The sequence below is a fragment of the Scomber scombrus genome, chromosome 17 (assembly GCF_963691925.1).
Source record: "Scomber scombrus chromosome 17, fScoSco1.1, whole genome shotgun sequence".
Lineage (NCBI taxonomy): Eukaryota > Metazoa > Chordata > Actinopteri > Scombriformes > Scombridae > Scomber > Scomber scombrus.
Window position 1 is genome coordinate 14,742,484 of NC_084986.1, and position 510,000 is coordinate 15,252,483.

The following is a 510,000-nucleotide window of genomic DNA, read 5'->3' on the forward strand; positions in this document are numbered from 1 at the left end:
CTACACATATTAGGCAAAACCGATTAGTGTTAATACGGATGTAATTTTGGGAGAATTAAACAATTATATACAGTAGTCTTGCTGTAAGTTTGATGTTTTTCTCAAAAAATACAATATCGTCCATTCATTTCTAATCCTAAAAAAATATACTCACATCATGTAACTCACAGGGAGACCCAGTCACGTACATATACAGTTATACTGTTCAATGTCCTGGCAATAAAACAATAAAAAGGGCTTCTTTGTTTGAAGAACCTGTGTAACACTGCCAGCAGTGAGGTTTAGGTTTCCTATAGCTCATTTATTTTGTCTCTCTATAGCTGTAAACACCTTCTCCATTTACATTAAGTTATAGGCCCTGATGCTTTACTGACTACTATATAAAGTCTCAGAGAAACATGAGGACTCAGGATAAAGTGGGTCATCTGTGTGGCATTTAAAGCATCCTGTATGTACAGTACAGTGTGTGTGTTCAGCTGCTTTACTGTGTTTCTGTGCTCATGCATGCACATATATGGGTTGTGACAAAAAGAGGATCTTAAATCATGATGACACCTGAGCAGTAATACTTGTTAGATTGCCCTCTAGGTGATGGTACCACTGGTTTTCACCCTCATGCTCATCTCAAAAGTGCAAACCAGATTGATGAGGGTAGTCGTCCCCTTAACAGCCTTTTATGCAGCTGCCTCCACTCAAACAGGTAATGGAGACAAAGTCTGCGGGGCGCTTTCTTCTGCACAAGCTCCAAAATGAGGACTTGAGTGGTTTTGCTAAGTTTATTATCTTTCTGCCTGTCTGGGCATACTGTATGCTCTTACAGTTATTGGGGATCAAACTGGTGAAAACAGCTACAGTATGCAGCGCTCTCTCCTCAAAACAGAAGAGATTTATACCACTTGGATAAAAGCTAAGGAACACAAAGTTTAAAGTCACAGCAGATGTAAAAAAAAAAAATTGAAATAAAACCTGTCTTTATGATACTTTGATCATTAGGCTTTGCTTTTTTTTTTAAATACAAAAACAGTCCAAGCCTGGGTACAGTATAGTGCTGTACTATGTGTAGCCAATACTCTTTAAGTCAATAACACATAATGTTGGTCCATAGAAAGGAAAATTAGCAGGTGTTTCATATAGATTTTTGTTGAATATAATTGGATAAATGAAAAACAGGTATTTCCTCAAAACTCTTTAAGCAGGTGTCTACAAAGCTGCCCAGAGAATTTTAAAACGTTATGTTCTATATATCCAAAATTTAATTTGCTTAAAATCTTCCAGCTGCAGTTGCAGTTATGGTAGGTGTAACGTGCCCTTTCCCTTCCAACATCCCAGCATTTTCAAACCAGGTACATCCAACTAAACGGGCTATAATTGTGAACTCCATAATGCTGCCATGTTGCCACAGTTTGGGTGCAGTATTTTTGTTCCACCAATCTTTAAATTGGCCTTTAAACAAGGACTAGTGAACCATGATGGGTTGTTGCGATATCAGACCAATGATGAGCCACTGAAACACAGTTGACTTACGTCTGTGGTCTGGTACAGTTTAACAAATGAAACAAATGAAAGTGTTTGCTGCAGTTTCCCAAGTAAAGAATTTCAGTTTTAACAGTAACTGTTCAAATGCTCAGATGCTTCAAATATGACATAAGTATCAGTAACTTATAAATAGGGGAAACTACTACGACTTTTATCCATCAACATACACAACTTACAGTAACGCCAACATTACTCAACAGATGTGGAAAAAGCAAAATTAATACATCTCTAATAGCGCTGTAATTACTCTTCTATTAGAAACAAGATATTTCAGCTGCTGCATTGCCAAGTAACCAGCAGAAGCAATGTTGTGCTGTTCGTCCACAAAGTCAATGAAAAACATGTTTGGTTTGTGCCTCCCCATTAATCTGCACAGGACCTCATGACTCCTTTGGCTGGCAGCGCTCCATAGACGATTGGCTGCTCGACATCTCACACAATGTGTTTGTGTATGTATGTTGTAATGTACAAGCAGGCCTGAAATTCCTCCATGGAGAATTGTACCTGTATGTGTAGAGTATACTGGGTTTTAATACAGAAAGGTTTTGTTTTATTTATAAAGACCACTTTCCACACTGAAGCTGACCATACTGCAATAATAACAATACAATTCAATATTTCAAAAGGTCATCACATTGGCAGCATACTGTACAACACAAAATGTGGAGGGGCAGGGTTTGTATAACTACATTGTAAATAGTGGTTAAGATAACACTGTACAGCTGAAATATTTAGAGGTTTTAAAATATAGGTTTGCAATTATTCAAGTCTGTCTTAAAATAGCAGTCATGTGTCCATATGAACAATGAAAGAGGTTTTCTTCACTATAATCATTCCTTCTGTTCATACTGGCTATGAAAATATCTCCTTCAAATATGTTTTCAATGTAAATAATGGGGGCCAAAATCCACAGTGCATCCACACTGTCATTTTGTGCAAAAATTCCCTTAAAAGTTTATTTTGAAGCTCATATGAGGCTTCAGAAGTCGGAGTTAGTCATATCAAGTGGATATTTTTTTTTTTTTTTATTTATTTTTTTTTTTTCTCGGACAGTGTTTCCTTGTTGAGCTGTGTTGAAAGTATGGTAACAAAAAGAGGGGCTTTGGCACCAAAGAGACTGCAACACTGAAAGGTATCTACTTGATTTGACTCATTTGGTGGACTTCATAAGCTTCGGATGAATTCTTTGCACAGGAGGATGACTGTGGATTTTGGCCCTCATCACTTATATTGTAAGTGTACATGAATGGGGATCCTTTAATGGCCAGTATGAAAAGGAAGAAGGATTACAGAAAAAGAAAAAAAAGGTGTCAATGTTGTTTTGGGCACCTGACTACTGTTTTAGTATGGACTTGAAAAAACCCTTACTATAATTTATAAATTCCTAAATCAGAAATGCACCTTTTTCCACAGCAGACGGTTTGAATGACAGGAGACTTTGCCAGAGTCACAGTGTTTGCCACACTTTTGGACACAGTTATACAGTAAAAGGACACAGCGGTTTTACTGATGACTACATATGAATGCAATATGTAACATTAATAGTCTGTAAATCTCCATGATATGTAAACAAACAAGTGCATAGTTTTCAAGCCACATCCTGTCATCTCTGTAAACAACTGCTGATATGGGCAGCCCACTCTAACATTCCCACTACATGCTCAAACACACCAAGCTACACTATTAAGTTCTGACGCTGATGGCCTGATGTTAGCAAACTCAAACAAACAGCTTGTCTGTAACTGTTCTGTCTTATGAAGGTGTTTCCGTTGAAATCATATGCCTCTAAACAAACCGCTGTTGGTTTAGTTGTTCTGTTCTGAACTGTCATTATAATCTAATTTGCCCATATGGCCAAGTCGGATCTATAAACATACAAAATAAGATGTCTTCTTCCTCTTTCACTGCTGTTCACCCCTCCATCTCCAGACTCCAATCCGATTTCCCTTTGTATTCGGTTCCAAATGAAATAGTGGTTTCACTGTGGCTGTAAACTGAGTGGATCAGCTGTGTTTTGTTATGTTTGCAAAAGGCAAATAACAAACATCCTTGTAGTCTAGCTGCAGGCCGTCCAACGGTCCACTTCTAGAGCCCAGTGACTAACATGTTTCTTTTATTACACGGATTAGGATCTAAATTCAGTTTTATCTTTTCAGCACCACAAACATAATCAGTGTAATGGGAAACAGAAACCCACCCTGCGTGAAAAAATAGTGTTTTACTATTAAAATTTCCAAAGAGGGAATAACAAATAACATTTCCACTTGAGAAGATTTATTGAGTAACTCTGCTATGTTGAATTCTCAAGTCAGTAATTCAATTGTTACGGTATTATGTTTTCACTCACTCACTGGCACATTTAAACTATATCCATTAACCTCAAGACAACAGAGTTTCCAAATGTATACTGCAAACCTGCTAAGCATATTCATGACATCAAATTGATCTATGACAGTAACATTACACACAGAGCCATTTGTCCAGCAACAGGGCGATGCTATATTTCTAGTTGTAATTACAGTAGTAGTTTGCTAGAATTGCTTGCTAGGTGGATGCTATTTTGTTTTTTTAGCTTTATTTTTAACTGGACCTCACCAAATTATATTGTCCTTTAAACAATTAGTGTTTGGTTGATGTACGTGATTCAAATATACCCAAGTTTAGGTTACGTTTTGGAGGAGTACATGTTAGCTTTGTTGCAAACCTCTGTGATATAACTTATCCTTTTTCTCCTTTTCTGACCCTAAATGAAAAGTCAGTTGTGGGGTCTGCCTAGAGTCGTGATACCAGACAATCTGAAATCTCCACCTACCAAAGTCTGGGGATTTCTAAATGGTAGTTGGACGGTAGTCGCTTTACACATCTTACCTGAAATGATGCCCTCCAACCCATCCTCCTCTGTAGTGAACTGCATGTCAACGCCACAAAGAGTTTGGATTGGTTCTACAATGCAGGTTTGGGTCTCTCCATAGACCCACCACAGCTACCAATCAGTGAGAAACTTGCTGTCATTTTCACAAGGTGCAACAAAAAGTCTTTATAAGCACACATTCATTGTGTAGGGCGCCTAAAACACATTACAAGGAAACCTAAATCAGTTTTTCAATGCTAGGTACAAGTTATGTCCATTCAAATAATAGTTGAACATTTTTCAAGCTGTCTTCTTCATTTATTACATTTTAATAGTGGCATATTTTAGGTATTAGTGGATTTGTGTGTAATGTTTGTAACTGTCCAGTAGATCAAGAAAATCATCTTACATGTGTGTATTTTTTATGATGACAATAGAAATGAGAAATGTGTGGTGGAATTTTAAATAAAGATTTTTTTAAATAAAAACAATTTTTATAACGTTTAAAGTGGTAACTTTAACCATAGGAGTCAAATTACCAGTAGTTGCTCTGCTCTCTCTTTACTCTTCTGTATGTATGATCTCAGTGCAGCTAATCCGAGTTTGTATATGAGGTGTCAAAGAGAAGACATATCCCTACATGCACTGCTAAAGATAAGCAACACTTGTCACAGTTAGTCAAATAACAGGGTCTACAATGAATTTAAGTTGCAAAGACTCCATTGTAATCCCTGGTAGTTTGTTGCCATGTGCAGCAGAGGCTGTGTGAGTTATTTTTCCCAGCACTATTGAGGACTATTTGCGCAAGATAATAAAAATACACACAAACATCTTTTCGAGCTCAGTTGTTAGATTGTGTGTTTATTTTTGTGTTTATTCCAAGAATTATCTTTATAACCTTCAGAGCACCGTCTTTCAAATCTAGCTATGTGTTTTTTGAAGTGTCAGTAAACACAGACGAAAAGAACAGTTCAGGGTGAGATTTAAGACTCTGTAATCTCCAAAACACAGGACATAACCTGCCATTACCCACCACAGCTTCACATGGCCAGTGTTTTTGTTCATTTACTTTTTTTTATGGATGGTTTACTCTACACTTGTAATTAACTTTGCCCAGGGCATCCTCTTTTAGAGAGCTTTTTCACACAGTTTGATAATTATAACTGTCACCAGGAAACTTTTCCATGAACTTCATTTTAAAAACAATTTCATTCTGGTACTTCAGCAACATTTCATTGAAGTAACGTTAGTTGTTTTTTTTTATGGGGGGGGGGGGGGGGGGGGGGGGGGGGGGGGGGGGTGTTTTGCAGCCTTGACAATTTCACTCTGTCATGGCTGATTACATCAGATTGATCATACTGTACAGGCTCAGTTCTTTCATCAGTGCTGTAAAAGTAGTCAAAAAACCCCGGGCCTGACTAATTTAAAGTCCCATGATGGCCATAATCTGGATTACTGGCTAAGATTTCACTCCATCCATTACAATCTGATAAGAATTCAGAGCTACTAAACAAAAGATGGAGATCTAAGAGCAGGCCTCCCTGTTTGCAGGATATAAATCAGTCTAGAGACACTTAAAAAAAGACTTTATGGTGCAATGTATCAGGGAATTTCCAGAGAAGAGTCCCCCTACTCTTAAACTAACCCTACAATAATTTGTCCTTTGCCAAGAAATACTTTAGATAAGATGTTCACATCTTATTATTTTGCAAAACATAAATCAAGGACATAAACTCAAAAACACATTACCACTGAAGTCTGCTTTTCTTTGAAATAACTGTTGCAAGTTTATACTAAAATAGAGCTCTGTGTTTAAACTGCTTCCTGAATTACCGTAAGACCTGCAGTGTTCAGTGCCCACTCTCTAAGGGGGTTGCAGGAACATCTGTTATCATTCTTTACTTTTAATGACATAATGCTCTAATGTTGGGTTTGGCTTCACCCAGACCCCCACTCAGGTGAAACCCACACACACTGCACTCACTCACCAACCTTTTTTATAATGAACAATTGAGCCTGCAGGTCAACCATCAAACTCCAAGAAAATTACAAAGTTGCTGGATGGCAAAAGAGATTGGCGGTACCCCACTTTAAAATTGGCCATGTGAGCTGACTTGTGATCTTAAATCTCCCTGTTATTTCATGAATAATAATTCCAGTCTGCAGTCTTAAAAAAAGCAGTTAAGATTTACTGTTTAATCTATAGATTTAGAGGCAACCAAACAGTGCCATGAAATCCAGCCTTTTCATCACACCCCCACCCCACACACTGTAAAGCATGAATCAGAAAGTCAACAGTATCTGTAATGAATTTCCCAGAAGTGGTAGGTGTCCCATACATGCTGGGTGGCTGTGACAGTCAGGCGTCGGTTATTCACTCATATTTTGCTTACTATTGCTATCTAGGAACGTTTATCAGATTTATTTGATAAATTAATCCCATGGTGCAACTTTCAGCATCATTCTCTTCCAAATTGTAGGCCTCACACAGAGCATGCTGTGCTTGGAGGCAATCAAATGCAAACATGTTGTGGTTCTTTATGCTCAAGTCAAAAATGTGTCATCTTGCTTATACTAGCTGAAATATCAAAGAAAATAAAACCACTGTCTAACATAATCACAGCCCCTCAGCACTGATCAATCACAGCTATTCAAATGCAACTGGGAGTGCATCCCACATAAAGATTGCAGTTTCAGACTGAAACACTGACAAGTACAGAGCAAAGTGCCAGAACTGCTGGGAAGAAAATTTGGGCAAAGAACGTAATCTGGCAAAGTTTGCCCAGCCTCGCCTGAGAGACTGAATGTGGAGGTGCAGGTTTATCTCTGCCCACAGTAATAGAGTAATAGAGGCTTTCTAGCAGTGTCATTAGCATGTAGCTGCTTACCGTGAGCAGAGTTGTCTTACCTAAGGGGGTCAGGGGTGCGCAGCCCCTCATGTGGTTCTGATTTACAAGAATGAAGGTGGAAAAGTGGAATTTTTTTCTTCCTTTTTTTGAAGAAAAGGAAAAAAAGCTTTCATTTCGGCATTCCTTCTCATTTCAGCTTCTCAATTAGCTTTCTTGGATTGTCAACCCTTTGGATGCTTTCAGTTAAAGGAGGTTACATGAACTCAACCATGCTATTGCCAATTTAATCATTGCTTAATGCCAAGAATTTACAACAAAGTAAAGGAGAAGGAATTCAATTTCATGTCCAGCTTTCATCTTCAGAAAAGATGTATTACTGTATATAAAATATACTGGATTATGTGACAGGACACATGATTAATGCATTGCTTTGAGGAACTTAGAATAACCCTGTGAGAAATGACCCATTATTCTCCTGTTCCTTTTTCTCACCATGATTTGAATCCCTTGCTCAGAATTTTTAATGTATTGCTTCTTCCAATCTAAATTTTGATGGCAACGGTTTGCTTAGAGAGTAAACTTCTTAAATGTGACACAACAGAAACGATTTATGCTAACTAGAGACAAGATTTCCTGTTTGCACTCCCATTATAAAACTGGTCTTATTATTCCAGCTCTAAATCGTACCATATGTCCCAAAAATTACTTTTTTGCAAAAGCACATCCAGCAAGACCTAGAGTTAAAAATAGACACCAGGGAAATTTGGAGGTTGTTCAGGTATGTTGTTGGTTAGCTTCATATGGTAGATCCATTGAAGCCTCTCTATTATGATCAAGTATATCTACAGATGTGGTTGGAGAACAGATTTATAACAGACTTGTGTTAGGATTCCTTGGCTGAAATCAGATCAGATGTTAATCTCAAGCTCATAGCCATTACCCTGAAAAACGTAGGGTGTTTTTTTTTTAAATATCACTGAAGAAATGGTATTAGCTTCATGAATCCAAGTCTAAAAAAATGGTGGCACAGAGTCTAAGTGGTTATGTAAGGCATTTATTCACACGTTATGCAAACCCATGCAGAAATGGATGCTTCTAAACATTCTTAATTTTTAAGTGACCTGCTTATAAGGTGTTTTCCTGTGTAGTTCATTTACAGTAATAGTCATAATACATGTGAAGGGCTCAGTCTGTGAAGCCACCATTGCTTACAATACAAAAGAGCTCCCTTTTAAATAGCAAGAAAATGGGCCAAAGTATTTTGTAGGTCCAACCTAAACAGAGTTTGAGTCATACCTTTTTCTACTGATCTGTAACATTGGCCTGGCCTTACTGTTGAGGCAAAAACTGTCTTTAAAAAGGTATTCAAGAAGAATTTCCCTGCCTGTTACGATATATGCAGGGAGTGGGTAGTAAACTGATTTCAGACTTTTCATTTCACTGGACAAATTTTATAACACAGTATAGGAATTATGTTCTTATTGACAATGGTGCACCTCACAATTTACATACAATGGCAATATTCAGAGCCAACACACTATGCTTGTTATGGGAGGAAAATATAGTATGTCCCACTTTACTTTTTTACAGCGTTGATGATGAACTGATCATGATCAGGTGTGGACTGACGCCAGAAAGTGGGTTTGTGATGCCACCAACATGATGTAACTGATTGGGTGTCTATATATGCTTTGCTCTTTGTCATGTTGGCTATTTTACTTGATGTTGCCCTTTTTAGTTAATAGTAAAGAGACTCTGGGAGCTAAAATCCAAACATGTTATCATCAGAGGTTGAAAATAAGCATGATACTGATATTCATGTCCAGCGATAGGGTTGAATTTTACCCATTCTTTGGAATTACATTACTAAATCTATCATGAAACTATTTTCCTATATTCTTCTTTTGGTTATTTCCTCATTAATTCTTGCAATGATGTCATATGTTTTACATCTAATATGACCACTGTGACATTACACTACTTGCTGTTTATTGCATATAATGCTCTAGTCTAGACCCACAATTTTAAGCTTATTCCACTCATTGAAAGTTGCGGTAGATAGAATCACAAGATAAATGCCTGAATTGCAAACGTAAATATAGTCTGGCAGTCTGGATTTTGAAAAGCTCCTCTGAAGAAAATCACATGAAAAACAAACAAACCCAAGAAGCGCAACGTTTTAAAAACGTTCCATTTCCAAAGATCGTATGTTTTTCCCCCTCACTAAAGACCCCTCTGAGACTATTACCCTTACCTTTAAGTTTTACTAACTGTGACCCAATAACCTGAAGAAAGTGCCCATAAAAATGCCACAGAAATTAATTACAAGGAAAGTTGATCTTCCCATTGTTAATTTTCCAGTTAAATTCTGGTGTCCCAATGGGGGTATGGAGATCTCAGAAAAAACTCTTAGGGAGAGGTCATTATTGTGGCTCAGTCTGTAAAGATACAGTTTCAGTCCAGGAAGCTACAGCGTCATGGCCATAACCACAAACACACCAAAAAACACACTGGTTTAACTTTACTCCACATTGAGAAAATACAAGAGAGAGGGGCCTTTGCTTTTGGTTTGCTTTTCTCAAGATGAATACTTAGATGGTTATTAAAGGGAAACTTTGGTATTTTTCAATCTGAACTATTTTTCCATCTTTTTGTATCTGAGTGACTAATGGGGACAACAATTTTTGAAATTGGTCGAGTACTGAACAAGACTGTGGCAGCTGACAGCCACAAAACAGGCTGCAATGTAACCCTTTGGGGCAATGGTGCCCAATCCATGTACATCCACTAAAAGTACTTTTCTTACTACTGACAGGCACAGATTGTTATTAGATGTCTCTGACAACTTTATATAAAGGATCACACAGAGAAATAAAACGTTTTTCTTTACCTTTCGCTTGATCCAGTCTGTTTATTATTGTGTCTAACCAAGTCTCACTCTGAAATCCTGAGTTGAGTTGTTGTTGAAATCAGCTAAATATTCAGCCATGACTTTGAAAATCTTTTAGATAAAATTAATCTACACTTTTTGTGCTTCAATACAACAAACTCCTCCAAGCACTCCTCTCTCCAATACTGTCATGGCTGAATATTAAGCTGATTTCGACAACAACTCAACTCTTTCAGCTGCCAGCTGAAGCACTCTCACTCAATAATCAACCAATTTCAAAAATTGTTGTCCCCATTATTCACTTAGACACAAACTGATAGGAAAATACGGTCCAGGGTGAAAAATACCGATGTTTCCCTTTAAGATGCTTGCCTAGCAACCTACTGGCATCAGACTACATTATGTTGGCTGCAAGCCTGAAAAGCAAAGAAAACATTGGCCCAAGTGATGATCCAAATTTGGCTGAAGGAGCAATGTAGATATATTTTCAGTAACATTACATCAATAAGTATAGCGTGTCCATGTATTGAATCATCTTATCATGGATGTCAAGCCCAAAGAACTTTTTCATTTCACTGCATCATACCGTTTACCACTACTGCTGATATAATCAGCAACAGACCGAAAAATAGATTATATCACAGAGGCCTAACGGCTCTGCTGCAGCTAAAGGGCTGCATTTCACATAGCTGGCTTTTAGACTGAGAAAATATCTTTATAGCATTTATTAGCATGAGCTAATCCAAAAAGGATATAGAGTGCTCTGGGAATAGCTAAATATTGTAAACTGGGGGCATGAGATTAGGAGACATGGTTCTTAAAATGTCTTACTACAGGCAATCTTCCCTAACCAGCCATAAAATTGTCTTTGCATATCTCTCTCTCCCATGTTGGCTTCAACGGCAAGTTTCCATGAGATTGCAATGCCTTCCTCCCTCTCAAGAGCCTTCAAGATACCACAAAGTAAATGTAAAGCGATAATTCACTTGGGGGAAAAAGTGACTGCATGGCTAACTGGTAAAGACATGGTTGGGTTGGAGGACAATGAGAGGTGGATGACAGATTGATAACGGAAGAGACGGAGCATGTACTTCTGTTCTCTCCATTATCATTTTACGGCAAATACACGTTGCGGTATGTCTGAACCCATACAGTATTTTCAAACCGCCGACTTTTACAGAAGCTGTAGGGGTTTGGTGTCTAGTCGAGTTGAATTCATTGTGCGTCTGAGAATGAAGGGTTCAAATTAAAGGCTTTGTTCATGGCTCCAAAGGCTAATATTTACATCTTTATAGAGCCAATAGTGCAGGTGGAACACATTGTAAAAACATAATTTGTGCAGGTATTATTGTGGAAATAGCAAATAATAGTATTTATATCATGACATCTGTGACAGCATGTGAAACAACCAAGCAATCTAACTCCAACGTGGCCGAGGAGCCAAGACGTTGATAGTAGCTCTTCCAAGAACAAGTGAGCACGAGCTGCTCTTAAACAAGGCTGGCATTACATTAAATATTACTGCAGTATTCACCACATCTGTCAATGAACATTAAGAAACACGGGTAGCATGACAATGACTTCCCAGGTTTATTTGCTGTTGAAATGGTGGGTGTCTCTCACAGGTGCAAGCAGTCATCGGGGAGGTATCAGAGAAAAAAGGAATGCTGAGGAGGAAGCCAGCAGATGCTTCCTGATGTGAGGAGGTTAATGATGTGGGAGTGAGGTGGGATAAAGAAATGTGTCTCATGCTGGTGCCTTTTCTTCAGAACGTGTACATGCTTTGTAAAGCATTTACAATACATGCAGGTAATCCTTGCACACACTTGTCAAAATATAATAAAATGTTCATCTGTAACTGGGCTGAAAAAATCCATAGAAACTGTTAATATAATGAATTATAGCTGAGCCTGTGATAGGTGTAGTTTGGCATGTAAACTGTAATTTACATGCCATCAAAGGGGAAAAAACTTTTTTCACACTTTTCAGAGCATTATATGATGCATAAATGTCACACAAAGAATTTGGATACTCAAATATAGAACATGTGAAGAGTGATTTCAGGCAACTCTTCTGAGAAAATATGAAAACATGATGCATATGGGGTGTAAAATGTCCAGTGCATTATGTAAGAATATTACCCAATAAAGTCATAATTTATGAGCATAACAAGGTGTTTTATCTGTCAATCTAAGAGGCTCAGTACACATAAACCTGTATTTATCAGATTGTCTAACAGTCTGAGACCTCCTTTTCCAGTGCTGCAATTGGGAGCATTGTGTTATTTTGTGTATTTTTTTAACCTTTCTGAAACAGACATCCAACAATCACAACTACTAGATATAGCTGTGTTGGTCAGGTGTGTAATGTGAAAGTAGGACAAGGCTCACTCAGGTTCTCTTTGTTTTTCATTCTACACATGCTCATTACTTTTTGTATGTTTAAAATAGTTAAATACTAGTAACACTTTGTAAGTAGTCTATAAAAAGTTACTAAATGGTTTATAACACATTATAATGTAATTATAAACTGATAATAGGCTGCTGTACACACATAATGAATGGCAATATAATAAATTATAGAAAACATAGAAACACTTTTTTGGGGATTATTTTAAAGTATTATACCTTAATACACACTTTAACAATCCTATAAATATATCTTTTAACTATGGACTTATAAAGAATTACTTATAAATATTAGCAACAGGCTTTTCACCCCACCTATGAGTACAGGCATACAAAGCAGATATATACACTTTTACCCACTTAGAGGCAGGAGGACGTACGGCCACGTTTGTTTCAAGCAATCTAAACCTTTTAGTATAATTATGACATCAGCAGCAAAGAACAATTGATATATTATTCAGGAATGCAATACCTCGCCAGGTCTCATTACCAATGTTTTTCATATGCTTGACAAGTTATTACATTATCTGTAGCAGACTTGTCTGTTCAGTGAAAACTCCTTCAGTCTTCAGTGTCTGATGTAGTGAGGCTCTTGTCTTTCTGATGAGGTGTTATTAAACACTGGGGACAACTGCCACAAGCAATTTGCTCTGTTTCTAACCTCATCCATGCACACACTGAATTTCCCACATTCTTATCTACGACTGAAACTGAACAAACACAAAATGTGTTCCCCTCTGGACTGTGTCAGTCTGTGATTGTGTTATTTGGCAGGACTAACATTCAATTGGGAGCTATTATTGGGATGAAATTTTGCAGTGAGGGGACAATTATCTGGCCTCTTTGGCCTGTGAGGATGATGTAACTAATTGCTGTTATATACTTGTGTCCAGCTCTGCAGAAATCTGCATCGTCAAACAGCAGGAGCACCAGCATTTGAGGTCATGGACATATACGGATGAGTGATAAAGACAAAAGTAATTTAGAGAGATGGAAATGGCAAGGTAATAGTTGGTTTTTCAAAGATTAGACGACCTCGAGGAGCACTAATGTCAAGGTTGCAGCGTTCAGAAAAACGTGAAGAATGTGGAAAATACGTCCTTCCTGACGGTTATGGCAACCATTGTTTGTTTTTGCACCTGTGTGTAGGGAAAGAACATAAAAATCTTGGTTGGATGCCATGGTGGAGAGAAGATCGCATCAGGTCTCAGGATTGTTGCTTGCAGTGAATCATTGCTTCATGTTTTCAGTGGAAACACTTGCATGTGTGTATGAAAATACTGTACTCTATTTCAATGTATGTACATTTATTTATCTTTTTCTTTGGTAATGCAGTGTTCCTGTATTCTATGGAATAGCAAGTACAGTCCGTTTTTTGAAGTAAAACATTTATTCTGGACTTTACATTCTGATTTGAGAAAAGTTTAGCATTCCCATTCCTTAAGCTGACAACAATATATCAAATTATTTTCAAGAGCTGTTCTAAAGTAGAAAAATTATGTTGAAATGTGCAAGAAATTGACATGTTGACCCCAAGATGATTTGTGGCCATTGAAGTGTCGGCTAATGGGGTTCCCAATAAGAAAAAACCTTTTACACAAATGATTTACATTCACTGCAGTACTGTTCTAGGCAATTACTTTCACCCTGACTTGTGTCCATAAGACTGGGGAAGCAATTATTCTTCTTGAGTAAAATATCTCAGTACTTTTTTCCATTTTTGCCTGCATTAATCAAACCCGATCTTCAAATGAAGGCCTGTCCACTCTCAAATGAAACTGTCAAACGTGTTGTAAGTCATCCAGAACCGCAAAAACACTAAAAGGAAGTTTCCAGTGTAGCTTTTATGATCAGTAATAAGTGAGTCGCTAAACTGATGTCTGTCCAGTAACTGATTTGATTTTCTCTCTTTTGTAAGCCTTCAGTTTGCTGATCCTGCCATCCCTGATATGTACAAAGATAAATTGTGCTTTGCAAACACGGACATCTGACAATACGGGATAAAATAAAACACCCTACGCCACAGTCATCCAGCTGTTCACTGTCCCGAGTTTGGAATGTGCTGCCATGTGAAGCCCCAGAAGAAGACATTCATTAAAGGATTAGGGCCCACACTTTGTACTGACGCACGAATGAGGGCAGCTGAAAGGAAAAGAATGAAATGATCAAAATGATATTCAAGCACCATTTTGCGCATGAGATGCTGGCGGTGTAAGTAGCGGCAATCAAAACAAAGTGCAAAGATCCTCCCTTTTCAGAGGCAACGCCATGCTGGCAAAGATAACAACTGAGGTGGAATCCCGCTGTGGCTAAGCCTCTTTAGTGCACTTTTTCATGTCATGTTTTAAGGTGTCAAAAGGGTTGAGATCAAAGAAGCCATGACCACTTTTCTTTAAATGGACCAGTGATCAACAAATTCACAATAGGCTGAAAAGTCACTTTGTCTCTGGAGCAGCAGTAGCAGCAGCCTCAGTAATTCAAAAGATGAATTCACAAAGTAATTCAGTTAGGGAGCGCATCATGGGGAATGCTACTAATCTTCCAGGGCCTTCCAGTAAGAGCTCATATTTTCAATTTGAGATGTCTGCACTCTCCTCAAATAGTTCATTCTTTGGTGTCCTAAAAAACTTGCCTTAAAGTGTTTCAACTGTGCTTCCAAACCAAACAACGGCATTACATTTCTTTGCTTGTTTATTGAAAGTTTCAATAATAGGCAATTTGGCACCGACAGAAGTAATCCTCAGTCGAACACCATAAAAGTGGCAGTATGTGTGGTCTGGTGCTGCCATTGCAGTGAACTCCATAGAAGCAGGAGAACCAGGGCCAGCGTATTTCCCGTAGCATAACACATGCCGACAGCAGGCAGACATGGCAAACTGGACTCCCCTTGTTCTCACACTCTGTGCCAAATTGGAGGAAATTCTTCCAGTGGCAAGTATCAATTACTCACTTTAAACAAACATCCAAGGCTTTTGAATATCAACATGGTGCATGCACGTATCCCTATAGGGCATCTGACAGGGAAGGACCACACACATGGAGTCACCTTTCAGCATCCCCCTTTCTCCTCACATTGCATCTCATTGCATGCTCCATATGTCCTTCTCTGCTCTGTTTGGTTAAATTAGACCACGCTCTTATTCAATCATGTGTTATAATCAACAAGTTGAGAGATTATAACATCAGCCTAAAGCAGAAGGAAAGCCTTCATTCTCTGGACTGTCTTTTATGACTCAAGTGTGATGAAACTGTTGTGATTCTGCCTGACACTTTAGGGCTGCATTCAGTCCTTTTGGTAATAGTTGTGTCACATAAAGTATCAGCAGGAAAAACACATCCATCATTCTGATTCTGAAATGTCTTACTTGCAAATTGCATGTCAGTGAAGTCGACAGCTATAAAGTCTGCATCGTCTGGCTCGGCTCCATCTGGTAAGGATATACAAGTGACTTCAAATGGTCAGCCCTAACACATATCACACGGCACCCACGCAGCCACGTGGTCGTTGGGAAGCTGGCAGGCTGGGCAGATTAAATATTATTAAAATGTGTAGTAGATGTGGGTAGATCACATAGTTTGTGGGGTTTTTTTTTTTAAAAGAGCAAACTCTGAATCGAACACATTCAAATCTGCTAAGGAGGGAGCAGCTTGCAGCTCATAATTTGAGGCTTTGTGTGAGTCAAAACCACAAGATGAAGATGTTTTATTGGCTGTGTGACTGTGTATGTGTGTATAAGCACAGTATGTGTGCATAAAACATCACAAAAACATCACAAAGCCTGTATGTTTCATCATTACCTGATAAACATGTTTCAACAAATTAATACATAAAACAGTGAGTGAACAGCTTTAGGTGTTTTTATATTTCTGGGTCCATTTGTGTTGTAATTGTGATGTTCTTCTTGTCTTCCTGTAGATTTATGGACACATACATGTAACATGATGTGGACTACATTTATATAGCTGATGTCATGCAGTTGCACTCCCAGAGTATTCAGTGAAGCTGGAAAAAATGTCCCTTCTTAAAAATACACACACACACACACACACACACACACACACACACAATATACTGAAAAGAATACATCCATCAGAAGAGGCAGAGACAGTGAGATCATGTTTGACAGTAGCCTAATAATTTGCTTCTTCGTGGATCAGTAGCCAACGTTAGGGAACGTTAGCTGGTCATCACGAGTTCAAATTTAATCAGATATTTAAACATAACTAAATTAAAACAAGTCCTTACAAAGAGATTAGTTGTCACTAAATATTTGCACTCGCAAAGCTAGCTGAACCAGATGACAAAACTAAAATTAGCTTGCTTATTATATCACCCATTTAGTTTTTACAAGCTAACAGGGAATATGGCTGCCATATCTAACCTGAAACTTCATCAAATTGTTGTTTAATGATGTAAACTGAGGGCGCTATCTAAAAAAAACCCAGCTAATGTTACATGTGCAACTCAAGATGTTTTGGTCTTGAGTCACTATAATCTAAGGTGATTTTTAGACCATACAATTAAAAAAAACATAAACTACACTATTTATGTAATAAAACTGATAATGTTATGATAAGGTATGTTCAATGATATTATTTTTGCACAGAATAGAGGACAGAAAATGTGTATTTTGATACCTAAAACAAACTTTGTTCCTGTACTAAGGCTAGCTTGTGTTATAGCTAGCAATAGCACACATGTCACTCTGTGCTATTATCCATTAAGCAAAATTATCCAGCTGCAACCCTGCAGAGTTGGTGGTTGCTAGACAACGTGTTGATATACTGCTTCACACAATGTTAATAGTAGTAATTAAATTGTCATAATAGTTTTGGCTATGATATGGTTGAAATACACAGGAGGGTGCATAGTAACCTTTTAATTAGAAAAAAATACATAATGTTAATCTTTTTGTAATTTCCTTTGGAATTAATAAAGTATCTATCTATCTATCTATCTATCTATCTATCTATCTATCTATCTATCTATCTATCTATCTATCTATCTACAAACAGGAGGAAGAAAATAAAGAAGTCAGGACAAAGGGAAGCCTGTCAAAATGGTCCTAATTATAAACAAAAGACTGACAATGGTAGCACACCACCAAACATAATACTAAGGATGGTGAAGAAGGTAAAGGTGGAACTTAAATCAATAAGGCGTACTGCAAAGTCTTCAATATCAGTTACAGAACTCTTGCATGATACTGTCAAAAGATGACATCAGCAAAAATCTAAGGTCAGGTGGGAAGGCCAACATCACTGGTACACTATGCCAAGTGTAGGCAGATTTTCCTGGCTGACTTGGAGATTCAATTGATCCAGTACAACCATGTCTGCAGTTATCTACTTTGGTTTGTCTTCCAGAGAGGTCAGAAAACTGGCTAATCAGTTTGCTGTGGTATGCCAAATAAAAATTCCACCAACCTGGGCAGAAAAAGCACAAGTCGCCTCTGAGTGGTTCACAGCCTTTTTGAAGAGGTATGCAATTCTGGCCAAGGGAAGGCCAGAGTTCAGTAGTCTTGTCAAGGCAAGTAGTTTCAGAGGCACCAGCAGATATTTGGAACATAAAAGAAACTGGAGTGACTGCTGTTCACAGACAAAACAGAGTAGTTGCTAGATGTGGCTTAAGAAAACTGAGTTACTTGCTTCCACAGAAAGGGGAACCCTGGTCAGAATTGCCTGTACTGTCTTCACCAAAGGAAGAGTATACCTCCCTATTTTATATTTCTCCGTGCCAACCACCATGACCATTTTCTTATCAATGGACCACCATGGAGCAAATGCAGAGCCAATCCTTCTGGATAGATGAAAGAGTCACACTTTGTTGACTTTTAGAATCATTTTGTTGAGCACACAAAATGCACAAAGGACAAGCCATGTTTACGCCTGTTGGATAATCGTGAGTCTCATCTTTCCCTCAATGGTCTTAATTATGCCAAAGAAAATGGCATAGCTATGTTTTCCTTTCCACTCCACTACTCCCTTCGGCTTCAGCCCTTAGACAGAACTGTCTATGGGCCACTTAAGAGGCACATCCATACAGCGCGTGATGCCTGGATGAGAACCAACCCTGGGAAAACCATGTCTATTTATGATATCCCTGGAATTGTTGCAACGTCTTCTGACAGCAACCCCTCTGAATATCCAAGCTGGCTCCATGGTAGCTGTGGTACAACCTTACAGGGGAGATGTATTTTCAAAAAATGACTTTCTGCCATCCTGTGTTACAGATCATCGCGTCCTAGCCACAAATTCTCCAGGCCCCAGCACAAACCCAGCATCGCCAGGCCCCAACAGAGGACTATCAAGCCAAAACGGTATCCAGCCCTGTCCCAAAGCTGCCCCACAAAAAACAGCTCCTCATTGGTGAAGAAAACGGAAAAGTGCCATTCTAACTGATACACAAGAGAAAGAGGCCTGAAAGGACGAAAAAACATAGCAAAAGTTGGCAAAAGGATCTCTAAGACGTGGAAGAAGAGGAAGCAGGTAACCAAAAATAGAAACATTTTCATCAGATGATGAAGAGCGCTTCTGCCTTGTCTGTATGGATCCATTCTCAAACAGCCACACAAGATAAATGGGTGAAGTGCATCCGATGCAATGTGCACAAAAGGTTTGTACTCTAGGGTTTGCAGTTTATTTGGGTCAGAACTGTGATTCTGCCAAAGACTCAGATTAGACTATGTATGTCAGTGACAAAATGTTAACTATGCTGAGCTATTCAGTTTGGTTCATTCATGTTGCATTTGGTTTTGAATTGGAACTAGTGGAACTTGGTCATAGTTCAGGATGAATTTTTTTTTTTTTTGTAATTTGTTATTCATTAACACTAGTTTTTCTAGTAAGAGTGCATTTTGGTCTGCATAGATTCACCAATATGTCTTTCCCACGGTAGACTATTTGTTTGTTATTTGCTCATTTATTTTCTTACATGTGTTGTTCCTGTTTTTTCAAGCACTAACACTAATGAGGCCCTGGTATTCAAAACATCTGTCTAAATAAATCAGACTTTTAACTGCAACAATGGGTGTGGAAAGCATCTGTTTTTATACATGTATACTTTTGTTGAAAAATATGACACTTGATGAGGCAACTTGTCAATTTGTGCTTAATCATGTATAACTACATTAAATTTAGGAGTAAAAATCTAGAATGTATACATTTGTGCACAATTATTAATTAATTAATTGAATAAAAACAATGAGTGACTGTAATGTACTTGGTAGAAAATTATGGAAGCGTATCTGCACCTTTATTAAATTGCCAATGCATTCTGCTAAATGGCAATTCAATGTGCAATTGCAATTTAGTCATGCAATTTGAAAATGTATTTAGCAATAGACAATTCAATACGCACAGTGGCAATGCAATCCTCGCATCACTTTGCATGTTTTTGGTTAAAAAAATACAGTGAAGTACAATAGCGCCCCCGCTTATTGGATTGCATTTTGCCATATGCTTAATCTGCACTAGGTCCCTGAATCCAGTCTCAGACTATCTGAGGCCACGTAATGGACACGCTCAACAGGAAGGTGTCCCAGACTTGGTGCATTCAGTGGTAGGCTGCACAGTCAGATGCATGGAGCTTTAAACTAGTCAGAAAGTCATTGGAGAAGCCTTTAAAAAATTTAACTACATGATAAAAATAGGAGATTATAAAAATTATAGATTCAGTGTAAACAGAGTGGCTTTCCTAGTGGCTTGGGCATCTTTGCAGTCTTTTGTTTCTTAGTTAAGTGTCTCTCTGGAACTCTCATCCATAGAAAAAAAGGAAAAAGTCCAAAATGCATCAACAGCTATCACGGCAGAGAGAAAACAGAAGCGGTCAACAAGCCAAAAAGCAGAAGAGCAACAGTTGCCTGACAAAGAGTCGTAAAAGTTTTATAGTCTAGAAGACGTGTTTCGGAAGAAAAAGGATCCTTGGCACTCTTTTGTGTGAAACGCCTTGTGTTGCTAATTAACTGGCCTCCAACTTTAAAGGTGATTTTTCCCCCCTATCCATCTGAAAATTACACACTTGCAAACTGAATATTCTACCCTTGTTCTGTCTGTGTCATTGACGCATTATGAACAGTGAGGAAACACTTTTTCTCATACAAATTGTAATATTGACTAACCACATAAAATACAGAATAAAATCAACAAACTTTAATGATCTAGTCTGTAATTAAATCTATTGAGAAAGCACTATCCTAGCAATTGAACCATACCTAAATAATATGCTTACACTGTTAATATCAAAACAAATGCAATAACGTGTGACTTTTAATTAAAATAATTTGAAACAGTTTGAATTTCAATAACATATATCAAATTATATATAATTATAATATTTTGTTCTAAAACACAGTGAAAGTAAACATTGGTTAAAAAAGTCTAGACATACATAATTTTACACATTTTAGTGGCATTTCTGACAAATTCAGACAATTACTGTATATAAAAGAAAGAGGGAATGAGAGTGTCGCAAAGGAATGTGGCTTCTCCCAAAATGTATGACTTAAGAGATAGTGAGCTAGCGGAAGAAGGAAGGGTGGTCCATCCAGGTTGGAGCAGTGTTTGTATCTGAAAAGAAAAACAAGATTGTTCATTTCCAAACTTATTCATTTTCTTCCATGACTGGTTGTGAGAAGGCTGGGTTTTTTAGTCCTGTCCAATGTTTCCTTGACATCCTAAAGTTTTTAGGTCAGAGGACCTATTCTTTGGTCTATTAGGCCAAAAGGAATCATAATGTTTTTGAAGGAATTCATCTTTTTTTTTCATTTCCTGAGTTCAGTATCCTACACAAAGATTCTTTCAGGTCTTCTTAATGTTACTATGGTGGTTATGTTGTTATGTTATGTTATGTTATCGTTGAAACCACGTAGCTTACACGTTTGAATCCGGTGTGTAGTTATCTGAGCTGTAATGTTATTTGTGTTATTTTATGGAATTGAGATTTTGTGGGGGTTCATGAAATCCCCCCCCCCTTCACAAACAACAGAGATAGTGGCGTTTGGATTCAGATAGCTTTGATTACGGCCGACTGGCGGCAATTTGAAATGGAATGAGGCCTACCCACCGCAGACAACCCAACACAGAAATCGAACTCGCCAAGACCACACACAACTAAATGCCCTCCCCTAACCCGAACCTGCCTTGTACTGCATTGCATCAAATCTTGTACCATGGCCATATAAATGGGATAAAGCCGGGGTCATCAAACTGGACTTTGCATTTCACATCCCTCATTTAAGCCCTGCAATTGTCACTTTCATATATTTAATCATCACACACTATAAACATAATGTGTTATTATACCTTTTATACACAGCATAATTAGAAATGGAAGTGTTTATTTTTCATATTTTCGCTAAAGTATGTTTACACCAAGCTTGACATTATTTTAACTGTATTTTAAAGATCCCCTCCACACATGTTTTAAGATGTATAATAAATACTTTGAATAAGTAGTGATATTGTCACATCAAGTGGCAATCTCCTGGTCTGAAAAGTGAACACAGAGCTGCTGTCACAGCTGGCAAACATAATGTCACACCCCATTTTTATATCGTCAAATAACTAATTAAAACCAAAAATACCTGAATAATGATAATTTGGACAAACACTGTGAACATCAGTGTGATAAAAACTACCATAAATGACAGAAACAATCTTTGGGAAAAATGTCTTTGACGTGAAAATGAAAACTGCGAAATTGAAATTGCGCCAGAGCAGCCATCATTTCTTTATATATATGTATCAATTAGATCTGCTGTCTGCCATTGTCTATTATTTTGTATTTGTTGCCATCACTTCCACATTGCATCGTGGGATATATATGGTTGCGTAGTGTCCAGTGCCTTCATACTGTAATAGTTTCCTATAAATAGTATGCAATTCACATACTATTTATTTTTACACTAAGGTTTCGAACATGCAAAAAGAATGTGCATACTGTTTTCAGTGATTGCAATGACCATAGCAACCACCATAGCAACCTGGCAAGACCTGATAGCATCTTCGTAACAACTAAGAAACTCAAAATCATATACACTGAATGAAGATTATGGAAATAAAATGCACATTCCTTGCTAGAAATGTTATTTAAATGCTGAAACTACTAGTACTGAGTATAAAAGGATTCTCAACCATTTTTCATTTTCACTGAAAGACTTGACAGTCTCGTGATATGGATGCAGACCAATGTAGCTATTACACATTGACCACACAGTGACCCAGCTCACTTATATATGATAATGGCCTACTGAGCCAATAAGGAGGAAAAGAAGGGCCTTACTACCTCACATGCATGCTCCCAATGACAATGGATAATGGCCATTTAATTAGTTGATAACATTCAAAGCGGATGTACGAAGGGAGGACTTTATGGATTCACAAATAAATCTTCTTGTCAGTGGTAGCCTTTTAAAACACCATACCATGGCATTGTTGTTTATCCACTCAATTTTCATTTAAGTGTATACTATCAGCTCAGGTACTGAAAAAATAGTTTATATGGCAGTGGTTACAAGTGATTCAAGAAATGTTTAGAATCAAAACTCAACCAAAAGTAAAGAATACATGTTTCAAAAGTAGATTAAAACAAAATACACTTAATCCCAAAGAAAATCTTGGATTTGCACTTAACATTCATTCACACAAACTGAAAACCAACAGAGTATCATTAAGCAACCACTTTGTACTCAAGTATATACAAGAAAAATGTTAGCTGTGAAAGCCAAAGCTGGTACACATGTCAGCATCTCAGCAGGCTACAACATACTGCATTAGACTCTGACATTAGGGGTTTTTTGTATGTGTGTGTGTGAGAAGTAAAGTGAAAAAGAGTCAAAAGTCCACCACTCACTGGGAAATTTAAAACATGAGGGCGTTTTCGCACAAAGAAGGGAAAAGGAGGCTTTGATTTCTTAAAGTGTTGACAGTGCAAGGACACCTTATCCAGAAAATTCCCTCCCACTGGCTCCTTGAGCAGCTCCCAACACGACAAAGGCTTCAAAAGAGCTGCAGGTCATTCAGTTTAATGACAAGGCTATGAGAAACAAATGCGTATGATGTAATTCCTTCATTCATAGTACACGCTAATGTAATTGTAATTCTGACCTTGAGGAAAAGGGCAATGACTCGAATGTAAATAACCTCCCAAATCTCCATTTACTTCTGCAATTAAATAAAAATCAGATCCAGGTGTCACACTATAAGTATCAGACAGGCTTTATTTGAACTTCGGGATTGTGCAAAACCACTCTACTGTACATCCAAAACAAATACGACTTTTTGTGGCCTGTTGGTCGGGGATTGATTTGAAGCAACAACGACTACAGATGGGAGGTTGAAAATCACACACAGCGAGAATGGCTCTCTACCATGAAAATAAAGATGAAGCCGGTTTTCATATCAAACTAATAAGAGTCATATGGAGAGAAATAGGCATCAGCGGTCCACACTGGGGATTGATGTGGAGAATAGAGTGAGAGATCATGGCAGCACCAGTGTTTTTCTTGTGCTGTTGCGAAAACAGATACCAGGACATAGTGCAAGTAGCAGCCACTCTATAATGCGTGGTTTTAGAAACAAATGAGCAATATAACCACTAGTGACTTTGAATTCTGACACCAAGTATCAACATAAAACTACAACAATCTGCACTGTGCGCTTCACATCTATTTTGTCATCATAGTAAATAGGAATTTCATTTTATAATCAATCATGTTTTATTCTAATCTTGCTGTCGTAATCTTTTGATTACAATAGCATTTGACTTAAAAGAGACATTGTTATACATATTTTCATAAACTTGCAATCTTAATTTCTTTATGGAAAACAACCAAAACTTCATTACAAAGAACATAAAGATGATCGGAGCCTCTGTCAGATTACTTTTCACTGGGAACAGCTTGCCACAGGGCCCTGTAGGCTTCAAGCAAAACCCTAATTTCCTTGCAAATCCCATACAACAATATTAGTTTTAAACCAGCAAAGCATTTTACGTCATCTCAAGAGAGCGATGGTGGCCAAAAGAAAAGGAAATACAGTCACAGGAAGGATTTCACACTTGTGCCAAAAGAGTGAGAGAGCTGTATGAATTTTAAATCATACATATTACAGACTCAGAAGAGTGGTATGTATGTATGTATGCAGTATGTATTTTCTGTATGCACAAGCTGCTGGCTATGATAAGTATCCTGAGAACATACCATGCTTCTTCACAATGTTTATTTTATTGTTTGTTGAATTTGAGTTTTTGTTGTGATTTTTTTTTTGTCCAATGTTTTGTCAATTTTTATACCCTGGTCCTGAGAAAATGTATGTCTTTCCAACTGCCATTTATGGATGGAGGGGAAAAAATGACTTGAACTCTGTGAACTTGAACTCAAACCAGAAGCTTGACAAAATCTCCATTGATAGTCATATTGTGTTGTATCGTGAATTCGAATAAACACACTATATTATGTATTGTGTATTCAAATTAACACACCTTAATAATGTTTTAAGGATGTCACTAATTCAAATAATACTGTTTTCACCATTTTGTGAACATACTGTGCATATGAATTTTGTTTTTGTTTTGCACGTCATTATTCTATGCATTTATTAGCTTTTTTGCCAAATCTTCATACTATAAGTTGTAGTAGTGTAACATTTTTAAATTTTAAAAGATTTTATATATTATAAATGTTGGCTGTGGGTCAGGGTGGGTTTTCCATTAATGGCAGGATTTATCCTGCATGACCACAAAAAGTCAAAGTGTCTCTGAGCAAGACATTTAACCCCAAATTGTTAGTTGTCGAAGCCAGTTTTGTGAATGGCAGCTCTGCAGTCATCAGTCATCAGTCACACAGTTGTGTGAATGTGTGAATAAGACTCATTGTGGAGTGCTGTGTCCTGTTCTGATGGAAAACAACCAACTTTTTTCCTCTGCGATATTGTATATGTGTTGACAGAGCAACTAAAGCTCCCCACATGGATCCTCAAAGCTTCATTTGAGCTTGTGATAACGTTTAGTTTTGCTTCCAGCGAGTTCAGCAATGAGAGAGGGAAAACCCCAAACCAACTGTATGTGAGGCATCATCAGCCTGTATTTCTCTAAGAAGGATATCTGTTGCATCACTTCACATTTTTATGTGCTGACTGATGTTTTGAGAGGAATACAAAAAGGCCAACACAAAAGAAAAGGCTAATTGCTGCATGGGATTAAAATAATAAACTTAGTAACTTCCCTTACATGGAATCCAAGGGTAAAGAGGAGGATAAAAATTGACTTTAGGTTAGCTGCCAAGAGCCTCTTATTCAATTGGAATGTTTAATAAATAAAAACATGGATTAAATCATAGGCCTACATGTTAACCCACACACAAGAAAAAATCCTCACTTGACACAAGTATGATGTTGTTAACTGAACTTACTAAGGCTAGCTATAGCCCACTTTGAGCACAAACATTTTTAACTGTGCCATCATGATTTGGTCGGTGATGAGCCTGGAGTAGCCAAGATTAGTGAAAAAGATTAACCAAGGATGAAAGGAGGAGACGACTATGCGTGTCTTTTTGGTGCTGGAAGAAACTAGAGTGCCGTGAGAAAACTTGCGCAAACATGTAGGGAAACATTGAGGTTTACTGAATATAAAACATATGCAGGTGTTATAACAACAACTCGATAAGCATGTTATATTTGTAGAATTTTTAACAATGCCTTAACCAGATAAAGGACTTTAGTCAATGTATGTCTAGGTCTTAAGTCATCAAACAAACTGAGTACATGTTTTTTTTTTTTATTACTATTTTATGAATGGTAGTTCTTACCATGGAATGCAGTGATGCTCCCTTGGTTTTGATATTCCAGTTATAATGAGTGATAGTTGGCTTAACGATCAGTGGACTAATCACATTAGTTTTTTTATTAATTAATTAAATAACTTCATCATAATTTGAACTGTTTTTTGCAGAAGGAAGCAAAAGAAAGGGTCATGAAACCAGATTCAAAAACATAACCTGCAAATCAATAGCAACACCTGTGGCTCTGGAGGTCAAGACTCAAATTCGGTATAAAATCTGAAATCTGATTTTGGCATGCAAAGCTTTTTACCTCACAAGAGCATGGGAATTGTTCATATGAACATGAGTAATATTGTATCTAAAATGGATTATTGTAAAGTCTGTGCGCAACAATCTGACCCTGACATTGTTGTGGTTTCTGTCTGAGTTGTTACTGTTACTGAAAAAGTACTAGTTATTGAGTTGTATCATGAATAACTTGCATATTAATTTCTGTGTGGTACAACAAACATTGATTGATCTTGAATTACTGTAAAACTCAGATAGAACAAAATAAAACAAAGTATGTAGTAGTAAATATTATTTCTCTTCATGGGACACCAATTGAAAGACAATCCTCATAAATATCTTGGTATCAGGATAGATTAACTGATGAAAGGTCTAAGTCTTTAAAAGCAAAACTGGCACACTTTTATAGAAATAAGGTATGTATTACACAGAATTATAGAAAGCAAATTGTTCATGAACCTTTTTATCTGTTGTGAATTATGGTGATGTAATTTGTATGTACTCTCCTGCTTCTACTCTAAAACATCTTAATGCAGTCTAGGTTCATAACTGGAGATAGTCTTTATAAGAAAGTTGAGTGGTAGTTGTTGGCAGTGAGAAAAGTATGGCACTGCTTTCTGTTTTTACAAAGCTCTTCTTGGCAAACTTCCCGGGTACCTTACATGTCTTATTAACTATGGTTCCATTTCACACTGCACAAGGTCCAAAGACTATTTCATCAGTGTGAAATCAGTGTGTTAGCACCGAGATAGGGAAATCTCTGACATGTCATGGTCATTTTATGAGTTAGTACATTAAATTAATGACATATTGGTCCTTTAAATCTATTTCAGATGACATAGGACAGTGTGAATGCATGTGTTTTAATTGAGCTTTCAAAAAAGTTTTTGGTGGAATGCACGCATCCAGAAGACGAATAAAGCAGGTGCTAGACTAAACAACAAATGAGAAATGAGAAAAGTCCACACACTGCAGGTCCCAATGCAGGTATTTATTAGGATATCAGCAAAGTGATATCCTAATAAATACAGACTGTGCTGACTTTTCTCTTTTTAATTGAGCATTAACATTTATGTACATAATATTGCTTTGTATTGCCTTAATATGTTTTCATATTTTGTGTTTTATTGCTTTTATATATCACTTATTCTCACTGCTGGCCTGTATGCCTGTATAATAAAGGGATGGTGTCTTTCCTTGTTCTTGAGGTGTCGAAGTTATAAGAAGTTTTCTTGGAAGTTTTAGGGTGATGAAAGGACAGTGGTTCTCAAATGGGCCAAAAGTGGGGAATAGTTCCATTCCACTATTTCATTCACGAATGAACAAAAATTGAAGGGGTCTTTGGCATGAAGAAGTGTTAGCAATTGCTATTAATGGACACCTTTGCCTTGCATGGGATGTTTGTGTAGTTAACTTTCTTCCTACATGGCAGCCAATAACCATTGGTTATGACTTCCTAAAGAAAATTACTAATTTCTTTGCAGTAGAGTAGGTAGAAAACTGGAAAAGCATGATATTACTGTTCCACTGTAACTTGTTTACAACATCCAGTAAGACACTAAAGTAATGCTTAGCCTATTACATTTTTGTTGATATATTTCTTGTACACTATAAACACATAGCAACCGTTGTTTTGAACTGTTGTAAAAACGGTCTTTCTAAACACTCTATGAAAGGACTCTATTGCTAGAGGCCTCCAGGTAAGGAGTATTTTGGAAAGATCAAGGTCAAGGACTGCCCAGGTATAAATTACATCACTTCCCTGTTGGAGCTCCGGGGAAGCTGAGGTCCACTTTTTTTTTCCCTCAAAGGCTTTTATGTTGTACAGAAACTAGGTAAGTGAAGATGTCAATAAATTTAAAATGGGCATCTGAACAGCGTCTATGACTCTACTAGCCCTAAATCTGGCTAAATTTTGTTAAAAGGTGAAAGTTTAGTAGAAGTCTACATCATAACTTAGCCATTGATTTGACACCATTTAAACATATGACCATTGAAATGACACTAAAACGACGGCTATGTGTGATCTAGACATCTACAGAAGTTTCATTTTTGAAACAAATGTAACCAGATTTTAGCCTAGACAGTTATGTCTTAGGAACAGGTCTTATGTGATGAATTCTTAGAGTAAATTCAAAAGCTTTAGAGGTGGTAGATTTGGTAGTTGACTGTTACTACATATTCACTGTGTTTAGAGCAAGTATTAAACTATGATTGATCATCTTTCACTATTCTGGTTTATAGGCTGATGTAACTTCCCTTTTCACTTGCGGTGATCACATTCACAAATGACCTTTTCTTGACAAGGGGCTGTTTCCAGAGGAATGGCATTTTTTACCTCACTTAAATCCAAACATGAAGCATTTACATGATATTCAGCCAGGAGGGCAAAAAGGCAAACAGATGGACAGCTGATGCAGCAAATCGGGGGTCTATGTGGTGATTCACACACCTGTTTTGTCCAACAGTGAGACGACGAAATGAGAGCCGGCCAGAAGATCCTGGATCAAGTTTAGCCTGAGGCAGCCAGAGAATGACTCAACAGCAGGTTTTGGACGATGAGTAAATCAACAGAGGAGAAAGACTGTGCACCATGGCTCACAAGAGCAGGTGCCTTAAACATTTATTCTAATAAATCTTTATTAATCATTGTAACGCTTGTTACTTAAAAACTAACTGGGAGTTAATCCAAACAGTCCCGTGCATACATAAATACACAGCTGTATACATAACATGCACTAAGATGAAAGTAATGTGTCCCCATGGCATATTTATTCTTGGTTGATGAGGATGAATTTTTCTCATAAGTGTTATTTATATTTTAAAATTATATAATAATTTTTTTCTATTTCACTTTCACCATAAGTTACTGTAGGTGAGGATAAGGTGTCCCTGAGGTGCAAAACACTACATTTCAAGACACACTCCAACATTTACGACAAGAAACTTTTCATGTTGTGTTTTGTGAAATGTTGTTGTGTTTTGCACTTCAGGGCCAATAACATTAACAATGGGATTCATATGATTTTATATGTTATATAATTGTAAGTTACATATGAAATGTATAGGTATAGTCTGTGATGCCAATGTACACCCAAGAGTAACCCCACAACTAGAAATCAAACACAAGATTTGGACCTTTTATCACTTGCAAGTCATTGGTCATTTAGTATGCTAAAGGCAACAACTAAATATTACTTACTACTGTTTTTGTACTGTTTTTTCAAGCTATAAAATGCACATGGCCTGTCATGTAAATATAGCAAACATTTAAGTATGTAAAAGTCAGTAATTTTGAATTTAGGAGAAACTGGTTTACTTCACATGTGGCCTCACTGAGAAATTCATACTGTAAAGTGCTTGCTTGTGATCTGTTACTAAAACTCTTCCATTGCACCTACACGTGTAATTAATATAAGAAATGTAACAATGTGCCGCGAGATTACATGTGAAAGGTTTAGCTTATTTGTGTGTGTTTTACTGGTGTACTTACTGTAGTGTACAACAGTGTTAAGGCTGGATGGCTGCCTGAGCACTATCTGCCAACAGCAGCTGTGTTTGTTTGGCGAATCACAAACACAGGGTGTGTTTTAGATATAACTCTTGCCTTCACTTTCTAACATCTTCATCCAGATGATGATTGTCAGTTTGAGAATTAATTTTTCTTATGATCTCAGAAACTGTTTGGAAGATCAAAGTGGATATGGAGCTGATGTGGCTAAATTCAGCTTTTTTTATGGCAGGTGATTAATCTCAGGAGTATTTGTCTATGAAGAGATTGTCTTTGAACACATGTTGGTGGGCGTTGGTGTCCAGCAGTACTTTGGAACAGTGTAGCATGATGTATTTATTATAAAAAAGAGAAAGGAGATTACTGTTTGTAGATATGTTTTCTGAGGTGAATGTGGAAGAGAGAGCAAATATTTCTATAATGTGTTCCACATGTACACAGGCAAACTGTGCCATATACACACTTGACATCAATACATTGGCATCATCTCTAGAATAGGTAACTGGATGTGTAGTGTTAGAAAATCAGTTTTCTTCTAACCTAGATCTTATATTTGTTAGGTTGGCAGTGTTTCAATCGGCTATTTTAACACTGTACACAAAATAAATAGCTTAGACATCACTAAAGTGAAGCTAAAGACATGGCAAGAAACTTGATCATTCAAAACAACCACAGATTTCATTCATTCAGAGACATACAAATGATGGACTTTGCCTCCTTCCATGTTATTTTAGGGTTTAAGACCGTTACAAATGTAACTGGTTCTATGATTTTTTCTTGACCACCAGAGAAGGTACGTTATATTCATGCACATGTTCAAGAGGTTGAAATCTTGAAGTCTCCAATTGACTCCATTTCGAAAAGTGTGAACTTCTCTATTACTAAATCATTTTTTTAACGAGTCATCATGGTTTCAATCACTAATTTCAGGCCCTCTAATAAGTGTGCAGATTGTCATTTTGGGAATAATTGCTCCGTTAATAAGATCTGAAGACAGTGACTGATTGACTGTTAGCACACCTGCTGCTCTCCCTGGCTACAAAACTTGCACTGAGTCAGACATTTCAAGTTTCTGTTCAAAGAATAAACAGTATGTAGTTAAGGAGTTACACTAAAAAGACCCTCAAAAGATGCTGTCATGCAATGTTTTGGTAAATTTAATCTTACTTGATTGTGATACTTTCCTGTTAGCACAATTTAGCTTAAGTAGGAAACGTTAGCCCAACTTGGCCAAAGTGTCAACTGGTCACTATTCCCAGTAAACTAGCATTTGCTTCAGTCCAAGGTATGTTTCCAGAGCTGGCAACACCACACACAATCTTGCTAAGGTTTCATAGTTGGTGTTCATCTCTCTAGACCTTTAACAAACTATAGGCTAAGGCTAAGTGTTTCCCACTTCAGTTGCTTGTTAATTGATATCACCTTCAAAAGGATAACAAGTTGATTTTTTGATTGTAACTGTCTCTTTTTTTTTTTTTTTTTTTTTTACAAGTACTGAACTATCTTTACAGAAATAGCTTTGAAGCGATCAGATATGAGACCACTGACATAGATGGTTAGACACTAATTCTAGCTAATGCCAGCTGTGTAGATAGCTTCTGTGAAAAGGTGAAAGTATATTCAGAAAGGAAGATAACTGCTGAGTGTCAGCCTCCGTTACCAGGCTTTGGTCATATACGGTCTTGATCTCTTGTACATTTGTGTTATCTAAATCCAAGTATTACATATTTCCCCGGCTAACGATGGGAACTGGGAAATCGAGCAGTGAAAACAAAGAGCAATAACCAGCATCATACCCGAGTTTAGTAATCCGGTAAATGCATGTGTTCCATGTCCCGGGTACAGTAGAAGTCCACTCTGTCTTAAATGTCAGCAAGGCAAAAGTAATCAATAGGTGTGACACATTTGGTACAGTACAAAACCAGGCACTCACTGGTCTTCATTAGGACTGAGATCATTGCGTTTGGCTTGTAGTTCGGGAAGCAGGCAACCTTGTCTTTTCGGGCTAGAGGACTGAAGGTGGATGATTCAAAGCAGAAAGGAGTTCTTCTGTGGGCAGGGTGTGAGAGAAGATGCCAAAAAACAACAGAAACAGCTTCTCAGTGCAGAGTCTGAGGATGACCTCTGTCAAGCCTTGCATCTGTCCTGATGTTTTTCTGCCAAAAGATTAGTTTAATACCTAAGTGATGATGTTATAAAGCATGAAAATCCGAGTCTGATGGAGTAGTTATCGACACAAGCAGTGGTTGTAAAAATTATCAAAACTGTATCAACTTGATAGCTAGTTCAATTCATATATTATTTTCCAACTTTTTTCACATACATCATTTGACTTCTAAGTTGTTGATGGGTACGAAAAAGGTTCCAACCGAATACAAACCCACAACCCCAGACAACTGTAAAAGATATGGCTTACTGCCATGTATCCATTTACTGTTTTGTTGTCATTCATCACCAGTTATATTGAACTTTATGGGGTGATATGAGGTGTCCAGAATCTCTGTGCGCTGAAGAGCACTTTGACTCAGAGTAAGTGCATTGCTATTGGATTTGTCTGCAGGCAAATGGGAACAGTGACAAATCCACTTTGACAGAGAGCTTAGATCCATGCAGGCCATTTCCAACATCACCCCTTCTTTTTGGTTCACTTGATTCAAACCACAGTTTACCAAAAGCTAAAAACTCTGCTGGAAAAAAATATAAAATTCAGCTTGTTAGGCAAAATTCAGCTGAGATACTTTACAGTCTGTGCCATATTTCTTCTTTTGAAAAACAATTCCTAAAATGTAAGCAGGTATTGTGTAATCATGAAGCATGCATGAATGTTATCAATCAATGTTAAAGGGATAGTTCACACACAGTATCAGCACAGAAACTCAGCAATGTACTGCTGTGGCAGGGCCAACATATTTTACCTATACCACAAAAACGATCTGCCTAAAAAAAACAATATCAGTTTAGGTGTATGCTATATTAAGAATATTTTCACTGCTTTAATTTGCCGTCAGACAGCCCATCTCTTTGGGATTACATTTTCTGAGTTGTAGAGCATCCATACTCCTATGCGTGCCGCTCACTGTATTGTGCCATAGATGAATTGTCTAGATTAGAAAGCATAACGCAGTATCCAGCATGTATAGGAATAGTAGAATGGACTGCACTTATATAGCGCCTTTCTAGTCTTTTCGACCACTCAAAGCGCTTTACACTACAACTCATTCACCCCATTCACACACATTCATACACTGATGGCAGGCAGCTACCACGCAAGGTGCCAACCTGCACATCAGGAGGAAGCTAACCATTCACTCGCATTCATACACCGTTGGCACAGCAACGGGAGCAATTAGGGGTTAAGTGTCTTGCCCAAGGACACATCGACATGTAGACTGGAGGAGCCGGGAATCGAACCGCCAATCTTCCAATTGCTGGTTATTGCTCCTGAGCCACAGCCGTCCTAGAAAACAATAGTTTTAGTAGGAAACAACAAAGCCGCTTCAAAAGAAATCTGAACTATCCCTTTAAATTAAAGAGCTACAACTTTTTTTTACAAGAACAAAAAATATTTTGACAACTACTCAATTTCTTACGCCCAGAATTTAAAATCAGAAATAATAAACAACGTGTCTTTTTAATACAATTGCTAATGGAGGGATTGAGGGTCACATTGATGTAGATTGATTTTTGGTTTCTTTTACAGACTGAGGACAAATGCCACGGTGGGTGATTAAATCCAGGCCTACGCTTGGACGCTTCTGGGGCAGATTTTCCGAGAGCAAGGGACTTGGCGCCAGGGATCCTGTGTATTTTCCATCCTGATCTCTGCTTGGCAGAGGCCTAAATAATAAAGCTCTTTTTACTGAGCTGCCCGGGGTTCCCTGTGTACAAACACAAGCCCTGTCTCCCCACTCGTCTTTGCTGTTTTAACACGACCGGCCGCCATGGGGGTTTACCTCACACCCCACTAAGCTCCCGTACTGCAGTTTGAGAATCAGCCCCCACTGTGCCACAGACTCTCTTGCTCTCTCTCTTTCTCTCTCTCTTTCTCTCTCTTTCTCTCTCTCTCTCTCTCTCTCCCTCTCCCTCTCCCTCTCTCTCTCTCTCTCTCTCTCTCTCTCTCACACACACACAAACACACACAAACACGCACACACACTGGGGTCAAGCCAATTTGGTCTTGAGGTAATTTTACTGGGACCAAAGTGCACAATGATAGGCTTGATCAGTGAACGAACAACAACTGACAAACATCTAAACAAAATCTTGGGAAAAGAAGTCATGGAAAATCTTTGAGCATTGGTTAACACAAGTTATCAATAATGAAAATAGTGTTCAAGTAAGTTCATTTATGGAATTTGTACTGAAGCGTACACTATATCCATACCTACACCTCTCTGTAAGTCATTTTTCCACATGTGTTTCTGTGTTTTTTAAATTGCATCATGGAGTGCAGCAGGGTGTGAGTCCAGTACAATCACGGAAATGTAGAAAGCGGTGATGAAACGTCCATTCATGCAACCATACGTGGATGTGTGTTTATTTAACTACTGTGCAGGTTAATCTGGGTCCTCAAAGCCTGGTGCTGTGTGTTGGTGCCAAGGCTCACAAACCTTGTGCGCTCTGATCAGCCTGCCAGCTTTGAAACCTGAGGCCGCTAGAGAAACCTCCTCCGGACGCTACAGCCCTGGCTCCTCTAGGCTCTAAGAAGAAAAATTTAAAGGTAAATCAAAGAGGTTTTTTTTTTTTGTTCAACCTGCTTTTTTTCAATTTATTTTTTACTTCAAACTATTTAATACCTTTCTTTTCATTAAGTGTGTGCTGTACAGTAAAAAATGTTCCATATGTTCTGTTTGTCATTACAACGTGTCACTGACAGGATTTGGTAGTACCTTTACCTCCACATGCCCACAAAACATAAACCATTTAATGGGGATCCAGTCTCTGAGCGTCTGCGTAGGCGGAGCGCTGCGCTCTAAAAGCCAAAACAGTAGCTCAGTAGTGGAAGAAAATTAAGTGATTTTTCCATTTTTACCGGCTGAGCCATTTTTCCCATGAACAATAAAACGAAAAACAACACATACGCCTTGGGGAACACTGGAAGGAATTAGTCCCCAACTGCAGTAGCTAATCAACAAAGCCACAAAAAACATTGCAACGCCTTTTTTGTATGACAGAATTTTTAAGGCAAATACTGGTGTGGCACACTCAGTTCTTGTGCTGTAGTCACAGTAAACCACATGAAACTCACCAAGAGATGAAGTTATTGAATTTTTTATATAATTAAAGAGGAGGGATGTTTAATATGATTGTTTGGATGTTCCTAGTTTTGCTGGAAAAAAGCATTTAATGAATGTCAGGGCAGTCTGCACTAAATCTAAATCATATTCAAAAAGCTTGGATGTATTATAACAATCTTAACTGGTTTGTACACCAGCAGAAGAGATATGTCTGTTTTTTTTTTACTTTCTGCCCTACCTGCAATCCCCTGAAAACAAGCCATCCTCATTAATAAAGACCAAGAATACCAAACACACAAAATCTGTGTTTCTGTCTGTTTTTGTACGTTCAGAATAGCAAACCAAACACAGAAATTTTCTGTGTTTAGTATTTCAAGCGTCCATTATCTAACGACTGGAGGAGGCCACACACAGACACACGCAAATACACACACACACCACAGAAAAAAAGGACTGGCTGAACTAAGAAAAATGAGGAAAGTCTTTATCTTCCCTGTGGAGTGAAGAAGAAGAAAACACTGGTACCAAGCACAGCTCCTCTGGCGCGGAGCCACAGTTAAATATCAAGAATCAGTTTACAGTTTGACTTCATAGCAGCACCTCCCTTCTCTGCAGTCCATCTGCGAGTGAGTTATATTTCTCCAGAATGTGCATGGATGAGGTGCTCGCTCGGCAGCCCCTCAAAAATACACTGAGCAGCAGTATCAGCATATGACAAAGTCTTCACCACACTTTCTAATATTTCACTTTCAGTCCTAGTTCTACTTTCATCTCCTGTGTTCTTTGCAGTCATCTAACAGCGCCTCTGCCTGTTTTTATATCTTCCTTGTCAGCTAGATCTTCTCACTTCTTAGTACTTCACCTTCTGTTTTTCTCATCTCTATGAAATGATCTGGCTTTATCTATTCCTCTCTTTCATGTGTCTGTATTCAGGTGATCAGGCCCGAGGAATGCACACACAGCTCCCTCTTTACTATTGTGTGTTGTACGTGGCCAGTACCATCAATCTCTGTTGCTGCTTAAACTGACAACACAAACAGGAGGCACTGCGTCATGCGGTTCAGCCTCCTCCATCCACATTTCTCCCACCACTTCATGCTTTATGAGTGTGATGGCTTTCTGCACTCCTTCACTAACTGATGTTGTTATTGGGAAGGCCTGCAAGCTAACCTCATTTGACAAAAAAAGCATACACTTGATCGCACAATCACTGTTTTCTTCTCACTTCTCTACAAAAACTAAGTATAGAGTTTATAATTTTAGCTGTGTATTTAAGGTTTTGGGTTTGTGGGTGCAGGATGGATCATGGTGTGGATAGTTGATAATATCTGTGAAACGGCAGCAGGCAGATAGGATCAGCCATGCTCACGGCAATGACGCACTTTACCATCATGCAACAGCACAGCGGAATAAATCATCATGCCACGATTCCTTACAGAGGAGGATTGAGTGTTTGTGCTATTCGGCTACACGCCACGTGAGTGAGGTACACATCCTGTGGAAATACTTGTAATCTGCCACATTATCATTCCCACAAGATCATAAATACGCAAGTGTAGGGGTAGGCCATATGGTGACTATACATGCTTATACTGAGTAAAAATTAAACTGACCCTTTAAAAGAATGACTCAGCATTTTGGGAAAGATGCTTATTAGCTTCCTTGCAGAGAGTTAGCTCAGAAGATTGATATCACTGTCATATCTCTGCATTAAGAATCAAGCCTAAATGATTAGCTTAGTTTAGCATGAAGACTGGAAACAAGAAGCACAGCTAAACTGGCTGTCCAATGATTAGTTCAGTCACTCTAAAGTTTTCCTATAAACATGTTGTATCTCATTAGTTTAATGTACAGTACCAGTCAAATGTTTGGACACACTTTCTCATTCAAATGAATGGGAAAGTGTGTCCACATTTTTTTTTAAACAGAAATGTAAAAATGACAATGTGAGGTTTGTGGGGAAGTTGGAGCCAGTGTTTGGTTTGTCCGCAACATGGCAGAGGCATGCTCCCCGTGTAGATATAAAAGGCTCATTCTAATGTGACAAAAACACAACATTTCTTATTTTAGGTGATTATACAGTGATTAATCTACTGCACTAGATGCCACCTTTTATTATACATTTACCAGATTTTTTGGCAATTTGGAGGCAGCGGAAACCATTTGTGAACACAACATGCACTTACCATGATGTTTAAAGTTGATATTTTAAACTTGTTAGCAATAACAATTATAAAGCTCACTGTAAAGCGGATTGGAGCTACAGAGTCAGGTGATAATTCTCTGTAGGTTCATCAGTTCTTTTGTTGTCAAAGATGCTTTTTTGTTAAATTTCTAGAAATAAACTGTATCAAAATATGAAATTACATATTCCATGGAGATTTTATCCTTATCATATCATATCAGTACTACCCAGGTCACATGAGAACAAGAGATGTTTGTTTGTCTGTGATTTAAAAAGTCACATTTTTTAACCAATGCTATGAGGGAAGAAAGTGTCGTTTGATCCACTTTTGAAAGAAAAACATGAGGTTTTAAAGCAGAAAAGTAAAGGCACAAAAAAAGTGACAACAGAAAAGCAAAAAAAAAAAAGCTCTTAGTAATAACCAAGTAACCAAACCTTTGTGTGTACAGTAAGTTCTACCTAGCAGCCCTGAAATGTCACATGCATACAAGGGGCCTTATTCAAACATCCATCTCTACTTGTGGGCGGGCGGAGTGTCAGGAGTTTCCCTAGCAAGCCCAAGGTCACACCCTGCTCGTCCTCATCCTTTTGTGACCTTCCTGTCTACCGTTCACATATTCCACATTAATAAAGCTCTTAAAAAGGAGAGAACTCTGCTGTGAGGCAAACATTTTAAATAGTGTTGACACAATAAATGACAAAAAAAGGCAGCATTGCATGAGTATGATGTCAGGCTTGTACCTTCTCTATTAAACCAAACAGAAATTCTCCCTTGTGTTTCTCTGCTCTTTCTGCCATCCTAATCTGAATTAAAGTGGCATTTGATCCATTTGGATGACTGGCAGCTGGTCTAAAACTAGTTTTTTTTAGAATCAAGTTATTTAGATAAGAGTGCAGAGTATTTTTATGACATCCTTTTCAGCTTGTTTGTGCTGTCATGGACACTAAAAAAGTATTTCCCCAGATGTATGTGCTGGTGAACCTGTATTACCAGGAAAAAGTCATGATAGAAACTTTTAACAGCTGATCTATGCCAAGGATCAGTCATTAGCTAACTAGAGAACAGTGAGATCACCAGAGAATCAATCAAACTGGAACTGCTCTTAGCGCACTGGCCTTAAGTCAGGATGATCTCATAATAACAGAGCTGTTCAGAAGCAACTTTATCTCTTTATGCCAATGAGATGTTTATGGAGTCATTTATTCAGAACAGCACGTCTACTTCATTCATTTTTGGATACTTTTTCACATCTGATTGAATGAAATTAGAAATTGAGATGACACTGAGAACACCGACTATATCTACAATCTACTGTAATTTCTTTCTTTTCGTTTGCTCTTTGCTTGAAGCCTTCCAGGCCTTTTTGTTCATTAGAGGGGTTGGTGCTGTTTGTATGTTACAATGTCGTCACCATGTGGCCAAAAGGGGTACTTGCAATCTTGTATTTATTTATATATTTTTTCAGTCATGATACAGATTTTAAATCCTGTAGTACACGAAGTTCTGAAAAACAAAGTTCTGATGCAACACACTTTTAAAACTTTGGCAATTAGAGTTATTTAAGTTGTCATGGTGCTGGTATAGTAAGCACTACTGTAACCCCTAAAACCAGCATATAACCTAATCTTTTGATCAACATGTCATGCTGTGGTTGCTGCAGAAAGATAAAAACTGCTGTGTGTGTCTTGATTTGTCCCACTGAAAAACACTGTAATCAGTGTTCATCTGACATTTATCTTTCTGATAACAGAAAGATAAATGTCAGTGTCAAATTCATATACAAGGATTATGTGTAATATGTCCCTGATCCCTGACTTGTATTGGGTGTGGTGCATCTGGGTTTACGTTTATGCTTCTACAGTGCTCTCTGGCTTTAGATAATCCATTATAAAATTAGATTAGATTAATCTTTATTGTCTCCCTTGGGAGAAATTTGTCTTAGGCATTTGAGAGAACATAGCAGCACACAACCCCACGTATGTGTATAAATACCGTACACAAAATTAAGTAAATAACATTCATAAAACTGTTTTAATTCATGTTTTATTTCATGTTTTATTTCATGTAAACAAAAATATTGTTAGCTCCATAACTATGATGTCAGTATTTATCCTTCTTTTCCGTTACTGCCAACTGCCTTGAATTAGAAACCATTCAATATGCTGTACGAATTAATTCAAGTTCTACCAAAATCTATCATAAAAATGGGACAAACAAACATTTCACAGATTTGTGAGATTTTCAAGCAGTTTTAGTGTAAGCATTTCATTTACATTCAAATATTTAAAAAAATCTGTCTGAGACTGAAAGATTTGTTAGGCTTGGTAAGAATATCATTAGCATAAAAGATTTCATTATAAATAATTTATACAACATTGTACTATCTAAAGCTTCTCAGAAGGGAGGTGAGTTTACACTACAACAGGAAGCAGATCATAAGAATTGTCAAAGTTTTTGTTTTCTTCCTTTCTTTATGTGTACATCTAAAGTTTGGCTTCTTTGATGACGGTGGGTGCAGACAGGCTCCCATTGTGGCAGTCGGATGTTCCCTATAAATCAAAACAGGTATGTTAATTCATCAGTTGTATGAATTCAACACAGAAGTTGTCTTTTATTTGTTCTGTGTTGATCGGTTGAGCTTTGTGCACAAAGAGTCTCATTAAAAACAGAAACTATACATCACAGTACACTACTTACTGACATAATACATGATTGATATAAGTTCCATTATCAGCAGATCTTTTTTCAAATGACCTTACCTGTGCTTAGCTTTTCATGGCATCTCTACAACAAGTACCGTATCTTACTTATGTTGCTTCAGGTTAATGATAGATAAAAGGTGCAAAATACTTTTAATGTAAAGTAAGTCTTTGCTGATATCCTGTGTAATTAACATTGCTAAATAAATTATCTGCTCATAAATCAGACCCAATCACTTCTTTAGCTTAAGAATGGTAGCATATTACTGCTTTATGTGTACTGATTTGAACAATGTCTTCATTCACATTTCTTCAGTTCTGCATGACAAATGACTCATACTTGACTGCATGACCATAAAAACACGTCACTACACAGACTTTGTCAGTGGATATCAATAAAAATGTAAAATATATGTCAAACATCCAAACAGGAAAATAGCAAGGTACACTCCCATGTGAATGTGATAATGTGCTTTTTAATGTTATATTATCATTATATGGCTCTTATAAATGTTACCTCAGGCACATTGGCTGTGATGGGATATAAAATCACACTGAAAGGAAGGATTTTGGTTTTTTTTAGGACTGTGTGAACATTGAGCGTGATCTTTCAGAAAGTGAGAGCAGGTTTAACAGTGAAGGGTGAAAGGGTGTGAAGCAGGTGTGGGTGATTATTGACAGCATGTGTTGATTGCTGGTGCTCCTACCTTTGTGCGTCTGTGTGTTGAGCTAAGATTTGAGGGGATTTTTTTGGAAGCAGAAAGGGTTTATTGATCAGGCTTGAGAAGGAGGAGACTCAGAGATTAAGGCCGTGGCTCCGTAGTCTTGTCCCGACATCTGCCCCTCCGCCTAAAACAACAGCTACTGATCACTTCTCATTCATTTATACAGGGTGAGCCTCCAGTCTAGGGTGAAGTTGTTGCAACAGAATCTGATGATCTTGTCCTTGTTTGAGTTTTTTAAGTGAAATAAATTGAATTTAAATGTTTTAAAAGTTGAGATGTTAAGGTTAATCTTCTCAAATAACTGTCATTTTTTAATATAACATGAATTCGATATCAACAATCATCAGGACCTTCACCACAAACCCTGAAGACCCACCCAGGCATCAATATCAACTCTTCAGATTTTGTCCACAGTCCAGTCACCTCTTGAGGGCATTGCTTTTGTTGCTTTTGTGTCCCATTCAAATAGTTTCTTAACTTTGCAGCTCATCTTATGTGAAGTAAACTGTCTCATTATACTATCTTTGCCTTTTTCTTTTAAGAGACATTTCTTTCACAAATCATCTACCCAAAGCAACTCTGCCATAGGGGACCAAGTCACACAGTGGTGAAACAGAGAGAAGTCTATTCAGACAGAATTAGGACAGCAGGAGTTAGCTCTGTTAGCTCTGTTAGTACTATCCTCACAAATTCAACAAACCCCTAAGATATTTGTTAGTTCAACCGTTTTGAACATAAAAACATATCTTGTATTATTTGAATCCCCCAGAGCCAACATTTATGAAATTACCTCAATAAATGGAAACAGTTTTGAAACAACACATACATGCTCTGTTTAGCAACATGCAGACACCTGATGGAGATGAAAATTCAACACATGCAATACAGATAGTGTAGCAGCATCAGCCCATGGTAATCTATCACTGTTTTTATGGAAAATTGATTAAACCAAGCAGACAAACTGACGACTACAGCAGAATTAGACACAATAAGGAGCATAGAAGGAGTTATTTCTGAAGCAGCACAAGGCACACATGTGACTGTAACAGCATGCCCTCCATGCAAACTTATGACAGGCTAACCAATAAAACAACCCATGTTATACCACCACCGCCACCGTTGTTCCTGTTTTGTATATCTCCATCAAACAAACAAAGCATGACACCCTTTTACTTACTGCTGCTTTGGCCAATAAGTTTGCTTTTTGTCTCCGCAGGTCAGACTTGATTAATCCTGCAAGAGAGTAAGGACAAAGAACAGGTAAAGCCTGCATGAGAAAATAGCATGTGAAACAAAAGAATAAAAACATTTTAGGACCATTTCCCTGCTGTAAATCAACTTAAAAGACCTGCCCTGACAAGATGTAATACAGGTGACTATCCACTAGATGGCTCCTATTTACAGACACATTGCAATAATAACAGAGACTCTACTAAAGTTTAATGCACTTTAAGTATTTCCTCAGACTGTGGAGCAACAAATGGAAATCTGAAGAAAATAAAGTATGTCTTACTAAGTAACATAGCCTAACTTATCTTCAAACTTCTTCAAAAATCTTGATTGCAAATTAATTATTAATTAAAGTTCTAATTCAGGTCAACGTACCTCAGAAGAAATTATAACCTTTGTAACTGAAAAAAACCATTATAGAGAACCAATACTGACAACTTTGTGCAGTTCAAAGAAATGTATTTTACAAATCAAGAAGTGGGAGTTAAGTTGCGGTTTTCCTAAAAGCTGTTCTTTTATTGGCAGAATGACTACAACAAGCGGTCTGCTGTGTAAGTTATAAAGAACAGTGAGTCCGTCTGCTGACCTTTGTGAGCAGAACAGTCTCATTAAAGAGGGTCGGAGTGTTTCTCCAGTGTGTTAAAGGTTTACCTCTTCAGTCGCTAATGCATTTTTAAAAAGTTATATATTGCTCATAAGCCTCTCAATGGGCCATGCAAAAAAGACCTAAGTGACTCTATATTGGCTCAGGAGTTAACTGAGGCATGAACTCTCACCTTAAGACTGAGCTACTGTGTCAGTATGCCTCCACAACAACCATCTGAGTGATTTCCATTACTCAGTTAATTGACAACAAAATGTGTAAAATAGACTCCTAAATGATTTATTATTACTGCTGGACATTTGATTATTTGACTCTGCTCCCATGGTCACTGTTTGTCTACCATGTATTGCCTTTTTATGTCTTGTTTGTATGTTATTTTTTTACCATGCCTGCCTCAAGAATTGCCCCTCTGGGATGAATAAAAATGATTTTAATTGAATTGAATTGAATATTTAGATATGGTTTTCTAGAAACTTTTACTTGAAGCTTTTCATAATGAAAAGCATTCACTTCTCGGAGAGGAGGACGTAGGATGGAACAAGAGATCGCCTGTCTGCGGTTACACGCTGTCTATTCAGCACAGCACTTTTTATAAAACCCTTTTGAGGAAAATTAAGAATTTCCCAGAACTTGAGCCAGAACCCTGAGCTATTTTTAATGTCAACTAGCCGTAATGCTAGGAAGTGACAAAATTATTTCTGAAGTATACATGCAATAAAAACAAATTTGTCAAAATGTTAAAAATATATCTGCTTAACATTCAACCCTGAAACTGTCCTTCAAGTTACTCAGTAACCATCATCTACATTCTTGGAATTTAACATTTTCCAACAGGAAGATTAGTAACTCATAACAGAAACAAAACAATTCTTGTGCACTCTGACCAAATGTGACATAAAATCAGTAGCTTATTATGACTCCATACAGTATACGTTTCACAGTCAGAATGGTCTTACCTGTTATTATTGTGCCGATTAGAAGAAAGACACAGAGGAAGATGTTTCCTGCCAGAGTGCCAAAGTGGTCGATGATCTTTCCCTGGCAGATGGTGAATATAATGCCAAACACCTGTGCATGCAGAACATGCAATAGTTGAGAATAAAGCTCACATTTGCAGCCAAACAAGAGTGTTTACCCGCACTCTAAAAGCTTCATTTTCATCACTCAGCTAAGACTAAGAAGCTAAAGCCTACAATAAGTAGGATCAATATCTTATGGCCAGCCAAAAATGCTGCATGCATTCCTTGCATGCAGCATTATAATGCCACTACCTGTAATCTGCTACAGTGAGGCCTGTTTCACAGAAAGTGATGTGCGAGAAATTGCAAGAAAAGGTGGTATTTATATTGGTGTGCTCAAGCATGGGTTGCAAGCATGCTGTAAATTGCAACTTGCAAAATTGGTGAAGGTTCTGGGTCTAAAAGGAACAAACTAATTTGCAGCCTTTTAAGTGCAAAGTCAAGCTTTCAGCATTTTACTAAGTTATTTACTGGCCAAACTCTGCAGACTACTTTAATTACACTATTGCATTGTCTTAATGGATGGTCTCCTTAGAAACCAGTGTTGGCTTATTTAGGTGAAACAAAGTGAATGACTCACTTTTCCTGTTCAACCACTAAAATTACAAACATTTGCGCTCATTCTATTTACGTCACTGTTGTTCTGGGCTTCGTGCCACTATTAAGTTCAGCATGACCCTGCAGGTCATTGATCTTTACCTGGGCTGAACAGTTGAGGAGCCCAGAAGAGGTCCCCTCAGATTCTGGGTACGTCAGCTCGACCGCATACTCAAACCCCAGTGGTAAGTAGCCTGTCATGAAGAACCTGGACAGCAAACAATTACATTTTAGTTAAAGTTATAGAATCACAAGTTCATCATCTAACTTGGTATTAAATTAGATCCCAACCTCAGTTTTAAGAAGCATATAAAAAAGATGAGTCACACATGAAATACCACCTAATTTAGTTAATTTTAGGTATATTAGAAACTCCCTCACAATATAGACATCTAAGACCTTCCTGAATGCAATGATCATGTCGCACTTCTCCTACTGTGTGTGTTGCTGGTCTCAAGGGTATTCCTAGCTCTTATCATCATTATTGAAAATCCTCTATGTATTTTTGACTGATTTTTCTGTTACTGTTACAAAACCCTTGGTGCTTATTTTGATCTAAACTTCAATATTACAACCTGGATTATGGGTGCAAACTTTTTTACCATCTGAACATCAGTGTCCTCCCAGGATATAAAAACAAACACTCTTGACTGTGGCTTAATGACACTGGTGATGTAATTCGGGAACAACAGGCTTTGCAAACAGACATCAGATCATGTTGTCCTCCACTGAAGTAACAACGAGTGAAATTGGATCACAAAGTCCTTGCATGGCAACAGCAGTAACACACATTTCTTTTATGTGTGCACCGGCTTCCGCTGCTTATGTGTTGATGAAAAAAGCATACCATGGTGGCACCTTTGCAAGTTGTTGCTTTTGGTTTTACACATGAAGGTCCACAAAGAGTTTTGTATAGTAATATGTGAATAAGATATGTAGAGAAATACTCTCTGAATAATCTGAGGACATTCTTAGAATATAATTTTTTAGATACTGACATAGGGGAAAACTTAAAAAAGGTACTTGGAACAGTAGTTGCACACATCAGAAATGAAAATGTAACCTTCTTAATTAAGTACCAGAAATTCCGACAGAAACATGAAGCAAGATGGAGCTCATTAACAAATGAAGCTTTCTGTGAGTTGTTTAGTGATTCATGTTTGGTGAGTCACATGAATGTTGTACACTGTCTGGCAGGCCTGTGTGTGAATGTATCGTTTAATACTGTATGTAGGTGTGACACAATCTGTGCCACTGAAGAGGTATAATTTTACACAAACAGCCACATAAATGTTAAAATTGAAAGTAAAAGTACGACTGCTAGCTAAACAAGCTAAATACAATTAATATATATTATAATATGCAGTATGTACCCAGGACTTACTGGAAATCAGCAATGATAGTGAGTGGATTATCCTGGTGGTATAAATAAATGAAGTTTAAGATGATTCCACATAACAGCGGCCACTATCACTGTCACACTTTTTTTTGTTTTTTTATCTCCATTAATACAGGAAACCTGCTTTACCTCTGCCCTATATACAGTATCCTGAGTTTAGATACTAAGGTCAGTGTCTGAAAAAGCAAATCTGTACCTCAGGTCATGTAGTGTTTATGGCTGAATGCTTATCAAGCCAAAGTTGACCACTAAATCAACACAGCTGTAAATTATTGTCACAAATGTCAACAAAAATATTCTATAACAGAATTAAAATTAACATAACAGAACTAAAAGCATGAAAAAGGAATTCACTGGAAGAAGTTGCACAATGTTTTCGGCAGGTCTACATCACTCATTCATATTTTTTTTATAAACCACTTTGTTTTGTGCAAGGAATATATACCGCCTTGCTTACTACATTTTTAAAAAACTTGTACACAGTCATTTTGGTGTTTTGATCGTATATACAGCACATATTTATATGTTCTGTCCTTTTCTTGAAAGAATAAGGTGTTCAAATATTATACACATGACCACATTCAAATTTCAAATTAAAAAATTTACCTTTTATATTACTTTATAGGTTAAAAATAAAGAATGAAAGAATACCCAAGAGATCCAGCAGTGATGAATACCACCCAGAGGTGTCCAAGACTGAGTGTAGCAGCATAGACGATCATCCCCACCAGAGACATGAAATAGACAGCGAGGGTAGTCTGCCTGGTAAAGACACAACAATCATTAAGGTTTGAGGTGGAAAATCAAGATAAATTGGACAAACTCCTCAGGATAACGACGTCTCTGTAACAGACCGTGCTTTCTTCTACCGTGGTTTAAAAAATGTCCAATGTTGGACTACAGATTCTTAGATTTAGTATACTGAGTGTACTGAGATTAAAATAAGTTAATATTACAGACATTACAGAAAGCTGAAATTATGTGTTTGTGTCACAAAAACACATTTTCGTACATTTTGTTCTAAACGTTGACCACAGTGACCATAAGATGATTGATTTTAAATTGTACAAGTCATTTCAAAAGTGCAGTTGAGGAGCCTAGAGGATAAGTAATTAACAGATGAACTGCAAGGTATTTTAGAAAGGGCAAACAGTGTAATTTAACTCTGAAAAAGAGTACTTAAATATCTGGCTTAGACAACAAAGCCAGCAGCTGACTGCAGCTGCATATGCGCCACAAACACGTTAGCATTCCCCCATTTGCAGGTCAAAATGTGTAAATAAGACAGTGGGGGTGGACTGTAGACCACCCCCAACCCCTTGCCCCCACAGGGTGGACACTGCTTTCACTACACAGCCAGGAGGCAGGAGCAACAAGTCACAGAGCTCAGTGTAACAACAGCACACAGCACCTGGATAAATAGACCTAAAACCCCAACAGCCAACACATAAACAAGATGTACAGTGAAATGAGAGAGAGAAATGACAATAAACAGAATACAATAGAGTTTGTTTGGCTGCTTAATGATGGATAAAATCAGTCAATCTGTAAGATCATTTACAAAATATTATCTTTTTTATTTTGTTCCTTTGTGAATTATTACTTTAACTCCCTTTCTATGCTTCTATTTGATCCACCAGCAACCTACCTCTCTTGTACTTTCCTTTTAAGACATTTGCCTTACTTGTAAGTTTTGCTTCTGTCCAACCAAATGCCGCAGATCAGGGAACCAACCATACCAGCAATGACAATGGTAAGGCCTATCCTCCCAGCATTCACCTCTTCCCCCTAAAGGGTAAAGAAAAACAGGATATAAAGGTTAGTGACTTAATGGCCTTACATACCAAGGCAAGGCAACTCCAAAGAAAGTGACACATGAAGGACTAGTCCTTAAATTTCAACCACATGTATTTCAGGTGGATGATGTTTGATGAGAGAGATTCAGCATTAATTTGGGCTCAGAGTAAACCTTCCTCCTTATGAATGGACAATGAGATTTAAAGGTATAGTTGGCAAGATTCTCACATTAAAACTCACGGTGATACTTAAAGCTGGAGTGCAGAACATGCAGAACATCACACAATGCTGATTGACTATCACTGCTGGGTAAATCTCTGTATTTCGCAGTATACTGGAGTTTTTTTTATGTCTGTGGTAACATTCCCATGTCAGACACCAAAGATTGGTTTTCAGAACTGAAGGGCACCCATAGAGCCTGTGTTTCAGACACCTCCACCATCTAAGCCAGCTAACTTCCGGTTAGCCATCCACTGACTTGAGGGATAAAACAGATTAATCATGTGGCTTTGCTAGACTTTACAAATGTTATTGGACCGAATGGATCAAATTCTATAGTAAAACAAGTCATTTTGCGGGGTTTGTGACTCTCAAAACGGGGACAGAGACGGGGGCCAGTTCATAGAACTAGAGTGACAACCAAGTAAGTTTTATTTATTCTCACTGCCAGAAAGGGGAGACAAAAGGTTCCACCCTGCAGGTTTAAACTGAGAGAGGTGTGAAAAGTTAAAATGATGATACACTAATAATCTGATAAGTTTAAAAAGATTGCAATTTCATGGTCTGTAATAAGATTAAAATGCTGTGATGAGGTTTAAAAAGATCATATGTTCATGACAAAAACAATTCATAAGATGTTTTAAAATGGGTTAAAAACTGTAAAAACTCATGGTATGTTTACAAAGGGTTTAAAAAAGCTAAAAAGTCTCTTCACTTAATTCATAGTTTATTTCATTGTTCATTGTTAAAAGTTAGGATGTAACAGTATTATCAGTGATCGACAATGTGGTCTTTATCCGTTAGTCTGAGATCGATTACTCTGGTCTCCACCCACATACTAGGGGAATCGCGCTATTTTCCTCATTACAGTAAACGTTGTTACTGAGGAAACGCCACTCTTATCACTGTCGTGATTATTTCTCCACTTATTCAGGGGCGTAACAGAGTCACTAAATCCTCCCACAGTTTCAGTCAACTTGCCTTATCTGACATTCAAAACCACTATCACACTAAAGTGTGTAATACACCCACTGGTCTCTGTGTCAGTGTCCTGGTTTGCCTCGCCTATGCATGAAAAGTACATGTGTGCATGTTAGGAGCATTTTCTAATATGGTGCCTCTATCAGCAGTAATCGGCAAGACAACATAATTTTGTCTGCGCTTACAAATCAGAACTGTTTAAAACGTGACTTTTATGGTGTTACAGCGCTGTGATTAAGGTCTGATCAGGTTTAGGCTCAAAAACACTTTTGACTGATCATGGTTTAGGTTAAAATGATATCTTAAAATGTGGTGTGGGTTAAATTTACCATGTCCTTAAAGTTAGACAACCTTCATTGTCATGGCAACAATAAATTGTACAATCATGATAGCCTCCTGCAACTACATCCACTTTTTGCCTTCCTATCGATCCCTACCTGTCTTCTACTAATGTGGTACTACAGCCTCTAGATGGAGTTGTTGGCATGGAGTCTGCACACGTGTACTTTTCTGATCTAGACAAGGCAAAACATCACAGTATCCTATATTAGATCAGCAGATCTATTACACATTTTGGCAAGAGACTGGGCTGGATGTTGTAGTGTTAATATAACACAACCACAGGAACTGATACTCAAAAAAACCTAATGTGCACTGAATGAGCTCTGTGTTCAGAGAAAACAGGATTTACCCGTGTTAAATCTATGACCACAGTGCCCTTTGTTGATGTCTTGTTACATTATTTCTGGGTATTAAATGTTCTGGTTTTTAAGTTGAAGCTGCCAAGATGTGACGCTTTGTGGTGGAGCTTTAATGAGAGATAACACTGCTGAACTATCTCTCTAACTATCAATATGTCAGACTAAGGTAACTGTAATAAAGGTTTTGGGTCATGAAAATTATTAGAGTTCAATACAAAGGAAACAAAAAAAGACAAAAGGGTTGTGTTAAATGTGTGTATCATAAACAAACATGGTGAACAGGACTTACAGGGTAATGATCGATGATCATGCGGTTCAGCAGGGTACCAACAGCGTAGAAACAACCCACGTTCAAACCTGTGAAATAATGGGAAAGATTGATACACAATGTCTACACTGGATGAGAATTTCCTTTCAGTGAACTCTTCATAATGTTGGGAAAGCACTGAAATGCTAGAATATGAGCTGTCAAAGGTTTTAGAGTTGTATCTCATGAGCTTAATCCAGCTAGTTTCCAAAACAGAGCGCTGTCCCGAACCAAGGATTTCTATAAAAGGATCCATCAGCACTGGATATTTTAGACAAAGTTGGTAACTCAGACACAAAAAGAATATACACCTACAAAAAACATATCATAAATACATTCTGCAGGGGAATTCTTAAAGAATGCATCTATTAAGGATGTGATATGTGTGTAATATATACACTACCGTTCAAAAGTTTGGGGTCACCCAAACAATTTTGTGTTTTCCATGAAAAGTCACACTTATTCACCACCATACGTTGTGAAATGAATAGAAAATAGAGTCAAGACATTGACAAGGTTAGAAATAATGATTTGTATTTGAAATAATATTTTTTTTACATCAAACTTTGCTTTCGTCAAAGAATCCTCCATTTGCAGCAATTACAGCATTGCAGACCTTTGGCATTTTAGCTGTTAATTTGTTGAGGTAATCTGGAGAAATTGCACCCCACACTTCCAGAAGTAGCTCCCACAAGTTGGATTGGTTGGATGGGCACTTCTTGCGTACCATACGGTCAAGCTGGTCCCACAACAGCTCAATGGGGTTCAGATCTGGTGACTGCGCTGGCCACTCCATTACCGATACAATACCAGCTGCCTGCTTCTGCTCTAAATAGTTCTTGCACAATTTGGAGGTGTGTTTAGGGTCATTGTCCTGTTGTAGGATGAAATTGGCTCCAATCAAGCGCTGGCCACTGGGTATGGCATGGCGTTGCAAAATGGAGTGATAGCCTTCCTTATTCAGAATCCCTTTTACCCTGTACAAATCTCCCACCTTACCAGCACCAAAGCAACCCCAGACCATCACATTACCTCCACCATGCTTAACAGATGGCGTCAGGCATTCTTCCAGCATCTTTTCATTTGTTCTGCGTCTCACAAACGTTCTTCTTTGTGATCCAAACACCTCAAACTTGGATTCATCCGTCCACAACACTTTTTTCCAGTCTTCCTCTGTCCAATGTCTGTTGTTCTTTTGCCCATCTTAATCTTTTTCTTTTATTGGCCAGTCTCAGATATGGCTTTTTCTTTGCCACTCTGCCCTGAAGCCCAGAATCCCGCAGCCGCCTCTTCACTGTAGATGTTGACACTGGTGTTTTGCGGGTACTATTTAATGAAGATGCCAGTTGGGGACCTGTGAGGCGTCTGTTTCTCAAACTAGAGACTCTAATGTACTTATCTTCTTGCTCAGTTGTGCAACGCGGCCTACCACTTCCTTTTTCTACTCTGGTTAGAGCCTGTTTGTGCTGTCCTCTGAAGGGAGTAGTACACACCGTTGTAGGAAATCTTCAATTTCTTAGCAATTTCTCGCATGGAATAGCCTTCATTTCTAAGAACAAGAATAGACTGTCGAGTTTCAGATGAAAGTTCTCTTTTTCTGGCCATTTTGAGCGTTTAATTGACCCCACAAATGTGATGCTCCAGAAACTCAATCTGCTCAAAGGAAGGTCAGTTTTGTAGCTTCTGTAACGAGCTAAACTGTTTTCAGATGTGTGAACATGATTGCACAAGGGTTTTCTAATCATCAATTAGCCTTCTGAGCCAATGAGCAAACACATTGTACCATTAGAACACTGGAGTGATAGTTGCTGGAAATGGGCCTCTATACACCTATGTAGATATTGCACCAAAAACCAGACATTTGCAGCTAGAATAGTCATTTACCACATTAGCAATGTATAGAGTGTATTTCTTTAAAGTTAAGACTAGTTTAAAGTTATCTTCATTGAAAAGTACAGTGCTTTTCCTTCAAAAATAAGGACATTTCAATGTGACCCCAAACTTTTGAACGGTAGTGTATATCCTTATTTAATTTTACTTTCAAATATTAAAGTGTATATGAGCCTGTTACTTGAATGTAACTGGGCACCAAGAAAGAGCCAGCTTTAGCTCAGTTAAACTGACAGGAGCAGGTGGAGCTGCAGCCTGCAGGACAGAGGGCGATGATCACAGGTAAATCTGTGTGTGACCAACTGAACCCTGCATATTTATCTAGTATCCCACGCACCATATACAGGAAGACAGGCAGACAGAAATATACACACACACACTAATAATAGTCACATGAGAAGTGTCAAATTAAATGACTCTGTAAGTTCAAGGTTAGACTAAAAGTGCTGCAGTGTTTCCGTAAACTGCTCACAGCTGTTGGAAATAGGCTGACTTGCCTAAGTTGACAAACTGCAAATAAAACCATTTCATAACACACAGTTCATTTACTTCATCGATCAAACACATTCGTTACATATTTACGAGACTCTAAACTTTGAACCTCTCCAGGAAATGCTCACTCGCATCTCCACGTGTAATTGAATGACTAATGACTAGCATGCACTTAAAAAAAAAAAGAATGATAAGATAAACCTAATTACACACCAGTCATCGAAATCAGCCAGTGGCTTCCCTGCTGAGAGAGCAGTAATCATCCAGCTGGATATGAGGCAGGTCACGAGTAAAGCTGTTGTATGAATTTGACAACTTCCTATTGTGAAAGACGCTGACAATAAAAATCTAGTTATTGTTACTTTCCCACCAAAAAGGTCAAAGTCCTGCTTGTGGATCATCTCTAAATCTTTAAAAATACTGAAATACAAACTGGTTTAGGTCATTTTTAAAATTACCTTTTGGTGTAAAACTAATAACAATTACTGCTGAGAACATTGATGACCAACCATAAGTGATGATGAGGAGGATGAAGGGCTTGTTGCGGAGCAGCCTGCGGATGGAGGCGGTGTATGAGTACTGCTCTGGTGGGATGCTGCGAGCTGTGGCCTGGGCCTGAGTCGGTGGAAGTTCAGGACGCTCCTGGAAGACTTGACATGAGGAGACACCAACAACATTGTCAAATGCAGTCAACACGAATAACAGCAACTAAAAAGCACACATCACACATATCAATTAAAGTGGCTTTAAATGAGTGAGCTCATTGTTGGTTAGGTTCTGCAAATGACGTTTGTTGACAATAGGACAAATATAGAAAATCGCCAAGCAAAGGCTTTAAGGCACGTGTAACAAAAATGATCACAAACAAAAAATAATAATAATAATGTCATATGTATTCAACGCCTTATTATATCTTGAAAAATACTGAATAATTTAACATGACAGTTTCCACTTTTGCAATTTTTCTGGCTTTGGTTGCCTCTACATCTGCTTTCAGCTATTGAAACTAAAGGGAAAATTTAGAATAATATTGGCTATATGAGAGATTATCAGAAACTTAGTGTTGGGGATAAAGTTTCTCCACTAGAAAAAAATGACTGAAAACTTCCTAAATGTCCTCATGCATGTCGGAGAGGGGCATGGAGCTGTGCCTCAGCGCTCAGTGTTTTGTGTTATTCACATTCCTACACAGATGGACAGGTCCAAACGCATACAAGCTGCACACCTCCGCATCACACACAATGCCCATTTTCTTCTATTCTTCCACTGAGTGCTCTTCATGCTTAAGGACAATCAGCCAGTCTCTGACCCACAAGACTGTCACCTTTTAGGAAGATAACTGTGATGTGACCTGCTTCAGTCAGCTTTTCTCCTGGGTAAGAGTGCGTGCCCTCAGGCCCCATGGAGAAACGCAGATGTCAGTCTTTGTGGTTCTTGGAGGTGAGCCAGCTTTCCCCCCCTGCCAATGAATGTGACCTGAGAGTTTGTGTACAGTAACCAATTCTCACTAATCCCATGAAAGTAGCCTACTCTTGGATACAGCTGGTCTACCACTGTCAAGTTATTTAAATTATAACATGATCTCATATACTGTTTACTGTGTTTTTATTGTTTTTCAAGGGAAATTATAAGTTTCATTTAAGTAGCCTTTGGAGTGCTCACTGGAAATTTTACAAAACAGTTTGCATATGCTAACTTTCCCTTTATGCCCCTGGTGATTCCCCTTATTCACTCAACCGATTCACATACGCCACTCGTATTGGCTTAATGCAGACCAGCTCTGTGGTTAGCTTTGGTTATTGGTTCTTTTAGAAACCAAACTTCTATCACCTCTCTCTGCACACAGTTTATGCAAATCTCTGCATCCTGGGACTTCGTCTGCCCTGCTGACTCACAGGCCTGTTGCAGGGCTACAGATGGCCCTGCCAGCAGGACAACCCTCACACATGGCATCTTGCATGTATGTGTGAGGGTGTGCTGTGTGTGTGAGTATGTGTGTCATATCATGAAACTACTGCAGCCAACTGGTGTGAATTATGTCACAGGAGTAACCAAGTGCAGCACAAGTCATGTTGTTGCGCAAACCTCGCTCAATCACATGGAAATGGAGGAAAGTATGTAAAAAAAAATCTGTTGTGATGAATTTTGCTTTGGCCTTAGAAACCATTCAAATTAAACAGCCCAAGAGGAAAAATCCTCTTTGATTGTACTGCTCACAACTCATGAACGTGCACACTACGGTGAGTGATGCAAGTACTTTGCAATAAAGGAATTGTTTGACATTTTAGTTTGACAACAGTTTGACAAATGTGCTCATTCGAGGTCTTGCTGAGAGTTAGACAAATACCACTCCCATATCTGATTGCTAAATATGAAGCTAGAGCCAGGAGGTTGTTAGCATAGCATCGGGACTGAAAAGTCTTGTCAATGTTTTGAGCTACACTATTTGGTGCTACAGTCAATATCATCATCATCATCATCATCATCATCATCATCATCATCATCAGCTACTAGACATTAAACTGGTGACCTGCTGGATCACTCTGTGACCTATCATTTGCAACTATAACCAGCTAACATGCCCAGCTAAATTGTCCAAAATTTCTCTAAACCAACAAACAATTCCAGCCTTATACTGGCCAGACTGGGTGAGATGGATCAACCAGCCTGGCCTCGTATGAAACAAATTGACATATTATACAAATTAACATATAAGCTCATAAAAAATAAACCTGTGGAATTCAAAAACGCACATGGTACACCTTTCAGTTAGTCAAATTAGCAGCAAGCTTACGTCTGCATTTCAAGGTATATAAGGAACAGTAGACTGCAGTGAATGCTAACAACACTGACAGTTTAATCAGTCTGAATATTGTGCATGGTACTACTATGGCATGCCTTCACAAGCATCCTTTTGTGTCTTTGAATGCAGAATTCTTGCGAGCGGCCCCCGCCCGCCCCCCTGCTCCTACAGGACAACAGCTTTTTCATGCGACTCGTTACCCAGTCCAGTGTTCACTATAGGCACTATAGAGTGCCACACACTCACAACATAGAGCATCACTGGATATTGACTAAACACTTCTGCTATTAATCGATCTACTCTCAAAATGACAGCATATGATTCTAATTTTATCTGCGCTAGAAATAAACAAATGCAAGGTGCTAAACATAAAGTTGAAGATACAAACTCATGTAATATATAAGGGAATGGTAAGAAATGCAGTCACAAGGGTTAACGGACAGAAAAGTAGACTACTAGTAAGCAGTTTTCCTAACATATCATATCCTGTTTGTCACTGTTTGACCTACTTCCTTATGCCAGAAAAAGTCCTGTTGTGACAATAAGTTATCTATCTATAATATATCTTTAACTAGCATTCACTTAACAAAATAATCATGTTGATGTCATTATTTCTAAAGACCTTTTGTACTTTTGTGCCCATTCCCGTGACATCTCTCCTGACCTTACTCATTACCACAACAGTATCTTTTTCGTCAGTCTCCCTTTAGGGAAGGTTTTGTGCTGATTGAAACATGCAGGTCAGCACTTCTCTTGTCTATTGAATGGTGCTTCTTGTCAAGACAGTAACGCTGCTGTAAATGAAAACCTTCGTCAAGTACATTTACTGAATAAGGAAATCCCATTAGCCTGAATGAAATAGGCCCCAACAATACACATCAAAAATCTGTGAATAATAATGTATGATGGAGCCTGTGGAAAGGTTTGAAGCAACACAGTACCTGAGTGATGAAGTCTCTGATTCAGTCACTCACTTGGCTGTTTCATTGACAATCTCACTGCTTTATCCATTCATAAAGACCCGAATTACAGAGTGCAGTATTTCAAAGGTTTCCGTTAAGTTCAGTTAATTTGCATTTTATGTAAAAATAAGTCTGTCTGTCAAAACTGGAAAAAACACATTTTTCGATTACCCTTTATGGTGTCTCGTCATGCAAAAAGTTTCGGTTTAACTGCAAATGTCTTAAAATATCTGCATCTTATTTTTTTTCAGTTGCTCAAAGAGTCGAGAGATTGCGTCTAAAAAACCTTACAACAACGAACATCCTGTTTGAATCCTGTTTACTCTGAATAATTTTTTTTATTGGAATAGTTTTTATTGGAACTACTTTCTATCAAAGAAATTGTCCCAAAAAAGTGCTTTGAGCAGCGCAAACAAAATTACATGTTCTTCCATTGTCAGGAGATGTTTCACAAATGCACATTTTAAAACTTGAGCACATAAAACAAAAAGCCACTTGGCCATTAGAAGAAAGTGAGATGTTTTTTTAGTGAATTGTGTGAACTGACACTTTAAAAGCTACATGACTCATCTTACCAAACACAACGAGGATGAAGAGTACGGTAGCCACTCCCGCTGTGATGTAGAACATAATCCTGATGTGGTGAGCCAGCTCATCCATGTCTTCCACATTAGGCACCAGGATGGGAGGAACAAGAAACCCAATGGCAATACCCAGCTGTGAGGCAATGCACATATTACACAAATTAAACAGAGAATGGAAAAAGAAGGTTTAGAAGTGAACAGCAATTTAAAATCACAGCAGTTGAAAAACCCAAAAAGTTCTCATTTTAACTAAATTTTCTGAATATCTTTGCATGATTAACTGAAAATTGATATTGCACTTTACAGCTCAGCTGCATGCACATACTGACCGAAAAGCATCACATCATGTCATCTAGACAATTAATATTGCTTGTTTTTGACACTATTGTATAATCAAGTCATTTAATCATGTATTGTTTGCTAATTTGCTACTGTAATGTAACTTTAAAACAAACTGTGTTTCAAAATGGAATAGGAGTCGTGTTATTAACATGTTATACTCTATGATGACACAGTTGCCTAACATCTCACTTTTAAATTGTGCAAAACCAAATAAATACATTTGATGTCCTCTCTTTTCATAAGTCCAGATATAATACCTCTAATCTGAAACCTGCATGTGCAAGTCAGTGAAAGAAACCACGTCCTATTACTAATTCAGATTGCAAGGTAAAGTAATTGCTTAACATAATCTGTGTTAGAATCCATTTTTCAGGATTAAATTGCCAAACAGCCAGTAGTATGACAAGCGATTTCAGCAACCAGTTGACACAATTTTCTCAGGACTCTCACAATAAGAAACTAGAAGACCTATGTGACCCAGGCATCCGGTCCCGCACTATGAAATCCACAGACAGCAGTCAGACATTTCACACCTCTCTATAATGAACCCTGTTCCACAAGCATGATTTGTTTAGAGTCAGCCAAACCTGATTTCCAAGAACTCCAATCGAGCAGGCAGTAGAAACTTCTTCTTCTCCAAACCACACTGAGGCAAGATAAGAGGGAATACCAAGAACAAAAACAGTGGCCACCGAGCACACAAACTGCCCAAAAAAAGTGACTCGGAACAGATTTGGACCTGCACTACCAATTTTTATCCAGGCACCAATGCAGTTAAAGGCTGCACCTACAAGGACGACATCCCGGATGCCCCTGTTGTCCAGAAGCCACAAGACGGGCAGAATAAGTGGAATGTATGTCAGCAGGTAGATCATGGACAGCCAGTCAATGGACAGAGAGTCAATGTTGTAGAAACGCATGAATATGTTACTAATGATGCCATACTGGAGCCACATGAAGGCATTGCTGGCTGAGACGCCACTGAAGAGAAACAGCATGACCCAGCGACGGTGGTAAAGTTTGGTCTCAGCCTTCGGGACGAGCTCTGCCTGGTCGCCATGTGAAGTCTCAACATCTAACCGGGAACCAATTGAGATGGGTCTGCCCAAAGGTCCTGGACTCCACTGCAGCGAGGCAAGGCCTGGAGTTAGGTTCTTTGCAGCCTTGGACCGTGGCCATTCTTCACTGCCGAGTTCAGAATTTGCACGGTTGCCTTTCAGAGTATTGTTGTGTGGCATTTCTACCTAAAGCAGGCCCCTAGAACGTGAGAGGTCTTTCAGTATTAGAGCCTGTATCCTAACAGGTTGCTGTCCGGTGGGTAAACTGCTTGTTGTAGAAAAATGCTTTTCTCAGAGAGAGAGAGAGCACAGCTGGAGCTGATGTTTCTACTGGCTGTGTCCCTATAGCAGCGGCCAGTGTCCTCAGTCCATTCACAACTCACTGCATGTGATGGCACTGAGCCTCTCTACCACATGTTCACATATTCATTACATTCAGTCTTGTCACGTGATATCAATTTAGTAAATTTTGCAATTCTACCAACTTCCATTTGATACCTTATACCTAATGTTTAAATGACACCGAAAACAAAAATAGGCTCTGTTAAACTTTAACTGAAGAATGTGTACAAAACAACTCTTGTGAATGTGAGGAGGATTTTGGAGGTTGTTACATCTGAACCACAGATGACCTGAAGGTTAATGTTTCCAAATCTTTGTTATTGTTTACCTGCAATCTCCTGTACTGTTGATGATAATAACCAGAATATTCTTTTCCTCAAGTAATTTTGTATCCATGCTGTTAAAATCAACTTCTATCTAAGACTTTGCAGAATGAGTAGACTGTGATACAGCCTGCGATCTCTGACATATAGCTTAGACTAGCATTTCTTCTAATGTACTCATATAAAGGCAGTCAGTTCGGATGCAGTAAAATAACTGATGATACTAATGATACAACCAAACTGAGAACGGATAGTCCATTACCTAAAGCAGGTAGTCCAAACACACACACTGTTTGTGTGTGTGTTTTTAAGCATACCTACTAATAGCAATATGCTTGGAAAGGTACACTATTTATTTGTTTGTGTGTGTGTGTGTGTGTGTGTGTGTGTGTGTGTGTGTGTGTGTGTGTGTGTGTGTGTGTGTGTGTGTGTGTGTGTGTGTGTGTGTGTGTGTGTGTGTGTGCAGATACATTTTTGTAGATGTAAAATGAGTGGTAAAACATGAAGAAGTTTGTCTGGTGTTTTTAGTGTCAGTGACAACAGTATGACAATTCTGTGGAAGAAATTTAACAATTTTCATTGGTTGTGTCAGTAAGTATGTTTAATATGTAATAAATTGTGTAAAACATTTAAGCTGTGTCATGCTATATGTTTGGAGAGATTAAACCTAATTTAAAAATTAATACAGACCTAAACTAGTGTATTTGAATGTCTTCATATAGCTGAAGTGCTACTGAGTTTTGCAACATTAAAGTATAACATCATGAGAGAAATTGTTTTCTCTTTATTTCTCATTGTTATACGTTCTTTATTTGGAGCTTCAATTCTAGTATCATATGTTCCACAAAGGCATATACATCGTGGTTGTTGTAGTTGCAAAATCATGTCCTCTCTTGCATGCTGTTTACTATGTATTGCTTTCATTCATCCTGTCTCTCTAGAGCCATTGACGAATAGGAGAATGCAGTGTGGTCGCTCTAACGTGCGTAATTACGCAAACGTGCCAAATGGGCTTGGGACTGTCCAAGTGGTCAGTGGTTAGTGGGGCTGTTACATTTAGACTAAATCAGTGATCAAGTAAGTGAAAAGCTCACTTGACTCATTTGCTTCATAGCCTACCTGATTCCCGAAAACTCCAATTGAGCAGGCGGTGGACACCTCCTTTGAGCCGAACCACACTGACGCGATTCTCGAGGGCATCCCAAGGATAAACACCTGAGCACAGGAGCAACAGAACTGCCCTAGGAAGGTGACAGCGAACAGGTCGCGTCTGACGCTTGTCACTTTGATCCACGTCCCTGCACAGTTCAGCCCGGTGGCCACAATTGCGATGACCCGGAGCCCCTTCTTGTCCAGCAGCCAGGTCACCGGGAAGATGAAGGGAATGTATGTCAGCATGTAGATCATAGACATCCAATCTATAGTGAAACTGTCCACGTTGTAGAACTTCATGAAAATGTTGCCGATGATACCGTATTGTATCCATTGGTATGAGTTGCACAGTGAATATGAGCTGAAAAGCAGGACCATCATCCAACGGCGTTTGTACAGACGGGTGGGCTTCGTTTCTTGACCGTCTGGCTGACTCTGACCGTCGGCGCGCTGCGCCGTGTCAGCCACCTCCGACTTGACATGGTTCTCCAAATCTGCCTTAGTTTGTTCCTCGTTTAGGTCTCCCGGCGATTGTTTCTCACTCATGTTAAACTAGTCACTTCAATATACTCATGGAGTATGAAATTTACACTTTACCACTTTAAACTTTACTTAAAACGTGGCTAAAATTCGCACCTTCCCATGGGTGAACCAGCGCTTTCCGAAAGTAGCACGTCAACGACAGATAGGCCTACAACTTCATGTTTTAACAAGACGAAGTTCAGCACTAACCATAAAATTAAACGCGTCCGGCTGTTTATCTGAATAGTTTATAAATGAGCAGTAAAGGCTTTACAACTTCCCGTTTTTGCGGGACTCTCTCGGGTCCATTCAATTCATTTCCTTGCCGGGTGGAAGTTAGTTTAGTAGTCGAACTTAAGTCTGAAGGTGACACAATTCAATAACATAAAGTTACAGAAAATTTCATGAATGTATTTGAGTTTCGAGTTTCCCCGAGTGTCAACACGTGAAGGACCGCCTATGACCCTCCACCCGGACTTAAAACAGCTTTGGGCTCTTGAAACTTCAGGCAGGGCGGAGTCTACTCCTAAACTGTGCTTGTGTCTATTGTATGAAGCCTGAAGCACATAGTTCTCTCTTTGTTACGTATGTGCAAGCTCTTCTATAAAATACTAGCAATGTCTTCAGTTGGGAAATGACACGTATTGATGGTTTATTACTACTTTAGTACAACGTCTAAAACATTACATACAGCAAGAAAATTGATTATGTCATCTGATAATGAAAGAAGAGGTGAATGAAAAATTGTATTCAAGGATAAATATGAAAATATATAAATACAGTCATATAGGGCAGACTTTTAATTATTACTGAATCATACAGCTGTAAACTGCTGTAACTTCATCTTTCACTTCATCCCTCATACTGGTAAACAGTGCCATCTACAGACTCCTTCATCAGTGGTATAAAACCTCTTGGTTTGTCCCTTGTCACCTGTTGTCAGCACTTATACAGACTTTACACACTCAACAATGCATGAATGAATGAATAACAGCCCCCTGGAGGTCGGAATAATCACCTATAAGGGATCACATTTAATAAATATCCTTGTGGGATATTTCCATACATCAGTATTATCACCAGTACACAAGTCGAGACCCGTTGAATGCCCATTCTTCAATTTCAAACATATTTCTTGTTCATCAAACTTTGGTACACCAAGACCTTTTCTGGACTTTGACTTTACATTCTCCTTGTCAACAATCAGTTCTGTCAAAAAAAATCTCCTGAGCATTATCAATCTACATTTTTACACTGAAACAATAAACAATACAACAAACTCACAAAATGACAGGATGACACTAAAAATTCACAATATACAAAAATATCATCTGAGTCTCCTCCACATACAGTAAGTTTCTCCCCAATGTAAACATAGACTGGTTGGAAATTCTACTCATCGGGCCATTTAAGTTCACATACAGATCACTGATATCAATCAGAAAAAAACAAATAGATGAGCATCAGAAGCAAAATAAATAGTTTAAAATACTGCATGTTACAGTTTGGGTTCCATACTGTCGTTGTGTGGCAGACATATTGGCCTTTCCTGTTACTCCTCGATCAGTTTCCAATGACTTACAGACACATCCAGTCATTCACTCTCCTTTGAGGTCAGTCATCTGTTCGTAGCACGTCTTCGGCCGTCAGTAGTGTGGTACAGGAATGTGCTGGTGGTGGTAGCTGCTGTGATGAGGAGGATACAGGTGGTCGGGGGTCTGAGGGGCCAGGCCCGTGCACAGAGGTTCATGGCTATTGAGCACGGACGTCAGATACTTGGCCTCCTCCCTCAGCGACTTCACCTCTTTCCTTAGGGCAGCATTCTCCTTCTCCAGGTTCTCACTCTCCTGGGAACAAACACAAACATGATGTATAAGCAGAGCTGTTGATTATAATCATTATCTCCTTAGTTTGCTGTGTGGTTAGGTCAGATTGGCATCAGATGAGATAGAAGTGATTCGATGTCTTTAACTGTTATTAATCTGCAGCATTATATCCTGTCTGCACACAGCATGCTGTAGTGCTTTAACCACAAATCAAAGTATAAATTACCCCCAAGTTTCCAGATTATATCAGTTATTTTAGTTTATTTGAATACATTTTAAATTAATTCCTGACACCCATTAGATTCATTTGAGTGCATGTTTGCATCAACTTGTAGAGACTTGAATCTTTACTAGAAAGAGGCTATCAGTGATTACATGACATCTACTTTACATTTACGACTGCATCCCAATGCAACAATAACTATAGACATAATGTTCATTATGATAGATTGTTTACCTCAAGCCAATCTTTCAGATTTGTATACTGCACAGACTCTGATGAAAACCAGTTACGCCAGGACAAAAAATAAGGCTAAGTGGTATTTTTTGGAAAATAGTTGGCAGTAATGTGGATGTAAAAATATAGTTTACAAGTGAAACAAATACTTGTACGGACTGACCTCTAAAGAGCGTCTTTTATTGTTCATTCAAACCTACGTTATCATCAGCTGGGAATCCTGGGAAATTAGTTGGAAAAGGCTATTGCATGACTACATAACAATAACACAACTTATACACTTAGCTATACTTACATATATAATTAGTCATGTGTCATGTGTTTTATTTTTGGTTACTAGTGTCTTCTGGGACTTGCCAGGCCAATGTTGTAAGACAGAAACTGTTCTTAATGTCTTGCCTGGTAAATTGAGGTTAAATTATAAAAAATATATATATACCAGTATCTGATTTTAAGTGTCATTGATGAACCATCTCCACTTTGATGTCTATTCAACTTTTAATGTCATGAAAGAAAACCAAAGACTGTCTGAGAGGAAGTTAAAAAAAAACAACATTAACAATTCAGATAGCTATGGCATGCTTTATGGTGCAATAACAAATTATATAATGTTTGAATGAACATTTAAATAGTCAAAGATTTGTAAAAACAGGATTGTCAAACAAAAACTTTATCATCTGCCTGCAACTCATTAAGTTCAACATCAAATTAGAAGTTGTCATTCTGACGTCTTTCAATGATGTAAGTACATTTTCCAAAACAAGGTCTCTAAAGTCACTTACTGATCAACTTTGAGATCAAATAAGTAGAGAAAATAGCACAAAAGTGGTTGATGATTTTTTTTTCTTAGGTGTGGGAATAGCAGGGGGAGAAATCTTCCATTCGGGTAATGAAAAGGTCATCACACCGTGGTCAAAAGATTATAATACTGAGCTGTAGGTCCTTACTGTCACAGAACCTTTGGGCAAACCCCTGTGCTTGCGTCACTTAGCCAAATACAGCCCACTGCTATCAGCACTTTACAAGAAGTGACAGCCTTTTTCTCCCCTCCTGCCCACGACATACAATTTGAAGCTCATTTACACAGAAGAAGAAAAATACTACTGAAGAAACAGGAAATAAGCCCAGTGTCACAGCGAGGGAAAATTTGTCTTCCTGTTTATCTAGCTAGACGGTGAAACACAACCACAAACTGTGTTCTGCGGTACCTTGTAGTTCTTTGTGACTGTGAAAGCTTTTTAAAGAGATTGATAACATACATGATGCTTCACGGGAAATGGTTGGATCTACTACCACTGACAGTGTGGGTTTTTCTGAAGGTCAAAAATCTCTTCAGTTCATCTGATAAAGTTCACAGAAAAAACTGCTCTGAAAAACTCTTAGGGGCAGAGTACACCGCAAATCATCTTTTTCTGAACACGGAAGTCACACACAGAGTGTGGTTGTTTGGTCAGTATGTTGAAATGTGCATTTGTGTAGTAGTAGTAGTAGTAGTGCAGGTTAGACAGAATTTACATAACTGCTGGGGAAGTAATTGTGCTCTTCATAAAAATACATGCATTCCTTTTTGAAGATTTAACTTTTACACTGGCAAAGTATTAGAAGTAAAACCTGATCTCCTACACTGACACCAGGTATCATCCAGACTTTGAAATGGGCGGCAAGAAAGAACATTTCTCTCATTATATTCAGCACTGTGAGCTCTGATGCTGGATGGAGGGAGTGATGCCCACACATGGTAATTTATTCCTTAAGCTTCTGCAAACAGACAGAGCAGCGTTCCAAGTGTGCAGCCCAACAGAAGCCATGACACATCGCCACATGGTCATGTAGCATTTTGTAAATATAGTACAAACTGATTCCCAGTGGCTTAAAAGTGCCGCATGGGCACTTAGAAACCATTCCTGACAGTTAAGAGTAGAGTTTCAGTCAGTTAGCAGCATCTCCAGGCAGCACAAACATTACTTTTGTCAATATCCATGTTATTATATTGAGATGGCAACTTTGACCAATCCTATTTTAAATCTAAAATGTATCAATTTCACTCCATTGCACACCATTGTACAGTGTGTACATATAGTACATAAAGTACTATAGATAATCTGATTTGTAACCACTATTGGTGTACAATGAGCCAAATTACAAAAAATACACAAAACAATCAATTTGTAACAGCATATATGTTTCCCCTAATAAAAATCATGCATTTCCCCACCTTGTTATGTATTTAATGTCATATAATCTCTTCTGTGTTTTGTCTTGAGAAGCAATTATAATCTGGAGTATTTGTGTGTTAAATCATGTTGATTTGGTGTATGTTGCAGAGGAAAGTCTCCTCACCAAGTGAAGGTTGTCAGCTTTCTGAGTTTGTCTCAACCTGCTCTTCTGAGCAGCAATCCGGTTCTTCTCCCTCCGCATCACCTTCTTCACATCATCTGAGGAGCTCTACCGAAAGACATACATTTTGACAGTTTATGTGTGTGCAGTTACATAAACATCAAGTGGCAAGCTGATATTCTCTTGAACATGAGAAAGTGAATTCACTAGAAGATGAAGAAGATGAAACTGCAAGGCTGTTGTAGTTTTTGTAACTGGCTCTTCTTTGTGGGTTTATGTGTGACATGGAAGCGTTATCTGGTTTAATGACAGTTTGACAGAAGATGGGCTTCACACTACACCTAATGTGAGGGGCTGGGTCAGGGAGTGGCTGAGTCATCAGTTAGCTGCAACACACACCCTGTTTCGTCTCCTGAAGACTCAATTTTCTTGGTATCGTAATAACTAATCCATTTCAAAATCGCTGAGTCAGTTGCACATCAAAGAGATAACAAATTAATGATCTGACATATTTTTAACTGTCTGTTAATGCATACTGATTAAACCAAAAAATCAAATGATACGACTGGAAATGGTACACCCACATAAAGAAGCCTCACTTTATGTAGATGGCTTTTAACGTATAAAAATGAGCCTTTGAGTGTTTGCTCTTGAGTAAGAAAAGGAGTAACAATGTGGTAGAGACTGGCACATGGGCAGAGTCTCACATGCACAGAAAAAAACCTTCACATGCTGTATTTTATCTGTTCCTGACAACTATCACCTCAGTCACAGTTGACGACTTGCAAAAAAAACCCAACAAGATCCCCACAAATTGACCAAGTGATGAATTTTGTAATTTGCATAAGCCTGCACTTGAGGCGAGTCATGCCTCCGGTCCATGTGTGCATGTGAAACACTCTTAGATTCTGTGAACAGAGCCAGCAAAGCTTGTGCCTCTTTGATAAACCTCATTACTGCCCACTGACTATGCATGAGACACTGCATCCAATCAAGGAATAGATGTAGTGTTTACCTCACAGGATTCTTATTTCAATTGTAATTTATAACGCTTTACTCTACATCCACAAATCCTCGGTGAAAACAGGACGTAAGCACATAAATTCAGCTCATTACTTAGAAAAAAAATGAAAGTGAGCACTTACCGGCCTGCTTCCAGGTGATGGCGACTTGTAACTTGTGTCATTGCTGTCAGAGCCCTGAGCCATAGCCAACTGCGGCGACTGAAACCGTGTGTCTTGGTCCACTTCTGCTTTATGTTTTTGAGTGTATGTGTGTGTACGTGTGTGTGTGTGAGAGAGAGAGGAAGAAAGAGAGAGAGAGAGAGAGCCTGTGTACCAGAACGAGTGCTCAGAACTTGGTTTGCCACTTAGTGAGTAATGAGTCTCTTTCTTCCCTCTTTTCTTTCCCTTTCTGTCACCTCCTCCTTCTCTTTCACTCTGTCGTTCATGCTCTCTCTCACTCTCTCTCTCTTTCTCTCTCTTTCTCTGTCTCTCTCTCTCGTTCTCTCTCCCCCCACTCTCTCTCTCTCTGTCTCTCTCTCTCTTTCTCTCGTTCTCCCCCCCCCCCCCCCCCCGCTCTCTCTCTCTCTCTCTCTCTCTCTCTCTCTCTCTCTCTCTCTCTCTCTCTCTCTCTCTCTCTCTCTCTCTCTACTGACACACATACACTGTTGCTGTCTGCCTAATTAGCCGTATCTGATGTGGCTTCTGGTAAGAATATGTGTAAGTTGCATTAGACTGGAAGTCACATGTCTGATGGAAACTTAAAGCACACAAGGTAATCTTGTACACTCCAGAAAAATAACACACTGATAAACAGTTTAAGGGTGTAAGTCACAATTTAAATAAATAAGGGTGGATATTGCCAGTCAGACAGAACATTTTAAATACTGGTTGAAAAGTGTTCTGTAGGGAAATTTATAGGGAAAGTTTAGTTGCAGCAAAATCACAATTAAAGAAAAGAAAAAACCCACTTTCTTCAAAAAATACATATTTCAACTTTATATGGGATTATATGTTTGGGTAAGTGTGTTAAATCATGGGTATTGCCTCGTCCTCTTTTTTTAATCAGCCACATGAAGTATCATGTTTCGATTAAATCCTCAAGAGGGTGCATCCCAAAAGTCCACATGGATGATTGAGCTGAACATTTGCACATGTCTCATGGTAATTTCCAGAACTGTGCCACGGTTTCTAGCTTTGCGACACACCAGCTGCAGTACAGTTAGGCAATGTCAGGGGTTTGAGCATTGGGAAATGCTCAAGGGGCTCCCCAAAACCCCAATTAGAATTCCCTCATTGTCTTTAACAGTATATGACTCTATTTAAAGATTGTTTAAAGTGTGGGGAATCGTCTAGAAAATGTACAGTTTGAGGAGGTTAGATGGTAACTGAATGTAGAGAGTGGTCAGGGGGAAAAACGTGCAGGAAATAAATAATATTTTTGTATTTTCACTTTAAGAATTTGATGAGAGGTCCACATAAGAAATCTTTTGTGTGTGTCTGACACATAACATTCAGTACATACAGTCAGCGTGTGACTCTAAAGCTGCGGCGCCATTTACTCGTATCATTTTCTTGTTTGCCCCCATCACGAGGTAGCATTTGGTGTTGCAAGAACAAGATTTTCTTGTGATTTAAAAGAAGAAAAAAAAGGAGTCAGGACCAAAACAGCTTTGCTTGGCAGAACAGCCCTCCCACACAAAAACATGTTCTACCATCGCAGGAATTTTGAAAAGCTTGGGCAAGGGCAGACATTTCTAATACTTGGCATTTAATGCTGTCCAAAAGGAGTTGAGACTGTAGAGAAGAAAGCTGATTAGTCAAATTCGGCTTTAACCAGGACACAGACACAATACTATACAAACATCAACAAAACAAGTCAAGGGATTTTACTTAGTGTGGCCCAATTTTTGGACTGAGTTTACCTTAAATGACCTTAAGGTAGAAGAATATGACACGTCAAAGCTGCCCCAAAACTACTTTCTCTAAAAATGTGACTAATATTGAGTGGACTGTGGTCATTTTAAAAATGTGTGAAGGATTCTGAAAATGTTTTAAATGTTATTTAAATTTAACGGGTGCATTTAAGATCTAATCCATCTGTGGATTATTAAAATAAAGAGTGCAAAAAGCTGATTAGTACAAAATGTTGTTTTGTGAGTGCAGATGCTAAAAAAAGATTTCACATAAGAGGCTTCATAGCAGCTGATTAACATTTCAAACTTAACGCACTTGCTCACTTAGAGTAAAAAATTGAAATAACATCTATATTTACAGTTTTTGAAATGAATTCTAGCCACTGCTGCTGACAGTAATCACTCCTCTTCTTCAGTCTCACTTACAAAAACCCCTAAAGGTCATTTATTCAGACAGCAAACTCAGATAGCCTCATTTGTGGTCTCTTTTCCCTGGAAATGACTGTGGGAGGTTTCTAATGAGCATGAAATTATTGAGAGAGAGTGAAGAATTGTGTGGTCGCTATTGACCGTAAAAACATCAACACTGCTACACATATTGTGAGTTTAATTATATTATTATATTCAGTTATACACAAAGAGCAAGCATGAGTCAGTGCGTAAAGTCCAGCCTGTGAAAAGTTTTTGTCGCAAACCTCACAAACAGTATCATGCAGTTTATATTCTGTCAGCCATTGCAAGCTATGGCCAGGAGATGTAAAACCATCACATCAACATTTTTTGGTTACTTTATATACTGCCATTTTCAGACATTTTAACAGCTGAAATTACGGTCTTAATTTTGCGACTGGCATAGTTTGTGGTTAACTGCAAAGGTCACCTGTTTGTCATAGGATAGGTAAAGCCTCCTCTTAATCTGGGAAACAGCATGGTGGAAAATTACCACCCTTATATGGTTTCATGTTAGCTTCAGAAATATAATTCAGGTTACTCTTTGCTCTGTGATGTAAGGCACAATGAGGATAGTCCTCAAATTGACCTGCATTTCTGTCACAAAACCAGTAAGATAACCAGAAGCCACAGGACACATGGAAACTCCATCAGTCTGTTCTTCAGTTATCAAGTCTCTATTCCAGTGAAGAAGATGCAGATAAGTTAATTATGAGGGCAGCCGCAAAGGTTTTACATCTGAAGAAGTAAACACATGGGGTGAATTATAAACTGTTAAAACTAATAACTGATAGAAACTGTCAGGGTTAATTATTTGGATGAGATTATTCAAATAAAATGTATAATAAGTTGTTTAATTTAGTGCCACCTGCATGGCAGTAGCAGTTGTTATAGGCTAGTTAATGCAGTTTTCTTATAAACAAATGCAAGGTTTGATCATTTGTGTCCTGCAGCAGACCTGGATAACAGTGAACTGATGGTGGATGAGAGTGACTGAACTTTAAGATGACACTAAAATCATGTGTCAGTGGCTTCAGACAGCAGATATCAGCCGGATGTGGCTTGAAACATCCCATTAACAGCTTAACACCAAATTATACAAGTAAATTAATTTTAGTATAACAGAGAAATAACCTGGATGATCAGTTAAAGGTAATCTAATAATCAGCAATAATTCGTGGAGGCAGACAACATTTGAGAGTTGTGTTTCCTTTGATTGAACAGTTGCTCGGTTTCACATTTCACTAGAAGGAAACTTTTATCACAAACACTGATAAAGGTGAATGGAAAGTGTTTTTTTGTTTTTTTTTTAATCATGAACTGATCAGTTTAGTGTTTGTAGTTTGAGTTTGGCTCCACCTGGAGAGCAGCAGCAGTATTGTGTTGGATGTAGTGTCTGTGTCCTCCAGGTGGAGGTGGTGTAGGACGAGCAGAGCAGCTGCTGTGTGAAGGCGTTTGACGGAAATAAGAAGGTGTTGCAGCAGTGATGAAGCTGATGTGTGTCATAAACATGTGATGTTTGAGTGTGTGTGTGTTGTGACAGCAGTTTATTGTTGGGTGTACAGAGTGTAAAAAGACTGGGTACCGCTGTATTACTCAGGCTGCACTACAGCGTCTATTCACAGGCGCGATCCCACTACTGAGCGGCACGGGGGCTTTGACCTGCTCCGTTTCCGACCTGGGCCGGTGCACCCCTCCTTAGACGACCTGGTAGTCCCGGGCTCCCCCGGGAGCACCATATCGATACCGAACTTAGTGCGGACACCCGATCGGCATAGTCCGCTGCAGCTCAGAGCTCCTGAGCTCAAACGATCCACCAGCCTCAGCCTCCCGGTAGCTTGGATTACAGGCGCGCGCCACCGCACCCGGCAAGCAGCACCCACACTCACAGCGGTTTTGACTGCTGCTCATGTGACGTCACCGTGACGCAAGGCTGCAGCTGTGGTGATGAAGAAGAGGAATGATTTACAAAGGTGATAAAAACATGAGTGAGCCTGTTTGTAGTGATCAGACTCTGTAGAAACAATAACTGATTATATATACAGTCAGTCTCACTGTGCTGCTGCTACAAGCTGCTGTGGATGAAGAGTAACCAGAGTACACATCATCATCATCAGCCAAAGCCACACAATCAAAACAAGTCACAACATCTTCATGTTAATCACATTTTCAAAATTCTTCACACAAAAAAAGACAAAAAAAGCGAAACCAAAGTAAAACTGACAACACACAACATGACTGTCTGATTTCTGCTCTGAGTCGACTCAAAAACTACATTAACTGACCGAGAAAACTATGAATAAAACACACTGCAAGGGTTTTGATGTGTTCACAAAACTGTCACAAAATAACGGTTCAATTTGAAGAAAAAAACACTTGTCAGTAAATCAAACAAAGCTTCGTTATGAGAGTCCAAAACCACAGAGAGTCTGTCTGTTACAACAAGTTGACTGTCAGATAAAAGGCTGAACACATCAGAAAATCTGTCACCTGTCAGCAACTATTAGAGAACTGGACACATACATGCATTACGTAGAGCTCATCTAAATAAATGGTTAATTAGTACTCAGATGTGTCAGCACTAAACCTTACTGTCCTCAGTGTGTCTGTCTGTGCTGACCTTCCCTTGCTGTCGCTGTCACCAGTCTGCCCTCAAGTCTCATTGTGGTTTCACCTTTACTGTATCAGTCTGATTGATGTATTTTATATTCTGTGCACACTGTTTATGTATTTGCTGCTGCTTTGCATGTTTCAGTTAATGTCTAACAATGTTGCAAAACTTAGCCTTATGTTTTAACATTAATATCCCTCATTTTATTGTTTTGAATGAGCACGTGTGTTTTAAATAGTACCAGTGTAGCATAATGGTGTCCTGAATAATTTTTTTTATTATTATTATGCATGCTTATAAATAATATTAATAACTGTATTGTTTTTAGGGTGACTTTGTAACATCTGCAAAGGGACTACAGTTGAGAATAGTCTCTTGGCTAACTCTGGTGCATTTATAGCAATGTTTATTAATGAGCACCATCCCTGTTAAATGAACCAACAATAAATAAATAAAATAAACATGTTTGCTGGATTTTGACACTGCTGTGAACATCATACTGTATAGATTCAGTATATGTCTTTATTCATTTTAATCATATAAACTACAGATAACTGAATAAATAAATAAAAGTCTGTATATGATGAAAATGAAGAGAGGTTGGAGAACTTTCTCAGAAATGCTCAGCTCTGTTTTAACACTTGAATCTGCTAACTGATGGTGAAGGAGAGTACATGAACTTTAAGTCCTGACGTGGCTCGAAACATTAAATTAACAGCTTAACGCCAAATTATACAAGTAAGTTAATTTTAGTATAACAGAGAAAATAACCTGGATGATCAATTACAGGTAATCTAATAATGAGCAATAATATGGGGGAAGACAACACTTGAGAGTTGTGTTTACTTTGGTTGAACAGTTGCTCGGTTTCACATTTCACTAGAAGGAAACTGTAATCACAAACACTGATGAAGGTGAATGGAAAGTGTATAATAAGTTGTTTAATTTAGTGCCACATGCAGGGCAGTAGCAGTTAAACTGATAGGGAAGCTGTTTAGTGTTTGTAGTTTGAGTTTAGCTCCACCTGTAGGGCAGCAGCAGTATTTACTGTGTTGGATGTAGTGTCTGTGTCCTCCAGGTGGAGGTGGTGTAGGACGAGCAGAGCAGCTGCTGTGTGAAGGCGTTTGACGGAAATAAGAAGGTGTTGCAGCAGTGATGAAGCTGATGTGTGTCATAAACATGTGATGTTTGAGTGTGTGTGTTGTGACAGCAGTTTATTGTTGGGTGTACAGAGTGTAAAAAGACTGGGTACCGCTGTATTACTCAGGCTGCACTACAGCGTCTATTCACAGGCGCGATCCCACTACTGAGCGGCACGGGGGCTTTGACCTGCTCCGTTTCCGACCTGGGCCGGTGCACCCCTCCTTAGACGACCTGGTAGTCCCGGGCTCCCCCAGGAGCACCATATCGATACCGAACTTAGTGCGGACACCCGATCGGCATAGTCCGCTGCAGCTCAGAGCTCCTGAGCTCAAACGATCCGCCAGCCTCAGCCTCCCGGTAGCTTGGATTACAGGCGCGCGCCACCGCACCCGGCAAGCAGCACCCACACTCACAGGGCTTTTGACTGCTGCTCATGTGACGTCACTGAAGGTTGCTGCTGGAAATGTTTCAAAAACTATATTATACTTCATAGCATACTGAATATAAATTAGTTAACGATCTCACCTGGAGGAAAAATAATAATAACATTTGATTATGATGTGAAATAAATGAGTCTTTATAGGACATTATTAAGGGATATTTACCTCTAAGTGTATAAGTAAACTCATTATTTTGGACATCTGATCTGATCTTTTATTTCTCATTATTTTTTTGTATAGATGACACTTGTAACAGATGTGTGGTTTGGGAGGGTGGGAGGTGTATTTGGATTGTTTAATCTATTATAATTATCAACATATGTTTTTATGTATTTATATTTCTGAGATGGTGCATCTTACGGGGTTTATCCTTTTTTTAATGTAATTTTGCTGTTTTTGTAAACTGTGCCATGAACATTTAGGCCAGTTTGAATCTATTCTCCATCTCACATGTTCTGGCAGGATGTCACCACATTTAATGCTCAACTTATTCACTCTTAATATCCTTTTTCTCATGTTTGGTTTCACAAACCACCCCATTGACTTTATAGCCTATATATATATCAGATGTTAAAAACGCAATAGGTCGACCTCATAATGAAATGTTTAAGATTGTAACTCAGTCTTTAGTTGATGTGTTAATAACAAGAGCATGTATTTAAGAGGAGTATTAATAGGGAGACAAGATAAGTGTCACACTGGTGGAATGTCATGCTGCACCTTCAGTGTTCAGTGTATTTGACAAGAAGACAGAAGCAATCAATTTAAGGGCTTATTTGGGGTTTCTTTGCTTAATTTGAAGGTTTGATTCAGCTCTTTGAGTAAAAACCAAAATCCACTGTGAGTTTTCGTATGTCTGCCGGGTGCTAATCCAGTGTTGTGTTGAGTAGTTGGACGTGAAGGCTCGGGATGAGGGTCAGAGGAGAGCATGTGAAGGGTTTTGGCACCCCGCTACGGTCTAACAGAGAGAGTGCATTGTTCTCTGACCTAAATTTCTTGACCTGGAACTGCAGGAAAATTGTCACAGTGAATGGGACCCAGCAACATGTATTCACCCTCTGCTACACCACACACACTCACTGTTCAGACCATGACATCATGCAACTGTCATATGACAATTAACTTGCCTGAAAAGTTTGTAGTAGGAAAGATCAAGAGCAACAATGTCACATCTGCAGTTTTCAGAGGGTTTGAAGCTATGAGCCCATGCCTGCCTGTTCTGACCTGTTGTTAATTCAGGCCCAATGTTCCCCATTGATTGAGTATAAACTTTATTTTTCTATTTATTTTACTGTACATTTATGTTGAAGGGCAGGTTTCCCTGACTCTTCTTTGTAAAACCAGAAGGGAGGGAACTGACCGAAAGAGCGAAACCATTCAAGTCCTTGGTTGTTAAATGCTCTTCACTTGATGCAACACTCGAGCACCTAGCCGGAAAGTGAACAAGGCATGAGTTTGTATGCTATAGCTACATTTAAGCTAATATAGTTTAGTCTAGCATTTTCTCTTTGATGCTGCTAATACTTAGGCTAGAAATAGCTATTCATCAGCAATATTTCTGCTACTAGATTAGCCTAGTCCAGAAGGCTGGTAACACTTGCAGCCTTTCCAAAAGTAAGCTCATGAAAATCATTGTGAATGTACCAGAGTGAATGTACCCTGATTTTTTTGAGACAAAGGTGGCAAAGGCTGGAGACGTGCACATTTAGTGTCCTGCAATTAAGTGGAGAGGGGGGGGGGGGATTTGACAGAAAAAAAGTGTGCATAGGGATTTCATTTTTATACAAGGAAAACACAAAATGATGAAAAATCTGAATGGATTAATTTGTATTTTGTGTGTCGTTTGTGGCATGGGCTAACTGTTTTTTTTATGGCTGATTGCTTGTTTTGTATTTATCAAGTACATGTATGGTATAGCTTCCTGGTGTGCTCTTCAGTGGATATAACTTGTCTCACCATATTTTAGAATATGAAGCAAACAGACTGCAGGACACTTATGGACATGTTTATTTATTGTCCAATGTTGTTTCAGTTTATTATGAATTTTTATGGCTGTAGCCTAGTTTGTCTGTGTAGTATTAGTGCAGTATTATGACAGTTTTGTTTTTTTTTGTTTTTTTTCCAACTCAGCTCTTACCATGTGTTGATAAATACAACACTGTGAATTGGCCGTACATTCTTCATGGACCATCAGTTTAAGAGTTGGCCATTCATCTACCTGGGGACGCTGCAGACCACGTGTCTGTTTCCTCCATTCCCTGGTCTTCCACTTTCTGCCTGTCTCTTGCTCTCTTTTTATCCTTTGTGTTTCTGCTTTTGAATCCACACCTTATTCTCCAGAGCCACGCTCAGCAGTGGCAGAAAGACGCCTTGATGACACTGTCTTTGGCCCGGCAGCTGCAGCTCAAACACATCCAGCGGCATTATCATATTTACGGGCGTGTCTTGGCGAGAATCCACTCATCATTTTTCTATGCTCCCGATCTCACCCCGGTGTGTAGAGGAGGAGGGAGCAGATAAATCTAATTCTCTTTTTTTCATCACACTGACTTCATTCTTCACAAGCCTTTTGATGAGACAGGGGAGCAAACCTGGGTGGAGTCTAGAGATTTACGGCCGACAGAAGCACGCAGGCCATTATAGCCCAGCGCCCTGCTAATGAACAGTCACTGCAATCACACAGGGGGGAGTACAGTATGTATAGAGCCCATCGATCCAGTGTCATCCGGAGGGAAACGTGAGCTATACTCTGACCCTGTCATATCAAAGGACAACAAGATTCATCTTTATTTACCAATCAAAACTCGTGTGTTATATGGTTTTAACTTCCATGTGTACTCAATCAGAGCAGAAATCTAATTCAACAGATCAGATTTTGGGAGATGTCTGCAAAACAGCCGCAAAATGGTCACAGCATGGTGTGAATGAATGCGTCATGCTTTCACCCCCCACCCCCACACCAAACACACACACCCACACACACACTATCATTATTCCTTTTTGCCCCCCTCGGGATTTGGCGTGCAGCCGGCAGCCCCAGCTGTTGCCTGGTGGTGCAGAGCTCCCAAACTGTGGCGGGCTGTCATCAGAGTGGTAGCGTCTCATGGGAAAGCAGAGATGAGTGCTGTAATTAGCGGGGAACGAGGCCAGCGGCAAGCCAAGTGTTCCTCAGGGGCCCTGCAAGGCCTCAGGGGACACTGAGACGCGTGGCTAACCTGTGGGGCTCTACCTGTGGCTCCGAGCACACATTTAAAGTGTCCACATATATCAGGCCTGATTTGTTGGACTTAACACTTATTAAATGTTTACAGACATCATACTGAGTTGAATATGATTTGCTATTGACTCTTGAATAGAACAGTAATATTAATCAACTGGAGCATATTATCCATAAAAGCTACAATGTCAAGACAGTCTCGAATTCTATTTTTTTCTATAAACTAAACAAGATTCAACAGAAAATGCAAACCTTAATTCCTCATATTAACTGTGAAATAATTTTGCAAAGATATCCATGTGATTTAGTTATTTAAAATAAATTCTAACATCAGAAGAATAATAAATATTTAATACGGCTTTTACAGCTTAAAGGAGAAGACATGCATAATATTTTAATTCAATTAAATAATGTAAGCATGAAATAATTTTAAAAAAAAACAGTTAAGATTAATTTGTTATTTTATGATGATTTAATTATTTAGTGCTGAAATAATTAATTTGTTGATTAATCAAACAGACAGAATATAAATCAGATTTTGATCATTTAATTCATCTGTCAGAAACAGACAAACAGTTGCAGGTTAAGGCTTCTCAAATGTGAGGATTTGCTGATTTTCTTTTTTTTATGTCATTTTATATATACTATTTGGGGATTTTTAACAAAACAAGGACTTTGAAGACATCACTTTAGGCTCTGTGAAATTGATGAGCATTTTTCCTCAATTTTCTGACATTTTTAAAAAATTGTACATTGAAATATACATCTATATACAACCCACCACCAAAAACAAGAATGTGGGATAAGGTTTGAAGATGTGAATTCAGTACTGAACCATGCATATAACCAATTTTCAACAAAAAAAAGGAACACAATTGAAAGGAAACTTAATTAATGAAAGTAATACATACCCCTAAAATTTAGAGACCATGACACCCTATATAAAGTATAGTTATACCCTTTTTTTTATTAAAATGTAATCTACGGTTCAAGTCTGATCTCTGAGGATTTATTTTGTCTTTATTTTATTATATAATCGCTGCAAATGCAATTTTCTGACCATCAGATAGAGCTACCAAATGCCTTGTTACTATCACACTGTAGTGATAGTACAATAATAAATAACTCTGAGTGTGTGTGTGTTTGTGTGTGTGTGTCACGCGCACCCCTTGTCTGTCTATGTCTGCGTGCGCTGGTGTGTGCAGGTGTATGACGGCTTCTTATGCTCCATCTGCGTCTGCTGCTGATGAGTAAAGCCATGAAATAGATCCAGCTGGAGATGTGCAGAGGAGACCAGGGCCTCCTGGGAAATCATCCACACCTCCACCAGCACCGTGTCCACTTCTTTAGCACCCCCAGAGAGCTATCAATAAGTGGGTAATTGAATTTTAAGCACAAACACAGCCGTCAAATGAGCGTCAATGTGTGTGTGAGATGGGGGGTGTTTAGCTCTGTGAACATGGCGATGCTGTCATCCTGCCCACGGGGGATTTGGACAGGATGGATGAATGTTTAATCCATTAAATAACAATTACACCCTGTAATGGTCCAGAGTGGCTGCTCATGTGCCTCAAAATGAGTTTGCTTCCTCATGACAAAAGCATCCTCACATCACAGCATCCTATCTGAACATGATCACCAGCACAGACATGCAGACAAAATTTTGCAGATTTTGCAGTTGAAACACTTTAAAGCTGATTCCAGTGTTTTAGACTCTCTAAAGGATTCAGTATTTATCAACCAGAATTTATTTCTAGTAGTGTTCAGAGGGCTTTAAAACCTTGAAAGCACTTAGACCTCTAAGGTGTTAAAGCATTAATGTTTTATGTTAAGCTTATATCATTTCTTAATACTTTCCTACAAAGTTTCCTGGAAAAAAACACAGTAATCTGGTTGTAATTAGAAGGAAAACACAAAGTTTTGAAACATGTTGTTCTAATTTTTTCTCAGAGCTCAATTATTTGGAATAAACATTTAAAATAGTTGAAATTCTGAAAGAAATTGAAGTTGCGGTCAAAATGAAATCAGTCAATAAGGTTAAAATGGGGGTTTCCCTTCCAGTGTAAGCACTGAGTGAAGCTGAACTATCAATTGAAGGGAAAGTGCTGCAAGGAGTTGAAGATACAGTTAAAGTTCAAGCAGTGGGAGGAAATGAAACAGGAAGTGTCACCAGTGTATTAAGTTTTAGAAAAACAAAATTATGAGTGTGCCTCCCTGATAACTTGCACACTATAAAATGTGCCTGAATATGAATAAACATAATTAACTAGAATCCAAATTAGTTAAACCAGATTTCTTTCCAATTTCTTTTTGGTGTCTGTGATATTTTTTTTTTCTATTTTACAAATACCAATAGATTTATCACTGCACTGTTCAGGACAAACAATGTTATTGAAGGTGTTGTGGCACTCAAGCCACAACAAGCTTGGTTATAAACAGATAAACAGATTCATTCATAATACATAATCATCATCCCGCTTGTGTGTGTGTGTGTGTGTGTGTGTGTGTGTGTGTGTGTGTGTGTGTGTGTGTGTGCGTGTGCGTGTGCGTGTGTGTGTGTGTGTGTGTGTGTGTGTGTGTGTGTGTGTAGTAGCCTGATGTCAACTCTCACCACTTTCACACAAACAACGTACTGTATTTTCTCTTTTGGTACAAGCATTTAGAATTGGAGGCCATACAGTATGTTTGGAGTGAGATTTCAATTTGTTGCCATGAGTGCTTCCTCTGTAAATATGAAGCAACATCCTGAAAACGTGAGTAAAATGTACAGGAGTTCAATTCAATGACCTCTAAACTCATTTGTAAACAGACAATGTGCTGAAGGCAGCGTGACTTAAATCAAAGGTGACGCCAATATTTTATTCAGTCAATTCAAATTTCCACTTTTAAGAGCAACTTGTCAGAGTAAAAAACAGGCTCTTGTCTTGAGAGTCAGAAGTGAGCAGATGTTTGCAGAGATTGCATTTCTGCTCAGACTGTAAATGAAGTATGTGATGTGAATGACTAAATAATCTTTTGGAGGCACATGCAGCGAGTGGGAGGAACACAGAGGAAAGCATGCAAGCTATTCATCTTAGAGAAATCATAAAAATTAGGAAAACTGAATAAAAATTCTGTTCAATGTCAAAAGCAAGCCTTTCATGAGCATTAAATAGGGTATCTGTAAGGTGTAACATTGTCTAAGGTCGCATTTAAATGAAAAGTATGACCCTTGTATGATTACTGATATCACTTGGAGTACAATCATTCTTGAAAATGACACTTAAAATGAAATTGCCTGAAAATAAAGTAGAAAGCTTCACATGCTCCCTGGTCTTAACCTAATTTTTCTGACTGAATGCAGTGACATTCATTTTTAAATAATCCGGCATGGCAGCTGCTGTCGCTGACATGTTATGTTGAACTTGGTGAAATAAAGTCTTCTCAGTAAAGGACAAGCTGGTGGTAAATCCACTGGATAGCCATTTGAATCAGAGTGAAACCAAGAGATATTTTAGGGATTAGAAGATTAGAAACATTGAAAGGCCTAAATGGAGAGATAAGTGCTCATGTCAGAGTGTGTTTGCGTTTGTGGGTCTGTGTGAATGTAAAAGGGACTCAAAGTAGAAAATGAAGTAAGTGGGCTGATGTGTTGATTGTACTTGTTTTGCACATGCAAGCTACGATGCAATAATAAATGATTTAGTAAAATAATGTTACCTACAATGAACTGATATATCATAATCACTACACTGCATGATTGTAGCACACACACACACACACACACACACACACACACACACACACACACACACACACACACACACACACACACACACAGCTGACTGAACACAGTGTGTCAGTGTGATCGTTAAGTTGCACTCCTGATCCAAAACGAGTTTGCTAGCTGTGGTTTTCTCATGCTGCTCACACAATGGCCTGTATATGGGAGCTGCCTGGTGGCATTGCCTAATTAGGCGAAGAGTTGATTCATTTGCACTAATTGACAGCTAATTAAAGGAGTGAGGGCACATCGCATTGACGTTCTTCTCAGCCGTAAGGCCGTGACTAGGGGAAGTTGGAGAGAGAGAGAAGTATGAAATGTTACATCTTTTGACTACCACCTGCCATTAGAAGTGGCCTCAAACATACGCATCGTGTCTGGAGATGGCTTGGATTGGTGTGTGTGTGTGTGTGTGTGCGTGCGTGCATGCGTGTGTATGTGAGTGTGTGTGTGTGTGTGTGTGTGTGTGTGTGCGTGTGTGTGTGTGGGTGTGTGATTAAACAGGCTCATCGCACAGTGTTGAAATGCAGCCTGTAGAGCCCATCTGCTTGCGGTTCAAGGTTTTCTTCAGCTGCAAGGAAAAAGAAAGTGAATCTGACAAGTAAATTCAGATTTTAATAAGAAAAGGAAAGAAGTTAATGTCTGTTTTTATCTTTCACTACGCCAGCTGTATCCTTCAGCCATTTGCACTTTCAGACAGAGATGATGGGCAGTCACTGTTATGATTAAGTTGTTTCACCTTGTTGTTTGCAGCAAAGATGATGAACTTAACGAACTCTTACCCAAATTTTTGAACAGCACAACACGAACAGTCTCTCCCCCCACAGTAAAGAAGAAACACCATTAGTGTCTGCAGAGCATTTTAGCATCTTTCAGCTCATTGTTTCGGTTTTAAGGCCCATCAGCGGTGGCCTGCCAATAGACGACAGGTGCTGTGCCTCACCTGCTTAATACACTGTCAACAAATTTAAGAACTTTCTGAATATTCATATTAGCACATAACAAGTAGGTGGTCCCTATGTGTATTTCTCACACTATCACTATGTAGATATTTATTTGATAGAGTTAGTCACTCTGTTCCAGAAGGCTCAGTTTTAAAACTAGAGTGAAGACATCATGGGAAACTAAATGACTAAAGGCATCCATTGGCACCAACCAATAATATGCTAGCTTGTCAGGAAGTGGGCTAAATGATGCTACAAAGTAAGGCTACAATTTGTCTAGGGAAGAACTGGCATGACCATTTTTGAAGGGCCTTGACCTCTCAGTTTAAGAAATACGAATGAAAATGGGTTCTATGGATATTCACAAGTCTCCCTTTTACAGACATGCCCACTTTATTCTAATCTCATGCAGTTTTTTACATGAAGTATAAATGTGTTATTTGTGCCTATTCTAAAAATGGTGTATTTGATTATTTCGGCATAATGGGGTTTCTAAACAGTCATAGAATTACACAAATTGGGTAACTGGAAAGCTGAGCTTGTAGATTCAATGACTCTAATTGTATTCCTGTATGATGATGTTAGTCCTCACAACAGCCATTTCATTGTAGTGAGACCATTTTATGAAACTTGACCTGACTGTATAAAATGACCTGTTGTTACTTCTAGGATAACATCGCCTCATGAAACTGCATTCAAGATGTTTTATATTCAGTAGATTATTTACCCAAACTGATCAATATAGATATTAGGAGATTGTTTTCTCGGCAGCTGTTAAACCAGAAAATAATTGTGTCATAATGGATGTCTGGTTGCTACTCATGTTTCCAACATGTTGGCAGGCCCCCAGGTTTGGGACGCTGTCACAGGATGTTAACACAAGTTGTCTGGAGTTTGGGGGCCAAACAGTAAAGGTCCCGAGTGAGTCAACTCGAATTTCTCCCTTTCTGCAGGACGAGGACGAGCTCACCACAGGAGACCGAGAGTGGGCTGTCTTCTTGTCTGCTGGTGCTACCCATGTGAATCAAATAAAGACAATTAGGGGCTTATTAGGGTTTCAGGGAGATGTACCTCACGGGGCGTCCGCTCGCCTGCTCGGGCCCCGGCTCTGAGCCACCGCTATAGCTCAAAACAGTCAGGGGCATTGTCTCACCTAATTACGCTGAAACCAGGGGCCCCTTTTTGTGTTGCCACGGCCATGCCTGTCCGATTCCCTTCTCCTGCCTAACTGCTAGTCCCTGTCCACTGTGGAAGTGTGCTAATTAGACAAGAAATGGGCCCAAGTAATTATGTCAATTCTTATTACGAGCAACCACAATGAGGAATATTATTTTGTCAAGAAAGTTTTTGGTTTCGGGGGCCTCTCTCCCACGAAAGACCTCATTACGCCAATAACACATCTGCACATGCAACAGGGGAATGTGGCACACTCAGCAAGTCAGAGTCTCCAGCAAACTTCAGAGCATAAATAGATGCACTCATACAGAAATGGAGACTATAGAACGGCAACAGCATGAAGTTATTGCCCTAATTAATGCTTTGTGGCCACAGAGCAAACTGTTGAATCACCAGTGGCACATTGTTGGAATTGTGAGAGCCTTTTGTTTCTTTGCCTTAATAGGATGTTTTGATCAACGGCTGTTTGGTGACCCAGCTCCTCTTCTTAAATGTCGAGCTCTGGGAAATGGCAATTAGCTAGATTAGAAGAGCCATTTCTGGACCCTCAAACAAAGACCAAGATAGATCAGACGGAAAGAGCTGAGCGTGGTTCAGAAACTCTGCCAGAGCAACCCTGACCCAGACCGAATTTAAACTCTGTACTGAGTGAATTATTGGTTATTTTGATTAGCAATATGTTCAGCAATGCACTATTTATACATTTGGTGTACAAATAAATTTAGACTACTAGATTAATTGTTTCTATAAAGTTAAGGGACTTGTGTAGATTATAGTTCCAGCACAACATTAGTTTAAATTAATTGCATTTGTTTACTTTACTTCATTGACAAAAGTTCAGTTGTAACTAAATCATAACTGTACATTTTTGTCCATCATGGCTAAAATTGATTGTAGTCAAATGGAGATGAATACTTTCCCCACGTACAGACTGATGACAAATTAAAGGAAAAACCAGTACAGATCTGAATGCTTGACCCCAACAGTGAGGGGATCTGGTGGCTCTGTTATGCTGTGGGGGGCATTTTGCTGGCATCGTTTGCGTCCACTTGTCCCTTTAGAGGGAAGAGTCACTGCAAATCAATACAAAGTTGTTCTGAATGATCAGTTCTATCCTATTTTGAAACATTGCTATCCTGATGGGAGTGGTGTCTTCCAGGATGACAGTGCCTTCATCCATAGAGAATGAGGGGTCACTGACTGGTTTGATAAGTATGAAAATAATGTGAATCATATGCTTTGGCCATTACAGTTACCAGATCTCAACCTAATTGAACACTATCGGAGATTTTGCAGCGGTATGTTAGACAGCGCTCTCCACCACCATAATCAAAACACCAAGTGAATGAATATCTTTTGGAAGATTGGTGTTCATCCCTCCAGTGAAGTTCAGAGACCTGTAGAATCAATGCCATGGTGCACTGAAGATGTTCTGGCGGCACATGGTGGCCCAACATCTTGCTAAGACACTTTATGTCTTAGTACTTTAATTTGTCACCCTTCTGTATCCACTGATGTCAGTGACATGTTTCTGTCACAAGCTCAGTCTGCTTTGGCACTTTTAACATCTCATTGTACAGCAGTTCACATTATTTAGCCTACTGTTTTAAACTTCATTTAAGTTTTGTGGACTTTCTTAGTAGCTGGATAACGTTGATCCTATCCTACAGGTTTAATCAATGTCTCTAAAACTGACCCAGGATAATTTCAGAAAGGTAGCTTTGTGACTTTGGTGCCTTACAGATGATGCTACATGTAGCGAAGAACAAAATAATGCTGCTAACAGGCATAATTTGTTTAAACTCAAATTACAACTTTCCGTTTTAAGCTGAAGCACATTTTAAACTGTTAAAAAAGGACTGATATTAGAAAAACATTCACTGATTAATTTCCTTATTACTGGATTTAACCTTCATGGAGCCTTGAATTTAAAAATACTTCAACCTATAAACTTACTATGCACACTGACAGTTATTGTATCAGCAATTTTTTTTTTAAATGTAGTAGATTTAGAGATAAAACATCTAAAACAAGAAGAATTTCTTTATTATGTTCACAACATGAAATCCTTTTAGAAACAAATAATCAGGCCTCAACCAAGCTATTCTATACTGTCTAATGTTCAAGTTTTTCCTGATTGTGCTATTCCTCTTTCTTTTTTGTGGATGAGTTCAGATGTGTATTATAGTTTCAACACAAGGCTACGAGACAGAGATGAATCCTTTAAGAAGCAGCTGCCTCTGGTTGGTCCTGAGATGAGATGAGCTGCATCCTGAGTGAAAGGATGTGATTCATGTGACGTCATCTGCATGTCTGCACATGCGTGTGTGCGCGTGTGTAATGTAGAAACCTCATTAGCATAGCTACTGGTATGGCATTGATCTCTTCATTCACCTCTAATGAAACGTCTCTCCAATAGCCTCTCGTGAGACGCTGAAGGCAATTTAAGCCGCTTTACTCCCCTCTCACTCTCAGACCTCACACGGTTTACAACTGTGCCATTTAATCTCTTCCTTTTAATTATTTATTTACCCATATATTTGTTAGTTTATGTGTTTATTTATTCGGCACAAATCAAGTCAGCAATCTTTTGAATTGTATTTTTTCCATCACAGTCAAGATGGAACTATGCTAAATCGTTTACGCAGCGTCTCAAACTTTAAATAAATATTCAAATTGTGAAAAAATTATCTTCTTTACAGTCCAAAGTTTGATGTTATATTTATTTATCTCCTTACAGTCCTGCCAGGATTTTACTGCAGGCCTATAGTCCCTTATCCTGCAGGGAAATGATGCGCAGTGTGCTGCACAAAGCACCCTGACACGCAGGAACAGAAAGCCGGATCATCAGCACGACCGGGTTAATGCCACATCTCCTGATCATATCTCAGATTACACAGCAGCACTAAATCTGTTGTGGGTCTGACCGTCACTGACAGACTGACGCACGAGTGCCAAACAGTCCCACAGGAGCCACCTTTTATTTATTTATTCATCGCCACATGTCTCACTGATAACATTGCACCTCCGCTTCCACCCAGCGCGTCCACTCATCTCCGTCTCTGCTTAATTATTTCTCCAGATGTCCAAAAGTGTGCCGCAAATTATCTCCGAACGATTGAAACTCGGCAATAATTGAATAATGGCTGATTAGAGAAGATTAAGCTTGTGGATATAGGAGAGGAAAAAAATGTTAGGAGTATCTTCACTTCATTTCACATTTCAGAGAGTTTGAATTTGACCTGAGGTTTAAAACTCAGATTCACACTGTGATAAATGAGTGTGAAGGGGAAGCTGCAGATGATTTCCCCTGACAGACTAAATGTGTTTCTACGCTCTCACTTTCAAAATCAAGATTTACTCGCTGAAACATTTTGCAACCTCTTTGTCTGTGTCACAGTTATTTGTTTTATTTGATATCAAACCTCAAACAAATAAACAACAAAAAAAGACGCTTCAACCTCAGGAGGTAAATAAATCTGTTGTTTCACTGGGACTGTTTGTCTCATGTTTAATTGCCACCCTGTTGTGCCCTAAATACCCCGAACTGGGACATTGTATTCTTTATCACGTGACCCGTCAAAGAATTTAAAAAAGCTTTAATAATCTATCAACAGATGCGCACACAGCCACCAAAGACAAAACGTTTAGTGCGCAAACCTAATTAGAATATGCAAATCGCAGTGTGCGTTATATGGGGCGGTGGGGATGGAGCAACAGTCTGGCAACAGATCAGTTTTCAGTTCTTCTAACAAGAGGCTGAATTGATTAATTAACTAATAGAAAAATTGGCTGATGAGAATTTATGACGTTTCCTTCGTTTTTCTTGGAATATAAAGGCAAGAAGATTCGGCCTGTGTTTAGCAGTGCGCATTAAATATAATGGTGTACATTTGTGGATTATTATTGGCTTATTTAAGGAATTTTTTAAAATAGAAAGATAACATTGATTGGAAGCACTGAAATGTCTGTTTATTATTTAGCTGTCTGGTGTACAGTGTCATATGGATGCATTTAGGTAAATGGTATCACACATAATGTTTGTGTTTTTATTAGCATTAGTAGTAGTAGGCTAATTTTTTATTACGTCAAACCTGCATTGTAGGCTGTCACATCACTGTGGTACAAATAGCTAATAACTGGACCATAATGGCCTTACAAGCAGTGGCACACACACCAAAAGGAAAAAAAAGATTGGTTTTCTATCACTCATTTGCACGTCACGTCAATTATATAATAGTGCTCGTTCTAGTTTGTGAACTACAGCTTCTGCCTGCTGAGAAGATATCACAGTCAGATTGTCTCACAGTCAGTCAGTTGTAAGCGCATCGCACTGAATTTCATAGTTTCCTCTGACCTGTCACCTTAACTCCCTCTCATCATTGTTATTCACTTTGCGGTTTGTGTTTGTCACTTTCTTTGTGTGAGTATCCAAGCATCACATGTTATAGCCTACCCCTGTCACTGGGCTTTTCATTGGAAGAGTAGTGGATTTTTCTTCAGGTTTCCCTGGATTCACCTGACTTGTTGACCTAGGTATGTTGAGTTTACAGTTTCGCCCATCATGAGGTATCCGCACTGGATATATTACCACGCCTGTCACCTGTGCCAAAGTGAGTAGCTAGTCACTGAGCTATCCAGTACACATAAACCTTTCTGTTTTTTTTCTGCCACACCATCTATCTATGGGTGGGGTCTGAAAAGTTCACTGTAAACCCAGATTTTGTTGCTAATTAAACTTTTAGTGTTCATTACTTATTATTTCATGTTTTGTAAAAAATAATCTCATTACTAATGTCCGGTTTCAACAAGTTTGCTTAAGGCTAAATTGCAAATGTGTTAATAGTTACTATTGCAGTTACTATTATAACTGCAACAAATTGTTGCAAATGTCACTTTCACTGCATATGTAGGCCTAATGACAACATGCTATAGAAAGTAATACTGTAGTAGTTTTGCAATACAATCATTACTTGTTAGTTTCTCTTTGATACACCCTATGAGTATAGTTTTATACAATGGAAAGAATAAGCTACTGTTCGACTTATCACTGTCCATCCAGTTTCTCTGTAATAACCAATCCACACCTTTCCTGGCATCTCTGACTCTCTCTGACTAGGCAACATAACTTAACATTATTGATGGTTATTTTATGTGAAATGTCATTATTGTGTTCTTGTGTATATCGTTTATTAGGAACTCTGATGATGATGACTCATTGACTTTGGGATTCTCCTCATTGAGAATGGAGGTGCTGTGAAGCCATCGCTCCTTCCATCTCAGTTCAGCCTCGTTGAAGATTGAGAGAGAAGGTGTGATGGACAACATGAAAGACCTGCCAAAAGCTGCTGCTCTGTAGAGCCATGTTATGTCAACATCCCATTGGTCTGTAGACTAATGGGGTGCTTATTTTTACTTCTCTTTTGCTTGACAATTTTTTTTATTGCAGTGAAACATTTGAGACAATTGTGACTTTACAGTGTTCTCAAATGAAATACCTTGGAGCATTTTAATGTATTGTTTAATTTCTTTCCTTTCATGCAGCTTTCCTTAAACAACGTATTTAATACAATCTCAACATCAAAACAGTGTAATTAGTAAAGTCAACTAGTTAAGTGTGTGGCCCTACAACCTTTAACCGCCACTGCTTACAAGCTATAGAGAATTTTATTTAGCAAAGCAGGATCTGTTTTAGTCCATTATTTTCGTTTTTCAGTATTTTTGGTCTGACTGGTCGTTTGATGACACCTTGTTGAAATTGAAGCTGACTTTCCGGAGATAAGCCTATATTTACTTTTATTCGTAGTAGTTTGCTTTTCTACCAGCTATAAGAAATTATATTTTGTGTTATTTGTAAAGCTAGGAGAAAAACTGTCCATGTTTTATGTCATTTCCTGTCAAAAAGTCGAATATTACAATTATTTTGTGATATTTAATTTCTGGAAATGACATTATCTACGCATTAGTAAAGCTTGATGGGACCCATGGAAACTTCAGTGTGGAGTCTCCTCTCTTGTGATTGGCTGCCGCATGTTGCCTGTTGAATAAAACGCTGAGCAGAGAGAGGGCACAGAGATAAAGAGGAGCATCACTGCTCATTGCACCAGGGACTTTTTGAGGGATTGGAAAATAAAAAAGTGGAATCCCACCGCCATGACAGGAAAGGAGGGAATTGTGTTTTCAGACTCTGAGAATAAGCAGAAATCAGCTTCACAAACCAGCGTGAACCACGGGGGATCCCAGCTGCCTCCTCCAGCCTGGAAAATGGCCCCCACGGCACACCGACGCACCGGCTTTGGGATCCAGGAGCTGCTCGGCCTCAACAAGGAGACGCCTGCTGCATCAAGGCGGCCGCTGGAGGCTCTGCCACACAGGGCACACGTCCTGGCCGCCAGGTCGGCCCTCGGACACGGTGCTCTCGGGGTCGGTATGGGTTTGCTGGGACCAGAGGGAATACACTCGTTTTATAGCCAGCCTGCTTTTTTGGAGGTGCTGTCAGAGGCGCAAAATGTGCACCTGCAGCCGCTGCACAGAGCGGCGCACATGGACTCACAGGACGCACAGCACTCTGCCAGCTCGGGTGAGTGTTTTCAGTAAACCGGAGGTGAAATAAAACATGTTGCTGATGCAGAGATTTAAATAATATTCAATTGATCAGATAAATAATATTATAGCAAATGTGTAACGCACATTTCGCGTGATGCACTCAATCAAAGCGGTTTAAGAAATTATTTCTTGCTCATATTAGTCAATAGAAAAGAGTGCAAGTGTCAATGATTTCCCGCCCTGTTATCTTCTGATAATAAAGATATTCAACATCATATTCACTCAGAGCAAAGAAGGTAAAATTAGATTTTTTTTAAATTAACATAAAATATAAGATCCACACAGGAAAAGGTTTTGCTACAATTTTTTTATAATTCAAACTTAATCTTGCCCATTTTGGAAGCTTTTTTCGTTATTTCTTATTCCTATATAATTTTGGACAAATCTGTACACAATAATAAATAATACAAATCAAGAAAACTGACTTTTATAGAAAGACATGAGGTATACTATGAGTTTACTATGTTCCATGTATTTATATACTATTCATATATTGTCGTTATTAATAATATCTCAGTTCTTGTTAATAACATTTGAAGATGATGATAAATATCATAAGATAATTACTAACTGATCACTGCGTCTGTCGGTATATTTTGACGCTTGTTATTGACTGATGTGTTTCCTCAGATTCTGATGACATGAGTCTCTCCGGTGATAAGAAATTCTCAAAATCCTCCATGAGCCAAAGCAAGAAACGGAAGAAAAGACGACACAGGTAAAACCAACACGACAAATCAAAGAAAGCACATTTATTATAATGCATATTTAACAGAGTTATGATTCAGCATTTTGGGCCTTTTTTAAGATGTTAAAGTTTTGTTTGGTGTCACTGGCAAAAAACAAAAGGTCATAATTAAATCCTTTAATTTCACTTTTATGTTTTTAATTCTCGTAAACTGTTATATTTAACATGTTATTAGCCTAAAGTGTAAGTGAGTATTATCATGATTTCCTCCGTGCTGTCTTTAAAAATACATCGTTCCTAGTTTCATCAGGAGTAATAACAAAAACGTATATTCGAGAAAAATAAAATAATATACCTGTGTTAGGAACAGTAAAAAATTATACTTGTTTTGTGTCATTAATATGTGACTCTATAGTTCTAAACTGGCATTGCTTCATAAGAAACTGTATTTCTCAATTTATTTAGTATGTACTTAATTCAAAATAACATGCTGGAAAATGATGATTTCATTCAATTTTCAGGTGCTGTAGTCTCATTTGTGAAAATGTGATATTAGTATTCTAAGAAATCCACATTTATCATTGTCACACGTTCTTCTGTTGTTCTGTCTGCAGAACCATTTTCACTTCCTATCAGCTGGAGGAGCTGGAGAAAGCTTTTAATGAAGCTCATTACCCTGACGTATATGCCCGAGAAATGCTCTCCATGAAAACGGAACTGCCAGAGGACAGGATACAGGTGTGTTTCAGTAACTGAACATTTACAAAACAAATTAAAATTAAAATGAATGCTTCAATCCTCTTGCTTTCAGAGAGGAAACGGGACAAAAATTAACACAAAAATGTTTTCATTCACATAATTATAATCAGTGTTTCTCAACCTTTTTAGTTTCAACAACCCCCAAATTGATATACACCAGGCCATGGACCCATATTTGATAAGATGTAGTCTCAGGGATCCTCATCTGTAAAACAAGTTATTCCTAAGTGTCTATACTGTAGATTTTCAGATTAAGCATGACGTGTGTGAACAGAACAGTAATTTTTATAAATTCTCTCATTGGACTAACTTCTAGTCAATTAAATAATAATTAAATTAAAATACTCCCCAATTTTATGGGGACCTTTTGGAACCCATTCAAGGACCCCTGGGGGTCCCACAAGCCCAGGTTGAGACTAGCTGATGTAGATATTTCCATCAATATAAGCTTATTTAACATTAACCCACAGTTAAAATCAGTTGCGGTGGCCGTGCATACCACAAACTCAGATTTCAAAGTGTTAACAGGAAAATTTTCACACAGGAAAAAATGAAACAATCGCAGGTTGAGCCACCAGTCAGCTGCTCCATCATCATCTCCACAATACCTTCTACTTTCACATTAGCAGCCAATTCACCTTCACAGTGTAATTAGTTAATTGAGGAGAACTTATCACCTCTCTGCCTGCGAGAGCGGGGCCGCAGCCCTCAAATGAAATGATAACTACATAGAAATTAATTAGCACAGGTCAGCAGGCGAGCAGAGGGCTCTGCCTGGCTGCTATGAGCATTTTAATTTCCCGTGATATTTGAGGGCCTGTCTCCCATCGATCGGGCCTGGAAATTAACTTATTTTTCAATCAGCCTTTACGCCCCTGGGGTCACCTCTCGTTGGAAGCACTTCACACGCACACACACACACACACACACACATGCACACACACACACACACAAGTGAATACACACACGCTTCATGCACACTCACACTGTTGCTGTCAAAAAGCATGATTGCTCATCTGAGGCCCATCTTTTTATGAGATGGAGGTTATCATCAGATCTACCTGAATAGCTTTCCAGGCTCTCAGCTTTAAATCGTTTTTAATTCGGCGCGCACACAACACACACACATACACACACACACACTCCCTTTTACAATCTCATCCTGCCTCTTTGGCCGTTTTAGGATGCTCATGTTTTCCTCATCCATATTCACAAGCCTGCTGAGGCTATTACAAGGTCTGGCTTGGTGGAAATCAATTTAGGCACTTGAGGAGCCAGAAGGAGAATAATGCACAGGCACAGGCACAGGCACACGCACACACACACACACACACACACACACACACACACACACACACACACACACACACACACACACACACACACACACACACACACAATAGACAGAAGACAACATATTCAGCAGAGGAACCACGAAGAAAAATAGAAATATCAAACACAGAATTTTAAGGGCCTTTGCTCCAAACATATTTGTTCAGCTCACATATTTACATTTAGGGCCCATTAGAGACCTGTGAAATGAAATCTTCTTCATGAACAACCTTTTGCTGTTTTAAACCTCCAGCAGATGTCATTGTTCTACTGACTATTTTTCATCTGCTCCACAAAATAAGGGGTTAAGAAATGACTATGATTGTCACATCAAAATATCAAGCAACAAAGATGAATTGAGAAAAATGTAATCACTAAAAAAATGAGAAGGAAATCCCTAATAGTGGTCTTAATAGAAATTAAAGATTTTCTCCAGACATGTTTTAAGACATATACTAATTTGAATGATAATTTGTTTCTGATGTGGTTTTTCCACAAAAAGCACATTTTTGTCATGTTTTGTCCCAGACAATATCTCAAATAACTACTAAGTCTGCAGAACTTAACCTCACAGTCATTTTTAGGTGTGTGGTAACATAGCTGCATTGGACTGGATATGTTGAAATGTATCAGCCTCTTCGACGTCATACATAGCTATAATGTTCCTTGATGCTCGACAGGGTTTGGAAAAAGCATGTTGTCACTACTGGCTGGCAGGAATGGGTGCAGATAAACAATTACCTTCATCTAATCCTTGTATTTCCTTCATCTCTCCAGGTGTGGTTTCAGAACCGCAGAGCCAAGTGGAGGAAAAGGGAGAAGTGCTGGGGCCGCAGCAGTGTGATGGCAGAATACGGCCTGTATGGAGCCATGGTCCGTCACTCCATCCCGCTGCCCGAGTCCATCCTCAAGTCGGCCAAGGAGGGCATCACAGAATCTTATGCCCCGTGGTTATTAGGTGAGTTGCTGCAGAATTATAGAATGCGTGTTACATGTCAACCTCAGATGGGAACAGGCCTTTTTCACTGATGATATTTTTGATGTGACAGTGGAAAAAGCACAGGTTTGAATATCAACATGAATAATGGCTTACTGATAACAGAACAGAGCCATTGTTAATGATATTGGTAACACCTGTTAAAATGTCTGCTGTAAAAAAATAAATAAATAAAACAATTATATGGTAACCTGTAACTGACATGTTCAGTTTAGCAAGAGAGATTAATAAGCTAGCTCATAGCAGAAATGGCTGGTGTTTGAGTGGTTAATTAGTCATCAATTAATTATTGAGTAAGAAATGATTAAGTAAGTATTAAGTCATACAGCACCATGCTTCATCAAAGAGCATTGAAAAGGGTTAGAAATATTTTTGTGTATTGGTGTGGACCTATGGGACGGTTGTGGGGATTGTTCATTGTTTTTGATGGTTTTTGGCTGTAGACTTGCATCAACACATATTCAGTCATATGTACATTTTTACTTATATTATTTATGCTTGTTGTTAGTGTATTTTCTGGTTGCCTTGTGTTGCTTGTGTAGCCTCAACTTGGAAAATGAAATAAAAAAAATTAGTCATTAAAAAAAAGAAATTCAGTACCAATCAAAAGTCTGGATATAGTTTCTCAGTCACTTGAATGAGAAAATTTGAAATATCAATACCCTTAAAGATATCAGCTCATTTTGTGAAAGGGAGCAGTAAAAATCATAATAATTCCCTATTTAAATATAGACATTCAGACTTTTTACATTAAAATCCTTATAGCTGGCTGTTGGCTAACAAATCTGATCCATGCTTTATTCAGCCTAATACAGATACAATTATGGTTTTCTATTCCTTTTGTCTGTAAATTTACTTTCACCCCATATCTTAGTTGCAAAATGATAGCTGTGGGTCCAAATAATGAAAATAAAATGTTCTACTTTATTTTGTCTAATTTTGTATGCGTTGAATATGTATGGGGCTGCTAGGAGTCAATAAACGTGCCATATTGTCAATAAAAGGTAACAGTCAATACTAAAATAATCCTACTTCATCAGGACAGATTAGAGCAAATCCTCCTCTCTGGCCTCATGTCAATTGATTAGTGTAAATCAATTAGGTGGGTCTAATTGAATAAGAGGTGCTATCTATCTATCTACCTATCTTCCTCCTCTTCATTCTCTTTCAAACTCTATTTCAATGTCAAACACTTTGGCAAATGTGGCAGTTGAACCATTTAAAGGTACTAAAACCTGAAATTAGTGAAAACAATGAGATCAATGATAATCTGTGTCTTAGTCCTCAGACATAAAGTTATCTTGCTCCAAGGTCTAACTGGAGTAAATGTCTCCTCCTTTCAGGTATGCACAAGAAGTCTATTGAAACCTCGCCCACCCCACCTGGAAAACCCATCAGCACGTCACCAACCCCAGCACAGGAGAAACCAGCAGACAAAGGGCTGGAGGAGGAGAAGGAGATGGAGAAGCAGACAAAGGACCCCACATCTCCATTTTCTAAAGAAGAACTGAGGGAGAACAGTATCGCTGTGCTGCGGGCGAAGGCACAGGAGCACAGCGCGAAGATGCTCGGGACAGTTTCAGAAAGAACAAATGGCCATTTAACACATAAAGAAGAAGCTGAGGACAAGGGGACGGAGGAAGAAACGGCAGAGGTGGAAGAGAGAAACTGAAAAAGAGTTGCAAGATACGGACTGGTGGTGAAATACCTGCAGATCGGAGTTCACAAAAGGCAGAAGTCTTGTGGTATTGGTTGAAGTGAAACTTAATTGTGAGGTTTAAGTCATCCAATGACTATCTCTGCCTCACTGCTCTTAGAAATATTTGTTTGGCTATCCAAAACTCCAAACAGCACATTACCTTCTGATGACACTCTTTATAGGAAGCTGAATGAGGCTCAAGCACATTTATGGCAGATTTTCTGACATGGAGCTGCATTATATTTATTTTATTTTAAAATAAATTGTTAACCCTAAAACTGTGTGACATGGCAGCTAATGCAACATTCAAATTTTGAGAGCAGAGTGGCATCATGGGAGGGTAAAACTTTCCCATCAGCAAGCATCTTGAGCAACATACTGACTCACTCTCTGCTTCAGAGGAGCTGACTCCACTGATACGTGTCCTCTGACCTCTCTGTGTGGATTTCAGTGAGTAACTGAAAACCACACAGTTGGTACCAAATCCCACACTTTATATGAAAGGTTATATCTCTAAAAAGTTGTTTTCTTTCAGCTGCTCCAATATTTCTGATGTATATACTGAAAATAAAGTCCAGTAGTTAATACTGTACTATAATGTATAGTTAACATCAATTGTCTGTGTTTGTCTTTGTATAAATGTAACTGTAGCCTTATTAAAAGATATTTAAGCAACACAACTCTTGCAGAGTGAATCATCCTGTTCTTACTTTATCTTATTCTCTCTCATTTTCCAAATGATGTTGAAATCCAGCTGTAGCTGCAATTCGAAGAAAGACAGAAAGAGAAAGTGTCGGCACATTGATACCACCGCCCTTTAATGCATCATCATCCAGCCCTCCCTCTGCTGAGTTTCCAAGTTCTGACTAGCTGCGGGGGGGGGGGGGGGGGGGGGGGGGGGGGGGTATAGGGAGGGGGGACTTCCAAAATTGCGTAAAAACTTCAGTCTATTACCTATGTCAGAAATGCTCAACGAGCATAACTCACTGTAGCAGCCTACTGAGTGTTTGGTCTGTCAATATGTGGGTGCCTTGCGGGTGTACTTCAAAGAACGTCATTACTTTCTTCAGTCGTCGGATCTTGAGATCGTATTTGCATGTTTCGGGTCGGAGGAGGTGTAATGTGGCGGCGTGGATGCCGGAGGCTGCAGGGTTTGAGGGGGTGCTGGACCGAGCTGGGCTGCAGGACTTCTCCGTCACCAACATTGAGAGCTTCTGGGCCGTGGTGGCGCGTCAGAGACTGAGCTGGATCAGTCCTTTCCACACTGCTCAGGACTGTGATCTAAGCCGAGGTCAAATAAGGTGGTTTGAGGGGGGAAAGCTGAATGTTTCCGGTAAGGTTACCTTGGTTTGATTTTTGGAAAGAAATGTGATCATTAGAATAAAGAAATTGCTATAATTTCAGTCAGATACGCGATCGAAGGAGGAAGTTGCTTTATTTCCTTTATTCATTCACAATTGTATTCCTTCACAATTTCCCCTGCTGCTTTTATCCCTTTGTTATTTTTTTTAATGAACGCTTTTAAATAAAACATCTCCACAGACAATGAAAGCCTCATTACTGAAACTGCTGTATGTCCAATTCAGAGAAGACCTTGAACGCACCACGCTATTGTGGTGATAAGTGAATCAGATGATTTCCTGTGTGTGTGTGTGTGTGTGTGTGTGTGTGTGTGTGTGTGTGTGTGTGTGTGTGTGTGTGTGTGTACGTGCGCATGTGTGTTCTCTTTATGGGCTCATGTAGTGAACTGCCTGGACCGCCACGTGCACACCTGTCCTGAGCGGGTGGCCCTGATCTGGGAGAGAGATGAACCGGGGTCAGAGGTCAAGGTTACCTACAGGTCAGGCAGTTGGATTTAGTGTATGGCTTACCTCCTTCATTCATCTCAGGTTTAGCAGTTTATCGATCTCTCTCTCTAGTCAGTTACTGGAGATGACATGTCGCCTGGGCAACTTGTTGAGACGGCATGGCGTGAAGAAAGGGGACACTGTCACCATCTACATGCCTCCTTGCCCTCTGGCTGTGGCGTCCATGTTGGCCTGTGCCCGTATTGGTGCAGCACACAACGTGGTGTTTGCAGGATTCAGTGCGGAGGCTTTGGCAGAGCGGATCAGAGACGGTGAGAGTGTGACCGGCCTGTTGATGCTGTCTGACAATTGACATAACTATGGACCAAATGCCTGTATGTGTGAAAAGGGGTAGTGTTGAACTCACAGAGAAATATCACCCGGCTCTGCAGTTCCCTTCAGCTCCACAAAGTGTTTTTCTGGTCACTGTTGTGGTTTTGGTTTTGGTTTAGGTTTTTGCTCACAACTTTTACAGTTTTGGGTCAGTCTCACCACTCTCATCAGCACCATTATTGTGCATTTTCAGCAATAAAGCTCTGATAAAGCCACTGTATGCTTCCTGCCCAGCACCAAACAGCACAGAGAAAGTTAGCAGCTCACTGGTGAACACAGTGAAGCATTTAAAAGCCGAAGAGCTCGGAGAGACAAAAAACAAAAAAGGATAGCACTGTAAATACTGGGTTCACATTTGTTAAGGGATGCAGAAACACTACTCCACACATAAAGTTTGCTATACTGTATGTGTAACGAGGCCGTTGTGTGCATAACAATATGATAGAGTAATATAGCGTTGTTGCTTCTGCTTTTCCTGTTTCACTAAAGTTGACAAAAACATCGACAAATGCTGCTTTAGAGAAAAATTTAAATCTGAAGATGGGAAAAAAAACAAAAAACAAATGAGAGTGGTGTGAGTGAATCAAAACAGTGAAGAACACTGAAGGGAAAACAGTGGGTTGAAAAATCTCAGTGGGTTCATCACTACGACCAAACAGGGCCTTTCTTTTTGATTGTTTAAAGTCTGTGTTTATTTTTAGTATACATGCATTTTTTGAAGGTTTAGCTTATGATGGGAAAGGTCACTATAACAAGTTAGAAAAAATAGTTCAGACATCAGTTTGTGTCCTTGTGATCTGATTTAATTTTAAGGCAAATTTAAGAATGTTTAGCAGCAGTGTTTACTATGAAATAAAATTAAAATAAATTGTTTTTGCACTAAACTACAGTCAATTTTTAATATTAATTGATCTTGCATCATTCAGGAAGAGGCATTGATTGCAGGTGTGTCTTAAAGGCTGTATCTAAAGGTTATGATTGGCTCTTTAATTCTTACCATTTTTAAATGATTCATGGGGTTTTCCTTTTACGAAGTTGAACGTGTTGTATTTGGGGGTTTTGTGATATATCCCGAAATCAAGTTAAAATTATGTTACAAATACACAGGGTTTGCTAAATGAGATACTTTAGTGTATTTTCCTAGACATAGTATCAGAGTATTTAAGATTGACATTAAATTAAATGCCAGGATGTTAAACTGGCAGTATAGTAAAGTTTAATTAAAAAACTAAAAAACCTAGATATCATATCACATTTGTAGCTCAGTCCAACACCGTCATCACAGTGAACCAGGGCGTCAGAGGGGGTAAGGTCACCGAGCTGAAGAAGACAGTGGATGCGGCGGTCCAGGGCTGTCCGACAGTACAGCAGGTGTTTGTTGCCATGAGAACAGAGAATCCAGTCGTCATGACAGCCAGGGACGTCGCCATGGAGGAGGTGAGAGAGCAGAAAGCCCATCAGAACTTGATTAAGGTATTAATGCCAGCACAGAGGGCTTTGTCACGTTCCTCTGGACAAATAAAGATTTAAAAAGAGGTTTGGTGAATGTTTGGGCTTCTTTTTGATTCATTTATCAATCAAAGCTGCTGGCAATTAATTTTGAGTTGATCAAATAATTGATAAAACAACTTATCACTGAAATCAACCTTGGAAACATCAGTTGGCAGATATCTCTTCATATGGTCCATTAATAGCTGATTTGGAGTTTTCAATCATATTGCACAATAAAAAATACGGAACAAGTTCATGATAACGAAATACTGAGGAAGATCATGTGATATGATTCAGTGCTCACAGCAGCTATTAACGGACCTTTTTGTGAGTCTCAACTAATTAACTTGTAGTTTCAGCACTGATCTTAATAAACTGTTTATTTTCTTTAGTTTTCTTGCTTGTGTTGCAAACTTTACATCAATGATGTTTCAACAAGAAAAATCCCACTTCCTGTCGTCACTGACAATAAAGTTTGTTCAATTGTTGTCCTATCAATTTGCTGAAATAAGACACAACCTTTAAATGTCACCGTGCTGTGCAGGAGATGCTGAAGGAGGACGTGGTGTGTGAGCCAACTGCCATGGACAGTGAGGATGTCTTGTTCCTGCTTTATACATCAGGCAGCACAGGGAAACCCAAAGGACTGGTCCACACTCAGGCTGGATATCTGCTGTACGCTGCACTCACACACAGGGTAACCACGTCCTGCATTATCACATGTGCAGAAGGGAACATTTAATATTTTTTTTATCATGCACTGTACAGCTATATGCCAGCGAAGGCCCTGGATGGACAAAATGTGATCCATAATCCTACAACTGACCATCTGTAGAGGAAATCCCATCCTGTTCATACCAGATTCCAAAAAATACTGTTCTGATTTTAGCAGAGTGTATTTATGTAATATAGTGAGCTCAAGGTATATTAACACATGAAAGGGAGCAAAATAGTGTATTTTCTAAATTATTCCTCTTTTTACTTAATCATCCCTCCTTCTTATCACCAGTATGTCTTCAGCTACCATGATGGAGATGTGTTCGGCTGTGTGGCTGATATCGGTTGGATAACAGGACACAGTTACAGCGTCTACGGGCCTCTGGCCAACGGGGGAACCACTGTCCTTTTTGAGAGCACTCCCATATACCCTGACCCGGGTATGAATAACAGCACCAGCTTTTCTCATGATCTGTAAAATCATTGATGTCTGATTCACTCTAATGATGAAAGTAGATTCAATAGAAATGCAAAAGCTTGAAGCTCTGTGTAAATTAAAATGAGCACAACAGTTATTTGAGAAGTCTGGTTGACAGATTTAAGTAAGGAAAACAAATTATCTTTAATGTTTATGTATTGTATATTCAACCCAGGGCTTCCTAAGTATTCCTGTCCTTTCCCAGCAGCTCTGCATACTTGTGTCTCTGTCTATGAATAACTGTTTACAGTTGAACTTGGACTTGGCAATAACTTTGACTTTAAAATTAGGAGCTTGTCATTGTATGTCACCTTGTTATTGTTAAGAAGAATCTGCTCTCAGCAACTCTTGTCAGGATTACAACAGCTCTCAGGCAGTTTCTGATTCTGATATTCAGTATCTACTCACTACATGCTAACATGGACATGCTTTGTCGTTCACAGGAAGGTACTGGGAGACGGTTCAGAGACTTAAGATAAATCAGTTCTATGGGGCTCCCACAGCTATCCGCCTGTTGCTTAAGTATGGAGACCAGTGGGTGCACAAATACGACCGCTCCACCCTCAAAACTCTCGGCTCTGGTATGTCAAACATGACACCTAAAAATACTATCATGTGCACAAGGGCTCGCCATAGAAGGAAAAATGTTTTTTATTTGTGTAGTTTTGGTTATTGATTGATCAAATTGAAAGGCTGTGATGTCATCATGTCATCCTCCCTAAATGTATTGAAGTCATTGTGTCATGTAAACCAGCTGCCACTTCAAATACACACACACACACACACACACACACACACACACACACACACACACACACACACACACACACACACACACACACACACACACACACACACAGTAAATCTACACTACAGAGTGAACAGTGCATGTGTCCTGCACTGGATATTTGACAGAAAAATTCCTTTCTTCCTAGCACACACGTGTTACTTGAAGTACACTGAAAGTTAAGCCTGGCTGGTATGCCTGGTGCTTTACTAATCCTCAGTATCCACATTCAAGTCCAGCACACTGCAGGGAGATCACACACACATGCACACACCTGTTCCTCTGCAATATGGAATTATAACACAACAAGCTTATGATAAAAGAAAGCTAATCCTCTGTCATTGAGCCACTTTCAATAGAAACATTTTCAACTCCGTGATTTTCAGTATCAATTTAACACATTTTCATGGAAAATAAATATACAAAAACAATATGTGATACTCTAAGTGACTTAAACAGTCTTTATCCTTATGCAGTGGGTGAGCCCATCAACACTGAAGCATGGGAATGGTACCACAGAGTTGTTGGGGATGGACGCTGCCCTGTGGTGGACACATGGTGGCAAACAGGTAACTGTGAATACACTGAAGAATGAAATGTATTAGTTATGCAAACAAAATGAGACTAAGCCCAACTGTGAAGCTAAACTTAAGCACAGCGCTGATTGCAGGTATAATGTTTACCATGTACAGCATCTTAGTTTAGCATGCTAACATTTGCTAATTAGCACTGAGCTCTTAGTACAGATGAGGCTGATGGAAACATCATTGGTTTATGAATGAATACTTAAAAAAACTTAAGTATTGGACAAATTAAAATTTTACCTGTCGTAGATGAAAAGTAAGGGATCATTTAATTAATCCTGAGGTGAAAATAAATATCTGTACCAAATTTCTGATAGCGCTACAAGAAAAGTCAGGGGATCACCAAAGTCAGTAGGGTTCATCCTCTGGGAATCATGAATGTCTGTCCACAATTTTACAGCGACCCATCCAGTAGTTGTTGAGATATTTCAGCTTGGATCAAAGTGATGACCCAACCAACTGACAGAGCAACATTGTCATCCATAGAGCCATGCTGCTAGTTGGTTCTTAGACTTTGTTAGATTTTTATGTTCGATTTCCTAAAATGTAAATCTATAGTGTCCTTTTCTGACCCTAACCCTAACCTTAACACTTTTTACTAAACAAAAGACTGCTGAAACCAGCCAATGACAATAGTCTTACATCCCTCTCTTGTGTCTTTGAACGGCTAATATTTTCAATATTAAACGCCACCTACATAAAAGACTATTTGACATTAGGGATGCTATGTTTATTGCTTTTGGTTGAAACGCTCAGCATTACAACTTTTGCATCTTCTGACAACATTTAGTATGTTTGAGAATTTGCATTGCTGCTGTCAGCTGTATCAGTATGCCTGTGCTACACTTAGTGGATCATTTTAAAAACTAATTTGTAAAATCAAAAGCAGTAATCCACATCAAATTTGTATCTCACTTTGATCGTGCAGAATTAAAGTGAGTTTGTGCCTGATGTCTTACAGTAGTATTTCGCCAGATGTTTACGCAATCACAGTCAGGGGCAGTTAAGTTCACAAACTCTTCCTCCAGTTCAGCCACGTATGCAGACGATAATGGCCCATCCGTCAGTCTTAAAGGGGAGAGCGGCCTGCTCCCTCCAACAATAACACTGTTACATAACATTGTGAATATGGTTGTGCTTGTGTATACATAAGCAATGTGTACACTCGCTTACACACACACACACACACACACACATACACACACACACACACACACCTATACAATTTTCAATCCCCTGTGGACTTAATCAGACCAGATGTTTTCCTCTGAGAGTTTCACATCTGATTGCGGGAGCGGTACAGGAAACCAGAGGCATTAAATCTCAAAGTCAGCCTCTCTGTCCTTTAAATTGAATAACAGTCAACACAATGTAAAGAACTGCATGTAGTAATAACTTCTCCTGATCTCTTCTTTGTCTCTCAAAATGGCCCACACAAACCAGTTGAAGTTTTGAAAGCCGATTATGACCGTCTCTGCCAAAAAAGTCATGACACAAAATGGATCACGAATGTCTGGAAAGACTATAGCGACTCCCTCCTGTCAGAAGAGTCTCTTACTGTAGTTACTGTAGAGGCAGACTTCCTCTTAAAACAAAGCAAGATGAACATTTTGCCCTGGATTTCTCTCCATATTAAGCACAGAGAAATAGAAAATAAAACTATAAAATTGTATCTGTAAAAACAGCTTTAGAGTTATCATAATTATCTGCTCTATGATTATGTCACACAATACCAGAGTGAAACAGAAACTATATACTGTTAACTTTGCTCACTTTACCGTGTAAATGCCATAATTACAGTAATTGCATTGTGTGCGATACACCAACAATATTCTATTTCTCTACCTAAGTAGCTTACAATTGGATATAATGACAACATGTTTGAAATCAGCTGATTTTGCTAATAAAATCACATTTACAGATGAACACAGGACCCAACTGACACTATGCGTTTCATCCTCAGTCCCTCCAAATTAGACTGAGTAATGACCAAATGGGGAAAAGCGTTTTTAATTACCATACAAATGGAAAATATCTATAATTAATTGATGATAATTAAACACCAGAGCATCATGAGCTTGAGAATTACAGACAAAGATATGACCCAAATATCCTACTTCAGTAAAAAAGGATTATGTTATTATGTTATGTTATTTTCCTGGACCAGTGTTTTCAATTAGGACTAAGTGGCATTATTCATAATTGCCTTTTAGTTGATCTGGGAGCAAGTAGCCTGTTTAAAGAGGAAATTAGATTTTGATCCGCTGTTGGCATACGGCCTCGCAGTTGGATCATACAAGACTAGAGAAGTGAGAGGATGCAGGAGGACGTGAGGTTGAAAAGCGTCTAACAGCAAGAATTAAAGAAAATAAATATAATATATACAGTATCTTAACGTGTAAATTCTTACATTTAAGCATTCATGTAAAGGAATAATTTGACATTTTGGGAAATATGTTCACTCTCATAACTGTATGCTATATAACTTAACTTGGTGTATACTTAGCCTAGTACACTATATAGTGTAGCTCGGGTTAGCTTAGTTTAGCAAAGGGCCTAGAAACAGGGGGAAACAGGTAGCCTGGCTCTGTCTAAAGGTAACAATATCCAAGCTACGAGCCAGGGTAGCTGTTTCCTGGTTTCCAGGCCATGCTGAACTAAGCTAACTAGCTGCTGGCTGTAGCTTCATACTGAACAGATACTATGAGCATGGTATCAATCTTCTCATTAATCTCTCTGCAAGAAAACGTCAGTTAACGTAAGTTAACGTATTTTCTTGTATTTTCCAAATGTCTAACTATTACTTTAATATTTGTAAAAATGTTGGAAGGTTTGGGAAAGGCTCCTCTGAAAAGTGTTGATGATTTTTTCGGGGGTAGGGACTTTACTTGAAAAGTGTCACAATTAACCACAGTTGATCCAGCAAGATGCCAGTTGCTAATGCTATTGTGAGATCATCTGTTGTGTCCTATTTCATAACGGGTCCCCTCTGTTGCTTCCTTCCACTGTTGCCATCAACACCACCAGGCGGATTACCAGTCCCTGAGGTCCAGGCAAACGTAATTGCATTTAATTTACTTAGTATAGCTGTAATCCCTAATCTACATCTGTAGCAATGGGAAGGGCTTATGTTAGTTAGTTGGCTCTGTCATTTACCTCCTCCATCCCTTTCACTTTTCATTTCAATAGTTTCCACTCTGTGTCACTGCTTCCTCAGTGCTGTGTTTTAGCAGTTTAAATTTGTTGGAGTTATGAAATACATAATTCAATCTGTATTTACCTAATACCTAAAAAGCAATTATTTGCCGAAGGTGTTGGTATTATAACATTGCTGGTAAGAATGTAGCATCCTTTACATCCTTAGACTGTTTCTATTTAGCAGCTGACTTCTTTCTTTTATAGCAAATGTTTTTCCTCATGTTTAAATGGTAATTCTGATGATATTCAATATTTTTCTCATCAAAAATCCGATGAAAATTCCAAAGCCAACAAGGAATTGATGCTAGTAAGTATTTTCCTGTAGCCAGAGTCTTATATATTGTATAAAGTGCCATAAACCAGCTATTGTTCAAAGTCTATGAAAACCTCATTAATAAACGACATACAGTTGCACTAGGTGAAATGTTTCTTCACTACCATGAACACATACTGTAATTTATTTTGAATCAATCCCGCATACGCCATTCTGCTGTCGGAAATACTCACTAGAGCACCAAATGTGTATTCACACGGTACTGAAAATAGTCCCTAATAAATCCACTATTTACTCTTCTTTGAGGAGTGTTTGCTAAAAACTACAGTCCTCAGCTGTGTTGGGAAGTAACCATACTTTGGATTTTTCGAAATAGGAAACTATACATGTATGTTTTTATACTATACTATACTATACTATACTATACTATACTATACTATACTATACTATTTTATACTATACTAGTTTTTAATAGATTTATGTCTTCAGGAGAACCCAACATGCTTGGAGCTGATTGGCACAGACAGGGTAGGGAAGTCATGAACAAAATTTGAAAATTAAAGTGAAATTGAAAAAATGATGCCTAACACATTGTTGGTTTTGGTATTTTTATAGGTTGTGTTGACAGTATGGATAATATAGATTAACACAAGCCTGATAATCTGCCTCGCTTTGCTCTGTGTTCTCAGAGACAGGTGGCATCTGCATCGCCCCACGGCCATCAGACCCTGACGCAGAGATTGTCCCAGGAATGGCTATGAGACCCTTCTTTGGCATTAAGCCGGTGCTCATGGACAGTAAGGTGCGGTGCTCATCCCAACATGTGTGTGTGTGTGTGTGTGTGTGTGTGTGTATGTGTTGCGTGCCCACCCCCGAAAATGTTGGATGGCTGGGAACGGTCAGGATGGAGGGTCAGATCTGGATTATAAAATAGTCACCAGCTGTGTCACTTTTGATACCCACCCTGCTCCCACCCATCAGTCCCACTCTATGCGTGCCAAACACCCTATTAAAAATCTGTCATACTACTTAGCGGCTATTGCGGTCGCTTTTCCTCTTGATATGCACAGATTGTGTAGACAGTTGGAGCGCTGTCTCTCAACTGATCCCTTCCTCCTTGTCAACCCAAACACACACGCAGCATTTTCAGATCCACAACATTCAGAGGGTTTAACAAGGCATGTACAACACTGCAACTGTGCCCGTTCTCTTTTTGCATCAGTGTCATCTAGTTTTCTTATTAATCATCAAGTACACTGATTTTGTTAATACATTTTTCTTCTCTTTATTGATGTTTTTGATTTTCTTCAGGGCAAAGTGGTGACTTCTAACGACACATCTGGAGCTCTGTGTATAGCTCAGCCTTGGCCTGGTATGGCCAGAACCATTCATAACGACCATCAGAGATTCATCGAGACGTACTGTCAGCCGAACCCTGGTAAAATACGACAAAAAGTCTGTTTTTCTTGTGTTTCTAGTCTCTTATTGTAAGGACACAGTCACTAAATTCCTCTATCTCTGTACTCAAAGGTTACTTCTTTACTGGAGATGGTGCTCATCGTTCAAAGGACGGGTATTACCAGATCACTGGTCGCCTTGATGATGTCATCAACGTAAGCGGTCACAGGATTGGCACAGCTGAGATAGAAGACATAGTGGTAAGATGAGGTTATTTTAATGGCTGAGCATTGGCTGCGTTCCCATCATTGTGAAGCCATTTATTTTATGTCTTTTATCCATTATTTTCCAAAGCTCAAGCAGTTTACTCTTTAACCATGAATACAAATAATCCTGTTTGTGATTTCTGTAACAGAATCAATGTTCTGCAGTGGCTGAATCTGCTGTTATAGGCTACTCACATCCCATCAAAGGACAAGGTGAGCAAGAATCTTTCTTGTGTTATTCAGTCAAAAAATGTGCTTTCCATGTTATGAATGGCTAAAAAGTAAAAAATGTTTCCTGTCTTTGCTCTGTCAGGCGTGTATACTTTTGTGGTGCTAAAAACAGATACGGATATCCAAGAAGCAGATGTTTGCCCACAGCTAAACAACATGGTATCCAAAAAGATCGCTAAGTACGCCTGCCCGGACTATATCCAGGTAATTCAGCTCCACTGGCTTCAAACTCCAAAAATACATATAGACTAACTTGTACTTCACGCCTTTACATTTGTTTGGTCATTCCTACAGTTTGTACAGCGCTTGCCAAAGACGCGCTCAGGCAAGATAATGCGCAGGGTGCTGCGGAAGGTGGTGGAGCGCGACTTGGATGAGTTGGGTGACCTTAGCACGCTGGATGATCCTGCAGCAGTTCAAGAGATCATCCAAGGCCACCGCGATCTCTGTAGTAAAAAACAACCATGATGATGTGTTGCTCAAACCCAAATAATTTGACATCCATGTGTTTCTTTAACCAGACATGTGCAGTTGTATGATGAAAATTATGGAACAATTTTAAACTCTAATATTTTTTATTTTATTGTACTAACAATTCTTACAAATTGTATGTATAATCCACATAAGCTTTTGATAGCAGTAACAAAGAGCTGTTTGTATACATATTATATGTTTTTATTACATTAAAACTAATATTACAATATAGAGATTGTAAACATAATGGAATAAACAAGTTTTCACTCATGGCCCTGCTTTTCTGAATCTAAAGTGTCCTTTCTCTTTCCTGATTTGTTTTCATGAGGGTTGAATTTACATTCATAATTACATGTTTATCCAAACAATTCTTTTGGCAAAATCTTCAGGTCGTCAACGTTAGTGAAAAATGTCATCCTCTTAAAAGGCTAGTGGACCTAAACAATGTAAATACATACAGACTGGATGTGTGCAATATATCGCCTCAACTGCAGCAGCTGGTTATGGAGGAATTTAAGGAGTGTTTTCTGTCCTCCCACACTGACCCTGCCTGCCAGTTCAGGATTCAAAAGAAATGACTCTGTGGTTATATGGCTTCATCTCAGAGATTGGGGCTTCCGCTGGCTCCTTTTAATTTAGTTAACTCCCACCGACCTCCTCCACAAAGTTTCAACTGGACATCATGGTACTGTGCAAAACAGAAAAGTAAACAGAGTTAACACCTTGACAGCGGCAGCTTAGAGAACATCTTATCAGCAAGAGGAGGAGGGGTGTTAAAACAAACAAAGCAAGATACAGAATCACATACGAATAGACCAACAGAAAAAAAAAGTTTCAGAGGCATGTAAAATATGATTATTTCTTGATATTTAGCAAAACAGGGCATTTGCAGAAAATACACACACAAAATTATAAACAAATGTAATTTCAAAATTTCTTGATCAATATAATTCCTCTAGTTTTGGATCTTTTGGTGCCAAACAGCCGTCCTTTTAATTCTATGGTGGTTTTGGGACTGGGAGGTCCAGTTTGCTTGCGTTCAGTTTACCTTTTCCAGGCTGCTACGATGTCCCAGACTGACCAAAGTCATGCCGAGCTGTTTACAGGTTCGGTACAGCTGTCCCTCCGCTTCCTCAGTCAAAGCACTGGTGGCCTCATCCAACACTGCAAGTAAATAGAAATAAAATCAATCAGTTCAAGAAAGCAATCACCTCCAACACAGAGGACACAGTCATGTTTTACCAAAGCTAAATTTATTCTTTTATCTGTTCATTAATTCAGATACTGCACAGCCCCTAACACCTCTGAAAGTACAGTCTCAGAATTATAAAAACCTTTATTGCTGAGAGGCTTTCATGAATACTTATCAGAGAGGCAGAGCAACACACCTGCGTATTTAGGCTGCAGGTAGAAGAGTCGTGCAAAACAGAGACGCTGCATTTCTCCCGGAGACAGAACATCATACCTGCAGAGAAAAACTAGATCAGAGCATGCATCACTTTGTGGCACCTTTGAAGAAGTGATGTGTTACTGTGACCGTTGCACAGCCACACATAATAGACACATTTATTGTGTATTATTCTTGCATTCACTCTTACCAGCTCCAGTCCACTTTTTCATCCAGCCCACCCGTCCGCTTTAGGATACTGGACTGGAGCACAGAGATTCAATTGTTCAAATTTAACATTCAGTAAATGAATAATGCAAGGTGAACAGACATAGTGATAAAAAAGGAGGATTTTAGTTTAGTAAAGTATATAAGGAGAAAAGCCACTTACCACCCCAGCTAACTCCAGGAACTTAATAATTCTGTCATCGTCCACTGACCCTGAAAATAAGAAAATCAGTTATCAATTACTCCAGTGAATTTATGGGGCAGGAGCGACACAAAGCTTCAAGTGAAAACCAAGACAAGTTACTTTTTTATTATGAATATTGCTCTGTATTCATTCCTTTCAGTACAGCATTAATCTGCTGTATTCATGATCACTTTTACAAGATTATATAAACTTCAAAATTATTAGGCAACATAAAAGCTGCTGTGCTAGAATTGCTTTAAACCTTTAATAAAATATTTCTTGGTGCCTGTTAGATATGTAATGTAATTGCTCTCAAGAGTCCAAATGAATACAGAAGTCCAAACTCTTCAACAATATGTAGGCTAAACTAAGAGTGGTTCACATGGCACACATTGTGTGTATTTACTACATGCTTTTTGTGCTTTTATTCATTTTACAGTTAACTGTTGGGTGACAGTGACTCTTGATACCTGATGCAGGGTAAATATCCTTCAGTGGGTAGATCACCTGTTGGAGAGAAGAGTTCCAGTCAAATCATTATTTAGACAAGCTACAGGCTCTATAGAGAAAGAAATCCTTGAAGAAAAACAACATGAAAGAAGAGAGTGACCTGTTCACGCAGAGTGCCATCTGTCAGGTAAGGTTTTTGTGGCAGGAAGAGAGTTCCTCTGGGCCCAAAACATGTTGTCATCTGGACAAAACCTGAGGTGAAGAATTAAAAAATGGACATAGGCAGACAAATGAGCAAATACATCCTCTTTCTTCATATTTTAAATACATAAGTGAAGGATATCCCATCATCTGTGAAGTCATGTTAGTCATTTAACCAAGCTGAAACATTTTCCCCTCTGTCCTTTTTTTGCCCTCTCACCACTCTGTGCCTCCCAGAGTCGGTTGAGGACCCTCAGCAAAGATGTCTTGCCAGTCCCTGTGTTCCCCACCACCAGCAGATGTGTTCCCTGACTGATTTTCAGACTCAGATCCTCCACCAGCAACTCGTCTGAATAAGGAGATTTATATGAAAGATGGTCGACGATGAAGGCAGTGTCCACAGGGTCTGCATGGACATTGAAGTCACTGTTTGGAAAGATAAAATTAATTTCTTTTGTGTTCTCATTCTAATTTAATTTCAGCCACGTGTGCACTCTCTTAACATACAGCCTGATGCTTAAATTCTCTTCATTGTCCTTTTTTTCAGCAGATATTGATGTGCAAGTCCTCACACAAACCTGTCAAAGTCGTAACATTCCCCTGATGCCGGGTCATAGTCACACTGCTTGTGTAGGATATCATCCATCACCTCCCTCAGCTCTCCGATCCTGACCAACACACACACACACACACACACACACACACACACACACACACACACACACACACACACACACACACACACACACACACACACACACACACACACACACACACACACACACACACACACACACACACACACACACACACAGTGAGAAAAAAAGGTGGAGGGGGCATGCACGAAAGCTACTTCCATCATCTGTGCTAATAAGGTGAATTTAAGTATGCTGTGTGATACCTGTGGGTGTATCCAGCAACATCTGACAGAGTGGTTGACAGGTCTATTAGCTGCGAGAAGCCATTTATCAAATAGATGCACACGAAGGCGTTCTGAATATGAACAAGGACAGGAAGAATCAAAGCAGAGAGTAAAAGGTTATTTAAAGAAGAATGAGACAACACAGCAGCAGCAACAAGGTACATTGAAGAACAACATGAAATACAAGAGACAAGGCTATTTAACACTAGGTGATGGTGATACTTTAATATACATGTCTACATGAAGCTAGGAAGCTACTATAACACTTTTTAAGACATTGGATGTTTAACAACAGACATGAACTCAGCATGAATTGTTTTAGCAGGAGAAAGCTTTTACTGCCACCCAGTGGTGAAATTCTCACATTTCAATCAGTCACTTTCTGCAGTTGAAACATGCATAACCTCTGCTGTTTCAACTATACTCTGCATACTGTATATTCGTGATATAAATGTACATTTTTAACAATTTAATATTTTTATTCATGAAGTATAAATAATTTGAACTTGTTTATTTTATACTTCATTTTGTACATGCAAATTGACCTTTGGGGACAAATAACTGAGACTCTCCAGCATTTGCTTCAAAATTGATTAAAATGTTGTGAATTTCTCTGAGAAATTTTCTTTGAGAAATGGGGGAAGGATAGAACAAGAAAGAAATAGAACAAAACAGAAAGCAGTGCAACATGCTGACCTTGCTGATAAGTGCACTGAGTTCACCAGGAGTGAGATCATCATAGATACCAGTGAAGATGGGGATGGCGATTATAATGTAACTGAGGAAACCTCCGAGGTAGTCAAAAGTGTTCACCCCAACTGAGAGAAGAGAGATCAGAGGTTAATTCTACAATTTAATCAATGTGACCTGTGAGTGTGTTTGAGTATCTGTGTGGATGTGTGAAGGGTTAGGATGTGTGCAGGGTGTGTGCAGGGTGTGTACAGGGTGTGTGCAGGGTGTGTACAGGGTGTGTACAGGGTGTGTGTAGGGTGTTCTTACTATAAAGCCAGAGCTCTTTGTTTATGAGTCTCTGTTGAATTTGCAGCAGAGCCTGCAATCTTCTGTTGGTCCTCATGTGCTCGACTTTACCAGATCTACAAACAGATGGTAGAATTTGTTACAGCTTGCTTTAACCAAAAGGCTGATGGGATTTGATGTGTCAGGACAATTCAAATAGTGCCAGATACTCTGCTTTTTTAAGTGGCAAAGTAGAATTACTGTATAAGCTAAACCTTTTGGCAATCTCTGTATTTTCCATTGCAGCAAACCCTGTAGACATGAAGAACTAAACAGCAGAACTAAATAAAATGTGACAACATGTTGATCCAGCTCTGTAAATGATGTGCTTGTGCCTCACCTGTAAAAAGCTGCAGGCTCTGCATTGACACGAATCTGCATGTGCTTGAATCTGTAAATATAAAAACGTTTTATTTCTCTAAAAGGAAAAAAAACACTTGAACTTTAGACTGTCTTCCCTTTAACACAAATCCTCAATATTTCATCTCGTGACAGATTAAATTACAATGCCCCTTCAGGGACAGACTATTATAGCTGACACATATCCTGTGTTATTTCCTGAAAAGCACAAAGTGGTGAGCCAAGGTCAACAGATACTTCCTCTTAACAAAGGACTGTTGAAGTTCAGAAAATCACATGTTGACTGGCCATTTAAATCAATCCATCTTTTCTTGTTTGTCAGCACAAACTCTTATTCACATACTCAGTGAAGTTTATACACTATGTACATATATTAAACATACCTGAAGTCTCCTTCCAATTTTTCTTGCTCAAACAGAGTCGACACAATCGGACCCATCAGTATTTTGTTGGCAATGGTTCCAACCACAAAGTAGCCAAAGATGCTCACAGGGCCGATCCAGCCGGTGCTGCAAAGAAAGGTTACGTTATTTACTGTATATACCAAACACACAGAAAACTCAGTGATTTATATAAAGGCATATAAATGCTTTAAGATAACACATTAAGGCAATGACAAGAAAAATACATAAAAGATTTAATAAAAAATTAAACAGAGCAAAAAAACAAATAGTTCACAAAGTGTCATTTCACTGCAATTACAGAACAGAAATGAGAGTTTCAAGTTGAACAAAAGACAACTGTAAATTCTTTCCACCTCAACTTAAATGAACTTGCAGTTTCAGCAGGCTGTGAAACTCTTTCCTGTTTTCTGTCTTTCATGAATGTCTACTTTCAATTATACTGACAGGCTGACTGATGACAGACGGCCTTTCTTGTCTCTTGTGTGTAGTGCTAAAAATGGTGTAAAAAGGGGATGCTGTTTACTTTTGACAACTGTCTCAATTAACCTCTATGTGCTTTCCTTAAACTCATATGATAATCATCATATCATCACACACGTCTCTAGGAATGCAACCACATCCGATAGTGTTTGTAAATACTTATGAACTTAAATACGTATGAACGTGACATATGAAAGTGTGTCACATGTTGCCACGGTACGCTCCAAACTCACCTGTGAAAGCAGTGGTAGGTGTAGTAAGTCAGTGTGAAGGGTGAAACAATCAGACGACTGGCCATGGTGCTCATCTGCTTACACAACCTCTCTGCATCCTGACTGATTCGCTGGTCTCTGCAAGTCAGACAGAAACAAACACAAAGAAAACACCAGTTTTTTTTTTTTTTTACTATATTCTACTTTATTAGTAGATGTTTAATATTCAAATAGCCACGTGATATGATGCAAATCTTTATTTTACATAGTTATAAAAATGTAAACCTCTAATGAACTGAAATTACATCTGTGATCATACCCTCAAATGAGCACAGAAATAGAGGAAGAAGTAGAAGTAGTAGAAGACGACAATGACTTATGGATTATTGCTTGTATTCTGAAGCAAAACTAAAGTAAAGAAGAAGGAGAAGAAGCAGAAGTAGAAGAAGAAGACTTACGGGTTATCTATGTCCTCCCTGAGTACGTTGAGTGTGTAATACACTCTGCCCTGGAAGTACGCCGTATGGAGGCTCTCAGTTAGCGTCTTCCTCCAGCTAACATACATCTGATTGCAAATATACTGGTCCATACTTTTCAACTGAGAAAGAGAAAGAAAGAGAGGAAGAAACTTTGTATATTAGGGGGAAAAGAAAGACAAATCAGGAAACTAGTATGATTTATGAACTAACCTGCCTATAAAATATCTCTCCAGTAATATGTTGTCATTAATGTTTACAATTTCTCAGGTTCAAAATTCAAAGCGTGTGCAGGCAATAAAAGTGTATATGTCATACCGTCCTGACCTTTTAATGGTCTGTCACTTGTAAAAGCAATCATAAATGAAATATGTTGTCATACAATAAAATAAAAGAAAGAAGAAGATAAGACAGTCCCTACACATTACTCTATCATAATTAGGTCAATGAACTGTGTAAACTACTGGTGTACTTTACTCATGTACAATTACAAATTTGCTTTGATAACTGTGGCAAAAAAGCAGCTGCAAGATATTAAAACTTTGAGGAATCAAACTGCCCTATCTATATGGATGGATTCATTATCTCTGAAGTTTTGGTAAAAAAAATATTGGGATGTTTAAATCTTGTCTCACACAAAGATAATCAACCTTTTCTAACCTGAGGTATATATTATATTATATATTATTATATATTATATATTATATATTGATTACTTACATAAAGATGTGCAAAAAAAGCAATTCTAAGTGAAGAACCCAGATTTTCAATATTTTTACCAGGTATGAAGAGCGGTCAGGCAGAGCTAACCAAAAGGGAAATTACATGAATGACTTGAAGCTGGTTTTGTGCTTAATGAGCGATCAGTAGATAGCTTAACTTACTGTGGAATTGATTAAAATGAGCACAATAGCTGTGCCCACCAGACTCTTGAAGGCTGGGTAATCTTTGTCTGCCAGCACGTTGTAGAAGTGACTGGGGAGGACACCCACTTGGTAAATGATCAGCTGCTCTGATAGTAGGAAAAAAAGATGTGTTAGCGCAAAACAGACACTCGTAAAAGAATGCACAGGAAATTCAGCAATACTTTGAGCTAAAGGTCAGCAGCAAAGAAACACAGTAAGCACTCTGCTGATATCTGAAGTGTAGCTTTACAATGTAACAAAAGGCATTACCCAATATGTCTTGTGATGATGATTCATTAGTGTGACAAAAATAAATCTTACATTTCATTAACAGCCATTTTGTAGCTCGCTTTATCTGATTGTAACAATGTATTTCCCCATGTGGCTGTCATACTTCTCCTCTTGCACAGTGTTTTGTAACGGTGGGAAGTTACCTGTCAGAGTGACACAGAGCAGTGTCGCAAACATCAGGACATTTTGACTGGTCCATGATGGAAACAGGATCTTCTGGATACCGCAGAACCTCTGTATGAACCTCCAGTCTAGTTTTGGTCTGAGTTATGCACAGAGAGAGAGAGAGAGATAAATGGACAAATGCACAATTGAAAACTGCAGCATTTGAATCCTGGCTCCAGGTACCTACATGTAAAGTGTGATTTTATCATGTTTATATTCTTCTGATATTTACCAGTTTCCTTGTAATACTAGCAATGGAATAAACAATGACTTAACTTGTGTATGGTGTATATGACAGTGGCCATTATCTATAAAGCAAAAACTGAAAGACCACTTCGAGGTCCACTAAATAAGTGGTGCAGTTATTTAAAACCCTGCAGTCTATAAAGCTGTTAGTAACATCCCTACATACTTTGCATCTCTGTCAGTGTCCCTGCAGGAGGTGTAACTGCTTCCCAGTCTTACCTTTGTTTCGCTTTGCCATTTAATTTTTCCACACGAGGCATCTGCGCTGGCGGCAGAGGACTAACACTAATATTTTTGCCAGGTAAACTTTACATTTACTGTTGTTGTTTTTAACCCAGCTAACCTTAGACAAGCTAACTTTAGACCAACTTAAAACGATCAAAAGGAACCAAACGGCCAGTTAGCGAGCAGTTACAACAAGCGACGGGCATAACGAACTAATTTCTACAAAACTAGCAAAGATGCTACCTTTTCCATACTTTTCACGGCAGTGTGTGAGTTTAAATGTTTACTAACTCTAGCATTGTCATTGCCCATTTACCTGCTAACTTACTATGCTGTGTACGACTATTACTTCTACTAGGATGGCGAGGTCATGACCCGCCTATCTCGGACTCTGATTGGCTAGTACTTGCTGTTGGGTTTAGCATCATCAGGCATGAGGAGTGAGATTGGTCAGGGTTAGGGAAACAATATCAGCGTAAGCCAATCAGAGGCTGAGTAGGGTGGGTCATGATTTTACCGTCCTAGGATAAAAATATCACCCACTTTACACTAAAGTAGCGGAAAGAGGAAAAGTCCAGACTTCCGGTTTACCCCCCCCCGATGTTTAAAAAATAAAAGCACCCACAGCCCTTTGCTCGGGGGTCAGACGGTAACCGTGGTAACCCCAGACCCACGACTCGCAGCAAAATATCTCGCGAGAGTTATCATTGTAACCAAAACTAGGGTCTTTTCCTAATCTTCACCAAGTATTTGTGGTGCACAAAACCTAACCAGATCTTAACCAAAGTGAGAGTTGCACAAATCTACGTTAAACATCTGGTCTCGTCTGTTTGCTGGAGCCGTGAATCAGGTACGATAAAAAATGTAAAGATTTCTGTTCACACCCGTAACTATAAACACTTTGTTAGTGGGGCTCCGTCTATTTCTTACAAATGCCCATTTAAGCAGAGTCCAAACATGTAGCTGACGTGTGTTTCAATAAAACTCTGCTGCCCATGTTCTTCATTTCAACCTTTAGCTAAACACTTCATCTCTAAGTACAAAATAAAAACATGTGAAATTACACAAGCATGATGAGTATAGCAAACACTGCATGGACAATAAACACATAAACAAAGACTAGTGTGCTCTCAAGGCTCCATACTTTCAACTAAACTAACAAGCACATGCTGCATGTTGTACATTTGCATGCAATGAAACTACTTATCACTTAATATCTTATCAAATCAAATATAGGCTAGAAAAATCTAAATTATTTACAACTACTGTATTTTTCTGTTGTATAAATGGCTCTCTTGATGAAAATTACAACCATACTTGTATGTTTAGCATTTGAAGGAATTAGAAAAATTAACTTTTGCTCTTTTTTAAAATAGTGACATGGAGCCTACTGAACATGTATGCATGAAAAGTGACAAACATATACTATGACACTCACAAACCCAGGACTTATTGTTTCCAGATATCAAAGAAGTATAATACATCATAAAAAGTCAGTTTAGCCACTTTTAGTGCCCTGTTGGTATGTTTTTTATAGATAAAAGGAGCCACATCTGGACATCCAGAATGGTGTTTAAACCAAGAGGACGTGCATATGTCTATAAAATGAGTATATTAAAGGTTGTTGGTACTTGGGAGTGGCCGAGCTTGGAAAACTTGGAGATACATGAGAAGCTTTAAAATAGAGCTTGAATAATATCTCATTCTGTAACAGCCAAGTGAGAAAAAACAAACGTTTCCACGCTCTATAATAGGGAAAAATCATTTAATTCCATATATGGTCTTTTTAATCACGCCTGGTTACGTTTCTGTTGAGTATTACTTCTTGAATTACTGCCAACAGTCAACCAAGAGTAAAAGTCTTCCATTAGTATAATGTTGTACTCACCCCTGTGAATCCTTTAGATCAGCAGCCATCACCCAAAGTTCAACTGAACAGCACTGAGAAGATCTGTGAGGCAGACAGTGCTGGATATGTTTGTGGACTACAAACCAGATTAAAACCTAAAATCTTATCTAACTTGCTCAAAGGTTAAACAAGAAACCCTATGTGCTATTTGGCATTGTGAGTTAGAAACATGACCCCAGCCTACTCTTCATAACTTTCCTCAATATTTTTTTTTTCAAGCTATCAAAACAATAGTTACAACTGCTATTGTCCTATATTTCTGCAGTAGTTTTCACGCATATACAGCTATTACTTATACACAAATCAATCAGTAATTACAAGACTCAACTAAATTTGGATTTGTTAAAGCATTTGACACATTTTCTCTTGTGCTGAATTGTCTTACTGGAACAAAAGTTTGTTACCAAAACAGTGTTTTTCCATTGTAATTTGGTTAATAGGACTAATTTCAAACTAAATGTGTATTAATTACTTTTTAATTACTGATAACTACTAAAACATCTTATTGTGTGTTCAAGCAAATACAAAAATGTGATGTTGTCAATTAAAATCTCAGATTTTTGTCATTGAAGGGTTTTTAGTTTATGTGCAGGAAGATTACATGTCTGGAAACTAGTCTAAAATCTCAGAGGCATTGATTGGACCTCCCATGATACTTATTCGCAAGAAAGATGCAATCAGAACAATTAAAAAAAGATTCAAAAATTAGATGTTTTTAATGATTTATTTTCCTTGTATGCAGTCTTTGCACAACAGAGAGGATTGATGGCAATAAAACCCATAAATACTCCATGAGTACTCATGATAAGTGCTCTGGCATTAATATTGGAGTAAACCGCTATTAGAACATTAAACAATTGCAACATTCAGGCAAGTACTGGAGGTAAAGTTCTTATATACTGTAGTTTGTTTAAGAAGCGACAGCCAAAATGTCTGGATTTGCTAATAATTAAGTATGTATGGTATCATTAGATTTCTTTCTGCTCAAGTTAGTCAAGATGGTAAAATACTTTATCAAAAATATGTTATTTTAATGTCATATTTTCAAGTTATTATTTCAGAAAGCATTTGACTTACATTTGGACAAAAATTGCAAACAAATGTATTTGAAACCCTTTTGCAGCACAAGAAAAATACAAAGAGGAAGTTATGAGATAATGCTGACTTAAGTAGAAAAATAATGATGACACTAAAAATCTGCTCAAAGAGAAAAACAGATTTAAATAGAGATCATGATACCCTGACAAATACAAACTTAAATAGTTATAACATTTTATTACTAACAGGCTGATTTACATTTAAGCATGGCAACAAAACAAAAAAAAGAGAAGTGAAGTGGTTTCACACTTTACTGATTCACTGTTTGGTTTATTCTTCAGAGCATGGTGCCCCCCAATAACATTCTTATATGTTTTAATCAAATCTGGAAATGTACAACAGATTCCTCAATGATGGATACAAGCATTATAACAATACATCTGATACATTTTCTTTTCGCAAAGTTCCAGTTAACACTTAAATGTGTTGGCCACAGGGGTTGCTTAAAGGATAAGGCAAGTGATGTTTTAGATTTTTGTTAATGTAATAATATACCATGTCTGTCTCAATACTTTCCAACTGTTCCTACTGATCTTTAAAAAGTGATCAAACATTTTTTGGCCACTGATACTTGTAAACAGAGCAGGTGTATGGGGGACTGACTCAAAATAAACTGAAATGTCCATGTTCGTGTAAAAAATGAAGGAACATGCCACCCAGTGCAACAGTTTGGCTCAAGGGTGTGTTTTTAATATTTTTGGACAACAATGGAGGTCTATGGAACAGAGGAAGAAACTCTCTCAGGCCTAAGCTGCAAAATCAACACCTGTTGGTTGAATTTCATTGTTGGTTTTGGTCTTTTTGATGGTATATGTTTACAATAATAAAAAATATAGAATACCAGCAGATTTATCCTTAAAATCAGTTTTTGTCGTGCAGAAACAGCCTTTATCTTGTTTCAAAAGATCACCATGTACTGTAGGTGAAGATGTCAGTAGTGCATGACAGTTTCCACACAACATTCAGGCAAGGTTAAAGATCCTAAAGAGGAGAGGCACTACAGAGACACAACTAAAACCAACAACACTGTAGACAATGTAACGATATGGCAACTCTACTTTCATATGCTGCCGCGCCTGTCTGATGTCATCTGTTGGCAGTCCAAACAGGCGACATAAGAACGGAATAGTCAGTGCTTTCATAACCATTCTTGTGACGAGCAGGACAGCGACTCCGATGACGAAGCGCAGCAGGGAGCAAACCACTAGGCTAACGCTGAGTGGTGGCAAAGTTAGAGGCAGCGAGGACAGCGGTGGATCGACCAGCAGCCCCAGCTGATAGTTCACATGGGTAGCCAAAGCAACCCCGGCCCCAGTGCCCAACGCCTGAGCTGTGTCGCCCCGAGAGGTGCTCCAGGAATCCAAGGAAAAAGCCACAAGTCCAAGGCTCACATGTGAGAAGATAATCACAAGTGGAGCATAGTGGTCCATCATGTAGTAGCTGTCGATCTTGTCCAAAACTTGATAGAAGAAGGCTAGAATAAGAAGGCTGTACAGGAAACCAGTGATCACTTCCTGCAACACACATAAAAAACATATTGTAAACCAAGAATATTTGTTATAAAAGTTAGTTTAACAGCAGTGTGCTTACATTTGAAGTCATAAAAACATGTGTTTGATATATCCACAGTCCTACAAATCATTGATTCCTTCCGGTGAGTTTTAATGACAGAACTGTCAAGTTAAAACCACTTTAAACTTCCTTATCAGATTCTTCTGTTGTATTTCATTATCAGATAAACAAAACATCTTGGCTGCTTTGTGGTCTGTAGATGACACCATGTAACCTTTTCACATCTTATTTATGAAACCCCATTGTCTCTTCAAAGTCATAAAAATTGCTGTGAAATCACGTGAAGTGATAAGAGAGCTGACTGATCAACAGTGTAGTATAAATAATGTTGGTTGATACTTAGCATGAACCCCATCCACTGACTTCATGGTTTAGTATCTAATCTAACTGTATTTACTGATGTGTTTATTGCTTCTTTCCACTAATCATAATGGTAATATAAAAAAGGGTCAAGAGGAGGACATAAGAGTATGCCCTAAGCCCTATTTTGTACTCTAACAGAACCATAGTTTTTACAACTGGTCTAACAACTCCTCTCCTCCACCCACAGTAATTTAAAATATGCAGGGGTGATTTCAAAGAGAGATATGCTAACCTACTGCCAGGACTGCTGGTAGAAGTTGTCCTACATTGGTATTTCAAAGAATGAGATGTGGCATCAGACATAGTGGAGTCATGTCAGCAATTACAACCATCCAAGGCATATGTGATGTTGCGTAATATAAAATCAGTGGCACTGGAAGTTCAACGGGGTCTTCTTGATGCTGTTGGTTTTGGTTAATCATGATAATCCCACCCGCAAGCCCTGATGTAGACCAGTAAAGAGTTGGTGCCACACTAAAACCAGTTTACCGCACAGAGACCCAGTTCTTTGGCTGTTGAAACATAAAGAACTGGTTCAAGATTAGCTATGAACTGGCCCTCCGACCACCTTAGTCAAAAAAGGGTAAAAGAGTTATCCTTGTCAAGCTGGAACTGTGATGAAAAAAGCCTATAGGTGGCAGCAGAGGCGACGCGTCCAGATGGAGCAGCACCCCTTTAATATTGTTGATTTGATTCATATTTCTGTGATGGGTTATTTATTTTATGTTATTTATTAAATATGCTTACCAGAACAGAATGCATTCCCATGTAGATCCTGCTTACACAGACCAGGATGCTCCAGCTGAGAGCAACGCACAAGCCAAAGAAGAAAGGGTACTGGGAGAGAGAGCACAAAGACACTATTTAAAGAATTACACAGATGGATGATTTTATATTTAACTCTCTTTAACGCTGTTGTTTTTCTATGTGTAGGATTGGATCACATTCCTCAATCTTATTGTGATTCCTTTTCGTGTTGGTTTTAAAGACTGTTTTGCAACTTACTGAACAGTACTCTAGATTCAAAAAAACTTTGTCTATAAGAAATTTGTCTTGGGTTAGGGACTCAAAAACAACATAAAACATACGTCCATGAAAGACTCACATAAAATCATAAAATTACATTAAAACACAAACAATTCCATAAATAGACAAGAGCAGGTGTGTAAAGCTGCTTTGAAAAGTAGTGACGTCTATTTGGATATTGCAGTTTGGAACAGAACTAATTTCACAGCTGAAAAGCAAACTGTTGATGTTGTGTAGAAGCGTTAGTGTGTTGTTTTAGATAACTATCAGGATGTGCACCGTTTAAAAAAAGGTACCAATACAGTACACCAGACCAGTACTACCAGTTATCAAGGGGGCTAACTGCTGAAAGATGGTGTTTACCTGCAGCCCAGCTGTCAGTTTAATGTGATGTGCAACAGGTGAGGTTACTAACAGGGCATTACAACTGCTGTAGATTTCATTACAACAAAGTCTCAAAGCTCCCTTAAAAGACAATTAGGCTATTATCCTTCTTTAAAGAAATGTATGCCACGATCACTGGGTGAAAGTAGGTCTTTTAACACTATTTAGCTAATGCTATAAATTAGGGCTGGGCGATATGGACAAAATCAAGTATCACGATATATTTGACCAAATACCTCGATATCGATATTGCAACGATAATGTAGAGATGTCTCTTGATGCTTTCACAAAATATTTCCACGATGAAATGTTTGATAAATAATCATCGGTAATGTGGTTATAATGACAAAGTGGGTAAAAAATAAATAACAAAAGTCTGGTAAGTTCAGAAAATTCCACATTTTTACAGTAATGCAACATTTAAACGCAGGAAAAGACAACACTGATGACATATAACGATATTACGATATCCTAAATCTAAGATATCACGATATCGATATTATATCGATATCGTGGTATCTTAGATATAATATATTTATAGCCCTACAATAAATATTCTCCCTTCCCTGGAAACTGTTTATTGTCCCCATCTTATCCTGAGTAACCTTTTGTAACCTCTTTCTTTTGAATGTTTCAGTTCTTCAACCTTCAACGTCGCGACCCTGCAGGGAACTTGGTGACTCAGAGAGAGTTCAAGCAGTTCAGTCAGTTCAAAGCCCCTATGCAGGTATACAACTAGGAGAACATATTTGAGATGCTTCTTTCCTGTCTGGCTGTGACACCATGGTCTGTATTTTTTTCTTATTTTTCTCTCTTTCTACACAAACACCCTCTATCATCTCACTCTGTCTTTTCACTATGCAATTTTCAATACATGTGGTCACAATTTTTCGAGATTCATAGCAAAAATGTTTGCTGATATCATGATAGTATTTTTAAGCTCTCAAATATCAACATTGGCTTCAGAAATCCAGCACCTGTCGGGCTGTACTCTTGAGTGAGGCTGATTAACCCAGAATTTTTTTATTGTTTGTATGATAATTTCATCAAAATAAATATAAGTTTTGTTGCCTGTTCTCTTTATGATATGGAGCCTGGTTCAGTCATAGAAGGGGACAGAGTTCATTGAACGGGTTCTCCTTCATATGTATTTTTAGTTTGTTATCAAGTCGAGTACCTCTAGCTCATCACAAACTGATTACAGACTTAAGGCACATTTGTAGCTCTTCTCTGTGTCTTGCATTTTATCAGCAGTGGTTCAACTTTTATCTTGTGTTCTTGTCAGTAACAGTCAGCCACAATTTGAGATGACGGCAGGAGTTCGACTGCTGATCTGCAGCGTTTATCTTCTTTGCTCAATCGTGGTGGTGGAAGATCCAAACTCTAACAGCCCTATCAGTCAGTGAACACATTTCATTGCTTTGAGCTGACTGACCCGGCTGTTGCTTCACTACTCTATTTCTCTTTCATGACTCCAAAGCAGTGAAATAACTTTCGCAATTCCCCTTTTTCCAAAATGTGTCCATCAGTATTTTAGAACAAAATGTGCACTGAAATGTAGTTTGACACTTTCTCCTCCCCTAAAAACACATACAATAGTCCTGTATCTCTCCCTCTAACAATGTGAACCAGCCAGTCTTTGTTTATTTAAAAAACAAACTTCACTTTCATTCCTCACTTGAGTTTCTCTGACACAATATCATGTCCAAACAGTCAGCTCTGTTGGTTGTCTCTTGTAAAGGCACAATGCCAATAAATTATGTTAATCAAAGCTACCTAGCTTATATCAAGCACAGTGGCTTCTAGGCATTAATTCTGCTCTTATTGTTCAGACTGGGCTGCTGTGCTTCATATGAGACTGAGCAGCAAGGATTAACAAGGATTTAAAAGGCAGCCAGACTGGCCCACTGACCCTCCTTGGCACTGAGGGGGCCTTGAGAAAAAAATGTAATGTAGGCTTTTTAGATTTCATGAAGTCAGGTGCTCTGTAAGTTTCTTGAGCTCTGGTCTTTTTTTTATTTACACCTCACCTGCACAAATACATATGTTGAAATGTTTGCGTGTGGGAAGATGTTGCACATTTATCAGCATTTATTGTGGATTTTGGGGCCCTTGAATTCTTGGATCTGTAATTTGTTTGCCCACCTTCCCCCGGGGGTTATCAAAGCATGTTTATATCCTGTGGGTCAAGGCTGGACAACTGAATACTAATGCAATATGAAGGCAGAGGATAAAAGTGGTTTAGCATTATGATATTTGTCAATTTAGATGTATCCGGTTAAGCTTGGTAGTCTGTAATAACACATTACTACACGTGTATAACTGCCTTTTGGGGCAAAAATGAGCTGTGACACTGCAAAGACATTTCCCTGTCAGATTTGCAAAATTCACATCTGAAAGGCTAAAACCTGTGAATTTTTGACATTTTTGCTTACAGAATTCCTTAAATGTTACATTGGTTATCTGACTAGAAGGCAATTAATTGTCTGTTGATCAATCAACTAATCATTTCAACTCTACAACAAACCACTACTAACTAAATTTCCATTGAAATCAAATAACTACAAACTAAATGCCAAACAGTGAAGCTGTCTGAGGATCTCGAGAAGTTTGCTCACTTTGGCAAGTCCACTTGTGCACTGAGGTTGAACTTTCCTACACACAGTAGGGCTGGGCAGTATATCAATATTATATTGCTATTGTGATATGAGACTAGATCGTCTTAGATTTTGGATATCATAATATTTTGATTTGACTGAAGTGTTATTTAAAGGCTGCATCAGAGTAAAGTTACAGACTGTTTTATTATTTGCCTTTACCCACTTTGTCATTATATCCTCATTACTGATAACTATTAATGGAAAATCTCATTAACAGAGTATTGCATTGCAGTACTTTGTGTTCAGCTGAAACTTTTGACTGTGTGTAAAGCTGCTCACCTGCCACCGTCCATAGGACAGCATGAAGAGACAGCCGGGTATGGCGGTGCCGGTCATGGCGTGAGTGGAGGGCATGCTGTACTCAGAGTTGTAGAAGACCTCCACCTTCACGACAGGAGGGGAGGCCGGCCGGGACCAGCGGACCATATCCTTGGTGGACTGACCCACGAACAGGTTCCAGGCCCAGACCACGATGAGCCTCCTGCTGACCAGGGCGTCGATGTTCCAGTAGAGGAACGGGAAGAAGATGATGAAGAACATCTCGTTACCCAGTTCGGTCCCAAAAGTGAACAAGTAGAACAGGAAATTGTTGTGGATGAGGAACTCTTGACCCACATCTCCGGTCAGGGAGTTTCTTCGGAGCGGTTTTGCCCTGGCGGTGTCTGGGTCCTCACCGTCGGGCTCGGCTCCGGGGGTAACATCACCCTGCACCCCGTTAACCTGCGACACGCCCGCATCCCCGGCGGCGGCGGCCCCGTTACCGACACCGACGCTGCGTCCCCCCTGCTGCGCCCTCCTCCTCAGCCCGGAGCTATCCGGCTCCGGCAGCCCGCCGTCTGGCTTAGTGGCTTTATCCGGAAAAGTCCCTTTTACGCCACAGATTCTCTGAAACCTCGCTACATGGCAGGGCTCCTGCAGATACTTGCACATCTGCACGAACGACTTCACCAAGTCGCTCGCCATAACTTCAAATGACGGCTTAGTTTAAAATACACACAACACTGTTTCCGTCGCAAAAATGGAGATCATGTTCTTCAAGCGAGATTTAAGCAGAAGTGGTCTCCTAATAACACAGACTCAGCTAACAGAAACCTTAAGACCTGCTCTCCGCATTCAAAACACCGACCTTGTTCACCCGCGTGGAAGATTTGGACAGCAGCATCCAAAGTCCGCCACAGTTAACCATTACTTCATAGTATTTATCACAATTTATACAGTCATCAACTAACTGCGTCAGGTCCGCTATTCGTCCCCTTCTCCTTCAGTTCCTGTCTTTCTTCTACGGTTTCCTCCTTATCCAATGTTAACACGTACCGCCCCCTGCTGGATACATATTCTGAATTACATGCAGTTGTCTCTCTTCAAACCAACAATCCCAGCAGCCTTGATAATCTCTTTGCCTGCTTTTTAGTGATGATAAATGTTGGCTGTCCCCAAAACTTTTTAAAATTCAACGACAGCAAGTCCGAGGTCACTTCTACCAGCCGGCTTCACTGTAGGCTCGGTCCCTAGTCTAATGTTTTTGGTCTAGGGACCTTAGACAAAAACATTAAGCAATCTGCTTGAAATGATTGAATACTTTTTGTGTTGGTGCTCAAGTGAAAATTCCGTCCAACTAAAAGACCTTAATAATCAGGTCAGGTCATTCATTTACATAAGGTCCTACATGCATTTATTTTCTCCTGCCTCAGTCAGAGCACCTTCACTGACTCCAACTAGCACAGAGTGCTGCTGGAACTAAGAGATATGAATATATTAATCCAGTACTTGCCAACTTACAAAATTACATCAAGGACTTATTGACCCCCTGTGCCGGGGCATTTACGTCGGTAAGGCTCTGCTGATTATTCCTATGTCTTGACTAGTGACCAAAAGTGACCAGACTTTTGCTGTTAGGGCATCTAAACTGTCGAGATCAGACAGGCAACATCTTTAGCTTGTTAAAAATCTCTTCCTAAAACAATCTTTTATTGGAAAGCTTTTATGAATGTTTGATATGTAGCTGGGGGTTTTTTTATCCCACTTTGGACACTTCTTTATATTTTTGTGTGACTTAATTTTATTCCCCTCTCTTTTTTGTTGTTGTTTTGTTATTAATTGCTGTTTTTTTATTTGAACTTTTTTAGAAGAAAAGTGCTATATAAATAGTGTTAATTATTATATCATTATTTATCTCTTTATATGCTGAGGACAGCATAGATATGTGGAATAGAATATTAACTTAAAAATGTTAAATTTGGGAAGATTGAGACTACAGCTATAAACACATTTTCGGTATATTAACTAATTTATGTAGGCTAAATCTTAAAACAGTTGTGCCACACTGGACATAGCTATTAGTTTTTTATAGTGGAGAAACAACAGGGAATTTATAGTCCTGGATAATATTTATAAATACATTTCCATTTATAGTTATCATAAACCGTATAACGGGAATGTCAAACAAATGCAGGCAGGTTCATGAAGCCAGAAACAATAATACCAGAAACACAGAAAGCTTTCCTTCAGAGTAAAACTAACCAGTTTAATGTCTTCTGAGCCATACGTAATATATATATACCAGCTACATCAGTGAAAAGAGATTGTCATTAAAGCAAGCGAAGATCCCAAGTTATCTGTTACATATATTGTGACTAAAATTATCCTGTTTAAAGCTCAGGCTTAGACTTCTTGTGTTCGTCAATGTGGCTGAAAATGTAGTATATACTGTGAAAGCTGCAGTTAATTAAATTATCTATCATTCACTTCATAATTCACATTAAATGGTTCAATTCATACACTCAAAAGAGAACAATAAGCCACCTTCCACCATGAGTCCTTTATTTGTGAAACCATAAAGCGGATATAAGCGCGATTATTCTGCTTAACTTGACACTGGTGGTCCATTCATTCCTGTCTGGCAGAACATCGAGGGGGGTAGACAGCATCAGCACGAGCACCGAGCAGCACTGAATCTCTGGCCTGAATCCTCCATAATGCATGGGGGCAAGAGAGGACTGGTTGCTCCGCAAAACACTTTTTTGGAAAATATTGTCCGGCGCTCCAGCGGTGAGTTTTACTTTAAAAAGGGGAAACAAGAATGAATGGATGTTGATTTGTCATGTAAGTCAACTAACTCAACAGGAATAGGATGCCTAAGTAAATCTGCAATTGTATTTCTATCTTATTTAATGGGAAGCTTAATCATTTAACTTTTTGCATTTAAATTTCAACAACAATGCAATATAAAATCTCATGAATTATGCAATAAGTAGGTATCAAACTCCCTCATTTGATACATTTTGTGTAATGTCCTATTCTTGTAATATTCCTAAAGGAGGATTTTTTCAGTTATATATGATGTTTTATCAAAAGTGCTTAAATGCCTCTTCACTGCATTTTCCAGATAGATTGTTTGAGATTTTAATAAATAATGATGATAATAATAAAAACAACAACAATAATAATAATGAAAATAATAATAATAATAAAATAACACCAATAATGAGAAATTGTGAAAAAAGGCATTTTCATTCTTATAGATTAGATTTTCAGGGAGGTAATCTGCAAAACGGTCAATAATTGGAACACTTATTAAAAATGTGTGAAAAGTCTCTGTGGCATTCGGACAGTTAAAGTGAGATTTAAGTGCATGTGAGATTACAAATGTAGTATATGTCAGAGAATTGCAGTAGGCAAGGCAAGTGTGTTTGTAAAGCACATTTCAACAACAAGGTAATTCAAAGTGCTTTACATAAAACATTTAAAGCATTAAGAAACACAGAAGAATATTTAAATACAGTTTAAAATAGTTATTAGAGAGTTTAGAGAATAGAAAGTACAAATGAGTTGAAATAGAATAGCACAAAAAAATACAAGAATAAAAGTTACAGTGCAGCACAAGAAATGAATCAAATGCCTTAAATTTGATTTAATAAAAGGCAGCGGCAAACAGAAAGATCTTCAGCCTTCATTTAAAAGAGATGAAAGTTGCAGCAGATCTGTAGTTTTTCTTTGAGTTTGTTCAGATATGTAGAGCATAAAAACTGAATTCTGCCTCTCCATGTTTAGTTTAGACTCTGGGAACAGAAATCAGACCTGTCCCGGACGATCTCAGAGGTCTGGATGGTACATAACGTCTTGGTCTTAGTGAGGACTCAAGCAGCAGCGTTCTGAATCAGCTCCAGCTGTCTGATTGATTTTTTAGTGAGACCTGTAAAGACACTGTCGCAATAGTCGAGCCTACTGAAGATAAATGCATGGACAAGATTTTCCAAACCCTGCTGAGACATAAGTCCTTTAATCCCTGATTTATTCTTAAGGTGACAGTATAGCTGACTTTAGTAGAAACAAAAACAACATGGATCAAGTGCTTGTAAAGATATTGTTCACCTCACACGAGTCAATATTATCTGAATTTTTCCAGAATGGTGTACAACAAAAGCTTGCAGAGTGGATTCATAAACTCATTCAACACTCAAGTATTTAATTTGATGATAAACATGATAATTCTTTAAGTTTGACAGCTTTAATTGCGGCTATGCAGTGTAAATTAGAGAAAATTTCCTCTCACTTTGTCCCTCGTGACTACAGCTCCTCCAAACTGCTGAACAGCTGCAGAACTTTGCAGCTCCCCATCAATTTTTAATTCACATTAAGGTTAGAACATCAACATTTTATCAAATATTTCTGCCCAGTGACTTGCCTAATTACCCCTGTTTACTTTTGCTTTAAATATTAATGTTTTTCTTTTTTGTTTAGTTATATATGTTTATTATTGGGATGATAATAGTGGCAGCATTTGTATAATTGCATTGAATATGTGAAGTAAAGATTTGGCTAATTTATGACACTAGATAGCAGGATTTATAGGAGGCTGTTAATGGAAGAGAGCCATGAAATATCAGATTTGACTTAATATTTGCAAAAATGCTTCAATTGCACTGCAGCATAAAAAAAAAAGTTTCAATGTCTTTGCAGTTACATAACACCAGCTGCGATGGCAGTTAGGATCCCTCCGCTTTCACAGACAAAACTCCAAAAGGTTGAATAACAGGTGTATTATTTCTCTGGGTTGCAGGTTTGTTGTTAGTGGTGACCTTTTTTTTTTCACACTGTTTTGTCTCAGAAACCAGTTTCCTGTTGGGAAATGCACAGATAGTGGAGTGGCCGGTTGTATACAGCAATGATGGATTCTGCAAGCTGTCTGGCTACCACAGAGCTGAGGTCATGCACAGGAGTAGCACGTGCAAGTAAGATGGTGTTTGTTGTAAATGTGAATGTGAAGGTACAATGTGTGGTTTATATTTTAAGAAATATGTTATATGGGATATATATGTTGGTTGGCTTTGGCATGATTCAATGTATCAGGAATCGGGAAGTCATTGTCAGTATCTGTATTCTTTCTCAGTCACTTCTTTAATGTTGATGCATGGAGAAGGTCTCTGACAGAAAGCTTGTCTCCGTAAATTAATATAGCACATGTCAGAGTGTGCAAATGCTTTTCCTAATTTGTTTATATTGAATCTCAGCTACAGCACCTCCAATAACTGTTTATTTGGTAAGCAGTGTAAGAAATTCAATTATATGTTTGAAATGTGAAGGGTGAGGTAATTCAGAAAACTGACAAATGAAAGTCCAGAAATAAAATAGAAACTTGATCTTAACTCTTCTGTTATTGTTTCTAGAAAATGTGACCGCCGATTTGCAACAACTACAAGTATGCAGAATTGCTCAGTTCAGCTATGTCTGTCTTTAATCATCCGTCTTTGTTTCTCCATGACCATCCAACAATGACAAACTCCCTTTCACTTTCTTTCTTTCTCTTTATGAAGTTTCATGTATGGTGACCTGACCGACAAGAAGACAATAGACAAAATCAGACAAACCTTTGACAACTATGAGTCCAATTTCTACGAGGTGCTGCTCTATGCAAAGAATAGTAAGTGTCACTATTGAGTCCTATGTTTTTACTAAAATAGATTCTCCAATGCGTGAATAATAGTGACACAGTTAATCATTTTTATTTAGCGATCACTCAGTTCCTCTTTAGTAAGAACATTATCTGTTTGTGCTCTCTCACAACGTTCATGCTGATTGTTTCCTGCAGGAACACCAATATGGCTTTACATGCAGGTCGCGCCGATCAGGAATGAAAATGACAAGGTGGTGCTTTTCCTCTGTACCTTCAGAGACATTACACTTTTCAAACAACCGATTGAAGATGAAACAGGTCGAGGTGAGAGAGTTCATATTCTAGACCAAATGGTTTCAACTTGAATGTGTTCAGTATTTCATTGTAGTCATGATTCTCAGTAGTGCTGGGCAATATATCGATATTATGTTGATATCGTGATATGAGACTAGATATTGTCTTAGATGTTGGATATCATGATATGGCATAAGTTTAGTCTTTTCTTAGTTTTAAACACTCCATTACAGTAAAGAGATGTAAAGTGATGTTCCAGCTGTTCTATTATTCGCCTTTACCCACTTAGTCATTATATCCACATTGCTGATGATCATTGATCAAAAATCTCATTGTGCAAATATTTTGTGAACGCACTAATAGTCATCCCTACAACATTACAATAATTAACATTGAGGTATTTGGTCTCAGTGAATGTAAAAATAGTGTGTGCGTGTGCAAGAATGGACGAAACTTGTATTTTTTTTATGTATGGCAGTTTTATTTCTTCTTCCACTTACTGAAGAGTATGCGGTCCTATATTTATATCAAATTCATGATTTTTGATTGTGCGAATGACTTTATTTAAAGTGTGACCCTGGTTCCTGCTGCTCAGTTTTAATTGAAAGAGCATTGTGGTTACAGTGTAGCCGAAAGCAGTGGCTGTGACTTAACACACGTTTGTTTCCTGGTATGTAACACATAAATGTCCAGGTGTTCTGTGTGCGGGCCAGTAAGCACGAGTCTCTGTGGGTCTACACGGTGCAGTGTCCCTGGGGATTCAGTGTGCTACTCAGACTTTTTAAATATGTAAAACAGATAAACAGGACACAAATGAGGATTGTGACTGTATGAAAATACTGCTGATTTGCACACACAAGCATTTGTCAACTGACAGTGAAACCGTAGGTGACAAAATGTGAATTGCAAAAATGGAAAAAACAGTCTTGTTCACAATCTAAGCGCCATGTACACTGATCTTTATCTTTGGGTTGTTGAATCATTTTGTTTTTTTACTTTTAGAGGAACATACTTCGGTGTTAACTGTACACAGAATTTATTTTGGTGATCTACTACAGTACCATCAAGGAAAATTATAAGTGCACAAAGATCTGGATTTATCGGAAGGTGTGCCACAGTGAGGCATTCATGTACATTCTTATCAAATTGGACATATGACTTTCCTAAAGTAGTTTGTCAATGTAATGTTGTTGAAGCCTCCTATCAGCACCCCAACTGCCTCCTTCCTCCATTGGTCAACAACTACAAATAAACTCTCAGTGTTTTTAAGATTGGTAATATGGTAATTAGTATTAGTACTAATTAGTAAAAGGTATTAGTAAAATCCTTGGAAAATGTGTAATGCTATGTTGTATAGCTTTGTAAAATGATTAATTGTCTTTTTGTCTATGGTCAGGATGGACAAAATTTGCCAAACTAACGCGGGTACTGACCAACAATCGCAACGTGGTGCAGCAGTTAGCACCACTGAGCCAGACTGAGGTCACCCATAAGCCATCCAGACTGGCTGAGGTGAGCAGCTCCATGGTCGAAATGAAGAAATGGTTTTCAGATGATCTGTATCTATATAGAAATAGCTCAAGTTCAACCAAGAAGAACATAAAACAGTCAATGTGGAGTTTAAAAAGAGAATAGTAATTGGTAAGAGCTTTACCAATTTAAAAGACTAATCCATCTGAAAATCCAGTAGGATGGTGAGAAAACACAGCCACAGAAACAGTTACATGTGCAAGCAAAAAAGAGAAGATGAGAGGATACAGAAATAATTTCTACTAGTTGTAATAGACCAGAGAGCAGATTGTGTTATTAGATGTATAGATGTGATCAGAGACATGCCCCAGTGTTTGTAAACTGGTTAGTTTTTCATAGTGATACGTCCAAATGTAGTTTTGAATAAAGGGCCCCTGTTTTATAACCATCGTCCCCTGATGTCAAATGGAGAATGTGCAATGTGTTTGAGAAATGTAAGACATTAATAATTAAAGTAGAAGTGGAAAAAGCAGGTTGAGTGAATATAATTATTCAAGAACATGTATTTCTACACTTGTCAGTTTGCCGGTGACATCAGGAAAGCATTGAAGTGAAGTGATGATACTGTAGATACTCCTGCAAACATTTCCACAGGTCCATCTGTTCTTTAACTGTATTTAGAATTATCATGTTTTTAATGGAAATGGTGTCATTGCAGCTTTGAACAATAAGGCAATCCAAATATACGATAGAAATGGTCTCATGACATTTCAACTGACATCCTGAAATATTAAATGCCAAAACTGGATGAATTACTGGTCTTACTTTACATATGAAACTGTTCTCATGATGTTTACTTTCAATGAAAAGGCTCTCCAGCTGGGATCAGACATCCTCCCTCAGTACAAGCAAGAAGCCCCTAAGACCCCTCCACACATCATCCTCCACTACTGCACTTTCAAGACCACCTGGGACTGGGTCATCCTCATCCTCACCTTCTACACCGCTATCATGGTTCCCTATAACGTCTCATTTAAGACCAAGCAAAACAACTTGGCGTGGTTGGTGCTGGACAGCATCGTGGACGTCATCTTTCTGATTGACATCGTGCTCAACTTCCACACTACCTTCGTGGGTCCTGCAGGAGAGGTCATTTCAGACGCAAAGCTGATACGAATGAATTACATGAAAACGTGGTTTGTCATTGACCTGCTGTCCTGTCTGCCCTACGACATAATTAATGCCTTTGAAAATGTGGATGAGGTAAGTCAATTTCATAACTTCTTCCTTAAATGGAGATTTTCTGACGATTCTTTTGATTTGTGATTGAGTTATTGCTAAAACAGCCAAGGCATTAGTACTTCTAACTGCATTTAAATAAAAAAACATTCTGCTTGGCTGTTTCTATGAAGGATGTCATCGTATCTGCCTCTCCAGTGAGTCATCTCCGGGATGTCTCCCATTTCCATAGGAACAGCACAAGGATGGAGGACTCTTTACTCCCAGTAAGAAAAGTCATGTTTTTCTTTTTAAGATGCCATTAGCATTGTTTTGTTCAATTAATGAACAATAAATCTAAAGTGTATGTGGAAGGTATCGCTGGTAGTGACACACTCAGAGTGTTAATCCCAGCACCAAACAGCAGACAATCTCAGTCATATTAACTGAATCCATGAAAATAAGAAAGAAAACCTTTTGAAATATCAATTCAGCAAAGCTGCAACTAATTGTCATTTTCAATACATAATAATCTGTTGATTGTTTCCTTGATTGATTGATTAATAATTTATTCCATAACCTCCCAAATCAAAGTTGTCTGTTTTCTCCAACACAACCTCAAATCCAAAGATTCTCATAGAAGACAAATAACACTAGCAAATATTAATGTTTGAAAAGCTGGAACAAGTTCCTCTTTTGGCATTTTTGTTGCTTATAATCAATTTTTTATAGTTGCAGATTAATCTTCAAGTAACTGTTTCATCTCTACTACAGTATGTCTTATTCACCTCCTTCACCTTTCTTGCTCTGTAGGGTCTCAGCAGCCTCTTCAGCTCTTTAAAAGTCATCCGCCTGCTCCGTTTAGGCCGAGTGGCCCGGAAGTTGGACCACTACCTGGAGTATGGAGCAGCCGTGTTGGTTCTGCTGGTGTGTGTTTTTGGCCTGGTGGCCCACTGGCTGGCCTGCATCTGGTACAGCATCGGGGACTACGAGGTCATCGACGAGACCACGAACACCATCAAGACAGACAGTTGGCTCTATCAGCTGGCCATGAGTATCGGTACTCCCTACCGCTACAACACCAGTGGTACCGGCCAGTGGGAGGGCGGCCCCAACAAGGACACACTGTACATTTCCTCTCTTTACTTCACCATGACGAGTCTCACCACCATCGGATTTGGCAACATTGCTCCAACCACAGACGGTGAAAAGATTTTCTCCGTTGCTATGATGATGGTGGGCTGTAAGTATACAATTATTTTCAACAATTATCTTGATTATATTAATTACTCCAAGGGTTTGATAAGATCTACAAAATGTATTTAAAAATGTCATTTTGCTTTATTTTTTGTAAAGTGAAACAATCTAATAGGTCTGATATTACACAACAAATACTATCATTACCTTACTTGATGTGAGTGATGGTCAATGGACACACTAATCCAATGCAAGTACACACAAGCTCTCTTTATCACAGACACACAAACATATTGCAATAAGCACAAGGCCACAAATCTTTCCTACATTCTCCTGAGCCTCTGAAAAAACGTCTAAATCCTATATTTAGCAGCCAGCAGAGGACAGTTTGTCAAGTGAAATTCAAGTGAAATTATTTTCAAGCTTTTCAAGACAGCTTAAATCAATGTGACCGCTGTTTTTCTTCCTCGATGGACACGCAGAACAACCTTGACAGTGCAAACCAATTGGATTAGAGGACAAAGGCACATCAGCTCCACTGGTTTCAGGAGCATATGAAAGGATTATCTAGGTTCCAAAATGCTGATTTATAAAATTAACAAAGAAACGATTGCATCAGAATGATCCTCCAACGTCACAATAGATGTGCGTTTTCCCTCACAAATACTGCTTCCCACACATTTGGATACTGGTATCTTTATGGCTATTGGCATTTAAACCATGGATGTATTATAAGAATTGAATACCGGACTCAAGGATGGTGCACATTCACTCGAATGAAAATTGCTCACCAGGCACAAAGGACTAGAAAGATCGAGCTTCCACTTTTGCTTCTGCATTGTGTGGCCCACTGCAGTAGTGTTCGACTTTACACTGTGAAGTCACAAACTTTATAATTGTTTTTGTAGATTCTGGGAACATTTTAGAATTATAAAACCTTCATTGATTAAAAATTCATAAATGAATGATTCATAATTGACTTTGTTTGAAGTTCAAGGTGTCCTGTCAACAATTTGTAGACGTGCCTTTTATAATGCTGGTCTATGGTTTACGGTTAGTGCCATCTTTTCCGTTTGGAGCCAGGACCCTCCAAATAAGGAGAGTGAGTCTTTCCTTTCATGCTCTAGAAACACCCCCCTACCTCAGACCGAAGCTACGGCTAGCTTACCGGGAACATTGAGCAGTGCTAACATTAGCTAACTAACACAGCAAATATCATTATCAAGTAACATTAAACTTACCAAAATATTGCAACAATAATAGTTTGGACTGTTAATCAACGTGAACACATCAGACATCAAAGCTACTATTCATCTTATTAACAAGGCAATCGTTTCCTAAATGACCACCAGAACACTTAGACATGCTCAAATTCAGAGATTGAGACTATAATGACTTTTTTGAAACTTTAGTTACTGGAATCATCTCGCTCATCACTCAAGCATTGTGTGAGTTGTACAGTATGTCATGTATAATATAACTGCCACAGACTGATAGTGTAGCAGTGACAGTTGACTGCCAGGAGTGGTTATTATCTGCCAGTAAAGTGAGATAAACTACCAGTTTCAGACAGCAGTTGCAAGTGGACGGGGAAATCTGTCAGTGAGCAGTAACACGTCATTGATAAATGGAATATTCCAGTCCTGTACCAATAGCCGTCACTCAAAAAGAAACCCACTGCACACCAAACGAAGCATGTTTTCATTTTATTCACACATTAATTCATTCATGCCAGCAGTTCCTTGCAGGAGCCAGTCAAATTCAAATATGATCAACAAATAGCTGGTTCTTATGGATAAATGTTGAGTGTAGCAGAGATCAACATAATTGTATGATTGTATGTTAATTTATTTTTTCAATTAAATTCAAAACACTTTATTTGTCCCAGAGGGGCAGTTTGCAGAGGTATGAAGAATAACACAGTCAACAAGCCACATACAGGAACATTTTAAAAACATGTAAAAACCAAAAATAAACAGTGCACATTATAATGATAATGATATGAATTTTACTTGACTTGATGTTACCTATGTACATTTTTATAATCAATAAAGCACACAAACACACAAAGCAGCACTGACAAACACTAAACACTAAAAAAGTAATCATGTTAAATTAAAAACACAACCACAATGAAGCAGTGAGGACCCTTTATTTCTCTCAGCACTTAGAGCTCCTTTGTAGTTTTGAGCTGCAGATCCTGCATGAAAGATGAAGTAATGGTATGTTTCACTCGGCACAGACAAGAAAAACTGGAGGCTCAGCATGTTTTCTGTGCTTTTTTTTCTCCTCGTCTTTGTTGCAGCATGCAGGAAATTGCCAGGGCGGCAGGGACAATCCTCCCTTGTTTTAGATTTATGTCAGTCCGGAGACATCAGGTTTAGATTATGAAGTAGTCAGGGCTGACATATAATCCATGTACTGTATCTCCCATATTACAACCTGGATGAAGATTTCACTTTTCATCAGGAACTATGCTCATACATTTTTGCCATTATGATACAAATGTGCAATTCCTAAATCTCAGAGACATTTTTTATACATACATATTTCTTTACTCTTGGTAGTAGCTATTAGGTAACCTAGAGATAACATTTTGTACTCTTGACTCTGGTCATGTACTAATTCACATTTAGCTGCAGTCACGGTGCTTGAGTTAAGGCTTGGCTTTGTCGATAATAAAAAGTGACATGTTCAGCGCCCATCACAGCCTGCTCTATGAGGCTCTGACTGGAGGTGGGTCATCACTACCCACTAACAAAAGAGAATTGCTTTTGTGTTCATTCATAAGCCCCTTCTCATTTTAAAATTATACTTTCATTTCCAGAACTACAGCATTAAATATCTTTGCATTTCATAATTTATTTTATTATATTGCTCATTGCCTTGACACTTTATACAAAACTTTAAGGACATATAGCTGTTTAAATAGAGACAACTAAACAAACTAAGAGAATCTAAAAGCTAGTAACTCTTTTTGATTTCTCTTTCAGATGTAAGACAACTGCAGTGGGTTTTTTCGTGTTACATTAAGACCATGACGCAAAACTGTAAATTAGATTAAGCTTGTTATGTAGATGCTTGTGTAACTTAACTCAGCAGTGATGCACTTTTGTAGACCTCAGTATGTTGTGTAACACTACTGTTTTACAAACACTGTATACACTGCCTTAACAGTTCTTTTAGATTATATATCTAACTTAACATTGTTATGAACATCAAATTAACCCAAGCACAAGTCATGCAAATATTTCAAGTTCACTTGATAGATGACTGCTTTTATGATGTGAAGTTATTACCTGAACTGATAAATCGCATTAACTTCATTTGAATTATTTTCAACCTCTTCACAGAAATAGAAATATCTATTTTTACACCGCTGTCTGTATTATTCCCATCATGCACTACAGTTACAGTAATAGCTTCACCTTTAGTGTCATTGCTTCCACTGTCAGCCTTGGCTTACAGTTCCTCTCTCACGACTTGCCCTCGTGTACTAACCTTTGGCCCACTCCTCTAAAACAGCATGTAAAGTGATGCAATAAAAACTGTGAGGAAAACACAAACTGACTGCCACGCTTTAAGGTTTGTACTTCCAAAAGTAAATACCCATTATTCTGGTGGCGTTTTGATCACGAAGATCACTCAGTCACACTGAGGAGTCAGATTCAATTACGGCCAATAAATCTCCTGCTATGGATACACTAATTATGTGAGTGGAGAGAGGAGTAGAAGGAAGGGAGAGTTTGCCCGAAGGCTTCAGTGTAGTAAACGGACAATGAGCCATCACGTTATGTATCCCAACATCCTCTGTGATACTGCTGTGGCGACTGAAGGCGACTCTTTCCCCTTGAGTGGGTAAAACCTCACGATAAGAGATACTGACTGACTCTTTGAGGTCACGGCAGTGCTGCAGCACAGCATTCTTCGAGGAAATGTGCATTAGCTATGAATTACATTATAGAGGCTCAATCCACCACTCGTTGTGTGCACACATGTATTAACTTTTTAATCATAACCATTTTGTCCACGTCAGTGAATTATTTTGCATATTATAGAGTACATGTACAGTAGAGATGCACCGACACTGATGTTAGATACCAGCTAGGAAAGCAATGTTAATCTCAAGCCTGATGTTTCCTTACACATAAAAGAATGATCACAGTCTCTTCCACACAGTGAGGCATGCAGCTTATTAATGAAACACTGGTATCAGTTAGGTATTTGGTATTGGTTGGTCTCCAAAGGCCCAGGTATCTGTATCAGGACTGAAAAAGTCACATCGGTGCATCCCTAATGTACAGTGAAGTAAATTACCCAACACAGTGCCATTATTTTTGGTCAAATGAAAAGCCAACAGTGAAATATTATTGCTTATTATTCTCTTCCTGCTTCCTTTGTCAAATGAACACCAACTTTTCACACATTTCCAAGATTTTGTCTCCACTTTAATTATGAAGTAAAATCCCTTTTTTCCTTAACATTCAATTAATTTACCCTTTAATAATGATGCAGTTAAGGAATAGCAGGATTTTAATGGAGTAATTAATGGATACATTCATTTTTCAGTTAAATTGAATTAATTTTTTTAGTATTTTTAATCCTTAATAAACCATAAAATTGTGCACATAATCCATTAAAAATACCTTAATATGTTACAATCCTTTCCATTAATTATTTCCATGTAAAAGTAATTAAGCTACAAGGTAAGTGGAACTTGTAATGTTATTTGTGTGATGGACTCATGGGTTTAGGACTGTTTTTTTTTTGTTATGGGTCCCTGTGTTCACTCTGTTTATTCTGTTTATTCCCAGTTCATCTTTATAATTATTGAGATTATTATTCTGTCACAGACTGGCTCCGTGTTGCTTGGTTCCTTTTCTTCTTGTTATGTTAAGACTGGAAAGTGTTGACAACTGATTTGAGTTGTTTCTCTAAAAGACTATCACGATATTAAGTTGACTTTGTTAGTTATTATAAATTATTCAGAGGATTGTGCTTTGTTTGCTCTGTGTTTCCCTTTTATGTTTCTCCATGCCTTCCCGGCCGCCACACCTCTCCTGTATCAGTCTCATCGGCACGGCCCTGCCCTGCTCTCACTGTTTCCCCCAGCCAATCAGCTCCCTGTGTCTGTTGTCCTGTTTCGTCACCTCACCCCCCTCACCTGAGCTTCTCTGCCCATCTCCCCACCTGCACCTCATCTTCTTGTTAGTTCAGTTAGTGTTTCGTTTTCAGTTCAGTTTGCTCAGTTTGTCTTGTGCCTGTGTCACAGTTTCTTTAGATTTTCTTCAATAAATGTTCTGATTTACCCTTTGCCTGCTGTCTGTTGCATTTGGGTCCACCTGTTCTCCTCTTATTGTGACAACTTCTTACATTTTAAGGTGTTTTTACTCAAATGTGAGGTGCACATACCTGAATACTGCTTACAAAATAAATACCTTAATTATAATTTAGTTTCACCTAAAAGTGGTTCAGACCTTCATGTAAACTAAAATCCTAATAATACCAAATGATTTCCTAAAATAAAACGTCATATCATCTGATGTTGAATAAACCCTGCATATCAGCATGTTTGTAATGCAGCCTTTTGTTTGGTTTCAGCGCTGCTCTATGCGACCATCTTTGGAAATGTCACCACCATCTTCCAGCAGATGTACACCAACACAAACCGCTACCATGAGATGCTCAACAATGTGCGTGACTTCCTCAAGCTTTATCAGGTCCCCAAAGGTCTTAGTGAGAGGGTCATGGACTTCATCGTCTCCACCTGGGCCATGTCTAAGGGCATCGACACAGATAAGGTATTATTCTGATTGCAGTATTAGTAGTAACTTATCAAAATGTATCAGTCAGTGATACACTAACCAAATGTGTCTAATGATAGGAGCAATCCACTTAATATATCACTGCTGTTATATAATTTTGATATATACAGTTACATACAGAGGTTTGTAGTGCACATATGTGTTTTATGTGTAAAAGTCCAAAGTTGAACTGATTGAAGTCAGGACTGACAGCAGTGTCGCTGACTGTCAAAAAGTAAGAATGCTATCATAAAAATATGTGTTCACGTCTGACTGTACAGTAACGAGCCTCAAAGGTCACAACAGAAGACTGAATACACTCGATGACTTTTAAGGGTTCATTGAAATTTTGCTGAATATTGTGAAACTTTAGGGGTATTTTAGTGGTATTTCATGAAATACTGCCTGTGCAGTAGGAACTTAAATGGAAAATTCTTACTTTCGATGTCAAAAGTTCTCCTGTAAAGTATACTTGTTGCACAGTTAAACAATCAATTCAACTCATACAGTTGAGAAACTCACAGGAGACAGATGAATAATTTTTTTTTTTTTTAAATGGTCAGAATCAAAGCAGCGGAAGTTGAGACATCCTGACTGTAATAGTAGGAGTGAAGCTCAACAACTGGATCCTACAATTCCCATAATTCAACTCAGTAGTGCCTTTTGTTCAAACTTCCCTGTTAACTGTAAATGCCCATGCCCAAATTTTCCAAATTTTCCCAAAGTTTCTTTTATAAATGTGTCTCAATCATCAGGGTAAGTTAAGATATTATATGCATGTTTCCACAGACTGAGTTAAACTCTTGATGTAAACTGTGTAATAATGATGGAGTGCTCCTTTAATGCTGTAAAATCTCACCTCTCATCTCAATCTCATCTCCCTCTCTCTCTCTCTCTCTCTCTCTCTCTCTCTCTCTCTCTCTCACACAGGTTCTCTCAATTTGTCCTAAAGACATGCGAGCAGACATTTGCGTCCACCTGAACAGACAGGTGTTCAACGACCACCCAGCGTTTCGTCTGGCCAGTGACGGCTGCTTGCGCTCTCTAGCTGTGGAGTTTCAGACCACACACTGTGCACCTGGAGATTTAATCTTCCATATCGGTGAAAGTGTTGACACCCTCTGCTTTGTAGTCTCCGGTTCACTTGAAGTAATCCAAGATGATGAGGTCATTGCAATACTAGGTAATCCTACGCAATACTATGAAACAGACTGTGCCATGTTTTATCTAGGCCTGCTGGCACAGATAAAAATGGAGTAAAGGTTGTGTTGGTGCAGAGTTGCATTCATGATCAGGCCCTCAATATTTTCACCAGCCCATTTAAAAAGTCTTAAGATATATAGACTTATAGCTTAAAAAATGATTAAAAGACAGGTTCACAATTTTTCAAGTTTGTCTTGAAAGGCAAACTACAGTCAGGTGCCCAAATGAACACTGAAATAGTTTTCTTGACATAATCATTCCTAATGTTCATACTGGCCATTAGAGGATCCTTTCATTATGCACTTACAATTTAAGTGATGGGGGCTAAAATCCACAAGCCTCGTTCTCTGCAAAAATGTGTTTAAAAGTTTATCTGAAGCTAATGTGAGGCGTCAGTGGTCCAAATTTGTCAAATCAAGTAGATATCTTTGAGGTTTAATCTTTTTAGTGCCAAGGTCCCTCTTTTTCTTACTTACTTCCACCGCAGAACAAGGAGACATTATCTGAGGAAACACAAAGAGGGAATTTATTGTAAAAAGACTGTAAATGGGAGATATCCACTTTATATGATTATCTCAGACTGCTGATGCCTCATATAAGTTTCAGATAAACTTCAGATACAACTTTAATATGTAACTATTCTGCATTAAAATGTGTAAAAAACAAAACAAAAAAAACTAGAGCTATGTTATATATTTTGTTGAGCTGTGTAGTTACATTATCCCAACAGTTTTCAACAATTTTCAAACCTCAGCTGGCGGCCCCTCCTTGTGTCCTTTGCCAAACAGCATGGGCGAAACACTGATTTTTTTTACGTGAAACTGCTTTGTTCAGTGTTTTCACTTGTTTTAATCCCCATGTACGTTTGTCTTGGAGAGGAGGAGACCCCTGCAGATAATTCAGCTCCTGGTAAAATCTTCCTGAACAATGAACACTGAAGGAATCCTAACCAGGAGAAACTGACTGGAAAAGTGGTTGATTAACAATGAAGAAAACAACTCAGATGATCCCACGCTAATTCACAACGTCATCAAACTCGTCTTTTGTTATTGTTTTGATTGAGAGACGCCTAGTGGCAGGAAATACCAACTATGCGTTTAAATGCATTTTTGCACAAACCGGACAGACTGAGGATTTTGACCACTATCACTTACATTGTACACACATTTGGAGGGGACCCTTTCATAGCCAGTATAAACAGGAGGAATGATTACAGTGAGGAAAAACTCTTTCTGTGGTCAGATGGGCATCTGACACTTGTTTTAAATCAGACTTGAAAAACTGTCAACCTATCCTTATGATGATACTCACTACCAGTATATAGCCACTTTTATTCCTGTTATTGATTTGTCTTTCACAGAAACAGGTTTGTACAGTTTGCTAGTTTTCCACATGTTCTGATCTCCCCTTAAAAAACAAAATTGTACTTTTATCTGAGATGTGTATGTCTAAGATACTAATATCAATGTCTTGCACCATACAGGTAAAGGTGATGTGTTTGGAGACGTGTTCTGGAAAGAGACCACGCAGGCCCGTGCTTGTGCAAACGTCCGAGCTCTGACTTACTGCGATCTGCACGTCATCAGGAGAGAGGCTCTGATGAGGGTGCTGGAGTTTTACACATCATTCGCCAACTCATTTTCTCGCAACCTCATCCTCACCTGCAATCTACGAAAAAGGGTAAAAATGACTGACTCTCATAAAAGTACACCTGTTGTTTTTTTTTCTGTCTCTCATTTTCATATCTGATCCCAGTTAGACATTAGCGTGAAATGGAAAGCAAGGCAACTAAACAGTGTGGTTATTTCAGTCAGTGTGGAATAACTTGAGCTTAACAACCTTAAAGCTATTTAACAAAGGGGAACAACTGAATGTTGAGGATTTTTAAAAACATCATATTTTCACATAAATCACATACTTTTCACTCAATCATTACATATGTGAAAATTGCTGAAATGAATTGCACATGCACACTGTTTACAAAATGTCTAAATCAGAAGTTATTATTGAAACAAAGACTAATTAATATTTGATAGAGCTTCTCGAGGTTATAAATATGAATCCCACTAATGCACTGTATTGCTTTCCAGCCTTGAGATTAAGGTGCTCATATACAGTATCTATGTCATTTTATCCTATGGGATCAGCATTACATACGTAAGTAAATCTTAATGGATATTCCCTTTAAAGCCCCTCTGGTGGGTTTGTTGAGCTTTTTGTTCTGTAGTGGCCTATGTGAAATAATTCAGATGTGGATTTCAAACATGATATATGATACATGATTAAATATGCACTTATATGAAGTAAGTATAAACAGACTTACATTTACTTAATATGATTTCTTCATCAATTTTTTAAAAGTTAAAAACATGGCATCCTACAAAACAGTGTTTAGCAAAAGATGCTAATTCATAATAATGTTTTATTACATCTCTGACTTTTCTAGGTTGTGGTATTGCTCCATTATAAGAGGTCTTATGCAATCGTATTCACTGTATTCACACAGCGCTAAACCAGAACAGTTTCAAAGCAAATTGTGTCTATGTGTTGAAAGATTCATGGCTTTCACTTAAAATGTATTCAATGAAAAATAAAGCCATCTATTATTAATATGAGCAGCATTTAGAATTTCTTAATGCCTGCATCTCCACCTACTTTACCGTGAAGCAGGTTTGGACCTCACATGGCCACTGATTAGAGGTTGCTGCAATATGGACGGTTATATTGGATGTTGTGTTTCCCTTTAGAGGTTGCTGCAATATGGACGGTCATATTGGATGTTGTGTTTCCCTTTAGAAGTTGCTGCAATATGGACGGTCATATTGGATGTTGTGTTTCCCTTTAGAGGTTGCTGCAATACGGACGGTCATATTGGATGTTGTGTTTCCCTTTAGAGGTTGCTGCAATATGGACGGTCATATTGGATGTTGTGTTTCCCTTTATGTTTTGCCTATTTGCCTATGATAAAATATATATTCATAGGAGATTTTGTTTTCATAGAGCAGAGATTTGATTATTTTCTTCCTGGTTTCAGCGTGTGTTTGCCTTGTGCAGCTTATGTGATTACATGCATTTCCTCTTGACCATAAAAGTACCCTAAAGCTTGAGGTGGTGTCTGAGAACAAGGTAAGACAAGATGATAAAAGCCATTCGGTTAGAGATAAGTAAAGCCTTGAAAAAACTTTGGCTGAAACTTAAATCTCCACTGGTTTTTAAAGACTCTTTATATGTGGGATTTAATTTAATGCTTTGTAGTTTTGAGAAGAAAATCCTCACAGTTGCTATGAAGGTTCACCATAAATTTGGGGTGTGTATGCTTTAATATTATTTATTATTATAATACTTTGGTGAAAATGTTAATATTTGCAGTGGCTCACGCCGCAGGTTAATTCATTGATAGATACTGCCAGAATTTCTTCAACAACATAGAATGTACAACCCAGTGAAATATGTAAGTGAGATGCTCAGAACTTTTTCCCTTCTTTGTCCTCAGAGGGGATTCAGAAACTCTCCGGGCCTGGATATTGCTCCATTATTGCATTATTGCTCCATTAACAGTTTCCCTTGTGCATTGCTGCTCTCAAGTCTTTAATATTTCAGCATTCATAGCAGCTCCAGATGGCTATCCTTGCTTTAAAGCTGCATTATATATTTACATTCTATTTCATTGAAGTGGAGCACAATGTGGAGTAAGTGTTGCCCTGCTATAGTAATTTAAATGTTGCTTGAGAGAGTATGTCTCCCACATTGCTGTCCTCATGCAAATATCATCCCTCTTGCAGATAGTCTTCAGAAAGATTGCTGACATCAAGAAGGAGCAGGAGCACCAGAGGAACCAGGTGACTCTCTCCATTCCTGATGACCACCCAGTTCGCAAGCTGTTCCAAAGGTTCAGGCAGCAGAGAGACGGTCAAACACCAGAAGAGTCTCAGGTTTATTTTGATCAAAACTTTGTGCAGGTGGAGCCGCAGCACCACCAACACACAGACTTAAAGTCTTACACACAGTGTCAGCTTGTATCTCCTCAGCAGCAGGAATACATCTCCACGGTGCAGAATAGTGCACCGTGCACAGGAGGGGGAGGTGCAGCCAGTGAAGGTAGCATAGCCGCTCCTCCACAGGGTTCACAAGCTTTGGTCCACACTAAGATGTCACAAGAGGTTGGGGAGTCTAGATCAAGGCCTTGTGGAGAGAATCAGCTGTGTCTGACAGTCAACAGCACTGTACAGAGAAGTGGTGCAGGTGGAGAGGGAGCTGGAGGCGGTGCTACCAGCCGAGGAGGTGCTCGAGGTTGGGGAAAGTTTAAAAAAGCCACTTGTGCTGCACCACCGCCTCCTGTTGTTGAACATGAGAAGCAGCCACAGAAGCCGGAGGACTGGCCTAAAGGATCCCAGTCCTCAGAACAGTTAGCAGCTGCCAACAAGAACCAGGACTCAGAAGAGAGTGGAGAGGTGGGGAGCTCAGAGGGCAGCAAGGGTGCAGGAGAAGCAGGTGAAGAAACAAGCCTGCACAAAACAGACTCCTGCGACAGTGGAATTACAAAGAGTGACCTGCGTATCGACCGAGCCGGAGATTCAAGAAGCTCCTTTGAGCGAAGCCCGATGGAAAAAAGCCCGATGGAGAGAAATCCATTCGAGCACAGTCTTGGGGTTGACAGCGAGGTCTCCTTCAAACACACCCTTGTGCAGCCGGTGTCGGAGCAAGCTCTCCTTCAAGCAACGTTGCATGAAGCCAAACTAGAGCTGAAGGCGGACATTCAGATAGTGAGCGGACGACTGTCGGTCCTTGAGTCTCATGTGAGCGAGATCCTCCGGTTGCTGTCATTAAAAAGAAGACTCTCACTGCCACCAACTTCGTCCCCAAAGGCAAGAGTCAAAAGTGACACCTCAGTCACTGCCTCAGCTGTCTCACCAAAACCAGATGATGGTCCATTTTGATTTCATTCACTGATTAAAAAAAGACAGTTTGCATGTCCTGCTGGACTCTGGCCTGCCAAAGAAATGTCTTGCATTAAAGGGCAGTGTGTAGGATTTAGTGGCATCTATCAGAACAGACTTGGTTGAAATTTAATATAATATTCATAAGTATATTTTAATTGGTAATCACCTGAAAATGAGAACCATTGTGTTTTTGTTACCCTAGAATGAGCCCTATATATCTGCATTGGGAGCGGGTCCTTTTCCTCGGAGGTCACCATGTTGTACCTCAATGTTTCTACAGTAGCCCAGAAGGGACAAACCAAACACTGGCTCTAGAGAGGGATTTCTTTTGCAAGCTTTGCAGCCGTGTAGGTTCTCCTACGAGCTTAGATGGGGAGGGTAAGGGGTACTCCCCAGTAAATCCTACACACTGGTCCTTTATCAACTTGGCTGCATGTTGAAATCCCTTTCATTATAGCACTACAAAAACCCAGGGATTTTTCTGATAGTCTTAAATTTATGAGGCACTTTTACATTGAAGAATGCCAAGAAAGAACGGGAACTATTACTGAACCATTAAAGTAATTATTGTAAGGAAATTTTATGTATGTCATGTTTGATACAGTGAAAATACAGAAGAGCTGAGGTCCATTTTTGTATACTTTTTGAGCTCAAGTCTCTTTGGACAATCTGTCTTTATGCCAGTTTACAGTTTTAATGGTTAAGCATGTAGGTCACCTGCAATAACTATATTCTCATCCATTTATCCTAGACAAAGCAGGAGCAGCTCAGACTATTTTGGACACATTGTAACTATGGGATGTTTCTACATGCACTCTTTGTATTTTAAACTATCTCTCTGTATAATTTTAGACTCTGCATTTTCTCATTTATTGTCCCCCCTCACTGAAGTAATAAACCTTCAGGTAATTAAATGTGTGCCTTACATTATAAAAGCCTCATTCTGAGTTGTTTTGATGAGGTGGCATCAACTCTTTATGCTTGTTAAACTGATGTTTTATAATGTAAATCTTAAACCTGTTGGTGTTTTACACCCCTTTCCAAATCACTTATTCACTGTGAAAATAACAGGAGCTGATGATTATAAAAAATCTCATCATTGCACTTCACTATGCATCCCCTTTATGAGCTGGTTAAACTGTTTGTTCCCATGTGCATGTAAAATAAGTATATGAATGCAATAATGGCAGTTTAATTATATTTTATTATGTTATTTATCAGCAACATTCTTTATTTCATCACATCAGCATTTCCCTTTAACAATATATGACTATTTTAACCTCAGCTTTTTACAACTGAACACTATTTCAATGCAGACAATTTTTTTTGTGTGACTTCTTGCTCAGGTATATTTTGTTCTAATATTGAATTTCAGCACATGTGATTCTATATTTGTCTACTGTGAGATTAAAAAAGTAATGCATATCAGGTTCATATCAGGTTCATAATAGATAGCTTACTGCACATTGCTATGCAAATCTGAACAAACTTGCACTCTATGATACAAATATTTCTCTTTTATTATATTGTGTGGTTGAAGATGATGAACAAACAGTATAGGGACAGTTTTGGTTGATTATGTTGTTTCTCAGTTTTTCTGTATGGCTGAAAATCACTTCTGTATGAACTGTAAGGACGTAAGCATGTGACTCTTAGCTGATTCAGTGCATCTATTTTATACAGGTGTATAAATGAACTTGCATGCATCCAGGGAACCTGTCAACAGTGAGATGAATAATGAAAAATTATGCCTGCTCAAATCTGTTATTTGGTCTCCTCTGTTATGCAACACAAAGTCAGTTTTTATGTAAATCAGCAGGAAGATTTATGTTCTCAAGACTAAAAAGACAAAATAATATTAACTTGGAGTGGCTTTGTTGGGATCAGGTAAAATTGTGGAGCTGCCTCAGTGAAGGGAAGGCGTCTAATGTACTGACAAAATTGGATTTAAAGCAAATAAAGTAGAATTACCAATACAAATAAGTAAGTCAGAAGCCATAGTTTTCATAACAAAATTAAAGATGTATGCATTATGGTATAAAGATACTAAAGGAAGGTGCTTTCCCACCCCTTTAGAAAAAAAAATCGGATCCAGCAAGATATTAGAGAGGGAAGGTCAGTGAGAAAAAGAAGGAAAGAATTAGCAGGATTAGACTAGGACACACTAAATGATCTCTACACCTCATTGAACAGCATTCAAGCAGAAAATGTGATGCAATCAAATGGAGACTGTGGATCATGTTATTCTCCTGTCCTAAATATGCAAATGAAGACGGACAGTTATTAATGCATAAACTGGGGCGTAAAGAGATTGAAGACATTGCCATCATAAAAAAAAAGTCCTCGCAAATAGCTCTGGAAATGTGGTTTCAAAGCATGTCTTAATTCATCTACGAAACAGGACTGGTAAAAAGGGATTTAAAAACAACTCAACACAGACACATGGTGGCGATAATGCTCTTCAGGTTGCAATTCAGCATTAAAGAAGAAGACGAGGAAGCAGAAGAAGAGTCCCAAGTTTAAACTCTAAACTTGCAGGTAATTCAGCACTTTTTCGAGTTGTTTTCGAGCTTTTAAAAAAAAAGGAGAGTGAATGAAGACAGTTAAAGAGGTGTCGGGTCCGTTTTTCATGAATATTCATTTATTCATTTAATCGTAGCTCATATGTGAGCCTGAAGCTAACAGACAGCCATGAAACTCAGTGAATGGGAGAAGAAAAATAGATAAATGGAAGATTTACTTAGAAGCATCAGTAATATATAATCTAGATACAATTGGAGCATTTCAATTTGTTTTCTTTGGAGGAGAATAATCACATGAATAAATAATCACCTCACTTTTTTTTCTTCACTTTTTGCATAATATTAAATGAGCTTCAATTGGCTCAACTCACAGTACTTTCTCTTTATGTTGCTAAAACCTTCACATAACATTTGTGTGATGACCTGCCTCGAGCAGCATGAAGTCTGTACGATGACAACTAGAATCTACTAGAAGTCTCCAAAAACATTTACCATTATTTACAAATAATAAACCCAGTTCACTCCTGCAGTGCCTGGTTCAATTTAAGAAATCCCCTCATGTCAAGGTACAAAAGTGCACAGACACCAACATCTTAGAGCGGCTTTAAAATCAGTATAAAACTAGTGTCTGCCTTTTATAGCTTATTGCATGAAGATTTATACACATTTTCTCAAAGCCTTCCTTATATTGATTGTAATGTTTGGTCTATTTTTGTTTCATTCTTAACAGGGAGACAGACGTATATCATTTCTCAGACCAATATTATTTAGCGTTGGGTAACTCGAAATATTTTTAATAATAGTGCAGATACAAAAGTTTAGGAACCAAAATCAGCATTTCTTTCTGAATGAAAACCAGATTTTCTACAGTTCTCTTTATAATGTTGTAAATGAAGCGGCATTTCTCAAAGGTTAAATGCAGCTGTGCAAAAACTTTGCATCAATAAAACTGTCTAAAATTAGCAAAAATGTTAATTTAAATAAGAGCTATCTGATCAAAGATTTGGTAAATAAGATGACAGATCTGACCAGACATTTAATGCCACTTTTCTGTATTATGGACACATCTCTGAAGGTACCAGAAAACTATTGAGGTTCACTACTAAGCCCTGATATTATATATTGTTTAATCTCCAATTGTCTTATATTGAATAACCAAATGTATTTTTTTGCTGAACTGTGTTAAATTTTCTCAAAGCAGTGTTTTTATTTTTCAATTAGCATAAAGATGGAAATGCAGCTTCCCCCCCACGAAGGAGATGAGCTCTCTGTGGTTGACATGCACACAGGTGGAGAGCCTTTACGGATCATCGTCAGTGGATACCCAGAGGTCAAAGGTGACAGTGTGTTATCCAGGCGGCGTTATGTCCGGGAACATCTGGATCACCTCAGGAGGGTGCTGATGTTCGAGCCACGGGGACACTATGACATGTATGGCGCCCTCATTGTGGATAGTGAGATACCTGAGGCTGATCTGGGGGTGCTCTTCATGCACAATGAGGGGTACAGCACCATGTGCGGACACGCCGTTATCGCACTCGGGCGCTTCGCCGTGGACTACAAACTGGTGAAGGAACCACAGTCACCAGAGACACAGGTGAACATCCACTGTCCTTGTGGTCTGGTGAAGGCTTTTGTTGAGTATTCAAACGGTAAAACAGGAGGAGTGAGGTTTCTCAGTGTGCCAGCGTTCGCATTTGCTACAGGTGAGCTGCTCATCTTGATTCTCTTCTGCTTTCAGATGTTGAATTTAATTCACCAAACTAACATGACTAATATTTTGCTCCAGATGTGACGGTGACAGTGGAAGGGTTTGGTGACGTTATGGTTGACATCAGCTACGGAGGAGCCTTCTACGCCTTTGTAGACGCACAGAGGTTTGGTCTGGATGTGACCAAGTCCAGGACTCGAGATCTGGTAGATGCAGCCACAGCAGTGACTAAAGCTGTCAAATCTCAGGTAAGGAAGCCCTTATTATCCAATTGACAGGTGATAAGAAGAAACTGAATGACTTCACACAGTATTCACAGTACAGATATAGAAAAACTGTGACGCAGTCATCTCAGGATTTTGTCTGTAGCTGTGAACAAAACCAAATATGTTTGTTTGACATTCGTGCCTCTTTTTTTTCCCTTTTTCCATTATTATCTCCCAGGTGAAGTTGCACCATCCAACCAGTGATGATCTGGCCTTCCTCTATGGCACCATTCTCACAGACGGCAAAGATGATTATTCCTCTGAACCCACCGCCAACATCTGTGTGTTTGCAGAAGCTCAGGTATTTTACGGACTGTGCTCCGTCTTTAAAAAGAGTTATCTGAAGGAGGAGGGAAGCATTTGTCAATTGAATATTTTCTGCACAAGTTCGATTGCCAGTAGAGAGTTAAAATACTGAAGAAATTCAGCAAAAAGCAGCAGCAGCACCACATGTTGCCTGGTTTATCTAAGGTTTAACTAGTAAAAGAGCGTCAAACACGTTGATGATGTTTAAACATTTTGTTGTCAGGTGGACCGAAGCCCCACCGGGTCTGGTGTTACAGCCCGGGTGGCTCTTCAGTATCACAAAGGTCTCATCCAGCTGGACCAGATCAGGACGTTTCAAAGCGGAGCCACTGGATCTCAGTTCACGGGGAAAGCTGTGGAGGTATCAGCACTTTATTTTTCCTTCAGTGTCATCAAGGATGCCGCTCAGATTTACTGTTAACACATCCAGATTCAGACCATAATTTGGACCTCTTGTACTGATAAGATGGCAACAGTCGAAAGGTTTCTGGCTTGACTGTCATAGTGAAAAACGTGTCATTATCCAAAGGTCAGGAGCAGTTACAGATAACTTTACTCTGTTCATCTCCTCAGGTGGAGTCAGTCACTGCTGAGTTCAACAGATAAGATCCTGTGAAGAATTTGTCCTGAAGCACAGCAGAAAAACTGTTATCAAGAGCACTGAACAGATTTTTTTTTTTTTAAATTTACTGAATATTAATATTTGGAAGATGTTGAATGGGAAATCCCTATCCCCTTTGTGCTATTCCAGTTTTTTGGAGGGAATTCACAACTGCAAACTCTCAAATCACGCTGTCTTAAGTCAGATCATTAAGATGGGTCCGTTGACATTGAATCAGACAATTTTTTAAATGATATTTAATCTAAAAGGAGCTCTCAGAGTGAACTAGTTGTAATTTCTAATTTAATTGAAATTTTCCTTCATCTAAGCAATCTTTATATTTTGATAGCACTGATTTTGCAAAACCAGAAGCATCATTCAAAAGAAGAGAAGCTCACACTGGGAATTAATATGATTCTTGCATTTCTTTTGACCATGGACCACCCTTTTTTAACTTGACCCTTCTTAGCCTCCTAGTTGTATTTGCTGTGTAGATTTATCTCATTGCACTTACTTTTATGTACGTTGCTAAACTTTATATTTGTGAACCAACTTCATACACAACAAATCTGATTTCACTGAGCTGAGTGGTTCACCTGTGACTTCCAAACCAGAATACGCACATGAACTTTACTCCGAGGACACTTCTGTTCACTGATGATTGTTTTTGTGTGTATATTCAGGAGACAAAGTGTGGAGACTTCAAAGCAGTGGTGGTGGAGGTCGCTGGCAGAGCGTTTTACACCGGAGTCTCACGCTTTGTTCAGGAGCCGGAGGATAAACTGACACATGGGTTTCTACTGAAGTGAGCCTCAGTTACAGCTTCTGTTTTTTTAAAACATGGTTATACATGATCAAAGATACTTTACGGTTTATAGAATGATTTTATAGCTTAACAAGACTGAGTCTTCAGTCTTGTCAATGGCAAAGATGCTCACAATGGCAATACTAACATGGTTTAGCAGATATAATGTGTAACGTGTTAGCACTAAACCAATGGGCATGATGGGAATATCACAAAACTACAAAACACTATCATTAAAAACAATGAAACAAATCCAGATGAATAAAAATATTCTATATACTGTATTGTGACATTTCATTGTGACAATAAATAAGTTACTTACCTTTGGAGCAGTGTATGACTGTCTAAATATAGTTACTCACCAGATTAGCTTTTATCTAGAATTTCAAATACATGTATTCAATCACATTTTAGGATTTGCTGACGTGTTTTGTTTCTGTCTCGTCTTCCAATAAAGGAGTTGATTGGTTCAAGCCTGAGCTTGCAGTTTAAAGGCCAGCTTCCCTCAGCTCTACTCTCTCCACTTCCAACATGTTTCTGTGTGAAATGTTGTATAAAGATTTGCCAAATTGATATAATAACCCAGGTTTAGGAGGGGTGGTTAGCATTTTTTTTTTAAAATCCTTTTGTTCTCCTGTTTTTGTAGAGTTTTAGATTGTACAGCTTTGGTTCCCTTTCGTTTGTTTTACTGTTAACCCACCCTGAAGATAAAAGATTATAAAATAAACCTCTAAAGGGCTGCAAATCCTCTGTTGCTGCTGTTGGTTGGGAGCTGGGAAGAGGGGAGACTCTTCCTTCATGTTGTGCCAGGGTTTCCTCTAGACCCGGTTGTAACAGCAAGTTTTGGTTGACTGAGACCACACACTGGAGTCCTCTTCAGTAGCACTTACACACCACTAGGAGGAGCTATGACTCTAATTTCTATCAAAGCCTGTAATTTTTTTACTTTACTCTTTTCTTCTTTCTCTCAGTGGTAATAATTTTATGTATTTTATTCAAAGTAAATAAGCTACAGAAGAAAAGAGTAATAACTAAATACAACAAAACAAAACGTTTTCTCCCATTTATTTTCCTCAGGTCATCATACAATGGAAGGCAATATTTAAATTATAAAAGTCCAATGGAGGTACAGTATCAGACACTGGATGGATTTACACAGTTGAGGGGAAAAATTAAAATCAAAGGTGTCTCATCCACATCTGATGTTTTCTACAAGAATGAAAATATCACATGTGGATCAAAAAGAGTTAAAATCAGAGTTTTTGTTTTGTGTTTTGCAGTGTAAATCCAGCCAGTGTGCAGGAAACATGTAATCTATTCAGTAAAAACTTAAAACAGGGCACTCCCATCAGAGAGGGAACAAGTGTATTGCATTGATTGGGTATTGGGGTTTTAATGGCATTTAGCATAGTAATTATGACTTTATATGTGCATGTGTAACAAGCACGCAACCTTATATATAGATATATGTAATCTATGACACGAGTGTCCACACTTGTTGAGAAATTGCAGATTAGGCCCAGGCCTGGAGAGTACCCACTCAACAATTAAAATCAACAGAGTTAAGGCCAGCTCTTAACAGGAAAATAAAACATACAGTGATCAGATATATAAATGCTGCATGTCAATAATGTTGAATAGAAAAAACAAAATGCTTTCTCAGCTGTGTCGCTCACAGTTAAAACCACTTTTATCTGGTAATGCAGTCTCTCAGTCCTGGGATAGTTCTGACTGCGAGCGAACAGCAGTATAAAGATGAAGTTCAGATTCAGTCTTTCTCTCAAAAATGATCACTTGGACAATTCAGGCATGTGAAAGCAGCCCCTCTCAATCTATGAAATCAATCCGTACAAAATGGCCCCTTGTTTTTTTAATGGAATCATCTGTTTAGATCGAGCATCAAGCCCGGAAGAAGTCTACTGGCTGCACATTTCACTCTGTGCATAGATTCTGACATACAAAAAAATGCACAGAAGGGATCCTATCAAACTGAGCATCTCTTACACCTGTAAGGGAACTCCTTTCAGCGGGAAAAACATCCTCCTCCTCCTCCTCCTGCACGACGACGTCTTTAAAACATTAATTTTGACCAAACTGTTTCTCCAGCAGGAATTATCAGATTTGGCTCTGAACATATTTTGGCTTCTGCTCCGTTTAACATCAAAAACTCAGAGGATGGAAAGTCTTAACATGTTGTGCTGTGTGTGTGTGTGGCTCCATGGCGATGGTGCGAAGCCATGGTTTATCAAGCCGTGCTGGCTGGGAATGGAGGAGGGTGCTGAGGAATGTGAGTGTCAGTTCGACCCAGAAAAAACTAATGAGCAGGAGGGGCGAGGGCAGCTGAACTGGAGAAACAAGGATGATGACCTCAACCACCGCCTAGAAGTTGAGCTTTGTGACCGGTCGCTCTCTGCTGGAGTCCGTCGTCTGACTGTTGATGCGCTTGCGGTTGCGCTTCATCTTGGACAAGTCCTTGTCGAAGACCTCGCCTGATCGCAGCGCTGACACCAAGTCGTCAAACTCGCCGCCGTCGTCTTCCCCGTTTGCCTTTGCTTTCCGAGCCTTTCGCTCTTTCTCCCTCTGTTCTTTAAGCTGGTGACACAGGAATAAAGACTGTTGTATGAACAGAAACAACAACTTTGAATTTATTAACCTTTACAGTAAAGCGAGACTATGTCATAACGACCATGGAGTTGATATTACACTATTACATTTCACCACATTCTCCGTTGGTTTAAAGACAACCACAGTGGAGGGCTAGAGTGTCAGCTATGAACCGTAATGTCCCTGGCATACTGTTGTAAAATGGATCTCAATATATGATATGAGATATATATAATATGCACATTGGTGCGATGAACTTGTCAACAAACATGGAACCACACAGATCATAGGAAGGATCACCTTTTTGGAGGCTTGCTAGCTACCGCTATTTTTATGTGCAGCTTAAGATAGAAGGAAGAGGTGGAGTGAGGTGACCTTTTAACTTGCTGGATGGATATTTCTCTTAGTCAGTTAACATCCATCTGAAATCTGATCACAGTGTATTAAACCTTCATTAAACATAATCCTAACCTTCTAGGATATTTAGACACAGATCACATGTTAATACCAGGCGTAAATCAGGTGATAAATTTAGCAAGAGCAATATTGATCTAAAGTTTGCTGACTAAAACTAGCTAGCATTAGCTAACATATATCATACAGGACAACTACAGGCCAAATAAGGCTGTAACAGCTAAATGCCACTTTATTGAATGATCCAAGGTGGGTTGTATTGGTTATGAATTCAACTTTTAACTTGTCCAAAAGTCATACAGTCTCCCGCATGAATCCAGATTCCAGAGGTCAAATAAGTCTTTTATAATGATTGTTTTTTTCTGTCAATGATCCTGTGAAAACGACAGCATACCTGAGTTTCCATTTTGGCCCTGCGCTCCTCCTCTTCTTTGCGTTTCCGCATGTTCTCGTTCTCCTGCTGAGCCTCGGTGAACGACTGCAGGAACTGATCAAAGATGCCAAAGAACTCATCTGGCTGCATCTTGCTGGCATCCTCGCCGAAGAGTTTTACTGCCCTCAGGAACTGTGGGACAAGAGAGAAGGGTGCACACAGGATTAGATTTACAGCAGGACACAGTAGAAGAGTGTTTTATCCGTCTTTGACTGTTTTACAGGGGACTCATTAGGTCTCAGCTCTTTGAAATCAGAGCAGGGTACCAGAAGTCGGGCTTTGAAGGCCATGTTAACCCGGATTTGACCGACTACTGATTACAGCTGAGGCCGGAGACTGGAGCCAGGGTCCAAATTAAGGCAACGTGTTTGTTGGGTTAAAAGGAGAACATCCAGATGTGAGATCATGTTGAGAACATATAGCTTCAAAGATGTGTATGTTACAAGCAGCTCGGTCTGTGGCATGCAAACTATCAGGAGGTGAAAAATATTTATCAGTTAAACGAATGCTTCATTTATGTTTTGCTGCATGTGTGTGGAATTGTTTGTGATGATATTGGATTTCCTTCGTCGCATCTAGATTCAAGTGACAATATGATTTCTGCATGTGACAAAAATGCAAAACCCACTTTTATGTGAATTTTTTCCAGAAGCAAAGAGCTGTTTTAAAGGGTCAGCAGGTTCTCTGGTTCCCAATCTTGAGTACAGAGGACCACTGTAAACATTCAAATATTTAACTGTGGGACACCGTAAATGATTCACAGAAACTAATGGTTGCCACGTGACAAGTTGAGCACTCAGGTCAATGTAACACACACTGGGTGGGGCGGGGGGGGGCATGCTCAAGATAAAAAACTCTTCCTGTCTTGCACCATTAAATGTGGACACACACATAAATCTAACATCGGGGTGTCGAGCACTCTCCTAAATAGGTGAACATGCTCAGGTTTCTAGTTGTAACGGTTTAATGGAGCTCATTTCTTATAAAATGACAATCTGCAGAATCCAGGTTTGTTTCTTCTTGTGCATCACAATTGTGTTAAAACAATATCCGACCTTCGGGCTCTGTTCTTGGTTTCACTCTTATTGCGCACATAACCCCGAGCAGGCTGACCCATAAAGTGCCAGTGGTGCTGTAGCAGGAAGCTGAAACACTTCACTCCTGCTGTGAGCTTTCCTAGAAAGGTGACTGATGAGGTCAGTACGGCATGTAGAAACAGCTGCCCTTAGAGGAAATGGGATGCAAGCTTTCAGCGTCTGTATCTACACGTGTCAGTGGTTTTGTCTGGTCTGCAAAAACAAATAGTACAGTCACACAGGGACTTACCAGTTCTTTGGCCTCAGTCAAAGAGTCCTCCACATCGGAGAAGCTGAAGCTGGCCACAGTGATGAACTGACTCACTACGGACACAAACTTGTCGCCCAGCTCTTGCGGTCGCTTCTTCTGGTATTCGAGCTCCTGAGAGTAAAGAGGACACAGGAAGAGAAACACGCAGTCATGTAATGAACATTTTATAACTACATGACCAATACTAAAACATTATTTCGTAAATCAGTGTGACTCACATTCTCAACACTTTTCAGTCCACTTCGCAGGTTGCCGATATCTTTTTCCAGCTCAGTCATGCTGTGAGAAAATACAGAAAGCTGATGGTTAATAACAGAATGGAAGGATAATGTGTTTATCTTTTTCGAGCAGTTCAACTGAGATTTTCTTCTCAGATTGTGTAATTTGAATAGTTTTTAGAGGCATGAAGAGGTACAGCTATCCCCTGGTCCATTTAGAAGCAAAGATTAGATAAACGACTGAAAGAGTAAACATAACTTACAGAGCCGAATGTTTATTTTCTTATTTCCAATCTTGTTTATCATCTTACATCCCCTCAATTTAATCCTGGTGCTGACCACCAGATTGTAAACCACTTCTCTAAAAGGCTCCACCTACTTGACTTTGGCTGCCTCTGGGATACTCTGCAGGTCTCCCTGGAACATCAGGACTTTGGGGTATTTCTTTTCAAGGATGGTGATCAGGTAGTGCAGGAGAGTGATGTTTCTGCAAACACACAGACGAACAACCAACCATCAACGCAGTTAATGTGTCAAATGTGAAATATATTGCTTTTATGATGGAGGTTGAGATATGAATAACAATGTGGAGCTTCACTGATATCACATTCCCAGATCCACATGTGAAGTTTATATATTTCATGCAATTTTAGCAAAGTTTGGATGGATGAATTGATATAGTGCTCTCACTTGTCGATACTGGATTTGGTGTCAGCGATCTTGTTGAGTGAAGACACTTTGAAGCCGTAAGCATTCCCCCTCTGACCCTTGTTCATGTAGTTTCCCAAGGCTAGCACCACCTCCAACAGCTGCTTCAGGTTTCTGCTGTGTAAAACCTCCTTAGACGCCTTTGTCAGAGCTGAGAAAACAAAGAAAAGTCAAGTTTGTAGTGGATCCAAGGTACCTGAGTGATTTATGTTCAGTCTTTCAAAACATCTGCCTGAGCAGCTGCCACATTTCTTCTTCAGTAAATATCAAAAGCATAAAAACATGAAACATAAGGATTTTAGAGGATATCATTATGGCCGTACAGATGATTTAAAAGAAATAGTTTCCTCACTTAAAATATATAGATAGATATATAGATAGATATTTTTCTTGTCACTTATCAAAAATGTATTGAATTGTAAAATGTATTGTAAAATGTATTCAGGTTACTATCACTTTTCCCACCTTCAACTTTGGGTTTGAGCTCCGCTATCCTCTCTGCAAACTTCTTTTTGATGTATAAAGACTGCAGTCTCTGCTGGTAGTGGTTTATTCTGGACAGGGAATGGAAAACGCATGTCAGAGAACAAACAGAAATAGACAAAAATATTAAATTATAAACCGGGAAATCCACAAATATAGACAAAAGTGCCACAAACACGGACATTGTGCTTGAACAAAATAAAGCAAGCCGCCTGTGTGCTCGCTAAATGGCATGTACAGTACAACGCTTTGGTTGTGGTAACAAAGCTTATTTTTGGCATTATTTTTTTTTTAAATTTCAGCTTATAAACCACCAACTCTGCAGCTAATGAATACCACAGTGCCATCTGTCCTCCAGCCCAATCTCTATTTTGAGTACATTTTTCATCTAAAATGAGAAAAATTGTCAAACTGCAGTCAATTATTAACGGATTTCTATCTGTCTGTTCTTTGCTTTGTTGGTTTTGCTGTGTTTCAGCATTAAAGCAGTTAGTGGCCGAGTTGTGACATGTTTCCTTTGTTCCTTTTTATCCTACATGATATTCTTTACAAAACTGCAACGTAAATACTGTTATTACATTACTGACTCTATTTATTCACCAACACAATTCAGAAATAGTGGTTCACAGAGACCCATTGTTCGCCGCTAAGTAGAAACCCACAAGTCATTTCATTTATCAGCACTGAGGAAGAAGAAACAATGGCTATTGTTTGTCACAGGCCTGATCTGCAGAGTGCTGCTCTGTCATATCTGAGATTAGTAGCTGTTGAACAGTGAATTACAAAGAAAACACTAAATGATTGAAGTACCTGCTCATCTCATAGAGGAAGCGGTCGGGTTTTGCCATTCGGTCGAGCTCATGTTTGTGCTCCTCCAGCAGGTCGACGTCGCTCTTTTCTGGAACAAACTTCAGCAACTGATAGAGAAGAAACACGGAGTCATTCAGCTGTATTTGTTAGTGTCCACTGGTGGGTGAAAATGCTACTGCATCTCACTGACACTTATCACTGCGAAGAAACCAGGAATTTTACATGAGAGAATGGAGTTTTCTTAACATGTTAAAAAGTTGGTTGTAATGTGCAACCTCACCACCAGATGCCACTCAATCCTACAGACTGGTCCTTTAATTTGCAACTTTTCTACATGTAGCCAAAAAGCAAAGCTAAATGCAATTTTCCTCCAAAATAATTCACCCTGAATCAAGTTAAGTGTAAGAGGGGAATCAGATCACTTCCAATTAAAACACTTTTTAAAGAGAAAAAAACCTGACGTACCTGCTCCAGCATATCTTTGGGAAGGTCCTCTTGTTCGTCCATGGTTAGAATGGCTCTCTTCATCTCCTCATTTGAAAGCTTCAGGCTGCAGCACACAACAGATAAGTTCATCATAACTTGTCTTGTATCAGTATTTTTATTTTCAAATTGATTATGCTGTAAAAAAACATACCGCGACAGAAGGATGTTGCAGTTCTGTGCTCGGCGACCGTCGATAACTGACAGCTCCTTGACTTTTTTGGAGCTCAGTGTGTCGTCCTCTGCCTCTTTCTGTGAGATGCAGCGTGGAAAAAAGATAGATGTTAGGAGTGAAATGGGTGATTTGTTTTAACACTTTTGTTGCAGATGGTCACCCATAAACACACAACAGTGAAGACTGACTGACACATTACATCCCAAACAAGAGCTGAAAATACAGTTCAAAGGCTCAGATCAGGGTCACATAGCAGGGTCGACACATGAAACGAACAAAGACAAGTGGAAAAGTCTCAAAGGTTGTTAATATTATGTTGTACACAAATGAACTAAGAACACGTAGCTGAAGGTACAACAAGACGTCGAGTGTAACATTCACAAGGAGGGAAAAAGTTAAAACTACTGTACGGTAAGTGCACTCACCTGTTTGCTGTTATTGATCATAAAGAAGTCCTAAAACGCAGGCAAGAAGCAGGGAAGATGTAAGCATTCATTAGAATAAGTAAAGCAGTTATGTGATTTGCAGCCCATAAAACAAACAGTGAATGAATCAAAGCTCAGTCGGGACTCAGACGTCAATCATCAGTGATGAAGTGAGCAGCAGTGAGACATGAGTGGTTGTTGAGCGGCGTGGTTGAGTGCGTGCTGGTTGATTGTTGCGTGCGTATAGATAACATGCTGCATATTTAAGAAACTGGTCTGTTGTCTCTACTTTTAAATTTGTCTTTTTTTTTTTAATTTTTAAAGGAAGTAATCAGGACTACAGAATACAAACAATTACCACAGATTTTTTAAAAATGTGGATGACATGATAAAAGTTAAAAACTAATTTTGAACCGTTTGAAGTATCATCATATGTGTAGCATGTGCTAAAGCTTGTGTTTGAGAACTGATAACAATTATTTCAGGCTGGACTAGAAAAAAGGACACATCAGCCTGTTGACATGTTGAACTTTTTTACCTACAGTGTGAGAAGACGTGCTCTTTCCGTGCTGTATGACTAATAAACAGACGATACTACTGATTAGGATTTTCTAGAGCTTAACTAATTGCACACTGAAGCCACAAGAAGGAAATAGCTGATTCTCACCAGCTCAGTCATGCATTTTCAATCACATATGGCAAAATGATCAAAACCACAACAGAAAAACTGCATTCCATTCAAAACGTGAGAAAAATCAAGCACAAATGTTTTGCTTCAAATTAAATCAACCCCAAAATATATCAATAGCAATTTCTCCCTTCTGCTTTATTTTTCTTACTTCAGGATGACTTTTACAACATTTTTTGTAAAAAATGATCTGACCTCCCCCTTCCCCTTTCACCAGCTGTGCTTGAGAAATCAAAAGTTGCAAAATGGGAGAAATTTTTCAAGAAAATCTGAACACAAGCCAAGTCTGAATCCAAAAAATGCAAGCCAGCTGACCCCTCTGTCACCCACCCCATCAAATCTACCCTCCAGCCCTCTCCGGCACTAGACGGCAACAGTTTGTGAGATGAAGAGATGAACAGTAACAGACGCAGTACCTGCTGCCTCTGATAGGCTGAGAAGGTCTTTTCTATGTCCTCCAGATCCAGGATTTTGAAAACTTTGGCATCATCCACCTCCATCCAAACGGTGCCCTCCAGTTTATTCTGAGCAGAAAAGAATAAATCATGTTATACCTCAAGTCTCAGAAAATAAATTTAAGTTCCTACAGTTCTTGTCTATGTTTTCACCTCTGCCAACTTGGACCAGTTGAATGACTTGAGTGGATTGGCTGGCTGGGGAATGGTCTTCTTCTTCAAAGATGGTCCCAGGGGTGCTCCTGGCGGTGGAGGAATTCCTCCGACTGGTGGGCGTCCAGGAGGAGGCGGGGGACCACCTGGAGGAGGGGGTGGGGGCGGTGGAGGAGGCATCATGCCCCCTGGAGGCGGCGGGGGAGGTGGGCACAGACCTGCGAATGCTGGCATGGGTGGAGGAGGCACAGGGCCTCCGGGAGGACCGGGGGCGAGGGGTGGGCCGCCTGGAACAACAGCAGCAGCCTGTCTCTGCAGGGAGCAAATATAACACCAGTGAGGTAAATCTTCCGTCCGCAGTTTAATAACACACAGGACGGTGGTTTCCAAGGCGACGAAGTAAATGTAAAAGAAAACGTACAGTGCTGAGTTCATGCAGTCGGGTAGTGAGCTCGGCAACTTGCTGTTTGACATTCTTGTGCTCAGTGCTTTCTTTCTCCAGCTTCTCTTTCATCTTGTTGAGCGTCTGCATCATGTCCTCTTTCTCCTGGGTCTTGGCGTCACATTCGCGCTCCTTCTTGTCAAACTTCTGCTGCAGCTCATGGTGCTCTGAGACAGGAAGTCAAATCAGTGAGCTTGCTGCGGTTTGTTCATCATGTGTGAATTTTTCATTCCTTCATTACACTTTAAGCATTTTATAATCATACACACCTTTTCTCATTTTCTCTGCCTGCTCTTTCCACTGTTTGACCTCATTTTCATTCACCAGCCTGCAGAGAAGATGACACACATAATAAACTCTACGCTGAAAAGCAACAATTGTTTTTCTGCTCTTCAAAAAGGAAAACTATTTTTGAGCCAACAATGTTGAGTACGTCTTTTAACTTCTCATCAAACACAGCACTTCTACGTTCCCCAAACTGTTTCATGCCCTCATTCATGTGCCCGCCTGTTCGAATCAGTTGGAGCACTCACATCCGGACAACGTTCTTCACGTTAAAATTCTCCAGTGGTGTGACATCGGGGTCGTGACCTTTGTCATTCTGCAAGACCATCTGCTGGACGATGCGGTCCAGCAGCAGCCAGTACTGCACTGTGTTCCCACTTCTCTTGTCTGGAGAGAGAGAGAGAGAGAAAGTTGTTGTTGTTTTCACCTCTAGGATATTGATTAACATCTCCATTAATATCTCAGTTGTGGATGCAGAGTGGCTGTTATGATATAACAGAAATAAACTATGGGTCAACACATTTTCTAAAATTACACCGATGAGCCCACAAGAGGCCCCAACAGGGTGACACATGCATTTATCACAGATTGGTAACAGCACATCCGTCATGAGGGACAACATGTTTACTGTCGCTTTGCTATCTCTCCTGAAAACGTTGAAAACACACACAAGCATCGTGTATTTAGAGCATCAATATATTATTTTCATACCCATTTTTAAAATCACAAACTGACAAGTTTATTAACTCTAGTGTACAATCACATGATGACTACCGGAGAGCAAGAGTTAATTACACTCCTAGTAGAAAAGGTGAGGATTTTAACGGGGAGTCTCTTAAAAAGACACTTTTTAAAGGGGAAGGTGAGCTTTAAAGGAAATGGATACTGCAGCTGCTTGGTGGCTCTTTCTCAAGTGAGTTGATGTGAGAAAGCTGGCTGACAGTAATCAGGATGTATGCTAATTGTGCTTAAAAATAGTGACGAGAATAAATAAAAGCCAACAATATTCCCTGACTCTGAATATTAGGCCAGTGCAGTGTTCAGTTTGGCTGGGAATGTGCTTATACAAATTCTGCTCTGACTAATCTGCACAAAGTCAATATACTTATCTTTTTGGCCACAAACCAGAAGCTACAGTGTTTATTTTGTGGGAGCAACACCACAACTTTGTTTGCAGCTTCATGATATTTCAATATATTTACTGTATGTCTGTGTGAACCATGTTTCGGTCAAGAATAATTCAAAGTAACACTTACGTGGCATGAGGAGACAGTGATGCAGGACAGACATAAAGTGCGGGTATGCATCAGTGTGGTTCATCTTCTTACGGATGAGATCAAAAACTTGGGTGGCACTTTTGGTGTCTATGTGTACCTGCGGCAGAAGTAAAACATCAAACTCATCAGTACCTCCTATAAATAATGCAAGAGGAAGGGGATTTTTGTTGTTGTTGTTTTTGTTTTGCTTACCGACTCGAAACGTTTTGACAAAGCCAGCTCATCCTCGTTCCGCAGCATCTCGAAGTAGTCTAAATGCCTGACCGTGTGAGAGGGAGATACTGGATTAGGGAGGCTGCACTTCTTTACTTAAGCTTCAAACATATTGATGAAATACACAATCAAATACATTCTCTTAAGGACAGTTCACTGTCTGTTATTTTGCCATATGATCGGATAAATCATTTAAATCATTTTATTTGTAAATATCGAATATCACTAATTTGCCACAGGGGATTTATAATCCGTGCACCATACAACTTTAGACCCTTTATTTCAACAAGGAAAAACTCCCCAAAAAAGCCTTTTAGATTCATTCATAAGTTAAAAACAATGTGGAAAGACTGTAATACCTGAGATATTGGTGTATTTATAATAATCAACTGTTTCTGTGCATGACGTTAAGGTTTGTGTTCTTTTTCAGCAGGAAGAGTACTCCAAAGTAGAAAGTATGCTTTGAGGGTGTTTTTTGGTTCCATCTCACCTGTCTAATGTGGAGTTTTCATGAGAACGTAGCTTATCGATCACAGGTTGGATCCCCAGCATAAGAAACTCATATCGGAGGTGGATACGGAATTCCAAACTTGTCTAATTTTGAAAAGAAGAAAAATCACATTTAAAAAATGCAATGTGAAATGACAACCTTATAGTGTGAAAGTTAAAACTATATATATATACTGCAGGTCACCTCTCCAGCTCCTTGACTCAGCACTGCGTTTATAAAGGACATGATGGCTGTTTTCAGGTTGACCTCGTCTCTGTATCGCCCCGTACTCCTGTCCAGATCATTTATAAGTGTCTGTAGGAGGAACAAACCATTACAAGCATTAAATATCTTTTCAATTTTGCTATTAAATTGCTTCATCTATCACTGTGACGTGCTGCCACCCACCTGAAAGCGAGTTCTCTCACAGGCAAAACGTTGGTAGTGAAGCATGGACTGCAGGATTTTTTTGTGCCCTCCAGGCACCAGACAGACGGCTCCCATGATCTCCAGCACCGCCACTTTTGTCTTGATGTTTTCTGTGGCCAAGCTCTGGGCAATGATGTTGATGCTCTCAGAGTGAGAGAGGACATGTGCGCGGCCCTGCGAGTTGTTCATCAGAGCCTTGATGCAGCCGATCAGCGACGTGTGGATCTGTGACTCTGTGGTCTCGTAGTCCATGCTCTTCAGGAAGTTCAGGATGCATGTGAGGCCGTCCAGGTCGATGAAGCGAGTCACAAACCTGACAGAAGAGCAGACATGGAATTAATGACAATTTTATCTCAGTGCTTGTGAGAAGATGAGTTTTAATTTGAAATATAATCATAATGCACAAATGTCCTGATATGATGCTGCTGTTTCACATTTGCTTTTCTAGTGTAGCTTTAATGTAAATTCACATCAATGAAAAATATTTAACCAATGCTGCAGTGACCTTTGTGGGTGTGCACTTCTTAAAGGACTCATTTACATATTGTCATAGAGTGACAGACAAGGTGAGAGGAGGTTAAATGAGGAGATGTGATGACTGTTCATGTTATATAGAAAGGATGGGAGGAGATGGAAAAAAGAGGATAAAGGAGGATGTTTTCATCTTTGTCCACCTCATAGGCTGCGTCCTCAGAGCCGTCTTCAAGCTCTCTATGGTTTTGTTCCTCTCCTCCTCGTCTTCCTTCTCCAGAGCAAGAAGAGTCTTTCTCTGTTCAACAAAAGATTGAACATCATAAAGATCTGAGTCATTCAAGCAAAATAAAGCTAATTTTTACATACACGGAAATAAAAACTAATTCCAGAGTGCACACCACTGGATTTAGCAAGAAAAGCAAAGAAAGCTGCTCCTTGGTTTTAATATGAGAGGATCATGTGATAATACAAATTAAAAAAAAACAATACGAGGTTTGTGGGTTAAATTGAACGTGACAGAAAACATGTGTGTAATTATGTTATTATTTAAGGACATTTTTGTGTCATGTTGCTATTGGAAAAGAAAAAACACAATTTAAAATATCCTATTTGCTATGGTGGCTACTTTTCAATATTTTGTTAAATTTAGTTTTTTTAGATTTTTTTTATAGCCCAGAATCAAATATTTGTTTGGCTTTATAATTTAAAACCTTAAACCCTCAATTTGGATGAGGAAAAACTCTGGAACAAGTAAAAAATAAAAAAAGAGAGAGAGCGAGAAACCTCAGGAAGGAATATTTCCAGGAATATTTTATAACCATTATTATTTTCTAAAAACGAAAAAAGCTCAAGTGATTACTTACAGCTGCCATTGAATTGAGCTGATCAATGTAGTACTCCGGCCAACTAGTCGCACTTTTGTTTTCTTCTTGTTCCTGAAAAACAGAGAATGACAGAGAGTGAGCGATTGTGTGAAGTGACACAGGTAGGCTTTCTTTTTTAAGAATATAAAGAAAAAAGATTTGTTCACTTAATGACCGGCTTGTGAATATTAACTGGCCTGATCTGGATTGGAAAATGTTACACGAGAACTTGATGCTTCAAGGAAATATTTCAGAAAGTCACATGAGGGGACGAGTTGTTATTTGGTTCATGTCACATGTCTGAAGACATCAAAGTGTAACTACAAAGCAGACGGAGAACTTCATACCATCATTTTTCACTTCATTAGCTCTGACAGACACACAAGCAACAGAAGGTCCGGCTCATAAATAGCCAAAAGCCAAAAGTGGATCAAGAGCTCAAAGTAGGACGACACAGATATAAGGCCCATTTTTATCCTCCGGCATTCAAGTTTCAGTGAGAAGTCGGAAAAGAGAGCACAGCTGCTTGAGAAAATCTCAAGAATGGCAAATGAATGTTCAACTGTAGATTGAGGACAGGCCTTGACTTATGCTAATCTCCTGACAGGCACTTTTTTATTAACAGTAAAGAAAAATAACTGCAACACATTTCTAAGATGATTTAATTTTTTAACTTGAAGGAAACACTGAGGAGAAAATAACTTGACCCTGAACTTGGCTTGTACATAAAAGGCCCCCCGGCCTTCGTTTTAACTCTTGCTCCATTAAGCACAAGCGAGCTGTGACCATCAGAAACTAATTGGGCGTCAGTTAATAAAGCGGCCTGCAGAGACTTGGCTGCTCTGACTGAAAATGCAGGCTTTGGCTGGTCCACGGGGATCGTACAGCGACAGGAAGGTCAGATCTTGCCAACTTGACCCGCAGGGTGCTGGAAGAAGTTCAGTCCATTAGTGGAATAGACGCAGAGGTGGGACTGCTTCCTTTTTGCATCTTAAGAAGTCTTTCAACTTCTTTCAGAGCTCAGCTCCCTCTTCAAACGCTGACATGTCTACAGTTTATTTAGGGTAATGATGAGAGAGGAAAATGGGAAGTGTATTTAAGGGGGATTTATTTTTTCCACAATTGAGAAAGTGAAGATCAAAGACGCATTAGGAAATAAAGACACAGGGGTGCAGGAATCAATCTTAGATATTTAGGGGTAATAGGACAGTTACAGCTCTGTCCTCTCAGAAGTTAAACACTTTTTTTTGTGTGTGATGATATTTGAAACTTAACTGCAAAATCTCTGCTAACAACCAGATCAGTAAATCTGCCTCTTGGCAAATGTAGAAGAGAGCTGACAAGAAGAAGATTGATTCTCTGCAGCATGATTTCATCAGCTTAGCTGCCCGGCCAAACCAAACAGCTAAAGCTTTGCTGCTTTGACTGACTTATCTCCTCCCGGTCTAGCCCAACTTCTGAAGAGCGTGTTTGCCAAAAGGCGACTGGCGAAAAAGAGGGTCCACCTCATAGTGACCCCACTTTCCTCCTTATCGTCACATACAAAAGCTGCACCTGTGGAAGTGACATCTTCCTGTTTGCTTTGGACAAGTGAGCACTTCCTTTCCCTCTTTTCTCTACACACCCAGCCTTCCTCTCTGAGCTCAGATGTTTGGTTTGTATCTGTCTGGGTCGGGGCCAGAGCATGCTGCCGAGTCAGCAGTATCGATGTGATCTGTCTCTCCTCCCTCCTACAGGTTGATGGTTCTTGTAAAGATGTGGTCCGAATAAACCCTCCTCCACCTTCACACTAACACTGAAACATGTACCTTATGAGGCTACGCAAGGCCCAGAGAGTGATCCTAATGAGGCCACTAATTAGGACGCGGCAGAAACAGAAATACAAACCGTGCTGTCTCCATTTCCATCATTTTCTCACCATCGTTCGCCTTGTTGCTGCTGGCGAGTGGATGCTGTGTTCAGCCAAAGTAAGCTGTGCAGTAAGTGCATCAGTACTTAAACAAAGTGAGAGTTTTTGGTTGAAATGAGAAATACAGATATATTATAACCTGAGAGGCCATGACACAAGCCAGTATCATGGCTGGTGGTCTCTTATCATATTCAACCACTCAAAAGTAATTCATAGTTTCTTTATAAATCAAGCTGAGCTGTAGGCAACACACACAGGCACACACACAATTTCAGACTGAAGTCCTATATGATTAGTACAACACCTACAAAAACACATGTCTACTGTCTTCTACGGCCCTGGAGGAGCTTTTATAAAGTAAGGAAATAACCCTGATGATGTCATAATGATGTCACGAGGCTCGGCTTGGGCCTGGAGACAATACATTTATAACAGGAACCCTGTGTTACAAACTGGGGACATGAATGTGAAAGACATGAGCATTTAATGAAAGGCTCTTTTGAGTTGCATTATGGGAAACGTAGGATCAAGTGTTTTTACAGCTTGACTCATATGAGGAATAAAAGTCAGGATAACTCAGCATCTGCTGCTTCAATTCTGACCATTGTGGGGGTTTTTTTCTGTCATGAGTCCCATAATCGCTAAAGTACTACTTTGTGCCACTCAGTCTGGTGGTCTGACGTATATGGGGACATGAAACACTTAGTCAACAAGTCTCAGAACATATGTCAAATGTCTGTAAGGCCCAAAGATTGTCATCAATGACAAGAGGAGACATTTTTTAATTTCTGCACCTAATTTGAACAATACAAAAAGAGTCAAACAAGGACAAAACACACAGCAAATCCAATTTAAAGTTTGACTCTTTCAACTACATAAAAACACTTATTTGAACTGATTTGCATAATTTTACCCAGTGTAATACTTACATTAAAATCAGTTTTTGTGCTGACTTTAATGCGCTGTACACCGACATGCCAACTATCCCTCCATCAGACTAAATCCCAATAAACCTTGACTTTGCTGCCGGATTTAGGAAAAGATTACTAAATCTGCATCTGCCCTGTCTGTATAATAGTCGGGGCAGGATATCCTAAACACTCATACCTACGGCCTTGAGAAATACTGCAGTAAAGAAATGTGCGGACAAATTCAGCGGTAGCTGGGAAGCAACTCTGGTTGATCTAAACTAGAACAGGCGTCTGTGTTTTCCTGCATGCAGAGGGGGAAATAATACACAGGGAGAAGAGGAAAAGCTGACAGTGCATTTATCATCAAGACCAGACATAATGTAACATGACACTGTCACACAGCTGTCCAGTGTATTATGGCTACATGAATGCTTTGATGAGATAGGCGTATTATCTAAAACAAGCTTTTTTCTGTGTTTTAATGAGAGAAGACGACACAATGAGAAAATAATCTTATAATCTGATAGAAAATGAGTCAAAATGAGTCACTAAGAACCAAAATGCTTTATCATTCCTGAAACTGCTTTCCCTTTTAGTGGATTATTTAATGGAACAGGCTTTCTTTAGCCTTCATCTTTCTCCCTCTACACATCACTATTTTTACATACAGCATGTGTAATACCCTCTTAAGTGAGTTAGGTATTCATGGTGCAGCTTTAATCAGCCAGAAGAGTCTTGTTACTGTGTGTAGTGAAGGTGCAGGTGACTGAGATTGAAGGGATGCATAACAGACAAGGACACAAATGTAATAAACAAACCTCTTAGTGGTACAACAGACGTATATTTTGTGGTGTATTGAGTTATAATAATAGCAGGTGAGGAAGGTACAGTGCAGAAGTCTCAACATTATCATTTAAACAGTTAAAAGCACTGCCTGTAAGCACAATTATATTAAGACAAACATTAGATATTGTAGGAAATAAATATGGGGCAAATATTTTTATTTATCGATTTATCTGCAGATTATTTTCACAGTTAATCAATAAACGCTTTTGAAAATGAAACCTGTTATATTTTATAGCTCGGGGCGACATCTTCAAATGTGTTATTTTGTCATCTTAAACAGTCTAAAATCCAACTAATCCAAGTGTAACTTTACTATCATTTATGTATGATGCAGAAAAGCTGGAACCAGGGTCTGAAATTAAACACCTGCCAAGTGCCAAATGGTGGTAGAGTTTATAATCTTGGAAGGCTATCCGCCACTCCGGAGGGTAAAAGTTTGAACCGGAATAGTCATGTAATAAAATATCTGGCATGATGGCTCGGAGCAAATTACAAATTTTATTCTTTATACTGTGTATGTGTTTTTTAATGTGTCACAAAACTGTAGTACTGAGTGTTGAGATGGTCTGAGTTGAAGGAGCAGCAGCCACAGACCGTCTCAAGGGCTTGTAGTTTTACTGCACTGTTTACTGTACAGACTTCCTCTACTCAACACTGCAGCTCTCAACTAAACTGTCACTTGCCACAGTCTGTGTGACACAGGGCCGTTTATTATTTTGGCTGTTTATAAATATGCTTGGCTGGTGGATTTTTCCATCTTCCAGCCCCTTTAGCCCTATCTAGTATTTTTGCTTAAAAATAAAGACCAAAACAATCATTCAGTTATTGAAGTGGTTGCCAATACATTTTCGGTCGATCAATTAACTAATTGCTGGTAGGTGGGCAGGTACTTTGTAAATCTCCAGGAGGACATTTCTTTGCAGCACTAGTATTAACACAGAATAAAATGACATAACAGGAATAAAAATAAGGATAACTGGGACAAAAGCAGGGATAAGAATAAGAATAATTTAAAAAAATAACAACAAACAATAAATTCTACAGGATTGAAATATATAAATGTGGGACTATACAAATGTTAATAAAGAGATGTGTGTGCAAAAAAGTTGCCGTTAGTAAGCAATTGTTACTGGCAATAACAAAAGTCACAGGACTGCGATTGGCTCCTGCGTAACACTCCATTATCTTCACCTTGGGCACCATTTAAGGTTTTACTCAACCTCTATTACAGCATAAAAAATAATTACTGCAGGTCACCACCTGTGAACCAGTTTTACTGAAAATCTGACCTCACTTTTTGGGAAAAAAGTTGCTTAGAACATTACTCGCTGCGAACAAAAGCATTAACAGTAGTATTTACTGAATTCAAACGTGTGTTTTTATTTCATTTATATACACTTAACATCACAGATGAAAAAAATGTATCATCTTCATTCCACAGATATGCAGACAACATACTCGTGCTGGGGCATGTTTGTAAGCACAAGGACGTTGACGGAAGTTTTTGTAGTCTGTGAGAACACACTTCAGGTATCAAAAAATCAAACCTGGCAGCTGGGATATTTGCAGATATTAGACAAGAAAGGCAACCACGGCAGCAAGTAGTGGAAGCTGATATGGAGTCTGGCACTGTGCACTGTGTGGTTGACAGATAGGAGAGACTTTTACCTTTTTTTTGCTGCAGTAGATTTGCCATTTCTTCTCTGCAGGCAGGGCGAACATAGCTTCCCTGTGTTTCTCTGTGAGGTCAAGCTCGTCCTGCAGAGTGGGGGAAAAAATAGAAGAAAAGGGTTAAGAACTGTTATGAAGGGAAGAGAAGAAGCTCTAAATATTATGTCTTCAAAAGACATGCAGTCATCTTTATTGATGACTGCATGGACAAGATAGTATTCACTGCAGATGATCTATGCTGTATATTTAAAAATATCTACATAAATCAATTTTGTTTTTCCCCAAAACAAAATCATGTGCCAGGAATAGATGCACCAGAGCTCTGTTTCCAGTTCAGGATCAGTTTGCGCTAAACCTCTTCGAGATCAGTGAGACGTTACCGGGTGCACTCATCATAAATTTAATGATTTGTGAATTTTTAAAAAATCAGATGTCTTCCAGGCTTTAGACGTGTGAGTAATGGGGAAAAGATAAGGCGTGGTCTGTGTGCTCGACATGTGGTAACAAACATCTGGAAACAACATGTGTCAAATCTAGAACAGATATTTCACAGAGGCACATAAAGGGTGCTGCAGGGAAGCGTTTGGCTAAATACCAAAGAGAATTTGGAAGTTTTGTTATACAACAGTTTTATTCTGAGCCTTCACTTCTCAATCTGGTAATTAATCAAATCAAGGAGTTTCTGACCTTCGACATATTTCTGTTTTAGTCCAATCTTGAAGCAACTACACCTAAATGAGCTTCAGGAGAACAATGGTGAGATTCATGAGAAGACTTTTAGGTCATTTACTTCACGCATATGATACAGTAGGAAGAACGGGCAGGTTTATTCTGTTTTAGCTGCTAAAAAATGGAGGTTAAGTTAATGAGCATTACCCAACAGATTGATTGTTAAATGTTTTATGGCTGCTTTTCATCCAGAGAATTTTCTTTGGGGCTGCTCTTTGCTAAAGCCATCAAGCCTGTAAATCAATATGTGCAATGATCAAATGTCCTAAAATGATTGTGTGGACTATTGATTAAGCTCCTGAATTAGGTCCACACGCACAGTTACAATCGCTTAATGCAACTAAGTCAACTGTATGTTTATTGATTCGTTAGCTCATGGAGCATCAGCGTGTTTTACGCAATTGACTGCAGCTCTCTGAAGAAGCTTCACTTTCCACGAACCTGTTCCAGTAAATCTCAAAGTTCAAAGGTCAGGTTTAATTCATCTTAACGGAGCAGATGGCCACAACTTATTCCACAACATGACTCTTTTTTTTCGGAGCAAACTGGTCCTGATTATACACGCACATGAGGCTCATACTGGGAGAAAAGAAAAAGCACGTGGCTGTTTTCTTGTGGTAAACAGAGCAACTGAAAGCCTCCTTGTCGTCACACTCAACTTAGTCAATTATGTCTTCATAAAGGGTGGTAGACAAAAACAAGCAATTAGCAGACGGGGGAGGCCAAGACATCGAGAGTTCCTGAATGAGATCTATTGATGTGCAAAAATGTCATGCTTAGATTACTGTGGCAACCACGGGAGAGGAAAATGGGACAGTGGAGAGGGGAGAGCACGACAAATTAGAAGTGACAATAAGACAGAGACAGAATGGCAGGCCCCATTACTCACAAGTTAGTGTAAACTGGGAGGAAGTGCCAGTTCATTTGTCTTTAAATGTAACACTCATGGCAAACAATGAGGTACGGTTAAAACTTTAAAATATATTTTGTGTTGTTAATAAAATGTTAAAATTTCTAGATGTTGAACATACATTGTATAAACACTAATATTTGGAGATAATCAGTTACAAAATGTAATTGTTAGATGTAAAGCAGCATTTAGATTTCATTGGGTGTTCCTGGTCAATTATACTAAACAAAGACATCCACATTGTAGTCTACTATACACTGTGAGAAAAACTTTAGAGAGCTGATCAACAGAGGGATGCTAATCAACTGATTACAAATTATGTTCTAAAAATGAAATGATCTTAAACATACTTATTTTCAGAAAACTGGACACAAGTACATTAAATTGTTGTAATTGTAATTATGTGCATAGCTTTGCTTTTGTTATATTTGTTATCTTTTCCATCACAGTTCATGGGCAGGTGAATATGGAAAACAGAAAACTCTTTCCCAAAGGATAAACGTGTGTTATTATTGTGTTATTTTATGAATGTTCAAAAAAGTTCAAAACCAGTAATGAGTTAGTCCATATCCTGGATGTGGTACTTCGAGCCCTTGCTGAAGATGTAATCTTTTCAAAAAGGGTCACAAATATAGTACATAATAAACTTTGAGTTTTTAAAAGGCAAAGTAATTTCCTTAAATAGTTTGACACTGTAATTTTAAGCAAATATTAATTGTACAGCTGTTGGGGACTATTTTCAGTGGCGGATTAATACACATCTTGTACTCTGGTGAGTATTTACAGCAGCAGGTCGGTTGGATTAACTCAAACATGGCTCAGTTCATCACAAAGAGAAAGCATGCCCATTTCAACAGTGTGGTTCATTCATGTGTTTCTAAAAGTTTATATCAGATTTTGGCAACAAAGGGAATACTTGATATTAAACATCTGGTTTTGGTGCTTTGATTGGATTTATTTTCATATTTCGATAAGAAGAAAAGTCTGAGTTTCCTTAACGAGAAAAAGCAGCATAATTTCTTACCACCAGCTCGGAGAACATGCCATCCAGCTCATCGTATCCTGGCATCGGCAGTGCCGGCTCCATGGCCTGCAGTGCGAAGTCCTCCCGCAGCCTGTAGGTGATCTCCGGGTGATCGCTGCTGTTAAAACAGCAGAAGATGAAGGAGAGGCCACCACGGCCGCTGCCACCGCGCTTGCGAGGGGCCATGGCTGTCTGATGGGTTTGGCTGGTCAGGTAGGGAGGGTGGGAGGCTCCTTCAGGGCCTCTTTACAGCCTCCTCCACCTCAGAGTTTGGCCTCTGTCAGAGAGTACTGTGGAAGGAAAAGAGACACAGTAAGTCTGAGGTCAGGTTTTCACCCTCTCACTCTCTGCTTTTACAGTTTTCCTCAACTGTTTATACACGAACACCGTTACTCAAGACAGACTGACCAGAACCTGTTATTCATGTGCAAACCCGTGAACCAATTCTGCCAGCATACAAGCCCATTTTTACACCACACTTATTTTAAAACACTACACACAATTCTCTACATTTAGCACAACCATACCAAATGCTAGACTTTCATTTCCTACTATCCACTCCAACTCCTCACATGGGCACACACATGTTGCACCAATGTTCAATTAACAATCAAAGCTTCAGCAGTAAAAGGGTCACAGCTGAGCTCTTCTGTTTTGAAGCAATGGATGCCAAGATAGCAAGAGGAGTGAGAGTACAAAGAGGAGGAGGAGGAGGGCGGGGAGGAAGCCCAAGACCAATGAGAGCCATAACCTCTGATGAGATTGGGGCCACTTTGGTTGAGCATGTGGTCAACCATAATCGACCAACCATAATCAAATTACAGTATTGTAGTAGTGTGTATCAATACAGTACTCAATCATAACTGTTGTACAGTATTGCAGGTAGACTGCAGTAGAGTCAAAAGAAAGAAGGTTTCATGTATGTCATATATGGGAACTACACAGTATTTTACTTTCATCTTTACGTCTTCTCTCTTCTGAACAGAACACCGAAATCATCTACACGGTTCTAGACAACTACACCATGAAGTAAATATAGGAAACTATGACATATTCTAAATATTCGCAGAGTGAGTTCATCAACACTGGACCGTGTCATTCACTGAAACCAGATGAGGATGAAACAGGTCTAAAGCCTTTCGATAGGAACACAATGAGAGGCGCTATGACTGTTTGAAAACAAGTCCTATATATTCCCATAATAGATGCACATAAAAGTATTGTAATGTTCTACACCTTACAATATTGACCGCTCTATTCCTATTTCTGACATTGTTGCCTATGTTCTTGATCCAGATGCAGCTGCAGTGGAACATGAATTAATCTTCACCGATGAGGTCGGTTTCATCCTCGAGACGGGGGAAAGAATGTCATCGGCCAACGTGTCATTGTCCAAGTCTCTGGCCAGTGAGGACGGAACATCACAATGTGTGCAGCCTTTAACCGCTACTGCGTCATCCATCACCATCCCACCCTTGGCCCCTACAACGCTGCCTGTCTCATCACATTCCTGGACACACTACACAACATCCTCGTTCCACCAGACCAGATAGATGGCCCAGAGAGAGCTCAGGTATGTTGTCATATGGGACAAAGCAAGTTTCCACTGGGCTGCTCTGGTCCGCAACTGGTTCACTGACCACCCATGCTTTATCTCCCACCATATTCTCCATTTCTTAATCCGACTGAGGAGTTTTTTCCTGACTGGAGGTGGAAGGTGTACAACTGCGATCCCCATACTGGTCTTCCTTTACTGCTTTGGAAGACACATGTGCAGATATACTGTAGCTGTAGAGGCTTTTCAGGGCTGGACTTGCCATGCTAGATGATACTTCCCTCGCTGCTTGACCAGGGAGAACAGTGCCATTGATGCTGATGAGGTGCAAATTTCTTACAGTAAACATTATATTGATCTATTATTTGTTCTTTACACATAGGTTTTCGTGTTTGTTGGGATGTATTGTGTTTAATATTTGAGTGTGAAGCATAAGTGTCCTGATAAGGCTTTTATACTAGTGTTTTCCATTCACAGTAGTGTTTTAAATTGAGCACATCAGTGTTTAATTGGTTCTTAGAAATGTCTATTCGTATGATGGTCTGTATGTACCATTTTCAGAGGACGTAACATCATTTTGCAGGAACCCCTCCATTCATGGAGGGGTTTTTTTGTGTGTGTTTTTGGATGTGTGTGTCGAGCTCTGAGAACATGAGGTATGCTTTCAGAAAACGTGTGTAAGCAATTGAGAAAAACTGTAAACAGGAATTCACAAAAATGTTTTTGTTTTCTCAGAGATACACGCAGATGAACAGCAGATTCATGCCTTTAAAATTGAAATTTAATTACAGTAAGGTCTATAAATACTCATGTTTCTTAGATGAGATCCACTCAAACCCTCCGGGGACAAACTGGCTTGGTCATTTCATCATTAGTAGAACTGTTACTTATAAGCAGCCGTGAGACTCAATCTATGAAGCCTGTGAGTTTTCCATGTTTACGTACTTCCCCTCAGCCCCCTGGTATTGGTTAATGATGCAGTCTCATCATTTCGGGAAGGAAAGTACAACGCAGCGTATCTCGGAGGGCAACCACTGAAAGATTTAATTATATCGTTTACACAATAAGGTCCCCATGAGAGCGAGTTGTTTGAAATGGAGACCATAATTTGCCCAGATTAGTGCATTCAGACCTTGTCATCTCCCCTTCCTTCCTATTCAGCTTCAGTTTCCCTCTAAAGACCTAACGAGTAATGATTAGAGGGGTGTGTTAGTTTACAATGGCCGTGGTGAGAGTTGTGCAAAGGCCTTTTTGTTGTTTGGGAGACCGGCTTGGTCACCGTGGGCAAAAAAAACAAAAACAGGACTTCCTGTAAACCCTCAGACTAGTCATCAAAAGGTGTGTAACCCGGCCTGGATGCAGCTCGAATGACAGGCAAAGGGATTTCAATTAATTAGCTGAGCACAGTACTTCAATCAGCCTGATTGTCTTCAGCACCATAGTTTCACTTACAAACTTAGTAGCTTGGTAGACAAGATTATACATTTGATCTGGTTTTGAGCAACTGCAATTTTGCCAGTTATGTGGGAAATGTAAATAATTCAACTCATCTTCTGTTTGGCTGTTGGCCCAACTGCCCTGCCTCAATATTGTGGATAGAAATACAGAGATCAGCTGTCATAAATGAACAGCATTGCTGAATAGGGTTAAGCACATTACAGAAAGTTTTGTACTGCCAGGTGAAGATCCAGCGGGGTCCCTATGGCTGAGGGGATTTTAATTTTACAGCCCTTTTGTCATCTCCTTTAGCATGATCTGGTATCAGATTAAACTTTATGTCCAGTGTTTGATTCTCCAGTTACAGCTATTCAAACATTAACAGTGAAACGTTGTTGCTAAAGCTGCAACATCATGGAATAGTTTCTTTAAAACATGACAGAAAAAAGGTGAGACTTTGAGACAAGACAGACCTCGAATCTCACTAAAATATCAAAAACAGGTTTGATAAGTCAGAAACTATTTATTCATGCAAGCACACATATACAAACACAATGTGAGAGAGAAGACAGCTGCAGACTTGCTGGCTCCACTCCGAGCAGGAATAATGGAATAAAGTGCACAAGACCTTATTTGCCGTCTGGCAAATAAAGACGCGGTGTCCAGATACTCACAAGGACGCCGTCTTCAGCATGTCACAAAAACAGCTCTACAGACACTCTCCCTGCTGTGCCGAGCATTGTGATGCCAAGTATCATAACCACAGAGGCAGCGCCAACCTGCAGGAATTTCTGGACGTCTTTTCTTGGTGACCGGCAGCCCGCTGAACATAACCACAATTACTTGACCTTTCCCAGTGATTTCCTATAAGTCCGAGGCTTCGCCCGGACAGAATGCATTATATGCAATGGGTCGCATCTCTAAATTTAACCCAGTCAGGTCACGTCCTTAGCTGTAATCAAAGATTGTGGGTCAGTATGTTTAGTGGGCTGAGGCAACAGACAGCTAAAGTCGTCTCTTCCAAACGGGAAAGAGAGGATGTTTCCTATGGCAATTTTGTCTACGTACAGTGAAATTATAAAAAGACAGTTTTGAGGTCTACTTATATAAAGTCTGATGCCATCACTGTCCCATTTTAGTCACTTTTTTTGGTTCATATGTTTCCTCTGTCCAGCAGCTGTACTTTTCAAGTTTGGAGCCGTTTCTGGATTTTTACCAGCCGGCAGGAAATCTAAAAATCAGTCATTAAATTTTCCCCTTTCACCTTTAAAGTTTTTTTAAATAATTGTTTTATATACCTCATGTAATATTATGGAACAAAAGCAGCAAATCCCAGAAAACGAATACAATCAAAACACTTTAAAGCACAACGATACCATTAAACAATTTAATGTTTTGTCCTAAAGTAAACTGTGGATAATAAATAGTTGGAATGAACATTTAATCAGACTCTCTTGGTTTACAACAAACTTGCTCAAACTGTCAAACAACACAAAAAATGGCCTCATATATTCCATTACTAGAATAATCCCCCTTTTCTAAATAAAGACACAAAATGTACCTTTATATACAAGGCGCAGTGAATGAAAAAGCTTACAGCGTACCATACAGACAAGGTGCCTGAGGCCAAAAGGCCACACGTGGGATAAAGTACACAGCAGCTCACTCTTACTAACACACTGAATAGTGTATTTATTTTGACACATCCTTGACTTTTCAAATAGACTACCAGAGGCCTCTGCAGCAGCTGCTTGGCTTCATGCTCACAATCTATTCTAGCATGAAGGGAAGAAGCGTTTCTAAGCCCTCTTTGACCATATTAGTCCACAAAACTGCCCATCTTTTCCATTAGCTAAAGCGAGCTGTAAAGTTTGTGTAAACTTTAGAGCCAGAGTGGGACAGTGTTGGTCCCCGTCCAACTGCAGGAACCGGTAGATGTGCCATGGCTCGGCCAAGTGGGGAGGGTACAAAGACGAAGAACACAAAGGGGAAAGAGAGAGGTGAACGTTCGAAGTTTGAACATGCAGACTGTGTGTTTGTGCTGTAATTGTTAACCTGTGAGACCTGAGCGCTCTGACATTAGCCCCCCAGAGGTTGTCTGTCAGGCGGTCAAGGTTCCCAAACATAACAGAGGCCTGTTTGAACAAGAGGACATTCCTCTCATAGCCAGGTGAGCTTTGTGACCCTGAACAACACCTTCCACTATCACCTGCTCTATGAAAGCTTCAATCACAATGTACAACCTAACCAGCTAAAATGACCCAGAATAAGGGCTGTCACAATAACCATAAGATTGCAATACCGCGATATAGACAAGCCAACCACAGTGGATGGTAAGCAACTGCCACAACCACGCTATGTTTAAGTTTTTTCTTCTTTTCGGGAATCTACGCCCGTCTCATTTTACACTTTAATGCATGTGCTCCCCAGGTACAGTCTGGTGGCTCCAGAAGATCCCGCCTACTAACCTGATGCCCAGTCCTCATAACAGAGCTGGGCTTGGGGTGAGCTGACCAGGGGTTGGTGCTGATGCTCATTCGTTAAAAACATGTCTGTATGAGTATTTGGTCTCATTTTTATGTTTAAACTCTGTCGGGTCACCACAAGGCCGAGCAGGCTGCCATTTAAAATGTGAGGTAAAGTAGTTTTCCATGAACCATACAATCTAAAAAGGCATGTCCAGCCAAACTTCATTCATAAATCCCACTTTTAAAACCGACTTGGCTGAAGGGCAACATTATTTCCTGCCACAACAATAGGATTTAAAGCATTTCCATTGTTCATCAGGTAGTGCTGCTCCATTCAGCCGACACGTATCAGTCTAACGTACTTGGATTTTCGCACAAAAATGGCACAAATACAACATAGACCGCATACCATGCTGTTGAGCCAAACTGAATCACTGCAGGGCAAATTCCTTCACTGTGAAAGCCCTATGTCCAAAGAGAGAAAAATAGTAGAATTAATGCTTATTTCCAAGGAATAATCTTTGTTCTACGCATGTTTGAAATGTTAACAGTCTGCAAAATGATGATAATGCCATGTAACAGCTGCACTTTCCATGTATCTATTCCATATCAACAAGAGTGGTGTTTATGCAGACATAAATAGACTCTTGGCCTGCACTGGAGAAACATCATGCCTCTTGTAGGCTTCTGCTTACAGTACAACAGATTCTTTTAGTGCTCCTTCATTCATACACATCCAATAATTAAACCCGCCCACCCATATTCAAACAAACACTTCACTCTTTGTCTGTAGGAGATATTTATCCTTGGATAGCCTTGTTGTTGACGTGACCATGTGGTTCGGCGGGTGACCTGGCGAGGGTCCAAACTGTAAAAAGAATCCCAGTGTTTGTAAAGTGAAGTTTGAACCCGAGCGCTGTGCCTGCTGAAGATCTCTCTGCTAAACCTGCTGAACTGTCAGGTCCGCTCGAGAAAAGACAGAAGTCGAGAGGAGCATCATAAGCTAAACACGCTCACGTTACTAAACATGTGCGAAGAGGAATGGAGAACAGCAAGCAAGAATTCAGATTCGACCCGACACTTTTCATCCAGCTGTCATCCTTGTAGCTTCGCCAAAAGCCTCTTTTTCCTTTTCCTTTCCTTTGATTTTGATCTGTCTGTTTCACTCATCTCCTCGAGCTCCTCAGCAATCGAGCCGCGACGGTTAGCAAGAGCAACAAGCAGAAGTGACAAACGTCTGATGGTTGCAGGTTCTTAAATGTGGGAATTTCCCTGCTTTTCATGGTTTTGGATTATAGTTAATTGATTTTTGGGTTGTTTTTTATGACTTATTATCGGACAAGAGATATAATGACATCATCTTGTGCTCCAGCAAATTGTGATGGGTATTTTATTTTCTGAGGATTTATAAACCACAATTAAACAATTAATCATTCAACCCAAAAAACAATCAGCAGATGAATTGATAAAAAAATTAGTAGTTGCAACCCTCAACAGCAAACTGTGTACTGGAAAATTCTATTTAGGGCGCTTATACAAAAGCCAATCAAACTGTGTTATTTCCTTGCCACATTACTCCTAATAATAAGCGGTCTTATTGCATGAAATTAGAGGTGTTGGGATCCAATGACTTCAAAATGGATAATAAGGGCAAACTTAAGTGCTAAACACTGCCAGACTTGAAGGAAATTGTGCAATAAATATGCTCATTTAAACCATTTTTCCCCTACCTAAACCAAATCCACAAAAAACATCTATACAACAAAGTAATTATGTTGTCTGTTATAAAGTAACAACCGTCATAAATATATTGTTTTGTGTATAATTAGGGCCCGAGCACTGACCAGTGCGAGGCCCTATTGTAATTGTAAGGATTATTATTTTTGTGAGTGATGGCCTTTTTGACAGCCTAAACGTGCCCCAAAAGTCACCAAATTTTGCACGCAAGCCAGACCCTGCGTTTGAAGACGTCTACCTGCACGCCCTCCAACTGCGCCACAGCCCGACATGCATGGGGGAGGCGAGGGCCCGTTCATCACTGCTTGCAGCTTTAATATTATATTTGAAATGCTAACAGGTCAACTTGGAGCTGACGCTAATAGGCGAACGTGTGCTGTTGAGATAAGAATTCAACCTTGGAGAGAGAACACAGTGGACAGTAGTGTATTGAAAACATATGTGTGAAATACCTTCTTCGGCACCAGCTGCTATCTCTCTGCCGTTTCTGGCTCCAAGATGTGTTCTTAATTTCTGATATGTGCAGCTACTACAACTGCCTAATTCATCAGCAGCATTAATGTTGTTTGGGACAAGACGCAGATGAGCAGCTCCCCCCCCCCCCCCCCCCCCCAGCTCTACAGCCAAAGTAAAAAGATTTTTGTATTATTACAGCAGTAATGGCAATCAATTCAAGAAACTCATGTTCGGCAGCAGGGTTGCTTCACCCCAAGTTAAGATATACAAGGTCAACAGTACAATCTGCTTATTTATTCTCTTTTGAGCTGAAGCACTATAATTATCAATTATCTACTTTTCTGAAATGTCCTTGAGGAAGACATTGACTCCCTCCCTGCTCCAGGCGCATTGTTCTGTCTGGCCGTGACCTCTGGCCTCTCTGTGGAGGGCAATAATGAGATAACATTTCTCACAAAAAAAATGAGTACATTTTTCTATTATTTTGCCATTTCTAGCAGTAGCTGACATTTATTCATGCTTTTAATCAACCTGTCGCTTCAACAGATACTCAAATTATTTCATGAAAAAATGACAAAAACTATATCTCCCTGTTGAATGAGTGCTGGGGTAACCAAAGTATGGCTGCAGCTGTTTCATGGGCGGACCAGAAAGGCATTTGGCGCACAGAAGTTTAATCTTCTTTTCTGATTTAGGATTTGGGATGGATCAGACTCAGATTTGATGATCATCTCACCACAGTATTTCCAATGCAAAGCAACTTGAACATGTAGGTACAGCCATTGTATACACTGACTGCCACATTGACTCACTCACTCACACTGATCCAAAACTGAAAACCATCTTGTGTAAATGTGTACATTGAAACAAAGTTCACACTGCACTGAATTATCAGCAACACGCTACATTTATTTTCAATACAAGAGGCTTACTGACTTTTTGGAAACCCCCTGGATTGTTGTGCACCACATTTGGCAATTTATTCTGGATCAATTTGGACAGCTGCAAACAAAAGGCTGTGGAGTCACACAGTGAAGATACACAGCCTGAGCCTGGAGCTGCCCAGTGCTTAACCTGCGAAACTCAAAACAGTATGACTGGACAGCAGCAGCATTGGGTTTCAACCACTAAATGTTCAATAATGAACAACAATCAAAAGTCATTTTCAAAAAACTCAATTTTTCAATGCAGCTGTAGTACAATTACTGTTCAAATTTTCCCAGGGAAGAAAAACCCAAATCATGTTTCTGGTCAAAGTGAACAAACTGAAATTGAACTGATTTATTGATAACTTGAGTGATTTCTGAAAATACTGTAGGTAGTAATTTGTTGATTATTTTCATGATAAAAGTGGCGTTTTACCGATTTAGCATCAGTAAACCCAGCACAGGTGCCCGATTGTCTTGCACAGCTGGATATCACAGCACTCGCTTTGCCAATTACTTAATGGCGCCCTGAGTACACAATGAGTAAACACGCGCAGACTTGGACACACATCAGAAAATAACTAGGCCATGACAGAAATGCTGACTGGCAGGTTAAGAGGAGATTAAAATCAATCACGTCTCAGTGATAACCAGTCGGACGATGTAGAGCCATCAAAACTGTTGTCAGAAAGTCTTCCAGTAGCAGATCTGCCCTGCTCTGATGAGAGTGCGATCGTGTGCCTTAACCTTACAGGGCTGTGTGTTGAGAATTGACAAATGGAGCGTTAATGTCACATGTCTGGGGGAGAAGTGCTGAAGTGGCTCTCAGATTACAAGATTTAACATACAGAGACATAGAGAGGGCACAGAGACACACAAAGGAAGCATTTCTCCCACCAGCACATACATTTTACTGTTCCTGTAGTAACCATGACCTGTGTTTGTAGAGGCTGAAACATAATAGGATGCTTTTTTCCATTTGTCCTAATTTGACATATGACTGTGCACATGTTGATACACTGCATAGTTCATTTGAAACAATAATGCTTCATCGTCTTGGCTAATCCACAAAGTGGATTGTCCAGGAAGTGCAATTAAACAAACAGTAAATAACAAACTAAAAATATCTCAGGTAAATGACCTACTTTAACCTCATCAATTCTCAATTACTGGTAGTAATTAGGTTGGGATTTAATGGTCAGTACAGTGTTTAAGTAGATTTGAGAGTTAATTGGCAGAAAATTAAAATCCAACATTTCAAATGCAACATTTTGCTGATTTTGCCTGTTTTATATCATGTTAATGTGAATATCTTTGGGTTTTTTACATGATGATCGACATATATAAGACATCAGTTCACTATTTTCTGACATTTTATGGACAACTAGATTAATTTATTATTCAAAAAGTACTCAACAAACAGCCACAGGCCTAAAAGTAGCTATTGAAGGTACAATTCAACAGCAGCAGATGGTAAATGCTATTAAAGACGCCGCTTTATCTGCTGTAAACAAAAGCAGGGAACTCTGTTCCCCATGTTGCATGAAGGTAATCTAATTGTTTCCTACATCTTTTCTCATTATGCAGACCTGTGGGCTTCACACGTTTCATCTGGAGACATTATCAGTTCACAATCAGACTATGCATCTCAACCCACACCTGCTTTTCAAAGTTAATAATCTGATCAAAAAGAATCACCAAACAGGAAATGAAGAAAGATAAACGCTGTGATCAAAGCAACTCAAGCAGCTTTTCGTGTTCATTCTTCACACTATAACCGAATGCTCGTTCGACCGAGAGATTATAATCTGAAGTGTTGAAATGTTTTGTCTAGGGGGAGGCACGGCATTATTTCAGGGACAAAGGGTTGTGCAAATCCAGCACAGATAGACAGATGTTAGTCAGTAAAGTTGCTTTATTGCTTTGGAAAGATTTAATCAATGGCGGATTTAAGTTGTGGTACTTCCTATCCTTTTCCAAGTTTTTGTTCCCTTAGAGATGCCACAATGACCTGAAAGCCTGGAGATGGTCCGATTAATGGCACCTACCATATGTCTGCTTTAACTTTGACAATTTAATGTGTAACAGTAGCATGTTTGGCACAGAACTATAAATTATTCCACTGATAATGATCCACAGGATTCTTCTTAGATGTTTCTTGATCCTCTAATTGCCACACATGTTCACAGATTAAACAGCATTTTTAGTAAAAGATAAGACTGAATGTTATCTTTAACTACGCCTTAAAAATAAGCCTGTGGAATTCAACTTTTTACATCGATGAAAAATGGCAAAGAGCAAAAATGTGCATTTAGGATTGGGGAGTGTGCGGCTGAAATGTAGGGAGGACAGAGATTAAAAAGCAGGTTAAAAGGCTGCTGCTCCTTCCACAGGCAAAGTTGTCAAACTCGTTCTGCAGACAGACTCTCCAACCCCCCACCCTCAACATGTTAGCATTCTTCCGCAGGTCAACCCCTCAAGTGGAGGTTAGACTCGGGGCAAAGAAGGAAACCACTCAAACACACGACAATAATCTTGTCAGGGCTTCATCTTAGTCATCTGGTTTCGTTTTATTGGCTGTGCTCCAGAAAAAAAAAGCTAAAAAAAGAACAGTTTAGTTTAAAAATAGCACATAAGGCAAACGCAGCCCTTCATCATGCTGCTTCCTAATTGTGAAAAGTCTGGACAGAATGGGGAGTGTTTAAACGTATAGCGTAGATACTGACATATGAAAAAAACTACTTTAATGGTCTGTTATTAGTCTTGCAGGTTCAAATTTGACTTATAAATTATAAGGTTGTTTTCTCGGCTATATTAACTGACAATTCTGATTTGTACCCAACATGTTTAAGTAGTGTGTCGTCTTGGATCTGTTGAACCACACCACAGTCAATGAGCAAGTGGGAAAATGCTGCCTACTGTCATGAAGACTGGAGAGTGAGGAAACATCAATTCATAATGAGAGAAGGCTCTTAATTAGTAACATCCATCACTTTCTAACCAGGAAAGCACACTTTGGAAAGAGATAGTGCCACTGAGAGTGTTTGTATATGTAAAAAAAAAGACTCAATTGGAGCAGCAATTCCCGACCAGGCCAATGAACTTTTCCACTTACCAGGAGTAACGATTGCAAAGTAGCGGAATAGAATTTTTTTTTTTTTTTTTTTTTTTAAATCTACACATTGAGTAAGCTGTTACATCTGAACACCACATGTTGCAACCAAGAGTGCGTAAAAACTAGCTAGCCAGCAAGCAGAGAAGTTGAAACAATTAGATAAAAGTAATAGACAAATGTTTGGAAGGTCAAGCTCATAGTGGTATGAATGCAAACTTACAGAAGTGACTTAAACTGTATAAAAATACAACAGCAACATTTTTACAATATTCTTAAAAGAGCTGTGTTTGTACAATTGATAAAAAAGGTCTGGGAATGAATCCATCAAACTACAAGATTGATCATCCCTTGACTATCAGAAGAGAATCAGTAATATCTAGGTAACATCAATGCTTCTACCAACATTAAAGATTCAACTATTAGAAGATCAGCATCAGTCAGTGATGAATGTCAGAAAACTGGGAAAGAAAACTACTGTGAATTGTAGAAGAAAACCATAAAAGACACACACCATGATCTGTGGACTTTCAGCGACTAAGAACGACATAAAGCACCGGTAGTCGTCGTCATGATGTCCCTCTGTGCGGCAGAAAGAACAGTAAACATCATCATGCGTACTCCTGCTGGACGCAGAGCAATATTAGTCACAAATGCATCTCGGAGCAGTAAAACATGCTCAGATAGTCAATAATGGGTCGCTGGAGAGCTTAGTAATCTCTTCTAGAGGATACCATGAGCTGCAGCCCGTCTTTAAAAAAAAAAATCCCTACCTCTTCCTCAGTTGCTATGGCTACCAGAGCAGTGGGTGACTGGTGCAAACTGGGTGGGTGATTTAATGTAAGCCCCTTTCCACCGCACGTTATCCTTCTTTTTAATCTGCTCTGGATGTTTATAGGGAAGAAAATAGGATTGTCTCTCTAATTCAGCGGACAAAAAACAAAAAACAAAACCATTAAGGATTACAGGCTGCAATCTAGATTGCAGTCACTCAGCAGTACCATGAAATCCAGATAAATTACACAGACCAGCTTTTATTCCTTTGTAGTATGACAGCCTGCATTGTATTTACATGCGATGTGGAATATACGCGGGTTGTGGAGGGGTGATGAGAGGGAGCGAGAGTGGAAACCAAGAAGGATGGGCAGTGGCAGGAAATCAGTAAGGATACCCCTCTCTGCTCAAGGTGACTTTCCTTTTCATTGACCTGATTATTTGCACTCCGCCCTCATCATGGAAAAAAGTATGCCATCCTCTCTCTCTCTCTCACTCACTTGACACTGATAACGGGGCTGCATTTGCCAAAACCACAGAAAGGAGCTGGTGGGAGGTAGCAGCCTGTGTGAACACATATTTCTACCACCACCTCACTCCTATCTACACGCCCGCCTTGTCATTATGGGGCATTCCCCACATACAGAGGACAACTCTCTCACCGTCAAATCAGCCCCGGGGCCCGGTCGGAGCACCCTTGTCATCCTCCACCTCCTCCCCTCCCCCGGTTACTACGGCAACATCGTTTTTTCCGCACCGACACCTCCTAATTAGACAGACATGACACAATCACCTACGCTGTGGTGAGAGGAATCCAGTCTGTATTCTGGGGGGGGGGGGTGATGAAGGAAACCAGCAGCACCCAACTCCCCTCACATGCACACACACAGAGACACATAGAGACACAACACAGACAGATAGCCTCCGACTATCTGCCGGTCACATGCAGCCCACACACACAAACACACACATTCCAATCAGCAGATAGCCGGCTTCAGTCTTTCCCTTGTGCTCATTTGATTACAGGGTAGAATAGTGAGATTCATTCTTACCCGATCCAGGAGAGAGCACGCCTCTGTTCTGCTCTGTGCATTCCCTTTATATCCTCAACTCACTGCAGTATCCAGATTTTTGCACTGTCGTCAGAAATAACAAAACACAAAAACAACAACAATGATGCTTTTTTTCCTGCGCAAGGTGTGTAATCCAGTTTGCAGCGGCTAATAAGCACCTTGAATCCAAGAGGCTGTCAAAACCAGCTAAGAGGAAAATCACAGCAGAGGCAGCAGTCAGATGGAGGCTGTTTGCCTGTGATGGCAAGGCGAGCAAACAAGGAATAAACTCGCCATACAGCATGAGCTGCTGTTTTGAGATCTTGCAAACAGACAGCTGGCCGGCGAGAACTTGCGCTCGGTGTTATCCACTCCCTGCCTGGCCTCTGTCTTTCTATGCAGAATGCCGTGGGGGCAGAGGGGACAAGCACAGATGTTACTGGCTCCAGGCCACACCCCTTTTCAACACTCCCAGTCCTAATAGGATGCAGCCGAGCCGTGGCCGCCGCCCAGCTCACCCCCACCCTCACTCCCATCATCACTCCCTCCCCCTCTGCCCTTGGACAACTTGTTTAGGGTTTGTTTGGAGAAGGCTTGTTTGGAGAGCTGCAGGAGGAAAACAAAGCTAAAGGTGTCAAACGTGTGTGGTGTCAATGTGGCTGTGGGGAGGCAGACGGAGAGTGAGAAAGTGAGAAAGAATAGATTTTAACTACACCCTACCATCTATCTTAATCTCTTCCAGCGAAGCGATAAAACACCTTCAACACAACCAACTGTGCAGGATTCATCCAAACAACTTACAAAATATCCAAAGGATTTTAAACAATCCCAGACACTCCCTCATGATTTACAGCAGAAACATCACTCCTGCAGCTCAGTTAATTACTTACTCACTACATCCAGCGTCCATAAACATTCCTACATTTTGACATAGTGATATTTTTTGACTCAACAAACACAGAAGTAATAAAAACACAGAGGAATTTGGTTTCCTATGCAGGATGCTCATCATATCAGTATCTCGCTTGAAGCAAACACACACAATAGTGTAGTAATAGCAGTAATTTGACCTTTACTGTAATATTTCACATGAGAGAGCCAGTAATATAATAACTCAGGTCAGGTTCTCTATTCATGTGTTTTAAGTGGAGTCACGTAAGTTTATTGTCTGTTAGAAAACTCTATTATGCCACTACAGCTCAAACTGGGATTCATTTTGACATCAAGAGACTTCTCCTCTTGGCAAAAATGGCAGATTTGATCCCATCTGCCTAAATGCATTGTTTTGAAAAGTCTTTAAACATGAATGAAACATCTCAGGATACTAAAGAAGTGTTTGCATCATGAGATTTTTGACTTCTGATGATGGTTTTTTAGTCAGATCAGTCAAGGCACGGATATGGTTTTGTGTAAAAATAGGGTGTAGATACACTTAAAAGAAACAGCTGTACAATCAAATAAATGTCAGACTGTGGCTGAGGGAGGGTGACTCACCTCTGCATCCCTGTTCATACGAGGTGACAGAATCAGACGTGGTGTCAAAAGAGAACAGAAGTCGTCTGCATGATTCAGGTCCTGCAGGTTTCAGCACAGGTGTTGACGAGGTAAGTGTCACCTGTCACTCACTTTTTTCCCCTGGTCTTCGGAGGTGAGTCAAGCGTTACTGATGGGGTTTTACTCATTTAGACATAGAGCTTTTGTTGCAAATGTTGTTATATAACTCTGTTTTGTGCGATCTGCTTCATTACAGAGTGAAGCAGCGACAGTGAAGAGTATCATATGGCGTCTTACTGAGGCTGTAAATGATAAAGTACATCTACTCGCCCAGGAAAAATCTGATCTCGGACATTTCTCTGCCAAAAGGAATTCACAAATCAAACCTAAAATATAAACTTTTTCCTTAACATCTGTGAGTGAGCACTCAGAGCATTGGATATGTTGCCTCTCCTCACCGCTTTGTCATCAATCATCACAAACCACCCCGTTTCCTTAACATGAGTAGCTCTGTGCTGTTTGGAGTTCAGTAACGTCACTTTACATGATTTTTTGGGGGGGTTATTAAAAGTTCAGTCATTCAACAGCTGCTTCTTTCAGCCATTCAGAGATGCCACCGTGTAAAGTTGCCTGCAGCATTAACATTTCTGGACCGATTCCAAGTCACGTGTTATGGCTAGCTGATATCTCAGATTCCGTATTTCCATATTTGAAGCTCTTGTTGATTCAAGAGAAACTGGGCTCATGTGAAACAGTTTATCTCTCCAGAACTGGTGTTACAGACGTCAGTGACGAGCCGCGCCGGTGCAGTCATGAATGGATAACAACTGGAAGCTGTACAGTCCTGTGTAGCTGCCTCTGAAAAGAATGTCATGCAGCTGGAATAACAGACAGGTCCCTTTCCCATGGAGGGCTCCTGTTCTGCTGGGATCATCCGTGTCAATAAGAGCCAGGACTGATGGTGCCGTGACCTCGGGGGCACTAGGTACACAGGACAGGAAATGTACGGGATGGTGGGGATGGTGACACTTTTCATAGACAGTCTTGATTGAGTCAACTAGGATTGTTTTTTCATTAGGACCAAGTTTTAGTGGCATACTATAACAAAGTGACCTCTTTATTCCAGGCACTGAGGCTTTGCACCTTCAAATTTAAAGGTAAGAAGTGGCTAAACTGTAAACCATCCTCTACTAAACCGCTAACAGAGGCTGAACACTAGCGAAAACTATGTGTGAACCTTTTCTCTCTTTCCTGAACTTTTCTGTTAATTATTAAGTATGCAAGGGAGGCCAAAACTCAACTTTACCCATTTCTCTCTGGTTTTGAAGAGGAAATAATTTTTTTTCCCCCATTGCTTTGATGTTGGCTTATGAATATTTTTTGTCATGTGTTGACCTAACAAGCTGCCTGATGGCACTGGAGGGGCATAACAGTATTTAGAAAGTTAAAAGCTGAAATCTGCTGAATTTACATCAACAGGAAAACTAGGAAGCGTGCAAATCTGATTGGCTGCAGATTGTAGATGACCCTGAAAAGTTCAGCTGTGATTACAAGCATGTTGACCGAGTTTCTCTGGTTATATAGTGAATGAAAGGACTTTGGTGACGTGTTTATCGTTCGCAGTGAGACACACGGGGTCAAAAGCCGTACACGCAGAAAGTGATACAAATGGATGGAAAATAAGTTGATCCAGAGCGGCCTGGAGTTAAGAAAAGCATCTCACAAAGCATCTCATCTCAAAATGCATTTGTGAAAATAGACAGAAAGTTGTGCTGCACACTAAAAACAACCATATTCCCGGCTGAATCATGAAAAAAAATAGTGGCTCAGACAGCTGCAAAGGAATGTGTGAAAGGGGGAACGTTATATTATGGCTCGTATCATGTGGTGGAAGGCTACAGGGCCACACCGTACATATGTTTCATTTAGGGTGGGGCTATATCTATAAATTCCACCCGTGCAGCCCTTCCCTTGTAGGAGAACGTAACGATCACAAATTGAATGCCTGGATGAAAAGGGTCCTACTGGCCTCTACCCACCCTCTGAAAAGCTTGTAATTACCCTTATGGGATAGAAAGGTCCATCCCAGAAGAGACACACAACTTTCTGCACCCCATAATCTGTCTTAAACGCAGCCAAGCAACTATAAACCTGAAAAGGAAATCCACTTGAAGTTTGAACTGCAAAATAAAAAGGGTAAATTAAGAAATCAGTTATGTTTGTAAAAGCTGGGAAAATTCATTATTTGACAAAAAAAAAAATCATAACTCAATGTCATGGTCTTCCTCGATAGATGGGAGTTAGAAACAGGTAGAAAAAGTCAGTAAGTGGGCCTTTGAGTCTCAGTTTTGGATGTTTCCTTTTTAGCAATGTCTTTGCTCAGTTATCTCACTAAAATAAGGCTGTTAGTGCCACATTTAAAGTGAATATGTACTTAAATTAATAAATATTTAATCAGTTAGAACATAAACTAAGTCACTAAACTGTTAATGCTGTCATCTTTTTTGAATATCATATTGTAAACTGGCCTCTTCAGTCACATGAAAACATAGAAAATTTAGAGCTGCGAGGATGAAAGATCTTCCCGGAAGAGGTGGAAGGCACGGCTGCAAAAATATCATGAAGTGAAAGGCAGCAGCTGCAGTGAACGTGCTTGTAACGGATTGACAGAATTTGAGGGTTAAAAGGCTGTGGCTTAACTTGTTGATCCCTCCAGATGTAGGCCAAGCTCACTACACCAAGAAATCAGCGGTTAAGGTTTTCCAGCAGGGAGATAAGGAAGAATAGACGGCGTAATGCAGTCAGTATTACAGTAGAGTTAGCATGTAAAACAAACAAACAAATCAAATAGAGTAACGTTAATCCGACATAATCCAATCAATATTCAGTCTGCTCGGAGAGTGAAGAGAGTTTCAAAGCACGGTGTGCCCATTAACTAATGTCATAAACGGATGCTCAGAGAATTAGTTCACCCGACTAAATCCATGTGAAAAGGTCTAAGGTCCTGGACCCATCTTTGACTGCCAACACAGACACACTGGCTTACGGCCGGCCAGACACATGACCGACTGACACAGAGTCTAAGGTGAAACCAAACCGGCATACAAAACACAGCCATCTTGCATGGCTGGATGACCGAGTCACAAGCTGCTTATCTCAAAGTGTGTCATAATCTCAGCGGAGGGAAACAATCTGAGACCAGACAAGCGGAAATGAAATATAAAAGCTATTAAAATCAGTTGAGAACGCCAGAGTAAAAGTTCAGCTGTACAATTAAAAAAAAAAGAAAGAAACCAAAACACGACTGGCAGAAAAGGATGTTTAGGTTCACAAGGACACCTGTTGTTTAACAGGATTGACCTGACAGCTCCTGTCTTGTGGCATCTCAGGCAAACTGCTGCGAGACAAACAGCACTGTTCAGGGTAACAGTGAACTTGAACAGAGAAACTGTGCTACATGTGGGAGAGTTACAACTGCATCTGGACTTTTTTTGTTGAGTAATTTAGTAAAGATCAGTTGCAATATCATCACAGTCTCGTTAAAGAAAAGAAGACCCTACCCCTAACCCCAAACAGCGATTTATTTTAGGAATCAGAGCACTGAAACATGAACCAGTCGTTCCATTAGATCACCTCTAAATCATAACAGTGGTAAAAGTATAACAAGTTACGTAACAGTGAGACAAGAAAGAAAGATGGAGGACAATGGTTGTCGCTAAAAGCTGTAACACAATCACGCCTGAGAAACATTTAGCTGTTGACGCAGCTGGTTTTGTGTGACTGCGAGGCTGTTTTGACTGCTTCTTTACAGTCATGTTGTCACACAGATATGTTATACTGTGGGAACCTGCATGTCACAGCAACAGCAGCCTGAGGAAACCAGGATATCTTCTGCTCCTGGAGCTGGCGGTGACAGCACTTCAGATACACAGGGAACATGTTCAGCTTGTCAATATGAGGAAACCAGGCTGATACTCATTACTTCAGGCTTTCATTAACGTTATTCAGTGTGGTTCAGATTAACAAAGACAAAGAAACCAGTTTTAATCCTGTCTCTAGGTGTTAATGTTAATTTATCTCTTGCTATGTGCCAAGTAAGTGTCACCATATTGTCTTTTCTCTTCCTGTAAAACAGTTTCAAATGTTTGATGACTCAGTCTGCACTCAGGGGCATTTCCAAAAGTTCATCCAATCAAATGTGACTTTGGGGGAGCAGCTCAGCACACTGGTCACATAAAACCACACATCACTGTTTATGGGTTTTAGCAGCTAACAGAGCAGCATGGAGAGAGATACGAGATGATATGAAATGTGTGTTTAAATATCAGTGGGTAAAAAAGTGAGGTCATATCTATTCATCTCTCCCTCATCCTCCTGATCTAACAACAGGTTTGGGTGTGTGTTGAGCCAACAGACTGCAGTAGCTCTGTTTGTCCCTGCAGCTTCACATCGTGCTCACATCTAAGCAACGCCCGCTTTTTTGCAGTCCAATCAAACGCCAAGGATTTGATTTAACTCTTGTAACGGTTTATCACTAAAATATTCAGTTTTACTGAGCAAAACGTCACAGCACAGAAAATAATACGCTCTAACTTCCGTTTCATGGCGCCTTTATCGCTAATTCAACAAGAATGTGCATGACTGACATTAGCAGCTCTAATGATGCCAACTGAGTTAACGGAAATGACATTACCACTGTAGAAATACCAAAGACATTTCAGTCTACGAGGTATCCAAATGACAGAGAGAAACAGATAAATCATGGTGTTATTACGTAAAGGATTATCTCAAATCAAGCTTTGCAAAGCAAGTTAACTCCATCCATGATCATGCCCTGAGAATTAAACACTACTCAGCTCTAAATCCTTCAGTGGTATTGTGAACACAAGACCAGAGAGGATTACAGGGTCATTTTCTTAGCTTTTATTGATAAAGCAGGCTAATTCAAGAATTTTCTAAAAAAAAGAGAGAGAAGAGATATAGCTTTAACATATTTCTCTGTCCTTGCCCGACAACTTGTCAGTACTTGAGCACGCTTTCTGGAGGGCGGGGCGGCATTTTGAGAGCAGGATAAAGCATGCCGTGCTCCGACACAGTCTGCTGCTCTATCTGATATATGTCTGCTGTTTCAAGGCCCGTTATACACGCTTCAGTTTGTGACATTTTGGCATCTGACGTGTTAGTTCGAAGAAACAAAATAGTCTCTGCAAGATATGGTCTCTGAATCAACTTGTCATTCGAAAAATGGCACAATAGGCTTTAAATTAGAAAACTTTGATATGAGACGCTATTAACTTGGAGTTTCAGGAACTCACACAAGCATCAAAACAAGCTCTATACTTGAAATCAGATGACAAAGTCTGCAGCTAGGATGTCTTTTCAATCTTTTGAGCTGAATCGTCTTTGTAAATCTTCCCTGATAAGACACTGCGTAGAAGAAATGTTCAGCTTTAGTATTAAATATGTGAAATGCTTTTAAAAACAGGCCACGTTACAAAGCTGTAGTGGCGAGCGTGATAAGGTTTACTTTGATATGCTGAACACGTGTCAGCTTTCAGTGATTGAGCTTCTATAACCACAACTACAAGTAGCAGCCTGAATTGATGACTGCACAAAATTCACCATAAGACAAAACAATGGCATCCAACAAGCTGGAAACTCTCCTGCAACAATATCAAATAAATAATAAAACAAGATAGACCCACAAAAAAACTGCAAACTCATACAAAAATTCTCATTTCCAGAGTCTCCGCTTTGGGAATTAACATTAATAATGTGACCTAGACAAAGACATGCAGGCGTGCAAGGGTTGAAACATGAATCCCATTTGGCCCATAAAAGCCCCCTCCCATCCTCCTAAACCAGCATCTCGATTATGGGACCCCCCCCGACACACACACACACACACACACACTAAACAGGACAAGACCCACATTCTCCCTTTGTTCAAGTCACAGTGAGGCTACACTCTTTCCACATCTTGTGGCTGAGGCACACAAGTGATTAATTTTGATGCTCATTGTCATGATAATCTGAGGTTTGCCTCAATACTCTCATTCTGGCAGGAGATCAGTCACTTTGTAAGTTAGTTAACTACAAGCAAACACCACTGTCGAGCAGAGAAAAAGAAATCAAGGCTATTAATTAAAGATTTTACAAGCTGGAAAAAAATAAACGATTAAAAGATTCACTTTAATCAGAAACCAACCCGGACGAGTATAAATATAGCCTGTGTCATGTGACATACTGTAACAGCCTGAGACAATTATGGTACTAGAAATAACAGGCGCTCAACCAGGAAAGGCTATTTCCCAAAACTGAAATGTTTATTAGATTGTGAATAGTCATAGAGCTTTGATAACTGTACTGAACTTGAGGCAGTTAAAGGACTTAATAATTCAAGCTGTGCATAAACATTATCTTTAGTTTACAGCTCACTGCTCTGTTCTCTGATAATCTGTATTCAATTAATACGAGTCACTTTATGTGTAAAGTGGTCTTATATATTTCTTGAGAAAAAACATTTGTTATAGAATACATTTACTGTTCTGTCTAGGGGATAAAATTGTATTATTTAGAAAGCTTGAGTTATTATATGCTTGCATCTCAGCTCCAAAAGCCCCTGAATAGATGAGTGATATCTGACTAATGGCAACATACAAATGCATTATATATCATAACCTCATATTTGAAAGTAATATTCTGTTAATTGTGGTGCATAAAATGTTGTCTTGTAAATCTATTTTAAGACTACGTGCTGCATTTTTACAGATTGTGGACGTATGATTTAGATTGTAAAGTTTTTACCTGTTTGTACACTCTTTGTAATCACAGCAGGCATTAGAAGTAGCACAGCTTGTACCCTGCTCTCAATGGTACAGCTGCAACAAGTTCAGATTGGCCCAAAATATAATTTCATAGGTCACCCAGTTCTCGTTATAGAACCATAAGACTGCAGATCAAGGCTTGTTTCTCATGAGGGAGGCTGCTATGAGGAGATAAGTCTGTGCGGGAACATCAGTGACTCGGCTGGACTTTGAAAAAAAGCTCAGCACACCTTATGATTACATACTAGTTTCAGTGATGTGCCGATTTTTGCAAGCGTGTGAGGATTTATAGGGTTTATATTAAACTCTATTTCTATCAATATTTTGACAGTGACATTAGGCTCTTAGTTTAAAATATAGCCTCATTCATCTGGGTGTGAGATCACAGCAACCTGAAGGTAATTAATAAAAAGGTTAAGTGCATTTAATTGGAATGACACATGAAAAAAGTATTGAACACGCAGTAAGAAGAAGCACTGCAGCACAGCAGGTGAGTCCACTAATAAGTCCTCTTACCTGTGCTGATTAGAGTCAGCTGGGTTCGTGCATGTGGCTGTTAGTACTTCCACTCCTTAAAAAAGGGTTAGCCATCTGTGAATGCAGCATTTGCTACCAAGCTGTCACGCAACAAACATCTCAAAGGCAAAGAACTCTCCCAAAAGCTTTGCAACAAGATTGTTGAGTAACATAAAAATGGCACAGCTTACCAACTGATTTCTCAACTCCTAAATCTTCCGATGAACACCACTGATGCTGCAAATGGAAGAGGAATTACTCAAGCATCATCCAGCGACACACAGGAGCTACTCGTAAGATTGCTGACCAGGCAGTAAGAAAATTAGTCAGAAGAGTACAGAGATATCTAAGAGCCACTTGAAAAGAGCTCCATATAGATCAGAACTGTTACAGAGAAAACAATAGGCAGCGCACTCCACCTACACAGTCTCCGAGCACGACCAACCCAAAAGACGTTACTGATGAGGAGACATGTTGAAGCTCGTTAGAAGTTTGCCACAAAACATTTTGGAATAGCCTGTAGATTACTAGAAGAATGTGGTGTGGTCAGATGAGATACAAATTTAAATTTTTGGCAATAACATTACGCACCATGTTTGGAGGCAAATTGGCTCTGCGTATAACCCTAAAAAACCTGCAGTGAAGTTCGGAGGTGGAAGCATTGAGGTGTGGGGCTGTTTCTCTTTTATGGTACTGGCAGAATCCGTATTGTTGAAGGGAAAATATATGGAGCCATGTAGCGGGATACTCTTGAGAAGAATCTGTTGCCATCCACCAGGACAATGAGGATGAGACGCGGGTCGACCCTCCTACAGGTCAACGATCCAAAACATACTTCAAAAGGAGGCTCTCAACTGGTCCCAGAGAAAGAAGACAAAGGTGTTGGAATGGGCCCGTTAATCACTCGACTTGAACCCGATAGAAAACTTGGGGAAGGAAGTGAAGATAAAGATTCACCAGCGGCCCCCCTCCCGGACTCTTCGACATTTAAAGGCTGTCTGCCAAGAAGAATGAGCCAATTGGGACACAGAAAGAGATTAGTTTCCTCGTACAGGAAGCGTCTTGAAACTGTCATTACAAACAAAGGTTGAGTCATTCCTATTTAATTTTCATTTAATGCACATAACTTTTTTTATTGATTGAGTTATTTAGCTATGTTGCTTTATTGAGTTAATACTAATGTCTGGTTTCAGTTGCAGGTGAATAGCTGAACTGGAAATGTGTTTACTGAAAACAAAGTGGACATATTGAATGTATCTGTATTCACATCTTCTAGTGGCTGCTCTGCTTTCTTTATTGCTAATTAAAAGTGGGGAAACGGTGAATGACTTGCCATGAAGGATCCATTACTCACCAGAAAGTCTGAGAGCTCTCAGCTTAAAGGCTATTAATTAAAAATCTGCCACCAATGAGTGGCTGAGCTGGAAACAGGGTGCTATGCCCTTTCACCTCCGAACAATCACGGGGGTCAAGAGTCAGCGGTCTTGGGAGGGGACGAGCAGCAGTGTGCAATAACTGGCTAGGTACTGAAACCCATCTGCCAACATCGGGGATTAGTGAATGCTTTGTGTTTTAACTGAAAAGGTACTGGTAGAGAAACAAGACCTTTAACTATATATATACATATATATAAAAAAAATCTGTTTTCTGCTATATTTAAAAAGTGGATTAAATTGCTGATAATAAAAAAGATGCTACCAGTTATTTAAAAAATAACAAGGCTGTAAAATGATATTATGCAATGTAATTGGGCTGCAACTAACTGTCAGTGCCACGATTATTGTTTTCAATTAATTGATTAGTTCAAACTATAAAATGTCAGAAAATTGTGGAAAATGTTCCTCAAAAAAATCCAGAGAGATGAAATCATATGTTTTGTTATGTAACAGCCGAAAGATAAATTTACTATCAGTGAACAGTCGGTGAAGACCAGGAAATATTCATTTGTATTAAATTCATTTGAGATCCTAAAAAGAGAAATTGACAGAAGACTGTAGTTTAAAAAAAAGACTAAAACTGATTAATTATCAAAGTAGTAAGCGATTTTCTGTCAATCAAATAATCAATTAATCAACTAATAATTTCAGCTCTACAAAAGGTTGTATGTGTTTTATGCAACGTGACATCTGTTGTCATGTTTTTAGATACAAGATACAACATTTCAAAAGAAAGATAACCTCATCAAGACCTACGATCCAGAGTTTCCCTCAACTGTGTCTCGTGATCAGTTTAGTTACATCGCCACATGGTTATGTAGCATTTTGTAAATATAGTACCAACTGATTCACAGAGGCTTAAAACCATTCCTGACAGTTTAGAGTAGAGATTCAGTCAGCGGGGATTCAGGCTATACAATCATTACTTTCTCAATATCCATCCAAAAACTACATCACATTTTTTTTTATGTTAAGAGGAGATTATCTTTTTTTCCAGGGAGGGTGGCCAGCCTCTGCTATAAAACACTGCAGGAAACCCATCGATGATAAAGGCTCTTTTCTGTTTTTGTTTATGTTTATCAAAAATAAATCAAGCTCAAGCTTAGGAGATGAGGAGCTTTTGGTTTATTTAATCATTCCTCAGAAGCAAAAACTGCAACAATCTGAGGTTTCCCATCTTGTCTTCAAATCAATAATCTTCAAAATGTGAGGTTGGGTCTTGGGTGTGGCAAACAATGGCTGCCTAACCCCAGCTGTCCCAACAGCGGGGACAAGTGTAAAGCCGGGCCAGACTGGGGGCAGGGTGTGGCATGGCAGGGGTGCCATGGTGACGGACCAGACCCGGCAGAGAAGGGATGCTAAATGAATCCATTGTCTGGCCCAAGTGAAGCACACCGCTCAAAGAATGGCACATTCAAACAGTCATACAGCCCTATTGTTGAGGCGGGCCAGCAGAGCGCTGCAGGTCCGCAGTTTATCCCACAGGATCCGACACACATCATACAGTGAGAGCTCCATCTATGATGAAGACCCCAGAAGATACGATACTGACACGTATTCAATGCAAACGACACTGGATTAATACCACTGAAAATGGCAGATCTGACTCTGATTCATCCGATGCTGCAAATGACTCCATCACATTTTTATATGTAGTTAAAGCAAAGAATAAAAACACAGAGCTCCGTCTACTCTTGTACTTTACTACTGTGCGTCATGTAGAGGTTAAAAAAATAGCCAATTCAAAGAAACACAATCAGCAACTCCTTTGATAATCAATTCCTACTTCAAGTCATTTCTCAAGCAACAAGGCCAAACATTCTCTGGAATGAATTATGAGGCTTTTTTAAAAATTGTTTTCTTTTCTTGTTATCAGACAAAACTGTCAGCTTGTTCAATCACTCAACTGTTTTCTGACATTTTGTAAGCTAAATAATTTTTCAAGAGAATAATTACCCAAAAATGAAAATGTAGGGGTGGTGATAAAATCCTCTATCACTGCACGTGTAATTACATCAAAATATTAATATCGTAATTTTTCTGTAAAATATATTGCGAAACTGTTTATGGATAACAAACAATCATAGATGTCTCTGTATTATATCACCCAACTCAACTGTGAAGGAGGAAGAGTAAGGGAATTAAGATGCAACACATACAGCGTGGGTGACAATTTAAACACAGTCTTCTGGTATGCAGACAAACAAGATGTTCAGCCCTCTCATACTATAAGCATGTTTGACTGACAGTGCCAATTCATACATACATACTTCTAGTAAGCATGCATCCACTACTCCTAAACTAAACCAATTACACACATTATATTATATTAAACGTGTTTCAAATTGTTACAGTTATCCACAGGACATTATTTATAGTAGTTGCATCCTTGCTATAACACTTGAGATCTTACACAGGGATGTCAATCATCACAGAGCTGTGCTTCAACACCTGCCTCTGTACATTAATGCCACCACAACATCTATAGACCACCGTGCTGACATATGGTGGTCTCAGGGGCTCAGCTGTGTTACTGCCGCTCCTTAATGACATCCTGCATTGAAAAAAATAATTAGAGTGTACCTCCCCCCTCCTCTGTTGTCATTTACTCTTTCACTGTGTTGTCCTTAATGTGAGCCAACCACTGAGGCTGGTCCCCATACTTCTGTATTGCCAGTCCTGTGAAACTTAACACTCAGTTCATTAACCCAGTAACCCAGGAGTGCTTCAGAAGCGCTTGTGCATGCTGACAGACAGAGGGGTAGGTACGATTTACCGCCACCATTTATGGACTGCTACCTTTGATGTTGACACATGAAAGGAACCCTTTGCCACTTTCTGATATCTTTTCATAGAGATTGCTTATCTACAATCTTATCCATCATGAAATACTTGCTGAAGCTCTCAGAGCTGTAGAAGCCTAGTTGTCTTTTGCCATGTGGCTAGTTAAATTTTATTTTATTCTGGGTTTCTTTGGGGGGGAGGGTTCATTAAAGCCCATAATGCAAGAATTGAGAATGGCTGTTGTTCTGGTGGACTAGACGCACCACGTGATGTTGCATGTCCCCAGCTTGAAGCCAGCTGGGGACTTTTGTTGGATGTCATCATCTCTCGTCTCCTTTCACTCTCTATTAGAACTACTATCAATAAAAGCTAAAACGCCCAAAATGTCATTAAAAAATAGTTGAGAATGGCTGCCAAAAGCAAGGACAAAGCATCTAATATCCCAACGGGTACAACTGACTTTTGAGTGCTCCACTTATCCACCAAAACACACCGAAACTGAGTAACAATGCCACAGCCAGTATCACCAGGGACAGTTTTCATCAGAATCCGTTTTCCGACAGCAGGGTGACAACAGGGGAGATGATGCGAAATATCAACAATTGACCAGTGCCAACAAAAACATGTCTGTAGTAGCTGTCACCGAAGGCTGTGGTTGTGCAGAGGAAGCGACGCCAGAGTGTGTCACTTGCTGTGCTTATGATTGCCAAAAGTGACTAGCAACAGGCCATTGTTCATTTGTTGTGGATTGTAGAGTCACACGCAACAGCTGTAGTGTTTACTCATCAGGCAGGGAGGCGTACATGATTATGACTCAGGCTAACAGACAGGTAAACACAGTCTTTTCCAATGGCAGGCTGCTCTAAAGGTTCACCGCTGAGAACTTAATGCACAGTGTTTACATGCAGGCACTGTGGGACAGCCAGTCTAAACATGAGACCACAGAACTCAATGACAGTATTAACAGCATAAACTGAGTTATAAGTCAATCAAACTACTGTATATAAACAACAACATACTCACTAATACCAATATATCAGTGATAAATCAGTGCCTGATTGCAGCCTGCATATATCTCAGCTGGGTGCTAATGGAAAGGCTTGCAGCACAAACCACTTTGAACCACTTTGAACCACTTTGAGCAGTTCCAGCTGACTAATCATCTTCAATGTGCACCTATTCAGAAAAAAACAGGACACGTAATTCATATGTCAGGGCCTGTCGACGGGTGTTCTGTAAGCAGCCAACTCCCTGTCTGAGCATTAACACTGTGGACAAAATAACAGCATGGTACATCACGTAAGGCTTCTCCCATGTTTACAGTGAAAACACGTCAACAGATCACCCAACAGTAAGCCCTCTCACAAGGCAGCGGCCCATTACAAGCACATACAGGCCCCCTCAATGATTTAGAGCATTTTAATTCTCGGGAATGCAAGCCTTTTCTGATAACCGCCTGACTGGGTGTAAGCCTACAACCAGAATGATGAGATAATTTGTGTTGTGCTCTCTGACTGACCTGTAACTTCATGGCTTGAAGACGTGACTCATGCCACTTCTCAGCAGGGGGAAACAAGTGAATATTAACTCAGAACAGGTGAAGTATCTTATGTCTGAAACCTCTGTAGGCGACTTTAGGTCTCTTTACAACGGCCAAGCCATTTAAAAATTGTATGGTGCTGGAGCATGTAAAGAGATACTCATATGAGTACAACTAAAACACTTGCTTTAGGTGCAAATGTGTTATTATCCTAGCATACTTTGCAGCTAAAATTACAACTCAATCTACACAAAAACTTAAAAGGCAATCAAGTAGCATGGCCAAATGTTTTACTTTATAAATCAGCCAGGTCAACTGTTCTGCAAGTAATTGAACATAATCTGTCCACTCCAGACCAGTGTCAAGTTCATTTTTCAACCATAAAATGTCCTGCTCAGTACATAGCTTTGTCCCAGTTCTTTAATAACTACATTTAAGGGCTCTAAAAAAAGATTATTATGTTTTAACTCTTAAAAGTTAATATAGGTAACCACAAAATATAGTCAGACTATACTGCAAGTTCTAAAATAAGCAATTCATTACTATACAGATTCTTATGAGCTTTATCTGCGTCCCATGATTCCCATCCCAACATTATATCATACTGAATCTGCTAGATACAACACATACAGTAGATAAGACCTGCTGCTGCTTTACATAACTATCAAAGAGCTTACACACCTTTCACATGTAGATTAATGAACATAATGGCTTTTTAACGTGATCGTTTCTGGTTTGCATCAGTATGGCTTTAGCTAGTATGGAGGCATTGGAAAGTGCAGCTGGGTGTGTGGACAGGTCAGATTCCCGACTGACAAACACTTTGCAAAATAGATGCAAATGTCACCCGACTCCTGTCTGGTGACTCCTGCCTGCACCAGGTTTTAGTCACTGAGGTTAAAACCTTAGTGAATTCAACAAAAGACCCGAAAACAGCTTCGGTAAACTCGGTTGCCTCCGTTAATGATGGCTATTGTATTGACCCGGCCACACCGGTACGGAGGTCACCACCAACACCGCAACTAAACGGCCCTGTGTGGCTAATAACGCGTTACAGTTTTATCCAAACAAACCACAATGGCTCTTACCTCGTCACGTTGGACATTATTCTTGTTAAGGATGTCCACAAGTTCACCAGGTAGGCAAAGAAAAAGTACCAGCAACAAAAAGAAACCCACGGTCCAGTCGGCAGAGATGATTCAACAGACTGGTTGGTCCGATCTGCTCGTGATGTCATCGAGCTTCAACTACACTTGATGCGCATGCGCCGTCCTTTGTTAATCCAGCCATGAATCCAGCGCTATATGAGCGTCCTAAACTATCCCCCTCACCCAAATCTGTGAAATACCAGCGTTAAATTTAAAGTTCATGCGACCAAAACTTACATGGCAATGCTTTCAAATTGTATTTATTAGAGTTGGGATGGTTTATATTAATCTTTATGTTCTTGTAGTGTTATAAAATGCATTATATTCTAATCACCAAGCACAGATTATAAGAAAATGTACACAAATTATATAGTATGGAATTATAGTAGCTAAATTAACATATAATTCTGTATAAAAATTACAAGTAATCAAAACAGAATCACAGGCTACCTACTAATGTGTGCCATATGCCTCCTTTTCACCCCTCTCCGCGGGGGGACGACGACAGAGCCTTCTCAATTGTTGTCCCCACTGTCTGTTACTCACTCCCCCAAATTTCTCAAGACCCACCTTTTTTTAAATCTGCTTTTACTGTAGTTGTTTTTTTTATTTTTAGTTTTGTTTTCTCTTCTCTACATTCATTTCATTGATTGTTTTCATTTATTCTGTATGATTTTGTTTTAATTTGTCTTTGATTCTGTAAAGCGTCTTTGAGTATTATTAGCGCTCTATAAAATGAATGTATTATTATCATTATCATTATTTCTTCAAAGGTTTGTTACAGCCAGGTCAGTTTAGTCTGGTATACAAAAAAAAAATTCCATAATGAGTTAATGTGGAATATATTCTTTATATCCTGAGTCTGGGGTCAACAAAAGCAACTGTTTATAAATAGATTTACAATATCTCCATATAGTGACTATACAGGTATAAGCATTCAGTTTATGACATCTATGTAACTACTTTATATCCACCATATATACATGGAGATCTGCTGAGTGCAGCCGTAGTTTAAGTACACAATCAATTTGGCTTTTCAATATAAGTAAATGTTAACGCTGTAAAACATGAATGTTTTGAAGAATTTGAAGGACTAATGGAAACGATTTCCACCTCCCTCATACAGATAAATAAACAGACACTAAGCTTCACGTAACATGAGTTTTATTTCAAAATACAACCCTCTGAACCTTCACAGTTTGATGTTTTAACTTCTTCTGAACAAACTTATGAACACACTAAAATAGACAAATTTCTGTTCAGGCAGTGCTTCTATTTTTTCTTAAAACTCTTCACCCTCCTCCTCTCCCTCACCCTCAACAGAGTCCATTCCCACCTCCTCATAATCCTTTTCCAGAGCCGCCATGTCCTCTCTAGCCTCGGAGAACTCCCCCTCTTCCATCCCCTCACCCACATACCAGTGAACGAAGGCGCGTTTGGCGTACATCAGGTCAAACTTGTGGTCGAGTCGAGCCCACGCCTCTGCGATGGCGGTGGTGTTGCTCAGCATGCACACGGCCCTCTGGACTTTTGCCAGGTCTCCACCGGGGACTACAGTGGGCGCCTGGTAGTTGATACCCACCTTGAAACCAGTAGGGCACCAGTCTACAAACTGAATGGTGCGCTTGGTCTTAATGGTGGCAATGGCAGCGTTGACATCTTTGGGCACCACATCACCACGGTACAAGAGGCAGCATGCCATATATTTGCCGTGGCGAGGATCACATTTCACCATCTGGTTAGACGGCTCGAAGCAGGCGTTGGTGATCTCTGCTACCGTTAACTGCTCGTGGTACGCCTTCTCCGCGGAGATGACGGGAGCGTAGGTGGCCAGAGGGAAGTGGATACGGGGATATGGCACCAGGTTGGTCTGGAACTCCGCAAGATCAACGTTAAGAGCGCCGTCGAAACGAAGGGAGGCAGTGATGGAGGACACGATCTGACTCATGAGCCTGTTCAGGTTGGTGTAGGTGGGTCGCTCGATATCCAGGTTCCTACGACAGATATCGTAGATGGCCTCGTTATCCACCATGAAGGCACAGTCAGAGTGCTCTAAGGTGGTGTGGGTGGTTAGGATGGAGTTGTAGGGCTCCACCACAGCAGTGGACACCTGAGGGGCGGGGTAGATGGCGTACTCCAGCTTCGACTTCTTGCCGTAGTCGACAGAGAGACGCTCCATCAGCAGGGAGGTGAAACCAGAGCCGGTACCACCTCCGAAGCTGTGGAAGACCAGGAAGCCCTGAAGGCCGGTACACTGGTCAGCCTGAGGACAGAGGAGCAGACATTGATCCACATTAGAAACACAGTGATATAATTTAGATGACTGAAACCTGGAGTGTAAAATAGAGCAGGGACCAATCGATTTATCAGTAATTAAAACATAGAAATACAATTTTATTTGACCTGACCCAAACCACAATCAAATAAAAATGCGGCATTACTCTTAGATCGATGTATTCATGACTATGAGTGTGAACATGAACATGGCGTTTGGTGTGGCCAGATCTTATTCTAACTTAAAATAACATTATCAGGCTTGTCTTTTATATTTGAAAAGACAAATGTTGCTGGCAGATTTTAGCAGCCGTGTAAAGTAGGCACTTATTCTGTGAGCTGGCCAAAATACAAAATGAAGCTTTGCTGTTGTTTGGTAACATTAAACTTCCTGTTCATCGTTGTCTATAATGTTATACTCTATCAAAGACAAGGCCTTCAAGTAATGAACAACATTCTGCTAGCTTGATAGTTCTGTTTGCAGCTCAGGGATAAAAGTTAGGTAGAGGAAAAAGGGATTTATGATGCTCACATCATTTGAAAAAAAAAAAAAAATCTTAGCATTTATAGATAATTGTGTGCCCTCTGGTGGTGCAAAGGTGAACTGCATAATGTGATTGTATGAGTGTGAGCTTATATAAATCATATACAGCTGTCACTTTCTTGATACATCACTTCTTGGTAATTAATTGTTGTCCCAGGATTTCTGTGACCCCCGTCTGCTCTGAATTTACCCACCAGCTTGCGGATCCTGTCCAGCACCAGGTCAATGATCTCTTTGCCGATGGTGTAGTGACCACGGGCGTAGTTGTTGGCAGCATCCTCCTTACCAGTTATCAACTGCTCAGGGTGAAAGAGCTGGCGGTAGGTACCAGTCCGCACCTCATCTGAAAAGAAAGGTTCATTCTGAAATTATTCAGTGGTTTTGACTTACTGAAATCAAACAGTAACTGTGGTATTTAATCAGGAGTTTACCGATGACAGTGGGCTCCAGGTCCACAAAAACAGCTCTGGGGACGTGCTTTCCAGCTCCAGTCTCACTGAAGAAGGTGCTGAAGGAATCGTCTCCTCCTCCAATGGTCTTGTCGCTAGGCATCTGTCCGTCAGGCTGGATCCCATGCTCCAAGCAGTAAAGCTCCCAGCAGGCATTGCCAATCTGGACACCAGCCTGGCCCACGTGCACTGAGATACACTCACGCTGGAGGAAAACAGGACATTTATGACTTCAGGCTAGTTCATACTGATCAGATGCTCAGATTTCTGAACATATTGAAAAACAGCGACTAATAGTGGATCTTAAGTAAATAACATTATGATTAAATAACCTGATAAATGCTGCACATTAATTAATTTACACTCTAAATAAACAGAGGGAGACTTAAGATAACTTGGCAGATGTTAATGGATACTGAAAATCATTTGACTTCAATGGCCACATCTGGTTCTTCTTTGTGTTTTTTGTGAGACAGTGAGTAGATTTGTTTTTTTTTTTCCTTAATGCTACAAATATCACAAATCTGCCTCAGGGGGCTTAACAATTAGCCCCTGGATTTGAATCAAGAAAAACTCCCTAAACCTCAAGAAGAAAAACAGAGGAAGGATCTGTGTCAGGACAGACACACGTGCAATAGATGTGTGAACAGAACAGATAAAAAAAAACAAAATTACAGAAATACAGCATTGAGCCTGAAATATGAACGGAGAGACTTAATTTATAAATGATCATCAGTCGTATCTCCAAAGTGTTTTGACTACAGATGAGACAACGTTGCTCCCGCCGATGAGGATCTTCATCTTATTCCAAGTTCCTCCATGTTATCTAAATTTAAAGTAAAGTAAGAGCAATTGTGGTGTGTTCCAAACTGTTTCCCATCTTTTTGGCTTTTGATTGATAATTGTTTAAACTCTTTTTATTCTATTTTATTGTATTTGTTTTGATGGTTTACATTTTTTTTCTACTTTAATTTATTATCATTCTATAAGTTTTATTTTCTTATCTTCTTTTGTCTTTTAATATCTTTTTAACATAGTTTTAGTCAAACTTGTATTAAACTTCATCTCGATCATTTCATTTTATTTTGTATGTAAAAAAAACCAGGACCAAGCTAGGCTTAATTTATCAGAAATTAAACTTGATAACTCTCCAGTTAACCTTAAACCAAAATGTAATACTAATGAGGGCTGCTATGTATTTTGTTTCTTTAGATCTGTTTCAATCAATACAAAGACAACCTCACATTCATACTTGGCTACCATGTTTCTTTTGGCTGTGAGGTGTGAAGATAATGAAGACTTTGACATAATAACCATGAAACTGCTTTTAACCTTTTTCCCGCCGCTGAGGATCCGTTATTTGAGTTCCTTCATGTTGTCGAACTTTAAAACCAGTAATTTATTACTAACAGCCATAATTAACACTGAAAAACCAAAAACACCATGAAGCTATGCTTCATTTTCAAATTCATCAACCATAAAACTGCTGTATTCCTTGACTACGCTTTACGTTTCTTTCAGTTAACATCACAGTGTTAACCCTATGTGCTAACCTACTGTTAGCTTAAACTTTGATGCAAAGGTTCTTCAAATAAAACCCTACTAATTCAGTGAATTGATAGCGAGGTTATAATTCATGTGGACTATTGCCTTCTTAAAACCACTTTATATACTCACCATGTTTCTTAACGCTCTGTGAAGATAAGGAAAAGTGTTATTTGTCGGGAATTTGATCTGACTCTAGTCGCTGCTGCCGCCTGTTAGTTTGAATGTGTTTTTTTTTTTTTTACACTGGCCGAGGTTTTTATAGTCGGATCCTCCGACAAGGCGCTGATGATTCTGATTGGCTGGCAGTCACAAGAGCTATTTTCCTATTGGCTAGATTAAAACAGTCTATCAATCTTAACTGCTCTCTGTTGCTATGACAAACATTCTTCTCACCCTCCAACACATCTTAATAAAGTTAAAAGTGGATGACCGTTTTACTCTCATTTCAGTCACATCAGCAAACACTGTTTCAAGCAGGTTTATCCTCCTTCGTGGTGTTACAACACGGAAAACCATTAGTCATGCCACAGCTTCTGTTTTATTGTTCACATTTACAGAATTGAATGTGTGAGTACAGCGTTTATACAGAAAGCCTACTTGTCCATACAGCAAACAGACATATAACACATCTCCTCACACTATATACAGGTTTAAGCCATGATAAAGCCCAGGCCACTTGCACACTTGGCATAATACTCAGTCACTCACAGTTTATGACAAGCTGATGCACTCTAGATGTTCAGTAATGTGATAGATAACAGTACTGTACATGTACTGTATTGTTGTTACCCGGATGGTGTTTACCACAGAGGGGGCAGCTAAAGGGGGGAGAATGGGGAAATTCAGGATTGTCTGAAGCGAATCTGAACCTTTCCATTTTCAGACGCAATAACTGCCTCATTTATCAATAATTTGACTTATACAATTTTGACTTTGGACTGCGTCTTTGTTTGGTTTGTTTTTTGCAAAAATGAAGATGTTTTTTAGAAATATGATCACTAGTTTGTCAGCAGCACCATGCTGGTCCTGAGATTAAGTGTTTCAGGTGGAGTCTGTCACAGCCACATCACAATAACTGGCATGTTTGGTAATTTGAGAGCTAGGAGAAGAAAAAAAAAGGTTTGTGATTCTATGAATATGCAAGTTATTAGAAAATGAGTTTCTAATGGGGCAAACAAAGTCAGAGATGGTTTGGCTGATGATTTCCAGTGCCTTTTCATGTAGAGATCCTGCTCACAGATCTTCTTAAAAACATTAATAAAAACGCACAGACCTTAGAAATAAGATCCAAAACTGTTTAAAGCCAGGACTCATTTAAAACATGATAATACTGTTAATTACTTGAGCAAATTCAATGAAAATAGCTCAATTGGCCCCTATAACACCTTCAACGACACATCTGATCCTCAGCACTGTTGAAATGACAATATCTAATTTTTACTTTCAAATTCAAGATCTTTCTCATTTGCATCTAGTTAACACTTGTTACCCAATTGCATCACACCTTTTGGAAACTGCAGCATGTGAGCTATTAATTTCTGGCTTAATTAGATTACAAAAATATAAACTCGAACTGAATTGCCCATTCAAACAGTGTTTAAAACAGCTTGACAGATCTTGAAATCTCATGTTATAGAAAAAAATGGATTACTGTTCGAAGCCTTACTTAAAATTGGTAGGCGCTTTAAGTTTATTTATCTTCATAACACACAACACTCCTGCATCCAGATTTAGAGTTTTAAACAGAAGACACTGAATTAACAAAGTCTTGCAGTAGTGTTCATGAAATACAATTTACAATAAATTGTGAATTTTTAAGTCAACCAATATTTATCTTTTCTTTAATACATTTGCTTTGTTCTGACTGGGCTGTGTAGTGAATACTGAGGATTTAAAACACCTTCTGCTCCTCGAGAAATGTCTAGAAAGACTTCAACTGCCTGGAGCTGTTAATCATTACTGATAGCAGCAAATCAATTGATTATCTCACTCAACATTTCTGCAAGGTCTTATAGAGTAATAGAATTTAAATAGTTGAATCTATATTCATCTTTGGTTAGAGTACAGTTAAAATCAAACACAAAAAAAATCTCCCTAGACCAGGGTTTTTTTCTGAGTTAGGGTTTTCTTTTTCTGCAAAGGGGTCAAATTGGTAATTTAAAAAAAACAAAAACAAAACAAGAAAAACATTTTTTGATAATTTCCAGTTACTTTATAGTGTCATGTAAACCAGTGCCACCATTACGGGATGGAGATGGCTGAATAGGTGTGCAAGAAATACTGAGACAAGGTTAGTGTTTTATTCTTCAAGTTGATCAAGTTGATGTCTATTACATAATGGACATTGAATTGGGGTAAAATCAAGTTGGGGCAATGACAGCAACAGGTTGAATGGGGGGGTGGGGGGGTCAGGATGGAGTGGTTTAAGAGATTTTCGCATTTGGAGTGCTTGTGTTTCACTGTGTGTGCGTCTATGTATGTGTGTAAATAACTGTGTCAAGAGTTCAATGCCCTCTGCTTCAGAAAAAAAAGGATTTTGTAAGAAGCATGAGGCCAGGGGAGATTATGGCCATGGGGAGAAGATGGAGCACCAGGCTCCTTTGTTCTTGGCTCTTGGGTTTGTCACTAGTCCAGCTGTTAGCCAGAGGTCAGCGGAGCGGGACGCTATGCCAGGGAGCGCTGACGAGGCTTGATCCTAGGATAGAGCTGTAAAGGATTCAAAGAGAAAGAAGAGAAACTTTTAATATGAATAATTTGAATTAGATTTTGTAGGCTTTACTTGTCACTGACCTATTTCAATTTTCTTTTCTTTTTTTTTTACATTGTTACAGCTATGACTACAGCTACACAATAAATCAAATACAATGACTTTGCAATAATATCAATCTTTCACCAACCAGAATATATTGCAATTATTACTTGATAATTTGCCAGAATCTAAATACATTTTTTATTTTGCCAATTACTGCCTCAATTAATTGTTTTATCAATAAAATTTAAGAAAATTCGGATTAATATGACTGACCCAGCAGTCCTAATACGGTTGGGCCAAAAAAAAACAATCAAGCCCTAAAAAAATGGTCATAGTGACTTCATCAGATGTTTTTTGTGTTACCACCAGTCGGAGGATGGATACCTTAAGAAATGTAATTTACAATGAGACAAACAGAACAATTCATTTTCTGATTTACTTCAGGCTAAACAAATCAAAAAATGGGAAAAAAAATGTCACGCACTAAAGGATAAAAAAATAATCCATATTACATTGATAGTCAGTAATGTAAACATGACAATTTCCAGGTTGTCCTTCAAATAACGTTTATTATTTCCCTACAGGTAAACTGATTAAAACTTCGTTGTTACCCCCAGCAGGTTGCGGGGTACGTAGCCCTCGTTGTCCTCGTGCCTTGCCCACCACCAATCCGTTTCACTGTCATCCTGTCGTCGCAGAATGGTGATGGCGTCGCCCTCGCTGAAGGACAGCTCGTCTGCGTTCTGAGCTTCGTAATTCCACAGAACGTACACCGTCCCTTTGTTCATTACGCCCAACTTCTCCTGAACACCTGCACAAAAGAGTCAAAACCAGACTGTCAACACAGAGTGCATGTATCCTAAAAGTAATTATTTTTTTTGCAATAACCATTCAGGGTTGAATTGTTATTTTTATTCTGGAGTGAACGAGTAGTGTCCTGGTAGTGTTGATAGTTACCATATAGGAACTGGGAACACTGGATGAAGCCCTCCTCCATTTCTTCACACTTATCTGCAGCTGTCTCCACATCACTGATGGTGGTAGCAAAGATGGCTGCCCCTGACTCAACCAACAACTTGCAGAGATGAACACTGTTGCAGGAGGCAGCGCAGTGAAGTGGAGTCCTATTCAAACAAAGAAAAGCAGGAAAACTCAGAGACAAGAACAGAACGAGACAAACTGGGTAAAATTTCTTTAAAACAATCACTCAAAACTCTTGTTTCGGAGAGCTTGGACTCACCATCCGTCACTGTCTGCTGCGTTAACGTTCACACCAAAATCCAGCAGGAACTTGACTATGTGGTGATGTCCTGCACACACAGCGTTGTGCAGGGGTGTGATGCCCTCATCATTGGCAGTGCTTGGATTATCCACCTGGAAAAGAGAAGGACCCAGTTGAAAAGATGAAGGCTTATCCAAAATGCATGTATGCAATAAATTAAATGATACGTAAATAGGACCAGCATACCTCATAGATGATCCTCTGGACGAGGTCAAACTCTCCCTCCAATGAGGCATCCAGAAGGAGAGCCAGAGGGTTAAACTTTACTCTGAAGCCGTGGCCGGTGCGGTCAGAGTCGGGCTTCTTCAGGTTTGTGCGCTTCTCCTGTAATAATGGAGAGAAAAGACCAGACTTTAGTCATTTAAAATACTTCAGATGTAACCTTTAATAAGTTCTTGTGTATGTGCCTCTCACCAGGGGCTGTGACAGCATCGTGCCGCTCTCCTCTGGAGTGCTGACCTCGAGCACAGGGCTGGGCAGCGAAGCCTCAGAGCTTCCCACGTTGTTGTTGTTGTCATCCTCCTCCTCCTCCTCCTCCTCTAGTCCCTCTGCCTCAGCTGGGTCCTCAAGTCCTTCTGGAGGGGAGGGCAGCGGCTGGTTGTCATTAGTGTCAGTAGATGGAGGTGGAGCCTCAGAGCCCAGCTCGTCTGCCCCGGGTGGTGGCGGCAGCAGCGTCTCAGACAGAAGGTTGCCATTGTCTGTATCAGCCGCAGAGTCACCTCCCAGATAGCCGGGAGGATTGGCTGGCTGATAAAATGGTGTTCCATTACCAGCACCATTACCACCTCCTGATCCACCGACTCCGTTTCCCTCTATACCTCCTGCAAGAGTGTTGAATCTCTGGTAGAGTAGTTTCTGGATGTTGGGCCCACTGGGGCCCTCTGGCTCTGTGATGGAGCTGCGCTTCTTTAGGGGTCTCGGAGCATTGGCCAGCTTTTTGCGGAGCACCTCAAGATCGGCATCACTTTGGTAGCGCAGCGGGGAGTGTACCATGGGTGTTAGTTTAGTGGGGCTGAGTGGTCGAGGAATGTTCTCCACACTGGGAGGAGGCGCAGAGGGTTCAAGGTGCTGGAAGCCTTCATGATCATCCAAGTCACCGTCAAACATATCCTCGCCACCAGGTGGGCCATGGAGCAGCGGGAAGGCCCCTCCAGCCTGGACGAAAGGCAGGGGCGAGGGAGGTGTTGAGCTTGGCGGGAGAACAGGCTTCCCGTACACTAGAGACAATATGAAAAAAGTTTTTGAGGAATGTGAAGAAACAAAAGAAAAAACCAAACATCTACAGTGAGATTAGAACTGTAATCAATCAGTATTTTCTTTACTGATTCTAACAATAATTTTAAGAATAAAATTGTCAGTGAAAATTGCTAATCAGAAATTTTCAGACCTCAATATATTTTTATTTTATTGATGTTTTGTGAACCCAATTTACAATGAATCAGTGAAAGTAGAAGATATTTTAGAAGTTTCAATATGATGTTTGCTTGGCACTTATTTTTATTATCACATCATTTTTGCAATTCAGATTATGTACTACCTGACTAACGGTGACGTTTGAATAACTACAGTATATTTACCAGTGTGTGCTTTTTTGCTCAGTCGTGTGTATTTTTAAATGTATCTACTTTATCTCATTTTCTTTTTATACCGTCTTGTATTTTCTCATTACTGGGCTACAAGTGTTGCTGTCCACTTTATTTGTTTGTTTTGTTTATTATGTGTAACTATGTCCATAAACCTCTTTCAGGAGTCCTTGTAAAATAGAGAGAAAGTCTTAAAGTCTAAAAGATAAATCAACTAGTTGTTTCTGCAATAACTGTCATAATTTAAGACGCATGGCAGATGTGGAAAATACTGTCTGCTGTAACTTCATAAAAAGCTCATGTTAACCACTTTACCAATTTTTATTTAAGAGGGCAAAATGGGATCTTCTAAGTGGCAGTAATACAAAAAGAGACCTTTTCGCAGTAAAAAACATAATCCAATGATTCTTTCAACAATCAAACTGTCTCATTATGAAAGCAGCCTCTTTCTTCTCGGCTCTTACCTGCTTTGAGAGCAGGCTTGGGTGGCTGGCTCTTTGGTGCCGCCTGCTGGAGGTACATGTGATAGATGGAGCTGGAGTTCATGGTAGCTGGGCCTTTGCGGGGCGACTGAGGCCGTGATCCTCTGTCTGGGATGAAGGGGCGTACTGCCACAGCTGGTGGGGGATCCAGTCGCTCGCTCAGCCCAGGAGGAAATAGCGGTGCGTTCGGCTGGAAGGTGGGGCTCGGCGGCACTGAGATCCGCTGCTGGATCTGCTGGGAGGATGAGCCTGTGGTGGGGGGGACACGGGGCCAGGCAGGAGCCGGCGGGTTTGGGAGCGGGCGAGGAGGTGGTGCGTCCTTGCGACGGTCCAAAGAGCTGGCTGAGGTTGCGGAGGTGAGGTGGGAGCCGTAGGGAGGTGGCTGTGGCTTGGGTATGGCAGGGGAGGCCATTTTGGAGTCTAGCACCTATGAAGAAACATTAAAGCACATTATTTTTTCTTTCCCAATTACATCAGGAGGTTAACAGCTATAAACACAATGAACATCCTTGTATACATTAAAGGGGATTTGAAGAAAGAACACTCACCTTTTCTGCATTTGGGGCAACAGGGGAGCCTGTGGGAGGGCTCTTGCCCTGGGTGTCAGTCCCTGAGTCTCTTCTCTCAGGAGGCTTTAGAGATGTACTGGTCTTGCCTACAGTAGGCCAACCAGTATCATTAGCTACGACATAAACAGGACACAGTAAGTGTGTTGCAGAGGGAAAAAAGTGGTATGAACAGAATAAGTCTCTTTTACATCTCTGGGTAGTAGCAAAGCATGTCCACCAGATCTAGGTCAAAATGGTTTAATTTCCATATCTTTAATAATTCAAGTGTTTCTGAAACAATTGGAATTGAAGTATGCATCACGTTTTATACACGCACTGCATGTACATTTGTAACATTTTGACCTAGCATTGGTATTAAATGGAGGGTTCAGGATTTTGAGAAGTGTATCCTATTAACCAGAAACCACTGAGACATTCAAACACACTCAAAGCTTAATTTTACACATTCGTAAGCAAAAATAATGAAGGAATCAAGGTTAATCAAAAATTCCTGCACAAAGCTATTATATAAATATTTGTGTCAGATGATGGTCAGGTCATTTTTCAATCTTTTGAAAAACTCTGTGTTGAAGGTCTTTGCAATTTTAAACATGAGCTCATGAAATTGTATTTTGGTTGTCAATTTATCGGAACCACCACAAATGAAACATTTCAAGAGGGGCTATTGATCAATAGGACAAAAATCCTGAGCCTTCACTTCACAGCGATGATGGAAATGAATGTACCTGCATTAGTATTTTACTGCTGTGCTTGTATTTAGTCATGTATTGTTTTAATTGTGTTACTTTAGTAACAAGCAGACAATTCGGGGATGGGCAACAAGTAACTAATGTAATGCAACTAATGTCTGTGTTTATTTTTAAACACTGACTTATCCCAAAAAAACTAAGAATATGTGCATGATTAAAAAATGCACATCAAACAGCAAAGATAGGGTGAAAAGAAAGAGAATGGAAAAAGAAAGACAGCAAAACAACAGTAATAGGTGTCGTAAATTTCAACAGAAATCAGTTTCAACCCAAAGGTGTCTGTGGCAAATTTTCCAACATTTTCTCTAATACCTATATTTTGATGTTAATTAGAAACACAGTACACAATTCATTGAATGATTTCTTGTGAAGTTCTAGCTTTAGATTTAATTTACAGAAAGAATAAACTAAAATAGATTAATAGACAGTTCAACAAACACTAACCAGAGTCTGAAAGGTATCAGACTGATCTGGGTCTTTCACAGATTATTAGGAGTAACAGTTGCTAAGTGAATCCAATGATACTTTGACATGAACAAGTTTAATTCCTTGTCATGTAAAGTGCTTGGTCGCTGTGAGAACATGGCGTGAGGGTTAAAGTTTGTCGGGGGGGGGGGGTTACAAAAGCACCAAATATTTTGGACTACTTTGTATGAGTAAATTCATGAGACACTAGATTCATTGAACCTTCTCAGAAGTGCACAAACGCACATGGGATCAGCAGTGCTTCATTAGTGACATTTTCTTCATAGGAGGCACCATGTCAATTGGGATTACGAGTGTAAAATTTCTGCAGATGGCAGCAAAGTGTTTCAAGATGGCAGCACACTAGCTTTGACGTCATCAGCCAATCCACAAAGGAAACACTTTAAATGAAATGTCAACATGTACTCATGCCAGGTTATGAAAAAACGGGCTGAGTACTATACTGGCAGGAAAGCTTAATGACGCCAAACAAGGCTGCTTCTGCCAGTCAGCGATTGTTCGAGTTAAGCAGGCACAGATGCTCATCTCCTCCTCAGATTCTACAGCTGTGCATGTAAGCTTCATTTTGTCTGAGACTAGAGGAGAATATCGGTCCCATCACTTGCACAGATGATCAGTTTTGTGGAGTATGAAAACATCTGCAGGTGTAGTGTGATTAGGCATAACCCATTCTTTGGAAACTGAAATTCTCAGCCAATTAAAGAAATAAGCAATTTTTAAAGATTTAAATAAGATTATAGGCCTGACTCTGATACATTACAGCTGTAGTTTGTAGAAAAATCTCCACAGCATGCTGAGGACCCTGTGCTTTAATTGAAAGAGAAGGTTCAGAAGGTGCCATCCCTCTGCTTTATGCAGCACTGTGCACTCACGGGACATGCCGTCAGAGCCAGAGGAGGCTCCAGGGCCCGGGTGTGATTCTGGAAGGGACGGGGGTACCGGGTCCACAACGATGTCTAAATCAGACACCTTCCAAGGGGCGGGAGGCTTTCGCACACCGTCTGCCCAGCAAGCGTTGACCCCACCCCACACCCAGTGAAACAGAGACAATACAAAGACATGAAAGGAGAGAAAAAGGGAGGTAATCACAGCACACACGACACAGGAAGAGAGTGAGTCCAGGCAGAGAAGTCAGGTATGAAGGAGACAGCGTAACAGTAGGGCCCACCAGGGGATTTCAGTCCAAAGCTTTTCATGCGAGATGCGTTAAATGTGTAGTTGTGTAAGACTCCATGTCTTCAAGCTACTCTGTAACTGAAACAACCTCCATCTACTTTACTACCAACTCTTCATGTTCTTGCTGTCTTAATGAGAGAATGAAGGGAAAAAACCTTTCCTGCACCTTCAAAAAAAGAAAAAAAATGACTGAATTTCCTTTAAAAGGTAATAATATTCACTACTAACTACACTTATGCTTCACCTACCTACTTGTTGCATTTTGAGAACAAATACACACAGTAGATGTTTTTTTTTTTACTAACCTGACTTGACGCGGCCGTGGTTGGCTTGATTATTGACGCCCAGAGTCTGAGGCTTCAGTGGGTCGGGTGGTATGGCGTAGCCCCCATCCTGTCGGCCTGGCACAGGAACTTGGATGTACGGCCCGACAGCAGCCACACGGCCAAGAGTACCAGGAGCTGGCTGTGGAGAGGGAGGCCCGTTGGCTCTGTTTAGCTGTAAGAGGAGAGAATCCTTTTTAATTTTCAAAGTATTCATGGTCAGAGGTATGAAGGAGAACGGATTTCAAGTATGTTCACAGCAGCCTTCGTCAGAACCATTTTAACAAAAAGAGTCTTAATGGGGAGATGTGTTGAGTGGTCCTAGTCTTACAGGAAGGTTCTCTTTTTGACGTGCCTCAGCTTTTTTCTTGTAGAGGCGTTCCCGGAGCTCGCTGATGCGCTTGTCCATGAGCGTCACTTCCATGTTGCGCTTGTTCAGAAGCTCCTTCTGTTGTTGCAGCTTGCTGTTTTGATCGTGGTTCAACTTGTTCCGGATCTGAGGATGACGAAACGAAACAGGCGTAAGCGCAGATTCACTAGTGCTCAGGAGTGACGTAAACACAGTGAACACTATAAAACATCCATCACACATCTCATATATTTTCACTAAGCTGTACCTGAAGCTCCTGGTACAGTTTGCGGAGTTCTAAGGCTGCAGCGCCAGTTACTTGGCCACCCAGGGCTGTCTGTATGCCGTTAAGCTTTCCCCTCCGCAGGTCCTCCAGCTGCAGGCTGAGCTGCTCCACCCTCAGCATGGCCGTCTGTAACTCTGCCTGCTTCTCTTGGAACAGGCCGCTGACCTGCTCAATCTCTGCCGCTGCGTGTGAAAAACCAATCAGCTCACTCATAATTTCACTGTTTGGTAACACTTGTTAATTAGCAGAAAATTAGAAACCTTATTTTCATCAACAGTACCACCATAATATTGTATTTATACATACACAGGTTGCCATTGATGACCTTGCTGTAGTCCACCTGGCCTCTCATTGCTCGAATCTTCTTGAGCTTTGCCTCCTGGCTCTCCACGCGTTCCTTCAGCCTCTGCAGCTTCTCACTTTCCGAAACGGTTTGTTGCTGACGCCGCTCCTGCTGCTTCAGGTAACGCAAACGTTGCTCCTTCAGAGAGAGAGAACGAAGAGAGACAGAGATTTCATGGGTAAAGAAGTGAATTATGACTTCTAACTTCGGTAATAATGCAAAGAGTCTCAACAATGCTCCTTTTCTAAGTTTGAAAAAACAGGACAAATACTGTTAAAAACTGTTTAAAAATGACAGAACTGGTGATGAATTATTTGGTGATCAGTAAGTAGACCATTAGCTGCTCTACTCTATTGCTATTCTTCAGTCCGAACCACACATTAATACAAAACCACCACGACACCACATCACAGCTTTCACAACTACAGATATCCATGTGGCAGACAAAAATTTAAAGTAGGCTAAATCTTTCTACTGTACGTGTTAAATCAAATGCTACACTGTGTCAAGACTGTCTGAAGGCTGAAAAAAAAAAAGGGTCAGATGACTTCATATCTCTACCCAACTGAGAACTGCTCCAGTTTAGGTCCTAAAATAGGAAATGACAGGCCCAGGTTTCCAAATGACCGCGGGGCTTCGAGTGGGCCTACTTTTCAGATACTACAACAAAGCCAATACATGGTCTTTCTATCTGCCGGTCTACAGTGGGCTTCTTCTTCTTGCATGACCAATCAGCACAGCAGTCAGACTGTGTTAGTGTAGTGAAAGGTCACACAGAGTGACGAGGTAGTCTGGTTTTGTTGATGGTGGACTAAAAAAAACCTACATAAAAAGATTCTTTATGATTACTGATAAGAAGGTGTCGATTAAGGAGGACCTCTCTAAATGGTTAGTGAGAGGTAGTATCCCCAATAATTTATATGCTTGAGTAAACCTGTGAGTGACTGAAGTAGGAATTCTGACAGACCAGGCAATCCCGGCACCGTCAACTCATGCTGCACCCGTCTCCTTTCTTACATAACTGTTTGCTATTTCAGGTCATGGTGGGGCTCGTTGAATCAACAGTAGTCTATTCTCTCTCAGACTGAAAGCCTCAAGACTGTAGCACAAACACACTTGACCTTTAATTTCAGAGCAAGTTCACACACAGCTCATGGAAATACATGAGATGATGAGAAATATTACTTAAAGCTCCATGAAATTAATAGAGGAGATTTGGTCTGTTAGCCTTAAATAAAAGTCTTTAGTGAGAGTAACATTTGGATGTTTAGAGAAAAAATAGAAACTATTCTCTCAACTGCAGCAGCCGAGAGCTCAATCCAGACTCAAATGTACATCCATCAAATTCAGCAAGAAGACAAAATTTAGGTTTTATGGGGTACGCCATTTACTGACACAATTTCTTCATAATTTTGTTTTTAATTTGACATTTATAAACAATATCCGCTGTTCAATTATATAGTAATAATATAATAGTAGTGTAGCTTGTTGTGAGCTTCCTGTGCTGAGTTACCTGTGCGTCCCCCTGCTAAGATAGAGTAATCAAGTGCCTTAAAAAATAAAAGAAACAATACAATGAAGACATGATGCTACCTTTGCAACAAGCATCTGCTGCTGAGCCTCGATTTGCTGCTGCTGTCGTGTGGCCATCTCCTGCAGCTCTGAAAGCGTGAGCTCCACACGCTGATTCCCAACCTACACACACACACAAAAAACAAACAAACAAACAAAAGGATAACAGGTCAACACATTGAGATTTCTAGAAATCGGACCAGCGTGGCCTGGATATTGATATCAGTTGCTTTGTCACAGGTGCAGCTGGTTTGAGTTATTTTTTTGCAATAGGCCAAAAAGTGAAGCTGCCTTATCATCTTCAAAGAACCTGACCTTTATTTTTTCCCTCCATGGGAGCTGAAACCATGATGATACTTTCAAGGGATACAAAAATCTGCATTTAGCTGCTCTGAGTAAAAACTAAAAGACAAATAGTTCAATTTTGTTTTGTGATGCCTAAAGCCTTGAGAAGTCTGCCATGGGCACCCCTGCAGTGTCATGTATCTGTGTATGTCATTGATGTTACGAATATGTACCTGGATGTTGTTTTAATAGCACTTTTAAAACGGAGAGTAAAAATATATGTGGCATTAAAAAGTTGCATAAGATAAAACATTACATACGAATAAAACCCAAAAACAAAGTACAAAGAAGTACTCCGTAAAAGCCATTTGCAGGAATGATTTTAAAAGATGTCTGGGTTTGGCAGCCAGAGGGTCAAACAGCAGGACACTTTACAGAGAGCAGTGAGATTCGGGCTCTCCTTCCTCCACAACAAGGCCTTGAACATCATTATGATGAGACTTTAATTGCGAGGAGTTGCAAGGCTCAGGGGGCAATGTGTTATTCTCTGTTTGTACACATGGCATAGGCTTCACATCACATCACATGGAGAGGAAAATACTGAGCTGTAGAAATGAATCTTTCACCAAAATGAGCACATAAAACACCACAAGACTGTTCTGTTACAGCATTTAATATAGTTTTATAATGGTTTAATATCGCTTTACAGCGTTTAATATCAGGTTGGATTTCCAGCAAAATCCATCTGAATTCCTCTTTGGTAGCCTTTTGATCCAGAAGGGATGAAATAAAGCAGAACACTATTATTACTGTCATTTCACTGTAGTAAGTAGAGCTACAGTTGAAAATGGTTGTTTTCATTATTGGGTCAATCTGCTGATAATTTTCTATTCATCGATTCATCATTCGGTCTATACAATGCCAAAAAATACTTTTAAATACCCATTGCAGTTTTAAAAAGCACAAGATTATGTCATCCCAATGAAAAGTCTAAAACCTAAAGATATTCAGTTTACTGACACAAAAGAGAAACGAAAGCAGTAAATCCTCATAAAACTGAGAATGTTTGTTTTATGTTTTTATCGAAAAAATTAATCAATTACCAAAATAGATGCAAATTATTCTCATATTAAAACTTCACACAACAAAAAACTTTAAAGTTAAGGGTTTATAAAATGTAGCTGAGACAAAGGCAGACCGATGTAACAACAAACTGCTATTTTCACAAAGTATATGCTAGCAGTTCTGTGAAGCTTTACTTTCACAAAACAGAGCTTTGAGCTAAATGCTAACTTGCTCACAAACACAATGCTAGCATGTTAATGTTTTGAAGATATAATGTTTAATGTTTGATATTCACAAGCTGAAACGTTGCTGTAAAGTTGCTGGAGTTTTTTCCTCTTCAGAAGTTATAATGTTTACAATGCCTAAAGCTTATTTTAGCATGTTAGCATGCTAACATTAGCAAATTAACAAGAAACAATGGTATACCTGAGGCTGTTGGGAATGTTGTTTGTAAGGAAGATATTTAGCCATTTAGTCAAAAATCTAAAATATTGGACAAAATGAAATTTTGACTTGATAGCCCTCCGTAAGAAGTCAGGTGGTCAAAGTTTTTACAACTCATCAAGGCCAAAAAAATGGTTCACCGCCAGAAACTGAATTCCCCTTCTGGAGCCAGATATCAGCAACCATGTGTTATACAAGAGTTCACAAAATAAAGAAGTCTGGCTATCACATTCAGTCCTGTTTTTTTTACCCTAAAACTGTTTTTTGTACACTCTTCAGAATTTCCTAAAAGCAGTTTCTACAGTCAACACACTGGCAGACTATTCTTCAATAAAACAGCATACTGAATGAGGGGTGAATGCAGTCCCCTGAACTACAAGCGGCATTGAAATGCTGAAGTACTGCTCGACTTTGCCTTTAGGAAGTGTTTTCAAAGACCGAGGAGAGAGAAGAGGAGACGATGCAGGAAATGTCATTGTGTTTTCCACTGAGAAATGTAGAGTATCTGTGTGGATGGAGCAGTCTTTAAAATGTGGAGGAATTAACAAGAGGAATACAAATAATATATTAATTTAAATGTATATGTTCATTGAATGTCTAAAAGTTAGTTAAATTTGATCCTGGAGACACAACAAAGTCCAGGTTAAATAAACATGACATGCAAAAGGAAAGAATACCGTATACACTGCTCCTCTTCAATTCTATGATGAAGAATTTTTACGACTCATCTTGCCCAAAATAAATATTCCCAGGAATGATTGTGAAGTGAGGCAACAAAATCCTTACATACATCATTTCATCTCCAGCAGGGATACTGCCCATCTTGCTCAGACTGTTTCCCTACCTGGCATTTGTTAAGGCATTTAAATATAAGGTTGTCTAGGAAGACTCGGGGTATGGGAGGACGAGGTGACTCAACCGAGGATGAAATGAGGAAAGCGGGGGAGGCCACTGGCACACACAGGCACGCTCAAATGCACTCAGGCAACGCTGCATCAGTGACAATTCACCGGAGGGACAAACCGACACACACACGCACACACCCTCAGACAGTGATGAAGAGGGAGTTGGAGAAACACCCTACTGAGCAGCCGACCACAAAGGCAGAGAGAGCCTCACTCATGAGGGTTGTAATCGTATTACAGTACTACATCACCCTCTACATCATGTATAAATTTGTACATATCTGATTGTGAGAAGCTGATAGTGATGCATGATTATGGCTTAAACGATCAGCAGGATAATGTTTAAAGAACCTGTTTTTTTACAATGATTATTAATGCCAAAACATCTTATGGATACATTAAGTATTTTCTATTCGAAATGGGCAAGTTACACTAAATGTTTCAATACTGTCAATAGGCTGTCATCTTTAATTACAGAAGCTAAAATCATGCTATAAAAATGAGAAGGAAATGAGTAGGAATGATCGCTGTGTTCCCCTGGGGCACCTCTGCTCTTTACCAAGCAGTGTTCCTGCTCACAGGACGATCAGCTCTGCTTGGTGGAGAGAAAGCCTGCAGGCTTTGGGCAGCAGCCCGTGGAAAAGCGAAAGCAATGATCCTCTTAGGTACCGTTATATCATCCAGCGGCCTGACTGATATAATCCTTTAAATCAGATATTAGGAAGAAACTCGGACACAAATGAGCCTCGGCACTTAGGAGGTTAAGCAGAGCCAGCCGTCAAGCTGATCATGCTTTCCTCTTTAAAAGAACAATTTGCAATGATAAAAGATTATTTGATTGTTGCATATTATAGCGTGATGTGGCTTAAAAAAAGAAAAGTCAATCAATAATTGAACTTTACAGACCCATAAACATATATAACCCCTAGACACAAACAGTAAAATGTCGATTATCAGGATATTCTGGGTGCTCTTGTGCAATGCTGCTATAATCTTTTTTTTTTTTGGAAAACAAAAACCACAATCCCTCCATCTCCTGCTGCGCTGGATGCTTCCCTCCACCCTTAAGGTTGAATTAGTTTTGATTCCTTGACCGCAACACTTTCCTATTGTGAAATCTGGGACAGATGGTCGGAGTGAGACAGGGAGAGAAAGAGGATGCCACGCCAGAGGCTACTTTTATCAGACTAATACACATCTCCAACCACAGATCCTGGAGCTAGAGCTGAACATACACAGCGACGGGTACACAACAATACTGCCAGTTTTACTGCTCTATTTCCAGACACACTGCCAGTATTTCCCCATCAATATCATCAGTGTGTCTGGAAATGGAACAGTCCTGTAACATTATTGCTCTTCAAAACTGGCTTAATATCCAAATCCACACATAACCACAGATAGTGAACTTTTACCTCACATGAGTAGATTAAAGTCTCCTCTGAGCTTGTCTTATGTACTATAGACACAGCAAAGTGAAATCATCAGGGACAAATGGCTTCCCTGTTTGTATAAACTCCAACATAGTTTTCCTTTTAACCCCAATTCATCCACTGAATTACAACAGGCTATTTTGTGAGCGCATTTCTATTTTAACATCATTTACATGACACTAATTAAGTCTCACCCCATTCTCGTTGTGCTTCTCTCCAGTGTTTCCACTTCTACGGCTCGTCTGCTCCTGAGTCTGCTGACTCCCTGCAAAAAAAGAGACAGTCACCGTCACAATTCACACAAGTGTGGACAGACGAGAGCAGTGCAGATTCAGAGGCAGCAACCATTGTCAGGAATAGTTTGAAAATTCACTGACATGATTGCACACGACAGAACGGATTTAAGAACTGGGACAAGGACAAGGACTTAAGCCACCTGACACAAAGTTGTTGGGTTTTTTTTAAATAAGAAAGGCTTGATGGAGAGAGGAGAATAAATTAATTTAAACTTCACACTTTCTTTATGCCTTTTTTTTTTTTTTCGTCTCACCTGAATCATTGTCAGTGAGTTTCTTAAATACCTACCACCTGTTACCTTTGTGTGTATTTCCCCTTTACATATATTTATAATAGACCCCTTTACAGTGACATTTAAACATTGGTACTGTGTCTCAGTGAGTCTCTGATTTTGTGCTTGGGCTGGTTTTAATGATCAATTTTAAGCATTGGGCACATTATACACCTGGCATTTAACGTGGCTATGTTCCATCCAAAACAATAACACAAGATTAATATTAATGCCGTGTGTGGGTGATTCATTCCTTCAGCATGCCCCATCGAGTATCCTACAGAGCCTTTGAAACTGTTTGTACTTTTATATGCCGGCTCAAAGAAAAGGTCACACACAGCCTATGGTTTCAAGATTCATAAGACAGCTGAAACTTAAGTTTAAAGAAAGCTGTGCAGGTATGGATATCAACAGCATCAGTAGTATGTGAGGTGAAAGTAAAGGGAGAAAAGGACACAGGGATTTCCCGGCACCACTACTGGATGGCTGCTCAGCTATAGATGCTGGTGTCAGTGTCTCTCTGACGTCCCTCGACTCCATCCTCCTGCAGGGTGGAGAGACTACGCAGAGAGTTGAGACACTCTGACGATGCTCACCTTGATCGCTGCCCTCAGTCGGCGAATCTTCGTGCCGGAGGAAGAACTTGACCTCTTGTTTCCGTGGTCCCCATTTCTGCAGATGTTCATACATCATGTGCTCGAAGGGGATCGCTCGTTCTGCAGAGAGAGTCGAGTCATGAAAACAAGACTGACATGTTAAGACTGTCAACAGCAAAATTTGTACCAGTTAAAGGCAAATTCAACCAAGAATGAAAGATAAAAACTCAACAATGGAAAATGTTGCAATCAGATTAAGGAAAAAACATCACAAAATAACAGATCTGAGCACTTCTTGCTTTCATCCGTTTATCTGTTAAAAGCGAGTGTCTTGCATTAGGTTTCCGAAATTAAAATAAGCCTTTGGATCTTTAGGAAAACTGTGATAACTACAGGCTGAATAGTTTTTACATTTCAAGAGGACGGCACTCTGTGGGCAAAAAGAGAACAAAAGACAAAGAGACGGAGACAAAGACAGAGAGGTTTTAGGAGGTTTGGGGGGGCAGGCGGCTGCATTGTCAGGCACAAGCCGAACATGATTGCATAACGCGGGTTAATAAAGCCCTCGGCTGGGATGTTGTTTTCAACAGGGGAGTGGCCCCTCAGCAAAAATGCTGATAACACCGAGTGTGTCAGTACGAGGATGGTGATGAGAGCGAATGGTTTCGACCATGTGGAATCTGTTGTGACAGTGCTGTGGACTGAACCGTCACGTAACCCTTTTCCGTCATACTAATTTGTACTTGAAGTGAATTATTCTAACCTGGTGGGAATGGGAACATGTATTTCTTCTTTTGACAGTGTGAGAATTACTTTCTGGACTATCCATGACTGATTTCTCTCCGCTCAGGTAGTCACGCATGGCCCTGCTCAGCACCTGAACATAACTTTGATAGAGTGCTTGTTTTTTTAAATCAGCAAGGAAAGCTAAAATGTTCTTATATGACCTTCACGGATATATACTTTAACTGCTTCTTTCCTCTTATATATGGCATGTTCCCCACCATGAAACCAGCACTCACCATTCTGAAATTTGGGGCATTTTGTGCACTGCCACAAATAGTTTCAAACAGTCTCTCACACTCTATAACAGGTAGCTCGACTTCAACCACGTCTTACCGTTGCCTCTCCAGACCTCGGCCAGGTGGCAGCCGCTCTCGCCAGGCTCTTTGCAGAACTCGACGACGTCGCGACACGTCGTCTCAGGAGTGATGGGCACCTCAGTCACAGCCTGTTCCCCATCACTGAGGTACACCGTCAGTATCATCTAAAGAGGAGAAGAAGAATAAAAGTCAGGAGGAGAGTGACAGGAGAGTAGATTTAATGATTCTGTTGGAAATTGAGCTGTTGTTAAAGTTTGTATAAAACAGCACAGTCAAAAAAAAAAAAAGAAGGATTTGACAGGAATAAAAAATGGCAGATCACGCTGACAGAAATTAAGATGACTTGCAGATAGTGTAGTGATAGTGTAGTGATAGAAATGAGAAAGTGTAATTTGTCTGACGGTGTAATTTGAGGGCGAAGCTTAACCCGCTCTGGCGTTGTACAAAGCCCAGTGTGCTGACGCCACATTTCGTTGTCCACCAGCCTCGACTGTTAGTTTGAGCTGCTGGTGGACTCATGTCTGTGCCTGCCACAGCACTGTTTATTGTGATTAGGGCCCATCATGGCGTTAAACATACACAGCCTGGACTGGGAGGTAAAGACACAGCAGTACGTGCCCCCACATGCTTATGTCTGTACTCATATAGAAGCAATAAAAGATCACACACAGCTTTTTAAGCTCTTAACAAACAACATTCAAGACATGTCGAATCTGTGCATGTCTGAGGACATCAATCCAAAATGTTGGCCTTTCTTCATGTGTGATGGTTATAAAAAAAGGGGGGGGGGGGGGTTACGGTTGTAGATGTGTCTTCAAGTGCTCCTTTGTACCCACAACTATCAGACAGCACAGTAGAAGGCTGACATGGGAAAGTTCCTGCGTATGTGTTTGTGACCTTTGGACTGATCTATAAAAAGGTACTGATAGTCTGTCTTCAGTTTGAAAAGTAGGAATGAAATAACAGACCAATTTATCAATGAGCCGTCTCAGAAATAATGGAATTGTGATGATCAATTTATCATTTAGGTGCGATAGATTATCAAAAGCAACAAATACCTTTTCTGTTACATCATTGTCAATTGACTACCTTGTGTTTTCTGCTGTTATTTAGTCAAAATAAGCTTTTTTAAAACTTTGGGCCCAGAGAATTTATAACTTGGGCATTTCCCACAAATTTTTACAAACTGCACCTTTAATTCAGACATCATCTGGTACTGGAAGACAATTTACACTAATATCAACAATTATGTTGTGGATACTATATCTTTACCGTGTCTTGTGACATTTTCTAATGTTTCACTGTTACAACACTGAAGCATCATAGATATAGTTTTTGACACTAAGACAGACAGTCCCTTTAATCTCAAAGTAAAACACACACATGCACACACACACGCAAATCCTCATGCATAAAAAAAGGAAGGCAGGAAGAAGACACACATGCACACACAAAAGAAAATCCTAAAATCCAGATGAGCTGATGAAAACATATCTAAGAAGATTCAGTCACTGCAAAGTACTGACTCACTGGTTTAAATACTTCTGCAAGGCATAAAATAAACTACTGATAATCCATTTAGAATTTTGGTTGTAAAATGTGAAAACATACAAAAACATTTTCAAAAAATGTGATGACTCGATTCTGGATAAACAACTTTCTGGTTCCTATAATGAGATTAATCCAAATTTTGGTTGAATAAAGCCTCACGTGCAGGATGAGTCTCTCTCTCTCTCTCTCTCTCTCTCTCTCTCTCTCTCTCTCTCTCTCTCTCTCTCTCTCTCTCTCTCTCTCTCTCTCTCTCTCTCTCTCTCTCTCTCTCTCTCTCTCTCTCTCTCTCTCTCTCTCTCTCTCTCTCTCCTCTCTCTCTCTCTCTCTCTCTCTCTCTCTCTCTCTCTCTCTCTCTCTCTCTCTATCTCTCTCTCTCTCTCTCTCTATCTCTCTCTCTCTCTCTCTCTCTCTGATCTTTTCATTTGACAAAAAAAGAAATGTTACGCTCTCTCTCATCATTATGTTGAACCAGAAAATTCATTTAACAGATTTAATGATGTTTCCTATCTGCCTTGTTCTGGCCAGCAGAGTTAAATAAGCTTTTACTTCTTTGCTCGTGTCATTCGTGTTTGGAGAGGTGAGAACATGCCAAAAAGGACTGAAATGGAACAGCGTCTCTACAGGATATTTATTCCCCTCTGCAATGGCAGACAGATTTTTATTGTTTTTTCACTGTGTGTGTGTGTGGCACAAAGCGTTCCAGGGGGCTGAGGTGTGCCTTCCTGTTTCATGTGACAGGCCTTTTTGGTGTTATAAAATAAAAACAGGACCGAGAAGAGGTCAGAGAGGCAACCAAAATGGAAAATATACATATACCAAAGCCAGGAGCGTTTTAAAGGACGACATTTAAAGAAGGAAAGAACAAAACACTTGAACTAATCGACCTGGGCTGTGGAAAATTAAAACTGACAATTTTAATTATTTAATAGACAAAATGACATGAATGATAACATATTTGGAAGATGAATTCATCATGAAAATAATCTTTACAGCCTTCAACAATACAAGTCGTAAAATGTGAAGATAATGAACGATCTAAATTATCAAGAGTTTAATGGCACATTATTTACACTATCACAAAGGACCAAATGACCGACAACTACACCACTTCGGTATGTTGAGCTACAGTCAATTACAAAATGACTACAATAAAGCAACACCTGAAAACTGAAACACACCAACCTTGCAACACAGTTGCATGTGTTTAATAACGTATTAGCTAAAATAGTTCCACATGTGCACATTTTAGTAGACACTTCGATGCACTGAAGTCCCACCAGCACATAACTACACATGTGGGCCTCGGGCTGCATTTTGTAGTGCTTCAATAACTGTCAGAGTTATGCCCCTGACATATAAAAATCGAGGTTTACTCACTGAGCGAGCTATAGATCATTACTCCAGGAGTTTCCTGAAGACAAAGTGACTCATCGTTTTAATGATGCAACTATGTGATTCATTGACATTTTCTGCAGCAGCCTCTGAAACAATGTGATTATTTGTGCTCGGGAGCCTCTGAGACTTCACTCAGCCGATTATACACTTAACTACCTGGACCATTCAGACACTCACAGAGCTCATCATCCATCTATACGCTCATGCTGCTGTTTTTTCTGGTCAATGCAGAGATGCACTAGTAATGAATGTCGTCTTTGTGAGCTGATGTGCATTAACCCAAGAGAAATAAAAGAGTGGGAAGAATCTGAAAAAAAAAACATTGTGGTGGGTCTGCTAGAGAATAGTTATGTCCACATTTTACTGACAGATAATTGCTTTGCTAATCCCCAAGGGATACTGGAGAGCAACAAGCTGCATAATAAGATACAACATAGTACAGGAATAAAAAATAGTGGGCACAAAACAGCCCAGTATGCTCAGCAACAAACATCAGTCTGAACGCTGATAAGACTGGTGCCATTATTTGAATTTGCTCCAGTGGAGATCACTCTGGCATTATGTCTGGGTTTGACAGTAGTGCTTAAGAAAATGAAAACATGTAAGAAAAATCGAAATAAAGTTGAATAATTGGTCTGTCGTAAACTGCAATTTTATAATTTAGTAATGTATTACTGCCTACATAATACTAAATGACCACTAGATCAAAACAAACCTGGTTTCTGACCCACAGTACACCACCACAGAATACTGTCAAATAAACCTTCACATCAACACAAACTAATCATGTGTGACAGCAAAGAAAAGAGAAACTCCAGTAGTCCAGCTGACCGACCACTGGAGAAATACCAACCGCCCTCACTAAGGTGCGTCTGCCCATGTTCTTGACTCTTTTGACCGCCCTCCGTTTCCTCCTGATCTCCTTCTTTGGTGGCCGGTGGTGCTCCTTCGCCCAAATGGGATTATCCTTGGAGAGGCTAACAAGGCCACGTAAGACTATAGTCACAAACCTCTTCATCATAGCGCTCCTGCTTTTGCAGGCATGAGACTGAATCGTTACGCCATCCCGAGCAAACCTCTGAAAACCGACAGTGGTGTGTGCGTTAGAAAAAGTGCTGCAGAGGAGACTTGGGAGGAAAAAACACTTGCTGTGTGTATAATTCGGGGAGGGAGGAGGGAGAGAGCTAGAGAGAAACAAACAGAGACAGAGAGAGAGAGAGATAGAGAGAGAGAGAGAGAGATAGAGAGAGAGAGAGAGAGAGAGAGAGAGAGAGAGAGAGAGAGAGAGAGAGAGAGAGAGAGAGAGAGAGAGAGGAGAGAGAGAGGAGAGAGGAGAGGGGAGAGAGAGAGAGAAGAGAGAGAGAGTGAGAGGGAAGTCACAGGGTGGTGGGTGTGAGTGGAGGAGGGTGCCGGCAAGTCTCTCTATTGGTAAGTGTCTCTGGGTTGTGCCGCCAGCTGAAACACCAATGAGTCCCTTCTAATGAGAGGAGTTTGGCCACAGCTGTGACTGGCAGGCGGGTCAGGCCGCTATTATGCAGAGTCAAGAAAGTGGTGTGGAAAACACATACCTACATGGCCAGAGACATACAATGTGTCTTTTGGGGTGATGCCTAACGCTACGACGGGTACATCTGGAGATGGAGCATTCATCACTTACTTCTAAGAAGAAGAGATGTTGGGCTGGCCTGATGCCTGGCGGGATGACTCAAACTGTCATTTCTTCTCACAAATCCAGTCACTCATTTACTCACAAAGAGGTATCCATGATGAAGGAAAAAAGATTTAGTAGAATAGTTCTACCCGAGAAACAAAGTCTCATTAAAAGAAGAGAAAAGTGACCCTCACAACTTCCCGACAATTCTGTAAATACGCCCCAAAGTCGACATATTTAAATTGTTTTGTTCAAATCCCAAAGACTTTTTTGCATTTGGCATTACTTTATAAAATCAATTAAGTAAATCAATCAATCATTGAAGTAGTTGCCAATATTTTTTGTATTAATCAACTATTCATTTCACCCCTACTGAATTTAAGTCAGTGGTATAAGACGAGCTTAAGAGACAAGCTCTGCACTCATAACATAACAAAAATGCATATAAACAGAATAACGACTATTTTTTTATTATTGAATAATCTGTTTTTTATTTTCTTGATTAATGAATGTTGTTTTGTCCAGAAAATGTCACAAAATGGTGAAAATCACTGTTTCCCACAGCACAAGGTGACACCTTCAAATGTTTTGTTTTGTCCAAAACAGTCTAAAACCAAAGATATTCAGTTTACTGTTTTAAAAGACTAAAGAAACTAGAAAAAAAGAACATCTGAGAAGCTGGAATCAGAGATTTTGGACTTCTAAAATGACTCAAAACGTTTAATCCATCATCAAAATAGTTGGTGATTAATTTAATAGTTGCCATCTAACTGATTGATCGTTGCAGGTCTAATGAACAGTAAACTAATTAAAACCAAGACAAGCTCAAATGTGTGCAGCTTCCAGGTAAACAATCTGATGACTCATGATCTCATTATTTTGTTTTGTCTGTTCAGAGACAAACATACAAAACGGCTCTAGAGCAACAATCATACGGCAGCTAAATCCACGGCTAACGTTCACTGAGACATGATGAGGTTGTCTTTGACATTCTTGATGCAGCTCAAATATGCCAAACAACTGCCCATCTGGGTAAAACGGCAGTGAACCATACAGAGGAAAGATGAGGAAATGGTGTGACAAATGATGTGGAACAAACTGAAAAGTCCAATCAGCCTGGCTTTCCCAAAGCTGAATAAGGAATGCTGAAATGTTGTTGAATGTCCCAAGTTATTCTTATTTATTACTAACAGAAACAAATATACTGTTATGGAGAGAACCATAGGAAAGATATCATCTGCTGCCTAAAGGAAACATATGTCCCTTTGACTGAAAGCTGACTAAAGCATTAGAGGGGGGCATTAAGAAAGTCTAATTAATAATGTATACTTGTTCAACCCATAACAGGAGGAGATCTAGCAGGCTTGAACAGGTGAGAGTTCTTAAATAAATCAATAACTGACTCTTTTCATCTGTATACAGTGAGTTTCAGAAAAGGGCTCAACACTAACAGTCACATCCATTAAATTTCGGACATTTTCCTTTTTTAATGGCTGAGTGCTTTATGCTATAACTGCGTGCCATTTTGAACCAGCGAACTTCCGAAATGGGAAAGCAACAATAAGATGCAAATGTTTAATTCTCCTGTAAGTCACGTTCTGCCCAGCTCCACTGTGTGAGATTAATGCCACTTGACAATCTACTCAGCTCAAAAGTTCCCCTTAACAACAGGGCATTAGTCGACGCAGCCACACAGACCTAGATCTGCCAAGGTCTCATTGGCTACTGGAGTCACGCGAGAACCCAGCGCGGGGCTGCTCTCTGCTCCACTGGCTCTTTGACTCTGATAGCCTTGTTGGTGCCACGGGGTAAAAACGTCCACTGAGGCCACCGTCGCAGTCAATCCCGTGGAGTCCACGGCCGCAGCAAATATGCTGTTACTTTGCGCTGCTGGGAACTTAAAGCCACTCCAAAGACGTGCTTACGCAGCAGTTTGCAGGACTGAAAGGTACAACTTAATGTGATGCTGCATTTCTAAACAATGCACGATGATCTGGAGAAATAACTGGCCCAGAGTGACTCACCTCCGCTTATGACGACACCTAACTGAACCCACTGTAAACTCACCCTGCGTCTGAATTACACGTTCCCCTCCCTGAAGGCCAAAGCGGTTATCACATTCCCACAATTCATCACTGCATTCTCAGCATGAACGATAACAAAAGGAGGTCCCAACAAAGCGCTATTGGGACAGGGTTACCATTCAGGTTTTCTATTCTCTGCAACGTTGTGCGTCTTGAACAATAACAGCAGGGAAAACAACAGGATGAAAATATTTGTTCTTGACATAGAAATGACCCAAAACCTGCTGGACCTACTCCTGTAGAAATCATTTTGTTTCCAAATGATGTCTTTTAATACACAAATTCACACACATATTATCTTTATATTATAATATTGTTCTGTGCATTAATAGCATTTACACTTCAGATCCTCCCCCATCAAGCTTTGACAGGCACTGTTTACATTTTGCCTTCCTGACATTTCTGTCATAGCAATCATCAACGTGAAAAATGTAAGTCCTCCAGCTACATACTCATGTCACAGAGATACTGTACAACCAGATAAAGTGAATCCCTACAGTTCTTGAGGGGAATAAACTACAGCTGAATAGATCTGTAAAGATTAGATGTTAGGAAAGCGTTCAAGTGCATCAATCTTTCCTGAACCATCACATGTGAATGAGGAACTCCAACAAGTGTGGATGAAAAAAGGAGGCATAGTTTACTGTTTTAAAAAGGAGAAAATATCAACTTGGAAGTTTAATTGTGGAGGACACCGTTCAGTCCAATGAGTGAAAGTGAAGGAACTGACCTTTAGACATGGGATGGTGGATTTATAATCTAGATTAACCCAACCCCAATGAAAAGAGTGATGACATCTGCTTAAGATAGAACAAGGGGTGGATTAGTGTGCACTTACCGGCATCATATTGGCAGCTCTGACAGGTCAAAACTAGGGGTGCATCGGCAAGCTGGCTCACGGCTCCCCCGCTAATCTTCGATGGCAGAGTCAACAGAGACCCACCTTGCTAGTGATGGGCTCTGGTTACTCTAATGTGACAACCAACTGGGCCTCAGTGCTCTCTGTGAACCAAAACAGAGACATTCATCAGAGTGCTATAAAACTGAAGACTATCAGCGTCGCCAAAGTAACATGTACTGTTATCAAGCGAAACAAATGAGTATTGGGTTTAAATGGCCCAGGCGTGGCTCTGAGCAGCAGCTGCTGCTACAAACAAGCCGATGGTTAGCCAGCCAGTGCTCGCAAAGCAACGCCAAACGATTCAAAACAAAATGAAATGCAGTGCCTCTATATTACTGAGCAACGACATACTTGTTATACTCACCAATGTCAGAGGCGACTCATTGTTTCACCGACTAAATCGCAGCTACTGTACAGTTGAAGGCACGTAGCTGACCGAAGCAACTGTCAGCCAGCCAGCTAGCGTCCTCTCGGTGAGCTGTTAGCCGTGTTAGCTGCTTTCAGAGGCGGCTAAAGGGCGATCTCTCCGCTCTCGTCGGTCCTTTCTTGAGCTTGCATGGGTTGTACATGTGCACAAGCTGTCGATGGAGTGTGTCTCAGGAAAATGAAAGTGAATAAGTGTCCATCCAGGTTGGTAAACGTGTTTTATCTACGAACACAGCGACTCATCGTTGGCTAGCTAACCAGGCTGGAAAATACAAATATCTGGAATCCAGTTGTTGACGGAGGGAGGGGCGGGGTAACACAGCGGGAGGGGCGGGGTTACACTACAGCAGCGAGAGTGTCACTTCAACGTAGAATGTGAAGAATCCAACGTCCCCGCCCGCTGTTACTATGTTAGGACAGCAGCTCATCAACCTGCACCTATACAAAATATACTGCTGTGTTTAATGCAGCTCCCACAGGTTCACTTCAGCTTTTAATGAACTGTCATCTCACATTTTTACACGAGATGTTGATCATCATTAGAATAAAACATGCTGCCACAGACACTTCAGAAAGAAATGCGTTACCATACCAGTGTACTTCTCTGTAACTTCACTCTGTTACAGTTACTGAGCAGAAATGTGTAATTCAATTACAGTAACTTAGCCTATGAAAATCTTGATTACAAATGGGGTACATCTGAAGTCAGACCTTGAAGATTTTGCCCAGGAGCGTTTTTTCCTCATTTTTAGATATTTGATATGTTACTGAATACATATAGGCTATTGTTTTTAATTCTTTGGAAACAATATGTTGTTTATATTTTGTAAATAAATCATGACGTGGGTTTATTTAGAGCACACATGGGCTTAAATGGTGTCACAGTACCAATTAAGCTCATGCCAGACTTTTGACTTTTTTCATAAAATATCTTTATTTTAGAAAATGAGAAAAGTAATTAAAAAGTAATCAAATGTAATTAGTTACATTACTTTGATTAAGTAATTGAAACAGTTCAATTACTTATTACATTTTAAATAGGGTAACTAGTAATCCGTAACCTATTACCTTTCCAAAGTAATCCCAACCCTTATTACAATATATAACAATATGTTTTTATATATAAAAAATAGTATTAAAGATATTTGGTTTGATTTTTGTGTTCAGTGGGATGAATAACAATGTTACCCATACAATTCAGCTTTGGATCATTCTCGGTACATTTATACATCCACAAATTTAAATGATTTGGCTCCAAACCTGCTTCCATCGGTTTATTGTTGAACCCAATAAGCATAGCATCTCAATTGAAGATGTGAAGATGTGAATAAAAAAGTTAAGAAGATTTTTGGTATATTAAAGAAAGTGCATTTTATTACTGACTTACGATGAATGGACTTTGGACTTTTCTTTCTAGTACAGTTCTTTTCTCTTTCTCACATGACAATTGTTTGTTGTACCTCTTTGTAGTGAATAAAGACATTTCTGGGGGAAAAAAACTGTTCATCAGTCTCTCTATACTCAGCACAATCAGCCCAAAATTATAATTACTATCACTGGTTTTCTCGTTTGTTTTGGACCAATTCTCAAATGATAATTCATTTTTCAAAGCATGTGAGAAGCTCCTCACGCCAGTCACTTGTTCACAACAGATTTTAAGTGCTAAAATTGCAAATGTTGTAGCACATCTACGCAAACAAATAACTACAATTGTATACAATTTGCACCACCATTGACCAAATGCATGTCTTTCTGATTGAAACTGGTGATGTTGCTTCTCAGCTGTGCCCTTCAAATCATGTAGCAATTCTTTCTGTAAGTCGTCACATGCACAATAATCCACTCCATTGTGAAAATCTGTCAGGCATATATTCCATAACTAGCACTGACATGGACGTTTTGTAACATCTGCTATTGGTAAATTGCCTGTTAGGTGAAACTTGAACATCACTAACAAAGGGGATTGTTCTCAGAGCTTACATCAACCAATCACACATCCTGTCAAGTTAGGTGACAAGTGCTACTCTTGAGCGTGGATATTGTTAAAATGATTTACAGAGCTTGACCGCAACAGAATCACTGCAATTCTTGAACATGGAGGAACCTGGCCAAGTAAACAATGAAAAGATGCAACTGCCTTCTCATTGAAGAGGAGGAAGGGGAAGAGGAGTAAGGATGCATGGTGAGCGGAAGACAGCAAAACAGATGAAGAGGCAAAAGAGTACAAGGACATAGAGCTCTCCCAGATTAAATATGGGCCACAATTGTGGACCATGTAATTACAAAAATAACAGATGGAGAAGTCAGCACTCCAGATAAGTGTATATCACTTATTTAATGATGCAGGGCAGCAAAATCCTTTCTGCTTTTTGAGTTGGCACCCATTACTCTCTTAAGACTGTGAGTTGAGAAAGCTAGTCCTTATGTTTGAGGACCATGTAATTAACCATGGCCTTACAATGGCAGAGGTGCAAGAGGTCACTGAGTGTGTAGCCTAATGAAAACTCCTTAACAGTGTCTTCAATTATCCAAACATTCAGTGGGGGAAAAAGGTATGTACTCACTTAGTTCTGTAATTACTCATGTTGCAGTATTCCAGTTACAGCAATACAGTAACTAAAAGTCAATGCATGTCTGAAACTCAAGCTGTAAGAAATGCATGAGGCACACAGTACACTGCATTACAGTACAGTACAAATACAGTAATATGATCTATTTCTGAGTTCCAGTGTGTCGGACTAGACGACTACCTGTGCTGCTGACAGAAGAGCAGGTTTTACACCTCAGCAAGAGCAAGAGCTCTGCGGCATTGTGATATCATATAAGTATCAGACTGAGAAAGATCCAGAGTGCAATTTTAGAGGACAATGATGTCTTTTTAAAAGATCAACTCTGTCAGCATCTCTGCAATAGACAGTGTTAAAAAGACATTAGATGACCATAAAACAACTGTACAATTGTCCAGTGTTATGGGTATTATTTTATTATGGCCTGTATATACTTACAGTATATAGCTAGGGCTGTATATACTTATTAAGTACTATATAAGTTTCAGAGAAGAATTAAGGCAAGATGTAGAAGCACTTGTTCTGAGAAATGATGTTCTTTGCTATGAATGCTGAATGACACCGTCTTCCTTCTTCCAGGCTCAGATGTGCTATTTATGACAGATGTTATACTGTATATAGTTTTGGGAACCCTCTTCATCATTTTAGAAAATTCATGATGAAACAAGGCTTTGAAGATTTTATTTTTCAATCTCCTGCATTGTCACCACCATCACATGATAACAACAGAACTTTCTTTTTCTGTCAACATATAAGCATACACTGTACACCAAGATATAGAGCATAAGATTGCTGCTTAAATACCAGTGCCTTTCCATCATTTCCATATTGTAATGTTGTGTGTCTAGAAGGTGTAACTACATCTCTTTACAAATGTATTTGCTTTTAAAAGTGACAAATGTGATAGATATCCAATTACTTTTAATCGGGCAGTGGGATTTTCATGTGTTGCCTGTATAGATTGAATAATTGTGTCATTTTAACCAAATAACTATGTAAGAAAAATTCCTATTCACCAAATCAAATGCCTCTTTCTTTGTTCAGGCTTATCACTGTTGCTTTAATTGTATTTTTTGTATCTGATCCATAATGTATCGTGTTGATTGTATATTGGGTGTTTGTTGTTGCATAAAAAATCTGTCTGATCATTATGTATCAATGTGGGTAAGAACTCTTCTAATCGCCTGGCTATGATGGAAGTAAATAATCTGTAATCTACATTAGGAACAGATAGACTGAGATTATTGCCTAGTTCCAGTTCAGTGGGGTTTCCGCCCAGTTTAGCTCAATTTCTCCCTTCATTTTAGACAGAATTTTACTGTTTGATTGGATGTTTTGAACATCTAAGCACGTCTATAATTATCATCAATATTACTAATTATGAATAAAAATAAATATAGATCAGTTATAGAATAAGTCACCAAGCACACCAGCTCCTACAATAACAGGTAATAGACAGAAATACACTTTGCAGCATTTAAGCAACACAGCAGAGCAGGGAAGTAGAGGAAAAAGCTGTTAGGAAATGTCATCATGTTTAAGTTTTTATCATGTTTCCTGCTTTGTCGTTTTTAAATGAGTAAGAAAAATGACCGAAAGATTCTTGGCAAAGAGCTAAAGGTTGTGCTTGGTGTGTGTGTGGGTCATGTAGTCCTCTACTCTGCTACCTCCATTGAACTCGCTACTGTCAGAGTTGCAAGTTACACTAGTGACATCAAGTGGCTGAAATTGTTAGGGAGTGATTTAATAGGAAAAAAATCAAGTCTCTGAGGTGCCCATATAACCATAGAAAGAGGTTTCCTGTCTGTAATTATTCCTCCTGTTCATACTGGTGATGGAGGACAAAATCCACAGTGTGTCTACACAGTCATTTTGTGCAAAAATGTATTTAAAAGTTTACCTGAAGCTCATATGAGGCTGCAAAAGTCTGTCATTTACAGTCTTTTTAGCATCACATTCTCTCTTTGTGTTTCCTTTGGCAGTGTTTTCCTGGTGAGCTGCAGTGGATGTATAGTTTTTTTTTTTCAAATTAAAAGGGGGACTTGTAATATTGAAAAGTATTACAGTTTATTTATTTGAAAAGTATAGTATTGATTTGACTAATTTGAATAGCTGAGGCTATATATTAGCTTCAGATTAACTTTTAAATACATTTTGCACAGAAGGTTGTGGGTTTTGGCCCCCATCACTTATATTGTAAGTGCATTATGAAGGGACCATCTGATGGGTCTGTATGAACAGAAACAAAAATATATTTCAGTGTTCATTTGGGCAGCTCACTGATGTTTTAAGACAGACTGAAACATGCGTCAAAATGAAAGTTAAGCGATAATGTCAGTTTTGTGTTCACAGCTAGTCTCTGCTGCCCCCAAGTGGCCAAAAATAGTTATTGCAGATTTAAGTCTACTAACAGGAGTAAAACAAATGAAATAGAAAATATGCAAATCTTGATGGTAATAAAAGTAAATAATTGAATTACAGTATATATTATTGTTTGCTGTATTCAGGTCCTAACACAGCTAACAATTATACAAGGGTTCTCATTGTAATTTAATCTAATGTTTGGGTTTTTTGTGCTCTCATAATGAATTCTGTGTACATTAGGATCCATTGCCACCTGTGATTACTAAAGTAAAGAAATTATGAAGCAACCCTTAAAACTTTGTCAGAGATTATTATTTTGAGTTTATGAAGATCTTTGATTCATACTTATTCATACATATTATATTATTCAATATACATATATGACCTCAATATTACAATACCTATACCAATAGGTTAATTAATTCATGTCATAAATACAAACAAAGAAGTGCAAATACAATAAAAATGATCCCTGCGTGTAAAAAGGTTTATGAGATTTGTGCATAAATGTGCAAATTATCTTTCCTGAGGAATACTAGATATGACACAGTAAAAATGTACCTATAAATGGCTTCATTTCATGAGGCTTTCAAACTATACAGATTTGTGTGATCAGGTAGTCATAAAAGTTTAAAAAATAAAAAATAAATATCCTGAGTGCTGTAATTCTCAACTCATTGGTGGTCTGATGACACATGACACTTGACAGGACCCTGATGCATGTTTAAATCATTTCAAGTAGTTCTTTGGAAGGTTGTACTTTTACAGCTTCCATCAAAAATTGCACTGAGTGAGGCAGATAAACAGCCAACAGGCACCTTTAGACACGTTGCATCTTTTCATTTGACCTTGTTGTGAATCCTCAACTGAGAGAGCACTTTGTCTACCTGAAACAGATCAAACAAGTATTCGTTCAGTATTCACAAAGGAGACATTAATATAAGTGACAAGAAATGAATTTTATAGAAAGTTGACTGTATCAAACTGTATCACTCACTGTGATGAACCAGCATGACTGCGGCCCATATTTAAGCTGTGCTTTGAGGTTCATCTTGCTGGCTGGAGCCAAAGCATGGAGGTGAAGGTGGGGAACAGATGTGAAAGGAGGCAGATGAAACCCCATCCTGCACAGATTCAAACACACATACACGGACAAAGAAGAACTGTTGAAGACTAGAGGATTACAACTCAAAATATAACAAAAAAATTGAAAAGAAATGATTTTTTTAAATTATAAAAATGACCCATTAAAGACCTGTGCAAAAAAACACAAAATTAATTTTTATGATCCTATCTGCTGCATTTGAAATGGCATGAATCACCACTTGGGTGATCTCATGGCAGTAAATTGATTCACCTGACATCTTTGAAGTCGCTGACTTTATGCTTCTCCAGTATCCTCCTTCCCATGTCTTCCATCCGCTCCACTATCAACAAACAATTCACATCAATGTGATCCATTCATACTGCCTAAAAACTTCTTTAAAAAAACAAAACAAGAGTACACTGTGTAAAACTATCAAAGGATAGATTATTATTCATTTCATTCTTTCAAGTCCATAAAGGACAGGTAAACATTTGGTTTACAGTTTTTAAAAGGTGGAAAATTGTTTTCAATTGTCTCAGGGAGGGTAATATTTATCGATACTGTTATTCTATAATAATTACTGGATGGTGCCATTCACTGTTTCAGTTATGTGAGAGAAGAAGAGTTCAGCTTATTCCTGTTTCCTGGGACAGTTTACTCAGATCATTTTGTGCAAACTGTTGAAAGCAGAGACAATGCCTTCTGATGTCACTGCATTATGTATAAGATGTATGGTAACCTCTCAAGAGACAAAGAATGGCTTAAAGGGATGGATTACAATACAGTTAACAGTAACAATTTAAAATTAAAGCCGCAAGCGGCGATGGCGGGCCCTCGCTCACCCATGCCACCGCGGGGCCTGAGGCATGGCGGGGCTGTGGCGTGAAGCAGAAAGTGAGAAAAAACCTGGAAGGAGGCCAAAAATGCAATGTTTCGTTCATCCAGTAGGGGGCAGTCACAGGTAGTTACACATATGGTCTGGTGTGGTCTGGTGTGTTCAGGGCGGCCACTCATCAGTCATGTGAAGTTTGGAGTGAATTGGACAAAGCATGAAGGAGTTATGAGAGGTTGATGGTTCATCCACCAGGGGGCAGTAGAGTGTAACAAAACACAAGCGGTTGCGTTCAGGGTGGGACAGTGATTACACATGTGAAGTTTTGTGGAAATCGCACAATGATGATGTAAAATATGGCACTTCCTGTTTCCGCTAGGGGGCGACACGAGTGAGATCGCCTATGAGCAAATGGAGACGTTGAGGTCGGCACCCTGGACCTGTGTACCAATTTTCATGATGATACGAGTTCAATAAAGCCATCAAAAAGCCAAACGTATTTTCATGGCGAGGAATTGATGGTCGCCGCGTCGCCACACGGACGCCATTACTCGTAGCTTCACAGTCTTCATAATGTAGCTTCACCAACTGGTTCTGCATGTTTTAGAAGTGGAATGAAGTTGATGGGGTCAACTATGTATTTTTCATGAATTTAAGTTCACTTCCTGTTACCACCGGGGGGCGCTATGAGTTACGTGTAAGTTAATATATCGGGACGTTCAGGGCGGAGCCATCATCATGTCCAGCAAGTTTGAAGCTGATTGGATGAAGTATGTGGGCGTGAGAGCCACTCGTATGTACATGGGGAGCACGCCAAAGTTAGTTGAGCCCTGGCAGACACGCCCTTTGACCTACGGATGCGCAGAGCACAACTTAAGCTCAGCTAGGTCTGGAGATGTTGCGTACCTAATTTGAACTTGATCGGGCGAACGCTGTGGGAGGAGTTAATTTTAGGCGGGAAAAATCAAAACCAAAATGGCCGACTTCCTGTTGGGTTGAGGTCATGAGGTCAAGAGGCTTTTTTGCATATGTGGGTATAATACATATGTGTATTTGTAGGGGGCGCTATTCCGCCATTCTGCGTCGACCATGTGCGACCACCCAAAAATACCGAATTTCGGATGAGGCCGGACTTCCGTGCAAAAGTATAAGCATTTTCGCATTTGGGAAAGGGGCGAAATTGGGGCACGAAATGTCGGAATAATAATAATAATAATAATAATAATAATAATAATAATAATAAACATTACAATTTCAATATAGCATTTTCCCCCGGGGGTCTTCCATACCACATGATTACTTGATTACTTGATTACTGGGGGTCACTTGCACTTTGGGGTCACTTGCACGTTGGGGCATGAACGAATTTCAATAGGGCTTCGCCTGGCGACTTGCAGTCGCCACTCGGGCCCTAATAATAATAATAATTAAGGGTTAGGGTAAGATGTGGGAATATGCCCACCAGAGCAAGACTGTGCCCAACAAATGCCAGTAAAGTTGATGTCTATGTGTTACCTCATTCAGTAAAAAATATGAAATCAAATTTTGAAATAATGTAACCTCTCAGAGTGGATGGTATTTTCCCCTAATCAATAAAAGAGTGCTGACTCATCTCTTCCCAAGTTACTACCAAACATGAAGGTCTGAGCACTCAGGCACACTGACAAGCAGCCAAATAATTAAAAAAAAGAAGTTAGGTTTGAGTTTGGGACTCTCTTACCTAAAGGTATGTTGTCCCTCTGGAGAATTGTGCAGTTGTCAATGTGCATCCTGGGTATAACAAGGTAATGATGTGTGGCACCAGGCTTCACGTCACGAAAGCAAACCAGCTCACCATCCTGTATAGACACAGACAGACAGACAGCAGGGTGAGAAGCAGAGGTTTACGGCTGATAACAGTGAGGACTGAGTCTCTACTTACACTCAGCAGGATTTCTGTATCACTCTGGTTGTTCGCTACTTGACAGAAAAGGCAGTCTTCGCTCTCAGAAGCGTCGTGACTCGACATAAGTGTTTTAAAAAGTGTGTCTATTATACACAAGAGCTTGTCACAGCGGGTATAGCTGTGTTTGAGTCACGACAATACTACCTGGGCGTGTCTCCGGACAGGAATGAAGGACAACCAGCCGGAGACAGAGATCATCAAGCCGCTCCACTGCTGCGTTCATGGAATCCTCGTAACTTCCTAGGTCCAAGTTTTCCAACTCGAAACTCAGATATTGACGCATTGAAGGGTTCGCAATTGTCCTAGTCTGTCTTAAAATTAACAAATTAGGGTTTCCTTGCCATGATTATTCCTCTTCCATTCCATTCTATTCCATCCATTCATAATTCACTCACAATTCAAGTGATGGGACAAAATCAATGGTCCTGCAGTGTAAAAATCAATTTAAGGTTATCTGAAGCTAACATGAAGCTTCAGCTGTCCAAATGAGTCAAATTAAGTCGATATAGGCCAATTCCACATTTCAGTGTTCTTAGTGCCAAAGTCCTACTTTTTATTAGGCAACTATATTGCCAGTACAGCCGAACAGGGAAACACTGTCCGAGGAAACACAAAGAGGGAATTTGATGCTATAAAGACTGTAAATGTAGCAGATATCCACTTTATGACTAACACGGGCTGCTGAACTTCATATCAACTTCAGATCAACTTTTAAACCATTTTTGCACAAATAGAACCCCAAAATATCCTCCCCATTTAATTTCTTTTGGTAATATGCACGAGACGACTGAAGACCCACAGAAACTGTGAAAACGGTGAAAATTGTAACCTAATCTTGAAGCCATGATTCTTAGAGGGGTCCTGTGTCAAATCTTGTTTTAACACATTTATAGTTTCAGTATATTAAGGTATGTGTACATATTCTTAAATAAATGTGTGTCCCATTGTAGGAGCCTAATTAGTTTTGGATTTGGGGTGGATAATGAGGACCAACAACTTATTTTTGCCACACAGTTCATTAGTTGGTTTACCAGCCCTACCCAACTCACAGATGTTTGAAATGTCAGCTCCAACCTGTGTTGAAGTGGAAAGTACATGTGCTTTTGGTCCGACATAATAATAAAACACTAAGAGCCGAGTTATGTTTTTTGGTTCATTTCAGAAACTGAGTGGGAAAAAAATCTTAAACTGCAGCAGCAGTGTTAAGAAATAGTGTATCAGACCTGAAAATTGTAGCTGTTTTGTTTTAGCTAAGATCTGTGTATTTTAGTTCCTGTACACTTTCTATGGTGTCTGACATGTTTTGGAGCAATAAACAAAAAATCTCTTCAGTCTATGCACAAAAATACACAAAACTCTGTAGAAAAATAATGTTTTATTTTTATTCCAAACCATTGAACACACCACCGTGATGCACAATGCAGTCATTTCATTATTCTGTTATAACACTTTGTGCACATTCATACCCACACGTGACTACACACACACACACACACACACACACACTACTCAAAATATGATGTATTGCAATAATGAGTGTTCATCTTTTGGCAAGATTTCATTTTCCAGATATATTTCCTCCTCTTTCAAATGTCTGTTTATAATACAGTAGTCACTGTAGTGTCTCCACTTCAAAGACTCTTGTGAGACATTTGCGGCTTCTTTGCAATTATCCAAAATCCAGCTTGGGAGCAGCTGCCTCACCTCTGCAAACAGCGTCCTACAAAGGACTGGGTTGAGGGAGGAATATCTTTTAGTCGAATCCGTAGATGACCTTCCTACAAAGATAAAACATTTATAGAAATATACGATAGTGTGGGGCGTGCATGTGAGAGAGATGTAGGCTATAGGACACATAAACTGTAAAGATGAAAGGAAGATGCACAGGGAAGTCACTTTATCTACATTTACATGATGTTTAGCTTGTTGGCACCAACAGAAGAATTACTTTGAATTTCTAGATTGCCATAAAAAATGTCAAAGCCTTTGCAAAAATAATACTATAGTACCTTTAATGTCATTTGTATAATAATTAATAAGGAAAATCAATGACATAAGGACCAAGTAAGATGGCAGAGGGTATTTATATTCCTCAGCACTCACGGTGACAAAACTGGTTGTCCCTGGAATGAATTTATACCCCAAGGACTTTGAGATTTGGCTGGCGGGGGCGATCACATGGAGGTGGAGGTGATTTACAGAGATATAGGGAGGTTGGTGGAACCCCAGCCTGTGGAGAATAACACAAGAAGACAAGACAACCGAGCCAAAGTGCAGTTTTAGAAATTTGTGGAGAAGGGAAACAAATTGTCAACAACCTTTGATTATTGACAAAGTGATTGTGTTCCTCTACCATCAAGCTCTGCTCAGATAGTTTACATTAGTTATACACTTCCAGAGACATCACACATTTTTCAATTAAACCCCCCCCCCCCCCCGACAGTTAAAAACTGCTTTGAACAATTATCTAATTTGTCAAGTATCTGAGGGAAATATCAATACGCACATCTGTTCATTTAAAGACAAACACATACAGACACTTCCTGTTTCTACCTTATGTCCTTCATATCAGTGATCCCTTGGTCGAGCAGCACAGCTTTCCCCATTTCAACCATCCTTTCAACTGTGGAATGCATGACTCCATTATTCCTCAGTAAATGCTTTCATATAAAGAAACATGTACACTTACATAGGCAACATGAGGTACCGTAAGTGTTGTTTTGTCAGATTGAACTAGTTGAAGAAGCAGTAGCAGTAGTAAGTAATAAGTAATTAAGAAACAGCATGAGAAAATGTGGCAGAAGTATATTTGTAGTTGTAAACAGAGGTAAAAGCAGTTGCAATAATATTAGCAGTAGTAAAAGGCTAGTATAAATCAGTGATTTTAGAAATAGCAACAAAGCAGCAGTAGCAAGACTGACAGTTGTAGTACCAGTAGTAGTTGCAGTAGCTGGTACTCATCTCTGATAGTCAGACTGACCGAGGTTGATGTGTCCTCTGTGCATTGACAAACAGCTGCATATGTGCTGTTTGGGAATAACCAGGTAGTGATGAGGAGCAGCAGGGCAAATGTCCCGGAAACACACCAGCTCATTATTCTGTTGGAGGGGACAGAAATGATTAAAACACACACACACACACACACACACACACACACACACACACACACACACACACACACACACACACACACACACACACACACACACACACACACACACACACACACACACAAAAAGATGTCCTAGATCACTTTTGGGGACATTACATACACTTACATTAATTTCCTGGAGACTTAATTTAACCTTAACCCTTACCCTAACTTTAACCACCCAAAAATCAATGTTTTACCAATTGGGTGCACAACTTTTGTCCCCAATTGGACAAGCAGTCCCCAATTAACTGGACCTTATTTTTGAAATTTGTCCCGAAAGTAGCCCATGACAGTTCCACACATACACACAAACCTAGGCCACCTTTGGGGACATTACATAGACCTATATTACTTCCTGGAGATTTACCACAACCCTAACCTTACTCGTTGAACCAAATATCATGGAGACACAGATTGTGTCCCCAATTGGACAAGCCAGCTCCAATGAACTGGTCTGAAATATGTCCACTAAAGTAGCCTATGATAGCCCACACATATAAACACACACAGGCATTCACTTAAACGTTAGGCCCCTGAACGCAGCATTGTTGGAACGCCGTTACCCCTGACTACCACACTGGTACATGATAATGGTCATTTAAATTCCTTATTATTGAATTTCTAATATAATGGAAAGCTTTCAGTATGAGTTTATTGTTATTAAGCTGTCAACTATTAAACTCCCCCCGAGTTTAACACAATAATGGAGTGAAATAGGAAGTGTACAGTTAAGGTTACACCATAGTCATATAAACCCAGTCAATGGATTTTGTTATTCAGTTTTTTTTGGTGAAACGTATATCTGCTAGTCTAACCTCAACAAAACCGAACAGATGTATCCAGTTACATTTACTTCATAGCCTACCTTAAACTCGCATCTTGATACAGCACATTTAACAAACTTTACCTTTTGAATGATTTCCGGTTTTTTGTCCTGGCCGTGCGCAATTAAACAGAACATACACGATTGAACCATGTTACTCGTGTCTGATTTGCTTCTTCTCATGTTTGCGATCTTGTTTTTGGACATCTTCTTCTTCTGCCGGCTCGTGTTGTGTTGAGACTTATTAGTGTTCCGGTTAGTCTGTCGGTGTTTCCCGTAACTCCTCCTCCTCCTCCGCAGCTGAGATCAGGTTTTAGGTTATGGTTAAATTTAGGTACAGCACATTATCATAAGACAGACAGCGTTAAATCCAAGTTACTAACCAGGTATATAGTCTTTTTATAGCTCTGGTCTGTTATTCCCTGAACTGTTATGACAGCCAGTTGACTCATCAAACTTTACCGCACGTTTCATCAGCTGTTTCCTCTCCCCTGACCTGGTGGGAGGGTCAGATGGCTGGGGTTGGGTGGATCAATGAAACTTGTTTTTCCAGTTATTCTAGTCAAAACAACAGATCCATAACAGCTCTGTTCCAAACAGATATTACTACATTACCATATGTGATCTCATATTGGAATCAATTTGTGGATGACATGGTGTGGAAGAAGGCCTGGCTTCTACCAAATTGACTTAATCACCAATAAAGTAAAGATATTTCTTTTAAACTCATTCATAAAGTCTATCCAGCTAAAAATGATCTTAAAAAGAGATTTAAAGGAGACATTCGCTAATTTCCCCTTGCATGTAGTCTGTTGTATTATTTTAAATTAATATAAAGCTGGAAGTGAGTCAGTTATATCATCTTTGCGAGCCCTTTGAGATAACATGTACTGTTTCATCTCTCAACAAAGAGTCTTGGAAGGAGTGATGGATGATGAAAGCTGGATATACACAACACTGTCCATTTTTTACACATGTAATATACCGAACATTTATTTAGGTTTAAATGTGGTTGCAATAACAACAATAAATAGATCCTTAGTGATATCACAGAACACAGCAGTTTTGGATTCACATGAAATAATACTTAGGGAGCATTCACAGTTACAACACTGAATAGCTAAAAACAGAGCTCATTTTCACATGAAGCTATTGATAACTGGCATTAGTGAACAGTATGGCAGGTATCATAACAATGGTGTCAAACAGTTGCAGAATTTCATATTCATGCGCTTCAAGCCTGTATCAGATAAACAGGATATATAGGAACATTTCTTTTTCCATGTTAGTAGAACTGAATTTTTTAGTTAGTGGCATATCAGAGTGCAATAAAGACCAACAGATTATCCCTTTTCCCACCCATTTTAAGTGACGCAGAGGCCGACCTGTGGCTGGACAGGCAGCTTTCCCTCTTGTAGGGGTGATGTAAACATTCAGTAACAATTTTTAAAATGCTCAAATTACGCGGGGCCGCAACACGGCGTGAACTGTCCGTTAATTGTGTAGTGCAAAGTGACATCTTGTTATATTTTTACTGGCTGTAACTCTGAACGACAATGAGGACAAATGAAGAACAAAAGAGATAAAAACGAGTCAGCGTCAAAAATGAATTCAATACTGACAACAGTTTCTTCAGTCACTTCTAGTGCTAGTTGGAATGCGTCAGTCTCTTGACCATAAAAAAAACAAAAAAAACTAAACTGAACCTTTCTTTGTAAAAACAGAAATGTAAAAATAAAATGTAAAAATTAAAAACAAATCTAAAATAATATCTAAAATATGATCACAACATATATAAACATATTTGGTCATTGCAAACTTTCTGCTTGCGTGTTTCCTGGCTTCAGCGCTTGTTTTGGATGGTGGGGGGACGTGGAATGAAAACATGATGAGGTTTTGAAGAAACACAGTTATCATTCATTTAGTCTAGAACTCAAAATAAAAGAACAAGATGGCCTTCGGAGGAAGTGCAACACTTGTAAACAATTACGTGTCCCCCCATTTTAAACTTGATTTAATGATGGAGGATTAAGTTTGACAATCTCAAACTCGCTACTTTAAAATCCTCCCTGGCAATTTCAAACGTCTTTCAAGTTTCAAGGTCATTGCGTGATATAAAAAGATATTCTTCAGTACGGATATCAGTACATGATCTTGTACATTCCTAAACATACAAATTACATCAACTGTTACTTCCGCACAAATACACTGACAGCATTGTGGGACCCCTCATTCTTTCATACACACTTAAAAACAGCACTTTTTAGGGATTAACTCAAGACAGTTAGATCAGCACACTGACTTTTTTTAAGCCCTCAAAGCCATGAGGTCAAAAATCAGCCTTCCTCTTCGTTCCTCCTCTTCTCATAAGCTTATGGTGGTAAGGCAGTCTGCATGCTGGAAAAGCTGGAGGTGTTGTCGGGTGTCTAAGGCAGCCAATGAACTGAGAGCAACATTTTCTCACATTTCCACCTTTTGTAGGGATGACGAACCAGACATAAACTGGCAAACATACCAGCGGGTCAAACCCTTATTGTGATAGGCAGACAAAGCAGTCAACAATCACAGAAAACAATCACACCTTCCAAATGTGAGTGATTACTTTTCCTTCCTGTTTGCAGTCGAGTAAAAACTCGACAGGCTGCTTTCTGTCTTCTCTCACACAACATTTAGTGTAATTTCGGGTAGCTACGCTGGCCTCCAAGTGGTGCATAATAGACTTGGGGGTGTTTGAAGGTTTAGGATTGTGGTTGCAGAGAGTGAATATAGAGAAGTAGCTGAAGCTGGCGGCGCTACTCAAAGGTCCAGACTTCCACACTGTGGATGTTGAAGTCCTGCTGGGCGGAGAGCGGCTGGTTGTTGAAGGTGGCGCATTTGGTGGTGGTGCCTCGGTACAGCTCGGCATCAAGCCAAAGACCCAGCTGACCACTGCAGAGAAGAGTGTAAGGTGTCAGGCGGGAAAATGGGAACAAAGAACAGGCCTCCCTGAAATGACTTTTTGCAGGTTGGGATGTCTGGAAAATGGTCATAAAAACCACAAGAAACAAGCTGATAAATCTACTCACCCTCCTCCCCCCATCTGCAGAGAGTCAGTGTTGCCTTTCACAAAGTACGAGTTCTCCCCTGTCCAGCGGTAAACCTGAAAATAGACAGAAAACAACGTCTGGATTAACTAAGCCAGTCATGTGGAATAAAGTTGCACATCCCAGTACATTCTCTGGGATCACGGTGACTTTTAAACACTGAGCTCTAAAACAATGATAACACAAACCTTAATCTCAGGACAGAAGCTGAAGAGGAACGTCTCTCCTGTGCCGTAGCAGTGTTCGCTCACTCTGAAGGGATGAGTCGAGAACCCCCCAAATATCTGTGAAAATAGTCAGATTCAGTTTTAGGATGAACTCCCCTTGCAATCCATAATCATGAACGAACCCGGATGTTTTAACAAGTAGTTGAAAGTGTAAAGAATGACTGTTTTTATGGTTACAGGATTATTCAAATTATTCTGATAACATGAGTTCTTGTTATGCGACTTGGTCGGGGTCAAGGAGGTGCAGGAGTAAACCTGCTCATCATTGAAACATGCTAGTATTTCAAACCTTAACAGTGTTCAAAATAAATAATTAAGGAGTAAATCAAGGATCCAGGACCCACAGTGACAGACATGTTGGACTATGTCGTTTACTTCCTGTTTTTGAAAGGGAGATTTTAATTTACTTTAAATCCTCCTGCAAATGAGAAACACCACAACTACGTAACTTGTGATTCCTATTACATCTGATTATAACCTTCCATGATGCAGGGAAATCTATTTGTTTATAAAAATGATAAAACAATGAAATTTTAACTCATTGAACTCATATTCTGGTTTTCATTGATGGCTATGCAGTACTTTCATTTGAACAGCATCTACCTGGTTATCCATGTCTTTGATGACCAGCAGCACAGGGCTGTCTAAATCTGCCAGGGACCTGTACAACGTCTTGAGGCTGGTGCCATGTTTCACAGTGCTGTACGCCAGTCTCCACAGGTAACCCTGCACACGGGCTGGCAGACGACAGGCGAGCTGGAGAACAGACAGATAATCAGATTAAGAAGCATTTGGTATAACTCTTCTTCAGAATTTAACATTTCTTTATCAGTAAATTACTTGTTTGATGTGATTAGGAACATACTGCTTGTAAGTGTGTTTAAAATTCACCTTCTCAGTGTGTGTGTCCTGCATCAGATCACTGATGTCACTCAGTACAGGCAGTGCATCTACAGACAAGTCTCCATCACAGCTGCCAAAACTCTGCCTACGCTTCGCCTCGTCAATGGTGATAATCTAGAAGCAAAACAAGAATATAAGAAAGTTAAGATAATAGATACTTTACAATGTAAGACGCATTAGAAATGTAAGCAAAACACACCTTTCAGTGTTTATTGTGTGATGCAAACAGAAGGCTAAGACCGGGCCACCTGATTTTCTACTGAACTCACCTCCCAGCTGCAAGACGCCGGGTCACTGAAAAAGTTGTCGATCATGTCCAGCTCATCTTTCTCCACCACGATGAAGCCCTGCTCTCTTGCCTCCTTTCCATACACATCGGGAGACCACTGGACGAAAAAAGCATACAGATGGTCCACCCTGCAACACATACACACACACGTTAGAGAGGTAAAAAGCATAAAGAGCAGACAACCAGGAGTCTTGTGGATTTCCTGTTTGGGAACCCCTTTTTCGTGGTTCTTTTTGCACGCATCAAAAAAACTGCTGTGTGTTTAAGTATGCATTTGTTTTATCTCACCTCTCCTGTGGCACAGCAAACCAGTACTCCGGCTGTTTTCCCCGCGCTCCAAATGAGTGGGCGGGACTTGAGGTTATCCCCGTGGCAAAGGACTTCCTCATCGGCTTTCCCACTTTGAAGCAGAGGAACATGGGTGGGTTTTTACTCTTCTCCTCTGATGAGAAAAGCATGTCTATACAGAGTGGGGAAAAACAGAGAGTTTAATTCATTTAATGCTGTATTCCTTCATTATAGCCTCCAACAGTGGCTCCAAATCTAAAATATGAAGTACAATCTCGTTTTAAATAAAAGTATTCCAACCTTCAATTGGAGCCTGCATCCTCTCCAACAGCCATGACTTCACCTCTGCCTCGTAGCTTTTCTTCCGTATCTCCTCTTCACTGAGTTCACCCCCCTCTGCTGATCTGTCTGGGCTCTGCCTCATAGGACTTGAGTGCCCACAAACCTCCGAAGCCTCCTTCAGATTCAACTTCTTGTTTTGGTCCATTGGTGCGCAGATTATTTTATCATCTACACCATTTAGCAGCTCTTGTTTCCCTTTCGTTTTGATATCTTTGGTTTCAGTTACCTCTTGGGTTGTAGGTTTATCATGCAAGTCACCCTGTTTTCCAGTCTCTGAGGATGATTGGATTGACTCTCCGTCCTCTATGGAGCTGTTCTGAGCTACGCCTTCATCCTCATCGTCATCCAGCTTCCCTTTAGTTTGACAAAGTGCCAACTTGTACTGGAGGTCTCCCCGGCCTGAGCAGCTTGGTCCTTGTTGGTCCTGTTGGTCCCTGCTGACGATGTTGGGTGTTTTTGAGGATGTTCCCTCTGCCTCTTCAGTGCTTCCAGTCACTGTCGACTCCAACTCTGTGAATCCTTCATCTGATGGAGACTTTTCTGTCTGCTCACCCACTGTGTTTCGTGACATTAGGAACATAAAACAGCACAGACAATTTTATTTTCATTCCTTTTACCCCCAATATTCAGGCTGCAAAATTACATTTTTGTTTACCAGCCAAATGACTAGTGAATGTTCAAATTTTTCCCAGCCACTCAATAAATTACCATTGTTTTTTGGCAGTGAAGAAAATCTATCAGCCACTTGCATACTTTGCCAGCATTTGGCTGGTGCTTATTTTTTGCCCTAATTATTTTTTCAATCAATTAACTAGTAATCTGTCAAATTGCTTGTTTTGTCAAACCGACAGTCTAAAATCCAAAGTTATTCTGGTTATTATGAGAGAAGATAGAGAAAACCCACAAATATTAATATTGAAGAAGTTGGAACCAGTGAATTTTTGATGTGTTTGCTTTAAAAAAAACTTACTTCAACAATTGATTAATGAATTATCAGATTAGTTGCTGTTTAATCTTTTCAGATTTATTTTATGAATTGTGGGTCAATCGATGTGGATAAATACACTGGAATGTGGAAAAGAAGCTTTTAAACCTGCCAAAGACAAACATGGATGACTGAGAGTCAGTGATAGAGATGTAAAGTAAAAAAATTAAATTAAAAATCAGGTTTGAACTTCGTACAGTAGGTGTCACTACACACTTCACTATTAGACATCTTACCAGTTTCAACAAGTGTTGATTCCATCTCGTCCAGGACGATGGGTCGCTTTGGATCCAGAGCTTCATAGCGACTGAAGGGGTTTAGGTCTCGCTCTGATGGCAGCTGCTCCCACTCACCGGGCCTGTATACAGGACACAGATCCTGGGGTAGGTCTCTGTGTGTGGTCATGAAGCACCACACATATCGCACCGAAAATGAGGATGAAAATGAAAAAGAAAGGGGGGAAAAAAAAAAGAAAAAGGTCCAAAATAAATGATAAATGTAGAGAATGATACACAACTTAAAAAAACACAACAACAAATGTGTTGTCAAAACAACAAAATGATTTAAAATAGAAAGAACGATGAGGAACAAACAAAAAACTTTAAATAAAAAATAAAAAACCCTGAGATATCTGAGAGAATTTTTTTAAAGATGTGCTGCATAAAATTATGGAAGTGGTAAAGAGAGACAAATGTGTACAGTTCCTGAAATTGAAACGAGTTCTTTGTTTATAAAGACATGAACATGATAGCTAGAAACTGGAAGGAGGAACAAAAAAAGAGGAATAAGAGAAGCCGAGTGAAGAGAACAGTTACAAAAGCAGGAAGTGAGGAAAGTCAAAAGGTTATAAGCTCTTACGACGGCAGGGCATCTTTGAGCTTCATGCGTGACACGTCATCATAGAGAGCCACAGACATGACCTCCTCCATGGGACAGATCAGGCCGTACTCCTCACAGCCGTGCTCGATGACCAGGGGGTCTGACTTGTGGGGGTCAAACATGATGTTGTTGGGGGTGACGATCAGCACGCCTCCCACCACTCCCTGCAAGATTAAAACAACACACAGAGAGGAAGAAGTGACGAGAGGGGAAACACACACACTGCATAGAGTGGTACCTGTTCGATACAAATAGGTCACCATTTCCATTACTGAATCATTTATAGACTGTTAATATTAGTTCATTCATTCGGATACTAAAATAAATGATTTTCCTCCTTCATCATAGTTTTTTAGCTTTAATTTAAACTATTCTGGACAAACATCGTATCTTCAAAGTTTCTCACCATTCCATCAGTGAAGTATTTACAACTCATCTTGATGAATTTAACCGTTGCCGGGCTCTCGTCCTCTGAGTTCGGGGAGAGCTCACGCCGGATCGACCTCGCTGACCTGCAGTTTGGAATACCATCCTGAAAGAAGACACAAAGACAGATCAGAAAACTGACAATATTTATTGGTTATTGACTGTCTTTAGTATAGCTTGTTGTAAGTTTAAAATATAAATGGCCTTTACTAATTAAAAAAATGAATCAAATAACTGCAAACAATCTCAAGCAAAAATATTCATGCACCAAATGTTAACATAATATGCGACTACTTTCTGTAATTCTCACACACACACACACACACACACACACACACACACACACACACACACACACACACACACACACACACACACACACACACACACACACACACACACACACACACACACACACACACAGTATATGTGTGGGTAAAGGTATATATGTAAGTGAACAGAATTGTGTGCAGTATCCAGCCTGTTAGTCAAACTTTTAGAAAAAATGTAACATATTCCCCTTTTTAGTTTTTCATTCAGCTCTTTTGTTCTTCAGTTATTTAAAATGTTGTATATACATTTTCCTTATCCTGAATTGTACATTTTCAATTGTCAATTTTATGTGAAAAAATAAAATTCAAGCTTGGCTGAAATGTTGGTCAGTCGACATTATCAACCTAAATCGGCCTATCACAGCTAATGTCGTCCGATGTGCAATGATCATTGGAATTTTTTACTACCTAATATCGGAATTAGCACCAAAAATCATTCAGTAGTTGGGCTCTAAATGAAATATATAAAAAATAATAATAAATAAATGTTAAAAACTGCAAACTCATATAGTGGATTCAATTTGTAATCCAGCAAGGAAGGGAGCAGAATTTAAATCAGAAGTGGAATAAAAAAATGCTTCTGCTTCACTTTACAAAATTGCCTCACAGTCAAGAGCAATTTTGAAGAGATAATGGTGACAGACGTGTGTGTGTGTGTGTGTGTGTGTGTGTGTGTGTGTGTGTGTGTGTGTGTGTGTGTGTGTGTGTGTGTGTGTGCGTGCGTGTGTGTGTTTGCGTGTGTGCACACACGTGTAAACAGTGTTTATTTCAAACTTGACTTACATGTGATGCCTCCTCAGACAAACCATTAGTGAAGGCGGGATCGGAGAAACTGGGAGACTTTAAGTCTGTTTCTGACTGGCTCACATCAGGCACAAACAGTTTCTGTAACAGTGATGTAGAGCCAGCTGTCAGATGAATAATGATGACAGTGAAGCAGCATGATGCGGCTTGGACAGTGCTCTCACCTGACCGGGGTAGACGCTGCGAGAGAAGAGCTTGTTCAGCTGGACCAGTTTGTTTGGGGTGATGTTGAACTTGAGTGCGATGCTGTTGAGGGAATCATTAGGTCCCACCTGTAGCATAATAGATGTGTCCTTAAAAATACTACATGATGCCACCACCACCTCTCTGCTAATTAGTCAGCAGCAAGGTACTGTTACTCACAATGAACTCCACTGTGCCCGGTGGCCTCTTCTTCTCCTTTTTAACTCCTTTACATCCACCATCTGAGAGAAAAACAACAAATGAGAAAAATAGTTCTGCAGAGAAAACTGACAACAATCTCATAATCTCTATTATAAGATAAAGTGAATACTTGGTATAAGGACACCAACCCATTTGAGGAGTAAATGAAAATACTGTTTAAATTGTATTAACATAATGATTCAGACATCAACGTGTGCATCTTATCAAGCAACAGAGAGGATCTTATAAATATCCTGCAGTTAATTGCCTTGTGATTCAGCGCCAGTGGTTGTTTGGCCCCTGTTATTATGTAAACTTAAAAACCCTGTCCCACACATATAGACATGGTTATAGAACACCCAAACACACACTTGCAGTCTGGCCCTTGTAGTAGACAAGGTCCGCAGTCAGCATTTTCTTCTTGCCAAGAACACAGAAGCTATTAGCGCACCACTCCCTAACTGGTTCATTACACCGCAGCCTCCTCCATGGAAACAGCGAGCATGACAAAGCATCAGTCAGCCAGACTCTAGCTCTGTCCGCTCTTTACTGTACTCTGCATCAAAGACGAGACCACTGTCATGTTTATGAACGCCGGAGCTAATTCAATGAGCTTGTACGAGGCTGTGAAAGGTAATTTACTTTCAGGGATTGCAGGCTATGGTCTTTTATCTGAAAGTACACACAACATGGAGAGTTATGTCTTGTTTGTCTGGTTACAACACAACATAATTATAAAAGGAAAGACAGCAATATCTTTATGTGAATTATAATTATTACACTGCACAACATCATGTTTTATATGATGAGCTATGAGCAACAATAGTGTGGTCTTATTAAAACGCAGATTTTAAACAGCTGGCTGACCCACTGCACACACTGTGATGACAGTTAATTATCACTGTCAATATGCTGCGTTTGGTGATGATTTATGCTGCAAACAAACCCAGTGACACATGGTAGCATGATACAATGAAATAAACTCACATAATGTAGCGTACGACAAAGATTACTTGCAGGGTGGGTCAGGTTTTTTATCAGAGGTGTGGCTAACCTTGCTGCTGGGTATGATGATCTGTTGTGTTTGTTTTAGATGCACAGACTGCAATTTTCTTGGCCGATTTCAATTTCTTAAAAATCTGACCTGCTGATTCAGATTTTCTTTCTTTATAAGAAATTATATATATTTCCTTTGTTTCTAAGAACTATAATGGACAGTATACACAAACATTTTTGCAAATTTTCTTTAAGGGAATATTTAAATTCAATTGTAGGTTTATTGACTATGTATAATAAGAACATTCACATTTTTCATCGTGAAATTGGGCATGTTCACCAGGGTGACGGTTTTTTAAGTGTCAGATTAAGTTAGTTGTTCCAAATGTTTTCAATGTTGCTCTTCCACTGGTTATTTTGCACTTACAGGTATTACAAATTGTGAACTTTGTGTGTGTGTGTGTGTGTGGCTGATGAACTGATGAACTGTTTAACGATACAATTCAGTCAATACGAATCAATTATTATTGGCTTCGAACAACACATTTTCTGTGTGTTTAAGAAAAAACCACCTTGAAGAGTTATATTAATACCAAAGATGTTGTTATTATAGCTAAACTTTGATAGAGTACTTAATTGAAAGCTTTATAGTCTTTTCTGCTGTGATTTAAAACCAGTCCCAGCTGTTGGTATTCCCAATCTTTGGGTCTACAGCAGCTGAAATTTCCTCAACTGTAAAACAGTACAGGATAAAGGGTTATGCAACTTCCTGTTTAAAGCTGCTGAGGTCGTTTCACTACAATTGGGTCCAAAAACAGAGGACCCCCGAGTCAGGGGAAAAAGTTCATCTGATACTATTCTGATAATGAATGAGTCATTTTTTAGAGCAAGAATCACAGATATGTGATGCTTTCTACCTTCTAAAACACAAAAATTTGAGACTTCCCAGTTTTACTTTATCAAATGTCAGTTAAACCAAAATGAGTATTTTATGAAACTTTGGGTTATTATGATGGTATTTCTTTGTGTAAATCAATAAAATAAGGGTCTAACTTGCAGTAATACATTTTTAATGGAAGAAAAGAAACTGCTATATTTTTTCATGCGGGGCTTACCTGAGCCTGCAGGTGTCTTTGCTGTTATTCTCTGCAGGTCTGTCTTCTTGTTGGGGTCGCTGTCGTTGTCATTGGGGACATCTGGACACGAGATGATTGCCGCGTTCTGCCCATTCACATTCCTCTCTGATTGGCTCTGCTTGAGCTGTCTCCGCCTCTTCAGCCTGACGGGATGCCAGAGGGAGAACGATTTGTGAACACTCGTTCGTTAAGAAGGGTGAACATGTACACAATTAAACTTGTGTTAATGCTACAGATAATACTTTACCATAAAACGTTATTAACTTCCTGCAGGATGTAATGTCAATATTACAACAGGCTGTTCAGAATTGGCTTTTTATTGTAAAAGACTGACTGATTGATTCATGTCTGTTTGTTGTCTAACAGCATCAAAAGTGCAACAGACTGACCTTTTGTCCAGGTGCTCCATGTTAGCACATTGATGTTGAACTTTTTTCTCCCTTAACTTTGAGTCAGCAGAGGGCTCCCATCCTCTCTGTGCTCCACCTCTTGTTTAATAATTGATAGGTAAGACAATGATGTAATAGTGTCTCCAGACCCTGCTGGGGTTCATTAAAGCGGGGGTGTTGCAGCAAACTGAGCCGAGGTGCCACAGTTCAGTGGACCCACAGATTAGTGGTGCACTTACATTATGCATACTCACTGAGTAACACTGAAACCTTAAGAGTGTGAGTATGTTAGGAAAAGATAAGGTCAAATTGATTTATCAAAAGCAGCGACTGATATGGCTAGTGTTGCCCTGCAAAGGCAGAAAAAAGAGAAACGAAAAGAGAAAACCCTTTAAGTGTTCAAGTGCCTTAATGGAAAAAGGCAAGAGTGGGACGATAAGGCTGCAGACAGACAGAGCTCAGGCCTCTCCCACAGCCTCGAGTCACGCTCCTTCTTCAACGGTTGCAGCGCACATCTGTTAGTGAGCTCAGGAATCTGCAGAAGCATTCTCAACAACACTGTCTGTTTCACTCTGGGGCAGTTTTCTGAGTCTCCCTATCCCTTTCTCCACCTCATCTTAACTCCTTTTCCCTTCATCTCCTCCGTCTGATCCTTCAGTTTGTAACCAGTGTATCCTTTTCTGGCACAATTACAGAGAAGACAGGAGTAACAAGAGAATAAAAATGCTGAACTGCTCATCCTCTACTCTTGGCTTTATTGTATTTTTACCAAAACTGTGCTGACAACAGTGCGTGTTGAGAAAAAAAGATAAGAGGTAGTCCATGATTTGATGGATGATGAGTTTCAAACATTTTTGTTTTTTTATTAAACAGCCATAAAACTGTGAATGGTGGTTCACTAAGGCAACAGCAGCTTCATGAGCAGTGTCTTTCCATCTCTGCCATGGAACTCCTTAAGAGTTGCTACACACCTGTTAATGGCCTCTCGCTCTGTTACCCTTCTCACGTGAGTGTTTGTGCACCACCAACTAATTAACAGCTGTGCCATATTCTTTGTAATTTCACTGTATTTACTGTAATTTCAGTGTCTTGGGACTATTCAGTGAATCATCTTCAATTTATTATACGACTTCTAAAAACAACTGGATGCATCAGTGATTGTTCAGATGTGTCAAAGTAACAGGAGTGAATACTTTTACACGTTTGTCTTTTATTTGTGCTCAATTTACTGGGGAGATTTGTTTTCACTTTGACATAAAAAGTATTTTCTGTTAATCAGTGTCAGAAAATCTTAATTAGATTTACTGTGATTCACTGCTATAAAAAAATAAAAAGCATGACACTACATGTGAGTGCTTCACATTGACCTTTGCTTTATTTGTCAGGAAGCGATGCAGCATGTGGTGCAAGAAGCAGGAGAGCTCCATGTTGCAGCAGTAGCTGTGTTGGGAGATAAGGCTAATTTTCCTTCCTGACATGTTCACTTTCTCTCCATAAAAGGCATATTGTGGCTGTCAGTCTTTGGTAGATGTTTACATCTGCCTTCTTTATTTATCTTGCACCTTTTCCACTGTTGTCTAGCTGCTCACTCCCACGTTTGCACACTACCTTTGCAGGAAAACACTCCCTAGCTCAGCTCAAAGCCTGCAACCCATTAAACATAATGTACTGCCTGCCTTATAATTAGAGAGTTACTGAAATGCGATGCCATTAGCAAGTCACTTCTCTCTACAGTGTAATACTTCCAACATGAGCTGATCAAATCAACAAAAAACAGGTTTGCGCCTGGCTGTTAAGCACAGCCTGAGCAAGTAAGCTGAGACATGCCCATTAGGCTTCACTGCATTATCTCACATCCATCACAAATCCATATTTGTCATTAGCAGCACTCATCAAGTGAAAATAATTCAACTCATTTATCTGGTTTTGTGTGGGTTCATGCAACTCCGATTACAAGGTACCGGGGGGGGGGGGGGGATTCCTAATAACCTGGTGTTATTAGGAATCAGTGCTATATGTATAAAACATTCTATCACAGTGTATATAACTCCACATCATGATATGGATATATATCTTGATGTAGTAAATCTTCTAGAAAATCAACTGACAAACATTTTATATATAAATTACCTGACAGGATACTCTGATACTCAAATAAAGTGTCTGTGTTTTGGTTTTATAATTAAATGAATACCAGGACGCAAGTTTTTTATTTCTGAAGTTTTCACATCACAGAATGTGAAGAACAGCATTAAAAAACAACTCTCGCTGGTAAACATGTGACTCATGTAGCTGTCAGTGTAGAGTGGGGCAGCTGCTCTGCAGGTGCGCTTGATTTGACCATAATTGTGGTAACCAGGCAGAGATGAACCTCCTGAATTTGCACCCAAACTGCTTTCAAACCTTAAATTAACAATTTCAACCGCAACCTCTATGATCATTGAGCAGGAAAGAGGCAGAAAAAAGGTTCAGAGAGGAACGAGGAAGAGTGCTCAGTTAATTCACCCTAAATAACATCACCCTGACAAAACACTCAATGCAGAGTGAAAAACAAGAGACGTCCACAGTGAAATAGATGAAAGAATAGACGGAGTTAAGAGATAATTAGAATAGTTAGAATTAAAATGAGAATTAAGTTCTCTTTCAGATCAAACATCCCAAGATATGAGTGCTTTTGTAGCTGCATTTATACTCTTTCTTTTGACTCAAACGTAGGTTAACCATGTCATGTAATGCTACTTCAGTACACTTAACCAGCAAATATTACTGGGACCACTACAGACGGATTGCAGATGAACATTTAAACCACTGACTAACCCTGTCACATATTGACCGCATGGTCAAGCCATATCCTGGGTTTTGACTTAGTTTCGTTTAATAGCACATCCCTGGTCACTGATTTGCAATGTTGATCATTGTGGCCAAAATCAAGCAGGATAAAGAAAAACTAACACATGGTTTCATATCCAGCTGGTTATATTACTTTAACATTCAAAAAAAACTTCAGCTCATTTAGATTACTGCTGCTAAAGTCCTGACAAAGACCAAGAAAACTGAACACATTTCACCAGTTACATGATAATCTGATAATCTGTTGTATGTTTATGAAGTCTCTCTAACTCTCAGGTTGTCAGGTAGAGTGCTGAGCACAAACTAAACAGGGAGAACAAGCACATTTCGCTACTGTGCACCACAGACCTGGATCAAACTTCCAGAGGATATTTGTTTGTCTTTGCTTCAACTTTGACAACCTTTAAATCAAGGCTAGAATCCTTTATGTTTGACTGGAACTGTAGCACTCATAAATCTACAGCTAACTTTATTTGTATTATTTTTATTTGCATATTAATGTTGTATGCTATTTATCTTTTTTCAGGTTTTGAAAGCATTATGCCTTATGACTTTCTGAATTGTCATTTAGGCTTTTTAGACACATTCCAGCCAGACTACACAGCAGTACACGCCTTAATCTTATTTATCCACTTTTATTATTCACAAATTAACTCCTGCCAGCAGTTATTAATAAGTCAACCATGCAGTACTATGACACACCCCATCTGTGTTGACGTCAAAGAGAGGGAGAGAGGAGGCTGCTCTTTGTTCACAACCTGCAGATTTTTTAGTTTAAGCACCGTAGCTGTGACAAGCTTATTTCCACACATTTCCTGCTATCATGTTTCATAGTCCAATTTAAAAGTCAACATCATCCCCGTCACGCATGACCCATGTTATACGAGGCTGTGTCACAGGGTTGCAGTGCAGAGAAAGGTGACTTAAGAGTGATTGTCTCTGATTTAAAAAAAAAGGTTGGAAAAAATAATTACTTAATGCACCGTGTCAGCAGATTGTCATGGTGCAAAAATGAGCATTCAGCATAATTGAAAAACTACAATATGACTTTTAACAAGCAATGCACGAGTAAACCTTTCTGATAAAAAAGATTTTGGACTTTACAATATGTGATCCTTGTACTGAGAGATATAAAAAAAGAAAGGGACATTAAAACAACCAAAACACTCCTTCCAACAAATTAGATATATATATGTAACAATATCTGTTGGAAAATCACCTGTTAAACTGACTAGCTGATGCTTGCCATTCACTGAACTGCATGGTAATGGGATGTGTGGTAACTGAAGCTGTCATACCAGTTAATATAGTCAAAACATCATTCAAGAGAAACCGGACACTGTAATTGCTCTGTAATATCAATTCAGACTGAAAATGGGGTATCATGGCAAATCCTACGACAGTATTAGAGTGCAGCTGATAAATGATCTTTGTCAGAATATGACCTAGCAGCTGGAAAGTCTTCGTAGATCCATAATCTATATGTGTTTTCAGTTCATTTACTCAATAGTTATATGTGTGGTCCATGGAGGCACGTAGAACATGGTCATAAGCTCACAAAATGCTGATTAAAAAGAAAACGATTCGTTGGAGTTAAATATCAGTTCCAAGCATGGCAAAAAACAAAATCAAATGACACAAATTCAAAGTGCTCAGTCCCTTACCTGGCAAAATATCCCGGCTTCCTGTCTCTCTTTTCCATCAGGCCAGGGTCCTAAATCTGTGTGCAGTCAAGCACACCCATACAAACATCCACACACACACTCAGTGTGTCCAAGCCAGCAGACACAACTTAGTGAAGATCAGGTCTCACGCTGCGCTCTGGCACTTCTTTCTTGTCCTGCAGAGGAAATAGAGAAGGGATTAGCTGGTTCACCGTGGGTGCCTCACTCAACAACACTCACTAGGATTGCAAAAAGCCCAATGACCGATGGTGAAGCCTCATCAGCCTAAGTGGATGGTGATGAAAGCATCCTATAATAAGCATGTGAGGCCACTCAGCTGACAATGGCAGACCAACAGGATGGAAAATGCACCATTCTGCTGCAGAGCAAAGACACATCTGCTCATAGTTAATGCTGCTCCAGTAAATATGTGCTTCATTATGTAATGATGCTCTTTCAAAACAGTGCAGTCTAATATTAGCAGCATCATTTTTGGGGAAAACATCTGATGTAAACATACAGACCATCATGGCTACACTACCAGCTAGCTGTACCATCCCTGGATTAAGGGAAACGAAACAATCAATTACACGCATGTCGCACAGAAGAATGAACAGAAATGAGGCTACTGTGGTTAATCCACATGTGAAGTGAAAATGTTATATAATAGGTATACCTCACCACCACCGAGGAAAGGCTCAAATAAAGCAACGTTACCCCCACCTAGCTACATTCTTCAGTTTTTCAGAAGCTTGCTCTGTGGGAACTCCTCCATGAACCGGAGCACAACGCAGCTTTCAGCGTCTTGTTGAGGTGCAGCGTTTGGAGACGACACGATATAATATTAAACCTCTCTGTGCTGCCGTCAGGTTCAAATAAACACACTGACCAAGGTCCAGTCTCTCAGATGACGCTAACCGTGCTAGCTAGCCACTTTGTTTACAAGACAATGGCAACCTGGCGGAGATGGTAAGGAAATCTCATTAGTCCCTTCTCTTACGAAGGTATTTCAGCTGCCTGCTCTCGGGCCTGACGCTAACGCCAAACACCACATGTGTAACGATGCACTTAAACGCCCAATTTGTCATTAAAAAACAGGTAACTAAAATAAATTTGCACACATAACATTACCTTGCGTGCATCCTCAGCCTGCTAGTGTTAACATGGAAATGAAACCTCCCTTTACTACGCCCTCTGGTGTCATGTGCACTGTAAAAACACAAATGAGCTCTAGCTTAATTGTAAGATAGAAATGTAGCTACAATACGTAAGCTTACGTTAGCCAGGTTTAAAATTTGATAGCTCGGTCGATAAAAAGGCGTTATAGTTAGGCAACTAACGATATATATACAATTTAATATATCGACATGTTAAGTGTATTTTAAATACTTTTGAATTCTCTGCATCGACATCCTTCCCTGGTGGTCTAGTGGTTAGGATTCGGCGCTCTCACCGCCGCGGCCCGGGTTCGATTCCCGGTCAGGGAACTACTCTTTTCCCTAAAAACTGGCGCAATTAATCTGACCGAACAACAGACGGTTAAATATTAATACGCCAACAATGTCCTCACCTCTTGTGACCCTCGTGCTACAAACCAGCCGTGTGGCGCACTTCAGGTAAAGTAGCATACAATTAAAGTTTTCGCTTTCGTTTCTACAAGGTTAAACCACATTCTCATCGTTCAACTTTGTTTTAATGTACATTTGCGGCCTGAAGGGGTCAATACTTGTAGCGGAAATGTGGTAGGCCTATATTATGTCTGCTTTGAGATGATATTTCTGCATCTGTATTGTTTTCCATCACAGACCGAATTTGGATACATATCACTTATTTTCAGTGGGGTCAGGTCTTGGGGAATGCCAATTCAAAATCATAATTTTAGCTTGATCTTGGCATCCCATATATACTTTTGATATTTGTTTAGAGTTGTGCTGTTGAAAAAAACAACGATTGCTCTTTCTGATGGTCTGATGTTTTTTTCGAGGAATTCAGAGGTAATCTTCCTTTTTCTTATTCTGTCCACTTTCTGAAAGCACTGAAGCCCAGAGCATTAAATACCTGACAGTAGGCACACTGATTTTAGGGTTAAATGCCTCATCCTGTCTCCTCCAAACCCACTTCTTGTCATTGTGGCCAAATAACTCCATCTTTGTTATGTCTGACCTCCAAAATCTCCTCTATTTACATACACTCCATACATTTTAGAGCTTTCTATTTCCTAATGATTTATTAGTTTTCACTGTAGTTGCTGTGTGTACAGTTTGGACCCATCAGATTTTGTCATTTAAAAAAAAAAGACTGACAAAAAGTTATAGAAAAAATACTCACTTGTTTTGTTTTGTGACAAAGATCGTTTTTTATTGTGTCACTGGTAAAAAGCAGTTGCAAAAGTAATTAAAATGCCCATTACATAAGTGTCCCTCACACTTCGTTTGAACGCAACTTACAACATGTTTGTTAAACATTATATAAGCAAAAAAGCTCTATTTTTTCATGAATGCTAATGTCATATTTTTACCAAGGCTAAATTACATATTATTAAACACCTTACATTTTTATTTAAACAACCCCCAATTAAATTCATACATAATCACAAGGAGGCAAAAACAGTTCAATCTTTAAGAACTTACAGCTAACTAAGCGGAAAATGATGTAACAAATCAGTAGTTTAATGTGTTTTCTCTTATTGCATACAGATACTGCACATATTTGGTAGACATGCTGATTTGCTGATAGTCCAACATGTAGGTAAGTTTACCCTTGTTTGCATTATGGGGGGATTTCTGGAAATATGATACTGACTCATAGCAGCATTGTTCATAAGTCAGTATAATTGCTACATTTAGGAACAGAAGCTCTGTCTCATTTGACATTTTATTGCACTTAGAAAGGTTTTCCTTAAGTTTTTGTCAGCTGTGGGCGGTCGCTGCTAATGGTGCAAAGACACAAGATACAGTTAAAAGTTTAGAAACACCTTCCCAGTCTCTTGAATGAGAAAGTGTGCCCAAACTTTTGACTGGTACTGTATGAGACATAAATGCTTCACTTCGCTTTCAATTGTATCACTAGGTGGCGTCATTTTACAACATATTGTAAAACTAATAGGTTGACACATTGTGTAAGTGGGTTTGTTGTATGAAGCACACAGAAGAAGTCCATACATAAAGGATACTGCACATTAAAACAGTGTACATCACAAGAAATATGTAATATCTATCAAATTTCCTTCACAATTTAGGAGAAAACACCAACAAACTATGGCCAAAACTGTGTGTGTGATGTCATTGTCACTGTGGCATTTCACGCTGAGTTACGGTTAATGAGGGAAAGACTGTGAAGTGTTTTTTTAACATTTATATTGTAAAGTTTCTTCAGTTTGCACACACTAGTCTACTAGTCTACTCTCCACTACAAATTTGTAACATTGACCTGAATGTAATTTAATGTAAAAAATGTAATGCAGAAACTGTTTTGTAGGCCTATTTGAACTGAAGTAGTTTGAGATAAAGTGCAATGAGAAATAATGTGTGTTTGTGGAACTTGGGTCTCTCGGTGAGCCCCTCCAAGGTGGGGAAAGACAGAGACGCCGGCAGCAGCAGGCCCTCTGATTGGACAGAGCAGGAGTTAACCAGTTCCTGGCTGGCTATGTATCTTGGCATTTATTTTGACAGGCGCTATCATTGTGAGAGAGGAGATAAGTTGTCTTAGGGATCGCCATGGCGCCGGTGTGTCCCTACTCCGGCCTGTTCAGACTCTCATCAACCGCTCCACCCCCCCTCCTTTCCCTGCCCTGTTTGGAGCAAAGGATTGTGGGGGACTGTTTGGTTGGGAGTGGGGTTTGTGTTGGCAGGGACCCCGTGGTTCTGGGTATCATCGTCCCCCTTCATGACCATCAAAATAACCATGTGGCTCAGCAACGGGACAGCCATGACTGCCTCCCAAATGCCACCTTTCACTCTTCCCTTTCCTGATTGCGAATATTTTTTCTACCAGTTTTGAATGAAAGTTTTCCTTTATTTTCTGCTTTTCCATCCTGGAAGAAAAAAATATTTCTTTTAACACATAAACATATAAAAGAAAATCATATTGAGGCAGCCCTAAAAAGCAAAGTGCTAAAAAAGCCAAGGATGAGCTCCAGTAACCTTTTGACTTTTTACTATGTAATGTTTTCAAGATGTGGCTCTCAGACGGCACTATAATAATAGTCCATCAAATCTGTAGTGTCTCTGGTCTCGCTGTCATATAAGATCTGTGTAGAGCTAGTCTAATTTCAGACTCTGATATTAGAGTTTTTATGGCACTGTCCTTTCAGGGCCCACAAACAGCTTGGTAGCATTAGATTGGCTGTTTCTTATGTTAACATCACTGCTACAATGCTATTCAGTTTGAGTTCAAAGTTACACACACACAGAAACACACAGAGGAATTTATGTTGCAGACGCTAAGCAGAAAAGCAAAAAGAGGATAGGAACAAAAGAAAGGATGAGGCTCATTTTCAGGACTTTTTAATTAATAATCAGTTGATTTTCATGATTACATTTTAACTAAGAGGTTTGAACGAGACATTAAACAGACGGCATCAATAACAGCAGTTCAACTCCTTCCTTGTTTTGTTCATTAACTTGTTTTGCTAAGAAAACAAAGCTGATATCAAGCTTATATCTTTTTAAACAGTTGTAGTCACAAAGGTCTGACCCAGGACAGGCCTTGGAGAGATCTAAAATCATTTTCCTTAGACGTCATACACTTTTGGCTTAGACTACAACCACTGATAACGTCAAGTACGCCGTGGCAGCAAGAAGCTGCAAACCTAAACACTGAAAACGGATATGTCACACAAATAATAATTGATAGGAAATATGAGCTCATTCTAATGAACCAAACCTGCTAAAGAAATGTGGCTATATGAGAAAAATCTTCCATAAGACATTTATTTTATCTCTTTGTTTACAAGAAGACGCATGAATGCTGACAGATGTTGTGCAACCAGCCAATTAGGACAAGAAATCTTTGAGAGAGTTTTGTTATTAATAGAGCTAATGACAGCAACTGCTTACATGAATTCCCATCAGGATTGAGAGTCCCACTTATAACCTGCAACAGCTATCTGCGCTGACAGATTTACAAGCTTTTGCATCAAAGGGAAAGGCACAAAATAGGTAGAAAGGTCAATAAAAAATGATAAATCTCCCATAAATGTTTTGTTACCTTTTCCATATGTGAAATAATTTCACTTATTTTCTGATCTTTATGGTTGGTTTGTTCCACTTTTATGTTTCATTGATATTGGTTGATTTTGAATTGTTGTTTGTTTCTATTGTTGCTGTTTGTTGCCATATTCTGTGAGCTGATGGGGACCCAAATGATAAATTAGGAGGGAATGTCAGAGCTGAAGATAAACAGATACATAAGATTAGACCAGTAATGGCTAAATGTTTGAATCATGAATCATAACTCAAAATGGACTAATACAGAATTAAGGCCACTAATTAGTGCAAATGCCTGGCAGGGTGCCATGACCTCCACATACATGACACATACATACATACTGAGTTGCTAAGTGGAGATTTACACATTAGATAAAATGAGGGACACCAGAAAAACTATTAATTATGTAGAGACATGCATGAAGATTATATGGTCAATACATTAGACCTGACAAAATGCTGATTAAATCAATGTGAACAGTATTTTTAAAATTAAATTTTACCAAAAGAATACAATGTACATCATATTAAAAAATAAGTTACATCTTAAGATAAGATACAGTAAGATAAGATCAACTTTATTAGTCCCCTAAGGGAAATTTGTTTTGGGCACATAGTGCGACATGGTTGCACTTTGCTAACGTTAGGTTAGCATAATCACTTCATCATTTAAAACTGTTTCAATACTACTAAGTCTGAAACACATGTTCTGTGTATGCAAATATAGATAAACATAAATAAAATACAGCCATATTAATGTTTACAAAGACAGTTATTTTTGATGTTACAGCTTGAGTGACTCATATTTAGCTACATTGTTTATTGCTTTTGACAGTGCTACAAATGTTTGCTATGAACTCATTTACACATTACTAAGGTCTTTACCAGCAAGGACATTCCTTAAACCTGCATTAACTGAGTTTTGTTGTAAACACAACACAGACAAATAATAACCTTTCAAGTTGATAATTGAATTAGTTAGCAAACAGTTGCTTACGTAAACATCGAACAGTTACGGAGCAACATTATCGTTCATCTGCAGTCGTGAATTTTAGCCCAGTATCACTCTCCTTTACCTCTGTTTTTGCTTTCTTTTGAGTCCTGAGGGAAATATCTGGCTCTTTAGCCATGAAATGCTCCAGTACGGTACGTAGCATACTAAAGTGTGGACACACTTTCTCATTCAGTGGAATGGGAATGTGTGTCAACATTTTGACTGGTACTGACACTGTATATGGTCACCAGCTAGATGCTAACCGTGTCTGCTGTGGGTGTAGTGTACAGTGGGTATTAAGAGCTTTTTCTTTAAAAACAGCTGCAGAGTGCGGCCAAAAACCACGCTAAGAGAGCAGTGAGACTGAACCAAAACAGTAAAATTGCAGCCGGGCAGATCACAAAGAGCTGAAATTCGCTATAAAGCACTGTAAAGATGAGCAAAACTGGTGGTAATTCTCTTTAGGTTCATATACGAGCGATGCCCCTCAGTGATGGCCATATTGTCATGTGATAAATTGTTATTAGGAAAAAAATATCACTTACATCTGCTTTAAGTTCATTTAAGTTAAAGTTAATTTTGCTATAAACCAAAATGAGTGCATCACACTTGACACTATGTAACGCTAGAAGGAAGGCTCTCACACACAAACTTAAAAATAGATTTACAAGTTCAGTCCAGTCTTCGTCAGAGTGGTCTGTGGTTGGCTGAAGGAGCAGGAAATTATAGTTGTTTTTAATTAAGTATAGTTTTTTGTTTTTTTAAAAACTTGTTTGTAATTCTTCACACGCTATATAGTTTAAGTAATATTGTCTAAGGGTGGTAGTGCTGTGAGTTTGATGAAGAGTTGTGCCACTCCTTTGGTGGTCTAGAAGAGTCCAAACTGACTGAAAGACCACCTTCTAGGTTACCATGAGGTTAATGACCCACTACACACACACACACACACACACACACACACACACACACACACACACACACACACACACACACAAACACACACAAACACACACGCACACACACACACACACACACACACACACACACACACACACACACACACACAGACACACACACATGCGGCCAGTTCACAGAGATAGACAGGGGAAAGAAAGTGATGGAGACATGGCTTGAAACAGCTTCATACTGTATACCATCCTGTGCCACTACACCCACTGTCAATCTGCCAAGCCAGCAGAGGCACTGCAGCACATGACCTTTGACCCAGGAACTGAACAGCAGACAAAAGGTTATCAGTCGGGGTTTTAGTTCTTAAACCTAAATGCTCAAGACAGTGCAGGAGCCACACCTCGAGGAAAGAGCAGACGGTGTTGGAAACCTGAAGGAAAGATGGATATAAGCAGAATATCACCCTCTCAAACAAACACACACACGCACACGCACACACACACACACACACACACACACACACACACACACACACACACACACACACACACTCCCTCTCTCATCAGTGTTTTTGATCACATGACCGTGGTAGGGGAGCAAACAGTGCATGGTTGTTTACCCTGCTTATCAGCGGTGTTGTAACAAGTAGAGGAACACACAGGCTGACCTCAACACAGACACATATGCACACACACACACACACACATGCTAGGAAACCTCACTTTGGCCAAATGTGAAAAGGCTCTGAAAATCGAAAGGTAGAGAGATGTTTTTTCATTTACCAAACAATTTTCTGACTTTTGATTACCTCATTTGACATGGTGCAGTTCATGCTAGCAGTGGTCTATTTTCTAACACTCAAGGAGACCATGATAATGAGTACAGTTCTTGAACTATTAGCTAACATTACTAATAAATCTCCCAGAGCACTCCTTAACGCTCCTCTGATCTCATCTGCCATAAAAAGAGGCTTGCCGTGTACAGTAACGATCATTTTTCAGAAGAAAAAGTCCAGTCTCTGCACAACCCATAAGTACAATTATGAACCCCAGCAAACACTGGCCAATAAATAACAGCTATAAATTCCTATATGAATTATGACTATGCCTTCCCATTTATCATTGCGCAATAAGTCATCTTTCTTGTACTGTAAAGGTAGTATTCCTTTGAGAGTCAAAAGATATAAGGGCTGTGTTAAAGGTAACTTGAGTGTGTGCTTACTGTGTCTGGAGTGTCTACATGTGTACGCCTTTTGATGTGTGTGTTATTGTGTGTATGTGTCTGTGTGCGCTCACACAAGCACTCCCACTCTCACACTCAGACTCTGGTTAGTCCAAGCTAGCGCCACATCAGTCCATCATCACAGATATGGCTCGTGGTTAGATAGCAGGTCTGGCGGCGCACAAGACATTTTGTCCACTCTGTCATGTTTACTTATAATGATAAGCTTTGATGGATTCCCCGTAAGCTATAGACGCCACAGCACGCACACACACACACACATACACACACAAACACACACACACACACACACAATAAGCAGTTCACACATGCACACAAGGGGGCACACACTAACACACATGCACAAATACTAGATGCAAAATACACTAACACTTTAGTCGTTAAACGAAAAAGATATGCTCGAGTATTCATCAGCAAACATACACATGTGAACAAACAAAACAAACTCTCCATCAGGCTAAAAGTTAAACTTAGAAGTTGCTCTTTTTTCTGCGAATCAGTGGTATATTTAGAAGACTGGTCAAGGTTTTTGGGGCACGAGAGAACAAGCTGTCAATTGAGTATATGTGTTTAAATATGGATATGGATTGTACAGAAAGCAAGTCCATTTTACAGTAAAAGTTCTAATGTTTCCAGTCTAAAAAAGCCACTGCCTATTCCCCAGTTGGTTCAGTCTGAATCAAAAGCCGTCTTTGTCCAGCTTGACTTTGCACTGGTTGGCCTGGTCAGTGTTTCCACTGGGTCGGTTTACTCTAGCCTGGCGTTTAGCCAGACCACTGTCCGGCCCACCACAACTGTTCTGGACCAATTAAAAAGACTAATGAGGCCTGCTCTTATCATGTCAGTCATAGGGCACAGAGGGCGGCACAGACACAGACACAGACAGCATGGCAGACTACCAAGAGAGGATATGCTGGTGGATGGTGTTCATGGACCAGAGAGGTGGTGTGGACAAAAATTACTGTCTGCTGTGGAGACTGATGATTTCATAATTACATTAGAAACAACATTGCTCTTTGTTTTTAATTGATAAATCCTCTGTACTGCATGTAATATACTGATTAGCATATATTTTTAAGCTCTAACAGTCCTCCTGATATGTTCATGCAGTTGGGTATGCATGTTCAAACTACAGACTCTAGAAAAACATGTATCTATAACATCACCCTAGGTTTCTAAAGGGATGTTTTGCAGCAATTTACTGTTTGCGGTTATTTTTTGTTGAATCTTTGTGAAGAATCTAAATGTGGCAATTTGGGAGCCAAGGTGGCTGTATGATGAAAAACCTGTCAATCAAAAAAAAAAAATTAAGCGTAATATTTACTGTAATATCCGCTTAATATGACACAATTTTATATGTTGATTAAGTACAAGGTCCATTTGGTGGCTGATCTGGACACTTACTCATTATATCTTACTCATTATAGCCACATTACTAATGATTATTTATAAAAAATTTCATTTTATGTATATCCTGTGAAAGTCATCCCTATAATATTGTTGCAATATCGAGGTATGGGTGAAAAATATTGTGATATTTGATTTGGTCAGAATCGCCCAGCCCTAACTGATAGCTCCAGAATATAAATGAATCTTGTGGTGAGACTATTTTGTCAACTGTTTTCATGCTCAAGAATTAACCTTAAATCAAAAAAAAAATGTAATATTTAGTTTGGGTGCTTTCTACTAGATGCAGTGAAAATATATTACAAAACTGTAGTTGATTTCTGTCATTTGATTGCTTTGGACATTCACAATCCTGCAAACTGCTGCCAAAGATTTTCTGTTTTTCAGTATGAAGTTGCATCTTATCCTTTTTCCCATGTATCAAAATATTTTAAGAGTGCACCTCAAGTTCACCTTTTGTTTTGTTTTTTCCCCTATCTCGCCCACTCACCTCCACTCCCACTCTCTCACTTATTCTATAGTTATTTACACCCAAGGACACTGTGGCCACTGGTGAAATTTAGGGAGTGTGTGTCTGACAAAGAGAGTGAGAGAAAATGACAGCAAGAGTTGGAGGAGAACTCCGAAACAACAGCCTCCTTCTTTTGCTGATTTCTTACTCTACATCTCACCCCTCCTCTCGCTCTGTCAAGGCCACTCTTTTCTTCCTCCTACTTGCTCGGCGGAGAAGAGGTCAGAGTGAGAAAGAGCAATAGACAAAGACACACACAATTCTGAGACTGACCGGACCGCAAACGTTACAAATCTTCTTTGCCTTATCGAGGACAACACACTGATAAGGGTGTCTCCACTCCCCATCCGACAGATCCATCTCTGAAAACATCAGAGACACACGTAGGAAGATGTGGAAATCTACGTGTGTGTAACTGGCAGATTGATGGTTCGATTCCCTCCCATTACTTTAAATGAGTCACGCCAGACTTAAATAGCCAAAGAGAGTTTTAACTGGGTGTTTTCAGTGCATTCACTGATGTTGAGGGATGATAATTAACAAGGTTTAGATGACATGAGTTGTGTGTGTTTTTGGGAGTGCTGCACCTGCAACTAATGATGTGAAACTCGCCAACTTCATCTGCTGCAGATCTCAATGCTGCGTTCACTCCCCACAGATCAAACTTGCACCTGGTGACCTGTCCCAGTGTACACACGCACATACGCACACACACACACATTTACAAATTTTCTGGCATTGCGCTGACAATTGCCATTCCTCCACCTGAGGCTAAGTGCCTCCTTAACCTAGTGTCAGGCAATTAATTCCCTAATTTTTCTTTTTTCCTCCTGTGAATTTATGTCTTGTGGACTAACACTAACCCTGACATCATAATCTGCCCACTGCAACTGTCTTTTATGGAGATACATTGACTGAGTGTCACAAATAGTAACCTCAGTTTTATTATCAACCTAAATGATAGTTCCCTTATCAGAATAATAGCTGATATACGGTTTTATCAGGCGTCTTGTGGAATTGTTTTTCTAAAAGTAAGATTGAAAACATGTTAAGTGATTCCCTGAACTTGTGCACTTTATGTTAGTTGAGTGGAAGACATTCATTGGTGAAATATTGTGACAGAAATGAAGGGGAATTACAGTAATGTAGCTACCTTGGGACATGTGAGGCATATAGGCTATTTTTGTAGAAGTGGATGAGACGATCCGCCCATTGAGATGTTCACCAGTTGGGAATTTTGATAAGAAACAGCTCATTAGCAGAATTTATATCTGCTGTCTGTGGAGAAGATCCTGGAGTTTATCTTATAGAAGCTTGTAGAGATCATGGAGTCTTTAAAAATGAAAAATGGTTATAAAATCTGCATCTTTAGAAATCTGGAAAGATGTACAAAAACATTTGCCCCAAAAGGTTTATTAGTCGTGCAGAAGAGATGTAAAAATCAGATCAGTGTGTGCATTTATTCAGTTATAAATTGAACTGTACATCCGCACCTCTGTGTGTGTGTTTTTTCGTGTGTGTGTGTGCTCGTGGTGGACGTGCAGGGCCACCGGGTCGAAGTGGGCTGGGTCCGTGGTTCCCACAGCCTGTGCGGAGGCAGCCTCTGCCACGCTATCAGCCTCCGTCTCCGGCCCCCCAGCACCAGCGGGCCCCCTGACGTCAGCCCTGTCCTGATAACGGGGTCCACTGCAGGCTGTAGAGGGGAGAAGAGGGTGGAGGGGTAGGGTGGGGGGGGGGGGGGGGGGGGGGCTGCAGATGGAGGGATGAGTTGGAAGGAGAGCGGCCAGCAGGGAGGGAAGAGAGGGAGGGAATGGGGTTACACTAACAGAGCCAGGGGTGGATAAGACCCTCAGACAGATAAGATGGAGCAGAGTGTGGAGCCTCTTTTGTTTTCCACTGCTCCTCCTGTCTGGTGGCATCTCCCTTCTTCTCCTCTCTGACATTCCCTCTCTTGTGTCTCTTTTCTACATTCAGTCTTGGTTTAACAATTCTCCACCACCCCTCCTCTCTTTGTCCAAACAGATATATTCCTGCTGTTATCGAACCATGTGCGCTACAACGTCACCTGGATTGAAGCACCTTTTCTCCCCTCGCTTCCTCATTGTGTTTTTGTTCTCCTCTTACAGCATAACGAAAAAGGGAGGAGACAGCCTTTGACTGACAGCAGGAGCAGGTTTTTGACACTGACGAAAAGTTCAGCCGCTCTCGTTCTTTCTCCATCACATACAGCATTTTCTTGCGCTCTTTAAACTTCCCTGCATAAACTCTGCGTGACCTTCTCGTAGACACCACAATCCATTGTTTTGATGATGTCACCTCACCTTTACCTAACCTGAATCTTACCTCTAACTTGCCCCTCCACGTGCAAACAAACAGCTTTCCCTCAGCCTGCTGCATCACACTGCAACTAAGCCCCATGTATTAGTCTATTAAACACTGGGTTTGCATTTGTGTGTGTGTGTGTGTGTGTGTGTGTGTGTGTGTCTTACCTATTTGCTCTTCAGGCCTTCGCTTGCAATCGGACTTTGGCCACAGCTTATCACAGGGAGAGGTCCTGGGATCCCTGAGTCTTCACTGCTAAAAATATACTCGCTCTATTGCTCACATACACACAAACATGCACACAAACACACACACAGAAACATACACACACGCACACGCACACACACACACACACACACACACACACACACACACACACTCTTGGTATCATGGGGCACCGCACTATGAGTCTATGAGTGTCAGTCAGATATAAAGCTGCTCAGGGGTGGATTTTGCACACATGCATGAAGCTTGAAGTTACTCACAGCTAACTTCATCAGGATTATTCTCAATTTTATAACTGGTGTTTGAGTAAGCAACACCCAGTAGTGGAATTTCAAATGTTAGCATACAAGCGTCAAAGAAATATTCAAACGTTTGTGCAAGTGAGTCGTTTAAGTAGCTTTACAAACAGCGTGGATACCCTCGGAACAAAAGAGGTTTTGATAATTTGATTCTTATCATCTGTAATTCTGTAATTGAGTGTTGTGCGATGTGTTTGCGCTGCTCTTCAAACAGTGCGAACCCAGAGTCCAATTCGGCACTTGAGCCCGTCACATATGAGAAACTGCGACTGAGGAGTTAATAATTTATTCAAAAACACACTCCTGGTTAATGATGTGTTTGTGTGTGTATGTTAGTCAGAATGAGAGAGAGAGATGATGTGTGCTTCTGAAGCCGAGGTGTCATGCTTGGAGATCTTGTGTCTCCTCGATGTGACTCTGTGACCTTACCTGGTCAAACACACTTAATCCACAAGCATAACATAAAGATACCTTAGAATAACACAAACACACACACACACACACACACACATTTTTTTTTTTTTACATTTAAGTAAGAAAAACCCTAACCAAAAACCTTAACCCAATCTAAACTGAACAAAAAAGACTTATTCTTCTCCTGAGGAAAATATTTTAACAAAACTCCCCATAAAACCACAACCATGATTTTAGATTTTGGGACATTTTTACACGTTTGTTGATGGATTAAACAAATAAGTTAATGTTAGTGAGTTATTAAGTGAACTTTATAGAAATCTGAGAAAAATTTGAGCTATACTGGATTTAGTGTAATGATGACTGATAATAGCGACACACACACAGCCTATCAAATCACTGTAATCAATGAAAACAGTGTTGAGCTTTTAACACGACAATGAGTAGAGGTGTAACTAATGAAATCATATGTGACGTGCGCACAACATTTTACTTTTTTTACAAAGTACATTTTTTTAGAGCTTTTAAAAACTTTCAGTGAAGTAAAAGAGAGAGAAAAATCTATAAATGTTGATCAACTATCAATTATCAAGTGAGAAAACTGAATGAAATAACAGTCAAGAGTGATCATGTGATGGTTGTTAAGAGCCCATTTGATACACAATGAGTTCATATTGATTAGCACTGTTTCATCATTATCATTATCACCTGAGTGGATCAATGATAATCAGTCAGATCAGATTAAACAAGAAAAACAGGTGAGCTCAGCAGGAACAGATGCAGAGAAGATGAAAGCCCTTTTGTAAGAAAAAGAAGACGACTTTCTTTACTTTGCAGAACAGCCTGCCAATGAGGTATACCAAAGTGTACGACTGAGTGACGTGTCTGTGTGTGTGTGTGCGCGTATGTGTGTGTGCATGCGTGTTTTCCCCATATCGACAGGGTATTCTGCCTCCTGTGTTTTCCTGCCTCACCATTTGAAGTCTTTTTCCTGGAGCCATGAGTCTCGGTGTGTGTGCGCGCTTGTGTGTGGAAGGAAGAAGGGCCAAAGTAAGTCACCGACCCCCAAATGATTGAGTCTCTGCCCCAGCCAAGACGGTGACAGTTTTCCTGGTGCCTGGTGCCTGGTTCAGACACAGACACAGACACACACACACACACACAGTCTTACCTCTGTGACTTTTGGGATATTTACACAGACTGACATCCATTTCCTGGAGACGAACCCACACCACTGACCCAAAAATCTGCATTTTACCAATTGGGGAAACGACTTTTGTCCCCAATTGCACAAGCTGTCCTCAATCAACTGGCGTTAAGTATGGTTTGTGTCCATGAAAGTGGCTTAAGTCATACACACACTCACACACACAGTCTGCTGCTGTCTGCCACATACCAGCATCTCTATCTTGTCCCTCACCCAACACCTTCTCATTCATACACACTGACAGCAAACACACACAGAAAGCACACACGGTTGCAAAGAATCATGGCTTTTATATGTGTATTCACACCCGCATACATGCATGCACGTGCGCGCACACACACACATGCACAGAGTTGTTCGTTTTTGGGCTCTGGCCTCTGTCACTGTCAGTGATACAGCCTGGCATGTACAAACACACAAATCAAAACACACACTGTACTGTACAATCACAGAAAAGAGGATGAACTCTGTTTGATTTCTTGGTATTTTTGCAGACTTTTCACCCTACATTTAGTCTGATTAGACAAAAGTGTGTTTTGTCTGAAAGGAGAATGAGACCAAAGTTTGTTTTTTTATGCTGAATCCTGAAAACTGACAGGTTATCTTGCCTATTATCTTGTTCTAGTACAATCTGCAAAAGGAACAGAAAATATCTCCACACTCACAAGATGTAATGCAGATGAACTTCTATACGTTTAGAGGAACCATAAAAGCATTAATCATCTCTGACTTTGCTGCTTCTCTATGCTGTCACACGTTTACACAGACCACGCCTTAATATTATTAGCCGACAATTGGTGGCTGTATTATCAGCCTGCAGTTACACATTGATGACAGTTCCCCATTTCAATTGATGAAATATTGCTCTATTTGCCTTGACTTTTACCATCGAGGGCCATGGGGGGTGATTACTTTAATCATTCCTCCTGTTCATACTGACCATTAGAAGATCCCTTGACCTTGATACACCTGTGTGTATTTATTGTTTTGGCCAGGGGAAAGCTCTAGTTGGTGTCAAAGTATAAAATTAATTAAGTCCTTTTTTTTTGCATGTCATTTTGAATTATAGCATTAGTAAGAAAAAGAAGGGACATCCACACACTATCTTCACTTGCTCAATAAAGATATCTTAATATATACAACATTTTGATCAAATGCTGCATTCTTTAGGGTATAATCTTTAGATACAAAAGGCAGGAATCACAGCGACCAATTATCACTAACACTTCATTAGTGGCAATAGGGGGGTAAAATATTAAAAATATTAGTGCTAACATTCAAATATCAAGATTTATCAGCTTATCAGCAATCTCAGTAAGTCAATCATATTTGCAAACATAAAGAAATATAGAAAAAATATGCAAAAAAGTATGCAAGATACACCATCATCATCAGCATCATTTTTATCGTTTGATTGCACTGATTTGCATCAGAATGAATGGATCAATTTGAAAACTGAATGAATAGTCTGTCATTATCTGATAGGCTGTTGTAGCCACTCAAAAATTATTAGGGATAATAAAGTTCAACTATTAGGTTACTGTACACACACACACACACACACACACACACACACACACACACACACACACACACACACACACACAGACAGACACTGGGCTTCATTGGCAGTCTGTGCAGAGTCACATAATTCAGTGAGAGGCTGTCAGTGGGAAGTGGCTGCACAATGAAATGGCCTCGTGTGTTTACGTTGACTGGTGTTGATGACAGGTATAAATCTGTCCTCACGAGGACAACAACAGCCGGAGATTTCCGACCGAAGGCGTACAGCACTATTCTTCATAAGTGTCATAAGACAAGGAAAAAAACAGTTTAATGTTGCTCGGAAGATGTGAAACTGCCAGTTTAACTTAATATGGAAGTCAAGACGTCATGTAATAGGAAACGGAGACAAATCGATGGCCTGTGAGACCCTGAAGGCCACACGTAGGCTGACGTGTGTTATTGTAGCTTATAGGAAGTTATCAGTATTTATTTTTGTTTGACAGGCAGTAATTTTCTTCTAAAACGCATAAAAACATGCACTCGTATATTTATTGGTTAAATCCTTACTTTTCACTTACTCGCACTGATTGATGGGATTGATCTTAATTGATACGACAGCATCATAACGAGCACAACAAGTTAAGAAACTATATCGATTTCTCAGGATTGTCGAAATTTTGTTCATAACCAATTTTTAGCCTGCAAATCTCCATCTTCACATCAAACACCGCTATTACGTTTTCCACTTTCTTTTTGTTTTTGTTTCTTGTATTTTTTTAGGACTTAAATTCAGTTACAACACCATATAAAAATATTACCACATATTAACAGAAAAATAAAAGTAAAATATCAACATGATTTTTATAGCGGTATTATAACTTTAAATACCACTGGAAATAAGATCTATTTACGACTAAGGGTATCAGGGCTATATGATTCTGTCCTTAAGATTGAGCGATTTTATTAATTCATTATATAATTCATCTTGCACTAATCAGTGTTTAGGGGCAATTAAGACGTTAAGTGCGTTTAGTGCATAATCCGGGGGAAAAACAAGCAAAATGTATCACTTTTTTAATCTCACATTATTATGGATTAACGAATGAGCTGGATTATATGAGTGATTTAAATAGAAGAAACTGACAAAAACGTAAAATCTTCACAGATTTCTGTCATGTCGATGTATCAGTTTTATCGCCTTTCGTTTTGTAAGCATTTATATGTGTTTTCGAAATTAATGTATTAAAAATCAGTGTATGTCTGACGCAAAGATACAGACAGAATATTTTAATGTTTTTATTTATGTAGCCTAGAGATTCACTTTTTTTTCCTTTTTTTTTTACAATTAAAATGACAGAAAACAGACAGAAATTGCGTTTTATCTGATCAATGGCAGTCTGAACCTAATAAATAAAACGATACAATATTTAAAATCACTTTTCAATAATTAAATGATAGAGAAATATAAATAACATAATAATAGCCTAAAGGGCTATGAAGTCTATGTTCACATTTTTTGGCTTGGAGAGAGAGAGCGAGAGAGAGAGAGAGAGAGAGAGAGAGAGAGAGAGAGAGAGAGAGAGAGAGAGAGAGAGAGAGAGAGAGAGAGAGAGAGAGAGAGAGAGAGAGAGATGATAACAGCTGGATCTTGATCACAAGCTGTAGTCTCTCACTCCTCCTCTTCTCTCTCATATCTCCTCTCGGTTTATTTTTAATTTTATGCATGCTGTGGTTGTTTTGGTTGACTGAGGAGCAGCTCTGATTTCTGTAAGGACAGAGCTTTACGGATGTATTAAAACGCGATTTTATTTTATTTTTTGCAATAATACTCTACAAACCTGTGCGTAAGTGTATCCATATTATCGTTATTACTTCTATCAACACGGATGTGCAGCTTAACGGAGAGGATATGTACCAGGGCATAATGACCACCAACCACGGACCCCCCTCCTATGAGGCCGGATTTCTCCACAACGCATCGACGGGCACCTCGCCGGTTTATGTGCCAACTACCCGGGTCGTCACCCCCATGATCCCGGCTCTGCCTTACCTCCAGGCGCCCGGTGCGTCGCAACAGAGCAGCCCCGTGTCAAGCCACTCTGCTTGGACACAGCCGGGCGCCGAGTCGGTGCCCTCGTACAACCACTCCCCGGTGTCTCCGCGCTTCACCTTCTCCACTAGCCCGCCTCTGTCCTCCGGGGTGGCCGCGGCCAGGGAGACGGCAGCCTCTTACACCAGCCCGCTAACCATCTCTGCAAACGGGAGGGAGCACTACGGCGCCCGGAGCCTCAGCGGGTCTTACCATAGCCCTTACCCGGCTTACATGAGCCCGAACGTGGGCGGAACATGGCCGGCATCTCCTTTCGAAAACCCGGTCCTGCACGGTCTCCAAACTGGCGTTCCCCCGGGGACAACACGGCACCCAAATATTGGTGAGCAACAGGTTCAACAATGTTGGATACAATATATTTTTTCTAATGGCCAATTTCCCAGTCACGTCTTACACAGAAAGATGCACTGATAGATGTACTTAACAAATAAAATGATGTGATTGATCAGGACTCATGAGGTATAGTCTAGTTTTAAAGGCCATAGAAATATACACATGAACACAGCTACAGGTTTCAGGGCTTCATTGAAAAATGAAACCTTGCCATGTCTTGAAAAATAAAAAAAGACAACTAGTCAGTGTTGAATCCAGCTGAGCAGATCTTAACTTGCTTTAATCTGTCCTGACTAAAATGTTGTTTATAAATGGATAGAAAAGACTTATAAAAATAAAATGGCAGTGTAAACAATATTAATCAACAGAAGATAACTGTCACTAATCGAAAATGCATGACACTATATTGAAAAACATTACAAATAAATAAATACAACACATTAACTGATGTATGTTTCACACACATACATCCTTAAAAAAGACGATAGATCATTCAACAAAACGAATCAAAAAAGCCCCCAAGAATTATGAGGAAAGTCTGAAGTTTGGGATTAATAATCATCTATCAAATTTCTGCTGAACGAAATTTAACATCAAATTGAAATGAAACAGGGCGTGCAAGTTTTATTCTTTATTTTCTTTTAGGGTTTATCTCATTTTATTTAAATAACAAACAGAGCCTCATTATCACCAATGAAGTTTGTGCCACGTGAGATAAATCAAGAATTGTACATAAATTCTCCACTGACACAGTGAGTCTCTGCCAAACGGAGTAAAGCCTATCGTCACGTTTGATTTATTTATTTCGATAGTTATATTTCTATTTCACCAATGTATTTTCATAAAAGTTAAGATTTATAACTTTTCACACACACTTTTGCTGCATTTTAATAACAATTATGTATTGCAATTATCGCACATTTTAGGGATACACCATTTTCTGTTATTCCAAATGTCTCAAAAGTGTCATTTTATATTAAAAAAAAAAGCAATATAAAGTCACTCAATTAAATGAATGGCTAAAGTTAAAATTCATTTGAAAAAAACACATTTGTTCTGTATCACCCATTTCTATCTCAGGGGGCTTTTAAAAACATATTTTATGATGAGAAAATTATGAATAAAAAACAACAACCAAGAGGTCAGATTGAATATGGAATTTTTTTTATTAACAGCCACACCAAGTGAGACAACTGCCAATCATATAACTGACCTATATTAAACAGTATATTTCTTTATAAATCAAACACAGATAGAGGGATGGACATTAATATTTAACTGAGCCTGAATTGATAACACAGTTTATGGGGATTATAGTTAATGAGTTGTGTTTAACTGGCCTCACGGGTCAGATTATGTTTGATTTGAACCAGTATGGCGAAACCTTATTATATTGAAAACTGTGACCCCTTTTTCAATTTCAGGATCACATTTCTTTAATATACACAGACATGTTAAGTTAGGAGCAGCTGTAACGTCAGCTGGGACCTGCTGGTTAAGCTTAAATCTGACAGGTGTTTGTACTGGATGTGAATTTTTGCCTATAGCTGCAGGTTGCAGCTGTACTCTGGACGATATGTATGGATCAAAGATATTTCACAACACATAGATTCTGCTTAGGCAGTCAGTTTTCTGATGGCTTTGCAACCTGCAGTCTTGTGTTTGTTTTACATGTGTTTCTCCATTATTATGTAGTTTCTGCACAACTGGCAGCTACATTTAATCTTAATAGTCAAATATATTTAATCATATCCCTAATTCAATATCATGTGACTCATAACCTAATCTGATGGGCTAGATCATTCATGACTCATGACTTTTTTGTTTAAAAAAAATTACTTAACAGTTGATTAACAGCTAATTACTTTTCCATTTTTAAACATCAACCAGTGTTAATTTAGATGCATGTGACCTAGAATAGTTTGTGTGGTGATTCACACCCGTCTACGAGGCCCTCCACCCCTCCAGCCATTTGATGAAGAAAGAGATCAGCTTGTCTAAAGGATAAAGACCATTGATCAGATCTGACCTCTTCATCTGATCACAGTCAACTCACTTAATCTGTGAGCCTATTTACTCACTAATTTATTCATAGCAGACTGAAGAAAGGCTTTTATGTCTCAGCGACAGGCCTCATCTCTTTGTTCTATTATCACATCAAATTCAGTAAAATCTCAGTGATCTCGATCATCAAACAAAATATGCTCAGTGATATTGTATTGTATTTAATGAGTGACTTGAATTATTTAAACATCTTTAAAAATCAGTTTTACTATTGAACATACAAATATAGAGTTTTATATATGTCTTATTTATTTTCCAGAGAGAATTCACAATTATTTTGTACTTAAAAACAGCTTATAAACAAATACAAACATGTATCGCTTAGCTTTTCTTTAGTTTATCTTATCAGCTGTGATCTCATAATTCTTTCTTAAATGTGATCAAACTCAAAGTGGAAAATGATTTTATGTAAACAGTAAAACTATTTCTTTAAAGTCTTTAAATTTTTTTTTTTTTTTTTTACATTTTTTAGTTGGATGCATTATCATGCTGACGTTAACCTAAGAAATGACAGTTAAACATGTTATCCTCCCATTATCTTCTTATTTATGAAATACTAAAGCTGAAACCTTGTCTCATATGAATTATATTGATTGAAGTGCTAACATTTATGCTTACATTTTAGTGTATTGTATTGTAGGTGTTTCACATAAAATGGCAATGTTGATGTGAGGGAGACACCACAGACCAAGTTACAGTTAAGAAAATTAACTTTATTACTTTTAATCTTAATCCTACTGACTGAGGTCCCCACAGACCCCAGAGGTATATTTTAGTCACATCTCACAGCAGCTTAATTTTTTTATGATTTTCTAAATCAGTTTGTTCCATATAATTAATTTCTGTTTCTGTTTTAATTGGTACTTTTCAAAAATACCAATGTATTGGGGTCCCTTGTGACCCCGTTCAAAAAGCACCCAATTTCTCCTATTTATGGAGGTCATGTTTGGATCCTAATTTAAAGTATCACACATGTGCTCTGTTGACGACCCTAGATTTTCGTTTTACATGTTATGCAAATTACCTGTAACTTTCCTAAATTTACAATAATCTGTGTTTTTTTTAGGTGAAAATTAATGACATAACTAATAATGTTTTAAGAAGAAAAAAAGGTTTTGAAATAATTTTGCTACGCTATGCTGTATGTTAATGTTGGTAGGATGAGGGTTGCCACTATATTCCCTCATTAACTCTTACAATGTGACCAATGGAAAACATTATTTAGACACCATTTTAAAACCTGTACAGAAAGACAGAAGACTTCACTTATATCACCAAGAATTTTGTTCCATTTTCACCTTTGCCCTCCTAAAGCGTTGGTGCGGGTGTTTTTAAATAGTACCCAGTTAAAGACACACTGACATTTACACAATGGACACAAATAAACCTCCATTTAGATAGACGCAGATACGGCAGCAATTCTTCTGTGTATTGTCTTGTGTTGATGCGTTGTGTTGACTACAGCTGCTGCCTGACTCAAGGCTAGCTTGCCCTGCTGTGTCTGTTTTGCTCTCAGCCTTGGAGGAGTCCTATGTATGTATCACTGCCATTCCAGCTACAATCTGTGGCGAGGGGGACAGATGGAGGCCAGATTTATATCTGAAGAAGAGTCATTATGGACAGCAAAGTTGAAAAAACCAGCACGGTGCGACTTATAACTCAGCATAGCCTAAATTTGCAAGCAACCAGTGTGACTTGTGCTGTTGGCATCACAGCTAAATGAAGAAAAAAAGCTTCCATACCACAGATTGATGTCCTCTTCCTGTGAACAGCCAAGTGGTTCTTGGGAGATACTCTGTTATGTAGCAGATGAGAGTGAAGATTACACTAATCAGATGTCATGGAATCTGAAAGACACAAAGAAACAGGGGGAGATGTGATAGACTCTATTCTGTCTCTATTTCCAGCCGACTCTTTATCTCCTGGAGGAGCTGTGAGATAAACTGGGATTCCAGGCTGCTGTTGTGTGGGCCTGTTACAGACCGCATCCTGCACCTCCTGCTGGTGTGGAAATGCCACTGCGTTTGATAATCCATTTGGGTTTGACAGTGCAGGAAACTTTATCAGAGGGGATGGAAAGAATTTTTGTGGCATACGTCCAGCTGGATGTGCATATCTTTAAGATTCACAGAAATGCTCTTGGTTTGGGCTTGTAACATGGAGAGAACCTGCTTTGCTTTTTTCACGTGGAGATCTGAAGGAATAGTAAAAGATAAAACACATGCAAGAGGAGTTACAGATTTTACATGGCAGCAGCAAAATGCTGTTTCAACAAGAAAAACACTTCAGACAAGTAACATGATGTTTAGCTTCCAACTTATTTCTTTCTTTGTCATTCTTCATCAGACCTTTTTGATGACTTTGCTGAGGGGCGAGAATGTGTGAACTGTGGGGCAATGTCGACCCCTCTTTGGAGGCGGGATGGTACGGGCCACTACTTGTGTAATGCCTGCGGACTGTACCACAAGATGAATGGCATCAACAGACCTCTTATCAAACCCCAAAGACGACTGGTGGGTGACACTAGAGCGCTTTTTACCGTACTTCCATCATTTAGTGTTCAATGAATGATAAATTGAAAAGGAAAAATTCCTCCTGTCTTCTTTTCTTCTTTCACTGATAAATATGACATGTTTTATACACTGCAGTCTGCTTCGAGGAGGGTGGGCCTGTCCTGCACCAACTGTCACACCACCACCACCACCCTGTGGCGACGAAATGCAGAGGGGGAGCCAGTCTGTAACGCTTGTGGCCTTTACATGAAACTTCATGGGGTAAGACAGACAAAGAGGGGAGAGAAAAAACTACATCTTTGATCCTACAGAATGTTTGTTTAATTAATAATTAATAATTAATCTGACATCATGCCATACAAATAAAAATACACTTGGAGAGTCCAAATGAGTAGATGTCAATAAAGCAATCATACATTAACTTTTTTCTCATACTGGCAGATATTCAGAAATAAAATGCAGAGAAGGTCTTAAAACAGGCAGCTTAATATCTATTTTTCGACCATGTCCTTTTTCCTTTGCACATCTTTGAATCTCGATCTCACCTCATGAACATTTTGTGTCTTCAGACCATACGAGTGCTATGCATATCCTAGTTGAATTTACTGTTTGACCCAATTCCTTTGTCCTGATGTTTTTAACAGGTCCCACGACCCCTGGCTATGAAGAAAGAGGGGATCCAGACCCGCAAACGCAAACCAAAGAACCTCAACAAGTCCCAAACTGGTAAGCTTCCAAACCACATTTGCTCATGTCTCTGAAAAACCCATGTAAATAGATTTTCTGTGATACTGCAATTATGTAGATATTAATCACCTACTTCAGGCACTCCTGTATCATTTTTCAATCTATGGTGAACAAAGTAGGAGCAGTGTGATAAAAATCAGCTCTTTGCACCAACACAGGGACTCCCGGCATTGAGGGGACTCCAGTAACACCAAGCAGCACTCCCCGCGCCCCGACCACCACAGACGAGCCTCGCCAGATAAAGACAGAGCCGGAGACTCACAGCTTGTATACACACCACAACACGCAAACACAGGTAAGATACCTTGATAGAGGGCATTTCTTGAGAGACAGCCATTTTTTATATAAATATGATGCCTTGCACTCAAGTTAATTCACCACTGTGCACCTTTAAAGGTCTGTATCTTTCAGGTGTGCATTTGTAAGAATGGCACTGATAAAGCATAAAGAGCTCAGATCTGCACACACAATTACACAGAACACACTTAATCAAAAAAGTTTTCCTGTAGCGGCTTTCTCACCATCTCCTTCTGCACTTGTCCAGATCTCAGCCCTGCCAGCTTACATGGCAGTTCAAGGAGGGGCCATTCCTCTCAAGATGTCCCCTGGGGGCCACATTGGATCTTCTAGCTCAAAAGCTGAACCCTGGAACAACTTAATCCTGGCTTAGAAGACCTGCAGACCCAGCATCTAAAACCGTATATTGTGTATATTGTGTAAGCTCTCCTGAGTGGCTCCTACAGTGCCTTCAGTGCAATGCTCCGGGACGGAAATGTGGATGCCACAACAGAAATGTGGATCTTTAACAGCTCTGAGATACTGCGTGCAGAATCAGAGCAAGGGAGGAGGACTGAATGGAGAATCTTTAAAGAGCAGCACTGTGATAATATCCATCCGCCCAAGTATATGAAAAACAGGTAAAAAAGGGAACTTATTTGTCACTCTCACCTGTTCTATCGTGTCAGTGCAGGATCGTTAAGTGCTTTCAACATAAAACAGTGTCAAATAACAGGAAAGGCCAGACTTTATTTCCTTGAGTGAATTTATATTTCAATATATTTGTTCTTCATTTTAAGAATTTGCATATCATTATTTACAAATTACCAAAGGAGAAAAGGGACAGACGTAACATGTAAAAAAAATACAGAAACCCTTATGTCAAAGGTAGAACCATAGCAGTTTTGGAGCAAGTCTACTTAAAGGGTCAGTTCACCCAAACCTTCTCTCTCTCTCTCTCTCTTCTCTCTCTCTCTCTCTCTCTCTCTCTCTCTCTCTCTCTCTCTCTCTCTCTCTCTCTCTCTCTCTCTCTCTCTCTCTCTCTCTCTCACACTGACACACACACACACACACACACACACACACACACACACACACACACACACACACACACACACACACACACACACACACACACACACACACACACACACACACACACACACACACAAACAAACAAACCGTGTTTGTATTTCAGTTATTTGAGGATCACAAATTTCCATTCATCTCAGTTGAAATGGATGATGCAGCAGAAATCAATGCAGCAGATATATGTTGAGATATGATTGGAGGAAAATAAGATTTTTCCTTTTAATTTTGGGTGAACTGACCCTATAAGTATGCAACATTTGTTGGCAATCACTGACTATGGTCAGGTATTGCCATTTGTTTTGATACCCATTAGTTTTAAAGTACAAGTACATCTAACTCTACAAAGACAAACTTACTCAAGACATCCATCACTCCTAAACTTTGTTTCCACGGCCTCCAGTAAAAATCAATAACCCCATCTCAGTGCATAGCAACCACTCCCTGGTGGCCTGTTGTTTCCGGTACAGTTTTCACTGTGTGTGTGTGTGCGTCTTTGTCCTTTGATTTAAAGTATAAGAAACAAATGTCAGCACTGACATATATTTGACACAAAAAATACATGATTAACTACCTATGCAGCAAAAGTTTCATGATGTGGATGAACTGGCACACAGCTCCCTCTGCTGTCACAAGTGTAGACTTGCATCCACAAGAAGGGTTGACTTCCTCTGGCATCTTCAACAATCTTGCAAGTATTTATTATTAGAGGCACAACCCCAAACAACATGATTATCTGAATATCATCTATGAGCTGAAAGTTCTTTGATAAACAGTATGAAAGAGTTCTGTATGATGACTGTACAGTATTTTAGCTATACTTAATGCTTTAATTTGCTTGTTAAAAGCATGGGCGCAGCATGTGTAAAATTGGGATACCTTCACATGTAATTATCACCATAACAAATATATGAACATATATGTAAAAAAAAAACAACCTCCACTCCAGTATAATTGTGTAATACACCATTTGTGATATATTGTAAGTAAACACAGAGGACACAGCGAGAGGTGGATGTATGTTTGTAGACTTTCTCTGTGAAGCCTGTGTAGCTCTACTGAGCAAACCAATAAAGACGAAGCATTGTGACATAATGCAAATATGTATGGTGAAATGGTTTGTGGATTGTTGTCATATGCTTTTTGTGATTTTCTGTTATTTATACTATACTATATACTATATACTATACTATATGTAATGTTATGATGTCAGATATCTATGTTTAACATGGTCAAATACCAAAACTTGAGGTTAACATGTGGAGAAATGCTCGCTGTAAGTCATAAGCACTGGGCTACAGCCTGCATTGAATGCTTAGTTTGCAATGGGTTTTTTCTTCCTTCCCATTTGCCTTGACGTCAGCTTGTCGCATATGCTTATGTTTTTTGCTTTGTTTATGTTCATATGTACAGTATTTGAGAGCTTGACATTTTGGCCAATAACAAGAAAAGGTTAAGCAGCATTTTTTGCCCCCTTTCAACTAACTTCCTAATGATCTTGCCAAAGTTACTGAAAGACTTGTTGAGCTTTTGAATCCTCCTCGAAAAACTGTATTCTTCCAATTTGCAAAAATTCTTTGGTGAAATCCAAAATATCTTTGATAAAAAGCTGCACAGTACATTGATTAAAGTCCTCAGTCAGCTTCTCCCTGATGAACTCAACATATTTATCCTGTATCATCTCCCTCCAGCACTGCTGAAACATGAGTCTCATTTGATCCTGAGTGGTCTCAGATACTTGTGAGATAAAAGCTTCACAAAGTGCAAATGCCTGTCCTTTTTCTAAATTGTCCCTGAAACTTTTACTTTTTTCTGAAAGCAGAACTTGAGCAGCTTCAATCACTATGTTCACCTCCTGTTTCAAGACTTTTTTCTCATCTTCCGGTTTGCATTCATAAATACTCTTCATACTTTTAAAGTAAGTCCTCCAGTCCTGCCCTTGCACAGAGGTTATCAAGGGGAAACTCAAGTTCTCAGACCTCAGGAGGTGTTTAACAGCAGAATACAGGTTTTCACATAAAGCATTAAGATCAGAGCTTTTTTCAGCTGCTTTAACGTAGCTCTCATGGTCCTCTGTCTGATCTATACAATCCACTTGTTTGTAGTTGAGATCCCGGAAGAGATTTTCTTTGGTTCCTCTGAAGCCCCAACATCTCACATAACCAATATGAGTCTTTACTCTGTACATACTCCACCACTCCTGAGACTTCTGTAACAAGTTCAACATGCATGGCTCAGTGTTTCTAGCCAAACACGGACTGTTCATGGTGAAAACATACACCTTCCAGTCTTCCGAGACAGTCTCTGAATCCAGAAGTTCCTGGGTTTGTTTAATGATCGTGTCCTCGCTGTGTTCTCCATTGTTGTAGTTTGGATAATAAGGGCCATACATGACAATCTCCTCCTGTTTCTCAATAACTGCCCACGAATGTTGCTTATCTTCAGCACCGCATTCTTCAGAGATGTCGTGGTGGAACTCCAAAAATTTCTTGTTGACCAACTCATTGAGGAAAATGTCACTGGTGGCTTGTCTGAATTTGAGATGCTGTAATACTTTCTTTCCAGAGTTTTGTGTGTCAGACCAGGATGATATCGGCTCAAAGAAGTTCTTAGTGTCAGTCAATTGTTCGGTCTCTCCATTTGCATAGGATTCATGTGTGCATGGGCGGCTGTGGTTTGTCCTGTTTTCAAGAAAAGTACACTTTGAAGCACTTGAAAACCAGGTTTCAACTATCTCTAAATCCTGAGTGGAATCTAGACTTGTGAGATAACTGAGCCCCACCCACTTCAAACGAAAAATAGCAAAAATAGCTTTCACAGCAGCAAAAATCTCTAGTCACCTAGAGCACCATCACTCATAGCAAGAAGCTGATTGGGAAAATGAATCTCCATAAATCTGCCTTTAAGATGGAGAAGTTTGAGTGAATAACATTTGAAAAATACCATTTTTCAGCAAAAAGTGTGTACATAGATCTCCAAAAACTTACTGTGATGCAAAATGCAATCACCTTATATAAAATGTTCTATAAACACACAGTTGAGCTATTTTTTTTAAACAGCTAGTATTATTATAAGAAGTGTGGAGTTTTTGAAAATAATACAGTAGATTTTATATTATATTATGTACTGAACATACTGTAATTCTGACATTTACTGAACAGTTTTATCATTAGTATGAAACAGGAACTGAAAAGGTGATACCTGAAATACACTCTCTGACCTAAATCAACCCAGGCACTTAAGTAAACCTGTGATCTTCATGCTGCAACACAGTGAAACACTTCCATTTCCCACATAAACATATAATTATTCTCCTGTCAGTACTTACCTCTGTGTGACATGCTGTGTGGTTTTGTTTGACCTGCTGCTCTGATGTATGTCCAGAATGTTCAGATTCGTCAAACATTTCTTCGAGTGTAGATGTGGCTCCTTTTCGTACCCATCAAACAAAGGCCGTTTACGGCTTAACCTAAATGAAACAAACATGAAGTGGGTCCAGAAGCTGTTAATTTCAATTACTTTAAGGCTCAGAGGACGTCTATGATGTTTATGACCATCACAGTGATATAGTGGCCTAACATAGGGAGATGTTTAAATACATTTTAAAAGCCTATGTAATACCTTCATTTCTGCAAAGAAAAAATGTAAAAGAAAACATATATTTTGAGGCAAGGAAACTTTCCTCAGCCTCTCTTTCAGGGTTTTCACAAAGTAAAAACAGACTTTACTCACATGATAGGTTCTATCCAGACTCTGGCAGTTCAGGAATAGTCAAAATTATATTCTTGCTTTCTTTTGGTAGTTGCAGGATCCCTGATTCTAAAAGAGACCACTCTGGCAAACTCGGAGTTGAACTGCTGTGGCCTCAAGGTGTTGACTCAGATTACTACTTGACAGTTTGTGTCTGTCACCTCCTCGTCTTGGTTACACTCACGCCCATATAGGTAATAACCTCAACTGCACAATATTGATGTATTGTCAAAATGATCCAAACCAAACAATCTGTGTCTGTCATCAGTTGTCTTTTGGCATCCTCACCGCCCCTTTTTTCCAGTTTGGTGAGTTCACAGAAGTACACAAAGGAGATAGAATAAATTCCACCTTTTCATAAAGTTTAATACCTTATACTTTTTGCCTCATAAAGGGAACAAAGAGGGGAAGACAAATAAAAACAAATTCAGTGTGTGTGAAACATCCAGTGATAAACCTTGTATGATCTATAATGACATGATAGTTTTAGTAATATCATGACACAGTGAAGGAAAACTTATGATAAAGGGAGAAAATATTCTAAATTTTTAGCTGTGTGTTATCCTACAGCTTATTTTATTAATGTATAAATCGTATCATTTTGCTAAACACACTTGATCCTTTGTGTTCATAAAGTATGACTCCTGCAATCGACAGTAAAAACACAACTGTTTGTCACCTTTTTAAAGCTGTTTGAGCTGACCTGATCTGATTTGAAACAAGATTACATCCCTACCCTAGAGGTAATGATGATAATAAAAACTCCATTGAATTTTCTTGTGGTTTCTAAGTGGTGATTGGAGTTAAACATGTAAGGACAGGTGAACATATACAAGGAAATTGTTGCTGCAAACAGAAGCATGCAGAGTAACATGTTACACAAGATATGGGTGTTGCTGACACAGTAGCTTATCTGTGAATTAGATCATGGATATTTAGGACCTGAAATATTACAATATCAACATCAGTGGGAAAAACATCCTCAATAATAACCATGCAAATTTCATTTCAAAATCTGTGTGACATTTTTTATGCATGATTGTGAAACATATTTATAATATAGTATTTAAATTTCTCACAACTAATAATTAAAGTGTATTTTCCACACTAATTACATATTCTGGCTCTTGTTGACTTGATTCAATGCACTGATAATAAACTTTAAGACAGACCTTTTATAGACCTTTTTACATGTGCAACAAGTTATATTGATGATGGCTATTCTGTGTTTGATTATTCCAGGAAGTCATACTAGTAACATTTGCAGTTCTGAGGCACCACACCTCAGCCACAGCCACAGACACAGCCTCGGGGCTGCAACACCTAAACGCAACCATTGATAAACAAGTTTTGTCATTCACATGCACCTATGCTGATCCTGAAAAAGAACTGTGTGGTACAAGCGTAGGCTGAATGCATAAGCCTTTTTTAGAGTGGACATTTTGACATGTCATATCATGACCAACCATGAGGCCAATGCAGAAGTACTGTAAAGTGCTAACTTGAGTGACGGTTAAAGGATAGATTCATATTTTTTTCAAGTCTGCTTTACAACAATAGTCAAGTGTCCAAATGAACATTGAAACAGGCTTGCTGTAATAATTTCTTGTTGAGCAAAAAGACTGTAGCTTAAAGATATTTACTTTATTTGACTAATTTGGACACCTGAAGACTTAAACCTGCGTAGGTGTGTTTTTTTTCCATGTCTGTTGTGAAACAAGTCTTTGAGTATCTTAAAAAGCGTTCAGGTTTCCACTTTTATCTTTATCTTTTATGATAAAAGTGAGGCAATAGTTTGGTTACAGATTTGAATGTGTGTGAGTTTAACTTACTTTTTTGGTTTAAAATGCACTCAGTCAGCTTTTTTTCTATGTATGCGTATGTGTTTGCCTGTATATTGCAATGAACTGTATTTTTCTACAGTTCCAAAATATTCAAAACCATTATTATAACTTGATTGTTTTACTGATGCAGTATGCTTGTGTATATGAGAAAAAGGTTTTTTAAAAGTTAGAAATAGACACAATTGGTAGTTGACATGCTTGGATATTGTGGCTCTTGAGTGTCCTCTGCTGACTTATCGATATAGTTGGTGAAGAAACAGCTTAGTTCAAACTCAGGATGCTTTACTCCACAATGTGTATCAGGTGAGGCACCTACTGTGGTGTCAGCTTAACTCATAAAATATATTTAAGCAAATCATATAATTTTGCATTAAATTTTTCTTTGCAACTTCCTTGTCATCATACTTTATCATGGACTGTTTTTGTCTGAGTACAGTATCTAGTAGGGGAGAACCTGGGTTGTAGTCACACTTTTTACTCTCATCTCTCACAAACTGTATCGTCAAATATGTCTTGTGCATGTGACAATCATCCCCATCATTGGGTTGGCTGTTTGTATGTTATTTTAATGTGGAAAAATAAAAAAATGGAGGCAATTTTAAAAGTACATTTAAAAGTTTGATTTCATGTTAATTTTGTATGTATTTAACAACCAACCCTGGACAAAATGTGTCAAGAATCCCAGACTGGGATTTTTTGCCACTGGCAAAGGTAACAACCACTTTTTTTTTCTTTTTGTTTGTAGCTCAGCAATGAAAAAAAAAATAAACTAACTGATGCTCTTCTGTCATACTTTTAATGGTGATAATTGTTTTATTATATCCCCATTGTGTAAAAGCCTAGAAGAGAAACACCAAAGAGCTGTATATCTACATTTTGACATGAAAAACACTAAAACTCAATGTGAAGTGTTACTCACATTGTAGGTGACCTTTCACCCAAATTCTAAAAAAAAAAAATCACCAAAGAGCTGTATATCTACATTTTAATTTGAAAAACACTAAAACTCAATGTGAAGTGTTACTCACCTTGTAGGTGACCTTTCACCACAATTCTGAAAAATGTGGTACCACCATTTTTTATCAGTGCCCTCAAGGGAGCAACATCTGATATCTTCTTTTGTTTGTTTGTTTGTTTGTTTGTTTTGTGTGTATTTTTTATTTTTTTGGAGATGTTCTTAATGTATATAGGTTTGTATATGTATGTAATGTATATAGTCACTCATCTAAAGTATGCATCTTTTCTTCTACTTGTGATATTACATGCAGGGATCAATACGTTCATTTATTATCCTATAATTAAGAAATTGACAGTGTTATTCATTATGATTTTCCTTATGCCACATAGGATTGGATATAGAATAATAATTTGTGCATTTAAAAAAAAAACTATGCTTCACTGTCATTTCTAAAAGCATAAAAGGCTAAATACATACCTGAACAATAAAATGACTTTTCCAAGTTAATTAAAACCAGGCAAGACATATTTTTCTTAATCGTGTACAACACATTTGCCAGTGGATACAGTCAACAGGTATCATTGGTATATAATTACATAATTTCATTCAGCAGGTATGGTTTCCCTCTCGGATAAACAAAGAGCCAATCAGAAGCCGCTCTGCGCTGACATTCTGCTTAGGCGGGGCATCACACCAGACGCTCTGTTCGCTTATTGGACGCTCACCGCTAAGCCCATGACTCGCCAGCCAATCGGAGGTGTCAGTCGATCTGACGAGCCTGCTGATTGAAAGGAATATTCTCTTTATGGTGGTGCTGCTGCATCTCGGCGACGCATCGGTGTGGATGGGGGACATCTCGGCGAGTTTACAGAATAACAGCTGAGCACCCGAAGCAACATGGATATCCTGAAGTCACTGGGCCACCCGGAGGAAATATTCAACCTCTTTAAATTTAAAATGGGGGGATGCAGAACCGTCATGCCAAAGTTGGATTATGTGAGTAAACACTTCATTGCGAAAACATAGGCCTATACCAAGAAGTAAACTTGTGACATGGACATTGATGACATGGTTGCATTTGCACGTTTGCCTCATGTATCGAGTAGTACACAACGTTCTGCATTTCACAGCATCAACATACCGGCTTCATGCGGAAAACCCTCATAGGCTTATTAACAACTAGGTCTTCATGTGCTTAGTGTACACATCCTGAACCGTGATGGATTGACCTGTAAGGTGCTCCGTTTAGCACCTTAATGAGCCGATGGAACCGGAGTCAGTAATTGGACTGTCAAATGATCTGTGCTCACTCATGTGTCGCTGGCTCAGATAGAGAGATGACCATTGAGTTGGGATTTAGGTTATATAATAAGCTTGGAGGGCTCAGCAGCAGGGAGGGATGCTGTGCGCATGTTTGACGGCTAATCCTACTTTTTTAAAACCAATGTGAACCAGAGACAAACAGCCTGCAGCGAGTCCTCCATAGGCCTCTATTTTGATTGTCAGCACTGGACAATAATTAGCCTATATAATCCATACATCTCATCCGAGAAGAATAGGTCACTGTCAACAATGGCAGTGTTGGATTGGCGTATATACTGTATAAAATGCTACAAAAATGTATAAGATCAGGCAGTTCCCCAGTAGATGGCATGTTGTTACACGTCTGTTGCTCACGTTATGCACCTTAAATTATTGCTTTACCTTTAGTGCCACAGTGACAGACTAACATAGGTGCCACTACTACAGTGTCAAATATATTGTTTGTAGCTGTTAAACAAGCATTGACCTGTTTCTGAGACCATTTTGTGACCTGATGGGCTAAATTACAGTGTTGGGAAGGTTACTTGTGAAATGCTACAGATTTGTAGTTAAGTAACTATTTTAATGATTTCGTCAAGGTATTGTAACTTATTACATTTGAATACTTTTTGATTACTTTTCTAACAAATGTACTGAACTGGGCAATAAAGCTGAAAAGTCCTAAAACTTACATTTAAAGCAGGCAGTGTAAACTTCACATCAACATTGATTTGATTACAATCAAACTTTTATTAAAAGTTCTTTAATATGAATTCAAAACAAGTCACTGGTATGTAGATGGCAAACAAACTGACTACAATAAAGGAAACATATAACCAAGTCCACATTCAGACAGGTGGAGAATGTGAGTTGGATCTGACACTATTTTCTGTGACAAGTGCTTTTTTAACACCTGTAATTTTCACAACAGTTTGCATTAGACAAGCAATCTGTGACTGTGACAACTGTACCATCAAGTTACCAAACCAGACTGTAATACCATATTGTGTAATACTCTCTAACACTACATTGTAAATAGTCACTTGAACTTCTGCTAAACTCCATAGACCCCAAGACTGTATACATCCGCTGTTGAAGTCTAGAGCAGAGACTTTCAACATGGACCCTCCAGTTGAGTGTGTTATCAATATGAACTTGAGGTATTTGTAAATATTGATTTTAACAAAAAGAAAAGTACAAGCAGCAGAATGAATGTTATATTCTACATATAAGCTTTTTACCAAACAAAGTCAGATTTAACCCCATTGTAATCACCAACATCTTGATTAGTAACTGTTTCTCCTTGACTGTAACAGATTACAGTTATATTCATTTTATAATTTAAGTACCTAACACTGTTACATGTAATTAGTTATTCCCCAAACACTGCTTATCAGGTGAATTAATGCAGACATCATATAGTCTGTTTGTTTGCTGTTACCAAACCTGTTCTATTTGGTCAGCAGATCATCAGTATTTACATCACCTTTTAGCGCAGCAGGGATCAGCAATTAGATTCAACCTGGCACCAGTTTTGAGTCATAGTTCAAATGAATTAATTTAATAATATAATTGATAGATGAAACAAGCAAATATAATTTCCCCATTAGTAAGTAAAGGACTTATATCAACACAAATCTGGCAGAAATGACTGAAAATGCCTCCTCTGTGTTACACTACGAGCTATAGATGTAGTATATTTGCTATCTATCCATAGCTGATTTGTAAAAAGTAGACCTATCCGTTTTGATGTAAACTACGAAAGTAAACAGTGTAGCTTTCTTCAGAGGCTAAACGATTTTTTTGGAGGGCCAGATTTGGCCCACCACTGCTACACAAAGATGAAAACAATTGATGTCAGGTCAGGTCACAGATTTTAATGTAATATCTGTGCATCCATCTGTCATTCCCACGGTCTCCCACCAGGTGTCAGCAGACACTGTCGTAGCTTGCAGCATACTTCCCTAAACAGCTCGAATCGCTCCTTTTTGATTGTTGTTTTGCTTGCTCTATGTCAATACGAGACTGGAGTAAAGATGATAGTATTTTAAATGCAGTCCACTGGAAACCTAAAAGACGTCACTCCAGGCCAAATTATTTCTGCATGTGAGGCAAGATTTATACAATAAGATTTGCAGATAAATATCTTCACATTGGCTCATATGTTTCCCGTTTAAGACCCTCTGGCTTCGCTCTGGTGCTTGCGACCCTTGTAACGTAAGTTTTATGTGCGCACGTCTCGTTCAAATGCAGATAGTTTCCCTGCAACAAGTAGATGTTGAAACGCAGCAGAGTTGTTTGGGGTAGAGGTGGGAGTGTCTGTGCATGGTGTTGTGTCAGACTTATCAGCTGATCTACAAACACTCTGGACAGAGCGCGCTCACATACACAGTTCGCACGCGCTATTTGGAGATCAGTGGCGCGCTTCACTGAGCTCGTGCGCTTTTCAACGTCCTCCCCAAAGTGTTTTTTCACCTCCCTCGACCCCTCAACCAGCTTGTCCTCTACATGGACTGTGCGTTGGGAGTCTCTCCTCCACCCACCGAGGCGTCCAAATGGTCGGCGTCGTTTCATAGCTGCAGTGTCTCTGGTGCTGCGGGCCTGTTTTTCGCATGGCCGGAGCTTGCTGCAAGTGTCAAGTCTCTTTAACCGTGTTCAAGCGCTCTCTCTCGGTGGCGCCGCGGGGCTCTGGGTCCGCTGCACGATCGCTCCTACCGGGCTGGAGGATGGCGGAGCGGGGCCTGCAGGAGGCCGCCCGACCCTCCAGCGCCCTAAGACCCGCAGGCTTATACCGACACACGGTCTTCTCTTATCTCTCCTGCCAGGAGTCCATGAGCGACAGCCTGCGGACCTGCTACCTGTACCTGAACCAAACCAGCCGGAGTTTTGCAGCTGTGATTCAAGCGCTGGACGGAGAGTTAAGGTGAGTAAAGCTGCATCATGGCTGTTTGTTGGTCTGAGTCCAGGTGAGGGGTGTGTCTGCAGGCATGTTGCTTTCATAAGTGCACAACTCTGGGGCGTTGGCTGGGGTAGCTCTTCCCCTCCCTGTAGCACTTCCCTATGGAAGTTGTGGTAAATAAAACACACGCTTTCTCAAGGTGGGCTTCACATACTTTCTCTAATAAAACATCTAAAAGCAAAAATCTTATCAGATGGGGGTCTGTAATCTAATTAGTCAGTAGTAGTCAGTTTAGGGGTCTTGTATGCGAAAAGGTTAAGGAACCACTGGTTTAAACTAGTCAGTAGCACTGACTAGACCAGTTGTTCCCAATCTGGAGGTCGGGACCCCCACAAGGGGTGGCTGCAGACATTTGAATATGTAACCCTTAACTTTAACAGACATTTTTCACTGTTCTCTGACATTTTATGGACACAATGAATAATCATGACAATGTGTGACAGGTAGAATTAGCTTAATTTGAAGTATTCACAGGCCAGTTTAGTAATCACTGGACTAGACTTGTTTGCATTAGTCTCATTAGAAAAAAAAAGTTCATAATTGCACATGTGATGTACATGGACATATTTCCTTTGGCGTTGCAGTAAAGTCTAACAGCACAGCTATGCATGGCTTTAAAAATAGATGGCATGTGTTTGTGTGTCAGAATGAATGAACTGTACATACATTTGCACTGAAACACATAAGGAAAAGATACCTTATCAATCCAACCACAGCCAACTTTGTCAATAGACCAGAATGCATTGCAGTGCACGGCTGACCCAAGCCTCTTAAAGGACTGAGTGAAAACAGTTCAAACACACATCAGTTTCTTCACTGTATTAGTTTACTTATTTTATTGGAGGACTCTAATCTCTGTCAATTACAGTACCTACCAAGGAAAGAAGTTGTTTTAGATAAAGTTTTAGGACAGTATACAGTAAACTATGGAAGTTAAGGCTGCAATTAACAATAACTTCATTTATCAAATAATCAAAATGTTCTCTTAATCTGCTAATTATTTACTGTCAGAAAATAGTGCAAAATATTTATCACAACTTCTTAGAGCCATGGGTGACTTCTTCAAATTGAGTCTTTTGCAGTCAACACACACAATAATATAAAAAAAGTGAAGCAAGAAATCCATTAATTTGAAAAACTGGAACTAATCATAACTTTTGTTTATGACGTAAACAATAAAACAGTCAAAATTATTGCAGATTAGTTTTCTGTTTATCTATTATGAATTAATTGATCATTACTTTCAGTTCTAGTAACACTCACTAATTATAAACAGATCCTGTGTAGAAACAGAAGATACAAGGATTGTGTTTAGGATTGACCTGCAGCAAAAGTTCAGCGGAAACTGCTAATGTTACAGACAGGCGTGTCTGCTGCTGCTGCTGCTGCTGCTGCTGCTGTGTGTCCAATTTAAGACCACTGTACAGGTCAGAGCTGTCCAGGTCAGAGCTGTCAGTACAGAAATGGCAGCTGTTTGTAAACACACACATATTAGTCAGTGTGTGTAATTTATATATCCCCGGTCAAAGGGAATCCTCTAAATATAGGCTGACCTGATCTACCGAGTCCTCCTTGACACACATACTATTTTTGTCACTGTAAATCAGTGACAAGGCAACTTTTCAGTCCGCTTTCACACACTCAGCTAAAAGATTTCTGAGTCATGTTTTAATATTCTCATCCCCTGTCTCCTGTCTCTATGATGCAGACATGCAGTTTGTATTTTCTACCTGGTCCTGCGGGCACTGGACACAGTGGAGGATGACATGAGCATCCCTCTGGACAAGAAGGTACCCATGCTGAATGATTTCCACACCTACCTCTACCAGGATGAGTGGAGTTTCAGTGAGAGCCAGGAGAAAGACCGGCAGGTTCTGGAGGATTTCCCCACGGTCAGTAGCTAGGCAGTAATACACAGTGAAATATTACGTACATTTTTAGTTTAAAGTAGTTTCCTAATTTCTATGATGGAATGGGACTGAAAAGTCTTTATAAAAAACAGTTCACAAAGAAGAATAAAAACCTTTATCTCTCAGATAAAAGTTTGTGATAAGTGAGTAAATATAATCGGCATGTGTCTTTGTAATTCAGATATCACTGGAATTCAGAAACCTTGCTCTTGAGTACAGAGATGTCATCTCAGATATCTGCCACCGTATGGGAGTAGGAATGGCCGAATTCCTGGAGAAGAAAGTAGGATCCATGAAGGAGTGGGACCAGGTGAATATTAGCTTAGCTTTTTGTTACCGTTATGTTAGAAGAGTATAACAAATGAGTGATATAAATTACACAAACACACACAAAGAGGTTTATGCAGCCTGTGCTGGCTGTAGCTTTAGACATAAATAAGTAAACTGGCCAATTAGAGCAGAGATCCAACACAAGATATGTTAAGTGGTAACAGAATACTATTGTTTTGTCTTGTAAGTCTTTGACTTTGTGGAAAACGGTCTGAAATCTAAAGAGAATAGGTATGTAAAGTGAGTTTGAAAGTAAGCAATCATTTGCCCATCTGCACTGTCACAGATATGATAATTTCAGCCTCATTCTGTTAAAATAATTTCATTTTAATCTTACTGGTAGCTCAACTTACTTTGCACAGCAGAATGTGTGGCTTCATTTAAGCCCAACACACAGACACACATTTAATACTGTAAAACTGTACACTAACTGTAAGCTTTTCGAAGTATTTTTATTGCTTCCTCATGTCATGAAAGCTCATGCTATGTTGTTTTTATTTTCCTCTGTGCAGTATTGCCACTATGTGGCAGGGCTGGTCGGCATCGGACTGTCTCGCCTCTTCTCCGCGTCTCAGCTCGAGGACCCTGAGGTGGGGCGTGACACCGAGCTGGCCAACTCCATGGGACTGTTCCTCCAGAAGACCAACATTATCCGAGACTATCTGGAGGACACACAAGAGGGGCGTGCTTTCTGGCCACAAGAGGTAGGAACGTGCTCTGGTGTGAGTGAGTTTGTTTTTTCTTCATGTCTGACCTGAGCCCACAGGTATGTAGTACGATAGTGAAAGAAAATACACATGAATGATGTGATGTATGTTAAGAAAAAGAAAATTTCCAACATGTTCTTTTTTTTAAGTAAATTGAGTTTTTGCTTTGCATTGTTTGCTATTTTATGAGTTTATCCACATTTTGTCCACATGCAATGTTTTGTGTGTAAATGTCTCTTCTCGCTCCCTGTGCAGGCGTGGAGCCAGTTCGCAGGTCGCCTGGAGGACTTGGCTCAGCCAGAGAAGTTGGAGTCGGCTCTGTCCTGCCTCAACCTGCTGGTCACTGATGCTCTGCGCCACGTCCCAGATGTCATCACCTACCTGTCCCGCCTGCGGAACCAGAGCGTCTTCAATTTCTGTGCCATTCCACAGGTATAGATGCAGGTTTATGCTTTGTCTGTTATCTTTAGGTTAGTTTTTCTGAGTTGAAAAATTCTGCTCCAAGACAAGCTTTAATTTAATATAAATCAATCTGTTTAATTTTTAGATTAGTAATTTTATCTTTTTATAAAATATCTGAAATGGGAAAAAATTATAACTATAATTTCCAAGAGGCGATGGCGAATCTCCAAATAGTTTGTTTTGTCAGACTAACAGTTGAAAATATTCACTTTACAGTGACTTAAAGCAGATAGACTTTATACGTTGGCAGATATAACCAGCAAGTGTACTCAACAACTAACTGGTTATCAATCATTAATTTATTTCATTTCCTGCCACTTAATCATGATATTTCTCTGCTGACCAGGTGATGGCAATAGCGACACTATCTTTGTGCTACAACAACCCATTGGTGTTCCAGCGAGTAGTAAAAATCCGAAAGGGACAAGCTGTCACACTCATGATGGAGGCCACCAACATGAGAGCTGTGCAGACCATCATCACCCAGTACAGCCAGGAGGTGAGTGTGTGCTGTCTCGCTGAAATCATATTGGTGCCCTTCAGCACAATCAACCTTGTTTTTCTCTCCCCTGCAGATTCTACAGAAGGTCTCCCTCACTGACCCGTCACGGGACAAGACCCTGCACATCCTGGCGCTAATCCGAGAGAAGTCCGCCCTGTCACAGTCGAGCCTCCCCTCCAGGACCCACCACCTTTCACCCATGTACCTATCTGCTGCCATGCTGCTCGCCGCTCTCAGTTGGCAGTACCTCAGCACCACTGCAGCACAGGCGCAGGGTACCAACGACATGCAGGGACAGTGAATCACTCTTCACTTCTCCTGGGGCCCACAGACTTAGAAAGCCCCATGGCTTCTCTGGATGTCCGGTTGCCCTCTGACAGGAGGAATCTGAAGCACTTCTTCCCACCTTCACCCTCTTTATTATGGCTGTCTCAGGACCATGGACATATTAACTCTAGACTATGGAGGGTCACTTGTAGCAGGCTGGTCACATGATAGTTTGTTTGACAGTGATTTGTCGTAGTCCATCCTACAACTGGATACATTATTTACACACAGTTTTGTGTGGTTATATTCACCAGCATAAATGACACATTGAAACAATTCAGGGCGTTTTGTTGTTGTTGTTGTTTATGTTCAAAAAGTTTTCCTTACTTTTTTTGATTGATTTGTTTGAAACATTTTGTCCCTTTTTGTTTGAATTGAGTGAAATTATTCAGTATATTTGAATATTTCAGGGCAGAAATTAATAGTTAAATTTTCTCAGTTAAGTGGTCTCAAATGTTGAAATGCAAAAAAAACACAAAACTGCCCATTTTATGATTTTTTGGGGAACACAGTCACGAAACTTCACTAAGCTTTTGCTTATCATTTTGTCTCTCATCTTAGTTTTCATATTTTTTCATGTCATGTCAAAGTTAGCTAAATATTCCATTTCTCATGTTTCTATAGGACAAACACTTTAATAAAAGAACTGTTACAGTAGTGCACTTCAAGCATTTGCACTGTATATTAGCATACATAGTGTGGACATCATCCACTCATTTTTGTTCTTTGTGTCAACCCTTTTCTGTCTTCTGTCTGCTTCTGTTTCAACTCTTTGTACTTTGAAAAAGTGGAAAGAGGAAAAGGACGGTGAAATTCCAAGGTAGTTTTATTTGACATGGACTGGTTAAATTAATACGGGAGAACAAATATGTTGAACAAATGTAATTTCTGACACATTTGATGTCAGAGAAATGCATATTGAGACTGCTAGCAAAGTGTCCTTAACACAGCTTTGGTGAGTAGAAAGGCTAGCACAGAGTAACCTTGAACAGAACCAAAGGAGAGCTACAAACATTGCTATGTAATGTGAAATGTTGATTTGTACATATTTGAACTAAGGAAATAAACTATCTGAAAGTTGATTGTGCAGCCATGTTTTGGTTTACAGTCTGTTACTTTAAATGGAATTAAACTTGGATCATGGTGGAGGATTTTATTGATTCCAGACAATAAATGTATCCTCCTTCCTTCCGTCTGTTTTACAGAACAGGTTCAATGTTCATATAATGTGCTGTGCTTTGTTTTTTTAGTTGGTTATATTTGTGGATATGAACAAAGTCATACATAAAACAAATCATGAAGGGGAATGATTCATAAAGTAACAGGTAAAAATCCATATTTGTCAGTTATTGCTGCTATATAAGATGTTGCCAGGTCATACTTTACTTTTAAAAGCACCTGCCAACCTTTGAAAGACAATTTGTCACATGAGATAAAAACTGACGATGCATTTGTCAAACAGACATGTGACTAGATCACTTGTGGCTCATAAAAAGGACAGAAAGAAGCGAAAAGACTGATGCTTTGCATAGTGTGAGATACAGTACGGATGTCAAGTGAAGCAACAGAAGCACAGGTAAACAAGAATAAGTAATAATGTTTTACTTTATGTTCATTTGCTAACAATTTAAGGTCTTTACAGGCACTTTGTTTCAGTAAGATCTTTCTCTTTTGTTTTTCATTTATGATATGATTCAATTTTATAGTCTTGATGTCAGTAACTGTTATTAAACCCACAAATGTGAACTTCAGCTGAAGTTCTGATTTTATTCCTGATGGTTTTATAAATAACTAGTAATAGGGTACATCTCTTACTTTTTGGGATCCTCCTTGACTAAAAAATGTGGCTGTAGTTTAGACTACTTCAACTGTTATCACAAATACCAATAAGCTATATAATATTCCAAAAGTCAGTGTTGGAAGATGTTGCACTTTATAGCACAACATTTCTGAAGTAAAAACACAAATACATACAGTAAATAAGTAACATTACCTGCTGAATATATTGCAACCTGTAATTGTTTTGTGCTTGTGTATCAAGCATAAGCAGGTCTGTCTTTAAATTATGTAATTTGAATTAATTTCATGTGAAAGTATTTGTGAGCCCACTGTTTTTATTTTAAACTATATTTGCTTAATTTGGGTATTGTTAGAACAATGAGGAAATACTAGCTAAAATCATTTCAAAATGTTGAGAAGAGACTAGGTGATCACTCTATAGGTGGCTTACTGACTGCAGTCTGTTTTGCAGGATGTATAGACTTACCCTCCTCTGTGCAATTGTGACGGTCTCCATTGCCTCGGCTCAGCCCCACCTCCATCTTCTCTCCTCAGAGATGGTCAACTTTATAAATAAGGCCAACACCACCTGGAAGGTGTGACAATCTTTTCGTTTTCATGGGGTTAACTACATGTCTGCTTTCCCAATCTCTGATCTTACTCTATTGTATGTGATCTCTCCCTACTTTTGCAGGCTGGGCAGAACTTCCATAATGTTGATATGAGCTATGTGAAAGGACTGTGTGGCACAATACTGAATGGACCCAAGCTGCCAGAGGTGTAAGTTTAAACCACAGTGCTTTACACACCATTTTATGAGGTGTTTATTTATTTATGTTTTTATGTGCCATCTCTCACACACCCAATCAGGTGACAATCAGCAGCTTTTTCTTATCTGCAGTGCTCAGTGACTGTTTTCTCTTTTTCAGGCTTCACAACATTGAAGGCATAAACCTGCCAGACAGCTTCGACTCGCGCAAGCAGTGGCCCAACTGTCCCACAATCCAGCAGATCAGAGACCAGGGTTCCTGTGGGTCCTGCTGGGTAAGAGACACAATACTCATCAGAGTAGATTTTTTTGAGTTTAGGGGAACACAAAGATAAATTAGGTGGATTTTAGAATCACCATATGTTTCCTCTTTGACTTCCTGCAGGCCTTTGGGGCAGCTGAGGCAATATCTGACAGATTATGCATCCACAGCAGTAGCAAGGTCTCTTTGGAAATCTCAGCTGAAGATCTACTGACCTGTTGTGATGAATGTGGCATGGGGTGAGTGTCAGTGTTACATAGTCAGTTTCAAAGTGTGTGTGTTAATGTTAATGAACTTGTCCTGAGAAAAAAGAGGGCATTCAATAGGGCAGGGAGAGTAATAAATAACACTTGTGAAATATTTATGTGCATGTGGTTGCAGCTGTTCTGGTGGTTTTCCCTCTGCTGCTTGGGAATTCTGGGTAAAGAAAGGGCTTGTGACTGGAGGCCTGTATAACTCCAAAGTAGGTAAGTTAATCACAAACGTGAGTTAGATTAAGTCCATGTTGTTTTTCGGAGAATAGAGTCATTCATGGGGATTGTGTGTGCAGGTTGCAGGCCCTACACCATTGCTCCCTGTGAGCATCATGTGAACGGGACTCGTCCTCCATGTCAAGGTGAACAGGACACTCCTAAGTGTGTGCAGCTCTGCATTGATGGATACTCACCATCCTACCAGAAGGACAAACACTTAGGTAAATAGAGTGTGTCGAAGCTTTTGTATCATGTCTTGTCTTTTTTCTGTAATTGTTTTCTTTCTCCCTGTCTTCAGGCAGACGCTCGTACGCTGTCCCATCCCAGCAGGAACAAATCATGACAGAGTTGTACAAGAATGGGCCTGTGGAGGCAGCTTTCTCTGTCTATTCAGATTTCCTGCTGTATAAGACCGGTGAGGCTCATATAGTTCATACTGAATGTACACAAACTTTAGTTTCACACCTTAGTTTCTACAAATACAGTACTGAAGAGCTAAATTCAGCATTTCACAAGAAAAAAGAAATAAGAGAGCAGTACGAAAAGTCAATTTTCTTAGCCATGCAAATGGTTAGTCAGACTACTTTAGTCAGTCACCACTTTTGTCCATTAATTGCCATGAAATTTTGTATACACATGCCCCCTTCAGGATGAATTGTAATCAGTTTGGTGACCTCCTGACATGTCCTCTAGCACCATCGTCAGGTCAAAATGTAAACTTAAAAAACCTGAAAATGTAATAAAATGCAATATAAATATCCAGTGCAACAGACAAATACCTGCAAAACCAAGGGCAGACCTATCAGCCCCATCTGTACATTGTGTTTAGTGCTACTTAGTAAATGTTAGCATGCTAACATGCTAAATTAAGATGTTGATATCTTTGATATCAGCATGTATAAATATAATCTCACAGTCAGTCAATTCTGTTTGTACAGCCCAGTATCACAAATCACAAAATTTTACCTCAAAGGTCTTTACAATCTGTGCAGCAATACAATATACTCTATTCCTAGACCCTCGATTCGGATAAAGACCAGAAACCACAGTAAGACACACAATATATTGTTGTGTGTACACAAATTACAGAAATACTGAATAGAAAAATAGGATGACAAAGTTATCGATAGATAAGTAACATGTTAAGAATCTGATCATGAGGATGTTAAGCATCTTCCAGGTGCCACCAACCAGATACAGACCCTTAATTAAGGGACCTCCATCAGCTTTGAGACCTGGAAAGAGGACATATACTCATACAGACGGGGGAAAACTCAGGGCTGCTATATGCCTTTAAACCCTTGTTGTTTTCTTTCTTCAATTGTCTTGTCTTGTGAGTTCTCAGATTTCTCAAATCTTAGATGCTGGAGCTACTTGAATGCACCACCAATCTAACAGCTCAGTTTTGAAAATCTTTGGTCAACAGGTTAAAAATGGAAACAAAACCAACAACAACACTATTATCCATGAAAGTTTTGAGCTGTGTATTTAATGTTGCTACAGGTGTGTACCAGCATGTGACAGGGGAAATGCTGGGCGGTCATGCCATCAAAATCCTGGGCTGGGGGGAGGAGAATGGGACACCTTACTGGCTGGCTGCAAACTCCTGGAACAGTGACTGGGGAGACAAAGGTACCACATTAACAGAGATTAACAGTGGACTTCATGTTTCTAGATCAACAGTGAGAATGACATGTTGAAGAAGAGTTTCTCTCAAATCATGTTCTCCTGTGTTCCCATTTAAGGTTTCTTCAAGATCAAGCGTGGAAACGATGAATGTGGTATTGAGTCAGAGATGGTAGCAGGAATCCCACTCAACTAGATGAAATGAGTCCTGGCCGCAGACGACTGTCAAATCAATCAAGATACATTCAAATGAAGACCGCATTCTGTGACAGAATTGGCTTTTGCTTTTTAAAGATAATTGTGAAGGAGTGAATTGCACTCTGCAATTGGTGAAAAAAAACCCCAAACCCCTTGTTTTCTTCATTATTGTTCTAAATAAACTACTATATTCACATACAGGTTTAGTTTTGTTTCAGCCAACATATTTCTCTCACTGCAGTTATGAACAATAAACTGTAGCAGCCTATTTAATCTTTTCAACCATTGCAGAGTGAATTCAGTCTTAATCCAGGTCAATTTGATTCAATTCGCAAGGCACATTAAAAGACAGTAATAAATGCAAGTCGATGATAACTGAAACATTACAAACGTGACTTTTTGAGTGACACTGTGAGAAACTTCAGTTTATAAAATATCAATAATATATAGATAAATTACAAACTCTTGTTCAAATTGTTTTATCTTATTAAGAGTCCAAAACCAAAGTTTAAAAAAGCAGCAAATCTTCACAACAATACTTTTTTGGGGGCATTTTCTACATGAAATATTACTGAAGTGATTAATTAATTATTAAAATGGTTATTCTAGACCAACGGTTCCCAAGGTGGGGTCATTCACAGGTTTTCAGGTGGTCCCCAGCAAAAAGGGGAATAATTCATTTTCACTATAATTCCATCCATAAGTAACACAACGACTGAATGTGTGACTATTTTGGTCATGGGTTTCACACACTTTCTGTAGTAAAACATCTAAGAGCAACATTTCTATCAGATGTGGGGCCGTGGTCTAATTTGTGTCGGTTTAGAGGTTCCATGTGATGAAAAAGTGTGAGAAGCACTGACCTACAGTATTTACTGTGTTGGATGTAGTGGCTGTATCCTCCAGGTGGAGGTGGTGTAGGACGAGCAGAGCAGCTGCTGTGTGAAGGTGTTTGACGGGAATAAGAAGGTGTTGCAGCAGTGATGGAGCTGCTCTGTTTCAAAAAGATGTGATGTTTGAGTGTGTGTGTTGTGACAGCAGTTTATTGTTGGGTGTACAGAGTGTAAAAAGACTGGGTCCCGCTGTATTACTCAGGCTGCACTACAGCGTCTATTCACAGGCGCGATCCCACTACTGAGCGGCACGGGGGCTTTAACCTGCTCCGTTTCCGACCTGGGCCGGTGCACCCCTCCTTAGACGACCTGGTAGTCCCGGGCTCCCCCGGGAGCACCATATCGATACCGAACTTAGTGCGGACACCCGATCGGCATAGTCCGCTGCAGCTCAGAGCTCCTGAGCTCAAACGATCCGCCAGCCTCAGCCTCCCGGTAGCTTGGATTACAGGCGCGCGCCACCGCACCCGGCAAGCAGCACCCACACTCACAGGGGTTTTGACTGCTGCTCATGTGACGTCACCGTGACGCAAAGCTACAGCTGTGGTGATGAAGAAGAGGAATAATTTACAAAGGTGATAAAACATGAGTGAGCCTGTTTGTAGTGATCAGACTCTGTAGATTATGATTATATTATCGTCAAAGTCTCACTGTGCTGCTGCTACAAACTGCTGTGGATAAAGAGTAACCAGAATACACATCATCATCATCATCATCATCAGCCAGAGCCACACAATCAAAACAAGTCACAATATCTTCATTTTAATCACTTTTTCAAAATTATTCACAAAAAAGACAAACAAAGCGAAACCAAAGTAAAACTGACAACACACAACATGAAACTGTCAGATTTCTGCTCTGATTCGACTCAAAAACTACATTAACTGACCGAGAAAACTATGAATAAAACACACCACGAGGGTTTTGATGTGTTCACAAAATGATGGTTCAACTTGGGAAATTAACCCCACTTCTCAACAATCAATAAGTCAAGTCAAATGCACATTTCATACAAAGTGATCTCAGTGTGCTTTAAACACAACACATGAACAAAAATACACATACAAAATAATACTTATTTAATAAAAAACACAAACTCATAAAAATAATGAATCCCCTGTTCGTCCAACCAAACATACCCAGACATACAGCATGTCTGAGTAACACACACACACACACACACACACACGCACACACGCACACACACACACACACACACACACACACACACACACACACACACACACACACACACACACACACACACAGTGATGGAGGCACTACAGGCCTGAAAGAACAGGCAGGTCTTTAACCTGCTTTTAAAAAGATGACACAGTTGTGGTTCATCTCATATCATCAGTCAGTTTGTTCCAGAGAGTAGGCCCATCACGACTGAACACACCTTCACCAGATCCACTTCTGATCATGGGTACAGTTAGGAGACCAGTGTCTGATGGTCTGAGGACTCTGGAGGGTTTGTGAGCAGTGAGTGGATCAAAGATGTATGAAGGATCTCGACCATTGAGTGATTTGTAAAGAGTTAACAGTAGCTTTCAAATCAAGTATGTGTTTTATCAGAAGTCCGTGAAACGATAAGTATAGGAGTAATATGTTCAGCTTTTCTGGTCCGTGGTCTAATTTGTGTGGGATCAGGGGTCCATGAGGTGAAAAAGTGTGAGAAGCACTGACTTACAGTATTTACTGTGTTGGATGTAGTGTCTGTGTCCTCCAGGTGGAGGTGGTGTAGGACGAGCAGAGCAGCTGCTGTGTGAAGGCGTTTGAGTGAAATAAGAAGGTGATGCAGCAGTGATGAAGCTGCTGTGTGTCTTAAAGATGTGAGATTTGAGCGTGTGTGTTGTGACAGCAGTTTATTGTTGGGTGTACAGAGTGTAAAAAGACTGGGTACCGCTGTATTACTCAGGCTGCACTACAGCGTCTATTCACAGGCGCGATCCCACTACTGAGCGGCACGGGGGCTTTGACCTGCTCCGTTTCCGACCTGGGCCGGTGCACCCCTCCTTAGACGACCTGGTAGTCCCGGGCTCCCCCAGGAGCACCATATCGATACCGAACTTAGTGCGGACACCCGATCGGCATAGTCCGCTGCAGCTCAGAGCTCCTGAGCTCAAACGATCCGCCAGCCTCAGCCTCCCGGTAGCTTGGATTACAGGCGCGCGCCACCGCACCCGGCAAGCAGCACCCACACTCACAGGGGTTTTGACTGCTGCTCATGTGACGTCACCGTGACGCAAAGCTGCAGCTGTGGTGATGAAGAAGAGGAATAATTTACAAAGGTGACTGGCCTCTACTTTTGTTGTGACAGCAGTTTATTGTTGGGTGTACAGAGTGTAAAAAGACTGGGTCCTGCTGTATTACTCAGGCTGCACTACAGTGTCTATAGTAGACAGAGGAGTATCATGCTTTCATGAGTCAAAAGTCATAAGGCCAGTCTAAAAACTAAAGAAGGTAAGAAAAAGTGCAAGGATGAAATTTTAAGTGTGAGAGACAGGATACAAAGACAATGATAAACTTGTCAATTAAGATAAGATAAGATATTCCTTTATTAGTCCCACAATTGGGAAATTTGCAGCAGCAGGTGGACAGTAAAATAGAAGAGCAGCAATAACAAAACAATAAGAACAATAATAGTAAATATATAGCCAAATAAAAATAACCGTGACATTATTTACGAGAGTAATACTGGTATTGAGAGATGATATTGTTATTGCACAGATTAAAGTGAAATAATTATATATGTTTATTATATGTATATTGCGTGCAATTGAAATGAGGTATATGCAACAGAAGTTGATCTGATGTTAATAGACAGGATTCATAGTCTGTGGTCCACACTCCTAAACAGAAGGTGGCAGTAATGCACACATAAGTCTGTGATGCTGAGGGCGGACCATTGACTGGACTTTGACATTGCAGCTCCTCTTCAAACGCGCTGTAAGGCAATAAATAGGAAATAACACTGAGGGACACATCCTTTATGACCTACGTTGCTTTCCGTAGTGGGGAAATTGGGTAGAAGGTCATAAACAATAATAGAAGAAGAGTTTTTAGGAAATCAAATTACTATTGGTCGCATAAAATGAGAAGAAATAAATAGTTCCTTCAAAGCCTGTCGTGGTATTTTGTACAGCAGTGTAATAGACGATTAGATAATGTATCATTATTAAATGTGAGGTGACACCGTAAACAGATACGGTGTTTTCAACATCATCTGCGGCTGTGAGCTCACTAACCAGGAAGCGGCAGCTCCTGTTCCGGAGAAAACACACCTGTGAAATAAGATCTCGGAGGTGGATACCTGCTTCCACCTTCTGTCCGAGCCGATGGGACGACCCGGAGTAACGGAGCGTCTGTAGATCTCATCCGTAACGTTAGACGGTGGTGATGAAGGCAGGTTGCCGCCGGGAACTAACCACACGTCTCTCTGTCAGCTGTCTGTCCCGTTGTGTCGGTCTAATTTAACATTATCATCACGTCAGATTTGCGGCTTTAGCTTTTTTATTACAGCTGCTTTAGGTCGTTGCCATGCTGTTGTCACATTTGGAGGTATGGAGAACATGTTGGGAGTGTGTTTCCAGACCTTACACAGTGCTCCTCTGCTCCCTCACGGCCGCACTGTACTATCAGTGGAGCCGCAAGAGCCAGGTCAGTCTCCGCTAGACTGAACAGCACCGTCCACTCTGTTCTGTTCTGTTTAATTTCTCCTTTCTTATTTAATTCAGTTTTTAAAAAGAAATCATATCCTGTTCAACTTTATTTTATTTTTTAGTACATCTTTCCCACTTCCCACCTTCACCTTTTGTTTTGGGTGGTTGCACTGTTTCAATAATGACAAAATCTAAGATGAGCTATAGGCTATCATAGCGATGCATGTGTGCTTTATCTTACATAATTTAAGGGCTGTAACTAATGATTATTTGCTAACAGTTAACTATGACAACCCTTATTATTCATTTAAAAGCAGCATTTGAAAGATGAATAAATATAGCATGCTATAATGCAGACATAAGCAGACATTTTACATTTCTTATTACTGTATTTGTCAACTATAACCCAGCATACAAAGCTATTATAACAGATAAAGAGATAATGAATGCTTGATAAGGTCACAGTAATCATATGTAATGATATGTTTTCATTTATAAAAAAACCCATCTAAAATGACCTGTAAATGAATGCTTAATATGCTTTGTGTATGTAATCTAATCTCTTTATTATAGTTACACACAGTGTTACTCAGTTGGTTATACACCAGTTATGGATCTTTAAAAGGAGTTGCCATTGTTGACAAATATATTATAGAAATACTTCATATTTGCTTACAACTACATTATAGTGTGTTTAAATCTACTGCTTAAAAATGATTTCAATAGGGAAATAAAATGATATGTTACAAGTTGTCGTCATTATTGATTTATCTGTTGATATAAGTAAACTATTATTCAGTCTGTAGATTATGAAAAAAACAGTGAAAAATGCCCATCACAGCTCCCCTGGCGTTGCACAATGGCTACCCACTGCTCCTAGTACCTACGATGGGTTAAATGCAGACACTGAATTTCACTGTACAACTGTATGTGTGACAAATAAAGGTTATCTTACCTCACAGTTTCCCAAAACAGTTGCAAAATCAAAAGAGATTTGATTTACAATGATATAAAACAAAAAAGTTGCAATTTCTCACAATTGAGAAGCTGGAACCAGCAAATGCTTGACACTGAAGCTTGGCTAATGAGATGATTAACACAATTTTGATTGTGTCGATTAATCAGTTAATCAGCTAATTCTTTCAGCACTTATCACGGTCAGTTTATGGTAAGAATAATACCACATTGTATGTTTTGTCTATGTCACAGTCTGCATGTTAGTAGTTGTTTTGCAGAACGCTCTACCGTTTGCTACATCACACACGTTTTTGAACCTCCATACCTCTCCGCCTCACTCATCTTGTTGTGCATGCATTCTTCAGTCTGTCACAGGTGTGAATTTAACAACCTTTTTTCCTCTCAGACACCAGCCCTGGTTTGTAGCAAGGCTTTCAGTGTGTTCCTCCACAAGCACTGTCCTGTGGTGGCTGAGAGATTCAGTCCCACTCCATGGTGCTGGGGAGGCCGGTTTCAAACCCTGGTCTGTGCCCTCATCAAGTCCAAACCTGCCGTCGCTTATCGCACGTAGGAAGAATCTTCTGTTATGATCCTCTTGCTGGCTGACAGTCATGCTTTTATCTCTTTTTTATAAAGTAACATCTACAACATTGTCCTGAACGTACTGTCCTCTCTTCTCACTTCGTCTCACAGTGAGCTCATCCGTACAGTTGATGGTGGTCAGATTTCTCTGGACTGGGTGGACAATCAGGCCAGTACGGGTTACCCAGAATCCTCGACTCGCCCCACAGTGCTGATCCTCCCTGGCCTGACAGGGAACAGTCAGCAATCCTACGTGCTTCATGCTGTTTGCCAGGCCAGCCGCCACGGCTATAGGTCAGTACATGTTGCTCGCTCGTCTCCTCACACTAGGGTCATGCTTACTTTGAATGCACTGAATTAGATTTTTACTTAATTCACTTTATACTCTCTGTCCTGATGGGTGTAACAAATTGAATTCATTTCAAATTTCAGCTAATTAATGAATTGAAGTCAATCTGTCACTGTAGAATGTTTTCTTACTTTTACTTTGAATTTATATTTGAGAAGAAAGGTTCAGTTGTTGCTGAAGCAGTTTTCATATAGCCTATTTGTTCTTTCCTAGATGTGTGGTCTTCCACAATAGAGGGTTTGGAGGGGAAGAGTTGCTTGTAAGTACAATGATTACTTAATGAATTGTAGTCCTGTCACGTAAGGTTGTGAAATTTCTGAAGTAGCTTCACATCTTTGTGCTTGTTTGCCTACTGCAGAGTCCAAATTGGTTTAACTTGTGAATGTGCAGTACTTAAATTTAGAGATGCTCTCCTAATATGAAAGTTGATCAAGTTGACCCATTTCTGCCACTGTGCATGATTGCCACTATGTGTGATTTAGATGCCAGATGTGCAAAATAACAAATATAGATTTGGAAAGAGATGTCAGTTTATAAAGGCTGCCACTGCCCCTAATTCCAAAAAATGATTAAAGGATAAAACTAAGAATGTGCTGTATTTTACCAAAACTGACAAAAATGAATCTTAAATACAGTTAGTTTGTCCTCTGCACAAACAGACTTTCATTGATGTCAAAAAAACATTTAAAAACACATTAATGATCCACACAAGTCCTCTGGGTGACATGTTTCTTTATTAGAATACACATGCTAGTTTATTTTTGAGTGAATCCCACGTACACCTTCCTGCTGCTGTAAATACTTACTAGAGCACCAAATGTGTAGGTTAATTAAAAACTACAGTGGTCCGCTGTTTTGGGAAATTACAGAGGAAAAAAATTATAATAAGTATACAAACAGTGTAGATAATTCAGAAAGTATTGAGAGATTAGGTCAGGCATTGTTGATTTGCTGACAGTAGGAAAAATATCAGCCAACTTTTAATTTAAATGTTAAAAGGCAAAAGCTGTCACTGCAGCACTGCATGTAACGCTCCTCCTCTGCTCTCCTGCCTGCTTCAGACGCCCGTTACCTACTGCGCAGCCAATACCTCAGATCTTGAGCGTGTGGTGGACCATGTCAAAGGACTTTATCCAAAAGCTCCTGTGCTTGGTGCTGGTGTGTCTATGGGAGGGTGAGTTCCATGGCTGAGAAACAGGTCTAATTTATCTTGGATTTCTTTCCTTTCTCCTGCTTTCCTTTAATCACCTTACCAATTGTTGTCATCTTTTCCTATTTTGTCTTTTTTGTGCACCTTATGCAGCATGTTACTATTAAACTACTTGGCCCGTAAGCGCACAGAGTCAGGTATGGTGGCAGGATTTACCATCTCTGTCCCCTGGGATGCGCAGAAGTCCTCTGTTTCCATGGAAGAACCGCTCAACTGGCTGCTGTTCAACAAATACCTCACCAGTGGCCTGTGTCGTGCTGTCAACAGGTCAGACAAGTGGTTCTGAATTCAGCTTTAAAAATGGTTGACGTCCATTCCAAGCTTTTAAAAAACTGTTTCTCACAGGCATAGGAAGATTCTGGAGAAAGTGGTGGATGTTGATTATGTGCTGAAGGTAAGACCCGTTCTTCACTTTTACATCTTTTAAATCTAATTTCTAATCTCCCTGATTGTCTTCCCTCTTCTCATCTCATTTGGTCCTTCTCTTTCTAGGCACGTACTATCCGGCAGTTTGACGAACGCTTTACCTCTTTGCTGTTTGGTTATAAATCTTGTATGGACTACTACCGCGATGCCAGCCCAGGCAAAAAACTCCCCAACACAGCAATACCCATCTTGTGTCTCAATGCTGCTGATGATCCTTTCTCCCCTCAGCATGGTGAGTGGACAGTGGGAGAAGACAGAGAAAGTGTTAGGCTAACATGTTTTAAACTAACTTTTGTGACTAGATGCATCAGACCCAAACAAGTCTGGCCAGTTTTATCAGTCAACACTTAAAGGAATATATCAATATTTTGGGAAATTTGAAATCTGAATTTAGGGTGTTCACACCAGACATTTGATTCAGGTGTGACTGAATGCAAATAGTCACATTGAAAAGATAGGTGTAGCCACAGCCTTAGACTTTGGCCAGCTGGTCTTATTTTTTTATTCCTAATTTTATTTGTTGCAGGAATAATGTTTGTTTTCTTCTATTTTGTTGCATATTTTTCAGTTTCCCTGCTACAAAAGATGTCTTTTATGTAATGTTTTGTCTTTGGATTGTCTGACTGTTTACAATATGTTTCCTCCCCTCACAGCCTTTCCCTTGACCACGGTCCAGGGATTGCCTAACGTCGCTCTCGTGATGACGGACCACGGTGGACACATAGCCTTCATGCAGGGTTTGTTTCCAAGCGGCGAGAGCTACATGGAGCGCCTGTTCAGCCAGTTCGTCCACGCGGTCTTTGAACACCCGACAGACATCAAGAAAGCTTGTTGCATCGAGGAGGAAGAGATGAGCTCATCATCTTGCTGAATACCAGAATGACTGCTTGCTAAGAGAAATAGGAATTCACGTGAAGCAGTAGAACAACAGATCACAAAAAATTCCATCGCTTAACTTTGCATGGCATGCTGCTATCACAGAAATGTCTTGGTCGCTTGCTTGCTTGCGCAGAGAATGACCAACTGTATTGTACAATCACATGACCTCACTGCAGCTCTGTGAATCTACCTCGCCGCCTCGTCTCAGGTTCTCTTTCAGCGAGCAATCAAGGTTTAAAAAAAGTAGACAATTCCGAAATCAAGCTGTGAAAACTACTACATCAAGTATTTTAAAACATTTGAGGCAAACTGACAAGCTGATGCCTAATATTGCATCTACATAATATATTAAGATAATAGATAATTAATAAGATATATCGTTTTTAAATTATTTGTCAATAGAGTTTGAATTGCTTGTATTGTTTTTGTTCCACACCATTGTCCAATCAGTGCCGTCCCAACTGCACAGATCTATATGTTGAAAATAAAGTAAAATTATTTCCTGTAAGGAAAATGCTATTTAAAAAAAAATGAGTTTAATATAAAATAGTTATATTGTCTGATTGATGTAAGCAGTTGTGTATGTAGTTGTGCTACTTTGGTTTTGCAAGAGTTGTTTTCTTTGAAGTGTAAGACGCCTTAAAGGATTATGTTTTAGACTGCATGTATACTTCACACACAATTTCTCAATACATACCATGCACTTAGGTAATCTGTTCAAATGTTCAAGCTGTTAATCTCAAACTAATAACACCCTACTGTATAATATACACTGTAGTGTACTCTGAAGAGATTACTTGTGTATGAACACAGATTACCACCCGATTGTTTTTCTTTTGTTTTAAAGCAAAAAAAGGGAATCAATTAAATGTAAAAAAAAAAGAAAGATATGTTTATAGCAAAATACTAGATTCTAATGCAAAATATGTGTATTGAGAGGTAAATGAGACACTGACATGTACAGTTTAGTACAGCTCAGTGTGGTGCTTGAGGAATTGTGGAGAATTTCAGTATGACGCACATTGTTATTTAAACAATGTTTGATTGAGAGAGAATGATGATACATTTCTGACATGCAATTTTATAGTTATTAGAGGACATTTGTCCAGAATTAATAAACTGATTTTAAGTGCTTTCTACAAGGACCTGATCAGTATATGTAACAACCATGTATTATGAATGTCTTTTCAAACCAGTCCTGAACATGAAGTTATTATGTGTGTGCATCACCACAAGCTCACTGGTAATACACATACAGACACCACTTTGATTGTGCCAGTACCAAGTATTATTTTGATCGTTGATCGTTTTTAGCAATAGCTGCAGTTGTTCAAACTTGACTCTTAACAGGAAGTGAATGTAAAGATTGTGGTAATGTTTGGCTTTTAGGTAACAAGCGTGAAGTATTTTTAAAAGGAAATCACCTGTTATTTGCTCATCAACTCTGCAGATGTACATGCCTTTAATTGCTGTGTATTTTTAATGTATTTTTCATTTTCACTTCTGTATGATCTGTTATCACAGTGTGCAATGTGACTGCAATATCACTTGAGGCTTTTCACTTAAAGACCTATTTGGGCATTATTAGATTGTAACTTACTGAATTACACTTGAATAAAAGAACAGTGACACAGATTTTTTGTTTCAGCTTGTAATTTTGTATCCTGAATTTATCCCATAATGATATATTTCTCTTTGTCAAGTGTAGCTGTGATAAACAGTAACAATTAATTGGGTTTATTTTGTTTTATAAATGTCAGTCCTAATGGAAAAATCTCATAGCACATACACTTCCTGTCACCAACTTCCCCCTGGTTCCACAGCTGCAATCCGAGCCCTTTTATTGCAGAGCGGTGGGTCATTAATGTCGTTGATTAACCAGACAGAGTATCAATAATTAACAGTGAACAATAAAGGCCAACGCCCTCTGTCACAATGCTAACCCTTCAGCCTCATTTAGATTCATTTAATGACGCTGCGGTCTGGAAAACATTGAGTGACATTTACCCTGTGGAAAAATAGAGACCTAATGAAGTAGGCACTTTCCAGCTCTGCCAGATATAATCTTTGAGATGTCCTGGTTGCCCTCAGCTTCGATAATTCCCCTCAACTCCAGCTGTCAGGTGGGCAAATGTGACTCTCAGGGGAAACTTGGCCCTCATTATGATCTTTATGTAAAAAGGCTGTGTGCAAAAACAAAACCCTCTTTTCTAGTTGACAAAAATATCTCGGTAGAAGAAGGTGGAAGAAAGCATATGAGAAGATATATAAATAATTTCTTTGTTTGCTTTATTCTCATCATTTTTTCCTCATATCGCTTACCCTTTTTTGTCATCTCTTACAGTGCATTTCTCTTTGTTTACTCATGCTTCCACTTTTATTTCTTCAGGTATCTGTCTTCTACGTCAACAGGAATTTATGTACCATTGTCAAATCCCTAGCTTTCAATGTAAACACTAGCAATATACACCTTATTTGTAAGAGAAACTAGCATAATCCTAAATAAAATGCCATTAAATCATACTAGAACTGTGCATCATGTCAGCTGAGCATGATTTTTGCACCTCAACTTAAGCTTTCACTCCAGTCCTCCTCCTTCACTTCTATATTCCTCTACATGGTGTGATGGGAGGAGCCTCAGGTTATAGTTAATGATTCAACACCAGAGATGCTGAGATTGACAGATAGAGGAAGAAGAGGAAAGATTGAGAGAGAGAGGGAGAGAGAGAGGAAGAGAGAAGTGAAAATAGTAAAAGCTGAAGAGCAGACAAGGCGAAGTGAGCTGAGAAAGTCTGCAGCAAGCGCAGAAGAAGAAGAAGTAATGCTAAAGAGACTGCAGACTGTATGTTTGTGTCCGCTCAGGTGTGTCCAGTCTGTAGTCAGTCTGGGTTCAAGCAGGTCGCAGAAATCGGTCACACAGCGAATACTTCTCTGCAGCTGCAAGTGGATATTGTAAGCAGGTCAGGGTGATTATTTGGCTCTTATGATCCATGCGGCCTCTATAGGCTGGACAGACACTCATCTTCTCTTCTGATCCAAACAAAGTCTACAGGTGAGTGTGACTCCTACGTGTCATAGTGTCTTTGAGTATTGTGTGTCATGGCAGCTGTATTTCAGTCTGTGCTCCATGCAGATCCCCATTTTGTCATGTGGCTCGGAGTGTTTAAAGGCTTGTGAACAGTGAAACACAGCTTTTTGTAACACTCTGATGGTTTAATTATACGTCTATTAAGTAAAAAACATGATTTTACATTTGCCAAAAATCTTATTATGCAGTGGAAGAGTGCATACCAGACACTACTCTCATGCGGGTTTGTGTTTCCTATGAGAATTCAGCTATAGTACACACTTCCATGAATTAGTTATAAGGCAGTATGGAGTGTACAGTAGGCTGGCTGTATCAGTATACTGGTGATCAGTCTGGCATCATGTTCCGACTTTGCTGCTGAAAGTCAGACACGAATAGCTTCTTTTATTTTTCTCTTTTCTTCTAAAGATTGTGAGCAAAAATCAACTATGTCTGTCCAACTTAATAGTTTTTAAGAGGCTGTATAAAGAGAGGGCTATAGCTTTCCACCACGTAATCTGATGGATGACTGATTTGAAATAAAGGTGAAAATCTGAAAATAATCATAGACGCACACAAAATACAGCCAATACACAGCCAGCAGCGCACTTCTACCTACAGTATCTCTGTTTTAATCACAGATGCCCCGGGCTGAAAGTGTAGAGTTAAACTAAGCGTTGTTTTCCTTTCATTAAATGTTGACCAGGAGCCAGTAAAGGTTATCATGTAACTTGTCTTCTTTTATGGCTGCAAGTTCCAAGAAAGCCTACCAATTGTGTTTGTGCACAGCTCTCTGTGTTTGAATATAAAAGGTTAATAAAACACCCTCAGGGAAAGTAGGTGCACCATGTAGTGACATATTTTTTGTTGCCATTATGCTCCCTGTAGAATTTTAATGATTGTAACCCTAACAGTCAAAGCTTTATCTTTCCTATGACACAGGCCCATTAACTCCTGGCACTGCAGCTTTGAATTATGCGCTGAAGTTAATCATCTCACTCCTTTGATTGTAAATCATTGGTGCAGTGGAAAATATTGTATCCAATTTAGGTGACAGGCAATGCTGTAAGGGTTCATTGTCAGTATCACCTTCTGTCCACACCTGTATCAAAGACACAGTGGTCTTTTATAGTGAAACAGAACCCATTTTAGATTCCCCCTGTTGCAGTTTGATGGCTTATTGCGCCATAACTTTATGATTCGCCTTAACATTGCACCTAATCTCCGAGCTGTCCAATGTTCAGGGTAAGGGAGTGGTGGCTGGGGTCACGTGACGAACACAGCGATCACAGGCTTGACTTCACTGGGACTGATGTGTGTGCTTAGTGAATTGATTCTGTAACCGATGGCCTTGTATTTATATTGACAGTAATGTTTGGCCAGTCAACAGAAGCATAAACATCTTCCCATGAATGGCAAAATGAAAATCGTTATCAGGGCTTTTGTCAACAGATCACCTGGATAAAGAGATATTGACTTTTGTTGAATGGTTAGCTCCATTCTCAACACTTAGAGACTAAATCCTAGAGCAGCAATTGTTAATGTTGCTAATTATTATACAAGACGAGATAACAAAACCACACACATAAGCCCTCAGTCTGCAAAAAGGCCACCATGAGGCCTTTTTTTTTGTATAATTTGGACAGGTTTTGTGTCTCAGGAACAGTAATAGATCTTTAGCAAAAGCTGGCAGAGTGTGACAGCGTTCAGAAAGCACCCTGTTGACTGTCCATCATTAGTCTGCATTATTCAGTGGGGCTCCTGCTGTGTGCAAGCAGTGGCTTGTGAAAAAGCCTGGATACTATAACATCAAAGAAACAGTCTGCATAGTTACATGCAGTTTAAATGTGATATCTGGGGCTTTGTGTGCAGATGCATAGTTCAAACGTATTCTTACTTGCCCGCTACTGTTTGTGCTGCAGTTTATCTGTCTCTCATCTTCTTTATTTTGCTGTATTTCTTCCATTATAGGCATGGAGACGCAACTAGAGGACTTGAGGCAACAGCTAGACAAGCAATGTCTGATTAACCAGGAGCTGCAGAGGCAAAACAAAGACTTGGGTGTGTACAACAATATATATTTGATCACATTCATACGATCAAATACATATTGTAACATTTTCATTCATGTCAGCCATGAAGGAAACAAATTACAGGAAGTGCAACACCATATAGCGATTTTCAAGATCTTTTGCAAACTAAACATATTTATATGGATTCATCCTCACAGAGCAACGACTCCAGGAGAAAGAAAAACTTTTGCAGGAGCTGCAGGGTCAATATCACGAGCTTGGTAAGAGGCCCTTATGGGCACCAGGGGCAGAGACACAAACACACACTTGATATAGGGGATATTTGATATAACATGGCAGTTATTTAGCTAACCCATCATTTGTGCTCCCCACTGTTTGTCTGTTTCAGATGGTCCCTCCCAGAGACCCAGTAATGAACCCGAGTTCAGGAAGAGCCGTGCAGCTGTCATCTCTTCCGAACCAATCCATGAAACCCTGGACATTGCAGGCACCGGGGTCAAGAAAACAGTCAGGTTAGTCATCACTGTAACTGACAAGACAATTATCCCATTTCAGTATATTTTATTATATTAAAAAAGGTCAACGGGATTTATGCTTTCTCATTGTGGTCTAACAGTCTCTTAATAACATGTCAAATACCTACATAATGTATGAACAGCTTCTATGTTGCATGGGAGCCCCCCAAGAATTAAATTGATCTTAAATCAAAATGACTTCTTTCACCTTCCATCTCTAGCGAGACGAGTCTGATCGTCAAAGCCATCCAGAAGAATGACTTCCTGAGCCGCCTCGATGATGAGCAAATAGCCATGATGGTGGATCTCTTAGTGGCATTTGACTACAGCCCTAAGGATGAAGTCATTAAAGAGGGCGTTGAAGGAGACAGCATGTATATAGTGGCAGGTGGGTACACATCTGAGTATATGTTAATGTGTGTCTTTCTGCCTGCATGTGCTTCAGTTTCTTTGCTTTTAAAACTGAGAGATCTTCTATGACTTTCTATTTTGATATGAAAAACACACTGGTAAGAAAATTGGTAATAAAAATCTTGTTTCCCCCTCTGTTTGTCCCTCCTTTTAGATGGTGAGCTTTCTGTCACCCAGGCAGGCCGGAACCTCCGAACCCTAAACAGTGGTGATGTGTTTGGGGAGTTGGCCATTCTTTACAACTGCAAACGGACAGCGACAGTCAAAGGTCAGCCCCTGTAATGATGACTCTTGCTGCTATATGCAGATGAAATGCTGCAATTATTTATCTCCATACTAAAGTGTTAACACCATGTTCATGTGTGATTAATGAGGTGCCATGGGGACCTCAGCCCAACATATCGCTGTTAACACTGGTTGAAAGCAACAGGCTACTCCAACAGAGAGAAACATAAAGGGATGTTCTGCCTGTTGTAAATCTCTTGCTGTAGCTTCATGAAGAGGAACCTAATAACAAAGAGTCAAAGCAGACCGGAGATCAGCAGAGCCCTGGCCTCTCAAAGATTTTAGAAAGAAACACATGTTGAGTGCGCTGGATGCGATGTGGATGTAGAAAAGGATCTAAAAAAATATGTACAGTTTTCTAGCATTTAATTAAAAACAAAAAATCTATTAAATTATAAATGGAATTTCTGCTTTCACCCCTGAACTACTGCACTCACTAGACTTTAAAGACTTAACTTAATTTTTATAACTTCTAACTAACTTCTGCTCATGTTGCAGCAATGACAAATGTGCGTTTGTGGTGCATGGAGCGACAGACTTACAGGACTATCATAACGAACAAGTCCAAGAAGAAACGGGAGCAGCTCATGGGCTTCTTGAAGACGTATGTTTATAGCCTGAGCAACAGTACAGATCTCTTCAGCTAGTTGAGTTTAATGACTTGCTTTGGCTATTTCCTTTCATGTCACCCTCCCATAGCAGTATTGGCACCTTTTCTGGACCATATATCACCTCTTATTTATAACTCTGCAGCTATATTTTCATGCTGTCACAGGTCTCGTACTCTGAAGGACCTAAATGATGCCCAGTTATCCAAAATCATTGACTCCATGGATGAGGTGAGTACTTAGATGTCATAGTACTTACAATGTGAATGTTGAGTGTTACAATACATTTTTTTTAGTTCATAAAATGTTGATATTTTGAATCTCAGTGTCCTGGAATAAACTGTAATTTCTGTACACATGATAACTAATCTTTACATTCTTGCCCCTTTTTTCTTGCTTTTTCCAGGTGAAGTACCAGGACAAAGATGTTATAGTTCGAGAAGGATCTGAGGGAAACACATTCTACATCATCCTTAAAGGAGAGGTAATATGGTACCTACTGTACTGTGTGCACATACTAATATTTAAATTTAATACAAGCCTATGATTATACATGCATTTATCTGCACTCATTGTCTTTCTCTCCCTCTCACGTGTGTCCCCCCACCTCAGGTCCTGGTGACGAAGAACGTGAACGGGCATCAGAAGCAGATTCGTAGGATGGGAAAAGGGGATCATTTCGGGGAACAGGCCCTCATACGGTAACCATGGCAATGCAACATATGCCTGAGGACATTTGCAAGAGCCTTGTGCAACATCCACTGCTCAGTGCGCTTTATTCGGCTGCTGTCATCCTTGACGTTCCAGTTGTGCAACCTGCCAACATAAAACCTCTTATTAGCACAAATTATCACACATTTGCAAACTGCTATAGATATGCAGCCAATTTTGGGTAGATTAGGCAAAAAAAGGAAAAAGTATAATTACATCAAAACATTGGGTTGATATTGGCTTTTTTATTGCAAATCAGATTACATCAATTTAGTGTTGTTTGCCACTAAATTAATTTGTTATCTTATTTGTAGGCATTTCAGTTTCTGAAGAGTGCAGCCTAGAAATGAAGTCATATGCAATATTAACGTTACTTTTCTGTATCAACATATATGTATGTGTTGGAAAAGCATATATATCAACACATCCTCTGCCATGATCCTGTAGATGTGCAGCAAAACAAAACATACTGTCAAGCACATAAGCTGTCACTGTTTTCAGGTGCTAATCCAAACTTTCCCTTCAGTTTCCCCTCTAAACAGTTTTCCACACTGAAGTTTTGACATATACTGTATATATATATATATAGTAATGACATCCTGTTTTCCAGGGCTGACATGTGAAATGTTTTTCCTCTTGCAGCGAGGTGTTGAGAACTGCCACCTGCACTGCTGACGGCCCTGTTACCTGCTTCTCCATAGACAAGGAGTAAGTTTGACTCGAGATTGAATTCTGAGTTCAAACGAATGTGATATTCCTGTTTAGTCAGACTCTGCAGTGACAGCTGCTGGTCCTGCAGAGAATGCTTGACTTCCTCCAGTGGATCTGTTTTCTGTCGGTGTCATCTTGTTTGCACTGTGTTTGTTTTCTGCTGAGCATTTGCAATTTCCTGATTGACAGATAGATTGATTAATATGCCTTTTTTCTTCAGGGTATTTGAAGAGACAATCCCCATAGAGCACCTGGAGCTTTTTGACGAGTATGTGCTATAAAAAAATTCATAATCATCTCTCTTTTCCTCCATCTTGTGAGATTAGAGTGTAATCTAAATGTAATGGACTCTACTGTTTACTTTTTTACTTTTGTTTTGTCTTTACAACCAGCTCCAAAGTGCTGCAGGAGACAAAGGCTCCAGAAAAGTCTGGGTGAGAGGCTGATAAAGATGAAATGCTGTCATATGAAATACACAAATTAGTTTTAGGATCTTAGATGAAAGGGTTAGGTTACATTTTCTGTCTCTCCTAGTCCTAGCTCCACTCTGAAGTTTAAGGACCTGCTCCCTGTGCTGTACCAGGAGGGTCGCCATCAAGGAGATCCTGTCACCCTTGGAGTTGGAGGGTTTGGCCGTGTTGAGCTAGTGAGTGTATTTGTTTTTGCATGGACCCACTAAAGATAATTACTGACTTAAAATCTTTCACAAAATGCTGTATTTGTGTGTGATATTTGAAGTTTCATTCAGAACATTTAGCTCTGATAACTTAGTACTGATCAGTATTTCTTTTTTTGCTATTGCTCAGATGACCACACTGGTCCATGGGAAATATTATGCCATGAAACGAGTCGGCAAGAAGCACATTGTGGCGAAAAGACAGGAGGAGCACATGCTGTTTGAGAAGAAAATCCTTAAATCCATCCAGTGCGACTTCATCGTCAGGTACCTCCAATGAAGGATGCTGACTGAAATTGTTTAATTACATTGTGTAAGGGACAGAGAACTTGAATGTCTTTTTTTTCTCTCTCACTCTTTCGTCAGGCTTCATGCAGCTTTCAAAGACACACGATATATCTACATGGTCATGGAGTTCTGTGTTGGTGGGGAGATCTGGACCAAACTCAAAGAAGTGTGAGATAACACAGCAAAAAAAATGACAATGAGACAACACTTTGAAGTTTAGATACTTTATCTTTTTCAAGCAAGGTCATGGGGTGAACTGTTACACAGGATCAGGAGTGTCATACAGTCAACTTTTATTTTAATGAGAGCACAGTTTCAAAACACAGATGAAACAATGATACAAATTTGTTGTGATAAAAACAATAAATTAGCTACCAATGATAGTAAAGGACAGCAAGCCAACACTAATGTTAATTACTTATTGAGTTATTGATAAAACCACTGTTGCTTAAGTCACTTTAAATAGGGACATTCTGAAGCTTTAATTTAAAAATGTATTCAAATCATACTGTGATAGAGACAGAGATGAAGAATTGTTTTTGTGTTAGATTCATTTTGGTTAAGTTTTTCTTCATCTTGAGACCACGGCTTGACATTTTGAAGTTACATCTACTGTACTGCTGCTGCCACTGTCTGCCACAGAGACATATATTATAGCTGACAGTGTTACCCACAGCAATCTATAGTGACAACCACAAAACAGACTTCAGAAGAAAAGAACAACAACAGCAAGTGATCGAAGAATACAAAAGTTTTGAAAGCAAGCAAGCAGATAAAGAAGATGTTTGAGAGTGGTAGTTTATCCTCTTTTGTTTCTGTGGTTATTTTGTCAGAGGGCGTTTTGATGAACCCGTTGCTATGTTCTGCACTGCTTGTGTGGTGGAGGCCTATGCCTACCTGCATAAGAAGAACATCATGTACAGAGACCTGAAGCCTGAGAACCTGATGCTGGATGTGAGGGGCTACGTCAAACTGGTGAGTCATTTGTGTGAGTGTGTGTGTGTGCATGTCTTTTTTGTCTTTTTGTCTTTGAGAGAACCAATTTCAGTTGAAAACCAGTGTTGTGAGGACATTTTAGCTGGTCTTCAAAACTTCAAAGAGCTTAAAGAAGAAAAGGGGGTTAAAATTTGGTTTTAAGGTTGGCATTTGGATTTAGGTTGAGTTTAGGATAAAAGTTGGGTTTAGGTATTTAGTTTGATGGTCCTCACAAGGATATAAAGACAAATGTGTGTATGTGTTGACTTCTATATTCTTTAACCTCTTAGTACAAGATACTTGTCAGGAGTGTTTGAACATGACGTTTCTATGGGTTTTTTTTTTTTTTTTTTTTTGGCCTTTTCACTACACGGTTTCCATAGAAAGAGGCTATACCCACAGATGCTGCTTCTATGCAAATAATTATGTCAATTGTTTAAATATTCTTCTCTTTGTGTGTGTGCATCCGTAGGTGGACTTTGGCTTTGCTAAAGAGATGGTGCGTGGTGAAAAAACCTATTCATTTGTTGGTACTCCTGAGTACATGGCCCCCGAGATCATCAAGAACCAGGGACATGACTTTGCAGTCGACTTTTGGTCCCTTGGCGTCTTGATCTTTGAGCTACTGGCAGGAAGGTATTATTTATATTACATGTGTACTCATACTAATAAAATAAGTTGTTGACTAAAACACCTAAACTTTAATTTTCCCTGTCTGTTTCGAGGAAAACACACATACTACTGTCTTACAGGGTTCATATCTCATGAGCTTGTTTTAGCATATGATCAAAACTCTTAAATTCTGAAGCAAAATTAGAATTTTAAGTGATAACAGACAAAAATGAAGTGAGCTGATACATATATAAGTCAACCCTTTATGTTAACCAGTAGATGGCAGCATGGAAATATGACAGACATCTGCAGTGGTGAAACACAGCCGTGTCTTTTTTCATAATTCAGTTTCAGCACTCACAGGTTCAAAATATAAAACAGCAACTGATTGATTGGTTGGTTTCAAGGCCCCTTTTTAAAGTTTAAAACCCTCTTTTCATCTTTTCAGCCCCCCCTTTTCAAGTTCGGAGCCTCAGAAGATTTATGCCAAGATTTTGGATGGGGTGTTCAAGTATCCTCCTTACTTGAGCGAGGCAGCCAAGTCCATCATTAGTAAGCTGTGCAGGTGAGAGTAATGAATGAATGATTAAAATGTTGTACGCTGATAACAAGCATTCAAAATGAACTCAATGTATTGGCCGAATTATTCATTCATAAAACAAAGAGGAATATGCATGTGAAACTTACACAAAAGTATAAGTTATAAAAGTATGGGTATATCTTACAGTTATCCCAGTGTAGAGCATGAATTTCATTGTGTGGTAATGCTTACATTTTTTTCTTGAAAAGTGGAAGCTCATGAATGAATTGGCTGTGTGCTTTTGTTTGCAGACCTCGACCAGGTCAGAGGTTAGGTAACACCAAGAATGGCATCAAAGATATACGGCATCATAGGTAATCATGGCAACATTTCATGAAGAAATTATCCTAACCTAACCCTAACCCTAACCCCATATCTTGGGTGAGAAGATCACTTAACACCCAAGATATGGTTGAGAAAGTCAGGCCTACATAGATAATTCCTCACTCCCTCCATCTTTGACCTATAATCTCTCTCATATTTTCACTTCAGGTGGTTCAGCAGTATGAACTGGCACAAGCTGCGTATGTGTCAGCTCGATGCTCCCACAGTCCGGCTCATACGCAAGGCAAGTCAAACCATTAGCTGAGTGCTTTGTTGTTGTGTAATTTAAGGAAATCTGAACCAGAGATCACTGCCTGTTTTTGTGTTGTAATTTTAAGTCTTATTCATTTTTTAGGATTTAGGACTTTTTTTCAGGACCATCTAACTACTGTTTATTAGTGATGGTTTAACAGGATTGTATGTTACCTTTCCTCCTCCAGGGCCCCTGCTATATCAACTTTGATCGTTTCCCTTATGACCTAGCTAAGGCAGAGGAGGAATTCTCTGGTTGGGACCGTAACTTCTAACTTCTGAGGGTTAAGGATCAAAGGCCACAGGAGTTGCCACCATCATCCAAATATGGCTCCAAACCAGAAAAAATCTTGCCAGCTTGAATTGGCTTTCTTAAGACTATGATTAACCTCAGTTTGAGCCAAAACAAGTTTATTGAATCTACTGAAATAATATGATGTTTAGAACCATAAAAGGGAGGTGAACACACACCTTTGGTTACGCGCCTGCATCTAGAGACTGAATTGGTGAAAATAAGCCTTAAAATGTCCAATATGTTTGATCTTGTCATCAAAATAAGACAAAAAGTGTAAAGCCATGCTAGCAGCTCGATGCTAACATCAGCATGTTACCATGCTCACAGTGATAATGCTAGCATGTTGATGTGTAGTGGTTATAATGTTTGCCATCTTAGTTTAGTGTGTTAGCAATTCTTAAATTTGCTAATAAGCACTAAACACAACGTACAGTTGAGTCTGATACAACATTTAAGATTTTGTCCCGATGATGGTGCTAAAGCAAAAGTCAGAGGATCTCCAAAGTCCTTACAATTAATCCTGACTGGGACATGCATGTCCAAACCAAATGTCATGGCAATCCATCCAGTAGTAGTAGCTCATAGAAAATAAAAATGTAAATATCATGATAGAGCTAAAGGATAACCAAAGTTAGTAAGATTCATTCTGAAGAGGACATGAATATTTTTTACAATCCATTAAAAAGTTTCATTCTGAAACAAAAATGTTAACTTGCTGGTAGCACTAGAGAAAAAATCATAGGATTGCCAAAGTTATTAGAATAAATCCTTGAGGAAAGCTGAACATCTACATTAAAGTTCATGACAATCAATCCAATTGTTGTTGAGATATTTCCCTCTGAACTACAAATGTTAACTTCATGTTGCACCGCATTCATTAGGATTGAATTTGTGTACCAACTTTCATGGCAATGGGAGTGAAGTGGTAGACTGTCAGACCGCTAGCATGGCTAAAAAAAGAACCCATTTCAAAGTTCAAACTGTAATTAGATTATTAAAATACTGTAGAACACTATAGCACCACCTTTTTCCTGTTTTGCTCTGTGTCTGCACAGAGTCTACAATCAAGGTGACATGGCGTGAGGCCAAAATATGTGGTGTTAGGTGTTCAAACAAGATGCCAGGAAATTCTGTTTCCAAAGTCAGTGCAGGGAGATTTGGTGCCTGATGATGTGTTAATAACATCATCCCTTTAACACTCTGCACTGATTAGAATAAAATACCCGTCCAAATGCTTGCTAGCTGAGAATAAAGGCTTGAGAAATATGCTACAATCTGTCTGGAAGCCTGGAAGAAGAAAAAAATCAATACTCATATATGTGTTGTACAAGTTTATTTTTGTTTGGATCTACTGTATGTTAGTGTTAAAGATAAACCTGTTTAACTTTTCTCTCTTTTAAATGCTTGAATATTGTTAAAGTTGGATTTTGTATTATAAACTATCACAAACAGACTCCCTTGAGAAGTTATTCCTGTTTTTGAATATCTGCCTCCTTTTTACATGCAGACTATTTTCATGCACCTTGATTGTTTTTGAAAAATCATAAAGGAACATCCTGATGAATTTCTATATGACTGTTTAGTAAATAAAAATGCTCCTGTTTGCTTGAGTTTGATGTTTTATGTATTTCCACATCAACTGCAATACAATCAAATCCCAAGTGTTAAAGGGTTGTGCAAATGTTTGCATGTGTCAAATCACACACATTTATCCAACAGCAAGCAATACAAGTATTTTGAGTTTAGATAGTGAGATATGAGATAGTAAGCAATACATAAGGGGAGAAATATTGTGCTTATAAAGATGTTATCAGAGAGAAAAATGGCTTGGGACAGAGTGAGGGGTTTAGTCTGATGAACCTGACACTTGCAGCTGAATTGTTATGCTCTGGAGTGGTACAGCTGTCTGTCATAGCAGCAGGTTGTAAGGCATGAGGAAGGAGTCCTCCTGTTCCTTCCTGTTGCCTGTGACTTGCCTGCTGAGACCAGTTTTCCACATCAGATCAGAAAACAACACATGAAAGCAGTCATACTTTCCACTGGGGAAAGATACACTACCAGATGTTTCCCTCCTGCAGAAAAATACAAGATACCTTCAAGTCCAGAATTTAATACAAAGTTCAGTCTTCTCACATACAGCAATGACAGCAGTGGCGCAGAGGATATACAGTATAGTACATGGTGAACTGTTGTTTCCTGCTGTCCTGTGTGAAGCATTTGTTTGTCAATAGCCTTATCTTACCTGTAGTGCATATGGCAGCAAAGAAACAGAGTAAACAGGATAAAGTAAATTCTATATACATATTTTATTTATTTTGAAGAAATCTCAAAAAACACCAAAACCAATAGTGCATTAAATTTGTCTCTCAATACTTCCTGACTGCCCAGAGCTCATTTGTACCAAATGATGATACAACAAGTATTTTTTTTGAAAAGGCCTTCCCTATTCCAGTTTTCACCAATGACTTTTCAGATAGTTCTGTGTAACAAACCATCCAGCATGTCAAATTTCCTTTGTGTTGGACTGACTCAAAATAAACAACAGTGCCCATATTCATGGTAATGAAGGAACATGTCACACAGTGTGGCTCTTTTATGTACTTTCAATAGTTTATGGACAACAATGAAGGTCTATGGCACAGAGAAATAAGCTATTGTGTATTAGGCTTTGGCTACACACGCTAGACTTGTCAGCTGTAGATTTTAGTGCTTTTGTGGAATTTGCTGACGATAAAAACACAACATTAGCTGGCTAGTGTGCTAATGAAAACCATAAAATTGTGAATTAAATACTGTTATAAAACAATAATATAAACTAACAACATTTCCTGACTAGACAATGGAAGTGAATGTGGCTTGCCCTGTTCCTCATAGATATGTAAGAGAGATAAGTAAATTTCAGTCTAGTAATAATAATTAATATTTTGATTTGCAGTTAACATTATCCTAAGACACTAGAGATTGCCATCAATCAAAGATAAGATAGATAAGGACAATATTGTTAAGATGTAAATAACATTATCTGCAAATGAAACAATGCATGATTTGGAACTGAAACCGTATGTCTTGCATTGTATGTCTCACATGTTACATCAGAGTATCATATCATACCACCTCTGTCAATGTATCTCCAGACACAGAATATTGGTGTTAACCTGACAGGATCAAACAAAGGTTTCCACAGAAAAAACAGTTCAATCAAAGGTTAGATGGTGTCTGATCCTGACTTGTTTCTGTGAATTTCTCTATCTTCAGGTCTGTGGGGGAAATTATTGCTGAAATCAGTGTGAGAGGATTGACTCCAGTCTGAGTTTTAGACCTCCAAGGAAATCAGATAATTTGTGCCACAGCAGGGCCTTGGTCTTTCTTCCTCTCTGGGTGGATTTTCTCTAATGAGCAGCCTGGAGTTAATTAGACTGTTTACACCTGTGTTGATTAATCATTGATTGCACCTGATTTGTTGACTACTTAAGCTCAGTTTTCTATCTGCTTTGCTTGGCTACTTATGTTCAAATTGTCAGAATGTGGGGTTTCTGTTTCTGTGCAGCAAAGTTATGACCAATGATTAGTTTGCTGGCTTTCAATGATATCACTGGGCAGTTTCTGTCTTTTGCCTGGGTTTTGTGAGAGCCTGCTGGCCGAACTAACCTTAGCTATCAATATTGCATAAAGACTGCATGCCTCTGCAAACATGCCAAAAGAACCAGTACATAAGAAAGAAAAACACTGTCAAACAAAACTGAACTTCCACATTAATAACATATAATAACATCAATAAAACATAAACATCCCTGACATCAACAACTCTGTTTAAGATAGATAGATAGATTCAAGATAGATCTGTCAAGAGTACTTTCGTGAATTGTTAAAGGAGGACCTGAGACCTATTCCTCCAACCTATTTCAAAGGGATGGAACAGAAACTAGCAGCAGCAAGTTTCCAAAATATTTCAAGGGCACTGAAACACCCTGACATCTTTGCTGTGCTGTTATGTGTCTAATGGACTAGAAATCTGTTCAGAGCTGAGCTTGAGTAGTCAACTTTATTGTTGGGCAAAGACTTCTGGCTGTACAGCTTCTCGGAGATGCTTCACCCTCTTACTAGACATCTGCAGGATTTAAAGGTCAACTGGTGACGAGATAATCATATAAGTGTAAGGGACTATACAATAACCACTGAAATGAGTGGTGGGTGCAATGTCCAGAATCAGAAATAAAAATGATAAAAGTAATTTTTTCTTATTTGTTTGGACTGGCAAATATTCACCTTCTTTCATGCATTAAGGATAATTCTATGTATTTTTGAGCATGCCTGCTTTACACACTACAAATAGCATTCAAGGTATGTTAAAAGTAACCATGTGATTGGGTTGCTGTCACTATTTTTTATCAAGGACATCTTTTCTAACTGTATCTATTCATGCTCCACAGGGAGTATTGAAGTAGTAAAGGTTAGGATGTCATTCATCCTCTCAGCATGAGAGGATATCCTATCTGCAACACACTGGAAACGACAGGAAAATGCTGAGATGGATCTACTGTTGGGATTGTAACTGTTTTTTGTAAAGTAAAAAAACGTAACCATGGTTAATTTAAGCTGATTTAATTTGACTTAAGTCCTGAAAACAATTTCCCCACTACTTAGTTAACTTGAGTTAAATATGCATTTTGGTTAAAGTTAAAACGGAGAAGGTTTTGTAATCTGTGTATAGAGTCTAGCTTACTCCCCCTGTTTCCAGTCTTTGTGCTAAGCTAAGCTAAAACTGGTTGCTAGCTAAAGCCACATATTAACTGCATAGACATGACATTGGTTTTGATTTTCTCATCTAACAATTGTCAAGAAAGCAAATAAGTGTATTCCACAAAATGTCCCACAGCACTTTGACTATCTAGACACACTGTGATTATTAGCTTAGCTTATAGCATAAAGACTAATACAAGAGGGATCAGGGGCTGTCCAAAGTTTCTGCATCTTTATTCAAACAGAAATATAGAAGAAAACTATTTGTGGTTTTGGAAGGAGTTACAAAATATTTGCAACTTGGAATTCTCTTCAAAATGAGCATGAGCAAGGCTACCTGTTTACTCCATCTTCCAGTCTTTATACTATGATAAGCTAAATTGTCTCTTGGCTCTTGCTCCATATTTAGCACATGGACATGAGAGTGGTATTTCACCTTTTGTGTAATATTGCAAAATATCAAAGTATATTTATAAAGCAAAAAAAAAAAAATTCCCCTGTTCAATTCAATACACTGCTGTTTTTGCTACTACAATAACTTGTGTGCACTGACTTTGTTACCCTGTTTTACTTATTATTACTGTCACACTGGCATTTACCATCAGTTCATAGCATTTACTCAAAGGCACAGTATCTGCTGTTCAGCTGAGGTTATGTAGGCTTGCTTTAAGGCTTTGGACAGGATAGAGAATGGAGGGCACAGATTGACTTTCATAGATTTTCAAACGTCCTCCCTTTTCATGAATCGGCAGCAACACTAGACCTATTCAGCTGAGGTAACAGCTGCCTCACAATAGAGTCACTTGAACTGTATTTCCACAGCTGATATTCTCTAATCTATCCAACAGTGTGTTTTGTGGTAGCAGCAGCAATGCTCTGTGCTGCTTAAAGGGGACCTGTGATGCTTTTCCTTATTTTCAGTCATATATAATGTAACAATGTCAGATGTTCATGAAACGTGGTCAAAGTAAATGCATGTAGAGGCATCAGCTTCAGACTGCTCTGAACGTTTGGTTTCCAGTTTTTCAGCTCATGATTTCCTTAACAGCCATCTGTTCCACACACAGCGCATGAGTTCACTGCTCTGCTCCGCTAACATTATAGCATTTAAAAAAAAAAAAAATGTTTTGGGGGGTACGAACCATGACTTGCATCAATCTGAATTGAGGGGCTGCATAAAGGGCCAGTATGAAATAAATACGGCGTTTATTGAACTGTGAATTATTCATAGCTACTCTATTGGAGTCCCAGAATAAAAATGTAGAGCTTAAAATGTCCCCTTTAATAGTTACAAAGAAACTGAAGTACAAAAAATAAAAAAGAGAAAAAGGAAAAGACATTATGAGGCCAATTATAAGCTGAATAATACTGTAAAATTAGACAGTCTGCAGAGGACGTGTCACATGAAATTATTCCACACATAGACACACACACACACACACACGCACACACACACACACATACATTCACACACTACCCACCCACACACAGCTCCAGCTCTCGCTCAATGTGTGAGGTAACCGCTGCTCTCATCATGTACCTCTCCAGCCAGAGAAGGTGGTGGTTGGTGGCTGAGTCACCATTTTGTCTCTGATGTCACTTCAGACAGAATCAGTAATGAACTAATCAATCTCCAGCCAGGCTGGTCGCCTGTCTGTAGGATACAAAATTCTCCTTTTTGCTTCTAAGTATATCTGAAACATCAGTTTGGGCACTTTGGGACACTGCATTGGTTCACTAATATAGTTACAAGCAGTATAGTCTACTCCTTGGTATTTTCATAATGCTTTCCATTAAAATGTTTTCATATTCTCAGACACAATTCCTGTACATTTACCTTACTGAATTTACTAAATGAAATTAGTCTGCATTTTGCATGTTAAACAGCTCAAAAACGTTGCTCTTAAGCCAACAAAGGACTCAGATTGTTTTGGGTTAGGGTTAGGGTTAGGGCCCATTTGAAGAGTGCAGTCGTGGGTAATGTCCTCTCGGTGTAATGCGAGGATGTGCTTATGGTTGTCTGTCTGTCTGACAGGGCAGAGGCTGGAAGGTGACGCACCATGTCACTCTCTATCTTTAGAATCATTAAGTAACCTGTCAGCTTGCATTAGGAAAACTGTCACAGACCCTGATCAGAGTGGATTGTGTCTTTATGTTGCATGATGCATTTGTGTATTTTAAAGACACGGATGGTTGGAAAGTTGTCCTATTGCATAAATAGTACAGCACAAAGAGTAATCCTCAAAACAGAGCTTATAAGGTAAAGGCACAGGTGTCAGCGCATTGACTCATGAGCAGCAGCTCTCTTGGTCCGTGCTGTGCTTGTGAGCCATGAAGAACATGTTGTAACTTCTGACTCAGTTGGCCAGTCTTGAGCATTATCAGGCAGTGTCTGTCAGTGTGTTCATGTGATTATAACATTATTGTGTCCTTCATTACTTAGAAGCACAGAACAGTCAGCTGCAGGCTGTTTATCTGGAACAAATGTTGTAAAATTCTCCATGAAAAATATGTTTAATATATTTAAATTTATTTAAAGGAAATTAAAAAGTATTTTTGAAAACAAAACTATATATTTGTGAGCAATTTTTAAAGGTTTATGTTCACAGTAGGGACAAATGGGAGTGCCACAAGCAGGATAGAGAATTCAAAGTATTGATACAGACTAATGCTTTGCAGGTTTCGGTCTTTTCATTGGATTTCTTGACGTTAATAAAAATGAAAGTAAACTCAAAGAAAACACTGACCCTCTTGCTTTTGGATATAAAATGTTTTATTCTAAACCTTTTGAAAAGTTTGTAATGAGTTGAGGCGTAATGCCCACATGAACATATTAACATAGTGAACACACATGGTTGCCATTTTGTAATTAAAGCAAAGTGTGGGATTATAGACACATCTGATCTATAAACACTGGAAGTAGCACTTAAAGTAGCATGCAACACTTGTTGAAATCAGGTTGATTTATTCAAAATGTGCACGTCTGCATGACCTCTAACATGTATACTGACAGTTTTTTGTACAGATGGGTTTTTATTAGAAATTTTGAAATTACAGAATAAACAATTTATTTTGTTTGTCTGGACATAATGTCTATATCTCATTTAAAAAAAGACATGCACACATTTTCGGCAAATGGCAAAATCCAAACCAAAGTTGTGGTTTATGACAAATGGATCTTGATTCCACTGCTGCACATTTTTATTTGGATTTTCTGAAACCACATGTTGACACTGTTATCTTAATGATCATTATGACTATGATTAGTAAATAATCATGTTTTTATGACATTGTTTCAGTGGCTTTCAATAGTCTAGTTGTTTTCACAGCATACTCACTGAGCTAATTGAGCTCTTTTGCATACAATAATCACAATGTTAAATCAATGTGCTTAATGAGGCTCATCTCTGCCATTATGAATAGATATACTTTCATTATGCTTGAGCTGGGATTTCGAAGCGAACCACAGACTTAATTAAAATATGTCACCCTGGGAAAAGAGGAGGATGCAATGTGAAAATGCTTGTGTGGGTGGAAATGAAATAAGTTGTCCCATAAACCCCATGCACACATGGGCATTCACACATTAATTCATACATGGACATACATACTGAAAACAAAGTCGTGCACATGTATCCTCAAGCCTCAAGAAAAAAAATAGAGATTGTAATGGTAGTGGCTAAAAACGACATACAGCTACGTTCCAGTGACAGATGCCATCTAGCCGTAGTAATTATGTTTAGTTCAGATTATGTTAATATGAGGTAATGAGTTGGGTGGCTTGTTAACCAACTAACTCTCAAAAAGTGGACTTTGCTGCACAAGACTGCTGTTTGCTTCCCGTTTCAAACCACGAGGGTCACACTTCTAACTGCGAGTTGGGACAGTTAAAAAAAAAAAAACTGTAACTACGGTTGTCATGGTGGCGTTTACTGTAGACTTGATGACAAAGGTTGCCTAACTTTAACCCACACCATGTTTCAAGTGATCATTTTAACTCCAAATCTGATCTTTACCTAACCCCAACCAAGTAGTCTTTGTGTCTAATCCTAACCAGACTTTAACCACAGCATAATCACACCATGAAATTATTTTTTAACAGAGTTTGTAACAGTTTTGGAGTACATGGTCAAATTACATATTTGGTCAAGGCCTTGTTGTTATCTTCACATGTAGCTTTATGCTCCCTGACATGTTATGTAACACTCCATTGAGAGCACTCCTCGACTTTCTTCAGCACTGACAGCTCGCCTCTCACTGGCTGTCAATCACATGGCCGACTGGGAAAAACCTATAGGATGACTTTTGGGGGCTTCGCTTTGAGCAGCAGTACTAAGACTGAGTTTGCTCTCCCCCAGGCTACTTAGCATTAATGTACTTGCGGTCTGTCTTTTAGTGTATTACAAGTCAGTATGTGTAACACAGACAGTAAGTGTTTTGTTGATATTGACTGCCTATTTATACACATACAAAGAAGAGCATATTGATATTTGTATAAACCCATCCTTGTTTGAAAGCATCTCATGACCTTATTTTTTTTAAATGTATTTTCTTCGGTTACTTTGTGACTCCTCTTTGACTTGATTACATATGACAGCTTATGACTTTAATGTACAGTCAGGCTCTGTACACACTTAAGGCAACAGACCAGAAGTTACAGCCTTTCCAGAAAAACGGGAGATTCAGAGCAGAAAAAGGGAGCAAACCTATAACCTACTAATGTTCTCCTGGTTGCACCAGATATAAATCCATTACAGCAGCTACTAGCTCACTTTGCAAGACTTCAGAAATATGGAAATAATTTAGGAAAATCTCTATAGCACTACCAAAATCAAAAACAAGCATCATGAGCTGTAGCATAATTTTCAAAATTGTGTTTTTAGCAAGCTGAACAATATTATGCTTAGGTGCCAATCATTTGTGCATTTAGACATTACTTCATTTTATATGTAAACACACTTACATTTTTGCTACTTTATTTTAATTCAGTTTAAAAATAATAGGAAATATCCAAAAATGCTAACCTTGCTAACATTATTTGGTCATACAGTCAACTGAGGTTTATTATGTTTAGAGAAGCGTCATTTAAAATCTTCTCATAAGGCGTCATTATAAGACAGCCAAGTGTCAGATCAAATCTATTGACTATATTATGTTACCTTTTATGGTTTTCACTCTAAACGGGTGATATATTAGCCAAGTTTTGTCAATTAACTAGTCTCTATGTAAGGCCTAGTTTGTGGTTTGCAAATCTCCACTTAGTACACACGTAAGTACAGTAAATTAATACATTTAAATTTATGAAGAGCTGGTGCAACTGGCTCTTGCCTCATGGAATTAAATCATACACAATGTTGATATGTTCTGAAATGTACTGTAACAAAAAATAAAACAAAACCCACATTAAGTCAGTTTTTGACAAAACATGCTCTTTTCCATGGGCTAACTTAAAATAGTCATTTGATACAGAAGACAAGTGAGCAGACTTGGCTGACATACCGTCGTGTAAGACACAATGAATTTTAAATGTGTTTTGTAATGCTACAAACTGTTAATAGTATTATGAAATGGTTTGAGAATAAAAGCACTGAAAGAAAACCATAAGACATACAGTCCAAACTATCTAACTCAGAGACACCAGAACCTAAAACATCCTCGCTTAATGGCATCAAACACAATCCATTATTGCAGAAATAGTCCATATAAAAAAATGACCCTCTTATAATGTGGAATCCAAATCTATATTCTGTAGAAAGAATCAGAATGAGCTCTAAAATGTGTCAGGGTGATGTACTTGCCATTTTTATCACCTTTAATAAACACCAAACTAGCCTCAGAGAAGCGTTTATCTGACTCAGTTTTTTTTTTTTTGTGCGATGGACCTTTTGTGCTCTCAGTGCCTCTAAAGTCTTGATAATTTATTCACTGCAGCGATACACAAATAGAGGTTTCTGATGGTGTACATTCAGTATAGGCAAGATATAACAGATTTCGTCTGAGCTCAGCTGAGGAAATATTCCTCAACACCTTAATCAAACAATGCAGAGCAGTAAGGTAAAGATACTCCTCACGCTCCAGAGCTTTAATTGCTACAGTACCTTACATGCAAGGGCTTATATCCAACTGGGAAAGAAAGATGTGGTTGAAGCACCAAGGTCTGTATCTATATTACAGCTGCATGAAAAAAAAACATGAGAGTGGGTTGAATCTTAAAAACCTGCAGGGTGGGATTAGGAAATAACAGAAAGCTCTCCTGATCCTTTGATCAGACTCTGAGAGACTGAAGACCCCTCTGCGATTTCTGTCAGAAAAGCAGGATCCTTACTTTGGTATAGGGGAGAGTGGGGTTTGATCACTGAGCATGGCACTGTTTGGTTAATGTTTGTGTCTCAACACACTGAGAATGGTAGTAAATACTTAAAACACACTGGTGGACAGGACATATTCCAGGTGACATTTTCCAAGTTGTTAATATTATTTATCTTTTGTGCGGGAAAAAGTCTGCTAATTTTGCTGCACATATGGAATTCCCATGAAATGTATCCATCCATCCATTGTCTGCCGCTTTCCAGGGCCGGGTCGTGGTGGCATCAGGTTAAACAATGTAACCCAGACATCCTTCTCCCCATCAATGCTCGTCAGCTCCTCCTCGGGGATTCTGAGGCATTCCCAGGCCAGAAGATATATATGTGCCATTAAATTTAGTTTAAATAAAATGTCAATGTCCTCTTCTTCCATTTATACCTCCTTCATACTGTGTTTTCCAAAATGCCTTCCCAAATACAGTGTTTGTCATTACTACTGTGCTAATACTGTATATAACATGTATGAGTGGACAAAGTGTTGCTCAGTCTTTCACACATCACCATCTCACACGTGGTTTTCAGTAAGGCACAAGTGGATTATTCTTCAGGATGAAAAGCTGAATGTCAGTTATGTAACACTTTCACATTCATCTCTTTAGTGAGGATACACTGACCAGTGAGTGCAAGGCATGTCAATTCATACTGCAAGAAGTGTAAACTTAAAGAAAAAAGCCACATTCCTTTGAAATACTTCAGCACAAACACACTGTCTCGTTGAGAACCAGTGTTCACTGTTCACGTCAGACTGTTTTTAGCAGAGAGGATTTATCTGATGCAGATTTCAAGGCCTCTGGAAAATCAATAGGAGATAACCACAGATACATCTATTGCTTTCTTAGTTTTGATGAATGCATTTATTTCTGTGTTCATAGGTTTTTATGTGGGTATATAATTAAAGAAGCTGTTCAGTATGTTGCTACCTCAACATGGGCTTTGATCTTCTTCCTGCTCAGAGAAGTTTGTTAAATTCATGCTTCTGATACAATCATTCGTTCCAGTCAGATTCGGTTCAATCACTAGCACAGCTGTTGACCATGCTGGCACAGAAATGATGAAAGGAAATGGGGCTCTGTCATAGAATTAAAGAAACTTGAAACTTGTGAGCTAGCACAACATATGTTTTCTTTTGTGTGTGTGTGTGTGTGTGTGTGTGCGCATGTGTGTGTTAAATTCGCACGAGAAACTATGAAGCATGATGATTAATTTGCGTCTAAGACACTGTCTCAAGGTTCCCAATCAATTATTGGAGCCCAATCCACTTAATGAATGCAGATGGGTAATTCATTGTCTATATGCACAGGAGTCTGTTTGCATGTATGAGTTTGTAAACTCTGTCATAACTCAGTTTCCACATTTGAGATTTTCAATGATAGCAATCTCCCGCTGGTCAGCGTAGTCTGGGCTGAGACCGTTTAGGTAGAGGCTGCCGTTCCTGGACAGGGCCCCCGAGACAGGACTGAGGGAGAGAGTCAAGTTGGGGTAAACCTCTCTGTCCTCGCACAGGTTGACCGACAGTGTTCTCTTGCCGGGGGTCATTTCTTGGTTGATTGACATGTTCATGCCCAGCTCGGATGACAGCTTGCGCTTGATAGATGCTGCACGCTGGAACTTGTCATAGATGTCAACGCTGAGCCGCCGCCGGGTCTCTTTGAACTCTGCTGACACATTTGCTGTCCACTCGGCTGCGTGCGCCCGAAACTCCCCAACCTGCAGAGAGAGACCGAAGATTGATGCCTGCAGGTGAGCAAACACAATCATCACCATGTTGACACATTTGCACGTGTAGTTGGAATAGTTTAGCTTCAGTAAATTTCAACAAATAATTATAAATCAACATCCTCCTAGAAATGAAAAATGTACACATTTTAGAAAATTGCTCAGTAATTGTTAATCATCAGGAGGCTTTTAAGTAACACTTATGTTACACTTTTTCCCAATTCCTTTTCTATATTTAGCACATGACAACATCTGGACCATAAATATGTTTATATACTGGTGGGATTTACCTGAGAAAGACCATATGTGGTCAACACATGGTGTTGTCCATGTATAGTGCAACATTTTAATGTGTGGGTTTTTTTGTTGTCATATCATACATGCACAATAGCTATGTAAATTCCTTTTACATATATTCATTGGTCTCAGACAATATAGGTTAATAGAAAAGACCACATAAATGTGAACAGCTGACCAATTACTAATTGAGTTCATTCTTGTGAACATAAATGCCATGATCATTAATCTGGTCAGACTATTGTTTAGCAGCCCTTGCCTCTGCACTGCTTTCTTTCATGTCTTGGCTGCGCTCTAATTAGTGAAGCTCATGAAAGGACCTCATAATCCTCATCCATTATTTGCAATAAACATTAATTCATCATAGAATCCAAATGCAGTTGTGGATATTGACAAAACAACTCAAATAGAACAAAAACGCACTGGTTTTAGCACTTGAATCAGAGCTAATCAAGAAGAATTACTCAAGGAAGTGTTCAGTATGCAGATTCACAAGTAGGTACAAGCTAATGATTTGATGTTAAACTGGTTCATTAACAAAATGTCTAACAGTCTGTTCTCAAGTTATTAATATAGCCCATGATTTAGTTTTTCAGAAAACTAGGTGTTGGCTATTCCCTTCTGGATTTAACACATTTTACTTATTTGATTCATGAAATCAACATGTGCTGTCAAAAGCTTGACTTTCACATGGGTGTAAAAATTGGAATATATAAGTAGGTTTTTGTTGTGACTGTGATGTGCACAGTGGGAGGACAGCTATTGCTGGAGAGGTAATACAGATGTGACAGGGTGCAGACATGTTTACACCTTACCCAACCATCACTTCTCCATTTTTTTCTAAAAAGCACGACCGTGTGGACAGTGTTCGATTAAAAGGTCTAGGTTTTTGGAGACTATATACTGAATCTGGTAGGTACCATCTTTTTGTTTATTGTCCATGCGAGAGGAGCAAAAACAGCATTGATATAATCTTCATAATGCATTACTGTAGTCCTCTCTGGGCTGCTTATTTATTTATTATACTCTGAGGTGTGCTTATTGACTCCAGAGCGCTTATGTCAAAATTTATGGCTTGTGTCTGTTTGTGCGCTCACGTCTCACACACACTAGAGCACACACACACACACACACACACACACACACACACACACACACACACACACACACACACACACACACACACACACACACACACACACACACACACACACACACACATATTGAGTATGTGCTTCCTCCTTCTCCCTCCTGTGTTTCCTTATGTGTGTATGTCTGAGTGTGTTGATGTATGGTTCTTTACTTCCAAATTTCCCATGTAAATATTGAACCCGCCAGAAGAGTAGGGTATCTAATTACTCAGCAGCAGCCACAGGAAACACCAAATATTCAATCCAAATCTTGTATAAGGTCGTATTTACTCCACAGGGCACAACCAAGATGGAGATTCAACACTTCAGATTTATGGCTCGAGGAGTGAACTAGAAAACACTGTGAGGTATTACTCTTTTACTGTGAGGGGAGATTAATGTGATGACACTTGTGAATTAACTGTAAATATCTATCTGCGTACAGCATTATATCCATTGCTAGTTCGAGATGTGAAGAGCTCAGCACAAATAGCTGTAACAGTAGCTTATGCAGGTAGTTGTTATTGATGTTTTATAAAAAAGGAACATCTTACCCCTGCAGCTGAAGTATATTTTTATTTTCCATAAATGAAAAATGTTGGCAGGCTGTAGTGCTACTTTAAAGACCTCACTATGGCCTAAAACAATGAATTGTGGAATCATCTGACAGCTTCTGAAACCACCTTTCCAATGTCAGAATTGGCTTTGATCTTCTCTCTGAAAGTCTCTTTTTTCACTCTCTCACACAATCACAATCATTACCACTCCAGTAGGGTGTGCTCTGTTACTCCCAATGGTACTACTAATCACATCAAGACAGGCAGAAGATACTGCATTATCGGAGACAGTTCTGAGAGGCCGTGGTGCACCTCATCAAGCATATCACAGGTACAGTTTGGGGTCAAAATCTACTTCTCTTCTATATTTAGAATTGCTTCATCAACTGTGACACATTTTGCGATTTGTGGGACTGACAGAGGTTGCTTCTTGAGAAGCTGTTCAATAATGTAGCAATCACTCACCACTTGCCATTTTGTGGGCAAAGCACAGCTAACTTGTGTTTAATGTATAAAAGTAAGTCACTGAATGTTAGGTTGGTTGGGAACAACAATTTTCAGGGGAAAAACTTTGGTCTTGGGGAAAAATCTCAGTCTATTCTTTTCTTTTAATGCATAGCTGGGTCTCAACCAATAAAAAGGCGGAAATGAGCACCGGCAGCAACTGAACATAAAGTTACACTTAGCCAATTGCTGACTTCTAAAATCCTCACTATCTTTGAACCAACAACTGTGAACCTCCAAGGTATATTTTCTGTTTTTCAACCATTAACTCCTACTTGCATCTGCTCTAACTCTAATGTGTCGTTCTCACAGCCAAGATCCTCTTACCTCCTCCTTAGTTTTCTTGGAGATGACCCGGAACCAGTCTCCGATCATACTGAGAACTGCAGCAAAGTAAGCCAGGCCTACCAGGATCCAGAACCACACCACCGGCTTGTAGTAGTTAAGATACTCTGGACTCTCTAAACCAACTGCAGAGCAAAAGCAGCATCAAGTGGGTTACACAACTCTGTTACATCATCCTGGGTTACATGTCTTACTTACCCAACTGTATCATTCTGCAAGGGAGAACAAAACAAGTAGCATTGATTTAATTTTAGTTCAAGAGGGCCTGATTCAGTCTGTGATACTTTAAACAGGTCTTAACCTTCCAGACATGTACAACTTCATGAGCTCTGGTCTTCAACTGAGAGGGTGGTCATGTATTTCTGTCATAGTATTGCCTTTAATTGATAGGATGAATATTAAGGCATTGTTGTCTTTTCCTGTAAATTCATGGTAAATACCATTATAAATGTTAGATATTGTGTAAATAGATTTATCTCTATAATAGATGACTTTAGATGGATTTAGCAGACAGGACTCTTCTCTATCTGTGCTACTGCTACAGTATGTTTAGATGTTTACCTTTATCACGTAAATGTCAGTTATGGACTTGGTGGGCAGTGTTCAGCAAAAGTTATATACACTAGTTTCACCACAAATCAACACGACATAAAATGTTAGTTAGATATAAGGGATTCAGGTATAGCTTTAGATAAATCTTATCCATGAGAAAAAATGATCCTCAGAACCTTTAAATAGCTTCTGAACACCTATCATGGTCTGTACCATAACATATCAACCGAGATGAAGCAGTACATTCATTCTGCTCACTGTGCAGTTACATAACCACCCATTACAGCACCAGTTTAACTAACAGCAGTCGAGGCTGATTAGTTTACTTTAACCACTGGGGTTGGCACAGGTGGCGTAATCTAATCTATAATCATTAGGCTTGCTCAGGGAAATTTAATCTAGCGGCTAAGTGTTTGTGATTTTTCCCATCTGCCTGTTGTGTGTCATGCAGGTCAAATCAAGCTAATCCCACCTGCTTGCACAAATACACACACTCTCATAATATGCACACATGGTTACTCTCTTTTTATCTCTCATATACACACACAAGTACACACATGCATATACAGTACACACTCATATATATATATATATCTTATATCTTATATATGAATCTTATATATATATATATATCTTAATAACACAACAACACAAATAAGACATTACTGTGTATACTACACAGTAATGTCTTATTTGTGTTGTTGTGTTATTAAGATTTCTGAGTAAATAATAACCATCTGCGTTTGTTGGCAGATATGGGTATGTAGATTTTTTATTTAACAGATGGGAAAGCTAAACTTCACATGCATTAGAAAAGAATATGTGTATCAAAATGTGAAGCGCAAAGTGCAATAGCTGGCCAACGACAGGGTTATTGCTACGATGCCCATCTGTTGATTTAGACTGCCTGAAGAATAAGTTGAATACAGATGCACTGATTCTAGCTGTCGCCTATAAAAACCAAAGACAGCCCAGAAATACAAATAAAAACCAAATGACCTTTTTCACCAGCGACAAAGTCTCCGAAGCCAATCGTGGAAAGGGTGATGACGACAAAGTAGATGGACTCCAGCGTGCTCCAGCCCTCGATGTGCTTGAAGATGACTGCTGGCAGGGCTACAAAGATAAGACACCCAAACAGGATGAAGAGCAGCGTGGAGATGACACGGATCTTCGTCTGGCTGACTTTCCCCTTCTGTAGGGGGAAAATAAATGTTGACAGAAAAAAAGATGTGAATTTCAGCAACAGAAAATACACTTTTCAGTTAGCTGGAGTGAGAGGGGAAACACTCAGGAGGTTGAAGGAATTTGCCTGAATTTGAATTGAGTTAATGGTTTTGTGTTATTGTGCAGTGCAATTAGTGACACTGAAAGCTCTGTCATCTGCTCTTTTGTGTTTTCTGGCCAACATGATCATTTTTTCCAAATTAGTTCACAGGAATAAATGATTTCTTGTAGCACAAGACCTTTCTTATGTTAAATCATCACTGTGAATGAAATGAACATTTGCAAGCATGCTGCCATTTCCCCCGCTCCCTGATTCCCCACAGGCTTTTATTTATTTATATTGCTTACTTGACATTTTGATGAGTCACTTCCTTCGACCTCCTTCCAGGAATACGTTTGCTGTTTTCTCACATCTCAAACATCAGGCTGCAGCGCTCATGTGGCATAACTTCTTACTGGCATGCCCACTCAAGCTGGGGGTGAGGTGTCACATCAATTGATATGCCTCACATGGCCTCACATGACTTAATTTTTCACATGCATTCATAGTAGCAGATATCATAATTGATTCATTACAGTTATAGTCTGTGCTCTCAACTGCAGCTAGAAGGATTTTAATTTCAAGTGAGCCCTGCAGCCCCTCTTTTTGCATCACTGTTACAGTACATTAGTGTATATTCTGTATGCTGCTGTTTTCAGTGCTGCATTTCCACTTACAGCGGTTGCTTAAAGCTGGTATCTAGTTGATTGTGCCCTTTTCCCTTCCAGTTATGTAAGCCCAGTGCTAAGTGCCTCTAAGTGGAAGCATAAAGTGCAGGCAGATCTTGGATCACTGCTTCTGTGATGTGTAACATTTTTACGGCACTAAGTGATGCAGTGGACTACAGTACAGTAGTGTACAGTTTAAAGCAGTGGGTCTTACAGGACTTTCATGTAATCTAAAGGGACTGGTGAATCTGAGGTGGTCTCTCAGGCTAGCATCTTCACTGCACAGCAGACACCTCAGCGGCTGTTACAGTACATATATTTCTATAGTTTGAATCAGATACCAACCTCCTCCCCTATAGAGAGAGACCACACAGCCAGGAATGAAACAAAACTATTGTTTACTTGTTGCTGCCACGTAACCGTTGTTGCATTTATTTTTCCCATTAAAACATAATTGGGACAACAAATTAAATATACAGTAAAGTATACAGTCAAAAGTTTGAACATACCTTCCGATTCAATTGAATGAGCCAGTGTGACCAAACTTTTAATCTGTACTCTACATTTTTACTATTTCTAGGTGACAGTTTTGGTCTGGACGCTGTTATTTTATTATGTTGTACTATTGTCCAGCTTTATGACCACTGATGAAAGCCTGTCTAATCTCTGAAGCCCACTGACTCTGAGTCTGAAAGGCTTGCCCGACATCTCAACCTGCTGCCCTGCATTCCTAAATTGCTGGTTGCTTTGCTCTTTCACAATGCAGTCTCTCCAACCCTGTCTCTGGATATGTTGGTCACCTGGGACTACCTCATCAGGGATGTAGAGGCAGCTGAAACATACTGCTTTCTTTGAGCTACAGTCAAATCAAACAAAATTCCCACCTTACTGAAGAAGCATCAGGACTGATACTTGACAAAACAAGTGACACCACCCGTGAGCTGTCTGAACTATTAAAATATGATTTAACTCACAACTCCGTCCTCACACAGGAGCTCAGAGTAAGCTGACTCCTTAGGCAAAACAAGTGACAAGTCACAGTCATATAAAGAAAAAGGCTATGTGACTGCTACCATGAGTGCTTTTTTGTTCATCTTAAAGCCAAATCATTTTGAATTCTTACATCTTTGAATACCATGCTGATTTACTGAAACTCAGGTGCTAATTTAATGGCTTTGCAGCAGATTTCACTTATCCATTTACAATTTTCGACAGATCTGTGTTCTATTGACCTGCTCCTCACCTCAGGACTACAGCCTACTGAATGAACATTTCTCTTAAACCTGTAACGAAGCAGCTTTTCATTTTGCCTTTATCTAGGATCTTAAATGTAATATTATTTGCAAGTTTCTATTTATTCAGTGTTTAAACAACTCTTTTAGTTTTTAAAAAATATAACTTTATGAATTTTACTCACTTGTGTTTTATATTTCCACTAAGAGCATCGACAGGATGCCTTTTTCATGGCTGGTTTTTCATTGTTTCGTGAGGCACATGGTATTGAATCTGTCTGAACTATCTGAATGCTAACCTACTATTATTCCTCCAGCCATCCATTTTTTGCACAATCCATTTAATAAATTATGCATTTCACAATAAGCAGAGGTGGTAAAGGGCCAAAACCCAACAGCAGATAATAATTTTTACACTGTGAAAATAGAATCTACCAGTTCAGTGCATTTAACCTGGTGTGGGTGCGTAAACTCCTTTACAGTCATTGTTCCTGTCAAGTATCGACCTGTTTGACTGATGTGGTTTTTCAATCATTTGAGTTTCCAGGAGAAACCTAATGACTGATCCATCAACCAGACTCATTTATATTCTCTATGTCTAACATAAGTAAATGGTGCCTTAGAGATGTTTTTGAAGAACTACAACAGTTGTCCTTGCGAGCGTGTGTATTTCTGGCCAGAGGGCTTAACAAGTCCATGTTTGACTTGCACTGTAGTAAATATTCCTACCATCATTATTTCAGGGTGATGTATCGATCTATTTGTGCTGCTAGCTTATTTCACTACCATACACAAACAAAGAATATTACTAACCAAGAGAGCTCAGCAAAAGTTCAGTCAGGAAGACTTTCTTGATGTATGCCTAGGCCTGAAGTTTTATTTCTCATCCATCATGTCTTTCTCATCTATCACGCAAGTCTATTTCCTAGCTGTCATCGCCTTGGGGGCATAGATTGAGTATCAACTGTTCATTAGCTGGTCACATCTATCCAATAGCACAGCAACACAACTTCACTGTTAACCTATCATCTGGTTGCTGTATTTTTAAATATGCCTCTCTCATGCAGCTGTTATGCGGATCCCTCCACCTCCCCTTCTCTGCCCAGTCTTCACCGGATCATTAGTCTCATCACTTCATCGGCTACCAGTCTCATCAGATGTCATTAGCCAGCTCTAACTTCAGTATCTGAACTCCATGGGGTGTCTCAATCTATCTTGCGGCTGCTCAGGGATGATGTCCCTGTGGAGTCTAAGTGCCATTTGATGGTCATTTGTATCTCTTTTTTAATAAACATTATCTTTTCTCCATTCAGGTGTCTGTCCTGATTGAAAAAAAAATATATATATTCATCCGAAAACAACTGTAATTTTCTGATCTGAGCTTTCAATACTGAAACAAACTACATTTTAGATTGCTGTCCAGGACTCTGTTGGCATGGCAACCCAAAAACTGCATTGACTCCTTCCACACAGGCTGGAGAGGAGGCAGAAAACAATCTTGTACGTGTGTATGTGAATCTTCTGCTATACTATCTTCTGGTTGTTTACAAAGACACTTAGGTATTTAAGAGCTTTACAAGAACAGATCTCCGAAATCGTTTTTTGCAGCTGCTGGATAATTAAGTCACCCAGTGTGATTCTACAAAATGGCACATTGCACAAATATACAAATGATTACCAAATAAAAAAACATCCTCATGTGAATAAAACAAACTCACCACAATCATTTTCTCTACTCTGGTGATGCCCTTCCCAAAAATGGTCCCCAGCTGGTCTCCAACACCAGCCAATAAGAATCCAAATAGAGGAATCCCCAGCAGAGCATATATTATGCAGAAGATCCGCCCACCCTCTGTGTGAGGAGAGATGTTCCCAAATCCTGACAGAGAGGAGACACAGACAATCAAATCAATTAGTTCAGGAGGCAGGGTTTAGTTCAATATCTATTAACTATTATTTGTTTTACATACTGCATCTTAAAAGTACATCATATCTGCATCAAAGCTGGAAGAAGATACAAAATGACTTTAAAATGAACTTGATAGAAAAGAAAACTTTTCATAGTTTGATGAAAGTTAACTGTGCTATGAGCATCACTGCAGACAGATGATGCTCTGAGATTTGAGAAATTGCTGCTGTGAGAAAGAGAAATGAAAAGGCACTGACTCGCAAGAAGAGTTTATAATTCACACCCTCTGTCCTCAAGCAACCTCTGCACAAATGAAAAATGACAAATATAAAATGAATGGTAAAAAAGACACAGTTACAGTGTGCTGAACATCTTCATATGTGCGCGCACACACAGAAACACACTTTCACAGGTTCACTGCTCTTCATCTTCTCTCCAAACCCACAATCATCATGTATAACTAGAAAAGCAGAGGAGGTTTGTACAGTAGAAGTCCACACTCTGGGTAAACAAAACCCCTCTGCATCTAAGATCCCTTAAACCTTGATCCATGCATTCAACAATACACGAGTTCCACTATTTAACGTTTCATGAAGGGGTCTACACAATGAACTACACCCATGTTTCTTTATTAATGCAATAATCACTCTGAGGGTAGGAACTGCAGGGTGCCTTCTAATTACTTTCAAGCCTCACTTGGGAGTAGGGTGGCATTAAAAGTAAGAAAAAATGTCAGGTCTCACTAATTTGATGATTACCGTAGTTCAGTGGGGGACAGGATGCCTGGTTTTTAACACCTTTGGGTGCAGAAGCAGCACTCACTTCTTTTTTCCCCCCTGAATTAAACAGATTAATTCGTGTTTATTTTCTCAGTTCATATTCATGTTCTATCATAATTTCAGGCATGAAAAACAAGTTAAATTGGGCTTACTCAAACAGTATTAATGTCATGCACTGGGAGAGACATTGGTATTAATTAGCAAATTTTGATTTTGTCACCTTGTTGTAACATTCACTTTAACAGTCACATTTTGTAATGGGTAAGATCAGTTTGAAGAGAGCATGAGCAACAATATTGCCATTGTTAAACATCAATCCATTCAAAAACCAATAAGTCATTCAATTAGTTTCACATTTGACTGCAGCATTGCCTTCATGAATAGTAATTCACTTTTCCACTTTATTTTCACTTTATAATGAGTCACTGCAATCATCTCATTCATGACAGTACTGAATGGTTCAACGCTGAGTTACACAATGTTCACATGAAGTAACATGTCAGAGATTTTGCCATGATCATAATTCTGTACTTTTACCCTATTTAAGTAAGTTTTTGTATGTTGGACTTTTCCCTGTAACAGTATAATAGTATTTTTAATGTCATTTCATAAATAATCTGAATAATTCTGCCACCAAGTTAAATTTGTATGGTATGTTCACACCAAACAGATACATACATATTTTAGTTATAAAGGAGAAGGATCCCTATGCTCTGCTGGAAACAAAGCAGGGTCGAAATTGACCCAAAGTTATCACAAAGAATAATAAAAAATGTCTTTAAAACACACAGCACTGGAGGTTTGCTTTGATCTATTTTCTATATGAAATGTGATTTTCAGCAGAAACATAAATGTCAGAGAGACATGACTGGGAAGTCCCAGAAGGGGAAATAATACATATATTCTTCTCCCATGAGAGGAGAAGAAAGAGGTGGGAGAGGCAACAAAGAGAAAAGCTGTTTCAGTACATTTCCTGCATAAAGTACAGTATATGCAGTAGATGAATACAAGGGTGGAAAATATTTGCCTCAATACTGCACATCCAATTAAAGATGAATACAATCTGTGAATATGAATTCCTGCACCACCCCTGAATCAAGCCGTCAAGTCAGGAGAATACAAGTAAATTTTAATGTCTTATTGTTTTCTTTTCTGGACGTTACTGTAATACTGTTAATAATAACTCTTAATGGGTTGGCCATTGACCCAGTGGGTTTCTCTGAAATTATTTCTTTGCAATAGCGGCCTGACCACAGAACATATTGTACCAATCAGGTGAAATTATTATGATTGCCAACAGACAGTATAGCAATTATGTGCTGTTTACACTAATAACCACTGACGGTAGTACAGTACACATAAAACACCATCTAGGGATGATGCTGATGAACTCACAGATACTATAACATCTTACATCCAATTCTGTGAAGACACTGTGTCTGACACAAAAACTGTGAAAATAATGGGTGTCAACACAGTTAAAACACTGTCTTAATGAAAGAAAGGTTGCTTTTTGCTCTGGTTATGTGGAATTACTGTGTGAAAAAAGGAGACAGTTAAGGGGGGAAATCTTTAAGGCAAAACTAAATTATTTAATTTTTAAATGGAAATGTTAGACAAGCATGGGAGGATTTAAACATATTAATGGGCAGAGCCAGTAAAAAAGCCATTATTATTATTAGCAGTGAATCTTTCTTAAATGAACTAAATGATTTCTACAGCAGATTTGACACTGTAGATGACAGAACAGAATGTGACTCTATTTTAGAGCAGAACCATCCATTGTCATTAAAGAGGAGGATGTTGCTGCAAGTCTTCTCAGACTGAAACCAAATAAGACCACTGGCCCAGACGGTCTGAAAGCCCATCTTCTTAAAAACTGTGCTGCTCAATTAAAAGTTTCAGTATTTTTTCCGACACAAGCACTGTGCCTATAGTGTGGAAATGCTCAACAATAAGGCCTGTGCCAAAGAAGCTGGGGGCAAATACACCTAATGATTTCCGGCCAATTGTTATAACCTCAATACTGTGTAAAACAATGGAGAGAGTTCTGGATGGTTACTCGACCACCTCTGTGCACAGCGTGCTGGACCCTCTCCAGTTTGCTTATAGGAGTGACAGAGGAACAGATTATACGGTGCTAACTCCACTTAACACTGTCACAAAACACCTGATGCATCCTAAAGTATATGTCAGGGTTTTATTTGTGGACTTTAGCTCCACATTTAATTCCATGAAGACATCTATTCTTCTTAGAAGGTTAAGCAATCTTAACATTGATAAAAGTGTAATTCTCTTGATCAGAAATGTTCTGTCCTGCTGCCCTCAGAGGGTGTGTGTGTCAATGGGAGCATGTCAGATGTGCTCACTGTGAGCACAGGCTGCCCACAAGGCTGTGTTCTTTCCCCTGGGCTCTTTTTACTAATGATTTGGTGATCAATGACAACGATTTTAAATTGCTTAAATATGCACACAACACGGCCTTAGTTGGGCTTCTACAGAAAACCAATTCTGTTAGTGAAGCTGCATATTTAGCCAAGGTAAAAGCTTTCGAAACCTGGTGTCACAGCAGCCAGTTTGTTATTAATGTGGATAAAACAGAGGAGCTGGTACTTTCCACAAAACAGGATGTGATCATTAAGCCAGTTTCACTCATTGGCCAGTCTGTTGAAACTCTCAGATGACCTTCTCTGTTCATACAGAAAATATTCTGAAAATATATTCACAACGACTCTATCTTCTGAGAAGGATCAACAGCATCAGTGTCAGCCAGAAGATATTTGAAGTTGTGTACAAGAGTCTTGTAGAGACTATTCTAACCTTTCATCTCCCAGCCTGGTACAGTCATCTGAGCTGCCAATCTAAGAACAAGCTCTCTAAGATAGTAGTCTTAGCCAGTAAAATAGTTGGTTCACCTCAAACCTCTTTGAACAAGCTGTTTGTGAGAGGACGAGGAAGAAAACAAGGAGCATTGTCGCTGACCTCTCTCATCTTTTCTCTGACCAGTTTGAGCTTTTGAGCTCTGGGAGACGCGACAGAGTTCCTTTGGCAACCAGGAATATTTATAAGAAGTCTGTTATCCCAAGTGCAATTAATATTTTAAACACTTGCAAATTATCAATACGCACACAGGAACTGTGACGCACTTGTATTTCTATACTTCACACTTTTTATGTATTTTAAGAAATGATTTTATGAAATGTCATGGATTCTATGGTGTTCATCATGTAATTTCTGTATACTGTATGTCTGTTATTGGTGAGCCAAAGACAATTTTCCACCATCCTGGACAATAAAGTTTTATTCTATTCTATTCTATTCTATTTTGACTGCTATATGCTGAAAAAACTGCGAAACTGAAATTGTGCACCTTCACCTTGCAACCTTTTTCTATATGTTTGAGTTTTCCAAAAAGCAAACAAGACAAATCTATGCACTCAAAACAAAATTAAATCCACAAAGCTCTTCTTCTCTTTGCTTCAACAATCATTCATCGCTCATTTCCTGAGACAACAGTTGTATGTCTTCCGAGTCAAACTTCAGTAAACCCTCCTTTTATAAAGAGAAAGCTGGACTTTTCTGCATCACTGGAGTAAAAAACATGAACATACTATATCTCAGGTGAGCAAGGGGAAAACCTACAGTGCAGATGTTATTCTATCTCTACACAACGTCGCCTTTAATCTGATAAAAATGCACACATATTTTCCTACCACAGGGAAAAGTAAACTTATTTCGAAGTTGTTTTGTGATACAGGAATGAGCTCTAACAGGATCTTAGAGATGTGAAATTGAGCACAAAACAGACAAGCTGATATTTTAAGGTCTGCTTGGATGAGCCAGATAAGATCAATGTCTCTGTGTGCTGTTGCTGTGGTAATAAGAGGTGCCGGCACAGGGCTGGTGCAGTGCAGAGACTTTTAGAGAAGGGGCTGGAGCAGAGTTTGGGTCAGGGTTAGTGCAATTTCATGACAAAATTAATCAGATAGACAAACTCACTTATTTTCTGCTAGACAATGAGCCCTAACAGGATACTAGAGATGTGAAATGGAGTCCAGCAGCCTGCTGAATAGATGCACCGATCTGTCAAGATTTGCCAGATGAGCTGTCAGACTAGCTGTGCCTGTGTGCATGTGTGAGTGTGTGCACGTGTGTGAGCTACTTCTTTTTTCTGATTAGTAAGCTCTTACAGCTGGAAGTGACACACAGAGAGAGAGAGAGAGAGAGCGTGATGGTGTAAAAAACATGATGGAAAAGGAAGCAGGTTATAGACTCAGGCTGTGTGAATGTGCTACAGTCTGAGACAGATGACAGCTCGCTGATTATACAGCAGGAACTAAGTGGGCAGAGAAGAGCAAATGAGCACACTCCTCTCGTTTTGCATCAGACTGCTTAGCAATTCTTTTTCATTTAATCAGTTTTGGAGAAAAACACATCACAGTGCTGCAACATCCATGAAACACAAAAACACCACAGCAAATGAAATTATTCCAAGCAGTCCAATCCAATCCACTTTATTTATATTAGGGATGTCCCGATCCGATATTTGGATCGGATCGGCCGCCGATATTAGCAGAAAATGCATATCAATATCGGATCGGCCTGCACGGGAAAATCCCGATCCGGACTCCCGATCCAGTTTGTTTTCAAAACTCCGGTCCGTGTTTTCCAGCGCACCGATGTAGGTAATCCATTCCAGTTTTTTTCAGCTTTTCCCCCCAAATCCGGTCCGCGTTTTTCAGCACACCTAGCGACCTGTCCAGCATCCCACTATTTATTTTCTACTCAGCTTTTTTGTGTGTTTTGCTTTTTTAATACAGTTTACAATATTGTTTGCACTGATGGCTTTTTAAGCCTGGGTTTACACTCTTGTTGTTCAAGAGCAGAGCATTGATGCCAATTCAGTTTGTGTGGTTAATTGACTATTTATTATTTTGTCTATTTTGTGTTTATTTAACCCTGTTAAGAATAAACAGGTCAGCTTCTCATTACCAACCATTGTGGATTATTCAAACTAACCTAATTAAGTTGGCTAGTTGTTCTTAAGAGTAAAACCCTTTTCAACATGAGTATAACAACAAAATAAGTAAATATCTTTAATCTTTACTACATGCTTGGATCGGCCGGTATCGGTATCGGCCTATGCTAAAAGCTACAATATCGGTATCGGATCGGAAGAGCAAAAAGCTGGATCGGGACATCCCTAATTTATATAGCACCATTTTAGCAAACACAAGGTTTCCAAAGTGTTGCACAACAAGATAAAACACAATAAATAGATAGATAGATATTCCAAGCAGTACAGCAGCACTATATAAAAAATATATAGCACCGAAGGTCAGTACATGTACCCAGGCATCTGAGATAGTCCCAATTATCTCCAACACAAGCACTAACTGATATATCACAACATGCTATTATTATATTTGTTAGCTGCAGACTTCATTTCTATTATAAATAAACAGGCGATTATGTATATTGCAGAGGACACTGCAAAAAGAACAAAAGTTGCAAATGAGGCACAAACCTCTTTCAGCATAGACACAGATTCTGTAAAGCGTCTTTGAGTTTTGTTAAAAGCGCTCTATAAAATAAATGTATTATTATTATTATCATTATTATTATTAGACAACTCTCATGGACTAATGCAAAGGCAATGGTCTTAGCTTCCTGGTTTCCTTGAGGCAGTACATCTTTGGTTCTGAGTTTTGACTGGTATTTTGACCCTGGTATACAGTACCAATCAAAAGTTTGAAAACACTTTCTCATTCAAGTGGATGGAAAGATGTGTCAACATTTTTGAATAAGTCACAGACCTAATTCTTGATGTTGTGAATTAATAGTAAATTATATTTATTGAATATAATGTGAAGTGAGAGCAAGTGCAAAGTAGCTACAAGATTGAGGAAAAGAGTGTGACCAACAAACTTTTGCAACTTTGATAACCAGGACCCTAAATGCAATCCTGGTGCAATGAAGCACAATCTGGAAAAGGTGCCGATGGACATTTTAGTTTAGCAAGTGTAATTTTACTGTGCCAATGCAATTTCATGCCAAAATGGTCTACAAAATTGCATTTGTCTCCTCTGGCTTTGTACATGCAGAAAAATTGCAAGTGGACTGTGCTTATAAAGCCCTTTTCAACATTTGAACCATTTTACCATTTTAAGTGTCTGGAAAATGTATTCAAATTTTGTATTTTGTGAGGTGACATCTTGTCAGACGCCTTGACAAACAAAGAAATAAGAATGAGGAATTGAACTGATAAATAATGAGAATCTGCTCTTCTTACCGATGGTGGTGATGACAGTTCCAGCAAAGAAAAATGAAGAACTGAAATCCCAGAGGCTCATCTGTTTGGATGAATTTCCTGATGGGTTCACACCTCCTCGGACCGCTAAAACCACTTGCTAGAGCAGAAAATGAAACACAAAAACAAAAGTTAGTAAATAATGCACTCTCTCAATTGGAGTCTGAGGGACATAATTAGCAGTGTGCATCAACTTTCTTGGGGAATAGATGACAGCTGAGGTAAACATCCACCCAAAACCAATTAAGAGCTGTGAAAAACAATGAGCATCTGTCCCCTCTGTGAAATTAGAAATAGAACATTTGGGATTTTAAATTCCTGTACTCATAACAGCAGAGCAAAACCTGTTATGATTTTAAATATACAGGCTAATTGATGTGTTAGACAAGATACTTAAGCAATGTAATCAGTCACTCATTGCATACTGAAAAACTAATTAGGTTACATTTCTTTACTGATTATTCTACACCAAGCAGTTACAGTTACAACACTCTGTAATGACCCAGCTCTAGAGTCCACAAAAAAGGGAGACACACCATGGCAGACGGTTAACAAAAGATATTTATTTAAGACAGAATAAACTAAATTAAAGTTGTGCCAAATTAGAGTATGAAGCGCAGTAGCATCAGTGGTGTAAGAGCTGGATGATGGATGTGTGAATGTGTGTGTGTGTGTGTGTGTGTGTGTGTGTGTGTGTGTGTGTGTGTGTGTGTGTGTGTAAGGGTGTTGTAACTATAGCTGCATATCCTGGAAGCAAAACTAAACCAAAGATCGGGCCTGCGGGGAGAAGCAGAGGGGAGAGGATTAACAGAAAGGTCTGAGCTCTCACACAGCCTCCCCATGAATGAGAAAGGAGTCACAAATAAGCTACAGGGCACCGGAGTTACTGCAATCAGCCTTCACCTGCAAGGGAAAAGTCAACCACACCCACACATGAACCCACAGTATCATCACAACTCAAAGCACAGCACTGACCTATGAAGCTCTGCTTTTGGTAGTATGAAAAATCAGAGATCTGGATTATTCCTGATTACAAAATACATTTTCAAGAGGAGTGTGTTGAAGATGTGAGAACCAGCTGGTTCTGTACGGCACTGATCACTCTTGCTCCGGTGATCAGTTGACTGTATGGTAAGTGTGACCGTATTTATTTGTGTGTGTGTGTGTGTGTGTGTGTGTGTGTGTGTGTGTGTGTGTGTGTGTGTGTGTTTGACAAGAGTCTTATAGTGTCAGCCAGGTGTAACAAGCCTTTCAAACACCAGCCGACTACACAGGAAGCAAACCAGCAACATGTCTTCGCATTCAGGGCTGTACTCATATGACAGGAGAGGAGAGGGGAGTGAAGCAGCTGCAGGGAAAACAAACCTCTGTGCACCTTCTCACACACACACGACATGATAGACAGAAGGAGCTGTGAAGCTCAGAGCCACACACTGAACGATAGTACATCTATGCTACAGATATGATGGGTATGTACTTTAACATTTAACATACACAAAACATTCACAATCACTCTATATTATTACGTCACCTAAAAACATGAAAACATCACCCCTGTCACGATTTAAATAATAGGAAGACCACCAGCTGTGTTCTTTGAATTTTAGAATAAATACAGATGAGCTTTAATCCAAAACATCCTCTATGTAAAAAAAGTACAACGACTGCACATAAAAATGTAAATATTTTTGTGTATTCTGGGTGACTTTACATGTTTTTAATTGCTCTCAAAATGTAAAAATGGGTCAAAGTTGACCTGAACAGTTAAAAGGGTTCAATAGTTTAAAGGGTGCCTACTTTTTCAGACCTCTGTCTGAAATCCTACTTTTAAATAAAGAGACAAAGAATTTGAGTGGTAAAGTTAAATCTGCCCCCGTTATCACTGTATAAGTGCTGTGCTGGAGTGGAAAGCTTGACAGGCATAGCAACCGTAACTATGGCGTGTAGGGTTTAGACAACGGTTATTTCCTCTGAATACTGGATTGCCCAGCTTTTTAAAATCTGACTACCACAGAGTAGTTCGCTGCAGTAAAACAAAAGATTTCTTGGCCCAAGTGGCTTCTCAAGATACAGAATCATTACTGAGACAAATGATAGAGAAAAGCTTTGAGACCTCAGGGGGACAGCCAGTACAGCTACACAGAGCTGATGATAATAAATTGCACAGGAATACTTTACTGGGCTGAAGTATGTTTTCCCCCTATGTATATGTGGAATTTCTTTTCTAATTGAGAGCAATAAAAAGTGCTGCATTCTTGTGGTGCACCTTTACTGTAATAAATATAGGGACTTGTATAAGTGGAGTTCTCTTTTTGTGTATCTCCATTATAAAATATCAATAAACCCCCAGGAAAAAGGTGTAATGCTACAATAATGATGTACTACCCACAGTCCTCCTGAACTAGCACTGTCAGCTTTTCCTGAGTCTGACTCTGCACACGCACACACTTTAGGGTCACTGCACTGTCAGGATGCTGTCTGCTGCGATTCATCATCCTAAGCGAAACTGAGAAAGCTTTCATTAACCCATCACTAATGAGTTCGATAAGGCAGTGAAGATCAAGTGTGTGAACAGCCACTAATTATGAGACAGTTTTGACATGATAGGTCAGTGGAGCGAAGGTTGTTCTGATGTGTTGAACGTTCTAGTAATATAGCTAAAATTTGAAATGATGTGTTGCTTATCCACTCAAGCTGACATACACATGTTCACGTTGTATGATTTTGCACCTCACAATTTGTCAGTAGGCTATTCAGTTACACTGCAGGAAGTTGTGTGCACTTTATGTAGTGAGTTGGGAAGTCAGCGTGTGGAAGTTTGGGTAGTTGATGGACGTGTTGCCAATCCGAACTTTCATGTACAAGACTGGAGTTTGCCTCTAGTCACAGACATTTTAATTAACCATAACAATGATCTTTTCCTAATCATAACCAAGTATTTTATTAGGCTGTTGATTTGGTTTTACGATTAGCAAATTTGCTCTTTTGGTTCAGTCCCACAGCTCTCAACAACCTTGTTTCTAGCAACAACTGGCAGGTCGTTTTTGAAAATAACCCACTGAATACTACCTGCCCAGCATCAAACAGCACACAGACAAAGTTAGCGACTACCTGGTGAACACAGAGTAGCATTTAGCAGTAGACAGATCATTTTTCAACAGGGAGTTCATCTTTTTCAAGACTTGGTTGGGACCAAAACAGAACTACAAGGAGAGTTATTGGAGCTAAACTCACACATGACCAGGAACATACTGTAACTCATGGATATGAAAATATTAAACTGTTTGCTAAAAGTTTGCTATATTAACTGTGACAAGCAATTTTTAAAAACATTTTGTTAACAGTTGCAATGAACACACTAACATATCCGTTAGCTTAAAACAGTCTACCCACAATGAATCAGCCAGGAAGACAAACCTGATTTTACACATGCAAAGAATACAAATGTACAAGCATAATGTACAAAGACGAACCAATGAATAGTTGAGTGCCAAGTGCAAATTACAACAAAGGAGAGGGTTCAAAGATAAAATCCTGAAACTCATACATCCACTGTGCCTGTGAAAACATTATTGAGCAAACCACACAGGCTTGGCTCATTCAGCCCCTTTGTTTCACAGCCAAAGCAGCTATATTAATTCACTGTTTTGGCACTCTGTTGCATGCAAACTAATCACAGCCATGGGAAATGATAAGACAGGGTAATGTGGAAACCACACTGACCGTATCTAAACTGAGCCAAATGGCCCAGAGAGATTGAATTGTCTGAGCTTTTTGACATTGCTCACTTTTTTAATTACTCCCTTTGAGAGCACATCTCTCCCAAATCCTCTGCTGACTGGCTTTTGATCAGTGGGAGCCTAAAATATATGTGTGTGTGTGTGTGTGTGTGTGTGTGTGTGTGTGTGTGTGTGTGTGTGTGTGTGTGTGTGTGTGTGTGTGTGTGTGTGTGTGTGTGTGTGTGTGTGTGTGTATACATAATTGAGTAAAGGTGAGTTGGGGGATATACCTGTGTATCAATAAATCATTGTTGCCTAAAGGGCTCTGGACTCATGGAGCCAATTGTCTAATAGATGATTGGCAGAGCTGTGGTCTGTTACCTGGTAAAAACCCAAAGACAGTGAGCAAGATTACTGGTATGTAGATACACATAAATTGGCTCACAACAGGCAAATTGTCCAATTTTGGGCTGGTGAAATCATACATTTATGAGCTGCTAATTAAATCAGCTTTTATCTGATATCCATTACTAACACACACAAAACTAAACTGTTAACTTTTAATGTCTGTATACAAAGCATAACGAGCACTGAATGATTCAGTGGAAAGGTCAGTGGTGGACAAAGTGGAGTCCTACTCCCTGAAAACAAACATTCAATTGGCTAACAAGACATTTTATACAACAGTGGTGTAATTTTACCTCAATTCACTATGGCTTTAGTATGAAAGAAGGCTGACAAGAAGTTACCATATTAGAACAGGGGTCATACAATACATGAGACATGGTTAAATGGCAAAGCAATATCCTTAAGGCCCAGGGCATGATAGAAAATATAGTTTTTTCTTCATTAATAACTATACACCATATAAAGTCCAGAATTTGAAACATAAAGAATAAATAGACTCAACTGTTCATTCCAATAATTCTAATGTCACCAACTTAATCAATCTATACCAAGTCAAATGTTCCACTAATGAAAGCTGCAGTAATAATCACAGCAACTGCTTCACCATGCCAACTAAGTGCTGCAAAAGAGAGATAAATGGTGAGCATAATGAAAATAAGGAGAACGACAGGCAGCATTAACATATGTTGAACAACACCACATATTTGAAAAAAAAAATAATTTTCCTTTTCTTTTTTCTTTTGGTCAAGTGAAGGCGCAATCTCTGTGCACATTAATTCCTGCAGTTTTCTTTTGTTCAGAGACTCAAGTTCAGTAACTACATCCTTGAGATGTTACATATATCAGTATTTAATCTCGGGACAGAAGGTGTCATCACCATCTTTGAACAATGACTCATTTGAAATAACCGTCATCTGTTATCAGATCCTCTTGCATAAAATTATCTCATTTACATGGGTTGGCAGAGCTCATTAGACTGGATTCAATAAAAAATCCATGTCAGCCTGGGTTGGTTTTATATAATCAAAGGGTTTGTGTAAATTTCGATGAATACCAAGACTGTGAAGAAAATGTCCTAGTAAAAGAGCTTTCAACAGGGCATCGGCCAGAAAAATATATCAAATCAAAATTCATGAGCATTGCAAAGGGTCAAAATGTTTTGTAGCTTGCATTTTCATTCTCAAATCAAATATTGCTGTATACAAAAGTCATTCATACTATATATTACGTTTAGTCCCACCAACAATGAAATACTGCACTTTTATCCACCCTTGCTTTTTTAAGCCACTGTAACTCATAATAACACCACAAGGGTTGGAAGAGGATTTATAAATGATACCTCTATGTTACACCCACAGCATGGTACTTATGATTAAAACATGGTTGGAAATACCCAATTAAAGCTGCAATATTTGTTTTTGTTCATAAAGCTGAATATGCTTAAGCTACACTAAAAAGCAGCCATAATGTTGATCATGTTAGTTTAGCAGGTTAGTTAACACTAAAAATAAAGTACAGCTAAAGTTGAAGGGAAAGTCATTAGTTTTACAGATATTTGGTCAAAGTACTGTAAAAGTAATTTTGTCGATGATGATGCAAGACAAAAATTGAACTGGATTCATCTTCTGGGGACCATGAATATCTGCACAGAAATTCAGGAAAGTTGCCAGGAAAGTTTCTTTCATTATAACCACGAGGCACATATTAAAACAACACAGCTTGCTTTTTTGTCATCATGACACTTTATCTACTGTTAATCAGAAACTAAACCAATTGTGGAAGCTCTGCCATTAGGACTAATGCAACATGTTGCCTGTGAATGTGGTTAAAATGGTTGAGAAGGAGACTTCCAGTCTCATTAACTGATGAAAGTTCCCTGCTATGCTATATTTCTAAACAGCAATTTAATTATGTGTTTTTAGCCCTAAAAGAAAGAGTTTTAAGGACACAGTCATAGTCCTCTTTCCATAGTTTCAAGTAGCCAAAGCTACGGGCAGCACTAACTGTAGTCTCAAACTCAGGGTTTGTCCCGTTATTATATGAAAACAATTTGTTATGACTAGATCTTTATCATCTTCTCCCTTATAATGAGATGCTTTGTGGTGATAATGAGATAGCTTGTAATAAAGACCTGCACTGCACTGCTGGTCATACAGTCAGGAAGCAAAGTTTTATATCATTGTTAATCAAAAAATGGGAGGTGGAGGTAAATTAAAAAGTGAAGTAGAGAAAAGATATCAAGAAACTTCTAAATTGCAAACAAACTTCATTAATAACACTGATTGGATGTTGTTGCAGAGTATGCATATGTATATTTTTATATATTTTCTTCTTTTAAATCTTCTAATACAGATCACATACTGACATAAGTGTTTGACTTACCTGTTCTATAAAAAGAAAGCATTTAGTATATTTTGTTTCTTATACTACATTTAATTTCCTTGTTATGTATTTATTGAGCTGGGAAAAAGTTTTAAAGTATTTTGGTGCTATATATATATATGACAAAATCAGGGAAATGGCGAAGGGGTCAAAATTAGCAGCAGACAAATTGGTTTCCCCTGTGATTGAAAGACCTTTGAGTTCTGGTTCAATATGCTGGCCTGATTCCCCAAGAGGATATGCTATTCATCAACCCTGTCAAGTTTGGTTGGTGGTTGTGAGATGTACTAATCCACATGAGAAGAGTCATAGGCCCCCATTTACAACTGGCATATATATATATATATATATAGACATTATCTGGATATTGGCATCTGAACAATGGGTCTTTGCATTTACACCTGCTGTTTAAATGTGTTCTCGTTTTCTCAGCTGTTTCTGTGCTGTGATCGGATATCAGTATACAAATTAGCTGCACAGAGCTAGGCAGACATGTTAACAGACATATCGCATCTCAGGTCAAGAAATACGTTAAGGTTAAAAAATGTTATTAACATTTCTTCAACATCTGAACATTGTTTTTTCATACAACTTAACAGTACATACCTTGGCTACAGTAATCATTTAATATAAGGCAAGATAAATATGATTGACTTTTGAGTAGCACCTCTTTTATGTCTGTAACAATATATCAAAATCTAATGTATATTTAACAATCTGCATCTCCCATCAACTTTACGGTCTTAATTGCAAGTTTCAGCTCATTGTTTAGCTGTTAGACTGCAACTTTACTGTTTTGTTTCACTCTCACCCTTCTAATGGTGTTGTTTTTGGTCGCAGCTCTAAAAAAACTAGAGTAAGCTACCTGCTCAGCATCTGACGACAAACAGAGGTAGCAAGTTCAGGTTCAGGTGAAGTTTTCAACCAACAGCAGCACTTAAGCGTTATGTACTGTAAAATGTGAAAGAGAAAGTGTGCAGAGAGGCCATGGGGTGCTCCCAAGAAGGGGTGAGGCTTTTGTGTATCTGTACCCAGGGCCTTAATCTCTCACAATCCATCCATGGTTTACATTTACAGTAAGATCTAAAACCCAACATGGAAATCTCTTAAAATAGCCTCCAGGGGCTAAAGACTGAACAAACAGAAAAAACAGAAACAAACAAACAAAAAAATACCCCTGGGGTAAAGCTTCTCTGTGGTAGTCAGTGTGTCCACAGCGAGAAACAATCCTCAAAGCTCACTGTTAGACAATATAAAGCTGTCCAAATACCACTATCCACATATTCAACTCAATATGTATTATGCTCTCTTTTCTTCTCTGTGTGGAATATTTAAATCACATTCACGGACAATCTGCACACAGACACACAATGTGGAGCATTTGAATAAAAAATGTGTGTGTCATCAGGTCCTGTGGTAGAGAAAGAATTTGAATATAATAATTAGTATGGTGTCGGTGCTCTCACCCACCTTGACCAGATCCTCCAGCTCAGAAGAGTTAACGCAGTCGTGTGTGTTCAGAAATTTCAGTTTTTCAGCAAGGATGGCCAGTTTCTGGAGACTCTCATGAGGCTGCTCCAGTGCCTTGAACACAGTCGCCCCAATGATGAGGTAAAGCACCACCAAGAAGAAGATGGCTGACACTGTTTTCCACCTCATGACAGTAGTCCGGGTCTCACACTCATCATCAGGGTAATTCAGCACCGCTGGTTTGGCTGAGAATGACAGGCGAGGTTTGGAGTTGTGGGCAGCAGACCTTGGGTCCAGAAGGTCAGGTGCAGCCACTGCAAAGATGGAGCTGATTAATGTCTATCTATCTATCTATCTATCTATCTATCTATCTATCTATCTATCTATCTATCTATCTATCTATCTATCTATCTATGAAGAAACTTGCAGCTCAGAGGATCTGATAATTTTTACTATCAATTGCAATTACCATATTTTTTATTGTTAATAAATTATTATCAGTCTGATACAAGTTCTTCTAGGACAGTTTTATCCTTGAACACTACTGCGAAATATTCTTCTACTCCAAATGCAAAATATTCTTTGTGCTAGCACTTCTGACCTTTAAAATGCAAATTAATTGCAGGTTTTCAGTCATTTACTTCAGGAGTATTTGACACATGGCAACTTAATGTACTTCTTCTGTGTTATTACTGTGCAGCCAGTTTCTCCCATGATACTCTTTTATTTCTTCCAAAGGGAAAGCAGTAGAACAGCGCTGCAACCTTTAATGCTGTTGCAGTTTTCATTCACAGAGTCTTGTATGGTTGGCCTGCAGCATACTTCATGCCCCTCTAATTCTCCAACACCAACGTTTACAGTGAAGTTGAAATCTCCCCATCTGATTTGGGTTTAATAAAGATAATTGTAATTTTTTATCCACCCAGGCTCCATCTCAGTGAGGTTTTTTATACAATTGAAACAACAATGGAGCAGGCTACACATTTGCCTTGTCTGTAAGTACAACATTATAATGTTTTGTTTTGGGGTTTTTTTGTTTTGCTTTTGGGTCCCATAACATACATGAATACAACGACTGAATGGAAGCTCATTAAAAATTAAACACTGGCACCATCCCCTTTTTCCTTGCAACAGTAGCAGCAATTACATAACCACCATCAGGTCCTAATAGCCTGTCTTTTACAGTATGGAGAAGCTCTCTCAACAGTGAGCTTCACCCATGAGAAATGCAACCACAAAAACAGATAATGAATTACTTGTAGGTTTATATCACGTTAATGCTGGTAGTATTACATAAATGTGATTTACGTTTTCTTCATTTCTGTCTGATACAATTGCTTGTCTGAATGCAAAAAAAATATTAGAATAAAAAGCTGCAATAAAAGTATCATGAAGCGATAACTTCAAATATGAATGATATCATGATACCAACAGGTTTAAAAAAAAAAAAAAAAAAGATGTCAGAAATTACTAAAACACCACTAGAAACTCACTATGAAATAGCGCAGAAACATTTATGTTAATTTTTCCTTACAGCATATGAATTATTTTCACCAGTGCAGTGATGAATTTCAACTGGTTGTTTATGCGCTTACTTCTCTACCATGTCTTCTCTCTTTGTTTCCTCATCGACGAATCTCTTTTCCAAGAAATTGCGAAGAAAGGTTTTATCTTATAAGAGTCGCTTTTTGTCTCCGGTGCTCCCACCGAGGGATGTGGCTGCTCTCCACATGGTTTCAGTGAGTTGTGCTTCCCTCCGGTTTACAATCTCCGGAGAAAATACATCCAGGACATCGCGTTCCTACCAACTGATGCGCTAAGATGGAACGTAAATGAAACACTGGGAACAAATCGCTTCCATGAAATCCCTCCGGGTGTTTGGAGACATTGTGCCCTCCGCGGTGCCTTTATGATGCAGGCAGAGGTCTGTATTGTTCGGGTTTGAGGAGGTATTTCACCAGCCTTACTAGCTGGATGCGCTGCGCTCCTCCTGCTCCTGTGTGTACAGTGTGCGCTCTTGCTGGGAGAGAGAGAGAGAGTGAAGCTGATTGCTGTTCAGACGTTTCCCACTAATTTCACGACAATAGATGGACATAATATTATAGGTGCCTCAACATCTCAAGCTATCTTACAGTTGAGATGTGGGTTGTGAAGGGCTGTAGCTCAGAATCAAGCACTTTGGTGCTTATTTCCTCCAGTGATTTAAACTGGCGAAGTTCCAATCACAGCCCACATCCAGGCAGCAGTCATCTTATCAGTAAGCAAAAGCAGATTTCAGGGGCTGCATGACCTCAGGTGCAGTTGTCAGGGGCGAGTGCATTATTGTTTATTATAATATTATGCATTAATTAAATTCATGTGACTTACTGAGATAGCGTGTATGGTTTATGTCTCTGCTGTGACTGATTATTCACATTGGCATGCAGGTGTGACCACAACATAAATTAAGAAAAACAAGGCAGACATGGGGTTTTCTGTAATTTGATTGCCAGTTGTGGTTCAGCTCTTTTTTCTGTGTGTGTGTGTGTGTGTGTGTGTGTGTATGTGTGTGTGTAGATGTGTATGTGCTGATGTGTGTGCAATATTGATCACATTTGCATGATTGAATTGAGAGACTTCCGCAGCTGTGCTGTTTGTCTTTGGTGCTCTGACACACACACGTTCGCCTTTATATCCTTGTGAGGACACTCACTGACATATTGCCTTCTTACCCTAACCAGAACCTAAACCCTTTTCTAACCTTATCCTTAAAACCAAGTCTTGAGCCTCAAATTGTTATTTAAAGTTTTGAGGACAGGCCAAAATGTCCTCGCAACAGTGCTTTTCAACTGAAACGAGCTCTTTCAAAGATAGAAAGACATGCACACATATGCTGAAAGATCCTATCCTCTGCACAGTTTCAATGAGGCAATGAGGGAGTTGGCTCAAAAAACCAATCATTCTACAAAATGAAAGATAAGAGAAATAATAACTTATTAGCCCCACTTCTGCAGATGTTTCAGTCTCACAGCAGCTGAGTGTGCTGAGAAAAGAATGCCTCCTCTGCAAAAGAAAGAAGAAATGTTTCAGGAGAAATTGAAAAAAAAAATATTGTCTGTAATATGGCAGTAATAAAACAATAAATAGATTTCACACATGCACTGTGCTCTACCTCTCAATGGATTTCAAAAGCCTGTTGCTCTTGCTTTGTTCTCTGTTTTCATTTTCTTCTTTTTCTGTCCTTTTCTTCATGTCACTGAAGCACCTATTCTGCACTCACACGCAGAATAGGTGTTTTTCCATCCTACTCAGTAGATGGAGTACAGTAAAGGTATGTTTGTTTGTTTGAGACTTTTGTTGCTTGCCATGTGATTAGATAACAGTGCTAAATTATTCCTGTGGTCAGTTTCAAATTGTTGTTTTACCTGTTTCAAAATTATCATTTTATTTATATAGACACACTGTGAATACAAGGAACTTTTGTTGACATTTTTCTTATGTTACTATGGTTACTGTTTTTGCTGTAATTGCAGCAATGGGTGCTACAGCTATAAACATTTTAATGCAACGTTTGTTTGCCTTCATTGCACAACTTGTATGTGTGATTGTAATAACATGTACATAAATATTTCTTGTTAATTGAATGTCTCTGGCAGCAGCATCTAATAAAAAGGATGTAACACAGGAAATCCCTCTTGAGCGAGTTTAAGGTCATTTTGCACAGATAACCAGCTGGCTGTAGATTACCTCTCAGAGGGCAGTGTGTTATGGGTGCAGTGGGCCACAGTGTCAACAGACAGATGGAGAACAAGTGCAAGATGGAAATGTCTCGGGGCAGCAGATAGTCATGCTCAACCAGGCTTTGTGATTGTACCAGTCCTTTTACACTGCATTCAACAAGTGTTTGTTGAGATTGAATTTTATCTTCCTGTCCTCAAAGGGTCAGAAGTCAGGTCAAACCAGAGAAGAATGGGATGCATTTGCAGTTAAGCAGCATGGATACATTTAATGTGGCCTCTGCTGCTGAAATAGACTTCAGAAAAAGAGCAGATTTATTCTGTCACAACACTTCAGCACTGCCAGCACTGTGACACAGTAAGTTTTTTGTCACAGTGGCTTTGCTTTAAGCCTGTTTCGTAACATATTCTGTAGTCTTCTTCAGTGATTTCATCTGTTTGTGTCACTCTTCACAGCAGAGTTTGAAAATAGAGTAGTGGATAACAATCACACCAAAAAAAGTTTTGTTTGTCTTTTTTTTCTTCTCTTTTCATGACTTCATAGTTTATAGTCTAAAGTTGTTCAAGTCTTGATGGCGAGTGCATTCAGACAAAACAATTAAATATCACATCAAGTTCAAAAGAGGGGAAATTCAATTTTAAAAGCCTCTTAGAAAAACTATTAGTACCCAACTCACATACAGTATATGATGACACAGGAGATATCATCTCTAAAATTGGCTGCCAGCTCACATTTGTTTGCTATCTGTTATTGCATTAGGTGAAATCACACAAATGAGCTGGGCATAATCGCAAACATAGCTAGAGGTTAAATTACTTGAATTTCCATTGACTTAAAAGCGTCTTATCTGTGGATGTAATGTAGCTGTGCAAAATTGAATCAGAGTTACTTGGCTACATGGTTACTGAGAAATGAAGGATGAAACAACGCAGTTGCACTGATGTTGTTGTTAGCTTTATATGAAGTAAACTTGCTGCATCACAGTTTGTTTTTGAGGCCATTCAGGAGATCCATGTGGGTATTTCTGGACAGAAAACAGTCTGATAAAAGCATTTGACTCCTTTTCATCTCATTAATAGTCTCCTCATGAAGTTTAACTGCATGATTTTGCATCTCTTGTCTTAATTTGCTGACTGTTTCCCCTCGAACATATGGCTTGTATGGCTTTTGTAACGTGACAGTAATCTTATTATCGGTGACATTGTTGCATTAATGGACCCTATTACCATAGTAATCTCTCCTAATGTCACAACAAAACGCCAGATACAAATGTAGTTAGCCATCTCAGTGTTCACCTGTGACCTATTTGGGGCTTTAAGGGGCTTACAAAGTGGTTTCTCACAGATAGTTGACCTTAATTAGAATATAAATTCTGAGCTCTTTGATTTGAACTAAGAATACATTCATTTCAAAGATCCTTCAGTGAAAATGTTTTGCATCACATTACTGTGGATAATTTATGGTATATAACACTTAGTGGATATTTTGATAGTGGGTAGCAATGCAAAAAGCGCAAAATGTTTTAAATAGATGGTTTGAGGTCAAGTAAAGAATGCTATTATTCTCAGCCCAATCCCCCTCATGTTTACAGATTCATGTTACAGGTTTGTGTCTGACAGTAGTAGTGTTGGAAAGTTAACCTCTTAATCCCCAGGAATCTGCTTTTTGCTACTCCCTCAGTTAGGAGATTGGTGTTTGACTTGTGTTGAGTTTAGCTAGAAATGGCTATGCTAGTTTACTAGCCAAGCTTATTCTGAACCAAAAAGTATGTCATGTGTCTATGTTCTTGAGTGTTTAAATGCCATGTGATGTGTTTATTTATGGAGAGATGGTCTTGCTCCCATCGGCAGGGGCTATGGTGATGAACAGGTTAAGTAAATGGATAATCAGCAAGATCAGCAAATAAAAATGCTGAGAGTTGAAAGAGTTTAATACGATTAAACGTACATATTTTATACCGTTTACTGCAAGCCTTCATTGACAACAAGACAACTCAGAGGGCTGAATGTATAACAAATAAATTACATCTCGACCCTTAATCCTATTTAATCTACCTGAAATGTTTCTACTGAGGCTGCAGTTTCCTCATCCTGCAGAGAATTATCAGCTGTATTATCAGCAGAAAACTCCTTTACTCAGTATATAATGATTGCTTTAGGTGACTTTATCATCTGTCATTTACAGTATGGCAGTGTTGTGCACACACAAAGATAAACTCTTAATGTGAATATTAAAAAAATTCCTATGGAGAAAGAATAACCTACTAATTTTAAGGCTAGTGATTGAGGCCACATTTATAAGAAAGTCTCTCTAAAACAGCCAATAATTAACAGAATTATGCAACTTTTATTCAGCAAAGCTTTCATAAGAAAGAAAAACTTCAACTTTCAGGCTCTAATGAATCTGTCAGTCCACAATCTGTCCAGAGTTTTTTTTTAAACTGTGATTTCTTTTTATACAGATCAGTGATTGGGGTGAGGCAGTGGCGGTCGGTCAATGCGGGGCGCTGGGGTGCCGCCCCCATCAAATATCTGGCCAAAATCTACTTAAACATATTAAACATAAATGAATTAGAAAATGCTAAATAATTATGAAATAAATAGTATTTGTTTGCAAGATGGTCCTGTTAGCCTCTAAGCACCTGTCATCATTCATTATAAATCGATTCCAAATGGTATTTTATTAATTTCTATACGTACTTCCTGTATGTGGGGCGCCGGACTAATGGAAGTCAATGCAAGCCCTCAAACTTTTGACAAGCACATGACCTGAGGCTGCTCTCTCATTGGCCTGCGTCACGTTTCCCACGGGGCGCACTTTTATTGGCAGCGAATTGTTGTTGTTTCATGTTTTTTAATCTACTGTGATTGGACAGTTCCGGCTGTCATTCACGCCCTCCCGTCAGCTGCTGTCACCCAAACTCCTGCTGACGGTAGGTTCAGGAGATGACGTTAAAGTGGAGCCGCGGAAATTAAAAAGATTATTTTGTAATTTCTCTACAAAAACCTAATTTCACAAGACTTTAACTAGAAGAGAGAAAGAGGATAAAGCAGCAGCAGGTGATGGAGGAGCTGAGAGTATCTCCTGCTGCTGTTATGATAAACGGAGCTGGCTAGCTGGATGCAGTGTGAGTTATTGCTTTATCTGTTTGCTGTTTCAAAGTGTCAGCACCGAAACGTTGTGGACAACGACAGGGGAACGAGACCTAAAACATCTCTCTGAAAAAATGCAAACAGAAAGCTGCAGCCATCGAGACAATAGCATGGAGCTAAGTTGTTTTTAGCAGACTTAGCATTGCTGAGCTCTTTCTGCAGCTGTTTCACCACATCTGGCCACATGTAGACCTCTGCTATGCCAAGCTCCAGAAGAGGAACATAGATTCAGTCAGTGGCTGCATCCAGCAGCTCCAACAGGACATATAAAAGATCAGGTAGTAGCTGCATTGCTGTTATTAATATTGTAAAGTGTTAAAAAATACTTTATAAAAGACATAACTATGAAGTGTAAAAAACTAAAAAGCATAAATGCAGGATAAGAAATGATGGAAGTAATTTTGACTATTACAGTTTATTTGGGGTAAATTTCATTATTAAAATAAGTTAAATAAATTATGCCTAATCACAGCAGTGTATAGTGCTTAATGCGCCACCTATTGTCATGTTTAGGTATTGCAACAACTAACAGATTACAGTGAAATCAGGACTGAAGACACAATATCTAAAATATAGGTGGTGTCTCTTTTTAAGCATATTACCTTATTGGTAACTCTGCTTTAACTGCTGGTATCTTGAAGTGATGTGAGTGAAATGGGCATTTTATCATATCTGGTTATAATTTTTTATTCCTCTTTCTGTGGGTCAGAGATACCATACTGGGACAAACCAGGGGACATTATAGTGTGTTGTGTTGTTTTTAGATTAGTTTTTCTTTCTTATTTATATTTTTTTGCTGCGGTATGAAGTGGTGCTACGGCTTATTTGACACTAACCCTAGGACCACCAACCATCAAACTGCGCCCCCCCAAACATTTTTGTCACCAGCCGCCACTGGAAGGGGTAAGAACAGATAATACATAGTTTCAAACACAATTAGCACTCATGTGGAAACTCAGTTTCTTTGAATGACCATGGCTGGTCTCAAGCTTGTCCCTTATTAATCTGCGTTTAACACAGCATTGCATGTTAAGTGTCTGGTTGTTTCAATCACTAGTTTCTAAGACACGATGGCGCTCAAATTCTATAAAAATCTATATACTATTCTGGTTTTACAGTTTCATAGTAATTTATCTCCTGCTTAGTCAACTGCAAAAATCACTCATCATGAACAACTGAGCGAAATAAACGTGAACTCGAGAGCGAATGTGTTTATACACATGAAACACCTGCAAATAGCACACAAGCATGCCTATCAGAGTAACACACTGAATACAGAGTCACACTGGCACCTGCAGTGCTTTGAAGTATAAAAGCCTGGAGAGCAGTGGAGAAAGAAAATCAGTTTTGAATCCTGCAAGCAGTTTGGGCTGCCACAGTAATTACCTGATAGTCTTGAATAAGTATTCATCAAACACTGAAGGGTACCCGTTGCAGATTATAGACTATCAAAGAAACTGAACGGAAATTAAAGCGACGTCCACAGTATTTTTCTAATTTAACATTACTGAAAATTGCTTTATTTGCCTATCAATTCCTGACAAACACACTGATGCTCAGTCCTGCACCGCTGAAACAATTCAAGGTTCAATGCTTTTGCTCAATTACATCTCTGCGACACCAGTTTATATTTGACCTAATGTCTGAGCTCAGTTAGACTTGTCTGGACCTTCTAGACAAAGCTGAGTTTAAATCTGCGTTTGTCCTTCAGATGTTATGGTTAGAATAATGAATGAACAATGAACACTGTAAAAGTTTTCTCAACATTTAAAGTGTAACTGTGTATATTTTATTTTACTTCTACAGTATTTCAAAACACAAACACACACACGACTATTGCATAACTGATCAAGCAACTCAGTTCATTATCATCTCTTTCAGCATTGCTCTTTAAAATGGTACTGAAATGGCAAAACTAAACTTCAAGCAGAGAGCGAGGCAAGTACTCAATGATCTCTTCACAACAATTAAACTACTTATGTTACATTTGTGTCCTATGTCAGCTAAGGATGCAATTTGTGTCTTTTCTTGAATCACTAAAAGTGAGACAAAAAAACAAAGAGCTACAAAAACATCAGTGGGTTTAGACTGGTTGTCTTACAGTAGATTTCTATTGTGTGGAACATGCTTGAAACTTTTCCCTGGCAGTGACCCTCAGATTTTCTCTCAACTCCATTTGTTACAGCAGAATTCAGACTTTGTACAAAGAAAAACACATCTTCTGTCCCTGTGCTCTTCATCACCCACTGTGATGTCAGTGTCACCTATCCCACATTGCTCTGTCACACCACTACACATTGGCAACGGGGGGTTAATGAAGATTAATGGGAGCTGACAAGGGTATTGCTGACTGAGCTGACAAATATACTCACATACGCACTTTACTACACAAGGTGGTGAGAGGAGATAACCGCTGGGTTGAGATTCCATGCAGACTGCAATGATATCTATCTGTGAGACTATAATTAAGTATAGCATTAAAGCTAAAATGTTGATGTTATTCTCAGGGGCCTCTCCAGTGTAACAGATAAAAAACTTCAATTTTATCTGCTGAAAAAGATAAGTGTTTATCACAAGAAAAGGCAATTAACTAAAAAAATCGTTGAAATTTTCTTTACTGGTGTTATGTATTTTTAATGTATCTAAGGCTGAGTTCCATTAAAAGAAGGGTTCACAATATTTCAAGACTGCCTTAAAAAACAGCCAGGTGTCCATATGAACATTTAAACAGGCTTTGCTCAGTGTAAACATTTATTTTATTCATACTGGCCACAATGTAAGTAATGGAGCATAAAAGAAAAAAAATCCCTCTTTGTGTTCCAATGGACAGTGTCTTCCTGTTCAGCTACAGTAAAAAGATCGAAACAGAAACGGAATAAAAAAAAAAAGAAAAAACAACCTTTAAAAGAAATTATTACATTTGAAAGTTTGTGTTTCTGGGGTTTTGGTTTTCCCCTCACCTGAGTTTCTCTGCCCATCTCCCCACCTGCTCCTCGTGTCCTCATTAGTTCCGTCTAGTATTTCTAAGCCTCTTTTAAGTTCAGTCTTTGTTGGATCCTTTGTTCTGCTCTGCTTCGCTCTGTAGAGTTGTATTTCTGATTTATTCTGTTCTGCCAGCTGTACTTTTCCTGAACCAACCTTGAAAAAATAATTTATTTTTCAGCCTCGTTTAGATTTCATTTGGGGCTACCTGCTCCTTTCCACCTAAAAATGTTAGCTTCAAATATACTTTAAATGCATATTTCTACTTGAGAACGGCTGTGGCTTTTGTCTCCCAGCCTCTCCAGACAATAAATATGCAGTCGGAGGAAACTTCATGTTGATCACAATGAAGGAATATTAGTGCAAAGGTTTGGCTTTTTCATAGGTTTGTTTTTGAAGAACTATAGTCTTCTATTCCATGGAGATGAAAGCTATATGAGGCTGTGGTTATGTAGACAATATGCAGTAATTGCTCTTGAGCAAGAATACATAAACATTTTTGCAAATCTGTGCAGATTTGTATGTCATAGTTAGTTGTATGTTGCAGAGGAAGACAGAGAAGTCAGTGTTACATACCATCCAAAATATCTGCCAGCTGTTGTGTGGTCTTGCACACAAAGATGCTTGTGAGTTCAATCAGTTCATTTACATCTATCATGGTCTCGACAAAAGAGATTTCTCCAGACTCAGCAGCACTACAATTTTCTTGAGTTGCTTTTTTTCCCCCCATCTTCCTCCTTTCTCAGCATCTCTCTCTGACAGGCTCATACAGTAGTGCATCTGGTGTTCTGACATTTTGCAACCAATCAATAGGAGATTGCCAACCATGTGACATAACATAATACTAATAATAAAAGGATAAACTAAAGTCAGCATGTATTAGTTTATATCTCTATCAGATAAAACAGCAATAGGTGGTGTGGATACAGTTGTAAGAATACTGCTGTATTCATGGTGATGATAGATACCATAAGCTCTTCCTTTACTTAGTAGTGACTCTTCTCTTCTTAGCGTTTCCTTGGGGTTTGTGTGTCTGACAGGGAAGTTTGCAGAGTGCGTGAGTACAAGTGTGCACACACAGACACGTAGCAAACAGCTGAGATGAGAGCTTTTTAAACAACTGTACTGTGTACTGAAATTATAGGCACTATTTTAACTCTTGACACTAGATTTATTCATTAATTAAGAATATGTCTTTGGAGGAGAAAAGTGATGAGTTTAATAATTGTATGATTACAGATTCTGTTCCTTCTCTGCCACAGTCTGTTACTCTTGGTCTCTGCCTGTTTGTGGATATATACACAATCTTATCCACACACACACACAAACACACACACACACGCAGTCAGACACAATGACAGACCAATCAATACGTGTCTGAGAGCTGAACTGGGGAATCCATGCAAATTAATTGGGGTCTCATATTTAAACCACGTGTGGTTTTCAGGTTTGTGGAACCTGTTTTCAATGTTAACTTAAAGAAAAATTATCCAATGAACAATTTTTTCAACCGGAGACATATTGGGCTTGGCTCATTTTCTGTGAACAACATGTAAAAGGAGTCATGTTCACAGAAGGCACTGTGCACCCCCCTACACATTATATTACTCATGTGGTATTTGGCTTCACTGGACCAGACATTAATAAAAGTGTAGGAATTATAAGTGAAAACAAGTAAAGATGGTAAAAATGAAATAATAAATGGTTTGCTAACATTTACTTTACATACATTGTTATGGATGTATTGTTTTAATTATAAAGCCAATAATGTCATGGGTCCATCAGATCTGGCGAACATTGGGTGAGTAGTAAAAACACAGGCACCACGTTTCCGTAGAGACTCAACCACTGAACAAAAACAGCAACATCGCCAAACCATAAAAGATCCTCTAATTTTTTAAGATTGAGGCTGTTGCTGCAGTGCAGAGACACATGTTCAAGAAATACTATGTTGTTTTTAGACGTCAGGGAAACCTTTGAGTGCAAGTCTACTCAAGCATGTGTGATGGGGCTTTTGCACATTGCATAACAAGCTTTTGCTCAAGGATATTATGTGGTGTGCTTTGATAAGAAAGCACCCACAGAACTCCTCCCTCTCCTTCTATCCCTTTGACTTTGTGGTTACCCATTTCCCTTTGGAGCCGTCAACCCACAGCAGCCCAGCAGCTCATTATCTGTTGGACACGCTAGTCTCGGTGGCACATACCATACTTAGAAGGCGGCGTTTGTATGCCTGTGTGTGCCTTTGCCTCATCCAGATCATGCAAGCCTGTGATTAGATTTTGTAAGCCAGGAGAAAACCTAAAAACACACTGTGCCATAAACTTAAACTTGCCATATACTCAATAAAATACACAAACTACTGACATGTATGATCATACTACATTTATCCTGGTGCTTACAGTACTTCTCATTTAAAAATGAAGAGTGCTTTACTTTTCTGACTTGCACTGAAGCGTAGACCAGTCATTATAATTGCTGCTTTTTAGACACTCATTTTCAAACACTTGTGCTACACATCGGTTTAATGAATCGTGTGGGTGTTTTAGATCTCACCGCTCCCTGCCATGCAGGTCACAGCAAAAATAGCTCACTCTGTTACTCGCAGACTCATTCAATAGGAAAATGGCTCAGCAGTGTTTGCTGTTCATCTTTGGGTGGTTGTGTTGTGTACTTTCTACTATCTTGCCATCCACACCCAAAAACAAGTGCCATCTGGGTGGAAATTAGACTGGCAGAGAACAGATTATGTTAATGTTTTGTTATGTTAATAGATGGACTTTTGTGTACCTGCAATGATCTCTTCTTTGACACTTCTACTACACAGTCTCTCACTGGCTCAAGTAGGTGCTTATAGTAAATTTTACAGGAAAAATGAGAAGTCAATAAATCCAGTGTCAACATATCCCAATGATACATTGATCTTACTAACAACTATTGTAAATGTATTCCTCTGTGCTACAGACCTGCACTATTAAAAACCCATCCACCATTACACTGGCTTACATGTCTCTTCATTGCAATGAACATGGGCACTATACAGTTTATTTTGAGTCAGTCCCACATACACTATTCTGCTGTCATACATGCATCTGGAGAGTCCCAACAAATACAATGTTTACTCCTATCTCAGTTATGTTCAGTGACCAGCTGTTTTAAGAAGTTATTTAGCCTTTTTCAAAAAAGGAAAGCATATGTTTGCGACTTAGATTTACATCTTAAGTAGGAATTAATGGGCCTGAAGCTGAGAGCAATAGGCAGGGGAGGGAAGTCAGAAAATACTGAGAGCAGATTTTTGTATTTTTATTGGATTTGTTGACAATAAGAAAAAATCATATCTTTTAAAGAGGCAAATTGGTAGATACTCGTTCAGCCAAAAGTCATAAAAAAATCAATTTTCTTATGTAACCTTTATTTTACCAGGATATCATCATCATTGAGACTAAAAAACAATTTCTTAAGGCCTAGATAGTCAGCAAGAATGAGTACAAACAACATAAAGCAAATAACACAACATATGTCTCAAAATACATCACAATATCTGAGTGAAACACTGCAGTTATAAATCAATTTAATATACAATCATGTAAAATACTTACATGTTAAGACAACAATTAAAACGACCCTAACAGACTGTTAGTTGTTTTGTTGTGTTTTGTATTAACAATATTTTTTAATCATACAATCACTATAAAATTAGTGTTTAAAAATACATTTAACCCCAATATGATGGAGCTTACAGCAACGACATTGGGAAATGGATCATCAGCAATGAATGAAATGTGTGGTGCGGGAGAGAGCAGTGCAGCGCACATGATCTACTCATGGTGAGACGCAGGGGGAGCCAGGCCCGGAGGCAACCCACAGAGCCTAAAACCTCCAAGCACTAAACTCTCCAGGGCCCAAGCACTAAACTCTCCGGGCCTACCAAAGTAGTTCAGAAGCATTGGATCAGCGGCCTCCAGCAAGCCATCACAGAGAGTGGTGGCAGCTCGATGAGGAAGTTGCAGGAATAATTGAAGCAACAGCGAAAGGAGATGCGGACAGTCGGCTGCAGACTATAACCACCATCACTGTCAGCGTTGCAGCTGAGAGGTTTGGTGTTGATGAGCAAAAGACCCCCAGACCCAGCTACACCACGACCTGAAGGGCAGAGAAAATCCTCCAACTACTGCAAGAACTTCAGGCTCTGGCAAAGCAGTTCCTCTGGAAAGCTCTCTGGAAGATTCTGTGAGTGATTTGGTGGGCACAGTAGCAGAGCAGTGGGGGCATGCAGAGGGAGTCTGTATACCAAAGGAGGAGAATTCAACTAAGCTGGAGCAGTTCCGAACCATCTCGCTTCTCAGTGTGGAGGGGCAGATCTTCTGCAGCAGCCAGGAGGTTGACACACTTCCTCCTAAAGAATGCCTACATTGACACCTCAGTACAGAAAGGTGGCATCCCAGGAGTTTCCAGACTCTTAGAACACACTGGTGTAGTTACTCAGTTGATCAGGGAGGCTCGCAAAGGGAAGGGTAACCTTGCCAATGCATATGCCTCAATTCCCCACAAGCTCGTCGAAAGCTAGCCTGACCTGGCACCATGTACCCAGTAAGATCAAGGACCACATCTTGGTTTACTACAACAAATTCAGGCTTAGAGTCACTTCTGGAACATTACATCAGACTGGCATCAGCTTGAGAAAGGAATTATAACTGGTTGTACCATCTCCGTTATCCTGTTTGCTATGAACATGGTGGTCAAGGCAGCAGACACTGAATGCAGAGATCATCTGTCCAAGTCAGGCATTCTGCAGCCTCCCATCAGGGCCTTCATGGATGACCTCACTGTCCACCTCGTTGTCCACCACAACATCAGTGCCTGGAGGCAGGTGGATCCTTCAGGGCCTAGAGAAACTCATAGCCTGGGCAAGAATGAGTTTCAAGCCCACCAAATCCAGGTTCATGGTGTTGAAGCAAGGGAAGGTTGTCGATAAATTCTGCTTCTCTGTGGATGGCACTGTAACCCCATCCATCACCAAGTTACCAGTCAAGAGCCTGGGTAAGGTCTTTGACTGCAGCCTCAAGGATACAACAGCTATCCACACTACCATCAAGAAGCTGGAATCTTGGCTCAACAAACTAGACAAGTCTGGATTACTTGGCCAGTTCAAGGCTTGGATCTACCAGCATGGCATCTTACCTAGGGTCCTCTGGCCTCTGCTGGTGTACGAGGTAGCTTTATCTACCATGGAGACCATGGAGAGGAAGATCAGAGGCTACCTCCACAGATGGTTAGGCCTGCCACGCAGCCTAAGCAGTGCAGCACTCTATGGAAGGAGCAACAACTCCAGCTCTCCTTCAGCAGTCTCAATGAGTAGTTCAGGGTCTCTCAAACTAGGGAGATGCTACTCTACCGGGACTCTAAGGACTCAGGATCGGTATTAGCAGGCATTGTTGTGCGGACAGGCAGAAAGTGGAGAGCCCTGGAAGGCCTGGAGATAGCAGAGTTGCAGCCGAGACACAGGGGTCTCGTGGGCACAGTGGCAACTGGATGGGCAGGGCTGGGAGCTGTACCACAACCTCGCTTTGTCCAGCAAACCTTCATGTCTGGGCTAAGACCAATTCTCCAGCATGTCCCTGTTGTCCTGGAAGAGGCTTCCTGGAGCATATCTTGAGCAGCTGCCCATCAGCACTGGGGGAGGGCCGTTACCGTTGGTTGCATGACCAGGTGCTAAAGACGGTGGCAGAGGCCATCTTTGAAGCTGTGTCCAAGAACCAATAATTTCGTGGCCCAAAGCACATCATCTTCATCAGGGCAAGCACAGCGAAGACCAGCAGCTGGACTGCTCACCTCTGCTGCAGACTGGTAGCTGAAAGTTGACTTGGGGAAGCAACTCAAGTTCTCTGACTACATAGTGACCACAACCCTGAGGCCTGACATTGTGCTAGCTTCAAAGCAAGTGCTACTCATCAAGCTTACTGTTCCTTTGGAGGACCGCATGGAGGAGACGAACAAACGCAAGCGGGACAAATACCAGGAGCTGATGGAGCAGTATCGGAGGATAGGCGGTAGGGTTGTAGAGGTTTTACTGGCCGCTCACTGAGCAAACTCTACACCTTGCTTGGCATCAGTGGGTTGGCTAAAAGAAAGCCATCAAGTCCGCCACAGAAGCCGCTAAAAGAGCCTCCAGATGGCTGTGGTTATTGAGGTCCGACGTGGGCCAATGCTGCTGGGACACAATCTAGGGTCTGATCAACCCTGTCTGGGTCACCTGATGTCTGGGATGTCTGATGTTGAAAGACCATAAAACACGTGATGACCTCAGGAACATCACTGAAGATGTGCCCCAGTGCATCTTTAATGTATCTTTCAACCAATGAATATCCATAATTTATAGTAAATGACTCATTACATAATTATTAATTAATTTAAAAATGAATGACTTCATTAAAACAACGTTACAGTGATGAAGAAACAAGAACAGTCCGATACGCTGAATTACCCCAAAAATACACATAGCTCACCACATCTCTAATTTCTGTAAGATGACATGTATTTCAGCCTACATTTATGTATAGTTGTAGTCACACAAAAGTACCATCAATCCCTGTCTCTATTTTTCTCCACAAAGCTCATCATTCTTTTCTAACAGATCATTTTCTGTTACACTCTAGGAATTAATTGCAATCTGTTCTGCTCCTATGGGTCCATGTATCTTGCTGCTTGCATCATCTCACAGTAAACGGTAGGTTGTTTGTTTTTTGCTTTTTTTAAACTGTGCAACTGTCATTGATCTTAAATGATTTAAGAGTGGGGTGGTTTGACATTCAAGCTTAGTCATAAGGAAAGGAAAAAGAAATATGATACTAAATTTACTTTCATGGGACAATGTTCTAGACATTGGGTGTTGTGTAGGGTGCTAATAGTGTTGTAGAATACTGCATTGGCAACCTCATAGTGCATCTAACACCATGTTATGTAACACTGAACACAGAACACTCTTGACTTACAGAATATGATTTTCTCGTATGCTTTCAAATATGATGCGTCTTAACGAGCATGTGAAAAGGAGGTTAAGTGTTTGGGCTCTGACTGAGTGACCTGCATTTGCTCCTTGATGCTCGTGACAGTCATGATAGCAAAGTTAGAGCAATATCAGCAGTTTGTGTTGCTGGGCAACTGAATTGAAAACCCCCATTTTGTTTTCCTACAACACACACACCCATAATAGTTACTTACTGTAGATAGACAATGCAGCTGGTATTCACTTTTCAAAGGCATCAGCATCATGGTAATATTATCTACTTGAGAAAAGGACTGAATACTGGCCCCCGGCCTTTTTCAGTGTCATTGGGTGAGGACACAATAAGCCTTTCACATCTTGATAAGGTCAATGAGAAAAAGGAGCTAGTGGAGCACAAAATTGTGAAATTCATTATTCACTGAATTGAAATGGGTATAATAATTTCAGTGGAGATGGTCAGTATGATGGGTTCAAGATGATGAGATCCAAATTTTGCTATCCATAAGGCATATTTATTTTTTTCTGTGCTAAGCAGAATAAGAGAGAACGTGCTGAATACCTCTTCCTTCGGACAAGCACTGCATGCAGCGAAGATGAGCGGCTCGCTCCCACAACCTCCTCTCACTCAACATAAGTGCTCTGGGCAGTTCATGTTTTATAACGGTCAACCTGAGGAGCAGCCCGCAACCTGATGGCCAGTTGTTTCAGGGCCAGATGAACTCAGTAATTCTCAGAAGTGATTCTCCTTCATACCTCAGGTGTTGTGTGATGAGGTTTTTGACATGACATTTTCTAACAGGTAGACTCAGATGTTCTTTACAGCTCTGCAACTAATGTAGCCATCTTGCCAACTGCTAAATGTAAGTCAATTTCCAGGAACGAATGTGTCTTGGACTGTAATGGTGAATGATTCTGCATGAGACACTATAGGTATCTCAAGCTCTATTAGCTGAGTCAGGGTATAATGTGAGATTGAAGAACAACAAGTTCATTTTGGAGAGACAAATTAATGAAACAAAAAGTTGTTTATTATACAGATGATATTGGTGATTACGTACTGTCAAAAGCCTTTGGCGCTTGGACTCTACAAGGAGATTTTCAATCAAGGGAAAACATAAACAAAGACAGCTGCAATATGATAGGCTGACAATAAAGGTTTGTGAAATGCTGACAATGCTATTGGTTAGATTTGACCAGGAGATGTGAACAGCTGACTTCTCAATTGATAATCCCGGAAATGACAACAAGGAAAGTATGAGTGAAGTGTGTGAGAGATCAGAATGACAGAGGGTTGAGAAATAAAACTATATACATGAGCATGCAAAAAGGAAGTCTTCCTGACTGAACTTTTACTAAGCTTCATGTGTGATACTGTGAGTGAGCTACAAGGCTCTTTGCTTACTTGTAAATTAGACTATTGTTTTACTAAATGTATGCATCTGCTGTTACCAATCAGCACTTATATAGGGGCATCTTATATGGGGTCTGGTGATTTTGATCCGTTATAGATTCCCTGGTGATGGACACAAATTTGTGATTTAGAGACCTTGAATAACCTGGATTGTATCTATACATACATGTATCCAGTATTTCTCTTTTTTATTTGTGGAGCATGAAAATACTGGGAAATGAAAACAGTGAGAGAAAAATGACATCTTCCTTCTTTATAATTGTAGCCGTTTTTCAGCCACTGATTTAACAGATGGGAATACTTTTGGTAGGAGTATACTGGTGTTCAGCAGTCTATAGGTAGGCAAACTGATTTGTAAAATTTAAAATGTTTAAACTATGAAATGTTGAAAAAGAGGTTGTAGGAATCTGAGACATCCTGTAGCACACATGCACACACACACTTTATATGAAACAACATGCCGAAGCAGCACTAAAACATGCAACATTTCACCAGGCCTCTTACATCATCTTCTCCCTGTACAGTGTAAAAGATAAGAAGCCTTTCACAATAACATTAAAAACAAAAATACGTTTTATCATGTTTAACAAGCTGCCTTCACCTGCTATCCCTCATTAAAATCAGATTGTTGTTCTTTTATCTGCTATGTGGCTGTCTATCATGCTAGCAAACACATGACAAGTTTGACTCTACAGAGAGATGAATGACTTGTCCTGATCGAGTGAGGCTCCCTTATTTTTTACCTGGAATGACCCCTGAATTTGGAGAAATCAAGTTACCCTTCTCATCTGGCTGAAATATAATCCTTGATTTAATTCAAGAATGCAATTTTCATCATGTTTGTCTCCTGCCTGTAAGCAGTGGCACAGCACTCAGACAAGGGAAAGTGAAATGAGTGTGGACTGAATTTGATACTGACTGAAAGCACAAATTATCTGAATCCTTGCCTCCTCAGTGACCTTTGACCTTCTCTCCCATCCTGACTGCAGGATAGACATCAAATGCTGCTGCTGCTGAGGACATTAGCCAAAACATTTTTCAGCTTGAAAGAATGATTGAAAAAAAAATAAAGTCAACTCCACAAATTTGGATTTTTTTTTGGGACTACATTATCATCATATGAAATGGCTTCCTTCACAGTTTTGATTTTAAGGGATAAGACATACCCCCTTCGAGTAATTTCATATACATGATTTGTCACCATTAATAGGTATTTTTCCCAACAGATATTTTGACTGGTCATAGTGGGAAAGGCACAGGTGATACTAATAACATTAACAATGGCTCTATTCTATGTAAGTGTCCTGGTGAGCTTTGACAAAAGTCAGCATGCACAATACCAGCACCCTGAAACTGAAACAGTTCAATTCAGCCATCATTAATTTTATTATCTGCACCTGTGCTTCTCCAGTGACTTGTCAAAACGTTCTGTGAAAAAGGTTCATTAACTTTATAGAGTGTTCATCATAATCATTTTTTTTGCCCCATCAAGACCAAACAGAAAGAACCCATCGTATCCTTCCCTTCATGAATTAACAGTCCATATAGCAGCCACTTATATGCCTGGTAATTAGGGCCTGAGCACTTCACAGTGCAAAGGCCCTATTGTATCTGTAGGAAAAGCTCTGCGTTTTTTTCTTCGAAAACAAATGCATTTTTGGCCTAAACATGCACGAAAATTTGCACATGCATCAGACCTGGTGAAAAATGTTATATCTTATGGGTCCCAGAAATGGGTGTAGCAAAATGTATACATACTACAGATTTGACTCTACAGACTTCAAATTCACTCAGTATCATCTTCAGACCTTGAAAATTTGTTAACAAGTTATCAAAATCTTTTGCCTCCGTTACACCTGGTGGGCGTGGCAGAGCGGCCAATTTTGATGTTTCGCCATAAAACAGGAAGCATTGTACAATCTGCCCCAAATTCCTCACATGATGAGGGTCCTGACCTGAACACGTCCATGTGTCAATATTGACTCATATTCATAACGCCACCTACTGGACACAGGAAGTCAGCCTCATATGACAAACATCTGCTTGCAGCTTTAATTTATTTTCCTGGTACACTATCATGTATTTTGCGCCCCTGGTAACCCCTCTGGAAGCCTGAGCTCTTGAAAACTGAGTTTCTGAAATCGAGCAGATGGTAGCTTGGAGTTTCCGCCTAAAGTGAGACCGATATACTTGGACCTCCACTCCATCAACCTCTCCCTCCAACCGAACCTTTTTCTTTTCTCTTTCTAATCAGATTTATTTTTGGGGAATTTTTTGCCTTTATTTGAAAGGCCAATAGGAAACCGGGAGAGAGAGAGAGAGGAAGGATGTGCAGTGAAGGTCCCTTACTGGAATTGAACCAGGGACGTCGCCATTATGTGGGGTGTGCGGTAACCACTCAACTACCAAGGCACTCTGTTTAATAAGGCGACCTTGGGTGACTTGAAAGGCACCATCTAAATAAAATGTATTATTATTATTATTACTACTGGATCTTCTACTGGATCTTCTATTATTGGATCTGTATGCAGTCCATCAGTTCAACTTCTTTATGAAACAGGCTGTTATAGCCCACTTTTTCTGATTTGTCAGCTTCCCCACTAGCTCCAGATGCTATAACAGCAGTAGAAGGATTTCACTTATTTTTCTTGTTCTTTACTCAAAATGGTTTATGGCCATGATACTGTAAACATACACTTCATGGTGTTTACTCACTAGCAGCAACAAGCAACCTAGCTTCAGTTGTGACCACAGCATTTCTGTATTTATCCAATTTCAGCAGAATGGGAAGAACATGAAAACCTTCCTTTTTCCAATGTGAGACTGTTCATACAATATTCCAAGAAAGTTAGCCAAGTTACACCAGATAAATAGCCTTAATTAGCTAAGTTGCTGTGCTTTGTTTTGTGCCACCTGGTTTTGAGAGATACAAAACCAGAAAACTGGATCTCAAATCATAATGTTTTTCTCTCCTTTTAAACAACTTTTGGATATTTTCTAGTAGTAATTGTTGACATCATACATGATTTATATATTGTAGACAATAGACATTTGTTAAATAAATTTTAAAAAATACCTTGAGGAACTTTAATTGCATTGCAACCCACTGATGGATAACAAAGGAGAAAGTGGGATTTGATATCCCCATTTGTGGTTTGTGGAGGGAATGCTGAATGCATTTCAGGTCATGTTGTCAAGTTAGACTTGGTTACGTAGTTGTATAGAGTAGAGCAGCAGTGTTTTTTATTCCATTAAAACACACTCTCCTGCTGATTAACACAAAATATGTTATGGCTAGAGCAGCAGTTGTCTCCCTCCAAAGCTGAAATGAATATTACGCCCTTGAATGTGTGAGTGCAGTTAACAGAAATGGAACTATTAAAAGCCACTTGATCAAGTGATCTAAACCTCTCGCTCGTCTAGTCCATTGCTTATTGTGTAAATTATCTGTAGGTCTGTCTCTCAACCTCTCTTCCCACCTATTTAAGAACAACAGATAGTGCGTTGTGAAATAACAGCAAGAGTAAATATTTTAATTATAATATGGAAATGACATAAATTGTTGCAGTGTGTAAAATATTGTTATCTACAGAAAACGATTTGATTTAGTTCAGAATAATGCTTCATTATTTTTGGAGTTTCTTATTCTCTGTTCATTGCATCTATAAAACGGGTTTCTCAGATTTGTATTAAACCACACGCAGATGTGTTTCCATACAAATGAATTATTTAGGGATTGAAACCTTTTACCAACAGATGGGTGAAAAATGTAATGAAAAACCGCCATAAATCAGTGGAGAAGCATAACTAATGCAGATTTTTCTACAGAGGGCACAAGAGGTCACAAGAGGCCACTGAATGATTTGATGAGTATGAAAATGATGTGAATTATATGCTGTGCACCAGATCTCAACCCAGTGGAAGGGATTATAATTTTTTGACACATATTCTCCATTTCATATCTCAGTAAAGAAAGTGAGAGTAGTGCATGACGAGGAAAGGCTGCCATTAGAGTCGTATGTTGTATTATATGTGTGTATCTGTGGATGAATAAGTGGAAACTCAGCCTACTTGGACAGGGATTGAGAACACAAATACCTGCTTGTTGTTCCCACAATTCACTCTCGTGTTGTTTTCTTTTCCTTTTTTCGTGGTCTGAGGGATAGCTGCGCTTCATCTTGCCTACTGTTATCAGTAAATATGAGCACGCTTTGTAACTCAGGTGCAGACTTGGCGGTGGGCGTTGCCTTTTCGGACGCGTGAGGCCCCACTAAGCCTGCGCAGTCTGCGTATAGGCAGGACAGGCTCTGGCAATGGCTCAGATAAATATGTGTATTGTGAAACTGGAATCTCTCATTGACAAACCTGCAGAAAATTATCACCAGACTCATTCATTTTTTGGATACCATAACCTGTAACTTTAGGTGACCAGCACTGAACAGAAGATAATAAAGGTTTGCAACTAGCAGCAGAGCAGCGCTAAGAGCTAAAAGAAGAGTAAATATTGGATTCACATTTGTCACATGGACACAAATATGACTCCAAATGAATGCTTGTATTTCTTCATGAGCAACTATTACTATTACTACTATTTCAACTAGTTCACCATAAAAAACTTTGTACGGTGATGCTATATTAATGGTGTGTTTACAGCTGGCTTTGCTGCCTCCTGATCGCTAAAATGTCAAGTTTACTGAAAAGCACTTTACAAATAACCTGTGTGATAGTAGTAGTAGTGTTGAATTTTCATGGTATAAGTGGACCTGGACCATTGCACCACTGTCTTTTCAGTTGTTTCATTCAATGTATTCTCCCTTTCTTTCAATTTTAATATCATTTAACATTTTCATTAATATTATTCATTAATTACCTGACCTTTCTTGTACAGGATAGATGTACACAGTGAGGATGTGTTTTATATCAACTTCTAAAAAAAAATGCATTTTACGTTGATGCTGTATGAGCGATGAGTGCCAGAGGACTCCCAGCTTTTAAGTGGGGTAATTAGTTTCTGATTGCTTGAAATGGGGATACTCAGTGAAAACTGTTTAATATTCCTAATAGCTGGGGGCAGTGGGATTCTCCAATTACACATTGCCAGGCTGCAGAATGGCCAAACACATGCTTGTCATTATGCAAATGAAAATTAAAAATAAAGCACACCACAAACAATGTGAGCTATAAATTAAAAGTCTAGAGTGGGAGGATGGAGATATGCTTTGATGTACAGTCTGAGGGATTATGAAGATTCATCCCTCACTGTCATACAAGCAGAACGCCGCAGAAGCTGGTTTCCGTGCCTCATCTGCAGCCTAATGCAAATATCTATTCTTGGTCTCTGTTTTTTTATCCTTTTATTTATTTTTCAACTTTATCTTAGGAAGGAGAGTCTTTCTCCTCAATAAATGACCATGCAATGTTATTGCCATCGTCACCAGGTCATGTCAGGCAAAATGTAATTTGTGGCTCAATATTGCATTTTCAAACTTATGGCAAATGTTGCTCAATGAAATATTTGTATTTTTAGTTTGTTTTAATTGTCAGCCTGTGCAGTAATTAACCACTTTCTTATTATTATTGGGTGATAGTTGTTTTATTCTCTGTTTGCCTGGCATTTTACTACATCTTATTGCCATACCTCTTTATTCAGAGCAAATCAAATTTGGATCTTGAATATATTATGAAAGATTGAACAGAACTAAACTCAACTGGTCTGATGTGTTGGCTGATCATATGATGTTGCAGCTTGTAGAAAAAAGAGGAGACCAAAATGGAGATACACACACAGAGATCCCATTCAACTCACTTCAAAGTACTGCATCATGCATACATAAGTCTTCTGGTGTCAAGCGCAGGGCCCCCGCTACAGGGACAGTGGCAGGTGGGGAGTTTGACTGGGGCGGTACACCTTTCAACATTGATGTCAGGATAGGGGTTGGTAACAGTCCAGGCAGTTCTCTTTAAGACTTCAATTAAAACTATTGTCGCTGGATCTCGCAAACTACGGCGCCCGTTGGGCCCTGTTCATGCAGGGTCGGCTTGCATCTAGCAGCTGACTTAGAACCTGCGCTTCTTGAATGTTTTTACTTTGACATTCAGAGCACTGGGCAGAAATCACATTGCGTCAATGCCCAACATGGGCCTTCACCAAGCTGAATTTTTAATTAAACAGTTGGATTCTCCTGGTCTGCTAGGTGCCAGCTGAGGCGACCCACTGGGACCCCGTGTGAATGATGCCCAATGGGTGGCGTAGCTGGGGACATCCACGAGAAAGGCATGGCACGTGTCCAGAATTGCGGACACAGCCCTGCGACTCCTTTCTGATTGGCCGAGGGTTGATGTAGGCCATCGCCCCACCCTTCCAAACAGTGTTCACCCATCTCTTAGGACTGACTGACCCATGTTCAACTGCTATTCTATGCCCTTCCTATCGCCTCTCTTGGTCTACCATCAGCAACTTTTTATGTGCTTTGCTGTGATGGAAGCGGCCATATCTTCTCTCTGTAATAAGAAGGATGATGCAACTGATATTAAAACCAGTGTCCTGTTTTATATCATCTGATGGGAGAGAGGAGGGACACAGAGAGAGCCCACATATATAACACATCAATTCAGCATTTCATTTTGTTGGAGAGTCACATGCTGTGAATGTGAATGTTACATTATAAGCTACCATAACACTTAAAAGTAGTTCCCCCACTTAACCCTAACTAATGGTGCGTTACAAGTCAGAGAGACACTTTGTAATGCATCATTAGATAATGGTTTATTCAAGTGTCTGTACATCGACATACTTGACCACTTTCTTCACGATTTGTTCCTGATTAACTCTGAGATTGACACTAAGTGGCACAAAACTAGTCATGACTCATTCATTACTTAAACATTAACTACTCTATTTGTGCAATCAGAAATCAATGAATGCAAAGGATCCACAACATATTACATATGATGTGTAATCGTGTATCTGTCCAATTACTTTTTAACTCCTAAACTTTGGCCACTTTGAGTTAAAAGGGTTGCAGCAGGATTCTCCACAAGTTTTTTTTTTAAATTGTCATAATAAGACCACATACAGCCCAGACTACAGGGAAGATACAAAGCGTCTGGTGTAATCTTCATTCTTAATGTAGTACCCACTACTTTATTTCAAACTGAATGTACTGGTGCTCAGAACCTGAAGAACAAAAAATGTGTAACTATCCAAATACTACCTGGACTGTATTACTTGTAACTTTTACATGTGCTATACAACAGGGTTACACTGCTAATCAGCTAACTTGTAAGGATATGACGTATTCCTGTGATAACATCACATGCATATTTTTTTTATAGTTGGTTAAGAACACTCCAAAAAGCCTATATTCATATCAGTGATGCCACGGGGAGCTGGCTGGCATCCTCACTGAGCTCAGCATTGGTTTCAGTTCATTTAGGTTAACAAATAAAAAAACACTGAAACTAAATCAAAGGATGAGGGTTATCATTCATTGTTCATCACATTCTCAAACAGCAGCTCTCCACACAGCTCTCGTTAATTTGAGTGCATGTGAATGACACCAAAAAGCAAAAATATTTCACAGCAGCAGGTCATTTAGTTAGTTAGTGCCAGTTTACATCTGGCACTAACATGTGTCTCAGGTGATCCGATCACAAGTGGACAGCACTAAATACAATTGTAAACAACCTCCACATTGTGATCCAGTCACAACCTTAAGGATGCTGTGATCTTACATAACCTTTACAATTATTAAATCAACATTATTACGTCTTTGTGATCCAGGTCATACTGTACAAAGTGTGTCTAAACTATGTTTTTGAGTCACTTCTGGACGATGTTATGGGTTTATGTGTGTGTGTGATGTTGCTCTTTTCTTGTTGTTTGATGTTTCAGGATCCCCATGTTACAGCTGGCCAGAAGGCACACAGACACGAGGCCATCAGCTGGGGATGAAAACAGCAGTCGTTTTATTCAATTAGTTGCCTTCATCAAATTTTGGATGTTAAAAACAACAGACAGAGTTAAAAATAGCCCATTTCAAAGAATTTGAAAACAAGTTGTGATCATATTGTTGCTGTATTGTTTTTCCAGTTGCTTCTTTTAGCTGCCTTCTTGTGTTGTATTATCTTTCACCCCCGCTTTTTATTTACACCTTATCCAGAGCACTCTAGGGAGCGAACAAAACTACTCACTAAACCTGATTAATAAAACTAGATATGTCAGCCTCAAAAGTCATGTTCTTTTTTTAAATGCTTTGTTGCACGAGAGAACAAAATTCAAGGCTACACAGTCACAAAATCATGAACATCTGGAATATGAGTGAAAAAACAGCTGGAGGACTGCTCCTACCTCATACAACTCAAGCTATCTTGAGTTGTAAGGGTTGTTTAGTGAATGCACATGTACCAAACACAATTAGCTCTCACGAAGAAAAATGGATTAAAGTTAAATTGTTCCAAAAATCCACATCACTTGCTGTTCTTAATGAATTTCTCCATCTGCTATGTAGAACTTCTTTTAAAAACTCAATCTAGACACAATAGATTCTCTCATGTGTATGCTTCACAAGTCATGGGGAAAGTGTCTTAATCCTCTGTAATAGAATATAACAATAATTAAAACTGCAAGCAGTGTCGAAGGGCCATCGCACCCCCCCGTTTACGCCCCCAATTGTAACGCTGTACGTGCACGTCGGTGCGTGCGGCGGTCGCAGGGCTGTCAAAACTGGCATGTAGATGTCTTTGTTCCTGTGCCTTTAATTGAACATTGTGTGATGGGGTTAATGTCTCCACTAGATGGCAAACTAAGACCACAAATGAGTCTGGGTGACTTCTCAGCACAAAGGAATGTGGGTGAAGGGTCAAAAAATCATTAAGATTGAGCATTTTTGCCTGGATGGCAGACTTCCTGTTGGACTTAGGCTAGGGGTCCAAGAGGCTTTTTTGTGCGTCTTTACACGATACATGTGTTTCCCCAATTTGGTTTATCTACGTCAATCTGAGTGGAGGGGCTTGATTCTTTAAATTTTCTAGGGGGCGCTATTAATCCATTTTTGCGTCGGCCATTTCCGCGATCCTTAAAATATCAAGTTTTTCGCCGGATCGGACATGATTGCAAGTTTTGGTGAGTTTTGGGGCATGTTTAGGCTGTCAAAAAGGCGTACAACTACAATAATAATAAAAATCATCCAGATTGAAAATGTTAGCCTGGATGGCCGACTTCCTGTTGGACTTAGGGTATGGGTCCAAGAGGATTTTTTGTGCGTCTGGACATGATACATAGGCCTTGTGGATTTCATTTTTCTATGTCAATGTGGAAGGCGGGGCTTAAACTTTGAAATCTTCCAGGGGGCGCTGTGGAGTCATCTTCTCACTTAAAAATCCCAAACTTTGTCAGTAGTCAATATGTGTGACTGTTGACGTATGTGTACAATTTGGTGAGTGTAGGAGTATGTGAAAATGTACAAAATGGATAAAGGCATTAGGGGGCGCTTTTGAGCTGTTGTGCCACGCCCAGGGGCAGTTATGGTCTCAAATTAAAGTGCTCCTAAGTGTGAACCTATGTGGAAAATTTGGTGATTCTGTGAAGACGGGAAAGTCCTCTAAACGCAGTGGGAAAATGGGAAAATTGACGCAGGAAATGCACAATAACCGACTTCCTGTTAGAGCAAAAATTTTGAAAAAAATAATTTGGGGGTTTACCCATGAGTGCTATGAGTCCTGTAAATTTCACGAAGATCAGACAAAGTTTATAGTCACATGACCTGCTGTTAGGGGGCGCTATGGAGACCCCTTGCCACACCCACCCCCAATGATGTTGAAATTGAAACGGCGTCACCAGGTGTGATATTTTACGCACTGCATGTATTAACATCCGACAATGTATGGAGGAGTTATAAGGAGTTGTTTGTTTATACAAACAAACGACTGCCACACCCACCTGGTATAACGTAGGCAAAATCTGTCGTAAAGTTTATATCATCAACGTCTGAGGATGATACAGTGCGAATCTTAAGTCTCTGGAGTCAAAACTGCAGGAGGAGTTCGTTAAAGTGCGAGGCCTGGAAATGGGGAAAATGAAGGCAAAAATGCACCTGTGATCCAAAATGGCCGACTTCCTGTTGGACTTAGGGTATGGGTCCAAGAGGCTTTTTTGTGCGTCTGGTCATGATATATATGAATCCTAAATTTCGTTCATGTACGTGCATGTAGAAGGCGGGGCTTAAACTTTTAATGTTCTAGGGGGCGCTGTAGAGTCATTTTGCCACTTAAAAGGTTGCGGTTATACCAAAAAATAATATTCGTGAGTCTTGACGAGTGTGTCCAATTTGGTGAGTTTTAGAGTTTGTCAGTACATCCTAGGTGGGAAAAGGCATTAGGGGGCGCTACTGAGCTGTTGGGGCAAAATGTTGGGCAAATGTGGTATCAGATGAAAGAGCTCATGATTTGAAACCTACGTGGCAGGTTTCATGATTCTGTGAACATCATAAAGTCCTCAAAGCGGTGTTCGAAAAATGAAAATCGGTGCACGCCACGACGCGTGGACGACTTCCTGTTTGGTAAAAAAATTCCACAAAATAATTTCCCAATGATCCGATGAGACCTATGACATATTTAAATGTCATGCCGATCCGAGAGGATTTGTGGTCACATGACCCGACGTGTGGGGGCGCTAGCGAGTCCCCTTACCACGCTTGTCTCCAATCACGTTAAATTAAATACATCTGCGACGTGTGTGCAGAATTTCATGAGTTTTCATGTATGTTCAGGCCACCAAAAATGCGATTCATTACACGGCATAAGAGCGTGCTTAATAATAATAATAAGAATCCTGGCAAAAGCAATAGGTCCCTCACTGACTTGTCAGTGCTCGGGCCCTAATTAACCAAAATCAGACACTACATTGACACTTGACTTCATACAAAGTCATTTTCTCCATTGAAATCTATTTATTTTATCAGGAATTTTGGCAGTTTGTGTTGATTCTTTTCTCCTCTCAGAGAAGTGTACATTTCAAACTAGCAACAAAAATATTGCCAACAATAACACTCCATCATCCTATCTATTTATTATTTAAAGGAGTATATTTGATACTCCTTCTACATGTTTTGGCTTTGACTGGTATCGCTCTCTCTCTCTCTCTCTCTCTCTCTCTCTCTTAAATTAATTCTTTCCTTTCACTATCTATCAAGGGATTATGTCTGTACAGAATTTCACTCATGTTTTTCTGCAGTCCAACTTAAGTTTTAGTATGTCTCTATGCTGTGCAACACACACACACACACACACACACACACACACACACACACACACACACACACACACACACACACACACACACACACACACACACACACACACACACACACACACACACACAAACACACACAAACACACTCACACATGCTCCTTTTGGTATGTCAGTTCAGGAGGAGCCCTTCTGTACCTGTGAAATTCTGTTTTTGTCCTGTAAAGCTGGTGAGTGCTCAGGTGACACAAACAGCACAACTAGCTGGGTTTGTGAGGTATCTATCTGACGATCAGCTTTACTGCCAAGATGTCTGGTGGACACACAATAGAAAAGAATAGAATAGAATAGAATAGAATAGAATAGAATAGTCTTTATTGTCATTATACAATGTATAACGAAATTTTCAAAGGCATCTCCTCAGTACAATCAGTACAACTGTGAGGTTTTGCATTAAAATGATCACTTTAAAGGTAGTTTTTAGTGAAAATATGTCAATCTTTTGTTTAAAGGTGGTATCCTCCTCCCCCAAAGTGGCCAAAAAATGAATGACTCAGGTTTGAATTTCCAGGATGTCTGACACAATTCTTAAGCATGTGACCCACAAAATAGGTTGATGATGATGATTACCATGAATAATCACCGAAATATGGCAGGAGACAGGAATTATATTGTGTTATATCGTCTTGACATTCTGACCAATGTACATGTCCATTCTGATTAAGTTACCTGTTTGAAACACTAATGAGTTATCGACACTGCAGTGTGAAGATAAGTTTAAGTCCACCCTCAGGCGAGGTGATGTGACAGAGGCAGCAGTGTTTTGAGCCCGCTGCTCTTCACCCTTATGACCCACGACTGCGGTGCACGCTCCACTACTAACCACATCATAAGGCATGCAGACGACGCGACAGTGGTGGGTCTCATTCAGAACAACGAGGAGCTGGCTTACAGAGAGGAAGTGAAACATCTGGTGGACTGGTGCACCAACAACAACCTGGACCTGAATGTTGACAAGACAAAAGAAGTCACTGTTGACCAGCCCACCCACACTCCTCTCTTCATAGGTGGCGCTGCAGTGGAGATCGTCCAGTGCACCAAGTTCCTGGGGATGCACATCTCCAGTGACCTGACCTGGATCAAGCACACATCCTCCCTGACCAAGAAAGCCCACCAGCGAGGGCACGGTGGAGAGCATACTGACCAACTGCATCTCTGTCTGGTATGAGGGCTGCACTGCCTCAGACCGGAAGGCCCTGCAGGGAGTGGTGAAGACCGCTGAGAGGGTCATTGGTACTCCTCTCACACCCATCAAGGACATGGCACAGAGCCGCTACCTATCAAAAGCCACCAAGATCATTGCAGACTCCACCCACCCCAACCACGGACTGTTCACCCTTCTGCCCTCAAGCAGACGGTACCGCTCCACTCGTAGCAGAACAGCCAGGTTCTGCAACAGCTTCTTCCCAACTGCAATAAGATTAGAACTCCCAGTAATCCCCCCCCCAGTATTTTTTAAATTCTTTTTCAATGTGGAGCCAGTGGCAACGAAATTTTGTTCCACTTTGTATATATGCGGAATGACAATAAAAGGAAATCTATCTATATTTGACGACTCACAAATGGGATCAGTTGATTTTTCTGAAGTGGACTGTCATCAATGCCTGACGCAGAGGAATGAAAAGCCCTCAGCTTTATCTCATAAATCAGAGGAGAATATAACGTTGAAAAGAATTCATTGCTACGTTTAATTTACAACTATTATCTGTAAAATTTAGATGAAAGGCAGAAGGCAGATATTGTGTTTAAGATCAGTTTTAAAAAATGGCAGATTCAGACTCAGCTCTATGTGACCCTCTTCAGTTTAAGAAGATCTCTGAAGCTGTTATCACCAAAGACAGTAACCAGCCGTGTTATCCTGAACCACCTCATCTGGCTGTTGTTTGCCCTTTACTTTAGTAATCTGTAAGTCTTACACCTGCAGTGCATTCAGATAATAAGGCTGACATGATATATGAGGTGCACAGTGATGGATAGAACAGATTAGTTCCAGTGTCTCCTCTAATTTATGGCAGCTGAAAAGCTTTAAGCTAAACCTTAAAATATATGGCCGTGTGTGTGTGTGTGTGTGTGTGTGTGTGTGTGTGTGTGTGTGTGTGTGTGTGTGTGTGTGTGTGTGTGTGTGTGTGTGTGTGTGTGTGTGTGTTTGTGTATCATAAGGGAGAGACTGAGATCTGATGAATGTGGTTGCATTATGATGATGAGTAAATGCTCAGTGTAATGCTCCAGATAAATATCCATCCAGAGAATAGGTGATGTATACAGGCTGTTATTGATTGATTGACTAATTGATATTCTGAGACTTTCCCTCCATTCCGAGCACAACAAACCAAGAATGTGACTTGTGATTATTGTGAAAGGAGAGCTTTGGCCAAATGAAACTATTGGAAATCAGTAGGTTAAGTATGCAGGTCACGGTGTCTTTGAAGCAATGCATCTGACCATAGCATTCATCTGGTTTTCTGTATTTTTAAATAGATATGATGCATTTTGAAATTAACGGCTTTCAAGCATTGAAGCCAAAAGCAAATCTGTATGGTAAAATGTATATCCTGTATATTCAGTATTTTTGAATTACACTCATGTCTAATTGACTAATTGACTCTCTCAACAATGCTCTCTGAAGCCTGACTGCATTATTCATCTCTGTCAGTCCAGACTGAACCAGCAGTTTATTTCTGTAATGAAAGAGGTGTGAATCATACTGTATTATTTATTTATAAAAGAAAAGTTCATTCTTATGCGGAACACACACAGAATGAACTTTCCATATAGAAAACATGTGGTGCATACAAAATCACAGGTTTATTGGAAAGAATTATGTAATTTTGTACTGATTATGAGGAAGATAGAGACTATGTCCCATCAGAATGCTTTCAATCAACTGGAAAGACTCTACAAGAAAAACTAACCTCACAGTTCACCTTCAAGCCTACAACAACTTCCTCCGACGGACCAATGCAAATCCTTTCTCTCCCTTTTTCAAAAGAAAATTGAGTCCATCCACAGCAGCTTGTCCACCTTACCTGCCCCTCCTTCCTCCCCCTCTCCTCCTCCCATTCCTTTCAACATTCCCCCTCTGGCTCATTTTCCCCCTGTATCCCTCTTTTAACTGTCCAAGAAAACCTAATTTATGGTCCTTCATACTATACTGAACTGAACTTCAATAAGTTCAGTGAGAATTTATGATATAAACTGCTAAAACAAGAAACAAATGATATTCCTTTCCTTCATCAACAAGTTAAATATTAATTAATATGCCATCTGTTGTACGCATTATATACCTGAACTGGCTACCTTTTGGCAAAACATCTTTTTGCATTAATTCTGCTCACTCTGCTCCACCAACTATTTTCAGCGTTTTAGCCAGCATAAAATTCTGTCCCTTCTTCTCTTATATTTTGCTCCACTTACTTGTTTGTATAGTTTCTCTGGTGCACTTCAGCAGGGAAGCTCATTATCACTACAGTCAAGGCCAGCAGATAAGTAAGTTGTTACATGGTGCCACCATGTGGCCTTACACACACAGTTTATCTTGCAGCAGAAGAGCCAGCCAGCATAACAAGAGGGACCAATTAAAAATGTTGTTTTACATCCCTGAGTGATTATATGTGAATCTCAGTTAATTTGTACTGACTTTACAGTGCAATTGTAAAGTTAACCTGTGTACTGTTTCTGTGTGGTGCAATGAAACCTGAACATATTTGACAGTGCTCTTTAAGGACAATAAACAGCAATAAGAAATAGTGATATTGCAAACAGCAGAATTGAGACATGTTCGTACACTTTATAATAGTGTATTGGATAGTATGGGGCTGTCACTGGCAATTAGATTTCTTCCTAACAAAGAGACTGTGTATGTTAAAGAGTCAAAGTGGCGGGCGTAAAGATGGAAAGAGCAGCTTGGCCACTGTAATAGGATCAACACCCCTCATACTCCCACTCACTTCAGTCTTCATTACCACTAGCTTTGAACAGGATTATTGTGCGTGTTGGTGATGCTTATTTACTGTACGTGCTGATGTATGTCCACGTTTTGCTGACACATGTAATATATGTGCTGTATGTTCTCCAGCAATTCACTGACTACGTTCCCCCTTTTCTCTGTTCTAGTTTTAACAATCTGACAGTCTTAAATTAAACTGTGTACTCTATTTATAAGATACTCAGTTTATTCATCCCAATATTAAGTAAAACTCTCTATATCCATTGGTTATAGTTAATATATATTGTCAGTAATAGTACTTAATAGTAGTGGTAGTAGTAGTAGTAGTAGTTAGAATATATTGTCATTTGTCAAATAAAAAGAGCCATAATCTAATTTTAGCCTATTATCAAGACAGAAATACATATTTCTAATGAAATAGAAATAACTTTTGCAACATCCTCTCCTATGTCTAATTTTTCTCCATAAATATATTATCACTTCCCTATTTGTCTGCTTCCTTCCATCCCTCAGTCGTGAATCCTCTTAAAGGTGGATTATGGGACTAAGATGTCTACATCGAGAGAGAGAGAGAGTGAGAGAGCGAAGGAGAGAGATAGAAGATGAGCATGCAGCACACAGAGTGAGAAAGAAAGCAATACGGGTAGAGCTACAGAGAAGGAGAAGAAGAAAATGGAGAGAACCCCTCGGCCCGAAATGGGCCAGGAATGGGGTCAAAGAATGTCTGTGACTGGGGTGAGTACACCACAATTTCCACATATTCTACAGGTGCATAGTAAGTAAGTCTCTCTTTCTTGTTGCAACTTGATAACACTATTTGCTGCAAAGAGGAAAACCACATTTTGTTCAAGTTATCTGTGCATGTATGTTATTAAGAGTAAGAGAAATAAACTGTTTGGGAACTTGGAGACTATCTACTGTACCTCCTAATTAAGATTAGTTGAGGACTGAACTGAACAGTTTGGCTGCATGAGCAGGTGACGTGTCCGAGCTTGTTTGTGTGTGTGTGTTTATTCAGTTACCTGAGGACGAACTACAGTAATGTGATAGGCTGAAGGATCGCCTTCCTCTTAATTACTTAATCATGCTTTTACAGTAAGTTCATGTCCTATTAGTTGAAATAGATAAATGCAAAGAGATGTGTGTGTGTTTGTGCTTCAGAGATAGACAGAATGAGACAGGACTTTGTTGTTAGACAACACTCTATTTTATGAACATAGTCGAGACATTTTCTTTGTTTTCCTACTTGTAGGGAGAGCCAGCAGAGCCTCTCATGGTGAAGCACCTCAGTCCCACCCCCGCTCTCACTGACAATGCAGGGAAAGACTAACATAGTGGCTGCAATGTCTCTCCTGTCCTTAACCAACCCTCCTGGCTGGAGCGTGTGCTCTGCTCTCTGTATCCTCATTGTCTTGCTCCCAGAGGCCAAAGCAGACACCACTACTACTCAGGGCAATGGCGGGGGTTCCCAGTGTGGGGAGTACAGTAACCAGGTAATTACTGTAAACATTCTGGCTACACAACAAAGTAATACTCTGCGTACTGCCTTTCAGTTTCCTCATTTTACTCCAGAGATGTGTCGGCTCTATGAAAGAGCATTGTAATGATGAACTGCAACTAATGAATGCATCACTTACATTTTAAATTAATCACTACATTAATCATACAGTGTTGAGTCATACAGTGTCAAGGATGAAGATAAATGTATTAGCTCCTGTCTTCAAATATTGTAGCTGTATTAGTATGACCAGCTGCTTAAAAACCAGAAGTATTCACATATATTGTAGTTGATAGTTGTGGGTGATATAGATACAAACCTCCATCATACAGTATTGACTTCATATCACAATAACAAAATACATTGTGACTTAATAAACTTCCAGGAAAATAATTTGTATGCAGTGAAACAGCTTATGGATGGAAAAAAAACACAGGGGGGTATTTTTTGGCATGAAAAATCAAGACATTTCATCACAGTGATGCAAAAAAACAATATTATATTACTGATTTTCACTTTTGTCCACAATGGCATAAATCAAGAGATATTAAAGTTATAGCTATAGCTACAGCATAGCTATAAACTAAACAGTATGGCAAAATCTTAGGTAGTTCAAAAATATGTATTGTCTCGTGATCCCCCAACCAAAATTGGAATGAAAGAAAACCAAGCTACTGTTTGCATTTAATAAGCAAAAAAAAAGTTTGGTATTTTTTTCCTTCAATTTAAATAATGATGATCTAAAATAAATGAGAGTCAGAGTTTAGTTGATCAGCTACGGTACTTGATCATATCAGCAACACGTTTTTGTCCATTAAAGTTTAATGGGAATAAGATAGGGAGAAGGAAATAAGATAGCTGGAAAGTTGAATTTATTGATTTGCCAGAGAAAAAGTCCCAGTCGTATTTGACAGCTGTGGTTTTATTTGGCAGTCTAACAAGCAATCTGAGGCTGCTCTTGATCAAATCCTATTCATCAAACAGGTGATGGAGAATGGCATGTGTCGACTGGTGGCAACACTGCCACAACTGGACGAGCAGAGATGTCCAGATATGTTTCGCTGTACAGATGAGGTGTCCTACTGGCTGCACGAGAATGAGGAAAGGAAACAGCAGATCGTGTCTTTGAAGGAGACCATCTCTGAGCTGCAGGAGGAGCTGAGGAACCACCGTCATCGCATCAAAGTCCTCGAGCTGCAGGTGACACTCTCATATTGACTTAGCAGACCTGTGTCAACAGTCAGCAACAATCCTTTCAACTGCTTTGAGGACTTGCCTTAGTCCAGCTGAATCCTGACCGGATGTTGTGACAACATGAAAAGATAATTTTTTCTAAGGAAAGACATAAAGATAACTTTTTTGCTAATTGGGAAAGTTATTCTGTTCTTCTGTGTATATTGCATGTAGTATTGAATATAACCTTTAAAAAGTAGAAGTTTTGTTAAATATTTACTTCTTTTTTTCATAGCTCTGGGCCTTTTTGGTTAAGAGGTAGTTCAGACTAGACATAAATATTTTATAAAATAAGTTTGAATGTCTGATTTAATATGTACTTTCACTATTTGTCTAAAAGAATTAGAGTTCTGTGTACTTCGTCTAGCTGTTAAAAGTGGAGGGTGTGCACGTTGTTGAAAAAAGTAGTCTCCAGTAGTGTGTTTAAGTACAGGAAACACATTGTATTTGTGGTGTTCTGCTCTGTAACGTGGTGCCTGGTCATGAACCCAGCTTCCCCTACAGCATGTCCTTGACCTCAGTCATTAACAGGATTAGCCTCCTACTCTTCCACGTGCTGCCTCATGTGTCTCAGCCAATGAGCCTATACAAACAGAGAGTCTCAGCTGCCAGTGGCCACAGGTGGATGGATGGTGGCCAGGACTAATGTGTTCTGTGTGTGATGTACATGAGAGCAGGGCAGAGGAGCGGGCTTCAGGGTTTGTGGTAATGGGAGTTAGTGTTATCCTCCCTGTCCAGGCTAGGAATAGACCACATACTGAAGAAGTGTTTGGCTTTACGTTTTAAGAGAGGGCTCGGCATTTTTGTCCTGACAGCACTGGCAGACGTTGCATGGTTGAGCTATAATGTGCATAAACAGAAAAGTTCAGTGGTCAATTAAGCTAAGAGATTTTTTTATGGGTAAAGATGACAAAGGAAAATCAAGATCTTTTACATGGTTCTTTTTGGCTATTTTCTAATATAATGTAAGTAGAAAGTGGATAGAAATTGACAAACTTATTCAAGATACAACCTAGTTTACATACAGGGCAGAAACTCATATCAATCATTTAAAAAAATGCATTTCAACTGATCAGTTTTCTGGCATACATCTCAGTTACTGACTGAACCGTGTCTTATGGGTGTTTCTGTGTGTCTTTTAATGTGCATGGTGGTGTCAGAGTGAGGAGAAGACCCATTTGAACATCTCCTTAGAACAGCGTTTTCATGAGTTGGAGGTGCACTACGCTGAAGCCACCACCATGCTGCACCTACAGGGCACTCTCATCCTAGACCTTCAGGTATGCTGCATCTAATTCACTTGAACTGTTTTGGGGATGTGCTTTTAAATAAAACTGTGCGGTTCTTGATATGTTGACTGTGTGACCTTCTTTAGAACCAAGTCCATAATCTGACACTTTTGGTGGAGAAAGTAAAAACAAGTCCCGGGTGCTTGATCAACATTGTCCGTCCCAACCCTCTTATGAGTGCTCAAGAAGCCTTCCACCCAGGTACACACTCACAAAAATGCTATGATCTTCCAGCAGAGGGTGCCAGATCCCACTTGTTGATTTCCTCCCTCCCATGCCTGTCTTTTCCTTTTTCTTCCCTCAGATACTCAGCATGTGAGGAACTGTCCCATAGACTGTGCGTCCATCTACTACAATGGAGTGAGAAGATCAGGCCTCTACACAGTGGTGCCTTCAGTTGCAGGCATGCCTGTGGAGGTCTACTGTGATATGGACACAGATGGTGAGTCACACATACTGTACATGTATATGAACTTTGACATATCACACAATGACCCGAGCATTCACTATTTTCAAGTACCTGCTCTTGCAGAGGGAAACATATACATCAGACTTTCTTTTTGCCTCAGGTGGTGGTTGGACTGTGATCCAGCGGCGAGTTGATGGCTCAGTGAGCTTTGACCGCACCTGGAGGGACTATAGAGACGGCTTTGGTGACCTGCACTCAGAATTCTGGCTGGGTAATGACCACATACATGAGCTGACCACCCAGGGAGAATACAACCTCCGCATTGACCTGGAGGACTGGAGCAACAAGCACAAACATGCCCTCTACCAGAGCTTCAGGTCGGTCTAATGCAGTGACAAACACACGTACCAACTTGGAAATTATAGCAAAACATGCACAGCCATTTTCTATCTCTTGCATCATTTCTCACTGTTCCTCTGTGTGTGTCTGCAGTGTGGAAGATGAGGAGCATCAGTACCGTCTCCATGTGTCAGGCTTCAGTGGTTCGGTGCAGGACTCTTTTAGCTGGTACCATGACAAGCTGGGCTTCAGTACACCTGACAGTGGCAACATCTGTGCTGAGATCTCGCATGGCGGGTGGTGGTACAACCAGTGTTTCTACGCCAACCTCAACGGTGTCTACTACAGGGTAAGGGTACGCATATTATTCATCACTTCATACTATTCAAGACATGAGTGTTTACAACTTCTTCATTTGGCAGGGAGGCCATTACACCCCTAAAGGCCGGGGGCCCCTGGGTCCTGATGGGATTGTTTGGTACTCCTGGAGAGATTCTGACTATTACTCCTTGCGCAAAGTCAGCATGATGATCCGCCCACGCACCTTCCGAACCCGTTTGTCTCCGTGAACCACTGTCAGCATGACAACGGTTTGGACACAGGAACTGTATTAAGACAATAGGGATGACCTGAGCATCTCACTGGATTGCCATAGTGATAGTGACATCCAGTGACCTTTTTGTTGCCAGGAGGAAGTGAATGTCAACAAGTTGGGTTTTTCTTTAGCAAGTACGCCTACAGCACAGCATAACTTCTGGAAAATGGCATCTCTTCTGCTATTTTTGAACTGCACATATGCAAATGTGGCTGCCATGCTCAATCTTCCAACTATTTTCTGCTGCATATTTTTGGAAAGACAAACTTACTGCAGACTTATAGAGTTCCAATTGGGACATGGACATTTTTCACTCATTTGTGAGAAGTTAGTTATGGACATTTTTCATGTCTGTGTCATGGGAAGTGAGTTCTTCCTTATTTTGTACTTCTATTTTGTACCTTTAGTTTGATACTCTGATACTTGGAAAGTGGAACTATTAGCACCTTAGCCATAATAAAGTCACATTTATGTGATATGTTGACAGTGTGAAGGGGCTTGTGGTTTCTACCAGCCACTGAGATGTGAGACTGCTTAATGAATGCTCTGCATATGGTGTGTACTTATTGCATGTACTATTTCATATTACTCCTTTACCCTATTGTCATCATTTTTAATTTCAGCCCACTCTAAATTTTAATTTTTTGTGTAAATTCATATTCAAATATAAAGTGTATTAATACTGTTACTGAAGTAAGTCATGATATAAGAACACTGAACTGTATTTGATATTACCCCAAAGTGTTGTATACATAGTGTGTATACATACATATGTCCTGTACAATAAACACTACATATACCATGTGTCACAGAGGACACCTTTTCATACAGGGAGAATACTCAAACTTCTACAAAAGGATTTCTGTTGCAAAGTTGGTGTTATTTACTTTCTTCACACTGGGGTTTATTCAAACCTTTAACATACTGGCAGAAGTCAGAAAACAGGTACAGAAAACAGTCCGCATGGTTGAAATCTGTTAAAGTTTAACTCTTATGCAACCATAAAATTAAATTACCATTGTTTTACACGATATTTAGAGACTGAGAGTTCTTATTGCAAAACAGTAATAAGTCAACGCAATCCACATCATGACTTGAAAGTGATGCAACTAACCCTCAATACAATACAAAAACTGAAAATAACTGAAAGACATTATACTGTTTGGTCTGTCTAGTGTTGAAGTTCTCCTCACCCAGCTACTTTATGTGGGCTACACATCCAGCTGCACCTGATGGCTGCGAGAGCTGAATGTGGGGTAAAAAGGGCTCTTTCACTTCCTCCACTACAAGACTGCACAAACACACTCTTTGACCCTTCGCACAGGCTGCCGACTCATTCTCATTCCTATCCATCTCTACACAAGAATCTGCTTAAGCGAATAAGGGCTTTACTGTGAGTGAATCAGAGAGTGCGTAGTGTGCTGTACAATCTGAACCATACAAACAACAAGACAATGTTTCTTTCAAACACACACGCATGGAAACAAATAAACTCTAGATGAGTATAAATCATTGTTTAATGAATCAAAACTGAATTTTTGCTCCTCTTTCTGAGTTACATAGTATTGCAAATACTTCTATACATAAAATAGTATCTCAATGACAAGAAGCACCTGATAGGTTCAATAGAATATATACTGTATATATATATATATAATTTTTTTTCATGTATCAAGTGAAAAACAAAGGGTGAACAAGATTAGAGATTGATTGAAAACTGAGCGGTGAAAAGCAAAAGAAAAACTGCATACATGACATAATCCATGGCTCCATCCCAAACTTGTATAGTACAGATTCTTAAAGATGACACCTTCATATAAAAACACCATAATCTGGTCAAAAAAATGGACAAACATTCTTCAGGAGAACTGGGAGAAAGAAATTACGATTGGCACAGACTAAACTCAGTATTAAGTCGCTGACTTTTGGCTTTAACATACAATGTTTAAAAATAATGAGCCCTTCTCTCCTGAAATGTAAACTGACATTTTCTCTACTCAATGGGGCAAGGCACGCGGGAGAGATAGGAAGGGGTTGGAGCTTCCTGTTAGCATTAAGGGAAGTGCAGGATGAAAGGAGGCTAGGCACAGCCAGCAGTGGACATACAGAGGACACACACTCTGCCTATGCCAACTAATCTAAGGCTTGCATTCTTAAAAGGACTCTTGATAGTAGCAAAAATTAAAATGCACCCGACATTGGCCAAAATAACAACAGTAAAGCTCTGATTCGCTGTCCATGCTGCATTCGGAAATCAAACTCCATCTGTCTCTACTGAAAGAGGGGCAACTGGTTTTGTCTATCCTTTCCTCTACTGTTTTAACATGGAATGATGTCTTAAAATAAAGTGGATTATTGCTTTAAAATAGGCAGATGTGGCTACAGGCATGTTTGTGCTCATAGCTGTACAAAAATGTGTATTACATTAGAGAAACTCTGGGCTTTGACTCATGCAATGAGGCAATTCAAGAACACAAACTGTTTACTTCCTGTAACACAAGCTGCGGACCTTGGACACAGGAAGGGTTGTGTGTAAATAGTGTGTTTTACTCTGCTATAATTGCCTTTTCATTACAGTTCATAAACCTCTAGGAGCAGCGGGCAAAAGTAACACTATGAGCTAGGACTGTTGGCATGAGCAGAAAGGAAGAGATGAGGTAAGAGCGAGAGAAAGAGAGAAGTGAAATTTAAATTAAAGAGGGTAAAGAATGCAGTATAAGCAAGAATAATTTTTTGGATGTCAAGCTGGTTTAACTCTTCATATCTTATAGTGCGAGACTGCTGGCTGTTGCTTTCACATTGTAGTGAACTGACTGTGTGCTTGTCTCAGCTTTGCAGCAATCTGTGGGTTCAGAAGAAGAAAGACTAACATAAATACAAGAGCAGAGGGTGTCATGTGATGGCTTAATATGTAAGCATTATGTAATTTCTCCTTAGGTAATGAGGCAACAAAAGAGACAGACTTTTACAGACTCCAATTTACTTTGGTAGATGGTCGATAAAAATGTCTTTACCGTCTCGTAAAACTTGACTTGTTCCTCCAGGTACAACTGCATGACCCTGTTGTAGTCGTAGATACGGTTGCTGTGGAAGTGGTTCATCTCAGCTGAGGCAGAAAAAAAATAAAGGGGGAAACACTTGAGTCAGACAACACGATCATGTTAAACTCCACCACTTTAAGTTGCCTGAGTGAGTCAGTGTGGTACCTTGCAATGTGTAAGACATGGTGCTGACTCGTTTAGCCATGGTGACTTTGTCCTGAGGGGTAATTTTACTGGTGGCCACCAACTTGTCACCCTCCTTCACCTTGTCTATGGCTGCCTGCCAGGATTTTAATTAAACAAACAACAGTTATATTCTGTGGAGACAGTTGATCATTTATCACATTTACATCCAGATGTGGAAAAGGAATTTAAATACGAGACCCTGATATCTTAGTAACAAAAACTACTACGAAAACTACAATGTTACTATATTTTTTGCACTTGCTCAGCAGAATTAGTTGCCCTTTGAAACACGTAAAGGGCTACTGCAGCAATTTAGCATGCATAAAGTTGGGGGGCTCACAAGAGACAGATGTAAAAAAAAGAAAAGGTCAACATCGAGCCAGTGGCAGAGATATCCTAATTTTAAGTCCCTGGTGATAGTAAAGAAAGTCATCAAACCCTGGTCAAAGAGTAATAATTTATCTGCGAGTAAAAATTCTCACTGCCCTCATTCTTTTTTTTTTTCCCTACTTGAGGCATGTCTGGTGAAAAGACTCCTGAAAACATGCCATCACGCAGTGTCTGCCAAGGTAAATATATGTATATTTATATGTATGTTGATTGATTCAATGACATATGTTTATTCCCTAGTATAGCTTAAACTAATTTGTGGGCATCATCAAAACTTCAGAGAACCATCAAACCCTGGCTGAATATTACTCCTTATGATGAGTAAAACATATTAAACATTTGCATTAATAATGCTTTCCCTCTTTCCTCTTACAATGGGAGCTACTGTACCTTATGAACTCCAATAGTATCCGGGAAGCATCCAAGCAGACCCTTATATTCATTGTTGGTCTCCATGAGGAAGTGGAGGTCTTTCTTGGGCTAGAAAGGGAGCAACACAGTTAGGAAGATAAATGAGGAAAAAGGGAGACTATCTAATAACAACCTAAAGTTAGGACAACAATGACACTGAAATAAGGTAAGTAATGACGTGATTTCTAAAACAGGAAATAACACATGGATCTGAAACTGATAAGGAAGAGCACAGGAAAACAATAGTTCATCAGAGTCACTGAAACACTAAAATAGGAAGACTCAGTGTAGTTAAAATAATTAAGATAATGGATTCAGACACTGGACAGGGAGTCACTACAGGAATACAAACACCAATAGAATAATAGAAAAGGAAAAGATAGTCGGATTTATTTGTTTATCCTGCAGTACCTCTGGCAGATTAAAATTAACCTTCACAAACATTCTTCCCTTATCCTTCAATTAAACAAAGGAAAGCTGCATGCGACCTACATGCCAAACATACACTGCCTTGTTTAAGACTTTTTGCTTTTGAGATTAATCCATGTTGAGATCTTAGTTTTCTCCAGTGCTAATTTGTATCACAGGAAACGCTTTAACGCCTAAAATTCTACAAAAAGTGTCTGGAGCAACTCAGGCTTACCAGATGATTCTTCCCTCTGGATGCAGCATTAAACATTAAAAAAAGCCCTGATTTTTTTTTTTTCACACACCACAACACTGATCAGGCTACACGGGACAGCTAAAAAAGACGTATTCAAATCATTCAGGTGAAAAGAGGATTCGTAAAAAATACTAGAAACCAAGTTTGCCCTTGGACCTCTTCCTTCCCAGATATAGGCTTCACCAGCAGGATGCTGGGTTAAAGGGGTAAAAAAAAAAACCCGCCACAGCTAGGATGTAAACACCGTAAGCAGGAAATGTTCACAGATATTGTGAATTGATAGTGACCACAAGCCGATGTAGTTCATAAAGGAGCCTAAAATAGACTTTAAGACACCAGTGGCTATAAAGTCCTGCTTTTTTTTTTTTCAACGCATTGACAGTAAAGGCTCTTTGGGTAAAAATATAAAGATTTCTTAGGGTCTAAATCAATTGTCAACCTTTACAGTGAAATGTGACTGCAATACCAACAGAAAGGGCAGAAATAGTTGTAATCTTTGGAATAGCAGTAATATTACACTATGCATGTACCTGCTCTGCCACCATCTGAGCAATCTCCTCATATGTCTTTCCTGCTGCTGTCATGGCATCAGTCAGGGTTGACTCACCTACAGCAGAAATACAGTTAAAATATGTCATCAACATGTTTCTTAAGCGCAACTGAGTGCCAATTTGTTTCCAAACAGATTTACACATAATGACTGAATGGCAAATACATTTACAACATTTCTGCTGCCACCATTACGATGATTACACGTGTTGGTTTCAGCAATCTTTTTAAAGTGTGACAACAGACAGTGGTGTTAATGAAAGAGCCTGTGAGAAGACACAATTACTAGTGTGCATCTGGGAAAATGCGTAAGGCACTCAAAACAGCATCTGATGCCATATTTGTATTTGTTGTTGTACCTTGGTATCCGCTGCTGGTGAACACAGAGGAGAGGTTTTGGAAGGCTTTGCCGATTCTCTGGTACTCTTTCGGCAGAGCTGGTGAGGGAAACAGATAAAGCATTAAAATACACACAAACACACACACACACACACATTTTATGAAGTTGGCAAAATATTCAACATAACAGATCCATTCATTAACATAAACAGTAATTTACAGCACAAAGTGAGGGTGTGGCCTGTGTGTGGAGCAAAGCATTTGTTTAGCTTTGCAGTGTGTACATACGGCCTGTACATCTCTTCCAGTGCTCATTTCCCACTGTGAGGATTTCCTTTACCCCGTCATCCATGGCTTTGGTAAACCTGCTGAACTGCTCACATTTCTGTTCGCTGTGGATAGAGGACACATCATACATACATTTAACCATATGTCCATATGCAGGTAAACACATGTTAATGCACACAGTTATCATTGGTGCTTTTTGAGCTATGCTTGCTTTTTGCAAAGGTTTAAAGCAAATATTGATTTAACTCACACTTCTACAGGATCCAGGTCTGGAGCCTCAGGCTCTATCGTGGTGAAAATCATCACTCCCACTGTTTCGTCTTTCTCTGCTTTTCTCTTCCCCGTCTTCCAGTCCTGCACCAGTCAATTATCAGCATCTTAGTATTGCGGTCTTCAATAAATGGTCTACATTACAGTACACACAGCTACTTGAAATCTAATTAATTGAATCTCATTATGAAAGGTTTTCCCATCACACAGTTGAGGGAGGACAAGTGGAGGAGGCACAGCATACCTTCTCATCCTTGTAGGTGAGGAAAAGCTGGAATACATCACTGCCGGAAATGACCGGGTGCCTGCACATCCTGCTCATCCAGCCTTGCAACCGCTCCATACGCATCTTAATAAACTCTTCCTCAAACCGCCCTAAAATGAGAGGGATATAAAGAAAATAAGTTGTCTTCAACATGTATATATTTTTTCAAACAGTGAAGTAGTGTCACATCTGTTAGTGCTTAGAGAGTCAGGCACTCACCTGTTACCTGCTTGTCTGGCAAAGAGGGGATGGGGATGGCTGACCCAAACTTGTCCAGGAGCCTCTCATACAGCCAATCAAAGTGTTTGTATCTGTGATTAACTGGTCGGTTTGTGGTCTGCAAACCAATAACAATGAGTTATGTTATAGATACTATATCTTTGTAATCTGGGATCAAACATTATATTATTTTCTTACCCTATTGTGTGATACTTGTTTGATGGGGTATAACAAAACAGTATAATGTGGAATCATTCATTTTTACTCAATAGGTTCATGTGGTTATGTGGTTACTTACGCTGGCAGTGATTTGGTACTCGATGTAGCTCTTGAGACCGTACATCTTTGAGCCTTTCTTGGGATCAGCCACCACACAGTCCAGCTGAGTGTCTGGGTATGACCACACCGGACCAACTTCTCCTAACTGAGAATAACACAACAGGTTTAGAAACCTTCTACTTTGCCTTTTATGACGTACAAACATTAACTAAAGGTAGTAAAAAAGAGGAAACCATGTCAATGCTGCATAACGTCTGAATTAAGGCTGTACATATAACAAGCTTTTCAACCACAAAATGACAACTTCAACTTGTGCTATGATACAGCATATTGTATTAACTTAAGTCAGGTACACTGCGTTAATGTATCACTACTTCTGATATAACAAGTTAAGACATGATAATACACTGTATATATATCGTAGATATTTAGAGATAACTTACATAAATCGCTAGCTTGTCTTTGCTCTTAGCAACCTGTTTGCAAAGAAGGTAAAGCTCTGGCCCAGACTTGGAGAACCCAGGAAACCTGCTCAAAGAAAAAAATAAGTTTGAAAATAATTGTTTTAACGTTCTCTACTAGGGATGTCCCGATCCGATATTTGGATCGGATCGGCCGCCGATATTAGCAGAAAATGCATATCAATATCGGATCGGCCTGCACGGGAAAATCCCGATCCGGACTCCCGATCCAGTTTGTTTTCAAAACTCCGGTTCGTGTTTTCCAGCGCACCGATGTAGGTAATCCATTCCAGTTTTTTTCAGCTTTTCCCCCAAATCCGGTCCGCGTTTTTCAGCACACCTAGCGACCTGTCCAGCATCCCACTATTTATTTTCTACTCAGCTAACAGTTTACAATATTGTTTGCACTGATGGCTTTTTAAGCCTTGGTTTACACTCTTGTTGTTCAAGAGCAGAGCATTGATGCCAATTCAGTTTGTGTGGTTAATTGACTATTTATTATTTTGTCTATTTTGTGTTTATTTAACCCTGTTAAGAATAAACAGGTCAGCTTCTCATTACCAACCATTGTGGATTATTCAAACTAACCTAATTAAGTCGGCTAGTTGTTCTTAAGAGTAAAACCCTTTTCAACATGAGTATAACAACAAAATAAGTAAATATCTTTAATCTTTAATACATGCTTGGATCGGCCGGTATCTGTATCGGCCTATGCTAAAAGCTACAATATCGGTATCGGAAGTGCAAAAAGCTGGATCGGGACATCCCTATTGTCTACTCTTAATAAGACTTTAATTCATCCAACCATAATCAAACACTTTTTTGACATTGCAAGAGGCAGATTTCTGGATGGTTTTTACCTACAGACATAATAATGTCAATCACGATTACAAAATTACTACCACCATTAATATTAGACATTACTATACTGTGGTAAATTCTAATGTTTCTGGTTACTGTTGATTGAGAGAGAAATGCTTGTAAAAATGAATTCAATCAAAATAATTCACCTCTGCTGCTGAATTTTTCATTAACATCAAATAATCTATAATTCAAAGCTGTGTGTATTGCTGCTTTATTCATTCTTACTTGTTGAGGGAGATTTTCATTGAAGACGCATGAGGTCCACCTCTCTGCAAGGCACCACCTTCTCCAGCTTCAGACTCAGCGTAACCTCCAGTAGACTTTACGTCATCCCACTCATCGTCCCACTCATCATCCTCTGCTCCTGATGTCAGATGAAAGCATGCATGGTTTTGTTTTAAAAATCACAGAAACAGAAAGAACATCTGTGCTCAGAAACCTATTCTACAGCATGTCAAGGTGTTTCCACAAGTGTGACAATTCCCCTCTGATGTGTGAAAATGTACTAGGACAGCTTCTACTCTATTATTACCTTTTACTGCATTATAATATCTAAAGATAAAATGGGGGAATATTTGAAGGTGAGTGGTGCACTTTCAACATGAGGACACAAATAGTCTGTAAAGGAACTGAGAGCATAACTCAGACTCTGTGATGTGAAGCAGATCTTAAGGCCTGAATTTGGAAACAGGCAATCAGAGCAAATATTTCCACACAACAGGCACGTTAGAGAATCATTATTACAATGCTTTGTCACATCTGCTTTACAAAAGCCAAAATGCAAAACTACATATTCAGTCAAAATTGAAAGAAGACCAGAGTCTGACTTTTCTGACATTTCTTTTACAACTGAACAAATAAATATATTGTAGAAATGTATAATTTCAGAGAAAAAATATCTTAGTAATTCAGTTTGTTATGCCATATAAATGAGATGGTATTCAAATTCAAACACGATTGTGAAACAACTGCCACTAAACTTGTCCATTTAGTAGATTACTGGCCTAGCTTATAAGGACTGTAACCATCACCTGAGCCCTTAATTCCCTGAATGTTTGAACATTTTGTTTAAAGGTACACTGTTAAGTAATAATTACATTCACAATTTATCTATCTGTTCTATTTGACTCTTCAGTTACTGCTCTGTCTTTGTAGGGCAGATGTGCTGTGAGACAAAACAAATTAAACAAAACAGACCAGACTAAGTCTGAGAAATGTCAACATTTTCACACTGTGGTTTTGGCATCTTTTAAATTCCATAGCGCAGTCACAACTTTCACTTTCTCCAATCACAATATAGTTAATAAAGTGTTAAAATCAAGGTACAAACTGAATGCCTCACACACATGCTTTTGAGAATGTAGACCATGTCCTAAAAATATTTGCTGGGAACTCTCAATCTTTGTAAGTATGCATTACCAGTCCACACACAAATATTAGTGAAAAGTTTCCACCAGGTGATGCACGGGATACCTGTATAATCTATAAGGTATGGGTATGGGTAAATGTCTTTGGCTGGAGAGAAACAAAGGAAATGTCTGTTAATTATTCTCCTCGCTATTTAGTGTTCCATCTGTTCTCTTTTTTACAATAACAACTAAAGAATTTAAGAAAACAGGTCAAGTAATTTGTCCTTCTGAGTCAGGGGTGAGGCTAACTTTTCCAGTCTGGCAAAAACAGAATCATGACTTGATTGTCCTGTCCACATACTGGCGAATCTCTGCAGAGAGCGCTGCCAGAGACAGACGACTGAGCAGAACCACATCTGGTAGTTAAAGTAACCAAATCTCTTGTGTTAAAAACATGTTTGCAAACAATATCTGTTAAATCGGAGCTCCAAATTAGAGGAATTTACTGTATATTATTGAGATATTTCAGTAAGTATCAGGTTAAACAGAAGGTTGGGAGACAGTATTCTTTCCTGAATATAAAGAAGAATCTTTGTCATATTGTTGTATGATGCAAATGCTTTCTGGTACTCCAATTTGGTTGGTTTTGAGGATTATTTGCAAGGACTAATTGACCATGTTTTATTCTCAAGTGTTATATTCTTGCTGGTGAATATATAAAGAGACAAAAGAAAAAAGACAAAGCACATTTTAAATACTTCACCTTTTAAATACATAACCTTTATACAATAGAAAATAGACATGACATCTTTTTCTTTTCCCTAAATAGAGAGATTTTACCAAACATTTTACCTAGAGAAATGGATTGTTGAAAAAAGTGCTACAACATTTAAACAAGCTATGTACTAAAACATGTTGTGTGATGTAGCAACCTCTCCTATGAGACTCCAAAGCTGGCATCCCGCAAGAAAGCTGGGACAGATGTTAAAGAAATGATGTGCTAACCCACAATCGTTGATCATGAAAATGACATCACTCACCACATCTGTATTGCAGTGTCCTTACATAATCAAACAGGCGGCTTTCTTTATTTGATTACTTGTTGAATTTGGCGGTAAGTCTTTTGATCACCAGAACCACATCAGTCACTACAGTTATGTAACTGTACCCACACTTAGGCCTTGTTCACGACTCGTCTCAAACTGCTAATAGGATGACTTCAAAATCCATCAAAATATCCGCAAACTGAAAGTCAACAGCAAATTACCAAGGTGTCGGTGCACAATGGCAATAGTAGATGCATTAACCCAAAAGTGAGTGAATTCATAAATGACAGAAGATTATAGGCAGTAGTTTTAATGTACTGACACCATTATTCGAAAACAAAACATCTGTTCTTACCTGGGCCCTGGTAAGCCTGAGGGTGGCCCTGTGATACAGATCCCCAGGGGTCCCCGGCAGCACCCTTCCCAGTCTGGGTGCCCTCTGGATTTGACGCCCAATTGTTAGAGGAGCCCCCCGATGGGTCTGCGTTCCACACCGACCAGGGGTCATTACCATTACTAGCCTGGAAAGAGAGACGGCGAGAATGTGAGAGAAGAAAGATGGAGAAAAAGATCAAGGGTGGAGTGGGAGAAAGAGTGAGAGCGCAGTGTGGACGGAGTTTGGAGTCAGTTAAAAAGAAAATCTGACAGTAGTCTGAGAAAAAAACACCAACAAAAAAACAAAACATGCTTTTTCAAACACATGATGCAGACCTGACCTCAAACAGGGTATCTGTTAAATCAGATAGATCAGCTTGATAATGACTGCTACTGTGCTATGTCGTAAACGCCTCTGAAAACATGCAGAAAGTGCACAATAACTCATTATGCTGCACATTTGAACAAGTGGACATGCTCATAATAATACATACTCACAACCAATTTCCAGTCGGCACATACATTTTTTTACAGTGCTTGCAAGCTGAAAAAGCCACTACATCCAAAGTTTGCAGGGCATTCATAGACCACTATTAAAACTTGTGGGCCTAGGCATGCTTTGGTGTACATGTGCCTTTTGTAGGTTGCTTTTAGCTTAATGTTAAACATTCTTAACAGAGAACTAATGCAGGGTCAATAAACACACCACATAATAAACATACACATAGAGAAAAATAAATGAACCTGAGTTTCACACAACATTTAAATATGAACACAGCAGTTCAATTAGGAGCAACCTCCTGACAGTGTTTTCTAGATGTAGCAGCACTTTCACTGTAAGACAACAGTCATGCATTTTTGAGTATTATTTATATTCATCAGATAATTATCTTGATCATAATCATCTTGAGTAAATTCATGTGATGAGGTCTAATGATTTGCCAGTGTGATTACTCAAATATACGTGACATAAGAAGATCATTGACTCTGATCTTTACAGTTTATAAACGTTAATAATGGTGCTGATTCATACAAGCGAGACAAAAAGGTGCTGATTGTTGACATTATGATGATGTGTGTGTGTGTGTCGGTGTAATGTAGTGCTTGGTGAATGGAGAGGGTGAGATCATGCTTTTTGCAGGCATTGGGAGTAGGAGGGGGAATTTGCCAATAGCAGACCAATCAGAGAGGAGGGGACTTGGGGTAAAAAATGCCTGGGGGCGGGGGGGGGGGTCTGAGTATCGCATCCCCAGCCCACCACCCCCAAGTCGCTGTTACCTCATCAGGGGACGAAAGGTAGGGGGAAACTGGGGTTTCAGGGGTTTCCGGCTGGGGACTCAAGCCCCCAGCATCCACCTTGAGGGGAAAAGAAGGTGACATCATCACAAAGCGCCAGCAGTGAAGGTTTACACTCAGTAGGGGATGGAAATAAATGTGCTTGCATGTGTGCGTGTGTGTATGAGAGTGAAAACATGAGGGATGATGGCTGACACATTTCCTGCTTTGACTCAACCTCTTACTGTGCACAAATTTCTACTGATCCAGCAGTACGCTCATTTTTGTGGAACTTCCTGCCTGCTAATGACAAAAGGATTCCAGAAAGCTTGTTTCCTCTCCGTTCTATTTTACTAGAGAAACCTGTGCTATTCATAAATGACATGACCATAGTGAAATATCTCTCACAGCAGCTGCTCTCACTTCTGCATCTCTGGGGTTCACACAGGCTGCAAGAATGTCGATAAAACTCTTTGCTCACTTCTGCTTTTTTGCCATTTCTTAAACATCATCACCTCACACAAACTATTGAGTATGGGAGCATGGCAGGTAGCATTGTTGTGTGTATTTACAATTACTTCCACACCGCTGGTTTAGAGAAGTTTGGGGCTTTATATTTATTTAATACTCAACAACAGGACTAGAAAAAAAGGAGTGCATTACCTGATTATGTGCAGGTGCTGATGCGGGAGCGTAAGAATCAAAGAAGGCCAGATCTGTCGATGCTGCATTTCCTACACTTGGAGTAGGTGCTGCGGTGCTTGTTGCTCCTGGAAATGATGGCGCCGGCTTACCAAACTATAAACGGAGGGAACACAGTCCCATTAGAAGATATTCCAATGTGATCTGATGACTTTTAAAGGTGCATTCTTGTGGTAATATGATCGTGTCTCCTTGGCATTCCCTGGCTTTACAAAGTGGATTTTTCACTTTCTTAGTTTATCCAAAATGTGATAGCACTTGCTGATGATACTTAATTCTGTACATTTAAATCCATTTTTACCACTTGTCAATATGAAAATAGCACAACAAGCCCTGCAGGTTGTTTTTGTAGTTCAGCATCCTATTGTTTTTGCAGCTCTTCGTTTTTACCAACAGAGTGCACTGAAACAGAAAGTGGTTGCTTGAGAAGCTGTGTCCTGATGTTTTTCATTATATGAAAAAAAAGAAGACATTACATAAGCTACAATTGGTCATCACAAAGTTTTTATGATTTGGACATAGAATCAAAACAGTCTGGGGGCAGCTGGAGAGTTAACTAAAGGTCAGACAAACACGCATATCCACATGAGGCTGTTGGCGGATTTAAGCAGCCGGATAATATCAAAGTCTCTCTTGTTCACACATACACTTCACTGTTAGAAGTTGGACTGAGCGTTGTTTAGAGTGAGGCTAAACTGTTAACCAGACTTCACTGACAAAGTCCCTCTCTGACTCTTCCTGAGTGTCTTTGCAGTGAATCATATCCCCATGATAAAGAGTTACTGGATTAAAATGGACGCACACACACAAAAACACCCTAATCAGCAAAACTCTGAAGGAGGCACATCCTGTTGAGATTTTAGTTTCAGGCAAGAGGCAGTAACAGCAACAGCATCCAGTAACCGAAAAGATGTACTACAAATATCAAACCGGTGGAGGAACTAAGAGGTTCAAGTGTGATATATTTAAAATTCTGATGGTACATATTGACCTCAAGGCATGATAGCAGATGGCTTTGTTGCTTAATTTGCTATAAGCATTTCAAACACAGTAAATTGAGTGAAATGTGCATGCTCAAATCATCCCCATAGACCAAGTCTCTTTTACCTCTATGTAGTCTTCTGGCACCAATCCAACCTCCCCTCTGGAGTTCTGTGCTTCAATCCAGCCACCTCCAATATGCTGAAATAAAAAAGATGACATGTCAGTATAAATGAAAGAGGTTAAAGGAGGAACTCTGGGAATGTTTACATGCTCTGCAAGCATGACATCAAAATGCTATGTAAGCTATCTAAGTAACTATGTTTTCTTTGGTCCTATTGCTTTGCTGCAACAGCAGTATTCCCCCTGTATGAAGTGTTGCACATGCACTCTTGTAGAACACCTGGTTGGTATACATGACCATGAAATTAGGTGTCCCCAACAAAAATGGCTGTGTTAACCATGTTTATCTTAATGCCTCATTCCAATTACAGAAAGCAAGTTTCCCACTTACATGTTGTTTTTAATAGAGCAGAAAGCTGACAATAACCAGGTTACCTTAAAGTATCTGTAAACACACTGAATAATCCTAGGACAAATTCCTGTACAGCCAGTTTATTTAGTGGAAAAAAGATGGCTCTTATACAGTAAATGCTGACTGGTTTGAGACAGACTTTGATTAGAAAACTATGTAGGTCAGCACACAGTTAGTGACCTTTGAACTGTTGACGACTGGCTGTGATGAGATCATGTTTGCTCCCTCTGTTTTTTCCCTTCCTTCCTCTGTATATGTTTGTAAAACTTGATTTGCAGCCAGCCTGAGATCATGTGAGAAGGGCCTTTAAAGGACTGATGTTTTTTTCAGTAACAATATTACAGAAGAGACACATGAACAGTACATTCAAATTAGAGGCTATAATAGATAAAGCTACAGTTAAAAATAAAGCTAATTAACTTAACTAGTTGAGGCAACTCAAAAAGCACTTAAACTAATTTAAAAAATAATGAAACTATGGAAATTCCCTAAAATATTAACATTTTCACTTTTCTGATCTGTGACAGTGTCATTGGTAAGAAACTATTAGGCCCCAATTAACTCTTAATTGTCACATAATGCAAATAACAATACACATTTTTCAAGAAAAACACAAAAGATACCTACAACAAAATCAGACATAACAGATATACCATCCAAAACAAGCTATATAACAACCCAGCATGCACCAAAAGAAAAGTCAAATTTGAAAAACAGAATAACTAATAGAGGAGCATCAGTACATCTTTACCTGATTGGTGATAGTGACTGTCTCGCCTTCTTTCACCGTCAACTCGTTGTTTCCAGCCTCAGCAATGAAGTCATATAAAACCTGTGCCTGAACACAACCATGGGAGACACACACACACACACACACACACACACACACACACACACACACACAAAGATAAACTTTTTTGAAGACAAAACATCAACATTTACATGCACGTGTATGTGCATATGCATATACACACATTCAACCAACTCAATAACACCTTCAAAACTCGTGTGGGGTGAAATAAGGGAAGGGTGAAACAGGCCAAACTAGTTTCTTCTAGGCTTGTTATGCTGACTCTTAACCAGGCACACGTATCAACCTCAAACAAGGCCAGAACCAAAACGTTAGCTGGTTCAGTTTAATACAAGGGCCTGCAGTTCTTACACTGACCCACATCTACTAATCTGTCCTTCTCACTGGGTCCCAGAGGAACATACACACACATACACAACTTAAGTCACTTTTGGGGTGTTTACAAAGATTTACATTAATTCCCTGGAGACTTACTGTAGCTCTTATCATAACCACTACTTGCTTAAACCTAAATCTTAACCTAACCTTAACTAGTGACGCATAAATCAGCTTTTTACCAATTGTGGACACAGCTTTTGTCCCCAATCAACTGGTCTTCAGTGTGGTGTGTGTCCCTGAAAGTGAGTTAAGTCATGCCTACATACACACAGGCTGTACATGCAACAGTGACTGACAGTAAACTGATAACTGTTCTAAATATGCATGTCACGGTTCACTTCATGTTTGAATTTAGACATACCCAGTCTTCTATTTGCATGAATTTGACTATTCATGTTTACTTGCATTGCCAGTTCCTATCTAAACTAAAAAGTCAGTGTGCCACTCATTATCAGAACAGTGTCAATTTCACAGTGCTCGACTAGCCTACTTGTTCAATAACCAGAGGTGGATTGCAAGGCTATTTGCTCCTCTGTGAACTAAGGTCTATTTTAATGTTCTACCTCACAGGAGTCAAGGAAGCTGGATAATATTTTTAAACAGGAACTACATAACAAAAAGGCTCATGAATGTTTATGGCCTCAACCTCAAATCAAATATAATTTATATGTACTGAAAGTGCTTTCTTTTAGCTTTCAAAATCTGCTTGGAGCTATGTTGATCTGGTCTTAAAAAGAAGTTGTGGCATTATGCCATTTGCACAGATGTATTGAACATTTAAGAACTGTTCAACACAAAAATGTATTTATGTTATTTTACTTGGATGTGCAGAACAATGCACGAGCAGTGTTTGACACTAGAAGGCTATTTTTTTACACTCATCTGCTGAAGGGAGGCACTGTCTCTGTGTTTACCTTAAATCTGAGTCACACATATAATAATAGAAATATACATAAATTGAGTAATTTATTATTGTATTAATACTAAAGCTGACTGCAATACTGATCCCCATATAATGTAGTCTATGAAAAAGATTAAAAATAATCATTTTCACACACATAAATGCTGTACTTAATGAACAAAGATATACACAAAAGACTACATTTCCCAGCATTCAACGGACGCACAAGTGACCCACAGTGGAAAGGTAGTAAAGTGTCACAAGACACTTTCTTAATGAGACACATTTTCCATGTACAGTAAAAACAATTGTGTCACACCTACAGCATACGCATGTGTTGTACGCGTCCATTACACGTTTCCAAACCAGACTATTAAAATGTTTTTGACCCCTGATAATATGAAACTTATAGACTACAGACTTCACTGTAATGCGAGAAACTACTACTCGCTTCTCCCAAGTCCACAGCCCGCAAATTTCGCACAAAAAAGAACCGAGGAGTAAAACTGGAGAAGAAATTACACTCAGGTTGAGGTTAACGTACGCTAGAAAAGTTGTCAGACCTACCTTTACTGCCATTGTCGAAGCATTGATCAATCATTACAAACACAGGCCCTGGGTTTTCGGGATTTTCAATCCTCAACTGGACATTTCCTCCCGCTGCTTTCCGACTAGAAGCGACAAAAAAGCACGGTAATTCCTCCCAGAAGACAGCCGCCACAAAACGGACTTAAACACATTACAAAAGTTTGGCCTTTAGTAACTCAAAAACCTGGATAACAGAGGCGGTAGAAACAGAGCGACTTCAGTGCGATTGCAAGTTTGAAGCGCGCAGAGCTGCTGACAGCATTGAGGGAGTGACCTGCACCATCGAGACAAACCGGAAAACTAGTCCGGGTCCAAGACATGACTGCTCACATTCAATAAGATAAAAGCACTTACAATTTACAGAACAATGCATTGAACGAATTAAAAAGCGTGGAAATACATGAAAATAAAATACATAAACCAAAGATTATAAACTCACGTAAACAAAACGTAAACAAAATAAAAGCAGAGTGTACATATAATAATACATATACAAATTCATAAACCGCTTTAATAATTTTTGTAACTATGGAAAATAGTTTACAGTGGGAAAAAGGAAAAGGAAAAAGGTATAGGCTAAATTGCTTAGTTGGCTGCTTAGTGAGACATTATTAAGTTTTTTTCAAAATATTCTAGAACTTTCTAATTTGTTTGCTATTTGTTTTACGCCTATTAATTGGTAGGCTATACACATATCTATAGGCCTTTATATTCTCAGTGGTTCAGACTACTTTAGCTGATTTTTAATTAGACTTTTATTGTATTTTAGTCTAAGAAATCTTCCAAATTTGGCTGTAGCCTACTATTCTAATCTCAATGTAGCTGCTGTAATGTGTTCTCTGTCGGTGTTGTTGACAACTCAAAACTGGCCCAATGGGAGTGACCCTGAGCTCATTTCTCATACTGAAGTCGTCCTCTGCTGGACTATATTTGCTATTACAGTGCTTATCAAAGTCTGAGACTGTGGGCCCCCTCTCAGACAAAGCTTAGCTTTTGTTTACCTGCACAGTTTCGCTCAATTCGTGGATGCCTGTAGGATCACGAAGATGTTATTTGATCCCATAGACACTCAACAATTGAGTTCAGACTACACTAGAAACATAAAAAAGTCTGTCTGAAGGCATTTATTTAAGCAATTAAAGTAGTTGGAGTGTCAGTAGAAGTTGATGCACTTCAAAAGTGTCTTTTGAAGTGTAATAGCTGAAAGCAGCTAACATTTTACAATACAACTTTAAGTCCTGTAGGCAACTGAATTGTCAGTGTGTATGCAAACACTGAAAGCAGATTAATTGTCATTTAAAAGAGCAATGGATAAAGCCGTTTAAATGTCAGCTGAGCTATAAAGACAATGCTTAAGTTGAAGCACCATTGAGGGTTTCAAAGTGTGTTAATTGAAATATTAAACATGTATTAAAAAATTAAAAATATTCTTATGTCAGAAAACTATTTTAAAACAGATATAAAATGTTTTACTTAAAGCGTACTTCTGGTATTTTAAAGAAATAAACACAACCAGACTTTGGTTGGGAAATGGGAACAACAACAACAACAACAACAATCAATCCCAGCTTTGAGCCATGGCAAATGCACATGCTGAAGATCTGAATACAACACTCACACTATTCACATTCCAATAAAATGAAAGATTATGGCTGGAATCTAGTGTTTGATATATGAGAAAGTGACAAGAGGAAACATGTTGGCCAGTATATTTACTACTGCGACTCTGGCCAAAATGAAAGGTACAGTGGACCTTTCATTCCTGCTCCCTCCTCGTCACCTCCTCATATATCAAACACCTGAATCCAGCAGTGGTCCCATTTGTCTGTCAATGGCAAACAGAACCCGTGGAACAGGTTGATATGAGGTGGGAGCTGACAGGGGATAATGACTGAATGTAGGTGAAGTGTGCAGCCCTCCGGATCAAAGCTTGTTACAGAAAGAGAGCATTTATTACAAGGTTCTTGCAGTACTGAGTAGGAAGCTGTAGATTTTGACACCTCTGTTATCAAAGACACTCATTTTTGAGGAAATACTTGACTTTGAAACTAAAATTAAAATCATCACAAAAACAAAATGTTACTTAGTTTACAGCAACTACAGCAGCGTCGTAAGATGAATCCTGGGAGAGGAAATACGAAAAAAATTAAGTTTTGATTCACAAATTTGTTTTCAGTTGTTGGACTTTTTCTCTGATCTTTTTGATGTTTTGGTGAATGTGGGGTCATTTGAAATTGAAATTAAATCATGTGAAGTTCAGAGGGGAAAAATCACTATTTGCTGGAGCTGTTAACACCTGAGAGACATCTGAAATGTGACCCCGACACACTGCTTTTTGTAAGATGTCAAAAGCCAAAAAAGTTGGAAACTAGTGGTGGAGTAGAAGTATAAAGTAGCATCAAATGGAAATACCCGAGCAAAGTACCTCAAAATTGTACTTAAGTACAGTACTTGAGTAAATAGTACATACTTTCTTTCCACTTCTGGTATTTGTTCCTCTTCCAGGGCAAATGGTAAATGACTGAGCACTTCTTGCCTGTATCACTTGAGTTCATCTAGCAGTGCAGGTGTGTCGGAGGGTGGGAGGGTATTTGGTAACTCCACAGACAGTCAGCTCCATTAGAAGCAGTTCAACTACACAGAGACATCATGCTCTCTCTGCTTCCTTTTCTCTATCTGTCCCTGGTCTGGACAAAAGGAGCAGGGGCAACAGATCATGCACTGCCCTTCATGGAGTACCTGGACAACAACCATCTGGTCTGCCTGAAGTGGGGTTTCGATTCTCTGCAAGGAATCATTACATTTAAACTGGTGGTCAACACAACTGGCTGGGTGGGCTTTGGCTTGAGTCCGAATGGAGGCATGAAGGGGTCAGATATCGTCATTGGGGGACTTGGAACCAGTGGACCTTACTTCACAGTAAGCTGTTACTTGATGCTTGTAGAAGTAGAGAAAGAAATTTGTTCATACTTTGTTCCATACTCGACCCCCCCCCCCCCCCCCCCCCCCTAAAAAAAAAAAAGTACAAAGTTGAATTTTTCTGTGTTCAACAGCAAACACAACTGACTGTTCAGCCACTATTAGACTCTCTTTGTACTCTCTTAAGTTTTATCTTTTGTCCATTAGGATCGTCATGCCATAGGGGACTCCATGCCTGTAGTGGACAAGAAGCAGAGCTACACTCTCCTGTCTCTAACTGAGAGTGAAGGACAAACCATCATGACCTTCAGAAGGCCTATTCATTCATGCGATGATCAAGATTTCCACATCACTGTAAGACATTAAATTTTTCTCCTCCCTACTATCCTTCTGATGATTGTGAGGAATTAGATGCTGCCTATGTACCACACCAACATCATTTTAAGTAAATAAATATTGTTAAAGAGCAGCAACAGTTACTGTTGCTCTAAACATTTTCTGTATACCTGAATATTCAGTGAATTATTTGTTTTTTTAGAGTTTCCTCAGGTGAAATTTTGTTGCAAAATTATTACTTTGAATTACTGATGCTTGATGTGAAAGAGTGGAAATCTTCACACTATATAACATGCAAAAACTGTCAGATGTGTAGATGTAAGACTGGTTGAAATTTTTGACAGTAAAATCGCAACAGTGTCTAAATTCAAAACTGTAATTATGAAGCTGCTGTTTCCATGGTAATAAAGACATGCCAATACCATTCATCAACTCCTTACCCCTCCCCTAAACTTTATTTATTGTGTTAGAGTAGTCACGAGTTCAATCTCTTTGTGTTCCTTTTCTTTACTGTAGGGACTCATTATTTGTAATACTATAGTCCTTTGAATTGTTGTTCTAATTCTCTATGTACATCTTAAATTTCCTGTTTGTCCATATACATTCTATGGGAGCTCTTTTGTCACGCTCACCTGAAGGTTCCTTACAGTAATGTCAGATATGGAGACAATGGCAACAACAGAAATTAGCTCACAAGACTTTTCTTTCAACTGAACACATGAAAAGCTATACAGTCTTGGTAATAAAACCTGAGTGCACCTGTTAACATTTGCATCAAACTATCACTGTGTGTATTGCTTTAATCAAAAACAGCTTAACCCCCTTACCCTAACCCTAAGCCATATGATATATTATGTGTTCACAACAATTGCCATCTTTTTATAGGCTAAACCAATTAAGCTGATATATGCCTATGGAACATCAGATGAGCTTGCTTACCACAGGGCCCTCAGAGGCACCAAGCAGGTCAACCTGCTGAATTACATGCCCAGGACGACCCTACCCAGCCTCAACTATCTCAATGCCGTAGTGGACAATGTAAGATTTTCCCTAATTGTCTTATAGGAGAAGTGAAAAACATTACAATTGTTAGTTCATTGTTTTAACAGTTTGAATGAATGTGTTGAACTATTACAAAATTATTCTGAGTAGTCGTCCAAATTAAGACATAGACAAAATGTGTTTTATTCACCTTCGTCTTTATTTTTGCAGATCACTGTCCCTTCCAATCACACCTACTACCACTGCAAGGTCATGAAGTTCCCATACTTAAATACAAAGCATCATATATATCAGGTAATATACATCCGATTTTTTTAACTCACTCAAGTGATTTTGGGGTGATTTGAGATTTCTAATGCAATACCAGTCTGTACAGAATAATAGTTAAAAAATATCAGATATAACCTAATATAGGCTAAAACTAGTCTTCTAAGTGAAAAGGTGAATACATAAATGAAATGCAATATGCAATATTCCATATTTAATTAACCCTTTCTTCTTCTTCTTCTTCTTCTTCTTCTTCTTCTTCTTCTTCTTCTTCTTCTTCTTCTTCTTCTTCTTCTTCTTCTTCTTCTTCTTCTTCTTCTTCTTCTTCTTCTTCTTCTTAACCAAACTGTACTTTACCTCAGATTGAACCAGTGATTGAGCACCTTGACATTGTTCATCACATGCTGCTCTACAGCTGCCCCTCCTTTGTGACACAACCCTACGACAAGCCATGTTTCAGGGGTGACATAGGGGACTACTGCTTCGGTGTGGTGGCTACCTGGGGAGTGGGAGGAAGTGTGAGTGAGGATGAGGTTCTCTAGTTATAGTCCATCTCTGAATCATCAGATTAATTTTGTTACCCACCCAGTTCATATCCATGTCAGTCATGTCAGTGTTGTGTTTGTGCAAGCTGATCTCCACCTTATCCCTAAAACCTCAGGTATTTGAGCTCCCAGAAAATGCTGGTATTCCTATCGGAGGTGAGGGCAGGGATATATACTATAGGCTGGAAATCCATTACAATAACCCAACCATGGAAACAGGTATATACTCTTACTGTCTTATATCACTGTAACATTAAATCTATTTCTTGAATTATGATATTACAATACATGTCAAACTTTGATTGACATTTATTAAGTCTCTGAAGGTTTTGAGGTATTATTTGCTCTGTACACTAAATGTTACAAACACATATTGGGTACTCAAGTGATTTTGTATTGCACTTCCATAAAGTTGGGGGCACACACACACACGCACACACACACACACACACACACACACAAACACACACACACACACACACACACACACACACACACGCGCACACACGCACACACACACACACACACACACACACACACACACACACACAGTATTACATAGAGTATAGTGCTGGTGCATCTTAATTTCATTATTCTGTCAACTTCTTAAGTCTTTCTCATCTCTCTCTGTACAGGCAGGACAGACAACTCAGGACTGAGACTGCACTATACAGATCAACTCCGGAAGCATGATGTGGGCACCCTCTTCACAGGGCTGCAGCCAATTATTTCATACAACATCCCTCCAGGAGCACCTCAATTCCATAGCTATGGTGTGTGTAATACCACTCTCTTCTCTCAGGTATGTAGCAGTTCAGTGTGGATTTCAAAGGAAGAGTTGAATTTTAAGAGACAAGTTAAGAGGTAGATTTTTTTTTGTTCATAACTGTATAAATAATAGTCACTGCTTTCCAAACCTAGGTCATGAATCCTGTGCCAGACATCCACATGTTTTCTGTGATGTTGCACACTCACGTGGTTGGGAGGAAAGTCAGAGTTGGCCACTTCAGGTAAGAAAAAGAGGTTGGGTTTAAGTTTTATGTCAGTCAATATCTAAACTAGAAAATGAAATACTAGAATGAGATATACATTTGAAACAAAACCAAGAGACAGTGTGCTTATTTAAAAACGTATTGTAACAAATTGTTGGTTATTACTTCTTGATATTTGTAGAAATGGAAAGCAGATAGACTTCTTGGGCTTAGACGAGAACTACAACTTTGAAGTTCAAGAGGCTGTCAATTTGGGAAAAATCAAGACCATCAAGCCGGTGAGCCTCCATAAAGCTATTTTATAGCAGACATTTTTAATTGTTATTGCAAAGGAATGCACAGGTACAACTAACTCCATTAATGATGATTGTTGTATGAATAGTAAGCACTTCCTTGTTACACTTTGCAGTGATATGTACTTAGTTACTTACTTACTCAGTTAAGTTAACTCAACTTACTTCTCAAGGAGGAGGACAAGAATAAAACTACTAGAACACCTATCCTAGTGTAAAATGCTGCTACACTGAGGTGCAAAATCTGTTTTTTTTTCCTTAAGTGCAATACCTCCTTTCAACTGCTGTTACAGTACTTCATTAGAAACTCAGTCAGTAATCGCCTTAGCTGCTGCACATATAAAACTCTGGTACCAGCATTTTCATCTATTCTTTTCTAATGTAGCTTGAGTTTATTCAACTCAAATTCCCTTTCTCTCTGCATCACCATCAGTGCCCTCTTCTTGACAAGAATAGTTATTGCAGATGGGAAATAGACAAAATAAGCTCTGATTATAAACCATTTTGAGTGGGTTACAAGTATTACGTTATGCCAAAGTGCAGTTATTCACAATATCAGGGAGCAGAACTGCAGCAGCTAAATGAAATACAGCCATCATGAAAAATGTCTGTCTTGAAAAAAGGTTGTATGCTTTTATGTCCATATGTTGATATGTTAAAGGATTTTTTTTTTTAAAGAAAGTTATTAGTTGTTTACACCATCAGAAACTATACAGTGTTATCGGTGTATAATTTACGATGCCACATTACTTGTCTTACACTACAGGGGGATGAAATTGTTGTGGAGTGCACCTACAACACTGTCAATCGTACAGGATTCACAAAGGTGGGTCGACTAAATACTCTATGACCTAATGTCATCATTCAACATTCTGTGTGTTATAAATGAAATCAGTGATGTCCAAGTAATATCACAGAACTTACATGAATCAAATTGGCAGATTCATATTTTGCAATAAAATATGTACAAGTCAAATTGTAGTTATTGAAATTAAAAGCCGGGGATTGCACACATTTACACTGAACACCTGCGTCATTTAGTGAAGTTTGATTAAATAATGCTGCAATGAATATTGTGCACACAATAATATAGTATTCTTTGAAAACTAATTAAGAGCATTAAGCTAATATACAACACATGTAATATTAGAATATTAGGTCACATACCTCTTGTAAACCTATGCTGTTTTACACTTTGTGTTGAATTCATTCCCACATGTAAAAAGAACAAACATAAATAATCTCAAATCTGTAATTACTGCCCTATTTCATTCTTTCGTCCTTCAGATGGGGTTAGCAACTACTGATGAGATGTGCCTGGCCTTCCTGCTCTACTACCCTGCAATACGTATCCAGTCATGTGTTAGCTACCCAAATATGACAAATCTATCAATGGACAAAAGCTATAAGTAAGACCTGATGCAGTCCATCACAGTTCTTCTGTCATTACTGCTGAGACCTAATCTGGCTCCAGTGCTGGTTTACAATCACTTTGCAAATAACATACATTATGTATTTCTTGGTATGTTCTTTTTGAAGAATTTCTGAGTATGAGAGTTTGCTGAAGACTCTGCCACAAGTTCAGACGGTCTTTGATGATGTAAGTATTAATCACATTTGTATCATATTTTTTCCTTGCTAAATCCACTCTGATAAAAGATATTATAATGTTTTTCATCATATTTAAAACACATTCACACTAAACTTATATCATTCATAAGTGATCAATCATTTACAAACTGGCTTTAATCTGAATTCATTCTTCAATATTAGTTAATAATTACAAATCCATCACCATTATTAGCATTTTTAAATTAACAATTTTTACAAATATAACTGAGATTACCTTTTCGTGGCTTTAAAATGTTATCATTTCTTTAATTCAGTTCCCCCCAAGTTTATTTAAAGTATTTTTTTTGTCTATTTTCCAGAACCTACAATTTCAATAAAACACCAAATGATTTTGTATAAGTAGTCTTTCAGCTGTGCTTGTGCTGCTTTGAATGTGTCCAGTACATTTTTATTGTTTGTCCCACATAGAGTATAGAAAGTTTTAAACATTTATCTAATGATTATGGATGCAGAGTTAAAGTATTATCTACATATACAGTACTGGGCAAAAGTCTTAGGCCATCAGTGTACCATCATACAAACAGAAAATACAAGAACTATGTACACAAAATGTAACATTAATTATGAATTATTATTATTATTAACTAAGGTTCCATTCCATTAAGGTTTAAGAGAGTCAGGTTCCTGCTATTGCTCAAGTGTAAGGAGACGTCCCACTAAATATCTGCCTCTTTTCTTTTCTATTTTTTTCTTTTTGTTTTTTTAATATTGCATACACATTTCATGTATTTTATGGTTGTATTATATTAAAGAGACTGAGAAATAATTATATATGGTCGTTTTAGCATTGCTAAAACAACAAATAATGGTGGTCTAATGGTGGCCTAAGACTTTTGCACAGTACTGTGACTATAGGCAAAGCGATGAGGGATTTTGAGGTGTGTCAGCTGAAAAAGATGATGTGGAAATGTCAGATATTTAACTGAATTTGACAGATTTTCCTGCTATTTACAGATAATGGGGGCCGAAGACACACAGTCCTCTCTGACAAGTCTTAGGCCACCATTAGATTTGTTGTTTTAGCAATACTATAATGGCCATATATAATTATTTCTCAGTCTCTTTATCAGAATACAACCAAAAATACAGGAAATGTGTATGCAGTATTAAAAAACAGAAAAGAAAACAGCTTCTATAGGCTAAAGTGTGTAAGTATTCAGACCTCCCCTTACACTTGAGCAATAGCAGGAACCTAGCTCTCTTAAACCTAAATGGAATGGAGCCTCAATTAATAACAATAATTAAGAGAATTGTACATAGTTCCTGTATTTTCTGTTTGTAAGATGGTGGCGGCCTAAGACTTTTGCACAGTATTGTATATGGTATTTAAGTCTCTGACAATAAAGTATTTGATGGTGTTTGTTTGATAGTTGTTTTCTGCAGTATCATAAAAGGGATATTTTACAACACTTTTTCCCCCAATGTTTCTTTTTGACAGTCCAAACTCAAACAGTACCCGAATGGCATGGTCAGGGAGATGATGAAAACGCCGATTGTCACTTGTGAGGATTCCAATGGGTCCAGCAGACTAGGCACTTTCTGGATTTTGAACCCAGCAGCAGGAGTCATACTTTTACTTCTCTGTATTGTATTAATGTGAAGTGCTTTTAGAAGCAACAGATCCATTCCATTGCAATCTTTTCAATCTTTGACACAACCCTATTTCTATTGGGAATAATCATTTTTACAAGACAGTGTGTGGATCATTTCTATGTTTTTACTGCTCAGTTTATAGCATATATTCTTCCTTTGGTACTAATTGTTAATCACTGATCAGTTGTCATATTCCCTTATTAATTAACCGGTTTCATTACTGATTGTCATACTGATTTGATTGATTTGCTTTGCTGTCTTACATTGATCTCTGATTCATACAAGCAGACAATTCTTTGCCATGCATGCTTGAAGACAATTCATACTAAAAATTACTTAAATTTCACCATGTATGAGGAGAATTATAAGTGAATTTTTAATCACACATTGCTTATTTAGGCTAAGATTTTTTTCATTGACCAAATGAATGTATTAGAAAGATTACATAGCACTAATACATTTGCATTTATCGTTGTGTGTGTACTAGCACTTTAATCATGACCAATATGCACTGTATGCATTGTTAAATACCCACGTTTTTGTATGTAGATGAATTATATGGCAGAGACCAACAATCACTCATTCAATAAAAGAAATCTCGCAAACAATAACACTTTATTATCGTGTAACAATCTTGAAAAATGAAAAATATTAAGCACTTCTACCTGCAGTTTCACAGGCTCTCCTGTGGGTGGAGCTCTCACTTCTTTGCCTGCTTGTCATTTTGCTGTCAAAGAATGAATGTGTACAGCTAGCCGGCTGGTAGCTTTGGCAATGTTGTTATTATCAGAATGATATCGCAGCGGGACAGCGGAGAACTTGCTCGGTTTTATACTGTCACAGACCCCAAGAAGCACCAGAAAGGCTATACTGTGTACAAAGTCACCGCAAGGGTAAGTGGAGAAAGAGAGAGAAGGGGATGGGGACTCTTTGACAGCTAGGCTAATGCTAGGTGTTGTTAGCTGTTTAGCTAGAGCTAAGCTAACAGTGGTAACCTCTTGGTGATTAGCTGACAGTGGCAGCAGCCTCTATGAACACCGCAGATGTAGCCAACAGGCATATTAAGACCTGCTTATGTTTTAATATATGGGTTTCTGCTCCTTGTGGGATGTCTGTAGCTGCTAACGTTACATTAGCAATATGAACCATAATAACTGAATCCGACCTGAACCGTGTTAACTGATAGATAGCTGACTAGTTTACGATAGGCGAACATTGAAGCAGGGGGATTACTATTCAAAACACATAACAATAACAAGATAGCTTGTTCATATTGTCATTATTGTTTGAGACACGTTTAAATGCATTTAAATAAGTGATTGACGTCCTTAAGCTGTGCAAGTCTCAACATTATTAACATAAATTAAGTAAACTGCAGTTGTTTTGGGCATCTGGGCTGTAATTTGTAAAAACAGCCCACCCATAGATCATGTGATGGTAATTGAGGAAGTTGCTTCCCTGTGCAAATGAGTCATGTCCCTCAATTCATCTGTACTTGCACTTTTGGTTTGTGTGTGTGTGTCTGTGTCTATGTCTGTGTGCTGTTATTTTACTTATGTATGGGCATAGACCCTGTTAAATAACTTAAAACTTCTGTACAGGCTGAGTTTCTTTTTGTCTCCGCCTGCCTGCCACCCTGCTTGTTATGAATGTTGGTGATGTCTCCCTCTTACACTCAAGACTCCCATCACTCGTTTTATAATGCACTCTTTGTCACACTCAGAGCTGTGTTGCTCATGCTTTTCACAGCCCCACAATAAGGTCTTCGCAGCAAAATCAGCAGCACTCACAGCTTTGCACTGTACTTGAAGGTAGAAGTTGCTCACATGGAAGTTTGTAAAGATTTCTTCTCCCACTTCCACACAGATAATCTCCAGGAAGAACCCAGAGGATGTCCAAGAGGTAGGACATGAAGCCAATTCTTTATAGACTTTCCAAGACCAGTGTAATGTCACATTTGTAGTTTTATTAGTTCATATTTTATCATTTATAAAAAATATATGTTTGGCTCAGCTCCTCACAGATTAGAATTTTTAGCGCAAAGCTTCATTTAACTGTAGATTTAAGGAGAATTGTTGCATTGCTCATTTGCATGTGTTCATGATTAAATGCAGTGTTTCTATTTGAAGGTATTTGAAGGCTTTTTTTCCCACATTGTAAGCTCACTGTCTATATATATATATTTATACACTCCAGATCTTTAAAGCATTCCCCTTTATGATGGTGTGACTTAGAAAATATAGAAGAAAACACACATACAGTACATACTATCTTTATTTGACACACACACAAACTCACAGAGGAATGCAGTCTTGCCTAGAAGCAGCGCTAATGAATCAGGCATGATGTCTATTACTGCATGTGAGTCTGAGAAAGACAAGAGAGAAGCATACCTCCACTGCTGAACAGGATTCCTGTTTGCAAGTGGTGTTCAGCCCAGTTTGCCTCACACCAGCCACCAAGACTTGTATTTCAACTTTAGGCATTTAACCTTTGTGTAAAGACCTTTTTGTTTTACCAGGTTTGTGTTAGAATGTTGTGATTTGTATTTTTAATTGGTGAAAAAAGTTAATGAAAAAAATGTTGTAACGTTGCGGCAGAACAGGAGCATAGCTGATTCATTTTGTTTTCATAACATAGAGTGGTTTAAATGTTTGTAGTGTTGTTTAACACAACATAAGGATTGTCCTATATATATCTCTCCTCTCCCTCTTTTCGTAGATAACAGTGTGGAAAAGATACAGTGATTTCCGGAAACTTCATCAAAACCTCTGGCAGCTGCACAGGAATGTATGTAGCCAGTCAGAGCTGTTTCCTCCCTTTGCCAAGGCCAAAGTCTTTGGTAAGGACTTTAATTTGATCAAATGATTTGTAAGAGCACATTGCAGTAAACCTGCAAGATCATTTTAATCTGTGTACTGCACTTGTATACAACTAATTTTATTGCATTACAATAATAAGGAATGGGGGTTTGGATCTTGGAAACTACGTATTTGTTCACTTTCAATTTCACAACATGACACAGATGTGCTCTGTTTGGTGGAAATTCATGGTTTTGGTTTAGATGAATGTTTAAAGACCAAAAGTCAGTTATATTATATGTATGTATATGTTAAGTGGTGAAAGTAAAACTGTAGTAGTCACAGGCTTTGCTCTAGGACAGTAACTCCTAGAAAAGTAGGGATTACCTTGCCCCCTTGAAACAGCTCTGTGTACTGCTTCTACCAGCATGATCTGCTCTCACTTGACATTTGTTTAAGTGCTGTATTACTGTGTATGTGAGCTCATGTGTGTCTTTGTATCCATGTCTGTATGTGTAGGTCGTTTTGATGACTCAGTGATTGAGGAAAGGCGACAGTGCTCCGAGGATCTCCTACAGTTCTCTGCTAATATCCCTGCTCTCTACAGTAGTCAGCACATCCAAGATTTCTTCAAGGTAGATGAACACACAAACACTTAAACACATACACAATCTGTAGACAAACTATGACTGGAAGGTTTCTTTTTATTGTTTCCCAGGGAGGCGAGGTCCACGACAGCTCAGAGCTCATTGGACCTGCCGAGCCCTTTTCTGACTTCCTGGCAGACAGCTTGTCAGACTGCAGTTCTGATGGTAGGCGACATACAATAATTCCTCCTCAAAATATTATTCCTCTTAATTTAGAATCACTCTTAATTCATACATGCTCAGAGATGTGTGGACATTTCTTTCAGTTCAAAGAGACATCAGCGGTGCAGATGATTTGACCATCACATCAGAGTATGGAGGTAAAGTAGTCTGAATCAGTTAGATTTCCCAATTTTTTTCATATATAGAGCTTGCTGTGAAGTGTGCATCTAATTATATGTCTGTATTAACAGTAACATTCTCTTCCCCCCCAGGCCCGTCCAGTGACAGCGATCTGACCTCCCTGGCTGTGGACACAGACTCTTTGGCAGAGCTGGATGATGGCATGGCCTCAGGCCGCACCTCCCCAAACCAGCCACAGGGGGGAGCCACCAACATTAGCAGCAGCTACAGCCCTCGCTTGCCCTCCCTGCATGAACGCCGCACCCCATCCCCTGCCACAGCTTCTGCCTCCTCAGCCCCTAACCCAGAGGTCAGCTGGCCTGGCCGGACGCCACTCTTCTCTGGCAGTCTGAGGAAAGCCAAGGAACTGAAATCAGATTACCTAGACAAAGCCAGCGAGCTCATCAGTTTGGCTGTAGAGAAGGAGAAAGTACAAGACTACCAGGCAGCTTTTTCCTGCTACCGTAGTGGAGTGGACCTGCTGCTGCAAGGAGTGCAAGGTCAGTTTGCTCGAGAGCTGCTTACTCTTTCAGTGGTGTCCATAAGAGCGCTATTTAAGAACAAGAATAAAAAAACATACTTTTTTAAAATTAGTATTTCCTTTTTTTTTTTTTTTTAGCTAACCCGTATTTTTTAACTGACCTAAAGTTCAAAGAAAGAAGGGACAGTTATTCAAGTGCAGACGCATTATTGTTAAAACAGTATACAGGAGTTCTTCAGCTCTTTATATCTTCAAACTGAATTTGATTTACTCTAATACAAATGTGCAGCAGTGACACAACTTTTGTGCAAAACAATTACAGTTTCTGTCACTGTAGACCAGAGTTTAATGAAAAAGTCTCTGGAGCAGCATTTAAATTCATGACCAACAGTTATTTTACAGAGTAAGCTAATATAGTGGATCCTCCCTGCCTGGTGAACATCCACTTCTTTCACACTTCACACGTCCAGATTCTCAAAGATGATGAAGCTCCCATGATAGCCAATGGTGATATCAAACAACAGTTTTCATAAAGTAATATTCCACGTAGCTAAGAAGCACAATAATGTTCCAGCCCTGACCTCGCGAAGTGTGGAGAGGAAAACCTAAAAGACACCACTTTTCTTTGGGAGTTCATTAGCTTGTTACAAAAATAACCTACCATTTTGTCAGTTAATATAATTATTGTACAGAAACGTTCAACCTTGCTCTATTAAAACTGCTCCATAAACAAAAACTGTTGATCTCATTCACCCCTTTTTCAGGTGAACCCAGTTCCACGCGGCGAGAGGCAGTGAAGAAGAAGACTGCAGAGTACCTGATGCGTGCAGAGCAGATATCCAGTCAGCATCTGAGAAGCGACATGGGTCAAGGGTCAACACAAAGAGTGGTGAGTGGGAGGGAAACATTACTGGCCCATGTGCATCTGTGTTAGATTATGCCAGTGTGTTTTATATGCATGAATCCACTAGTGTCCTCAAGCCACTTAAAACAGTGTGTCAGAGTGGTTGGGTTTATTACAGGGGACAGCATCAGTGCACCTATCAGGAGATTGCTTGGCCTTACTGAAGATACAGATAATATCTTTGCCTTTTGCTCTTTTACACAACTTTGTTAGATAACCTACAATCTTACATTTGTTGTCTCTAACAATTTTCATTTAATGTACATCTTGTTGTTAATAAACTTGCTCTCAAGACTACCGTACTTGAAATAAATCAGTCATTGCAAGAGAGGGTCAAGATGCCTAATGAGTATGACCTAAATGCATACCATAATTGCACTGTGAAATGTTTTTTGTTTGTTTGTTTGTTTGTTTTTTCAAGGCAATGGGGGCACAGTGCTGCCCCTCCACCAGCAGAGGAGGGCAGCAGAGTCCATCTGAGGAGCTGAGAACTTTCAGGGTGTTGGGAGTCATAGATAAGGTTGGTCTTATAAAAGTCTTTCAACTTTCAGCCAAACTTTGTGATTTGACTTTTCCCAGTCAATGATCACAGTTAACAATTCGTACCCCCTAAGACAGCGAGTAAAGGACATGAAAAGACAAATAAATGGATCATAGTGTTAAGATCAGTAATCAGTGTTGTATGTGGCTTTGTAATGACATTCTTGTGGCTCAGCGTGCTATACTGCAATGATAATGGACTGAATAGAGAATAAAATTTGATTTTATACCAGAATTATCTTCTTTCATATTATTGTTATATGGAAGGAGATCATTCTTATGGTGAAAACAAAACAATAACTGCGGCTTAACAAAATTAGGCCCAATTACACTTGGGTCCTGTGATTGCAGTCATTTATCTATTTATTCATTGCCCAACAGAATATGTGTGGATTGTATCCATCTTCAAATTTCTCCTCCTGGTGTCCTTTCCTTCTTCGAGCATCTCTTTTATCTGAAGTGATAAAACGTAATAGATTTACTGGATGGTATAGTAAGGGCTGAGTGTGTGTATGTTTAGCGCCAGTTATGACTACCACAAGGTCAGTTCAGGTTGCTGGTCCTCTCAACCAGCTGCCGAAGCAACTTCACCACTCAGCCATGAAATGACTTGGCAAGCAGCTCAGAGAGAGGCACACAACATTGAATCAATGAGGCTCGTCCTACACACACACACACACACACACACACACACACACACACACACACACACACACACACACACACACACACACACACACACACACACACACACACACACACACACACACACACACACATACACAAAACCCTAAGGAAAATGTTGACACAATACCAACATGTGTTACTCTACAGAGGTGCACGGAAAATCCACAATATGTTAAAAACAAAGTGGACAGACAACAAAAAAAACAAAAACTCATGAGCGGAAAGTAAGCTATCCAGAAATGTCCCAGCTTTTCCTCTCCTCTTTCTCCTCCTCCTCCTCCTCCTCCTCCTCCTCCTCCTCCTCCTCCTCCTCCTTTCACTTTTAATGGGGACAGAGGGGACAGATGGAGAGAGCTCCTCACCCTACTACCCCCCCGCCCCTCCTCTCCGCCTCCCCCTTCCCTGATGTTTGTGTCTTAATTATATTAGTGCCCTGGCTAGCACAGCCACTCTGTTTACTCACAGCTCCATTCATATCCATTTAGCCTGCACCTGTTTGGTCCCAGCCAGGGTCACATGGAGAGAACGCACCCACAAAACATACGCATGCACCACACCGTACACAAACACACACACACACACACACACACACACACACACACACACACACACACACACACACACAAACACTCACAAACACTCACAAACGCTGGGTCACACACATATGCTCAAGCTCCCCCCTGAGACGGTGATGGAGCACGAGAGCAATGGAGATGTCAGAGAGAAAAGGAGGGCTAAAAGAGGAAGGAAATAAAAATGTTAGGAAGAAGAGGAGAGAAGGGGAGAAAGTAAAAGGAAGTAACGTGGGAGATTTAGCTCCTTTTTTGTTGGAATATTGGTACAGATGGAAGGAAAGTCAGGATTTAGAGTTGGTGCAGGTAGCCATTACTGTGAAATATTTTTCAAGTAAAACGTCTGCTCCCAAATTGAAAAATGTTGCTGCACAGAAAAGAAACTTGTGCATCTGAAAATATGAACATACATTTGAATGACCAGACATTCGTCTTGCAGATTCTATATCCTTTTTAATGCATTTCATGTGCTTATTCATTAAAATTATTTGATTAATCAAATGAAAAACACAATGTTAAAAATATATGTGTATCTCAGTGTGGTAGTTTGTGAAAAAAGAAAATAATTAAAATGAAAAAATATATAAGTTTAGACTGCAATCTTACAATAATGGCAATTTAAAACGTTTCCTATCTTTGCCGAATAAATGACATAAAAAATTAAGTGATTATTGAAATAGTTGGGGATTCAATTTATATCCATCAGCTATTCTATTTCAGCTCTGCTTTTGGCTAATATAGCATACAGAAATCTATAAACTCCATTTAGTGTTTTGTGGCTGGGACTTCAGTTTGGTTAACACAGTAGGGTCTGATGTGTTAATGCCAGTTTTCCACTATTATTTAGGGACCTACATTTATCTTGCTGTGACCCTTGTGTGGGCCCTGACCCAGTCACTGAAAACACTGCTCTGGAGGACATAACTACTATATCATCTTAGACTGTGTACAGTATGTTTGATCCTACCTGGCAATTAATGGCACTCTTCCATCACAGGTTCTTTTGGTCATGGACAAGAGAACACAAGAGACGTTCATCCTGAAAGTAAGTGTAATGTGTGTGTGTGTGTGTGTGTGTGTGTGTGTGTGTGTGTGTGTGTGTGTGTGTGTGTGTGTGTGTGTGTGTGTGTGTGTGTGTGTAAATCCTGCATCCTCGTCGTCCTGACTGTAAGTGTTAGTGTGAAGTGTGCCAGAAGCCCCTCTGTGTGACCGGTGTAATTGATTCTAATGGGCCTGTCCCTGTCAGCTCCTCTGCTCTCAGGTGTGAGACGTGTGCCAGACGCCAACGCGGGCACAGATGACTACACACACGTGCGCACACATAACAAGCATATCTACACACACATGCTGCCAATGTGAACTTTACGTGTAGCACTGATGGATTTGTGTGGCTCTTTTAAAAGTCACGCGCTGTATGTGGCTTGATGAATCCAGTGACTTTGGGTTGCCATGGGGCATAGCTGGCAACTCGTTAATGGGAGGTTTCTCCTTTGCCACATTCTCTTCCTCTTTTTTTTCTGCACCTTATTCTTTTTACAACCTAAATGCTCACCTTCCTCTTCCTCCTCCCATCCATGCCCTCCTCATTTGGGTTAATTTTCCTTTTCTCCTCTTGTCCTTAAATGCACTTACTCTCACTTTAATTACTCACCGCCTCACCTCTTCTCTTTTTCCCTGCAGGGTCTGAGGAAGAGCAGTGACTGTGGGAGGACTAAGAGGACCATCATGCCTCACTCTGTGCCCCACATGGTGCAGCTGAAGAAGTTCATTGTCTCTGAAGACACTGTGTTCGTTTTGCTGCAGTACGCTGAAGGTAAGACACACATCTCATTTTTCCCTCCTTTGTCTTTTTTACCTCCCAACTGTCCTTTCCCCTCCTTCACCTGCTCTCTCTTTCTCTCTTCTCCCATCCCTTCCTCTGCCCTTGTTCCAGACAGATGTTTGATAGAGATGGGTGTGTGTCACAGGTCATTATTCTGAATACCAGGTGGCGCCATGCTTTATTAGCTATGCCAACACCTGGGCCTCCTTAAATCCCACTCACTCTAGGTTGTGTGTGTAGCTCATGTGTGTGGGTGAGTGCGTACAATGAAATGCAGCCATATTTTTTGATGCCCTGTAACCTATTCAATCTGGTGTACTCCATTACCACCGTGCGCTAATATTAGTGGACAATATTGAATATCATACGGGTCTGTACGACATGATTTAATAAAGCTAATCAAATGCAAGAAAAGACACAGATTCACGACAGTTGCATCCCAGCACTGTGATCCAAAAAACCAAGGCTTGATTGTTATTCTTCTATAGGATGCTGTTCTTAAACATAGTAGCTGATGGGTTTAATGAGAATAGACAGGCAGACGCAGAGAGGCAGTGACCTGAGTGACATTGGACAAAACAACATGTGGATGGTTTTACTTTCTAAACCATCGAGCTGCCCTGCTATCATTATCATCACTGTGAACTCCCTATCCATTCTCATCACACACAACAGATGCTGGCTTCCAATTGCTTTCACAGCTCTCTCTCTCTCTGTTTTTGTGTGTGTGTGTGTGTGTGTGTGTGTGTGTGTGTGTGTGTGTGTGTGTGTGTGTGTGTGTGTGTGTGTGTGTGTGTGTGTGTGTGTGTGGGCACATGAGAGAGACAAGTTAGAATAGAATTTACATTGGGAACTTAAACAAACATGCACATATACCCAAATTGGATGGATTCAGTAGCAATTGGTTTTGTTTACCTTTGTTACTCATTCATAAGTGCAAACTGATAAGCATTGTTTCCCAAATAGTCTCTGTTACTAAGAAGTCCCAAAACCAAAGTCTGTTTTGCTCAAATGCTTTTTACATTTCCACCTTTTGCATTTTCCAGAAGAACCATGAATATTAAACAGATATTAGGTGGAATGATAGCTGAGAGCGACTTTTTCTTTTTTTATATGGTGTTTTTAGATGCATTTGTAATTTACTGCTGTGCAACTCTGATGCTCGAAGAGACCTACAGAGATTGGCAAGGAGACTGAAACCCCCAGAATAACGTCTGGTTATTTTTCTGCTCAAGGCTTGGGATCCCCAGACTCTGTGTGGCTATTCCAGCCTAGAAATACTGATTGGTTTACTGCACTTGGTACAAAATGGGCTGGGGGGACCCAAAGCCCATCCTTGCCATGGGCTTCATAGCAGGTTAATTTGGCCCTGTTTCCCCTGTAGCATGTAACCGCACTGAAATACTTTAAGTGGAGTAGTCTAGACATCTACTATATATAACTTTATTAAAACATCAACATACCATCCCTAACCCAGTGTAGCTACTATTGGCACCCAGTTATTGCCTACTGTATAAATTAATGCTTTTATTTGACCAGTGCTGCTACCCCCAGAGCAGCAACTTTTTGGAGACAGATACTATGACCAAAGAACTAAATACTGATTTAGTTGAAACACAGTTGGATTTACGATGTTCCTAAAAAAAGACAAACAAAGAAAAATGTAATTACCCAGACATACCTTGGTTTTCTTTTTCTAGGTTTTCTCCTTCCTTTCCTTCTCTGTTTACCTACATAGTTAAATGTACTCTTCTTTATATTTTTCTAATGTCCTGTTCCTTCATCTTCAGGTGGAAAGTTGTGGTCTCACATTGGAAAGTACCTGCGCACTTCCAGCCCAGAGGAGAGCTTTGATATTCCTTTCATCCAAAAGAGCCACACAACAGCTGTACACTCTCCACAACACACTGTACCACAGCGCGGTACAGATTCAGCCAGTTCTGGCTCAGGGCCTGCTACTGGTTCTGATCCTGTCTCAGGGCTGCAGAATGAAGGGAAGGACCTCATCACGTCCTCTCATAAAAGCATTCTCCCTACCAGGATTATGAAACAAATTGGAGCCCAATCAGACTCTGGAGCCACCTCTGAGGAAGAGTGCACCAACAGTTATTTAACACTGTGCAATGAGTATGAACAAGAAAAAGTAGAACCAGATACACTAGAAGGAGAGGAAGAGAAGAGCGAACAGGAAATGTTGTCACTGGAAGTTCCCATTACTTCCTCACGTAGCCGCTCACTACTTAGCAACGACAGCCTCTCTTCACCTATCAGCTCTCAGGAACTTGGCTTTTTCACCGAATCTTCAGACAAAAGTGGCCCCAACCATGAAAATGAGCAATACTTTGGCACAGGACAGGACCAAAGCGAAGTCTTTAGTCCTTTGCCCTCGCCTGCTGTGCCTCTGTCTTTGGATCAGTCCAAACACACACCAATGGAGTTTTTTCGTATAGACAGCAAAGACAGTGCAAGCGAGGTGACCTGCCTTGACTTGGGAACCTCACATAAACAGGTCCCCCTCTTTTCTACTTCTGACCTGAGCTCAGATGTCACTGAGGATCTTCCAGAGCTGGCTCAGGAGGTCAAGGGCCACAGTTCAGAGCTTTGGGGGTTAGACTGTAGTGATAAAGGTTCCAATGAATCAGTGCCAGTCATTTCATTCAAAGAGGCAGTAGTCGAGGATGAGGGTCACCCCCCAGACCTTTTGGTCAACCTGCCTGCAATGAGCGGGACTGTAGACTATTTACAGGAGGAATTAGAGACTTCAGGGGTGAGTGTGGGTCTCGAGGCCACCGCCTCTCCTCAAAAGTTCATCCAGCCCGATGTTCTGCAGCTTCACAGCCAGCCGGAGGATGAAGAGCAGCAGCCATTAGAGCAGGAGCATTCGTCTTTGTGTACAGCCTCTGATACTTGTGATACCAGTGCTGCATCTTCCTCTTGTTTGACTTCACTGTGGGGCGACTACAGCTTGGCTTATGGACAAAAGGCCTCAGAGAAGATGGGGGTTGATCCTTTATGCCAAAATAATGACCTCTTGCTTGATGCATGCATTCCAGTTACTGACTCTGTTAGTGAGAAACTAAAAGCCAGCACAGGTGTAAACACAACCACAGACGTGGTTCCGAACCCCCGTGGGAACAGTGAAGGCTCAATCCCAGCCACAAACTGCACTGACACGTGTGCGGTGGTTCAGAGCTTATTAGATCTTGATGGTGAATCATCAAGAATTATTAGTAACACAGGTGGCAGCGCATTTGATAAAGAAGTATCGCGGCTGTTTGCAGAGCTGGACGAGCTGTCGTTGGCTGCATCCCAAGCTCGTATCCCGGAGCCGTTTGTACGATGCTGGGCCGTAGAGATGTTGACAGCCCTGGATTCTCTGCACCAAGAGGGCATCATCTGTCGAGACCTCAACCCCAACAACATCCTGCTCGACCACCAAGGTTAGAAATCCTTTTTTTACCAAAGCCTCTTTTCTTGTGGTTTTCTTAATGTTATAGACAAGAATTTATATGAAAGTTTAATGGAACATGCAAACCTCTGCAAACAACTACTGAGCTACTTTTAAAGATGAACAACGGCTAGAGATTTAAATGTTAAATGGTTACACTGTACTTAGTAAGAAACTTGGAAACTTGGGGCTAATCTTTTGATGGCTGGTGAACAAACTGAACTTCCCACAACTGAAAAAAACACAAGAATGATTAATTCTGCCAATTTATTTGCACTGAACAGAGGCTGCAGCAGAAACAATAACTTCCCGACTGTTAGGTTGTCTGTTGAGATTTTAACCAGGGGTTTTTCAGACATAAATTGTTCAGAAAGGATCTAATGAAAATCCTATAGTCATTTGTTGACATATGCTCATATTTCTCTTACACTAAACATTACACATGTACCATGTTGATGTCATATTTGTTAACCAAATGCCTTTTCCAAGATATGAAGTTAACATCTCTGCTTATTGCACTCTTGAAGCCGGTTCCGGTCTTAACACAGGATTGTCTCTGTCAAACCATGATCTAATCTATTTACCAAAATGAAGGCTCTTCCAGAAGAGAAAATGTTGTTTTACCAGGAGGTCACAGATTCCCCCTCAACTTCTTCTTTTGTGGTCCTACAATCATCTCTCTCCACCTCGTTATCAACAAGCGTCTAATTAGCTGAGTGGCTGTTTTCGTCTCCCTGGTGGTAATTATTGTTCTAAAGGGCCCATCAACGGAGTAGTGTGGTGCATCAGTCTGGCTAGCCCAGGCTAATGGCCACGGCTACCTAATGACACCATTAGTTCTAATGATAGTGTTAACGGGTAGCCGCTAAACAGGAGTAATCGCTGAGGCTGTGTGCTTGAAAAGCTCGCGGAGGGTTGCATAAAGGAACGGAGAAAGGAAGTGCTCCAAAGGTGAGCAAACAGTTTGAAAAGTAGAAAGTCAGAGTGGCACTTGACCATGTGACTGATGAGAGGCTGAACGTAAAAAGACACACTTCAACTTTGAGCTAAATACTTTTAATTTCTTTCTCCTCAGGTCATGTTCAGCTTACTTATTTCTGTAGCTGGAGTGATGTGGAAGAATCATTTGACAAAGAGGCCTTTGCCAACATGTACTGTGCACCAGGTGAGACATGCATCCCTTTTTCTCTGTCTACTCATTCTACACTTCTTCATTTCATAATCTATGTTTGTCAGTAAGTAGGTTTGTGTACGGTGAATTCTGTGTAGGCATGTAGGGCCATAAGTAAGCCACTTTCCCATGGTCATAAACCCCTCATCCATAGCCAAACATGAATTACTATCCAAGTGCACATAAATTATTTTCATTTCATTTTCATTATTCATTCTTTTGATTGACAGAAATCTTTATGCAGGGGTGCTCTTCCCTTTCTGTTCTGTAGTTTTCTTGCTATTTTTAGATTCAAGGAAGCATATGTAAAAGACACACAAAGTATGCACCATGGCAGTGTTAATTTATGTTGGATGAATTGGTTAATAGCTGCTGGATAAACTGGAAATAACTGTTTTTTTCAATGTCTTGCAGTCAGTTTTGAGAAGCTGGATCTTGTTGTAGTTCTATAGTTGTCCTGTAGAGTGTGCTGCTGTGCAACAGTGAGCCAATGGTATGGTAACCCTGTGTGTTGCCCCCAGCAGGCTTGTGGCAGCTCTGGCATGCTGTTTAAAAGCTGCCTAAAACAAACTGCTGCTAGACTACAACACCATGTCCCTACTTAGCACTTCTGTGTGTGGAGGGTGTGTGTATGTGTGTACACATAAACACGCACACACATTTGACATCTATGGGTGGATACCTTTTGCAATATGCTCCTGCTTTAAGTGTATGGATTCACACTCTGTTGGGTAACTAATGTGTGATGTGTTTAATTACATTTTCCATAACTATGCAGGATTAAAAGAAAAACGTTAGCTGAAAACACTAGATGTACTCTGAGACGTACACAATGACCCTCACACCCATTCACCCTCCCACGCACTTATATTAAGCCATTCTCTCATATTCATCTGCGCTCTCTCAAGCCAGGAAGGTCACTTCAGATTTAAATCCTCCTTGTGTCTAGAATGTACAGTATGCCACTATTGTAATAAATCTGAAAGCAAAAAACTGCTCTATCTAATATCCAAAGTGTGCGTTTTTATTCCCTTAGCAACAGTGTGTTTAAAAGCCTACTAATGGAAATAAAAGCACATAGACATATGTTTCAGTGGCCAGCAGGAGATGACCTAAAGACAGAGGAGTAAAGCTCAGCACAAGGACCTGTATGCATAATGCAGCTTAAAAAGTGCTACACCTAGACATATTTCCACTTAAGTAATTGTGTAATTAATGTTACTGTTATTACAAGCAATGAGGGATTTTTACACAAGTGAAAATGTGGGGATGATAGGTTTGGCAGGAAGCTTGAAAACATATTAAATATATATTTTTAAAAAGCTGGATTTTGACAAAATGTACAGTTAACTTTTAGTTTGTTATTACACCACATATTTTATGTTGCAACTAATTTTCATTATCAGATCATCTAGAAATGTATTTTTCATAAGTCAATTCAAATGTATGTCTTCAGATTTCCATGTTTACCAAAAGCATTCAATTTACTGTAAAATGATGGGGAGGGAGGGAAATTGGTCAAGAGGCCATGAGCGTGTTCTCAACATTTGGTGTTTTCACTTGATAACAGACTTAAGTGTTTAATCCATCATCAAAATTGGCTTTAAGTATTTAATTGTACATTGGTAAATTTACTTTAATGATTGCAAATTTTGATGTAGTTTAGTTTGATGACTAATATGGAAAAAATTCCAGTTGGACTCAGTGTCCGGGGGATGATGAGTAGGGTTGGAAAAAAGAAACGCAGGTGTAATCAAATGAATACGAATGCACAACATTTTTCTCTTAACTCAGTAAACATTATTAGAGTAAGAGAGGTAATGTGTGAATCACATTTATGTCGTGTCCACATTCAGCTCACTCAAATCTTGACATGAACAGAGGTGATTCAAGAACATTTTTATGGCCAAAAATAAAATATGAATAAAAATAAAAATATGAATGTCAGCTGTTTAGTGAACTGAAGTGGGGTGAAACTGACCTCAGCGCAGGTGTGAAAGGTCTTGTTAGTTAAATGAGTGTTGATCTCATGTGGATCAATGAATGAAATACATATTACCAGCCAGCAGGGGGTGTGTTATGCTGCTGTTGAGCGAAAAGACCACTTCTACGTCTATTGACTGTCCTATTCAAACAACTTTGTCTCTTTTTCTTGTCCATCTTTTTCAGTTCACCTTTTCATTGTTATTGTTAAAGTTGGTTATAATCATATTACAAAGGCATGAGTTCTGTTCTGTTTTGCTCGCTTGTATTTACTCCATACTTCCTGACCCCTACAGCTGGTGCATGCATATATCTGATGTATGTGCTTGTTAACACACACACAAACGCAGAGGTTAGTGAGTGTGTGTCTCTCCTGCCCTTTTTATGTATTGCTGTTTATCCAGACAGGGTCAGTTCTAGCGATGGCTTCATTCCTGATGACAGATTTATGACTGTTTGCCAGAAAGCTAGCAGGGGGCCTGCTGTGACCGTATGTGCGTTTGTGTGTGCGTGTGTGTGTGTGTGTAAGAAGGAGGGAAACATGTTTTCAAAGCGCACACATTCACACCCAAAAAACACGGGAGTGGACTCGGAAAAATACAGCAGCAGGGTATTAATCTGTTTATTCTGCACTTCTGCTTATTTACTTTCTCACCGTTTTGTCATCACTGATAAACATCAGATGGCAAATGTTTTGTTTCCTAGTAAGAAAAAAAATAAGCTGCTGATTGACAGGGTGGCAAACCTAATTTGAGCTGAAATGGGAATTGTTTATTGTTCTGTTTAAAGGGAACAAGGCCAAAACCGATTGTCTTCAGTGTCTAAGAAAAGGGAAATTCAGTATTCTTCCCCTCTGAGGTAACAAGTCAGTTACTGAGGACTCTGATGATACACGCTTTTGTTTTCAGTTTTTTTTCCTGTGTACCTGCTTAGCCACAGTGTGATCAAATGGAAGATAAACCTTACTTCCCCTTTTGTCACTGAGCTGTCATCTCAGTATTTTAAATAGCTCTTCAAGTAAGAAATGATACCATGAAAGCAATTCTGCTGCATGATTTGAATATTTTTTTACTCTTTCCTCATAGTGAAGATGGGTCTAAGTATTTGTTATATCAACAATTTTGCAGCACTTAAACTGAGCTACTGCAGCTCATAAGACACACTTTCATAGTCTTGGAACATCACATTGTACACCGATCCCTCCTTAGTTCCTACCTGTGTACTCTTAACTTCCTCTTTCAACAATGACTATCGGTTAAGTTTTTAGGGAAGTTGGTCTAAGAGGAGAAGAGAGAAAGTTCCTTATGGCCCCCAGGAGAGAGGAGATGGAGTGTGATTAAGATACAAAGCAGGAGGGAACTGCATTGTTTAGGGGAAAGGGAAGAAGAAGAGGCCACGAGGTGAACACGCTGTATTGTTGTACCTCTTCAGTATTCTTTGTTTTCTTAGATTTCTCATGATGAAGTGTTCAAGAAGTGAAAATGTCAGGTTGTTTTATAGTAATTGTGTGCTCTCAAAGATCACATAGTGCACTGTAATAGTGGGGTTTGAATGACCCATGGCCTGTGGATGTGGTTAATTCCCCTTCCCATCCTCTTTCTCTCTATCTCCCTTTCTCCCTGCTTCACTCTGACAGAGCGGTAAGTGTAGCCAGCTCCACTGTACTCTCCCTGCAGCTCCTTAGACATTAATCCATTGTGATGACATCGACCTTGCTCTGAGATGTGTGCGTGTATGTGTGTGTGCGTGTGTGTCCAGTATCTCCCCTCCGGCTCATAACTACGCAGGTATCACTAGTCCATTCAATGACGATCTTCTCTCCTTGGCTGTCAAAACAGTAGTCCTGGGGAGCCCTGAAGACTGGCTGCTCAGTTGGCTGTGTGTATGTGATTTTGTGTCTATGCATATGTGTGTGTGTATGTGTGTGTACAAAATGTGCAAGTAGTATCATAGCCCGCTCTAACCTTGGCTGCAAGAGAGCCACACAGGCCCCTGGAGTTACCGGCAGCCTCCAGGAGATGAGGGGTCTTTGTCTTTTGTGCTCCCCCAGCTGAGGAGCCTGGTCTCTGGGCACACACAGCCATGACCCTGGGTCCCGGCCCTGTGGGTGACCGAGCCCCCTCCCTCTGGAGAGAGCAGAGCAGAGGGAAGCTGAGCAGCACAAGAGGCCATCTGGTACCCAGCGGAGCTAGTGCACACACACACACACACACACACACACACACACACACACACACACTTTTGACTTTAGCAGATGAGTATCTCTTGTGGTTTCTATGTCTTACACACACACACACACAGTAGAGTCCCTACAGTCGAGCTTTCTGTCTCATTGCTTGTGTGCCCAACTGTCTCATATTGCTGCCATGGAGTAGACTTAAACTGGACAGTTGTAAGTGGAAAAGTTCACCCTGAGAAGCTTCTGTAGTTTGTACATGTTTGTAAAGCAAGCATATGTGTATATCCCTAATTTAAGACTAAGCAGAAGTCCAACAAGAGAGAATTTATTCAGAAGAGGAAGAAACAGTAAATGATGTCAGTGTAAATGCTGAAAACATTTAAATATTGTAAAAAACTGTATTGTCAAGAAATCAGGCTGTCAAGAAATAACATTTAAGGCAGACAAGTCAGAAGACTAGATTATTTCATGGAGCTAAGTGCAGCAGTGAGGAAAACTGAACAAAAATGTTATATAATTTTCTCTTGTGTTTCTGCTTTATATTTCTTGGTGTGTGTGTGTGTTGTGTGAGTGTGTGTATTTGCGTTTGAGGTCAGGTCATGCAGATGGTGTGAAGTTGCAGCACAGACGGTTTCCTCAATTTAACTGCTTTTTTATTATGCAAATCACCCCTTTATGAGACACACACTTGTTTGTGTGTGTGTGACTGTGTCCACGTTTTCGTACTCAGTTTCATATCAGTTCAGTTAAATATGAAGTAATCTAAAGATGACGTACAAAAACTATTTTGGGAGTTTTAAAGCAAGATGGCTTAAAGGATGAAGTCATGTGAGGGATTTGAAACATTTAGCAAGTAAGCTTAAGATTATAACATATTTTTAAATATATATATTTGATTATTTTCTTATTTTACATCAGTCACAAGTAAATTGTTGCCTGTTCTCCCTCAATACGATCTATTTTGCTGCATGTTAATGAATCGATTAATCTTGTGTCTTCCTATCATTTTGCTCTTGTTTCAGAGGTTGGAGGCATCAGTGAGGAGACCGCTGCGTGTGATTGGTGGAGTTTGGGCGCCATCCTGTTTGAGCTTCTGACAGGCATGGTGAGTCAAAAAGTATTAAAAAAATGTGTCTTTGTTGCAAAGGTGTTGTGGGATGTCTGTAGGTGTCTTGGCTTTCAACTCTCTCACACTCTTTATGGTCTTGCCAGATTGTGTGTGACTGTGCATGTGCCTGTATGTGTTTGAGCCAGCAGAGTTTGTTGTTTTTGGTGTGTCACACAACGCATGTGTGTGAGGTGCGTCTTGGCTGCCGTCTCTTACTCTGGTTCTCGGGGAGTGCCAGGGGTGTCTGTGTGACTTTCTCCCCCAGCCTGAGCTCCATCTGCTGGGCCAGGGGGTCAGCTCTCCCCGGGCTTCTTTGCTGGCTCCTGGAGCAGCGCCGGGCTTGGAGCACGCTGACCTCAGATCGGCATGAAAGGTGAAGTCCAGGGCAGCTCTCGAAGGTGCCACAACTCAGCTAGTCCAGGATATGGGCTGTCTGAGGGACCATCTTTTAAGACAGGCTTGGGAGGAGGGGGAGCCTTTGTTTGGAACACAACAGATACATATCCAGCTGCTACACAAGTCTGGAAACATTTTCCCATTCTGTTGAGTGACAACGTGTGTTATCTATACTAATTACAACTTCATGCTGTCTTGAAGAACAAATACACACACAGTAGCACGCACAGACACCCAGTGCAGGTGCAGTTCAATTTGTTATTGCCGATTAAATTTGAATAAATTCTAACTGATTGCCAGGAGGCATATTTTCATATCAGCCATCAGTAGTACCCATCAATGGCCCAAACATGGGTCGGGGTGTTAGGTTGGTGTTATTATGTTGAACAATACATACCCACTTACCTGGGGAAAAAAACTCACACAGATGTCTCCTTTGATGATTATGTCTGGGTACGGCCCTGGCAAGGATACACACACACATACAGCGGCACACATAGTGTCTCTTGATCCTTGCAGGATAAGATCTTGCCTGGAGCAGTCTTGACTGCAGCTAGGAACCCAGCCAGATCTCCTGCAGCACGTATCAGCAGAGAGAGAGCGAGAGGCAACCGACCTTACTGATGGAAACACAAACACACAGTTTAGGCCTTTCACTTCCTGCACACGTTCTGTTCTAGCATTTTCAGATTGTCGGTGTAGATGCGCTTAAAGACGTGCTGTTACAACATACAGTGATTACAGTTATTATTGTTATAATTATTTTGACAATTGTGGTATATTCTGTGGCTATAAAAGCACTTACAGGTCTTGTGCTCCCTTTCTCTCACCTCTGAGATTATTTTGTACATTTTTATTTTTTTATGAGTGCAACAATCCTTTGTTAACTGAGATGGCAGTTTGATCTGGCCATATTTTAGTTTAAAAAACAAATAAAAATGACTTAAAGTTTATTGCTGCTGGCCCTTCCAGTAAACTTGCTCTGTATTCATGAACAAATAAACTGTGTTTTTTCCATGTCATTTATTCTGTGACAGTCGCTCTCGGCTGACACACACAGCAGTTCCAAGAAAGAGCAACACTAGTGAAATCATGTCCTTGTTATAGTTGCTGTGATCAGTGTTGTTTCAGGTGCTCAGACTCTTTGGTCTCCTCCTATTTGTCCAGTCCCGGCACTCTCACACTGACCTAGGCTCTGCGGGTGTCAGTATATCTGTCCCCTCAGCTCTCAGACTGTCAGGTTTTCTGTGTTTGGATTGATGGTTATCTCTTCTTTCCACCCCCTCCTTCCCTCTCCACAGTCTCTGCTCCATTGCCATCCAGCGGGAATCGGTCGCCACACGGCTCTCAACATCCCTGAGTCTGTTTCAGAGGAGGCCAGATCACTGCTGGAGCAGGTGAGAGTCTAGTGTACTACTGATGTTTTCAGCCTTTGCATGTAATTCATTTAATCCATTGAACCACCCAAAAAGTTTTTTCTGTATTTATTCAATTCCTTACAAAAGTTGAATGCTGTTGAAAGGGGAAATTGGAGAAACTGTGAATATGTTGACTGGTAACATAAACAGAGAATGTGTATGTATACCATTAATGACTTGCACCATGCTAATATCTTCAAGCTAATTGCAAAGCTTCAAAACTGGTAATCTTTAGATGTGTATTAATGTGGCTGGCCTGGACTTATCTGCTTCTAATGCAGCACAAATCTGCCATGATTTAAATGTGTTTGTGCTTTGCTGTGAGGGATTGGATATATAAATACTATAGTATCCCTAATAACTTAAATAGTAATAATAATTTGATGAGTTTCAATCCATATAAAGTGCACATGCTAATGCTATATTCTGCAGCTGTCTTTATGCTCAAACAAAAAAAAGATAACATATAGGTTTTGTGGTGCTGTTAAGTTTCTTAGTTCCCACGCCTCTGTACTGTAAATGTTTCTTCTTTGTCTCACTGGCTAAGAAAGGCTTTTATGTCATTGTGGGGGTTTTTTACGTGTTGAATTAGAAACTTCTTTTCTCATGTTGTTCTGTGCAGTTGCTCCAGTACAACCCAATGGAGAGACTGGGAGCAGGAGTAGCAGGTGCAGATGATATCAAATCCCACCCCTTCTTTGCCAGAGTGGACTGGCCCAAGTAGATGCTGCGCTGCGCGGGACTGTGGAAACCAGAGCAACACGTTGGGGAAACTGGCTGTGAACTCCTGTCAGACAGAACACAAACAGATCTAAAGTAAATCCACTTCTGTGCTCAGATTTATGTATATCTGCACAGATCTCCCATTTTGTGTGTGGTCATTGGATTTTTTTTTTTTTTTAATTAAGTGTGCCAACCAGCAGTATTACTTTCCTTGTAAATTGCTTCTTTCTTTATCTTATAGAAGACTTGGCTTGTCAATTTCGTGGTGCAGGGAACACGTATCATGTGTGGTGCAATAATTTATACAGTAAATGCTTGTATGAGTGATGATCCACTAGAACATTGCGTTTTTTGACTTTTACACTCCTCAAACAGTAGCTTTAAGCCAAAATGACACGACTGAAATTAATAGGTGAAATTTTTCTGTGTTTTCTCCGCATTTATGAAATAATGTATTTCACCCATTCATACTGATACAGGCTTAAATCACCTTTGCTTTAGACCCATGTGCAATACGCTCATTTTGTTGCCATCTAAAACACTATCATTGCTCACACAGGTTGGCTGATGACTCTGCCAACAGCGCCCATTGAGATTAATGGAAGTGAGACGGGTTGAGCTTTTTATTTGTTGCTAGGGTTGTGCTGCTCCGATCTGGACAATTTCTCATTTGTAACATCATTATTAATTACAGCAAGAGATGGACACTATGCAAGGTGAACGAACAAAATATTATGAGGCAGTAGATGAGTATTGTTGTGGAGTGAAGTATTTAATTATATTAAGATTATGGCTGGGAAAAGAGCCAGTTTAATATACAGCATAGGCATTCTCCCTGGGCTCAAAATACATCTTTGAAACTAGCCCTTTTTATGAATTGTAGTTATTTTATATTATGAATATCAGAGGAAACTCTGCACTAAACAACACTGCATTTTGTGCTTGCAAGAATATGATTTATGTAATACATTTAATACAATGGAGAAAATAAATAAATAAATAGCGTCTTGTCTTGTAAATACCCCTTTTAAAGGGCATTGTGCTGAGTGAATGCACAGGTGTCAAAGCTTCGATTACGTCTCTGTCAGGCACTTACTGCCTCATCAATCAAATCCTTTTTATTTGATTGTGTAGGTTTTATATTTGAGCAACACATCTGCTAACTTGCCACACAGATCTTAAATGCTGATTTTATAATATCTATACTGACTAAAATGTATGGTAACAGTTTCATGGTTACATTACATGCCATTTATCACTTCTACTTATATATCAAACGCAGCTTAATACATTTCTCTAACAGTACACAGATAATCACTCCACTGCACTGCGCTATAATACATGTTGACTGACAGATACCTTAAATTACAAGGTCCATATTCCATCTATTAACCCTTTTTATCAGACACAAATCAAAGTGAGATTTTCTTTCCTGTTTCTATTAAAAGTTCACTCTTCTCTGTATGTCAGTGCAGTCTGGAAAACAATAAACACACCTGGACATTAACAGCTTTGATGTTTCCTCTTTTTGGATTTCATACAAGGAGCTGCAAGTGTGTCATGTTTTTTCTGAGGCCTCAGCCCCTCTGTTATCAGCAGGACTGATGATACTCCTAGAAAGCCGCTGTCACTCCCGCTGAGTGTCACCCTGACCGTAATATGAGCTGGCGCAAAGGCATGCAAATGCATACACATAGCACAGTAAATCCTTAGCACCCATTGATAGAAACGGGATTCAGTTACGGTACCACCAGCTTTCAAAAAATCTTGATAATTTGAAGATGCATTTGAGAAATGTGATTCAGCCCTTAAGTTTTCCATTAGGCAGCATTGAGCTGCAGTGTACATCCAGGTACACTCTCAGTGTGTATTTACTGTACAGTGTCCATAATGATCAGGCATAACTTGACTTCCCTTATGTCTTTGTGATAACAAAGTCAACTAGGATCACAAATATGTTTTTGATTTAACTTAAAACAGTGGCCAACTTAATTAGCTCAGATTGACTTGCTAATTGATTTCCCTGATTTATCTTAAGCCAATGACTTCAGGGAGAAAAGAGAAGTCCTTGACTCATCAGTTTGTGAGTTTGTGGATGTGGTAATTTGTCAGGGAAAAAGTAACCACACGTTTTCCATGTGGATAAATAACTCCACATAACAACAAATCCATTAAGCCATGCTAGTGGCATGTCAGTCTGTTGGTTGGTTGGTTAAACCCTTTTTCCAATCAACAATTATTATTATTATTGACATGAAATTCAATTTAATAGCACCACCATTAGTCCAGAATTTCAATTTGTCCAGTACCTGCAAAACTGATGATATCAGTCAGAGCAGGATTTTTGTGTTTAGTGGTTTTGTTTCTAAATAGCCTCTGAATATCCTGTAGAGCTACAACAATTATTTCATTAATTGATCAACAGAAAATTTATCTGCAACAATTTCAATAATGGAATAATCATTTTGAGTTATTTTTTAAAAGAAACACAGTCCAATTTTTTCTGATCTTTAGGTTGTGGGCTGTTGTTTGGGAAAAATGAAGACATTTAGGGATGTCACTTTGGGAAATATTTTTCACCTTCTTCTGACATTTTATAGACCAAACAACTTATCAATTAATATTGAAATCAATCTTCAGCTAAATCAATAATGAAAATAATCGTTAGTTGCAACCATGACACCCGATAAAGTTACCTTTTTGTTTTAGAATATTTCACATCTTGAAGAAAATTCCCACTCTAGATCAAATGAACTGAACATGAACTCTGTCCTGTTTCTGTTACCTGAAGTGACACATGCTCATCTATACACACACACACACACACACACACACACACATACAGGTCAGGGGCGTTGTTAGTGTGCAGGGGTGTATTCCCTTGTGTCAGCCTCATTGCCACAGGGTCAAGAGTCTGGGCTGATTAGTGCTTGTCATAAGACCTGTCTCTCATTACACACACACTCAGGGCGAGAGGTTCACTTCAGCTCAGAGAAGAAACCTGTCAATCTTACTCAGTCAGCGTGGATGTGAGATGTGCCTTCAGTGTGTTCACAATAGCAGCAGAATCACCTCAAGCATATTTTATACTGTACAGGAAGAATGTCTTCTCGTCAGATATGGACTTGAACAGCTTTCAATACAAACCTACAATCTATTTTCCTGTGTATGAAGTGATTCAGCGCATGATGTCCTTCCCTCTCAAAACTGGGCTCTATCTGCAGTGCTGGAAAGTAGCTAAGTACATTTAATCAAGTACTGGACTTAGGCACAAATTTGAGGTGTTTTAATTTTACTAAAGTATTTCCATTTTTTGCTACTTTATATTTCTACTCCACTACATTTGAGAGGGAAATTTAGTGTTTTTCACTCCACAACATTTATAAACTATAATAACTAGTTATATCTAGTTATATGACAGGTTACAGTTTTACTTTTGATAAAAGTATATGATAAGCTTATAAACAGCAACACATTGTTAAAGATTAAACCACTAGCTCCCAACCTTTTTGGCTTGTGAGCACCCTAAAAAGCTGTGTCTAGTATTAGTTTCTTGTCACATTATGTACGTTTAAATAGCAAGGTCCAAATTTAAGTTTATAGGAAAAATCTGAAAGAAAAAATTAAGTGTTTTTACTCCTCCAGATATATCCTGTGACATATTTGTGGGGGTCTGAGCCCCGGATTTGAAACCACTGGACTACCTAACTATATATTAAATAGTCAAAACCAAATTCATCATGAAGGGAGCCTTTTTCTGCAGAACAAGTATTTTTACTTTTGATATGTTATATGTTGCTTAAAATAAATATAATTTTAAATGAAGGCCTGTAATGTGTAATGGAGTATCTTTACATTGTTGTTGTACTTTGATTGGAGTTCTTCTTCCACAACATGGATTTGGCTCCTTACAACACTTACAACAAGAACTAAGGTGCATGTGTTTTATGTGTGTGTGTGTGTGTGTGTGTGTGTCTTTGTGTGTGTACAAAGCCATAGGGAAGGATCCGTCTGGTCAGAGGCAAGATTAAGAGGACATGCCAAGGACTCCCATGATGCAATACAGGCCTCTCTCGTTGTGAGCCCTAAAAGCGTCACTCAGGCCTGCAGGCTGAATTGACCCCTTGAACCTCTCTGCAACTTCCTGGACTCCCTCTCTGTCGCCCTCTCTGTCTCTCTTTCTCTCTCTGTGGTCTTTTCCCACCTCGCTCTCTTCAAATGTTCCTCCCTTCAGCCCTTGCACCCACCGCTTTCACACACACAGGCACCGGCGAGCGGGCAGCAGCCAAATGGCCTGCCCTCTGCTTCATATTGCTGGTGGTCAGGTTTTGTTTTTGTCTTTGACGGTTTGACTTTCGTTCACAAAGCCCAGGAGGACTCCTATAGCCCAGGGAGGGACACACACACACACGTACACACACATACACATACACACACACACACTTGTGCCAAGCTGAAGAGTTCCGCTTGGAGACCTCGGGCGTCTTCTCCAGCTTCTGTCAGAGCCATGATGTCATTATGAAGAGACACAATGCCTCTTCATTATCCCCCACATGCACACAAATACACACATTCACATCCTTACCACTGCACGTGCGCACACACACACACACACACACACACAGACAAGCTACATGCCAACAATGTTAAAAGCAGTGAGGTACAGGTGAACAGCGCTGGTTTAGAAACCTTTAAAATGAATGCTATATTACAGTTTAAGTGGCATTTTCTTTATATCCTGAGTAGTTGTTCTTTAAGACTGATTTTAAGGATTTAATTAGTTTAACTTTAGGAAAAATAATTATTCCATACACCGGTCATCAATTTGTTTTTATTGATTTTACAGATCTTGAAACCTGCAAGACCATTAAACACAGCTGTAGCTTGAAGTTATATTTTCCTTATATTTAGATATTTGGATTTGTCAGAAGTGACAGATTCAAATATTTCATTTTGCCCCAAGACTCCCTGTCCATTGCATCTACATTAAACAGAATGTGGTTTTGTGGTGTAACAAGGAGAAGCAGCTGGTGTCCAGTGTCCTCTTAGGGGAGGGGTCATAACCAAACAATCTCAATAAACAGATGAGGAGAAGAGCCACAAAAAACCTTCTCGAGTCCAGTTTTACAAAATCTGAATTCTGTCAAAACTGTGAGTACATACAGTATGTGTGTTTATTCTGTGTTAAATTCTCTCAAATCTATTGATGTGTGAGATGGATCAAATGGTACAATTATCTTAAGGTGAATAAGAGTTATTATCTAAAAAGTTAACATCAATATTGCTGAGTATAAAATTAATATAAAATCATATCTTAGCAAAAATCATCAGGTCAAGATAAAAATAGAAGCCTAATTAAATCTCCTCTTGGTCTGACTTTAATTAACTGCTGTGATACTACGTGTCAAAGTGGGGAGGTCACTGCCCTCGTGCCTTGGGCTGTCGTGTGCCTTGATCTGAACAGATAGTACAAAGCAGGTCTGTCCCTCACCTCAGCTCCTGTGTAAGACTGAATAAATTAAACTGAGTGCTCTGTGTGAGCTGTATTAGTGACAAAGTAACTGTGCGAGACATTTCAGTCTCAATATCTGTTTAAGTATATAATGTCTGTAAACACAACCCAGAAATTAACCATAAATCGACCTTAGGGGTTTTGTGATCTTACTAACAGGTCATTGACCTACAGTACTGTGTGATGGTGCATTACAGTGGTCCTTATTTTGCTGTGTGGCTGAATACTGTGATGCAATGTGCATGAACACAATACAAAAGGATCATAGGGAGGTTGCCAGAACATTTTTTAAGACACCCTAAAAATGTTGTGCTGGACATGTATGACCTTTGACCCTGAGAGTAGTTTCTTTCCCTTCTACTGCATCTCTCAGTATTTATTAGTCTGTGTTTTTGTCGGAAACAAAGTATAAACTCCAGCAGCATGGAAAAATATTTCATGTTTATTTAAAACTTATGGACTGCCAAACCCACAGAAGTGTTACAATGTGAAGCCGAGAATACAGTAAAACATCTGTGCTCTCTTCACAGTGCACACATTATGCAATCATAAGTAATAAAATTATACCTGAACACCTGAGAGAAAGAGAAGCGCCACATGCCGAACAGTTGAATAAGATCAAGAATTAAAATAAAACCATATCAAACTTTTTGAATGTATAAATATAAATCAATTAAGATTAAAAATTCTGATGAAATAAAAGTAAAAACTGAAAAATAAAATGATATTGGTAACTTAATCCACAATTTTACATAAATATCAACATCCAGACACTGAACCACCTGTCACACCCACATTATTTTCTCTTTTATCCCACAGGGGACAGTACAACTGGAAGTTTAGGAGGAGAGAATATGCTAATTTTATTCCAAGCTTGTTTTTATGTTGTTTTATATATAAAACAATTAACTATGGAGTGTAATTTTGTTTTGTTTTTATCTGTGGTTTTATTTTACAGTATGGGGGGGGGTTACCGGGTTGATTGAAATAGGAGCACCGTCATCTCCACTGAAACTTGATTGTTTTGAAAGGGGGCAAAACACTACAAAAAGAGTGAGCGAAGGAGTCATTTAGACTGCGTGGGACAGCTACATTATATCTGTCTGTCTGGGACGCTGGGAAAAAGTTGTGGGAGATCTTCTCGTGCATCAGTGATAATTGCTCAAGATGAAGACGAAGGTTGGCTTTGTTTGTGTGCTTCGATAGCATATTCTGTATTTTTATTTTTAATCATGGCTTTTTTGTATGTTTTCCAAGATAGTTTTTTGAGTATTTGTTATATCTCTATGTGGTTGATTTGATTGATATTTGCATGACTGTACCCTCAGCTTTGTGCATTCTGATAGGAGGTTAATTAAAGACAGGAGAACAGTCTCTGGGGATATGGTGAGAGTAAGTATAGCCTAAATGCTTGCTAACCCTGGGAGGTGTCTCAACTCCCTTCAAGTCAAATTACCCAAGGTGTCTTGCTGCATAAAGCGTCCTCCATATACCTCAACTTGAAGTGCCGGTTATTTTTCCTGCTCTGAGCGTTGTTCTACCTCACCTTCCCCGCCACATTGGATTTAGGGGTCTTTTTATATAACCCGCATGTCTGCGTGTGAGTCATGATACGAGAGGCTCAGATGGTAAAGGAGTCCCAACCGGTGCCCAAAAGACGTGTCACTAGTAATACCTCCCCCCAAGACCTGAGGTGTCTCCTTTCGTTGCGCTGTGGGCCTCTGTGATCTGTGTGGAAGGGCGGCGCACCGGGGCCCAGGCATGCCGTTAGCAGCTCACTAACATAGCATTAGCTCCACAGTCATCTCAGTGAGCCTGTGCTGTCTCAACTATTTCCTCACGCTCGGATACACACACCTTCTGTGGCTCCACACCGCTTGTTAGCCGCAGACCCCCTCTGTCATAAGAATGCCCTCCCCTCTCCCTTTCCCCCTGACTGTGTCTCCTCGTAGGCCTTTATTCTCCCTCCCTCTCTTTCTCCCTCTTTCTCTCCCTGTCTCTCTATCAGGCAGCGGTTGAAAAGGCCTCAGCAGGGGCTGTTAGTGCAACACACACACACACACACATGCAAACAGCTCAGGGGCAAAAGCATTTAACTATCCCACTAAGAAAAGAAAGAGCAGGAAAAATAAGAGAGATACAGACAGAGAAAAAGAGAGAGTGCCATCAGATCACTTGTTCTTCTCCTTGTGTTTGGGTGTTGAGGTTGCCGTGGGCGACCTGGAGGGGACTGTGATGCCTGTTAAGGAGACGTTCCTGGGAATGCAGCTTGAACGCCGCGCTGGGAGCAAGAATCTAGCCACTAATCTGTCTGTTCCTCCGAGGCGCAAGTCTTCTTGGCGATGAGATGCATTCTATTAACACATACACACACACACACACACACACACACACACACACACACACACACAAAGTTACAGTCCCAGCCAGACGACATCTCCCTCACCCTCAGGGGAGCGACGGAAAGAGCAAAAGGGGAGGTTCAGAGGGAGGTTTGTGTGTGTGTGTGGGGGGGGGGGGGGGAGGTAGATGACATCTCACACATCCTGACAGGAAATGAGGGGAGAATGAAGGGGTGTCAGGGAGGTGGAGAAAGAGGTAACGAGATGGGAGGGTAACTTTGATGTGCCAGGGGAGGTGAAGACGATGTGGGACCAAAGTGATAGGTGACAAGTGAGAAAGATGTCAGAAGGAGAGGAAAGGAAAGGAGAGGAGAGGAGAGGAGAGGAGAGGAGAGGAGAGGAGAGGAGAGGAGAGGAGAGGGGGTTAGGTCATGACTAAGAAAGGCCAGAGAGTAAGCTGGACTTTATGGTTGGTGATGCTTTCTCAGGTAGCGGGGGAGAAAGCTTAATGTCTGAGGGTGAGGGGTGAAGGGGGTGAGAGGTGGGGTTAGTGGGGCATGGAGCAGGGTTCTTGAGGGAGTGTGGAGGATCCTTGGAGTCCTGGCACCTTATGGCATGGCCTGCAGTCAAACAGATGCTGCAGGCCTTGCCAGCCTTGAGCAGGGGCACAGATGACACCATTTAGAAGCAAAGGAGGAACGTGCCTTGTCTTACCGAGCAGCGTAGGACCATGTGTGTGTGTGGACCTGTCTCTCAAAGAAAAGAGAACGTGAGTTGATGGTTTATGTTATGCTAATGCCCATCAGTTGTCTTTTGTTGATTGTACATTCTGCAAATTTTGGCCATGATGCCGTACCAAATACACCTGGTCTTAAATGTGTGTTTATTGCAAAAAAGAAAAGTGGTCCACATTTGCCTTAATGATTGAACCCACATTCATCTCATTCATTTGAAGCATTTTGTCTATTTTTGGAAGATGAGGCATCAGCAAGAAAACACCAGACAACCTTGTACAACTTAAAGGGGCATCCTGCCTATTTTACACATCGATTTTAATAGATGTTATTTCGACTTGTGACGCTTGTTTGCTATTCTCATGGATGTAACTACCAAGCAAGAAGAAGACATGCTTATTATAAACTGTTTACTGTACCAATTTTTCGTCCATTGTTTTTATTTTTTTTATTTGAATATTTCTGTTTAGAGTCCACTTGTGAGATACTAAATTTCTAGAGAACTCATTTAACATAAAAAATAGGAAAAAAAATTACCAGAACATGTGTCGACAGAGTGATAACTAGTATTTTTCATCTATCTAACGCTAATCTCTCCTCTGTTTCGCTTTACAAATCACACCTGCATGTTTAAGGAAGGTAGACAGGTTAGAAAAAAAATCTTAACTTGAAATGCCTCTGTTTTGGAAAACTACCGACTCTAGTGGGTGGAAGCATGAAGTAAGTGGAAGAAGAGCAGCGCCAAACTCGCTCCTCGCTGTCTATTCTCTCTCCTCCATCTCTATTTTTTCAAGTGTAAGTGATAATATCCTCCCTTTTTCTACCTCTCACTGGCTTGAGTGATTTGCTAAGGCGGTGTGTTCATGTGTGTGTATGTGTACATGTGTGTGTATGCGTCTCACATTAGCCTTTTTCCATTAAAGCAATTTCGCCGCCCATTGTATTCCTGAAGAGGACCTGGGAAGTCACTAATGGTGCCTTGCGTCCACACTTGCGCGCTCGCACACACACCGCCGCACATGCACACGGCAGAACATCTCTCAGCGCGTGCTATCATCACCTGTCGCCTGATTGCTGTAAAACACACACATTAGCATAGAATGAGACACATTATCACTCCTGATTATGGGACGCTAAGAGGTTTCACAGGGAAAAAAAAGACCTCACACCTTTTCTCCACAATGCCTGCTGCTAGTGAGATAAATGCATGTTGTCTAACATCTCTGACGCTACCGAAACAGCCTGAAGACTCTGCTGATGGATTTAATGGCCTCTTGTTGTCCATGTTCATACCTGCTCAGATTTGTTATGTCAATACTAATTTTTTTTAATTCAGATGGTGCTGTGATCTGGCTGCCACCATCAAAACACGAACTGTATGTTTCCCGGTGTTTTGAAAGTAGAGTGAAAAGCGGCTGGCTATTTCAATAGCTTATTACTTAATTTAAAGGATCAAATCTAAGTAGGAACAGAACACACACACATACACACACACACACACACACCGCATCCACCATGAGAGAGGTGACGGCACATGGTTAGCAGGTGGCCTCCTCTTCCCTGTCCTGATGAGTACAGGAAATGTCTGCCGTATACGACGGAGGCAGCGGACACTTGTTTAAGTCAAAGGTCATCCCTGTCTACTCTTTGCACTGTTTTCTTAAGTCTAGAGTTCCTGATGAGGTCTCGCCACTTTCAAAAGCTCTCACTCATTTCAGGGGTGGAGGAGGAACCGTAGGAAGGAGGGAAGATGCTGTCATTGACGAGTTTTAACTATTTTTCTTTGTCTTTCTGGTTTTTCCTCACCAGCAGCCTGGAAGCTGGAGGAAGAACGTGTCTGGATCCCTAAATAGCCTGGCAGGGTCACAAGGTGATGGGTGGAAAAGACTTTGGGCTAAGATGGGAATTCCCTTGCATGTAGGTGTAGTTCATAGTCTGTTGATTCAAACAGAATAGGAATAGTTCGACATTTTGGGAAGTACATTTTGTCACTTTCTTGTTCAGAATTATATGAATATCTTTAGAACTGTCATATTTGTTGACTTAAAATAAAGCTACAGCCAACAGCTGATGAGATTAGTTTAACATAAAGACTGAAAACAGAGGTAAACAGCTAGCCTGGCCCTGTCTAAATCAAACATAATCTGCCTAACTGTACTTCTAACACTCAGCAATGAACATGTTATAACTAATTTGTTTAAAATGAAACCAAAAGTATAAAAACTGATAAGTGGTGATTTTACTGGGGGATATGTATGAAATTGATGTTTTCAATCTTTATGCTAAGCTAAGCTAAACGCACAAAATGAAACATTTTCCAAAAGACGCAGCTGGAAAGGACAGAGAAAGTGTTTTTTAAAGAGATTTTAAAAAGCATGAGAGAAAATGAAAAAGAGTTAGTTTAGATTTCCTTGTCACTTAGTAACTTCATTTGCTCACCTGTCACCCTGCACACACACACACACACACACACACACACACCACACACACACACACACACACACACACACACACACACACACACACACACACACACACACACACACACACACACACACACACACACATACACACACACACTCACACAGAGGTCTGTGATAATGACATAATTGTCCCAGAGCACACAGCCATGCAAATAGGGAAGATGGCTTGTGTTGCCATCCGTAGGTCTCTGCCATCTATTTCCATTATTCTAATGCACTGCAACTGATGACCTGCTCTCACACAATTAACAGTCAGCGAGTGAGGGAGAGAGAGAGATAGAGAGAGAAAGAATGTGCCGTATTTGAGAAAAGCATTTTTCTGCCCTCATTTTCCTGCACTGATCTTCTGTACCAGCTGTAACACTCTAACATATGGTAACTTTTCCTCTCCCGTTTTTGTTTGACTTTTGTCATCTCTTCATCCATCCCTGGAGGCAGAGTCGGAGCTTGTTGAACTTAGTAGAAAGAAAAAAACAGTGGAAATATTCCTCACTTTGCTGGCCACATTTTCCAGGTCATTCTCTTTTCCATATTCTTCTCTGTGGCTCTTTATGCTGCCTTATTTTCTCTCTCTCTCTCTCTCTCTCTCTCTCTCTCTCTCTCTCTCTCTCTCTCTCTCTCTCTCTCTCTCTCCCTCTCTCTCTCTCTCTCTCTCTCTCTTTCTCTCTCTCTCTCTCTGTGTGTGTGTGTGTGTGAGTGTGTGTGTGTGTGTGTGTGTGTGTGTGTGTGTGTGTGTGTGTGTGTGTGTGTGTGTGTGTGTGTGTGTGTGCGTGTGCGCGTGCGTGCGTGTGTGATCTTGGAAGAATGGGCTGTTGATTCTGGTCTGTTCCTTGGCTCCCCGTCTCATGGTCTTGGCCCAGGTCTGATCCCTGTGATTGGATCGGGGGGCTTTTGTGGTGGCTGATGGGACAGAATTAAGCCAAGTGGCACACACTGAGCACGCTCCATGGCGGGCAGATGGACGGAAAGTGAAAGAGCTGTGATTTCTCATTGTGTCCCACCGTCTTTTGGGGTGTGTGTGATACCCCCAGAGCACATCGTCCATCCAAAAGCTCTATTCTCCAATCAGTGGCCACCGCTTCCTGGGTCCAGAGACACGCCTCTCCAAGATTTCATCTCTGTATCAGACCACAACTGGGTTGTAAGCAGCTTAGAGAAGAATAATGCAGGGCAAGATAGAGCTGCTCAGTCTTTGTTTAAGGCTCTGTCACAACTGTGCAATACACCGACTTACTTCAAGAGAGAAACTGAATATTCATGATGTTTCACCCGCAAAAGTTTTCAGTGAAATTTATAACTGAACACATTTTACTTTGAAAATAATGCGCAGCAAATAACTCTTAAATTATAATGTTGTTATTTATTTGAAGTCGCTGGATCAGTGCACTTGCAGTTGGGTCCAGCTGTTGACAATGAGCTTGTATGCTCAAGAGATTTAGGAAGTAAACATACGCCCAAAATGTCTGTTTAAACATATTCCAAACCCGATTAAAAATATATAAAGGGGTTAAATGACTGAGGCGCTAGAAGTTCACACAGATCATATTTAACCTCTTACTTCCAGAGCCACCCCAATGTGCCCGACCCCACAGCTTAGCCTCAATGGGATTTACACCACAAGTGTGTGTAATAGTTATTTGACCCACTGGTTTCCTATGCATACATATGCAAGTGCGTTTGGGTGAATGTGCCGATTACAGCAGATTACTTACACCCATGTAAAAACAGGAATTAGTTCCAAATAAGAACTGCTTAAAGGGCCTAAAAACGTCAAAGATAATCATTAGGCCAAGGGGAACATCACTCATTGCATCACGCAAACACCCTCTCTCACTATTACATGTTAAAAAGGAGTAAATACCCCTACCCCGCCTTTCTCCATCCCCTCCACCCCTCCTGAAACTAGCAAACTGAGCTGTCGGCAGCGGTGCTTAACTGCTCCTATGATCTGGACATTAGCGAGGGGGCTTTGGAGTTTTATTTTAAGGGGGGGAATCATGTGTAAGGCCCAAAAAGCCTGGAGTTCTAGCCAGGAAAGTTGAACAAAATGCTTTCCACCAAGCCGGTCTTCTGTCCAGTACTGATTCAGGCAGAACCTTTTGTCTCCTTCTGAGAGCTGAGTGACTATAGAGGGAGAAAGAAAAGAAGAAAGTGAGAGCATAGGAGATAACAGTGGTAACATGGCGTCCTCAGTAAGGGTTGAGTGATCTACTTAGAACGGCCATGGCAGGCCTGGCCAGCAGAAGCCAGATAGATGCCTGAGCAGGCTGGCCGAGGACCAGACACCCCTTTAAATCTGCCACTATGGCTAATCTCTAATCTGGAGATTTACTCTATCTGTTCCCGTCTCCCTCTGTTTCTCTCTCTGTTTCTACTTCTCCACATCTATAAATGGAGCAATCTGTGAGTATTTCAAAAATGCATTTATCCCCAAAATGTGTTATTAAAGACTGTCTAATTCCCTGCACATCCCTCAGCTACTCTAGACCCAACCCCCCTAACCAAGCCCCCAACAACACAAACACTCACTCGCACACACATACACACACACACACACTCCCAATTTTTTGCAGATGGTCACATAATGCACAATCAGCCAAACAAGACGGTTGATTTTAGGGTGGAATGTTGGACTCCCTTCCCCTTGGAGGGCATCCTTGGTGGACATTGCTCGCTAGAAGCCATTAGATGTTTAGCTGCCTGCAGTGAGCCAGCAACAGTCAAAACCAATCCTGAATCTTTCCTTAACTGGAACATGTACCAGTCCAAAAACTGAGGAGGACGGGCTCATCTGCCTGACATAATGTAGTGGGATCACAGAAAGACATGATGACTACACACTTTGCAACAAATAAAGCTCTATTTTCTGGTGTTCATGCCTCATGAAAGATATTTCCCTTTAGTGGCAACAAAAGCACATTTCCCCCTGAAGTGCTCAACACATGGCAGTCTTGAAACTTGTATGATGAGGACATGATGTGTCATAATAATTAGGAGGTGGACAAAAGATCACCTATTCAACATGGAAATGTATGCAGTGCCCTTCTTTCTATGAAGCTAAATTCTGGGATTTTCCTTATTTATTTAATTTTTTTTGTCCTTCAAGTCCGGATTCATTCAATTCATTTCCATCGAACCTCCATCGAGGATGGGCGAATGTGAACTGACACTAATGTGTCGCAGGTCAAGAGAGGAAGGGTCTCGCCTAATGTGCATCTTCTTCTGTGCTCTCCTCTTTGCCACCGCCAAAAAACAATGCATCCCTCCTCCCTTGTTCCTGCTTCCCCATACTTAGGCCCTCGCAGCAATTATGCCCAATCACAGGGCCTCAATAGGAAGCAACCAGGGCTTGTTTGTGCCTCTGCGGTCATTAAGAGGGGGGCGAAGAAAGGAATTAATGACTTAATTGAGGAGGAGAGAAAAGGGGGAAATCACACAGACTCTGGGAGCGGAGGGAAGAGTATGAATGGGGCGCCTGGAACGCTCCTGGAGCAGGGGATTGTGGGATTGCTGAAGTGTGTCAAGATTTTGGTCGTCCTCCAGAGCAGATGGCGGCTTGTCGTTCGCATACCATCTATTCTCCTCTTTGTCAACCCAGAACGGCTTCTTTTGTTCCTCCCCATTGCTTTGCTGCAAAAGTTCATGAGCTGAGAGAAGAAAAAAAGAAAAAAAAACAACACAACAAAACTGAAACATTGGTCCAGTTTGCACCAGATCAACAGTCTCAACGTCTCTCTTGCGCTCTCTCTCTCTCTCTCCCTCCTAAAGTTTTGACCAAATCAGAAAGGATGCTGTGTCTAAAGTATTGGTGTGCCAGGCTTGGCACATTGCTATTCATTCCTCTCTAATGTGGCACGGTCCCCCCACTGCCAAGCCTCCGCTCCTGCTCCACAGACTCCTGATTACTGTGGATAAACACGCAAGAGGAGATCCCCCTCCTCTCCTCCATCAACACCAACTGAGACTTGAGAGATATGCTACCTCCAGGAAATTCTGGCTCGGTTCGCTCTCGCAATTTCTCTTCCCATCCAAGATTTCAAACCGATAAAGTAATCAGGAGGAAACTGAAAAACAGCTTGCTGACTATTCAGCACTGTCCACACCTCTGAAATTCTCCTCTTTGATTGTTGCATAAAAAAATCTGAAATGAGGACGGATGTAAGCCCAAGGGTCTACAGAGCTGAAGATAGCAAGCTGAGGTACTTTAAACAGTTTCCTTTTTTTCTTTTTTCTTTCATCTGTCCTGATTCCTGGAAGCATTCCTTCTGTAAACAGTGACTGAAAAAAACAACTGAGGCTTATTTGGAAAATGGCTAGCACCTTTGCAGGGCTGAATAATTAATGTATGCTAATGCTAACAATGTATTAGTTATTCAAATGTGATCCTTTTAGACAACAGCACTGTTTACCCCCTATTACTCTCTCTGATCACCCACTCCAAAAGGGGAGCACATAAAGAGAAGAAAGCAAAGGAAGAGAGGAGAGATGAGTGTATGTGACACTAGCAGACACCAGCCAACACAACAAAGAAACACAGTGAGATTAGCATGACAGAGAATACGAGCGCTTCACACATTAATACACAACATGAACTATAGCCATAACCCTTGGGGGCCTGATGCAATATGCATCTCCTTTACCTCCTTCAATCTTTCTCTTTTCACGTCTCTCAGTCGTCTTTTTTTAACACATCTCTCTAGTCTTTTCTGTTCTTTGCTTGTCTCCTCTCCTTCTCTTTCCCACCCCTCTGCTCTTTCTCAGTAGACGTCTGAAGAGCCCTTCAGCCCAGAGGAGATGGGGACTGGTCTTACCCAGGGCAGGGGCCACTGTGTGTGGGATGGCACAGGAGGAGAGGAGAGGGCTCTCTGTCTGGAGGATGTAAGGATGGTTATGTGTCTGAAAGTTGGGAGAGGAGGGCCTCCCATTGATAGATTAAGGACCAGGTTGGCTGTACTTGAGGACTATGGTTCTCTATCACAGGAGGTGAGACTGGAGAGCCAGGTCACACATTAGCATGTGTTTTGTTTTCGGGTCTGCTGTCCCAGAGTCCGTTACTCGGTTACTCAACAACCTGGGGGATGTAGAAGAGGGTTAACCTGCCGTCTTGTTTGCTGAGCTGTATTTACACAGTATTTCAGGCTTCTGAAAAGTATCTAAATATTTCTAACACACAGACATACATATGAGGAAATGGGATTGATTAAAATGTTGCTACCCCAAATATACAGTATGGTGTCAAACCGGGTTCTTTGTAAACCTAGATCACCACAGTACTAAATATAATTAAGCAAAACCAAACTGTTTTATTTGACACTCTCACAAGAGGCTCATCTAGAAATGAATAAATAAAGATACAGAATAGCAACAGGTTAAAAATTACAGAAAACATTTTACTTAACGTGATGGTCAAATGAAGGAAGCTCTTTAATTGTGGTACTTCTTAAAATTTCCACACAACAGAAAATAAACCTGGCATAGTTGAATACAATAAAGTAAATTGTACCAAAAATTGAATTTCATTACAAACGCAGATAGATTGTCTTCTGAATCTCCTGTATGGAGCCATTGATGATGCTATACAAGAAAAACAAGAAAAAAAAGAAGTATGTGTAAGGCTTGTGTGCCTGTAATTTAGAAATTGGTTTACACCTGTGTATCAGTAGGGTTTTGTTGGTGCACATAGTCTAAAGAGGTTTTAAATGTGCAAACTTCACAAGCACAAGAAGAAATTGACCAAACCAACTCTGTGTCAAAATGAGCTTACATGGTTTATGCACAAAACTGTGTACACGCTGTTTATTTTTCTTGCCTCATCAGACTTCCCAGATCCTAACAGTTAATTACAACACATACTCATAATTAAATGAGCACATAGGTCGATTGTACCATGCACTCAAGGTAGGACGACCCATAGGAGCATTTTCTAGTCTGTCGTCTCTGTGGGTGCTTTCCAAAACTGTTAAAAAATCACTGTTAAAATATAAGGTGTGATAATGCTGTGGTTAAGGTCTGGTTAGACTTACTGTAGGCATAAAAAACATTTGGTCAGAGTTAGGGAAAGATCATAGTTTGGGTTAAAATGATCACTTGAAACGTGGTGTGGGTTAAGTTACCACTTCCTCAAAGTTAGGCAACCTTTGTTGTCATGACAACAGTAAACACCATGATAATCGTAGTTACAGTTTTTAAAAATGTCTCCCAACCCTCAGTGGGCAACATGATACTCTCAGTTGGAAACGGGAAGCGAACAGCGGTATCCTGCGGCTAAATCCACTTTTTGCCATCTATGGCCCAATCCCAATATCCCCCCTAAGGCCTAAACCCTGAACCTTCACAGACTTAATTGATGTCAACTGGCAAGTGCTTGAGTGCGAGAAGCTGCAAGGGCTCGAAATGGTATATATAGAAATGGGACAGTACTTTGCGACATATCACCTTGACAACACCAAAACATGTTACATTCAATTGTGGGTTTGGAACTTTTTAATTTTGCATTTTTTACTTATTAATTATTAATTAGTCTTTAGTGAGCTCAGTTGAACAAAAACAGAAAAAGACAAAATAGTAAAATCACTTACTCATAAAGCAAATAATACATTAAACAAAGTATAAAACAGATCAAACAGGTAATATCCCACCCATAAAATAATCATGACCACGACCGTCAAGTAAGGGACTGACTGCCTGATATGAATGTCTTCCAGGTTCATGCATTACAGAGTGGATGACTGCATCATTAAGCAAAAATTCAAAGAAATGGTAGGTGTATAATATGACACAGGGTTGCATTCCTCTTATTTCATGTGTTTGTATGCAACATGTAATGTAATGTAATGTGTTTCTTTTTAAATGTAGGCATACCAGTGCACCCAATATGCCAAGCTGAACACTGATATGCCTTTACCTTACCCTGTCCCTCGTAACCCCATTTAAAGTCACAACACTATGAATTGTGGGTAATTCCCACAGGCAAAGCCTTCAGCAATGAAAAACTTACAAAAAGTGTTCTTTATGCTTAAGATATCTATGAAGGAGTTCTCATGCACTTGGTGATTTGACAATGGGACAGCCCTAAGTCCTCATGCACCTCAAAGTCCATGAGTGTGGACATTGGGATTGGGCCTATCTATCTAGCCATCAACCCAATCCCCCACCTCTGATAATGGAAATTTGTCACTTATATTTATGTCTCCAGGTCATAATTACCACAGCTGCTACATGGTATATGTCACTCAAACTTAACTAGCCTATAGGTTGTTTTTGGCGGCGGAATTTTCAGCCTATACTTTCTTTTGCAGTTGGGCTGGTAAATTTGGATTGTGTATTCCTATTCTTACTGACAGAGATAATGGCTAAAACTGCAACTGGTACGAAACTTTTTCCTTCTAAGGAATAACATAATTTTGAAAAACTTCTCTGTAGGTTTGTTCTGGATATTCTCACAGAATCTTGAATTTATTCTATAGTCTAAATCTGAGAAACTGAAACTATCTTTCAAATTCAATCTCAACATTTTGTTATCCACACATTCTCTGCAATCAAAATTCAAATATTTGTATGAATGAGACATGCTGTAGTTCAGGTTGTGCTTTGCAGAAACAATACCTTTTCAAGGGTCTTTAAAACATATTTTCATGCCAGCTTCCATCAGCGAGTCGCTTTCATTTGCAAGTCTGCCGTGTTAAGACCGCCTGAAGCAAGCTCCTCAAGGTGATTCAGTCTGGGGAAGTATCTGAACCTCCCTGAAGCTGCACACACAAAAGATCAATGCGTCTGTGAAAATGCAAGCGCAGTTGACTTTACCCCGACAACCACCCCCCCCATCAAAGATGGGCTTGAATTAGGTGCAATTAAGGTATTTCCACATAGCAGAGCCATGGCTTCACCATTACAAATAATCGCCCACTAACTTCACACGTTGTCACTCAGCAGCAACAAGGTCAAAGATGTGAAGCTGACCTTTTTAAAAAAAATAAAATGTACATGCCAATCACGACAACAGTAAAATCCCACTAAGGGGCTGTGAAACAAAGTCATTTAAATGCTGAAAGCTATAGACCCCCCTCCTCCGTTTCCCCTTTTGATAATCATATCAGTAATAGAGTCTTTTGTTTGATAATGAGAGATGCTATTTCTGATCGGGAATAATAATACACGGCTATTACAGTTTCATCTGTTGGGATTGAATGAATAACAATGCTTAGTGCAATATTCAGCGTCCCATTAAAACACACACATCCTGTATGTCTATAATTGTGGGGTTGATTCTGAAGTGGCCAGCCACCTTGGTCAGGCAACATGGAGAGGAAAGCAAAGGTCCTTGGAGTTATTGTTACAGGTATAACAATGAAGTCGATTTGGAGTGTTAATCATATGCTTTCGTCCAGCAATAAAGTCCTGCCTGTGTTCACCCTCTGATGAGACTGTTTTGATGCTAATTTTACAGTGGTATAATAATTAAGTTAATGACATGCAGTGCTTTGCATGCGATTTAAGAGAACATGTTTGTGGTGCTGGGAAAGATTGGCACTTGTAATGAGTGACTCAGTCCTTGCTGTTGACAAAAGTTGGAGAGGTTGAGATCACAATTCACTGTGATAATTATAGTGTAAATGTTCCAAATGGGACATTCAGGGAATCTTAAAGTTTTAGCACATACTGTATAAGCAAAATTTAGTATATTAGATCTACACGATTTGATAATTCTGGTTTTTCGTCATAACTCTCTATGCTGCAACCTCTGAGAGTCAAAACCTGAAACAAGAAAACTGTGCAACAAATTCACAACTTTCTTCTGTTCCTGCTGCCTGCCAGTTTTAATAACTCCAGCTGCAACTGCCAAAACACTGATTCAAAATCTGACAAAACTGGATGATGACAAAAACCACATTCTTAACTCAAAACACTGTGCCGATGCTTGAGATAGAATTTCTCTCCTTTGTGGGATGGATGATAATAGGTGAAAACAAAGAATAGGGGTGTAAAATGCTTCAGCTGAGCGTGATTACAGCTGTGGCCATCATTAGGCAGCCTCTTTAATGTAATTGATGGAGTGGATTCTCATAGCAGACCTCAATAGACTGGGCAGGGTCTCCTCGTTTATTTGGACTCATCTGCATTTGGTCTGTGTGTATGTGTGTGTGTGGTGTTTATGTGTGCTTGCAGGCATGAGGTAGAGCCAGAGTGTGCAATAATTATGACTTCACACTCTTCAGACACTTAGAGAAAAGAGCAAAACAAAGCGCAGTAATCAGTGTGTGTGTGTGTGTGTGTGTGTGTGTGTGTGTGTGTGTGTGTGTGTGTGTGTGTGTGTGTGTGTGTGTGTGTGTGTGTGTGTGTTGTGTGGTTTGGTACATTCCAAGTGCAATTGTGCAAATGTGGTCTCAGTGTCTACTTTCCGTATGTGTTTGCATGCACATGGTTCTGTACTTATGTGTGTGTGTGTGTGTGTGTGTGTGTGTGTGTGTGTGTGTGTGTGTGTGTGTGTGTGTGTGTGTGTGTGTGTGTGTGTGTGTGTGTGTGTGTGTGTGTGTGTTGTGTGGTTTGGTACATTCCAAGTGCAATTGTGCAAATGTGGTCTCAGTGTCTACTTTCCGTATGTGTTTGCATGCACATGGTTCTGTGCTTATGTGTGTGCAGCTACTGTGCACAAGTGAGTCCCATAAGTGTGTGTGTGTGTGTGTGTGTGTGTGTGTGTGTGTGTGTGTGTGTGTGTGCGTGTGTGTGTGTGTGTGTGTGTGTGTGTGTGTGAGAGAGAGAGAGAGGGAGAGAGAGAGACAGAGAGAGGGAGAGAGACTGTTTGCATTTGCTCAAGGATCCTGACCCTTCAGAAATGACACGTTTTCTCTATCTACCCCATCCTTTCCCCACACATTAGGTGCTTACAAAAGACAGAGCACTAATGCATCATCTAATTGGCCTAGGCTCCTGCCTCTGCCTCTCCCTCCATCACTCTATTAGCTCAGTAATTACCCATATGCCTCTGCGAGGCGGGCGTCCAGATAATGGCCGCCTCAAGGGCCCTTGAGCGCGGCAAAGAGGGGCCGCAGTCTGTCGCCGCGGGAACACAGCAAGCTCTCCAAACTATCCCAGCACCACACTGGGAAAAACCACAATGGGGAAGGAGTTTGGCAACTTTGTCCCCCCCCCACCACTACCACCACCACCCTCTCCCAAAAAGAAAAAAGAGTTAGGTGTTGAGGGAGTGGAAATGCAAATTGGGGGCTGTTCAAATTGGATGTTGTCTGTTTAGCTAATGTGCATTTCTGTGTCATGTGAAAGAAGCCACGACATTTCTGAAAAGATAAATAGGGATTCTTCACATTCACAATAGTGTGTCAGGCTCTCATGCAGGAGACCACAGTTTGGGTCCAACTGCAACAGATTTCTGTCTTTTTATCAACCCTAACCACAATCTTTCTTTGACCTTAACCCAAACGCTTTAGTTGTCATAACCTTAGTTGCTACAGCCATGATCGTTTATATAATACCACACCATAGTTTCCATGCTCTGAAAGTGCAAATATAGTATGAGAAATGCCAGCATTGGATCACCAGACTTTATTAATCTGGGGTATTTCAGAACTGTCTACCTCAAGGGATCAGCTAGGCATCGTCTTCTTTAGATGGCCGAAACGCAAAACCTCCTATCTGCAGGATTTTCTGATTGGCAGATTTCACTTTGGATGATGAGAACAGGGAAGGATGCTCATATTCAGTCTGTCTGCAAGATAATCCCGCCCTTCGTCAGATAGGAGGTTTTGCGTTTCGGCCATCGCTTTGGAAGTACACTGTCCACAACATCTACTGTGCTCATACTCGCACGAGTCATGCTCTTGTCAGTTTGTAAGTTGCCCTTCCACTAGAGTGGGCGCTGTGGACAAATTTTACGGCAAGCAAACGGGAAGGCTGCTGTCAAAGAGGAAAGCAGGAAATGCTTAATGTGATGGTTCCTTGTTTAAGCACATTTTTGTGCAGCATATGTATTGTCTTCTACTTGCTTCCTTGTTCTGCTTGTCTTTATAAATACACTGGTTATCTTATTGCCAATGAAGTGACTGAGTTGGGGGTACTAGAGTACAACGCACCAACAAATTTGTTGTTCTGGTTTGTGAGTGTGTGTGAGAAGCATGAAACATGCCTCAGACATTCTTGGCTTGTGATGGGGTTGAATACTCACATATCAAATGTACTTTGTTGCTGTAATCATTTGTTCTTGTTCAGTCCAAAAATATAAAGTTCAGTGTAAAATTAGGCAGTAGTCTGAGTTAGCCAAATGATGGGCATGTTTGTCCTGTAAATGGCATGTAGTGTATAGTATAGTGTATAGTGAAGTATATTACTTATTTTGTGTCCCAGCAATAAACCTCCATGCAATAACCAACACATATCCCTATGCCACAGCTCAGCACTGTCACAGTGAGGTAATTTTGTACTAAAAATATATCACTGTGGTAGATATATCTCTGCTGTGAACAGTGTACTAGTATTAGAATGGTATTAGTAGATAGAATTAGTATGGACAGAAATTATTATAGCAACCAATTATTCTCTCAGCATAAGGACCACATTTAAGTATTTTATTGGATAGACTTAAAAGCCCAGAATCTATCCATTCAACTCCCTGCCTCTCTCCCCTTCCTATCTGAATCTCTTTCAATCTTATATCCTTAGAAAATGGAAATCATAATTCTCCAATCTTCAATCTTTAGCCTCTTAATTGAAATCACATAATCTGTCACAGAATAGAGCTGGCCGCCCTCATCCCATCCCCAAATGACACTTCCAAAAGGAGTACAACAAAGAGCTTCTTAAATAATTCCCCGGCTCTCGGCATCATATAATATGGATTACAAAGCGCTCTCCCTCTTTCTCTCTGCACCTCCCACACTTGTTCCCTCAATATGGGATATGGTCTCATCCCTCCATCCTACCCAAGGCAGATTTGGTGACACTCAAGCTGACCAGGCAGCATTATCTGTTTTTAAAATCAGATAAATATATAAATAAACCATGCAGCAGTAATGCTAATATATGCCCTAAGAGGGTCTAAGGCTTCAGATCTGTGGACTTAATCTGGGTTTTGGGGAGGTATCTTCCCTTGGCCGTTCAGAGATTTGCGAGATCACTGTCAGTCCTGGGCTGGGTGAATTATCTTTGCGTATTGTGTTAATCTGTTGGCATGCAGACTGTGGTGGACTAAGGTTCAAGGGGAAGGATTAGGGGAAATCTGAGCAAAGCTGATGCAGGCAGCCTTCTCAAAAACAGCCCGTGCATTCCGGCCCCTCTGTGGGTTTTTGCACACTGACCAAAGGGACCACTGAAGCATGGTCTCTCTCTCTCTCTCTCTCTCTCTCTCTCTCTCTCTCTCTCTCTCTCTCTCTCTCTCTCTCTCTCTCTCTCTCATACACACTCACACACAAAGATACACACAAATCGCCTTCATTCCACACTCTCCATTCCAGATAATTCCCCTCTTAAAATCTCCCCTCAGACCAACCACTGCGAGTGCAGCACCCAAAATGCAAAAAACCAGTGGCCATGCCCACTCCACAAATCCCAAAACCTTTTAGAGCTACTTGACAGAGAGAAATCCATCTGGAGAGGATATCCACCGTCCATTACTTAGAGACTAATGTCTAGTTTTAACTCAGCAGTATTTATTTACATTTTAGCATCTAAATAAAGCACATTTTGTGCCCCAAACTCACCCCAGTTATACCTGGTTAAGAAGTTTCTACCACACAGCCAGAACACGGACAAGGTTTGTAACTTTGTTAATTGTTCGTTGTCAGTTCAATAACCCAGCACTTTGTGTCGGACTCTCCATGATTATCTCTGGAGAGTGATAAAATCACTTCAGGTAAATGAGTGATTGGACTGGAGGACCGCTGAAGTACAACTTAGCAGTCCTTTAGCAGCTTCTGTTTACTAAATGGAGCCATGGAGTTGGGAGGATGAGGAGGCTGGAGGGGTCAGAGGGGTCCATATGGACCAGCAATTGGACGACTCTCGGAGGGACGAGCAACCAATCACGTTCTCTACAAATCCTTGACCCCGAGACCAGGAGATCCAGCAGAAGAGCCGGGATTTCATTTCCACCAATCACTTGGCTTCAATGAAAGCTAATTGAACAATTCTAATCTCTCCAATCGTTTTATTTGGTTTAAGTTCTCTGTGACAGGAATAACAGTGTTGGAGGTGCACTCGTCCATATGGAAATATAAGAAAAAAATCTCCTCCTGTGGAGATCATTGGTGAATAACCCAAGAGAAATGGATTGCTTTGAGTCTCAGGAAAACCAGAGGAACCAAAGCTAACAACTTATGTTCACTCTGGCTCCACATAACATAAAAAATAATCTTATTATTAATATATTCAGCATTCATTTATAATTCAGACTAAAAAACAAAACTGGGTATTGTTGCAAACGCATTCTGAATACAGAGAGACTAATGAGTACACTAACTAAGACACTAACAAAGACAAATCATTTTTGCATTTATCTAGTTTAATCAACCAAATGTCTTCGTTTGGGTTCCATCTCACAATCCTGCTTTATTAGAGGCACAATCTTCCGGGTCTTTCTGCCTGTGTTGATAAGGTTAATAGGTCTCTAATACAGTAATTGTCTAGTCAGGGAGGAAGGAGACCAAACATTTTTAATTAAGGAGCAAGTGGCTTTTCCCTCTCCTGACTTACCCTGTACTCCGACCCTTAAATTATCTTCCACATAGCAAGACTTCCAGAGCAGTTGTTTCGTCATGTCTCCAATTAAATAAGCGGACAGTTGGACAAAGTCGCTGGCTAATTTCTTTTTTTCCCCCTTACAACAACAGAACATTTGTGATCCATGAGCGGGCAATAAGGACACTAATAAAATCAAATTAGCAATGACCACAGGACTCCTTGATTGATTCTTGTCTGATATTGTTTTCCACAAATGTAATTAGGTTCAACTCTGGATACTAATGTGGCTCCTCATTTCATCACTGTGGCATCAGTTTGCTCTCTTCATATTGCTTACTAAATGTCCCATAATTAGCTCTATCGCCAATTATTATCGTCCTATTTTTTAGAGATATTTTCTAAACAAATCTCAGAAAGAAAATGCATTTAAAGGAGAAATGATCAAGGAAAACAGAGAGGAAATGTCAAACAAATACTTTTAAGTCTGGCAGACAAGTTACAGGGAAAGACAAAGACTCGATTAGCATTAATGTCAAACAATTAAAGCAGGAGTATTCAAAAAGGAAAGGATCTTATTAGCTGGAGAAAAACAGAATGAGACAGACCATTTCTCGGTTGCTTAAGCCTCAGGATTACTCAACCTTCAGTGGTGGAGAGGAACAATGTGGCTTTTAAAAACCCATTTTGGAGAGAAGCGTCTGGTTGACAATTATATGCCTCTAAGCTGTTTAATAGGTGGTCGGGAGAGGTCTTTAAGATCCTCATTCAGGACTAGCGATCTGGGCCATGGTGTTTGAGGCATTTCGGAGTGTGTGTGTCTGTGTGGTGGGTATGGGGGGTATGGGGGGTATGAGAAGGGTTTTAGGAAGAGCTTGACATAAGAAAGAGAGAAAGGACAGAGGGGGAGAGAGAGTTTTAAGCCTGCTAAGCAGATCAGTGTCTTTGTGTGCGGTTAACAGAGGCACTTGAAACTTTTCGTGGGCCCCAGCTGTCTGGAGCTAATTCTTCCTTTTAATTTCCTTTGTACAGAGATGAGGAAAAGACCGAAGAAGAGCATTTATGAAATTCTTACAAAGCTTTTTTTTGGCCTATACACTTGTTGAAATATTTTACAGCAAAAATGTTACATATCAAGGGATGAGGATCCATGAAACCGATGGGACCAGGCAAATCTGAGATATAGAACAAACTGATGACTAAAGTTATTTATGGGGCTTCTAAAGCGATGTAAAATCTAAATTAACAGATAAAATGTTAACTGTTTCTGACCCCTTTTGACTTCTTAAAGCAGCCTGTTTGTGTTTACAGATTGATTTAAAAAAAGAAAAAAAAAGAAACAGTCAATAATCTGTTTTCCCAAACGATTTTTAATCACCCTTTCAAATATTTGTGCCGTCGCTTGTGTGGAGTCGTGTCCTTTAGGATTTGAGATGGCCACAAACAACAGGAGGAAAAAAAAGGCACAGCCAGGAAAAAGATCAACAAACAGTCGAAGCACAGAGACAGAACAGTTTGAGGATGAGCGCTGCTAATCCTGACCTCGGCTAATGCTAATGCAAATGCGTGTTTATCAAATATGTAATCGACATTAGTTAGAAAAACAAGGATCTGCCAGCACTCTGCTCTTTGTTCCGTGATTGTGGAAGAGGGAGATTAAGATGGGCTTTAGCGATGCTCAGATGGATGGAAGGAGAGACGGATGGAGGGACGGCTGGATGCACTTCGGACGGCTGGATGCTGGATGCACGCTCGCTGTCAAGAAAAAAGTGAACCTTTACAGTTGAATCTGCCTCTTTTTTTCATTTGTGCTCAGCTGAACTCAATCCAGTCTGTGTTCATTTAGTCAGATTTTGAATTTGTTTCAGTGTTTTGACAAAATGTATATTTGTTTTAATGATTATTATTGTATTGAATGTAATTGAGAGTGAAATTTGTATGCATTTGTTTTCTTCGGTCTCATCATAGTTTAGCATTAATAGTAAAGACTATTTCTTGGAAGTAAGTGTTCCCAGGCCAGAAATAGTTCCCCACATACATGTGACTTTTTTTTCACTTTGTTTTTTGTACTGATTAAACAAATGAACTTTAGCGGTGCTGGTAGGCTGATTTTGTTACATTTAGACCAAGACAGACTAGCAGTTTCACCTTCTCCAGACTTTCTGCTAAACTAAGCTAACCGGCTGCTGACTGTAGCTTTTATCAACCTTTCCTTTGAGTGCTCCACCAGAGAACAAATATTTCACAAAATCTTGGAACTGTTCCTGTAAATTTTACAGTTACCATTATTGCAGGTGTAGTTCACACCCACATTTCCCATGTTACTCTGCAGTAATACACCAAACTACCCTTAATTCACTCATGTGTTAACTAAAATACTGTCCACTGCCACGGTTTAGCTTGAACTGCTTAAATAATATTCCGCTAGCAAACATCTATAATTGATCATCACTGGCACACATTCATAGCCTACTGATAGCAACATGAAAGCTAGCCAACTGAAAGTAAGGTAAAAGATAAATCCCAAGCATGTTGATAATGTTATGTTAACGTTAACTTAACTTTTTATAAATGTTGGCGTTTTATCCCAGCAGTGTACCCTTTCTTGTCTAATTTTCAGTGGGATTATAGATTATTTTAGCCTGTAAATAAATTACGTTTTTCCTCCAAAAGCCGGTAATGCAAGCTTGTATTAGTAGCAGTAATAAAACCTTACTAAAATGTGTGGCGAGGATGTTTTTCCACAAGTCACTGAGTAAGATTTTGTGTGATAATAGAAATATGTTAATTCGTCCTTCCATTCATCTCATGTCAAAAAGATTGTCAGCTAATATTTTTTGTTAGTTTCCATCGATGAAAGTAACACTGCATCTGCCATCATGCAATGTAATCACTTTCAACCAAATTTCAAACTAAAAAGAGGCATATCACACTTTTTTTTAAAGAGTAAAGCCTTTAACTAAAAATGTTATGCCAGTGTGTGCAGATAAAACATATATCACATTAAACGTCATACATTTTCCAGTGTGACGAGGGAAGTGTTTGGGGAATGTTGTCAGTAGTGTTGCGGGGCAGTTTTTTGTTGTTAAATGTTTACAGGATGACACAGGGGCACAACTCTTGCCAGTTTGTGCCTCCCCTGGGCACCCGGAGAAACAGAGGTAACCTATTTTCTATGGCAAGGTTGAGCAGTCACACGGAGATTGTGTTTGTGTTGTTTGATTGCATAGCTCCTTTAGGCTCTCTTACCTTGCTGCCTCCATCTATCCTTTCTCCTCTTTTACCCTCCCTCTTTCTCTTTTTCTCTCAGTCACCACTTCTATCTCTTCCTGTTCTCTTTTTCTCTTGTCTCTGTATTTCCTTATTCCCTCTTGGCCTCTTCCTTTCTCTCCCTCCATCTTTCTTTTCCTCTGTCCAATGCCACACGGGGATAAAGGAGAGGTCTTGCTGTGCTGTGTGCTTTCCTGCCTGGTTGCAGGGTTTGTTGTTAGTAAATGAGGTCATTAGAAGACACTCTGACCTAACCAAAGGCATTTGTTCTGCATGCTGTATTTTTTTACCCTCTTTTTCTCAGTATAAATATACACCTTTGATGGAGCGGCCAGATGCTGGGATCATTAACATGTCATTATATCAACCAACAAATTAGTGTGAAAAATTCCTTTCCATATTCCTTTCACCTCTCTTACCATTAGATAGAGTACAGTCTGTGTCATAGCTTCATACAATTATGCTACAAATAACTTTAAATCTGCATGTACCCAGTCTAGTATTGGTTTTTCTCCTGCTCAGTAACTTGGTCACTTTCAGATGCTATCTCCCTCCTTAACTTCATCCAGTCCTGACCTCTCCCCTTGATGTTTTGGTGCATCTTGGAGTAGGGTGACACTGCCAGGCGAGCCTCAGGGCCTTTGGGTCCTCTCTCTGTGGCACATATCCAGATCCCTGATGACACCTGTGAGTCTTGGCAGAGCTCCTGGTTTACAGTAGCTGTTAGCAGGCTTTTATGTCAAACAAAACACCAACACAATGTGTTCTCTCTCACTGTACTTCAACAATTCCCCACTCCCAAATGACTCCAGCCCACTTTCTCCTGCACTCAAAGTGGCCGCAGCTCTTTCTGCAATCATATGCTACTGTAAACACTGCCAGTGAATCAGTCTTTTTCTCACCATGTCAACGGGTTTTAATTATTGGTGAATGTCAAGGATGTCTGCTGGGTCCATCTCATTTCTCTCAGAGCCAAACCCATTTCTTGTGTTGTGTAACATCGTCCCCCGTTGTCAGAGCGCACTCATAAACATACTTCATAAGCAGCATCTGTGAAGTGTATTCCATTGTTCCTCAAGTGGGGAGACGAGTGTTGCTGCTCTCCAAATGGACATTGGCGCATCTCCTGAAACAATGCGGTTCCTGCACCACACATCACTCGCATGCGTTTAAAAACGCCAGACCTTGACCACTTACGCCTGGAAAGAAAATTACCTGAACACAAAGCGGGAGCTCTTGTCTACACCCTAAAACACATCATAGCACTCTTGTCATAGCAAGTGGAGGGTCTATTATAAACAATTATTTTAGCCCTTCGCGGACAGTTTGGTCTTTGTGATGCATTGTGTTTTGGAGCGAAGAAGTACGGGCAGTAATCAATGGAGGAGCCGTACGGTCAAGGCAAGGCTGCCGGATGATCTAAACACATACAGTACATGCGTGGGAGGGATAGGTGTGGAGGTGCTGTGAGTAAGAAATTGATGTACGATGTATGCATGAAGGCTGATTATAAAACGGCCACAAAGAATACCGGTTCCTGATTGGCAGGGAGAGGGAAAATAATGCTGTAAAATCGCTGTAAACAGTACTTTGTGCTAAATCACCAGTTAATAAATTACAAAATAAATTGTAGTTTAAGATGACTTAAGCAAATTTGAATTTAGCTTTTCTTTTTGCCACAGATTAGCAGGTATGGTATATGCATGATAATACATGCCAGGGTGTTCTGATATAATAAATAATGAACTTGATGGACGAAATACTGCATCCAGCTCTCTATTGAGACGGAGATGTTTGACACTGTATCCAGTTCTCTATTGAGGCAAAAGTTGTTTGACTTGGACGTTACAAATAATTTTTGTATTTCAGGACACTTGATACTTGCATTCTGTCTTGGGATGCATACATATGCTCCTTAGATGTGTGTGCATAACACCCCCAGCTGTTTAGCAGTTTCTGTAAAGCTACTTCTGTGTACATAACAGCACCTGTAATGTAGCAGCTGTGTAGCATGCACACAAGATACTATACATCAATGCTTGAAAATGTCATCATCATAGATAAATAAAACAATCAGCTGTGACTTTTCCTCGATTAAAGAGGATTGATCACTTCAAGAAGTTGAGTAAACTGCATTACATGAGCCCTTTTAATGGCACCCACTTTTATTTTAGATATTTAAATGTATCCTATATGTGCACATTTATGACATAATGCACATTTCTCACACACACACCAACTCGTGTCCCATACTTACTGAGTTTCATCCAAACTACATACAGTATTGTCACATTAAATTATAAAGGTTTGTCTATTTTGTTTACTCTTTTATCTACAGGATGTAAAATAACAATTGTCAACTTAGTAATACACAATATGAGACTGGTAAAATTGGTGACAATTGAAAATAATGTACTGCTCCAGAATGGATTATTAATGTCACTTTTACATGATGTAAAGATTTTAAATCAGCATACTCCTCAATGCAAATCTGCAGCTTAATCAGCGGAACAAGAAATCAGATTTCACTCTATATAGTTCTCCTGTTCAGTTAGTCCAGATATGAGATGTATATCATGGGAAGATATAAAGACACCACGCAAAAATGGAAGGAGATCAAGCATGACTATGAGGAAGGGTTCATAAGGGTATGATAGAAATATGGCAAAGAGAAAGAAGGACAGAGATAAGAGACAGAAAGCGAGAAGAGAGGTGTGAGACGCGTGGGTGGACACTGGGCATGGTGGCAATAGGCACGGGGGCTTAATGAGAGGTGAGCCAGAGGAGAAACGGAGCAAGGACAGACAGAGAGAAGGTAGCAGGGAGAGGGAGAGGTGAGAAGGAGGGAGTGAGTGATAGATGGTGCAGCGGGAGAGGGGGGAATAGAGGAAGAGAGGGAGGACAGGACTTTGGAAAACAGAAGCAGTAAACAAATAGCCAAGAATAGAGTCCAGGTGTGAAAAGTGAAGAAACAGGTGAGGGAGACAGGGATGGAGAGGACGGGATAGAGGAGGACACTTAACGAAGAGCAAGGCGGGGTTAGCTGGAGTTGTCCTCCAAGTAAAAGCCATGCTTCAGATGGCAACAGAAGGACTAGAAAGAGGAAAACATCTGGTACATTATTAATACTTTACAAAGGAAAAGATTGATTAAATCAGAAGTTATATGAAATTATAGAAGTTAATACAAGAAACTAAATTCCGACATCATGTAGGAAAATCTCTAGATTAAGGTGGATTTATTAATTTTAATTTAAACAAAGAGCTTTTTTAACATTGCATGTGACTAAAAAGTAATCTTTTACAAGTCACATTTAACCCTCATCATATCAAACATCCTCTTATAGTTGCTCTTATTCAATTTTTGTAATGTTTGCAAGTTCCACTGGATTGGAGCAAATATTGAATTGCTTAACTCTTAAAATGTTAAACCTAAAGACATTTGATAACTGCAAACAGCAACATTTTTGGATTTTTGAATATAAGACACCATATGTTACAGAGAATATCGTTGCTAAACAAAGAAACTCATTCTTCAGACACAAAGGAAAACGAGAAAGGGACAAACAGAAACTTGGCTCTGTCCCAACTTGTGAAGGAGTTTGGGACAGCACCATGTCCCCCCCCTCCACATCCCCTCCTTCCATCTCCCCCTATAAAGGTGATGTATGGCCAGGGGACGGATGTGCCCTTGTCAGAGCCCTGTGTCTGAAAATGCTGATGGATGGAGGGATAGAGAGGAGAAGGCGAAGGAGGAGAAGGAATGCAGGTGATAGGGAGATGACAGTGATGAAGCATTGGTGCGCCACACCACCACATCTCAGACAGCTGTTTAGCGACGGGGGCTAAGACTCTAAATGTGTGTGTGTGTGTGTGTGTGTGTGTGTGTGTGTGTGTGTGTGTTTGTGTGTGTGTGTGTGGAGGGTGTAGGAGACAGGGGACATGCATGTGGAGAAAGTTGCACTGAGGTTGTGCAAGATAGGTGGAAAAGCAGTTGCACGTGGACTTGAAGGACATGAAAGAAACTTCCTTATCGTTTAACTGAACATAGTCTGCATACAATCTGTTGGCCTGGTGCAGCAAAGAGGTAGCATCTCCCCTCTTTGTATCTCGTGTCCTTCAAGGCCTGGCTGTAGCCTCCAGGCAAGCCTCAGGCTCCAAGGCCTCCATCCGTGTGGCAGGATACCAGATCGGACTCAGACACACACAGCTGTGGCCCAGGGGCCTTCGCTCGTCCCGGAGAATGACACTCAAACTCCCCATAGCCAGATTTAAGTGCAACAGTAAGTGATTATTTGTGTGTATCTCTTGTATCTGTGTGTTTGTGCCTGTGACATGTAGCCCACAGCCAGCAGGTATCCAAGGACCCTTTCAAATTAGAAACGGGGGGGATTAGCCAATTCCCCTCTGAGCCCGATGGGTTTCTGAGCAAGGACTCTGGGAATATCAGGAATATCTGTCACAGTGGAGCGCTGCGGAACATCAGAGCAGCAGTCATAAATCACACAGCTTGTCCTGCTCATCATCCACTAGCCACAGGTTACAATGTCTGAGGTTAACTAAAAATCAAGAATGGAGTAGAAAAGAACAAAAATGAGCATTCAGTTCAAAATAGCTGCTCAAGTATTTATGAGCTATGCCCTGAATTCCTATCACTTTTAGAGATATTATATAAGTGACCCCTGACCCCCATGCCAAAGGAGACAAAAACAGACACTTTTAAGGGCAATTACAGTATTTTGGTTTGGTGTTTCGGTAAACTGCTCCAAAAGAAGATCCCCATGCAATTAAGAATATTTCCAGAAAGCTTCATTTAGTCTCACAGAGAAAAGTGATGATTTGCACAAAACTGTAATTTATTTAGAAAGCTTCTTTCTTTTTCTTTCTTTTTTTCTTTCTTGGCACATGGTCTGAAACAACATATCAAAGTTGGGCATGAAATCATAATTAAAGGTCACCTCAGCTACTTTTCCCAGAGCTTTCTTCCATATGCCATTGCCTTCTTCAGCAGATGGGGTGCATTTTAAGCCAATTAAGACAGCTTTACTTAGTAGTGTGTTGATGAACTCAGATGAATGATAACTGATAAGCTGGTGTTGATGCTTGGTCGTAACATTCCTACAGGAGGGTGCGTGGTATGAGGTAGAAAGGTTTTGAAAGAAAAGGAGGGAGAACTGAAGCCAAAAGAGGTATGTTAAAAAATAAAGAAATATGGCGGGAGGATGCGGATTACAGACGTGAAAAAAGGAAAAATGGGGCAAGTTTAATTGAGGACTGGAAGAGAGAGAGATGTAGTTGAGGGGTAATGTTTAGAAGAGGAGGGGCAAGAGAGAGGTCCTGGCTTGGGACAGTGAACTGGAAGTGTGTACATGTTTGTGATGTGCGTGCGCGAGTGTGCGTGTGGAAAATGCACTTGTGACACAGAGCAGTATTGACAGGCACGGCTGATGCCCCTGAGAAAACCTTCAGAATTCAATCTCATTGATTCCCACAGAAAAGTGGAGGACGCTGCCTCTGGTCTATACCCTGAGTCAGTACACACACACACACACACACACACACATACGCACACACAGAGAGAAGCACGCACTCATATACTTAATTGCATAAGGCAGGAATTCAGCATGAAAAAGTATATTTATTCACATATTGCTCAAAATAAACGGAATATTTTACATCCATCTGACTACAAATGTTTGACACAAGAAAAAGAAACTTTATCTTTCTTTTTTTTTTTCAAACGTTCATCGAACCACCACTGAATTTGTCTGAGCCCTCTGAGCGTTTTCATGCTAAGTGCTAATCCGACTCATTTCTATAGTTCCTACACTTAGGACTTCATTACATTGTTAATGCCTTTGCCTTTGTGAAAGTATGTCTGATAGTGTGAATATATCCACATGAGTCTGCTCATACATAGATGTATGCACTTCATGTGTGTGTGTGTGTGTGTGTGTGTGTGTGTGTGTGTGTGTGTGTGTGTGTGTGTGTGTGTGTGTGTGTGTGTGTGTGTGTGTGTGTGTGTGTGTGTGTGTGAGAGAAACAAATGAGGAGGAGGAAGAGATTGTGGTGGGTGTTGAAGGGGTGGTGGTGGTGGTGGTGATTGGGGGGGTGGGGGGGTGGATGGGTGGCACAGAGTCCATGTGTTGTATGACCTTGGTCACTGCTGAGGGGACCTAGTTTCTTGCCAAGCCAATCAATAAGCTAAACAGGCGGAGGATGGCTATTTGGAGCATGGGAAGCCAAACTCAAATACTGATAGGTTATCTGCCTGTCCCAGCACCACTTCTGTGCAAATATTGGACCAGCACATTTTTCACGGTGACTTGCATTTGGAAAAAAAAAAAGAAAGAGACAGAGAGGAGCGAGGGGGGGGGGCTATGTAAAACAGACATGGTTGAGCGGATAAGTTGCAGGGTGAAATCTCCCTCCTCCCCACACCCTCTCTCTCAGACCCCCTCTTCTTACACCCCTAACCCTTCAACCAACAAGTGCATCTCTTTCTCTCTGCGTGTGTGTGTCTTTTTGTCTCCCAGGGACAAATGTACAATAGTGCACACAAAAAGCAAATAAAGTAGTGAATAACAACATAACAGTCACTACTTGGATGTGATAGAAATTCATCTTTTTTCTCTAAGTTTCCTCTAGAAAATCCTTGTACCACTTCATACAAAGGCACCCTTTATAAAGGATTTAATGGTTTTATTAGCTGTTAAATGGTACTCATGTATCAAGATATGTTTTTATTGCTTTTATCTATGACACACAATTAATTCATTTGTGTGCCTGATGACTACAGTATTCACTTGCCCATTTGATTGTTTGACCCTGAAGAACATCACGTGTGGTAAGTACGCATCACTTTAATCATGTCGCCACGATAATAGAGGGGTTTTTTAATTTTATTTAATAAAGCAGTTTGCCTTGTACATTTTTATGGACACAATGTTTAAAGTTAGTGTAAGAATAATTCTGGCAACAATGATTATTAATTGTGAGATGATGATGAGTGAAAATACAGAGTTAGAATAAAGATTTAGTGAGTGAACAAGCAAGTTTGCCTGTGTGGATGAATGAAAGTGTGTTTGAGAGAGACAGACAATGGTGTATCTCTAAGTGATCTGTAGTAGATGATGGCAGCTGGATCTGATCAATAATGGATGAGTGACACATGCCAACCACTGTATCGCAACCACTCTGGAGGGACACCAGACAGACCAATGTGTGTGTGTGTGTGTGTGTGTGTGTGTGTGTGTGTGTGTGTGTGTGTGTGTGTGTGTGTGTGTGTGTGCGTGTGTGTGTGTGTGGATTTGTGTGTGTAAGTACAAATGTGTGAACGCAACAGTGAGACCCTCGAGACTATTCAAAGCTCAGAGAAAGACAGAAAAAGTAACAGATAGACAGAAGGAAGGAGGGTGAGCTGATTGGAAAAGGGGGGGGGCTTTTCCCACCAGGTGTAGCACTCAAAGCCAGCTCGCATTGGTACAGTGGAGACTGGAACAATGACTTCAAGAGCAGCGCGCAGCAAAACCACATTAATTATTAGAGAGGAGCGATCAAAGCACAACTGTGACATGAAATAAATGAATTAAAGCTGGGAGAAAAAAAAATATATCGCCATCTGGACGAAGGGTTTCACATCCCAGAAACAATTCACTGCCTACATGCCTGCCTTGGTTTTGTTTTTTCTTTTTCTGTTTTTGTTTTTCAGAAGAATATTTTTGCAGTATGTTGGCTGAACTAAATTTAACAATTACTTGTATATATTTGTCTCATTGTTTGAAACTGTTCTTCTGCCTGTTCTGGCTCTCTGTAAAGACACACTTAGATAACAAAAATGTTCTTACGGAACAGCGGCATCTTTGGCTAGCACCACGAAAAAACCACAAATCTTCCCCTTGCTTTTAGTCTTTGTGCTAGCTTAGGCTAAAAGTTCTGACTCCAGCTCTGTAGTCCATACGAAGTTTTTAAAAAAGTACAATATTTTGGAAAATACACTTATTTGCTTTCCTTCCCAGAGTTACATGTATTATCTATAATACTCTGAGGTCTACGAAGTACAGAGATAACGCCTAAAGGTGATTAGCCTAGCTTAGCATAAAAACTGAAAGACGGGTTTCTTTGCAACGTCATCGCAGATATGCGTGCGCAGACACGGGGCAGGGGTTTCTTCTAAATGTCGGCAGGCCGTAAAGAAGCCTCGACGTAAACATTTTTACTTTGACTTTGTTAGCGTTCACTAACGTTACCACCATGCTCCTGATATTGTAGACATCCAAAACAACCATCACAACCTGGTAAGTTGAGTGAAATTCATTGACATTTCAGCAAGTGTTTTTCTGATTTGTGATGCAATGAAAGACAAAGAGATTTTTCTATGAAATGACATTTTATTGCAATTGAGTCAGCGAGAACTTACAAACAATACTGCATCTACATTGATATCAGTTCACTCCGAAGCAGTCTTTTGCCCCCTGGTTGCGCGCGCACCTAGTATTGTTTGTACACAAGAAACCAGTCTATATGACAACAGCTAGATTGGCTCACCCCAAAGCTCAATTATCTGCCTACCAATCCTCTAAAGCTTACACACATTGTGTTTGTTTATTCCATATAAATGTAAAACGACAATGTGTGGCTCTACAGGATGTTACATGCAACTATTTCTTGTTGTACAACAGTCGAGTACAGTGACTTAGAGTCTTGTTGCCAGAAAACAGCTCCTTAATACGTGGTGCTGACCTCAGTTTAACTCTCAGAAAGAAAACAAATAAGTGCATTTCCCAACTACTCCTTTTAAATCATTTATTGTTTCCATTAAGACCTTGAAGTGCTGGTGGAGGCTTCATTTTAGTGGAGGCATGTGATTACAGATTGTATGTGTTTGGTAACAGAGATGCCCCCTTTCTCCTGTCTGTCTGCAGCTCTGGCTGGCTGGAATGGTGTGATGTTGTCTTCCTGTTTCTCCTCCACTCGGGTCTGGCTGCCGTCCCTTGCCTCTCTCTTTCCAACTATCTCACTCTCTCCCTATCTCACTCTCTCTCTTTTTCTCCCTCTCCCTCTCTCTTTCTCTTTCCATTTCTCTCGTTCTCTCTCCCTGACACTGGGCATCGCTCCCCTCCCTGACCATCTGGGCCTCTCCTCCACGAAAGTGTGTGTGTGTGTGTGTGTGTGTGTGTTTGTGCACACGTACACATGCAGACAGGATTGTACACAAGTGTGAGCGAGAGTTTGAGAGCAGTTTCTCCTCAAGAGGGCATATATGTGTATGTCTATGTTGGTGTATCTGTGTGTGTGTGTGTGTGTGTGTGTGTGTGTGTGTGTGTGTGTGTGTGTGTGTGTGTGCGCAGTAGAGGGGTCTTCCTTCGCCAGGTGGACAGCTGCTACTTAGTAGCCTTACAGCTCAGCCAGCAAAGTGAGGGAAAGCTGGCGGACTTAACCCTTTATTCTCCAAAACAATATGCAACGTGGACAACACACTGATGTGTGTGTGCTGATGTGTTTGTTATTATTGTACATGCTCGTGTGTGTTGCCAATTACTTATACTTGTGCAGTGATATGTAATGTATGGTGAGTTTATGCAAATACTTTATATGTAAGTGATCATTCTGTGCAGAAATGTATCTTAAAGCTTAATTGAACCTAATGTGAACCTAAAGAAGCTTCAGCTTCTCCAAATTAGTGAAATAAGATCAAGATCTTTTAAAGTTACAGTCTACACAGGAAAACACTGTCAAGACAAACAGGGACATTTATACTAAAAAGACTGTAACTGTGGAAGATATCCACTTTATTTTAATAACTCAGACAGCTGAAGCCCAATATCATCTTCATCTCCTTTCATTTCTTGTAAGTGAACATTACTTTTTTTTCTGTATCTATGTTTTGTTTCAATATGTCAACACTTCATTTGAAATTATGATGCTAACATTAATGCAAAGCAACCACAATATCGTAAAAGACACATCATATGCACTGCAGTGTGTTTATGCGTATGTGTGTGTGTGTGTGTGTGTATGTGTGTGTGTGTGTGTGTGTGTGTGTGTGTGTGTGTGTGTGTGTGTGTGTGTGTGTGTGTGTGTGTGTGTGTGTGTGTGTGTGTGTGTGTGTGAAGAACATATACACTGACTACGCAATCTCTGGCTCTGTGTGTATTGTGCATGTGTATGATCTGTGTGTTTGTGAGCCTGGCAGTCAGATTTAATACTCTTATCCATCCCTGCGGTCCTGTCTTTGTCTGGTCTTTAAATGGAGGTTTAGTCTCTGCAGCGCAGGCCTGGCTGGATGAGCTTAATCAAACCATTAGAGTCCTGAGCTCTGAGGAGCATCTCACCACCTCCTACTGAGATCTGCTTTAAGACATGGTGGCAGAGCCATGAACACTCAAACCTCTGGATTAGATCGGCTCTCAACGACTTAGCGGTGTCCATCTCGCTTTCTCTCCTCTCTGTCAGGCTTTATCTGTCTGTTGGACTAAAAGCACTTTCTTTAAAGGCCTTTTAAAAGAGTCTTAGGGTAAATGCAGACAAGCAATGGCAAAGTACAAACACTGATGTACTGTGCTGGACTTTCTCACAGGTCAGGAAGGGATTATTGATTACAAGGACAACATGTACCTTACTTTTTAACCACTTTAGAGACCAACCTTCTTTGGTATTCACCAGAAAACTAGATTTGAGTACTCTTATATGGAGTAGGATGTACAGGTATTCCGGGACATGCAAGGGACAATTTGTGTTAACTAATGACCTACATGCATCCCAAAAACTAATCCTGTGTCCTTGAAAGTACAAAACTCCCACTCCCTAAAAATCTGGAACTTGTATACAGCCGTCATACAGTTAGTCCCCAACAGTGTTCCTATATCCTGGTTTTGCACGGGCTCTATTCTTAATTGATTTCACATGCGACAACTGTGGTTTGTCTTTCCGAAATGTTCCCTATATGACCAGTTTGCAAATGATGAGTAGTGACAATGCCTGTTTTGTCCCTGGCCTTTTTTCTTGGCTGCTTATGTTTCAGTGTTCTTGCTTTGATAAGCAGTATTGTAACACATTCTTCCCTGGCCTCAGAGGAGGATGGGTATTAGTGTTTTCTGAAGAGTCCGGAGTCCACTTCCTCCACAGCCTTCGTCCAAGGGAGACAAGCTTATCAAAGTACTTCCCCTCAGTCCGGCTGATGCGCCATGTTAAAAGATTAGAAACAGTGGCTTAATTTGAAGGGAGAGCTTTGGAAATATCAAGAAGAGGCTATCATCCCCCGTGTTTAGTTTGTAGGAAGTGGATATAGATATCCTTCATTGTCAACCTTGAATGTGACATTTGTTTGAAAAAAAGGGAAAGGGAAAAAGAAATAGGACATATTCTAAAGCTTTACTGTGTTGCAGGAATTAAACAAACGCAAAAAAGGGATAAAATCGGCTTAGACTGTTGAGACAAGTACATCTAAGAGAATGCACAAAAGGAGGGGTGTAAACGGCGGATTCTTCCCGGCTAAAAACTTATCAAGCACAGGCTTTGTGCTCAATCCATTTAAGTGAGTCCCTAACACGCCCCTATTGTATGCCTTTAATGGTCGAAAAGTGACTTGTGCAGGGCTATCGCCTCTTCATGGGGATTACAGCTAAGTGCTTAAGTTGTAGTGAAACCCGGATTTGCTGATGGCAAAGAGAAAAGGGCGAGGGAGGGAGGGCAGAAAAAGGACCCTTACCAAGGATTTGTGTCAGGATCGCACTGTTCCCCTTGTCTGTCTGTGGCAGAGTTGAGAGAGGACAACTGGTGTTCACATGCAAGCCAGCACACAGACGCACACACGTAACAATGCTTTTGCACAACATCCTTTTACTCTGCGTGTCTGTTTTTTCCTTATGATCCCTTTCCGTCTGTTCCTCTCTCTCTCTCTCTCTCTCTCTCTCTCTCTCTCTCTCTCTCTCTCTCTCTCTCTCTCTCTCTCTCTCTCTCTCTCTTGCCCCCCTCTTTTGCTCTCTCTCACTCTCATCCCCTGTTTTAATTAATTTCTAGCTGTGCTGCCGTATGAGACTTGGCCCTGGAAGTGTCTGCTCCTGCAATTTCAGCCCTCATCTCCTGCGGCTGCCAGAAAGTGACTCAATGCTCCTTGCATTTCAAGAAAGAGAGATAAACAAGGCAGAAATGAGAAAGACAGAGATATACTGTATACACTAATTAAATGTAATGATTCATAAAGGTGCTCAGTATGTGAAGTTTACTGAGTTCGTCTTTTTTAACTAACTATAATCCCAATCACCTGTTTAGAAACTTTGCTAGCAGCTTTGCCTCGATTCTCTCCTAAGCAATTAAGGGCCACTTTAGTGATTTTGTATTGCACTTCCATAAACTTAGGACACTTGTAAAGGCTAGTGTATGCTTAAAATAAACTATTTCATAACATTTTCTCACCACATCTAAAAGAGAACAGAAGATGTTTATTGTTCTTACAAACGACCACACTCAAGAGCAGGTGAAAAGCCTGCCATCATAAAGAGGAGCGTGACACAACAATTTTTCAAATCAGGATAACAGTGCTTACGTTTGGACAGGCTTTCCTCCAAGCAGTCATGGTGTTGCACTCAGGTATTAAAAGTAAAAGTGTCAAATATAGAATTTTAAAAAAGATTTTGAGAGAGAAGTAGGTGTGTTTGTTGAATTGATGGTTTCAGACAGTTCATTTGAAGCTTACTGACACCTTGAGAGACGGATTAAAGAAAGAATAGTGAAAATTAAAGCCGCAAGCGGCGATGGCGGGCCCTCGCTCACCCATGCCACCGCGGGGCCTGAGGCATGGCGGGGCTGTGGCGTGAAGCAGAAAGTGAGAAAAAACCTGGAAGGAGGCCAAAAATGCAATGTTTCGTTCATCCAGTAGGGGGCAGTCACAGGTAGTTACACATATGGTCTGGTGTGGTCTGGTGTGTTCAGGGCGGCCACTCATCAGTCATGTGAAGTTTGGAGTGAATTGGACAAAGCATGAAGGAGTTATGAGAGGTTGATGGTTCATCCACCAGGGGGCAGTAGAGTGTAACAAAACACAAGCGGTTGCGTTCAGGGTGGGACAGTGATTACACATGTGAAGTTTTGTGGAAATCGCACAATGATGATGTAAAATATGGCACTTCCTGTTTCCACTAGGGGGCGACACGAGTGAGATCGCCTATGAGCGAATGGAGACGTTGAGGTCGGCACCCTGGACCTGTGTACCAATTTTCATGATGATACGAGTTCAATAAAGCCATCAAAAAGCCAAATGTATTTTCATGGCGAGGAATTGATGGTCGCCGCGTCGCCACACGGACGCCATTACTCGTAGCTTCACAGTCTTCATAATGTAGCTTCACCAACTGGTTCTGAATGAAGTTGATGGGGCAAAATATGTAATTTTAATGAATCTTAGTTAACTTCCTGTTACCAACGGGGGGCGCTATGAGTTACGTGGGAAGTTAATATATCGGGACGTTCAGGGCGGAGCCATCATCATGTCCAGCAAGTTTGAAGCTGATTGGATGAAGTATGTGGGCGTGAGAGCCACTCGTATGTACATGGCGAGCACGCCAAAGTTAGTTGAGCCCTGGCAGACACGCCGTTTGACCTACGGATGCGCAGAGCACAACTTAAGCTCAACTAGGTCTGGAGATGTTGCATACCTAATTTGAACTTGATCGGGTGAACGCTGTGGGAGGAGTTAATTTTAGGCGGGAAAAATCAAAACCAAAATGGCCGACTTCCTGTTGGGTTGAGGTCATGAGGTCAAGAGGCTTTTTTGCATATGTGGGTATAATACATATGTGTACCGAATTTTGTGAGCATAGGACAAAGTTAGCAAAATTCCCTATGGGCATTTTTGGACTTTGTAGGGGGCGCTATTCCGCCATTCTGCGTCGACCATGTGCGACCACCCAAAAATATCGAATTTCGGATGAGGCCGGACGTCCGTGCAAAAGTATAAGCATTTTCGCATTTGGGAAAGGGGCGAAATTGGGGCACGAAATGTCGGAATAATAATAATAATAATAATAATAATAATAAACATTACAATTTCAATAGGGCTTTCGCCAGGCGACTTGCAGTCGCCGCTCGGGCCCTAATAATAATAATAATAATAATAATAATTAAAGCCGCAAGCGGCGATGGCGGGCCCTCGCTCACCCATGCCACCGCGGGGCCTGAGGCATGGCGGGGCTGTGGCGTGAAGCAGAAAGTAAGAAAAAACCTGGAAGGAGGCCAAAAATGCAATGTTTCGTTCATCCAGTAGGGGGCAGTCACAGGTAGTTACACATATGGTCTGGTGTGGTCTGGTGTGTTCAGGGCGGCCACTCATCAGTCATGTCAAGTTTGGAGTGAATAGGATAAAGCATGAAGGAGTTATGAAAGGTTGATGGTTCATCCACCAGGGGGCAGTAGAGTGTAACAAAACACAAGCGGTTGCGTTCAGGGTGGGACAGTGATTACACATGTGAAGTTTTGTGGAAAACGCACAATGATGATGTAAAATATGGCACTTCCTGTTTCCACTAGGGGGCGACACGAGTGAGATCGCCTATGAGCGAATGGAGACGTTGAGGTCGGCACCCTGGACCTGTGTACCAATTTTCATGATGATACGAGTTCAATAAAGCCATCAAAAAGCCAAACGTATTTTCATGGCGAGGAATTGATGGTCGTCGCGTCGCCACACGGATGCCATTACTCGTAGCTTCACAATCTTCATAATGTAGCTTCACCAACTGGTTCTGAATGAAGTTGATGGGGCAAAGTATGTAATTTTAATGAATCTTAGTTAACTTCCTGTTACCACCGGGGGGGCGCTATGAGTTACGTGGGAAGTTAATATATCGGGACGTTCAGGGCGGAGCCATCATCATGTCCAGCAAGTTTGAAGCTGATTGGATGAAGTATGTGGGCGTGAGAGCCACTCGTATGTACATGGCGAGCACGCCAAAGTTAGTTGAGCCCTGGCAGACACGCCCTTTGACCTACGGATGCACAGAGCACAACTTAAGCTCAGTTAGGTCTGGAGATGTTGCGTACCTAATTTGAACTTGATCGGGCGAACGCTGTGGGAGGAGTTAATTATAGGCGGGAAAAATCAAAACCAAAATGGCCGACTTCCTGTTGGGTTGAGGTCATGAGGTCAAGAGGCTTTTTTGCATATGTGGGTATAATATATATGTGTACCGACTTTTGTGAGCATAGGACAAAGTTATCAATATTCCCTATGGGCATTTTTGGACTTAGGGGTACGCTTGTAGGGGGCGCTATTCCGCCATTCTGCGTCGACCATGTGCGACCACCCAAAAATATCGAATTTCGATAGCCGGACGTCCGTGCAAAAGTATAAGCATTTTCGCATTTGGGAAAGGGGCGAAATTGGGGCACGAAATGTCGGAAGAATAATAATAATAATAATAATAATAATAATAATATTAATAATAATAAATAATAAACATTACAATTTCAATAGGGCTTTCGCCAGGGGACTTGCAGTCGCCGCTCGGGCCCTAATTAGTGCTGCTGAGGCTGAGACATCCTGACTTTTTTTTGCTAGCATTGGTCAAGTTCCAAAACGCTAAATCCTACACTTCCCACAGTGCAACTTGATAATATCTTTAAAATTTTGTAGTCTTCAAATAAAAACATTAGTAACTTTAGAAAGCTACCCCCAGACATGCAGTACAAAGGACATTAACTGTTTTCAAGCTGTGTAGTACTCCCTGTAACTAGTAAATTGAGAGACAGAAATCAGTGGAGTGGCCCTTTAAATAAATTAAATAACTGGATTTAAACAGATAGTGCAGTGTGTTATGTGTGTTTTCAACACAGGAAGTGGATGCTTGTCATCTACTTGTGCCACTGGCAAAGCTATAAAAGCACTGTGACTTTCAGGCACGAGTGATATGATACACATCCATTTCAAAAGGAAGAGTTCATGATGATACTGATGATAGAAGTGTGTGCAGGTGTCAGAGAGAGACCGTCTCCTTGAGCATTGTGGGCTTGTGTGTCTGGTCCCTGAGCCAACAAACTACACCAAGGTAAACTCAGGAGCACCTGCCCCTATTGTCACACACTCACCCACCCACACTCACACACCTTTCCCTTGAGCACACAACACCCAATACTGAGTAAAGATGAAGAAAGGGCCAAGCCCTGCATGAGGCAAAGGCTGCCTATTCAAATAAAGATGTAAACCCTGTAAAGTCTTTTCTCTCATTAAGCCTTGATATATTCCTCAAAGCTACTGAGGCCCATTGTGTGTCTATACCTTTGTTGTGTTGTGTTTAAGCAGGCTGATGATTATAATGATGATGATGATGATGATGATGATGATGATGATGATGATGATGATGATAATGATGACGGCCATGGCAATGGCTTAAGGAGAAGCAGCTGCCGAGGGGTTGAGAGAAGTACAGACAATCGGCATGTTTACTCAAGAAAAGGTACACTTTGGATGTTCAAAGTGACAGCTGCTGAATGGTGACTGACGTGTGTACGTACGTGTGTGTGTACGTACGTGTGCGTGTATGCAGTGTGTAAGGGTGCCTTCAGGTTGATCTAACACAATCTGCAATTAGTGCTTCAGCTTCTTGATTGATTTGACTTCACCTCTATTTCCTATCTCATTTGAAGGTTTAAATGTACATTATATGCCTACAATAATGCTCTGTGACATTAAATTAAGTGAGTAAACAAGATGAGCAGGTGAAATATTTCAGCACATATCTGTACTCCAAATGCATAGTAGAAATAAGAAATGCACCTTCTCAATCCCATACAAAGTCATAACTGATATTCTGTAGTGAGTGGCTACAAGCTGTAGTTATTTATAGATAACTTTAACAACCTATTCACTGCCTTTGAGTGCGGCTGCTAGTGATCTTATAGGCATTAATTAACTGAGCTAAAACGGGCTAATTTCAGCATACTGACTCCGCACTAAAGCAGGGATGTTGTTTGACCAAATCGGAAGATGAAAGTGTTAATAGCTGTTCTGAATGGCCACACTTGAAGGTGGGGGGAAAACCCTGCCATCATAGAGAGGAACGAGATGGGATATGATAAAATACAGGGATAACAGAGCATTTGTCTTTCCTCTAAAGCGTTCATGGTGATGCACTGCCACGCATCTGACCAATTGCTGTGCGAAATGGAGATATATGTCATACTGTTGGTTTCAGAAAGTTTCACACATTTTTGGATGCATATTGTCAGATGAATGGGGGGTTGGGGGAAGAGGGCTATTCAACCATCTGACAAGCACTTTGCTTGGAGACTTGATCAGTCAAATTGCTTGCTAATAAAACCACCTGCCAGTGTTATGGGCTGAAGTCCAATTTCTTAAAATAAACAGATTTACTAAAAGCCATGTTAATTTGTTAAACACATTGGCTCCTAAAACCATATATAAACTATATATCTTTTTATAAGCTTTCATTTGTAATATTAACAATTACTATTTATTTCACCCTGGCTAACAAAGATATGACTTACATAACACTGCAAAATGCCATCTAAGCAGTTGCTTTTAAAAAAAAATACAGTGCAGAACATACATAATCCGGTCTATGCCAGCTAATTGACAGATTTAACTTTTTATGACCTATAATTAAAACTGCATGCAGAGAAATATCCTCACGTTTGTACCACTATGGGTAGAAAAAAAGATTAATCAAACAAAAATGGAGGCTGATATTCATTCACGAAGAATTGAAGATTAACTTTTGTGTAATCATTTGTGTTTTTTAAATCTTAGTGCATGCTGCATGAAACATTCATCAACCTGGTGTGTCTTCATCATTTGTGATGGCATGACCTGCACCTCTATCTTCTAGCCTGTTTCCAGGATTTGCTGTCCCTTCGCCATGGCGATAGTGATATTTTCGCCCTACTTAAGCTCCAGATGCTGAGAGGCTCCTTGTACTGGCACTGCTGCAAGAGGACCACAGAGGTTAATGCACCCAGGGAGGGAGAAGCAACCAGCTGTTGGCCTTCTCACGTTTAAAACCTCCTCCCCTCCATCTATCCATCCTTGCTCCCCTCCATCTATCCTATTCTTTTCCCTCCCTCCACCCCTCAAAGGAAGAAAGCCCAGGCAATAAAAAGCGCTCAAATGGTGAAACATCTGCTGGGAGCATTTCAGTGCGGCCAAGAGCGTCTTAACTCCTCCTGGGCAACAATATGAGGCCATTTTCTGGGCCGAGGCGACTTAGAAAGAGATAAGAGGAGATAATGGCTGGTTGGAGGACTTGGGGGCTGCAAATGCACAATCGGAAGGTCTGCACTGAAATGGGGGTAGGAAGCGAGGGACATGGGGGAGAGAAGGAGGGAGGAGGAGGGTGTAGGAGGCCAAAGGAAAGTGGTTTGGTAAACAATGCCTCTGCATTAGCATGATAATCTGAAACATGCCTTTATTTGGATAAAGATGTAGGTTATACTGGGGGAGGAGTGCATGCTGTGCAAGTGTCTGTATGATTTTGTGTGCAGGAGAAGCTCTGCTTGTGTGTGTGCATGTCTATGCATGTGTGTATGTGTGTCTATGTTTCAGACATGAGATATGTACAATAATGTACAAGCAGCTCTTGGCCGTGTATACATGGACATGCAGTCACAACATGGCAAGTTTGTACTCTAAGCAGCTTATGCCAGGCTGTTGCAGCCTTTCTGCATCACACAATGTTCTATGAAAAAGTGACCAGCTTGAAATGCCCCCAGTGCAGTTAAAAACTTGGATTAAACCAAGATGATGTAACGTTTCAAATTAGAGATAACAGAATCTTCTAACAAATGACTTTTCATTTGTTAGAAGATTTGGTGCTCAATTCAATACACTCAGTAATTTTATCACTACCGCCTTACTTAGTGTGCTATGACTAGTAGCTTGACCTACTGGCTATTGCAGATAATGTTAGCTAAATGTAAGACAGCTGTAGAACTTTACAACTCTGTGTCACAGATAAACATTTAATGGCTTCATCACGAATGTTAAAAATGTATACACACACTGTACCTCTCCAGAGAGACATATTTCTCATTTGTTTTCCCACTCCACTTGCTCTCAGTCACGTCACCCATTGATTTAGGTCTACAAAGCAGCTGAAGGGTGTTTTCTAATGTGCTGCCAACCTGCAAATACACAGTGGCCTCTGTTCAGCAAATGTCACGTAGTCTTGCTTTAATAATCATAATTTATAACCAGCTTTTGATTAAAAATATCATACTATGTGTACTACCATACAACATGCATTTCAAAGTGATACTATAATACCACAAAATCCCACAACCTATGTTCAACAGTCAGCAGTTTGAGAAATGTAGATTATCTCTCTGTGATTACAGCCAATAGAAAATCCTTTGTTTGTTCATTCACATTTTTCCATACTGCTAAGTATACAACAGATTTTGTTGGCTAAGGTGTTCAGACATTTGCTTAATCATTACTTAATTATTCCATAAAAAATCCATAAATTATCTGTTTTTCTCATTTAAATTTCTTAACATCTATATTTGAGATTTGAAGTTGTGTTAGCAGTGAATCAAGTGCAGCCAGTTGTCAGTTTTCCTTCACTGCAGTTATAATTGCAGCACTACTTACGTGTTTTGTGAGAGGGTAATATTATGTCCTCGGTTTATAATGGTAGCATTACTAAACGTAATAGCTCTTGTAAACTGTGGTAAAAATAAATAAATAAATAAAGCTTAAACCTCTCAAGTCTGGAGAGAGAGAAGTCATCCTAAATGTTAACAGTTAGGCCAAGTCTCCATCAGCTCATGGAAACAATTCATCCACCATGTTCTACATGTAGCAGAGACGTGAGGCTTTGTGACTCTGTGTGTGTTTCTGACAGTGGCGTCTTTACTGAAAAACACAGAGCATTTAATGGGACACAACATTGTGCTATTGCATGACACAACTTTAAACATTAAGACAAATATTAATTCATGTATTGCTGCTGCAGATTAGGATTCGATTAAATGACTGCATTTCAATTAATTAACTCAATTAAATTGTTGTATTTTAAAAATAACAAATACATGCAGTTACTATCTTGAGTAAAACAGCTGGTGGACATTGGGTGGACAAGAAAGTAATGAAGTGGGTTGTAATACAGTAAGGCTTTAAGATGACACACACAAAGACACACACACACACACACACACGCACACACACACACACACACACACACACACACACAAACATGCACTGCTGTTGCATATCCACATCACATGCTCTTGTCATGTACTGGGAAAGTGAGAAGTAGCAACAGCTGGGTTTACCACTGCGTCTGGACAGGCAAGATGGACCTGGAAGTGTGTGTGCGTGTGTGTGTTCTTCAATGCTTTTTAAATTATAATATAATCTTTCCCTTCTACTTGCATATCTACATGGTGCTTGTGTGAGTGTGTGTACATACAAACCAAGTGTAGTTTGATGTATTCATATGGTATATGAATTTATGAATGGTATTAAAAATGTGTGTGTGTGTGTGTGTGTGTGTGTGTGTGTGTGTGTGTGTGTGTGTGTGTGTGTGTGTGTGTGCAGGCGCCACTAGCCCTGATAAAAGCCCTTTGACACTCAGCTGTTTAACAGCTCAAACTGTCTTTGCTCGGTGGATTAATCACACACACTCTTGCTCTCTCTCTCTCCCACGCACACACATACACACACACACACACACACACACACACACACACACACAAACACACACACACAGCTACAATGACCTCCACGACACCTCCAATACCCCCCTCCTGAATTTAACAAGGAGTAACTTGTGAGTATGTGTGTGTGCATGTGTTAATGTGTGTGTGCATGCAAATTGAAGCATTTACACACATGTCCATTGGCCTGCTGAGGGCGTCCTACTCCATTCGGCCCCTCTCCTCTGCATTTTAACACTGTGGTGACAGGTGCTGGTCCAAGAGACAATAGAGCTCCTCCATAGCTGGCAGCCAGAACACCAGAGACAGAGAGAGAGAAAGAAAAAATAGGCATTTTTTATTGTGTGTGTGAGAGGAGCAAAAAAAAAGAGACTTTGAAAATCTATTATTTCTCCCAAGTTTTGCCCAAATTCAAAGGTGATAATAAGAGGTTTGAAAAAAGCCACAAAGGAGAAACAGTAGAGGTGAGAAATGGAGACAGAGTAAGTGGACTTAAGGGTCACTTACAAAAGGAGAGGTAAATAAAAAAAGGAGCTTGAAAGATGTGGAGCTACACCCTGCTCACAGCTCTTTCAGCTCAAAAGAGTGTTGAAAGTTTTCAGCAAGTCTTTGATTCACCCAGTTTGCAATGTGACTCCTCACGAGCACAAAGATAAGATGAGCACTTCTGTATTTTGCACCGGCCACACAATACAAACCCTGGCTGCCAAATTGGATTCTATGGCCCCATTTCAACATGTTTGGTGGTTTCTGATGGTGTATTTTTAGTAAGAGTGTAATATGTTTCCTGGGTGAGAGCATGTACAAATAAAGCTCATCTTTGGCCAGCACACACAACCATATAAATGCCGCCCTCAAAATTCTTAGAAAGCGTTGCCCCGCACTGCATGCGCTCAGTGTGTGTTTGTGTGCCAGATTTTGATTCCCACAGAGGTTAATAAGCAGTTTAACATATTCCAAGGTTGATACATGTGTTTGAAAAAAGAAGCTTTTCATCATATTCAGTATTTCTATATTTGATTTATAACTCCTTGAGAGATTGAACAACTTTTGGCCTCTGACACTGGCCTCCTCTTATTATTTATTCACCACCAGCTGTTGAGTTTTATTTCTGTCCAAAGCCAAATGCTAAAGTTAGCTTTAAAAATACTGACCTAAAGATACAATATGTTGTTAGGTACTTTGGTTAATTTACTGGAGCTTTTCATTACTTGAATCTCAGAAATGCAAACAGTAGTTTGCTTGTTTCGACTCTGGAGATGGAAGCAGTCTTAAAGGGTCAGTGTGCTTCAAGTGAAGTGATGTTTGATTGTCAGATAGTGTCTGAAACCTTTCCAACATCAGAATTTTTGTGAATTTCCAAAACTGACAATCCAACAAGAATGCCAACTCTGCTTCACCATGTGGTTTGAGACGAGAAGGGATTTTAACTTTTTTCTCTTCCCTTTTTCATACCCAACAACAACCAACAACTTTTTGTGTGTATAAAACAGTGAACAGTCAACACCATGAATTCCTTTGAGGAGAGACAGTGCCAAAGTGTTTACTATTTGTACAAGTCATCGTGTCTCATTCCTCTCTATGAAGGAAGGCTTTTCCACCCACCCCCAAGCCATTTGGAATAACTTTAACATTTCCAGATTGAATAACACTTCATACGAAATACCTAATTCAAGCATAATATGGCATACTGTTTAACTGTCTATGGGTGGAGCAACAGAAAAGCACTATGCTTAGTTATCAGGTAAATGGGAGGAAACTCAATGAAAACATATATCAAAGGCAGTGTTTACTCCCAAATGTATACAGAACCACAAGATAGCAGATAAGGTAATAAGGTAAAAAAAAAAAAAAAAAAAACTCAATTTATCAGTTGAGCATTTTATGACTTTTTATTTTAGCGACAGTGGAGATAAGTGAGGACAACATGCAACAAAGAGGTGGACCAGGGTGCGCAAATTACTTTGTTCGAAATTTCAAAATTATTATGAGGTTGTTCTGAAATGCGGACAATAAAATGCATAAAATATTCCTTTACCCACCTGTACTTTAAACATTATGTGTAATGATCATAAAGAGTGTAAGTGACTTCTAACAACCTATTGTGTATACTTTATCATAATCCAGACGCAGTATTTTTAATGTGTTTGGTGGCATACATTGTTTATTGTATGTATTGGCTCGTGTTGTGTGAGTGGAGCAAGTTTGTGTGTGTATGGTTGGGGAGGGTACCAAAGTGTGTGTACTTGGCATGTCACTGAAACCAGGTGCAGGGCTGGGCTGTAATCACGAGTATGGGTTCTGCTCAGGATAAACAGGGTCTCTTTCTCATCTCTCCAGGGGCCGCCATTTCCTGGTACTCTTTGTAATGGGAGGAACACGACATCACAACAGCAGAGAAGATCAAACAGTGGCCGTTTGCTGAGTCAGGATTAAGAAAAACCACCAGTCAACTCAAAAACATGTGTGACTGGCTGGGGTGAATCAAAAGCACTGGGTGACAGCAATATCAGCCTATCATAGGGTAGCAAATCAAACACACAGCAGGTGTGACAAGTGTCTTATGAAGTCATGCTCTATGTGACACAACTTGTTTAAAGCTTGGCTATGTAACATTTAAGCATTTGCATTTTTTTTGTTCAAATCTGGTGTCTGTGATATTTCCTGTTGTGTAATTTTTCATTGCCACAATACAGTGATACTTGCTTTGGAGTAGGACTGAAAAACATTTGGGTATTATCTGTTTCAGTGTGCCTGACCTTCCAATCCTTCATCTAACCCCTGAACACAAAAGTCTTTTTTTTCCTCTTCAGAATTCCCCCTTCAGCCTGTTATAAACCTGCCGTCCATCCCCACCTCCCCCCTCCCTCTGCCTTGTGGGGCAGGAAGCGGAGCAACTCAGACGTACTGTACGGTCCCTCGCGTCTGGGCCGGAACCAGGATGTGTTGCTAGGCGCAGGGATGATTGTGTCAGCACTTGCTGGCCGCTTCGTTTCCTTACAGGTGATCTCCTGAATGGACAATGACAGATATACGTTTCCTGCTATTTTTCACTTCTGCAGGAGGGGATCAGAAAAACACGGGACTCGATGACCACGGGGCCACCTCCACAAAGCAAGCAGGCTCCCAAAGTTAGCAGAGCTTTAGGCCTGGTGAGACAAAGACATATTAAGCCGGTCAGCCACGAGACCTTGAGCTGACCCCATGACCTCAGGCTGGAGGTGGGTGTTGGGTTCGGTCAGTGGTGGTTACAAATCCGGGAGGTGGAGGGGGGGGTTGGATGATGAGGAAATATTGAGGAAGCCACTCTTGATTTCTGACGCGTTTGATGAACTCTGATGGGTGGAAGGTCGGGGAGGATGAGAGGGTGATGGTGTGGCGACATGGGGGAAGAGGAGGGGGTTAGCGGGCGATGGCGTGTGGCAGGATAACTGAGGTCGTTCTTTTGATTTATGATTTTTCAACTTTTTCTAACTGTGGAGACTGCAGAGTGTATGCACGGCAGGGGAGGGGAAGGGAAGGGGGAGAGAGGATGGGAAGTGAAGGAGGGATGCGGCGGGACGTTAAAGTGGAGAGGTGGTCACGCTCTCTTGATTTATGACTGGGGTGATTAATGCCTAAGGATATTACCCCTCGGAAAATTGCTGGCCCCTTGACTGAAGTTGTGTTTTGCTACATGTCTGACAGGCAGGAGCGATTTGGCCTCCTTTTGTTTTGTGACGCCAACATGAAGAGGGGTCATCTCTTGTTCACTGAGTCAGAAAATATACTATTTGATCGATTTGTATAAACCATGAGGAGTTGTTCAAACTGATTTTATTTCATTGAAGACAGAACCCTTTACTATGTCACTATAAAGAAAATATTCATCTTGTTTTTATGAGATCAACAATAAACTTGCTGTAAACCGTTTGAGGCAAACTCTAAAAATGGTTAAATGTTAAAAGTATGTTCCTTAAGATTAGCACAAGTCATTGAAATTACATTAAACACACACAGCTAAATATAAACTGTTTTCTATATATAAACGGTTTCCTCTCATTCACACTACAGCTCTCTCGGCTAGACAGTCAGTCGACAGTCTGTAAATACAAACAATGCCACTGATCTTATGATTTCTTGTCTTATGATGATAGCTTTGGTGGCACAGCTTAAGTGAAATTGTGTTTTTTTTTTACCCTATTTACCCTATTTGAATGCTTGTCCACATTTGACACTTACTTCAGGACAAGAGTATTCTTCAGACAGAGACTTTCATAATTGGCATCTAAGTACGTGCCTGTTTTTGTGACACAAAACAGGAGGAGGTGACGGGAAACACTAAGGTCAGCCGTGGTCTGGCACCTTTACAAAGCCATCTTGTTTTCAGAAGACATAAATCACATGAAATTCACCGGTTCCTCTCCTCTTCAAAGGCCTTTGTTTTACAACCTCGGCACAGAGGTTATCAGCAGGGCAGCGGCAATAGTGTGTATAATAGACCTACTTACACTGCCTGATAAGATGCATTGAGAGTTGGTGACTCTCACATTAGGCTGTCAGTAAAACTAGGGAATCAGAGTGTTTTTTCAGGCTTTGAATTATATCATATCAGTTTAACAGCATCACCATTTTTCAACACAAACTTGTCTGCCAATATAAACCATGGAAGAATTGTTTGGGTTCCTGTCTGTGGGTTTCTACGACTGACCCTGTCTGGGTGATTAAATGGCTCGGTGCTGCAGGTTTCAGCGCCATCATCCCTGGCTGGATCAGAAGGTTATACACACATCAGCGTACAGTAGATATTGATGTCGTCAATAAAAGTGTCTTGGAGTTATGTCAGCTGACTAGACGCTCCAAGGTTAAGCGGTGTTAAGCATACCTTCTCCTCCTCGTTAGACACTGTTTGTCTCAGTGTCAATCACACCATATGTCAGCCTCTTTTATGTTTGCTTGTTCACTTGCAATGACAACTTTTCTTGCTCCCACTGTTGTGCCACCCACCCCCCCTACTATAATCGTAGGTCACCCTCACGGTTCTGCGTGTGTTAAACCAAGGAGCGTTGGTGGGGAGGAGGGGTTGGGTTGGGGGCATCGGTTTATCGCTAATCACTAACAGTATGGCTAACGGTAGCGCTGTGGAAGCAGTAGCCTAGCAGCCGTGTGATCTCCAGCTAACCTTGCCCACGGGCCTCTTTTGTCTGCACGCCGCACACGGCTGGCTCCATCCTCTCTCTGTTATTGAGCGGGTTGAGGAGGGGGGGTTAAATCAATGGCGAATCGCTGGCACTGTTCTCAGGACAGTGACCGAAGCCCAGTCTGTTGGCCCCCTTTGCCTCCCTTCTACTGAACTCCCCCCTTTCTCCTGCCTCCCTCAACCGGTCCTCCACCCCTCAGTCACCACCACCCCCAACCCCTCCTGTCTGATTGACACTTGAAAGGTGGCCGAGGACGGGGCCGGAGGCGATGTTCCACGCTCTGGAACCCTCCGTGCAGGGGAACAGCTGGTGACATCTGCAGAGAGGCCCACAAAAGGCAGTTGAAAGCGTGCAATCGCGCCCCCTCCTTCTCTTCTTCCCTTGTCTCCCTCACTCTCTCCTTCTCTGTCTCTCACCCTCTGTCTCTCTAACCCCGCTCTCCCTCCTCGTTCTTTCTCTTTCATTTTCTGTGCTCCTCTTCCCCGATCTCTCTCTGCCTCAGATGTCCCCTCTATCTCCTAAGAGCCGGCCCTTTTGTCTAAAGCGGTGATACAGGCACCCAAGCGCCTTTGAAATGCATGCTTTAAACTTGAAGAGCTTACGCATGTGTGTCTGAGCGAAAGGAAAGAGGGGGGATAGAGAGAAAAAAGGGAAAAAAGGGGGGGACGGAAAGTGAACGCTTGTATGTTGTACAACAGCAAAACAGAAACATTTTTCTCTCTTTAAAATAAACTCCCTCTAGTCATTTCATTTATTTATCTGTCTGCTTCTTCACTGAGAATCACCCAGTGTTTCTGTGTTTGATCTTCTTACATGGAAAACTATCGGCTGTATTGATATCCACGTGCACACGCCCAGTTAAAAGCTGCCTTTTAAGAGGCCCCATTGTCCCTGTTCAATGGCATTACCCCGGCTCAGCTCACAGTGAGTGCTTGGGAAGCGGAAGGGGGTATCGACTCCCGTTAAAAGAATCCAAACGCGTTCACTGACGAGACACACATCGCCCACAGGAATGTCAAACTTCCGACCCGTTCCCTCGCTTCCCCTCGCCACCCCCTCTCCATCTTTCTCTCTCATCACTCCCTTTCTCTGTCCTAGAGTCAAAGGCTAACACTGCACTATCTGTCCTCTAGAGAGTATTTTACAAGATTTTTCTCATAAATTAAGGTAATTATCTCACAAATTTTATATAAACTTTTTAGTTTGGCTACATTTCTGCATAGTATATGTGATAAGAATAAAAACACTGAGGTGTATTTGCACATTTTGGTGTCTCCATCAAGACATATTCCCTCAAAACTTTATCACCTGGCCACACCTGTCATTTCTGGCCTCCTCCACCTCACTCCATCTCTGTTACCTACTCTCCTCCTCTGTAAAGGCGAGGTCAAAAGGTCGGCGTGCTCCAGGTGCCCTCCTGGCATCAATATTTCAGAGCTGTGTGAATCCCTCCTTTCAGGGAGCCGGTGTTGCTGACTGAAGGTATCTTCAGGACCCAGGGGCTGGCTGACGGATGAGCACAAAGCACCCGTCAAGCTCTGAGCAGTGCCGCTGCTCGCACTGTTTGCGTTATGTGTGTATGTGTGCATGTGAGCATTTATTGTGTGTGTGTGTGTGTGTGTGTGTGTGTGTGTGTGTGTGTGTGTGTGTGTGTGTGTGTGTGTGTGTGTGTGTGTGTGTGTGTGTGTGTGTGTGTGTGTGTGTGTGTGTGTGTGTAAGCGGAAGGCTTGGGCAGCTCCCCTGCGGTCTCCTTTGTTGGGCTAACCTGCTGTTTGAATGGAGTGGGAGCCGTGAGTGACAGAGGAAAGTGTAGCTGGCGGTAAAGTGAGATATTGACCTCTCAATCGCCATGGAGGGTGAGCGGGGGAGTGAAGTGGCCAACGCTTGTGTGTGAATGTACAGCATGCGTGTTTGAAAGGCGTGCAGCTCCTATAAATAAGATTGTTGGTCAAGGAAGGAAACCAGAATGTGTAGGTTTGTTTGAAAAGGTGCTTGTGTTTGTGTATAAAATGTTATCTCTGAGGTTTTGAAAGTAAACTGTTCCTGTCAGGTGAAGTGACAGTGCACCCATCCAAGGGCTCAGTGCAGCTAGCTGGCCTAGCTGCTCAGTAACATGAAACAAGATTCCCCCCAATGATAATATTCAGTTTCAGCTCTGCCAGCGTGTCCTGTCTGCCCCTGTCCAGAGCCCCTCCAAGACAAAGGGGGAAGGAGCCTGGCGGGGGAACAGTAGCTTCTTGTTATTATGACATGTGGTAACATGAACTCCTTGGAAGACTTCTCCTGTCATCCCAGCCTGAGGTCCTCTTTATTCCACAGGCAGGGGACGTGGAGGTCACGACCTCCTGGACAGATTATGTTGGAACATGCTGCGCTGTGTTGAAACTGACTTGAATAAGTTTATTGGCTAAGCCAGTGACGGCCCTTTGTGCACACTCCCTTGGGAGGCTGAATACAGATTAGTCCATGGATTGACTATTCATTTCAGATTGTACTCAGCCAGAGTTTTATCTCACATTATGCTACTTGCTGTCTTTACTTGAGCTTGAGGAATTCTTTGGGCTAAAATCAAATGTTGACAAGATTGCAAATCCCATTTGATGGAATGTGTTTCATTCTAGTCTTTGTTGCTCCAGAACAAATTTAATGTGGCACAGTTTTTTTCTGTTTTAAGTTAGATTTAAGGTAGCCTTCATTCACCAGGGTTGCTAAGTGAATATAAGTTTTATCAGTAATACCCTGTGTCAAGAATTATTATCACCCTGTAAAGTGAAACAATATGCTACGTAAAAGTCATAACTCATATTCATGGATATCAAAGTGTCATTCTCTATTATGCCTACTGCATTGTTAATTGTACTGTAATAATTATGGCATCTTATTGATGACCTGAGACATCTTATGCAATTAACAGTTAATTGCTGGCACCTCTGGAAAACTGAATACCCACCAATCAAACACTCACATTCTGCAGCAGTGTTTTCTTTCAGTCGTCTTTTTTCCTTCACCTGTATTTGTGTTTAATATAAAAAAGTAAACCTAAAGTAAAGTTGAATTTGTTAAAAGCTAACAAAACAAACACTCTTTTAGATATGCAGTAAATATAAAATAATGCCTTTTGATTGCTTACTTCTGAAGTCCTTGAAATCCTGTCATGAAACATGTGATAACACCCTCCTACAGGTCAGTCTGTTGGACAAAAAGTGTCAGTGACACTTGGCCTCTGACAGAACCCTGCTATTTTTAAAGTCTTGTTTGTTGCACTATTAATATTCTCACTCTGTAGTCCGTGGCAGGGTTCAAAGGCGCACGCCACGGTGTAGGAGATGACAAGACTGCTGTGGCACTGAGCGAGCCAAAAAAGTGACAGCAACGTGGCCGCTCTCTCTTGTTAACGAAATAAATAAATGTGCTCTGAAAAGCCAATAAGCGGCGGGCGGGAAGCGGAGCCAAGGATCGTTGCGTCAAAAACAACCGCTTCAGCCATTAATCTCTCTAACTCTCTTAGCCCCCCCTTCTCATTTTTTCTCTCTCCCTCTCCTCTGAGAGAATTACTGCCATAGATGTATAATTCACGGTGGTTTGGCTTTAGAAGGCAGCGGTTCTGTTGGAAAACACGGTGACAGCCAAGTTAGCGCACCCTCTCATTCAACTCAGCCACCTGTTCACTGGGGAGGGGGCAGAGAGGGACGTTTGTTATATATTTCATCTTTCCTCCTCGTCTAATGACTTTGTTGCACAGTCGGGGCTGGAAATCGTCTCATGTATTAAAGATGACAACTTTTAGGAATCCTAAAACCCTGACATGATTGAGCACTTAGGCAGACAGTTTTGGTTGTAGTTTAGATTGCTTGTGTCAAGTTTAACTTGTCATCTTTATATTCCCATGACTTACTCATCATTTCAAGTCCAA

The 510,000-nt window shown here is 39.7% G+C and overlaps 22 protein-coding genes, 1 non-coding gene and 1 pseudogene across 37 annotated transcripts; 12 read left to right on the plus strand and 12 right to left on the minus strand.

Moving 5' to 3' along the window:
• Positions 1-39,573: 39,573 nt before the first annotated feature.
• On the minus strand, positions 39,574-60,746 carry LOC133997426 (heme transporter FLVCR2-like). The gene is made up of 11 exons (XM_062436998.1): positions 59,728-60,746; positions 56,535-56,676; positions 52,704-52,844; positions 49,795-49,862; positions 47,492-47,595; positions 46,459-46,569; positions 44,511-44,616; positions 43,749-43,860; positions 42,136-42,191; positions 40,941-41,082; positions 39,574-40,083 (listed from the first exon to the last, which is right to left on the minus strand). The coding sequence occupies exons 1-10, from the start codon at positions 60,304-60,306 to the stop codon at positions 41,008-41,010; spliced, it is 1,494 nt and encodes a 497-aa protein (XP_062292982.1). The 5' UTR covers positions 60,307-60,746; the 3' UTR covers positions 39,574-40,083; positions 40,941-41,007.
• A 307-nt stretch (positions 60,747-61,053) lies between these two features.
• batf (basic leucine zipper transcription factor, ATF-like) lies at positions 61,054-66,257 on the minus strand. The gene is made up of 3 exons (XM_062437525.1): positions 66,048-66,257; positions 64,906-65,010; positions 61,054-62,129 (listed from the first exon to the last, which is right to left on the minus strand). Exons 1-3 carry the CDS (start codon positions 66,108-66,110, stop codon positions 61,929-61,931), a joined length of 369 nt encoding a protein of 122 aa, XP_062293509.1. The 5' UTR covers positions 66,111-66,257; the 3' UTR covers positions 61,054-61,928.
• A 21,459-nt stretch (positions 66,258-87,716) lies between these two features.
• On the plus strand, positions 87,717-93,617 carry LOC133998073 (visual system homeobox 2-like). Its single transcript, XM_062437816.1, has 5 exons — positions 87,717-88,143; positions 88,800-88,887; positions 89,472-89,595; positions 91,726-91,906; positions 93,289-93,617. Exons 1-5 carry the CDS (start codon positions 87,717-87,719, stop codon positions 93,615-93,617), a joined length of 1,149 nt encoding a protein of 382 aa, XP_062293800.1.
• Positions 93,618-94,573: 956 nt separating this feature from the next.
• Positions 94,574-105,725, plus strand: LOC133997454 (acetyl-coenzyme A synthetase 2-like, mitochondrial). 3 transcript variants are annotated; one of them, XM_062437038.1, is made up of 14 exons: positions 94,574-94,977; positions 95,388-95,484; positions 95,564-95,763; positions 97,086-97,261; positions 97,860-98,012; positions 98,325-98,472; positions 98,954-99,091; positions 99,774-99,866; positions 104,043-104,155; positions 104,665-104,791; positions 104,884-105,011; positions 105,167-105,230; positions 105,331-105,452; positions 105,543-105,725. In XM_062437038.1, the coding sequence occupies exons 1-14, from the start codon at positions 94,665-94,667 to the stop codon at positions 105,714-105,716; spliced, it is 2,046 nt and encodes a 681-aa protein (XP_062293022.1). In that variant the 5' UTR covers positions 94,574-94,664; the 3' UTR covers positions 105,717-105,725. The 3 variants fall into 3 exon arrangements, with proteins under 3 accessions (XP_062293022.1, XP_062293023.1, XP_062293024.1); XM_062437039.1 differs by having other exon boundaries at positions 97,110-97,261; XM_062437040.1 differs by lacking the exon at positions 94,574-94,977 and having other exon boundaries at positions 95,417-95,484; positions 95,568-95,763.
• Positions 105,726-106,275: 550 nt separating this feature from the next.
• On the minus strand, positions 106,276-114,173 carry abcd4 (ATP-binding cassette, sub-family D (ALD), member 4). Of its 3 annotated transcripts, XM_062437042.1 has the most exons (19): positions 113,870-114,173; positions 113,383-113,501; positions 112,928-113,055; positions 112,026-112,165; positions 111,589-111,705; positions 110,855-110,980; positions 110,452-110,502; positions 110,094-110,188; positions 109,791-109,912; positions 109,074-109,165; positions 108,751-108,840; positions 108,393-108,598; positions 108,132-108,223; positions 107,992-108,028; positions 107,501-107,550; positions 107,321-107,373; positions 107,111-107,187; positions 106,771-106,886; positions 106,276-106,410 (listed from the first exon to the last, which is right to left on the minus strand). In XM_062437042.1, exons 1-19 carry the CDS (start codon positions 113,908-113,910, stop codon positions 106,324-106,326), a joined length of 1,839 nt encoding a protein of 612 aa, XP_062293026.1. In that variant the 5' UTR covers positions 113,911-114,173; the 3' UTR covers positions 106,276-106,323. The 3 variants fall into 3 exon arrangements, 2 of the variants coding, with proteins under 2 accessions (XP_062293026.1, XP_062293027.1); XM_062437043.1 differs by lacking the exon at positions 113,870-114,173 and having other exon boundaries at positions 112,928-113,050; positions 113,383-113,499; XR_009927298.1 differs by lacking the exon at positions 106,276-106,410 and having other exon boundaries at positions 106,830-106,886; positions 107,111-107,200.
• Positions 114,174-116,494: 2,321 nt separating this feature from the next.
• LOC133997908 (sphingosine-1-phosphate phosphatase 1-like) lies at positions 116,495-124,141 on the minus strand. The gene is made up of 3 exons (XM_062437640.1): positions 123,167-124,141; positions 119,565-119,654; positions 116,495-118,396 (listed from the first exon to the last, which is right to left on the minus strand). The coding sequence occupies exons 1-3, from the start codon at positions 123,848-123,850 to the stop codon at positions 117,845-117,847; spliced, it is 1,326 nt and encodes a 441-aa protein (XP_062293624.1). The 5' UTR covers positions 123,851-124,141; the 3' UTR covers positions 116,495-117,844.
• Positions 124,142-125,862: 1,721 nt separating this feature from the next.
• LOC133997650 (potassium voltage-gated channel subfamily H member 5-like) lies at positions 125,863-144,903 on the plus strand. Its single transcript, XM_062437329.1, has 12 exons — positions 125,863-125,935; positions 127,995-128,118; positions 128,701-128,807; positions 128,976-129,104; positions 130,471-130,586; positions 131,415-131,807; positions 131,957-132,049; positions 132,576-133,005; positions 138,561-138,760; positions 139,694-139,946; positions 141,450-141,646; positions 143,749-144,903. Exons 1-12 carry the CDS (start codon positions 125,863-125,865, stop codon positions 144,901-144,903), a joined length of 3,270 nt encoding a protein of 1,089 aa, XP_062293313.1.
• Positions 144,904-147,401: 2,498 nt separating this feature from the next.
• Positions 147,402-151,131, plus strand: LOC133997743 (trans-L-3-hydroxyproline dehydratase). Its single transcript, XM_062437448.1, has 6 exons — positions 147,402-147,444; positions 148,650-149,134; positions 149,218-149,387; positions 149,584-149,706; positions 149,935-150,072; positions 150,996-151,131. The coding sequence occupies exons 2-6, from the start codon at positions 148,657-148,659 to the stop codon at positions 151,119-151,121; spliced, it is 1,035 nt and encodes a 344-aa protein (XP_062293432.1). The 5' UTR covers positions 147,402-147,444; positions 148,650-148,656; the 3' UTR covers positions 151,122-151,131.
• Positions 151,132-152,167: 1,036 nt separating this feature from the next.
• Positions 152,168-202,274, minus strand: LOC133997165 (disheveled-associated activator of morphogenesis 1-like). Of its 2 annotated transcripts, XM_062436702.1 has the most exons (26): positions 186,683-186,869; positions 186,504-186,587; positions 172,987-173,276; positions 170,321-170,410; positions 164,987-165,058; positions 164,324-164,418; positions 163,629-163,962; positions 163,425-163,535; positions 163,221-163,324; positions 162,710-162,776; positions 162,497-162,614; positions 161,489-161,627; positions 161,225-161,283; positions 160,935-161,122; positions 160,514-160,825; positions 160,322-160,429; positions 158,772-158,869; positions 158,600-158,684; positions 158,135-158,241; positions 157,307-157,395; positions 156,824-156,992; positions 156,513-156,620; positions 156,134-156,194; positions 155,895-156,026; positions 154,530-154,700; positions 152,168-153,709 (listed from the first exon to the last, which is right to left on the minus strand). In XM_062436702.1, exons 3-26 carry the CDS (start codon positions 173,170-173,172, stop codon positions 153,497-153,499), a joined length of 3,216 nt encoding a protein of 1,071 aa, XP_062292686.1. In that variant the 5' UTR covers positions 173,173-173,276; positions 186,504-186,587; positions 186,683-186,869; the 3' UTR covers positions 152,168-153,496. The 2 variants fall into 2 exon arrangements, with proteins under 2 accessions (XP_062292686.1, XP_062292687.1); XM_062436703.1 differs by lacking the exons at positions 186,504-186,587; positions 186,683-186,869 and adding an exon at positions 202,189-202,274.
• Positions 202,275-202,860: 586 nt separating this feature from the next.
• LOC133997167 (tubulin alpha-1B chain-like) lies at positions 202,861-205,720 on the minus strand. Of its 2 annotated transcripts, XM_062436704.1 has the most exons (4): positions 205,498-205,618; positions 205,261-205,409; positions 203,563-204,511; positions 202,861-202,880 (listed from the first exon to the last, which is right to left on the minus strand). In XM_062436704.1, exons 1-4 carry the CDS (start codon positions 205,616-205,618, stop codon positions 202,861-202,863), a joined length of 1,239 nt encoding a protein of 412 aa, XP_062292688.1. The 2 variants fall into 2 exon arrangements, with proteins under 2 accessions (XP_062292688.1, XP_062292689.1); XM_062436705.1 differs by lacking the exon at positions 202,861-202,880 and having other exon boundaries at positions 203,531-204,511; positions 205,498-205,720.
• A 3,629-nt stretch (positions 205,721-209,349) lies between these two features.
• ppp1r13bb (protein phosphatase 1, regulatory subunit 13Bb) lies at positions 209,350-233,651 on the minus strand. Of its 2 annotated transcripts, none has more exons than XM_062436708.1 (18): positions 233,361-233,651; positions 232,934-233,097; positions 225,431-225,578; positions 224,312-224,431; positions 223,342-223,412; positions 219,037-219,138; positions 217,407-217,581; positions 217,083-217,282; positions 216,821-216,961; positions 216,448-216,640; positions 213,711-213,844; positions 213,145-213,589; positions 211,512-212,314; positions 211,284-211,421; positions 211,056-211,189; positions 210,773-210,939; positions 210,427-210,626; positions 209,350-209,769 (listed from the first exon to the last, which is right to left on the minus strand). In XM_062436708.1, the coding sequence occupies exons 2-18, from the start codon at positions 232,940-232,942 to the stop codon at positions 209,728-209,730; spliced, it is 3,222 nt and encodes a 1,073-aa protein (XP_062292692.1). In that variant the 5' UTR covers positions 232,943-233,097; positions 233,361-233,651; the 3' UTR covers positions 209,350-209,727. The 2 variants fall into 2 exon arrangements, with proteins under 2 accessions (XP_062292692.1, XP_062292691.1); XM_062436707.1 differs by having other exon boundaries at positions 216,797-216,961.
• A 5,516-nt stretch (positions 233,652-239,167) lies between these two features.
• On the minus strand, positions 239,168-242,360 carry LOC133997869 (adenosine 5'-monophosphoramidase HINT3-like). The gene is made up of 5 exons (XM_062437590.1): positions 242,194-242,360; positions 241,993-242,110; positions 239,711-239,780; positions 239,351-239,477; positions 239,168-239,240 (listed from the first exon to the last, which is right to left on the minus strand). The coding sequence occupies exons 1-5, from the start codon at positions 242,278-242,280 to the stop codon at positions 239,193-239,195; spliced, it is 450 nt and encodes a 149-aa protein (XP_062293574.1). The 5' UTR covers positions 242,281-242,360; the 3' UTR covers positions 239,168-239,192.
• A 1,226-nt stretch (positions 242,361-243,586) lies between these two features.
• Positions 243,587-246,391, minus strand: LOC133997813 (adenosine 5'-monophosphoramidase HINT3-like). Its single transcript, XM_062437524.1, has 5 exons — positions 246,279-246,391; positions 245,198-245,315; positions 244,771-244,840; positions 244,321-244,447; positions 243,587-243,995 (listed from the first exon to the last, which is right to left on the minus strand). Exons 1-5 carry the CDS (start codon positions 246,375-246,377, stop codon positions 243,918-243,920), a joined length of 492 nt encoding a protein of 163 aa, XP_062293508.1. The 5' UTR covers positions 246,378-246,391; the 3' UTR covers positions 243,587-243,917.
• A 788-nt stretch (positions 246,392-247,179) lies between these two features.
• LOC133997170 (nuclear receptor coactivator 7) lies at positions 247,180-263,314 on the minus strand. 3 transcript variants are annotated; one of them, XM_062436712.1, is made up of 17 exons: positions 263,303-263,314; positions 262,172-262,347; positions 257,248-257,411; positions 255,116-255,177; positions 254,917-255,024; positions 254,732-254,833; positions 253,597-253,722; positions 253,170-253,354; positions 252,548-252,702; positions 251,285-251,881; positions 250,985-251,156; positions 250,677-250,824; positions 250,396-250,521; positions 250,108-250,260; positions 249,466-249,561; positions 249,260-249,333; positions 247,180-249,122 (listed from the first exon to the last, which is right to left on the minus strand). In XM_062436712.1, exons 2-17 carry the CDS (start codon positions 262,207-262,209, stop codon positions 248,987-248,989), a joined length of 2,442 nt encoding a protein of 813 aa, XP_062292696.1. In that variant the 5' UTR covers positions 262,210-262,347; positions 263,303-263,314; the 3' UTR covers positions 247,180-248,986. The 3 variants fall into 3 exon arrangements, with proteins under 3 accessions (XP_062292696.1, XP_062292694.1, XP_062292695.1); XM_062436710.1 differs by lacking the exon at positions 263,303-263,314 and adding an exon at positions 262,895-263,145; XM_062436711.1 differs by lacking the exon at positions 263,303-263,314 and adding an exon at positions 262,848-263,145.
• Positions 263,315-263,586: 272 nt separating this feature from the next.
• Positions 263,587-263,658, plus strand: trnae-cuc (transfer RNA glutamic acid (anticodon CUC)). The gene has a single exon. It is a non-coding gene; the product is annotated as a tRNA-Glu (tRNA).
• A 16,434-nt stretch (positions 263,659-280,092) lies between these two features.
• Positions 280,093-288,651, plus strand: gata4 (GATA binding protein 4). Of its 2 annotated transcripts, XR_009927267.1 has the most exons (7): positions 280,093-280,846; positions 285,268-285,434; positions 285,570-285,695; positions 286,079-286,160; positions 286,340-286,476; positions 286,726-287,828; positions 287,877-288,651. XR_009927267.1 is itself a non-coding variant. In XM_062436716.1 (6 exons), the coding sequence occupies exons 1-6, from the start codon at positions 280,324-280,326 to the stop codon at positions 286,849-286,851; spliced, it is 1,161 nt and encodes a 386-aa protein (XP_062292700.1). In that variant the 5' UTR covers positions 280,093-280,323; the 3' UTR covers positions 286,852-288,651. The 2 variants fall into 2 exon arrangements, 1 of the variants encoding a protein (XP_062292700.1); XM_062436716.1 differs by having other exon boundaries at positions 286,726-288,651.
• Positions 288,652-294,910: 6,259 nt separating this feature from the next.
• fdft1 (farnesyl-diphosphate farnesyltransferase 1) lies at positions 294,911-303,679 on the plus strand. 2 transcript variants are annotated; one of them, XM_062436714.1, is made up of 8 exons: positions 294,911-295,094; positions 298,226-298,323; positions 300,068-300,251; positions 300,451-300,579; positions 301,112-301,303; positions 301,562-301,738; positions 302,115-302,267; positions 302,344-303,679. In XM_062436714.1, the coding sequence occupies exons 1-8, from the start codon at positions 294,996-294,998 to the stop codon at positions 302,569-302,571; spliced, it is 1,260 nt and encodes a 419-aa protein (XP_062292698.1). In that variant the 5' UTR covers positions 294,911-294,995; the 3' UTR covers positions 302,572-303,679. The 2 variants fall into 2 exon arrangements, with proteins under 2 accessions (XP_062292698.1, XP_062292697.1); XM_062436713.1 differs by lacking the exon at positions 294,911-295,094 and having other exon boundaries at positions 296,862-298,323.
• LOC133998074 (uncharacterized) lies at positions 303,509-329,137 on the plus strand. Its single transcript, XM_062437817.1, is given in 48 exon segments — positions 303,509-303,552; positions 304,849-304,972; positions 305,071-305,156; positions 305,306-305,420; positions 305,531-305,646; positions 305,789-305,874; positions 305,958-306,101; positions 306,179-306,295; positions 307,384-307,512; positions 307,626-307,694; positions 308,800-309,032; positions 309,972-310,071; positions 310,519-310,751; positions 311,972-312,260; positions 313,633-313,786; positions 313,913-314,095; positions 314,364-314,409; positions 315,212-315,324; positions 315,454-315,627; positions 315,706-315,754; positions 315,853-316,018; positions 316,440-316,652; positions 319,055-319,085; positions 319,253-319,326; positions 319,329-319,375; positions 319,528-319,625; positions 319,671-319,717; positions 321,704-321,793; positions 321,963-322,062; positions 322,177-322,281; positions 322,502-322,668; positions 322,846-322,959; positions 323,475-323,580; positions 323,752-323,815; positions 323,991-324,068; positions 324,197-324,285; positions 324,938-325,003; positions 325,227-325,274; positions 325,399-325,440; positions 325,541-325,658; positions 325,813-325,949; positions 326,049-326,138; positions 326,804-326,945; positions 327,418-327,581; positions 328,006-328,122; positions 328,389-328,451; positions 328,630-328,705; positions 328,902-329,137. Coding segments are annotated over 48 exon segments (5,343 nt in total). The 3' UTR covers positions 328,989-329,137.
• A 12,317-nt stretch (positions 329,138-341,454) lies between these two features.
• Positions 341,455-365,562, minus strand: kcnk2b (potassium channel, subfamily K, member 2b). The gene is made up of 6 exons (XM_062436931.1): positions 365,359-365,562; positions 357,362-357,479; positions 350,100-350,260; positions 346,214-346,409; positions 344,645-344,787; positions 341,455-341,820 (listed from the first exon to the last, which is right to left on the minus strand). Exons 1-6 carry the CDS (start codon positions 365,545-365,547, stop codon positions 341,455-341,457), a joined length of 1,173 nt encoding a protein of 390 aa, XP_062292915.1. The 5' UTR covers positions 365,548-365,562.
• A 13,418-nt stretch (positions 365,563-378,980) lies between these two features.
• Positions 378,981-381,436, plus strand: LOC133997354 (uncharacterized; annotated as a pseudogene).
• An 18,787-nt stretch (positions 381,437-400,223) lies between these two features.
• On the plus strand, positions 400,224-404,217 carry si:ch211-203k16.3 (fibrinogen-like protein 1). The gene is made up of 8 exons (XM_062436932.1): positions 400,224-400,373; positions 401,363-401,578; positions 402,772-402,891; positions 402,987-403,101; positions 403,205-403,342; positions 403,470-403,686; positions 403,802-403,997; positions 404,071-404,217. Exons 1-8 carry the CDS (start codon positions 400,224-400,226, stop codon positions 404,215-404,217), a joined length of 1,299 nt encoding a protein of 432 aa, XP_062292916.1.
• Positions 404,218-405,742: 1,525 nt separating this feature from the next.
• On the minus strand, positions 405,743-421,691 carry snx9b (sorting nexin 9b). 3 transcript variants are annotated; one of them, XM_062436729.1, is made up of 19 exons: positions 421,390-421,691; positions 419,484-419,570; positions 418,324-418,398; positions 417,178-417,312; positions 416,518-416,595; positions 415,220-415,385; positions 412,695-412,833; positions 411,588-411,672; positions 411,164-411,289; positions 410,866-410,983; positions 410,626-410,756; positions 410,362-410,465; positions 410,112-410,215; positions 409,844-409,921; positions 409,466-409,542; positions 408,251-408,340; positions 407,450-407,564; positions 407,258-407,349; positions 405,743-407,085 (listed from the first exon to the last, which is right to left on the minus strand). In XM_062436729.1, the coding sequence occupies exons 1-19, from the start codon at positions 421,399-421,401 to the stop codon at positions 407,038-407,040; spliced, it is 1,860 nt and encodes a 619-aa protein (XP_062292713.1). In that variant the 5' UTR covers positions 421,402-421,691; the 3' UTR covers positions 405,743-407,037. The 3 variants fall into 3 exon arrangements, with proteins under 3 accessions (XP_062292713.1, XP_062292712.1, XP_062292711.1); XM_062436728.1 differs by lacking the exon at positions 416,518-416,595; XM_062436727.1 differs by lacking the exon at positions 416,518-416,595 and having other exon boundaries at positions 411,588-411,675.
• A 2,368-nt stretch (positions 421,692-424,059) lies between these two features.
• Positions 424,060-430,996, plus strand: moxd1l (monooxygenase, DBH-like 1, like). The gene is given in 13 exon segments (XM_062436933.1): positions 424,060-424,329; positions 424,537-424,683; positions 425,551-425,703; positions 425,878-425,961; positions 426,297-426,452; positions 426,596-426,698; positions 427,115-427,281; positions 427,401-427,489; positions 427,653-427,749; positions 428,531-428,590; positions 429,052-429,188; positions 429,304-429,364; positions 430,835-430,996. Coding segments are annotated over 13 exon segments (1,686 nt in total).
• A 739-nt stretch (positions 430,997-431,735) lies between these two features.
• Positions 431,736-453,696, plus strand: rps6kc1 (ribosomal protein S6 kinase polypeptide 1). Of its 2 annotated transcripts, XM_062437424.1 has the most exons (16): positions 431,736-431,882; positions 432,856-432,891; positions 433,711-433,831; positions 434,310-434,425; positions 434,509-434,602; positions 434,704-434,757; positions 434,872-435,279; positions 436,025-436,149; positions 436,586-436,684; positions 438,961-439,008; positions 439,644-439,776; positions 441,576-443,225; positions 444,309-444,398; positions 449,589-449,671; positions 451,372-451,467; positions 452,111-453,696. In XM_062437424.1, the coding sequence occupies exons 1-16, from the start codon at positions 431,781-431,783 to the stop codon at positions 452,210-452,212; spliced, it is 3,357 nt and encodes a 1,118-aa protein (XP_062293408.1). In that variant the 5' UTR covers positions 431,736-431,780; the 3' UTR covers positions 452,213-453,696. The 2 variants fall into 2 exon arrangements, 1 of the variants encoding a protein (XP_062293408.1); XR_009927308.1 differs by lacking the exon at positions 452,111-453,696 and having other exon boundaries at positions 449,589-450,047; positions 451,372-451,461.
• The last annotated feature ends 56,304 nt before the right edge of the window (positions 453,697-510,000 follow it).

What these genes read in the sequence shown, in the direction of transcription:
- LOC133997426 (XM_062436998.1), bottom strand. Translation starts at nt 60,306, where the DNA reads ATGAGTGAGAAACAATCGCCGGGAGACCTAAACGAGGAACAAACTAAG. An exon ending in CTTCATCCTCGTTGTGTTTG is followed by an intron (nt 52,845 to 56,534) that starts GTAAGATGAGTC and finishes CCTCATGTCAAG; the next exon opens with TCTTCCAGGAGCGTCCTGAA. An exon ending in GACAGAAGCAAAACTTACAA is followed by an intron (nt 46,570 to 47,491) that starts GTAAGGCAAATG and finishes TGTCTTTACCAG; the next exon opens with GCAGACTACCCTCGCTGTCT.
- batf (XM_062437525.1), bottom strand. Translation starts at nt 66,110, where the DNA reads ATGGCTCAGGGCTCTGACAGCAATGACACAAGTTACAAGTCGCCATCA. An exon ending in CATCACCTGGAAGCAGGCCG is followed by an intron (nt 65,011 to 66,047) that starts GTAAGTGCTCAC and finishes GTCTTTCGGTAG; the next exon opens with AGCTCCTCAGATGATGTGAA. An exon ending in AAGCTGACAACCTTCACTTG is followed by an intron (nt 62,130 to 64,905) that starts GTGAGGAGACTT and finishes GTTTGTTCCCAG; the next exon opens with GAGAGTGAGAACCTGGAGAA.
- LOC133998073 (XM_062437816.1), top strand. Translation starts at nt 87,717, where the DNA reads ATGACAGGAAAGGAGGGAATTGTGTTTTCAGACTCTGAGAATAAGCAG. An exon ending in ACAGCACTCTGCCAGCTCGG is followed by an intron (nt 88,144 to 88,799) that starts GTGAGTGTTTTC and finishes GTGTTTCCTCAG; the next exon opens with ATTCTGATGACATGAGTCTC. An exon ending in CGGAAGAAAAGACGACACAG is followed by an intron (nt 88,888 to 89,471) that starts GTAAAACCAACA and finishes TTCTGTCTGCAG; the next exon opens with AACCATTTTCACTTCCTATC.
- LOC133997454 (XM_062437038.1), top strand. Translation starts at nt 94,665, where the DNA reads ATGTGGGTGCCTTGCGGGTGTACTTCAAAGAACGTCATTACTTTCTTC. An exon ending in GGACACATGGTGGCAAACAG is followed by an intron (nt 99,867 to 104,042) that starts GTAACTGTGAAT and finishes CTGTGTTCTCAG; the next exon opens with AGACAGGTGGCATCTGCATC. An exon ending in CGGTGCTCATGGACAGTAAG is followed by an intron (nt 104,156 to 104,664) that starts GTGCGGTGCTCA and finishes GATTTTCTTCAG; the next exon opens with GGCAAAGTGGTGACTTCTAA.
- abcd4 (XM_062437042.1), bottom strand. Translation starts at nt 113,910, where the DNA reads ATGCCTCGTGTGGAAAAATTAAATGGCAAAGCGAAACAAAG. An exon ending in AAATTGGAAGGAGACTTCAG is followed by an intron (nt 110,503 to 110,854) that starts GTATGTTTAATA and finishes TTATATTTACAG; the next exon opens with ATTCAAGCACATGCAGATTC. An exon ending in GGATATTTACCCTGCATCAG is followed by an intron (nt 107,551 to 107,991) that starts GTATCAAGAGTC and finishes TCTTATTTTCAG; the next exon opens with GGTCAGTGGACGATGACAGA.
- LOC133997908 (XM_062437640.1), bottom strand. Translation starts at nt 123,850, where the DNA reads ATGGCGAGCGACTTGGTGAAGTCGTTCGTGCAGATGTGCAAGTATCTG. An exon ending in TGTCCTATGGACGGTGGCAG is followed by an intron (nt 119,655 to 123,166) that starts GTGAGCAGCTTT and finishes TCTCTCTCCCAG; the next exon opens with TACCCTTTCTTCTTTGGCTT. An exon ending in TGGGAATGCATTCTGTTCTG is followed by an intron (nt 118,397 to 119,564) that starts GTAAGCATATTT and finishes TGTGTGTTGCAG; the next exon opens with GAAGTGATCACTGGTTTCCT.
- LOC133997650 (XM_062437329.1), top strand. Translation starts at nt 125,863, where the DNA reads ATGCATGGGGGCAAGAGAGGACTGGTTGCTCCGCAAAACACTTTTTTG. An exon ending in GCTGCTCTATGCAAAGAATA is followed by an intron (nt 128,808 to 128,975) that starts GTAAGTGTCACT and finishes TGTTTCCTGCAG; the next exon opens with GAACACCAATATGGCTTTAC. An exon ending in TGGAGGACTCTTTACTCCCA is followed by an intron (nt 132,050 to 132,575) that starts GTAAGAAAAGTC and finishes CTTGCTCTGTAG; the next exon opens with GGTCTCAGCAGCCTCTTCAG.
- LOC133997743 (XM_062437448.1), top strand. Translation starts at nt 148,657, where the DNA reads ATGGAAATGCAGCTTCCCCCCCACGAAGGAGATGAGCTCTCTGTGGTT. An exon ending in CTAAAGCTGTCAAATCTCAG is followed by an intron (nt 149,388 to 149,583) that starts GTAAGGAAGCCC and finishes ATTATCTCCCAG; the next exon opens with GTGAAGTTGCACCATCCAAC. An exon ending in TCACGGGGAAAGCTGTGGAG is followed by an intron (nt 150,073 to 150,995) that starts GTATCAGCACTT and finishes GTGTATATTCAG; the next exon opens with GAGACAAAGTGTGGAGACTT.
- LOC133997165 (XM_062436703.1), bottom strand. Translation starts at nt 173,172, where the DNA reads ATGGCCCCTCGCAAGCGCGGTGGCAGCGGCCGTGGTGGCCTCTCCTTC. An exon ending in GCATGTTCTCCGAGCTGGTG is followed by an intron (nt 170,411 to 172,986) that starts GTAAGAAATTAT and finishes CCCACTCTGCAG; the next exon opens with GACGAGCTTGACCTCACAGA. An exon ending in TTCCTCTATGAGATGAGCAG is followed by an intron (nt 157,396 to 158,134) that starts GTACTTCAATCA and finishes TTCCCTGTCCAG; the next exon opens with AATAAACCACTACCAGCAGA.
- LOC133997167 (XM_062436705.1), bottom strand. Translation starts at nt 205,618, where the DNA reads ATGCCTAGCGACAAGACCATTGGAGGAGGAGACGATTCCTTCAGCACC. An exon ending in CCTGGAGCCCACTGTCATCG is followed by an intron (nt 205,410 to 205,497) that starts GTAAACTCCTGA and finishes CTTTCTTTTCAG; the next exon opens with ATGAGGTGCGGACTGGTACC. An exon ending in TGGACAGGATCCGCAAGCTG is followed by an intron (nt 204,512 to 205,260) that starts GTGGGTAAATTC and finishes CTCTGTCCTCAG; the next exon opens with GCTGACCAGTGTACCGGCCT.
- ppp1r13bb (XM_062436707.1), bottom strand. An exon ending in CGATGCTGTCACAGCCCCTG is followed by an intron (nt 211,422 to 211,511) that starts GTGAGAGGCACA and finishes CCATTATTACAG; the next exon opens with GAGAAGCGCACAAACCTGAA. An exon ending in TACCCCGCAACCTGCTGGGG is followed by an intron (nt 209,770 to 210,426) that starts GTAACAACGAAG and finishes AATCCTTTACAG; the next exon opens with CTCTATCCTAGGATCAAGCC.
- LOC133997869 (XM_062437590.1), bottom strand. Translation starts at nt 242,280, where the DNA reads ATGTCGAGTCACGACGCTTCTGAGAGCGAAGACTGCCTTTTCTGTCAA. An exon ending in ATACAGAAATCCTGCTGAGT is followed by an intron (nt 242,111 to 242,193) that starts GTAAGTAGAGAC and finishes GTGTCTATACAG; the next exon opens with GATGGTGAGCTGGTTTGCTT. An exon ending in AGCGACTTCAAAGATGTCAG is followed by an intron (nt 239,478 to 239,710) that starts GTGAATCAATTT and finishes GAATCTGTGCAG; the next exon opens with GATGGGGTTTCATCTGCCTC.
- LOC133997813 (XM_062437524.1), bottom strand. Translation starts at nt 246,377, where the DNA reads ATGAGAAGAAGCAAATCAGACACGAGTAACATGGTTCAATCGTGTATG. An exon ending in AACCGGAAATCATTCAAAAG is followed by an intron (nt 245,316 to 246,278) that starts GTAAAGTTTGTT and finishes CCCCTCCAACAG; the next exon opens with AATAATGAGCTGGTGTGTTT. An exon ending in ACTGATATGAAGGACATAAG is followed by an intron (nt 244,448 to 244,770) that starts GTAGAAACAGGA and finishes TATTCTCCACAG; the next exon opens with GCTGGGGTTCCACCAACCTC.
- LOC133997170 (XM_062436712.1), bottom strand. Translation starts at nt 262,209, where the DNA reads ATGGAAAAGAGAGACAGGAAGCCGGGATATTTTGCCAG. An exon ending in CTCAAAGATGCCCTGCCGTC is followed by an intron (nt 252,703 to 253,169) that starts GTAAGAGCTTAT and finishes GACCACACACAG; the next exon opens with AGACCTACCCCAGGATCTGT. An exon ending in ATCAACACTTGTTGAAACTG is followed by an intron (nt 251,882 to 252,547) that starts GTAAGATGTCTA and finishes CACGAAACACAG; the next exon opens with TGGGTGAGCAGACAGAAAAG.
- gata4 (XM_062436716.1), top strand. Translation starts at nt 280,324, where the DNA reads ATGTACCAGGGCATAATGACCACCAACCACGGACCCCCCTCCTATGAG. An exon ending in AACACGGCACCCAAATATTG is followed by an intron (nt 280,847 to 285,267) that starts GTGAGCAACAGG and finishes ATTCTTCATCAG; the next exon opens with ACCTTTTTGATGACTTTGCT. An exon ending in TCAAACCCCAAAGACGACTG is followed by an intron (nt 285,435 to 285,569) that starts GTGGGTGACACT and finishes TATACACTGCAG; the next exon opens with TCTGCTTCGAGGAGGGTGGG.
- fdft1 (XM_062436713.1), top strand. Translation starts at nt 298,013, where the DNA reads ATGGCCGGAGCTTGCTGCAAGTGTCAAGTCTCTTTAACCGTGTTCAAG. An exon ending in CCATGAAGGAGTGGGACCAG is followed by an intron (nt 300,580 to 301,111) that starts GTGAATATTAGC and finishes TCCTCTGTGCAG; the next exon opens with TATTGCCACTATGTGGCAGG. An exon ending in GTGCTTTCTGGCCACAAGAG is followed by an intron (nt 301,304 to 301,561) that starts GTAGGAACGTGC and finishes CTCCCTGTGCAG; the next exon opens with GCGTGGAGCCAGTTCGCAGG.
- kcnk2b (XM_062436931.1), bottom strand. Translation starts at nt 365,547, where the DNA reads ATGAGGTGGAAAACAGTGTCAGCCATCTTCTTCTTGGTGGTGCTTTAC. An exon ending in AGCTGGAGGATCTGGTCAAG is followed by an intron (nt 357,480 to 365,358) that starts GTGGGTGAGAGC and finishes TTTCTGCTCTAG; the next exon opens with CAAGTGGTTTTAGCGGTCCG. An exon ending in CTTTGTCGCTGGTGAAAAAG is followed by an intron (nt 344,788 to 346,213) that starts GTCATTTGGTTT and finishes TTTGCTCTGCAG; the next exon opens with TTGGTTTAGAGAGTCCAGAG.
- si:ch211-203k16.3 (XM_062436932.1), top strand. Translation starts at nt 400,224, where the DNA reads ATGTCTCTCCTGTCCTTAACCAACCCTCCTGGCTGGAGCGTGTGCTCT. An exon ending in CTCTCATCCTAGACCTTCAG is followed by an intron (nt 402,892 to 402,986) that starts GTATGCTGCATC and finishes GACCTTCTTTAG; the next exon opens with AACCAAGTCCATAATCTGAC. An exon ending in TCAACGGTGTCTACTACAGG is followed by an intron (nt 403,998 to 404,070) that starts GTAAGGGTACGC and finishes TTCATTTGGCAG; the next exon opens with GGAGGCCATTACACCCCTAA.
- snx9b (XM_062436729.1), bottom strand. An exon ending in AGTACCAAATCACTGCCAGC is followed by an intron (nt 410,984 to 411,163) that starts GTAAGTAACCAC and finishes ATTGGTTTGCAG; the next exon opens with ACCACAAACCGACCAGTTAA. An exon ending in CACCAGCAGCGGATACCAAG is followed by an intron (nt 409,543 to 409,843) that starts GTACAACAACAA and finishes TTTCTGCTGTAG; the next exon opens with GTGAGTCAACCCTGACTGAT.
- rps6kc1 (XM_062437424.1), top strand. Translation starts at nt 431,781, where the DNA reads ATGATATCGCAGCGGGACAGCGGAGAACTTGCTCGGTTTTATACTGTC. An exon ending in CAACATGTACTGTGCACCAG is followed by an intron (nt 444,399 to 449,588) that starts GTGAGACATGCA and finishes CTCTTGTTTCAG; the next exon opens with AGGTTGGAGGCATCAGTGAG. An exon ending in TTGAGCTTCTGACAGGCATG is followed by an intron (nt 449,672 to 451,371) that starts GTGAGTCAAAAA and finishes CCCTCTCCACAG; the next exon opens with TCTCTGCTCCATTGCCATCC.